Source organism: Balaenoptera musculus, chromosome 17 (genome assembly GCF_009873245.2).
Source record: "Balaenoptera musculus isolate JJ_BM4_2016_0621 chromosome 17, mBalMus1.pri.v3, whole genome shotgun sequence".
Lineage (NCBI taxonomy): Eukaryota > Metazoa > Chordata > Mammalia > Artiodactyla > Balaenopteridae > Balaenoptera > Balaenoptera musculus.
Window position 1 is genome coordinate 18,866,512 of NC_045801.1, and position 576,716 is coordinate 19,443,227.

The 576,716-nt window shown below is 38.8% G+C and overlaps 5 protein-coding genes, 1 long non-coding RNA gene, 2 other non-coding genes and 2 pseudogenes across 29 annotated transcripts; 5 read left to right on the top strand and 5 right to left on the bottom strand.

Annotated features, from left to right (window-relative positions):
- Positions 1-9,035: 9,035 nt before the first annotated feature.
- Positions 9,036-250,585, bottom strand: COL14A1 (collagen type XIV alpha 1 chain). Of its 5 annotated transcripts, none has more exons than XM_036829890.1 (48): positions 250,374-250,585; positions 233,277-233,402; positions 223,779-223,895; positions 218,109-218,252; positions 213,934-214,023; positions 188,311-188,466; positions 187,276-187,395; positions 185,573-185,737; positions 182,752-182,913; positions 169,319-169,470; positions 167,661-167,790; positions 166,052-166,197; positions 163,279-163,408; positions 159,511-159,650; positions 153,465-153,591; positions 151,898-152,037; positions 151,279-151,411; positions 149,903-149,962; positions 148,146-148,297; positions 140,821-140,950; positions 134,696-134,818; positions 132,368-132,517; positions 129,349-129,465; positions 121,874-122,020; positions 117,948-118,004; positions 106,709-106,848; positions 104,322-104,445; positions 103,966-104,109; positions 102,848-103,012; positions 102,222-102,260; positions 101,907-102,045; positions 91,395-91,537; positions 86,885-86,994; positions 84,795-84,953; positions 76,936-77,013; positions 74,333-74,419; positions 66,553-66,606; positions 64,840-64,935; positions 63,609-63,662; positions 63,186-63,239; positions 51,110-51,163; positions 50,301-50,372; positions 37,822-37,857; positions 36,750-36,816; positions 33,370-33,558; positions 13,392-13,469; positions 11,518-11,673; positions 9,036-9,896 (listed from the first exon to the last, which is right to left on the bottom strand). In XM_036829890.1, the coding sequence occupies exons 2-48, from the start codon at positions 233,362-233,364 to the stop codon at positions 9,817-9,819; spliced, it is 5,394 nt and encodes a 1,797-aa protein (XP_036685785.1). In that variant the 5' UTR covers positions 233,365-233,402; positions 250,374-250,585; the 3' UTR covers positions 9,036-9,816. The 5 variants fall into 5 exon arrangements, with proteins under 5 accessions (XP_036685785.1, XP_036685789.1, XP_036685786.1 ...); XM_036829894.1 differs by having other exon boundaries at positions 9,036-10,710; XM_036829891.1 differs by lacking the exon at positions 250,374-250,585 and adding an exon at positions 248,827-249,126 and having other exon boundaries at positions 148,155-148,297.
- Positions 179,000-201,569, top strand: LOC118883272. The gene is made up of 2 exons (XR_005016983.1): positions 179,000-179,070; positions 201,472-201,569. It is a non-coding gene; the product is annotated as an uncharacterized LOC118883272 (long non-coding RNA).
- LOC118883803 lies at positions 236,783-244,556 on the bottom strand (annotated as a pseudogene).
- A 53,438-nt stretch (positions 250,586-304,023) lies between the features above and the next one.
- Positions 304,024-455,281, bottom strand: DEPTOR (DEP domain containing MTOR interacting protein). Of its 8 annotated transcripts, XR_005016986.1 has the most exons (12): positions 455,032-455,280; positions 413,691-413,869; positions 412,552-412,675; positions 381,228-381,406; positions 353,232-353,417; positions 351,099-351,230; positions 346,487-346,557; positions 344,360-344,464; positions 341,798-341,880; positions 329,758-329,846; positions 308,546-308,705; positions 304,497-304,576 (listed from the first exon to the last, which is right to left on the bottom strand). XR_005016986.1 is itself a non-coding variant. In XM_036829895.1 (10 exons), exons 1-10 carry the CDS (start codon positions 455,151-455,153, stop codon positions 324,553-324,555), a joined length of 1,302 nt encoding a protein of 433 aa, XP_036685790.1. In that variant the 5' UTR covers positions 455,154-455,281; the 3' UTR covers positions 323,283-324,552. The 8 variants fall into 8 exon arrangements, 3 of the variants coding, with proteins under 3 accessions (XP_036685791.1, XP_036685790.1, XP_036685792.1); XR_005016984.1 differs by lacking the exon at positions 308,546-308,705 and having other exon boundaries at positions 304,467-304,576; XR_005016987.1 differs by lacking the exons at positions 304,497-304,576; positions 308,546-308,705 and adding an exon at positions 321,152-322,359.
- LOC118883274 (RRP15-like protein) lies at positions 384,055-385,038 on the bottom strand. Its single transcript, XM_036829898.1, has one exon. It carries the CDS (start codon positions 385,036-385,038, stop codon positions 384,175-384,177), a length of 864 nt encoding a protein of 287 aa, XP_036685793.1. The 3' UTR covers positions 384,055-384,174.
- LOC118883913 lies at positions 389,585-389,740 on the bottom strand (annotated as a pseudogene).
- TRNAG-ACC lies at positions 399,007-399,079 on the top strand. The gene has a single exon. It is a non-coding gene; the product is annotated as a tRNA-Gly (tRNA).
- Positions 455,282-466,688: 11,407 nt separating the features above from the next.
- On the top strand, positions 466,689-483,202 carry DSCC1 (DNA replication and sister chromatid cohesion 1). Of its 2 annotated transcripts, none has more exons than XM_036829793.1 (9): positions 466,689-467,133; positions 469,515-469,683; positions 471,930-472,064; positions 474,281-474,371; positions 476,228-476,366; positions 476,819-476,871; positions 477,061-477,215; positions 479,620-479,768; positions 481,195-483,202. In XM_036829793.1, the coding sequence occupies exons 1-9, from the start codon at positions 466,955-466,957 to the stop codon at positions 481,301-481,303; spliced, it is 1,179 nt and encodes a 392-aa protein (XP_036685688.1). In that variant the 5' UTR covers positions 466,689-466,954; the 3' UTR covers positions 481,304-483,202. The 2 variants fall into 2 exon arrangements, with proteins under 2 accessions (XP_036685688.1, XP_036685689.1); XM_036829794.1 differs by lacking the exon at positions 466,689-467,133 and adding an exon at positions 467,377-467,474.
- A 482-nt stretch (positions 483,203-483,684) lies between these two features.
- On the top strand, positions 483,685-565,384 carry TAF2 (TATA-box binding protein associated factor 2). Of its 10 annotated transcripts, none has more exons than XM_036830116.1 (27): positions 483,685-484,059; positions 484,481-484,535; positions 493,039-493,199; positions 500,947-501,065; positions 502,407-502,548; positions 503,767-503,998; positions 506,282-506,466; positions 507,794-507,907; positions 509,524-509,623; positions 511,260-511,345; positions 514,060-514,195; positions 515,190-515,344; positions 515,996-516,110; positions 516,460-516,569; positions 518,429-518,494; positions 520,578-520,830; positions 522,276-522,416; positions 525,026-525,136; positions 529,413-529,606; positions 530,436-530,575; positions 532,959-533,028; positions 539,191-539,300; positions 548,582-548,811; positions 550,133-550,288; positions 550,780-550,885; positions 553,277-553,399; positions 563,918-565,384. In XM_036830116.1, exons 1-27 carry the CDS (start codon positions 483,977-483,979, stop codon positions 564,208-564,210), a joined length of 3,786 nt encoding a protein of 1,261 aa, XP_036686011.1. In that variant the 5' UTR covers positions 483,685-483,976; the 3' UTR covers positions 564,211-565,384. The 10 variants fall into 10 exon arrangements, with proteins under 10 accessions (XP_036686011.1, XP_036686012.1, XP_036686013.1 ...); XM_036830117.1 differs by having other exon boundaries at positions 563,948-565,384; XM_036830118.1 differs by lacking the exon at positions 550,133-550,288.
- On the top strand, positions 519,574-519,646 carry TRNAG-UCC. Its single transcript has one exon. It is a non-coding gene; the product is annotated as a tRNA-Gly (tRNA).
- Positions 565,385-576,716: the final 11,332 nt, after the last annotated feature.

The following is a 576,716-nucleotide window of genomic DNA, read 5'->3' on the forward strand; positions in this document are numbered from 1 at the left end:
AAGAAGGTATGATCTTTCCAAGACAGATATTAAGACTCCATATCAACTTAAATATAGGTTCTTGCAGAGAAATAGCCTCTCTCCCTCCCCCTCTCTCTCTCTGCTTCTCCCCAAAAACTTAAAATAAGAGAGTTGAGTAGTTTCGCAGCATCACTACTGCTCAGGGCTTCTTCGCCTTAGATGAATGTTAACCTGAGATCAGCTACCAGTAAAACAGCCAGTCACCCCACCTGAGGCCAACTGTTATTAGGCTGGCTGCCAGGAAGGTTTAGGATACATTTTCCACATGAAGATGGCATAAACAGGACCACTGAAGGAGACACACATTTTTGCCAGTGCCATTTGGTCCATGAGAAGCTCTTTGATTTTCAACAAATCTTTATTTCAAGTCTTGACTTTGTTTTCACTGCCTTCACTTTTCAATTCCAAAGTTAATACCTATTAAAGTCTTGCAAACAGTGGCTGCCAGAAGAGCATCTGTTGCTCATGGCACACCTGTGCTTTATGTGTTGGGGTTATGGAGCTCCAACTTGTCAACCTGTATTAAACCATTGAGAGTCAACACTAAAATGATGATGCCATCTGGCATCTTCTTTACCAATCGTGAAACTAAAAAGGGTTTTTATTTTACTTGTTTTGAATTTTATTTTATTTATTTTTTATACAGCAGGTTCTTATTAGTTATCTATTTTATACATATTAGGGTTTTTAATATTTAGAGGAAATTCTGAGCATAAAGCCTATCTGTCTTTTACTTTTTGGCAAATTCACAAAGTCCAAATAAAATATTTTTATAAGTTGTTAGAAAAATATTATCAGTTACTTTATTATTATGCACTGTTACCGGCACAGTGGATATGCAGAGCCAATGAATCATGGAGAAATATGCATATGTGTGTCCTTCAGAAAATCTAATCTGGAAGTCTAAACCATGGAAACAGTGATTAATTAGCCAGCTCTCTAGTCTATATTAACAAGGAATCAGCTGCTCTGTTGCACAGTCATTCAACCAATATTTATGTTCCAGAAACTGTTCTAGGTGTTTGAGATGCATACGTGAATAAAAGTTTCCTGCTATCATGGTATCCCACTGTGATTTATAATAAAAAAAAATATATGATATATATGTACGTTCTATAATTTGATATATATACTTGATATATACATATACTTTATATACTTGATATGTATATATACTTGATATGTATATATATCTGATATATATACATATACTTGATATATATACATATATTTGATATATATACTTGATATATATATACTTGATATATATATACTTGATGTGTATATATATATATATATATATATATACCTGATATATATCTATATATAGATAGATATTTGGTCTTCGTCCCTGTTTCTGGCACAGAGCTCTTAAAAACCTCGGCATTTCCTAAGTGATGAGAGCCATAAAGGTGTCGTTTGTTATGTTAATGAGGTGCTTTTGGACCACATCCAAGGATGACAGGGAGGGGAGAGCAGCTGGAGTTTGAAATAATCAACGACAGCCAATGATTTAGTCAGTCATGCCTATGTAATGAAGCCTCCATAAAAACCCAAAGGTCAGGATTCTGAGAGCTTCCAGGCTGGGGAACCAAAACACATCCACATGTCAACGTGCTGAGCCCCGAACTCCACGGGGACAGAGGCTCCTTTGCTCAGGCCTCGCCCTCTGTATCTCTTCATCTGGCTGTTGATTCGTATCCTTTCCTATTCTTTGTAATACACCAATAATCAAGTAAGTAAACTGAAGTTCACTGCGTTCTGTGAGCCGCTCTTGCAAAGTAATCGAAGCCAAGGAGGGGGTCATGAAAACCTCTGATCTACAGCAGTCAGTCAGAAGCACGGGTGGTAACTTGGCCCTGTGACTGGCATCCGAAATGAGGGCCTTCTTGTGGGACTGAGCCCTTAACCTGTGGCATCTTATGCTAATGCAGGTAGATAGTGTCAGAACCTGTGGGACACCTGGACAGCTTCCATGGAGAGGGAGAGATCCACGAGGTTATATCTAGAGGAAGAGCATTCCAGGCAGTGGGAATAGCAAGACGTGATAGGACATTACCTGGCATATTCCAGGAACAGCAAGGAGTTAGCATGGCCTCCCACAAAGTCATTCTGGAACCCAAACACCCTCCGTCTTATAACTCCAGCCTCCTAGAAGACCTTGGAGTCCCCTGCATTCGGGTGGCAAATGGGAAAGAAACAGACAATACACACATACTTCTTAACCCCCTTGACTCGGAAGACACAAACATATTTCATAGGTTGAGAACATGTCACGTGGCCATACTGAGGGAGTCTGGAAATGAGAAAATAATTTGTGCTCAAGAAGAAGAGAATATAATTTTAGCTGAAGCTAGCCTGTCTCTAACACAGCAGCCAATATGAATTATCTGGCGCTGGTGTTGGGCTGCACCCTGCAGGCCTGCAAGGCCTCTACTCACCCAGCTTCAAGACAGGAGAGCCCAGAGTCAGCGACAGAGACATCAGTGGTTTAATGGATGGGGGAGCCTACCTCTCTGAAGCGAGGTCCTGGAGCGACACCCCGCCACGTGCGGCAGACCACGGGCAGGACAGGGCGCCGTCTTCGCTCCCAGGGGGAATGCGGAGATTGCCAGTTACAGGGGGAACTGACCTCGGGTTGGCTCATCGGTTACCAGGGAAATTTGCAGAGGGGCACGCCCCTCACCACCCCTTGGATAAGAACAGTCACGAGCTGGGGCCTGGCGCAAGCGTATAGGAAGGTCAGTCATGTGAGTGGGGTGTGGGGGAAGCAGGCACCTGTCGATCGGGGGACGTACAGAGAGCAAGAGAACAGTCACCTTGAGTGGCCTGACCGTACAGAGTGTCTCTCTAGCGATACCAGATTTAGGGAGATGAGAAGGCCAGTCTTTAATCAGTTAAGGGAAGAATGTATGGTCAACAACTCCAGGCTAATATAGGTCCCTAATGAGTGACAAAGCAAGTGATTGATTCCAAACACACCTGATACTGCTGCAGTCAGTGCCTGCTTTGATAGGCGCAAAAATTCAAAACACAAAAAAAACAAGTAAATGTTAGGGTCCAGAAATGGTGTCCCAGCCATAATCTTTCTGGTGACCACAAATGTCATCGTTCAGCTGTCTAGAAATATGACAGCAGAAACCATCAGCCTATTGGCACACTGCCAAGCTGCTGGGTAGATGGGTGACCGGGTTCATGGTCTTTTTAATCACTCTCCATTCTTGAAAGCTATCTTTAAGCCATGCAGGTATAGATCCAGTTCCTTCAGAAAGCACTCCAGATGTGGACTGTAGATATTTCAGGAGAAGAAAAGTAAACTTTCCCAATGCTGTAGACAGAGTGTTATTGCTACCTGTACAATCAGCTTTTGAATTGTATCCAGTTTTCTGGCTTTTCTGTGGCCTGTGGTCCTTCAAGTTGTGGCTCACTCCTGATTTGATAAAACATGCTCACACTGGAGAGTGGAATCAGAGATAGAACTTGTTGGCAACACTCCAAGAACAAGAGCAGGTGGTGACCAGTGACAATGGAGATTTAGTTAGCAAGGCTTCTACTCGAGGTGTCCAAATCTGATAACTGGAATGTTTGTAAAAAGAACTCTATTTGTGAAGTTCGATCCTTTCAGCCTGCAAACTTGTCAGCTCAGAAGCATAATATAACCATATACATGAGAAAGGACAGGTAAAGTGAAAGCACATGAGTTTTCTAATAACCAAATCCTCTTCAATACATCTATTCAATAACTGAGCACGTTCAAATAACAATGATTTCTCAGAGTGAAAGCTGAGCTGGTTAACGATTTTGTGACATGAGTTTTAGGGCATAACAGGGATACGGTTTTACCGGGAGTCACTGAATCTGGGCCAGATGACAGGACAGTGAAAAATGGAGATGAATGTCTTTGGTAATTATACATATCTTTTCTATCTGACTCAGTTTTGTTTTGTTACCATACAAAATTCATTTTAGAGCTGAAGAAAAGATATTTTTACTTCTTGGGATTCCATTATAAAACTTCTTTAAAAAAAAAAAAAAACTTCTTTTAAGTTAGGTTAGAAAAGTTGAATTTCACTACATTGGTCATGGTAATGTTTTTAATCAATAAGATAAAATGCAATTAAACATTCTAGAGACAAACAATGAAATATGGTTATTTATGCCAGTGTATGTTTTTTATTACTTAGCAAGATACAGAGAAAAAAGTAAATCATTACTAACATTTGTGCATTTAGAAATGCTACCAAAACAAGCAAATCATCCCAGCCCTCCTACTGCCCCTTTTATTCTGCTTTTAAAAGTATCCCTGCCTCCATTTTCCTAAACATCAGTGACTCATATTTCTTCATTCATTCACATCATTCATTAGGATGAGACTATTAAAAAGTAATAGATTATTTTTGTAAAGTAGAATTTTACTCTGAAATTTCCTGTGATTTTCTTGTAAAGTAAAAGCTTCTGAGAGCACACGCTTGTTGCAAAATATTTTTCAAACAATACAGAAATGTTAAACATGAACAGTTAAGTGAAATGAACACTTTGCACAATCCCATAACCAGGAAGTAAGCCTGGTTAAGTGTCTGGAGTCTATTCATCCCAATTTTTCAATACAGATAGATGAACAGAATAATAGATAGATATGGTACATATTGTTCTGCAACTTGCTTTTTTCATTTATCAATAGATTTAAGCACCTCGTGTCAGCCAAATTTCTAATCAAATTATTCAGTCTGATAAATAATGTAAAACTGTTGCAAGTATATTCACGTAGTTAATTTTTGTTAAGGATAGAGTTATTCTAGAGAGTATAGAATAACCAGGACTTTGTGGCAAAGGAATTCTCTGAACTCTGAGCTTGTCTAGCACAAATGGACCGTTTACATCAGTGTTTCCAATGCCACAGCAAATCAGAACAAAAAGTTATGATTTTTTTAAACCAAATAGTTTGGTTCATACCTTGGAAACCTCCATTCTGCGTTTGAACAGCCCTTCTTTTGGGGGACAGGCCCAAAGGGATTAAGTCCTGATGGTTGTCACAAACTAAGTTAGTCATCCAAAATCATTCTTCACTGTCTCAACCTTCTTGAGTTGTTATCTGCCGTTAATATTGTACTTTTACTCTGAAAAAAGCAGAAAAACCTCAAAACCAGCATGCCATTCTAAAATCATTCTCTCTTCCTCCTCAAGTTTCTAACTCAGTGAAATTCCCACTCACTCAATCTCCCAAACTTGCAATCTTGAAACCATTCTTACCTTCTGCCTGTCATTTCCCAACCTTATCCCATCAGTCAAGTTCTGCCCATAGTACATACTTCCTCATCAGCTCTCAAATCTCTCTCCTCCTCTTATTCCTCACTGCACCACTGTGGTCCAGGCCCTCGTCATCTGAACTACTGCACCAGGCAGCATGGTATATACAGGGAAGGGGTCATGAGCTACGAGAGAAAACCAATTAGAGTTAGAATCCCTTCTTTGCCTCTTCTGTGGATGTGTGTCATGTTACTTACCTTATATGTTTGATCGTTTGTAAAAAGGGAATACTTACCTAACTTGTGGAAATCAACTTAATATAAGGAATCCAGAATAGAGGCTAATACGTGGGAGGTCTTCATTAAATGTCTTTTTCTTTTCTTGATCTTTCCCCACACCAGCCTATCTTAAATTTACACTATATAAAAATTGTGCCTTCAAATAATAAGCCCAATCAGGTCACTTTCCTACTTAAAGACCCCTACTGACTTCCTATTGCTTTCAGGCAGAAATCTGAACATTTTGTCACGGGATAGATCTTCCACAATCTTGTCCAAATTACCTTACCTGCTTCAACTTAGAGCAAGAAGTTAGGAAGCTCCTACACCATCATATTCACCTTTTCTTTCCCTACACCCTAATACGTGGCTGAACCCATGGCAGATACTAATTAAAAGTTTGATAGATGGATGGATGCATGCACAAAGAGAAGGATGAATACATGAACACATGAATGAATACATGTATAGGAAGACAAGATTTAAATACCTCTTCCTCACATTCTGAAATACTTAATAGATCTGAATTTGCAAGCTTCTAAGAAGCTGATCATTCATTCCTAGGCATTATTGCTGTCTCCCAAATGTTCTGGCTTATAGCTAGAGGTAACTCTTCCCACTGTAGACTGAGTATATGATTTGACTCAGATTATAAATCAAACTGTGCTAGGGTGAGATGATTCTACAAACATTTATTGAGCAGCTGTTAAGTGCTAAGCACACTGTGGACAGTCTGAGACTGCTTAAAGTATGCACACAAGTAAAATGGGAGCTCAGAGGTTAAAGAACTCACTAGAAAAGGGGACTATGGTGTCATGGTTATGGAGGTTGTCCAGGTGGTGATGGTGGGGTTCAGAGAAGGCTTCACACAGGAAGAGGAGCCTGGCTTAGTTTCAAATTGTGAATATGAATAAAAGTAGGTCCTTTACTTCTTTGGGACAACTGAGGGAAGCTGGAAATTAAATGTTATTATGGAATAACTGTTACTTTCATAAGGTGTGATAATGAAATTGTGGATTTGAGGAAAATATCGTTGTTTTTCAGGGATGCATGTTGAAGCATTTAAGGGTGATGTGTCATGATGTCCATAACTTGTATCAAAATACTTTAAATTTATGAAACAAATATGCCCAAATGGTAAAACTTATTTTTTAAAGGTGATGGTATATGTTTATTTGCTAGTCTCTATACTTTTCAATATGTTTAACATTTTTCATAATAAAAGTGAAAACAAACAAACAAACAAAAATAAATAGGTCCTTTAAACTGGGGTGGGACAAAGATGACGGTTTCCCAACTGGAAGAAAAAGCATGCCAAAGATAGAGAAATAAGAGAGAGCGTGCATCAAGGGTTTTTGCAACTAGTTCACTGTGGCTGTAGTCTGAAGAATATTTAGCTGAGAGATACATTTCAAAATAAAATAAGAAAAACCAGGTTGGAGACTTGTGGAAACAAAAATGAAAAAGGGATAGTAGAAGGTAGGTAGGGAAATGTTCCAGGTGATCTCATCCATTTCCATAGCCTTTAAATACTACCTACATGCACCTGACTCCTAAATTTATATCTCTAGCCCTGGTTACTCTCCCAAACTCCGACTTATGCTCAGTTATCTCCTAAACTAAACTTTTCAACCACTCTGCCCTGAGTCTGTAATTCTAGAAATCAAGAGTTTCTAACCAAAATGATGAAAATTCTGAGGAGTAATGTCCTTTTATGAAATGATACTTTATTACTTTCAGAAATGATATAAACTATAAATTAAAATATAAGTATATTCCTGCCAAAATAGGTAAGTCAATAAAAATGTACTTCAAAATAAGCTTTTATTACAAGGCAATGTATTGTAAACATAAAAATCTTGAATTTGAATTACACCTTTTATTATGAACATTTCACTCAATAAAAATCTCATGAACTGGGTCCAAGTGATGACAAATTCCAAACTAATGAAATGTTCCCATAGCTTAAATAAACAAATTTAGATCACCAAGTAAAATCAAAGCCAAGTGTATCTGCACAACTCAAGAATGATATGGCGACTTCACTGGTGGCGCAGTGGTTAAGAATCTGCCTGCCAATGCAGGGGACATGGGTTCCATCCCTGGTCCGGGAAGACTCCACATGCCACAGAGCAATTAAGCCCATGCGCCACAACTACTGAGCCTGCACTCTAGAGCCTGTGAGCCACAACTACTGAGCCCGTGTGCCACAACTACTGAATCCCATGCGCGTAAAGCCTGTGCTCCGCAACAAGAGAAGCCACCACAATGAGAAGCCCGCGCACCGCAACAAAGAGTAGCCCCCCGCTCGCCGCAACTAAAGAAAGCCAGTGTGCAGCAATGAAGACCCAACGCAGCCAAAAATAAATAAATAAATAAATTAAAAAAAAAAAGAATGATATGAATGGTTTATACATATCAATGGTATAGACCATTCTAGTGGTTTATACTTCACCATTTATATCAAACTTTGAAGGTCTTCTGAGTGACATAAGTAGTCTTTGCATTTCCAAGGGCCAAACACTAATGCATACAGAATATCCTCTCTACTCACTTGTTGAAGACCAAGAAATCTCAGATACAAGGGAATGCTATGACTAGCGACACACCCCAGTCATTTAAAGAGTTCTCTCAGGTGATTCTGGGTCACATCATTCAATCCTGTGCAAGCTTTCCTCCTCATTAGTCCTGCTTTCTACATGTGGAAGCATGTGCCATAACTAAAAGGGAACCACTGTTGGTTATCTGCTCTCTGTCTTCTTTCGTTTCTTGCAAAGGCAGCAAAAAATTTATATACGTTTACCTGGATCCCCAAAGGCACACATAGACCCTTTTGTTTGAATACTTTGGATGGGAAGGTCTTAAACCAATCTGTGTGGTGAGGGGACCCAAAGAAGTTCAAGAGACCTTCCTGATCCAGGAAGAATCCAGCTTCTGGTGATAAATGACCCCATCCCTACCTCTGGCAATTACCTGTTATTAGGGAGAGGCTACAGAGGAAAAGGAATATACGTTCAGTTTATGGTTCTCTTTCATTTCTATTTTCAACAAACAATTAATAGAACCCAAATCTTTTTCAAACACCTAGTGTTTTCCTTTATGAGCAAAAGACAAATTATAGTTTAGAAATTAGAATCTATTAGATTCAACCTCATTTCTTCTTTGTCTTCTAGAGTTTTTCAGGCTTTTCTTAAAACCAAAAGATAAGTTCTTTAGGCAAACATTTATTTAGCATCAGTCTTACATTTTCACAGTCATTGCTGTCTGGTAGGTTATAAATGAATAATAGAATTCTGTCAGTCTGTTAGGCTCAACTCAACTGCCTTTTTCTGTTAAGTGTCCTACCATACTCAGAATGAATGAATGAATGAATGTTTGAATGAGTGTCTAAAGGTAGGCAGCTGTCGTTTTTCTGGTTAAACCTAAGCCAAGACTACAAAAGTTTAAGGTGACATATAGAAATGGAATAAAATAAAAACAATCCACATACATTGTTTTAAATTTTTATTTGCTTAAAAAAAAGAATGGAAATAGGTTTGCAAAAATATATCTGCATGTACAAAGTAATCCATGTGGTTAAGGAGGGCAAGCTCTGGAACATACTGCTGGATAAATTGTTCATCAAAATTGGATCTTTTTCCATCAGAATCAGTGGAAAGTCATTATTTTACATGTCAAAAGCCACTGAAAAAACTAAATCTATTTTTACCATCACCAAATTCAGAAAGGTTATATTCTAACACATATTCTTGGATACCAGTGAAGCTAGTTACCAAGTGATCTCAGAGTTGGACAGATCAATTTAGCAAGAGGTAGTTTCTCCAATCATGTCCCTTCTTTCTTTTCAGCAAGGTCATTCCTAGAGGGGATAAGGATAAACAGCATAATCTTCGAGTCCCTTTGAATTCCTGTTCTGCTGGGACCCCATTTTCCTCAAAGACAGTCGTATCTGTCTTGTTGCATTTTAGGACTTGAGATCATCTAACACAGAAAAGATTCCAGAGTTCAAACTTCTTGGCCAATTTTTCTTTGAGCATGCCGTTAAAACAACAAAGAGAAATCAATCCTATGGTGTCATGGATTAAGGGGAATTTTTTAAAACATACTTTTTGTTAATATAACAATATTATTAACAATATCCAAGGAGGAGATGTGGGCTGGTGAAATGAGCCCCCCCCAAAGGTAGCATACAAACCACATAACGACATTCTTCTTGAATAAGTTGCCTTAGGAGCTTTTGCGGTTGGTCCTCCAAGTTCTCCTGAGACTATCAAATCCCAGAGCCCCACAGCTCCATGGCTTCCAGCTCATCTTGGACAGGGGTGAATTCTGGCTGATCAGGATGGGGAGCTAGAGAGGAAGAGTGGGGGTGGGGACTTGATAGAACCCAGGAACCATAAATTGATATCCTCCCCTTATATGGGTCCATAGAGACATAGTCTCTAAAGTACAGAGATATCCTGCTTGGGTAGAAAGTAGTAGCTACCTTTACCAACCACACTGCTTGCACCTTTCCCAGGAGGTTTCAGACGGTTAGTGAAAGAGGGAAGGCACAGGTATACTGCAGAAATTGTTAGGAAACTAGAATCACAGCCAACTGCTTAAATATTACATGTTTTATTTACAAAAGAAACCCTGAAATATCAGCAGAATGATGAAAGAAAAATAAATTTTAAAAACCAATCTCATGTTAGAATTCCAACACCAGGGGACAGTAGTGAGGGGAGGTGATCAGAGGAAGAATGGATAGTAGGGTGGTGAGGGAGAAAGATGCCCAGCAATTTGTGTGGCTACAGGAAAGAGGAGAAGACACATTTAAGTAGCTATTCCTGGGCCTTCACCTAGGGAAGCTTGGGATAATTCTTGGTAGACGATCTTATACTTACGCTCAGGCTGATATGGAGCAGTCAGTTTCTATAACAACTGACACATGTGATTTGGTTAAGTTCCAGTCTTATCATTGTATGTGTTTGGAGCAAGAAATGTGACAGTGGGCAGGCAGGGAAGCAGGTGAGGCAGGGAAACAGAGTGCCCATTGTTAGGGGCAGGGGATGGGTGGTGGTGGTCAACAGGACAGTTCTGTATCTGCAGCCAATTGCCCAGGCCAATGTAATCAGTGGACGAGTTCCACATCAGTGCTGGTAATCATTGTAAGGGATCAGATCTTAATAAGGGACAGGGAAATTTGAGAGAACGGGGAGGGAAGAGATGAACAGAGAAAAACACATCAGCAAAACTTTGACCAGTCCCTCTGGCAAATAAGGTTAAATTTCTTCTAAAGCAGAAAATTTAAATTCATTGGCTAATAAGTTCATTGCCCGAAAGCAGTCTTTGAACCTCTCTCTTGATGCTTCCAAGTGTGACTATGTTAGAAAATGTCCCATTACACAACCCTCCAGCATGCAGACCACAGATGTTTTCAGGAAGCATAATCTTTTCAGAATCTCAGTCTAGTAGTTAGTAAGAGGCAAGGACAGCATGGCCACTCTTGTTTCTTAAAATAATCCTTGGTGACCTAAAATGCATGCGGTGGGCAGGATGTCACCCAACAGTATCTCCAGGGCCCTCCGAATTACGGGGAAAGTTCTAAGTTTGAGGTTTCCCCAAAACAAGAGTACAACTTTAGAGGGCATCATGGCCACACCACAGAAATAACACAGAATGAGAGGCCCCAAAGAATGTTCAAACATGTCCCTCAATGATCAGATATGAGGTCAGAGGCCAAATCTGTGTGGATCGTCATTTGGAAGCAAGGAAGACTTAGATGTGGTATTATTTTAAACTTCCTCTTCAGGGGTAACCTCTATATTAATTTGTACTTTACAGAAGATGCCTCTGGATAATTTAAAAGGTAGTGAGCAATTCAAGCTCTGCTTCCTGCCCATAATAGGTCTGCTTTTATAGCACCCTCACCATTATGATACTAAGCATAGTAAGACATTGCTCAAAGCCCACAAGGGCTGCCACTTACCTCCTACGTTGTAGGCAGAACATGAAGAGGGGTCGCAGTATCCAGGCTGGCCAGAAGGACCTTGTGGTCCAGGCACCCCCAAGTGACCTGGTGGACCCCTTGGTCCAGGAGAGCCAGGGGGTCCAGGGCTTCCTGGCCGACTTTCCCCGGAAGGACCTACGAAGTACCCACCAATGAAAACAGTTGGTCTTTTATCATCACAGGGTGAGTTTTCAGACTACCAAGAAGTAAACTAACGCTTACAAGAAGCCATATTACACATCTTAACAACTAGGGTGACCTGCCTCTCTCTACTCATTGAGTTCTATTCCTGGACAGAGGATCATACTGCAATCACATGTTCTCCTGGAGGTCAGTGCTTTCAATCAGCTCAGGAAACCAGAAAAATGTAGTCTTTTTTTATCACCTCTTGGATATGAAAGGGAAAGGAGCATACCACTGTCAACCTTGTTTTCTTTATGGAGCTTCTGTTTCCCAATGCAGGTTCCTTATGAATTCAGTGTATGGGCACGCACACACACACACACACACACATGTGCGCACGCACACATACATGTGCGCGCACATACATGTGAACACACATACATGTGCACACACACATACATGTGTACACACACATGAACACACTTGATCTCAACCTTATAGCTTATACTGGTTTATGGCCCCAGATAATTGGAATAAATTAGTCTAAATTTGAGAGAAATTATACTGGAGGAGAAAAATGAGAATTCTGAAATTGGACCCAATATACGAATCCAAAATTTCTTTAGGCTAGCTTGAATCAATTGAGAACTTACTTTGAGTGAAAGTGAGAGGGGCATTAAAATTTTTGTGAATTTAAGAAGTATGTCAGTCTGGAATTTTTCTGGTTTATGCATTTGTTTTGTTTTGCTTTAGGCCTGGATTCCAACAGTGTTTATAAGGCCTTTTTCAACTAGAAATGAAACTCAACTAGAACCAAAATGAAAATTAGGAACATGTATCACCTTATATTTGAAAAGCGTTGTGACTCTCAGATGCATTCAGTTCCGTTCAATTAACATTCACCAACCACTCATTCTGTGTAAGGCACGAGCTAGATCAGTTCCTCATACAATCTCTAATAACAGGAGTATTTATATTCAAAGTGAATCCATTGCATTAGGAATCTCTCCTACAAAAAGTATTTTCCAAAATCATCATTAGGTTGGAAAGAAAAATCGGTAAGTCATTTGATTCAATATGGCTAAGACGGGGATTGTAAATATACAATAGGATTGTAAACTCATAACTTTAATAAAAGAGTATGATCATCTGGAGGCCATTCTAAAAGCACATAGTAAAATACACAAAACTCATTCAGTAAGATGACCATGGTGGCAGAAACTACGAGTGTTCATCAAATATCCATGTGTTCCCCTAGATTTTCAGACTCCCTTACAGGTCAGCTGGGGCTACATGACTAGTTTCAACCAGTGAAATATGACTGGAAATGACATCTTTTATCCTGCATTCTGGAAGTTGATGTGCCTCCTTTATCTTTCTCCTCAAGGCCTTTTGTTCCAAAATGGGGGGAAAGTTACCCTATCCACATCAAACTTTGGGTAAGTATCAATCCACTAAGCACTGGGGATTGATTTGTTACTACAGCATAGCCTAGCCCAGCCTAACTCATGCAACCAATAAGATCCCAGAATATGCTGTATCTTTGGGGGCTTGTGTATTGGGAGGTTCATTACTAACAAACTGGCCTTCCAATGAAAGGAACGAGAAATATAGCCATTCCAGTCGGACACAAGGATGTAATATGGCCATTTGCCTCACCTGCAATGTCAAGTGAATGTAAAGATTTAGGATTTCCATCTTGCAGTTTCCTGTTAGGTAGGAAGAGTTACCTGCTGGCCCAGGGGGGCCTCTTGGACCTTGAGTTCCAATGCCTGGATTTCCTTTATCTCCCTTCACACCAGTTAAACCTATTCAAAAAAAGAAGAAAAAAGAAAGAAAGAAAGAAAAGAAAAGAAGATAAAGTTCTCCTTAAAATGAAATCTGGGTGGCTCTGTTTTTCTGGGTTTCGAAAGGACATCGCTGATGAAGACAATGATGAGGGTTGATTTAGGGCTATGGTTATCATGGGACTTTTAAATTGAATCCTGACACTGGTGACTTCTGCACAACCACATACAGAAGGCTGGCTCTGTATCTGAGCTTGTCCTCTGTATCTGTAATACTGCAAGTTTATCGTCCTCCCTCCCACTGAAGTGGCTCAGCCTGCAGGGATCTGGCCTGTGTCTTTGCACACACCAGGCCATTGGACGTATGCAGTTGGCACCCCACGAGTAACACAATAGAAATCACAAGTGGACATATCTAACATTTTCCTTTTGGTCCACCCTGTAATGTATCTGCAAAAGGCATGAATTATAATTAGGCAGCAAAGTTCTAAAGAGCGTGAGTTTCCATTAAAAACTTGGAAGCTTCAGGAAAGCCTGTGTTTGATTTGGCTGATTCAGCCCCATAAAAATCTAAACCTATTCATGTTTCTTTTCCACTGAACAAACTTCTTATTCCAAATAATTTACGGTGTTGTTCACAAACTATACATTTTTACAGGCAGAAAAACAGAGAAATACATGCTCTGACACCTCATCGTCCAAATGGGTCCTATCACAAGACTGCTGAACAGGTGACAGCATGCTATATTGAGGCCCGATCCGTCAGACAGAGAGGAGCACCAGACTGGGGCCTGGGTTACCCTGGCTCGCATCACAGAAAGTCTCTAGTATCTGTTTTTCATGTACAACAATACTTTGAAATAATAGAATGCAGAACTACATCTCTTCGTAATTACAAAGAAATTATGTGTGAACTGGCAAAGCCTAGGAGGGAACATAAATAAAGGAAAATAATCAATTTGATAGGCAGCAGGCATGCAAATGATCTAAAGTGTTTAAAGTTACAAATAACTTTTTTTTCCCTTCTAAGTGCAATACATATTCACTGTAGGCAAATTAGAAGATACAAAAAGCAAGGACTCCAGTCCTAGAAAATAATCACTTTTAACATCTTGGTTTGTAACTTCCAGAAAGAAAGGTATTGATGTAGTATTTGCTCTGGGAATAGCAGTTTTTTTTCTACACTGCACATATACTGATTGTCCTTTCATTTGAAGTTTTGATGTCTGCTGTGTTCCTTGTTGACCACCTCTTGGGGTCAAGGTATACCTGTCACCTTTAAAAAAGCCCTTCTTCCTTGTTAGCGGTCCTCAGGGCTGCTCCATCCATCTCAATGCTTCCCTAACATCCATGTCTATTGCATGTGGCCTTGGTGGTGTTTTCTGAGCTCACAAAAGACCAGTACTGCAGGAAGAGGGCAGGGCACTGACCACTGAGCCTCTGACCTCCTGTTCCGAGACTCACTATTCTCCTAGGAACTGACAGGAAGAGAGTTATTTCTCAAAAGTAAAACTACAATCACATCTGAGTTTAAAAATCACATAACTTACTCAGACAAGCCAACATCTAATGCTCAATTGCTAACTCAAGTTGTTCGGACAGAAAATCACCATGAGTACGTCTACTGGGCGTTACCCAAATAGCTACTAGTTTAGCTAACTGGGTAATAATTGGAGTGAGTACTTTTGTTTTTTTGCTTTTTATTTATTTATTTTATTTTTGGCTGTGTTGGGTCTTCGTTGCTGTGCACGGGCTTTCTCTAGTTGCGGCGAGTGGAGGCTACGCTTCGTTGTGGTGTGTGGGATTCTCATTGCAGTGGCTTCTCTTGTTGTGGAGCATGGGCCCTAGGCGTGTGGGCTTCAGTAGTTGTGGCACACGGGCTTAGTTGCTCCGCAGCATGTGGGATCTTCCCAAACCAGGGCTCAAACCTGTGTCCCCTGCATTGGCAGGCAGATTCTTAACCAGTGTGCCACCAGAGAAGTCCTGTGAGTAATTTTTTTAATAGGAGGTAGATGCTCCCTCATTTGCGAACAATTGTGCCCTAACATGCATCTGGAAATATAGCAGAAATAGCCTCTTCTTCTGTGAGAGTTGGAGTTGCTTTCCCCACAGGGAACCACTGATTTTTAAAGAATTAGAACACAAGAAAATACACCAATGACTAACAGCAGGCTGCATGATTAAACGCACAGTTACTCAGAGGCCTCCCGTGACCTTACAGTACCTAAGGATCAACGGTAAGGACATGGCTTCTCGGGGATTCTCCACAAGCGGAAGACGTAGGCTGAAGAGGACATCCAGGACAGTATCCTTGGGAATAAGCCCCTGATAAGAGTTTCCTGACCTATCCTTTGCTTATTCACAAAGAAAGCAAAAGGTGGGGAAGACTGGGGTGTAGAACGTCTGGTTGTTTTAATTTTCTAATTATGTAGAGAAAAGCAAGTGGCATTTGTTATTATCTGCAATACAAGTCAAAGTAAGAGAGGAAGGTCCTCAAAAGAATATTCCAGCCCCTCAAGATGCCTTAAAAGAAAAAAAAAAAAAAAAAGAAAGAAAGCTTTTAAGGATATAGTTATATATTAACAGAGAATTTTAGATTTCCTTATCCTTGAAGTTATGAAATGTTCCAACTACATGTAGGCTAATATATCAATATTTGTCTATGTCTTCACTTGTGTTTCTCAGACTGAAGGAATACTCAGGTCCATGACAACTGATAAATCTTTTTTTTGGAATGAAAAAAACATGTTAAAAAACACCATTTAAGGGACTTCCCTGGTGGCCCAGTGGTTGAGAATCCGCCTGCCAATGCAGGGGACATGGGTTCGAGCCCTGGTCCGGGAAGATCCCACATGCCATGGAGCAACTAAGCCCGTGAGCCACAACTACTGAGCCCGTGTGCCACAACTACTGAAGCCCGCGAGCCTAGAGCCCGTGCTCTGCAACAAGAGAAGCCACCGCAATGAGAAGCCTGCGCACCCCAACAAAGAGTAGCTCCCGCTCGCCCCAACTAGAGAAAGCCCGTGCAAAAATGAAGACCCAAAGCAGCCAAAAATAAATACATATATACATACATACATACATAGAGTTAAAAAAACAAAACAAAACACTATTTAAGTACCTAAGATGAGGACTGAAATTGAAGGCTAAGCTTAGAGACCTCAGATCTCTAAGAATAGAACTGGATATACTTTTGATAAGCCTCATAGGCTGTAATTAAAAGGAAGGAAATCAAATGTTCTAAAATGTCAGCCTGTGACTGTCCATGAAATGACAATAAAGTCTGGGCATAGTCATTCTTTACAGACAAAATGCAGTCATCGCCCATAATAAGGGCTCCCTCATACATCTCTTTTGTGAGGGTCCAAGGTGGGGCCATTTGGTGCTGAGATGGGGTCACCAGAGCTAAGTACCAGCATCTTTTCCGCAAAGACATGGGGACTCCTGAGTTCACAGGATATTCCCTCCTGAAATACCCTTTCCACCTTGGGTGTCTCCATAAATACTCCTCATTCTTAAAGACTCAACTCAAAGCTTCTTTACAACCACAACAGGCAGAAGCACAACAAATTCAAAGGGGCAAGGATTATCTATCTCAATCATGGCTATATCCCCAACATTTCTATGGTGCCTTCCACATAGTACCTAACCCACAAATATTTATTGAATGAACAAATGAATGAATGAATGAATGAATGACTTGCTTCCGTATTATCTGTGCCTCCTTTGGCACTTATCCCATTGCATTGCTTGTTCTCATGTTCATCTCACCCGGCACCATGAGCCTGATGACTGCAGGGATCGTGCCTTACTTATTGCTCTAGTGTCAGATCCAAGCACAATCTCACACACAGTAGGTGTCCAGTAAATACTGGAAGGCTAACGGAATGACTGAATGTCTACACCAAAATGCAGCTGACTGGTAAAAAGCAAGCATGACCTTTGAAGGATCAAAAAAAAAAATCTTTAGGCTGGAACTCTGCTTTTACTTTCACATGCCTGGCTTTTGTGAAAACTGTTTTTTCTGACAAGTTCCTTATGTGGCAATATTAACTACTAGTGTCATTTAGAGATGAATATCACGGACTCCAATTAAATTTACGTTTCTGTCATTTTTTAAAAAATGAGCATAGGGACTTCCCTGGCGGTGCAGTGGTTGAGAGTACACCTGCCAATGCAGGGGACATGGGTTTGAGCTCTGGTCCGGGAAGATCCCACATGCTGCGGAGCAACTAAGCCCGTGCGCCACAACTACTGAGCCTGCGCTCTAGAGCCCGCAAGCCACAACTACTGAGCCCACGCGCAACAACTACAGAAGCCCGTGTGCCCAGAACCCGTGTTCCACAACATGAGAAGCCACTGCAATAAGAAGCCCGTGCACCACAACGAAGAGTAGCCCCCACTCGCTGCAACTAGAGAAAGCCTGCGCATAGCAATGAAGACCCAACGCAGCCAAAAATAAATAAATAAAAATTTTTTAAAAATTGAGCACAGCTGATATAAATGAAGATCTAACGTACCAAAAATATGATTTAGCTAAGATTAAAATATCCTTAGTTTTCTGTGGAGTTACCAAAAATATTTAGAATAGAATAAAATCTTTTCTATTATTTATTCGTTCATTCTTTTTTCTTTTTTTAATGAGAATTTTTATGATCTACTCTCTTAGATCTTATTCTCATTAAAATTTTAAGATCTTACTCTCTTCTTTCTTTTTTGAAACTTTTCAAATAGACTTTACTTTTTTAGAGCAGTCGTAGGTTCACAGCAATACTGAATTGAAAGTAGAGAGAGTTCCCGAATATCCCCACCCCCTACACTTGCATGGCCTCCGCCATTATCAACATCCCTCTGTAGAGTGGTATATTTGTCATATTCTTTCTTTTTTAAAAGTCTCATTAGAGGGCTTCCCTGGTGGCGCAGTGGTTGAGAATCTGCCTGCCAATGCAGGGCACACGGGTTCGAGCCCTGGTCTGGGAAGATCCCACATGCCGCGGAGCAACTAGGCCCGTGAGCCACAATTACTGAGCCTGCGCGTCTGGAGCCTGTGCTCCGCAACAAGAGAGGCCGCGATAGTGAGAGGCCCGCGCACCGCGATGAAGAGTGGCCCCCGCTTGCCGCAACTAGAGAAAGCCCTCGCACAGAAACGAAGACCCAACACAGCTAAAAATAAATTAATTAATTTTAAAAAAAGAGTCTCATTAGAAACCACATCAGGGCTACCTGATTCTCCCTGACTACTAATCTAACACTGACCCTCCATTATTTTCTTTTACAGATCTACTAAGGCAGAGACATGTTCTAGTTCATCATTATATTCCTAGTACCAGGCACATATTAGTCACTCAAGAAATATGATGAATGAATGAAATACAAGGTCTGATTGCAGATTTTGACAAACCAAGAATGTGACTAGTTGGTGTGTCAGCTATTCCTATAAATGGCCTCACCAGGTTTTGAATGCTAGATGCTTTACATGTATAAACTCACTTAGTCTTCACAAGAACCAAAATGGCAGGCACTACTCTTAACCCTAAAAGAGGCCTGTGATCCGGAGAGGTTAAGTCCTTTGTCCTTAGCTAGTAAGTAACGGAGCCAAGATTTCAACATAGGCAGGTTGATTCTGAGGCCTATACACTTAACCACAACACTCCTGGCCTCTCCATCCCAAGCTGCACTTAGAGGCTGAGTTTGTCTTGTTTGCTGTAGTCATGGTTTCCTGAACTGCCTGTCCAATCAATCTGCACATTTTCTCTGGTCCCACACTCAGAAATCAGCCCTGTGGTTATCGTATTTCCTCAACTTACTTCCCTTGGTTTACACACTTGCCCTCTGCTCTGAGCAATACTTGGGGTTGATTTTAATAGGATTTATCCTGCTCACACTGATGATTTGCCCAGGATCTGGCCTTTGGTTATCAGTTTCCTATTTTCTTTGGCCTGTTGGCCTCTGAGTGGGAAGATTTTACCCATTTCTATGGTCCCATGACCACACCAAGCGCTCAGGCTGGAGTCTTATGCTACTCCATGGAGCAGAGACATTCCCTCTTTATTCCAGACATTCTAAGCAACTCTCAGAATTTATGCCCAGGCAGATATACAAGGCCTGGGTAATGTTTTCATTGTAATTCTACCAAGAAGCCGCAGAAAATGTGAGACAAGGCTTCAGCTGTGTTATTATATTGTCTGTTGCCTGGGAAATGGCTGGTGATAAATTCCAAGTAGAGTCTGTTTTTCATTCAGTGTATGCTTGAATGCCTGCTAGGTACAAGGTACTGGATCAAGTACCTAGCTACAAGGTGGCACATTAATTGGACTCAATCCAACAAGTATTTTATGTCCTTTTCCAGGCTCTGCTATTTTTACATGCTTGGCCCATAGGATTAGTACCAGCATGTGCAGCTCCACATTTTGTGCTATGGTGGCCAAGACTGCAAAATACGTATTGGTTTTAAATGTAAAAGAATCTTTGCAAACCATTGCCAAGGGTCTCTCTCCCTATTGCCTTTTTCATAAAACAACTAGCCATCTAGTATACCTCTATAATTCAGGGCTCAGCCAGGGAAAGGTAAACCACTCTAGATCTTTCAGGCAAAGGGAATTTAATACAGGGATTTGGTTACATGGGTGACAGAAGGACTGAGAAGCCAAATAGAAATGATGAGGCAACCCATAACATTAGCAACAGCAGGAAGCAACTATCACCCCTAGGTGTGCAGGGACCAAGAGAGGAAATGGTGTGCCTGGAGCCTTCTGGTAGGATCTAGAATGAGAGTGACAGATGCTCCAGTGGAAGCAGGAGCCACACAGGGGCTGTAGCCACAGCTGGAGTGGCAGAGGAGGCAGGGGTGGGGCTAAGAGGAGAAAGAGTCTGACTCTTCTCCTCCTCTTACCCTCTAATCCTCCGCAGTGCCTCCCATTGGCTGAACCTGCTCAGGAGCAGAGGACAAAGGACCCTGGAGACACGGTGACGCACAGCTAAAGGAGGGAGAGGAACAAACCGAAGGCAAACTCCCAGTCCAGTCCTAATATCAGATGCTGAGAATTCAGAGTCAAAAGCATCCTTCCTGCCTGTCACAGGTCACCATGCAGTAGAGAAAACAGACAAACGAGTAGCTATAATGCGGTATGAGAATTGCAGCAACAAAATATGAGGGCGTCAAATTGAGGCATCTGTGGGGAATCTCAGAACGCTTTCCAAAAGAGCTGACCCTTGGAGTTAAGTCTTGAAGAGCAGGCATTAGCCAAGCAAAGAAGGGGTGGATGGAAACGCACACGCAAAGGCTTGCTGATGAGAGAGAACAGGGCATGCCTGGGGAGCTAGAGATGGTTTGGAATAGCTTTGGCGGCTGCCGGCTGGGGAGTGGTCTAGGCCACGTCAGGACAAATTTTGTGTATCAGACTGAATTTGAATATGGGCCCTTAAGTGCATAGAACTCCTTCAATCCTTTCTACCTACCCTTTTTTTTCCCTTTTTTTTTTTTGTTTGTAAGTCATACTATTTTTCTTAAAGAGGAACTCAAACTGTTTAAGCTTCGGGACCCACAAAACCTGGGTCGGCCTCTGCTGGAGGCTACAAAGCAATACAACTAGCTGAGGTGGACCAGAATCCCGCAGAGCTCAACCCCATCAATAAACACTGTGCTGGTCTCACTGAAAAGCTGAGGAAAACGCATTGAATCATTAAATAGGGCTACCCAGTAGCCAAAGGAACCCACTAACCAGATCAAGAGCAAGACAACAGGATATTTTGCACTTCCATGTTTTCTATCACTCAGAGACATGATAATATAGGCAGGAGGTCCTCAGGTCTTTTGACCACAGACATCTAAATTAGACACACTTACATCTGGGCAGTGGAGGGCAGGGGGAAGCACAGAGGGAGGAGGCAGTGAAGGAGGGAGAAGGGAGGAGAGAGGAGAGAAGATGATGAGGTACCCAGCTCACCAACACACACTAACCCTATCTCGTTGTTTGCAGGTTGACAGTTCACAACTGCAGGGGTGGAGCAAAAGAGAACAGGGATTAAATAGGGCACCAGGAATCCTGGTGTTTTGTCCATCTAGTTTTGCCACTGATATTATGACCTCATAGGTACCTAATGTCAGACCAAACGCCAATCTATCACTTTCAGCTCCAAAGTTTTGATTGCTCTTCCTCAAACGCCATATCATTTCCAGCGTTGACTGTTGGGAAAATTATAAATGATACAAAGTTAGCAGGAAAATGAGCCAATTGCTATAGCTTAAAAAATGAGTATTGTAGGTTCAGCATGAATATTCAGCCATTTGATGGTATTTAAATAGATATTTAAATTAGAGCTTGGTCTGGTCTTTATTCTTTACAGAACTGAAAAGTGATGTGATGCTCTCCATTCTCGGAAAAGAAGGGAGTTTTGTCAGGGCATTGGGACAAGGCCAGGGTCTATGGAGTTTAAAACAAAATGTGTTACGGCCAACAGCCCTTCATAATAAGCATGAAGGATCACTATTAAGATAAATACATCCTATATCTAGGATCTTCATCATGTTTTTCCGAGCTAGTAAAAAGTCCAGAAAAGTCAAATTGCTTTGCTATATTCACATAATAATTTAATGTCAAAGTTAAATCTAGAACGAATGAAAATGGAAAGGGTTAATGAATATATCTTCTCTAAGTATGTTTTCACCCATCTACACAAATGTATTTGGTATACTTATTTATTACAATGTATTTATTGCTTTAAAAGCCATGTCAAAAAATTCACTGAAAATGGTTTATCATAGCTAATATAAACAGCTTTAGTTTTATCATATAAACTAGTACATGGTATACTTCCATTTCACTTGTTTATGTTCAAGGCCAGAAATTTAGAAAATGCCAAAGTACATTTCTACATTTAAAAGATAGGGAGGGAGTGGGGAAAAGAGAATTGGATGAAGGACGTCAAAATGTACAAACTTCCACTTATAAGATAAATAAGTACTAGGGATGGAAAGTATGACATGATAAAAATAATTAATACTGCTGTGCATTATATATGTAAATTGTCAAGAGAGTAAATCCTAAGAGAAAAATTTTTCACAAGAAAAAAACATTTTTTTCCAATTTCTTTAATTTTGTATCTATACGAGATGATGGATGCTCATTAAACTTACTGTGGTAACCATTTCATGGCGTAGGTAAGCCAAATCATTATGCTGTATGCCTTAAGCTTATACAGTGTATGTTAATTATATCTCAATAAAACTGGAAGAAAAAATGATAAAAAATAAAGTGAAGGGAGTCTCTCTCCTTCTCTATTTCCAGATTATTTGTGTGTGCGCACGTGCTCACACACACACACACACCACACACAGAGGCAATATAGGCAGAAGATCCTTTGACCTTTTAACAAACAAAATAAACCACAAAATAAACGAACAAATAAACCACAGTGAGGGATGAGTGGTCTGGCAGAGCTGACTCTTGAGATGAGTTTCAAAGTTTGAGTCTGAATGAGCCAGAGGAAGAAAGAGAGTTCTGGGGAGTCAGAATAGCATGTGAAAATCCATGAAAGGCTATAAGAACAGGGCACAACAGGAATCAGCACTGAGTATGGAAAGGAAAAGGCATGTATGAAGGATGTGGTAAACCGAAATAGTGGTCTGAATTCTTCACTATTCTGCAATAGAATTATGCATCTGTTCTCTTGCAACAGGCTCATGCATTTCCCTATCCCTTGGATTTTGACTTGGCCATGTGACTTGCTTCAACCAATGGGATATCAGTGGGCAATGATGTGAACAGAGGTTTAAAATATGATTGGTGGGTGGGTTGCCCTGTTTATTTCTGCCAATGCCATAAGGAGAACATACTCTAGGGAGCTACTGCCCCCCCAGCCAGGGCCCCAGCATAGCAGAGCTGCCCTTGCCTCCCACAGACATGTGGTGAGAAATAATATCTATTGTTGTATGTTACTGAGATTTTTGTGGTTTCTTATGCAGCAAAAGCTGACTCATACTGAGAGCCCTGAGCAGTTCAGTTTGGCTAGAGCAAAGGGTACAGACTTGAAGTGAAGCTGGCTGGAAAACATAACCCGGGACTACACAAAGATATCTTCCTGAGATGGCATTAACATTGGGCAGTGTTTCTAGCATATTACCCATTACCCAAGACAAGGACTGAAATCCAATGCAAAGAATCTGCTACAACCTACTACACAGACATTCCAATTAAGGATTTCAAAAAAAATTTAAGCTACAGAAACAACTATATCAGTTTTCATGGCAAAAAGAAAACAAAACAACAGCTACAGTTTTTTGTTATTGTAAGTCATATTACAGTAGTACGAAGCGTGGGGACACAATTTAATGATAATTTTAATTTGTCAATGACTTTTTAAAATAATTCTTTGTGTTTGACTGGCAAATGATTTTATCCTGACTACAATGAATTCCAGAAATAGGGACACAAAAAGTGTTAGTCTACGAAAAGCCTTTTCCAATAGGTGCTACTCTTTCAAGGTGCTTAAATCTACATCTTATATTTCCCTCTAAAAAGCTACATCTTGCATTTGAATAATTTAAAGGAGGTGGGAGAGAAAGACACCCATTTAAATGGCGAAAATAGGCAGACACAGCATGAGCCAACCCTTCACAAGTGTGCTAGAAGTCAGACTGCGTGGAAATCATTCTTACAGATGAAAGCATCACCCTGGTTACATGGCAAGGGCAGAAAACCTTGGTTTAATTTAGAACAATGTGATTAAATACATATTCACAAATTCTATGCTCCTCCCTTCAAATGTACAGCTTAGTCCCCCTCTACTTGAGCATGGGCAGGGCTTAGTGACTCCCTCCTAATAAAGAGAATATGATGAAAGCACAGCTGTGACTTCTGGGACTAGTTACAGAAGGTACTGTGGACTCATCCCTGCTCTCTGGCAGGGATTACTGGCTCTGAGGACAGCGGCCGCCATGCTGTGAGAACATCCAAAGCATCCCTGTGGAGAGCCTCATCCTTCTCATGCAAATATAAGCAGAGTAGTCAGGGAGGGCCTGAGACCCTGCTAATCATTCTTGATAGTGAGTGAGCCAGCCATCCTGGAAGTAGATCTGCCAGCCCCATTTGAGCCTCCAGATAACTGTAGCCCTGACTGACATCTTAACTGCAACCTCATGAGAGACCCTGAGCCAGAAGCACCCAGCTAAACTACTCCTGAATCCCAGACCCATTAAAATCCACGATTATATATGTTTTGTTGTTCTAAGCTTCTAAGTTTTAGAGTAATTTGTTCATAGTAATAGATCAATACATAGGGCTTCTTTCTGCAGCCATGGTAAATGCAAAGGGTCACTCTGTAACAGGAAAAAAAAAACACAACCTACAGAATAAAAGATGGTACAAAGAGATAAAGAGAAAGAGCATTCATTGTCAATGCCTTAAGGTCACTACACATTAGGAAAACACAATCCATCAAACCTTCAGAGAAAGGTCTTGTTCCAAAGGACATTCAAATTGGACTTTACCGGATAATTAATGGGTGGGAAAAGAGAAAACTCTTTATTTCTCTGGAATTCATCTCTCAGGATATGAGAGGGAGGGGCTAGGAAAGCAAGAGAGGAAGAAGGTAAACATGTATTTCAGCAGATTTTTATCAGCAATGAAAAGACGATGTCTCATGCAACTGAGTATCAACCATAATACAACATCACAGGGAAGACTTGTAAATATTTAAGCATCAACCAGTAACTTATTATGAGAGCTCTACTGGCCCTCTATCTTTCATCAAGTTGATCTGTCCCATAAAGAGAATTTTTCCAGGAATAAACCAGGATACAAGGGACATTAAGAAGTTTCACAGATGCTTACCATTGAGGCATTCCTGGCTCACAACTACTACGCTTCATTTCTGAATTTGTGACCAAAGTTTTCTGCCAAATGTATCGTCTATGCCAACAGCTCTCTTCAGCCACAGGAATTGAACGTAAGAACCCTACTTCTCTCTCCCAGCTTTGAATCCACCGGGGGCCTAGCTTCTTCTCTAGACTTCTCAGCCCTGTGGATTCACAGTAAACTGTGGCGCGAGCATAAGGGACTCAGTGTTAGCTTTAGTGTGCGTGCAGCATCTGCTGCCCTGACAACCGCTTCTCTGTCTCTGAAAGGTGGTGTCGCTGACTTAACGGCAACCAGAAGATGGACGATCCCCTTTCTATCTGTGTCTGCTTCGGGGAGTTCAGTTGTGTTTCATCTTCTCCTTCTCCCATCCCCCTTTTCTCATCTTCTGACACAAAGGCCATCTTTTTCAAGTTAACCACAGAACCCGACTGATAAAAACTGATTTTAAATATTGTCTTTCTTTACATTCAGTCGTTAGAAATTTGGTCTTCGGTGGCAGGGAAAGCTCAGGGAGAGGCATTTTCCTACTTCAAAAGTCACTCAGGGATTTTATCCTCAAAGAACAATAACAAATTAATCCTGGGAGCCAACAGAGGGTAGAAACTGCCCTAGCATCAAGCTTTTAGACAAACGTGATATTTTCTCTTGATTAAAATGACATTCCAATATTAATATTTTTTAATCCTCAATAATAATATTGGAGTGACTAGAGCTCTTACATCCAAAAGATTTGATCCCACAGAGCAGACGTAAAGTGCTCATGAAATTTATAGAAACCAATGAAGTCCAGCAAAGGGAAAGTCTTTGCAATGATAACTTCCAGTCATTTCCAGTAAACTTTTTCCAGGTGCTGGCATAGGGAAAGACATGACCCCCGTCTAGTAGGAAAAAAGACATAATGAAAAATCAAGAGATGTGTTAACCAAAAAACATGTGCCTGAAAAAGTAGGAGAAGGTAATATACATTTATTTGCATAATGCCAATGATATACTTGCTATCTTAATAGATCTTCACTGTGAACACAATAGAGACAAATGCAGAGACATAAGTAATTGATAAACCTCAACTATATCATCTTGAATTTGGAGCTGTTGCATTTTAATAATTCTTAAATACAAGTACATTTTGATTTCTTCATTATGTTTCCATTGTAGTTATGCTGGAAATCTGTATATTGGAATAAAGTATTTGACCATAAATTACTCTCCTTTTATTTCTTTATATTATACAGTAGGACATTCTATTTTTTTTAAATTATGTGTGAAGGCAGGTAATATTTATTATCTATAAGTTTCAGTTTAGAACAGTAACAGAAATGTTGCAAATTATTTGTTATAAATAGGAGACAATATGTTTGCTAGGGTTGAGAATCATGGCTTTATAGGTTTCAAGTCCCTTCCCACCTCAGGACCTTTGCACATGCTATTGCTGTCTTTGCCTAGAATGCTCTCTTCTGACTTTCTTTCTTACTGATATGGCAAACCCCTAAACTTTCAGGTCTCGGTTAAAACAGCACTGACTCGGCAAGTAAGTCAGAGTCCCCTCTTCCATGTTCATAGAGCAACCTACATTTTTTTATAACACATAAAAACTGAAATTAAGCTATTCATGTATTTTTTTTGTTTAATATCTGTCTCTATGCTAAGTACATAAAAGGCAAGAGCTGTATCCCCTGTTTACCACTATGCTGTTAACACCCAACACCAGGCCTGACATGTAGTAGATGCTCAGTAAATGCTGGTTAAATGAATGAATGAAGATTCAGAAAGATTAAGCAGCCAAGATTACATAGCTAGTATGTGGCAAACTTAGGATCCTAACCCATATGTGATTGATGCCCCAAACTGCATTCTTTCCATCCCATCATGCTATTTCCAGCTAAAGCAGCATCACACATAGTAAGGTGAAAACGGTTTCTCTTCTAAAATATCAGAAGTGAAACAAGATTAAATTACTTTGTTCCAGGTTTCTCCCTATTTGCCCCCAGGCTGAGATACTATAATAGAAGTATAACTTCTATACATGCATCTCAAATTGCCAGATCCATGACCAATTCCCCTATAGGTTACTGCCCTACTGGGCCTATGCTAAAATCTAGGATTGTCAAGTGCCAAAATGTATAACCGTAAGAAATGTTTTTATCAGGGACTTCCCTGGTGTCCCAGTGGTTAAGAATCCACCTGCCAATGCAGGGGACACAGGTTTGAGCTCTGGTCCGGGAAGATCCCACAGGCCGTGGAGCAACTAAGCCCATGAGCCACAACTACTGAAGTCTGTGCGCCTAGAGCCCGTGCTCCGCAACAAGAGAAGCCACTGCAATGAGAAGCCCGCGCACTGCAACGAAGAGTAGCCCCTCCTCGCCGCAACTAGAGACAGCCCACGTGCAGCAACGAAGACCCAACGCAGCCAAAAATAATAAATTTTTTAAAAAATGTCTTTATCATGTTCATAGGTACCCAAAACAGGCTTTGACTTCTCAAAGCTGGTCATCTGCCGGGTCACGGATGCCCCAAGGCTATCCAAACACAGCAGAACAGAGTGCATTAAGAAGCTTGCAAATAGTACAACTATACCCACTAAAACACTCCGGTTAGTCTAGCAGTTCGTATGCTATGAACTGTGGATATTAGGAGCCATAATGAAACAGGGTTCACCAAACCCTGCACAGTGCTGGCCTCCTCTGTGAAACCCCCGCCAAGCAATGAATTTAAAGGTGACAACAGGGCAGAGGTGAGCAAGCACAGATATTCTGGAATCATACACATCTGGATTTGAATTCTGGTTCCCTGCTGTTCAGCTGTGTGGCCTTTGTGACAACTGACCATCTGGCTGAGCCTCAGTTTCCTCACCTAAAAATGGGGCTAATACGGATCTCATAAAAGTTTTATGAGCATTAATAATGTACTAAGCAACTGCTGGTTTATTAAGTAATTGCTTAATAAATGATAGCACCATTTCTTATCAAAGGCCACAGTGCTGTCTTCCTCTAAATTCTGACAGCATGTACTTTCTACATAACTTGCTTAGCAGTTGCCATCTCCCTACTTGTACATTCAGTGATATATCATATTCTTTCCTTACCCAAACCGTGTCTTCTATTTTATCCAAATGAGATTGTATATATGGGACCGAGCACAATATTGGCAGATGCATTTGGCGCCTAACATAACAAGCAAAAGCCATAAATCATAGTATTATCTCACACACTGCCCAGCCAAGAGCCTTACATAAACCTTGAATTTCATAAATATTTGTTGATTTATTATAGAAAATAAACCAGCTATGAATTCCAGCTGTTATGGATATACAATCTAAACATGAAAATCTTTAGTTGGATGGTTCCTCTGATCCAATATATTTTGGAGAATCATGGAAACTGAAGGAGTTGCATGAAGACTGAAATCAGGAAAATCTCCCAGTTCTTTTCAGATAAATAAATAAACTGAATTTTGTGGACTCTAGACCAACTAAGCTACTGTTGTCTGGGTTCATAGATGGTTCAAGATATCAGTGTGGATAATGAACATTTAAATAAATGGAATAAGGAAATAAACAGATTAGTCATCTGGGAATGACATGCAGAGATCAGAATTAGAAATTGAGTTGTCAAGAGGATCTAGTTAGAATCACACAAGGCTGATTGGAGAGTGAGTTAAGGTCAGAATAGTTAGGACTCAATTGTCACAGTTCAGGGAACAACAGAGGAACAAGAGAGGAACCTCAGAGCTGATCCCACCCATTTTTCTAAATTTTGGAAGCCAGGCTACAGAGCCATTTACCTGAAGATGGTGCAGAGTTTAATGGGGAAAGGCCGCAAAAATGTAACCTAGTCCATGGAGGAATCGCTTTTCTTTGACATGAGTTAACAGTGTAGTATAAGTGAGGAGAGAAAGCAGGCGCATCACATTTTGCTTCTGTGATGCAAGTGGAACAAACCCATTCAATTCTGGGTGCCAATAATCAGCCAAGTCTCAGCTGGGTTTAAGCTTTGGAGGAACAATGTGAGCTGCAGGATCTCTTTGAATCATTAAGCTTTGAGGATTCTCTTTCTATTACAACCTATGGCAGAAGACAGCTAAGAGACTGTTCCACACAATCTTATGAAAAACACTTTGTTTAAGTTAAAGGAGAGGGCTTCCCTGGTGGCGCAGTGGTTGGGAATCCACCTGCCAATGCAGGGGACACGGGTTCGAGCCCCGGTCCGGGAATATCCCACATGTCGCAGAGCGGCTAGGCCTGTGAGCCACAACTACTGAACCTGCGCGTCTGGAGCCTGTGCTCCGCAACAAGAGAGGCCGCGATAGTGAGAGGCCCGCGCACCGCGATGAAGAGTGGCCCCCGCTTGCCACAACTAGAGAAAGCCCTCGCACAGAAACGAAGACCCAACACAGCCAAAAATAAATAAAATAAATAAATTAAGTTAAAGGAGACAAAGGGTTAATGAGAGGGAGGAAGACAATCAGATGGAGTGAAAATACAGTCTTCTGTTAGGTAATAAGGAAAGTCATGAATGGTCATCTACTTCACCGAGCTAATGTGGAAGGAATATTTGTAATTTCTATTCTCTAAAAATGTATATTCTTTGGATACTTCAATGATAAGAATGGCGTTAATCAAAGATCTTGAACTAGAACAGTGTATTTCAAACTGAGCTCATAAAATCCAAAGGTGCCCCTTAGTCTTTTTTTTTTTTAATTTTATATCGGAATATAGTTGATATACAATGTTGTATTAGTTTCAGGTGCAAAGCAAAGTGACTGTTATACATATACATATATCTCTTCTTTTTCAGATTCTTTTCCCATATAGGTTGTTACAGAGTATTGAACAGAATTCCCCATGCTGCCCCTCAGCCTTTTAACAAAAGAAAACAGGAAGCAATAGTAAGGGAAAGTATTTCTATTTGCCTCAGTTATATAAGTTTGAATGCACACACATGCACATGCATACTGCATCATGATGTAAAATGTATTTCTTCTTGTTCATTATGTTTTAAGAAGTTTGAAAAACTTTTGAAAAATTAGAATAGAGAAATCAGATGGAGTACTTCTGGTGAAAAATTAGCCAAATCAATAGAGTCACGAATTTTTTTTTTTATGAAGACTCAGCAGAAAGTGAGGTTCCCCTCAATGCTATGCCAGAGTCTCAACATCCATATTTCTTTCAGTCTTACTTTTGTAGCTTATTATTTGTCTAAGTACACCGCCTAGTAATAGTACTTATTTTTACTCATTATAATAAAGTGTCCTTTTAAAATTGTATTCTACAGTATAGTGATAATCATATTTTATACAGAAAAAAATCAAACATGATCTCTGGTTTTTATTTCCAGTCCTGACATTGGCTGACTTCTAGCCTCTTTGGGCCTCGATAACTTTATAAGCTTCTTTTTTATATAAAATGAGAGGGTCAGGAGAAAAGACGGCTGAAGTTTCTTCAGTTTTAAAATTCTATTGTTTTGATTTAGTGGAAAGGCAGACATTTTTCTGTATCAATCTTTTCTGGGTTTTTGGACCAGAAGGCTAATATCAAAACATGAACCACTTTGCTGTATACCTGAAACTAACACAGCATGGTAAATCAACTGTACTTCAATAAATTTTTTTTTTTAAATTATTGTTCTCCTTGCAACCATGAATCCCAGTTGCAACAGGATTGAAATACTTTGCTGGGAATGAAAAGTCCCCTGGGCGCTGGCCTATAAACCCCTACCTTAAATCCCAAAGCACACCCTCCCAGTTGGTGATCAACCAAAATCACCTTCCCTCATGCTCAAAGGGCATTTCTCACTTTCTCTTACTGTCATCCTACCTGTGTTTGTGAAATACAGGATTTTGCTTATCTACTATACTCTTTCAGAATATATACATACATGTATGTCAGAAAATTATATCACGGAAATTCATATTTCAAGGGCTGTCTGGACCACTGTTTGAGGACCCTTGGCTGATTTTTCTCTGATCTAAGCATTCAAGTGTTCTTGCAGAGCAGGAAAGACTCAATCTGGCAGGAACAAGGACAGGACTTCCAAAAAGAACAAAGGCAACTTGTGACTTGCCGAGAGTGACTCAGGCGCTGGCTCTGTGCTCCCTGAGTCACAGTTGATCCATCACTGACCCCATTAGAGGGTGTCCTGTTGACAGAGGTGGCCACATTCCTGGCTGCCAGATCGTTGGTACACTGCGAGGAAATTATATCCTTCTCTACATCTGCCGATTTAGTGCCCTGGCGCAGGAAAACCCTTTAGAAAGGAAAATCAGAACTGGGTTGCAATCAAAGCAACAATTATCTGGTGAGGACCTATTATTGCAAAGCAATTCAGACCTGAGCCCTGCTTTCTGCCATCATGCTGTTCATTAACACGTGATGACTGCTAAAATGGGTGGGAGAGACGGTCAGAGCATCAGGTATTCAGGGGGTGGAGACATCTGTTGGTCTAGAACAATCAACAAAAACTTCATGCATGAGACAGGGGTTAAGCTGAGCCTTGAACTGAGAGTAAGATGCACATAAGGCAGGGAAAGGAAAGGACATTTCCACAGGGGGAAGAACAAAGTGTCCAAAAGTGCAAAGGCAGAAATGCACATGGCCTGTTGGCATGGATCAAGAATAAACATGAGGTATTATCTTGGTAATCTGCATTTTACATCTCAGATTTGATCAAAGGAGTATATCCTACCCATTTCATTAAAGCAATATGACTCACAAGAGCAGATAGGTACTAGTTAGCTTTTCTCCCAATCTACATTCCATAAAATTGTGTCCTAGAAAATACTTTTATTGGTTATCTCTTTTCCTATCACTTTCTTTGTGGCTGATATGTAACCCCATTTTCCCACATCTCTTTGATCTGATCTGCTTCTGGAGTGGGAGATCTTGGCCAATTACAAAATTGGGTGAAAAGCAATCGAAAGAGTCCATTATTGTATTGCACAATACTGCTAAGACCTGTAAAGGGTAGAAGAAAAGGCTAAGTAGGATCTCTATTTGAAAGAAACTTTAGTAGGAAAGATGAAACATTGGCCCATGGAACTATTAAATAAAATACTGCCTCATGTTATAGGAAGATGAGCCACAAACAGTATTTAATTTGAAGTTTAGAATTGGCATGGTCTACATAAGCACATGTAAATCATATGTTGATATGACTCATGCCTTACCTCAAGGCTGCTACTGACCGTTGCCTGGTATGGGCACTGTACAAAAAAAGTACCAGACCTAGGAAGTGAGCTCTCTACTTGCCATGACACATGTGGACAAAGAATGCTGCTTGCCATATCAGCAAACAAAAGATACTGTGTCCATCAAGCCAGCAGCCACTACGGCTGCCCCCAGCAGTGCACCCTGAGGAGATTCAGGATGGAAAAGAACAGAATACTGGCTCTAGGTAGTTAAGGTTCGTATCAAAGGAATCATTTCAATAAGCCCAGACTCTTGCATCTTCCCATTCATAGAAAAGTGCTAAATTCATTAATTTGAGATGCCTGTTTTTCTTTAATTAACAGTTCTCTTCTGATGTTCCCACTACCTGGTTTTTGTTGCAAAACTCCTACAAATCCAGGTCCTCTTTCACCTCTTTGGAGCAGTTCCTCAGACCCATCTGAGAGGCTGCGTCCCAGGCTTAAGTCCTCAGTGAATCCGCCAAATAAAACATAATTCTCAACTTTTAGGTTGTGTGTTTGTTTGTTTGTTTTTTTCAGTTGACACATATGTTTGATGCTACATCTGTCCAGAGGGGGGTATCATTTTGTAATTCTACCTGGATGGGCATATTTTTTTAATTCATCCATCTAGAGGGGACCTCTTTCTCTCATTAGCTCAAAAGCCTTTTAGAGGTGAATTGGGGTTTCTGATCCTCCTTTGGCATACAAGCAGACATGGCTCTTAATAAACGTTTTGTAGATTACTCAATCTTCTCAGTATTGGGGATGAATAAATGAGAAGCTGAAGAATAGATGGAATAGAATTAATTTAGGTCCATTATTTGGAACTTTATCATTGCATAAGCACCACTGTTACACTCTGTTTCAGCGCACTCAGTGAGAGGAGTCGTCCAGCTTACCTCGTTCTCCTGGGGTCCCTGGCACACCTGCATTTCCTGGGAAGCCTGGGGCACCTGGGGGTCCTTGTTCACCAGGGGTTCCAGGTGAGCCTGGTCTCCCAGGCTCTCCAGGAGGCCCTTGAATGGTCCGGATGGATGTTGACTGGCTGGGAATCTGGTTGAGGATGGCTGTGTACCTGGCCATATGACCTGAGACACGAAGGACAAAGAAGCATTCGATGAACTGTCACACATAGAAAGGGAGAACTGAAGGTATTATTTGTCAAGGTTCCAAACAATTCTGTTAGACACCCACCAATAGGAAGAAGCACATCTCTCTGAAATAAGTTGATTTCCAACTGAAAAATTTTTGCATTTTACTTTGGATGATATTAACAGCTGGATTGTATTCAAGTCGCATCTCATGTGTTTGGAATTCCACAGCTCACGTCAGCATCTCAGTAAACATCTCTGACCAGAAATCATAAATTTTTTCTTCACCGCCAACATTTATCTGACCCCTAAATCCTCACCCAGCTGCCCCTTTTCCTCAGCGATTTCCACCCGAGTAATATGTCTTTTTTCCAACCCACAAAGCCTGTTCCACCCTCTTGCTCAGAAATCCCCAGACAAGTGCTCTGTTTCAACTCATTTCTTCATTGCCAAGCCTTTTTGCAGAAACCTTTACTTGAGTCCCAGCTGCAGAAACTCTGAGTAGCTTTATTTTTAAAAAAAATCTGGCTCTCTCTCCCACAATCCCTTAACTCAGTTGTGCCTGGAAGAATGTATTTTAATAATTAGAAGTATAGATTGAGAAAGTATTTGATACCATAATGCCCCATTTTTCAGCATCATCAGGAGATAACATTTTCCCAAAGAAGTGAACTTTCCAGGTGACTGTCATTTATTCCTTTTTAAACATTCAACCCTAAATAAAGAATAGTAACCATTTTTAGAGGGATGATTTCTAAGATATAGTCAATGCGTTCTTAAGCACAGGACCATTACTGTAACTAGGGCTGGCTTCCTGATGACTCAGGAGCCATTAGTAGCCATGTTCATGAATGTCTGGGTGGGATCAGACATGTCCACATCTGCTTTTTCAGCTTCCTCCTTTGATAAAAGGGCCATCCTTTATTATCGATACTTCTCTAGCTGTCATCACCTCAGCCTCACACAGCTTCCCACATAACCTTCCCTAGCATAATTCAGATCTGGACTAAAAACCAGGTAACTGAGCATGTGAGGAATTATATGCTAAATGATAATCAAGTTCTGAGGTGAAGCCTAAGGAAGGAAATAAGAAGCCCAGAGAAACGTGAAGTGGTGTGTGGACAGATGGTTGAGGTGCCAGAAATACAGCTTCTGGGTGGGTTGGGTTTTGCTCATAGAGTGGCATACAATCTCTTCTATTTTTTTCCTCTGACCATGACATTGACAGGCAGGGCCTTCCTATTTTACAGACCTGTTTCAGCTCTTGTATAACCCCTGCTGGCTTCTATTTCCTAGAAGTTATTCACAAGAATCTGAGAATTCCTGAGGGGAAAAACTGGATTTTGGACTCTCAATTTTTAGGGCATGTTTCAAATAATCACATATTTATATAAGATTTTTATTCTACAGTGGAATAAGTTAGCAACTATTGTGAAATCTTCCTTATATTATGGTCAGTGAGTCATATTAGGATTTAACCCTTAGGTTTCCTTAAAATCATTACCCACCCATTTACAGTGGATACTTGAAATGAGAAACTTACAAAATAATCCAAGGTACAGGTTAGCTTTGGACATATTCTACTTAATGTTGTTTCCCTTTTATAATTAATTGTATTTTCAGAGATCCTATTTTGGCATTAAACTTAAGTAGTTTCATTTAACTGATAAATTCCCTCTTTCACAACCACTAGTTTGGGCAATATAATACAAAATGAAATAAAGTTAAAATATAGGGAGCATTACTACTACATCTGAAGATAGTAGCTTTGTATTCAGTTTGCCCTAAGATTTACGTCTTAATGAAAACTCTTCCAAGCCCCTGTAGACCTTCACTCCATGCTTTCTGCAGGGTGAGATCTGGGTTTATCTACTGCAGATGGAATTTTGGACCCAGCCAATAGCGCCTTCTTGGACACTTACAATGTGACTCCCAAACTTCCCGGGTTAAAAAAATATAACCTCAAAGCTGTTAAGGCAGCCGCTTAGGTAATGTCGGCCTTGGAGATGGTGGATGCTACAGAACCAGGGGGGCTTGACAGCAGAGCCAGGCCAGAGCTGTCTGGGTTTGAGAGGAATATTTCATCTCCATGTGGCCTCAGATCTTTGTGGAACTAAACAAATGACTGGCAGAGAGAAGGGCCCACTCTAGTAACCCTCTGGTTAGATTACTGAGACAAAATATAAAGTCAGTGGGCAGGGGAGAAATGCACAGATGCGTGGGTATGTAAGTGAATGAGCATGAATCAGTAACTGAAATACCGGCCTGTGGGAAAGTTCAAGTTTAAAATGAAGAAATGGTGGGCTTCCCTGGTGCGCAGTGGTTGAGAGTCTGCCTGCCAATGCAGGGGACACGGGTTCGAGCCCTGGTCTGGGAAGATCCCACATGCCGCGGAGCAACTAGGCCCGTGAGCCACAATTACTGAGCCTGCGCGTCTGGAGCCTGTGCTCCACAACAAGAGAGGCCGCGACAGTGAGAGGCCCCCGCACGGGAATGAAGAGTGGCCCCGCTCGCCGCAACTAGAGAAAGCCCTCGCACAGAAACGAAGATCCAACACAGCTAAAAATAAATAAATAAATAAATGAATTTATTTTAAAAAAAAAAAAAAATGAAGAAATGGGACAGGTGTGATGTAAAGTGTGTTCCAGTGTAATTTTTGGCACGGAGCTCAAGTATCATGTCAAATGTTCACATGAAGCCTGTCCCCATGTGTGCATGTATGTTTGTGTGCCTGCATTATTTTTGGTATAAATGTTAAAGAATAAAGGGAAGGGCCTTGGACTAACCAAAAGAAATGGGTAAGAAAGAGATATGGATTTAAATCTAGTGGCTTGAAGGTAGCTTCTGATGCCTTAGTTTGGCAGTTTTCAAGTGCTGAGGACCTGAGAAAAAAATCTATCCATTTGGAGAGATGAAGAAGAAATAAAAGATTTGATATGGGTAGTCAAGTTAAACCTATATGGGCAAACAGAGAGTTTTTGGACAAACAACAGAGAGGAATTTGGCCTCTGCACCATCAATGCAGAACTCTAGGGTAATATGTAATGATCACTTAGATGGGTTAGTGATGGCCATCTGTAAAGCTTATGTTTCTGCAACAAGACAAAGCTTAGTCTTTACGCTTGTGCGAAAGGCAAATTCCCATTTGGACGAGTAATAGAAAACATCTGTGACTATAATGCACTTACTTTGGATCAGCTGTTCGCACACCTGATGTGCCACTGCTCTCACCATGGCTTGAGACTGTAGGTCACCCTGGATGAGAAAAAAGCAGACTGCTGACTCTCAGCCTCAAACCCAGCCAATGGCAGGACTTCCAGGATGGAAATGGGACTTGACCCATTGTTCCCAACCTGGGCTCTTTGGCTCCTAGCAACAGGTAGGATTGACCACCATGGTGCACACGGAGGAGGTATAAGCAATCGGACACTCATGGTACAAGGTTCCTGAGAGCCTTTATTAAATTAAAAAGTTCAAGTGTTTCTGGCCCCAGATACCAAAAAATTTAATAGTTTTGTAATAAACCCATACATATTTAATGCCTTATTTATCGCTCTTTAGAGCTTCTAAAATACAGCAATTTCTCAACCACTGGCTTACTTAATACTAATAGCAACTCAGAGGAAAGATGTTAAATCCATCTTACAGATGAACAGAGTTAAACATACTGACCAAATTTTCACAGAGGTAACTGGATGAGTCCAAGGTCACTGCTGTTTCTACTAGAGCCGACAGCACAATTATATAAGCAGTGGCACAATTTCTCAAAGGAGATAGAAGGCCCCTAAAATAAACTGATTTAAGTTTCACAGCCAGTTCTTTGATTCCATGCTGCCTTTGTCTTCCTTGGTTCCCATATTGGAAATACACAAGCCTCAATCTACCGCTTGGCATTTTGAATAGAGCTTTTACTTTTCTGAAGCCTTTTCACACCCATTATATAATGTCTTCATTAAATCCACTTTGTGAGTTAGATGAGTTTGATTCTCTCCATTTTAGCCTTAAAGAAATGGCCCAAGGTCATCTAGCTGGATAGTAGCAGATCTGCAACTAGAAGCCAGCACTCCTGACTTCTAGCCCACAGGGTGCTTTCCACTTGAAAATGTGCTCACAGTCAAGCGAGTTGAGGAGAGGGGGAAGAGGAGGAGTGGTATTAGAGCAATGAGTAATCATGATAGTAAATGGTTATCCTTTATCAGGCTTATGCAACAAAAGGTGTACAGTCAGCTGCGGCTGGTCAACAGTCCAGAGGATACTTACTCGTTCTCCTCTTTCTCCCTTTACTCCAGGGACACCCTGTAAAATTTTAAATTGTCAAGTTACTTGTGACACTGCACTCAGCCAAGCATGATAGTGTATCTTTTCTTATTGTGTCAACATTTTTTATTAGCTCTCATAATTCTACAGCAAAAATAGATACACAGCAACAGGGTTAAACAAACAGCAACTGGTAATCTCATCAAGCAGAGATAGCTCTTTTAAACATTTTACTCCTCCAGCCTTTGAATGCACAGACACAATATGTTTGAATACAAAATTGGGATCATGCAGCAATACTGCTTTGTAACATAGTGTCACTGAGTAAGTCATTCACATCTTTTCGCACAAAACACCACCCTCTGAATTGTACTTTACTGATGCTGCATAATTGGTTTCACAAATCTCTGCTGAAAAGATAAACTGTTTTAATTTTTGAAAGAATATCTCTCACAGAAAGGAAAACATCTTCCAACTTAAGAGTTCAAGTAAAAGATGAAATCAGTGAAATCCCACATCCTCACCCTGCTTTCCATCCAGAATAACAGCAAACAATTCTTTCTCCCTGAGTCTCCCTGATAATACGAGCTTGTATTAACACGAATTCTCAGCTGAATCATTATTTTGTTTTGTGGCTTAGCTACTCTTTGATCCATAGGAAACTTTATCATATCTGTAAAAACTTTTACTGATACAACAATGGCGTTTTTAGTGTTTCTGCAATGAAATTACATGTATAATGCAAAACATGTGTCTTCAGAAGAATTTCATCTTTTTGTTTCAACTCCAAGGCAGGGTAATAGATTTACTGAACATCATTTTATAGTCTCTATCAAAAGGATAGTGAGTGCCATTTATAGATGGAATTTGCCACATTGTCAGACTGTTCCCAGTTGTTACTATAATCTCAACAGGTCCCAAATCAAACTCATATCGTCTCCAAAATCTCTATTCAGTTAGTCATCCAAATTCAAAATTCTGGGTTCACCCCACGGTGTGCAGGTAAACTGGCTTTCTGGAAAAAGGAAATGCCCTCACCTGTACTGTTTGCTGTTTTCAGAGGTGTACTTGTATTATGGCTGATTTCAAGTGACAAATGTGCTGTCACTGAAGATGGAATTTCAAAGGGAAGAGAAGCGCAAAATCTACTGTCCCAAGCATGTACAAGCCAGCCCAAGCCCACCACTGGTTATATCTTTTATCCTTCCTTCCCTTGCCTCATTTTTTTTTGAATTTTATTTTATTTATTTTTTATGCAGCAGGTTCTTATTACTTATCCATTTTATACATATTAGTGTATATATGTCAATCCCAGTCTCCCAATTCATCACATCACCACCGCCCCTGCCACTTTCGCCCCTTGGTGTCCATACGTTTGTTCTCTACATCTGTGTCTCAATTTCTGCCCTGCAAACTGGTTCATCTGTATCATTTTTCTAGGTTCCACATATATGCACTAATATACGATATTTGTTTTTCTCTTTCTGACTTACTTCACTCTGTATGACAGTCTCTAGATCCATCCACGTCTCTACAAATGACCCAATTTTGTTCCTTTTTATGGTTGAGTAACATTCCATTGTATATATGTACCACATCTTCTTTAGCCATTCATCTGTCGATGGGCATTTAGGTTGCTTCCATGACCTGGCTATTGTAAATAGTGCTGCAATGAACATTGGGGTGCATGTGTCTTTTTGAATTATGGTTTTCTCTGGGTATATGCCCAGTAGTGGGATTGCTGTGTCGTATGGTAGTTCTATTTTTAGTTTTTTAAGGAACCTCCATGCTCCTCTCCATAGTGGTTGTATCAATTTACATTCCCACCAACAGTGCAAGAGGGTTCCCTTTTCTCCACATCCTCTCCAGCATTTGTTGTTTGTAGATATTCTGATGCCCATTCTAACTGGTGTGAGGTGATACCTCATTGTAGTTTTGATTTGCATTTCTCTAATAATTAGTGATGTTGAGCAGCTTTTCATGTGCTTCTTGGCCATCTGTATGTCCTCTTTTGAGAAATGTCTATTTAGGTCTTCTGCCCATTTTTGGATTGGATTGTTTGTTTTGTTAATATTGAGCTGCATGAGCTGTTTATATATTTTGGAGGTTAATCCTTTGTCCGTTGATTCGTCTGCAAATATTTTCTCCCATTCTGAGAGTTGTCTTTTCGTCTTGTTTGTAGTTTCCTTTGCTTTGCAAAAGCTTTTAAGTTTCCTTAGGTCCCATTTGTTTATTTTTGTTTTTATTTCCATTACTCTAGGAGGTGGATGAAAAAGATCTTGCTGTGATTTATGTCAAAGAGTGTTCTTCTTATGTTTTCCTCAAAGAGTTTTATAGTGTCTGGTTTTACATTTAGGTCTCTATCCCATTTTGAGTTTACTTTGGGTATGGTATTAGGGAGTGTTCTAATTTCATTCTTTTACATGTAACTATCCAGTTTTCCCAGCACCACTTATTGAAGAGACTGTCTTTATTCCATTGTATATCCTTGCCTCCTTTGTCATAGATTAGTTGACCATAGGTGTGTGGGATCACCTCTGGGCTTTCTATCTTGTGCCATTGATCTATATTTCTGTTTTTGTGCCAGTACCATATTGTCTTGATTACTGTAGCTTTATAGTATAGTCTGAAGTCAGGGAGTCTGATTCCTCCAGCTCTGTTTTTTTCCCTCAAGACTGCTTTGGCTATTTGGGGTCTTTTGTGTCTTCATACAAATTTTAAGGGTTTTTGTTCTAGCTCTGTAAAAAATGCCATTGGTAATTTGATAGGGGTTGCATTGAATCTGTAGATTGCTTTGGGTAGTATAGTCATTTTCACAATATTGATTCTTCCAATCCAAGAACATGGTATATCTCTCCATCTGTTTGTGTCATCTTTTATTTCTTTCATCAGTGTCTTATAGTTTTCTGCATACAGGTCTTTTGTCTCCCTAGGTAGGTTTATTCCTAGTTATTTTATTCTTTTTGTTGCACTGGTAAATGGGAGTGTTTTCCTAATTTCCCTTTCAGATTTTTCATCATTAGTGTATAGGAATGCAAGAGATTTCTGTGCATGAATTTTGTATCCTGCTACTTTACCAAATTCATTGATTAGCTCTAGTAGTTTTCTGGTGGCATCTTTAGGATTCTCTATGTATAGTATCATGTCATCTGCAAACAGTGACAGCTTTACTTCTTCTTTTCTGATTTGGATTCCTTTTATTTCTTTTTCTTCTCTGATTGCTGTGGCTAAAACTTCCAAAACTATGTTGAATAATAGTGGTGAGAGTGGGCAACCTTGTCGTGTTCCTGATCTTAGTGGAAATGGTTTCAGTTTTTCACCATTGAGGATGATGTTGGCTGCAGGTTTGTCATATATGGCCTTTATTTTGTTGAGGAAAGTTCCCTCTATGCCTACTTTCTGCAGGGTTTTTATCATAAATGGGTGTTGAATTTTGTCGAAAGCTTTCTCTGCATCTACTGAGATGATCATATGGTTTTTCTCCTTCAATTTGTTAATATGCTGTATCACGTTGATTGATTTGCATATATTGAAGAATCCTTGCATTCCTGGGAAAAACCCCACTTGATCATAGTGTATGATCCTTTTAACGTGCTGTTGGATTCTGTTTGCTAGTATTTTGTTGAGGATTTTTGCATCTATGTTCCTCAGTGATATTGGCCTGTAGTTTTCTTTCCTTGTGACAACTTTGTCTGGTTTTGGTATCAGAGTGATGGTGGCCTTGTAGAATGAGTTTGGGAGTGTTCCTCCCTCTGCTATATTTTGGAAGAGTTTGAGAAGGACAGGTGTTAGCTCTTCTCTAAATGTTTGATAGAATTCGCCTGTGAAGCCATCTGGTCCTGGGCTTTTGTTTGTTGGAAGAATTTTAATCACAGTTTCAATTTCAGTGCTTGTGATTGGTCTGTTCATATTTCCTATTTCTTCCTTGTTCAGTCTCGGAAGGTTGTGCTTTTCTAAGAATTTGTCCATTTCTTCCAGGTTGTTCATTTTATTCATATAGTTGCCTGTAGTAATCTCTCATGATCCTTTGTATTTTGGCAGTGTTGGTTGTTACTTCTCCTTTTTCATTTCTAATTCTATTGATTTGAGTCTTCTCCCTTTTTTTCTTGATGAGTCTGGCTAATGTTTTATCAGTTTTGTTATCTTCTCAAAGAACCAGCTTTTAGTTTTATTGATCTTTGCTATCGTTTCCTTCATTTCTTTTTCATTTATTTCTGATCTGATCTTTATGATTTCTTTCCTCCTGCTAACTTTAGGGTTTTTTTGTTCTTCTTTCTCTAATTGCTTTAGGTGTAAGGTTAGGTTGTTTATTTGAGATGTTTCTTGTTTCTTGAGGTAGGCTTCTATAGCTATAAACTTCCCTCTTAGAACTGCTTTTGCTGCAGCTCATAGGTTTTGGGTCATTGTGTTTTCATTGTGATTTGTTTCTAGGTATTTTTTGATTTCTTCTTTGATTTCTTCAGTGATCTCTTGGTTATTAAGTAGTGTGTTGTTTACCCTCCATGTGTTTGTATTTCTTACAGATTTTTTCCTGTAATTGATATCTAGTCTCATAGTGTTGTGGTCGGAAAAGATACTTGATACGATTTCAATTTTCTGAAATTTACCAAGGCTTGATTTGTGACCCAAGATATGATCTATCTTGGAGAATGTTCCATGAGAACTTGAGAAGAATGTGTATTCTGTTGTTTTTGGATGGAATGTCCTATAAATAGCAATTAAGTCCATCTTGTTTAATGTATCATTTAAAGCTTGTGTTTCCTTATTTATTTTCATTTTGGATGATCTGTCCATTGGTGAAAGTGGGGTGTTAAGGTCCCCTACTATGATTGTGTTACTGTCGATTTCCCCCTTTATGACTGTTAGTATTTGCCTTATGTACTGAGGTGCTCCTCTGTCGGGTACATAAATATTTACAATTGTTATATCTTCTTCTTTGATTGATCCCTTGATCATTTTGTAGTGTCCTTCTTTGTCTCTTCTAATAGTCTTTATTTTAAAGTCTATTTTGTCTTATAGGAGAATTGCTACTCCAGTCTGTGTCTTTTGGTTGGAGCATTTAATCCATTCAGGTTTAAGGTAATTATCGATATGTATGTTCCTATTACCATTTTCTTAATTGTTATGGGTTTGTTTTTGTAGGTCCTTTTCTTCTCTTGTGTTTTCCACCTAGAGAAGTTCCTTTAGCATTTTTTGTAGTGCTGGTTTGGTGGTGCTGAATTCTCTTAGCTTTTGCTTGTCTGTAAAGCTTTTGATCCCTCCATCGAATCTGAATGAGATCCTTGCCGGGTAGAGTAATCTTGGTTGTAGGTTTTTCCCTTTCATCACTTTAAATATGTCATGCCACTCTCTTCTGGCTTGTAGAGTTTCTGCTGAGAAATCAGCTGTTAACCTTATGGGAGTTCCCTTGTATGTTATTTGTCATTTTCCCCTTTCTGCTTTCAATAATTTTTCTTTGCCTTTAATTTTTGCCAATTTGATTACTATGTGTCTCGGCATGTTTCTCCTTAGGTTTATCCTGCCAGGGACTCTCTGCACTTCCTGGACTTGGGTGGCTATTTCCTTTCCCATGTTAGGGAAGTTTTCAACTATAATCGCTTCAAATATTTTCTCGGGTCCTTTCTCTCTCTCTCTTCTCCTTCTGGGACCCCTGTAATATAAATGTTGGTGCGTTTAATGTTGTCCCAGTGGTCTCTTAGGCTGTCTTCATTTCTTTTCATTCTTTTTTCTTTATTCTGTTCTGCAGCAGTGAATTCCACCATTCTGTCTTCCAGGTCACTTATCCATTCTTCTGCCTCAGTTATTCTGCTATTGATTCTTTCTAGTGTATTTTTCATTTCAGTTATTGTATTGTTCATCTCTGTTTGTTTGTTCTTTAATTCTTCTAGGTCTTTGTTAAACATTTCTTGCATCTTCTCTATCTTTGCCTCCATTCTTTTTCCGAGGTCCTGGATCATCTTCACTATCATTATTCTGAATTCTTTTTCTGGAAGGTTGCCTATCTCCACTTCATTTAGTTGTTTTTCTGGGGTTTTATCTTGTTCCTTCATCTGGTACATAGTCCTCTGCCTTTTCATCTTGTCTATCTTTCTGTGAATGTCCCTTCCCTTGCCTCTTGCATGTCTATTACACACACATACACACACGTACATGCACACTTTTTGCATTGCAATTCCTCTTATATCCATCCCTTTTACTCCACCACCCAGGTGCTACCCTAACCATCTCACACCAGGGCATTTGCAACTTTCTTCTAGCTGGCTTCTCAAACTAAAAACCCTCCCTTCCAGTTCATCCTCTACACAACCACTAGGCTCATCCTCCTCAGATACTACCAGCATACAACTTAGAAAGCGCAGTGACTGTTGATTGATGGCAGCTCTTCCTCTATTCAAAAATCACTCAGTGATTCTTACACATCCATGTGACAAAGTCAAAGTCCTCGAATTCAAAGTCTCGTTATTTATCCCCATCTTCCCCACCTCCTGCTCATCAAAATTACAACTTCTCATTCTCACAGACCTGGTCTAGTCAGTGTATAAAAACATTTGAAATGTGAGAAAGGTATTAAGCATATACCTTATAAATTAGGTATCAACAATAGGAATATTCTAATGCAATACTTAGTTCAAGTATCACCTATTTGACACTAAATTTTTATTGTAGTATAGTGACAAGTCATTGCATGGATTTCTCTTCTCTCTGTGTGGATGGTAAGACCTCTAATACTGGGGACCATAACTTATATTACTTCATGTTTCCAAAACCACCTAGCCCATTTTTTGCATAAAAGAGTCACTCGAACATTCAACTAAGTCCAATATTTAAATATTTATTATAAATCTAGGACTGCTGCCTACTTCCTTTGCAAGCATTCAACGCAAAGCAAAAACAAAAATCAGCAAACAAAAATAAGTAACTATTTCACATTTTTAATATATTAAGAAACTGTTTGTAAATACTAGTAGTTTAAAACTCAAGCTGATTTTACCATGTTCCAAGCACTGTCCTCGGTGTATTAACTCATTTAACTCTTATAACAGCCCTATAAAATGAAGTCATTTAATCCTTGTAAGATTCCTATGAGATAAACTTATTTATTCTTTATAACAACCCTATGAGATATTACTTCCATTTTACATATAAGGGAAGTGATGTACTAAGAAGACAAATAACTTGCCCAAGGTCACACAATAAGAAAATGGAAAAGATGGGACCTGAACCCAATCAGCTAAGCTCCAGAATCTGCACTCTCCCCAGTACACACTACTGCTGCCATGAAAGAGAACACTGCTCAACAAATTTGCTAGCCAGCATCTTTTATTTCAGTGAAGATAATATTTTTCCTAATTAAATAATAATTTAAAAAGCAAACATATATCTCCCAAACCTCACTGTAGTCATTCAGAATTAGATTTTTGTTTTGTTTGTTTTTTGTTTTTTTCAAGTGACTTATCATTTTACTTGAGTCATTTCTTATAATCTATTTTATCTTGAGTATTTTTGTTTCTGAACCAATGTATTCTTTGATATTTCCATTGCTAGCTATCATTTATTAAGTTGTCTTGTCTGAAATGCTTGAAACTTAGAAAAAGAAACTACAGGGATTTCCCTGGTGGTCCAGTGGTTAAGACTCCATGCTTCCATGGTAGGGGATGCAGGTTTGATCCCTGGTTGGGGAACTATGATCCTGCATGCCACGCTACGCAGCCAAAAAAACAAAAGAAGAAGAAGAAAAAAGAAAAAGAAACTACAATGCAAACCTGAGTGATAAGGTAAATGGACAGCATCAGCTGTGGGCACCTTCTGGTATATAGGGATGGGTGTATTTAATTGGGCCTGAAATTCCTCAAACTCAGCCTCACAATGCTTGTTACTGAGTAGCTGCAGGACGTAGCTAGGTGGTCTCCAAGAAAGATCCATTTAGTGAATATATCTGAATGGCAAGAAATTATTTTTTATTCCAACTTCTCTGACATTTTTTCTTTGATTTTTGCAAAGTAAAACAAAAACAAACTAAAAATTCCTGAGTGAGTTACGGTTCATAACTCCACCAAAGTATGCTTTGAGGGAAAACACACATTCCCTGTACATGTAGGCAAGAAAAAGTGGCACATTTTCCTTTAATTTCAGGAACCCTTGAAATGTAAAGAAAAGAAAATACAGTAGCTACATTCATAGATTCACAGAATTTTAGTGCTGAAGGCAAGAAGAATGATCTCATGGTCCAAGCTCCAAATATTAGATGTCTGCTAACCAAAATCAAAACATCCCTCATTCAGCTCTAAATGTCTCCCACGTCTGACCCCCAATCTATAAGAATAATCTTCTCATACTCACCTGAACATCAGCCTAACTGAAAGGCAATCATACCTTCATTCTTTCTTTTAACAAACACTTATTAAGTACCCTCTATGATACCGAGCTGGGGTCTAGGAATAAGAATATGAGTATGATCAAATTTCTGCCCTCAAGGAACTCTCCTTTTGTGGAGAGATGGACATCGATAGCTGACATGAAGTCTGTCAGCCTGAGGACATGCGGGTGGCCTCACACAGGAAGTGCACAGTTTAAGAGAGAGAATAGCCAGGAGCTCACCACGTGGAGAAAGGAGGAGAAAGCAACCCAAACAAATGGAAGAGCATCCCCAAAAGGCAAAAAAAAAAAAAAAAAGAAGTGTGAAACAGGATGGCATATATTGGGGGAGCTTTAAGTAATTTGGGGTGACAACTCCAAGGGATGTTGTCATCCCTCCAAGAGAAAGGATGATGCCAGACCAAGTCAGAGGGTAAAGTAAGGGCCCATCGTCCAGGGCTACGTATACGTGGCTGAATATTTGGGCCCTATCCCCTGGTGACAGGGATCCAGTGAGGAGATTCAAGCCAGGAAATGACACAACAGAAAGATCTGTACTAGAAAGATCTTTTGGCAACTGGAGAATGAACAGACCAGAGCTAGAGCAGAGGCAAGGGGCTTCTGCTTAATTCAGTTTAATTTCAAACCCTCTTCATTCCACGAGAAGCAATTAGAGCTTCTCATGACAGTCTTGGTGAGAAATGAAGAGGGTTTGAAATTCAACTGTGGCAGTGGTGATGAAGCAAGAAAGAGAGGTGAAAAATATTAAAAGGTACAACAGACAGGGTTGCCCTGTGTTTGCTTTATGTTTTATTACAATCCCCATCTAAAGGATGCCATCTTCATGTTTTTGTAGGTGGAAATCACACCCATCTGTGAAAGATCCTATTAAAACACACGCTCTTTCAGGAGCTGTTCCCCTCACACCCTCAACTGAGGGCACGGGGTTATCTCCCTCTGTATGTCTGTCTCTGACTGTCTGTCTCCCTCAATGGAACTTTCCTTGTCTTTCCTTTAAGGCATTTCTCACTGTCTGACTTTTATTATACTTTCTCATATAAAACAAAAATCATCATTCTCTCTAGCTCTTCCATGAATGTGGAAAAATATCTTGGTCATCTTTTATACCCCTCATGGACCCTTGTCCCTCATGTCTCTTGTACATATTGTAGCTACTCGGTAAATATTTTTAAATGAATTAATTGGGAAATTGACATTCTGAGAAGCTAGATAAATTGCTTAAGTGACATGGCTCACACAGCTAGTTAAGGTCATGTGAGGGCCACGTCTAGAACCTAGGTTTCCTGACTTCTAATGCAGCGCTCTTTAAATGATGGAGCACTAGACCTTTCTACCTATATTGATTTCAAGCTAAATGCATGGTCCCTTCTTCCATGTGCTTCATCACTATCTGTTCTCCTGCAAGGGGAGACACCATATTTTAGCTTATGCTTAAGCCTCAGGTAGGAATTATGACCGCAACAGCATTAATGCCCATTCTGTCCTGGGAAGTCAGCAGCTAAAAGCAGCGTTCATGAAAGCAAGCATTTTCCTGGCACCGACTATAGGAAACACACTGCTATTTTCAGTGGGGCAGTGCGTCTTTCTTGGTCTCTTTCCCTTACGCCTTCCTAGACAGACATCCATGGGAAATCAATCAAGGCCTTTACACCATGACACTGAGCCTACTTTACTAGACACGCCAGTCTGGCAGCCAGCAGGCATATGGCTCCTCCCAGCCCAAAGCACAGGGAAAAGTCTGGGCTGGATGGTTCAGAGAACAACTGGCTTTTGAGAGAATACTCAGTGCTGTCTCTGATATAAATGCCACCATCATTGGTCCTTTTCTGTTGATTTATAATAGAAGATAATATTATTAACAAGTGTTTTATTTCCAGGAAAAAAATGTATTGCTATTTTTCTATGCCCCATATTTAAAGTCTATTCTAGAGCTACAAAAGGCCAGATGGATAAGCAGGGTGGGGTCCTACTTACCTAATGTAATTCATGTCTCACTCTCTACTCCTCCCACAGCCCGCTGTTCTCTCCCAAGTACTCCCAGAGCCTGTTCTTTCCTATCTCATTCCATCCCTCTGCGGTTAGGATCAACCCAGCTTGGGTTAAGGGAAACTGCACAAATACATTTGCTTATTGTCTAACCAAGTTAAACCAGTGTTTTGGTTTTTTGTTTCACCTTAAGGTGCCTCAAAGTCTTTGCTACCTAAAATTTGTCATGACTTTCTGAGAAACAGTTTTAGTATACACTGTCTCTGAGACTTCTTTCCCAGAACCCCTTGCTCTCTGAGCCCTGCTGACATATTCTGGAACTCTTGTTCCCTGGAGCACATTTTGGGAAGTGGACTGAAGCCTGGTAGCAGAGATAATAGAAAAAGATGTGTGAGGATAAAGCAATCAAATTTTCTTCTGTGACCCATTAGCAATTTGATATGAAAAGAGGAGATCTAAAAGGGTTTTGCACCATGACAATGCAGCTATCTTCCATAAGTATATGGCTTTGTAAAATGACAATTAAGGAGAGCTTTATTTGGGTGCGCAAATGAGGATGCGTTTGCTAAAATCTGGAGGCATTTTTTATGTTCATGTCTTATGTGTGTTTGTGTACCTGCATATGTGTCATGTGAATCACAGCCTAGAATAGGACCCTGAGGGCAAAATCATTTTATTGAAATGAGTTTCAAGAATAAAGAGTGACTATCTGAGTAGCTAGAGGGAGAGAGTTTCTTTCTGAATGAGAACCGATGTTTCTATTATGCCTTGTTCAGTGTGGTAGGCAGAAAAAGTCCCCTGAAGTGTTCATGTCCTAATCCCCAGAACCTGTGAATATATTACTTTATGTGGCAAAAGGACTTTGAAGTGTGATTTAGTTAGGATCTTGAAGTAATGTAGGGAGATTATCTAGGATTATCCGGGTGGCCCAAATGTAATCACATACATCATTCAAAGCAAAGAAACTTTCTGGGCTATGTTCGGGGGAGATATGATTATGGAAAAATGGTCAGAGAAATGCGGCACTGCTGACTTCAAAGTGGGCCACAAACCAAGGATGGTGGGAAGTCTTTAGAAGCTAGAGAAGGCAAGGAAATAGATTCTCCCTTAGAACTTCCAGAAAGGAAAAGCTGACACCTTGATTTTAAAACCCAGTGAGACTACATCAGGCTTCTGACCTACAGAACTGTAAGATAATAAATTTTTGTTGTTTTAAGCCCCTGAGATTGTGGTAATTGTTATAGCAGGGAGTAGAAATCTACTTCATTAACCTCTCCTACCCTCACCCTTCAGATTTCACTGTTCCATGAATCCTTAGCACATCTGCAATGTATATACATTGACACTTCTCAATTGCTTTAGTTTATGGATACAGATTTGGTACCTCACAGACAATATCAGAAGGCTGACTAATAATTATACCCAGAAGGAACAATTTGCAAGTCGCAGAAGATGCCAAGTGTGCCTTTGGAGGCTGTAATTCAACAACCTTATTTTACAGGCGAAGAAACAGGCCCAGATAGGCTCATCTGTTTCTCCCCCATCCTACCCCTACCCCCTCCACTGATCACATTTAAGCACCAACCTAAGAGATTAGAAGCACAGAAATGGGAGGTAATTAGTTCCATTCACTGGGCTTTCATTTACACCACTATTCGCGAATGTGTGAGTGTGTGTTTTAATGGCAAATGCTGTCTTTCTCGCAGAATTTAGAAAAGAAAAATCTCTTCCCATTCTCACTAATCCTTGACTTTCTCCAGCCTTGTATTTCTCACCCAGGAGACAGGCCTAATTAACAGATAGTATTGTACCCAATCCCTGTAAAGATGGCATTGAGTTGACTTAGCCAAATACAGAATAACAAACAATGGAAATATATATAAGCAGAAGCTTAGCTGCAGATTATTCCCTGTTGGGACCATTTGTCTTTAGCCATGATATATGCACAGTCTGATCTTAATCTTTACCCTAGGAGATTCTCTGTTTTCCTTATGGATTCCCACAGAATCCAGTCCTGAAAAAAACATTTTGACCAAAAAAGATGCTGTAAATTTAAACACATAAATAAACCAGAGGGATAACTGGGCAACCATCCTGACTGGCTACAGCCACATACTCACAGGTGGCCCGAGGGCGCCTTGGGGTCCCATGCTTCCTGTGATTCCTGGGGCTCCAGGGGCTCCGGGAATGCCCTAATAGACAGGAATATGGAGTAAAGGTGAGGACTCACTCACTGTCATCGAAAACAGCTAGCTCTCAAGAAAGAGCAACAAACATGCACATTAACCTCACCTCCCCGCCCAACACCAAGTCTTCAGGATTCACTGCTCACTCCTGTTTCCAACTAATGCACCACAAAAGTAAGGAAGACGGTTTTGGAAAAGTCTCCACTCTGTCGGTTAGATGTAGTTCTTTCAAATTCAAGCCTTTTTTATATATAGTAGTGACATCTACACACTACTATATAGAAAATAGATAAACAACAAGGACCTACTGTAGAGCACAGGGAATGCTACTCAATACTTTGTAATGGCCTATATGGGAAAATAATCTAAAGAAGAGGGGATATATCTATATGTATAACTGATTCACTTTGCTGTACACCTGAAACTAACACAGCATTGTAAATCAACGATACTCCAATAAAAATCTAAAAAGAAAAAAAAATTCAAGTCTTATCTGTGTCTAATAAAAACTAAATCAATGCAGGTGATCTTATGGCAAAGTGGCTCAGAGGCAGAATAATCAAGCCACATGGATACATTATTTTTTAAGGATGTTTTAGGAAGAGCTCTGTACCAAGGGACGAGTTGTTACACTATAGCAAAGATGGCCGCCAAGGTGAAAGGTTTGGCAGGAGAAAATCTCTCAAAAGAGATGAACTGCTTTAAAGTAGTACTACATCCCAGTAGTTCCTGGAAATACTTACAATTGGCCCTGGTGGTCCCGGAGGGCCAGAGGATCCATCCTTTCCAGGAAAGCCCTGGGGGAAGAAAAATATGGTGTGTCAACTATGCAGTTGCCTGACATGGCTTTCAGAAAAGGTGCACTTAATCCCATTTAATATCTGGGGGGCAAGTCCTGTCATTTACTCTGGACTTCCAAGGATTCACTGCTTTTATACCCTTCATGGAATTGTTCTTGGCAAAGACTTTTGTGTCTGTTGGCTCTATGAAATTGTCCGATGTAAGAATTTTAGGTGTAAGAGATACCACTTACAAACATAAACAGGAACTTGTTTCCAGAAAGTGTTTTTTATTAAACTAAGCATAACAAGTGAGAAGGGAGATCAATTCTGGTCATTAATGACCAGCCAAAGAGACGAATTAGTGTCTTTCAGGACCTAAGGGAGTTTGGGGCAGGGAATCCCTATCACAGGAATCTATATTACAAATTAGGAGTATTACAATATCTGCAACTCTGCAGCTCTTCAGGAACTGCCTGGGGGCAAATCTGGGGGGATTTCCTGCTGTAATAATACAGTTCTGACTGCTGAGCAGGTTTACTGAATGTGTGTACATGTTTGCTTCCCATTCCATGATGGTAGAGTTTAAGGCAGAAAGCAAACGATGTTCTTTATAAAAATACCTTCCTCAATTATTGAATGTGTGTATGTGCATGTTATTTTTATGTGAATGTTAAAAAAATATAGAACAGCTGGAGTGACTTACTCTCAAAAGGTTGTAGTTCTTAATTGTGGGTGCTGGTCCTTCCAATGCAGTTAAAAACACGAGAGAGGATATTCAATCTGAATTTTATAATAAGTTTATAAAATTTTGTTCAGACATTACTTTCTACTACATGGAGAAATGGACTTTTCATCTTGGGATTTGTCCCCTACTAGAATAACCCATTCTCATCTCAAGTCAACTCAAAACAACATCTCCTGGCTTCCTTGCTGCCTCTCCCAATTCCTTTTCTGAAATGTGTGCCACTTTTCCAGTGAGCTGTCTTTTCCATTTATCTGGCTCATGAAAATCCTTCTCATAAGGGGTCCCCATCCACATTCACATTATGTCTCCTTATGTCAAGGTATCAAATAAAAGAGAGGCAGGATGAGGCTGGACGAAAGGAAATGGTGTGAGTTGGGAGAAAAGGTACGAAATGAAAGGTGGCATGAAGAGGGGGTAGGATAGGTGTGTAGGAAAAGCAGTGGTCAGCACGCCCCTTTCATCATGCTCTCAAGCTCGAATACTAGCAGGTCTTAAAACCAGCTAAGGCAGAGGATTCTAGAACCCACCGATCTTGATGGTTTTCCTTTTCTGCCTGGGCACATTATGAGGTAACATCTCCCAGCCTACTGTTCCAGCAATTCTGTTAGAGCCGTGGGGCTGAGTTCTGGACCGTGGAAAGGGGCCAATTCCAGTTCTGGTTCATAAAAATTTCCTATGGGTAATCCTCCACTTTCTTTTCCCCTTCTTTAACAACTTTAGGGCCCACATGTTGAAGATCAAAGTGTCCCAAGACGGAAGGACCTTGAGTCCCTAAGTGACTGCATGGATCAGAGACTATCTCCACCCCACGGCCCCACTCCTCTACCGATTCTGTCGACAGCACTGGCTGTGACCAAACAATAGACTTTATTTTATTTCATTTAATTTATTTTTTTTTAATTGCTTGAAACCACTGAGATTTTAGGGTCTTTGTTATAACAGTTATCCTATACTAATATAAAAGCTAGTGGTTTTTTTTCTCTACTACTTCTATTCATTCACTTTAGTTATTCATTCAGAAATATTAAGTCAGAAAGCTTCAGTGATAGGCCCTGATACAGATTAAATTACACACACACACACACACACACACACACACATCCATACATACATACATACACACACACACACAGCCTTCTTTGGATCTGCTAGCTAAACAACAAAAATTAATACTGACATAGGTTGAGAGAAATTATTTTACATGGAGTTTAAATATAGCATATCCAGGAAGAGGGTGTAAAAAAATCAGAATATGTAAAAGAAAAACAGAACCTTAGAACTCCTCCAGCCCAACTCCCTCATATGATCAGTGAGAAAACTTAGGAGACCTTACCATTAAAAAAATTTTTTTTAAATCTACTATTATTTTCTAGATGAAGTTCACATAAGAAAAAAAGGGCCTCTGAGCACATAGTCAATAATTTAAGAAGACATTTTTCAAAGGACATCATTTGCTTCCTGCCTTAAAACTTTTCCAGCACTGAAGGGGAAGCAAACACACACTCGTGTGTAAGGCCACACGTGACACACAGCCGACACCATGGCCCAGCAGTCAAAAGTGTAGCATTGTTGCAGGAAGCCCTCCCTGACTCTTTTCCAGGCTGTGTCCAGAGAGAAAAAAAATCTCAAAAACAAGCAAGGGCAATTTTATTCATAGAGGGAGGCAAGCCATGTCATATTTTCTGAAAAGAAAACTGCATTATTCCAAGGAAGACCTGCAGGAAATAATACATTGACTCCCCTCTCCCAATCATGTTTACAAAGCAATGATCTGAAGGAGTTTACAAAGCAATGATCTGTCAGTGCTCTCCTTCATCGTGGCTCTGGAAGGATGCTCTTGAGAACAGTTTTGAATTCACTTGATTTACAGACACCACATGTGTATCATCTGGAAGGGAAGAGGATGAAATGTCGTTCTTATATAGGAGCTAAATTTGGCCAAGAGGCTATTGCTTCTGTGTGTTCAAATCAAAAGAAGAGACTACATGTTTGTTCACTCTGTGTTCTTCTACCAAAAGCACATCCTCAGAAGCTGAGATTTCTTTTTTTTTGAGGGCAGAAATCATGTCTTATTCACCGTTCCATTCCTAATACCTCCCTAGCACATGGTTGGCACAAAATAGGTACTAATAAAAAGTTAAATTTGAATAAAATTGAGGCACCTGGAAGAAGTGCTCTGGTTATCATGTTGAATAAATATGAATTGCAAGTATAATTAGTCCGGAAAAGCATAGTGTGGGCTGAGGGGGTAGGGGGATGCCAATCTTATCCGTCTTTGCTCTTGAACCCTCCACAAGCCTGGAGGAAAGGGATCGGGAGTTATCTAGCTCAGAAGCTGAAATTTCATTTCAGTGACTATCTGAGGGGTGGTTTGCTAGAAGCAGACTGGGTTGTTGTGCCTTTGATTTATAGAGGGAGTGTTTTTGCGAGAAAGCTTTTAGGTATGAAGGAGGCAGGAGAGGGCAGGCAAAGAGGTTAGGTTAGAATTGGATTTAGCTAAGACTGGCTTCAGTCTGACCCCATGGCGAGCTCTGGAGTGTGAGTTACACCTCAGAGTTGACCTACCGCAAGGTTTTATATACCCACATCAGTTAGTCATTGACTGGAGCCAAGGTGGCAGTTCCAAGGGTAGTTCTCTGTAGAAGAGGTAACTGTGAGTTGCTAGCAGTCAAACCCACAGCAGCCGGGGGATGGAGTACACCTGCCAGGTAAAGGGGCTCTGACCGGGGCACCAGTAACATCCATTCCAGTGCATTTTACTCTAGCTCTTTCGTTCATGGAATGTCGTGAACGACTGCACATTTTTACATATAATAGTTCAAGAATAAAGGCGTTCTTAAGGGTACTGTGAGTTTCCTGTTTCCCTCATTCCAAGTTAAAATTTACTTGCAAGTCGCATAGCACAGGGAGATCAGCTCGGTGCTTTGTGACCACCTAGAGGGGTGGGATGGGGAGGGTGGGAGGGAGGGAGATGCAAGAGGGAAGAGATATGGGAACATATGTATATGTATAACTGATTCACTTTGTTATAAAGCAGAAACTAACACACCATTGTAAAGCAATTATACTTCAATAAAGATGTTTTAAAAAAAAATTTACTTGCTATACCTGCTTATAATTAAAAGGATGTTAGGCTCAATATTATTTTAGAAACATAATCAAAGCCCCTTTTTCCCCCAAATCTCTTCCTAACCCTAAAAAAGTTCACAATTTCATCACATAGTTTTATTTTATAACTTTTGAATCACGCTTGAAATTTATCTTTGAAAGATTTTTTTTTACTTGTAAGCCTCACATCTGTCACATTACTGAAACATATTTGCAGAACTAGTATGTGCTGGGCATTTTGCTAGGTTTTGGGTACACAATGATGAACAAGACAGTTTCTTTTCAAGGAGGTGACGGTTTTGAGAAAAGTCAACAATTGAAAGTAAATGACAATGAGCTATGATGATGGACTAGGAGATTCCATGGGAACATGCAGGAAGGGCACCTAATCCAGGTGTGGGGTTTCACAGGAGAGGTGGATTTTAAGTCAAGGGATCCGGGATGGTTGGGACACTGCATCACTCTCCCTGCTCAGGGACCACTGCAGCATCCACAGTACAGCCCAGCCTCACATGCCAGTCAGCTCTTTAGGCAGGGTTCTGGTCCCTTTCCTCACCTCTTCTCTCAGGGTGAGGAGCAAAGGCAGCAGCTTTTTATATCAAAGCAATCAACTTGGTGAAAAGAAAAACCGTGTAAAATGTCTGCATTGTACATGGCAAAATAATCGGCAAATTCTAGCTTTGTGATTCAGCTTCACTTTAATCAAAGCCCGCTGAATGGTTTTCAGCTAGAAATGGGTTTGCACTTCCCCAGACATTTCTAGACCTATAAATTATCCATTTCAAGATCTATAAATTATCCATTTCATAGCAGGAAGCCAATCTCAGTACATGTGTGTTTGCGGATTAAGCACCCTCATAAAAAACAGAAAACTTTAATTAAGCAATGAAGAATGAATATTAGGGGATAGAAGATCAAACAATAAGCATAATGTGAGAATTCACTTAAACCGACACGTTTATTTTTTAAAGCGCATAAAATCAGCCACTTACAAACAGGGGTGTTTTATAACACGAGTAGCTCCAATCATTTTTCCTTTTTGAGATTCCCACCTCAAAATATTAATATGCACCAACAACCCACATTAAAAATAATTTTTGCTATAAAAACTTGAAAGGCTTTTTATAATTTTTTTTGAAAACATTTGGCTCTGAGCAACTTATTAAGTTATGGTTGGCTATGATTTATCAGCAAAAGGAAATCTATCCAAAATGTGTTTTCAAAAATCACTGATGTTTGAATAAATACTAAATTTAACCATGGCTGAAGTTAGCAAAGTGTAATGTTTTACAGACATTTAACTAATTTATTAATTTTCATTTTTTCAGTTTTCTTTTCCATACACTAGAGCAAACACATATGCTTTTTTCAGGTGGCAAGCACTTTTTGTAGGCTCTTAAAAAGTTTGTAGTTTCAAGGTACTGTGTCTATGGCATCTAAAGGATGAAACAGATGTGCCCACAAAGTGTGTTGTAACTAAAGTCAGAAGCTAGAATATTTATGCTTATGTAGCTAACAGAAATAGCACTCAGAGCCAGTGACTCAGTTATGATATTCACCATCCACGCCTTCTTTGAAGCCTGCAAGGGTGGACCACGGACACGAACCATAATTGGCAGTAACACAGCCAATTGTTAAGGTCCTTTGACGGACACCACACTCTCAGGTAGAGTGGGGTCTGTAAGCAGCTGGCATCTGATGAGTTTGTTGAAACGGAACAAACTCAAGCAATGAGGACTAAAGACACACTTGAAGAAACTCCATCTGCACAATTTCAACCCTGAGAGCAACGGCAAGAGACCAGCGTGGCAGTCAGCCATAGGAAATAAGGCTTTACTTGCAACTAAGGATTAAGACCAACCACCAGATTAAGAGGCCAAGGGGTAAAAAGCCACAGACTCTGTAAACACTGGCCCAGGTTAGAGATCCAAGATCAATCCTGAGTGTGATACTATGTTGAGTCACACTGGGGAATTTTCAGTTTCTCACACACACACACACACACACACACAGCATGTATGTGTGTATATATATGTTTATATAAACATATACATATATTTTATATATGTACACAATACACTATTTTTTAAATGTACAAATATATATATTACATACATAAGTTAAATGTATATATAGAAATATAAACATGTGTATAGTTTTAGTAACCTGCAATGGTGACTTCAGTGAATTACAACGACAGCAATATTCTACCCAAGAAACTACTTTGACATACAAAGGGCTTAACATAATATACTATTCAGTGATGCTAAAACCTAGCTGATTATTAGAATCATTAAGCTTTTTTAAAACTCTACATGCCTAAGTCATACCCAAGACCTTTTGTATCTGAATCTCTGAGGCCGAAGCTCAGGAATCTGCATATTTAAAAAACAAAACGAAACACAAAACAACAATTTGGTCGTTTAAGTTGTGGAACTGCTGGTTTACAAATATAAAAATGCCTCGCCTGACCGCAAGGGACAGCGTTAGAACCAGAGCGCAAGACAGATAGCATTTGTACCCTATGCCCCAACAGAAGCATCTTTAAAGCCAGTAATAACATGATACTAATTCTCTAAGCAACAGTTCTCTCCTCGGATGGGCCACTATCCAAGGAAAAGTGAAAAGTAATCACAGAAACATATTCTTATGTGTGAACAATCAATTACTACTTCATCAAGAAAGTAACCCAAACTGGGTTCCTTCTGCCCAAAAAAATTCTGGGTGAGATATCTTCAGTGACTTAGTCCTTCTTATTCATATTTTTACTGGAAGAGTTGCCCATATTAACAAAATCCCACTTTACCCTTTAACATAATTTTGTGGAAGGAAAGAGTGCAGTGTTGGAGCCTGAGAGTGGATTATCATTCTGGCTGCAATGCTTGCTTGCTGTGTGGCATTGTTTGAGTTACTTCAACTTTCTGAGCTTCAGATTCTTTGTCTATATAATGGGGTAACAGTGCCTAGCATTCGTGATTATTCTGAGGATTGGAGAATACATAACATTTGTAAAGCACTGCACTTAGTCAAGAATCAATGACAGTGGCCGCTGCTCTTTTTATTAAAATAATCTGCCAAGTCCCAATTGCATATACTGCCATCACTGTGGTTGATTGGGAGAATGTTTTCCTGGGATTTTATAAAAACCCGTTTAGATCCATGAAAAGGAAAAGCGTATCGTTCTCTCCACTAGCTTTGTGATGATTTTTACATTTCTTCTTCTGGAGGAAGGAAGATACTCAAGGGGATAATTATCATGAATGTTAGTATTTAAGAAAACAGTCCTTAGATGAATCTCTCATCACAGCTTGACATTTATGATAGGAATTAAATCCAGATCGTTGACTCAAGTTCAATTCTTCAAGTATATTTTAAGTCCAACTTGCTTTGATGAAGTGGGACATTCATCACAAGTATGGCCTTTGTTTACATCAAACCCACATAAAAAGGAAGCACGTCCTTTCAATGTGGACTCCAAGAAAATTAAACAACAAGCCACTTGCTTTTTCTTTAGACTTTTTTCATAGTTCATTAAAATCTTCTAAGGTCCCTTAATAATGTTAAGGACAGGCATTATAAAATATTGCACTGTCCTGACTCATTAGGTCTACATTGAAAATAGTGAATACTTGTATCAGCTAAAGTTGAAATTTTATATAGAAATTCTTTATATGAATTAATTCCCACAATAGCTCTATGGAGTCGAATATTATTTTTTCCACTTCACAGATGAGGAAAGTGAGGCTTGGACTTTTCAAGTAACTGGCTCAGTGTCATATGGCTAGCGTTCAAACTGAGGTCTGGCTAACTATCCAAGTCTCTGATATTTACCACTGGACCATCCTGCTTCTCATAACCACACAAGTTCAGCAGAATTCATATGTAGAACTTTTTTAACAGTATTTCACCTTTTATAGATGAAAAAGGAAGGCTGTGGTTATGGCATGAAGACAGGAGAGGCAGGGAGCAGTAACTTGGAGGGAAGGAAGCATTCCAATTTCAGTTGACTTGGAATTTTAAAACTAACACCCTTGGTACAAAGGAGGAATTACTACCTTCCAGGTGCCATAACATATATATCTCCTGGTCATTTTTATTTCTTGTCTCTCTGACTTTTTATAAAATGATAGTAAGAATTGGAAAATAAAAATAATTTTTAAAGTTTCTATTTGGAATGCTTGACAGAAAGCTGGTGGTCTTGGATATGAGTGAGCCTCAGAACTAGAAAAGAGGTAGTTTTTCCTTTCTTTTTCAGTTCTTTCTTTCACTGCTTATACTTATCACCCATGTCTTGCCTGTTTTTCCTGGTTTCTCTAAGGACCACCTGGGTGTCTAGGGTGGGGGATGAGAGATCCACCCTACCTCAGAGGAACCCAAAGATCACAGGGTGGACCCTGGGGTCAGAGACACCAAGAAAAGAAGAGGAAGGAGGCAAAAAGGGAGATGGCAAGATTGACAGTGGAAAAGAAAGATAAGACAAAGATCCTGTTGGCTGGAATGACTCAGAATGAAAACTGATGCCTGAATACATTCCGCTGTTAAATCTGCACTTGCCCTGTGGCTTTATATGGTGTGGTCCTGCATTGTGCTCTACTGGCTTCCCAGCAAGAGGCTGAGACTGGTTCAATGAAGAAGTCCAACTTTTGCTGGACTTGCTTATGGCCTGAGGCCCAGGATTGCCTCTACAAGTCAAAGATTCCCCTTGGGAAAAGCCAGAAGAAGCTAGAAACATTAGAAAACATGTTTCCTGTTTAAAGAGGAGATGCTTAATCTTTCTTTTAGTCTCTGCTAAACTCTCCTTCCTTGTAGACTAAATGAATAAGTGACATTGGCATTGGCACTGGCTCTGGGTAAGGGATGCTAAACTTTCCCTAAGCCAATAGTCAAGGTGATGGTTCTAGCTTTGGGCTGTGAATTCTAAACAGTCTATAAGAAAAGACAAAGATTAAAAAGAAAGAATGACCAGTAAGAAATAGCCCCTCACGCCTACAGCACACCTCACTCACCTACTCTCTGCAACTCTCCAAGGAGCTAGAAGCACTGATTGGACATCACCATGCATATTTATCCCAGCTTCCTCCTTCTTTGCCTTGAGTGGTCTTTACTCACTCAAGATCAGAGGAAATGAGGTACAGTAATGGGAAGTGATTTCAGGGCTTGGAGTAAAGAAAAGACAAAATAACCTAGTCTTCCTGATTCCCCAGACAGTTTTCTGGAATTAGTTTCTCAGGCATTTCAGCAGTAAGTTTCATCATCCAGTGTGTTTGCTCTCAGTCTGTTCTATGCCATGGTTGTTACTGTCATTATTATTTATTATGATTATTACTACTACTATCATTATTTCCTTTCTGAATGCAACTTTGCCTTTTAGGATAGCCTAAGGCAGAGCAGGAATAATCTTAAGTGTTTGTCCTTAGCTCTCTTTCAGCAACACCCCTCTCCCACAGCCTAACCAGAAAGAAGGAGCTCCATGTCTGAGATCTGTTCCTACCACTATGAAAGTTGGTCCTGGACCTCCAACTGTACAATCCTGCTAAGTAACTATCTAATTGTTTTAGACCCTTTACTTTCATTAAGACCCCAGATACTTGACTAAACAGATCAGAGCCTCCTAAATAACTCTGTTTTCACCCATCTTTCCTCCCAGCTTGACTGTCTCCGATGAAGACCCATTGGTTTTCCTGGCCCCAGGGAAGAGTCATGGTCTTGATTCCACTTCCTCCTTCTATTTCTTCCCAGTAGATGATGTACAAATTGCCTCCTTTAGTTATTGTAAGTCTCTCCTGTTCTGGATCTTTTCCTTCTGGAGGTAGTAATGAACAACTCTCTCTAGGCTGAGCATAGAACATGGCACATAGTATGTACTCAATTAAGATATGTGCTCAACTAATATCTTATTAAGTAAGATGTTAAGATATTGAAAAAATATTGGGTTGGCCAAAAAGTTCGTTCCCGAACAAAATTTTGGCCAACCCAATATATAAGTGGTCCCTTCCTCAAGCAGGGCAGTCCCTTCCTCACGCTACACAATTCTAGGAGGAACCACTATATTTTATTCTGTGTTAATGGCACCCCCTCAAGTTGTACTCTGGAATAGTATTGCCCTCAAATATCTTTTCTAAAGCAATTGTCACAGGATTTGCACAATCTTTTTTTAACATGGCCCTATAAAGAAAAAGTACTCTCTGGAAACCAGTTTTAAAAAGCAATTCCATTCCCATCCAAGAATTTTTCAAAATAGGAATTAGAAACACTTGAAAGTTTTACCTCCAGATTGAGCGAGAGAGGGAAATAAAATCCATGTACAGATATATTAACGCTTTATTACACTCTAAGACTTTTTATCCTATAGAATAAAACATGTTTGGAAGAATGGCAAAATATTTATAAAAAGTCTGTGTTGGTATATTGGTTTTAAAAGAATTCCAAACCCAAATGATCTAGACACTAATGCAATATGTTTGATTTGGGAGTTCTTTGCCAAGACTAGCCTCTATGCATGGATAAATCAAGTAAATTCACTGAACCAAATCTTTAGAATTGCTGTTTTCAGAGCTTCAGGAATCATGAAGGAATCTAGGTGTGTAACCACACAGGATTTTAGCCTAAGCCCTTTGCCAAAACACATAAATACTTTTAGACACTCCTTCCACATGTACAAGAAACCTACATAAATCTAACTTTCAGAGAATGCCTCTTTTAGATACCTTCACCTGGACATGCTTTACAGACTAATTCCATTTGATAGATAGAGACTAAACTGAGATTTTAAGCAAACGAAAGTTTGATGTGAAACCAAAAAAAAAAAAAAACCCAACATGGAAGGAATTTAAATTCACACACCTACACTCCTATAGAAAAAATGATTTCCTTATTCTTGAGCAGTATAGCTAAAGGCAGCCTTGTTTGAGTAGAGAAGTGTGTCTTCCAGCCAATCGTTTGCTAACCTAGTGGGTTAGTTGTCCCCGGAAATACCAGGGAATGTCACCAAATGTGTGTCCTTTACTGGACTGGATCTAAGTGGTGGCCACTATATATAATTCAGTCTTGAGAGAAACTGTGCAGCTGTCCACATGTCTACATCGGTGTCCTTTTAAGGAAGACCAGCCTCTCTCCCTTGCTGAACATGTAATGACTTCCTATTGCCTTCCTGTTAAAGCTCAAAATCCTTGGTCTGAAAAAAGAATAGATGGTGTAAGTGAGTTTGTTTTTACCACTTCAGTTTCATCTCTTGACAATCTCTCCACACCAGTGTGTACACATGTGTACACTGATGCACGTATACACACACACACACACACACACACACACACACACACTGCAGTCTAATCTCCAGCCATACGGAACTAGGTTCAGAAATGGAAATGTCCCACCTTCTCTTCAACTCCACTCCTTTATATGCCATATATGTTGTTCTCTCTACTTGCAATAGCTTTCCTTTCCTCATGTATCTGGCTAATTTCTATCTCTCAGTTGAAATCCAGTCTGTATTGTGCCCCCTCTGGAAAGCTTTCCCTCACCCTCCAAGTCTGGCTTAGTTATCTATTCTTTGTGCTCCCACAGGGCTCTGTCAATACTCCCATTATAGCATATGTTTCTTATTTGGTTCTATTTCCCCCCAAAAGCTATAAACTCTTTGAGGACAAGAACCTCAAACCTGGCTCAGTGAAGACATGTTGACTAAACAAACTCTAGTTGTTAACTCAGCCCTCAACCATCATTATACTTTCTTTTATTGCTGTTCACTTGAACAGGTTCCAGGAATTGATAATTGATGCATATTAAATAAATGGAGAATGATACAGATAGTCATAATAATTAAATTCCAATTCATATGATTCTTGATTTCCTTTAGGTTTGCTCCTTGAGAACTTGAAACAACTGGAAAATCTGTTAGACCAATGCACACTATTCAGTGCAAACTATATTCAGGTTATGGGAACATTCAGAAAGAGGTGTGGTTAATTTGGGAAGGTTTGGTGAAAGTTTCTAGGTTTTGAGGAAAGTTATAGACATGGGAGAATATCAGTTAAGGGAAACAGATGCAGGATCGGTAGAATGCAGATAGATGGGAGGACCAAAAAAAACACCTGGTTTGCCTTCCTTGCATAGAACTTGCCAACAGCAAGAGTGACTTGGTGAGAAATCTACTGTACTAACGAGCAATCTTGGGCAAGTCCTTACCCTTTGGCCTGGTGAGCCATCACGTCCTGGTGAACCAACACCTCCTGGGATGCCCTAGATAGAGCAAGGACAGGAAAATGGCAGAGTTATCGAAACCAATTACCCTCTCACCCAGCTTCCCCGAAATAAATCAAGGCCTCCAAACAAACCTGATAGCATAAAGGTGAGGCCTTCCTGACTGAGAATTCAGGACCCAGAAGTTATTCACCAGAAAGGAGAGAAATGTCCCCCACCAGGGCTCACCCAGGGGAGTATCAGTAGGACCGTAAGAGGGGGCTGAAGTAAATGAATACACGCGAATGGTCCTCAGTGTAGAAACCACTCATTGCCAAGATCACAACTGACTTCAGAAGCTACAGTCTTCTTTCTTCTTGGCAAAGCTCTAGAGCTGAGAGCAATGGAATAAAAAAATAAAAATAATACCTGTGGGCCAGGAAGTCCAGTCCCTCCTTTCTCTCCTTTTTCGCCTGGCATTCCCTGAACAACCAGAAGGACATGGGGTTAAGTTCACATAGGTAAATAGGTAAATTCTCAGTCTTTTCTTTTTCTCCACTGACTCTTTTAACATTTGCAACATTAAATTGCTTTCACACTAACATCCAAATACAGCGTATTTCACTTTTCACATAAGCTACACCACCTAGGTAAGCATGCCTATGGACCAGAACGTTTATATGGCAGAATAGTTTAAACACAGTGTATACAGTCTGATATGGCTAAGCTCATACTGTAAATATGTGAGGGGAGTTGAACATTTCAGTATGATTTATAGTTTAGGTTTTAAAGCTTATATCTCTATATATTTTTGTTTTGTTTTGGCTAGAAATTTGTAAGAATGGAAAAGCAAACACAGTACCTGATAAGTAGCAAGACCTCAACAAATAGTTAGTAGTAGTAATAGTGGTAGTAATTATACAAACTGGCATGTTAATGCTTTCTAAGATGTGAAAATAACTCTGGAAAAGAAGACTTCTTAGCTAGGGAGACACAATCATATGCACAGAAAGATTGCTAAAAATGTGCTTAAAAGCATCATGCTTCAAATACTAATGACAGAGATTGGTTTTTATTCCTTAAATCCAGATCCGTCTAGTAAGATCACTGAAAATCAGTGAGTGGGATTGAATTTGTTTTCATTGATACAAACAACTTATACAAAGAAATGTGGCTGTAGAGAGTATTCTGTTTATAATCTAACACTCAGAGCACCACACTTTGAGGCCTGTTGAGATAAAGATCATAATTAAATGGCTTTCATGAAGCTATTTCCACAGTTACTACAAATGCAAAATGAATAACTTAAATTTGTATAACATTTGTCACTTTCTAGATTTTATCACACCCCCTAAGGACTTAGTCAAACAAGAAAAAGGGCCATACATGTCAAGCCCTGCTTTCTTTTCTATAGACGAATTATCTGTGGATATACCTATTCCCTAGGCACATATCTGTTTGTAAAAGACCCCCTTCACTGAACAAAAAATTGGCTAATGAATGAAGTCTCAATCATTACTTTCATTTCTCAGTTCTTATTTTTAGGGGTTGGAAGAGGCTGAGGATGATTATCAAGGCACAGAAGACAAAAGTTCATTCTATGTAACTCATAGAGAAGTGATAACAATAAAACCTATCTGAATGTTTACACACAACTCACAGGCATTCCTTGAATGGATAGACCACTTGGTCCTTGGGGTCCAGGAGGACCCTGAGGTCCTGGAGGGCCTGTTTCACCCCGAGGGCCATCTGGTCCCTGGAAGGCAAGAAGTCATCCCAAAGGTAAGTTAAACCCTCTGGTACCCAGAAATATCTGCTACCCAGATATTTCTACTTACGGCTTTATAATTTATTTCATTAACTAATTTTTCCTAAGACACAAATCACTCATAGGATAACAAGACACCAAGCCTTGGATGATCCACCTCCCAGGCAAAGTGTCATCAGTAAACCAAAAGAGTAAACACACAGTAGTTGCTGCAACTTCATTTATTTATTTTTGCTTACATAAATAGGAACATCGTGCCAATTATGTGAGTAACTAGACGCCCACACTCCACAACAAATCCAAAAGATGTAAGTGATCCAAGACCACCCTCTTGGTTTGTGAAGGTTCACACCATCCAGCCAAACTATAGTCTCTCCCCCTTCACTACTGTGAACTATCTATCTCTGGGGCACTCCTCTGCGTTTACTGAAGACATTGCCTCCCTTGTAGTGTATAAGAGATGGAGCCAAGACATCAAGTCTCTGCCTGAGAAAATGTGTCACAACCTCAAAAAATAAAACAAAACAAAAAAAGAAGATATCTTATGGTCTGAGTTTTGAGCTGCGTAGTACCTGATTAATTATCTTCAGCCTTCTTTCATTGACTTCTCCCCTGTAAGCCTGCCCCCACCCTCCGCATTCACTCTTACCTTGCTCCACTTGTTTCCAATTTTCTAGTAAAACAACATTGCAATGTTCTCTTCTCCATGAATAAATACTATGCAAATTTAATAAGTCACCATATTGAAGCAGTAAGTCAAGCAAGATGGTTGGAGTGATGATTCGGAGCAACATGGTGAAAATGAGATAGTAAATTATAAAGGGCCTTGAATGTCATGCTAAGGAGGGTGAATTGTATTCTCAAGGCAATCACACATGACTGCAGGTTTTAAGAGTATGATATGATCCAGTATAACTTTAAAGAAATGAATCTGGGGGCAGATGTGAAGAATCAATCAAAAAATCAAGCCACTGGAGCCAGAAGACCAATTAGAAGATTTGCCAAAAGCCAGGTACAAGATGATGGGGCCTGAACTCAATTAGTGGCTGGGCTTCTGCCATCCCTTAGGGCACCTTTGTGCAAAGTAGAAAAATGTGTGCCTTGACATGGATTGGCACCAACTTGGTCCTCTTAGTTGGTGCCTTTGTACAGTATACAACCTGAACCACCACACTTGGTGGCCTTGGGCAGTGAGAATGGAAAATAGAGCTGTGTGTTTGATTATACAGTACATGGTGGGAGGGGAGAAGGAGGAGGCTAAAACCTGAGAAATTACTTGGAGGACTGCTGCCTAGTTGTGATTCAGTCCTTCCTTGATACATCTTTTTTGCAGATAGAGGAAAAGAAGACTATATGAGCAAGAACTACCTGAGCAACTAAACCACTTGGAACATTGACACTCTATTTCTGACCCAGAAACCTTTCTTTTCACTTAAGTTACTAAATTTTTTTTTGATGAAAAAACACAAGCTTTTAAGAATAAGGGAAAAGGCTTCAACACAACTTTCATAACAACATAAGGAGCTTTAAACTGCAAAGGGTAAATATTACTTAACTCCAAAATTATATTATGGCTAGTGATGTGAGAGGGAGAAAGAACATTACCTTTGGGCCTGGATCACCGTGTTGACCCTTTGGTCCTCGGAGTCCTGGACCACCCTGGCAAACAGATGTTAAGTATTAGCACAAAGACAAATCTGAAAGCAATATATTTCATTCATTTTCCTTAATAATATGGATTATGTAATTCTCATTTTGTATAAAGGCCAACACATTGTGTAATGGTATATGTGCATCACGAGTCTGAACGGGAAATCTACCCCCCAGATTCACCTCCTCCTGCTGATGATTACATAGTTTGAGCAAACTTTCTATGCAAAATCCCTTTAAATTAAAAAAAAAAAAAGCTACAGGATCTTTTAATTGAGTGTGTAAGAGTACAGCTATTAATGACGCAAATAATAAAAATATACTGTTAATCTAAAATTATGCATGTCCTATACCAAGACTTTGAGATTAAATTATTTAATTAAATTGTAAAAAGCATATAAAATAGTAACAATTTAATTTTCTTTATTTACACCATAAAAAGCTAATTAGATTAGTGTTTCTGAAACTTCAGGTATTTGCATTTTCCCCTCAAAATTTTTGTCATATTAATGCACTGCCTGTATTATTATTTAATAGCATTTTCTTTATATACATACATACATATGTACATACATAATAAATATGTATATATGTGTATATACATTCTTTGTAAACATATTCTTTGTATATGTGTATATACATATATGCAAATATACTTTGAATATTTTTTAATTGACTCATATTTCACTTAAATCTATTTTAAAAGCAAATATTATGTACTATAGTAGATGGAAAAACATATATACTTAAGTATATAAGTATTATATAATACTTAGTAAGTATATAAGTATTCTTATATACTTACTAAGAATATAAGATAAACCTAAAAATATGCTATAAATAATGTTAGTAAATTTAGGTAGATTTTGTTCCTAGTGAAGTCTGTGAGCAATGGGTTTGCTCTCTGTTAAAAAGGGGCATGAATAAGTATTAGAAGGGTATGGGCACCAGTCTGAGAATATTGTGTTCACTTGAGCAGAATGATGAAAAGATCATTGAAAATTGAATAGCTTTCTCACTATGTGAGTCCAGTTGATTTCCTGCTCTGTCCATGACTACTGAAAATCATTTTGTGTACCATCAGCAAAACACTTGCTTCACTTGGGAAAAGACTGGATCAGGTGATAGTTAAGGCTTCTTCCAGTTTAGCAATTAAATTCACTCCCCCCCCATCAATATCAGTTGGATGCTTACCTTCCAGACTTTTAAAATACAATTAAAAAATTATGTTTTATGTATGTGTATATGTATCTATAGAAAATATTACCTATTATTAGTGTTTTTGTGGTATTATTTGATATATATAGATTGCATATGTGATACAACACTTTTCATATATTTCTGAGTTAACTTAATATGTTTTTCCATAACATGACTAACTTATTCTAAATGAGTTGCATAGTTATCTGTACAATGGATAGTTTGTTTAACCATTCTTTCGTTATTGGAAATGGAGGAGTTTTGCCCACAATTTGTTGCTGTCTAAACGATACTACGATTAACATCCTTATACCATGCCCTGAGTACAAACTTTAAGATTTAAGTACAAATGTTAATATTTAACATATCATCAAGTAGAATTTTAAATGAAATTTAATGGATAGGCAGATATATTGCCAAATTGTGTTCCAAAAAAACTGTGCCAATTTATTCATCTGCTAGGAGTTTGAGGGTCTCTGCTTCTCTAAACCTTATTAGCACTTGATATTGTTAAACTTTGCATTTTTATGAACCTGACTGGTAAAAACAATACCTTACTCCTATTTTGAGTTTTATTTCCCTTAAAACTACTGTGATTGAGCATCTTTTCATGACATTTGTCCATTTGCGTTTTATTTCAATACAACTAACAATTTATATACTTCACCCAGTTTTCTATTGGGTTACAAGTCTTTTTCTCTTTAATGTACAGAAATTCTTCATATATTTGGATGCTACATCTTTAACTGTTATAGATGATGCAAATGTTTTCCCCAACTGTGGCAGACACTGTTGGTTGACTATCAAAGAGTCTTTTCTGACTCCCTTCTCCATTTTATTTTTCCAGCTATAAAGACAGAGATTTGCTTGCTCAGCCTCCTTTGAAACCAGGAATGGTCATGTTAACTGGTTTGGGCCAATTTGATCAAGAAGCCACAAGCCTAAGGAAAGCATATTTGGAAGCTGGAACAAGCTTGGGTCTTGATAAAGTTGTTGAGCAGCCATATTTGCTTGGGATCATCTACCTTTAGGTCTTTTGTTGAGCAAACAAGGCATGTCCAAATGCTCCAATGATTTACACCACTGTGTTAGTCAAATTTTCTGTTTCTTGCAACAAGCCCAATGCATCCCAATTAACATACCCATTCTGGCACATCCCTTTAATTTTGTTTGCTCATCTTAAATGATTGGTTTTTAACTGAAGGTTTTGTCCAAATGTGGCCATTTGGCTCACAGATATTCATACACGATGTACCATGTCTATAAATCCAGGAACCTTTTTATACTTCTAACTTATTTTCCACCTTACCCCTAACCCTTATCATGGAGTAGATGACAAGAATTCAACAAATGTTTGTGGATATAAACTTCTATCCTTTTAATAAGAAAGGGTTAGTCTAGGCAAAAGAAATATGGTTCTTTCACCCATGGCTTCCTATGGCTTTTCTAGAGTTTTTTGTTTTTTGTTTTTTGTTTTTTTAAATTATTTTATTTATTTATTTATGGCTGTGTTGGGTCTTCGTTTCTGTGCGAGGGCTTTCTCCAGTTGCGGCAAGCGGGGACCACTCTTCATCGCGGTGCGCGGGCCTCTCACTATCGCGGCCTCTCTTGTTGCGGAGCACAGGCTCCAGATGCGCAGGCTCAGCAATTGTGGCTCGCAGGCCCAGTCGCTCCGCGGCATGTGGGATCCTCCCAGACCAGGGCTCGAACCCGTGCCCCCTGCATTGGCAGGCAGACTCTCAACCACTGCACCACCAGGGAAGCCCTTTTCTAGAGTTTTATTGGCACATAATACCACTAAATTCTTGAGTGAGAAAATAATCACGACTATGTTAAATCATCAGACGGGGTTTATTGCATATTGTTTGGGATACTATTTCTTCAATGGTTTATTATACTTTAAATATTTGAAAATGTCAATAGCTTTTCTATTTTACCTCTCTTTCTCTCCAAGTCAGAACTCAACCCTTCTCTTTCACTTCTCTGCTGCTTTTTTTTCTCATTACGAAGTTTGACTCTTAGGTCATATGTAAATATTTTATAACTTGTTCCAGCAACATTGCAGATGAAAAAACTTGATAACCCTCCAGCTAAAAAAGCTTATTAATGCTACTTAAAATAAAATAAACATCATTCTAATTAAGAACTGAATCCTTAAATACCAGGAATGAAGAAGAGACAAAACACTAGAGCAGTAGGCACGTACACCGAGGCTGCCTTGGGGGAAGAAGGGGAAGATGCTTGAGGTTTGCTGGAAAATGTGTATTTTATAGCCCACACAAGGCAGTGAAATGTGAACTGGGACCTGTGAGAAGTGGAGGAAGCGTAGAATATGAAACATCCTTTAAAGCTGAGGAACTTGAAAGGCTGCACTCTGAATGAGCTGGAACAACAACAACAAAAAGTCTCACTAGCACGTGGAGGATCAATATGTTGTTTCCACTTTAGCTGCGGGAGGGGCAGTAAATGTCTCCACTGAGAAACACTACCCAGAAACGGATTCTCACACAATCTAGGGACGAGAATTTACACTGCCTGTGAGGGTCAAATAAAGCCCCAAAGTCAAACTTTTAAGGTGGTTTTCAGCTGGTCGTACACCTAGGAGCTCAGCAGAAGCAGACACATACATTCTTTCGAAAAATACAGATCAATCTCGGGCTCAAACGGTTCCCAGAGATAAAATTTTGAGTAATGCAAACACAAATATACACCCCCCAAAAAATCACAAGGTATATGTGGAAACAAGATAGCACAAGTAGGGGCTTCCCTGCTGGCACAGTGGTTAAGAATCTGCCTGCCAATGCAGGGGACACGGGTTCGAGTCCTGGTCTGGGAAGATCCCACATGCCGCGGAGCAACTGGGCCCGTGAGCCACAACTACTGAGCCTGCGCGTCTGGGGCCTGTGCTCCACAACAAGAGAGGCCACGACAGTGAGAGGCCCGCGCACCGCGATGAAGAGTGGCCCCCACTCGCCGCAACTGGAGAAAGCCCTCGCACAGAAACGAAGACCCAACACAGCCATAAATAAATAAATTAATTAATTAATAAAAATTAAAAAAAAAAAAAGATAGCACAAGTAAAATCATCAACAAAACAAATGCAGCATCAGAGCCACATATTGAAATTATCAGATAAATAATGTAAACCATATTGAATATATTTAAAGAAAAAATTGTTTTAGAAGTGTTACAAAAATAGAAGAGACTATACAAATGACCAAAAGGTTTGAAAAGGGTTATATATATATATTGTTTGTAAGAGTTATATATATATATATATATATATATATATATATACACACACACACACATAGATATGCACGCAATTAGAAAGCAAAAATTGAGATGACAGATATAGGAATATAAACCTAAATAGGTTAATTATTACAAACAATAGAATGGACTAAACTCTAAAAAAGTTGTAAAACCAGATTAAAAACAAAATCCTGGCATATGCTATTTAAAGGGATGCATCTAAAATATAAAGACATAGAAAGCTTGAAATTAAAAGGATGAAGCAAACATATACCAGGAAAATAATGCAAAAGAGAAATGTTGACATAGCAAGTCACTAGAAAGATAATTGCTGTAAATTTTTTTGTACCTTATAACATAATCTCAGGATATTATAATACAGGTTTACAAACAACTTGACAAAGGTGGGGAAGATTTTAAACATCTATCTTAGTAATTGAAAGATAAAGAATTAAGGCAGGTAAAGAAGATTCTAAGAACACAATTTACAACTTGATTTGCCGAATATTTATATTTAGAATTAGAGAACAAACATTCTGCTTGCTAAAGCATACATGGAACATCTGTAAAACCTGACAAAAGGACACAGAGCAAATGTTTTAGAATCAACAAATGTCAAAGAATTGGTACTCTACAGACTCTCTTCCATGATAAAGTACAATAAATGAATACATCAATAAGAAAAAGATAAAAATTGCACACACGATTGGAAAATTTTAAGACACTTCTAAGAAATCATGGCTGAAAGAAGGGATAAAGAAAAATATAAATGACAATAGCTCACGGACATATTAAATTTGACTACATTAGAATAAAAATTTCTAGACAATATACCTTGCCACAAACAACAACAAGCAAGTCACAGACCAGGAAAAGATATTTGCAAACCATATCATTAATAAAGGATTAGTGTCCAAAATACATAAAACCACTGACAAATCAATGAGAAAAAACTGCACAACAAAAACCCAGCAAACTGTATAAATGGGTATTTACACAGGAAGAAATCCAAATGGTTCAGAGACAAATGAGAAACTGCCCCATCTCACTAGCAGGGAGAGAAAGTCCTATTTTAAAGAACAAGGACAGAGCTTTACAGTCATCGTAAGTGAAAGCTCTCACGTCTGGCAACATCAGACAATGCTGGTGAGTGGTAGGGCAACTAGACCCCTCATACAGAGTGTGTGGGAGAGGATATTGGGACAACCACCTTGAAGAGCAATTTGGGGTTTTTTCATGAAGTTGAAGATGCACCTTCTCTTTTCTCCAACAAATCTAATTCTACGTGTTATTGCAAGAGCACTTACTCAAGCACTTGAGTAAGCAAAGTAAGCACTTGAGTGAGCACTTACTGCAAAGAGACATACAAAGGACATTCACTGTAATGATACTGTAGTAGGAAAATACTCCACGGTAATGGGTCAATAAACTCTTGTTTATATAGTGGAATTCCTTACAGAAGGTACAACGAATAAACTAAACAATGTGCATTAACCTTGATAAAGTTCAAAGACACACTTTGGGGTGAAAAAAAGCAAGCTACACACAGTCGAAAATAAATCTTTGTTTTCAATTCCCAGATTAAACTAAAGACAACTCCTTACATCTGATCAATGAGTTATAATGCACAAAATATGTTTATACATATTATCCTGTGTATTCTTCACAATGGCAGTTCAAGAGGTGAGTGCTGTTTATACATGAGGAAATGGAGGTTCACAGTGGCTCCATGACTTACCTAGTCTTATTTAAATTTAATGCTTTTACCATTAACTCCGCATTTGCTTCTTTGGGATAGAGTCTTTTGTTAAAAAAAAAGTATCAATATTCGGGTCTACGTCCAGAGCTTGAAAGAGTGTTCTATGTGCCAAAGATAAAGGAGAGACTGCTGGGATATATTCCAGATATATTCAGCAGGTTCTCTTCCTTTTTGTTCAGTTCGGTAAGTGTGCTACACAAATGAAGACAAACTATGTAGGTGGGGCCAACCTGGGGCAAATGTCCATGCTGCACGCCAGCTGTCAGCGAGGGGTATCTACGCATGCGTGCTGACCGCACCGGTTGCCAACGGTAAGACACGTGTAAGCACAGGTCCGCCTCAGAACATTCCTCCTGCAAGGTCTGGGTTTCATGTGCTCCGGGATCTTCTCCCTGTTTTCTTTGTCCTTCTGCCTTGATATATTTGCCATTTCCTAACCAAAGACCAGCTATATCATACTTATCTCAAAGAAACGCTGATAACCCCAGGTTAGCAGGTTAAACATAAGCATTTAGACATATTACGAAAGGTCTATCACGGTCAATTCAAAGACCCAGAGAGTACAATTATATACATTTTATATTTTTAAAAAATATTTTCTTGCCTATTGGGTGTAAGATAGACTCAAGGATATATTGTACAACGTGGGGAATATAGCCAATATTTTATAATAACTGTAAATGGAAAGTAACCTTTAAAATTGTATAAAAATTTTTTAAAGACCTATTTGTAGAGAAATATAGACAGTTGCCAACCTGTGCTAAGAATTTTTAAATGTCTTCTTTGAGTGAAATATGATATAAATTAGCACGATTTTGCAAATTAACATCAACACCAACGATAAAAATCCTTCATTTTGTAGTATTTGACCAAATGAGAAAAAGTTACATTTACTTTTTACATGTATGTTTACATGTATGAATCTATATATATATAACGTTTATAAGAAAAAAATGTTTTCTTTCTCTCTCTCTTTCCCTCTCTCTCTCCTTTCCTCTCTTCCTCTCCCCTTTCCTTCCTTTTTCCTTCCTCTCCGCTTTCCCCGCCCCCTTCTTTTCTGTATGAAGTTCCAGTCAGTAATGGAGAACTTCATGCTCACATGGGGTACTTTTCCCAGTGATTTTGAAAAACCTCCCTTCACATGTCAATGTTGATATAGAATGGGCAGAGGGGATGTATGCAAATCTTACAGCAACAAGCAGGGGGCCAATGTTTGAAACATTCACACTGAAAAGAAGCCACAGGACTTCAAGGGGAAGATTCTGAATAGATAGCACTGTGAGACATAGTATGGTGCAGGAGTTAAGAGCATCATCTACAGTAGTCATGGAGACCCGGATTTGAAGAGGAGCTCCTCCAAGCTGTGTTCTTTAGGCAAGTTACTTGGCCTCTCTGTGCTTCAGTTTGCTTGTAGGATTAAGTGAGTAAGTATTTAGCACAGTGATGGGCACAGACACGCAACAAGTGATAGTTATAAATATTATTAAAGAACATTTTAAGTTCAAACTAGGCAATACTTACCGGTGGGCCTGCTGGTCCCAGAGCCCCTTTATTGATTTCAGAACAGGAGCAGGAATGTGGAAGCTCTGGGCAGGTCTCCTCATCCCTCTGAGGAGAAAAAGAAATAGCATAACTATTAACAAGATGGTCTATACAAATGGCTTTATGGACTCAAAGAAAACACTTTAAGACACTTCAAAAAAATTCGTAAGTGGGCGTTAGTCTAGAAAGGCAGAGAATATTCTCTTCTGACCACAAAATCTTTTCTTGAAAGAAACAATGAATGGCTGTCTAGATCATCATTATTATCAAAGGATGTTGATAAAACAAGCTTGGGAATCCAGGTGAAGAAAGAAAGGCAGAAGTGGGTGCAAAAAAAAAAATTCTGGTTACTATTTAATTCAGTTGGAGAAGTAGTACTCTATGGACTAAAGGTCCGGAACACTTCCTTTGTGTTACAACATTTTTTTCCATTTCAAAGGATAAAAGAAAACTTGTTGGAATAGTCCATCAAAACAACTGCATCTACACTAAAGCAAAGAAACAAAAGAAAACAAAAACAGTGCTTAAACACATCATCCCTGTAACAATTTTAACTACTGCTCACCTTCTGTGACTGAAAGTAAGAAAACATCACAGCATCAATCTAAAGCTTTGGGATAGGAGGTCATTTCCTCTTGGAGAATTTTGCTGCCAGGTAACACTACAAGATAGATGATGAATACCAGGCTGAATGTATCTGAATGAGTTACTGGAGTGTAAACCAAGACAGAGCACTTGCTAAGGGCTATTGAATGATCTGTGAATATCACATTTGGAGTAGCAGCCAAAAAGAAGTCTGCCCTGGGATAAGAAACTACAGAACTTCGAAGGGTTCATCTGTCCCTCTGGATAGAGAGAAAGTGAGCTTCATTTTCTAAGACCCTGGGAAACGTAATGTTAGAGCTGAATAGAGCACAGATGATAATTAAATTATCAAGATGAAAATAATCTCAGTCTCTGAAATATTCACAACAGAAACCCAAAAATTTTGAGCAAAGAGCCTTTATATGCTTCTCGCTAAATGTTGGACGATAGTCAAAATTTCAGCTCATTACAGGATAAAAACCCTGCTAACGTATCTGGCCTGATATCTTGGGCAGCTTGAGTGAAATACAAACTTAAGTATCCTGAAAGATCCCCCCAAATTAGGCTGACAGCAGGCCTCCTATGACCACAGACTCGGGAATGGTTTCGCCATGGCTGTTGACCGTGTCTCCATCCATGGATTTCTACCACGGGATTTACACACCTTCAGTGATAAAAATGAAAAGGAAAGTTTTGAGAAGGGCTGGGTCCTTCCTAGGAGATGTGGTGATCACATTTTCCATAAGATTCTGAGTGTTTCCCTTTACAGTTTCCAATCTACCTGCCCATAAGCATAACATCACAGTGTCTCTGATGTAATTCCTCACCACAGTTTAATGGAAACTTATTTTGATGAAAAAAAAATTTATTTCCTTCTCAAACATAGTCACCATGAATTTACTGCCTGCAACAGATGATGTGATCTGGTGTAAGGTCTTAAAAAAGCAAATCTTTTAGACTTGATGAAGTCTTCCCCATGCCTATTCAACCAGTTGAATTCTTAAGATATGATGCCTGTCCAACCATAACAGGGTCAACATTTCAGCTCACTGGTCCTAAAGATCCTTAGTTATGAATAATCTGTTTATATATATACAGGTACCCCCTCCCTGTGAATTACACTTGGTATTAATAATGAGAAAAAGTGTATTTTTCTAGCAGCCTTGCATAGGTTATATAGATTATGCCTATGATTCCCAAACTGTGTGGAAAGATGGCCTGGGGCAGTACAGCAAACTCACGGGGGCACTCTGAGTGTTTAAAAGAATTAAGAGAAACAGCAATATTCGGCACCCATTGGACTTCGTAGGAATGACTAGCTCAAGGTAGTTCACAGTTTCAACGCTAGATTTTGAAACACTATTTTTGATGTCATATATTTGCAAATCTGGTTTTTCAGCAGTAGCTATGAAGGAAAGCAAGTACCATGGGGAAAATCAATGTGGAAAAAGAAGTGAGAATGGTGATGTCTGATCAGATTCCAAGACATGAGAAATAGTGCATTCTCCACAGGCATACACATCCCATTAGTAAGTAGTTGTGGTTATTTAAAAATAAGTACATCATTTAAAATTTTCGATTTATGTTTATCAATTTTTCATACAGCTACTGAGTTGTTAGGACGTAAAGACCTAGGAAGATGTTTGGACCTATGACCTTATGTATGGAATTGTTAGGTATTTCTTTGGGCTCAGGGGTGCCATGAAAAAAATTATTGTGACACCAAAGGCTTCAATGAATCTGAAATTTGGGAACATCTGGACTCTGTAAAAGGCACCCTGTGGAGCTGTGGAGCTCCCACCGTGTATGTCCGTGTGTCCTGCTGATTCCAGACACACCTCCTTCTTAACCTCTTTCTAATTTTCATCATCATCATCACAATGAACTATCTGTGACATGAGTTTTGTGAAACAGCATTTCATTTTCAGGGAAAATTAAATATAACTTTAGAAAACTTCAGTGAAGAACAGACCAAATAATGAAAGAAGAATTCTTACCAGGCCAGGAAGTTCACAGCATTTGTCTTTATTGGCCCATGATGTGGAACAAACAATATCAAACATCTGTAACTGGAACTTCAATTTAAAAAGAAAATTGTCATTCAATAAAAGATATATAGATACATTGTGTTTATAATTATAATGATTTCATAGTATGTATTACATAATAGAACACCAATACATTTATAACATAATATTACAGTGAATAAATTAAAAAAGCTTAGTGCCTCTGTTGAAATCCTCCCTGGCCTCCCATCACAGTTACTCCAAGTGCCTCTGTAATTCCACAACGCTCCATACATCTTTTATAGCATATGTCCCACCATACAGTACAATTATTTATATTTTCTTCTCCTCAGACTAGGAGCTCATCAAAGAACACAAAACCACTTATTCATCTTTGTGCCCCCTATCATAACATGTGGCATGTAGAGAATTCCCTGGTGGTCCAGTGGTTAGGACTCCATGCTTCCACTGCAGAGGGCATGGGTTCGATCCCTGGTCAGAGAACTAAGATTCCACATGTCACGCCATGCGGCCAAAAAAAAAAACTTGTGAAGACATGTGGCAGGTATTCATGACGAAGACTTGTTGAATTAATTCTGACTTTCATCATTCATGCATATATTTGGCCACTTTTTTTTTAGTGCATAATGCAAGCCAGATACCATGTAGACCTCCTTTAGGATATGAAAATGGAAAAAAACAGAGTTCTGCCCTCAAAGAATTTATAGGGAGTAAGAGACAGACACATAAATACTGTTTACAATGTGGTGTCATGACAGACTCACATACGGTATTGTGAGAACCTGTGCTAAGTGTATTTTTATTTAAGCCATCGATCACACCATAAATATTTAGACAGCCTTGTTCTACTCATTTATGTTAAAAACAAGTTAATGTATATTTTGAAATATTTAGAAACATCATTATAATATCATTAAGGGCTCACACTAGCTTCATGACGCAACCATTTCTAATACTATATTTCTTCCTATATTATTTTCAAATATTGAATATCATCAGGAGTTTGGTATTAATAGATACACACTATTATATATAAAATAAACAACAAGGATCTACTGTATGGCACAGGGAACTATATTCAGTATCTTATAATAACCTATAATGGAAAAGAATCTGAAAAAGAATAGACATTATCTAGCTAGCTAGCTAGCTAGCTAGCTATAACTGAATCACTTTGCTGTACACCTGAAACTAACACAACATTGTAAATCAACCATACTTCCATTTAAAAAAAAAAAAGAAAAAAGTGTCATCAATTACAGAGCTGGGAGAAGGATGAAATTCTTTGCATTTTAAATCTGTAACTTTCCTTCAGCAAGTGGTGTTTTCAGCAAAAGCTGGAAACTCTTGGTGCCTTATTTTCTCTCATCCCTGTCAAGGGTCCGCTGGATGAAGATGAGAATACTCAAGTAGTTGGTATGACTGAAATAGGTTACTAACAGTGCTTCCAGCATCACAAAAAGAGCCTGCCCTACCTGACAGTAAAGAAAATGAAGTCAGGCTTTCTCTTCTTACATCCAGGAAGAATTGTGCCTTGCTGCAAACATCCTTCCCCAAGTGAGTTTTGCAAGATTCATAAAATGACACAAATTTTGAAAGCAGATCCATAAATCAAGATATCCTGTTTCCTTTTTTCAGTATAAAACCACTGTGTTATTTGAAGAAATATTGCATGATTCACTATTCTTTTTTATTTTCTGTATTAAAAAAATTTTTTTCCCAAAGGGTATGATATTTAAGTCTGCTCAGGGCAACCATACAACAAAATTATGACCATTAAAAAATTAGGTTTTTAAAATTAAAGCATTTTTAGAGAACACGGCTGCTGATTTTCATAAACAACAATAGCAACAAAGATATTTCAAGAAGCATAGGGATTAGGAGGGTATGGAGCTAGGCTGCCTGGGTGTAATCCACTCACAAGCTAAGCCACTTTAAACAAATTATTTAATGTGTTGGAGTCTCAATTTTCCTTACCTATAAAATTAGGATAATAATAGTAGCTATTCAATAGTAGCTATTCATTAGAGTAATAATAGTAGCCATAACAATAAAATGAACTCATAAAGGGAAATACTTAGAACAGTTCCCGGAATACAGTTATAAATAATAAATATTATTTTAATGTAACATGTACAAAAGCCCTTTTATAATTGATCTTTAAGCTGTAGGAGTATATAATACAGAGGCCAAAATAGCTGAATGAAAATGAAAGTGATGCAATATTGAGAGCAGAAATGTAACAGTAGTTTGTGTCCCCAATAATCAATGTTTTGGTTGAGAAAAATCTCAGCAAATAACAATAGCAGCAAACGCTTGTTGAAAAACTGACTATGTGCCAGGCACTATCCTAAGTACTTTGCCTATATCATTTAATCTTTCAATCACCACTATGAGGTATGATAATAGTAATGTCAACCCCATTCTGTAAATTAGGACTCAGGACGAAAAAGTCAAAGTAATTTAAGCACATGTTGAAAGCTGAATTCTGGCTGGGATTTGAACAGCACACCTCATTTTCTTGTGGTTTATTTTGCAGTGAACAGATCATTAGTCTAATGTTTAAAATGTAGATACCCCAGCCTAAGTTGACAATGCCATTTATCTGGGGACATTTATTAAATGGGTCCCATTATGACAGCATTAGATAGATTCAGTTAATTCTGTAAGTCATTCATCCATTCAGAAATTTTCCATTTCTGAATAGAGCCCTCAGTGTGAACACATTTTAGTGAATGGAAAGATTTATTTAAAGCAAAGGCTTTTTACTAGTCCCAGGATATACCAGGCTTTCTTGAAGTTTTTCGAATAAACATTCACTGCCCAATCACCTATAACAGTATAATGTCTCCATACAAACCTTTGGCTAAAATTCCCCTACCCTACTGAGTTACTGAGATTCTTATGAGTTCATTTTATTTATTCAAGAGGTCCAATACCTACTAAATGCTGAATGAGGCTGATACTATCATTTGAAGAATGCTTGTGGGCTGTCTTTTCTTTTTCTAGTTAGATGAAGTCAGCAGCCTTTTTTGTGTGAGTACAACAAATTTATTCATAATTGTTTTGCATTCGTAATAGTTTAGATTCCTCAGCCTTTATTTACAGACTTCTTTTCCAAGGCACATTTCTGGGGATTGTTCTTTAAAAATCTGGCTTTTATTCCAGAAGCAATTACACACACATTTATACAAATTATGGAGGAAACATTACAGAGATGACATGTCCAAAGATCTTATATTTGAGTGCCTAAAAGTGCAAGACAATATGGTTCAAAATAAATCATACTTCAAGTGACTAAGAGGCAGCCCGATTTTACTTCTGCAACTTTTTTCCTTTGTAACTGACTGAACATTATGAAAAAAAATATCTGGCCAAAAAAAAAAGTACCCTCCCACTTTCTCTTTTTATAATCTCTTTCAAGGGAATACTTAGACAATTACAAACACTTTTTCATTACTGGACATTTTTGTTTGGGTGTAGCACAAAAGGCAAGTCATTTGGGGTCAGATGTTAGCATGAAAATAAGATTAAAATATTTCTTGGCAGTTGAGTCACTGTGATCTGTGAATGGAAATTAAAATGTACTCCTGGCTCAACTTTCCACTCAGTACCAGTTTTCATCTGCTGATTTTTTTTCCAGTATAACATTTTTAAGCTTATAATTTGAAGTCAAGCTGTACCTGAACTTATACAAATATTTAGAGAGCTTTACATTGCCCGAGAACATAGGAGAAAGAGTCCTGAGGACCTAGGTCATCTTCTGCTTTTAAATTGGTGTGTAAATTTGATTGATTCCACTTCCAAACTAAAATTTATTAAGCATTTACCACTCGTCACCTATTGAACAGGGTGTTTTTACTTGCTCACCTGTCAGCTTACTGAATTTAAGGGAAACCATGATGGCACTATTCAATCAGGAGATGAAAAGGAACAGCTGTTGTAGTTGTTGGTAGTAATTAGAATGTTTAGGTGTAGACATGCTTGGGGGGGACATTTTGATCACGTTTATTTCAAGGTTGTAATTCAAATAATGGTGAGTTTTTGAACTTGCCAGTGAATAGACAGGGCATATGGTCACTGTTACAGACCAGATTCTCTCCTCTGCCTTAAGTTCTATCATAATCAGTCTGACCCAAGGGAAAAGAGCTCAGAATGGAAATTGGGTAACCACATGCAACTCAGATACAATCTCATATCTCACTTTCCTCACTTTTGAAAGGGGATTCCTCCCTAACTTATTCAAGTCTCAGTTTCTGCATCTATAAAATGGGGATAATAATAAGTATCTCTTTCTAGGGTTATTGGAGGATTAAACGAGATAATCTCAGAAATGTTCACACTGCCTAGTCCATAGTAGGCAATAAATGTTAGCCACTATCATCATTTTAAGGAATAAAAGATACAATCCAGTGAAAACACAACCATTTCCTTGCAATTGAAAAACACTTGTTTCTAGAGGATCATTGACTAGTCTACTATAGATTCCTACATAAAAGCTTTAACTCTAAATAAAATTACTAAAAACTCCATAACATAATTTGTATTTGTCTTTATTTACACATCAGAGGGCTAAATAAATGTCAGTTGTATAATTATATAAGTGTTAGATTTGAAAAGGTGGAAAAAAGACACTAACAAACATAATCAATGCCAGAAGCTCAAATTTTTTCTTGAATCATCTCTGATTGGCAGCATGATAATTTCATTAGGTATCAGAAAAGGTAGAAGAAACTTCTCAGGAGAAAGAATATTGGAAAGGAGAAGCACAGTTGTTAAGTTTCTTCCCAGGTGTGTTTTGACGGCTAAATTAAGCCTGCCTATTAGTTTAGTCTCACTAGGGACTTTTGCTGCCTGTAAAATCTTGCATTGCTGAACGCAAGTTGTTTTTATTATGAATATGAGTAATTTCAATACAGTAGTTACTATATCTCTAAATCCATTAATCTCTCCTCCACTCAACTTTGGTTTAAAAAACCTGTAGTCTTTAAAGACTGATAATTTAGAGTTCTATCACTTGGCATTTTTTGAATCATTGCTGAATTTGCCAGGGAATGCTTACCTATAAACTACTCATCCCTCTTAGATGATAATTACCCCTCCTGGAATGACCCAAAACTTGCACATTACACATTCCCTTTTGCATATGTATATCAAGATTATATTAGCAATGTATGATTTCTAAATTGAGAACTGAAGACTGAAGCTTCTCTCTTGCCTTGACCTGAAACAGTTAATAACCCAAAAAAGCAAGTGAGTTTTCAATCACATTCTTGAGATCTACTCTAATATCATCCATTTCAACATAATCAAATTCCTCAATAAGTGGGTAGACTAAAAATCTATTTACTAATCCTTTGTGGACGTCTAGATTCTAGCAAAAGCTACAACTTTTTTCCTACTAGGCTTACAAAGAACTCTTTAATGATTGACTTCTATAAATTGCCCTTTGTCTCCTACTGGGTGGAAGTTACCACAGAGGGTGCTCTGTTTAATTGCTTTTCTTTCATGGTCAAAAGTAAAGATTTATCACCAGTAGGCCTGACACCTACAGTCATTTTTGCTTTCAGAAATAAATTCTTTAATATTTAATTGGTCACACAATTGGAGTAAAATTACTACGTAGAGGGTAATTTGAAATACAATTAATTTGTAACTGTAATTATAAAACTGTAGTTGTAAAGTATGAATTACAATTAGGAGATGGTATGATATATATTAGTGGACTGTTGTCAATACCACACATGGAATACTATATATGCAAAACATTTTAAGAAAAGACATGATACAATTCAAATAGATGACTTCCTATTTAATTCCTATCAAATGTTTCTTGAGAAAGTACTCTGTTCATACGAATTTATTAGATACTGTGATGTAGGGTAGACGTGGGTCGTTGCAAATGAAGACCAAGACATGGTTTCTGTTTTGAGGGGTTTATACTCTGGCTAGAGAAGTGAAATGCAGTTACATGAAAGAGCAAGAAAATAATATATGACTACAAATAATCAAGGGTTAAGCAAGTACTAGAGGTTTAGAAAAGGTGAGATGGAAAAGGTATGGTTGACATTCTTCAATAAAAATAGCTGTTCTTCATTGAATGGCTATTAAGTGTCAGGGATTTTATATGCATTATGTTTAAAATAAAAAAATAATGATAGTACTAAGTGATATGGGCCATAATCTGGAATTGTTTCTCTTTCTTAAATTAGAGTCTATTCATTCATCCTTCTAAGCATCCATCTATATACATCCATTTATCCATACAAGGTATCCGTAGTTTGCCAGTTCTGGAGCCCTGTAAATTCTGAAGTGTGCTATCCTAAAAGTATCTTCCATGAAGCAGAAGGTGAAATGTTTCTTAATCCACATGGAATACCACGTATTAAGAGGAGATAACTCCTCAATATCATGTAAACATTCTTAAAAGTCTCTTACCACAACTGAAAACAAAAGAGACTTCCATAGCTGTTATATTCCCTCTTTTCAAACATCTAATCCATAGTTCTCCAAAGCAAAGTAGAAACAAAAGTACTTTTAAAGATACTTCAAAGCTAAGTGTTAAACTAATTAGCACACATCTATGAAGATCTGAAAGCGTCAATATACCCTGATTGTACACAAGGATTTCATTTCTATTGTTACCACAAAGAGAAATGCCATGAAACAGCAAACTGTCCCAAAGTAAATTCCCTCACCACTCTGGGACTGTTTCCTGGTATATAAAGTGAAGGGGTTATACTAGAGGAGACGAATTAGAACTGTGTTCCTCAAAGCGCCCTTAGGGACCATTGGAGGATGGCAGCACCTTCTACCCCATGTCCCCTCTCCCATTCAATCAACATGGGTGTGTTTTAAACATACTCATTTATTTGATATACTAGAAGATTTCATTTGTACTAAGTGATTTCAGCTTAAAAACACTCTGAGAACCACCAGGTCTTTCCAAAATTCCATATAGCTGGCTAGTTCTACAGATCTCTGAAAACATAAGACAATAAGAGTGAATCATAATTAACCTGATTATTCTGCTACACAGAAGAGAAGTATAGATTTGAATATTTGGAATTGCTTACAAGAATAAAATTCCCTCCAGGCTAATTGATTCTAATTATAGAATGACTCAAATTAGAGAATGTTACTAATTAGCTGTGAATGTGTGGTGTTAAAACAAAAGCTTGTGTACAATGCTCTTTTTTGCGGGTAGTGACTGAAGGGAATGTGATTTCTTTGCCAGTTCGAAGTCTCCTCGTCTGAAACTCCATGTTGTATGATGAAAAATATATCTTAGAATGATTTGTTATTTAAATAACTATTAACGATTAAAGGTTAATTTTACATTAGCAATAGCAAGAATCCAGTTTTAAAATGCCCAAATCTAACCCAAATGAGAGACTTATGTCAATTTCCTGTGTATAATAATAACATATTTTATTTGGATTTGTATCTGTTTATATAAATGAGGTTCATTTACAGTTTTGATTCTCATTAACAAACCATTTACGCCACAATATTTTATTTGAATTTTAAAATATGAATATTTTACTATTTGAATTTTAAAATCCATTTAGAAAACAAACTAGTCTAATTCCTAGAGCATTCTCCTTATAATATAGCAGAAGCATATTGCAAGAGCTTTGAACGTTCATGTTTTAATTCATTTGAAGAGGCCATTATCTACTTGTTTATCCATTCATCAATCTATCATTCATCCAGCCCTCCCTCCATCCATCCCTTTACCAAATTTTTCCCCTGGAAGATAGATAATTATATTTCAAGAGGATTTTTTTCTTTATCAGTAACACAGGTTCACTTATTTATCCACTTACTGGTGCAGAGTTTCCATTTGGTCCTCTTGATCTAACCATTCTCCCGAGGACTTCGACACCATCTAATGTGATATTAGACGATGCATTTATTGTCTTCTCACCCACTTGCTTGCAGTCAATAACCACTTTGGCCAAAGTCTTGCTGACAACAACATGTAGCTGATAAAAGTAAAGATGTTTTAGAAGGTTAAGAAGCAGGAGAAAATGTCAACCAAATTTACATAACTGCATGACTCATCACCAAAAAGTATGGAAGAGAAAAGAAGAAATCCTGTCGCTATGTGTTTTGCTTAAGGAAAAAGGTTCTACTTTTACCATTTCCATGATGGTCCCACATTCAGGTACCATCTCTATGTTGTTTTTTTTTTTTTAAACACTAATGAAATCTCACATGCTTTTCATTTCGCCTGTAATATTTCTTGGCTACTTTGTGACTGACTCTGCCTAACCAAGAAAAGAATCATGTCTAGAGGAAATCGGTAAATAAATGACAATAATTCCAAAGAAATGCTAATGGGACTATTTTGAACCACGAACTAATAAATCATCTGCATCTCATGTGTTTTTAAGATACCTTGTACTTCTGGTTGCACAGTCCTATTAAACCAGAAAAAAAAAACACCCCGTTTTTATGCAACTTTTCTTATGCAAAAAAGTCAGAATTTTGTTATGCAATTGTTCTTATACAGTTATGGTATTCAAAACCCCAGAAAGTAGCAAAGTTGTGTAGATTAGATAGATCTGACCACATTCTACATCAGGAGACAGAAGCCAAGATGAAGACTGCTTTGCAACAGCCCTTCCCTCCCTCTGACAGGACAAGAAGGGCATGGTTAAGAGGCAAAGCTTTTTGCAGTACCACTTAGTAAATTCTCTGCTCTCTGGAACTCTTGGTGTTGCATTCCTTAACAGCCCAGAGATCAGCGGGATTATTCACTAAACACAAAGGAAACAGTAAAGTTTGGAAGGAAGCATGTCTACTCCAGTGATCACCAAAACGAAGTGTTTCAGAGATGTGAAATGTGAATGAACAGAGTTCTATCACAAGTGCCAGGTTAAAATAAGAACAACTAAAGTCAGGTTTTACCAGCTTCCTCCGGGTAACTTATATAATGGCAGTGATGGGTTGTCTGTATATATATATATATATATATATATGTCTCAGTGCAATCTGTCTACATCTTTCAACATGATTTGGCTGCTGGTATTTATCTATATTGGTGGCCAGGTAGACCAGCAATCCTTCCTACATCATACATAATGTAGTGAACTAACAACTATCTGCTAAATAATACAGTACCCTCTACTACATGGTTCCTCAAAGTAAGAACCTGGACCACTTCTGTGGTAGGGCACCAAAATTTGCCATCCCAAAATGTCTCTTTGGTATGCGGATCATTTCAAGATGAAAACAATCAAGGCCCAAAAGACTCAGGAAGAACCTTTGACCTTCCTTCTAACTGCCTAAAAGGATGTAGACAGAAGTGCTGTTCTCAGAACAGAGCTATCACCAGAGATATCTGCAAAGAATATAGGCTAGGTATGGTGGGGGAAAATCTGTGTCCCATTGTCTCTGCAGGCCCAGCAAATATTTATTTACCAAACATTTGCTTTTCCATCTCCATATGAATTACCTTCCTTCCCTTTGAAGTCCCAGACTACCACCCTCAAAATCCTCTTTTGTCTTTAGCTGAAGATGGTATTTAAGGTGAAGCTTGCGGCTATTTTTTCCTGGGTCTCTCCCGTGTATACATGTTATTAAACTTTTGTTTGAGTTTTTCCCGTTAATCTGTCTCATGTCAATTTAATTCTTAGGCCAGCTAGAGGAACCTAGAAGGATAGAGGAAAATATCTTCCTTCTGACACTATCAATATCCCCTGGGGTACTGGATAAAAATGTACATTTTAGGGTCCCATCCCAGAACTACCAAATCAGAATGTCGGGGCATTGTTCACAAGCCCCACAGGTAATTCTTACTTCAGGTGAAGTATGAGATCCAAAGCTCTATGGATTTTTTGTTTTACTATCTTCTGTTGCTTTGCCCACAGCAAATAGAATAAAGAATATATGCATACAAGGCATTACTCACCTTGTGAAAGCTTCCATAGAAAATTTTCCTAATTTCAGGTCCTTCAAAAGTAACAGTTTGAAAATCCCCACTGTAGTCATGGTTGAAATATGTTAGGGTTTTCCCACCATCTAATCAAACAAAGGAAAATAAAAACGTTTGAGAAAGTATTAAAATGGGTAATTTTTTAAAAAGTCAACTCAAAATAATGTAACCTCTGTCTTCAGGCTTTGTTTAGGACAAAGTGACGAGTAGGTAAGGAAATGACCTATAGTCCTTGGGTTGCCCCAGGCTTTCAAATGGCCAGATTAACTAACTTAACCATGTAGTGATGGTGATGAGGCAAGGACCCTGACATATATTGTTCCTCTGTAGTTCCTTGCCTATACTCCCATTCCCACTACTAAACATCTCCTTTTGGGAGATGGTTGTCTGAAGTTGGAAGTAGAGGCAGACAAAAAGGAAAAATGAAGTTAATCAAATTGTTGCCAGAGCTGCTCCAGATCTTTGCTCAAAACCCATCAACCGTCTAACCCGCACCTTTGGCAGGAATGCCCGTGCTCAAAAGCTGCCAACCCTCCACCTTTAGCAGGAGTGAACATAAATTTTTAAGTTAAAAGGTCCAGAGGTAAGAAAGGAAGGTACAAAAAAACAAAAAACACAGAAAAACAGGTGGAACCAGCTGGGACCAAGATGATGATAAATCTGACCTCCAACAGACCTTGAGTCCCATTATAGGGTGATTTACTACTTTAGCATGTTACCTACACCTACTTACTGGCAGCCATTAAGGACCAAAAAAGGATAAAAAGGAGGTGGCACCTCAGTCCCTTGGAAAAAGCCCTGCCCCTTCCCTGGTAGACTAATGCCTATGCTTCCCCATCATCAGCCTCACTCCTCCTGTCTTTGTCTTTACTCTTTAACATTAAATCACCTCACACCAATCAGAATGGCCTTCATCAAAAAATCTACAAACAATAAATGCTGGAGAGGGTGTGGAGAAAAGGGAACCCTCTTGCACTGTTGGTGGGAATGTAAATTGATACAGCCACTATGGAAGACAGTATGGAGATTTCTTAAAAAACTAAAAATAGAATTACCATACGACCCAGCAGTCCCACTACTGGGCATATACCCTGAGAAAACCATAATTCAAAAAGAGTCATGGGGCTTCCCTGGTGGCGCAGTGGTTGAGAATCCGCCTGCCAAGGCAGGGGACACGGGTTCAATCCCTGGTCCGGGAAGATCCCACATGCCGCGGAGCAACTAAGCCCATGCGCCACAACTACTGAGCCTGTGCTCTAGAGCCCGTGAGCCACAACTACTGAGCCCACATGCCACAACTATTGAAGCCCACGTGCCTAGAGCCCGTGCTACACAACGAGAGAAGCCACCGCAATGAGAAGCCCGCACACTGCAATGAAGAGTAGCCCCCGCTCACCGCAACTAGAGAAAGCCCGCGCGCAGCAACGAAGACCCAACATAGCCAAAAATAAATAAACAAAATAAAAAAAAATAAAAAAAAAAAGAGTCATGTACCACAATGTTAATTGCAGCTCTATTTACAATAGCCAGGACATGGAAGCAATCTAAGTGTCCATCAACAGATGAATGGATAAAGAAGATGTGGCACATATATACAATGGAATATTACTCAGCCATAAAAAGAAACGAAATTGAGTTATTTGTAGTGAGGTGGATGGACCTAGAGTCTGTCATATAGAATGAAGTAAGTCAGAAAGAAAAAAACAAATACCGTATGCTAACACATATATATGGAATCTAGAAAAAAAAAAAAGGTGGTTCTGAAGAACCTAAGGGCAGGACAGGAATAAAGACGCAGACGTAGAGAATGGACTTGAGGACACAGGGAGGGGGAAGGGTAAGCTGGTACGAAGTGAGAGAGTGGCATGGACTTACATATACTACCAAATGTAAAATAGATAGCTAGTGGGAAGCAGCCGCATAGCACAGGGAGATCAGCTCAGTGCTTTGTGACCACATAGAGGGGTGGGATAGGAAGGATGGGAGGGAGACGCAAGAGGGAGGGGATATGGAGATATATGTATATGTATAATGGATTCACTTTGTTATCATGCAGAAACTAACACACCATTGTAAAGCAATTATACTCCAATAAAGATGTTTAAAAAAAAAATTAAATCTCTCTCCTCAGGTGGGTGAGAAGTTGATCTGTGAACTTAGTTCCCAGTTCTCCTTTCTTTAGCCACTGAATAAAGCTTGTGCTGTGTCAATCTGGGCTTTGGTTTTGCTATTCACCTACTTAAACCCGAATGGAAAAGGAACCCTCCCCCTCCAAGGCAGAGAGCATGGGCCAGGCTAGGCCCCGAGCAGGGTTCATACAACTTAATTCGGTAACAAAATCTTAAGAAATAAAAACCAGACACTTTGCCTTATTTAACCACTGAAGCAACCAGTTTTCCCAGGACATGTAACTTACACTGCCCCAAAATAGTGATATTTCAGCGTGTCTTTTATTATGAACAAACAAACAAGTAAAAAAAACCCTTCCTACTCTTGAGTACTTCATGTTACAAGGAATATTTTCTTACAAAAAGAGAGGAACATTTTTCTCACTAATTCATTCCCCGGTTACAATTAAATTTTTCATTCTGCTTTCTAAAGGAGTAAGTATTAATCATTTCAAGAGACTTCTTTGTTTTCAAGTCCTGGTTGTATATAGAGTTAGGAATTTACACCTTTTTAATCTACAGCTTTCCCTTAGTTTCAACATCAATACAAAATGCTTTCACAATGTTTAGTTGTTGATTTATTTCCATGTACTGAAATGTCCTTTAACAAATACTAGTTGGAAATAGCTTAAAATACTTTTCTTATCCAAATGTTCGAGTTAATACCTAACAATAACCACCAAATTTTCATTCCCAGATTGACTGGGATCCTAAACTAAAAATATATTTAGAAAACTCAGGGACATTAACCAAAAACTTGATAATTCTCTTAAGTGATAATCATTTGTGACATCCAAGAGTAAAGGTTAAGAACTTTCCTTTGTTATTTCCTCCTCAACTTTCCAATCTCCAAACAATGGAATTTCTCATTCACAACTATTCTCTTTTCTTTCTGGACTTACTCTCTAGATGATCTCACATACGCAACTTTCAATTTTATATCTCCATCCCAGAATTCTTCCCAAAACATGCTGCTGCCAATCTGACATTTTTTTCTAGGATATGAAAGAGGCATTGCAACATTGTGACTTAAAAGAAATATATATTTGTTATTCAGATGACCAAAATATATTTCTCATATATACTTGGTCTTTGTCTAGGGTTCCTGCCTTGCAGCTCCTAAAACCCTTGGAATTTCCTGTGGTAAGAACAAAAAATGTGCCTTTTGTTATGTTAATATAGTGGCTTTTGGAAAGCCCTTAGGTAACCTAAGGATAAGGGCTGGTTGCCTGGAGAACCAGTCATGTGACAAGAGGGTTAGATCTTTCAGTCCCCCTACCCCCTCCAACTTCTAGGGAGGGGAGAGGGGGTGGAGACTGAGTTCAATTGCCAATGGCCAGTGAGTTAATCAATCATTCCTATGTAATGAAGCATCCATAAAAACCCAAAAGGATGGGGTTCAGAGAATTTCCAGCTTGGTAAACATATGGAGGTGCTAGGAGAGTGGTGCAGGTGGAGAGGGCATGGAAGCTCCCCACCTCTTCCCCATGCCTTGCTCCTGAGTTATATCCTTTTAAAATAGACTGGTAATCTAGTATGTAAAATGCTTCTCTGAGTTCTGTGAGCCACTCTAGCAAATTAACTGAACCCGAGGAGGAAGTTGTGGGAACCTCTGATTCATAGACTGTGGGTCAGAAGTACAGGTAAAAATCTGGACTTTCAGTTGACATCCTGAGCTGGAGCGGGTTGTCGGAACCTCCAACTCGTAGCTGGTAGCAGCCTGAGCTTGCCACTGGTGGCTGAAATGGAGGGGGAGGAGGGCAGTCTTATAGGAACAAGCCCTCAACTTGTGGAATCTGATGATACCTCTGGTAAACAGTATCAGATTGGAGTTGAATTCTCAGATACTCTGCTGGTGTCCAAGAATTGCTTGGTGTTGTGTGGGAGCCTCTCCTCCACCCCCCACGCCCAACACCCATGTTGGAATTGGGCCCAGGAACCCAAAAGAGGCATCTTACACTTATCATATCCATATAGGAAAAGTGACTTCAGATCCCACCCCTCCCACTCATCCTCCTCTGCATCAAGTTGCATGCTCTTCCCACAGTCGGCATGTCTCAGGAATTGTCTTTCTCCACCTTGCTCACTACTGAATCCCAGAGCCTGGCGTTGGCAAATAGTAGGAACTCGATGAATATTTGTTGAAAGAATGAGTAGATAAATGAATGAATCAACTATCACATAGTCCATTATTAGTATTTACAAATAGCTTAAAATAAGTGAGTTACTCTACAATACACACAAACCAAGCAAGATGACATGCCACATACATTACTCATACACGTGTGTGCAAATGTTTTATAAATAAATCTACTTACTATCTAAAATGACTCCAACCAATGGGTCAGAATTTTTATTTAAAATCTCCCAAAGAGCAAATGGCTCCTCTGGAGTATCAGGAAGAATCCGGAATAGAAAACTGATTGTATAGTCAGAGGGCAATCCTTCTGGATGTAAATATCTGAAAATAGAAAGAAAATAGTATATTTTATTATATCCCTCTTTAAGAAGTTATTTATACAATTATAAAAGCAAATACACTTTCATTATACAAGATGTGAAAAAACAGAAAAGAAGAAAATAACAGATCACCATTACCCCATTCAGAAGTGATCACTCTTTTGGTGTCGTGCATTTCCCTCCAGCCTTTAAAGAATGTCTGTAAGTATGTGTCCAATTTATATAATTTTGCCCCTTTCTTTTCTTAGCACCATTTACTACATATTTCACATGTCCTTAAATATTTTTAAGGGCATGATATTTAATATCTGCACAACCTTCTCTTGTTTGGCTATTCCATAATTTATCTGACCAGTCACTTCTTATTAAACATTTAAGTAGTTTCAAGTTTTAGTATTATAAATAATGTTTATCTACAGTCCCTTTATAAAACTTAAGACATTGTCACTTTCTACCACATGTTGTAGTTAGTTGCATTCCTGTCTGTGCTATGTGCTCTGATGCACCATCTAAATCCACCTTTAAGAATTGAGAATCGACTAATCCTGCTTCTGGGAGTGATGTCTGCAGACAGCTCTCAGACACCAGTTCCCTCAGGAATGGCCTCAGCAGATGAGGGGTGCCTCTCCCAAGGTCATGCCAACTTTATTATGGTGCCTCTTTTCAATGACTAGTCTTTGAGGGGATATAAGGACCAGAGCCTCTCATTCCAAAGGAGATAACTCCATTCTAAGAACTCCTGTGTGTGGGTCAACTGAGGCTTTTACTGAAGCTGCTTCATAGCTTGACTTCTCTCCTTTGCCCTATCCTACTTCCTTCTGTTCCCTTCCAGAAGAGCACAGCCCCACCGACTTCCCACACACTAATCTCCACCTTTGGATCTGCTTCCTGGGGAACCCAACCTGCTACACCATCTTACCTCTCTAATAGTTAAGTGGATCACTTACATACTTTAAAATTTTTCCCTCAAGCAACAGATATAGGCTTTTAGATATATAGGAGACCCATAATATTTATTACTCAAATTGACAAATTGGTGAATAGGTAGGAATTTAGCATAAATTTAAAAGTGAAAGTTTGATTTGCATACATTAAATATGTATATATTCATTCATTCAATATTTGTTGAGTGCCTACGATGTACCAGACATGGTAATATGCATTAAGATACATCAGTGAATCAAACTGGCAAGGAACCTTCGTATGAGAACTTGAATTTGAGCAGGGTGAATTATACAGTTTATTAGAAGGTAATAAGTGCCATCAAAAACAACAACAAAAAGCAGCATAATGGGGATTGGGAATGCTAGAATGCATTATTTTGCCATTTTAATTAAAGTCATCAGCATTGGCTTCACTTAGAAGGTTCATTGAGAAGACTGCATTTGAGCAAAGGTTCACTGAGAAGGTCACACTTGAAGAAAAACTCATAGGAGATGAAGACATCCAGCCAGTGCAAAGATACTAAAGTGGGGTGTGTCTGGTATATTTTGAGAACGGACTAAAAGAAACAAGAAGTAAAGTCAAAGAGGTAATAGCTACCCAGAAAATGTAGGGCTCTTTGGCCATTCAAGAGCTTTGACTTTTATGCCAAGGGGAATGAGGAATCACTGGCAGATTTTGGAGTGACATGATCTGATTTATACATCAAAAAAAAAAAAAGATCATTCTGACAGCTACTTGGAGAACAGACTCCAAGAAGGCAAGGGTAGCAGCGGGAAGACCAGGTAAGAGGCTGCTGTAATGATGTAGGGAAGAGATGATGGTACCTCGTATCAGGGTGATGACAATAGAGGTAGTGAGAAGGAACAGACAATTAGGATTCCTTGGTGGATTGATGTGGGGCATAAGAGAAACAGAGGAGTCCAACTTCTTTGCCTAAGAAACTCATTAAATGTAGTTATCATTAAGATGAAAAAGGTCATAGGTGAAGCTGGTTCTGGAGGTAGGATCAGGGATGTGGTATTGAACCGATAAAGTATGAAATGCCTATGAGACATCCAAGTAGAGATATCTAGTAAGCAATTAAATATGTAGGTCTAAATTTGGGGAAGTAGATCTGGACTGGAAGTATAAAATTTAGGAGTCCTTGGCATGTAGATGGGGTTCAACACTACGATACTGAAAAGATCACTAGGAAGAAGGGACAGACAGAGAAAACAAGGAGGTCTTGAGCAAGTCCTGGTCCCTCCAACATAAAAAGGTGGAGGAGAAAAGAAGAGCCAGCACTGAAAAGGAACAGCCTGTAATGTAGACAGAAACTAGAGGCAGTGTGTGTCCCAGAGGCCCAAGGAGGAGAGTGAATCCAGGAGGAAGATATGATCAACTGTAGAAAATGCTGGTGACAGGTCGAGTGAGATAAAGGCTGGGAACAAGTGAATGGATTTAGCAAGGTGGGGGGTGAGGGCATTGCTGGCCAGATGAACAATTTCAGTGGAGTGGTAGAAGATTTTCCTTCTGGCAATTCTCATTTTTGTCTAGACCTCCAGGAATGATTTTCAAATATCCATTTTAATATTCATCACTAGACAGTGTAAAAAAACCTGTCGAAAGGTAACGTCAGATGTTGGATTTATCTAAAACAACAGATAGTACTGTAATAAATTTGAATTCAATAAACAGTATTTTAGAAGAAGGTAGAAAAGCAACTTGTTTACAAATTGGACAGATTAATTTAATACTCGAAAATGATCTCCCCCACATTTTCATGCATATGTGCACACTATATCAAAATGTGGACACAGAAAAAGTTTCACATTAAAATACTGAAGGCATTTTGAGACAAAAAAAAAAGAATATTTGGAATGTAAAGTAGCAGGTGACATCTTGAGAGATGACCCCTTAAATCAGGAACTCCTAATTTGTAATCTCAAGTACCTCTGGAGTTTTCAGAACTGCTGAAATAGCGCCAGGAATCCCTAGGTGCATCTTAGATTGTAGAATAACTAGATAATGTAATTTTTTTAACACCTTAATTGGAATATCATTGCTTTACAATGTTGCATTAATTTCTGCTGTATAACAAAGCAAGTCAGCTATATGTATACATATATCACAATAACCACTCCCTCTTGCATCTCCGTCCCACCCTCCCTATTCCACCTCTCTAGGTGGTCACAAAGCACCGAGCTGATCTCCCTGTGCTATGGAGCTGCTTCCCACTAGCTATCTATTTAACATTTGGTAGTGTATATATGTAAATATTACTCTCTCACTTTGCCCAAGCTTACCCTTCCCACTCCCCGTGTCCTCAAGCCCATTCTCTACATCTGCGTCTTTATTCCTGTCCTGCCCCTAGGTTCATCAGAACTTTTTTTTTCATTAGATTCCATATATATGTGTTAGCATACGGTATTCGTTCTTCTCTTTCTGACTAACTTCACTCTGTATGACAGACTCTAGGTCCATGCACCTCATTACAAATAACTCAATTTCGTTTCTTTTTTATGGCTGAGTAATATTCCATTGTACATATGTGCCACATCTTCTTTATCCATTCATCTCTTGACAAACACTTAGGTTGCTTCCATGTCCTGGCTATTGTAAATAGTGCCGCAATGAATATTGTGGTACATTACTCTTTTTGAATTATGGTTTTCTCAGGGTATATGCCCAGTAGTGGGATTGCTGGGTCATATGGTAGTTCTATTTTTAGTTTTTAAGGAACCTCCATACTGTTCTCCATAGTGGCTGTATCAATTTACATTCCCACCAACAGTGCAAGAGGGTTCCCTTTTCTCCACACCTTCTCCAGCATTTATTGTTTGTAGATTTTTTGATGACAACCATTCTGAGCGGTGTGAGGTGATACCTCATTGTGGTTTTGATTTGCATTTCTCTAATGATTAGTGATGTTGAGGATCCTTTCATGTGTTTGTTGGCAATCAGTGTATCTTCTTTGAGAAATGTCTGTTTAGGTCTTCTGCCCATTTTTCAATTGGGGTGTTTTTTTGATATTGAGCTGCATGAGCTGCTTGTAAATTTTGGAGATTAATCCTTTGTCTGATGATTCATTTGCAAATATTTTCTCCCATTCTGAGGGTTGTCTTTTCGTCTTGTTTATGGTTTCCTTTGCTGTGCAAAAGCTTTTAAGTTTCATTAGGTCCCATTTGTTTATTTTTGTTTTTATTTCCATTTCTCTAGGAGGTGGGTCAAAAAGGATCTTGCTGTGATTTACATCACAGAGTGTTCTGCCTATGTTTTCCTCTAAGAGTTTTATAGTGTTTGGCCTTATATTTAGGTCTTTAATCCACTGTGAGTTTATTTTTGTGTATGGTGTTAGGGAGTGTTCTAACTTCATTCTTTTACATGTAGTTGTCCAGTTTTCTGAGAACCACTTACTGAAGAGGCTGTCTTTTCTCCACTGTATATTCTTGCCTCCTTTATCAAAGATAAGGTAACCGTATATGTGTGGGTTTATCTCTGGGCTTTCTACAATGTTCCATTGATCTATATTTCTGTTCTTACCCAGTACAATACTGTCTTGCTTACTGTAGCTTTGTAGTATAGTCTGAAGTCAGGTCGCCTGATCCCTCCAGCACTGTTTTTCTTTCTCAAGATTGCTTTGGCTATTCGGGGTCTTTTGTGTTTCCATACAAATTGTGAAATTTTTTGTTCTAGTTCTGTGAAAAACGCCATTGGTAGTTTGATAGGGATTGCATTGAATCTGTAGATACCTGTGGGTAGTATAGTTATTTTCACAATGTTGATTCTTCCAATCCAAGAACATGGTATATCTCTCTGTTTGTGCCATCTTTAATTTCTTTCATCAGTGTCTTATAGTTTTCTGCATACAGGTTTTTGTCTCCTTAGGTAGGTTTATTCCTAGGTATTTTATTCTTTTTGTTGCAGTGGTAAATGGGAGTGTTTCCTTAATTTCTCTTTCAGATTTTTCATCATTAATGTATAGGAATGCAAGAGATTTCTGTGCATGAATTTTGTATCCTGCTACTTTACCAAATTCATTGATTAGCTCTGGTAGTTTTCTGGAAGCATCTTTAGGATTCTCTATGTATAGTATCATGTCATCTGCAAACAATGACAGTTTTACTTCTTCTTTTCCGATTTGGATTCCTTTTATTTCTTTTTCTTCTCTGATTGCTGTGACTAAAACTTCCAAAACTATGTTGAATAATAGCAGTGAGAGTGGGCAACCTTGTCTTGTTCCTAATCTTAGAGGAAATGGTTTCAGTTTTTCACCATTGAGAATGATGTTGGCTGTGGGTTTGTCATATATGGCCTTTATTATGTTGAGGTAGGTTCTCTCTATGCCTACTTTCTGGAGAGTTTTTATCATAAATGGGTGTTGAATTTGGTCCAAAGCTTTTTCTGCATCTATTGAGATTATCATATGGTTTTTATCCTTCAATTTTTTAATATGGTGTATCACATTGATTGATTTGCATATACTGAAGAACCCTTGCATTCCTGGGATAAACCCCACTTGATCATGGTGTATGATCCTTTTAATGTGCTGTTGGATTCTGTTTGCTAATATTTTGTTGAGGATTTTTGCATCTGTGTTCATCAGTGATATTGGCCTGTAGTTTTCTTTTTTTGGTGAACATCTTTGTCTGGTTTTGGTACCAGGGGGATGGTGGCCTTGTAGAATGAGTTTGGGAGTGTTCCTCCCTCTGCTATATATTCGGAAGAATTTGAGAAGGATAAGTGTTAGGTCTTCTGTAAATGTTTGATAGAATTCGCCTGTGAAGCCATCTGGTCCTGGGCTTTTGTTTGTTAGAAGACTTTTAATCACAGTTTCAATTTCAGTGCTTGTGATTGGTCTGTTCATATTTTCTATTTCTTCCTGGTTCAGTCTTGGAAGGTTGTGCTTTTCTAAGAATTTGTCCATTTGTTCCAGGTTGTCCATTTTATTGGCATATAGTTGCTTGCAGTAATCTCTCATGATCCCTTGTATTTCTGCAATGTCAGTTGTTTCTTCTCCTTTTCCATATCTAATTCTGTTGATTTGAGTCTTCTCCTTTTTTTTCTTGATGAGTCTGGCTAATGGTTTATCAATTTTGTTTATCTTCTCAAAGAACCAGCTTTTAGTTTTATTGATCTTTGCTTCGTTTCCTTCATTTCTTTTTCATTTATTTCTCATCTGATCTTTATGATTTCTTTCCTTCTGCTAACTTTGGGGTTTTTTTGTTCTCCTTTCTCTAATTGCTTTAAGTGTAAGGTTAGGTTGTTTATTTGAGATGTTCCTTGTTTCTTGAGGTAGGATTGTATTGCTATAAACTTCCCTCTTAGAACTGTTTTTGCTGAATCCCATAGGTTTTGGTTCATCGTGTTTTCATTGTCATTTGTCTAGGCTTTTGATTTCCTGTTTGATTTCTTCAGTGATCTCTTGGTTATTTAGTAGCCTATTGATTAGCCTCCTTTTTTTTTTCAGTTTTTTTTTTTTTTTTTTTTTTACAGTTTTTTTCCTGTCATTGATATCTAGTCTTGTAGCATTGTGGTCAGAAAAGATACTTGATACTATTTCAATTTTCTTAAATTTACCAAGGCTTTATTTGTGAGCCAAGATATGATCTATCCTGGAGAATGTTCCATGAGCACTTGAGAAGAAAGTGCATTCTGCTGTTTTTGGATGGAATGTCCTATAAATATCAGTAAGTCCATCTTGTTTTATGTATCATTTAATGCTTCTGTTTCCTTATTTATTTTCATTTTGGATGATCAGTCCATTGGTGAAAGTGAGGTGTTTAAGTCCCCTACTATTATTGTGTTACTGTCAATTTCCCCATTTATGGCTGTTAGCCTTTGCCTTATGTATTGAGGGGTTCCTGCGTTGGGTGCATAAATATTTACAATTGTTATATCTTCTTCTTGGATTGATCCCTTGATCATTATGTATTGTCCTTCTTTGTCTCTTGTAATAGTCTTTATTTTAACGTCTATTTTGTCTGATATAAGAATTGCTAATCCAGCTTTCTTTTGATTTCCATTTGCATGGAATATCTTTTTCCATCCCTTCACTTTCCGTCTGTATGTGTCCCTAGGTCAGAAGTGGGTCTCTTGTAGACAGCATATAGGTCTTGTTTTTGTATCTATTCAGCCGGTCTATGTCGTTTGGTTGGAGCATTTAATCCATTTACATTTAAGGTAATTATCAGTATGTAAGTTCCTATTACCATTTTCTTAATTGTTTTGGGTTTGTTATTGTAGGTCTCTTCCTTCTCTTGTGTTTCCTGCCTAGAGAAGTTCCTTTAGCATTTGTTGTAAAGCTGGTTTGGTGGTGCTGAATTATCTTAGCTTTTGCTTGTCTGTAAAGGTTTTAATTTCTCCATCGAATCTGAATGAGATCTTTGCTGGGTAGAGTAATCTTGGTTGTAGGTTTTTCCCTTTCATCACTTTAAATATGTCCTGCCACTCCCTTCTGCCTTGCAGAGTTTCTGCTGAAAGATCAGCTGTTAACCTTACGGGGATTCCCTTGTGTGTTACTTGTTGTTTTTCCCTTGCTGCTTTTAATATTTTTTCTTTGTATTTAATTTTTGATAGTTTGATTAATATGTGTCTTGGCGTGTTTCTCCTTGGATTTATCCTGTATGGGACTCTCTGTGTTTCCTGGACTTGACTATTTCCTTTCCCATATTAGGGAAGTTTTCAACTATAATCTCTTCAAATATATTCTCAGTCACTTTCTTTTTCTCTTCTTCTTCTGGGACTCCTATAATTCGAATGTTGGTGCTTTTAGTGTTGTCCCAGAGGTCTCTGAGACTGTCCTCAATTCTTTTCATTTTTTTTTCTTTATTCTGCTCTGTGGTAGTTATTTCCACTATTTTATCTTCCAGGTCACTTATCTGTTCTTCTGCCTCAGTTATTCTGCTATAGATTCCTTCTAGAGAAATTTTTATTTCATTTTTTGTATTGTTCATCACTGTTTGTTTTCTCTTTAGTTCTTCTAGGTCCTTGTTAAATGTTTCTTCTATTTTCTCCCTTCTATTTCCAAGATTTTGGATCATGTTTACTATCATTATTCTGAATTCTTTTTCAGGTAGACTATTTCCTCTTCAGTTGTTTAATCTGGTGGGTTTTTACTTTGCTTCTTCATCTGCTGAATATTTCTTTGTCTTCACATTTTGTTTAACTTCCTGTGTTTGGGGTCCTTTTCACAGGCTGCAGGTTCATAGTTCCCATTGTTTTTGGTGTCTGCCCCAGTGGGTGAGGTTTGTTCAGTGGCTTGTGTAGGCTTCCAGATGGAGGGGACTGGTGCCTGTGTTCTGGTGGGTGGGGCTGGATCTTGTCTTGCTGGTGGGCAGGACCTCTTCCGGTGGTGTGTTTTGGGGTAAACAAAACACACATAGTAAAACCTTATTATGATTTTAGGCCGCGTCTCTGCTAATGGGTGGGGTTGTGTTCCTTTCTTGCTAGTTGATTGGCATGGGGCATACAGCACTGGAGCTTGCTGGTCGTTGAGTGGAGCTGGGTCTTAGCGTTAAGACAGAGATCTCTGGGAGAGCTCTCAGCGATTGATATTACATGGGGCCGGGGGCTCTCTGGTGGTCCAATGTCCTGAACTCATCTCTCCCACCTCATAGGCTCAGGCCTGACACCAGGCCAGAGCACCAAGACCCTGTCAGCCACACAGCTCAGAAGAAAAGGGAGAAAAAGAGAAAGAAAAAATAATAATAATAAATTTAAAAAAATAATAATAATAATTAAAAAAAGAAGAGAGCAACCAAACCAAAAAACAAATACACCAATGATAACAAGCGCTAAAAACTATACTAAGATAAACATAGAAATCAGAAACAAATCAGCTGCAGACAGCAAACCCCAAGTCTATAGCTGCTCCCAACGTCCACTGCCTCAATTTTGGGATGATTTGTTGTCTATTCAGGTGTTCCAGAGATGCAGGGTACATAAAGTTGATTGTGGGGATTTAATCCACTGCTCCTGAGGCTGCTGGGAGAGATTTCCCTTTCTCTTCTTTGTTCACACAGCTCCTGGGGTTCAGCTTTGGATTTGGACCCGCCTCTGCGTGTAGGTTGCCTGAGAGCGTCTGTTTCCACACAGACAGGAGTGAGTAAAACAGCAGCTGATTAGGGGGCTCTGGCTCACTCAGGCCAAGGTTGGGAGGGGTACGGAATGTGGGGCAAGCCTGAGGCGGCAGAGGCCAATATGACTTTGCAACAGCCTGAGGTGGGCTGTGTTTTATCCTGGGGAAGTTGTCCCTGGATCACGGGACCCTGGCAGTGGTGGGCTGTACAGGCCCCTGGGAGTGGATGTGTGGATAGTGACCTGTGCTTGCACACAGGATTCTTGGTGGCTGCAGCAGCAGCCTTAGCATTTCATGCCCGTCTCTGGTGTCCGCGTTGATAGCCACAGCTCGTGCCCGTCTCTGGAGCTCGTTTAGGCGGTGCTCTGAATCCCCTCCCCTCGCACACCCTGAAACAATGGTCTCTTGCCTCTTCGGCAGGTCCAGACTTTTTCCCGGACTTCCTCCTGGCTAGCTGTGGTGCACTAGCCCCCTTCAGGCTGTGTTCACGCCACCAACCCCAGTCCTCTCCCTGGGATCCGACTGAAGCCCGAGCCTCAGCTCCCAGCCCCCGCCCACCCCGGCGGGTGAGCAGACAAGCCTCTTGGGCTGGTGAGTGCTGGTCGGCACCAATCCTCTGTGCGGGAATCTCTCCACTTTGCCCTCTGCACCCCTTTTTTCTTTTGCCCTTCCCAGGTACATGGGGATTTTCTTGCCTTTTGGGAAGTCTGAAGTCTTCTGCAGCGCTCAGTAGGTGTTCTGTAGGAGCTGTTCCACAGGTAAATGTATTTCTGATGTATTTGTGGGGAGGATGGTGATCTCCATGTCTTACTCCTCCACCATCTTGAAGGTCCCCCCAATAATGTGATTTTTACATCAACTATATGGAGTTGCTGTTGTGACTTCTCCAGGATAAAAACCATCTGAATTCATGGCACTAGCTTAAAATGGTTCAGGGTGTGGATTCTGGGATCTTCAGGTGCAAATCCCAGCATGGTCTTCAACAAACTATGTGATCTCATTCAAGTTATTTAGCTTCTTTATGCTTTAGTTTTGTTATTTATAAAACCAAGATAATAAATGACTCTACTTCATAGAGTTATTGGGAGGTTTGAGTGAGTTACTAGCATTTAGAACAATGCCTGGTCTGTAGTAGTGCTATGTAAGTACTAACTATCTTTATATTTTTCTGAGATGAACAAATATGAAAGTTCAACCAGCATTATGTGTAGGTCTAACGTTTTTAAAGAAATCTAAACATCATCTGCTCTATCCATCATGGAAAATCGTGCTGGGAATTATTACAGCATATTTCTGGTTGATATCATTTCCACATTGAGATATAATAAACAATAATTGACTTTAGTATCTTGCAATGGAAACATACTTGGTTGGCTGGGAAACCAGGGCATCTTTATGAAGTTGATAACAAGGATACACATTGAAGGTACCAGGCTCCATAGAAACCCCTTCCACCGATGAAAATTCCTTTTCAACCAAACCAAACATTTCCATCATCTTAAATCCTTTAAAAAAAAAAAAAGAAAGAAAGAAAAAGAAAAAAAACAGAGATAGAGAAAAAGAATAAACAGGCACTTTAGGATTTTAAATTTCAAAATTAGTCTATTAAGTGAAAAAATCTGGACCCAAAATGGGAGTTATTTAATATATTTGTATTTGGAAAATTTGCAAAACTGCATACCTGCAAGATCAATGTCATCCTTATGCACCAGTGGGCAGGCTGGAAGACAAAACAAACAAGATAAAACCCTAATTTAGATATTTCCCAAACATATTCTTTCCTTGTCCTGAGAACAGGAAGCTAACATAATCTTTACGGAAGTCAGTTGTGGAGGGAATCCAAACCACATGTGGCTACAATTTTCTGTGGATTCCTAAAGATTGAAACACTCTCACTTCTTCTTTTAAAACCAAAGGGTCCCAACTTCCTTCTCCTCTCCTGGGTCCATTAAAATCGATGGTGGTCACTTGACAGCATGTCTTGGGAGAAGTCCCACTTCTAATGTGTTACCCTGATGAGTAGACTTAACACATTTTTGAAAACTATCTGCTATAGCTGTTTAAGAGAGCTGCTTTTAAATACAGACCCTTGTCTTTTTAGGGAAAGTCTTTATCAACCTAAAACCCTGAACCAGGGAGAGGTGAGGTTTACTTCCCTTATGCTCAAAACCACAAAACTTAATGTCTGCATAACAAATAGCTCTCCAAGTCAATTTTCTTTCTTTGGATCAGGACGGCACTCATTATTTAACGGGTACAAATATCTCAGCCTTTAAGCAATGTAAGTGCAAATTCCAAAGAACTAACTTGCTGACGCGGTTTCACAGACAAAAGTAATCAACTCATCTTCAATTTTCTTAAAGGCGTCGAAGTCATCCACAAAGAAGACATGCCGAGCGCTGGGCTTACTGCCAATGTTAACCAACTCTGAGTAATCTGCATCAGCCACGCCGACTGCAAAAATGCTGTAGCCTGTGGTAAAAGGGGAACAGATTTCTGATGACTTTAAATCACAGCAAAAACAAATAATGCAATATAAGACACGTCCAAATGTTTAAAACACGTTTATTTAGGAGGGCCAGTGGGGGTGGATAATTCATTCTTTACAGTTCATCAGAATTCTGCATGCACATAATTCACTATACGATAATTAACCCATCATCCCCTAAAAAAAGTTTCCACTTTAAAGAGGTTTAAGAGAGTCAGTGTTTGAGAGAAAATAGTTACCATTTGAGTAACATCTTTATTTTTGCATATTTTTAATAATGATTTTAGTATTTATGAGAAAAAGTGCAATTGAAACAAAAAAAGTTCTTTTTTGTTTTTTGTTTTTGTTTCATTTTCAGAAGTAGGAACTGAGATATTACAGGCTTAGAAGCCTGAGGTGGGTCACAGTTCAATGCTTGGCAAATACATATTAAGCTAGTCTTTGCTTATACAGATCTTATAGAATGTAATCTTCACATTTTGTGTTCTCCATTTTACAAATGAGGAGGCTGAGGCTGAGGAGTTTCTGTGATCAGTTTCCCTCCCCTGGTCCTTTTCATAGTATTGCACTTAATTTTCTTTTTTTTTCTTTTTTTTTTTTTCTTTTTGACCACACAGCATGACAGGGATCGAACCCATGCCCCCTGCAGTGGAAGCATGGAATCTTAACCAATGGATCGCCAGGGAAGTCCTGTAGTGCATTTAATTGATGGAGTTTCTTATATAGGGCATCCTGTATGTAACAAAAGTACTGGAGAAAATACAGCAAAATAATAGATTTGTAACCTGGAAACTTTTAAAAATCACATTGCCCAGTTAATATTAAGAAAGATTTAGAAACATTTAAGTCATGCTGATGTAGCCTATAAATGTGTATTCAGAAAACAAGGCTAACGGTATTATTGGTAGCCACTATTGCTTATCTATGTAAAACTTACCATCTGATTGCATATCCCTGGAGATCTTGTTCACATCATCTTGTGATCGTCCATCAGTTATAACCACGATGACCTTCGGGATGCCTCTTCTGGTCCCTGACTCTGCAGTAAACAAGGTATCTCGGACATGCTTAATTGCTTTTCCTGAAACAAAGGAAGGCAACAATTCAATTTCATTCCCTCCCTTGATAGAGATGGGAGAGTGGGAACAAAGTTCTTAAGTCAATGAAAAATCTTTTTTTAAAAAAATCTATATTGCTATGCTTCAAAAAGAAGTCATTTCAGTAATTAGTAATAATTATTTTGGGTCTTAGCTGAGCTTCTTGTGGTCTTACCTGGGCTTCTTGTGGTCTTACCTGTTTTTGTATTTCCTCCTTTGTACGAGATATGTTTAATTGCATCAAGAACAGTCTCTTTGGTTTTGTAAGAGTTAAGTTTAAATTCTGTCCTGGGGTCATCAGTGAACTGAACCATTGCAACCTAGAGAGAGAAGGTGTGTTCATTTTTTTGTATATTGTAGACTTCCTCTCTGCCAGAGAGCACACACTATAGCATGATTACAACTACAGTTTTTTAAAAAATTAATTAATTTATTTATATTTTTTATTTTTGGCTGTGTTGGGTCTTTGTTGCTGCGTGCGGGCTTTCTCTAGTTGCGGTATTCGGGGGCTACTCTTTGTTATGGTGTGTGGGCTTCTCACTGCAGTGGCTTCTCTTGTTGCGGAGCACGGGCTCTAGGCACGCGGGCTTCAGTTGTTGTGGCTCGAGGGCTCTAGAGCGCAGGCTCAGTAGTTGTGGCACACGGGCTTAGTTGCTCTGTGGTACGTGGGATCTTCCCAGACCAGGGCTCAAACCCGTGTCCCCTGCATTGGCAGGCGGATTCTTAACTACTGCACCACCAGGAAGTCCTACAACTACAGTTTTAATTTCTTTTTTAACCCAGTCCACAATTTCCTTGGTTTAAACCATACAAGTTACATACCAAATCTGACGACATCTTAACTAAGTACTTTTCAGGAAGTAGTTTATTTTAAAAATCTCTCCCTAAAGCATGAAGACCTTTTGCCATCTCATTTGACAGATGGGAAAATGGCAACCTAGATCTTCTATCTTGACAAAGTTCAGAGAAAGAATCGAAGTTGGACTCTTTACAAGGATTTCTTTATGAAATAAACTTATGAAATAATTACTACTATTCTACCATTTTACAGATCAGGAAACTGAGGGACAAAAAGCCAAGTAATGTACCCAAGATTACTAGAGTAGCCACTGGCAGAACCAACAGCTGAAGCCAGGTAATTCTACTTCAAAATCTGTGTTCTTAATCACTGCAATATAAACCATCCTGGCTTCATTTCCTACAATTTGCTTCTATTCCTGTGCAACTTTGGGGACATTTTAAATTTATTATATTTTTTGTTTGTTTTTCAGAATTATGAAAGGGCTTCTTTTTGGCTTTATGAGCCTTCAATTGCTACCAGCTTATCAAGGTCTATTGCAAATGTCGTCATCTTTAGGAAACCTCTATTCAAAACAAATTTCTCCCTCCCTGAAATGCCTGAGCATTTTATCTATTCTTCTCTTCTGGTTCCTCTTACATCCAAGTTTTCTCAGCCATTCTTCCAAGACATATTTGCAATCTGTTCACTTTGGTGCATCTCATTGCTACCACCCTAGCCCAGGCCTCCATCACCTCTGTGTTGGACCATGAGAGCAGCAGCCCAGGTGGTCTCTCCACTTCCACTCTCACCTTTATTAGTACTCACACTCCACGAAGCAGTCAGAATGATCTTTTTAAAAAAGCATATCAGATCTTCTCTCCTTAAAACTTCCCAGTGGCTTCCCATTGTATTTAGGATGATACCCAACTTCTTCAGTGGGTCATAAGACTCAAGGTGATCTAGCTCTGTCTACTTCTTCCACCTCTTCTTCTCCCCCCAGCCCCCCACATGCTCATCCACTATATTCCAGCCCCAAGTTTTAGCACCTGAAGCCTCAAAACTCATTCTCGACTTAGGCCCTCTGCACTTACTACTTTCCCTGTCTGGAAATTCTACTTTCAAATCTTCTCAGCATCATTCACATCTCAGTTCAGAAGCCACCTCCTCAAAGAAGACTGTGGATCACGCAATTTAAAATAAACTTTGGTAAATTTAAATCTCAGTTTGAAAGCTCGCATCCCTACCTTGTGAATTTATTTGTTTGCCAATTTGTATCTGTCTCTCATCCTCCTCCTCTCCCTACCTTTAAGAATATGAGCAACATGAAATTAGGGACATGTCTGTCATACCCATTATGACAGTACTGTACTTAACCAAAATAAATTCTCAATAAATGTTTGTTGAATGAATAAATTAGTTTTCTATGTTCTACTTGTTCTGTAGTAATTTGTGATGATGACCTCTCTCTTTCAAGATTTTAACATCCTCGAGGGCAAAGAAAATATTGGATGTTCCTTTAGAGAGATACTCTATCCTAGTATATAGAAGACACATCTGCTGACATGGCCATTCTAACCTGTCTTAGTTTGCTGAACTCAAGCGCTTTTAAGGATTAGCATCTTCTCAAGCTCTGTCACACACCAGTAAGCTGCTTCTAAACTCAGACTTGTCTATACTCTCATTTAGGGTTGGATCCAATCAGGATAGTTCTTTACCCATATTCCCTCACAAGTAGCCATAATAACAGCTTGGAATAATTTTTTATGCATAGAATGAATTAATGATTGATCTATCAGCCTTACTTGAGTTCCATCTGCACCTATCTTGTCCAGAGCTCCAACAGTGCTATACAGGAAGTTAATGATCTTATTGAAATTTTCATCACCAATACTCCAGGATCCATCCACCATAAACACCAGGTCGGCTTTGGCAGCTTTACATACTGGAGACCAAGAATGAATTTTGAATCAGGGAGAAGGGGAAAACACAGTAGTTATGACACCAACAAAGCAGATAATGGTTTCCCTCTGGTAGCTACAGCCCAAAGGAAAGATATACATCTTACTCCAACCTCTTGCCCCTGACCATCATGGCTCTCCTATACCCAAGTTTCCTAGTCATGACAAAGAAGCTTTAATCAAATGTGTGGAATTAAAGAGAAAAAAATCTACCAATCTCAGCCCCAAAGAAGAGAAATGGGAAGAATGAAAAATGTAGAACTAAAGTGATTTAGAGACAGAAGCATCAGCAAACACTCTAGTGCCTACTGATTAGAAGGAAATCCAAGCTACCACTCTGTGCACCCTGCCCTCTGCTTATTGAATTAACAATGTGAGAGAGATTCAGCTTCCAGGAGGAAGGCATACCACACAATGAAAGCAGATTAATCTAAAACTTGATATGCATTTGGACTGAGGCCATAAGCAAACTTTAATTCCAGCCTTGCTCAAAAATCCTGTCTATGCCCTTCTGACACCCAGTGATGCATATCAAGAAATGCACATTATGCTAGCTCAGGGAAACTTTTATCACTAGGTAATACTGGTATCAGTGTTAAAAAACAAGCAAAAAACACATTAACAAAAACCTATTCCACTGAAAGCATTTTTTAATAGTCTTGTATCACGTGCTGTTTCAGATTATCTATGCCTCTCTTCCCCTTCATTAGTGTAGACCACAGTGGTTAACTCTGTTTTATGATGAAAAAACAATTTAGTCTTTAATAATCTGAATCTTTTCATCTTGGGCCATTTGCACACAAATATTCTGTGAGCTAATGTACCTTTCACCTTTCTTTAGAAAAAAAAAATTTACTTGACTTTATTCCCTTAAAGCTATTTACGATGTAAAATAAATCATCTCTCAGTTAGGACTCCAGGGACAATAAGGATTTGGTGAGGTTGTTCTCATGAGTTCCATGATGTATAAAATTTTACATATTTATGGTTTGAATTTAAAGCTGAAAGGGACCACAAGATCTGATAATTATAAGCTTACAAAAGAAAACCTGGTGCTCTGTTTTCAAGGAAAGATAAAATCTAGATTAGGTTTTACCTTTGAAATGAGAGCAAAATCTATTTGAAAATATACACAAATTGAAAAACTTACTTAATACAACAAAGAAAAAAAAAGAACATACATCAAAATACAGGAAGGAATTACCCCTGGGATATGAAATTGTGTTTTTAATTTTCTTCTTTGTACTCTTTTCTGTTTCTTTTTTTTTAAACATCTTTATTGGAGTATAATTGCTTTACAATGGTGTGTTAGTTTCTGCTTTATAAAAAAGTGAATCAGCTATACATATGAATATATCCCCATATCTCCTCCCCCTTGCATCTCCCTTCCACCCTCCCTATCCCACCCCTCTAGGTGGTCACAAAGCACCAAGCTGATCTCCTTGTGCTATGCGGCTGCTTCCCACTAGCTATCTATTTTACATTTGTTAGTATATATAAGTCCGTGCCACTCTCTCACTTCATTTCAGCTTACCCTTCCCCCTCCCCATATCCTCAAGTCCATTCTCTACGTCTGCGTCTTTATCCCTGTCTTGGGCCTAGGTTCTTCAGAACCATTTTTCTTTTTTTAGATTCCATATATATGTGTTAGCATACGATATTTATTTTTCTCTTTCTGACTTACTTCACTCTGTATGACAGACTCTAGGTCCATCCACCTCACTAAAAATAACTCAATTTCATTTCTTCTTAAGGCTGAGAAATATTCCACTGTATATATGTGCCACATCTTCTTTATCCATTCATCTGTCGATGGACACTTAGGTTGCTTCCATGTCCTGGCTATTGTAAATAGAGCTGCAAAGAACATTGTGGTACATGACTCTTGCTGAATTATGGTTTTCTCAGGATATATGTATGCCCAGTAGTGGTAGTGCTGGGTTGTACAGTAGTTCTATTTTTAGTTTTTTAAGGAACCTCCATACAGTTCTCCATAGTGGCTGTATCAATTTACATTCCCACCAACAGTGCAAGAGGGTTCCCTTTTCTCCACACCCTCTCCAGCATTTATTGTTTGTAGATTTCTTTTTTTTTTTAATTTTTTTTTTTTTTTTAATTTAGGGAAGGCTTTTATTTATTTATTTATTTTTATATTTATTTTTGGCTGTGTTGGGTCTTCGTTTCTGTGCGAGGGCTTCCTCTAGTTGCGGCAAGCGGGAGCCACTCTTCATCGCGGTGCACGGGCCTCTTCACTATCGCGGCCTCTCTTGTTGCGGAGCATAGGCTCCAGACGCGCAGGCTCAGTAGTTGTGGCTCACGGGCCCAGTTGCTCCGCGGCATGTGGGATCTTCCCAGACCAGGGCTCGAACCCGTGTCCCCTGCATTAGCAGGCAGATTCTCAACCACTGCGCCACCAGGGAAGCCCCTGTAGATTTCTTGATGATGGCCATTCTGCCTGGTGTGAGGTGATACCTCATTGTAGTTTTGATTTGCATTTCTTGAATGATTAGTGATGTGGAGCATCCTTTCATGTGTTTGTTGGGAATCTGTATATCTTCTTTGGAGAAATGTCTATTTAGGTCTTCTGCCCATTTTTAGATTGGGTTGTTGTTTTTCTGATAATTGAGCTGCATGAGCTGCTTGTAAATTTTGGAGATTAATCCTTTGTCAGTTGCTTCATTTGCAAATATTTTCTCCTGTTCCGAGGGTTGTCTTTTCGTCTTGTTTAAGTTTCCTTTGCTGTGCAAAAGCTTTTAAGTTTCATTAGTTCCCATTTGTTTAGTTTTGTTTTTATTTCCATTTTGCTAGGAGATGGGTCAAAAAGGTTCTTGCTGTGATTTATGTCATAGAGTGTTCTGCCTATGTTTTCCTCTGAGAGTTTTATAGTGTCTGGCCTTACATTTAGGTCTTTAATCCATTTAGAGTTTATTTTTGTGTATAGTGTTAGGGAATGTTCTAGTTTCATTCTTTTACATGTAGCTGTCCAGTTTTCCCAGCACCACTTACTGAAGAGGCTGCCTTTTCTCCATTGTATATTCTTGCCTCCTTTATCAAAAATAAGGTGACCATATGTGCATGGGTTTATCTCTGGCCTTTCTATCCTGTTCCACTGATCTATATTTCTGTTTTTGGCCAGTACCATACTGTCTTGATTACTGTAGCTTTGTAGTAGAGTCTGAAGTCCAGGAGCCTGATTCCTCCAGCTCCGTTTTTCTTTCTCAAGATTGCTTTGGCTATTCAGGGTCTTTTGTGTTTCCATACAAATTGTGAAATTTTTTGTTCTAGTTCTGTGAAAAATGCCACTGGTAGCTTGATAGGGATTGCATGGAATCTGTAGATTGCTTTGGGTAGTATAGTCATTTTTACAATGTTGATTCTTCCAATCCAAGAACATGGTATATCTCTCCATCTGTTTGTATCATCTTTAATTTCTTTGATCAGTGTCTTATAGTTTTCTGCACACAGGTTTTTGTCTCCTTAGGTAGGTTTATTCCTAGGTATTTTATTCTTTTTGCTGCAGTGGTAAATGGGAGTGTTTCATTAATTTCTCTTTCCGATTTTTCATCATTAGTGTATAGGAATGCAAGAGATTTCTGTGCACCAATTTTGTATCCTGCTACTTTACCAAATTCATTGATTAGCTCTGGTAGTTTTCTGGTAGCATCTTTAGGATTCTCTATGTATACTATCATGTCATCTGCAAACAATGACAGCTTTACTTCTTCTTTTCCAATTTGGATTCCTTTTATTTCTTTTTCTTCTCTGATTGCTGTGACTAAAACTTCCATAAATATGTTGAATAATAGTGGTGAGAGTGGACAACCTTGTCTTGTTCCTGATCTTAGAGGAAATGGTTTCAGTTTTTCACCATTGAGGATGATGTTGGCTGTGGGTTTGTCATACATGGCCTTTATTATGTTGAGGTAAGTTCCCTCTATGCCTACTTTCTGGAGGGTTTTTATCATAAATGGGTGTTGAATTTTGTCGAAAGCTTTTTCTGCATCTACTGAGATGATCATATGGTTTCTCTCCTTTAGTTTGTTAATATGGTTTATCACACTGATTGATTTCCTTATATTGAAGAATCCCTGCATTCCTGGGATAAACCCCACTTGATCATGGTGTATGCGCTGTTGGATTCTGTTTGCTAGTATTTTGTTGAGGATTTTTGCATGTATGTTCATCAGTGATATTGGCCTGTAGTTTTCTTTCTTTGTGACATCTTTGTCTGGTTTTGGCATCAGGGTGATGGTGGCCTCGTAGAATGAGTTTGGGAGTGTTCCTCCCTCTGCTATATTTTGGAAGTGTTTGACAAGGATAGGTTTTAGCTCTTCTGTAAATGTTTGATAGAATTCGCCTGTGAAGCCATCTGGTCCTGGGCTTTTGTTTGTTGGTAGATTTTTAATCACAGTTTCAATTTCAGTACTTGTGATTGGTCTGTTTATATTTTCTATTTCTTCCTGGTTCAGTCTCGGAAGGTTGTGCTTTTCTAAGAATTTTCCATTTCTTCCAGGTTGTCCATTTTATTGGCATATAGTTGTTTGTGATACTCTCTCATGATCCTTTGTACTTCTGCAGTGTCAGTTGTTACTTCTCCTTTTTCATTTTTAATTCTGTTGATTTGAGTCTTCTCCCTTTTTTTCTTGATGAGTCTGGCTAATGTTTTATCAATTTTGTTTATCTTCTCAAAGAACCAGCTTTTAGTTTTATTGATCTTTGCTTCGTTTCCTTCATTTCTGTTTCATTTATTTCTGATCTGATCTTTATGATTTCTTTCCTTCTGCTAACTTTGGGGTTTTTTTGTTCTTCTTTCTCTAATTGCTTTAGGTGTAAGGTTAGGTTGTTTATTTGAGATGTTTCTTGTTTCTTGAGGTAGGATTGTATTGCTATAAACTTCCCTCTTAGAACTGCTTTTGCTGCATCCCATAGGTTTTGGGTTGTCGTGATTTCATTGTCATTTGTTTCTAGGTATTTTTTGATTTCTTCAGTGATCTCTTGCTTATTCAGTAGTGTATTGTTTAGCCTCCATGTGTTTGCATTTTTAACAGATTATTTTCCTGTAATTGATATCTAGTCTCAGAGCATTGTGGTCGGAAAAGATACTTGATATGATTTCAGTTTTCTTAAATTTACCAAGGCTTCATTTTTTACCCGAGATATGATCTATCATGGAGAATGTTCCATGAGCACTTGAGAGGAAAGTGTATTCTGTTGTTTTGGGATGGAATGTCCTATAAATATCAATTAAGTCCATCTTGTTTTATGTATCATTTAATGCTTCTGTTTCCTTAATTATTTTCATTTTGGATGATCTGTCCATTGGTGAAAGTGGGGTGTTTAACTCCCCTACTATTATTGTGTTACTGTCAATTTCCCCTTTTACGGCCGTTAACATTTGCCTTATGTATTGAGGTGCTCCTGTGTTGGCTGCATAAATACTTACTATTGTTTTATGTTCGTCTTGGATTGATCCCTTGATCATTATGTATTGTCCTTCTTGGTCTCTTGTAATGGTCTTTTTTTTAAAGTCTATTTTGTCTGATATGAGAATTGCCACTCCAGCTTTCTTTTGATTCCCATTTGCATGGAATATCTTTTTCCATCCCCTCACTTTCAGTCTGTATGTATCCCTAGGTCGGAAGTGGGTCTCTTGTAGACAGATATGCAGGTCTTGTTTTTGTATCCATTCAGCCAGTCTATGTCTTTTGGTTGGAGCATTTAATCCATTTACATTTAAGGTAATTATCGATATGCATGTTCCTATTCCCATTTTCTTAATTGTTTTGGGTTTGTTTTTGTAGGTGTTTTCCTTCTCTTGTGTTTCCTGCCTAGAGAAGTTCCTTTAGCATTTGTAGTAAAGCTGGATTGGTGGTGCTGAATTATCTTAGCTTTTGCTTGTCTGTAAAGGTTTTAATTTCTCCGTCAAATCTGAACGAGATCCTTGCTGGGTAGAGTAATCTTGGCTGTAGGTTTTTCCCTTTCATCACTTTAAATATGTCCTGCCACTCCCTCTGGCTTGCAGAGTTTCTGCTGAAATATTAGCTGTTAACCTTATGGGGATTCCCTTTTATGTTAGTTGTTGTTTTTCCCTTCCTGCTTTAAAAATTTTTTTTTTGTATTTAATTTTTGATAGTTTGATTAATATGTGTCTTGGCGTGTTTCTCCTTGGATATATCCTGTATGGGACTCTCTGCGCTTCCTGGACTTGATTGACTATTTCCTTTCCCATATTAGGGAAACTTTCAACTATAATCTCTTCTAATGCATTCTCAGTCCCTTTCTTTTTCTCTTCTTCTTGTGGGACTCCTATAATTCGAATGTTGGTGTGTTTAATGTTGTCCCAGAGGTCTCTGAAACTGTCCTCAATTCTTTTCATTTTTTTTCTTTATTCTGCTCTGTGGTAGTTATTTCCACTATTTTATCTTCCAGGTCACTTATCTGTTCTTCTCCCTCAGTTATTCTGCTATTGATTCCTTCTAGAAAATTTTTAATTTCATTTATTGTGTTGTTCATCATTGTTTGTTTGCTCTTTAGTTCTTCTAGGTCCTTGTTAAACATTTCTTATATTTCCTCTATTCTATTTTCAAGATTTTGGATCATCTTTACTATCATTACTCTGAATTCTTTTTCAGGTATACTGTCTATTTCCTCTTCATTTGTTTGGTCTGGTGGGTTTTTACCTTGCACCTTCACCTGCCCTGTGTTTCTCTGTCTTCTCATTTTGCTTAACTTACTGTGTTTGGAGTGTCCTTTTTTGCAGGCTGCAGGTTCGTAATTCCTGTTGTTTTTGGTGTTTGCCCCGAGGGACTAAGATTGGTTTAGTGGGTTGTGTAGGCTTCCTGATGGTGGGGACTTGTCCCTGTGTTCTGGTGGATGAGGCTGGATCTTGTCTTCCTGGTGGGCAGGACTGCATCTGGTGTTGTGTTTTGGGGTGTCTGTGACCTTATTATGATTTTATGCAGCCTCTCTGTTAATGGGTGGGGTTGTGTTCCTGTCTTGCGAGTTGTTTGCATAGGCTGTCCAGAATTGTAGCTTGCTGTTCGTTGAGGGGAGCTGGGTCTTAGTGTTGAGATGGAGATCTCTGGGAGACCTTTCTCCATTTGATATTATGTGGATTTGGGAGGTCTCTGGTGGACCAATGTCCTGCACTCAGGTCTCCCACCTCAGAGGCACAGGCCTGACACCCGGCCAGAGCACCAAGACCCTGTCAGCCACACGGCTCAGAAGAAAAGGGAGAAAAAAACAATAAAATAAAATAAAATAGTTATTTAAATAAAAATCAAAAGTAATAAAGAAAGAAAGAAGCGAGCAACCAAACCAAAAAACAAATCCACCAATTCTAACAAGCGCTAAAAAGTATACTAAAAAACAAAACAAAACAAACAAAAAAAACGGACAGACAGGACTTCCCTGGTGGTGCAGTGGTTAAGAATCCACCTGCCAATGCAGGGGCACGGGTTTGATCCCTGCTCTGGGAAGATCCCACATGCCGCGGAGCAACTAATCCCGTGCGCCACAACTACTAAGCCTGCGCTCTACAGCCCACGAGCCACAACTACTGAAGCATGTGCGCCAGGCCTGTGTGCCTGGAGACCATGCTCTGCAACAAGAGAAGCCACTGCAATGAGAAGCCCACGCATCACAACGAAGAGTAGCCCCTGCTCGCCACACTAGAGAAAGCCTGCGCACAGTAACGAAGACCCAAAGCAGCCAAAAATAAATAAATAAATTTATATAAATAAAAAAAAAAACGGACAGACAGAACCCTAGGACAAATGGTAAAAGCAGTGCTATACAGACAAAATCACAGAAAGAAGCATACACATACACACTCACAAAAAGGGAAAAAAGGAAAAAAATATATACATTATTATATTAAAAAAAAAAGGAAGAGAGCAACCAAATCAATAAACAAATCTACCAGTGATAATAAACTCTAAATACTAAACTAAGATAAACATACAACCAGAAACAAATTAGATGCAGAAAGCAAACCCCACGTCTACAGTTGCTCCCATAGTTCACCGCCTCAATTTAGGGATGATTCATTGTTTATTCAGGTATTCCAGAGATGCAGGGTACATCAAGTTCATCATGGAGATTTAATCCGTTGCTCCTGAGGCTGCTGGGAGAGATCTCCCTTTCTCTTCTTTGATCACACAGCTCCCGGGGTTCAGCTTTGGATTTGGCCCCGCCTCTGCGTGTAGGTCTCCTGAGGGCATCTGTTCCCTTTTGGGAAATCTGAGGCCTTCTGCCAGCGTTTAGTAGGTGTTCTGTAGGAGTTGTTCCACATGTAGCTGTATTTCTGATGTATTTGTGGGGAGGAAGTTGATCTCCACATCTTATTCCTCCGTCATCTTGAAGGTCTGTCTTCATAAGTCCCACTCTGTAGGAGAGCACCACTTTTCTCCAATTCCATAAAATCTTCAACAGTGATGAAAATATAGTCCACTCCAGGAACCTCACCCTCCTTATGTGGCCCTGTGGTGCCTAGAGCTCTGTTGAAAGGAAGCAGAGAAGCCGCTCGTCCTCTCCTATGTTTCCATGGTCCTCATCAGTGTCTTCTCAAACCACCTGTACTGATCCAACCCATTCTCAGATCATAGAATTCTCTTGATAGAAGTAGTCTCCACTGAGCTTTGATTTTTTTCAGCCTGGATGTCCAGAATTTTCTTCTTTAAGCCAGACACAGTAACACAAAACTGCCGCTGAGGTTTTTTTTTTCCCCCTCCTCTCAAAGATGAAGCTTGCAGCACTTCTCTCTCTCTCTCCCTCTCTCTCTCTTTCTCTCTCTTTCTCTCCCCTGCTCTGTCCCTCTCCCCTCTCTGGCTTACACTCTCTCCCTTGGTTTCTCTTTCCTCAACCCCCACCAGCAACCTCATTCTCTTTTCTGTTTCTTAATGTTTCTTTAATAAATACTCAATATCACTTGAATAATAAAAATTTACAAGCTTTTAAATTAAATACAGCCAGGACAAATAGAAACTAAGATGAATAATGCATTCAAGTTGCAGAAGCCCCACTCTCTAAAACCATCATGATGAAAACTACAGGAAAAATGTTCCTACATTGTCAATCCTCACCCTCATAGACCCTTCCAAATCACGTCTCCCATGAGCATTCATGAATGTTGACTGCATGATACTCATGTTCTGCTATAAATAAAAATATTCTGACCTCAGAGAGTCCTGTAATATCTGTATCAGGAATGTCTGAGAAATTCATCAATTAGGATTCTGTTTCCAGTTCCAATAGTGAAAATCATCATAAATAGTTAGACTAGAAAAAGCTAGATATAAAGATGGAAGAAGAAAGAGTCTGGCATTCCAGGTAGAACAAATAGCATTAAAAGATGCAGGATAGCATAAGGCATGTATGCGGAACCCGGAGTTATACAACTGTGCTGTTAACTAATATAGTCTGGGACATGATACCACAACATAGGTTGACCATTGAAGACTTTGCCTGGTATGCTAGGAAGGATGTCGAGCTTTATTTTTGTACAGTTTCTCATTACCTCTTTGTTTCCTTGATCCTTACACTCTCCAGCATCAGATCCCTCTGACTATGTTCCTGTCCCTTGCAGGACATTTGGTCCTGTCCGAAACGTTGATAAGACATTTGGTCTACACCAACAGGTTCTTGAAATTTGATCCTATCCAAAATGTTATGAGCATATTTGGTCCATGCCAAATTGTTTTGGACAGGACCAAATATGAAGGAACTTTTGGCATGGACCATATGTCTGCTAACACTCTGAAAGGTGGGAACAACTTATTTTTCTTTGTATCTCTGGTACGTACTAGGTACTTTAAAATGCATGGTAAATGGAAGAAGTCTTCCAAAACAACCTTCCAACTATGTGTTCTAGCTTTATCCTCTCCTGCCCTAATCCCTCCTCCCCATTTCACCAAGGTTATCTTTCTTAAACATAGATTTCTGCAGGTCACCCTCCCTTCATAAAACTCCTCATGGCATACCATGTCTTACAGGATAAAGCCCAGCCTCCTTATTCAGGCACACAAACCACTTCATCACTCTATCTTCACCTTTCTCTATGGGTCACACTAAAGTGCTTATGGTTCCCCAAACACATTACGTGCTTAGATCACTCCATGACTTCGAGTGCTTGTCTCTCCATTATTTACTTGTAAAACTCATTCTTCAAAATGTAAATCAAATTCCTCCTCCTCCTTTACAGGTAATTAACCTGCAGCAGCATTAACTGTTTTCATTTCTGGGCCACCATAGTATAATCTCCACTTTTTAACTCATTTTCTTGGCTGGTAATTACCTAGGCAAACACCTATGTCTCTTGCAATACTGAAAATAAGCAGAGAGCAGTAATCATAGATTGTTATTGTACTCCAAGTACCTGGCATAAGAGCTTTGAGAATGAACAGTAGGGTTAATAAATGTTCATTAATGGAATAAAAAAAATTAATGATCACTACTGTGTTTGAAAGGTTTTTAGAAAGTTACCTTAATGGCTCAAGTAAGAGGTGATGAGAAACTCTTGTGATGAAGATAGAAAGAAACAACTGGGAGAGGCATTTGGAGGTAAACTGGAACACTGTTACCCTTGTCTACAGAATTATAAACTACATTCTCACTCATAAATTATGTAACTACTCTTCCTTGGTAAACATGTACTACTCTATTTTTGATGAAATAAATATGAAGAAATTCTGTCAGAAAATTTATTCTGTGTGTACAGAGTCTACTATTAGATGAATTTTTGTTGAATATATTTGACATATACACTGCATAAAGTTAAAGTGTACAACCTATTAATTTGATACATTTATATACTGTAATATTGTTGATGTAGTGACATTTAGCATCTCTATTGCATCACATAATTATAGTAAAATATTGCTGCCTGTATTCATTACACTGCATATTAGATCTCTATGTCTTATTTACTACTCATTGCAAAGTTGTACCCCATAAGGGTTTGATAAGCATTTGTATTAAGGAGAAAATATCTTCCATTAATACCTTGGTTTTTAAATGAACAAGCAAACAATACCAACAGAAATCCAAAACCTAAAATCACATCATGATTGTATAATTCTTTTACCTTCTTTTGCTGGTGGAATCGTTGGAGGAAAAGTAGGTGGCCGAGTAGGAAGTGATTCTGTAAAGGAGAGGGAGAAAGAACATCAATTAACCATCTCATCTGTGGCGAAGAGAGGGAGGTCATGGAGTCATAATTCTTCAGGGGAGTCAATGATTTTGACAACTGTCTTCTTTGAGAATTTAGTGAATTTAGTACCCACTATAAATCAGCCAAAGCCTGTGAAAACTGGTTCCAAACATCCTCTCAACATCAGACAGAAGGTTTGAAATGTCATTTTGCCACAATTCAGTTTACCCAGTGGGAGTCAATGCAATCAAACTGTCAACTACAAAGTGGTTTTAATGCTGATTTAAGGCCGGAACCCTGCCAACCTATTTCACATTAGTCTCTGGTTGCTTTCACACATATAATAAACTTTATTTCCATTCTGCCTAAGGATTGACCATCAATCCATGTTCAATAGCACTTTCTCCCTTTTTACCCTGCATCCCCAGGATGTGGTCGCCAAGGGAATCTGATTTACTCTCTATTACATTCAGACTGTGTCTGGGAAACTTTCAGTTCTGAGAACAAAATGGCAGGACCTTGGGAGGCTATGGTGTGTCCTGATCAATTTAACCTGGATGACGAGGGATGAGAAATCTGCGTAATACGTGGAGGTGTGGTTTGGTGAAAGGTCACAGGTATAGTCACATTAGAGCAGTGACTTTCTTACCAATTCACATGGTAAAGCACCAGGAAGTTATGGCATCATTAGGTAAACATCCTAATATTATTTTTTTACACACTCTTTTTTTTTTATTCTTATTTGACACTAAAGATTTAAGAAAAATTGAGAAAATTATTTTTATTATTCCAGTTTAATATGAGGGAAAACCCTCAACGAATCATAGCCATTCACACAGAGGAATGTTCAGCCTCTGCAGACAGTAAGCGCCAACTAGCTGGAAGGATTTGAGCTCAAGCAGACTGTTTGCTGGGAATGTTGTAAAAGGAATTCCTTCACTGCCAGGAAGGTTGGAAGAGACAAATTTTAAGGTCTCTTCCAATTCTAGGAGCCAATAAAATAATATTATTTGAGTAAAGTGATTCAACATTTAAAGGAATGAGGTATATTACTGATATGGAAAAATGGAAAAGTGTTTGAGATTAATCCTTGTGTGAAATGAAGCAGAAAACCATGGTATGATCCCATCTGTGAAAAATGAAAAAATTCTATTTAACTGATAAATATAATATTGATTTATCTATACATGTCTATATGGTTATACACACACAGACACACAGACACACAGACACACACACACACACACAAAACAGGTAACAGGTAGAATTTCTTGAAGGAGACCAAGCTGGTACAAATGGGTATTTCTGGGAGGAAAGAATGAGGAAAGAGGGAAGGTGACAACACAATATATAACTTCTGTTGCATTATTACAGATATAGAATATCACTTTTATCTTTTAAAGGCAATTTTTTGGAAACTAAAAAGTTTCAAAATTAAAAACATTTGAGACATTTTAATATTAAAACTAGGACTGCAAAACTTTTTTGAAAGCACCATCAAACCCTTCTAGAGCCAGATGTATTTATCTTAAAATTTGTGGAAGCAGTGGGTCAGCTTTATAATGGTGCATTTTCTTTAATGTGAAAAACTGAGGCATATCCTAACTTTAGTCAATAAATCGAGAACAAAATCAGTGAGTGGCTCTGGAAGCCAGATCAATACGTTTGGTCAGAACACCTGGCCTAAGAGTCTCTTGGGTAAGAAGAACCACAATGAACTGGGAACCTGTGTTTATATTCTCTATGTGGCACACAGATGGTCCCTGTGTTCAAGTCTGAGAGAAGCTGTCACATAGAAGAGGAAACAGTCTTAATGTGCATTTGCTTCAGAAGGCTGAACTAGAGCCAGTGGGTAGAAGCTATAAGATGACAGATGTCCCCAACAGAAGGAAAACATTTATACCAAACAGAGCTTTCCAAAATAACCCTGGACTGGTAATTAACAGTTGTGAGGTTAAGGTTAGGGGCACTTGAAGGAGACCAGAGTCCCCAAACTCAAATATTTTTAGAGGTCAGTCAAGTAATGAATGGGAGCAAAGAACATAGCCTAAACATTAAGGAATAACAAACTTAAGGGCACATACACTGTCTAAAAGAGACAGCAGTTACTGAGTTTCTGTAGATTTAGCACCATAAGGATTTGTGTGCCCTGTGTTGTCAGCTCTTTTGAATTTTCAAGAATACTTTAAAACTTAAAAAAAAAAAATAGCCCAGAGAAAAACATAGCTGACAGTGAGATCTAACCCCATGGCCATCGGTTTGTGACTTCCAGGAAGACAGCAAGGGTGATAATAAAAGTACTTGTTCAATAAGATACAGGTTGAAAAGTTCCTCAGCAGGCTCTTTGCATTGGATCTTTACCACCACCAAAGGAGGTAAGAGAGTAGGTATTTAATTTTATTGGGAAGCCAAAAGCAGCTCAGAGATGTTAAATTGCCCAAGGCCACAATGCTAAAAAAGGACCCCGACCAAGCCTATTTGACTCTAAATCTCATGCACTACCAGGCCTCTAATAATTTTGAAATTATATAATCCTCTATCCATAAAACAAATTCTAATGAGCAATCAGAAGCAACAAACAACTGATACATTCTCCAATGTGGATAAACCTCAAAAACATAGGCTAAGTGAAAGATGTCAGATGCAAAAGACTACATATTACATATTTCCATTTCTATGAAATGTCTAGAAATGTACAAGAAAAGAAAGTAGACTGCCTGGAGCAGACAGTAGGAAAGAAGACTCACTGGGGATGAGCTTGAAAGCTCTCTGGATTGATGGGGATGTCCTAACATTGGATTGTAGCGATGGCTGCACAACCTTTTAAATGTACCAAAGATCATTGAATTGTACACTTAAAGTGGGTGAATTTTATGGAATGTAAATTATACCTTAAAAATACATGTGTCATGTAAAATGTTGAATATTTCAGTGTTATGAAATAAAGTCTCTGTGTTGGAAAGTAGATGATTCCATTAACTATACTTTCACCTTCTCTGTTTGAAGATTATATATTGATGATGATTTCTTTCTGCATGTTCAGAGCAACTGAAAGACCTATATACATGGGTAGTAGAACTTTCTAAACATCAAATGCATGATAGAGGGGCTACCAAGAAAGCCCATCGCCCACCACCTATTCCGATACCAATCTTTGGGGATTTAAAGTTTAAGTTCAAGATATTGAGTTGGGGACACACAAATGTCCCCTGGAATTCACTACCATTCAAACCATTTTAATGTTTGTGGCCTCTAGGTCAGGAATCCTTGATTAAAAGGATACCAAGAAGTTGACATACCAAGAAGTTGATACCCTCCTTGCTGTTTAGAACATGTAAAAAGTGCTTTGTTTTCATTTTATACTTTGCCTTTCCCTTCAGTGCGTCAGATTTCCAGCCAGCATGGAAAAAGAGCGAGAGCCTCTTAAGTAGGCAAGTCTAGGGTCAGCCAGTTGGAACGTCTTGGCCCCATTCCCACCCTCATGGCTGTAGTAATGTGCCATTGTTTTAATGTTGGGACCCAGTCCTTACACTTCATTTCACACTCCACATTCCACAGATGTTCCTAATGGAAATAGATCACAATATAGGTCATTGTTTCAAGCACTTTGCCATCCTATGGCCTTATAGTCCCTGTGACAACATATGGAGGATGGAAAAAAACCATACAGATGACATTAGTGGGCCACAGCAGGGAATTCTGGGACTGAATAAGACACACAAAATTTGTATTACAGATATTCCCACACAGCAATGGCTAATATTTTTCAAAATGGAATAAGATTTTTGAACCAAAACAGGACGCCTAAAACATTGTTTGTTCATGAAGACAGGGATCAGGAGAGAACACGCTTGACTTACGTGTTTTTTCCGTTATGCTCACACTGGGTCCCTCAATCTCGTGGAGCTTTGTGTAAACACTGATTTTATATTCTGAATCAGGCTGAAGTCCATAGAAGCAATGTCTGTTTGTCCCTCCACCTAGAGTGGATTCTTGCTTTTGTGTATCTATAATAAAAACAAAACAAAACATACATACATGAACTTTTAAAAAACTTTTTAAAAACAGCCATCAGTAGATGATTTGCTTCTAAAATGCTTAATATGCATGGCCTATTCAGATAACTCCAGAATGAATTAAACTTGTTTGAGGGGGGTGTATCTTTTTTTAAAGAGTTAACATATCCACTGTTGCTTTTATATAATTGAAAATCACATTTTATATGTTCAGAAATGAGACTGATTAGTAAAAGGCTGCTGAGGTCAATCCTTTAACAAACGGAAAACTGTTAATGTTTATAATTATATGTACACATCTTAATTGACCTTTTGAACAGGTGTCAAGGTGAGTATATTTATTTTTTAAAAATTAGAATTCCCTTTTATTCAATATGATTCTCCAGAACACAGTCAAACAATTAAAAATTGACATAAAAAGATACATCCTTTTGGCCCCATACAACTTATTACCATACAATAGGATGCCCTTCTTGCCAATGGCCTAAAGATATAAGTATGGAGTTAGAAATTGTCGGGTGCTAAGCAGGTCTCATGCCTGTGGGCTAAGAAGTGGGCTTCCAGGATCTCAGAAGCTTCATCTATGGGTCCAGGCGGTTTGCACAGTTGCCACAAATGCAGGCAAGAGCTTGGAACAGCACTGGGACAGCCAGGGTGTCCCCGGACTGTCCAATTCATACCTCTCAGTCTTGATTTTTCACTGACACTCAGGATTTCTTTCGATAGCAAAGGAGACTCCTAGGAAGCTCGGAGGAGGCTCTCCAAATTCCTTGGATTCACTTTAAAGATCCTTTTTTATTCTTTTAAAATCATACTTGAGGAAATAGGACGTGGTGCTTAAGTGGCTTACGACCATAAATCATCCCATACATCTTGGTCTCCCAACTCCTGGTTCCAGTATTCTTTTTGTTCTACCAAGGAGACATGCCACACACAGCCATTTCCACTGCCACCTTCTCTGTCCTGGCTCCACCATGGCAGAGGCATGACAAAGAATTTAGGAGGCCTGATTAATTGTTGGCTAATTTCTTCATTCCCATATCCACAGCAAAATTGCTTTGCCTTCCTAGAAGAATTAGTGCTTGCCCTCAGGTTTGGAGACTGGGAGAAGTTGGATTAATTATATTAGTCACTTCCTGAGAGCTTACTATGGTACCTGGTTCAGTGCTTGGTATTTAATGATAAAAATAAGAGCAAAGGTAGTAATGGCCAACATTTAGTGAGTACATACCATGTACCAGGCACTATTTGTAGGATTTTATGTGTATTAATTCATTGGATCCTTATAATATTTATAATTATCCCCAATTTAAAGACAAGAAACTGAAGGCTAGGAAAGTTAGTAGCTTACCCAAGTCCATACACTAAGTAGCAGAAGTGAAATGTAAATTCAGAACTTGAAGCCCAGTCTCAGAGGACGTTGCTTTAATTTCCATTAATATACCATAAAATAGTTAAATATACAATTTTTTTCAAAATGAAAGAGTTGGAGAGCTGCTGAGTGCATATGAAATTAGTAAGCATGTATAGTATGGAGATCAGATGAGTCCTCGTGGCTCCGTGCTTTATAGCTCCACTGAACACAGCTGCCTACCTTGGTGGCTTCCATTACTGAAGAATTTAAAATGCGTTTTTTTCATAGGCATAGAGTGTTTATTTATTTATTTTTTAACTACATGGATAATTGGTTAAGAAGAAGAATCCCTGCTACCATGAAAAAAACTACCATGCAAATTTCCCTCTAGATTGATTTTCATCTGATCCACAAATTGCATCCTAGTCAAAGCCTTATATAGTTTTATTTCTAGGAATTTAAAAACCAGTGTTTAAAAACTACATTGATTAAATATTATACATATTTCTGAGAACTCCTGCAAAATGTTATTTATAGTTTATTAAATATGAACAAAATATAGAAAATATTAAAAAATACCAGTTGCAGGGAACTATATTCAATATTGTGTAATAACCTATATGGGAAAAGAATCTGAAAAAGAACATATATACATATGTATATATGTGTGTATACATGTGTATATATGTATACACACATATATATAAATGAATCACTTTGCTGTACGCCTGAAACTAACACAACAGTGTAAATCAACTATACTTCAATAAAAAATAAATACATTTTTAAAAAGATAGAGCAAAAAAAAAATTCCTTTTTTAAGCATCAAACATGAAAATGCTAAAAAGTGATTTTGGTCTATTTTGAAAGTATAATACCTATTAAATGTCAATTCATATCTTAAATACATATATAAACAAAAATATATTTATTATAACATACATGTCAGAACAAACATGATATATGTCATTTAAAATTTTGTCTATGGACAAATCCTGATTTTTTAAAATATAATTAAATTAAGGCCATTTGTTGAAAGCAATTTGAAATTTATTTTTATAATTGTGAATATTAAAGAGTTTCAAAAGTGAACATAACATAATCTCTAGTAATATATTTGTGTGGAATGACTTAAGGTCTACCTCAATATTTTCTTTATCATATATTATACAAAATAATGAAATAAAAAAATTGTTAAGGTGTTTGTGAGATTATGTATTGCTGTGAAAGGAGTTTAATAGTAAGAAAATACTAGTAAACCCTGCCCTCTGCTTTGCTGATGTCCAAGTTCAGTCTGGGGTTCCCAGGCTCAGAACCCCATAATAGCTGTTTCTTTCTGACCATTAACCCCTCTTTGGAGCCTCCTGCAAGCTTCCGTGAGCCACCTGTAATACAAACATTTCCCAAATCCATGCATGGATCATCTTTATCTATCTCCACAAAAGCTTCCAGGACTCTCCAGGAATCAATTCTAGAAATGCACTTTTCTGTCATTTCCTCTATTTCTCATGAATATGCATGTCACAGACCCTTGACAACAGAATATAAATAGGCTTCACTACTACTACAAAAACAAAAACAAAAAATCTATAAATCATTGGAAAACTGGAACAGATACAGTAAAGTTAATGGGAAACAGTATCAGTTTGATCCCAGTGCTAATGAAGAAGGGTTACATGAATGGGGATGTATCCATGTTGCTTTTGGCATGTGTGATTCAGGTCTAATGGCTTTGCCTTAAAGAACAACATTTAACGCGATCATCTGATGATTGATTTCCTCAACCCCTTGTGCCAAGAGCCAGGAGTTAAATTTATTTTTTTGGAACGGGGGAAAAAATCTGTCATTGTGCATTCATTCTTATGAAGCAAGGCTAAATACACTCTCTGAGTCACTGTCATAGTGATCACTATGATACCAACTTGACTCCCCAGAATGTCCTATGAGTGGTTACTGAGATCCACAAGCAAAGAATACCCAGGAGCCAGGATAGTCAGCTGGAATTTGATGATATATGCTTCCACTCTCCAGGTCTTTCAAATACCCTGACCCCCAAGCATAATATCACTGCTTCAAAAAAAAGTTTAATCTTGAGAATAGGTTTTTGTTTCATATGATCATTTTGGGGGGGATCTGGTCCCTGATAAGGTAGGCTCTCCACTATGCTGCAATCCTCTATTCTTGTTAATGGATGACACAGCAAAATTGACATTTTGGTGTCTAAAGGTAGAAGACAAGTTGAGCATCCTTTGAAACTTTAAAAAATCAGGCTAAAAAGAAAGTCACCAAATTAATGCGATTTGGGAGGGAATACAGTATAGTGGTCCATGTGGTGTATAAATACGTGAACTTGAAGGGAAACACTACATCCAACCTCGGGTGTCACGTCAACTCAGAAACAGCTGGACAGAGAGACAGAACTCTTGAGCATCTGCAGAACTAACGGAGGTTCTCATGGGGTTCTGAGTTACTCAAAACCACCCCAAAGTCTCTGACTTTGGTCTGTCCTACGATTAACCAAAAGCCTACAATTTAATTTGGAAAGTGGATGACTGACTCAAAAGCAGATGTGAATTCAATCTCTCTTGAGAGGACTTGATTCTTCTGGTAATCTTTCTTTTTCTCCTTATTGGCAATTAAAAAATGTCAAAATATTTACACGGGTAGAGGACAGCTGTTGTTTTTGCCTGTCTTGCATCTAATCTTTCTTTCTTTGAATCCATTCCTCCCCACTCTTAGTCTTTTTGATTTGGAAAGGACTGAATAAGAACACTCACCTCCCCCTCCAGACACAGGGCTGGAAAGTAACCAGGTTTCACCCGTCTTTTATTTCATGCCCTTGAACTCAGTGACAGATTTAGGAGCATGTGACCCCAAACCAGGCCAACACGACTCAGTTCCTGGACTTTTGTAGGAATAGTTGAGAAAGAGGAGTTCTCTTTTCACTAAAACTATTAAGCTGGAAGCTAGGAGTATGTAATTTGGATTAGATTGGGGCCAACTCACAATCTGGCTGAGAATGAAGGCAGAGGAGAGCAGAGCAGCGGGATGGAGCAAGGCTTCATCACGATGAAATTGTTTGAACACCTAGATTTAGACGTGCCTAAAGCCAGATACTGTTGAACTTCTCAGTATGTTAGCCAAGAAATTGACCCTTGCGCTTAAGTCCCTTTTATTCGTGTTTCTACCATTCCCAAACCAAACAAGCAAACCTGAATGATACAGCCTTGCTGCTTTATTCACAAAACCTTAGAAATTTATAGGTATTACCTCAGGTGAAAGCCTCAAAAGAAGTCATTTAGGAGAAACTGAAGCCCAGAGAAGAAAACTGACCAGCAGCTGTGGTCAGAGCAGACGCAAAACCACTGACTTCATCTCAGCATAAAAGTGCACCGACCAGACCATGGGAAATACACACACACACACACTGAGAAAACTACCTGTCAAACAGTAGGAGTTTGGCAGAGACATTCATAAATAAGCCAGCCCGGGATGAGGCTTTTCTCCATCACATGGAGGAATTGGGTCCCACTTCTCTCTAGTTTCTCCTCTGATTGAAGGGGAAGGGCTAAAATTTCTGCAGAGGCAGCATATGTAGCCAGTGGGAGATATTACAGAGTTAAAACAGCGGGAGCCCTGGGACTCGTGTGCCCATGGAAGAAGGGGCATCTGATCACAAGTCCTTCGAAGGCAGTGAATAGGATAATGATCACATTTCTCTGTGAGATAAAGAAACTCAACCTAATTCTTCCCCACTCCAATGTGGAAAGACTATTCCCTGACCTAAACTGTGAAAGTTAAAATATCTAAACATATTCCCTACTGCTCTCCCCACATTAACTCCCCACTCCAAACATCAATTAGAATCTGTTGCTGTCTAGTTGGTTAATAATATTCAGTTGGACACCTGAGTGAATAAGATGTAGGCTAATTGGGCTTATAAATCTCTCAGCTATAAGTGCTGATGAAAAATAAATGGAGCAACACTTTTGTTCATTCCTGTTGAACTGAGACGGTTGAGGCTGTCAAAGAGGTTCTCGGCAGCCTGAAAACAATCCTGGGAGAGTACAAATTAACTCAACTGGAAGAAGGAAACAGGGACTTGCATTTTTTGCTAGTAAAAATCTTGGCTTCAGAAAGAGCGTACTGAGATTTTAAATTACCAGATCAATGTTATCAGACCCATCAATCACATCCTCTGATAAGAATCCCAGTGCCATTTTGCAAATATGCTCAAGTAAAAGCATTAAAAAAACCCCCAAAAAACAAAAAAACTGATGGATTTCACTAATCCCATGATAGACAGTTTTGATATCTTTATGTCAATCGATATAATTATAATTTTTAATGCAAGCCAGTGAATATCTACAGGAACCTCTGTCTCAGTGCCAACTTCTTAAATGATATAAAAGATTAAAATATTCTGGAGTAGTTTGGAAGTGTGATTTTTATAGCTACTATTTTGTTAAAGCTTAACAAATACCACCAAATGTGATAAATGTCAACCCTTCTATATTAAAGTGTGACTTAGCTAGTCTTAAAAAGATAAATGAAACATAACTCCTCAAGATTTATAGTTGTTTCTCAAACAGTTGCATATCTTTCGTCTAATTCTGCTTAAGTATCCCATAAATCACATAAAACCACCACAGAACCCATATGATTTGTCCTGACTTTCCCTTATTCAATGTTTTTTCCAGACTAGAGCCACTCCCATAAGCTTAGCCAGTGTCTGGCTAAAGGGACCCTTACAGGATCACATGCCCGGAATCAAGGAATTAATGACTTAAGCACGCCTGCGGAGACAATGCCTTGGTTGGTGTTGGCAGGAATCTCTTCTCGTGTTCCTCATCTCCTGTTCTCGTATTTTCAGCACATTTCCAAACACTCTCAGCACTCTACTAAACTGTGCTTTCCACTTTCTGGATTGGATCAAAAGTGGGATTTCTGCATGTTGAATGTAGTTACAGCCAGGGATGTGGGCTGCGAACTAAACTCAGTCCTATCCAGACCCGAAAAATTAGCTCCTTCTGCTTTTTCAAATGGGGAAACCATGATCATTTACCCAGAAAGAAAAAAATTTAACGGTCTTATTAGCAAGTTTGAAAGATTAAAAAAAATCATCTGGGATTCTCTAGTGTCTATGTCCTCCCCCAAAATAACAAGACGCATCTCTTCTACTGATAATACAAATCTGATTATAGTAATTTTCATTATTGGATCTCATCTTCTGAATATTACTCATGCTGATAATGTGAAAAGAGGATTAATGGTCCTTAGAAACTCATTTTTGGGGAATCAGTCTTTCGTCATTGTTCTTGATACTTTTAGTGAAAATAAGCAGACATTTTTAGTGTTTCAACTTTGAAGCCAAGTCCCAAATTGTAGATGTACTTGAGAGCTGTGATGCGGAAGAACCTGTCCATGATAGCATAGATACATCATATCATCTCCTGAATGAGAGTTTGCTGCTCATCAATTATCCCCAAAAGTAAAAAAAAAAAAAAAAAAAAAATCACTGAGAAAAACATTAAAGTCAAACCTAGATCCCCATGGAGTAAAGACCAACATAACAGCACCATAGAATTTTAACATAAGTTATCAGTCCTGCCTATTCAGCTCCTATCACCAATAGTAGCTTACATTTCCTGGGTGCTTAATATGTGCAAAGCACTGCTGCAAATGTTTTACACGTATTCTCTCAGCTTAATCCTAGCAGAATGCCACAAGATCAGCACCATGGTTCTACCCATTAACTACAGATGGGAAAATGGAGGTTTGGAGAGGTTAAAAAATTGGCTTAACCAGCCGTCCTGATTCCAAACCCTGCATGATCCATAACATAACATAATATCGCCTCCTCAAGAAGAATGCTTTTGTCTAATGTTCCTTGTGTGTCGTCCACAGTGATTGGCACAGAGTACATGAGTGCTTGACAAAAACATATGTGATGGATTGCACTTACCCTGGCGGGATTCTATAACTATCCTGTAGGCAGTGGCATGACGTTGCACCTGCCAACGAGCACATAAGCTGGTCGTTTGCATCTGGTCTGCCTGAAGATTGGTCACACCCAAAAACACTATAGTGAAATAGAAACATAACTATGTCACATTGCAGACAATGCCACAAATGTCCCCAAGTCTGAATTAACATGGTAAAATTCGAATTCAAAGTTCCACAGCCAGTGGTGGGAAATTCGTCAAGTCACAATAAATTAGTGCGCAAAAGATTAACTATTTTATGACTTAAAAAAGCAGTTGCAAAACATGATGTATGATAGGGTCTGTCTGCTATTTGTAAACACAAAAGAAAATATATATTCTGGAAGAGACCAGAAGCAAGAGTAGTAAACTTATGGGTGATTTTAAATCTTTCCTCTTTATTTATGTGTGCTTTTAAAATATTCCACAATTAATATATAATACTTTTATAATAAAAAAGTTTAATACAATATGCACCTATCAACCACTGAAAGATAGTCATGGTTTAAATGAAAGGGAAGAGCAAAGCAGACAAAGTGGAAGTCTTATTCAGACAGGAGCAGTTCACACGGACTGGCCTTCAAAACATGATTGAATGAGAATGGATACATTTTTGAAAATTTAAAAAGGAAAGATTTTACACAGATAAAAAATAATCAAAAGAAATACACAGATTCTTATACTCTTAGAGCAAACACTGTGATATTCAAAAATGATTCACAGGGAGTTTATTTGGGGAATCAGTAAAAATATTGTTTCTCCCATACAATAGAGGACTAAACATTCAGTGTTTATCACTTAGATCCAAGCAGAAAAAGCAGAAAATTAATAATGTTTACTTTCTCTAATGACCCCTGACTTCATCCACATCATTTCCTCATACTTCCCCTCTCTTTTAGCTACTTCATAAAGTTTAAAAATAGCTTATAATTACTTTTCAAGACAGTAGAGATAATCTGGACTAATCACAGTTTGCATCTTGACATTATTCCTTTCTGTTAGATCAGCAAGGGAAAACCTTCTTCCCTAAGGCCAATTAAACAACCCTCTCCCCCCAACAAAAAAGGAAATCAATAACGATTTATATAACCACACTAAATTTAAAAAACACCTTGAATTAATTTATTTGCCATTGCGTGGGGTTTTATCTTGCTTGGGAGAAAGAGAGAAAACAAATAATAAGCCAATCTAATTTTTACTTTAAGGGTAGACTATAAAACAGTTCAATACCCTCAGTCTTTTAAAATATATTTGGAATAATCACCACATTTATTAAAGGGGAGAAGAGGGATGAAACAGAAGAAAGAGGGGAGCAGAGAAAGGAGGATAAAAAGAGACAAGAAAGAGTAAGGAGAAGAAAGACCAATAGAAAATCATGGACATAAAACATGGCACAAACAGAAAGGGTAATCTGGAGAGGAAAATGAAGATAAACCAGAGGAGAGAGGTAAGAAAGGGTAGGGAAATGCACAGGGGACTCCAAGCTGTTCCTAAGGAGGGACTGAGGGGTTGCTATAATGGCATAACACAGGGAAATTACTTGCAGTTTACAGTAGTACCTAAAACAGTATCATTTCAACAGCCAAGTACGAGATCAGAACCACAGGCCAAAGCCTTCCTAGATCTGTTGAAGACGGAGACTATTTCTTTTGAGATTAAATTGATTCCATATCTAGCCTTTAAAATCTAAAGATATTCCATAAAAGAGAATTCAGGGAGCTTTCTCTAATGAAAGGATAGGCCTTATATAAAACATAGTTGCCAGATATAGGTGGCTTGGGGTTTGGTCTAATATATGCCTCATCCTTACAAAATTCCTTTTATTGGATTAATTTTTTGATTAGCAGTCAGAGTGAGATATGGCCCAAATGCATAAAGCACAATTATTACAATAATAATAGTGGCTATTCATTGAGTGCTTGCCATATGGTAGACGCTTTTTATACATTACCTCTTTAATCCTGCCGAGCAGCCTGTAAACAGTTATGATTATCTTCATCTTGGAGTTGAGAAAATTTAGGCTCAGAGAAGTTCAGTAATTTGCTCAAGGCCTTAGCTAATAAGTAGAAGATTTAAGGTTTATACTTCTGATTATACCATGATGATCATTCTCGAGTGTGGGGCATGTACTGTTGATAGCACTCAGGATAATTTCAGTGATCACACAGCCAAACCATTTTTATTTTGGTCATTTATGTATTATCTTTAATGTGTATTGAAAATACTGGTTTTCTGTTTAGAGTAATTTGTGGGTTTTAAAAGCATTTTAGTTAAAAAAAAAAAAAAAAAAACCAGAAACTGTAGTCCATTTAAAGATATATTAAACAGATGGTGTGGAAGCATAACAAACATCAGGAATATGGAACATATGTGCTGGAGTTGGAAAACACTGTATTATGCCATGGGTGTCTGCGAGTGGTGCCTGCCAAGGAGAAGTCCCAGATGGTGAGCAGACAGCATGTAAACCCTTAAAAGATAGAGAAGGAAGTCTTTTGAGTGGTGCAAGTATCTTTTATGGATGGGGTGTATATATGTGTGTGTGTGTGTGTGTGTGTGTGTGAGAGAGAGAGAGTGAGAGAGAGACAGAGAGACAGAGAGAGACAGAGAGACAGAGAGAGAGGAGGGGCAAAGGCTTTGAGAAAAGGCAAATTTCTCCCTGGCTCAACTTTGATGGGTTTTGGCCACATCAGGCTATACAGGTTGGTTGGAAAATTTCATCTAATTTGAAAAATACCAACAAAGACTTTCCAGAAGGAAATCCCATCCACCACCATCAAATATATTGGAACGCCAGGTTCTGACGTTCCGCCTGCCAACTAGGACTCTGAACTATAGCCCTGAGTAAGGAGCACACCTTTCTTTCCATGAAACACCATCCAGAAAGGGCAAGGCTGAGGAAAAGAAAAACCAACTGCCAAGTTGAAGCAGGGGTTGAGTTACAGGGAAAACAAAGCAGCAAAACCACATGGAGGGGCTGAAGTGACAGGACATCAGTCTTACGTGTTTTCACCACGCCTGTTAGAGCGTCGCTGAAACCTGAGGCCTGGGAAGCAAATATTTTCACGTTGTAGTCCGTTCCACTGAGGAGGTTTGTGATAAGGATGGTGTTAATGTTGGCCCCTACGAACGTCTCCAGCGTTGGGCCAGCAACTAACAAGAAAGAGTGCATTTCAGTTATAACAGAATGTGGAAAAATGGACACACTCCTGAAGTAACAGTACTTATTCCACTGTGTTTCACGTTGCCCAAAAGGCAAACAGCAGAGCTGAGGTTTGGCCCCATTTAGCTCCAAGACTTACACACCTGACTCCCAGCCTAAGGCTCTTTTTAGGCAACTAGTTCTTCCCCTAGTACTTGAAGAAGCTGGTCCACCCCACAATCCACCACCCATCCTACTGTGAGGCCTTCACAGTGGAGCTCCTATGTTGTCGTAGGCTTTGGGGCATGTGCTAAACAGAAGTCATTTTCAGTTACCCCACCTCAGACACCCAGCTTTGTCCCCAGACAGCATGCAAGTGGCCTTAGCAGCAAATTTTATCATGGACACTATGCCATACCTTGCCACTTGGGGGACCAGCATATATGTTACCATTATGGGCTTTATCCACTCCTCTTATGCTTTTTAAGACCAGACAGATGACAATTTTACTCCAAGGCCCTTGACTATCTGGCTTCTTTGGGCTTCTACATTTTCATCTCTGTTTCAACCCAGCAGAATCTCTGATCATTAAAAACACTCCATGCTATGTCCTATACAAGTGTATTTACCTCCTGCCTCTTCCCCTATGTGCTCATTCTTTGAGCACTTTGACTTAATAAGTTCCTAAATACTCATCACTTTACTCCAGAGCCCCCTCCTTCCAACAATATATTTATATTTTTCTGTATGTATGTGTTATCTCAGTAGAGGTTTTCCCACACCCCCAACTCTCAGTGCAAATGACATCATACAGTTCTTGCACTTTACCTAGAATTGGATTTTTTCAACCTCAGCACTGTTGACATTTTGGGCTAGATAACTTTTTATTCTGGAGCAATGGGGGAGCAAGTTGCCTACAGTGACTTGTAAGATGCTTAACTGTCCCTGCTAGAGGCCAATAGCAACCCCCTACCCCCCAAGTTGTGACAGAATGTAGACAACCAAAATATCTCTGTTGGGCAGCAAAATTGTACCAGTTAAGAACCACTGGCCTAAAACAAAGCTATTTTCCCTCAGAAAATCTGGTAAGTATTTATAGAATGGTCCAAAGAATAAATTCAGCAGGGCTGTTTTGCAAATAAACACATGCCTCAGGCCTAAAGAAAAGAAACAAAAAAGTTGGTGATGGATCCCAAGGCATCAGTCTTGAGCAGGCTAGTGCATCCATGGTATATTCTTGCTCTTTCATTTTTATGGTTCATAGATATGTTTGTCTGGAGAAATTGGAGGTGGAGTATTTTAACTGTATGGACCTAGATAATGGGACACAATAGAAAAGTCTGGAAAGTGTTTTAGAAGCAAGAGCTACATCTCAGATGCCAGATTGAGACTCACAGAGCTTTTGAGGGCAGAAAGAGCTTTTTAATGACCCAGAGGATAATTTTTAAATTTTCCTGCCAAATCAAGAAAAATAATAGGAGAACCGTTTCCTGCTGAACATTTGGAGTACTGAAGGCCCAGGTCCAGAAAACTGAGAAGACTCTTATAATATCTATTTTTAGTCTCCTGTTTAAACTTCATGAAAGTGCTCAGTGTCAGGAGATGATACTGTAACAGGTGAAGTTGCACATGTTCTCCACGGGCAGATGGACCAAGGGTACAATCTCCCCCATCTGGGTCATTCTCCTGTCTTCAGGATATAATGATGTGGGAAGTAAGGACAGAGGTGATCAAGGTGGCTGAGAGGTTTATGAAAAAGCCTTTTACTACCACAATCTTAGGGCTCTGATGAATTTTATACCTTAACGTAGTTTCCAAAATAAGGAGACTGAGAAGTTGGTAAATGGACTTTTTCCAACTAATTCAAGAAGAGGTAGAAGAGGAATTAGAGATTACAGATTCCAAATAATCATCAAGACTTAGAAGCTTCCTACTGCTATGAAGTCAAGGTCTCCTTAGGCAGCTCCTTGTCTGGGGTGTGTCTAGGTCAGGTGTAAACTAAGTATATATTCTGCTTGTTAACGTATCAGTTATTTTTAGGTAAGGTCATAAGTTCAAAGCATTTTTTTTTTCAAAAAAGGTAAGAGACTCTTCACATTTCTTAAAGCCAAAGATGAAACCAAAGATAGAAAGTAAAAACAAAAATAACCTATCTTGAAAGACAATATTTTTTAAAAAGCATGACTTACCACTGACAGGTTTGTAGACAATCCTATAGCCCTTTACAGGGGAAGATGGGGGATCCCATGTAATGCGCAATCTGTTATACCATTCTTCTGAAACCTGTAAGTTCTGGGGACCAGAGGGTGGCACTGGGCAGGAAGGAAAATGAAAAAAGGGGGTTTAGTGTGGTTTCCATCTTTACAACCTACACTGTGGTTAACAAAATCTAAGATATCTTCCCACAATGTTAAAAATACTTACAAGGGAAATGTACTAAAACACATGGTAAGAAGCCTTTGAGAATCCATGGTTGTGTTAAATATTAAATAATAGAAAATAATTGTTCTTGTGGTAAAACACTTTTTTCTGAAGATCAGCGGTTCATTCAATGAAATTTGGGTTCCTTCTTCTTCAGTTACTTTTAAGTAAAACTGAATTCAGTAGTGTTTATTAGAAAATTTCTGTCGACACACCGCTCTGTTTCACTGTCAAAGGATGTTTGTACAGCCGTATCAAGGATGATTAGATAATAGTAATGATGGTAATTCTCAGAGGTAAGATTCTGATGATTTTGTTTGCTTTCATCTTCACATTACCTATATTTTTTTAAACTTTATATCATCATCCATCAATTTTTTATCAAAACATTAAAGCCATTTATATGAAGGACCTTTGTAAAATATTGTGAATATTGATGGATATTATCATTATCATTACCACTTTGTTGTTGACAGAATTTAGTTGTGTTGACCACTGCTTAAAAAAAGTGGACCATCCAAACTTATTTCAAAGAACACACTTTGAAATAATTTTACTGTAAAGATACTGTTAAATGTGATAGTATTTCCGTAATGAAGTTTAAGTCATATTTCTATAGTAATAGTCTTTAAATAGTTTTTATTTGTGTGAGTGTATCATGGAACTCTCTTACAAATTATGCTATTTTAAACTTTTTAAATTTTTATACAATTTTTAAAGGTTACTTTTCATTTACAGTTATTACAAAATAGTGGCTGTATTCCCCGTGTTCTACAAGACATCCTTAAGCCTATCTTACACCCAATAGTTTGTACCTCCCACCCCCTCACCCCTACATTTCCCCCCCTGCACCACTGGTAACCACTAGTTTGTTCTCTATACCTGTGAGACTGCTTGTTTTATGTTATATTCACTACTTTGTTGTATTTGTTAGAACCCACATATACAAATTATGCTAATTTTTAACACGTGAAAGTTAAAAGTAGATCTTCGAGTCCAGGTCATCAGCCATGATGGAGCCCCTTTACCTTCCCACTGCCTTCCTCCCCTCCCCCCAGCAGTGGTGGATTTAAGGTAATTTTATGGAACTTTAGAGTGTTAAATAACACAATCCAAAACCAACTCTGAAGAGCAGAATTTACTATGCTACTTTTAAACCACTCTTGCCTGCTTTTTTTTTTTTAATTTAGATTTAAAAGCACATGGTAGATGGCTTTGGGTAGTATAGTCATTTTCAAAATGTTGATTCTTCCAATCCAAGAACATGGTATATCTATCTGTTTGTATCATCTTTAATTTCTTTCATCAGTGTCTTATAGTTTTCTGTATACAGATCTTTTGTCTCCTTAGGTAGGTTTATTCCTAGGTATTTTATTCTTTTTGTTGCAGTGGTAAATGGGAGTGCTTCCTTAATTTCTCTTTCAGATTTTTCATCAATAGTGTATAGGAATGCAAGAGGTTTCTGTGCATTAATTTTGTATCCTGCTACTTTACCAAATTCATTGATTAGCTCTAGTAGTTTTCTGGTAGCATTTGTACGGAAACACAAAAGACCTTGAATAGCCAAAGCAATCTTGAGAAAGAAAAACAGAGCTGGAGGAATCAGGCTCCCGGACTTCAGACTATACTACAAAGTGACAGTAATCAAGACAATATGGTACGGGCACAAAACATAAATATAGATCAATGGAACAGGAGAGAAATCCAAGAGATAAACTCACGCACGTATGGTCACCTTATCTTTGATAAAGGAGGCAAGAATATACAATGGAGAAAAGACAGCCTCTTCAATAAGTGGTGTTGGGAAAACTGGACAGCTAAATTAATTTTTAAACAGTGAAATTAGAACACTCCCTAACACCATACACAAAAATAAACTCAAAATGGATTAAAGACCTAAATGTAAGGCCAGACACTATAAAACTCTTAGAGGAAAACATAGGCAGAACACTCTATGACATAAATCACAGCAAGATCCTTTTTGACCCACCTCCTAGAGAAATGGAAATAAAAACAAGAATAAACAAATGGGACCTAAGGAAACTTAAAACCTTTTGCATAGCAAAGGAAAACATAAACAAGACGAAAAGACAACCTTCAGAATGGGAGAAAATATTTGCAAATGAAGCAACTGACAAAGGATTAATCTCCAAAATTTACAAGCAGCTCATGCAGCTCAATATCAAAAAAAACAAACAACCCAATCTAAAAATGGGCAGAAGACCTAAACAGACATTTCTCAAAGAAGATATACAGATTGCCAACAAACACATGAAAGGATGCTCCACATCACTAATCATTCGAGAAATGCAAATCAAAACTACAATGAGGTATCACCTCACACCAGTCAGAATGGCCATCATCAAAAAATCTACAAACAATAAATGCTGGAGAGGGTGTGGAGAAAAGGGAACCCTCTTGCACTGTTGGTGGGAATGTAAATTGATACAGCCACTATGGAGAACAGTATGGAGGTTCCTTAAAAAACTAAAAATAGAACTACCATATGACCCAGCAATCCCACTACTGGGCATATACCCTGAGAAAACCATAATTCAAGAGGAGTCATGTACCACAATGTTCATTGCAGCTCTATTTACAATAGCCAGGACATGGAAGCAACCTAAGTGTCCATCGGCAGATGAATGGATAAAGAAGATGTAGCACATATATACAGTGGAATATTTCTCAGCCATAAAAAGAAACGAAATTGAGTTATTTTTAGTGAGGTGGATGGACCTAGAGTCTGTCATACAGAGTGAAGTAAGTCAGAAAGAGAAAAATAAATACCGTATGCTAACACATATATATGGAATCTAAAAAAAGAAAAATGGTTCTGAAGAACCTAGGCGCAGGACAGGGATAAAGACGCAGACGTAGAGAATGGACTTGAGGACACAGGGAAGGGGAAGGGTAAGCTGGGACAAAGTGAGAGAGTGGCATGGACATACTACCAAATGTAAAATAGATAGCTAGTGGGAAGCAGCCGCATAGCACAGGGAGATCAGCTCGGTGCTTTGTGACCACCTAGAGGGGTGGGATAGGGAGGGTGGGAGGGAGGGAGACGCAAGAGGGAGGAGATATGGGGATATATGTATATGTACAACTGATTCACTTTGTTATAAAGCAGAAACTAACACACCACTGTAAAGCAATTATACTCCAATAAAGATGTTAAAAAAAAAAAAGCACATGGTAGATGCTTCATAAATGTTAGGTGAATACTACTTCTTTTCTTCTTAAATTGCTGTTTAAGTCTGTGGTTCTCAACCATTTATTTAGCAGCAAAATACCAAAAGATGCTAGAAATGCCAATATGCTGATCAAATCAAGATGCCAACATGTGGGTAAAAGCGAAATGAAGAGCTTGGTGCTCTCCCACTGCACTGCTCTTCCCTTTCCTTCTCTCCTTCTACATGACCCCTAAGGAAATAACCGTAGCAGCTCATGTGGCTCCTAATACTCTGATCTGGACGGTATTTAGCAAACTGTGCAGGCTTGGTGTGAGCGTGGGTGGAGGCCCTTATAGCATGGGCCCGGGGAGAGGGGGGAGATGCTAATCCTGTCGAAGGAGGAGCTAATACCCATCTGCTCAGCTGAGCAGAGTCAGGACTTCGGGTTTTGCAGCTACAGAATTTTAATAACTTTTATACTTAATTAAAAAATCCATACTTAGGTGCCCAGATAGAGAATTCAGCCCTTGATACCATTCTGCACCTAATCACACATAACAGCTTAGTAATTGTGGTAGATTGAAGATCAGCACAGGTTTTTTGACCTTCCTCCCATTGAGAGGTGGAAGGTATGATGCTCTCTTTGAACTGGGTTCTATGACCACCTTGACCAACAGACGACAGCAGAAATGACATTGTACTAGTTCCAAGCGTAGCCCTTAACTGTCCTGACAGTTTCCACTTTCCACCTCTTGGAACTCTTGCTCTTACCGTCCTGAGTCATCATGTAAAAACCATGACTATCCTGCTGGAAAGACCACATGGAAACATGCTAAAATGACATGAAGGGGCCCAGCTTCTGGGCATCTCCACCAAGATGCCGAGCATGTGGGTAAAGTTGTTTTGGACCCTCCAGACCAACCCAGCCACCAGGTAACTGTGGTCAATACTACATGAAACAGAAGGATTTTCCAGCAAGGCTTGCCTAATTTCCTGACCCACAAAATCAAGCAATACAATAAAATGGTTGCTGTTTTAAGCCACCAGGTTCTGGGGTCATCTTCATGCAAGTACAATCACAACAGTAATGAAGACAACTTAGACTCTGTGGTGCTCTGACCAGGTGTTTTCATGCATGCTTCTCACTTGATCATCATGGCCAAGACATCTACAACCCACATTCTGTGCTGCCTTCTCTGTACCACACAGCACTGTGGGAGCTTGGTATGCAGAGATGACAGTACAGGCGAGGTCCTGGCCACTCATGATGCTGCTCTCCAGGGATGGGAGACAGACAGTGAACAAATACATGAGCAAACAAGAAAATATCAGAGAGCAAATAGGGCCATGACATGACCAAAACCAAAAAACAAAACAAAAACAAAAACAACCCAGGATGATATCAGAAAGGGTGGGAGCTACTTTGCATGGGTGGTCAGAAAAGCCTGAGCAGGTGACATTGAGCTGAGACCAAAATGACAAGAAAAAGCCAGAAAAGCAAACATCTGGGAAAGGATATTTCCTATGGAAGGAATGGCTGGTGCATAGGTTCTAAGGCAGAAACAAGCTTAAAAAGTCCAGTGAAGAGGAGGAAAGGAGGCATGGCTGAGGGAACTGTCAGGAGAGGGGATCAAAGAGCAGGGTCCAGGTCACCTAGGAGGGTGACGCCCTTGTAGGGCCATGGGAAGGACATTAGATTTTATCCCGCATACAATGGGAAGCTGTTGGGTGGCTTGAAATGGAAGTGTGACATGAGATCATTTATATATATAAGTATAATTGCTTTACAGTGGTGTGTTAGTTTCTGCTTTATAACAAAGTGAATCAGTTATACATATACATATGTTCCCATATCTCTTCCCTCTTGCATCTCCCTCCCTCCCACCCTCCCTATCCCACCCCTCTAGGTGATCACAAAGCACAGAGCTGACCTCCCTGTGCTATGCGGCTGCTTCCCACTAGCTATCTATTTTACGTTTGGTAGTGTATATATGTCCATGCCACGCTCTCACTTTGTCACATCTTACCCTTCCCCCTCCCCATATCCTCAAGTCCATTCTCTAGTAGGTCTGTGTCTTTATTCCCGTCTTGCCACTAGGTTCTTCATGACCTTTTTTTTTTTTTCCTTAGATTCCATATATATGTGTTAGCATACTGTATTTGTTTTTCTCTTTCTGACTTACTTCACTCTGTATGACAGGACATTAGATTTTATCCCGAGTACAATGGGAAGCTGTTGGGTGGCTTGGAATGGAGGTGTGACATGAGATCATTTATATTTTAAAAAGCTTCTCAGGCTGCTGTGAGGAGAATAAAGGATCCAAGAATGGAAGCAGGAAGACTCATTCGAGTGGGAGAGTGTGGCTTGGATTGGGGTGGAGCAGTTAGACGAAGAGAAAGTGGACAGGCACGTAGAATGTATCTTAGAGACTCAGCAGGACTTGGGATGAATTCGATGCTGGAGGAGTAAGATGTAGTTGTTTTTTAAGTCTTAGGTTTTAGAGACAAGAAAACGGAAGCCCTGAGCAGTGAAACAACTTGCTCAAAGTCACGCAGCTTGAATGTGTGAAGACAGAATTCAAACGGATTTTCTCTCTCCAAACCATTTTTGCTCTTTTCACCCCGCTGCACTGCGGCTACCCGGGCGGGTTGCATTACACAGGACAAGCATTTTCACCTAATTAGTCAGCTAGTGACCACAGGGGGAAAGCTTCACTCACAGGTTTTTCCAGGGGCAGAGACACTGACCCCTTCTCCATCATCGTAAATGGGAGTCACTGTGACTTTGTATTCAGTATCGGAAAGCAGATTCTTCAGAAGGAGATTGTTCTGGCTTCCAGGCACCATAACCTGAAGAGAAAAGCAAAGGACGTGGTCTTAGTAAGACTTTCATTCCTGCTGCTCTACTAACGCGGTGGGACTGTAGGCACGTTGAAATAATTAGAAGCAAGGAGATGCGCTTGGAGGGTGATGATAAGAAAGAAGGGCATCCATGCAAAAGCATTTCTCTCTGAAATTCCCCTCGGAACACCCCTTAGTTTCTAATCACTAATACGGAAGGCTTAAATTTGAAGCTCTTAAGCCCTAAGGGGTAGTCTTCTCTCAACATCTTTTCAGTATTTGTAAAGCAGCCAGAAGAGAGAATAATCTTCCTTTTGGAAAGCAGGTGTTTATGGCTTAGGAGTGTTCATTCTATAATCTAGCCTGCATATCACATTTGATTCTACTTAAAATCATTTTGAAAATTCAGCCTTCCATTCTTTCCCTTTCAGAGATCATCTAATCCCAGTATTTTAGAAAAGGTTGGATGCTAGCCAAGAACAACATTACCACACATTAAATCCAAGATTTCCGAGTTGAAAGATATTTACCAATGACACTAAAAAATGTCGCAGCTTTTTTATTTCTGAAAGGAGATGTCTTCCTCAATCTGAAATCACCATTCCTCTGACTCTAAAGGCTGCAAAAAATAAAATGCAGCGATGGGGTGGACACCACTCAAGCATCAGTGTAATGTTCCATGTGGCTCAGCAGTGCAAATCCTGGCATCTCTAAAAGAATATGTGGACCAGAAAAGCCACATGTTCTCAATACTAAAACCACAAAACTTTCTGCCTAGGTTTCAGCAGTTAGATGCTGGCACATCTCTGGGCCATTTAAAAGACTTAATCATGGCTGGAAAAAATGTTACGTTGTAAGAACTGACCCAAATGCATTTAAGGGAGTCACAAGACTGGGACAGCTGTAGATGCTTTTGGATTCAAGAGCTGGGTAAAATGCCAGCAGGCAAAGGGCATGCTGTCTACTTCTGGATGAGGGAAGGAACCTATAAATCATGGAATAAGCCCTCGAAAGCCTCGAGTTGAACTCAGAAGCAGCTGTTGCTAAGATATTGCTAAGCTCTAAAAGCAGGGTTTTTTTTTTTAATATGAAAAAGGAAGTCTGAATTAAGTGATTTATATTAGATTAATATGATTTTGCTCCTCATGTGAAATGACACTGAAATACACAGGATGGTATTGATGTAGTCCTGGGAGGGAGATTTTATAAAAGGAGCTCTGTTTTATTCTAAAATGAGTTAGATAACCCTGGCATTAAGAACTTGTAAAGAAAGAACTGTGGTTGCCCTGTCTTGTCTTAGCCTATCCATGCAGCTTCCTTTAGGGCATTTCTTTTCAATATAACCCTCTGGAGCCCAGAGCCTGGGCATTTGTTCCAAGCTGTCTGCCTAGCAAACCACCCACGATGATGTTCCTTAAATAAGGTCATCCCTCAAACTGAGAAGCACACGGCCTTGGAACCAATCAAATTTAGCCTGTAGGGTACTGAAAAGCAATGGGACCATTATGGAGGGCTCATTTTTAGCTTGCCAGGTAGTAGTTGCTGTGGTTTATAATAATAGCCCTCATTTAGCTAGCTGTTATTATCTGCCAAGTACTACTCTAAGTATTCTAATGTAGTAATTCAGTTACTCTTCACCACAACCTTTTGAGATAAGAAGTATGATTACACTCATTTTACAGATGGGGAAACTGAGACCCACATAGCTATTGGGTTAAAAAAAAAAAAAAGCCATATTGAAATCCTGAATATCTGGCCTGAGCCTTTTTTAAATCACTGCCCTCTACTCCACCTGACTGCTCTCCGCAAACCTCTTTATCCTGATGATACTCATTCCCAAGAATAAAATGTAAACCTCCTCTTGGGCATGCAAAGTTCCTTCTACTTGACCTCTGCTTGTTTGCACAAAGCAAGGTAAAGATAGGTGCCCACTCAGAAGATCTAAATATACACTTCTCCAAAAAAAGACATACAGATGGCCAAATAGCACATAAAAAGATGCTCAACATCACTAATTATCAGAGAAATGCAAATCAAAACTACAATAAGGTATCACCTCACACCTGTCAGAATGGCCATCATCAAGAAGTCTACAAATAATAAGTGCTGGAGAGGGTGAGGAGAAAAGGGAACCCTCCCAAAGTGTTATTGGGAATGTAAATTGGTTCAACCACTATGGAGAACAGTATGGAGGTTTCTTAAAAAACTAAAAGTAAAGCTACCATATGATCCAGCAATCCCACTCCTTGGCATATATCCAGATAAAACCATAATTCAAAAAGATACATGCACTCCAATGTTCATTGCAGCACTATTTACAATAGCAAGGACATGGAAGCAACCTAAATGTCCATCGACAGAAGAATGGATAAAGAGGATGTGGTACGTATATAATGGAATATTACTCAGCCATAAAAAAGAACGAAATAATGCCATTTGCAGCAACATGGATGGACCTAGAGATTATCATACTAAGTGAAGTTAAGTCAGACAGAGAAAGACAAATATTATATGACATAACTCACATGTGGAATCTAACTTTTAAAAATGATATAAATGAACCTATTTACAAAATAGAAAGACTCACAGATTTCGAAAACAAACTTACGGTTACCAAAGGGGAAACATGGCAGGGGGGAAGGGATAAATTAGGAGCTTGAGGTTAACATACACACACTACTATATATAAAATAGATAACCAGCAAGGACTTACTGTATAGCACAGGGAACTCTACTTAATATTCTATAATAACCTATATGGGAAAAGAATCTAAAAAAGAATGAATATATATATATGTATAACTGAATCACTTTGCTGTACACCTGAAACTAACACAACAGTGTAAATCAACTATACTCAAATAAAATTTAAAAAAAAAAAAAAGATGGGTGTCCACTAAAAACAGATGCTACAGGTCATAGCAGATGGTGGTTTTGTTGAGAAAACAATTCTATAAAAGATGCTCATGGGTAAATGACGTGCAAATCTAACCAGTGAACTTCATGTTTTTAATTTTTTCAGAAATGCAACTTCATGTCTGGCTCCATTATTGCCCAGAGCTCTTCAGAGCAGCCTGGATCCCATCCAGCAAGCTGTTTCCACAGTAGAAAGAGGATTCCCCACATCTCAGTTTGTTCCTGTCTTAGCAAGTTCTGTTTCTACACAGTGATTTTCATGCCTTCTATGGTGAAAGATTAGGTAGGGTTAGTGCTGTTATGTTTTAATCCCAGTCCCTGACGACCAATATTTTTATAAAATACAATAAAACAAAATCGCCAGAAAATACGGTCATATTCTTGGATGTTCCAGCAATGTCAGATTGCTGTAAACGTTTCTAAGCTTAATCTTAATACCTGAACTTATCTTGTCAGAGACTGAGCCACATTCTGAGTTTCCCTACTCTAGAACATTTCTTGCAACTCAGAATTCAGGACATGGTTTTAGATTTTTACATGTAGGTTCTAGAAAAGCCTGGAATCCTGATCGGCCTTTCACAAATAAAGATATGTGAGACCTCCCTCCCCTGACAACAAAATTCAGGGCAACGTCATTACTACGTCTCCATATTTCTGAGCAGAGTTGAAAGTCAATCTTTATGAAATATTTGACAGGGGGTTTTACTTTCTAAGAGTTCAAAAGCTTTTTATTGGGAATATTTGGTAGGTTTGATTATGCTTAGAAAATACAGAAATACTTCACTTAACCTCAATTGGAAAAGTAAATTTAATTCCCCTTGCTTTATATATATTAAAGCCTGACTTTGGTTTACAATATACCTATACTATTCTCCAACTTCAATACTCTAGCTTATCATTTCCTCAGGTAAATTTAATCAGCTTTTATAGTTAAGGAAAATTTGGAACGATGGTAAGAGGCATTTCTCTTATCCAGACACATTTCCTTTCTCACTTTTGTAATATGTTTTAGCCATCTGTCTTTCCCTGCCTGCATCATTATTTTAAGATATTCATTTGGTTGAACCTGTCTACAAAACAGAAACAGAGTCACGGACATTGAGAACAGACTGGTGGTTGCCAAGGGGAAGGGGTTGGGGGAGGAGTCAAGTTGGGGATTGGGGTTAGCAGATGAAGTTATTATATACATAATGGATAAACAACAAGGTCCTACTGTATAGCACTGTGATGATAAACCATAATGGATAAGAATATTTAAAAAAAGAATGTATATATAGTATATATATATATGTATAACTGAATCACTTTGCTGTACAGCAGAAATTAACACATTGTAAATCAATTATACTTCAATAAAAAAACAAAAAAAAAGAAAATATTTAAGATATGCATTTGCTGTGTGGGAGTGAATATAGCTCTTCATGTTCCTGACCTATGTTGGTTCTATAATCTAAATCTAGATGCATGCACTTTCTGTCTCCAGTAATAATAATACATTACATTTACATAAGAGTAACATTTCATAAAACACTGAGATATAAATTCTCAATTACTCCTCAGCTGAGTCCCTGAAAATAGCCTGTAAATTAAGAGTGCACAAGTCCAATTTCATTGGAATTCACTATAGGGGTTTGAGAGTTAAAGAATTCTAAAGTATTTTCTCTGTGTAGCAAAAATATTTCTGCACAGTAAATAATCACCATCAAAGTTATCAATATTTTTCATTTTTATTAAGGGTTTGTTTAACTGGGGCACATGTGTGTTGAAGACTTTTGATCTTTTTTCCTTCATCTAGGTGTCCAAGTTTGTTTCAAAATAAACAGTGTGAAATGAAAGAAACTAGCAAAGGGAAAATTATCTAGAGATAATCCAAAGTAAATATTATTATTATTTTACCTTGCATAGTTTATAAGTGCGTGCACAAGATTAAACTGTGACTCATTCCAAATTAGCGGGAATAATTTAGCAAGAAGCTTAATGTGTTTCTTGGTAAGAGTAGAAACAAAAACCAAAACAAAACTCTCACTCTGGGAAGTTTTTATGGGTTTCATTTTAGGGACTAAGTTAAAATATGAGGGCAATAACAGGGAAAATAAAACATCCAAATTATATCTTTAGTTACCACGGCTAAGCACAATTTTAATTTTTTTGAATTTTCCAGTCATGGATTATTTGAAATCTATGATCCGAGTAAATTTATAATTCAACCTATTTTGTTCAAGTGTCCATTAATTTTCCAAAAGTACTCCCAGACCAATTTCATGGACCTTCTGGTTATTCACAGTGGACATGGTTATTGCCCATTTTGTTATCATTGTGTTCTACGATGATTCATCCATCAGCTTGAAATTAAGTACTTTCCTGAGAGACTCTTGAGCTCAAACCATTGTTTATGTATTGATATCATACAGATACAAATAATTTGCCACCAAAGGCTTTATAAGTAAGGAAAAGGAAGAAAGGATAATAATGCTATTCTTGAGCAATAATGTATTTGGAGATTTCTTTCCTAGAGTGTCACAAATATAATGCAGCAGAAGGAAAGAAATACAACTAATGAAGCTAAATAAAGCATATTTCATAACTAAAAGGAAAAATTTCTTTTGGATACAAACCAGAGTTATTGGGTCTGATGGGAAGTGTGCCTAGGAAACAATTTTCAGGTTCTAGAGTAAAAGGAATGGTATGGTGTAAATAAAGAAAACATGGGAAGGCCATGATTAAGAGTGTACCCAAGTCTTCCAAAAACACTAATTCAAAAAGATACATGCACCACAATGTGAGAGCAGCACTACCTACAATTGCCAAGATATGGAAACAACCTAAGCGTCCATCAACAAATGAATGGATAAATAAAATGTGGTACATATACACAATGGAATATTACTCAGCCATAAAAAAGAATGAAATCTTGCCATTTGTGACAACTTGGATGGACTTGGAGGGCATTATGCTAAGTGAAATAAGTCAGACAGAGAAAGACAAATACTGTATGATATTACTTATATGTGGAATCTAAAAAATACAACAAACTAGTGAATAAAACAAAAAAGAAGCAGACTCACTGATATAGAGAACAAACTGGTAGTTACCAGTGGGGAGAGGTGGGGAGGTGGGGAGTTAGAGGCACAAACTATTGGGTGTAAGATAGGCTCAAGGATATATTATACAAAATGGGGAATATAGCCAATATTTTGTAATAGCTGTAAATGGAAACTAACCTTTAAAAACTGTATAAAATTTTTTTAATTTTAAAAAATAAAAACTTTATTTCTTAATAAAAAAGAGTCTACCCAGGTTTTCAATAGAGAAAAACAAATATAGATGAAACAAAGAAAACTCAACACATAAAAATCTAAATCCCACAGGGAGACACTCGTGATTAAGAATACATTAGAAATGACTATAAATCTGCTCAAAGAGAGTCAATGTCAGTGAAAAATACAACTATTTGTTAATGGGCGGCACACTTCAACTGCATAATGAAGACCCTTGAGTTACGCTTCATTTAAAAACTTTTAATCAGATTCCCAAGGGCAAAAAAGTTATATATGTGTATATATATATATAGAATTTTATATATTGGACTTCCCTGGTGCTGCAGTGGTTAAGAATCTGCCTGCCAATGCAGGGGAAACGGGTGCGATCCCTGGTCCGGGAAGACCCCACATGCCACGGAGCAACTAAGCCCAAATGCCACAACTACTGAGCCTGCGCTCTAGAGCCCACGAGCCACAACTACTAAGCCCGCATGCCTAGAGCCCGTGCTCCACAGCAAGAGAAACCACCGCAATGAGAAGCCCTGTGCACTGCAACGAAGAGTAGCCGCTGCTCACCACAACTAGAGAAAGCCCACGCGCAGCAACGAAGATGCAACAAAACCAAAATAAATAAATAAATAAAAGAAGTTTATATATTAAAAATTTACATATCAAAAGTATACACACACTCACACACACACACACATATACCCACACATACAGACAAGTGTATAATGGACTACTTATGACCCAATTTTTGTGCTCTAACAAGTTGTCAAGGCAACAGAAGCAAAGCGGTAAAGAAGGTTGAGATGCTTTATCAATTTAAAGCAGGTTGTATGTGGAGCACGTTTCAGAGACAGAAAGTCATCAGGAAACCAGTTGTTAAGTTTGGATCAAGCAAAAACATTAGTTTCCAGAGAAATGAAGAAATGAGCAGTAAAGCTTGCATTAATCTCGGGAAAGTCTCGTTAGCCTGGTTAGTCAGGAAACTTGTGGAGTTGCTAGTCAGCTGTATTTATACAGACCGTTCCTACCACTTCTTCGGCAGGGTCCCCTTGAGCAGTCAGGTAGGTCACCCTGAACTGCTGCACACTGCTGTCTGAAATGTCCCATTCTACCCGCAGGCTAGAAGTGGTTTCATCATCTACAACCAGGTTTCTGACTCCTGTGCGGAAAACTGGAATAAACACAACCAAGTATTTAAGGAACTTTTCATCCATCATATTTCAAAATGAGCTACAGAGGTGATTTGTGGACATGACAACAAGTATCATTTAATGTATCTCTACCATGTAGACCCAGGGGAAGCGAGAACAACTCGGCTGTAGTTAATAGAGAGCCATGATACCTACTGGTAGCAAACAAAAATGGGCTTAAGAGATGCTTTCAAGGTGAGATCATGGATCCCTCAAACCACCAGCTCTGTATATACACTAGGAAGGGGAACTGGGGAGCAGCCCTTGGACTAGGAAACCAGAAGGGGAGCCCAAAGAGGGGCACGACTGTGAGAACGTCACATTAGGGCTGAGCTGGAAGTGGGCATGAGGGACCAAATGTGGTCAACCTCGGCGTGCAATCCAGCATCCAACACACGTCCCATCACCTGCTCCCCCATTTCTGTTTTCACACTTGTCACTCAAAGCACAAATCTCCCACCAGGGCTGCCTCTACCCACTCAGGCCACACGGATTTCTTCCTTTTTCTGAGATCTGTCCACACTCCTTCACTCGTTTTCTCTGACATGTTCCTTTTCATCTCCCAAAGTGACTGCTCTCTCATTTGTCCCATTTTTTCTTCTCCCTCTTGTGCCAACTTCCTTTCATTCTGCCCATCTCCATGGACTCTTTCTCCTCTTCATTCATTTATTCATTCATTCAGCAAACGTTCTTTGAGCTTTTTCTGTATGTCAGACTGGTTAGGCCTTTAAGACATACAATGATTTACAGTCGACAAAAATAGTGAAAGTGTCACAGAGGAGACAGGAGAGTGACATTTACCAGGCAAAACTTTACCTACTGGGCTGTAGGTACAAAATGCAACATCTCACCTTCAGGGTTAGGAGTTCTAGATGGTAGGAGGATATGGGGAAAGCATGAAACGTATGGCTGAGGCCAGGAAGGGAAGCAGAACCCAGTCAGGAAGCATCTTGTATGTTATGATAAAGAGATGTGGGGTCATAAAGAAGGGCTCAGTAAAGGTTAACTGAAGAATGAATGAATCAGTGAACGCATGAATAAATGAATGGTATTGGAGATTCACTGAAAGGTTTTAGGTCAAGAAATAAATATCATCAAACTTGTTTTATCTAGTTGACTGTGACAGCTAGTTGCGAGGTATATTATAACGGAGGGGAGAGTTAAGCTGAGAGAGAAAATAGCTGATGTAGGAAGACCAATACACCAGCCATGGCTCAGTTACCCACAGAAATGCATGGAAACTATGATATGAATAATTCTCAACAGAGCGCAGTAGGAGAAGGCACTGAGATCAAGAGTAGGGCAGAGACTCCTGGGGCTGGATACTAACGTCCTCTAAAAGATTAGATGGGAATTCAAAACAAAGATGGGAAAAATAGAGAGTACCACAGTGATATTGATTAGTAGACTAGAAGACCAATTAGCATTTAGGGATAAGAAGAGGTTGAGAGCTCCGAGGGGAGTGAAATTTGAACTGGTATGCCCTGTTCCTAATCAATCATATAAATCAAATAAAACTGGGATAATATAACTTCTGTTTAAATCAAACTTTTCTTATGGGTAAACAGGCTTCTATTTGTCCTTACCTGATGTCACAGGCCTGGTAGGCGCTTCGGTCGTAGGCGGTTCTGTCCAAACACTGTCAACTAAAAATATATTCCTCAGTTTAAAATTCTGTAATGATGATGACTGTATACATTAGTGTATAGCATTTTGTAGTTTTCAAGGAAAAGTTCACCTATATCATGTCACCTGTTTCTCACAACAACCTTGACCATGGTTGCAAGAGAGAAGTGAGTTGTAAGGCAGACATTGTATCTATTCCACAGATAAGGAAACAAACCCAAAGAAGTTAGTTTCTAATCACAGATACCAGCCTTCATATACACATTTGAATTACATCTATAAAATTGTGAAACCTCCCAGTTACTTTGAAATGAGGCATAACCATGGTGATGAAAGGAAATTAAACAGTGCTGTAGATCAAGTTGTAAAGGGGCTGCCAAATAGGACCAGCAAGGAAGACAATAGGAAGTGCATCTGCTATTTCTCGTATCCACCCTGGGCAACCAGTGGATGGAGCTGCTGTGTGGTGCTCCGCCTAGATGCCCTCTTCATCAGCATACTCATCCAGCAGCTTCTGGAGTACAGGTTGCCAATGGCTCAGAGCTCTGGGAATTGCTTTGCCTGGAGTTGCAGACTCTGTCAGGGGACGGCCTGCCTCCAATCACTGGGGATGCAGGGATAGAAAGGCCCAGCCCCTTTGACTCAGCTTGGGATCACTCAGAAGGGTCATACCAGGTCCAGAATTTCTAATAGAATTAGCTGAGGGCTCTGTTTTAGCTTCTCCCTAGGTCCTATTTCCTTACAGATGTATCTCCCAACTACACTCTTCAATAAACCTTCTGGATGCAATTTTCTACTTCAGAATCTGGTTCCAGGGAACCCAATCAAAGACAATTTAATATGTGGTTAATACCTCATATTTAAAAAATGAAGGGATAAATGAATCAGCAAGTGAATTTTGTGGTTTCTTGGAACCAAGATCAACTTGGGAAATTCCAGAAACTCTTGAACATTTTTGCCCTACATTTATTTGTTTGCTCATTTATAACTTATTTCATCCATCCATCCATCCATCCATCCATCCATCCATCCATTCCTCCATTCAACAAATATTCATTGCACAGTTAAAATATGCCAAGAACTGTGCTAAGTGTTGGGGACATAATGGTGAACAAGACAGATATGGTCCCTGCCTTTAGGTGATGATAGAATAGGAGTCTAATAAGATGCTCTGCATATTGCTTTCATTAAAGGTAAAGATGTATGAAGAGTTCTAGGGACAAAGCCTCTGTAGCCAGGAATAAGGCTGATGTGCAGGGAACCTGCTGGCGTGAAGAGTGTGTCAGAATAAATGGTCGGAGCTTGTGAAGTCCATCTTGGCCTGACCAAGACTTACGTGTGGTCCCAACGGCGGTCACCACCTCAGTCTCACTTCCACCATCCAGTACAGCCAACAGGGAAACTTCATATTCAGTGCCAGGGTCCAGGCCTTCAATAACATATGAGTCTTGGTCTTCTTTTAGGACAACCTGAAAAGTATTTGGTGCCTAGTAACTGGGTTTACTTGAATAACATAGGAAAAAGTTAAGAAAAAATAATAAAAAGGAAAGATGTTATCCCAAGTGTAAGCAAGAAGTGACTAAGCATAAACAACTCCAGGGCCGTTGAATTCAATTTTAAAGTCAAACCAGAGACTTTTTTCTTTCCAAATCTCTCAGCAAATAAACGATTAATATTGCAAAAGGGACCTTTTTTGAAGTTTTTAAAAATTTCATTTATGACTATCAAAGAATCTGGAAATACATAACATATATAACTAAAGCCCTAGCAAAAATGCATTTTAATTTTACAAAAGTCATATGATTTGACATTTATAAAACTCCAGGTCATGGAAAATATTAATTACTTCTGGGATTCTCAATCTGTCTTAAAACAAAGACCAACTCAAATGCAGCAGTGGGCATTCACTTCCAGATAAAATGCCCTGGATTAATTTTCAGTCTCAGACAACTCACTTCTTCAGTCTTCCCACCGTAGACTGGAATCCACATCAACTTGTGTTGCCCTTCATCAACCGAGAGGGGATGCCAGGTTACTCTAAAACTATCTGTTGTCACCTCATCAATTTCCAAGTATTGCTGGGCTGGAACTTCCTCTGTAAGCCAAGGAGGGAGATTTTGTTAGGGAACTGAGGAGGTAAGAAAACCATAACTCAAGCAGCTCCCCAGGGTCACAGGTAGAGAAGACTCTCTGGCGAATCTCTTGTTTTTGGAAAGCACATGGAAGCAGGGAAAGCAATGCCAATTAGTCCAGTGTGGGCTTATGTTTCTGTTTCCAGCATTTACCCACAGTATAAGTTAGGAAGACCAGGGACACAGCAGATTTTTACAGTTTTCCAGTAATTTCCAGAACTCTTAGATTCTCTATTTGGCTCTTTTCATTAACTATAAAAAATAAGAGTGCCATATTCATTATTTTACAAAGATACTATTTTCCAAGTATTTTGAAGAAGTTAACAAAATGATGCCCTAGAGGCCTGAGAAATGTCACTTTTAGCTTTATTCACTTTCGTGCCTAAATCACTCTCTAGTAATAAGTTAAATCCTATAGAAGAACGTTCATCCTTTTAATCTTGTACATGTGGCTGCCATCAGAAGTGAAGTATAATTTATCAGACATCCATTATTTCACTGCTTACACACTTCTGGGATGTATGACAGAGACCATAACATCTAATTACAACCAAAATGAATTGTCAGTCATTGATTTTTATTATATGAAATCAGAGATTTTAAAACTCTTTAACAGGATACCGTAAGAATTCCAACTACAGTTAGCCCTTGTGAGATTTTGCAAAATTACTGAACTTTTTTCTGTGAATATTATTTCTCAGTCCAGCTTATTTCTCATCTCTCTCCAAATTACCTTCTCATCTCCTCAATACAGCGCTAAATTTGTTTCCAAGTGTAATTCATGATAGGTCCAGAAAGCAAACAATAGAATTTTCCCACCAGGAGGCAGAAAGAAGTTATATTTATTGACTACAGGGTATACATAGAAAAGAAAAAAAATGCATTCATGCTTTATTTTTTATTTTAGTATTTAAAATATCCCATATTGTTGTATTAATATTGCAAGCTGCATGAAAATACATTATTGGCTATAGATTGACGTATTAGGTTAAATGGTATGAAACCATCATTTTTTGTAGGTCAAAAACTGTTGGAGAGCTGTAATTTTGGAAGTTCAACTTAATATACACATATATCAATGGAAGAAATGTGAAAATTTTATGTCGCTAGAACAAAAGAAACAGTGTGAGATCAGGAAGAGAACAATGCACACTTTTATTTAACTGAGACCTTTGAACTTAGATGGTCCTGTCCCTCTTTCCCTTGCTTTGATAGAAAATAATTAGCCAGTAGGCATTCTACTCACCTAATTGTTCATTGGGTAATAATACTATAAAGTAAACAAATATTAAAATGCAATCTCTTCAAAATCACAATTGAAGAAGCTGCTCCAGCTCCTGGTTTCCATACAGCTACTCTTGGAAACTTTTCAAACCGTAATAAGGCTTACCTGTGGTAAAAATTCCAGTCAGAGGCTCCGACTGTCCTTCATCATAGATGGAGAAAATGGCAACAGTATACTCGGTGAGGGGTGTCAAGCCCTTCAGAGGGAACATAGTAATAGGATCAACCTCAACCTGCAAAAGAAAGAAGTCATAATAGCTATATCAGATACTCTCTAAATACAGGAAGCAGAAGCCATTTTATTCTCTGCAGTTCACTTGGCTGGCAGCAGAGCTGTTAAGTACTGCAAAAGAGATACTGAATTATAAAACCATTTAGATATTCACATTTCTAATCTTACAACCTTAAATAGAATATCTATCAGTAAATTCTCATGACATAGTTGCAACCAATATTATTTCCATTCATTAAAGATATAGAAAGTGAAGTACACAAAGTTTGCAATGCTAATACAAATAAATGTAATGTTAACAGCCGGATTTGCTAGGAGTAGCCAGTCATGCACAATAACTTCTGTAGGAGTGAAATAGATGAGCAACCATTGAGGAGAAGGTGAGCACAGTTGCTGTTATTTTGGTTCTTCAATGTGTCAACATTTTTTTTTTTAACATCTTTATTGGAGTATAATTGCTTTACAATGGTGTGTTAGTTTCTGCTTTATAACAAAGTGAATCAGCTATACATATACTTATATTCCCATATCTCCTCCCTCTTGCATCTCCCTCCCAGAGTCAACATTTTTTAATTGGTAAGTTTCACATACAAAGAGAAATCCCTGGTCAGACACACCAACTTTCTTTCCATGTCTTTCCCACCTCAGGGCCTTTGCACATGCAATTCATTCTGTCTGAGGCCCTATTTCCTTGGCTCTTTTCAAAATTAGGGCTTCACCGTCTGTCAGGACTGTGCTTATATTTCACCTTCTCACGGGGGTGTTCATTTTTCTACGTATCTCAGTAGGGTGATTCTCTAACATTGCCCTTGTTTGTTTTCTCCCTAGCACCCATCCCAGCCGGAAATTATTTTGTTTCCTAGTAGAAGATGTTTATTATTTCCTGCACAGAGTGTAAGCCCCTTGAGGTCAGGACCTTGTTTAGCTTCTTTGCTACTGTATGTTGAATTATATATATGTTTTGAGTGAATAGAATACGTAAATGAAAACTGAGATGGAAGCACCAAAGATCCATTTTACAAGAGATTAAAAAAAAGGGGTGGTGGTGCTCATCTGAGCAAAGAGTTAATCCAGAAACCATAGACATCTTGAAGGAATTGACCTCAGGTCAAAAAAAAGATTGCCAGCCCTGGGGGAAGGAGTTTCCCTTTTCACGTTTTTGGAACTCTGAGCCACTCTGCTAGAGAGGACCAGCCAACCCCAGCCTTTTCAGCCACCCCAGACATGGATTGAAGTCATCTCGGAAGTTCCAGCCCAGTCAAGTTCCCAGATGAATGTAAGGGTCACCTCAGCTGACACCACATGGAGCAGAGACAAGCTGACCCTGCTGAGCCTGCCCAAGTTATATAATCATGGGTTGTTATTTTAAGCCAGGGTGTTGGTTACACAGCAATAGTTAATTGAAAATATGTATTATCTTCTTCTGAATCTAGGCCTGATAATATTATGGGTAATTCTTAGCATTTAATATTTACTCTGGTCTGGGTATTATCTCATGCTTTACATGCATTAGTTGTACTTACATCCTTACCACAACATTGTCAGGTAGCTCATTATTACCCCTAAGTGGAAGATGGGAAAAATGAGACTCCGAAAAGTTAAGGAACTTGCCCAAGGGAAAGCCAGCTAGTTCCTAAAACTTAATCACAAGTGTTTCACACTCTAAATTCTCTGTTTGTAAATACTATTTACAGTATGGCTCCATTATTTAAACTCACAGAAAAGACAAATACTTAAAATATGAGTTCAAGATGTTCTTCTAAACTATATTTCCTATTGCTTTCTGTTGTTTTGAATTGTAATGGCTAAGATTTACTGAGCACTTATAATGTGTCAAGGACCTTACATTCATTGTTTTATTTAGCCTCCGTATCCCCCATCAAACACTAGGTATTTATAATGACTGTTTTACAAATGAGGAAGCTGAGGCCCTAAGACCTTAACCAACTTTCCTGGAGACATAAAACTATTAACTGGAATGAATAGTTAGGCCTTGGTATACTTATATATAAGTGTATATTTTTATTTATATATATATATATATATACACACACACATATATATACACATATATATACACACACACACATATATATATGTAAAAGCATATGTATTTTGAACATTATATATTGAATATATATATTTATATATATTTTCAACAGATATATATATATATATATATATATATATCTGTTGAAAAGATCTAGTTTATTAAAAGCATTTTATTTGCTGCTGAACAGACCATATTTTATGCATTAATTATTGATCATTTTATTTCATCAAATGAAAACTTCTAGGTATCATTTATTTTTACTTGTTATCATATTATGTTTTAGGTTAAGTTCTGGAACTCATTTTATTGGTAGTACTTTTAAGATGTAAGAGAAGAATTTGGGAAAATGGTAACAAATGACTATGATTCATTGTTATGCAACGATTTTTGAGTAAAATTTTTCAAACTATCTAGCAAAAACTTCACCTCAGCCTATTCTAGGATGGATGAACAGAATCCTTGATGAGGAACGAGGGACTTGGGCTCTGCTCTGGGCTCTGCTGTTGAGTCACTGCTGTAGGGGACTGGACTTGTCTCTCAGAGTCTAAAAACTGTGGCCTTTCATTTATAAAACTCAAATGGCAGCACTTTAGTTCTCCATCATGTTTGCACATTTCCCCAAATCTTTTCACAGTACATGCTATCTGAGATGACTTCTTTCTGCAATTTGACAGGTCAGGCTTTGGCAACATTTTTTTCTATAAAATTTGCACAAGGTGCTCTCTGTAAAAACCTCAGAGGCTGTCTCAGGATTAGCACTCAATGTGTGTTAGCTGCCATCATCATCACCATCACCATCACCATCATCACCATCACCATCATCACCATCATCACCATCATCCCCTCCATCATCATCCTCATCACGATCACCATCACCATCACCATCATCCTCATCACGATCACCATCATCACCATCATCCTCATCACCATCACCATCATCACCATCACCATCATCATGATCACCACATCACCATCACCATCATCACCATAATCCTCATCACCATCACCATCATCACCATAATCATCATCACTATCATCATTACCACCATCATCATCACCACCACCATCATCATCACCATCACCATCATCATCATAATCATCACCATCACCATCATCAGTAGCAGCAGCATTTGTTTAAGTGCTCTGTTTTGTTTTTCTTTTTTGGTCTCCAAAAGTTAGGGAGAGGGGTCATGCAGAAAAGACAGAGGAGGAAGAGGAAGTGAAGGAGGGAAGATGGGAGGAAGTGAAGCAGAGAAATAGGAATTGAGTTGAAAACAAAGATTTTACAATCAATTACATGTTACGTAGTACGTAGATTTTAGTTGGGACATTTTGAAATTCATTCCAGAATATTTTGGGAATTTCCTAAAAATCCAATTGTAGCATTATCTCTAAATAAAAGCTTAAATTAATAGAAGTAAAGCAAAATATGGTAGGAATATTCACCCTTAAAAATCACATATTCCAAAACTAGGTAAAGTAATATTTGTCTTATATAAGACACTTATCCAGCAACCTTTAGTCTCAATTGCATGGTTAACAATTAAGAATTAAGAACACACACACCAGTCAAAATGGAAATGTTACAAAATCTACACATTGTTTATGCATTGTTATGCATTTTACTCAAATAAAATGTTCTCAGATTTTTATTCATGGTCTATTTACTCATATTTTAAATTCAGTTTTATCAAACATAGTTTTCTAATTTCCCAGCACAATACAAATTAGAAATAGCAAGTGCCAAAGGCACTCCCAAGACTGAAAACCACTGCAAAAAATCACATGTATTTCTCTACAAATATATTATTAGTCTGGGGTCATTATTTATAAAGGCAAATAACGTAAAATTCCATGAGAGGCCAGAATAGCTATAATTTTTTTTAACTGGATGTTAACTAGACCTATTATAATCATTTCACAATGAATACAAATATTAAATCATGTTGTATACCTGAAACTAATATAATGTTATATGTCAATTACACCTCAATAAAAATATATAAATATATTTATATAACTCATATTTACATATATATGACAGTTTATTTTTGTTTCATGAAAAATTATCACCAAATAAGAATATTTTGCAGTGAAAAGATATGCTAGTGAATACGGTTGTTATGTTATTTTAATTGTTCAATGAGTCAACATTTTAAAATTGGTAAGTTTCACATAGAAATAAAAATCCTTGGTCACAGAGTCAAGGGGAACAAGACCTGGCAGCCCCCGGCTACATTTCTGTACAGCAACCGTCTTCAGGAGCTGACACCGGCTGCTTCTTGGATGAACATGTACAAACTCCCCGGCAGGGTAGTCCCCACTACACCCAGCATCTGTGTCACTGTAACCCATTGTCCGTTGTCATTTATTGTTGTCTTTCAGTAGAGAATTTCTTCCACATGCATGTCCCCAAAATGGGAATATGAAATATAACCTAAGGTAGCTTCATATTTCAAGAAAAACAGGTGAGACTGTATTTCTTTGCAGGTGTGACAATTTCTGCACTCATTTACATTATCTGCATAACCTTCCTACATAGCTGAATTTGCAACCCTTGGGAAAGTGGTTTATTTATCGGTGATAGCAAAGAGACACTGATAGCTCGGTGCTTTTGACTTCCTTCTTTTACTACTCCAGGATCTCATCTTCAAAAGCAAAGCAGCTAGTCTAAAGATTCCAGCTTCGTCAGAATTATTTGCCCTCAGGATTTTTGAAGATTTAATGAAAGATGTTGAACAGTACTTCTGTACTGTTAGCAAATGTGCAGTTATTGCCCACTCATTACCTAGTGTCCCGTATGATGGCACATTCCACAAAATATTGCTTGGATTTACTTGTAGGAAATAGTTTGTCTCTGCATATGAAAATATTTGCTTTATTTGGTCAGAAAATAGAAATCATGTAATCCAACATATTTCCCTTGTTGTCTTAGCTTCTTGGACCAAGATAAGAAAAAAAAAAAATAACTTTGCTATCTAGCCTGCTAAAATGTATTTCCAAGGAAAGAATTTCTGAAGAGTATTCGTCACTGAGTGCAAAATACTGTATCTTCATGGGTTTCAATAAGTTCTATTATTTGAAAGTATCTTCCTACACAAAACCTGAATGATTCAGTTTTCAATGTAAGCTCATTGAACTAGGGTCTTTCAGATGCCGGTTTACTAAAAAGCAGAGGGATAACCTGAAAAACACTGATATTTCTAGTTTACTACTTGTGTGAAGATACATACTTCCTCATCCTTATTCGCTGGGGCAGATTGTATTTTCCAAAGATGGCTGTGTCAATATCTATCTCCCACCCCACTTGCCTCCCACCATAGGTTGGCACTGTGCTTCTACCCATCTTGAATCCATGCAGGGACTTGTGGTATCTCCTACCTACGGAGTGTGGTGGAGGTGATATTTCTGTGACTTTTGATGCTAGGTAACAAAAGGTGATACAGCTTTCACCCAGCACTCTCTCTGTCTCTCTGGATACATGCCTGGGGACTCCTGAGCCAGCAGGTAAAAAGTCCAGCTCTCTTAAAGCTGTCAGGCTGAAGGGATCACGTGAAGAATCTACTTAGAGATACAGAGAGCCACTCCAACACCCAGCTGGTCCAGCCTTTCCAGACCAGGTACCAGACATGAACATGGAAGCTGCTGTGATGACATCAGCTCCAGCCACTACCTGGCTACAGTCTCAAGAGTGACCCCAAGCCAGAACTACACACGCAACTCCAATTCCTGACCCACAGAAACAGCAAGAGAAAATAAATAATTAGTATTGCTTTGAGCCACTGTGTTTTGGGATGATCAGTTACATAGCCATAAAAAACTAAGACCCAACCACCGGAAAAACGCACATCCTGGTCCACAGCTTACCTCATTGATTTCAGTCCCATCGGCGTTGTTATATACGATCCGATAACCACTGATCTTTCTTGAAGTTGGGTCCCAGGCTAACCGAGCACTGTTAGAGCCAACACTGGAGATTCTCAGGTTTCTGGGTGGACTTAAGGGCACTTTGCAGTAAACGGAATAGAAAATAAATAAAATTTTAAATAACATACATGTAAAAAAGACTCCCAAAACACAGCACCTCTGACTTCTGAACTACTTACATATGAAAAATTTCACCCAGATAATAACTGATAACAAAGAACATTAACACATCAACAAAGAAAAAAAGTTTTCCTTGTAGAGAATGAATAGCAGCAACCAATTACACATTCTTAGAAATAAATGAGGTTTAGGTAAATCTTCTGTGCCTTTCTTTTCTAGTCAAAGCTATTATTATAGGCTGATACAAATAAAAAACCTAATGGATCAAAAACCAGGACACCTGAAATTAGACCTTAGCTATTGCATTCAACTATCATCGGATCCTGGCAAAGTCACTCTACTCCTCCGATCCCCAGTTTCCCATATGTGAAATGGTTTCCCATCTGCCGTCTCCACATGAGTATCTATTAGGCATTTCCACCTTAACATGTCCAAACCCGAACCACTGACTCCTGCCACCTCTCCCAGTCTTCTCTCTCAGTCTCTTCCTCTGAACAAATGAAAACTCCATGCCTCCCATTGCTCAGGCCAAAAACCTTGGAGTCATCCAAGATTCAGGTTTCTGAACATGTGTCCCCTTCTCAGTGAAGCTTTCCATGATCACCTTATGTAAAATAATCCTTCCACCTCAATACTACCTAACTCCCTTCCTGGATTCATTTTTTTTTTATTGCACATTTATTGGTCTCTTGTGTCTCTCTTCGAATATACTATAATATCAGGGGATTGCAGAATTTGGTTTAATTTTGTTCCCCTCTTTATCCCCAGTATTGCAAGTTCTCAATAAATATTTCTTGAATCAACGAGTAGGAGTCTTGCCCTGGATACATCCCACTGGCTTTGTGAGACTAGATAAAAATAAACACTTTGCTGTGGCTTTAAAAATATTTAAAGAGGTGTTAATATTTCTGCAGATTCCTGACTACCAATTCCAAAGCTTTTTGTACTTCTTGAAGGACCCCTTTCTGAGTCAACAGATAAAATTTGTCAATAATCTTTGAGGGCTTCGTGAGCTTTTACAGGCTTACAGTAAAAAACAATTGTTAAGATTGACTGCAGGCTTTCTATGAGCCTGAAGATGTAACACGTTATCTCATTAAATCCTTACTTTAGACAGCAAGGATAGAGTTACAATTAGCCCCATTATACAGATAATGAAACTGAGGTAACTTGGCCAAGGTCACAGTTAGTAGAAGCAGAAGAGCAGTTTGAATTTAACCCAGGCAATTGATCAATTGATTTGAGAGCCTGTGCTGATAGAACCAGCAGAATAACAACTTAGGAGATAAATCATGACAATTGTCAGCTGTAGCCGTAAGCATGACGTTTCCTCACCCCAAAAGCTAACCCTTTCATTAATTCAATATGTACCGATTATATGGTAATAAAGAACCTATAGGACTTGGTGACTCTCTATACTTAAAGGGCTAGAAAGAAAGTGTAGGAGAGAGAAAAGCAATGTAATTAACTTCAAGTGCTGTGCACACTTAGCTCTAAATTCTTCTGGAGTTCAGTTACTCTTGGCAGTATAGTGGAACAATGTCTAGTTTCCTCAGTGCATAAAAGTGTCAGTTTCAGGAACAGGTAGCCAGGATATCATTTTTAGGACTTTTTAAAAAATCAACTACTAATGGGACAGAGTCACGGACACTTTTTAAAACTACAAGTATCTGCTTTTTGGAAGTTCAATTTAGGCCACTTTGCTCTTGCAAAGGACCAACATTAGTACCTAACTGAAGGTTTCACTAACTGAAAGAAATCTAAAGGGGATTTTTGCTTTTATAAAAAAAGGCGAAAGCAAAAATAGCATTCAGGCTTGGCTTTGCAGCAAACCATTACGGAGACAGCGTGCACCCCAGGCAGCAAGAGCGGCCCCGCCCAGCTCCTTCCCCTGGAAATTACACTCAGCATCTCAGCATCAAGCCGCCACAGCTTTGAACTCTGTCTGTGAGCATCTGTGCTTTATCTTGATTTATTTTGTGCATCCATTAGCAAGATGTGTCCTAAAATTAATTGCTTCTTTGCTTTATGTCATTCGGCTTGCGAAAGGTTTCATGGGAACACTACTTTCAAAGAGTGGATAACAAATGAGTTATCCTGAATAAACAAATGAGTATTCTGAGTGAAAAAGAGAGATGGGTGGTTGGGAAAAGTTTTCCTTCCAAATCTACAGAGTTCCAAAATTGACTTAGGTGATATATTAGATGCTTTCTGACTTATTTCTTTTCCCCTTCTTTCTTGGGCTCTCCGAGTTTTGTTGTTTGTTGTTTTAATTACACCGGTCTTCCTCTGAAGAGCAAGACAACATAGCCTCGACTAACAAAGAATGGATGTGGGAGAAAACTTCCTTATCATTAAATTTCTTTGTATGTTTCTCAAGTAGAATCTTCAAGACAAAAGCACAGTAGAAATTGTGCTATTCACCTCCTTCCAGGCTCAGAGTGATGTGAGAGACCCCATCTCCTTGCCCTTTCTTATTCAAAACACAACTAATAGACCCCTATTTTTAATCGTAGGTGACAAAACATTGTTAGTTTGGCAGGGTAGCATTTTCTCTATGTCATATTTTCAAATAGATAATTACAACTCTTAAAAATATTATGAACTCCCTATATTTACCCAAATTGGACTTGCCAATACAATTTTTACTCAATTTTTAAAAACTAATTATAATAATAATAGTCTGAGATCAGGAGGACATCAAAGATTTTCAGAAAAAAGTGTGAATTTTGGTATGAGTGGGAGTAAAAAAAAAATATTGAGTAACTATGTGTTAATAACTTTAATTTGTATTACTGTATTTAATCTTCTATCAACCACATGCTATCAGGTTATTGTTCCTCCTTTCACAGGCTCAATAATGCTCCATCACTTGCCCATTGTCACCCACCCAAAATATGACTTTAGCTGGGATTCACATCTTGGCTGCTCTGATTCCAAAGCCCATATTTTCCCCCCATATTCTGCTCTAGCATTTGGATTTAGACAAGGACACTGGTGGCATCATCTAGAGGATGCCACAGTTCAGTTCTAGAATCCATGTGACTCAATAACAACAAGACGAGGGCTTCCCTGGTGGCGCAGTGGTTAAGAATCTGCCTGCCAATGCAGGGCACACAGGTTCGAGCCCTGGTCCGGGAAGATCCCACATGCCACGGAGCAACTAAGCCCATGTGCCACAACTACCGAGCCTGCGCTCTAGAGCCCGCAAGCCACAACTACTGAGCCCGTGTGCCACAACTACTAAGCCTGCGCTCTAGAGCCCATGCTCCGCAACAAGAGCCACCGCAATGAGAAGCTCGCGCACCACAACGAAGAGTAGCCCCCGCTCTCCGCAACTAGAGAAAGCCCACGCACAGCAACGAAGGCCCAATGCAGCCAAAAATAAGTAAATAAAATAAATTAAAAAAAAAAATAACAACAAGACGAGAAGAAATACACTTCCTTCCCCTAAATAAATTAGACATTTTCCTACATTACAGTTAGCTCTTAAGAGGTTTCAACCTAAACCAGTATTTCTAATTCAGAATCCCCATGTTTGTTTGGGCTTTTATTACAGCATTTCATCTGAGTGACTGAACCACTCACATGTTGTTTCTTGTCCTGTAACAGGGTCGCTGGCCTCTTCTCCAAACATAGCATAAACTGTGACTGTGTATTCCGTATTGGGCAACAACCCACTCAGCTCAATATCTGTGTGGGTCTCTCCAATTTTCATCTGAAAAGAACACACGTTATCAGATCGTTCGCCAGTGTATGTTATTCACGCTGATCAGAGCGCAGCTGAATACAGGTGAGACTTTATGTAACAAGACTTTGCCTCCTCACAAACCCTTCTTCATCAAACAGGTTTCAAGCCGTAATTTTTTTCATTGTCTCATGTTATTTTATATTAGAACCAGAAGCTATGAAACCATATAAAACTGAATGCGCCGTGCGTGCTCTTTTAGGATAACGCTTTACATCTGGACAAGTGGCAGCTGCAGCCAGAATAACAGTGTCAAATATTTGGTCCCCAGAAGAGCGTGGGTGGAGATGAATCAGAAACGTTCTCTACGAAGAGAGTAAGTTCCAGGCAGCATGCTGAGAGGGGGATGCCAAGTGGACATCTTTCGCCGCTTGGCTAATTCTCACCAGTCCTCTGACTGGATGCCCAGTTTTTGCTGCAAACCCTATGGAGCCAGACCAGTGTTGCCCCATTCAACAGAGGGGCCTGTCCACTTGGATTGCAAGTCCCTTCCAGGAGTCCAAAGAGATCAACCCACCTTGATGCTCAAATCGGCAATTTGCTTCTTGATTTGGGGATGATTTTTCTGACCCTGGGGGTCAGTCAAACTAGCCAACATTATCAGTGTGTGACAGGAATGGTTTTATTTTTGTTTTGGAAAGAGGGAAAAATATCTCCATAGACTGTCCCCTGTCATACAACTGTCAGTGGTATGGTCAAATTAAAACATTTAATTTTGAAATATCTCAGTGTATATAATATAAAGGTAGAGAAAACAACGTAATATTCCCTGATGCACCCACCACCCAAATTTAATAAATATCAACATTTTGTCATATGCACATCAGATCTTATTTTAAAAAGCACTATATAGTCAAATAAAACAAACTCTTTCTCACCACCTCTACCCTAATGTTGAAGTGTATCTCACTGATACATTTTTTTACGAATATATCTATAAATAGTATATGGTTCAGTATGTTTAACAATGTGCATAAATGGACCATTCAGTGTAATATTTTTACAGTTTTTTCCCTGGCAATATTAGGTTTCAAGATTTAGCCATGTTGAAACACAGGGACATAGTTCATATTATTTAATTCCCTTATGAGATTCTTTTGTATAAATATGCCATTATTTTCCATTCTGTTGATGAACATGGCAGTTGTTTGCAATATTTTGTTCTGACCAAGTGCCTGCACTGAAAAGTCCTGGAAGGATGTTTCTCTACGATATATACCTAAAAAATTGTATATATCTTTAACTTGCTGAAATATTTCAAATTATTCTCCAAGGCAGCTGTACCAATCGACACACCAGTTTACACGAATGTTTCTGTCTCCCCACATGCTCACTAATATGCAGTATTATCAGACTTTAAAAACTTTGCTAATCTTTTGGGTGTGAACGGGTATGCCTGTCTTTTTTATTTTTCTCTTTCCTGGTAAAGCTTAGTGTCTTTTTAGCATCATTTTAAAGTCTCCCTTCCACCAAAATAATTCAGATCGACATTAAATCCAAGTGGGCAAAAACTGTCTAAGCCTTGGTAATAAAAGAACACATGTCACCAATGTTCTGTTCTTGACACTAGAATCACCATATTATTGGCCCTAAAGATTCTTGTCAAAAGAGGCAGGTTTTAGATAATGTGAAAGGATCGAGTGCTATACTCCCTCTCATATCCACTCCACCTGCCTGGTCAACCCTCCCAACGGTCACAGACATCTCTGCTTTCTTCCTGGAACATCCACACTGTAGTAATTGTTAACTATAAATTAAAAAGAAGGACTAAAATAAATGATTCGAAAGCCAAAGATTCATCATTTAAAATGGAAAAAAATGCAAAACAATCCACCTCCGTGAGATACATTTATCTACCTCGCAAATTAGTAAAACAAATTTTTCAAAGTCCGTGTACATAGGGTAATCACTGTCATTTGTGAACTGCATAGAGCAATATAAATTGTATAAAATTTCTCTAGAGTAAGGGGGTAATACCTAGTATAAGCCTTAATAATTTGCATACTCTTTGAGAAAGAAACTTCACTTCTAGGAATTTATCCTAAGGAAATAATCAGATAACCATGCAAAGTTATATGTTAAGAATGGTCCCAAAAGTATATTTATATAGCAAATTATCTCTCTTTTTTTTGGCCGGGCCCCTGTGCGGCCTGCAGGATCTTAGTTCCCCGACCGGGCCCTGGCAGTGAAAGTGTGAGTCCTAACCACTGGACTACCAGGGAACTCCCCTATATAGCAAATTATGCAAATGTCCAATAGCATGAGATTAATTAAACGTGACCTGGTACAAACCAACAGTGGAATATTATAAAGCTGTTTAAATGATTATATAAAATATTATTTAATGGTAATGGAAAGATATTCACAGTAAGCAAAAGGAAAACTACAAGGAAAACTACAAAACCATTCCCATTGGTTGTGTTTAAAATGCACTGGAAAAGACTCTTAACTAAATGTTAACAATGGCTACCTCTAGGTGGTGGGATTACAAGTGCTTTTTTTCTTTTGCTAATGTGACTTTTATAAATTTTATACATTTTTGTAGCAAAAACAAACCAAATTATGTTAAAGAAGTCAAAAATTCTAGGACCCTGGTAGGCAGCATGCAGTTACCTCTTTTTCATCCCCAGCCAGGCCTTCCGTGAGAGGAGCGTAAAGGATCAGGTACCCTGACGCTCCAGCCACTGGGTTCCATCTCGCCCTCAGACTGTTCTCAGTCACATCGTACAGTTCAAGGTCGGAAGGTATAGGTAAAGAAACTGCAAGAGGAGTTTTTTTTTTAATGGTCAGCCATTTATCAGTGTGCTTGCTTATTTCAAGGTATCTATCTATATGTTAGGATCTAAAACCAAACATATTTTTCAGGTAATTTTTGTCCTTGAATCTGTGCACGTGGCCCTATAAGCCCCTTTGGGGAAGGTACACATAATGAATGTTTAAGAGCAGGAATGACACCTTTTAGCTTCTTATATCTCATTACAGTGATGGGCACGTCTGTCTGGGAGCCAGTCAAGAGGAGGGAGGCTCTTCTGACCGTTGTCTTATGTTCATTACCAAGCATAGTGTCTGATCTGCAGCAGCCATTAAAAATAGTTGTTGGGTCACTTAATAAGTGACAGAATGGGGGCTGGGTGAACAAATACATGAATAAACAGACACTCATCAGCACATGCAATCAGAGACAGTGAGGAGACATGACTGTCAGTAAAAATAGGGTTTGAGAAAAATAAAATAATCAAGCAATAAGATTTGCCATATTGGAGAGGTAGGGAAAAAGGGACTAAGAATAAATTGCAAGTTCCTGGCTTAAACAATGTCAATAAAAACTATGAAATGTTGTTTTCAAATATAATTCCAGGTCCTGCTTGCACTCCCAACCACAATGTCAAGTTCAGGACTTTGCTTACAGGTGCAGTTCCTTATCATACTTCTACTGGCGTGCCCGTAGTACTTCACTGCACTAATTTGTTTGTGTATCTTTGGGTTGCATTTTCTCCCTTGCTAGTCTAAAACTTTCTTAAGGGCAGGGATTATTGCTAAAAATATTTCTGTAAAGCAGGAGTATTAACACCTGCCTTACAAATTGCTTTCAGGGATAAATCCAATAATGTGTTGGACAGGAAGTATGATTATCATAAAGCCTGGCACCTTGTCATTGGTCTATCAGAGGCAGAGTTTTTAGATCAACTTTATATACTACCTGGCATGTAACAGGAACTCAATTAATGTTTGAAATAACTAAATGAGTGGGTGATCAAGTTTCTTAAGATTATCTCTTCCCAGGATTCTCTGAACATGTGTGCGTGTATATATGTGTGTGCGATCAAGATCTTGCTCAGTTAAGGAATGACTGACTAGTATTCGTAAGTTTTAATTACAGTGATACTCATAAAGAAAACAGATGTAATGTACTTTCCCTAATATTCTACTAGGCAGGAGAGCTACAGAGCTCCTTCTCTACTTCTAATGACAAATTCAAGCCCACTGCTTAGTTTTTAATAAGAATTCACTAAATATTTGTTTATTAAATGAATAAATGTATTTTGCACCCTTCATCGCTAAGATTTCTCTCTCCTAAACATACCAGAGTTTTATAAGATCCCTCCCAATATATGGCACCTGCAAACTGCAAATATAGCATGGACCAGTACTACATACAGCACAACTAAGCCACCAGATCAATGTCACACAGAATCAGAAGTGGGTACAATTCAATACACACCTGTGGTTTCAGTTCCCCGAAGGCCTTCACTAGCAGTATGAGCATATATTGCAAAGACTGCTATCTGATATTCAGTTAAAGACATCAAGTTTTTCAATACCGTGGAAGATACGCTTCCATCCACCACCACCTGTTGAAAGAACAGTTTGAGGAATGAGAAAATGGAATATCTCACATGCAGACTGGAAATCCAAAAGCAAAAATATCTCTAGCAAGAACCTTTCGTTAAATATTTTCTTATTTGCACCACATTCTCTTTTCCACTGTGGCAGTCAATTCCCCTTGAATTCTCACATGAAGTGACCCACCTTTTAGGAATATGTCCAAAAGTCCCTTACTAATTCACATCTAATGGAAACTGTGTCATTCCCAAGCTAATTGTTATCCTAATCATATCCACTTAGTAACAGTTGACATGTGATATTTTTCCATGGAGCCTTAGGAAGCATTTAAAAGGTTTATTAGTAATGAAAAAGATAGAGCTATTGGAAGCACTCTGATTCTTTTTTTAAGTCCAGATGATTTAAACCTCTAGAATCTACTCAAACACTTAAAAAAAACAAAAACCAAAAAACATAAATCCTGCCATAATGCAGAAGAAAATTGTGAAACATGCTGAGGTCAATCAGAGGTTAGAACAACAAAAGGTTAGCACTTCAAAAGAAGAGAGGGAGGGACTTCCCTGGTGGCGGGGTGGCTAAGAATCCACCTGCCAATGCAGGGGACACAGGTTTGATCCCTGGTCCAGGAAGATCCCACATGCCACGGAGCAACTAAGCCTGTATGCCAACTACTGAGCCTGCGCTCTAGAGCCTGCAAGCCACAACTACCAAGCCCATGCACCACAACTACTGAAGCCCGCGCACCTAGAGCCTGTGCTCGGCAACAAGAGAAGCCACCGCAATGAGAAGCCCGCGCACCGCAACGAAGAGTAGCCCCCACTCAACGCAGCTAGAGAAAGCCCGTGCGCAGCAACGAAGACCCAGCACAGCCTTAATTAATTCATTAATTAATTAATAATTAAAAACAAAAAAAGGGAGATTTCATCACATTTTAACATATTCCCTCTATCAAAGGCATGAAATGGGAACCATCTAATCATCTGGCAATAGATGTTCTCTCCTGTGATGGCCAACCCACAAGAAAGGTCAGCCACAGGTACTTTATTATGGCTTCTCCTTTGCACGAATCTCCGCAAACAACCAGGAAATCCCAAACCCTGGAGGACTATATGACCACATTATTTGGAACACACAGACTTCCTTAAGGCAGAAAGTTCAGACCACTCCCCAAGTAGAAAGAAAATATCAGTAGCAAAATGGGATTCTGGCCAGATAATTAACGACTGATTCCTTTTGCCTTAGAACTCATTAATTTTTAAAATCACAAAAAAGTAAAGTCAAAATAAGTTGTGTTAAAAATGGGCACATGACCAGTTCTGAAGGTTCCTTGATGGAGGTAAGAAGAGAAGATGTAAATACCATAACCTAGAGAAATAGAAGAACAACATAGACACATGGAAATGTATTTCAGTCAAATAATTTTAAATGCTTGTGACAGAATAATCTCCTTATATACACATTTCTGTCTTGTCTTCACTACCGTACAAGAATTGAGAGAATGAAAATAATGGTTAGAAAATACTGTCTCCTTATTACCTCTTCTGGTTTTCCACCCCTGGCAGGATAATACACGACTCTGTAATTTTCCACTTTTCCTGGGGCATGAGTCCAGTTTACCATAAAGCTCCTGGCAGTGACTTCAGAAGTAATCAGTTCTGTAGGTGGCCCAATGGTGGCAATGGCTGAGGCTAAATTTTAAAGAAACACATAAAATGAACCTCTTTCCCATAGTTATTTCTTATGAACCTAGGAAACTCCACTAGTCAGAAATGATTGTTGATTTTATGCTGCCTCTAAGATTTTCATTTCTAAATAAATTAATTCAGTAATTCATTATAGGGCATACTCAGAGATATTGTGGGTTCAGTTCCAGACCTCTGGCAATAAAGCAAGTCACTCAATTTTTTTTGGTTTCCCAATTCATATAAAAGTTATGTTTACCTTATACTGTAGTCTATTAAGTGTGCAACTGCATTATGTCTAAAAAATATATATACATACCTTAATTTAAAAATAATGCTTTTGAAAAAATGGCACCAATAGACTTGCTCGACACAGGGTTGCCACAAACTTTCAGTCTGTAAAAAACGCAATATCTGCAAAGCGCAATAAAGCGAAGCACAATAAAACAAGGTATGCCTGTACAACATTTTGTTTATTGAAACATTTGTCTATTAGGTACCAATCACTATGCTAGGTTCTGAGGATACAACCTTAAATAAGACATAGCCCTTGACTCTAAGGAACTTTCTTGCTATAGAATAGTAAAAAAACAGAAACAAAAATACAACATTAATTGAGTTTGTATCTAAAGGTACTCTTCTGAGCTCTTTAGAAGTATTACCTCATTTAATTCTCAATAGTTGCTATTATTGTTCCCATGTTGTAGGTGAGAAAACCAAGTCAGAATGATGTGAAATAACTTGCCCAAGTCACACTGTTAGTGAGTACCAGAGCTGAGATTGATACCCAAGCTTCTTGACACAAGAGCCTGTGTTTTTATGCAACAGAGGGTACTGCCTCTATACTGAAGACTTCAACAAATGGCCAATATTTAAAAGTAAAAAGAGAAGAAAAAGCAACTAATATATACTGAATGTCCACTATAAGCTAAACATCATGTAAGCACTTTGTGTGTGTTATATACATGTTAAAACAATGAGTCTGTAAAAGATTTGGGACATGTAAAGTTTAAAGTCCTTGAACTTTAGGATTTATTATCTGCTAGGGGCACTTACTTATAGGGACTTTAGTAGCCATAACAATGGGGAAAAAAACATAGTTATGGAACAATAACTATGGCCAGGTACTTTATTACATGTTTTATCAGCAACCACATGTAGAATTTTTTGTGGGTAAAAATGGGCTCTAAAGTCATCTCATCAAGCACCTCAGAGAAATTTATTCAGGAAACCACTACTTGGCTGCCCAACCTAGTCCCAAGAGTTCTAGCCCAGGGAAAGAGGAATGATGGAAGAGAGAAGGACATGTAGCCAAATAGAATCATTCCACACCCTGGGTACAGTAAAGGCAGAAAATAAAACCAAACTCTTAAAGCAAGATCTGGATATTACCTTCTTCTCAGATCACATCCCTATTAACCAGGTGTAACCTGTAGACCAATGATATCATGAGGAACAAGGGTTAAAAATTCCATGATGGCTGAGCATCCAGGAAGATAGAGCAGATGCGCTTTTCCCTACTCATCCCCTCAAGTACAACCAAAATTTCTGGAAATTATGTATACGACAAGCATAAGACCCTGAAAAGTAAAGAGAAGAAGGTAGATGGGAAAGGGACTGTTGGACCCAGGGAATGGTACAGTGGTGAGTTCCCTGAGTTTCCTTTTGCTTCATGTATCCTAGACGTAGAGCTAAAGAATCCAGCCACCAGAAACACAAACAAATACAGACAAAAACAATCCAATGAAGCCTGCTCTCTCCAGCCAAAGGACCAGGAAAGGAGCAGCCTGCCAAGACAGAAAACTTTTAGGCAATAACTGCTCTAGTCTAGACAAAAACCACAGAAAAAAAATCCCAACTGTGGCCCCATCCCCACTCATACCAGCAAAGGTCAAGTGGGGAGCCAAGACGTCTACCTTTCCTGACTGTAACGGAGTGCCCCAACATTTACCCTCATCCTATCATGCAACCCGGGTGGTAGGAGAAAATACCAAATAGGGAAAAGAGACAATCATCCCTGACAAGTAGTAACAAATCCTTCCACCTCACTTCCATCTGTGATATATGGGGAAACCACATGAAGAGCTGGGACTTCCATCCCCACCTGGTAGTACTGAGGCACCACTCCCCTTTCCCTCTGGGATGGTATCACAGTAGATCTAGTGCTAAGTCAGTACTTGAAGAAATAAGGCCTGAAAAATTCTCAAATTTGACAAAAGGTACAAACTATAGATTCAAGAAAATGAGTGTACCCCAAATAGATAGGCCAACAGAAACTCACCCCAAAATATACCGTAGTCAGACTTCCTAAAACTAAACTCAAAGAAGAAAACGTAAAAGGAATGGGGAAGAAATGACACCTTATTTTTAGGGAGAAATTTTTTAATGACAGCAGATTTCTCATCAGAAACCATGGAGCCAAGAAAGTGGCATAACATTTTTCAAATATTCAAAGAAAAAAGCTGTCAACCAAAACTCTATCTAGCAAAAAACATCTTTTAGGAATGATGGGAAAATCAATTCATTCTCAGATAAAGTAAAATTAAATAAGAATTTTTCACCAATGGACCTATCCCAAAAGAAGGACTAAAGGAGGTTCTTTAAACAGAATAACAAAAAGAAGGATTTCTGGGACTACAGAAAGGAAGAAAGAATGACAGAAAGCATTAAAATATGGGAAAATATAATACAGTTTACTTCTCCTCTCAAGTTTCCTAAATTATGTTTTATGGTTGAAGAATTATAACAATTTCTGATGTGGTTCAACATTTTTAGAGAGGAAATATTTAAGACAATTGTATTACACACAGATATGGTGAAGGGACTTGAGGGAGGTAAGGTTTCATCACTTCACTCAAACTGGTAAAATATCAAGATCAGCAGGCTGGGATAAGTCATGTATATATAATATAATAACTACAGCAACAACTAAAAGATATACAAAGAGATTCCATCAAAAACATTATAAATAAATCAAAATGTAGTTCTAAAAATGTTTAAGTAACCCACGGGAAAAAAAGATAAAGAAAACTGAGATGTGAAAACCAGAGACAACAAACTGAAAAAATAAATAAATAAAAATTAAAAAGCAGGTTTAACCTCAAACATATCAATAATTACATTAAATAAAAATGGCCTAAGCATACCAATTAAAAGGAAGCAATTATCAGAGTGGATTTAAAAACGTGATCAACTATATGCTGTCTACATGAAATCCACTTCAAATATGATATAGGAAGGTTGAAAGTAAATAGATTTTAAAAATTATATTATGTAAACATTAATCAAAAGGGAGTAGAAATGGCTGTATTAATATAAGATAAAGTAGACTTCAGAACAAAGAAAATTACCTGAGACAGAGAAAGACATTACATAATGATAAATGGTTAATCAACCCAGAAATCCTAGCATTCTAAATGTATATGCACCAAAAAAAGAGCTGCAAAACATATAAAGTAAAAGCTGATAGAACTGAAAGAAAAAACAGACAAATCCACAATTTTAGATGGATATTTAACATCTCTCTCTCTCAACTACTGATAAGACAATGAAACAAAACAATCAGCAAGGATATAAAACTCAACAAGGCCATCAACAAACAGGATCTAGTCAAAGCTTATAGAACATTGCATATGACAACAGCAGAATACACATCCATTTCAAGCACCTACAGAACATATACCAAGATAAACCATATCCTGGGCCAAAAAACAAACCTCAGCAAATTTAAAACAATTGAAATCATACAGAGTGTGTTCTCTGATGACAATGAAATAAAATTAGAAACCAATAACAGAAAGATAACAGAAAATAGCCCAAGCACTTGGAAACTATAAATAACACACTTCTAAATAATCAATGGGTCAGAGAGGACATGTCAAGACCAAAAAATATTTTAAACTGAATTAAATGAAAATACAACATATCAAAATTTAGGGGCATTGCTAAAGCAGTGCTGAGAAGGAAATTTAAAGCATTAAATAATTACACTATAAAAGAGAAAACATCTCAAATCAATAATCTAAGAGTCCATCTAAAGAATCTAGAAAAGTGAAAGCAAAATAAACCCAAAACAAGCAAAGTGAAGAAAATGAAAGTAAGAGCAGAAATTAATGAAATAAAAAACAGAAGAAAAATAAAGAAGTTCTATGAAACCAAGAGCCAGTTCTTTAAAAAAATGCAACGTCTAGCAAGCCTGAAGAAAGATAAAAAAAGAGAAGATAAAAATTACCAATATCTTGGAGGAAACAGGAGCTATCACTATAGACCCTGCAGACATCAAAAGAATAAGGGAACGCTAATAAACCACTCTACACACATGAATTCTACAAGTTCTATGAAATGGACCAATCCCTTGAAAAGCAGAAGCTTTCCCTTTAATATGGGGAATAAGGCAACAATATTCATTCTCATCACATTTAACACAATACTAGAAGTTTTAGCCAGTGAAATAAGGAAACAAAGGAAATAAAAACCACACAAATCAAAAGGAAAGAAATAAAACTATCACTATTTGCAAATAATATGACTTTCTACATAGAAAATCTCCAAAAATCTAGAGAAAAACTCCTAGAAATAATTAATAATTTCAAATAATAGGGTCATCGGCTACAAGGTAAACATACAAAAATATAATTATATCTGTATATACTAGCAATGAAAATGTGAACACCAAAATTAAAAATACAACTAAAATTTCTCAAAATAAAATTAAATACTAAATGTAAGTAGAACAAAACCTATATAGAACTTGCATCCTGAAAATTAAAAAATGCTGATGGAGAACTCAAAGAATATCTAAACAAATGGAGGGATGTGCCATGTCCATGGATTAGAAGAATCAACAGATTAAAGATGTCAATTATTCCTAAGTTGATATTTGATAATTGAAAATTGATTTAATGCAATTCCTAACAAAATTCCAATAAGACTTTTTGTAGAATAAAACTATTCTAATATTTATATTAGATTATTATATAAATTAAATATAGAATATTATATAAATGTTATTCTAACACTTACATGGACTATAAGGAAGTATAATAGCAAAAACAATTTTGAAAAAAATAATCAAACAGGAGAACTCAGTCTATCCAATCTTAAGACTTACTATATAGCTACAGTAAATCAAGACTGTATGACATTGGAAGGGGGTTAGACACATAGATCAAATGGAACAGAAAAGAGAACCAAGATATAAACACACACAAATGTCTCCAACAGATACTCAACAAAGTTGCAAGGTAATTTCAATGGCAGAAATACAGCCTTTTAAGCAAGTAGTGCTGGAACCTTAAACTAAACTTCAAATCCTTTACAAAAAAATTAACTCACATCATAGATTTAAATGTAAAATATAAAACTTCTGGGAAAAAAATAAAAAGGAAAATATTTGGGAATCTAAGACCAGGTAAAGAGTTCTTAGACTTGACACGAAAAAGCACTAATCATAAAATGGAAAACAGATAAACTGGACTTCATCAAACTTTAAAACTTTTGTTCTGCAAAAGACCTTGTTAAAAAGATAAAAAGATAAGCTATAGATTGAGAGAAAATATTAACAAACCACATGTCCAACAAAGGATTATTACCTAGAATATAAAGAATTCTCAAAGCTCAACAGTTAAAAACTAACACAAAAAACAACCCCCAAAAAAGTCCAGTTAGAAAATGGGCGGGGAGGGGGGGCACCTTCAAGATGGTAGAGGAGTAAGACGTGGAGATCATCTTCCTCCCCACAAATACATCAAAACTACATCTACACATGGAACAACTCCTACAGAACACCTACTGAACGCTGGCAGAAGACCTCAGATTTCCCAAAAGGTATCAGATGCCCTCAGGTGACCTACACACAGAGGCGGGGCCAAATCCAAAGCTCAACCCCAGGAGCTGTGCAAACAAAGAAGAGAAAGGGAAATTTCCCCCAGCAGCCTCAGGAGCAGTGGATAAAATCTCCACAATCAACTTGATGTACCATGTATCTGGGGAATACCTGAATAGACAATGAATCATCCGAAAATTGAGGTGGTGGACTTTCGGAGCAACTGTAGACTTGGGGTTTGCTTTCTGCATCTAATTTGTTTCTGGTTTTATGTTTATCTTAGTTTAGTATTTACAGCTTATTATCAACAGCAGATTTGTTTAATGATTTGGTTGCTCTCTTCCTTTTTTATTTTGTTACATATATATATTTTTTATTTCCCTTTTTCTCCTTTTGTGAGTGTGTATGTATATGCTTCTTTCTGTGATTTTCTCTGTATACCTTTGCTTTTGCCATTTGTCCCAGGGTTCTGACTGTCCTTTTTTCTTTTTTTTTCAGTATAGTCTTTAGCACTTGTTATCATCGGTGGATTTGTTTTTTGGTTCATTTGATCTCTTAATTCTTCCTCTCTTTTTTTAATTATTTTTTATTTTTTTATTTTTAATAAAGTTTTTCTGTTTTATTAACCTTATTTTATTTTATTTATTTATTTATTCTTTCTTTCTATCTTTCTTTTTCTCCCTTTTCCTCTGAGCCGTGTGGCTGACAGGGTCTTGGCGCTCTGGCCGGATGTCAGGCCTGAGCCTCTGAGGTGGGAGGGCTAAGTTCAGGACATTGGTCCAGCAGAGACCTCCCACCCCCCTGTAATATCAAACGGCGAAAGCTCTCCCAGAGATCTCCATCTCAACACTAAGACCTAGCTCCATTCAACGACCAACAAGCTACAGTTCTGGACACCCTATGCCAAACAACTAGCAAGACAGGAACACAATCCCACCCATTAGCAGAGAGGCTGCCTAAAATAACAATAAGTTCACAGACACCTCAAAACACACAACCGGAAGAGGTCCTGCCCATCAGAAAGACAAGGTCCAGCCTCATCCACCAGAACACAGGGACCAGTCCCCTCCACCAGGAAGCCTACACAACCCACTGAACCAACCGTACCAAGGGGAGCAGACACCAAAAACAACAGGAACTACAAACCTGCCACTTGCACAATGGAGACCCCAAAAACAGTAAGTTAAGCAAAATGAGAAGACAGAGAAATACACAGCAGATGAAGGAGCAAGGCAAAAACCCACCAGACCAATCAAATGAAGAGGTAATAGGCAGTGTACCTGAAAAATAATTCTGAGTAATGATAGTAAAGATGATCCAAAATCTTGAAAATAGAATGGAGAAAATACAAGAAACGTTTAACAAGGACCTAGAAGAACTAAAGAGCAAACAGACAGTGATGAACAACACAATAAATGAAACTAAAATTTTTCTAGAAGGAATTAATAGCAGAATAACTGAGGCAGAAGAAGGGATAAGTGACCTGGAGGATAAAAGAGTGGAAATAACTACCACAGAGCAGAATAAAGAAAAAAGAATGAAAAGAATTGAGAACAATGTCAGAGACCTCTGGGAAAATATGAAATGCACCAACATTCGAATTATAGGGGTCCCAGAAGAAGAAGAGAAAAAAAAAGGGACTGAGAAAATATTTGAAGAGATTATAGTTGAAAACTTCCCTAACATGGAAAACAGTCAATAAATCCTAGGAGAAACACGACAAGACACATATTAATCAAACTATCCAAATTTAAATACAAAGAATAAATCTTAAAAGCAGCAAGGGAAAAGCAACAATTAACATACAAGGGAATCCCCATAAGGTTAACAGCTGATCGTTCATCAGAAACTCTGCAAGCCAGAAGGGAGTGGCAGGACATATTTAAAGTGATGAAAGGGAAAATGCTACAACCAAGATTACACTACCCAGCAAGGATTTCTTTCAGATTAGACGGAGAAATTAAAACCTTTACACACAAGCAAAAGCTAAGAGAATTCAGCACCACCAAACCAGCTTTAAAACAAATGCTAAAGAAACTTCTCTAGGCAGGAAAAACAAGAGAAGGAAAAGACCTATGATAACAAACCCAAAAAATTAAGAAAATGGTAATAGAGACATACATATCGATAACTACCTTAAATGTAAATGGATTAAATGCTCCAACCAAAAGACATAGACTGGTTGAATGGATACAAAAACAAGACCTATATATATGCTGTCTACAAGAGACCCACTTCCGACCTAGCGACACATACAGACTGAAAGTGAGGGGATGGAACAAGATATTCCATGCAAATGGCAATCAAAAGAAAGCTGGAGTAGCAATTCTCATATCAGACAAAATAGACTTTAAAATAAAGACTATTACAAGAGACAAAGAAGGACACTAAATAATGATCAAGGAATCAATCCAAGAAGAAGATACAACAACTGTAAATATTTATGCACGCAACATAGGAGCAACTCAATACATAAGGCAAATGCTAACAGCCATAAAAGGGGAGACTAACAGAACACAACCATAGCAGGGGACATTAACACCCCACTTTCACCAATGGACTGATCATCCAAATTGAAAATAAATAAGGAAACACAAGCTTTAAATGATACGTTAAACAAGATGGACTTAATTGATATTTATAGGTCATCCCACTCAAAAACAACAGAATACAATTTCTTTTCAATTACTCATGGAACATTCTCCAGGATAGATCATATCTCGGGCCACAAATCAAGCCTTGGTAAATTTAAGAAAATTGAAATCATATCAAGTATCTTTTCTGACCACAATGTTATGAGATTAGATATCAATTAAAGGGAAAAAATCTGAAAAAAATACAAACACATGTAGGCTAAACAATACACTACTAAATAACCAAGAGACCACTGAAGAAATCAAAGAATAAATCAAAAAAATACCTAGAAATAAATGATAATGAAAATACGACTACCCAAAACCTACAGGATGCAGCAAAAGCGGTTCTAAGAGGGAAGTTTATAGCAATACAATCCTACCTCAAGAAACAAGAAACATCTCAAATAAACAACCTAACCTTATACCTAAAGCAATTATAGAAAGAAGAACAAAAACCCCCAAGTCAGAAGAAGGAAAGAAAATCATAAAGATCAGATCCGAAAGGAAAAGAAATGAAGGAAACGATAGCAAAGATCAATAAAACTAAAAGCTGGTTCTTTGAGAAGATAAACAAAACTGATAAACCGTTAGCCAGATTCATCAAGAAAAAGGGAGAAGACTCAATCAATAGAATTAGAAATGAAAAAGGAGAAGTAACAATGACACTGCAGAAATACAAAGGATCATGAGAGATTACTACAAGCAACTACATGCCAATAATATGGACAACCTGGAAGAAATGGACAAATTCTTAGAAAGCACAACCTTCCGAGACTGAACCAGGAAGAAATAGAAAATATAAACAGACCAATCACAAGCACTGAAATTGAGACTGGTGTTTAAAAATCTTCCAACAAACAAAAGCCCAGGACCAGATGGCTTCACCAGGCCAAATTCTATCAACATTTAGAGAAGAGCTAACGCCTATCCTTCTCAAATTCTTCCAAAATATAGCAGAGGGAGGAACACTCCCAAACTCATTCTACAAGGCCACCATCACCCTGATACCAAAAGCAGACAAAGATGCCACAAAAAAAAGAAAACTACAGGCCAATATCACTGATGAACATGGATGCAAAAATCCTCAACAAAATACTAGCAAACAGAACCCAACAGCACATTAAAAGGATCACACACCATGATTAAGTGGGGTTTACCCCAGGAATGCGAGGATTCTTCAACATAAGCCAATAATCAATGTGATTATTGAGGATAAAAACCATATGATCATCTCAATAGATGCAGAAAAAGCTTTAGACAAAATTCAACACCCATTTATGATAAAAACCCTCCAGAAAGTAGGCATAGAGGGAACTTACCTCAACATAATAAAGGCTATATATGACAAACCCACAGCCAACATCATTCTCAATGGTGAAAAACTGAAACCAATTACACTAAGATCACGAGCAAGACAAGGTTGCCCACTCTCACTACTATTATTCAACATACTCTTGGAAGTTTTAACCAAAGCAATCAGAGAAGAAAAAGAAATGAAAGAAATCCAAACCGAAAAAGAAGAAGTAAAACTGTTACTGTTTGCAGATGACATGATACTATACATAGAGAATCCTAAAGATGCACCAGAAAACTACTAGAGCTAATCAATGAATCTGGTAAAGTAGCAGGATACAAAATTAATGCACAGAAATCTCTTGCATTCCTATACACTAATGATGAAAAATCTGAAAGAGAAATTAAGGAAACACTCCCATTTACCACTGCAACAAAAAGAATAAAATATCGAGGAATAAACCTACCTAAGGAGACAAAAGACCTGTATGCATAAAACTATAAGACACTGATTAAAGAAATTAAAGACAATACAAACACATGGAGAGATATATCATGTTCTTGGATTGGAAGAATCAACATTGTGAAAATGACTATACTACCCAAAGCAATCTACAGATTCCATGCAATCCCTACCAAACCACCAATGGCATTTTTCACAGAACTAGAACAATAAATTTCACAATTTGTATGGAAACACAAAAGACCCCGAATATCCAAAACAATCTTGAGAAGAAAAACAGAGCTGGAGGAATCAGGCTCCCTGAATTCGGACTATACTACAAAGCTACAGTAATCAAGACAGTACGGTACTGCCACAAAAAAACAGAAATATAGATCAATGGAACAGGATAGAAAGGCCAGAGATAAACAGACGTGCATGTGGTCACCTTATCTTTGATAAAGGAGGCAAGAATATACAATGGAGAAAAGACAGCCTCTTCAATAAGTGGTGCTGGGAAAACTGGACAGCTAAATTAATTTCTAAACAGTGAAATTAGAACACTCCCTAACACCATACACAAAAATAAACTCAAAATGTATTAAAGACCTAAATGTAAGGCCAGACACTATAATACTCTTAGAGGAAAACATAGGCAGAACACTCTATGACATAAATCACAGCAAGATCCTTTTTGACCTCCTAGAGTAATGGAAATAAAAACAAAAATAAACAAATGGGACCTGATTTAACTTAAAAGCTTTTGCACAGCAAAGGAAACCATAAACAAGACGAAAAGACAACCTTCAGAATGGGAGAAAATATTTGCAAACGAAGCAAGTGACAAAGGATTAATCTCCAAAATATACAAGCAGCTCATGCAGCTCAATATCAAAAAAACAAACAACCCAATCCAAAAATGGGCAGAAGACCTAAATAGACATTACTCCAAAGAAGATATACAGACTGCCAAGAAACACATTAAAGGATCCTCAACATCACTAATCATTAGAGAAATGTAAATTAAAACCACAAGCGGTATTACCTCACACCAGTCAGAATGGCCATCTTCAAAAAATCTACAAACAATAAATGCTGGAGATGGTGTGGAGAAAAGGGAACCCTCTTGCACTGTTGGTGGGAATGTAAATTGATACAGCCACTATGGAGAACAGTATGGAGGTTCCTCAAAAAACTAAAACTAGAACTACCATACGACCCAGCAATCCCACTACTGGGCATATACCCCGAGAAAACCGTAATTCAAAAAGGGTCATGTACCACAATGTTCATTGAAGCACTATTTACAATAGCCAGGACGTGACAGCAATCTAAGTGTCCATCAACAGATGAATGGATAAAGAAGATGTGGCACATATATACAATGGAGTATTACTTGGCCATAAAAAGTAGTGAAATTGAGGTATTTGTAGTGAGGTGGATGGACCTAGAGTCTGTCATACAGAGTGAAGTAAGTCAGAAAGAGCAAAATAAATACCGTATGCTAACACACATATATGGAATCTAAAAAAAACCCAAAAAGGTTCTGAAGAACCTAGGGGTAGGACAGGAATAAAGATGCTGACGTAGAGAATGGACTTGAGGACATGGGGAGGCAGAAAGGTAAGCTGGGACGAAGTGAGAGAGTGGCATGGACTTATATACATTACCAAATGTAAAATAGATAGCTAGTGGGAAGCAGCCGCATAGCACAGGGAGATCAGCTCCGTGCTTTGTGACCACCTAGAGGGGTGGGATAGGGAGGGTGGGAGGGAGGGAGATGCAAGAGGGAGGAGATATGGGGATATATGTATATGTATAGCTGATTCACTTTGTTATAAAGCAGAAAGTAACACACCATGGTAAAGCCGTTATACCCCAATAAAGATGTTAAAAAAATAAATAAATAAAATAAAAATAAAAAAAAAAGAAAATGGGCAAAAGATATGAACAGATGTTTCATCAAAGAGGATATACAAATGCAAATAAGCATGTGAAAAGGTGCTCAACTTCATTAGCTATCAGGAAAATGAAAATTAATACCACAATGAGATAGCACTCCACACCTATCAGAATGACCAAAATAAAATATAGTAACAACAAATGTTAGTGACAATGCATAGAAACTGGATCACATATGTTACTGGTGGGAATGTAGAATGCTACAGCCACCCTGGAAAATTGTTTGGCAGCCTCTTAATTAAAACTAAGCTACACATGCAATTACAATATGATGAAGCAGTTGCACTCCTGGGCATTATCTCAGAGAAATGAAAACTTATGTTCACAGAAGAACCTATACATGAATGTTCACAGCAGCCTTTTTTGGTAACAGCCAAAAAATGGAAAGAACGCAGATGTTTTTCAATGCGTGAATTGTTAAAGTGTGGTACATCCATACCATGGAATACAACGCAGCAACAAAAAGGAAAGAGCTACTGATATATGCAACTACTTTGACGAATCTCCAGGGAATAACCCTGAGTGAAAAAAGCCAGTCCTCATAAGTTACATGCTGTATAATTCCACTTATATAATATTTCCAAAATGAAAAGTATTTAGAGATGGAGAACAGATTAGTGGTTGCCAGGGGTTAGGAAGATGCTGGGGGAGGGAAGGAATGTGGCTATAGAAGGAAAACAGAAATGGTCCTCGTGGTGACGTGAATGTTCTGTACCTTGTCTGTATGAACGTCACTTTCCTGACTGTGATATCGTACTGTAGTTTTGTAATATGTTACCATTGAGGGAAACAGGTAAAATATACATGATCTCTTTCTACATTATTTCTTACAGATTCATGTGAATGCTCAATGATCTCAAAATCCAACATTTATTTAAAAAACAAACAGGATGGTCTAAATGCAACACCATGGAGATATTATCTAGTAATTTAAAGTATCCCTCCCACAAGCCCATGGAACCTACCAATATACTCCCTTTTCTATTCTGATGATCCCTGTCTTGAGAGCACAAAGGACTGTTTAGTAAGTCAATGTGAAAAATGATAAGAATTTTCATAATCCATGATAGACTTTTGCACAGAGTAATACCCACACGAGCAGAGCAACTGTGCTCTGTCACTCATTGTACCTTTGATCTCCCTGTCCTGTTCTTCCACTCTGGAGCAGACAGTCCTCGTCAGACTCTCCACAACTGTGTGCATCAGGTCAAATTCGGCGACATTGTACACATGAGTGCTGTCTGGTTCAGAGGCGATCTCCTGCAATTCATTCTCATCCGCGTTTTTCACCCCTGGCATTGAGGACAACAGGGAGGGTCATGACGGTCGTGCCCCATTTGAAAAAGCAACTGCAGTGAGCCCGACCTGTACCCGTCAGTCTCCACCGCAACCAAAGCACCTGTACTTTAAAGAGGCACATCTCATGTCAGATTGTTTTTTAAATTCACTTTCAAAGTCATTTTTATTTTATTTTTAAATTTTTATTATTTTTTGGCCTCACCGCTCGGCATGTGGGATCTTAGTTCCCCAACGAAGGATCGAACCTGCACTCCCTGCCGTGGAAGGGCTCGTCCTAACCACTGGACCACCAGGGAATTCCCTCAAAATCATTTTTAAATGATTAAGTCTTAATTTTGTTCAGTACATCTTAACAGGAAGATGTATTGATGAAACTAACTTCTGTCTTTCATAAATATTGCAGAAGCAATAGTAATTAAACCAGTACTCTACACTATCCGAACTTCAGGTTTAAATTTTTATAAAATTAGTTTACTTAAATTGAGACAGAAAATCCTTGGCCCTCTTGGAATTTTCTAGTCTATCTTAGCCATGGATGCTACCAATTAGAGTGTGCTTACTATGCCCCAAGCACTTCAGTGTTTTCTATATATTAACACATTTAATCTTCACAACCAGTCCTAAGAGTTTGGCATTACTGTTTCTCCCATTTTACAGATGAGTAAGCTGATGCACAGAGAGGTTGATTCACTTGCTCAAGGAAGCACAACCAGTAAGTATACAGCTGGGGTTTCACCCAGGCAGTCTAGATCCAAAGTCATATGCTCTTATGCTATCTCAAGCTGCCTCTCAGAAGATTACACATTAAAATGAGTAAATATTTACCAGTGAAATTAGAAATAGAAAAAGGGAGGCACAGGATTGGGTTTCATGGGTGTAAAGGTAGATTTCTCTTCCCCAGGCTTCAGTAAACAAGAAGCATTTCTTTAAAAATCCCAGTCATTGCAATTATCTAAGGATGTTAAAAAGAGGTACTATGGAAGCAAGGAAGAGAGATTACCTGGGGCAACATTAATTACTTCTTAGGTGCCCAGCTGTGCCATTTAAGTTATCTGCCAACCTCAACAGACTGAGTAACAAAGCATCAGTTGTTTCTGAACTATTTGCTTTAGGGGGTTATAAGATAATAAATACTACTGATTTCCAGGTAATTCCCAGAGAAAAAGTCCAAATCACATCTGAATGAGTTCACTTAAACTCATCCATTCATCATTAACGAGACCACAGAATGGAGAGTAAACACATAAATTAATCCCTTATTAGCGTAAGTCTTCTGTAGGGATTTTCTTTGTTGAACAAAAGGATAGCAAAATAAAAAATAAAAATTAAATCAATCTCTCTAATGTTCCTTGTCTGACGGACCTCTACAATAGCTTTTAAAATGCATAGTTGGATCTGTGTCCACGATAGCAAAATAACAGTGCATGCTGAAGCAATGAGCTTAATGTCAATAATACTTTTCATGGCATTTAGTTAAAACCAACAAGTTTGGATCATTTAAGAATATTCTAGAGAAGATAAGCCCCAAATCTCTCTTTCTCTCTCACCTTTCCAAACAAAACAGTCTGTTGTAAAGAGCACGGAAAAGTGAGGAAATGGTAATCATGACTTGGATGGAATTTGTTCTGTAAGGATTTTTACCTTGTTCATATTTATGCTCCAGCACCCACCAAAATGCCTGCCACCCAGCAAAGAAGCAAATACTTCTCGAATGAAACATTCTATAAACCACATTTTGAGTAACAAATCTAGAAATCAGTTAGAGGAATTGTCTCTATTTTTTTTTTTTTTTTTTTGGTCAGTCTCTACTAAATAGAAGGCCTTCCTATCACCAAAGAAAATGTAAACAACTTAATCAAGAGCAAAATTGCATCAACTAAATATTTTGCAGTTATTCTGAGTGTGTGCCATACATATTCTTCCCACAAACCGATACCTTATAAAGGGTTATATTCAAGGAAATAATACTGCATATCTACAATTCTTTGCTTTCTTAACTACAAGACCTTAATTCCTTGAAAATGATAAATTGGTTTCTCTCTACACTATCAGAGAAGAGATAACTATAAAGTGATACTAAAGAGAAAAGTCTTGACTAACTAAATGGTAACGAATATGTACCTAACCTTTGCACTTTATGCTTTTCACAACATTTTGTGTGTGGTACCTCACCTAGAGATCCTCACACCATAAGATCCATCAGTTCCATCACTTCCATTTTTAATGTAAGGAAGTTGGGCTCAGATCAAATGACTGGCTATGACTAGAGCCAAGGGGGGAAAAGGCCAGGGGGAGGCAGAGGGATAAATTGGGAGATCGGGATTGACATATACTCACTACTATCTATAATATTGGTAATTAATAAGGACCTACTGTAGAGCACAGGGAACTCTACTCAATACTCTGTAATGACCTATATGGGAAAAGAATCTAAAAAAGAGTGGATATATGTACATGTATAACTGATTCACTTTGCTGTACAGCATAAACTAACACAACATTGTAAATCAACTATACTCCAATAAAAAAAAAAAAGACTTGAAAGTGTTCAGGTCTCCTGGCTTTCAGTGGAGTGTACTTTGCATCATATATAGTTTTAAGTGGTTGTGTGTCTGTGTCCATTGTTGAAACAGGACCATAATTAACAAATACCTATGGCAAACAGTTCTACACCAGATTCACGAAGGTTTCTGGATGGTGGAATAATATCATCTTGGGATTTTCCATCTGTGATTAAAATGCCAATTTTGGACACTCCAGTCCTTGCTCCCGCTTCTGGTTTAAAGCTGTTTTCAAAGACGTAGTTCAAAGCAAGACCTAGGAGAAAACAAGAAAAATAAATACAAACCAATCATCTCTAATAAAAAGCCTTCCAATTCTGCAAAATGTAACCACAAGATGAGTAACTTAGAAAGTTAAAAGAGTTTTTATTAGATGTGAACTTTCATCTTCATTTTTACAATAAACTATTCTTTGACAGATCTGATGAAAAACTAAAACCCACCAAAACAGAGGTAATAAAAAATAGCTGAATAGTGCATCATTTCAGAAACTAACATTCATAAAGAACATTGAATTCATATCAAATGTATATTGACAGATCTGTGTACAAGAAAATCTAAACCTTTATAATTAAGGATGAAGCAAGAATACCCACACAGAAGCAAATGTCCCAAATATCATCACTACATTTTCAATTTTGTTCATGATGATCTAAAAAAACCCACAAATTCTCTTTCTCTGTTTTATAGAGGTAGAAGGGGCAGATCTAAGATGATAGTTGAACTCCTGCCTTTTGAGTGTGACACTTTTCACCCAGAAAAAATAAATACCAAATATTGTTATAGGATTTGTGCTTAATAAATTTTTGTTGTATTAACAAAAAACTTGTTAGATTAAACCTCCAACTGGCAAAGCAATTATCAGGATTTCAGTGGTTTACTTAAAATTCAATGACAGCATCTCTATTATTTAAACTGAGCATCCACATTGTGGGCCCACAGAAGGAAACTGCATGTATTAGGGTTAAAACCTGTGATAACTTTTTGTGGTTGGGTCATGGATAACTGTAATCTAAATATTCTTACATTACAGTTGTTCCTTGGTATCCACAGGGGGATTGGTTCTAGGACCCCCTGTGACACCCAAATCCATGGATACTCAAGTCCCTCATATAAAATGGAGTAGTATTTGCATACAACCAACGTGCACCCTCCCGGATACTTTAAGTCATCCCTAGATTACTTATAATACCTAATACAATGTAAATTGTCTGTAAATAGTTACCAGCATGCGACAAATTTAAGTTTTGCTTTTGGGAAATTCCTGGAATTTTTTTCCAAATATTTCTGATCCCTGGTTGGTCGAATCTGCAGATGCTAAGGGCCGATTGTACTCATTTATCAAAAATATTGGTGAACCAAAGCTCCATAAATATTTCCATGATAACTACTGATTGAAGAATAAGGGTAAAGAAAATATCTTCCTTGAAAATAGGTAGAAATTTGATCTTATTGGATTGACAGCGTGACTGGAGGAAAAACAGGTGAAGAGGAAGAAAAATGAACTGACAAAGGTTAAGACAGCTACTAAAGCCTGTCAGCGTCAGGGACTGCTCGGTTCTCTTCTAGTTCAACCAAGCCCTTCCTGGGACATTATATTCATATAGCAAGAGGCATGAGATGTCTAGGTTTTAACTCTTAATGCTAGGTTTGAGAAAAGAGCCATCTAAGAACTTTATATGCTAGTTTGGTTTAAAAATACTATGCTAAGACATGCAAAGTGGCAAAACGAAGTAATAAAACTATTCTTCAGCAAGATATGTTGCTAAAAATGTGGACTAAACAAAAACATACCTGTTAGTGTATTTCCTCCCTTGTATGGTAGATTTCGGACAGCTTCAATCACCTCATCTTTTGTGCTAAAAGCATTCAAGTGCCATTCTATTCTGGGGTCGCCGCTATACTGTGCAAGACCTGGAAAAGAAAGATGAGAAAGCCCACCCAGAAATGATGGGTTACTCAAAGATCTAGTGGACCATTCAAGAAACTAGAATGACGAAGGGCCTAATCTTCGCAACATTTTTTTCTCTGCCTCGCTAGGTACTTCCAAAATGAGTTCTTGACATCAATTTAAGGAATTTTCAACATAGCTGGGGGCTGAAGGAATGTATATATTTTCTAGCCATCTAGAAGCGAGTACCCAATCAGGTACTTAGCATTTTTTTTTTAAAGTCTGATCATGTTTGTAGAGAAAAGGTCTAGATTTATTTAATATTTTTCATTGAGGTAACATTGGTATATAACATTATACCAGCTTCATGTGTACATTATATTTTGACTTCTGTATACATTATAGTGTTTGTTTTTATTCCCAAAGGAATGAGCTTTCTTTATGGCTATTTAGAAGGGAAACTAGGAGACTTTATATAATAAAATGGGTATGTTGCTCAATGATTTACACCTTTTTTTTTGCTTTTTATCTCAGCTAGAATTAATTTGGCAAAGATTACCTTGTACTATAAAACATTTTCCAATTGTTAAACATTTCACTGGATTCAGCTGTGTTTTTTTTAAATAAAAAGAAAACTTTTACCCAATAAATTCTTAAACAAATGGCAACTTTAAAATTATTATTATTATTATTAGGCAGAGAAGATTTTGGCTTTCTAGAAAATTGAAATGTGTTCAATAGTTAATTGAGTGACACTGTCATTGCAAAAATTAGTAGAAATAAATATTTATTGACGCAAACTTGCCCTTTTAGGAATATCACTATTGTTAAACCTGTAATTCTGAAAACCATTTGGTAAAGAATCTTTGAAATTTCTTAAGAAGCTTCCTGGTGGTTTTACACTGGCAGCAGACTGCTGTTAATGGTAGAAGATGTACCAATTCGTGTCTTCTCAGAGCCCACGTCGAATGCTGTAACCAGGTTTTCCAAAAAAGACCGAACCAGTCTGAAGTTGAATCTTCCAATACTCCATGAACCATCAACCAGGATTACAATATCAGCAATAGCTGGAGTTTGACAGAAAAACTTCACTTCTGCAAAGTACAGACCAAAAAAGTATCTGTGTTACTGTTGGAACTTTTAAAAGAGTGAGTTTATTTTAAGTCTTTCAGATAATTTGGTGCTAAGAATACAATAAAGTTTCCATTAAAGCAACCATATTTTTATAACCGTTCTTTTCAATGCATTTTTACCAGGAAATAAAAATGTGGTAACAGCTGGCAGCGGAGCCAACGTTCTGGAAATAGCAAAACACTGGCAGGTTCACAGCATCTTGGCAACTCAAGCCTTCTGCGTATTTTAAAAAGTAGTGTCTGTGCAAAAGCATCCAGTTTTGGGTTTTAGTCTGTAGCTTCTTTCCAGGAAAGGTCTTAGCAACACCCGTGTAGGAGAGTCAACAGGGATGGGAAGATAGCCAGGAAGCAGAGAGGCAGCTCTCCCATTCTGATAAGTCTATGCTAGAGGAAGTCAGTCATAAGAGAAGAAAACATGGGCTTCCTGAATTCAAGGAAAAGGCAGGGCCGTGCATTTAATCTAAGAAAGGTACACAGACCTTTGCTAAAATAGGAAGGGTTTGTGGAAGAAGAAAATTGGAAAAGAGCCCAAGAATTTCCCCCAATTCAAATATTTTTACATATTGTGTCTATCTGACAGTAAGATTTTATCCCTAAAAGTCATTTAAGTAATTGATTTTTTAAATTAAGTTTCAGAATAAGGATCTAGAAAAGGATGCCTGGTGACTGGAGTGGCACTCCCTTAAGCTTTGCCCTCAGGGAAAGTCTTAGCCCACAGTGATTGCGGGCAAGAGGCGAAGGGCAAACAGCTGTCCTTGCAATAAAGGGGGTAGGTCTGTGCTGGATGAGGTGAAAACCACCACTTACATTCACACAGAGCCAGAATACTAGAGTATTCTTAATGGGTTTAAGAATCCTTAAAAATGTCACAGTATTGTCAGTATCTTTACCAGCAGTGCTTTTTACTGCAGTTTGTCCTTCCCAAAGGATGGCTTAACTTTGCTGAATTTTCATATTAGGACTGGAGATCAGGAATATTGTGTGTGTATATGTGTCCATGTCAACTTCTTGAAATGCCCAGCAAATCCCTACTTTGCTTTCTAACATTAAAATGACAAAAAAACAGAATTTAAAATATAATTTATGTAGTGAAAAGCAAAATAAAGAAGTGTTCATAAATAAATTGAATATATTTTTTCCTGGGGGGGAAATAGTTGAACTACTATGTTTAATATATATCTCAATTTAATATATATCTCTGTACCTACTGGCCACATTTAGTTAAAACGATCTTGGATCTTGGTTTTTTTCACATTCGTGGAATACCTAGATCCTTTTACCAGATGGGGAAAAAATGTATTTGTCAAGGAAATACTCAGATACTCATTATGTAAGCTAAACAATACAGCTCAATCCGAAGTTTATATATTACATTTTTGGGCACCAAATCTCCCTTCTTTAATGACCAAATACAAAGCCACCACTAACTTAGGAGTCAGCCCTCTGTACCACACTAAAAAGTTCTAAAACAGAACAATGCAAGAAGTCATGGGGTAGAAATTAGTTTGTGCTTTGGAAATACTCAGGGAAAATTAAAGTCTTAAGAAGCTTTAAGAATCTATTTCTCTCAATTTTTATGGGGAAACTGACCTGAAATGAAAAGTAGTTTTCTTTTTCTTCCAAAACTATTGGGGATATTATTTCACTTTTTAATTTAAAATTTTTTTAATTGTTTGGGTACACTGCAGACAGGATCTTAGAAAGGGAGCAGTTTCTCTTTGCTTACTTAGAAGAGGGCTATGAAAACTGATATTTTCCATTTTAAAATTGTTTCCAATAAAAATATTCTGTTAACTTAGCTCTTTCAAGTCATTTTGACTTGGAGATAAAAATTCTAGATATCTCCAAAGTAAGATAGAAAATTAATTGAATAGAAATTAGAATACTGATAAATTTAGTGATATTAAATTTTTTTAAGTTGTTCATCAAAAGACACCTTAAATAAAATAAAAAGATAAGTTATGACTGGAAGTAGACATGTACAATGTAAAAAATTGAAAAAGAATCAGCATCAAGAATACATAAATCCAAAAAAAAAAAAAAAAGAATACATAAATCCATAAAAAACCATGAATAGATACTTCAGAGAATAGGAAATATATAATATGGTTAACAAATGAATGAAAAGAATGTTTAACTACATTGGTGATCACAATAATAAAAAAATCAAGATCACGATGAGGTACAATTTGTACTCATTCAACTGGAAAAAAATAAATTTAATAGCATTTATGATTACTCTAAAGATAATGAAATATTTAGGTATATATTTAAAACATGTGCAAGATCTGTGTGCTGCAAATTACACTACTGATAGAAGTCAAAGAAGACATAAACCAATGGAGAAGTCTACCATATTCATGGACAGGAAGACGGAACATAGTACAGATGTCAATTATCCCCAAATTGATTTATAGGTTTAATGCAATTCCTATCAAAATCCCAGAAAGGCTTTCTTAAGACATAGACAAGCTTATTCTAAAATTTATATGGGAAGGCATAGACCCCAGAATAGTTTTTTTAGAAGTCATGACAAAGAAGAATAACATGGAAGGAATCATTTTACTGGGTATTCACCCTACTTACTGTAAATAAGTAATGGGTATTTCAGAGGGTTAGACACACACATCAATGAAAAAGAATAGAAAAGCCAAAATAGACCCATACAAATATGCTCAACTATATGATTTTATAACTAAATATGATTTTAGACAAATGTTCAAAAGTACTTCAACAGATGGTGCGAGAGCAACTGGATATCCATGAAAGAAAGAAGAAAGAAAGGAAGGAAAGAAAGGAAGAAAGAAAGAAAGAAAGAAAGATAGAAAGAAAGAAAGAGAGGGAGGGAGGGAGGAAGGAAGGAAGGGAGGGAGGGAGGAAGGAAGGAAGGGAGGAAGGAAGAAAGAAAAAAAGAAAGAAAGAAACTTGACCTAAACCCTATACTTTATACCAAAATTAATTCAAAGTGGATCATCAACTTAAATGTGAAAAGTAAAATTATAAAGCTTTTAGGAAAAAAGTAGAAGAAAATCTTTGGAATGTACGGCTAGAAGAAGAGTTCTTGGAATCGACACCAAAAGTACAAACACATAAAAAGAAAGTTTGATAAACTGGACTTCATCAAAATAAAATACTTTTGCTATGTGAAAGCTCATATGAAGAAGATGAAAAGACAAGCTATAGACTGGGAGAAAGTATTTGCAAACCACACACTCAGCAAAGGATTAGTATCTAGGTTACATAAAGAACTCTCAAAACTCACAGGTAAATAAAACCAAACAATCCAACTAGAAAATGGGTAAAACCTGAACAAATATTTCATCAAAGAAGGTACACAGATGGCAAATAATCACATGAAAAGATATTCAACATCATTAACCATCAGGAAAATGCAAATTAAAAGCACAATGAGATTTCACTGTACACACCTATCAAAATGGCTAAAATAGAACATAGTGACAACAAATGCTGGCATGTATGTATAGAAACGGTATCACTCACACTTTGCTCATGGGAATATAAAATGGTACAACCACTTTGAAAACAGTTTGGCAGCTTCCTTAAAAAGTATACAAAAAATTACCATACAATCCAGCTATTACACTCTTGGACACATTCCAGAGAAGTGAAAACTTACATTCAGACAAAAACTGCACACAAATGTTCATAGCAATTTGATTCATAACAGCCAAACACTGAAATTAGTCCAATTAATTATTTTAAATGAAATAAATTCTTTTTGCCGTCAATATTGTATTTAAAGTTAAACCAAAGGAGCAGAGGAAATGAATTCTTGAACTGTATTTTAATTCAGCTCTTGGCTTAACATGAACTTTATCTAAAATGCAATTCTGAAAATATAGGTAGTACCAAAAAAAAAAAAAAAAGCTAGGCAGCTGACCACAATTGAAGGAAAGCACCCAATACATGGGCTACATCACAAATAAAAACAACACTCTGAATGTCACAGATTGAATCAGAAGGAACAATTCCCATTATGCAGTACACCAACTGTAGGTACAAGATAAGGAGGTCCAAAGAAACTAACAATTTCATATCTGAAAGTTATGTACATCGTTAGATTAAACATTATGCCCTCTACACTTACCTACTGACTTAGTCCTCATAACAGCTCTATAAGACAGGTATCATTATCAGTTCCATTTGCAGCCGAAAAATATGATATACATGTGCTGTGTGATTTGCCCAGAGTGCCACCCAGTGAAGAGGCAAAGCTTTGATTTGAACCCAGGTAATACATCTCCAAAATCTATGCTCTTAACCACAGGATATACTGACTTCAATAAGGTCCCTACATTACATCAATTTAGAAAGCAGGGGGAAAAGTCTCTAATATGAGGCAGTGTCACCCCAGCACTTGCCCCTGCTGTGTCCACAGGTAGTATATGCCATTTGCAAGCATCACTGTCTAGATAACTTTTTTCCCTCCCAAATGTATGCACTTAGCACTTAAGTAGCCCACATGACAAGTGTCCCTTTTACTATAGTTTTACACCAATTTTACTGTGTTACTGACATCATGAGAAAATTTTATGTTGAAAATACAAGTTAATTCAAGGAATCTGAATTAGTATAAATCAGTCTACACTAAACCTATGTATATTAATTTCATATTAACTAATTTCCTGTATGAAATTTACTTATTAAAAATGTGTCTATTTAATATTTACTATATCCCAAGCACTCTTCTGGGCAACCGAGAATACAATTAAGTTCCTACCTTCCAGCAGCTTAAATTCTTAGTGAGAGGAAACAGATTAACAAAACAACATAATTTCAGATTTTTAAAAGAGCTTTATAGAAATAAACAGAGTGATATAAAGAGTAGTGGTGTGGGGGGACTTTGGAGGTGCTACTTTAGTTAGAATGGTATGAAATTACCATTTAAAGTCTCCTTTTTATATCATAGTATTCCTTTTGTTCTAATGACATTCAAATTAAAGATGTAATTATAGTTAATATAGAAATATTTACAATGTATTTATGGAGAAGGGTATTCACCAACTTAGTTAATTAAAATAGAAAAGGGAGAATTGACAGAAGCAGCCTTTTTCTGCCAGGTAAACTCCTATTCATCCTTCAAAACCCAGGTTACACTCCACCAACTCCAAGAAGCTCTTCCAACAGTCCTCAGATGGGACTCATTACCTGCTCCTCTTTACTGTCTCTGCATTTGTACATGGTTTATTGTACTCAGAACACTGGACTATTATAATTTGTTTCCATTTCTATCTCCCTGACTAGACAGAACTCTTTGAGAAGTGAGGGATTTGTGTCTTATGTTTTTATCCCCTTTGGCTGAGATCTCGGCACATAGTACATCAATAAATATAAAGTACACTGACTTGTCTTGTTAAAAAAGACTCCCTCCTTTCACATAATTCATACCTACAGCACGGCACTAGAAAAATGAACCATGTTGGCTCAATTAAATGTGGTCTCTCCTCTTGCCCTGCCACCCTACCACACTGGAAAAGTGGATTACGGTTATTTAGGGATCAGGGAGATTGTATCAGGTTTGCCTGTCTTCCTTGATATTTTCCCAATGCCAGAGGCAAAGCTAAATGAAAGGGGAGCACATAATATTTTTACTCACATTATCTTAATATGCACTCAGAAAATCTCGTGATCATTTTCACCACAACTTGTCTGATACATTTAGTGGCTCTGAATTATTTTTCTCAGTGCCACTAGCAAAATATCCAGCTAGGCCACTCATTAACCATGACATTTGAAGGAAAACTGTGGTCACAGAACAATTTCTCACTTAAGTCTCTGGTAAGGTTGAGTTCAAGTTTCTAAACTAAGAGCTTGCTTCCAAGACTGGCTTCAGACACATCCCTGAGGATTTTTTGTTTTTTAAGAGTTAACATCATTTTACATTTGCAAAGAGCTCAGTGGTTCTAAAAGGATTTTTCAATACATTGGCATATTCTGATGCTTACAACATTCTTGTGGGGAGTCACGATTGTCCTCAATTTTCAGAAAATGAAATTGAGCTTCAGAGAGACAAGTGAACAGTTCAGGCAGAGCCAGGACTGGACACCAGGTCTTGTAAAGGTTTGGTTGCCTCTTCCATCATACCATGCTACTAGCACCGTAGAAGACCTCCTCACATAATGCAACATGGGTGGCCACTAGTTATCTGTCATATTAATGTTACAAGCTGTCCATCGATCAGAAGGGGAGGGCGTCCCTGGTGGCTCAGTGGTTAAGAATCCGCCTGCCAATGCAGGGGACATGGGTTCGAGCCCTGGTCTGGGAAGATCCCACATGCTGCGGAGCAACTAAGCCCGTACGCCACAACTACTGAGCCTGCGTTCTAGAGCCCACGAGCCACAACTACTGAAGCCCACACGCCTAGAGCCCGTGCTCTGCAACACGGAGCCACCACACAGCAACGAAGAGCAGCCCCCGCTCGTTGAAACTAGAGAAAGCCCGCGCGCAGCAACAAAGACCCAACTCAGCCAAAAATAAATAAATAATTTTTTTTTTTTTAAAGGAAGGGGAGCAGGGGGTTCATTTCAGTCGTGTTCAGAGTCGACATTAATCAGAGGGCGCTTAGCGCTCATTTAGCCCACTCTTGCTGGAGACGTACATTTTAAAGCATCCCTGACAGATGACTATCCTATCTAAAACAGCACTCCCCATCACCCTCTTCCCTTATTCTGTTTTATTTTTCTTTGTAGAGCTTCTTACTTCCTAGAAATATACTATATAGTGTGATGCTTAATTTTATATGTCAACTTGATTGGTTCATGGGGTTCTTGGACATTTGATCAAATATTATTCTTTGTTTGGGAGGGTGCTTCTGGATGAGATGAACATATGAATCCACAGACTGAGTAAAGCAGGTTGCCTTCTCTAATGTAGTTAGTCCTCATTCAATTGATTGAAGACCTGAATAGAACAAAAAGGGAACTGCTCCTACCTGACTGCCTTGATTGGAACGTCGGACTCAAAACTGACACACTGGCTCTTCTTGGGTCTTGAGCCTGCCAGTTCTCAGATGGGAACTCACCCCACCGGCTCTCCTGGGTCTCCAGCTTGCTGACTGCAGATCTTGGGACTTCTTAGCCCCCATAATCATGTGAGCCAATTCCTTATAATAAATCTTTTTCTATATTTATATATATCCTATTGGTTCTGCTTCTCTGGAGGACCCTGACTAACACATATAGTTATTTATTTATTGACTGCAGCAGATACTTTTCATTGTTTCCTTTTTTTTTAAATAATAAAAAGATCTCCCATTTAGTGACTGCTTTTATCAGATGCTTTGCATATGTCTTTTCCATTTAAGCCTGATATTAATCCTATAAGATAGGTGTCCTTTTCACTCCATTGAAAAAGAAAGGTTAAGTAACTAGAACCTTTCTTTTTCAATGGAGTGAAAAGGACACCTATCTTATAGGATTAATAACTTGCCTATCATCACACACTAAGCAGGTAGAAAAGCTGGAATTCAAATCCAGGACTGACTCCAAAGCCTGAACCATTTAGCTATTGTGCTATTCAACTCCTATGACAGAAGAGAAGAAAAGTATTTGAAAGGAAGGAAGCGAGAAAGGAAGGGAAGAAGGGATGGGGAAAGAAGGAGAAGGAGGGAGGGAGAGAAAGAAAGAAGGGAAGGAAAAGAGGAAGGCAGGAAGAAGGAGGGAAGGAGGGAGGGAATGAAGAAAGGAAGGAAGGGAGGGAGGGAGGGAGGAAGAAAGGAAAGATTGCTAAGCCTTGTCATTAAAGAAAGCATGAAATCAAAGACATACTTGTCTTATATCCAACTTGGGGTGAATAACACCGTGACAACTTGGAGGCACATGAAGCCCAATCTCTGAACCATAGTCAAAGGAACATTTCTTCTGTCACTCAGAGCTCTGCATCTTAAAATTAACCGACAATCCTGTAAACGTGACATTCATTACATTTCTCCTCTGCTCATAAACTGTAAGAGACTGGGAGAAGACATGATAGCTGTCTTCAAATATTTAAAGGGCTGTCATACAGAAGGGGGATTAGGAGTGTTCTGTATGCCCACAAGGAGACAGATTTCAACTCAACTCAAGAAAGAACTTTCTAACAGTCAAGATTTCCAGAGACCGCTGCCTTGAGAAATAGTGAGAGCTCTGTCGATGAAAGCAGATGCTCGTCAACCTTTGATGATGTGGCTGAAAAGCCTCAACCTCTCAACTAGTCGAACTACATGGACCTCAAAGTTACCTTCCAACTCCAAATTTTAAGATTATTTCTTCCCTCCCCCACCTACCAAACTGAGCCTAAACTATTCATTGGGTTCTTCAAAGCTCTCCATAATTCAACTCCACTTGACCTGTCCATATTGATTTCTCACTTCATCCCAGTACAATTACTTTTCTTTCCCCCAACAACATTCTCATCTCTGAGACCTTTGACTCAATTTTTATCCTCTCTGCCCACCGCCATTTCTTCCTATCTAACCTCTCCGTACTCTACCTACCACAACGCCAGACACCGAAAACAGGTTTTATTTCCTTTGAAAATATACAGTCCTTTTAAAATACTTGTAGAGAAAGTCTGTCCTAAAATTTTATTTGTACAATGACCTGGTTGTTATTTCCTGACTTTCATAAGTTCATGCTGACCCAAGAGAGGCTATTTTGCCTGACCACCTCTATTTAGACACAAAGCTTATTCAGGAGCCGGTATATTACATTCACATGTATTCTCAGCTCTGTATATAGTATTACGTGATTTGGCTTTATGTTTACTTTAGTTGTCCATGGTGATTTTCTGAAAACATGCAATAACTCAATCATCCCTGTTATTCCAATTCATCAATAACAAACAGAACCTGACATTTTGAAGTTTCTAAGGCTGAAACACCTGCTTTATTTGATACTGTCAGCCCTGCAGGTATAGAAACAAGATGTTTAATAAAAAATTCTTAGACAAGAAGGAAGGTATCAATCAGATGAGCCCAAGCATTGCTACCGGAAACAGCCTCTGCCAAGATCTATAAACAGTGCTCATAGCTGTAAAATACCTGATTTAACAGAAAGATATATTATAAGCTTTTTTTAAAATGAGGACATTTGCCACAGCCTGAGTGAGCCAGAGCCCCCGAAGCAGCTGCTACTTTAACCCCGTCCTGTCTGAGCGGGGAACAGACGCTCTCAGGTGACCTACACACAGAGGCGGGGCGAAATCCAAAGCTGAACCCCAGGAGCTGTGAGAACAAAGAAGAGGAAGGGAAATTTCTCCCAGCAGCCTCAGGAGCAGCAGATTAAATCTCCACAATCAACTTGATGTACCCTGCATCTGTGGAATACCTGAATAGACAATGAATCACCCCAAAATTGAGGCGGTGGACTTTGGGAGCAACTGTAGACTTGGGGTTTGATATCTGCATCTAATTTGTTCCTGGTTTTATGTTTATCTTAGTTTAGTATTTAGAGTTTACTATCATCGGTAGATTTGTTTATTCATTTGGTTGGTCTCTTGCTTTTTTTTCATATATATATATATATTTTCCTTTTTCACTTTTGTGAGTGTGTATGTGTATGCTTCTTTGTGTGATTTTGTCTGTACACATTTGCTTTTACCATGTGTCCTAGGATTCTGTCTGTCCATTTGTTATTTTTCTTTTTGTTGTTTTTTGTAGTACAGTTTTAGCACTTATCATTGGTGGATTTGTTTATTGGTTTGGTTGCTCTCTTCTTTCTTTCTTTCTTTTATTTAAATTACTTTTAATTTTTAAATTTTTAATAATATATATATTTTTATTTTAATAACTTTATTTTAATTAACTTTATTTTATTTTAATACCCTTATTTTTTTTTTTCTTTTTGTTCTTTTTTTTCCTCCCGTTTATTCTGAGCCGTGTGGATGACAGGGTCTTGATGCTCTGCCGGGGGTCAGGCCTGAGCCTCTTAGGTGGGAGAGCTGAGTTCAGGATATTGGACCACCAGAGACTTCCCGGCCCCTTGTAATATCAAACGGCGAAAGCTCTCCCACAGATCTCAACCTCAATGCTAAGACCCAGCTCCACTCAATGACCAGCAACCTACAGTGCTGGACACCCCGTGCCAAACAACTAACAAGACAAGAATACAACAACACCCATTAGCAGAGAGGCTGCCTAAAATCTTAATAAGTTCACAGACACCACAAAACACACCACAGGACACAGTCCTGCCCACCAGAAAGAAAAGATCTAGCCTCATCCACCAGAACACAGGCACCAGTCCCCTCCATCAGGAAGCCTACACAACCCACTGAACCAACCTTAGCCACTGGGGGCAGACACCAAAAACAACGGGAACTACGAACCTGCAGTCTGTGAAAAGGAGACCCCAAACACAGAAAGTTAAGAAAAATGAGAAGACAGAGAAAAAACACAGCAGATGAAGGAGCAAGGTAAAAATGCACCAGACCAAACAAATGAAGAGGTAATAGGCAGTCTACCTGAAAAAGAATTCTGAGTAATGATAGTAAAGATCCAAAATTTTGGAAATAGAATGGAGAAAATACAAGAAACATTTAACAAGGACCTAGAAGAACTAAAGAGCAAACAAATAATGATGAACAAGATAATAAATGAAATTAAAAATTCTCTAGAAGCAATCAGTAGCAGAATAAATGAGGCAGAAGAACAGATAAGTGACCCGGAAGATAAAATAGTGGCAATAACTACTGCAGAGCAGAATAAAGAAAAAAGAATGAAAACCTCTGGGACAACATTAAACGTACCAACATTCGAATTATAGGGGTCCCAGAAGAAGAAGAGAAAAAAAAAGGGACTGAGAAAATATTTGAAGACTTCCCTAATATGGGTAAGGAAATAGTCAGTCAAGTTCAGGAAGCTCAGAGAGTCCCATACAGGATAAATCCAAGGAGAAACACACCAAGACACATATTAACCAAACGATCAAAAATTAAATACAAAGAAACAATATTAAAAGCAGCAAGGGAAAAGCAACAAATAACATACAATGGAATTCCCATAAGGTTAACAGCTGATTTCTCAGCAGAAATTCTGCAAGCCAGAAGGGAGTGGCAGGACATATTTAAAGTGATGAAAGGGAAAAACTTACAACCAACTTACAACCAAGATTACTCTATCCAGCAAGGATCTCATTCAGATTCAATGGAGAAATTAAAACCTCTACAGACAAGGAAAAGCTAAGAGAATTCAGCATCACCAAACCAGCTCTACAACAAATGCTAAAGGAACTTCTCTAGGCAGGAGACACAGAGAAGGAAAAGACCTACAATAGCAAACCCAAAACAATTAAGAAAATGGTAATAGGAACATACATATCAATAACTACCTTAAATGTAAATGGACTAAATGTTCTAACCAAAAGACATAGACTGGCTGAATGGATACAAAAACAAGACCTATATATATGCTGTCTACAAGAGACCCACTTCAGACCTAGGGACACATACAAACTGAAAGTGAGGGGATGGAACAAGATATTCCATGCAAATGGCAATCAAAAGAAAGCTGGAGTAGCAATTCTCATATCAGACAAAATAGACTTTAAAATAAAGACTATTACAAGAGACAAAGAAGGACACTACATAATGATCAAGGGATCAATCAAAGAAGAAGATATAAAAATTGTAAATATTTATGCACCAAACATAGGAGCACCTCAATACATAAGGCAAACGCGAACAGCCATAAAAGGGGAAATTGACAGCAACACAATAATACTAGGGGACTTTAACACCCCACTTTCACCAATGGACCGATCATCCAAAATGAATATAAATAAGGAAACACAAGCTTTAAATGATACATTAAACAAGATGGACTTAACTGATACTTATAGGACATTCCATCCAAAACCAACAGAATACACTTTCTTCTCAAGTGCTCATGGAACATTCCCCAGGATAGATCATATCTTGGGTCACAAATCAAGCCTTGGTAAATTTAAGAAAATTGAAATCATATCAAGTATCTTTTCCAAACACAATGCTATGAGACTAGATATCAATTACAGGAAAAAATCTGTAAAAAATACAAACACATGGATGTTAAACAATACACTACTAAATAACCAAGAGATCACTGAAGAAATCAAAGAAGAAATCAAAAAATACCTAGAAACAAAATGACAATGAAAACACGACGACCCAAAATCTATGGGATGCAGCAAAAGCAGTTGTAAGAGGGAAGTTTACAGCAATACAATCCTACCTCAAGTAACAAGAAACATCTAAAATAAACAACCTAACCTTACATCTAAAGCAATTACAGAAAGAAAAACAAAAAACTCCCAAAGTTAGCAGAAGGAAAGAAATCATAAATATCAGATCAGAAATAAATGAAAAAGAAATGAAGGAAACGATAGCAAAGATCAATAAAACTAAAAGCTGGTTCTTTGAGAAGATAAACAAAATTGATAAACCGTTAGCCAGACTCATCAAGAAAAAAAAGAAGACTCAAATCAACAGAATTAGAAATGAAAAAGGAGAAGTAACAACTAACACTGCAGAAATACAAAGAATCATGAGAGATTACTACAAGCAACTATATGCCAATAAAATGAACAACCTGGAAAAAATGGACAAATTCTTAGAAAAGCACAACCTTCCAAGACTTAACCAGGAAGAAATAGCAAATATGAACAGACCAATCACAAGCACTGAAATTGAAACTGTGATTAAAAATCTTACAACAAACAAAAGCCCAGGACCAGATGGCTTCACAGGCCAATTCTATCAAACATTTAGAGAAGAGCTAAAACCTATCCTTCCCAAGCTCTTCCAAAATATAGCAGAGGGAGGAACACTCCCAAACTCATTCTATGAGGCCACCATCACCTTGATACTAAAATCAGACAAAGATGTCACAAAAAAGAAAACTACAGGCCAATATCACTGATGAACATAGATGCAAAAATCCTCAAAAAAACACTAGCAAACAGAATCCAACAGCACATACACTATCATCAGGTGGGGTTTATCCCAGGAATGAAAGGTTTCTTCAATATACACAAATCAATCAATGTGATAAACTATATTAACAAATTGAAGGAGAAAAACCATATGATCATCTCAATAGATGCAGAAAAAGCTTTTGACAAAATTCAACACCCATTTATTATAAAAACCCTCCAGAAAGTGGGCATAGAGGGAACTTACATCAACATAATAAAGGCCATATATGACAAACAACATCATTCTCAATGGTGAAAAACTGAAACCATTTCCACTAAGATCAGGAACAAGACAAGGTTGCCCATTCTCACCACTATTATTCAACATAGTTTTGGAAGTTTTAGCCACAGCAATCAGAGAAGATAAAGAAATAAAAGGAATTCAAAACTGAAAAGAAGGAGTAAAACTGTCACTGTTTGCAGATGACATGATACTCTACATAGAGAATCCTAAAGATGCTACCAGAAAACTACTAGAGCTAATCAATGAATTTGGTAGAGTAGCAGGATACAAAAGTAATGCACAGAAATCTCTTGCATTCCTATACACTAATGATGAAAAATCTGAAAGAGAAATTAAGGAAACACTCCCATTTACAACTGCAACAAAAAGAATAAAATACCTAGGAATAAACCTACCTAAAGAGACAAAAGACCTGTATTCATAAAACTATAAGACACTGATTAAAGAAATTAAAGATAATACAAACACATTGAGAGATATACCATGTTCTTGGATTGGAAGAATCAACATTGTGAAAATGACTATACTACCCAAAGCAACCTACAGATTCCATGCAATCCTTATCAAACTACCAATGGCATTTTTCACAGAACTAGAACAAAAAATTTCACAATTTGTATGGAAACACAAAAGACCCCGAATATCCAAAGTAATCTTGAGGAAGAAAAACGGAGCTGGAGGAATCAGGCTCCCTGACTTCAGACTAACTACAAAGCTACAGTAATCAAGACAGTATGGTACTGTCACAAGAAAACAGAAATATAGATCAATGCAACAGGATAGAAAGGCCAGAGATAAACCCATGTGCATGTGGTCACCTTATCTTTGATAAAGGAGGCAAGAATACACAATGGAGAAAAGGCAGCCTCTTCAATAAGTGGTGCTGGGAAAACTGGACAGCTAAATTAATTTCTAAACAGTGAAATTAGAACACTTCCTAACACCATACACAAAAATAAACTCTAAATGGATTAAAGACCTAAATGTAAGGCCAGATACTATAAAACTCTTAGAGGAAAACATAGGCAGAACACTCTATGACATAAATCACAGCAAGATCCTTTTTGACTCACCTCCTAGAGTAATGGAAATAAAAACAAAAATATACAAATGGGACCTGATGAAACTTAAAAGCTTTTGCACAGCAAAGGAAACCATAAACAAGACGAAAAGACAACCTTCAAATCGGAGAAACTATTTGCAAACAAAGCAAGTGACAAAGGATTAATCTCCAAAATATACAAGCAGCTCATGCAGCTCAATATCAAAAAAACAAACAACCCAATCCAAAAGTGGGCAGAAGACCTAAATAGACATTTCTCCAAAGAAGGTATACAGATTGCCAACAAACACATGAAAAGCTGCTCAACCTCCCTAATCATTAGAGAAATCCAAATCAAAACTACAATGAGGTATCACCTCACACCAGTTAGAATGGCCATCATCAAAAAATCTACAAACAATAAATGCTGGAGAGGGTAGTGGAGAAAAGGGAACCCTCTTGCACTGTTGGTGGGAATGTAAATTGATACAGCCACTATGGAGAACAGTATGGAGCTTCCTTAAAAAACTAAAAAAAAACTACCATACAACCCAGCAATCCCACTACTGGGCATATACCCTGAGAAAACCATAATTCAAAAGGAGTCATGTACCACAATGTTCACTGCAGCTCTATTTACAATAGCCAGGACATGGAAGCAACCTAAGTGTCCATTGACAGATGAATGGATAAAGAAGATGTGGCACATATATACAATGGAATATTACTCAGCCATAAAAAGAAACGAAATTGAGTTATTTGTAGTGAGATGGATGGTATAGAGCCTGTCATACAGAGTGAAGTAAGTCAGAAAGAGAAAAACACAAATACCGTATGCTAACACATATATATGGAATCTAAAAAAAAAAAAAAAAAAAAAAACTGTTTCTGAAGAAGCTAGGGGCAGGACAGGAATAAAGACGCAGACATAGAGAATGGACTTGAGGACACAGGGAGGCAGAAGGGTAAGCTGGGACGAAGTGAGAGAGTGGCATGGACATATATACACTACCAAATGTAAAATAGATAGCTATTGGGAAGCAGCTGCATAGCACAGGGAGATCAGCTCAGTGCTTTGTGACCACCTAGAGGGGTGGGATGGGGAGCGTGGGAGGGAGACGCAAGAGGGAGGAAATATGGGGATATGTGTATACGTACAGCTGACTCACTTTGTTATACAGCAGAAACTAACACACCATTTTAAAGCAATTATACTCCAATAAAGATGTTAAAAAAAACCCATATAGGCTTATAAAACTTAAAAAATATATAAATAAAATAAAATGATAACTTCAGATATCTCTGAAAAAAAATTTAAAAAAAACTAAAATGAGGACATTTGAAAACTTACTTAAGGAAGAGCTATATTTTTTTTACCACTGGAAAATTCATGGGTTAAGAATGATAAAATTTTTGGAGGCCAACAGAAGAGGTGTCAAAATTCCTTTAAAAATATCTTATCAAGAGTGGTCAGGGGTAGCAGAAAGTCCAAGAAAACAGGCGGTCTATTGCTAGGAGAATCTCAGCCCCTTGCCCTCAGGGAAACCTTATAATTTTACGCACAGTATCATGTACTTTGCAGGTGTTCAATGATTATTTTCTGAATGACTGATTCTGTTTCATGCTTTTCTGAGTTCCTGAAAACATGAATTTTAATGCTTTACATCACAGCAAAAACAGAAATCTGCTTTCTGCTTTTTTATAATAATAACATTCTTTTCATGAAAACAGTCTTTCTTAATCTTCTCTAAGGGAATGTGAACCTCTCTCCTTGAGTCTAAAACAAGCCAAATCCAAATATTCAACAAATATTTACTGACAATGTAAGAGACTCTGCTGCATTTGGTAGGCTAATGTTTTCTCTTTGAAAAGAAGACACTAGAAAAAAGGAAATAGAAAAAGGGGTGCAAACTGACATTCATCCCATACCTGCTATGTTCCAGGTATGTCACAAACCTGATAGCATTTAATCTTCCCAAGCCTGCATACTCGTTATGGCTATTATGCTCATTTTGCCAATGAAGAAACTGGAGCTTAGAGAGGTTTCTACGCCTAAGGTTGCCTAGGTAGGTAGGAAGCAAGGGAAGATTTCATTTGTATGACCACAAAACCTCTGTGCTATATACTGAGCCACACTGACCTCAAGAAGTAACAAGAAAATTAAGGGAGAAAAAGGAAAGTTCAATAGGGGAAGAAAAAAGAATATTCTAACGAAAATGTTACTGTTTATCCTCTTAAAGCTTGGACTGAAAAGCCAGTCATATGATCTTCTGATTTCTCCTCTGAGCGTGGCTACTCAGACTCAAACCTACCATATGGCTAATGCCATGGGCTTGACAGACCACCTCTGCAGTTGCTCTGTGCTTCTAAGAAGTGTTACGGAACGATTGGAGAGCAGAAGTGAGGAGAAACAGGGCCAAAATTACATCACCACTTCTGTTGGATCAGGGTTTCTCAACCTTTTTTACTAAATTAATAACTTGAATTAACATTACTTATTTAAAGCAGCGATTTTACTTAATATGCCAGAGCATTGAAGAACAGACAACTACCCATAGCTAGATCTCCATCACTTAGAAATGGCTTCTACAGATCTTTTTATTCCTCCTTCTTTCTGTTTTGTCTGTTAAATCTTATCTTTTACTTTGGTGTTTTACAGTTTCACCAACACGGTTCTGGGTGCGGCTTAATTTTTCATTTGCACTCTTCAGAACACTTTATGCTCTATTCAGTCCCTTTTCAAATCTTACCTACTCTTGTTTTCATGGTCTCTCATCCTTCCCTTGTTTTGACTATTTCTATGACTTCAATAATATTGTTGTTTATTTTATAGTATTTATGTAATCATTTCATAATTGGAAATCATGGGATTCTGAGACCACCATATTTGTGTCTTATGACGCATACTCATGGTTTTACTTCTGTGTTTCAAAATTTGGGATTATAAACTCTTTCTGGCATTGCTTTATCTGCGGTAATCTTTAGAATTAGGGCTGAGCATGTGTGCCTCAAAGGTGATTTTGTGTTTTCTTCTGCCAGGGACCCTATTTATACCAGCTTTGAGCAAGTTTAAAATTAATTTCTTGAATATTAGGACCCCAGAACATGTGAAGAGTATAAATGTGAATGCCTAATCTGTATGTGGTACAGGCCCATGGTTATAAATTCTCAAGGAGACATTTTTCCACTCAGGACACAGGCACAGACAGAGGGGCTTCCAAAAATTCTCCTTATGCTTATGAGCAGAGATTTTCTAGTTCACCCTAGTGTTGCTGGTACACTATTTCAACTGTCTAGGTAATGATAATAATTATTATTATGAGAATAATGAGGAAGAAGAGGAGAATGAAATAGAAGGAGAAGATGATGAAGAAAAAAAAAGAGGAGGAACAGGAACACTTAACAGAGCATACTCTATGGGCCAGGCATCCTTCTAGATCCTTTAATGCATGAATTCCACCCACAACCTAACCTCAAAGTCCAGTTTATGTCTGGACTCAATCCCTTCCCCCTTGTGTCTAAAAGTCAAGATCTAGCCAGAATTAACCTACAAAACCCACCCACTCACCTGTGCTTTAGCCAATATTCTGACTCCTGCATCACCAGAATTAAAATTTTCTCCAGTCCCACCCTGGTCAAACTAAGCTCACAGTGCTGGGTTCAGCAGATTTAAGGCCCAGAATAACTAGTGGAAAAAGCAGTAAACTTTCAAATTGATCTCTTAATTGCAAGCCAAGAACTGTAAAAGTATTATAGGAAGTAAGCAATTCCAGTAAGTGAAAATACACCTGGAGAATAATCATGTGCCCTGGCTATGCTCAACCGTAACTACATATAATTCAAACCTGACTCTTCCCCAGGAGAAGGCACTGGGTAAACACGTTGAGTCCCTGCTAGACTATGTAAGTTTCATGAGGGTAGAATCCTGCCTACCATGATCACCAATTAATTCCCAGTGCCTGATTCAGTGTTCAGCACTGGAGGGTAATCACCAAATCTCTTCTATGCATTTACTGTTAAGTCACTAACACAAAAGATTGGTCTTTGATGATATTAATTCATGCAAACTATACATTCTAATATTAATAGAAAATAACTGTAGCACTGACTATGTTCTAGACACTATATGTATTAACACATTTAATGTTAATTAGGAGAATTCGTGTTTCAGGTAGGGAAAAAAAAACAAATGTGAGAGCATGAGAAGTAGGGTCCTTTGAAGGTATATATATGAGAGTACATCCTATGTAATTCTTATTGGAAATACCAAAATGGACAGCTGTCCTTAGAAAAGCAGTGAGTTACTCGGTCCAGTGAGTAATTCTGTTCCAACATATTCAAAAGTTTTAAACATTCTCAAGCAAGGATTGGCAAACTTCTTCTGAAAAGGGCAAAACAGAAAATATTTCAGTCTTTGTAGGCCATCTGATCTCTGTTGTATCTGCTCAACTCTGATATTGTGGGAAAGCAGCTATAAATGGTATATAAAGAAATAAGCATAGCTGTGTTCCAATAAAACCCATTTACCCATTTAAGAAAACAGAGGACTGGATTGGCCCATGGGCCATAGTTTGCCCATGGAAAGAATGGAAAGTTTTCTTGGAAAGAATAACTTAAGCTCATCTTATTTTTTCCTCCTAAAAATCAGAGCATTGGGACCCTCCCCTTACCTTCTCCCTGCAGAGAAAAATAATTCATTTAAAAAAACGCAAAGAGGGTCAGAGATCTTAATTTAAAAACCATTAAGAGGAAAAAACAAGGAAACCCTATGTTACTTTTTCTTTCTATCTCATTATCTTTTTCAATCAAGTCCTGTATTCTTGTGCAAAACACCCAAAATGACTGGAGAAAGCTGTTTGGACAACACACAAGAAATAGCAGTTGCTGCAGACGTGCCAGTATTATGGCTCCAAGGCCAATACCACTTTTGTTTGGGAGTTGGATTTGGATTATTGAAGAAACACGTACAGTAGACAGCAAACAAGGAACTAACTACACAGCAACTTTTGTTAACGATCTTAGCTCTTTACATCTAAACTAAAATTCTAAAATATTTGAACTATGTCCAATTGTATCTGAGCCACTACCAATGTAGACTCTTATACCAAAAGACTGTAGATTGTAGGGAAAACAAAGAGCAGAGTTCAATGTGAATCATGGAACTATCACATCTTGAAAGAAGTACATCAAGTGAATCGGTTTGCAGGGCAGAAATAGAGACACAGATGTAGAGAACAAACATATGGACACCAAGGGGGGAAAGCGGCGGGGGGTGGTGGTGGTGGTGGTATGAACTGGAAGATTGGGATTGACATATATACACCAATATGTATAAAATGGATAACTAATAAGAACCTGCTGTATAAAAAATAAATAAAATAAAATTTAAAAATTAAAAAAAAAAAGAAGTACATCAAGGTTTGGGTGGGGAAGACCTTTTTAAAATCTCCAGTGGACCCCATTAACCCTCCCCCTCACTGTCCTGGGAGCCCTAATTCTGACCTGAATTCTCACCATTGTTTACAACTTACTTCTTAAGACTATTCACTCATATCACCAGTGCCCTCAGAATCCTCTCTGCCCCTTTATATACCTCATGGGAACCCTCACCTAAAAGAGGAAGCCACCTTTTATCTACAAAATTCCTGAAAGTTTTTGCCCTAAGCCAGGTCTTCATCACTGCAATAAATATGCTGAAACAGTCCCTAGTGAAAGTGGGCTCAGGAAAGGCCTCTCCATAAACATGTGTTTAGTGTGTAAAGCAAATGAACTGCTGAATGAAAGGTCCTTCTGCAGGTGTCGGTGAGGATTTATCAGAACATATATTAACGTTACTCTCACTTTTCACTGTTCTTTTCCCTGTGTTCAATTCACTTCACTCAAACCTATGTTTTAGAAGAGCAAGAGGAAGGTGCATCAGGGAAAAGAAAGGAGAACTGAGGACATTTTAGGAATATCTAGTTATAGCTAAATTCTGGGATCAAACTCTAATCCATGGATGGAAGATAGGTTTCACCTTGAGTGCCATTCTTTAAGCACTGCCTGGCAAAGAATGCTAAGCCAAAACTCAGCCGAGAACTTCCACGTAAAATCCTCCATAAAAGTATTTAGAAATTAAAAAAAAAAAAAAACCACAGGGCAAGTAAATCAGAAATTAATGAGTTTGGTTATTTAAAGATGGTGAGTAAAGCTGGGTGGAAGAAATAGGGGAAGTCATACCTCTTTTGAGTATTACCCTTTTGTATACTTTTTTACTTTTGGAACCACATTAATGTTTTATGTCCTCACAAATTACCCTGACTGTATTAAAAATGAATAACAAAACCACCATGAACAGGGAAGAAAAGAACTAACCCAAGATCCTTTTGAACACAGATATTTTATTATATACCCCACACTAAAGGCAAACATCAAACTCTAGTTGACAGACTTTTTGCTAAGTGTATAAATTAGCAAGTTTGAAACTATTTTTATGATTGAGCATATAAGTAGATGCATTTAAGATATTGGGAGCCATGTTACCCAACTCTTTTGAAGAGAGAGTTGTAAATATGGAAAAAGAAATGCTAGAATAAACCCTGTGGTATGGATAGATGATAGATACAAGGTACAATAAGATAGAGGATAGAAAGATAGATAGATAAATAGATAACGGACTCTGTGTGTGTGTGTGTGTGTGTGTGTGTGTGTGTGTGTGTGTGTGTATTCTCAGATAAGAGGGCCTAGAAGCAATGACAACCCAGAAGCATAAACACATCTAGTAACCACATTTTGGTATCTAAATACCATTCTCCATGAAAAAATCCCAACTCCTTGAAGAAGTGGTTGATTTCAGGACAGGGCACAAAAACTACAAGAGGAGCCTGGAATGCAAGGTTTGTGCCAGAAAGTAAGGAAAAGCTTCAAGAATGATGGGGATATATTAAAAGGGCATAGGAGACACCTTGAAATAGCTCCCACTGAGCAGTTCTGGAAGAATTTGAGCCATCAACATACATGATAGTAATGGATTATAATCCATCACATGAAATAAAAATTATATAAATAAATAAATATGGGAGAAGGGAAAGATCTCCCTTACAGTAGAATGCCACCTAAAAAATGTAGAATGAACAATGAAGTTAGGAAAATTATCATTTCAGAAACATTATAGTAGTAACTGACTCAGGCAAGAATCATCAATGGATGTTAAAATAAGTGGGTAAAATGGTAATAAGAAAAACAATATTTACATAGTGTCTTATGAATTTGTAACATTGACAAGCTTGAGCATCCCCCAAAAGAAATTAACATAAAATGGTTCCAATTTGGTAGCAACCAAGGGGCACCTCTCTGGAGGTGCTCACTCCTAAACCATGCTGTGAAGAATTCCCACAAAAGAGCTCACAAATCAAAGTGACATGTCAAACAAGAAAACAAGCACCATGAATGAAAACCAGTAAAGAAAAGAAAAGAAAAATTTAACCCTAAAATACTTCAGATAATATAATTATTGGGTTCAGAATATAAAATAAACATGATTAAGACAGCAGAATAATTTTTTAAAAGACACTAAAATGGAACAATGTACCATATAAATTTCTAGCAAAATTTTCAAAAAATCAAATATAATTTCTAGAAATAAAAGATTTACTCATTAAAAAGGACAGGCTAAAAAGCAGATTAGAAAGAGATAAAAGGGTAATTAGTATACTAATAGAAAGATAAAGGAAATTACCCAAAATGTCATTGATAAAATCAAAGAGGTAGAAAATGTGAAAGTTAAGAGACATAGATCATCAAAAAAGACTATGACTATCTATGATAAATATAATTTGAATACAGAGAAAGAGAGAATAGAGAAAGAAATAGGTAACTGAGAAAAAGAATATTTGAAGAGCTAAAGGTTGAGAATCAGTGAAAGTTATAAATCCTGATTCTGAGAGCACAAAGAGGTCTATAACAAGACTTATTGTAGTGAAACAACAGAACACCAAAGAAAAAGAACAGAAAGCCTGAAAAGCATCTGGAGAGAAAAGAGAGATTACCTGAAAAGGAAAAACGTTTAGACTGTCAACAGACTTGTCTTAAACAAGAGCCAAAAGAGAGTGAAATATCTTCTAAATGATTAGAGACAACAACTTTCAACCTGGTACCCAGCTAGTCTTTCAAAAATGAGGATGGGCTGCAGATATTTTTGTGTGAATAAAGTTAAGTTTACCACTACAGATCTTCTCTAAAGGAAACTGAACACATGCAGAAAATCTGAGATGCAAGATGGAATAATGAGCAAAGAAATTTATATACATGGGAAGTTCTGGACAAACAATGACTGTTAAAATTATAATTACCATAAATATTATACCTTCATGAGGCAAAAACATTAAAATTAATGTATTTGTTATGAATTATGTAAAATACAGAGGGTAGATAATTGGAGTTAAAGTACTATAAAAGTTTGTATTGGTTGGGAAATGGTAAATATACTGATTAGTTTTAGAGTTTGGTTTTGTATGCACACTAAAAATTTAATTATAATCATACAAAAAACACAAAAGGATTAAATACCTGCTAGTTCAGTAGAGGGGAAAATGTATTTTTTAAAAAAAAGTGATCAATTTTAAGTAAATAAGGCATACAAGGGGAAAATGTAGCATAATAGGAAGCATAAAATAAATGGCAAATCCAAAATGTAAGTGGACTACAGACACCAATTAAAATACAGAGGTTGTAAGAGATGATTTTTTTAAAATCCAACTAAATGCTCTTTAAAAGATTTACTCGGGCTTCTCTGGTGGCGCAGTGGTTGAGAGTCTGCCTGCCAGTGCAGGGGACACGGGTTCGAGCCCTGGTCTGGGAGGATCCCACATGCCACGCAGCAACTGGGCCCGTGAGCCACAACTACTGAGCCTGCGCGTCTGGAGCCTGTGCTCCGCAACGGGAGAGGCGGCGATAGTGAGAATGAAGAGTGGCCCCCGCTCGCCACAACTGGAGAAAGCCCTCGCACAGAAACGAACACCCTACACAGCCATAAATAAATAAATTAATAAAAATAAATAAATAAATAAAGTTGATCATAAAAACAAATAAATAATAAATAAATAATTAAAAAAAAAAAGATTTACTCACCTTGAACCTGAGAACACAAAGAGGGTGAAACTTAAAGGGCAGAGAATCAATATGTTATGTGACTATTAAACAAAATAGTGTCTAAGTCAAATATTGAATTACTAAGAATAAAGAAAATTTTTACAAAATAAAAAGAATTATTCACTAGGACAATATAACAACTCTTATTTTACATGAACTTAGCCTCTAATTAAAGCAAAATTGCCAGAGTTACAAAGAGAAATGGACAAATCTCCCAGACACAGAGATTAAAATTTTTCTCAAGAACACATGCGATGGTTCAAAAAAAATTGACCACATTTAAACAATGTCTGAACAAATTTTTAAAAAATATTGGTACCACAATGCAATTGTTAGACACCAACAACAAATACATATCTTTAAAAAAAATCTGTATGTTTAGAAATTAAATAATATATTTCTAAATAACTTGTGGATCAAAATAGAAAGCGTAGTAGAAATTAGAAATTATATAGCATGAGCTACATAAAAATAATACTACATATCAAAATCTATGTGATACAGCTAAAGCAGTACTTGGATATTTGTAGCCTTAAAAAATGCATGTAATAGAAAAGGAGAAATACTGAAAATTAATGAGATAAGCATTCAATTCAGGAAGTTAGAAAAAGAAAAACATAATAAGGAAAGAATATTATATATAAAAACATACAAAATAATAAGATATCATAGACAAGATGAACAAGGTTGAAGATATGCACACATTATAATTGAAAACTTCAATATGTAGGTGTATATGCTAGAGAAATTCTACCACATGTACAGAAGGCAACATAAATAAGAATACTTACAGCAATTTTGTAATAGCAAAATACTGGGAACATCAAAAGTAGAAGAGTTAAATATATTGGGTTATATTTATCCAATGGAATTATACACAACAAAGATGAATAAATTGCCTCACATAAGTCAACATGGATAATTCAAAAAATCTAATATTTGTGAAAAAAAGCAAGTTGCAAAGTATACATAGATTTTGATTAAATGTATACAAAATTTAAGATATGAATTCATAATTAAAATATGGTTTCAGGATTCATACATTTATGTAGTAAACTGATAAAGACACATATTGGAATGATAAACACTGAATTCAAATACTGGCAGCCTCTTAGAAGGGGAGGAAAAGGAATATACAGGGATATATAGGGAGTTCTGACTGTGCTGTTTATATTTATCTTCTTAACTGGATAAAGTTGTTTATTACTTATTTTTATACTTTTTATATACCTGATATATGTAACAATAAATCATAATAATATAGTTAATATAAATATAAAATTATAAATTATTAGAAGAAATAGGAAAACTTTGAAACTGAGAATTTCAAATATTGGAAAGAGTGTACATTTTAAGAATAAATTATTGAAAAAATTGTGTCAGTTTGGTAGACTATCAAAATTGTAAAATTTGCATATCCTTTAACCCTGCAATTTCATTTTTAGAAGTATTTAGTTTTTGCAATGTGTTCGTAAAGTTTTAAAATTAAACAGCGAGATGAAGAAGGAAGAAAGGTAGGTAGGTCACGAGACTATGGGGGGCCTTGAAAGTCTTGATAAGGATCTGGCTTCCACCCTAAGGGCAGTGGAAAGCCATTGAAGGGGTTTTAAGATGTGCGGGGGTCGGCGGGGGGGTGGGGGGGTGGTGGTGGTATGTGGAGCGTAGAGTCGGATTTGTTTTGCAAAGATCACTCTAACTTCTGGGCAGAGAACAAATTGAGATCTTGCTAAATAATACTGCACACCAGGAAAGAAAGGGGAGCTTAGTGGAGTGTTGGCAATAGACATGGAAAGAAACGAACAGATTCTGTCAGTATTTCAATAGAAAATAAATTCACTAGAACTTAGTGATGTATTAAATATGGAAAAGTAAGGGAGAGGGAAGTGTTGACAGTTACTGTGTGTGAGGAAGGAAGGAGGGAATGAGGTGGGGCTGAGGGAGATTTTCGTATTAGGTCTGTACTCCTCTGATGGGACCAGCGGCCAAGGATGTACGTATTGTCTGTGTTCTTAAGACAACTCAATCCCCCAAATAAGCAAATTAAATTAAAAAAAAAATCTGACCTTCTTCTGGTACAGATGGTTTATTCTCATTTCCTTTGTCCAAAACCTTGACTCTGGGTTTTGGTTCCTTTCTTTTTTCTAAATCTTTAACTGGAAAAAAAGGAAAAATACAACAACATGTTAGGTTAAAACCTAAAAGAAAATATTCAATGAATTTTTACTAAAACCCTTGCAAGTATTGAAAGTTTTAAGTAGAAATTAGCTCCATGGTAGAATCTCATTTCAGAAGATTGGAGCTGCTATTTTTTTCAATTTTGTCATGGGAATGTGTGGAAATCACAGAATTACTTTGGCAGAGTATTCACTATGGGCAGATGTATCAAATAAATTTAACCCTTCATAATTGTTATAAAATCACAAGATTAGCCCCATTTCAGACATGAGGGAATGAAGGACCAACAGGCTAAGGAGCTAAGACTTATCTCATAAAACCAGAAAGTGTTGGCACAGGATTCAAGCCACGTCTTCAGATTTCTGGAAGGCCTGTGAGTTGGCCCCTGTTCTAGAAAGATCTTAGCCATGAATATACTCATTTGGAGTTGGTCTATCTGCAATAGAAGATAGGGAACTCTATAATAATTTCCTTTCAAACTTAAAAAAAAAATGTTTCCCTACTAATATAAATAGTAGTATTTCTTCCTTACTTTCATTATGAAATATTCAGGGACCCAGAATGACCCTCGGTCCTTTAATACAGTCATTCCTATGTACTCCAATAGTTTTACTTTTCACTCCACAGCAGCTGCCCTGCTATTGCTTGGCACCTGGAGTTGTCCTGAGTCATCGCTAAATGGCAGCGGTATCTGCACATATACCCTGTGAAAAGGAGGAAGTGATCCCATGGCAAAATCTTTCATTTAATTATTGCATTCACTTCATGGAAATCTGCAAACTTATTGGAGGGTTGGCTCTGTAGGGTAAGCAATGATTTCCTTTGAACCATCCTTCTTGTCTTCTTAGGGTATTATTCCATGAATCCTGTCTTTAGCATCTCTTCTCCTCCCTCCTCTTCTTTTTACTGGCTTCCATCCCTTTGCTAAAAGGGTTTGAGACTTGCCATCTGCCAAGGCCGGGTTGCTCTAGTTCTATGATTCCTTTATAGAAACCTTCCTTGGCTTTCTGGTACTTAGAGATTAAATTCCATGATTAAAAATAATAATTAAATACAAGATGCCTTAATCCTGCTGTTTCCACTGATCTTCTCATTTTCTAAATCCATTTTTTAGACCACATCTTCTGACTTCTTTATAAGGCTTGGCCACTTTGGAACACCTCTTCCTTTAAATTCTTTTCTTTCTCAGTTTTTAAAAAAGCATTATCTTGGGTGTTCTCATATTCCTCTGACCCCTCCTTTACATTCTCATTCTTTGGATCATTTTTCTGCTTCCATTCCTGAAACACAGTCATAAACTACATTTGCCTTGCATCCCTGTACACCCCACCTACAATTTTATCATCCCACAGTTTTAATTCTCACCCTTCCGTGGATAATTTCCAAATCTACATCTTCAACCCCACCCACACATAGGCCACGGCCTCAAATTGCTTTCATTCTGTAAAAGAAAATAAGTCTGCAACTCTAGTGTGAGGAAAGTTGTGCTAAAAGTAGAAATAGATCTGGGAAAGAATAATCGCAGAGGTGGAGACACTGGGAAACTTCATCAGGAAGGTGACATTTGGGCCAAACTTTAAAAAAGGAGCAAGATTTTGCAGGCAGAGATGAGCAAAATATAGTTCCAAAGAGAAAAATAGTGACCAAAAATAAAGTTTGCCAAAATAGGGCCAAAATCCATTCTACAGATGAACAAGAAAAAAACAAAACAGTCACTTTGAATTGGGCCTCTAGGTCACATACAAGATGTAACACGTGCCATGCCAAGCTTCTGTCCTCCTCTCGCAGGAGGCAAAATCAATTAGAAAACAGACTGTCAAGAGTAAAGTGGTATTAATCGTAACAACAAAAGCAACCATGCCCCTACTATGTGCTGACGTGAGTTAACCCACACAATAATAGGCACAAACCATCCCCCCATTTGCCCATGAGGAAACTGAGGCTAGAAGTTGTTAAGTTGCTTGGCCAAATACACACACCAGGGTTGGAATCATAACAGTTCAGACATGCCTTTCTGTCTTCAAAATCCAAAGACTGTTCCTTATGTTTCCCTGTGTATCAGAAGATGGACTTTTGAAAAATTCAAATCCCTACACTAACTGCAAACCTATATCCACAGGATTTGTCTAGATCATTATTTTCCTGGATCCAAGCATGAAAGGTTTCCATGGAGGGAAGACCAGGCTTTAGCTCCATCTCACAGGGAGCAAAAACATAACTGAAATGCAAAATGGAAAAGGAAACCATCCAAACAAAGTTATTTTAATTTCATTCTTATAAATTGTTATTTGGGAAGAACTAAGACCTCTATCCTGCCAATGAAAATAACATAGCTAAAAAATATATATGCATCCATATAATTTATCTAACAAGTTGGACTGTTTCACTAAGATTATTTCAGCAGAGCTAAGCAAACTGAAAACAAAAGCATTTCTTTTTAAATGTTTTGAGTAAATAGCTATTGGCAAAGTTTTAAGGCTACCTGTGTTTCTTATGCTGCTAGTCATGGAATATTTGCAATAATCAATCACACAAAAGCTTAAGACTAAAGTGAAATGAATTGTTTCTCCTTGTCCTTTTTACTGCTTCTCACAAACTTTAAGGAAAGTTATTTCCCTTACTCATGTAGGAATGTCAGAGGCCAGAAACTGAAGCACAGTGCCAATAAAATGAGACAGAAGGCTGATTTATATTGAAAATAACATAAAACCCTTTCCCAGAGCTTCCAGACACTGTGAATCTCAAAAGAATGCAACATTTAAAACATCTGTATGTCCTGCTGACAGGTGGATTCACCAAATGTTTCTTTGTTCAGAAGTTTCAAGAGGCAGTGGGTTAACAAAGTTTTTTTTTTTAATTTAAGAAAAATCACAAAATGTGTCTCATAAAACATTACCTAGAAGAGAAAGATAAAAAGGAAGGGAGGGATAGAAAAATCCAAATAGAACATTGCTGTATATAGAGTTCTAGAACCCACAGCCTTCTCGATTTGTGGATTAACCCTTTAAAAAGCTATTGTTATTTGAAATGATGTGTAGGATCTACTTCAAAATAATATGAGAGAGGGGAGTATGGGGGTATAAATGAAACAAGAGTGACCATGAATGGTTAATTGTTGAAGCAACTGATGGATATTTAGGGGTTAATTTTATGAATCTGCTGATTTTTTAAGTTATGTTTAAAATTGTCCTTAATAATGAGTTGGGTTTTTTAAAGAGTCTACCTTAACAATGAAGTAACACAGAAAGTTAACCAGGACAGACCTCTTCTGTTTGTATTCCTGATACACAAAACTGCCCTCCAATTAGATAGGTCACCTCCAGGAAGAGGGAGTTGCTGTAGTCTCTGGTCACTAGAATATAAGGTCCATGGGGGCAGGGATTTGTCATGTTCCCAGGGCCTAGAATAGGGCCTCACACTTAGTAGCCATGCAATATACACTTGTTAAGTGAAAAAAAAAAAAAGAATGAGTGAATGAATGAATATTTCCTGAAAGGCAAAAGAATCAGGGTCTTTGTGGACAACTTTTAAATTCAACATAAGGAAAAGCTTTCTAATGGAACAGCACAGACATGGATGGGGCTGCCTCAGAGCTTTCTCTCCTGCTTAGAATGTCTCTATATGTCAAGTCTTTGCCCAACTTACTATTTGAGAACTGGCTCAAAAATGAAGACACTCCCATCCATTCTCTTCCTAGATCATTATGGGGGCAGACAGAGTACCTCCCTTCACAGACTCCTGAAAGTATTTATTGAGCAGCTATTATGTGCTGGGTAGATGAGATGTCCGCATAAGGCTCAGTGGACAGTGTCAGGGAGTTATTTAAGAACTAAAACCTTTTTAAAGGTTAAGCAGGAGCACCATGAAATGGGTAAAGGAAGGGACAGAGAATATTAGAGACAGAAGGAACTCACAGAAGATTATACTAAATGTCTTTTAAGATCTTTTCAAATCTAAACAATCTAGAATTTTAACCTGTTATCAATACAATATTTACCACAGACTCAAACTCAGAGCTGGGACAGAGTCCCATGGCAGCACTTTATGATCTGTAAATACGTACTTCTGAATTGACCTTGGGCTGGCTTGCTTTCTCTGTCTTTATTGTATGCAATAATTTGAACTGTGTAATTCTGGTCTGGCATAAGACCTTGAATAATCGCTTTAGTTGCAGTGTTCTGGAGATTCAATTGATTGGTTTTTCCACCTATAATAAAACAGAAAGATAAATCAGTTCTAAGAAGTGGGTTAACTGTGTACATTAAGAAATTTTATTAACCAGAAATCAAGATTTTAAAGGTGAAGACATTCAAAAATATGTATAATGTTATTACATATACTAATTTCAGTACACTTTTCATTCTCATTTTCAGTTATACTCTTTGCATTAGACAGTCATCTAAATTAGATACAAACACATTTGCAAATATCTTTCATCATAACACACTGTTGCTTTATTTTTTTTTTAACATCTTTATTGGAGTATAATTGCTTTACAATGGTGTGTTAGTTTCTGCTTTATAATGAAGTGAATCAGCTATACATATACATATACCCCATAACTCTTCCCTCTTGCATCTCCCTCCCTCCCACCCTCCCTATCCCACCCCTCTAGGTGGTCACAAATCACCAAGCTGATCTCCCGGTGCTATGCGACTGCTTCCCACTAGCTATCGGTTTTACATTTGGTAGTGTATATATGTCCATGCCACTCTCTCACTTCATCCCAGCTTACCCTTCTGCCTCCCCGTGTCCTCAAGTCCATTCTCTAGTAGGTCTGCGTCTTTATTCCCATCCTACTCCTATGTTCTTCATGACCATTTTTTTTTTTTTAGATTCCATATATATGTGTTAGCATACGGTATTTGTTTTTCTCTTTCTGACTTACTTCACTCTGTATGACAGACTCTAGGTCCATCCACCTCACTATAAATAACTCAATTTCGTTTCTTTTTATGGCTGAGTAATATTCCATTGTATATATGTGCCACATCTTCTTTATCCATTCATCTGTTGATGGACACTTAGGTTGCCTCCATGTCCTGGCTATTGTAAATAGAGCTGCAGTGAACATTGTGGTACATGACTCTTTTTGATTTATGGTTTTCTCAGGGTATATGCCCAGTAGTGGGATTGCTGGGTCATATGGTAGTTCTATTTTTAGTTTTTTAAGGAACCTCCATACTGTTCTCCATAGTGGCTGTATCAATTTACATTCCCACCAACAGTGCAAGAGGGTTCCCTTTTCTCCACACCCTCTCCAGCATTTATTGTTTGTAGATTTTTTGATGATGGCCATTCTGACCGGTGTGAGATGATATCTCATTGTAGTTTTGATTTGCATTTCTCTAATGATTAATGATGTTGAGCATCCTTTCATGTGTTTGTTGGCAATCTGTATATCTTCTTTGGAGAAATGTCTATTTAGGTCTTCTGCCCATTTTTGGATTGGGTTGTTTGTTTTTTTGATATTGAGCTGCATGAGCTGCTTGTAAATTTTGGAGATTAATCCTTTGTCAGTTGCTACATTTGCAAATATTTTCTCCCATTCTGGGGGTTGTCTTTTCGTCTAGTTTATGTTTTCCTTTGCTGTGCAAAGTTTTAAGTTTCATTAAGTCCCATTTGTTTATTTTTGTGTTTATTTCCATTTCTCTAGGAGGTGGGTCAAAAAGGATCTTGCTGTGATTTATGTCATAGAGTGTTCTGCCTATGTTTAACTCACACTGTTGCTTTTATACACTAGGGAAAGCCATAGCATGAGATTAGAAGACAGTAAGTTCTCAACATCAGATATACTCTTCAAGGAAAGAGCGTCACTTAAAAGTGAAGGAAAAGGTATGGGTAGACTGAATGTAATTATCTACACCGAAATTCTTCCTATGGCCTCTCTAAAGTGAGTCAAAGCATCCTTGAAGCATTAGCAATTTAATTATCTTAAAACTGAGCATCACTGGCTTGGGATGTTAAAGGAACCACTCATTGCCTGGCTACTTAAAAGTTAGCTTGGCTCTGGAAAAAATTTCAAACCCCCACTGTCTCTCCATCAAATTAGACAGACATCTAAATCTTTGCTGAAAATGCTATTTGATTCAATACTCAACTTGTATGCAAAATTCCAAATATACCTTTCTTCTCTAATTTCTGGCAGTAATCACTGTGTCTGAGAAAAGGGAAATTAATTTAAAACTTCTGTCCCTCTAGCAGGAACAGCAAGTAAGTTCTGATATTTGCTGAAATAATCAAGCATAACACAGATTACAACATACTGGGTTGGCCCAAAAGTTCGTTCGGGTTTTTCCGTGCGAGCTTATGGAAAATCCCGAACGAACTTTTTGGCCAATCCAATACTTTAAACATATTCTAGTAAAATTGATTAAGTCTGAAAAATGATGCTCCTATCATCTACACTACCAGCTACTGGAAGGCAGAACTGAGCCTTTCTCTAGCCAAAACCCACCTCCTTAAATGCATTTATGTCCAAGATGCTAAGTTTGGTTTCAGAAACTTGTATCATTTAAAGCTCAACTACTACAAAGTGCACAAAATGAATCATTCATAATGTGTGTTTCACTTAAAAAAAAATTCCTTAGAAAAACTCTGTGTATTAGAATTCCTCACTGAGAGTCAGAGAATGTATTATTTTAAAGGCTTTGAGAATCCTGTAATAAAAAAACAAGCTTTAAACTCTGCTTAAAACAGCACTCCTCAAATTTATTTGACCATTAAACCATTTGATTGCATAATAGCTATTAGCATCCTGTTGAACACCATGGAAAACGCTTTGGCAAAGACTGGTATAAACAGTACTTGAAACACATCTCGTAGTGCAAAACCATCTACAAATATTGTGTCTAGACATTATTTGTGTCTAGTAAACATTATTTACTACTCCTTTTATTTACTTTATTTATTTTATGTTTGATCATGATGATACCAGAGTGTCAAGAATGTTTTATTGGCTTTGGCCACTGCAGTAAGGACATTGGGTCACCACAGAATAAACCCAGTTTTCATGGAGAAATCATCTGCTTTCATCCTCAATTTTTATTTGTCATTGGAGGTGTTTAAACAAGAGCTGGATGTCTACTTTTGAGGGGTGCTGTAGCAGAGAAGATTGAAGGATGAGGCCGAGGTTTGGTTCAAAGATCACACAAGTCACTTCTAAGGTTCTAATCCCTCAGTGACACCTGCTTGGGGTACTTAAAAGTTTGGTGTTATCAGCAAATAATCCAAAAAAGTTAACACACTAATTACCTGGAGGGAAAATAATTACCTTCAAGACATAGGGAATTCTTAGAGGTAGCACAAATTACTAACTTATATTTTGACCTTTAGCATCACAATAATGTTCAAAAACCTCTTAAATTTCCCATGATGGCTTATTTTATTTTATTTTTTTTGAATTTTTGAATTTTATTTTATTTATCTTTTTGTACAGCAGGTTCTTATTAGTTATTCATTTTATACATATTAGTGTATATATGTCAATCCCAGTCTTCCAGTTCATCCCATCACCACCTCCACCCCAGCCACTTTCCCCACTGGTGTCCATACATTTGTTCTCTACATCTGTGTCTCAATTTCTGCACTGCAAACTGGTTCATCTGTACCATTTTTCTAGGTTCCACATACATGCGTTAATATACGATATTTGTTTTTCTCTTTCTGACTTACTTCACTCTGTATGACAGTCTCTAGATTCATCCACGTCTCTACAAATGACTCCATTTCGTTCCTTTTTATGGCTGAGTAATATTCCATTCTATATATGTACCACATCTTCTTTATCCATTCGTCTGTCGATGGGCATTTAGGTTGCTTCCATGATCTGGCTACTGTAAAAAATGCTGCAGTGAACATTGGGGTGCATGTGTCTTTTTGAATTCTGGTTTTCTCTGGGTATATGCCCAGAACTGGGATTGCTGGGTTATATGGTAATTCTATTTTTAATTTTTTAAGGAACCTCCATACTGTTCTCCATAGTGGCTGTATCAATTCACATTCCCACCAACAGTGCAAGAAGGTTCCCTTTTCTCCACACCCTCTCCAGCATTTGCTGTTTGTAGATTTTCTGATGATGCCCATTCTAACTGGTGTGAGGTGATACCTCATTGTAGTTTTGATTTGCATTTCTCTAATAATTAGTGATGTGGAGCAGCTTTTCATGTGCTTCTTGGCCATCTGTATGTCTTCTTTGGAGCAATGTCTATTTAGGTCTTCTGCCCATTTTTGGATTGGATTGTTTGTTTTTTTTAATATTGAGCTGCATGACCTGTTTATATATTTTAGAGGTTAATCCTTTGTCCATTGATTCATTTGCAAATATTTTCTCCCATTCTGAGGGGTGTCTCTTCATCTTGTTTATGGTTTCCTTTGCTGTGTGAAAGCTTTTAAGTTTCATCAGGTCCCATTTGTTTATTTTTGTTTTTATTTCTATTTCCCTAGGAGGTGGGTCAAAAAGGATCTTGCTGTGATTTATGTCATAGAGTGTTCTGCCTATGTTTTCTTCTAACAGTTTTATAGTGTCTGGCCTTACATTTAGGTCTTTAATCCATTTAGAGTTTATTTTTGTGTATGGTGTTAGGGAGTGTTCTAATTTCATTCTTTTACATGTAGCTGTCCAGTTTTCCCAGTACCACTTATTGAAGAGGCTGCCTTTTCTCCACTGTATATTCTTGCCTCCTTTAGCAAAAATAAGGTGACCATATGTGCGTTGGTTTATGTCTGGGCTTTCTATCCTGTTCCATTGATCTATATTTCTGGTTTTGTGGCAGTACCATACTGTCTTGATTAATGTAGCTTTGTAGTATAGTCTGAAGTTAGGGAGCCTGATTCCTACAGCTCCGTTTTTCTTTCTCAAGATTGCTTTGGCTATTTGGGGTCTTTTGTGTTTTCATACAAATTGTAAAATTTTTTGTTCCAGTTCTGTGAAAAATGCCATTGGTGGTTTGGTAGGGATTGCATGGAATCTGTAGATTGCTTTGGGTAGTATAGTCATTTTCACAATGTTGATTCTTCCAGTCCAAGAACATGGTATATCTGTCCATCTGTTTGTATCATCTTTACTTTCTTTCATCAGTGTCTTATAATTTTCTGCATACTGGTCTTTTGTCTCCTTAGGTAGGTGTATTCCTAGGTATTTTATTCTTTTTGTTGCAGTGGTAAATGGGAGTGTTTCCTTAATTTCTCTTTCAGATATTTCATCATTAGTGAGTGTATAAGAATGCAAGAGATTTCTGTGCATTACTTTTGTATCCTGCTACCCTACCAAATTCATTGATTAGCTATAGTAGTTTTCTGGTAGCATCTTTAGGACTCTCTATGTATAGTATCATGTCATCTGCAAACAGTGACAGCTTTACTTCTTGTTTTCCAACTTGGATTCCTTTTATTTCTTTTTCTTCTCTGATTGCTGTGGCTAGGCTAAAACTTTGGAGGTAATTTTTAATTGTCAGTAGACCAAAAGAACTGATCCATGTTGAAACAGAGGTAGTGAGGATTCTTGTTAGTCTGAAAATTTTGCCTGAGGAAAATTATGGGGAGTCCAATAGTTATTCTTTAGATTTGGGGAACATTATTTTCTTGAGTAGAGGGTAAGTTTTCAAGCTCCAAAGATTAAATAAAACCAAAATCTTTCAAATGAGCTTAAAGTAGCACTTAGCACAATACATTTTTAGTTCCCTGTGTGCAAAAAATTGCTAATACTCTAAAAAATACAGTTGAGTGTTTTTACCTGAAGCTGGAGTCACAAGAAGTTTGTATCCACCAAATTTCCCTCTCGGAGCCTTCCATGAAATCTGGATACTATCATGAGATAATACATTATACCTTAACCTTGTGGGTGGAGCCACTGAAAAGGAAAAACAAAAATTGTTTAAATGTTGAAACTTTTAAGCTTCCACTGTTAAGTTGAAAAGCCAAAGTAATGTAATCACAATATGCAAGACTTCATTTTCTTTCTACAACTGCATTAATGAATTGATCAGTTTGCAAAATAACACAAACCCAAAAGCATTTGTTTCTTACTCAGGAGATAAGCATTTGCCAAGTAGTACCGATCTTGTGACAAAGAACTATGACTTAGGGTTAGAATTTAATACCTTAGCCCAGTTTAATAATTGAAGCCAACCTTGTAAAATGATTTTATTATGTTACAAGGATGAATTTTTCTACTTGGAATACGTAAACTTTTGTAATCTACTCTAGTGGGATCTGTTTTATGCCTTTAGGTTTTTCACTTTATTAATTGAGTACTTTTTATGATATGATAATTTAAGGTCATCACAGACATGGTATAGTAATAAGATCTTCATTTAAAAACATTTTGAGAAAGACATTGTAAAGGACCAAAATAAAAAATAATAATAATAAAAAAAGATAATTGCTTTATAAACTTGGATTCATTCTTCCTGTGTAGCTGATTTATACCTTTCAGAAAGACACACAGCACATGGTCATGAATCATCCCAGCATATTTAATCTTTCCCGATAGTTAACAAAATAGATCAGTCTATATTACTTTTTGTGTAAGTCATTCAAACTTCAAAACATATTTTTGGAACTCTACAGCAATGCTCCAGAATTTCTAAAGAAATATTTTCGTAAGAAGATTTTTACTATATAATATATAAATTAGTTTGTCACAAAAGAAAATTTAATGCTTAACAGAAAAGTTAGCACTTATTACCCACTTTTACGCCTGGCCTTTCTTTCCCACTTTAGGACACAGAGTCTGGGGAAGAAAACAAACATTCTTTTTAATAGGTATGTAGCATAATATGGGGTTTGGACATTAGTTTGATTCCCAGTTCTGTCACTTATTAGATGAATAAGCTTGAGCAAGTGATTGTTTCTTCCAAAGCCTTATCTTTAGAAAAGGTGACAGCAATACCTTCTGCACAGGATAAGTGAAAATGTTAAAGAAGATAATGGATATAATGCATTATGATAGGTGGCCAATAAATGTTTGTTCCCCTCCTCTTTTACTTCATCTAATGGATGATCTCAAAAGCTTATTTAATATTCACAAAAATACATTGCTATCCCAATTTTATATATAAGGGATAGAAGGAGAAGCTAAGAGATTCATCCAAATTCACATACTGGTGCACGACAATCTCTGACCTCAAACAAAATGCTCTGTTTCTTCAGGAGAAGATTTATATTAAGAAGTCACCCTTCACTTAGCTAGAAGAATGAGTAATTTAACACTACAAACTCTCCGCTCATCTGAAATCAGCGAGAACTGAAGGACACAATCGTAAGAGTAGTATTCTCTCTCTACTTGCCCTTTACTACCTCTTAGTAGAGAATGCTAGTCATGCAAAACAGAAACACAGGCTTCCCATTCTCAATCTGACATGAATGAAAGAGTCTACATTTCTCTGGCTTATGGGGAAATATGGATTTATCATAAGAACTGCTATGTTGAACTAGAAAAGGAAGTTGGCTAAACCTAACATTTGGATGAACAGAGAAACTATTACTGTTTGGCTTCGACTGGAACTTGGGGAGAAAAATCTATTTATAGATAGGTTCTTATTACTTATAGAAGAAGATTAAAAATAAAAGTTTTTAAATGTTACACAACACATCCAGTTTCTGAGCCAAATCTTGCCAGTGGGCTGGTAGACATCCTTGGCCAAGCTTATCGTAAGGTCCTCATTTTTGCTCTTTTTTTTTAAAAACTGAGTACACGGTATAAAGTTTACTAAAGGCCTGACAGAGGCTTCTGGTGTGTATTTTTAAGCATTTCTAATGATTTCTAGCTTTGTTTTAATTGAACTTAGTTTTTGAAATCTAGTATTTGTATTACTGGGATCTGCATTTTTTTTTTTCCTTTTTTTTGGCCACACTTACAGCTTGTGGGATCTTCCCTGGCCAGGGATTGAACCCAGGCCTCCACAGTGAAAGCCCAGAATCTTAACCAGTAGGTCACCAGGGAAGTCTGGGATCTGCACTTTTATTTTTGATTTCTGCTAATTCTTATAAAGTATGTCAGGGGTTGGCAAACTACCACTCATGGGCCAAATCTGGTCCATTGCCTGCTTTTATAAATAAAGTTTTATTGGAAGACAGCCATGCTGATTTGTTTACATATTGTCTGTGGCTTATTTCACACTGCAGTGGCAAAGTTGAGTAGTTGTGATAGATACCGTATAGCCCACAATGACTGGAATATTTATTATCTGGCCTTTTGCAGAAAAAGTATGCTAACCTCTGAAATAAGTGCACAATATATATAAAGTGTGCAAAGTGACATTACTAGATAAACATGGTAATCCTGAAAAAATGGCAGTGTTGGTGCTGAAATAGTCATTCATCAGTAGAGCAAGGAAGTCTAAATGTGATAAAGTGTTTAAAGAGTGCTAATGTCTAATGTTTGGAATTTAAGGCTGTAGAAAAGTCAGATGCAAGAACCACCACTCCCTTCAAACTGAGGCTCACTTGTTTGGAAAGGAATGGAACTTGACTCTTTGTATGGTCAAATAGTTTTAAAACACTTGGAGTTAATGACCATATTTCCAACTACTTCCTGCAACACATAGGGATCAGTTGGGAAGAAAAATTCTCTCTTGTTTTAAGCACTGGCTTTGTTATAATTTGTTACAGCAGCAATAGAGAACTAATACAGCCAGTATTAAAAGGTATACAGGAAACTAACTCTCTCCTCCTAATCAACCTAATGCACTTTACCTCTTAGTCTCTCCATGTAATTCTTAACTTTCCCTCTACAGAGAATGTGAACCTCCACTGGCCCAAATAACTGTTTATATCTGGATTATTCCAGTATTTTCTTTTCAAGACAAGTTATTAAATGAATTGGAACACAGAGAATGTAATGGTGTGTTGGCTGTAGGGAAAAAATATGTATACCATGACAGAATGGTGGCACCAATACTGTCTCAGAACTTCACAGTAAATCTATACTTGGTTCTAGCAGTGTTTGTTTTGGATGGTTACAAAAAGGAACCACTGAAGATAAAGTAACTGTCACTTAAAAACTTCAAAGCATATACATTTGAGACTTTGCATAGGGGCTAGATTTCACTTTATAAAGACCTCTGTGTTAACACATTTACCCATACTTTTTGCTGTTATTAGTAGTCAAATATATTTGGAAGTTTGAGAATATTTTCTTTACTGCTGTTTTCACCATCTTTGTAATAGATCATGAGATTATAACATTTTAGATTCTAAGCAAGATAAAAAGAACTCTCTAGCATATCCCAGAGTAAATTTCCCTCAAATTTTAATTTCTCCTATTTATAAAACAATACTTTTAATACATTTACCAATACATTTAATTAAAAAATGACTGAGATAAAAAGTTAAGGTCTTCTGTTATTTGTTTGTGGTTTTTAAGACCACTTGGAAATATAATACAAATACTTCTCTGCTGTTTGAAGGTTTTTTGCTTAATAAATATAATAGTTTATTCCACCAGTATAGCACCCTAAACTATGTTTTGAAGGGGAAAACACTCTCAGTGCCCATACTGCTCCATTTCTAACAGTCAGAGATTTTTGGTTGCAAATAAAAGAAACTTTCTCTGGCCAATTTAAGCAAAAAATGTATTTACTGGTAGATAATGAAGTAGGTCATATAATTATAGTAAAAGTTAAACAAGCTTTGAAAGTATAGGAATCTGGGAACACTCTGGATACAGTTTCTAGGAACTAGTGACCATTTTTTCTTAGGGCATGTCTTTGGAATGAAATGACTGGAGCTATTTTCCATCCTTCCATCACTGGACACAAGTTTCAGATTCTTGGGAGAATTGGCCTGACTGGTTTGAGTCATTTTCTCACCCCTTAGCCCAGAGAGGAAGTCTGGTGGATACAGCAGCCAAGGCTCTGTGTGGTGTGGGAGGGAGTGTTGTTCCTTGGAAGAAAACCAAGAGACTGTTAGAGATGCAAGAGGCAGACTTCCCTGGTGGTGCAGTGGTTAAGAATCTGCCTGTCAATGCAGGGGACAGGGGTTCGAGCTCTGGTCCGGGAGATCCCACGTGCCACAGAGCAACTAAGCCCATGTGCCACAACTACTGAGCCAGCACTCTAGAGCTCATGAGCCACAACAACTGAAGCCCATGTGCCTAGAGCCCGTTCTCCGCAACAAGAGAAGCCACCGCAATGAGAAGCCCGCGCACTGCAACGAAGAGTAGCCCCTGCTTGCTGCAATTACAGAAAGCCCGCGTGCAGCAACAAAGACACAACTCAGCCAATAAATAAATAAATTTATAAAAAGAAAAGTGAGAAGGGAGGTGATCGTGAGTAGGGAAGAACAGAAGATCTTCATTTCAGTGTTCCTTTGTAAAAAGTAGTGTTTCAAGAAATTAATGAGAGTATTCCATTAGAAAGATTTCAGTTGAGTTGAGTTGAACTGAAGTGAAAGAAAGGAAGGAAGGAAGGGCAGAAAATTAGTCCTTTAATACATATTCATATTATGAAATAAAATTTCTTAACTACCTGATAACAGTGAGTCTGACAGAATGACATAAATATTCTTTTTCTGCCTACAAGATTTGATTTCTATGAGAATGATTGCAGTGAAATTCTCTGAGTTTTTTTTATTTTATTTTTTTAATATCTTTACTGGAGTATAATTGCTTTACAATGGTGTGTTAGTTTCTGCTGTATAACAAAGTGAATCAGCTATACATACACATACATCCCCATATCTCTTCCCTCTTCCTTCTCCCTCCCACCCTGCCTAGCCCACCTCTCTAGGTGGACACAAAGCACCAAGCTGATCTCCCTGTGCTATGCGGCTGCTTCCCACTAGCGATCTATTTTACATTTGGTAGTGTATATATGTACATGCCACTCTCTCACTTCGTCCCAGCTTACCCTTCCCCCTCCCTGTGTCCTCAAGTCCATTCTCTATGTCTGCGTCTTTATTCCTGTCCTGCCCCTAGGTTCCTCAGAACCATTTTGGTTTTTTTTTTAGATTCCATATATATGTGTTAGCATATGGTATTTGTTTTTCTCTTTCTAACTTACTTCACTCTGTATGACAGTCTCTAGGTCCATCCACCTCACTACAAATAACTCAGTTTCGTTTCTTTTTATGGCTGAGTAATATTCCATTGTATATATGTGCCACATCTTCTTTATCCATTCATCTGTCAATGGACACTTAGATTGCTTCCATGTCCTGGCTATTGTAAATAGAGCTGCAATGAACATTGTGGTACATGATTCTTTTTGAATTATGGTTTTCTCAGGGTATATGCCCAGTAGTGGGATTGTTGGGTCGTATGGTAGTTCTATTTTTTGTTTTTTGAGGAACCTCCACAGTGTTCTCCATAGTGGCTGTATCAATTTACATTCCCCCCAACAGGGCAAGAGGGTTCCCATTTCTCCACACCCTCTCCAGCATTTATTGTTTGGAGATTTTTTGATGATGGCCATTCTGACCGGTGTGAGGTGATACCTCATTGTAGTTTTGATTTGCATTTCTCTAATGATTACTGATGTTGAGCATGTTTCCATGTGTTTGTTGGCAATCTGTATATCTTCTTTGGAGAAATGTCTATTTAGGTCTTCTGCCCATTTTTGGATTGGGTTGTTTGTTTTTCTGATATTGAGCTGCATGAGCTGCTTATAAATTTTAGAGATTAATCCTTTGTCTGTTGTTTCATTTGCAAATATTTTCTCCCATTCTGAGGGGTGTCTTTTCATCTGCTTTATGGTTTCCTTTGCTGTGCAAAACCTTTTAAGTTTCAGTAAGTCCCATTTGTTTATTTTTGTTTTTATTTCCATTTCTCTAAGAGGTGGGTCAAAAGGATCTTGCAGTGATTTATGTCATAGAGTGTTCTGTCTATGTTTCCTTCTAACAGTTTTATAGTGTCTGGCCTTATATTTAGGTCTTTAATCCATTTTGAGTTTATTTTTGTGTATGGTGTTAGGGAGTGTTCTAATTTCATTCTTTTACAAGTAGCTGTCCGGTTTTCCCAGTACCACTTATTGAAGAGGCTGTCTTTTCTCCATTTTATATTCTTGCCTCCTTTATCAAAGATAAGTTGACCATATGCACGTGGGTTTATCTCTGGGCTTTTCTATCTTGTTCCGTTGATCTATATTTCTGGTTTTGTGGCAGTACCATACTGTCTTGATTAATGTAGCTTTGTCCGAAATCAGGGAGCCTGATTCCTACAGTTCCGTTTTTCTTTCTCAAGATTGCTTTGGCAATTCAGGGTCTTTTGTGTTTCCATACAAATTGTGAAATTTTTTGTTCTAGTTCTGTGAAAAATGCCATTGGTAGTTTGATAGGGATTGCATGGAATCTGTAGATTGCTTTGGGTAGTATAGTCATTTTCACAATGTTGATTCTTCCAATCCAAGAACATGGTATATCTGTCCATCTGTTTGTATCATCTTTACTTTCTTTCATCAGTGTCTTATAATTTTCTGCATACTGGTCTTTTGTCTCCTTAGGTAGGTTTATTCCTAGGTATTTTATTCTTTTTGTTGCAATGGTAAATGGGAGTGTTTTCTTAATTTCTCTTTCAGATTTTTCATCATTAGTGTATAGGAATGCAAGAGATTTCTGTGCATTACTTTTGTATCCTGCTACTTTACCAAATTCATTGATTAGCTCTAGTAGTTTTCTGATGCATCTTTAGGATTCTCTATATATAGTATCATGTCATCTGCAAACAGTGACAGTTTTACTTCTTCTTTTCCGATTTGGATTCCTTTTATTTCTTTTTCTTCTCTGATTGCTGTGGCTAAAACTTCCCAAACTATGTTGAATAATAGTGGTGAGAGTGGGCAACCTTGTCTTGTTCCTGATCTTAGTGGAAATGGTTTCAGTTTTTCACCATTGAGAACGATGCTGTGGGTTTGTCATATATGGCCTTTATTATGTTGAGGTACGTTCCCTCTATGTCCACTTTCTGGAGGGTTTTTATCATCAATGGGTGTGGAATTTTGTCGAAAGCTTTTTCTGCATCTATTGAGATGATCATATGGTTTTTATCCTTCAGTTTGTTAGTATGGTGTATCACATTGATTGATTTGCGTATATTGAAGAATCCTTGCATCCCTGGGATAAACCCCACTTGATCATGGTGTATGATCCTTTTAATGTGCTGTTGGATTCTGTTTGCTAGTATTTTGTTAAGGATTTTTGCATCTATGTTCATCAGTGATATTGGCCTGTAGTTTTCTTTTTTTGTGGCATCTTTGTCTGGTTTTGGTATCAGGGTGATGGTGGCCTCGTAGAATGAGTTTGGGAGTGTTCCTCCCTCTGCTATATTTTGGAAGAGTTTGAGAAGGATAGGTGTTAGCTCTTCTCTAAATGTTTGATAGAATTCGCCTGTGAAGCCATCTGGTCCTGGGCTTTTGTTTGTTGGAAGATTTTTAATCACAGTCTCAATTTCAGTGCTTGTGATTGGTCTGTTTATATTTTCTATTTCTTCCTGGTTCAGTCTCAGAAGGTTGTGCTTTTCTAAGAATTTGTCCATTTCTTCCAGGTTGTCCATTTTATTGGCATATAGTTGCTTGTAGTAATCTCTCATGATCCTTTAAATTATTTGAGCTTAAAGAGAATCTTCCCTCTCAAAAAATACAGCACAACAAAATAAAAATACCCCTGTTCTTTCAGTAACAAGGCTAACCCTGCAGTCGAAGAAGATAACAACTCGACCCTCCTTGGTCTTCTCGTGAAATCCCCGTTTGGGATGTTTATATATTCACAAATGTTGTAATTGGCCGTATCCCACATAGGAAGCCTGACTTCACTATAGAAAAGATGAGTTTGTTGGCTCGCTCTGGGTTCTTGGTGTGTGCCAGAAATCAAGCTTTACACTTAATTTTTGTCTTTAAAGATTTTAACTGACACAAATTAACTTTTGAGTCAAGTTCATGCAAGCATTTATATTTATTATAGAGTTAAGTATATGTATTGAAGCACCTCCTTTGTGCTTGCAAAAAGAAAAATCATGGTTCTGGTATTAAATGTACACACATTTTTGTTCCATGAGATAAGAATAATTATTTCTCCACTGCACTTACAGTGTTTCTGTCAATCTTGCTGCCTTTGTTTTGGCACAAGTCCCAGTGCCTTCCATACAGGGAAAAAGGAGCTAACTTTGAAGTTCAAACCTGTGACCTCAGGCCTGTTTCTTTCTTAAGTAACATATCTTCTTTTCAATGTTTTTCCCCTAAAAGCAAAAACCTAAAGGAAATATAAACTTTGTGTCTAACCAAGATTTTCTTTTAATGATTATAGAATATTTATGCATATCTAGGCAATAGATGGGGGTCCATTGATAAAAGAAAATGGTGGTATTGTTTTTTGCTAGTTGTTGTAATGGGACTGTAGTCATATAAACCATTTGTAAATTGTTTTAAAAACAAGTTGAATATTGATGGATTTGGTTGTTGCCTTTGCTACACACTTTATTTCCTCAAGTAGTTCAGTTGAAGCCAATGCCACTATGGGTTCTAAAGCACCGTCCGTGTTGTCTGGGCATGATCTGTGGTATCTGGGTATGGTCAATGTTATCCTCATTACTTCTCCTGGAGGTTCAGAAGGTTGGCCTATTGACTGAAAAGACGTTGTGGGCTATAAACTCAGGCCACATTTAAAGAACAAAAGCCTGGGTAGAAGGTGCTACAAAGATTTCTAATCTTTAACCTAGGAATCCTGATTGTTGTTAACTTCTTTGCCCTCCTTGCAATGTCAAGACACTTGGGGTGCAGATAGAATCAGTTGGCCCTCTTAGAACTGACTAGACTGAAGCCTCCATTCTGCTTCTTATACTTTTCCACTCGATGCTTCCCAGGATGCCCACTTCCTGTTACCCAGGTATGAAGTGGCAGAAATATTTTGTTGACAGTCTTTTTAAGAGACAAGGCATGATCGAGATACATATATACACACCTTATAGCCCCTTATTAACAGAATTGATTTTGCAAATTTGACTTTACTGATTAAATTTGTATGACATATTCAGAAGCACATTAAAAATGAACTGTTTAACCAACTGCCACAAAATTAATATGCTCAGTCACTGGTGAGGTCGTAACCTTCATCAAAGTTGTGGCACACTTCTACAATGTAAACAGTTAGTAAAACTGAGTAAAAGCCAACATATGACCCTGCCTAAAATCACAGCTGAACCAGTGAAGCACTCTTAAGGTAAATAAAATAAAAAATGATAATCAGAACCAATATGGCCAGACTCCCAGACCCTAATGATTATATTCAACTTTTCCATTACCTTGACCCTGGACATTGGTGCAAAAATAAGCAATTGCCAAAAAAGCTGGAAACAGCCAGTGCTGCATCTTGCACTGAAAGATCTTCATTTTATTTCCTGCTTTTCACATGGGATGTAACATCAGTCCTAGAAACAGAGAACACAGAGATATTTTGAGAAGACTTAAAATAAATTATATGCAGTCATCTAAGACAAACAAGCCAACATGTATTAGTATTGTCAGGAAGTAACTCATTCCTTAGGGCATTGTATATTTCACTCTAAAACGTACACTGATAAAAGAAAGATTTTTGAGAAGATGTTGTAAATGAAGAGAATTATTAGAAATATCTGGGCGAGAAGTTCAGAAGGTGCTCTGTGACTCTTTTGTAAGGCAAAAATAGCACAATGAATTTCCCAGATGGATAAATTCCAAAAGTTGGCCTGAAATGAGCCTTATAATCAGACAGTTACAACTCCCTTGCCAGTCATAAGTATAGATATACAGGACGATTCTTCTAGTGATCAAGGAGCATTTGAAAAACCACTTTGTGCGATTATTAAATCACCACTGAGCTTTCACTTCATTGGGCTGAATAACCCTTAATCTTTTCATCTTTTCTTATAATTTTTTTCTCCATATGTGTGAATCTAAAACTCTTCCAAGATCATCCTTTTCATTAGAATATCAATAAAAGAAAAGCTCCAAGAAAAGGTGAAAGAAATAAAAAAGGGGGAAATTAAGGAAGGAAAAGAAGGAAGGAGGGAGGGTAGGAAGGACGGAGGGAAAGAAGAGGGGGGAAAGTGTGAATGTTTGGGGTTAATTTAAAAGGCCAGTCTACAAGTGCTTGACTACAATTCTATTGCAAGCCATTACAGAGGAGAAATTCTGAGTCTTTACCTCAGAAATTAAGACATCTCAAAAGTTTTCTTCTATCCAGGGCATTTTTTGAAGTAGGTATGATTATAATATTGATTTACAGATAAGGAAAATGAGGCACAGAGAGTTTCCCCAAGTCACATAGATAGTGAGTTCAGGATCCAGGATTTCAGCCCACACAGACAATCAGACATGGTAGAAGCATCTTAGGAAAATGCTTCTAAAGTATCACACTTCATATCGCTTTCTTTTCATTTTAAAATATCTTTTCTCACTCTGAATACAAAAATAATGAGTTTAATCATAGAAAATTAGAAAATACAAGAAAGCACAGCAAAGAGTATGTGCGAATATTTGCTGATGACATAAATGTCCTGTTACAATATGCATGGCAATATCGCAACTTATTTATTATCTAGCTTTATTTGGAAATTTAGATTGTTTCTAAATTTCCCTACAACATGTAACACTGCAATGACAATCCTTATTCACATCTCTTTGAATACATGACTATTGATTTCTTTGGCTAAATTCCCAATTGTAGAACTGTTGGGTAAAACAAGATGTTTTTTTTAAAGGTTTTTAAAACATAGGTACATAATGTCTTATACTGATTGCCACTTCTATCAGCATCTTATATGAGTACCAAATCACATCACTTCCATCATCACAGGGGTTCATTGCTTTCAACATATCCTGATTTGACAGGTAAAATGTGATTATCAGAATATCATCTTAATTTGTTTTTTTTTATAATCAGTAAAATGTAACATTTTGTGTTTGTTAGCTACTTATACTTTTTATAAAATACCTGTTCATATATTTCACCCATTTTCTCATTGATTTGTAAGAACTCTTTATATATTATTAATTTTAACATATATACTGCAGTATTTTTCAAGTTTGTTTTTGACCTTTCAATTTTGTTTTATTGGGTCAAGATTTTTTTTTTTAATCAAGGCATCTGATTTGATCTTTTTCTTTATGGTTTCTGATTCAGTGTCATGGGTAAAATCGTTTTTTCCATCTCAAGGTATATTTCTAGTTATCTTAATTTTTTAATTCCAGTTGTGAATGGAAACCTGATTATTTTTTAATACAGAAAAGATAGTGATTTTTATGTTTATTTTATAGTAGGCCACCATTCTGAACTCTTACTCTATATTTTTTCAATTTAATCTCTTGTATTTTCCAGGTTGACAATTGCAACCCCCGTGTGTGTGTGTGTGTGTGTGTGTGTCTGTGAGTGTGTGTGTGTTTAATTATATAGGCCAGGAGTTTTAAAACCATTATCTTACAAGGAATGCCTCAAATATTTCATCATTAAGTATATTGCTAGTAGTTAGATTGAGATATATTGTCTCTTTCTGTTAAAAAATAAATTCTTGACTTTTTACTGGGCATTTTTTTTTCAACCAGGAATGAATGCTGAATCTTGCCTTTTTGCTGTTTCATCTATGGAGACGTTCATGTTTTTCATCTATACCTCTTAGTGTAATTCATTACTTTGGTAGTGTCTAGTATTAATCTATCCTTGAAACACAGAAATAAATCCTGCCTGTTCATGGAAATTACTGGGGGTTTTTTTTAACTTTAATGTAATTATAATGTTTTAGCTTTCAGCCAAGCCATTTTCAAATAGATGACAGAGTCATATTATTTCTTTCAAGAAGATTCTGTAACATTTGAGCTATTGGTTGCTTATGGTCTAATTAAACTCTTCAAACTGAAAGGATGGAAGCAGAATTGTTTGAAATAACAAAGACAGTAATAGAGCAAAAGAATCCTTCTCTCTAACTCCTAAGGAACTAACCAAATGCAAGCACTCTTTGTTAAATGTTAATGATTTTTCAAATGTTTTAAACTTTAAAATACCTATAATTTTCTCTGTTATAGATATATGTCTGTGGTGGCAGAAAATAAAAGTAAATGAATTCAAGTTACCTATTTGCAAATTAAAAATGAATATAATTGATTGCAGGACTCAAAAATTGGATATTAATTCTTCTTGAGAAACAAGAGTGAGTACTATTCTAGGTGACATTTATCCCCAAATGGAAGAGTATGGGTTTTAAAAAAATTATTATTACAGTGATATTGTATGCCACATTAAATTTATCTAGTATTTTCATACTATTACCTCTTCAAGAACTTTGATAGATCTGGATAAAACCCCTTCTGTAGCTTTGGATTATATCTAGTGGAGCTATCTTTTAGTTTCCAAAGCTTGGGAGGAGACTCTGACCCTTGCATGTTTTTTAAAGCAATCAATATTGCTTATTTAATCCAAGTATTTGTAACATTGCTATCATGTTACTTTTTCCCAATCCTGGCTGCTGTTCTTTTGAGAGATGCTACACTGGCACGTTCTTTGAAACAACATATGTAATCTAGTGAAGCGCATGTCAGCCAGGCTTTAGGCTGGAGCCAGTCTTGGGAAATATTTTTCAAACATTCCTGCTTCCACCCTTTCAGTTTGAAGAGTTTAATTAGAAAACTGCACTGAGTGAGTACTGAGTCCTATAAGAGTGAGTCCTACTATTCTCAGATTCTGTGAATAAAATGAGTAGGAGGATTAGTACAGCCTTCAGGTAGCAGCTATAGATGCTAAAACCTCTGATGACCTACTTCAGTGAGCTTTCACATGTTAGGATCTGGTCTCTGCCTTCCTTGGGGGCACCTGGGGCCTGGCCTTGCTAGCAATACCACACCGGGCTCTGAGGCTCAGCCAATCTTCTCTGGGTGAGGAAGTGTGAAGGCCACTGTAGATCTCAGTCAAGGCTAAGATAGTGATTTCTTTCTTTTCTATGTAAAATCATAGTTATCCCGCTTTCTTGGCTTCCTCTAACTCCCCCAAGGCCATTCACTGCTCTTGAGAAAGGATTCCTTTTTCAAGGACCCTCGTTCCTCCATGATCCAGTCCAGCACCATGTGACTGTTCATCTTTTCATCCAGGGAATACTGGAAATAGTAGATGACTTCCGGTCAGGAATGCTTTGTTTCACAAAGGGCTTTTTGGCTTCCTTTCCAGTGCAATAGTTGGAAAACGGTCATCAGCTCTTGAAATAAACATGGTTGTCCCAGTGTTTAACTAACATGGAGTCATAGGCTTTGATGCAGATGCTGGAGTCATCAGTGCATCTAGCGTGCCTCTGATGCCGCAACTGTTTCCTGAATACTTTCCATAATGAATTCTTTGGTGTGATCCTTCTAAAGGGCAGCTCACTGAAGAAGGAGTTGACTGGGACAACTTTAGCGGCATCCCATCAGGCCTCAGCTCTACCTAAGCAGCACTGAAAATTGCCAAAACAGTGTCCCCCCGGGAGGGTCACATAACTCACAAAGGAAGGTCTAGGGGATGACATGGACCTGTAGACCACTGCGGCTTCACTTGGGAGTGCAACCCTTTGCTGCTGCTTGCTTTTCCAAAGTTCCTGTAACACTGAGACAATACTGAAGTCTTCAGAGGTGAGAGCCAGATCTCTCTGAGGCAAGAGCTGAGCAATGTAGTGTCTGAGGGATTCCAAGGTTATGTCCACCTTCAGTCTGCAATGTAAGCCTTCTGCAGAGCACTTCCAGGCTTGAATTCTTTCAGTCCTGGACTGAGTCTGTGCAGCTCACTGATGCATTGGATTACCAAAGAATCCCTTTAACATCTGCCAATCAGACATTTTCCAGAGTCTAAAGACTCCTCAGGGCACCCTCCTCCCGGGCTAACTGATCTTTGTTGTATCAGTATATTATTGTTTTTATATCATGTTGACTTTGTATAGCTGCTTTTTTGGATCTATGTTAATAACCAAAATTGACTAAGAGTTTTCTTTTCTTAAAAGGTTTGGTGTCAAGATTATTCTAGCTTCATAAAAAAAAGTTAGAAAGGTTTCCATTTTTTTATTGTGCCGTAATAGTTTAAGTAGCATGAGAATGATCTACTCTATGATAGCCTATGAATAATTTGAGTGAGAAAATCATATGGGCCTATTCCCTTTCTGAAGCTAATTCCTACACAACTTTAAAAATATATTTTGCCTTATTTATAAATCTACTTAGCTTTTTTATTTCTTGGTTTTAGTTTGGATATTTTCCCATAAAGTTATTCTTTTAATTTTGATTTTCAAATTGATTAGCACAGAGTTGTGTGATCTCTCAAATTACAACCTATCTTTTCTTGTTATAGCTCCATTATCAGTATTAAAGTGATGTGTTTCTGACTTTCTCTTTTCTCTCCAAAATAGATAAGCTATATATATTTGTCCAGATTGTAATTTTTTTGAGAATAGTTTTTTTTATTTGCCAGTATTATTTTTTGATTTCTAATTTATTTAGTTCTGTATTTATCTTTGCTTTTCTGCCCTTTTTTAAATATTTATTTTATTTATTTATTTATTTTGGCTGAGCCGGGTCTTTGTTTTGGCACGCGGGATCCTTTAGTTGCAACACGCGGGCTCATAGTTGCAGCATGTGGACTCTTAGTTGCGTCATGCATGTGGGATCTAGTTCCCCAACAAGGGATGGAACCCGGGCCCCCTGCACTGGGAGTGTAGTCTTACCCGCTGGACCACCAGGGAAGTCCTGCTCTTATGTTTTTAATTTTTGTTGTTCTTTTTGTTTATTTAATCCTTAATTAATGTAATATTCTTTATTTGAGGCCATAATTTTTCTCTGAATATGCTTTGGCAGCAACATACAAACTTTAATTTCCTTTTTAACCCAAGAGTTATTTCAGTGAAGGTAGCAAAGCATAATTCTATGAATCTTCAAAACAATATGATTCAATATGATTCATGTACTTAAACTTATTCTGGTTTTATTCCAGAGTGATACAGTATGTCCAGAGGAATAAATTAATTATATTCCTTCAAGCAATCATTCATTAAAAAAATCTTTTGGCAACCACTTTTTATAATATCCAGTGACAGTCTAGTGTGCAATTCTTTTGTATTGCCAATTAAAGGAAGATCCACATGCTTTGATAATCATAGAAATAATCAAGTTAAGATCCTATAAAAAAATTAAAGAATGTATTCATTTGTATTTAGGGATCCAAAAAACATCTCCCCCAACCAGCCTACCATACTTCCAAAATGCTAATTACTAAAGAATATTTTCTTAAATTAAGACTTTCACATACTGGAAGCCCCTTAAAATTCAATGGAATAGGCAACACTTTGAGTGACTACTTTGTATGTAATATATATGGCATTTTAGTCTGGATGAATTTATTATTAATTTATTACAGATTAATAAACCAACTATTTGTCAGAGCACAGAAGAAATGGGACAAATGGAGAGTGAATTTAGATAAAATACAGGGGGAAAGGCCCTGAGGCATCTAGAGAACCCTAACCCCACCCAGGCAAGTAGAACAAGAGCAGGTGGGTTATCCAAAGGAATGTGAATCACTCTTTTGTTCTTTTGTATACAGAAGGCTTGAATACAGGGGATTTGAAAGGATAGGGGAGTAGGCGTCAGCCCTATCATGATCAAGACCGTGATACCCAAAGAAAACCACAGAAGTAGAATCACTCTCTCAACTCAAACGAAATATTCTTTCTAAGATTTTGTTCCCCAAACATAACCACAGGTTTCATCCAGAACAGGACAAAGGGAAGGAGAGGTAAGAAAACAATTTGTCTTTTTGGCATGCCCTTTAAGATCAGGGACTTTTATCAGATATCACACAATACTATGTTAACATAGTAGAGAAAGTCCTTTTACAAGCCACAGTCCAATAGTCTTTCTCTTTCTCATCAAAACACTGCAGTTCCTGTGTCCAGGTGTTTTGAAGCAATACTTAACATGCCACATTAGAAGTTAATCTGCATTTCACACAATTTAAATAAATAAATAAACAAACCAATGAATTAGTGCTACCCTAATCTTGGCGACCTTTTTTGAAAACTGCGTATTATTCATATGGAAAAAAAACTGTAGCCCTAGCTTATCTTTAAATTCTTCCTTTTTTGTTGTTTATTTTAAATTAGGATGAGTAATACCATATTGGGAGAAGTGGAATTTTAGTTTTCCCAAGGTTTTCTGCCAAGTCTCTTTTTTGGACAGTAAAATAAGGGCAAGAAAAAAATCCCAATTCCTATTAAAGTGCCATGAGATATTTTAACATTTACCAAAATATCAAAGCCTAATTTGTTGAAACTTTGCCTAAAACCTTGCACAAAACAAATAACTCTGCCTTAATTTTTTTTTTTTTTTTTTTTTTTTGGTTTAAAAACATCATGTTAGAAGTGGCTATCTAGCTCTAAGTTCGGAAGGTATAAACCCAATTTGGGGAAAGTTGATAATCTTTAGTACAAGTTTTCTCGGAACACTGTCACGGGATTATGTAATCAGTAACTTAAAACTATCCCCATTAGGACTAATTGACCCTTCTTCTACTTCATATGTTTGTTTTATTTAATCGCATTTATACAACTAAGTTTAACAAGGAGCAAAGCCCCTGTGCAAGCCAGTTTTATCAAAATCCCTTAAAATATTTATCATAAAGTTTTTGTAAACTACTCATATAAACACACACACACACACACACACAGACTTGCACACATATATACCCAAACCTTGGATAATGTTCTACTCAGTCAGTGCTGACATACAAAAAACCATAAACTTAAACAAAATTGTTGCCAGCCAACTGGCACACCAGGCCCTGAGAGAGACTGTTATTTGTAATATCAGAATCTTCATTCCAACAATCACTAATGAGAGTCCTACTATGTAACCAAAGCTCTCTACTCTAAGGGAGATACAAAATTTCATACTATATGATCCCTGCCTTCAGTCAACTCACTTACAGTTTTATTGAAAAAGAAGACTGCAAGCAAATATATTGCCAAGCTAAATGAAATAAGTATGAAATAGAACAAAGAGTTAGCACAAACTGGAGATATGAATAAAAAAACTGGGAGCTAGGAAGACAGATCTGCCAATAATTTGCTAGGGGTCCTTGACTAACTAGTTTGACCACTCCATGACTTGATTTCTTTATCAGTAAAATGTGCAAGTGAACATCTGCCTGATAGGATGATTGTGATAATGTAAATAATGTACTTAGAAACACAGGAAGCTCTCAAAAAGTTCTAACTAGTAACATGTTAGGAACAGGTTGCAAGGACACAAAGGAAAAGGGAATGATAATCATCAATGAATTTACTACTTGGGTAGATACTAAAGGAGGAAAAGACTCAAGAAGTGTTTATCAGGACTTCTCTGGTGGTCCAGTGGGTAAGACTCCGCACTCCCAATGCAGGGGGCCCAGGTTTGATCCCTGGTCGGGGAACTAGATCCCACATGCATGCTGCAACTAAGAAGTCCGCATGCCGCAGCTAAGAAGTCTGCATGCCACAACTAAGAGTCCACATGCCACAACTGAGTCCACATGCTACAACTAAGAGTCTGCATGCCACAACTAAGAGTCCTCAGGCCACAAGTAAGAGCCCACATGCTACAACTAAAAGATCCTGCATGCCGCAACTAAACATGCCACAACGAAGATCCCACGTGCCATAACTAAGACCCAGTGCAGCCAAAATAAATATTAAAAAAAAAGAACACTTTATCTCCACCATCTAATGAAGGTTGTGGGACTAACTTGGCATAAAGGTTTAGGCAAAAACGGAAGATCCAAATAATGACAGAGGCACAATTATTTGCATGGGTGAACTACTTTAAACTTTTCTAATTACATTCCTATCCATTTTTTATCATTTTCCAGATGACAGTTCTATACAGGTTCAAAATAATCAAACATCTGAAGATCTGGAAGATTTGACTTAAGAGCAATTCATTGACTAAAAAGAAGACTTAGCAGTTTTAGTTAACAAGCCCATGCAAAGAAAATTTGAAAGAAATGGGAATGATTAAGCATGATTTAAGCCTAGGAAAAAAAAGAATCGGAGGCACATAATGGATGTCTTCAAATATTTGAAGGGCTTTCACATAGAAGACAAAACAAGATTATTTTGTGCAGCTTCTGCAAATAGAACTCGAATCAATGGACTGAGCCACAGAGATGCGGATTTGGATATAAAAATTCTCTAACAACTAGAATGCCTTCTTCACTTTTATTAGAAGTTCTGAGGCAGAAGCTGGCTAAGTTTTACCCGTGAGAGGTGTTATAGAAGAGATTCCTCGATTTGTGGGCAGGGGAACTGGACAAAATGACCTTTAAGTCTGAACTCTTTCTGGACTCTACATTATTAATACTTTGATATCAATTTTATAGGAGAATTTTACAGTGAATTGATGATCTAGGTCATACGGATTTACAGATAAGAAAGCAAAGACTAAAAACAGGGCTAACGTCTTAGCCCAGTGTGTTGACATGTTTAGTATTCCTTATTTCATCTCTCTAGTGAAAATACCACCCTCCTTACACCCAGAATAACCAAAAGGGTTTTCAGGATTAGTTCATGAGGTCCACGTAAAAACAAGCCCTAGAGGAAGTCAGTGGTTATCACTCTTCTCTGTTAGCATCAGGACACAGGAGAAAACAACTCTAATTTAGAAATAAAGACCTAGTTGTGTTACTATTAGCTTGGTGACTAGCCTTTTTCCCCCTGCAAGAACTCCCCACTGTGCATGGCATTGTGATTAGAAATCAAGTGGAAAGCCACAATCTTATTAGCATGAAGTGTCAAAGGGTAGAAGAGTTCAGGAATGCCAGAGACTGGAAATTGAGAAGGAGTGCGTCAGAAAAGAGAGAGCCACAAGTAGGGGGAATCAGCTCTGCATAAAAACGGCCCTTGGGACTTCCCTGGTGGTCCAGTGCGTAAGACTCTGTGCTCCTAATGCAGGGGGCCTGGGGTTCAATCCCTGGTTGGGGAACTAGATCCCACATGCATACGGCAACTAAGAGTCCACATGTTGCAACCAGGAAGCCTGCATGCCACAACTAAAAGATCCCACACCTGGCAATGAAAATCCCATGTGCTGCAACTAAGACCTGGCACAGCCTAAATAAATAAGTAAATAAATAAATAAATATTAAAAAAAAGAATAAAAACGTCCCTCAAGTTCTGGACAATTCAGAATAAAGGGTCAATTAATCAAGAAAAGTTAACAATCATAAATGAGTACGCGCTTAATAATAGAGTTTCAAAATACACAAAGCAAAAACTGATAGAACCAAAGAAATAAATAATAAGCAAAGTTAGAGATGTTAACAATCCCCTCAGGAACTGATTGAACAACTAGACAAAATAGCAGTAAGAATATAGAAGATGTGAACCACTCTATCAACTAGTAATTGATATTTATTGAACACTACATCCAAAAACTGCAGAATATTCTTTTTTAAAAAAATTTCTTATAAAATAGGTCATATTCTGCATCCTAAAATGAGACAATAAATTCCAAAAGACTCAAAGTTTGCAGAGTATGTTTTCTGACAACAACAGAATTAAATTAGATATCAATCATAATAAAATATCTTTACAAATTCAAAATATTTGGAAATTAAACAGCATGCTTCTATTTAATCCATGGGTAAAAGGAGAAATCACAATGCAAATTTTTAAAATAGTTGGAAGGGAAAAAATATAAAAAGATAACACATGAAAATTTGTGGGATGCAACTAAAGGATTAGAGAGAAATATTTACATAAAAAAAGAAGAAATTTAAAAATCAATGATCTAATTTTCTACTTAAAGAAGCTAAAAAAAGAAGAGCAAATTAAAATCCTAATTAAGTTGGAAAAGGGATTAATAAAGATAAGCATAAAACCCAAAAATACATAAAATAAATATTAGTAAAAATTAACAAGGCCAAAATTTGCTTCTTTAAAATATTAATAAAATTGAAAAATCTTTAGAAAGAGTGATCAATCTCCAACAGACTGCATTGGCCTCTTATCCCATTATAACTCTCCAGCTAACTTCATGGCCCCAGTAACTTTACTTCCTTTGTCTTGGGTAACATAATACATCTAGATGGGCAGTTTAACCCATAATCAAAAAAGTTCAAAGTGCATGACAGTCAATCAATAAATATTGATTGATTTAATGATCAATGATTGAATGACCAGGGCTGATGTGTACAGTTCACAGTTGATGCACCGCACAACTTGCAATTGGCCTAGGGCAAGTAATGCTTGAAATTAGCAGACATTCTCTCCAACTTGTATGCAAAACTGTTTTCCAGAGGAAAGGATACTGTTTTCTTCTCCCAATAGCATGGGTCTGCCCAGAGGTACCTTTTACTAGTTCACAGAAAGACCCCATGTAGGATCATAGCAGCCCAGTGAATGGCTCAAATGCAAGGGATATGTCTGCAGATCACCCTCAGAAATGTAGCTGTTCAGTCTTAAACTAGGTTGCTGTAAGTCCTACATGGCAGAAGGCAGAACCACTCCAAAAGTATGGCAAATTGGAGACTCTCCTTGACTCAGGAATGTTCTATTACCCGCCATTTTTTTTTTAAGGACTGACATAGCTTCTTGGTCAAAGAAATGAGAGTTGCTTTTAAATAAACTCTCTATCTACAAGCAGCATAAAGGGCAGCTGCACATCTCAGTGTAGACATCTCATCCTTTAGAAAGGCTTCCCTGATCTTCCGAGTATGGGCCAGATGCTCCTTCTGTGTTTCCTACAGTAGTAATCTTTATTTTCCATTCTAAACCTACAGTAGAACATCATTTTTTGATATCGATTCAGTGTGCTCCCCTTTGCAAAAGCAGACAGAAAGCCATTGAGGAGGAAATCTTTATCCAGTAAAAGATCCCCTGAGCACCTCTAGTTATAGACACCACCTGTGAAACTCAGATGAACTCAGCCAAGCCTGGCCTCCCTCTGGATCAATTTTCATAAACAACCCAGGTTATCTCTAGGAGGAAAAAGACTAAACACTGCTCCCTAAAATTAAAAGTTAGGGACCCTTGGTGGTGAGCTCCAACAAAGGCCCACTGGTAGAAAAGTTCTTCGAGAGCACTGATTTTAAAAAATTACCTTGAAGTATAAAATAAAAATTAAATTAAAAAAAATTACCTTGAAGAAATGTGTGGAGTCTAGACTCAAAGCCCCAACTTAAATAGACACTCAGTTCTCAGAATTTCCTGAGAATTTCCTTTCTAGTCACAATCCCCTCAAAAAGTGGAGCAGAGAAAGAGAGAAGAGGAAATGTGGGAAGAAGAAGAAAAAAGAAGCAGGAGACAAGAGAAACCAGTTTTGTCTTCCCGACTCTGTACTAAATCATTTTAGGCCTTAAAATGTAGGGTGGCTATGTTATCCCCGTTTTCTAGAAGAGAAAACTGAAGCCCAGAGAGGTTAAGGAACATGGGTAGGGGCACAGAACAAGCAAGTGTAGATTTCACCCACACCTCTCTGCCTTCCATCCTCCATTTCAGCTCCCAGACTTGTATGGCCTCAGTTGATGTCATCCATTTACAGTCACACACCCTTGAAGTAAAGGGTCACTTCACCCTTCCCCACCAAAGAAGCTGACGGAGAAATGGGGTCTGGGTTCAAATCTCATACAGACTTTTCTTAGTCATGTATCTGGCACTTGCTGGCTTTGCAACCCCAGGCGAGGTAGTTTACATCCCCGAAGCTCAGTGATCCTATCTCTAAAAGAAGGAGAATATTTACTTCCACAGGTAACTGGGGGGCTTAAACGTGTTTCTGAAAAAGAAAAGGGCAGGTACCCAACAGGGACTCGAAACACATGCCAGCACTTCCTCGACTACACACACCCATCTCCCCACTAGAACAGGATAAGGCTTGGTCTTCACAAGGCTTGTTCTATATAGAAGAGTAACTGGGGCCCTGCCACTTTTTATTTAGTTAGTTACCAAAGAGAAGGAGAAACAAGAAGAGACTGTTTTCCTGCTGTCCAGCGCTATCAGAGGCAAATCTGTCAAAGAGGAAGTTTGTTTTTGTCCCTTTCCCTTAAACTTTCCTCTTCTCCCCTCCCCCACCCCACCCATCCCACTGTTCCCCTTGGTCATTTATCATTTGTTCTCTACAGACTGTCATAATCCCAGATAATTTGTTAGCTCCAAACACCACCACCTCAGCCTGCAACAATTCAGGAAGGCCCTTGTCCTTTAAAGGAACCTTGGGTTACACTCGACTGGCCTGGAAAACAGCAGTCATTTGGCTGAGTTTGGATTAAAACGACAGCAAATGTGGCTCTAGAGTCACATAACTGCAAAGACTCTCAGCTCAAAACAGGCAAAAGATCTTTGTGTATTACTAGGTGACACTAGGAAGTATTTAAGAGTCAAAGGGAATGTACCCCAATGAGCCCTTTTTTGCTGGGCTGGGGCTTGTTCCAGTGCCCCTCAAATCATACGAATTTGCTCAGCCCTTTCTTTAAGGCCAGCCCTGGCTGATTCCAAAAACCAAGAGCTTCATGGAAGGCCCAGAGTTCTCTGAAATCCACAGCTGGACCATTAGCAGCAGGAAAAATGCCAAAGGACTCCTCCCATCAATCCTAAAGCCTGGGACCTGCCCAAAACCGCTCCAGGAATCCTGATGGGTTCCAAGGAATCCTTCCCAGGGAATTACTGAGAGGCCTCACCGGTGTGGTTCTTGTCCTTTCAAAGGGACCCCCAGGAGGTCAGGGATGTAGTGGAGATTCAGGTCTGTCCTGGCTCAGGGCTCCCCAGGCAGAAGGAGGTGATGCCCAATGCTTAGTGAGAGAGTATCCTGTACATAATGGATAAACCTTGAAAACATTTTACTAGGTGAAAGAAGCCAGTCACAAAGGATCACACACATATTGTATGCTTCCATTTACATGAAATGTCAGCAGAAAGTAGATGAGTGGTTGCCAAGGGTGTTGGGGGGGCGAGGTTGGGAAGAAATGGGGAGTTTCTGCTAATAGGTACAGAATTTTTTTTTTGGGGGAGTGATAAAAATCTTCTAAAATTGATTGTGGTGATGGTTGCACAGCTCCGTGAATATACTAAAAAACCACCGAATTGCACACGTGTGTGGTATATGATCTATATCTCAATAAAGCTGTTTCTTCAAAAAAATACTATCCTGAAGTCTATCTTACAGTAACCACACCCTTGGGACCAGGTTCAAAGGAAATCCATCCAAGTTGCTCTTTTGAAACAACTCAAAATCCAAATGCTATCCATGCATTAATTCATTCACTCATTTTACATTTACCAGTAAGTTCTCTGTGGGCAGAACTGGACCACCTTGTCAGAAACACACCACCAGCTCTCCCCACTGCATCCAGCTTAAGCCGGTTTGCTGGATGTGAGCAGGGCCTCTTTATCACATGCCGCAACCAGGAAGGGCCCCCCCTTGACTCTCTGTAGCTGAGGAGCCCCAGAGCCTGTAAGAGGGGAGTTTCGGGGAAACTCTTTCTCATTTCTGCTCCCCACAGAGCCACCAATGTCTTATCCTCATATTTCTTTGTTTCTGCCCCCTCCCACCCCCTTCTACTGCTGCAGGCAGCTGACTCTCCAAAATTTCCAGAAGGGAATCCAAAACTTCCAGAGGGAATGAGTCTCTCAGCTGTAGCTCCAGAAGCAGTTTTCGGGGAGGCGGAGGGGCAGATCCAGGCCACTGTGAGAGCTGCACGCAAGCTCCATTTGCACAGTTGCCCTAAGGACAAGCCGAAAGCCTAAGCACAATGCGCGACCCCGGGTCAATGCTGAGCTTCGCGCGCCGCAGGGCGGAGCCTCCCACAGAGGACCCAAGAACCCAGCTCCTGAATCAGAGTGCCCGTGTCCTGCACTTGCAGGCAGCGTTCAGACCCTTGCTTAGGACTAAGGCCACTCCAGTGGCACAACGCCGGCTCCCCTTGGCCGGGCCCTAACCCTGTCTTGACTGTGCGCTGTGCACGCTAAAGCCAAGCTCGGCCAGATGCACCTCCGCCCAGGCGCTGCGTACTAGAGCGCTTGAAGCCGCGAGCAGTTCAGAGGGATGAAAGGGGCGGGTGGGGGGATGGGGGGGTTGGAAAAGCCAGGGCAGAGAAGACCCTCCAGCACCACAGCCTGGTGGTGCATCTGAAAGCTGCAACCTCCTGGGTCCAGACACCAAAGTAAAACGCGCGAAGCATCCGGGTTTCCTGGCGTGGGCGAGCTATCACTACGTGGAAGAGCTATGACTACTGCCAACATCCTGCATCGAGGCACTCCGTTTGCTTCCTCCTCTTTTCGCTAGCACCTGGTCCCCAGCGCGGGTCACCCACGGGGATCTAGGTGAGTTTCGTACCCCATAGTCTCCATCGACTGTTTTCCCAAGCGACACTTAATACAATCTAAATAAAAACAGCGTGCTTTCTGTTTACATATAGCTCTCCAAAACAATCCCTAAGCCCCTTTCTCAACGGAATGGTCGCCTTTACGAAGCCCCTTCTACTTGGAAATTCTGGAGTCTCCACTGTCTCGAAGCCAAACCCGCTCCTTCCCGCCGAGCACTGACAGCGCCCAAGTACAAGGGGGAAAGCTCCTGAGAGCAACCCAGGGCATCTTCACTGTCTACATTTGCATCACGCAGTGCCTCCAATCTCTCTGCCCAGTGACCCCCTGCGAAGAGGCACCCGGGTGCACCTTCCCATCGCACCTCAAACGTCCCCGGGCCATCCCAGGCGCGCGTGAAGAGAAGGTTCATGGAATTGCACGGCGTCTGCAGGTGGCTCGCCCTCTCCACTTTCCCTTCCTCAAGAGTAGACTTTTCAAAGCCGACCCGAAAGAAGAGCAGAGAAAGATTGGAACTGACCTGTGCAGGATGAGATTCCAGCCCAGGTAGGGGACCTCTCCGTGCCTAGGGAAGATCCAAGTTCCGCCGCGAATTGGTTCTTGGCGGCGCACGGGTCTCGCGCGCTTCCCGCCGTGCGCCCCTTTCAATTAGCCTTTCTCCCTCTCCCTCTCCTCTACCCGCTTCTGCTCCCACCCCCGGCCGCTCAAAGCTGCCTCCTCCTCTCCAGAGCTTCCCTCCTGCTAGGCGCCCGGGATCAGATAAGAGGAAAGGAAGGCCCGCTGGCAGCCAATTATAGAGCGGAAGGTGGCTGCGGGGGGAGGTGGGAGGCAGGCCTAAGTCCTTAACGCACCCCCCCCCACTTCTCTCCTCCTCTTCTCCTCCAGCCCGGCCCCACTAGAGATGCTCTGAGGGGCCCGCCCAGCGCCAAAGGCGCGCCAGCCCAGACCTGGCGGCCGCCCCAGGTGCGGGCCGCAGCCGGGTGAACGGTGCCGGGAAAGAGCCGCTTTTGCCCCTCCACTCGCACCGAGGCTAGCGTGCGGCTGGCTGCTTTGCGAGGTCTGCAGCCCTCGCGGACGCAGGTGCTGCGTGCCCGCTTCCCCATTCCCAAAGACCAGCCTCGTCAAGGACCCCGCGCTCGGGGGGCCGGTACCCCCTATAAAGGGGTAGCCTGCCTTGGGACTTCCCTGGCGGGCCAGTGGTTAAGACTCCGCGCTTCCACTGCAGGGGGCGCGGGTTCGAGCCCTGGTCGGGGAACTAAGATACCACCAAAAAAACCCCCCCAAAAACAAGGGGTACCCTTCCTTCCTTCCTTCTTCTGAACGAGGGCTATAAAATGCCAAAGCAGAGATGTTCAAACTTTAATGTGCAGGAGAATCACCTGCGAATGTTGAAATAGACATTTTTGGTGTTTAAAAGGACGAATGTCGGCTGTGTCCGGTGGTTGGACTTCTTAAACTGCATATGCTCCCTCGTAGAGATCCTGTCTCAACAGGTCTGGGCTGAGGCCAGGGACTCTGCATTTATCAAACACCCTGGTGGTTCTGATACATGCAGGCCGCCCTCCAAGAGGCTCTGCTTGAGCTGTGAAGCCCACAAGGCGCGCCAGAGCCCCGCGCCAGGTCTCCAGGGACTCGGCCCTGCGCAGTCATCCCCTGGGCCCCCTTGGAAAGTCATCCTCGTTACTCATTTTTTAACCTCACGAACAGCTTCCCACCCCCTCCCGCGGCGTCTTAACAATCCAGCTTGTTGTGTGCGCACAAATGTTGGGGGCTGGGAGGTATAAAAACTAAGTGTTTATCAAGAAGCCACTTTTGTGAGAAAATACCCTCTCGCCTTGGAAAACTGCAGAGGGTATTTCACCACCGTTAAAGGCTGGTGATGGCGAAGAGAGAAAGGGCAGGCGGTGCTCTTAAAAGGTCCCCGAACCTGCTACCACCCTGCTCAGCCCAGAATACAGAAAGAGGGGCTGTGACCCATCCACCCCCTTTCAAGGGGGTCCTTCGGATATTCTAACCTTCCCAAGCCACCTCCTCTGCTTTCCCCGAATTTGCTGGTATTCGCATCACCTTGTCCACGCTCTGAACTTCCCCGCTTGTCCTGCGATTGGAGTGCAAAGGGCCCTCTGCATCTCCCACCGCCGCCCTGCGTCTGTCGGTCCCTTTCCGAACGGGCCGCAGGTCTGCCACAGGACAGGGCCCGAGCTAGGCGCCGTTTTGCTTCCGCGCTTCACTGAACGTGATTCTCCCCGGTCAGGCAGCCAGCGCGACTTCTTAGCAGACAGGGCCTAATTCCGAGGGTTCCCTTCGCTGAGCTGCGAACATGCGAGCGCCACCTGGTGTCTGCGACTGGGAGTTCGAGATAGGGCGGGAACTGGAAAGCTATCCATCCATCCTAGATTGACACGGAGGGACCAGAATTCCTGAAATTCAGTACTTATAGCTGGAGAAAACTACCACTTTAGTTAGATCTCCTTTCCTCTGCCCACCCCCAAACGAGTGCCTACTACCATCATACTCTGCCCCCCCTTTTTCACTAATAAAATCTACTCTTGTGTTCTTCATTTTTAACAAGATATAGATGTCTAGTGTAAGCTTAGCTTTACGTGTAATTCCCTTGGGGGAGGTAGTGGCGTGTTAGCATAAAGTTTGAGGCAAAGGGTGAGAAAAAGTGCTTGTGATGGAATTATAGATAATTGGAAATGAGGAATTCCCTGATGATTTTAAAATGTGAAATATACGTGCAAAAATCCATATACAGCAAATAGAAAGCAGAATATTCCATAAAAATCTTATACGATAATGTATATTGGTTTTGTTATGATTTAAAATGTTATTTTAAAAAAATTCTAAGTCATCCTTCTTTCATCTTTTAAACTTTTAACTTCTTGCATTTATTTCACTTTCAACATAGGCTGATAAATTTCAGTTAATGTTGAATCAGAATGGCTGGTTTTAATTAGTTTTCCACTTAGTTGCAGTTGTGTGTGAATTTCCAGCCCTTTCAAGGGAGTGTTTATTCAACATTTATCTTAAGGTCATCCCTCGGAGTTTAGAAGAATACTGAGAACTGAATCATAGAAACAAGCCCAGAAGACCCCTCTAATGATCTCCTCTCTCAATCTAAAAAATTAAAAATTAAAAAAAAAATACCTCCAGAAGGATTTTTAAATAGAGGGGGCCTTTTCAAAGATATCCAAAAATTCCAGCTTCCCACAGTAATTTATTCCAGGACTCAACAACTCTTCCTAGGATTTCATCCTGAGTTTGTGTCATGAATGTGATTTTCTTTCTCTCGAAGGACTCCATACACACCCAGTTGCCCCTCTCCTCCCTGTCGCCTAAAACCCTGCAGGAAGATTTTGAACTCACACTTGAATTGAAGAGGCTCTGCCCCTTGCTTGTCTCACTTTGGTGAAGTTATGTGGCCTCTCTGAGCCTAACTCCTCGCGTATAATAAGAAGGGAGTAACTAATTATATCTCAGGGGGTAGTCATGCAGATTAAATGACAGATGTGTTTATGGACCTAATCCGTACTAAATAATAAATGGCAACTATATCACCCAAATTACGACTTTATCTCCCTTCTGCCCAAGGCATAGGGCTCTCCTCTCTTCAGCAGCCCCTTACTGATAACTCTTGCAATCTGTCTCAACAGAGGTGCTTTGACATTTTGGATAGGTCGGCGTGACTGTCCCAGACATTGTAGAACATTTATTATTCCTGATTCCATCACCAAATTCCAGTAGCACCCTCCGCATCTCCTAGCCGTTGTGAAAATCAAAAATACCACCACACATTTCCTTATACACTCAGCGGCAAACCATGAACTGTTTGCAGTTCTACTCCAACCCCTCTGTAATAGCCAGCTATGATTTTTCCTCAGCCTATCCATTCCCCCTTCTTTTGGTTACAGAAGGTTCATACTGATAATAATATGCTACACCTATAAGCAATAACCATGGCCCAGGCTCCTGGCTCCACGTCCCCACCCCCTCTTCCATGCTGACCCCTGGGACTCCTAGTATTTGCCCTCATCTTGCAACACCACAGCTGGTAACGAAAGGTTAACTCCCAACGCATCAGAGAACCTTCAGGATCCTGCCCCCTAGTCAAGGGCTGATGTACCTTCTCACTGATTGATGTCCCTGCCATACCAGCTGTCAAATACGTTATTCTCGCCATAGAGTAACAAAGACCTGAGTTATGTTAGGAAAGTGCCTCCACTCCACTGGATGCAGCTGTAGCTGGGCTGTCGTTCGGAGTGCTCTGTTCTCCTCTAGCCGAGTGTGGGCAGGACCTCGCAACTAGGCCAACCACACACCCTCTCCCTCAAATGTGAGTATAGCGCAGTGGGACACAAGAGGAGAAAAAATGTGCTAAATTTTTATCTTGATTCATCCTAGCAGTGAGGCCTGCAGTAACAATAAATAGCTCCTTAAATCTAGACATCCTGCAGAAACACACCAATACAGCTGTACCGGCTGTTAAAATATTGAAATACTTCCCTGCCAGTTGGTAAATAGCTGCCTCCCCACAACCCTGTATGTCCTCCCACCATCCCCTTCCTGGGATCACTACGCCAGCTTTCCCTTTGATGCAGCAGCTCAAGAGGTAACCCCTGTGCCATGGTCTGAATGTTTGTGTCTCCCTAAAAGTCACATGTTGAAATCCTGACTCTCAAAGGTGATAGTTTTAGGAGGCGGGGCCTTGGGAGTTGCTTGCAATTCTTGAGGGTGGAACGCTTATCATGGATGGGATTAGCGTTCTCGCCTAGAGAGAGCCCTCGCCCTTTCTCACTACAATGAGAAGTCCGGGACCTGCAAGCGAGCCTTCCCTCCGCCATGCTGGCAACCTGAGCTTGGACTTCCAGCCTCCAGAACTGTGAGAAATACATTTCTGTCCTTTATAAGCTACCCAGACTGTGGAATTTTGTCACAGCATGGACTGAGACACCGTGTATCAGCTGAGTGCCGCTAGGTCTCTGCGTAGCTACTGGCATCCATTTCGATTTGCCTGTGCCCTCTTGTTGTTTTATCGTTTGAATATCAGCCCTGCCCAGAGTTCCACAGTATCTTTGGCTCCTGGCCTTCCTGAAGCTCTTGTCTCAGTTCTGTGAGCTACCCTATTTTTGCCAAATCTGATTTCTTTTTCTGCTAACTGAAGAACTCCAAGTCCATCTTCATTTTACCAAACCTGAAGCTGTGATAAAAGACGTGAGAGAGTTTGTCAAACTTACCTGGGGGATTAATGGCAAAGTCAACACTAGAATTCAAATGTTTTAACTCCCAGGCCAGAGCTTTCCCCACTAGAGTGCACTGACCCCTTTCCAAACAATACTAGAGATACAGCTTATGCTTGTATAGGATTTTCACTTTACAAAGAGCATTCAGGTACCTCATCCCATTTTAAATATATCAGCTCTGCAAGGTAAGACTCATTCCAGAGGTTAAAATCATATTGTCTTATAATGTCCTTCGTGGTGCTGGAATCCCCTCTTTGTCTCACAATCACCTTTCATGTTCTTGAACCAGTGATTAAGACATTCCTCATCTTCTCGGCTCCATGGCGCAGATCAAAGTCAGGACTTTAAAAGCAGCCAAGTTTCGCATGTGTGACAGCAACCTGTCAGTGTACGCATGTTGCATAATAGGTCCTGTTCATAACATAATAGGGCTGGAGCAGGCCTAAGAGATTTTATATATATATATATATGGTAACCCCTTCACTTTACAAATGAAGAAACTGAGATCCCATGCATTAAATCCCCAGAAAGAATCAGTGGCAGATATTACTAGATTCAATGTCATCTGACAATAAGCCAAGACTCTTTCTGATAATAATAATAATAATAATACCATAGAAGAAGAATCTTTACTGAGAGTCGTTTGGATACCAAACTTTTGAGAAAGCCCACGTGGACACTTAATTTTTTTTATACTATTTTACTAAAATAATTTATATATGTAATTTTAAAATTTAAATAATACTAAAAACTTGTTAAAAAAATATTACTTCCGCTCACCAGAAGTAATCACCTTTGACTCTCTTAGCAGTTTTTTTCTGACATTTTCAAATCTCCATATTTCTCAATATAATGTATGTACTGCTCTGTGTTTAATAATCAGTTTTAAACATCATTTCTGTATTTCCTGTTATGGTAGAAGAGGATGTAGCTCTTTCAGGCTGCCATCCCTTTTCTCCTCTTTTATCTTCCCAATATGATGTTTACCTCCATATTCAGTGTTTCCATTCCTATGCTTTGCAAATATTCACATAAAAGCATCATAATGTATTATGATCATTTTTCCTCCTACTTTTAGGTTTTCTCTGAAGTTAATAATTGTCTTGATTTTTCCTTTGCTTTATTTGTTTTTTGCTTATTGCTAATCTTTCCAACTACTTCCAATAACGTCTCAGTGCAATGTCCAAAAGTCACTGATATCAGGTCAAAATATTTTTAAACATACCTTCTTCTCCAGGCAGGTTTTCCTTTAGACCTGCTGCTCAGTTGTCATCCTGGCCTTTGTTTTCTACCAAACTTGGAATTCCTTCTGTCTTTCTCCAATATTGGCTTCCCTATTTCCTGGATATCATACCTTCCTCTTTCTTAGTATATTCCCGTGTTTGGGTTGATACTTTCTCCAGGAGTTTTCTCTGGTTAAAAGATGGTTCAACAGCAACAGGCATGGTGCTGACAGCTCCAATCAGCTTGTCTTCTGAGTCTTGCTGCTTCCATCTGGATGGCTGCCCTTTACAGCTAAATTATGAATTATCTACACCACAGTCATTATTCTGGGGGTTCTCTCCTCTGCTGGATACCCTGTTCTCAATTTTGCACATCTTCCCAGATTGAATTTTACTCCCTCTTTTTTGTTGTTTTAATTTTTTTCTTTCAGTTTTATTGAGATATAACTGACATACAGCACCGTATAAGTTTAAAGCATAATGATTTGACTTACATACGTCATGAAGTGATTATCACGATAAGTTTAGTGAACATCCACCATCTCATATAGATAATGAGATGATGATAAATATTCCCTCATTCTGAGGAAGGACATCCTCTAGTGGTATCCTAAGACAAGGGCATGGGGGGCGGGCAATCGATACATTTTTGCGACCTTGTATGTCTTTATGCTCAAATATCATTACTAGTTTGGCTGTGCATAGAATCTAGCTTAGAAATTATTTTCCTTCAAAAATTTAAAGGTATTGCTCCCTAATTTCTTACCTCCAGTACGGTTTTTGTGATAAAGAAGCCATTCTTGATTTTTGGTCAAGTCCATCACAGGCAGGATTGCCTTTCCCTCCTTTGAGCTCTTACAGTAATTATTGTCTACTTCTGCCAAAAAAAAAAAAAAAAAGCATAGGTTACTTTGAGAAGGCTCTTTTATTGCTGTCAACTCTGGTTAATATTTGATACATTTCTTTCCTACCTGCCCAGGGTAGAATGCAAGCTTCCTGGGAGGCAATATAATAGTGGTTAAGAGCATGGATTCTGGCACAGAGTTCTGGCACGATTACTAACCTTGGACAAGTTAATGAACCTCTTTTTTCCTGTTTCCTAATTTGTAAAATGGGAATGGTAAGGGTACCTACCTCATGGGCATGTTGTGACTATTAAATGAATTAATTCATCCAATCTAATTAACCCATTAAGCCCTTAGAAGAGTATCAGGCACCCAGTAGGTTCTCACTGTTAGCTGATGTTAACTGCCAGGTACTACTTCTTACCCTCCACTCTTTTTATTCCATCCTTTGTATAACAAAGTCCTAATATATATGTGTGCATTTAAAATTTACTCATATAAAATGATATAGATAAAATATACCAGAAATTAACTATATAAGTATTTGCACAAAAGTGAGTCCTAAATGTTCAGAAAATAAGGAGGAAAAGATAGGATTTTTTGGCTAATTTGTAATATATATATTTTTTCTTGTCTCAATCAAAAGTGCACATCAATGAGCCGTGTTGGTGCACGATTCTGGTAGAATTTTAATAGCTTTAACATTTGCACTTCTAGAAGTACTCGGGTTAATACAGCTCTCCAAAGTCTATAATCTTATGCTGTATTGCTGTCCTGAATTCTCTTTTCTGAGTATCAGATTGGCCATTATTTGAAGGTGAAGGATCAACACCTTATGAAGCCCATCAATGGGATTAATCAGCAGCCTAGTGCCTTGATCGTAGTAGGGATTTGACAAAGGCTTGTCAATTTAAATTTATTTCAACGAGAATCAGAAGGGGGTGGGACTTCCCTGGTGGCACAGTGGTTAAGACTCCATGCTCCCAATGCAGGGGGTCTGAGTTTGATCCCTGGTCAGGGAACTAGATCCCACATGCATGCCGCAACTAAGGAGCCTACCTGCCGCAACTAAGACCCCAGGCAACCAAGTTAAAAAAGAAAAAAAAAGAATCAGAAGCGGGGTTCCCAACTGTCTGAGGACGCCTTTGTGCTTTGGTTCTTCTTTGTAAAAATCAATTATAAGGCTTCTTCAGAGAAGCAGATGTGCCGATATCAACCCCCTGCATATGGCCTTACTCATAATAGGGGCTGGATAAGTGTTTGCTACATTGAATTGAATACAATTAATCAGTTATGCCTCCTCAATTCTTCCCATGTGGCTATCATCAGTTTTACGTCATCCACCTAAATCCATATGTGTAGCACATGCTGGCTATGTGATTAAGGTGACAGAACCTCCAGAGCCATCCATTTAGTCAGCAGTCCATATTCATTCAGTCAGCAAATACTTATTGAAGCAGGAACTTCTTGGAACTTACTCATGGAGAGAGAGAGACAGAAAACATCATTGGCAAGTGATAGAAAGAAGAATAAGACGAGGAGGTGGAAGAGGACGAACTGCTGTTTTAGATGGGGAGGCCAGGGATGAGTCCCCGGAGACGACATTTGAGCAGAGACTGAATGAGGGCAGAGAGCCAGTGGTGGAACTCACTGGAGGAAGGGCAGGGAGAACCAAAAATGCAAAGTCTGTGAGGACGTAGGAACTGCAAGGAGGCCTGTGAGGCATAAGAGAAATGAGCAAGATGGGCACAGTGAGGGATGAGATCGGAGAGGTCTCCGGGTCCAGATATGGTGAAGCCTTCAGGCAAAGGCTTTGGATTTTACTCTGCTTGAGAAGGGGAGTTCGAAACACAAGAGGGATCTGGTCAGATTTCACTTCCAGAAGAATCGTTCAAACATCCAGTTCTGTCTTTCTCATTTGCTTCCCTCATCTGAAAATCTTGTTGTTGTTGTTGTTGTTTTAATAGATCTTTACTGGAGTATAAGTGCTTCACAATACTGTGTGAAAATCTTGTTTTTGAGGGGGAGAAGAAGAAGAGAATTTTTATGGGATAGCCATTTTGCTTTCAAAGCTTCCTAAAATAAACTATCATGCATGATCTTCACCACACAACTCTGGTTATAGAAAGAACACACAGTATCATCCATTTAGAAAAGCAAATGGAAGCATGAAGAAATCAAATAAGAAAAAGGTTTCTTGTAGTTCATGGCAGATTCCCAGGAAGCATTACCTCTTCAGGATGGGGTTTGACTTGCTGCATATTTAATTCGCTTGATCTCCTCAAACACCATGAAACACTTCCATTTAGAAACCCAGAGGAGGGTCCAGGAACATAAAGGTTAGATATATTCCTTGCTTCGAGGAGGTATCTGCACAGGGACCCTGTCTTAAAGTGGGGGAGACATCCTGACAAACCTTCAGTTTATTCCAAACCTCCTGTGCAGTGAACTTGCCAAGTCTGATCTGTCAGCACTTGTGATAATGAAGTAATTTATGACAACCTGTGATGATAGAATTGAACACGATTTCAAAATCTTTTCTTACAACACAGGACAAAAATGCATTTTCATCTAAGAGGTTTCAAATCAATGATCAAAATAAACTATCCATCTGATCTTTGAAAGAAGTAGATTCACTCCTGGTATACAATGTATATTCATTTGTAACACTGTAAGAGCTTTCAGCAATTTAATTTAGTACTTAAACTCAACCACATAGAGAGGAAGTAAAAATTCTGTTGGTGAGGCTCTGAAATTCTGTTAACTCGAAATATTTTTCAGAAAGGAGTTCCCTTAAATTTTTTTTTTAATAAATTTATTTATTTATTTTTGGCTGCGTTGGGTCTTCGTGGCTGCACACGGGCTTTCTCTAGTTGCGGAGAGCGGGGGCTACTCTTCGTTGCTGTGCGCGGGCTTCTCATTGCGGTGGCTTCTCTTGTTGCGGAGCATGGGCTCTAGGCGCGTGGGCTTCAGTAGTTGTAGCACGCAGGCTCAGTAGTTGTGGCTCGCGGGCTCTAGAGCGCAGGCTCAGTACTCGTGGCGCACGGGCTTAGTTGCTCCGTGGCATGCGGGATCTTCCTGGACCAGGGCTCGAACCCGTGTCCCCTACATTGGCAGGCGGATTCTTAACCACTGCACCACCAGGGAAGCTCCCCTTTAAATTTTATGAGTATATTTTACACATTTGAACTTCGCAATTAAAATGACTGTTGGTCATCCCCAGGTCTGCGGGGCTATCTGAAAGAAAACAGTTGACTTGGCTGACCTTCCACAGTTTTCCCTTTTTTCCTAATTTTATGATGTATGCAAATGAAATTTTCCTGGAGTTTCAAGTGTATTTTTTTTGTTTTCCCAAACTTTGTCATTGTATGACAGCTGCTGCTTTTATGTACAGTTGGTCTTGTTGGAATGGCACTTTCTTGCACGCTTGCCCAGAAAAGGGTCTGTTACAGTGTCCCTGGAGCTCATGGTCTACTGATTTCCATACTAAATTTCTCTCTATATACTTTTCTAGTCAGTTCTAGAAAGACCCATTAACAAGACAGATTCTAAAAGAGTTGAAAGCTGTAAGAGTCTTCATCTGGAGTTAGTTAAATGAGGTAGTAGGGGAAAAAAATGGTAAATCATTCCAGCCAGGAAACATTCATACAAAATGATAGACTCATCGCTGGAAAGCGTTTGGGGAATTAGCTCCTCTATTTTATGCTTCCAGGGAAGACATTATCTAAGTCATTTCAGCTCCTCAAACTCCATCAAACTTTTAGAAGATTCCAGTGAAGGAGAACTACCCTCTTCTGCTCCCTTTCTACCAACAGCCTCATTTGGGGGAAAGTCTTTCATTCCTAGAGACCAAATAGCTCTACAGAAGATAGAAGCCTATACCCTAGTGATTTTGCCCATAGGACAAAAAAAAGTGTGCGTGTGTGTGTATGTGTGTGTGTGTGTGTGTGTGTGTAGAGAAAGAGAGAGGGAGAGAGAAAGAGAAAGGCTTTAAATCAAAGCTGATAAATTATTAAAGATACTCAAAAGGCTTTGAAAAACCTAACACCATTCCTACTTAGTTTTGAAATATTTCCATTCAGATTTATATAATTTTTTAAATAGTTTTAAAAAATATTTTTATCTAAATAATTCATGTTCATTATGAAAAATTACAAAAGGAAAAATAAAAGAATCACCCAATATTCAACCTCCTAGAAACAGCCACTGTTAATAGCCACTATGTTTAAAACTATTTCCTCTGTATTTAGGGATCTCTGTGAATATTTTATGACGAGCTCATACCTTTTACAATTTGTAACTTTTTCTTCTTACTGACCGTCACACCACCATCTTTCCATGTGTATAAATAGTTATCTATATCATAATTTTAGTTAATTTTAAATGTATTGAATGTTTTAAAAATCACCTTAAACCTCCAAGGCCGATAGAGGTGAGACAGCCTACATATTCTTAACAAATTTCCATTAAAAAAAAAACAAAACTATACAACATATTTATATAAAAGCTCTTAAAATACATTGTTAAACCAGTAAGAAAATTTTTTTAATCCTTAGAAAGCAAAAATTAATAAAAAGGCAGGAATCCAGAGGTGAGTAAGCACATAAGCATGCTTTGTCCTCGAGCATCTGCCAACCCCTGGAGTCTGGTCTATTTTGGCAGCCTTTCAAGCTCAAGGGTAGAGCCCCCAAAGAGAGAACTCTTCTAGGAGACCCTCACATAAAGCGGGGAACCTAAATGGCTATATCATCAAGGAAAAGGAGATCCAGAAATAAACCCACTCTCAGAAGCAGACAGTAAAGGGTTGTTTGGCTTTTTTTTTTTTTTAATCTTGGAACTGGGTGAATGAGTGGGGAGAGATATTGCCTGAGAAATTGTTGCTCTAAGACAGCCCTCATCCAGGTTTATGGCCTGAATTCACACTATCTGTGTGAATTAAAAAGCCCCAAGGCTAACTGTGGAAAACAGTATGGAAGTTCCTCAGAAAACTAAAAATAGAATTACCATATGACCCAGCAATCCCACTCCTGGGCATATATCCAGACAAAACTATAATTCAAAAAGATACATGCACCCCTATGTTCACAGCAGCACTATTCACAATAGCCAAGACATGGAAACAACCTAAAGGTCCATCGACAGATGAATAGATAAAGAAGATGTGGTACATATATACAATGGAATACTACTCAGCCATGAAATAGGATGAAATAATGCCATTTGCAGCAACATGGATGCAACTAGAGATTATCATACTAAGTGAAGTAAATCAGAAAGAGAAAGACAAATGCCATATGATATCACTTATATGTGGAATCTAAAATATGACACAAATGAACCTGTCTGTGAAACAGAAACAGAATCACGAGCATAGAGAACAGACTGGTAGTTGCCAAGGGGAAGGAGGTTGGGGGAGGGATGGAGTGGGAGGTTGGGGTTAGCAGATGTAAGCTTTTGTATATAGGATGGATAAACAACAAGATCCTACTGTATAGCACAGAGAACTATATCCAATATCCTATGATAAACCATAATAGAAAAGAATATTAAAAAATGTATATATTCAGTCATATATATTGTTATATATAACTGAATCACTTTGCTGTACAGCAGAGATTAACACAACATTGTAAATCAGCTACACTTCAATAAAAAAATATTAAAACTGAAAAAAAAGCCTCAAGGCTAAGAATTGTTTTGAATTCATCATATGTTGATATTGTCCTTAAACTTCTAGCAGAAGCAAATGGGGTCCTTTCTGGAGGAACTCACTCTAAATGGAGGCCTCAAATAATTTCACAGATAGAGTTCCAAGGAATATGAATACATGGTTGAAAAAAATCACGAAACACATAGGGAATAATAGACCACAAGCAACAGCCAGCAGAAATAAAATGAAGATGATAGAACTAGATCTGCAAAGACTTTAGATAGTGAAACTAATAAGCTAAGTTATTTTTAAATGCTTAAAAAGCAAAAGATGTAATTAAGAATGAGTACTAAAGCACATACAGTTTTAAAGATAGCAAGGTATAAAATTAACATACAAAATTAATATCCTTCATATACACCAAATAATGGAAGAGTGAATCCCATTTACAATAGCAAAAAAAACAAGATAAAATACTTAGAAATAAACTTAACATGAAATTTGGAAAATCTACATGAGGAAATGCTAAAACACTCTTGGAAGACGTATGAGCTTAAATGGGCAGGCATCCCTTGTTCTTCAATAAAATGACTCAACATCATAAAGCTGTCAGTTTTTCATAAGTTAATTTAATAAATGTTTCATAAAGCCTCTGTAAAAATACCAAAAAGCTTTTATCTTAAAATTAAAAATCACATGAAAAATAAACATGCAAGAATACCCAGGGAAACACCAAAAAAGAAGCACCACTGAGGGACAGGGAGAGGCAGAAATCTCTATCAGACCATCAAATATATCAGAAAGCCATTTTAAGTGCAAGGATGTGGGAATAATTCATGAATAGACACATGAATCAGAGAAGTAGACTAGAAAGTACAAATATATATGGAAATGTAATGAGTGATAAAGTTGACATCCCCGATCACTGCACAAAATTGGACCAAAATAACTGGAAAACCATTTAGAAAGAGATAAAATTGTATCCCCAACTCACACTGTACAAAAGGAAAAAACAACAATGACAACAACAAATTAGATAAGAACTCCAACTATAAAAATGAAGCCATGCAAATCCTAGAAGAAAACAGGTGGGTTCCTTTGAAACCTGTAAAGAAAGACTTTCTAAACACCTCTAAAAATTCACAACAAAAGAAAAGATTCATGAATTCAACTAGATAAAAATAAAAATATTTTTAAAGAAGCTTTGCATGGCACAGAACTCTGTAAGCAAAGTCAAAAGGCAAATTACAATGTGGAAGAAAATACTTAATGGCATATATTGCCGATAAGAACTAGTATCACTAATGTGTAAAGAACTCCTAACACCAAGGTGAAATTGATCAAGCCCCATTAGATAAATGGGCAAAAAACATGAAGCAGAAAGTAGCCCCCTAAAAAGATATAAATGTTCCTTACACTTATGAAAAGCTCTTCAGCGTCACTCATAATTAAATTCAAATTAAAAGGAGAAACACCATTTCTTATCAGAGTGGCAAAAATTAATAATTATGATATATTCTGTTGGCAAAGCTACAGGGTAACTAGTATTCTTATACATTGCTGACCAATGTATAAGAATACTAGTGTGTGCAAAATGGTACACTCTCTATCCAGACATCGCGTTACAAAGACTGTTTCGTTCTTCCAACTATGTTTATCTCCTAATGGTTCTGCTTCTCTGCACCCTGACTGATACAGAAGGCTCTACTAAGGAAGTAACATTTGAACTAAACCTTAAGGTATAATGAGTTGGATTTCTCATGTGAAATTTGATAAGTTTGAAAATGTAAACCAATTGCCTCTCCTATCGTGTAACTTTTTTTTTTCCTTCAATGTTGCCTTACAGAGATACCTCTTAGAAGATAAGCTCCCCTGTATCCCTACTGCCATTGGTCACGTGTTATCCATAAAAAACTAACTGCCCTGTGCTTTCTGGTTATACTTGTAGGTCTCAGCAGTTGTACCAGTTAATGTCAGTTCACAATATTTATATCTAAGATGTATCAAAATTGTTTCCTGAGCTCATTTTAATTGTATAACATACAGATTAAAAATTTTGCATTTTGGGGGACTAGAGGAGGACTCTAGACCAGCTATCTATCTTAGGTTCTCCAGTTGGGGCTCCAACAAAAACCAGATTAACAAGAAAAAAACAAACAGAAGTTTACTAACATGTGCATTGCGCATACACATGGGACTACCCAGTGATGAGTAACTCAAAGGGATGGTTAGAACTTGGGCTTATAGAGCATCTTACCAAAAGAACAATACATTTTTAGAGAAGTGATAAAACAAAGAAAAAAGACTTTGAGCTTCTAGGGGTGGCAAACTGTGGGAAGAGAAATATATGAGGCAACTAAGTTACGGTAGGTAAATGGTAAGTTTAGCAAGGTTTGTTAGGCAGATTCCTATGGTGCCACCTTGTAAGCTCATAAGGGACGAGAGTTGTCTCTGGTGATTAACTTATGCCCTTTATGGAAGAGAGGAGCGGGGAGGGACACCTTTATAAATTTATATTCTGCTCTTAAGCAAATAAGGGAAAGGCAGAGAGTTTTTCTTGTACCTGCTTCTTCTCATTTGCCTTCAGTTCAAAAGAATCTTTTATACCAAAGTGGCATATTTGGGGAAGGCATATTCTGCTACCCTTCAGGGAAATGACCAGACATTGTCTTTCACCAAATAATTCCTCAGCAAAAGGGGATATTATAGACCACAGCAGAACAACAACAGCAGTGCTGTGAATCTCAACAGGTTGCATATGAAGGTTAGAGGGGAGAGGACGGCTAGGAACATATATGAAAATTAGTTCTGAGAGAGAAGACCTTCAAAATGTGTGTACTCTTTGACTCAGGAAATACAGTAATTACACTTGTAGAAATTATCCTAAGGAATTATCATGGCTATATGTGATGTTTAAATTTTATATGCATTAAAAAAGAAGTCTGGAAGAATATATACCAAGGTGTAAACCACAGCTTTCCATGAGTGGTGATGAGATAATGTAAATTCTCTTCTTTTGTTTCTCTCTGTTGTTAATGTTCTCTATAATTATTATGCCTTTCTTTTATAATTTTTACAGAGGTTATTTTTATTTTTTTTTAATTTGTGTGTGGGTCTTTTCTAGTTTGAAAGCATTTAAAAATGTTCTCTGCTCCAAGAGTAGAAGTTAAAATTCCAGGGAAGAGGAATCTAGTTGCAAACACAAGCGTTGTGGAAACATTAAGAAGTTGAGCCTCCTTCCCATCCTCAGACTATCTGGTTTGATATTAAGCTAGGTCTTTTCCAGCCCCCACTTCTGTCATGAAATGATTCCTACTGTGTCATGGAGACAGCTGCTAAAGGCTGAGTGAATCTATGCTTGGGCAGCGAGCCTGGAAAAATGGAGGGTACTGCCAAAAGGGAGTTCAGATTCCTCCCCAGTTTAATTGTTTTCCATTTCACCATGACTAGATGATCTCCTGGTCTTCTCCTGCCCAGGAATGTCCCTAAAAACTTGGATGCTTTGTCTAGTCTCAGGTATGAATCATCTGGAAAGAAATGATTCTGAGAATAAACATTTTCTGTATCAAAGATATGTCAGAATCTGAGTCAAGCACTAGCCCAAGTCCCTCAACAACCTTAAGATTCTCCCAGTTGTGGAGAGAGTGAGAAAGATACCATGATGGATGATATGTAAGAACCAGGTGCAAAGGTCTGTGGGGTACAGCCCGTCATGGGTAGAAGTATGTTTGGAACACAGCCTCTAAGAAATGCATTTCAGTGATGTTTTGTAAGCATTAAGAGACATGGTCTTACTCATGAAAAGAAAATTCAGGAGACTCTCTAAATGTTTTCTACAATACTTTCCCATTGAAGAGCAGCAAGAAAGCAAGCAGATTAGACTTAAATTCTTACAAAAATTATAGTTGGGTAAATAATTTGAACCTACATGTTTTTGACTCCAGAAACATTTTGTTCTGTTTTTTAAACCGTGTGATACTGTCACCAAATATATCAGTGTTTTAAAAACCTTTTTCACCGCAATGAAAAAAAATTACATCACACACACATACACTCTAACACACATTTACAAAGAAAAGCTTCACAAAACAATACACACTTTTACTATGTGTAAATAGATCATTTCTATTCTATCCTATTCTTTTTTTTAAGATTTTTCTTTTCTATTCTTTTCTTTTGGCACGGATTTCAACCCACTCAATATATTTCACAACCCAATGATGGATCAAAACCTACCTACATCACTTACACAAGCTGCTTCAAGCAATTTTTTTTCCAAAATTAGCTCTTGGGCTTCCCTGGTGGCGCAGTGGTTGAGAATCCGCCTGCCAATGCAGGGGACACGGGTTCGAGCCCTGGTCTGGGAAGATCCCACATGCCGCGGAGCGGCTGGGCCCGTGAGCCATAATTACTGAGCCTGTGCGTCTGGAGCCTGTGCTCCGCAACAAGAGAGGCCGCGATAGTAAGAGACCCGCGCACCGCCATGAAGAGTGGCCCCCGCTTGCCACAACTAGAGAAAGCCCTCGCACAGAAACGAAGACCCAACACAGCCATAAATAAAAACAAAAACAAAAACTAAAACAAAAACAAAATTAGCTCTTAAATTTTCATGGGTTTATTTTCTACACCATTACCACAAAAAGACAAGAGAGTTTCTTTTATGTTTAAACACATTTTTAATAAGCTCCTCATTCAGACAAAACCTTCTCAACCTTTTCAATTAAGTATTCTGTCTTTAATTGCTTGGGGAGAATTCTTTTTGCATGAATAATAACAGGCATTGCATGTCCAAGTCATTAATATTGTGGTGCTATGGGAAGCAAGTTCTCCAGGTAATTCTATATAAAGTGGGTTAGAATAACAGCATGCTCCTAAAATAAAGCATCCTACTTACTGTGTGATCTTAAAAAAGTTATCTAACTTCTCTGGGTGATGGTTACCTCATCTGCAAGATAATGCCATTTTATTGGACTATTGGGAGGTTTGTATTAAATAATCCAGTGAAAGGGCTTGACTCAGGGCCAGGCACAACATAGGTTCATTTTGAGACATGAGCTAGTATTATTTTAAATAAATCCCTTGTGTTAGACAAGGTTCTCTAGGGAATAGAGCCTGAAGCAAGCATTAAGATCCTAATACTGTTTTGGAGTGAAAGCCCTCCTTCCTGCTCTACATTTGCTATTCTCTCTCACACACACCTGTATGTTCTTTCCACCATCCTATTTAACCTGGCCATACACAACTGGACAATTTCTGGCTACAATAATGATGTCTAAGCCACCCCAAGCTCATCACATCCTGGCACACATCAAAGAAATTGATAAAGGTAAGTGGTGGTGTAGCTAGCTGCACCACCATCAGTGCCACCATTAATCCAGCCTTGAAGTGACAGTAAAGATGTCTCTTGAATTTCTAAGCTCATGAGACAGAGACAATTTTTACAAAAATTCCAGGAGGTGAGTAGAGTCAGCCTGACCTGACACAGCTACTCCTTGAGAGAAGCAATTAGACCTGGGGACAAGGCCACATGTCCTTGGTGACAGTGGGTTACTATATTGGCACAAAGTAGATCTTGAAGAGAAGACTTAGTGAAATGATGGAAATCTAGGGTCCAATCTATAAGAAGCTGTTAAACATCATGAAACTTCAGGTGTGATTGGATTTGTGTGTCTGAAAGAGAAGCTTCCAGTCAGAACTGTCACAGATTGGAGTGGATGAAGGAGAAATAACTGCTAAATATAATTCGGGATCCTGGATAGGATCCTGGAACACAAAAAGGACAACAGTTGAAAAACTGATGATATTGGAATAAGGTCTACATTTTAGTTAATAGCATACTAACGATTTTAATTTCCTGGTTTTGATAATCATACTATGGTTAGGTAAGGTGTTAACATAAAAAGAAGGTTATTTTGAGTCAGCTCTACCATTGAGAACCAACTAGAAAAGCTGGAATTAATTACTGTATGCAGCAAAATGCACAAACTTAAGTATAGAGCTCAATGTATTTTTTTCTTTGATTTTTAAAAAATAAACATATAGTTGATTTACAATGTGGTGTTAGTTTCAGGTGTACAGCAAAATGATTCAGTTATATATATTCCTTTTCAGATTCTTTTCCATTATAGGTTATTATAAGATACTGAATATAGTTCCCTGTGGTATACAGTAGGTCCTTGTTGTTTATCTTTTTATATATAGTAGTGTATATCTGTTAATCCCAAACTCCTAATTTATCCCTCCCCTCTCCTTTCCCCTTTGGTAACCATAGATTTGTTTTCTATGTTTGTGAGTCTTTTTCTGTTTTGTAAATACATTCATTTGTATCATTTTTTTTAGATTCCACATATAAGTTGTATCATATGGTATTTGTCTTTCTCTGACTTACTTCACTTAGCATGAAAATCTCTAGGTCCATCCATGTTGCTGCAAATGGCAATATTTCATTCTTTTTTATGGCTGAGTAATATTCCTTCGTGTGTGTGTGTGTGTGTGTGTGTGTGTGTGTGTATCTCACATCTTCTTTATCCATTCATCTGTTGATGGACATTTAGGTTGCTTCCAAGTCTTGGCAATTGTAAATAACGCTGCTATGTACATTGGGGTACATGTATCTTTCTGAATTAGAGTTTTCATTTTTTCTGGATATATGCCCAGGAGTGGGATTGCTGTATCATATGGTAACTCTATTTTTAGTTTTTTAAGGAACCTCCATACTATTCTCCATAGTGGCTGCACCAATTTACATTCCCACCAACAGTGTAGGAGGGTTCCCTTTTCACCACAACCTCTCCAGGATTTGTTATTTGTAGACTTTTTGATGTTGGCCATTCTGACCGGTGTGAGATGATACCTCATTGTAGTTTTGATTTCCATTTCTCTAATAATTAGCAATGTTGAGCATTTTTTCACATGCCTGTTGGCTACATGTATATCTTCTTTGGAGAAATGTCTATTTAGGTCTTCTGCCCATTTTTTGATTGGGTTGCTTTTTTTTTTTTTTGATATTGAGCTGCACGAGCTGTTTGTATATTTTGGAAATGAAGCCCTTGTTTGTCGCATCATTTGCAAATATTTTCTCCTAGTCTATAGGTTGTCTTTTCATTTTGTTTACGGTTTCCTTTGCTGTGCAAAAACTTCTAAGTTTGATTAGGTTCCATTTGTTTATTTTTGCTTTTATTTCGTTTGCCTTGGGAGACTGATCTAAGAAAGAATTACTTCAATTTATGTGAGCAAATGTTTTGCCTATGTTCTCTTCTAGGAGTTTTATGGTGTCATGTCTTATACGTAAGTCTTTAAGCCATTTTGAGTTTATTTTTGTGTATGATGTCTCAATGTATTCTTACATGTGTAATATATAAAATGTGACATCACCCTATACATCCAACCCAGATCAAGATACAGACTGCTTCCCTCACCCTCACCTCATGAACCTATGGTATTAGAAGTCAAGACAGTGGTTACCTTTGGAAAGAAAGGACAGAGTAGTGATCAGGAGGGGGACCTAGGGAGCCTTCTGGGGCTCTGGTAATGTTCCATTTCCTGACTCCGGTTTTGGTTATAGGTGTTGGGTTCATTTTTTGATAATTTACTGAGCTGTACACTTATGGTTTGTGCATTTTGTGTATGTATATTATAATTCTGTTAGAACATTTATTTTAAAAATATAATTTGTACTGAATCTGACTGAGGGAACTGCACAGTGGAAGTCATTTTAAAGTCCTTAAGTGCTCCTAGGCACTGGAATTTGTTTGGACAATGTTTTCCACAATTTCCCAAAAACAAAGACAATATGTCCCCAAGTGACAGATGGGCTATAACACGATTTTTCATCTGAGTGTCTTCAGCATTCCAAATAAGAAAGGATGACCGATTTAATGGAATGGGATTGGCATTTACAAGGGAACTCCTTTTTTTTTTAAACTTTAGAATTTGTTTTTTTAATTTATTTTTATTCATTTATCTTTGGCTGCGTTGGGCTTCGCGGCTGCCCGCGGGCTTTCTCTAGTTGCGGCGAGTGGGGGCTTCTCTTGTTGAGGAGCACGGGCTGTAAGTGCACTGGCTTCAGTAGTTGTGGCACGCAGGCTCAGTAGTCGTGGCTCTAGGTCTCTAGAGCACAGGCTCAGTAGTTGTGGTGCACAGGCTTAGTTGCTCCACAGCATGTGGGATCTTCCCGGACCAGGGCTCGAACCCATGTTCCCTGCATTGGCAGGCAGATTCTTCATCACTGCGCCACCAGGGGAGTCCCAAGGGAACTTCTTTTTATTTTTTAAACCAAGTATCAGGAATATTTGATTCAGTGGGAGTTGAGCATAACAGATCAATTTTTAAATTAAGAATTTTAATGAATTTAAAATGAAGAATTTATTTAAATTTTGTAAAACTAGATGAACCCCGAGAAAACACAAGGGGGCAGCATTCCATAACATTATAAATGAAGAATGCTGAAGGAGTGTTTTTTGTTGTTTTTTTTAGTAACAATATAAATATTGAGAATGGTCCTTAAAGAGAGCATCTTATCAAAGGAGGAAACGAAAGGTCAGAGAGATGATTACGGGAGTCGCTTTAAATTCCCTTAAATCACAGAAGTCAAGAGTGGCAAAACACGGACCACAGCTTATGTTTCCCAACTGCATATTGAGTGGTTTTTCCACTCTGTATCGTCTCAAATGGTCTCCTGGATGAAAGAGCACTTGCTGTGTGCTGAAAATGGTTAACTTGTTACCAAAAGACCCTTGGATAAGATCTCCATTTACTGTGGACACGGATTAGGGTGTAGGTGCCTGACACCTGTTACTGAAGATGAGTAGTTTAATGTGAGTGAAACATGAATCAATTTGCAGAGCAGAAATATGCTTCCAATTTAATATGTGCTGATCTTCAATATAAAGGAGGCCTTGAGGGAATGGTTAGATGGTGATAGTTTTAAAAATGTGGTTTGGAAATGTTAGCACTGTGCATTGTAATTTCGCCCTTGAATTATGTTTTATTGCACTCTCTCGCCTCTGAGAAGGAGTCATTATTAAGTCTCAGGGTGATAGAGTGTATTTGCCCTCTTTAGAAAGACAATAAAATCAGGCTTTATGGGGAGAGATAATGAGGGTTTGCAGTAGCTTTTAGCTGTGGAGTCTTTTTACTACATCAAGGTTAAGCCTAGTGGACTATTTCACAGGGTTCTTCCTAGTATACAAAAGCCACCCTTTCTGCCCATGACAGCTGGGACACAAGACTTCCTGCTCCTTGGGAATTCCCTGGTTGTCCTATGGTTAGGACTCTGCGCTTTCACTGCCAATGGCCCGGGCTCGATCTCCTGGTCGGGGAACTAAGATCCCAAAAGCCACATGGGTGTGGGAGGGCCAAAAAAAAAAAAGACTTCTTGCTCCATGTTTCAAGGTGGCTGCAATGTCAGGGAAATAAGAAAAACTCACCTCTTGTAACTGATGGGATTGTGGGAAGAAGAAAGTGAGAATGGAACAAATGAGGAAACTAAAGTCCAAAGAGGTTATTCACTGAGTCACTTTAAGTTCCCTTAAATCACAGAGGTCAGAGAAGGAGGATGGAGAATGCAGGGCTCAGAGTGTGTCCTGATTTTCCCTCTCCAGGAGAAAGCCTAAAACCTGGAGAAGAAAGCCAATAGGAAGACAGATTTCTACCTTCCTTCTCAGTTAAGACTCTGAAAAGTGACAGCCACTTCTGGCAACCTGGTGGTCGGTGCAGTTAGTAGAGGGAGGCCTTGACTTTGAGGTTCTCCAGGCAGCTCTCTGTCCAAGGGCCCAGGAGTCCCTGAAGCTCCAAGAGACCTTGGAAGGCAGCAGAACCTGCAAACCTACCCAACGCCCTGTGGCAGAGGATGAGGCTGCCACGGGGCAGAGCCTGACGGTGGATGGGCAATGGATAGGCAGGCCCAGAGGGCTTAGGTGGGAGATGTGGCAGAAACTCAGGTGATCTGTTGGGCCAGACAGAGCCAAAGTGAGACCAAGACGGCCAGGGAGGAACCCAGACCCTAGGCAGGCCGAGAGAAAGCAGTTTACAAACTGCAACAGCTACAGCCTGTTAAACGCTGAAGATATTGAAATGTTCTCCCACTTGGGTCAAACTCTTTTATTCCATCACAAGCAAGACAGCTTTGCTCCCTCCCTTTCCTAAGGCTGCATATCAGCCTACCTCTCCTTTGCTATTTGATTCATTAACAATCCCTTTATGTCCTTATTTCTCTAGGGACCTGATACCAAGTCCCCGTGGTACTGAAGCAGAAAACATCTTGACCGGCATTGAACTAAAAAAAAATCTCTCTTTGTTAATTCCCAGCAGGTGCACCCCGAACATTTTCCCAAGCATTCCCAAGCTTCTGCACCCCAAAACATTTTCACTCCTCAAGGGGGCATGCCTTCCGTATCTGACATGCTACCTGGGAGGTCAAAAGGAAGCCGTTGGGCTCCCCAGTTTTGGAAGTCTTAGCCCTGGGGAACGGCCATCCAGTCCTAGCTCACTCACCTAGGATGCATTAGGCTTTCAAGCTAATAGGATTTTCATATACCCGTCCACGCACAACCTGGACATTCTCTCACATGCTCCAATTGGCAGTAAGTATGCAGTTAGGCCCTTACTCCGAGACCCTCGCCATTGCTCTGAGGAACTTCAACAGAGATAATGATGCTCTGAGAAGAAATAGGGGTCAAGGGGTTGCAAGGAACACCCCTCATGAAACTCTCTTTCTGCCAGGCAGTGGGAGTAAAGATGGCTGCAGGTCTAAGGCTCTGCAGTATCTCCCTCCACTGGCCTGGGCAAGAATTCAAGAGAATTCGTGGAGTCCATGGAAGGACAAGAGGTTTACTGTTAGTTAATTAGTTAGTTAGATTTATGGATGGTAACTTGGCCACACCCCCAGGTCCAAATTCCGTCTCTGCCACTTACTGTGTGACTTTGGAAAAGTTGCATAACCTCTCTGTCCTCGGCGGCATTTTTATTTGTAAAATGAAATTAATGACAATACCTACGTTGGAGGGTTGTTGCAAGCATTAAATGAGACAATGAGGTATTCCATGCAAACTATATAGTGTCTGACTCATAGAAGGATGATAAATGTTACTTATTATTATTGGCTTAATGGCTTTAGTTTGCTTAAAGAGATAAAGTTTAAATAACTCTGGAAATCAACACATTTCCATAACCAGATAGTACTGATCGATGCAAAATCATCTTTATGTTTACTGGTATAGATTCTAAACTCTAACCTAGTAAATAACCACACCTGGATGTAATTAATATGATCCATTCTACCCTTGTCTCCAGAAAGAATTATCACCATGTTCTTGGGTAAATCATCTGAGTAAGGCTGTCCTTATGAGCAAGGCTGAAGTGGCAAGTGAAAAGGACATTGAGTGGCAAATCTGCAACCTTCAGAACAGGCCGAGGCGCTACTCCACCAGCTCAATCAGGATTTATTAACGTGTGGGTTGAGGGGAGCATGGGGCCTGCAGAGGTGTTTTGTTGGGGCAGTGATTCTGTTCTATGTTGTTTTAAAACAACTAAAGGTGTGAGCTGAATGCTTTAGGAGGAGCATGCCTTCTACACTCGCGGTAGCCTCACCGTTCACTCTTGTCTTAGGCCGTGCCTCTACCACACATGTCTATCGCCCACCTGTCAGTCGGGCATTTGAGATGAGTATCTCTTGAATAAAAAAAAAAGTCTATGGCCCAGGACCTACCTGGATTTCTGTTATGGGGCTTCTCATTGCAGAAAGACCTTGCTGCATCTTCTCTCGCAAACACAGAATCCACACCCAACCGAAATCCGCCAAGTCCGAGACCCGCCCTTCCCTCTCGCTCTCTTGACAGTTCGCGTCCAACTCTCCACCCAGTTTGTGGGCTGGATTCTGCAGAAGGGAGGGGGCTCTGTTAATCTTTTCAATGCGTCTCACCTTTTTATAATTGGTGAGACAAATTACTTACCTCTTTTCACATGTTTTAAATGATGTGACTCTTGGCTCGGTCTTGTCCTAAATAAACAGCAAAACGTCAGGCAGATCCAAGCATTCAGATATCTTCTGACTCACCGGGAAGCTGTGAACACAAAGACAACCCCAGGCTATAGGCTGGGTGGGAGAAGCTTCCAGATTTTAGGACTCCTTTTCTTGCTTTCATGTTTTTTCATACAGAGCAGGAGCTCTCGGTGACACCATTTTTAATTCCTGTGAAGTCAGGTCAAGTTCCTTGAAACTGAACTGTTATAATCACAGAGTATTTAGACATTTTTTTCTATCTTTACACATCTATGTTCCACTATATTTTCCCAATTTAGGAATTCCACTTATTGTCTCAAAAATTGTCATTTGTTTTTTGTTTTGTTGGGTTTTTTGGTTTGTTTTTGGCATTTCAGCCAGAAGGAGTGAACTATCCTAAAGAGAAATAGAGGAGCAGACAAGAGCACAGGTCTAAGTACTGTAATGGCTTCGTCTTTTATCAACTGGCACACTTTGCTGGTGTCCCTACCACAGCTTCACAAAGCCTTGTTTCCTTCATGTGGAAATACAGTCGAGGAATATTTTTTAATCTACCACTAACTGATAAGAGCTTTGGTTACCCTGTAGAGCCAGAGGGAAAAAGCCCTACAAGGCACATTCTATAAGGGAGACTGCTTCTCTGGCCAAGGCCACCATGTTGCACAACTCTGAGGGATACCATTCCTCAGAGTTGGTGTGAATGGGTCTCCTACAGCTGTGCACTATGCAACCATGCATTGGCCTTTATGCATTGGCCCTATAAAGCATCGTTTTACCTGTTTTGTATCTGAATATATCTATATTAAATAGGTAAGGCCTGTCCTTTTCATATATCTAATTATGATCATCCCTAGAGGGTTTCTTTAACTCAGGGCTTAAGAAACAACAGTTGAATTTGTTGGGACAGACTTACTTATACAAACTAATGATTTCAGCAGTTCCTTGGTGAGGACTAATCGGTATTCTCTGGCAGAATACCATTACATAGTAACTGGAGTTTGAGCCATATAATTATAGAATGTTAATTGTAGAATGTACATAATTCTCATTCTAGGGTGTGGGTTCAGTCTGTTCCCTACAAATTCAGTTGTTGTTTCATAATGTCTGAGGTACTGGGGGTTTCCTAACCATAACATCCATTATCCAAAGGGTGGCTTTTCTTTGTTTGCTAAATACTGCAGCACTTTGGATACCTGCTCAGTTCAATCACTGGGGGTCTGCACCTCTTCTGCCAGATCAATAATCTGCTCCTGCTGTATCAGTGGGTGTGATTAGAGTGATTAGAGTTTGCTTCCTGTGATGAGAAGAGAGCCTGACTAATTGTGTTAAAATAAAGGAACGTTCTGTTTTGTTTTGTTTTCCCTTTAAGCAGAAATATGGACACTATGACATTTCCTGTGTAAAACCAGTAAAATAACCTCTGATTGGCTAAAATTAGGATTTACTCTTAACTGTTTCACTTCCAACTGGATATAAGCCAGTCTTTTTTTTTTAATTTTTATTTTATTTATTTTTTCTTTTTTTTGGCTGCGTCAGGTCTTAGTTGCAGCACGTGGGTTCTTCTTTGAGGCATGTGGGATCTTTCGTTGCAGCACGGGCTCTTCGTTGTGGTGCGCAGGCTTCTCTCTAGTTGTGGGGCACGGGTTTTCTCTCTCTAGTTGTGGTGCACAGGCTCCAGGGCGTGTGGACTCTGTAGTTTGCGGCACGCAGGCTCTCTCGTTGAGGCACGCGAGCTCAGTAGTTGTGGTGCGTGGGCCCAGTTGCCCCACAGCATGTGGGATCTTAGTTCCCCGACCAGGGATCAAACTTGTGTCCCCTGCACTGGAAGGCAGACTCTTCACCACTGGACCACTGGGGATGTCCCTAAGCCAGTCTTTTTGAAGTTTACAATTGCAATCCATAGGTGAATTTGAAATCAATTTATTGGATTGTGACTAGCATTTAAAAAAATAGAATATAATAGAGTATGATAGAATGCAATTAAATTGAAAAAACAAACAAACATCAGCATGCATCATACATAGTGTGGGTACGTTTATCAGTCAGTGTTCTCCAGAGTAACAGAACCAATAGGATGTGTGTATAAAGGTAATTATTTAAAGGAATTAGCTCACCTGATCAAGGAGGCTAGTAAGTCCAAAATCTGCAGGGTGGGCCCACAGGCTGGAGACCCAAGAAGAGTCAATGTTACATTTCAAGTCCAAAAGCTGTCTGATGGCAAAATTCCTTCTTGCTCAGGGGATGGTCAGTCTTTTGTTCTATTCAGACCTTCAACTGATTGGACGAGGCCCACCCATATCACGGAGGGCAATCTGCTTTACTCAAAATCCATTGATTTAAATGTAAATATCGTCCTAAAGCACCCTCACAAAAACATCCAGAATAATGCTTCAACAAATATTTGGGCACCGTGGTGACCCAGGGAAGCCGACACATAAGATTAACCATCGTGGAACATATTTGCGGGAGTCATTCACGCTGTGCACCAGATATTTTTGGTTCTTTCCCCAGGCACGTGGTGGAATTGCACTGAAGTTAGGTGTGGCCAAGTGATTTGGCCAAAGAAATGTGAGCAGAAGTGATGCGTGCCAGGCTGAGTGGAAGTTTTAGGTGCCATCGTGGGATTCACCGTGGTCTCTTTCCCTCTGCCATTAAGACCGGTGACCTATTTACAAAACAGAAACAGACTCACAGACTTAGAAAACAAACTTATGGTTACTAAAGGGGAAGGGTGTGGGGAAGGGATAGACTGGCGGTTTGGGACTGACACGTACACACTGCTATATTTAAAAGAGACAACCAACAAGGACCTACTGTATAGCACAGGGAACTCTGCTCAATATTCTGTAATAACCTAAGTGGGAAAAGAATTTGAAAAAGAATAGAAAAATGAAGAAGAAAAAGAAAAAGAATAGATGTATGTGTATGTATAACTGAATCACTTTGCTGTACACCTGAAACTAATACAACATTGTTAATCAACTATAGTCCAATATAAAATAAAAATTAAAAAATAAAATAAAAAGGAAAAAAAATTAAAAACTGGTGACCTTTGAGATGGAGGCAGCTCCATCAGCCTGAGTCCTGGAAGGACAAGGCGGAGCTGTGTCCCCAGCCACCTCGTGAGCCAGAACAAAACGCTGGCTGCTTTGAGATTTGGAGATTGTGTATCACTGCAGCAAAACCTGGTGGATCTGGCAGTTTCAGTATGCTCTGTAAAACTCATATTTCCATTGTGTGTGTGTGTGTGTGTGTGTGTGTGTATGCTGAGTCATGATGCAAAATGAATCTCTTACTGTACGTTATAATCAAGAAGTTTGCTAGCCAATGATACAGATTGCAGTTTTACCTTATGTCATCTCTCGGTAAAAAGATGAGCATTGGAAGGACCCTGAAAAATCATCTAGTTCAGTGCTCTCATTTTAGAGATGAGAATTCAGAGGCCGAAGGAAGTCAAGTCATTGATCTGAGGTCACAAGGTGAGCAAGGACTAGGACCCAAGCACACGTTAGACTTCAAGCCGCTGCTTTACCACAAAACCCTGCTTTGGGGCTGATCTTGCGCAAGTGCTTTGAAAACTCCAAAACCTCATAAAAACATCAAGTAATGAAATCATCACAAGAACTAGTCAAGTAAGTTGGTAAAAGGCCTAGGCTTTGTCAAACCTGCTTTCAAATGCCGGCTCTGCCACTTATGAGCTATATAACCTTGGGGACATTATTTAATCTCTTTGAAACTCTGTTTCCTTATGTGTAAAATGACAATGATATTATGTATGTCCTATTTTCCTGATGAGTAAATGAGATAATAAATGCAAAGGTCCTAGCACAATGCACATCTCATAGTAAGTGCTAATGAGTTATTGATATTTGTAGTAAATATTAATGCCAAAGAATTTGGTTTGGAATAACCACAACAAAAAAAGCGATTCCTGGCCTTGGAAAGAGCCAGGGTTTAGTGCAGAACACGGTTTCTCAACTGCAGCACTATTAAAATTTGGAGTCAGATGATTCTTTGCTGTGAGGGCTGTCCTGTGCGCTGTAGGACATCTAGCAGCGTCCAAGGATACTGCCCACGAGATGCTCCAAGTGTGTTTCCAGACACTGCCGAACGTCCCCTGGGGGCAAAATCAATCCCAGTTGAGAACCACTGTTGTAGAAACTGTGCTTAGAGTTTTACAATGAATTCTTCCTATTAAACAACCAACACATAAAAGAAGGTTAAACACTTTGAGAGAAAGGAGTCTGAGCTTCCCTATTCTTATATTTTATTGATGTTACCTACTTAATGTCTATGTGACCTACTGGAATAGATGCTCCATGAAGGCGCTGTGTCTGTCTGTGTCCCGCTGTGTCTCTAGGGTGTACGTCACCCAGCACATAGCAGATGCACAAAAAAGGATATATGTATATGTATAGTTGATTCACTTTGCTATAAAGCAGAAACTAACACACCATTGTAAAGCAATTATACTCCAATAGAGATGTTAAGAAAAATAAAGTATCACTGAATCAATGAATGAAAGTAATTTTTTTCTGCAGTCCTTATCTGGTAACTAACAGGCACAAGGTTCCTGCAGGATCAAGAGGGTGGATTAGGTTTGTGGAGAGTATCCATTTTCTTCACCCCAACTCTAAAATGAAAAGGTTCCTGAAGAGAACCTGTTCCTAACAAAACAGTAAGGTCTTCACCAGAGCACAGGTCCTCAGATAACGGTATGAAAAGGGCAAAACAGGGTCCCAGTTTTGCCACCGGGACCCAAGAATCAGCATGAGGAACCCCTTCAGGTCAAACTGATAGAAAAGCGAGATCCAGAGTTGCTTCAGAAGTCCCCGGGGCAGGTAAGGACTGGTCTGACGCCAGAGCTGGGATGTGGAGAGGGCTGATTTTGTAGACAGGTGGAAGGAGGATGCAAAGTCACAGTAGGTCTGACTCTGGCCCCCTCCTACTGTTTGAGGTTGTGGACTGCTCCCCAGGAACAGAGCTGCCTAGAAAATGATGTTTTTGTGTTCTCGGTCACTCTGCCCTTGTTCTTTCTCCCATGTGGTGGTTGAGTGAACCTGAAAAAAAAGTGTGCACCCACCCTTCTGCTCTAAAACCGTGCTACCCACTTAATGATCTCGTGACTCTGCCTGGATATACAAGTCTAACAATAACCATTCTGTTTCATTCTAACCTCTGTTTGGATGCCACCTGGGAACCACAGCCTTTTCTAACTATTCTGGCAATCGTGAATAACATTTCTTATGTATTCAGAGTCTTATCAGTTGAGTGGACTCCTGTGATTCTTGCTGGCACCCACCCAAAGCCACTACTTTGGCTTCCCTGCATCCCACAGCTGGATCCCATCTGTGTCCATGGCTTCCTGGACGCCACCTCAATTTACGTTTCTCCACATGAGTCTATGGCTTTGCTGCTGTGGATGAATCTCATTTCTACTTCCCTTTTCCAGCAACTCTGAAGCCCATGTTTATCATCTCCTGCATATTTTCCTGCATGCTTTGTCCTTGGACAAAATACCATTCCTCTTTCCCTCTATACCAAAGATGATCTCTGTAGGGTTTCCCAACAGCCAACAGCAAAGAAAGAATTGTCTTGATAACCCAAAAGAAAATGGGCAAAGACCTGAACGTTCTCAAAGGAGAATATCCAAATGGCCAAAAAACATATGAAAATGTGCTCAGCTTCATTGGCCTCCAGAGAAATGCAAATTAGAACCACAATATACTCACCACCCCAATGGCTCAGGATGGAAAGCACCAAGTATTGGTTTTAATGTTCATGGTCTGCAAGTGGCAGTATAACTTGGTACAGCCACTTTGGAAAACTGTTTGGTAATATCTACTAAAACTAAGTATTTTAAATTCCCTACAGCAATGAGCATTCATGCCCTGCCAAAGACCTATTCTAGAATGTTCTTTGTAGTGCTGTTCATAACTCCTCAAACTGGCACTACCCAAATGCCCACCAACCACAGAGTAGAAAAATAAATGGCATTATCTTGTCACAGTGGAAGACTATATAGCAACAGGAATGAATTATGTATAACCTCACGCAACACCATGAGTGAATGTCACAAAATGTTGAGCAATAGAAACCTGACACAAAAAGAGTATACACTATATGACACCATTTCAATAGAGCCCTAAAAGAGACAAATCTATGCTATTGGAAGTGATAATAATGATGACCCTTAGTGATGGGAAGAGAGCATGTGGGATGTCTCTCTCTTTTTTTTTTTTTCCCTTCAAAATTTTCGTCTTTGGTGAGAACATTTAAGTTCTGCTCTCTTAGCAAATTTCAATTATACAATACAGTGTTATCAATTATAGTCACCAGGTTATACATTAGATCCTCAGACCTTATTCTTTTTTTTTTTTTTTTTGGCCGCGCCTCGGCATGTGGGATCTTAGTTCCCTGACCAAGGATCGAATCCCCACCCCCTGCAGTGGAAGCACGGAGTCTTAACCACTGGACTGCCAGGGAAGTCCCAGACCTTATTCATCTTATAACTGAAAGCTCGTACTGTTGTACCAACCTCTTAATATTTCCCCATCCCCAACCCCTGGTGACCACTTGTCTACTCGTACTCTCTAGCTGGACCAGGAAGGGGCTCAGCTGAGGGTTACCGGCCACCTGCACCCCCAGCAGCTGGGCGATTGAGTGCCTCAGTCTGGAAGGGGTCTGCAGCAACCACTCCATATTTGAATTAAAAATTGAAAAAGAAATAGTCTGTCTTGAACAGTGAATAAAGAGAGACGAAACATTTGAAAAAAAACAAATGAACAGAATGGGACCACCAATATGTACACTGACCATAGACCAGCACTGAAATGATCATATCAACTATCAATTCGTTTCATTACCCTGAACTCTGGAACAAGCTGAGCTGTGACATATTTCATTAGCTGCTTCTCCTGAACCAGATGTCCATGCTTGTTTGTTTATTCACATACTGTTTAGTTCCAAGAATTTCCTGTGACTGACCCAGATGCTTTAAGCTCAGCAGGAGAGAATTCACCTATTAATAGCCCGAGTGGAATCTCCAGTTTAGAATGTGGAGTCCCAACAAGTGTGTCCAGCTTCCAGCGTTTTCAGCCTTACTGACTGGTTCCAAAGGGCAGGGCTTACTGGCAACATTCCTGCTGTTCAGCACTGTGGTAAGGGCAGCCCCATCCGCTCCAACAGGGCTTGGGCTGAGCCCTTGGTTATTTATTAGAGTTCAGGCTGCAGTTTTCTGGAAGGCACAGAGGGACCTTGGCGTGAAGAGCTCTCTCCAGTAAACACTGTGTTCCTCACTGTGGTGAGGGATCCATTGCGAAATAATATCCCATTGGGCCTCGCTCTCCACCCGGCCGCTGGGCCGAGTGGCTTCTTTGGGTGGGAGCCCACAGTCACCCAGGCAGCCTTTCACACACTTATCCACTCCTTCTTTTTCCCAGGGAAGGGCTGGGCAGGGAGAAAGCAGACTGCTGCTGAGTTTTAGCCACCATGCGATCCTCTGCAAAGTGGAGAGGACCATCCCAGGGTGGCAGAAGGTAGCGTCTCTGTTCCGAGTTTTATCATAAACAGTGGTGCTTTCCAACAACAAGCTGAAACAGGAGCCAGTGGTGGTAGATTTGGGAGCTGAGCCAAGCTGTGATGGAAGGGAAGTCTGCCTCTAGCATCCTCTTTCTGAACCCTTTTCTAGGGAGTCCTCACCTGTCTTTCTGTTCCCAACTCCCCATTTAAACTCATGGTGCCCACTGCCCTTATGGTTCTGCCAATGCCTTTTTGGGGTAAGTTCACTTCACTTGAGAGGTTCTAGAGGCTCATAGGAACACCAAGCCCTGGGGCCTTCCATATCTCTAATGGACTATTATATACTAGACTCCAAAGGGATAGAGCAATCCACTTTGTGAAAGTGGATTGTCAAGGGTTTCCTGAGTAAATGGGTTAATGGTAGCTCCAGCATTCGGACAGCTGTATTTTGTATAACGTGTATCTTATTCAATAGCTGTGTTTTATGTTCCCATACTGCCAGTGGATTTGACAGCAGGCACTCTGTAAGAGGCTGTCATAGTGGATATATATGGTTTTGTCTGTCAGAATAACTCTTCCCTTTGGGGAAATGCTGCTTCAAACTACTGGGCCTATTGATTAATGGTACTCCTATGTCATCGACACAAGAAGGGCATATGGCCCAAGGCGAACCAATGGTAGGAATGTATCCTTTTGTTCACAAAGATTGGTCCAGGGGTTATCAGGTGACACAGGCCAGGCTGCTTGAAATTCTGGGGCAGGATATTTTATACTGGAGCAGATGCAAAAGCATCTTTTCTTCTCTGACTGGTAATCTGTAAGAATTTGAGCCTGGACCTTCTGGCAGTGTGCCCCCTGCTACAAACGCTTATGCAAATAGAGCCCACACAGAGAAGTAGAAAGCAGAGAGAAATAACTGTTACACAAAGAGAGAAATCCCTGGCAGCCTTTTAGGTTTTATTCATTCTGATTTCTTTACGTGAAGATTCATTCCAGTTTGCCTAAGGCAGGCCCAGTTTACCTCTGTTGTCCCAGCTTAATCATTAACATCTCCCTCTTTCGTTCTCAGAAGTGTTCCAGGTGGGTGATAAATTATATAATCACTGCTCCTATCGCAATGTGGTTAATAAAGCAATAAAGTCCTTTTTCCCCTTAAGCTAGGTCAAGCTGGTTTTCTGTCATTTGCAACCAAAAAACATCCTAACTGACCTACCATTCGTTTCTAAATTAATCAGGAAATTTGATTTCCTATACTCCTAAACTTGATTGTTTCTACTTGCTTGAACTCTTTGGCAGATACCTGATTCTACATCTGGTTCTTGGTCTCCACCTGTTCTGTGGAATCGACACCCTGTGCTCTTCCAAGCTTACCCAAGCACCTTGTCCTGATTCTGAGTGCCTCTACTCCACACTTCACCAAAGGTCAGCACAGCCCACAGATTTCATCAGAAGGCTCTGGGACCAGGCTTAGAGAACAAAAGAACCAGGGTAGGTTTGAGGGACCACCTGGGTTCATGAAATTCAACTGTGTTTCCCATTCATGTGTTATTCTGCTCAAAGTTCAAAGTCCTGGAAGAGAGAGTTGATTTAATTTGGGTTTGGGGCCCATTCTTTCACTAGGAGAAACTAGGGCACCATGATAGACATCTTATCATAACTATACAAAATGAGGGAGAGGCAATTCACCTCCAGGATATAGGTGTTGTTAGCAAAAAAAAAAAAAAAGGGGGAATGAGTGCCAGGAGACCAAAAGCATATTCAACAATGTGTATTTAATAATGCTATTGGGTAGTTTTGCCAGCTATTAGTATGTCTATACCAATGAGAGCTAAGTGAGCTCTTAAAATACAGGTGCCTGGTGCTCAGAAAAATTGGAGATGAGGTGGTTGATCTTTCTGGAAAAACCATGAACCTCAAATATGACACCCTAAGTGATAATGGAGCTAGTCTTCATACATTGTGCGTTTCTGTAATCCATGATCATGACAGAAATGCTAGCTGGCATTTGTAGGGATTTTTGGAGGGTTCCTGCTGTTCTCATTCTCTTGTCTCAAATCCTGTCCATCAGGGCTATCCCCTTGGCCAGCATTACATGAAATTCAGTCTCCAGGTTGAGCCCCTCTTCCTGATTCTGTCCCTCTACACTCAGTCCTGTTACCCTCTTTTGTCTTCTGGCCTTGTAGTACATTTCCCTACTTATGGCACATCTCACCATTCTGAACTTTCAGCACTACCTCTTTAGCTTTGCATTTTGGTCCCCTCTTTCCCCATTGTTCTTGACCTATTAAAGCCCTGGGCTAACACATCATTTGATCTAGTTTGGCCTCTGAGACCTTGTACTTTATCACTGACTCTTGCAGGAGGCACCTTGACTGGTTCATCCCAAACTGATGTAGGATGGAGTAAAGAAAAATACTGGTCCTAGAGTCAGACACACCTGATTCAAGTCTCAGTTCTGCCATTGTTGTCATTATGCAAACCTGGAACCTAACCTCCCAGCAGAATGATGCTCTATAGCTTTCCTAAAACTCCACATACAATTTTGCAGATTTGTTTCATGTGTGAATATTTACTTCTGCCTTACTTGGTAATGAACTGTTTTCAAATAACTAATTTAGAGAATATTTGTTTCCCTTCTCTTCAACATCATTGTATTAGTCAGAGTAAGATGATCTATGCTACAATAACGAATAAGCCCTCGAATCTCAGTGGCTTAAGCAAAGTTTGTTTTCTCTCACATCATAGCCTGATGTGAATCAGGATGCTGTTCTCCGTAGATGACTCAGGGATCCAGGCTCTTTCCATCATGTGGCTCCTGTATTGCAGAATCCTTCTCTTCTAGCTCCATATAAGGGGGAGAGAAGACACATAAGATTTCACAGGATATTCTATAGCCAGCCTTGGAAGTGGCATCCATAACTTCTACCCACATACCATAGGCCAGAACTGAGTTACACTGTCCCTCCCAGATGCAAGGCAGGCTGGATAATATAGACTTTCTATGTGCCCAGGAAGAGGAAGCAGGGTTGGTGTCAAGCATCTAGTTAGTCTATCACAATCACATTTCCCAGCTGGTATGTGTTGAAAATAAAACCACATGATGTTATCATATAATTATTATAGTAAGTATAATGATATTAAGCCAAGCATATAATATATGCCAAGCATATAATATATGCCAAGCATGTAATAAGCTCTTTACATGAATTGTTTTTAATTAATTAATTATTTTATATATATATTTTTAATTTTTGGCTGCATTGGGTCTTCATTGCTGTGTGCAGGCTTTCTCTTGTGGCGAGCGGGGGCTACTCTTCGTTGCAGTGCATGGGCTTCTCATTGCGGTGGCTTCTCTTGTTGCGGAGCATGGGCCCTAGGTGCATGGGCTTCAGTAGTTGTGGCACACGGGTCCAGTAGTTGTGGCTCACGGGCTCTAGAGTGCAGGCTCAGTAGTTGTGGTGCACGGGCTTAGTTGCTCCACGGCATGTGGGATCTTTCCGGACCAGGGCTGGAACCCGTGTCCCCTGCATGGGCAGGTGGATTCTTAACCACTGCGCCACCAGGGAAGTCCCTACATGAATTATTTAATTCTCACAACAACCTCATGAGTGTTACAAGGATTAAACAAGATAAATGTTGTGGAAATGCCCGGTGCCAGTAATTATTCATTTCATTTGTTGGTGCATTTCACATTCCACAGGGCAACTGCCCAAGTTAGGATATTAAAATAGACCCTAGTACTGTCCTTAATGTCTATGTTTGGAAATGAATCATTTTGTTATGGAGTTATATGATAGGGATGTGAGGTATACCAAAATGAGTCTGCTCAGGTCTTTAGTGATAAGACATAACAACTGTAAAAATAGAGTTAATATGAAGCAGACAGTTACAGGGCATAAGGATAGTGTGCTTGAATTCTGTGATTTAATTTAACTGGGGTTGATTTGCAAAGACATGACCTTGGTTCTATTTCTTGTTTGTCATCCAGCATGGACCCACCAATAGATATAGCCTCTCCACATAGATTCTCCAGGGCTTCTACTATTATGTAGTTTTGCACCCAGACTCATGTTTATGCTCGCCCCATCCCAGCCACCATCCCAGAGGTAGACTTCAGCATTCAGTAACTGCTGGAAGAGCCTGCTAGAGGCTGATAAGGAGAAATAACAGATTTTATGTCAAAATGGGGAAGGAAAGAGTAAGAGAGAAAGTCAGTTGGTGGTCAAGGAAACAAAAGGCAAGGAGGATCAAAAGGAAATAGACTTGCACTCCAACTCACAGTCAGCATAAATTTTTTAAAAAGGAAGCTTTCCTTGAAATTAGTCTAGAGTCTGGACACTAACCGTAAAGAAACTTTTCACCAAGAAAGAAGAGCACTGAATGAGAAGCTGTGCATGCACTATTTTTATTTTTTGCAGTAGGATTCCCTTTGGGGTGGCAGGGGTTAGACTCCAGCAGGCAAATGAGAGGCAGTCTCTGTTCCTACAAGGGGAGGTCTCGGCCCTTACAGAACCCTACGATTGTCTGGCCCCGCCAGACTCGCCTGACACAGCAATGCATGCTTTGTTTCTGGACTTGCTCTTTTTCATATGAAGAGGTTGACATCATCCAAAGGCATCTGCCATATAGTTGATGCAAACAGAAGCCATTTCCAAGGAGTAAGAAGAGGGTACTTCAGCCCTTGGCTGGGTGGGTGGGCGTGCATTCTGCTCTTGCTTCACAGGGCTGGGAGCTGAATTCAGGAAGCCCCCTAACAATTACGTGCATTGTGTTAAAAAACCATAAATACACATCACCACTGAGTTTTTCTCAATCTAGGCACTAATGGTCTTGGATTATTAACAGTCCCTTTCTCTCCTGAGAAAATCTGTCATAGTAACTTAGCAAGGATGTTGAGGTAGTCTTCCAGAATCAGATGACATGTTCCTATTTCTAAGTGAAAACTTCAACACACTCTTCTTGACTTCTAATTCATGTAAGAAAAGCACAACAGATCCAAGAATGAAGAATTTGTCAGAAATGAAAAGATAGCAGCAACTCTCACAACCTGCATTAAGATGAAAGTTTCATTTCCTTCACATCTGTGTGTGTGTGTGTGTGTACGCACATTCGTGCGTGAGTGATAAGTCTAGCTATATCACAAAGCCCTGGCCTTATAATCTAGTTGTTCTCATGATGGAGGTTGTAGGGGAGGGAGAAGATCAAAAGTAAAGGTGGAGTTGATAAAACATTGTGACATGCATTAGAAAATGGTTACTTGGGACAATGTGCAGGAAGTAAATAAAACACTTAGTAATGTGCATAAAATACTTAACATGGGCATGGCACAGAATGGACATTCAATAACTATCACTATTATCATTTTTAAATTAATTAATTAAGTTTCGGCTGCGTTGGGTCTTCGTTGCTGTGCGCGGGCTCCTCATTGCAGTGGCTTCTCTTGTTGCAGAGCACGGGCTCTAGGTGCGCGGGCTTCAGCAGTTGTGGCACGCGGGCTCGGTAGTTGTATCACTATTATTGAGAAACTCTTTCTAGAAGCCTGGAGTCCTGGGGATTTGCCTTCATTCCTTTTATGGTGGGTCTGTGACCTAAACGTCTGTCCTTGTAAAGAAGGAATTCTGGAGATACACAGACACACACAGACACACACACACACACACACACACACACACTGGAATCCTACTCAGCCATAAAAAGAATAAAATTTTGCCATTTGCAACAACATGGATGGACTCAGAGGGCATTATGCTAAGTGAAATAAGTCAGAAAAAGACAAATACTATATAATATCACTTACATGTGGAATCTAAAAAATACAGCAAACCAGTAAATATAACAAAACAGAAGCAGACTCATAGATATAGAGAACAAACTAGTGGTTACCAGTGGGGAGAGGGAAGTGGGGAGGGACAAGATAGGGGTAGGGGATTACAAGAAAAAGAAGTTCCCTTTGTCTCTCCTCTGTTCTTGCTGTAAGTTCACTTTCTTTTCTCTAAGCTTCAAGAAAGATGCCAGACTGAAGGTCTCCTGTGCTCCAGTAGATGTCAGTCTGGCCTTATGGGAGGACCTAGGGAAAACTAAGATACACACAAGCCTGCTTCCAGGAATGAATGAAAAGCGGGGTGGAGTGCCTTTCACAGGCCATCTAAGAAATAAGGCAGGAAAGAGGAGGCAGCAGCAAGACTTCGAATCCCACTTCCATCTCAGGAAATTATATTGTAAATTTGAGATTTTTACAAACACAAACTTTTATTTAACAAACATTAATTGAGAGGTTACTGTGTGCTGGGGACCTTCTTAGGTCCTGGAGATGTAGGATTTGTTGATGTAGTTCCTATCCTCTAGGGCTCCCAAGTTACTTTTTAGTTGCCCATCTGTAGTGATTAGCACTTACCATGGCAATAGGAGGTCATCTATTATTATGTGTTGAATGAATGAAATGAAATGCAAGCATGAGAACAAAAGTATCCGACTGTTTGCTTGCAGAAGAGCATCTAAGAAGGAAGTTGGAAAAATAGCCACCACGCCCCCCCCACCCCCCCAGTTTTGGAACAAACGAAACCCTAAGGATGAACCAAATGATACGTAGTGATGTTGAGAAGAGGAGAACAGGGGTGATCCCCTATGTCTGCAGGAGGAAAGTCAGCGTGAAACATCAGCCACCAGGGAAGAGGAATGGGCCCTGGATCATCACTGCTCAGGAGTGCAATGATGCGTGTGGACCCCACGGCAACATCAAGGAAGTGGAGTCCTCGCAAGGAGCGAGTTCTGGCTCTCACTTGTTCTCTGCTACTACGAGCATGTGTGATCTTGGATCCTTGGGCCACCCGGGTGGCCACAGGAGCCAGATACCATCAGTAGTCAGTGAGTGGTTCCAATTCTGACCCACCACTTGGCTGGTGTGTGGCCTTGTGCCACCAACTTCACCTCCCTAGAGAGCTCCTTGCCTATAAGATGAGGATTTTTACTAGAACCTACCTTATGGAGTTGCGTGAGGATTAAATTAGATCATCCCTAGAAAACAACAGACTAGCTGGTATATATTTAGAGTGCAATAAATATTAGCTATTATTGTTTATTGTTATTCTTACTAATTTTTCTAGGACTGTTTCTCCATTCATAAAATGACAGAATAAACCAGCAAATTTACAAAGTCTCTTACCAATGTAAAAAGAGATGATTCTGATTTCATACTTTTGTTTCCATTTATACACTAATGTGGAAGTGTGGAGTACGGGACAAGCTAATTCTCTTCAGCAAGAAGGAAAGCAAAGACCATGGACTGGTAAGGAGAGAAGTAAGTGAGTGCATTACCGGCTGGTGACAACAAACAAAAAGATGGTATAGTACCTCCTCCTCGTTCCCCTTCTTCTTTTTTTTTTTTTTTCCTTTTTTTGGCTGCGCCACGTGGCTTGTGGGGTCAACCAGGGATCGAACCCATGTCCCTGGAAATGCGGAGACCTAACCACTGGACCGCCAGGGAATTCCCCTCATTCTGTTTCAAGCAAGGAAAGCACTAGAAACAGTTTTTCACATCCAATGTAGCTCAGATTGGCTGAAAGAAAATCTGAAAAAAACAGGGGTTCTTTGTCTCACACAGACTGGCTGGTCTGACATGCGCAGATTCGTCTTCCTTAGAGCTCACAGCATTTGTTTCCTTCCCTTTCCTGCTATGAAACACCAGACCTGGGAGTCTCTCTGCTTAATCATGAATGAACCTTCATGTTCCCGAGTCACATGGTCCATGGGTTTCCCAGGCTCAAGAATAAGGGCAGGTGTTCTACTTCTTCACCTTTCACGGTGGCAGAAACATCCAGAACTTTTAAAATCTGGGCTCCTCTCAGAGTTTTGGCTACATTCACATACACATTTTCAAAGTTAGGGTAACAGAACAAATGCCCTTCTTCTCTCTTCCTTTCTCCTCCTCACTGGCCTATCCACCCAAGTCCCATCCACTCAGGTTGGATCTCAAGACGTGTCACTAGCCACCTTCATAAAGTTTATATTATGAATTGGCCTTTGTGGACCCAGACATTTCAGACTTCAGGAAGAAATGAGTGTAATGTTTAACCCCAAGGGAACAAAGGGAATTTAGAAGATGCTACGGGGGTCCCAGGAGGCAAAGAAAGAAAGTCAGAATGACAGGCAAAGGAAAAGAGCTGTCAAATCCCAGATGTAAGGACAGGAGACACTTTGCCAGGTTCCTCACAGAGCACTCCATTATTTTGCTCAGTACCTTCATCAGATGTAAAAGGCAAGCAGCAACCTGTGTCTCCACTCCCTGCCTGCAGAAAGCTTGTGCCAACAGAAGCACAAGGTGGTGATTCTTGCTTACATAATTCGGCATGAATCCTAAACCTCTAGACTTGGGAAGCTGCCCACTAACGACAGATGGACAAATGGAATGATGTCTCAATTAAGGTGTGGTCAGGAAAAGAACTTCCTTTATAATCAAAACTAAGTCTCCAATATACCCTGAGAGATAGTGTTTGCCAAGGAATGTGGGGCACAACAATTGATGACTTTTATTGCTTTCTTAATAGGATCTTAAAGTGCCAGAAGGGAATTCTCTGGCAGTCCAGTGGTTAGGACTCCAGTGCTTTCACTGCTGGGCCCAGGCTTAATCCCTAGTCAGGGAACTAAGATCCCTGCAAGCCACCAATATACAAACAAACAAACAAACAAAAAACCAAAACCAGGAAGGGAGCAAATGCAGAAACAAGGGAGGAGCAGTCAAGCAACAATAGTGCAGCCTTGGGGCAGGGTCCTGGTTCTTCCTCAAGGAATATACATCACAATATCATTGAGTTCTTCTGCAGGAACTAAGGCCCCCACCCAGGAGGTAACTTCAGGCTGAGCCCAAGATTCCTGGAGTACCACCCAGTTATCTCACCACCAACCAGTCAGAAGAAAGCCACACACCCTGCAGCCCTCACCCAAATTATGCCTATAAAAACTTTTCGCTGAAAACCATTGGGGAGTTCAGGGTTTTAGAGCAGGAGCCACCCATTCTCCTTGTATTGGCACTCTTAAAATAAATGCTGCCCTTTCCTTCACCATAACCTGGTGTCAGTAGATTGGCTTTACTGTGCGCAGGAAAGCAGACCTGAGTTTGGTTCAGTAACATATTGTCGGTGATGAAAATATATATGTATAGACAATATATAAAGGCGATCTTATGGATTCGTGTGGGTCTTTCAAGGTATCAGATAATCAGCATGGTATAGTACTAAAAATGATAACAATAGCTATCATTAGTTGTTTTTGGAGTACTTAACTACTTGCCAGGCACTATACCAAGACCTTTAAATGTATTAACTCATTAATCTTCATAAGAGCCTTATGAGATTGTTATTTCTCAAAAATGAGAAACCCAAGGCACAGAGAGATGTACTGAAAAGAGCACTGACCAAGCATTTTGGGGGCCTGAAGTCCAGTCCCAGGTACAGGTAAGTTGGCATGAGTTTCGGGAAAAGTCTAGCTTCTCCAGAGAGCATTTTCTTTTCCATTTAGTACGCAAACAAAACAAGAGAAACATCCGATTATTGATTATTTAGTATGGATCAGGCACAAGAGTGAGCATCTTACACGCACTATCTCATTTAATTTTCATAGTCAAATCGGGTGGGTACTGGTATCCTCATTTTACAGACAAGGAAATTGATGCCTCAGAGGTGAGTAACTGGATGTGCTCCTAAGTGCTACAGCTGGAATCTGAATCCAGGCCTGTATGTATCCAGAGCCCATGCTCTTAACCCTCACAACCTTTCCAGCTTCAGTACCTTTAGACTTGCTTCCTTTACCTGCAGTCCTTCTTTAAGGCTGGTTCAATCCCATCCTTTAGGCATTAACTCAAAACATCAAGTGTGTAGAAGCTTTTCCTCAGGGCTGTTGCACTTCATAACTCCAGGGGACGCTGTCCACATGGCCCATCATGTGAGAGGTGCCCCACTGGAAATGAGTAATGTGGCAGCTGTTTTCACTAACCACCACATGAAATCCTGGTCATTCTCTATCACCCCATCTGGTTTCATTTACCTCTTAGGACTTACCCCCATCTAAAAAGAATTATTTTATTTATATAATTATTTTCTATGTCTCTGTGATGTTGTGATTCATAATAAGACATATTTGGCCTTTGTCCCATTTCTGGCACAGAACTCCTAAAACCTTTGGAATTCCCTAAGTGATGAGAGCAATAACGGTGTCTTGTGTTTTAATGAGGTGACTTTCCACACACACCTAAAGGTGGTTGACAGAAGAACCAACCATGTGATTAGAGGGTTGGAATTTTGAATCCCACCTCCCTGACCTCTGGGGAGGGGAAAGGGACTGGAGGTTGAACTGACTGCCAATGGTCAAAGATTTAATTAATCATGCCTGTGTAATGAAACCTCCATTTAAAAAAATCAAAAGGTTGGCTCTTGAAGATGGCAGAGTAGAAGGACATGCACTCACTCCCTCTGGCGAGAGCACCAGAATCACAACTGACTGCTGAACAATCATCAACAGGAAGACACTGGAACTCACCAGAAAAGATACCCCACATCCGAAGACAAAGGAGAAGCCACAGTGAGACGGTAGGAGGGGCACAATCACAATAAAATCAAATCCCGTAACTGCTGGGTGGGTGACTCACAAACTGGAGAACACTTATACCACAGAAGTCCACCCACTGGAGTGAAGGTTCTGAGCCCCACGTCAGGCTTCCCAACCTGGGGGTCTGGCAATGGGAGGAGGAATTCCCAGAGAATCAGACTTTGAAGGCTAGTGGGATTTGATTGTAGGACTTTGACAGGACTGGGAGAAACAGAGACTCCACTCTTGGAGGGCACACACAAAGTAGTGTGTGCAGCGGGACACAGGGGAAAGAGCAGTGACCCCATAGGAGACTGAACCAGACCTATCTGCTAGTGTCAGAGGTTCTCCTGCAGAGGCGGGGGGTGGCTGTGGCTCACTGTGGGGACAAGGACACTGGCAGCAGATGTTCTGGGAAGTACTCCTTGGCGTGAGCCCTCCCAGAGTCTGCCATTAGTCCCACTAAAGAGCCAGGTAGGCTCCAGTGCTGGGTCGCCTCAAGCCAAACGACGACCAGGGAGGGAACCCAACCCCACCCATCAGCAGACAAGTGGATTAAAGTTTTACTGAGCTCTGCCCACCAGAGCAACACCCAGCTCTACCCACCACCAGTCCCTCTCATCAGAAAGCTTGCACATGCCTCGTAGATAGCCTCATCCACCAGAGGGCAGACAGCAGAAGTAAGAAGAACTACAACTCTGGAACCTATGGAAGGAAAACCACATACACAGAATGATAGACAAAATGAAAAGGCAGAGGACTTTGTACCAGATGAAGGAACAAGATAAAACCCCAGAGAAACAACTAAATGAAGTGGAGATAGGCAACCTTCCAGAAAAAGAATTCAGAATAATGATAGTGAAGATGATCCAGGACTTCAGAAAAAGAATGGAGGCAAAGATCGAGAAGATGCAAGAAATGTTTAACAAAGACCTAGAAGAATGAAAGAACAAACAAACAGAGATGAACAATACAATAACTGAAATGAAAAGTACACTAGAAGGAATCAATAGCAGAATAACTGAGGCAGAAGAACGGATAAGTGACCTGGGAAACAGAATGGTGGAATTCACTGCCATGGAACAGAATAAATAAAAAAGAATGAAAAGAAATGAAGACAGCCTAAGAGACCACTGGGACAACATTAAACACACCAACATTCGTATTACAGGGGTGCCAGAAGGAGAAGAGAGAGAGAAAGGACCCGAAAAAATATTTGAAGAGATTATAGTCAAAAACTTCCCTAACATGGGAAAGGAAATAGCCACCCAAGTCCAGGAAGTGCAGAGAGTCCCAGGCAGGATAAACCCAAGGAAAAACACTCCCAGACACATAGTAATCAAATTGACAAAAATTAAAGACAAAGAAAATTTATTGAAAGCAGCAAGGGAAAAATGGCAAATAATATAAAAGGGAACTCCCAGAAGGTTAACAGCTGATTTCTCAGCAAAAACTCCACAAGCCAGAAGGGAGTGGCACAATATATTTAAGGTGATGAAAGGGCAGAACCTACAACCAAGATTACTCTACCCGGCAAGGATCTCATTCAGATTCGAGAGAAAAATCAAAAGCTTTACAGACTAGCAAAAGCTAAGAGAATTCAGCACCACCAAACCAGCTCTACAACAAACACTAAAGGAACTTCTCTAAGTGGGAAACACAGGAGAAGAAAAGGACCTACAAAAACAAACCCATAACAATTAAGAAAATGGTAATAGGAACATACATATCGGTAATTACCTTAAACGTGAATGGATTAAAGGCTCCAACCAAAAGACACAGGCTTGCTGAATGGATACAAAAACAAGACCCATATATATGCTGTCTACAAGAGACCCACTTCAGACCTAGGAACACATACAGTCTGAAAGTGAGGGGATGGAAAAAGATATTCCATACAAATGGAAATCAAAAGAAAGCTAGAGTAGCAATACTCATATCAGATAAAATAGACTTTACAATAAAGAATGTTACAAGAGACAAGGAAGGACACTACATAATGATCAAGGGATCAATCCAAGAAGAAGATATAACAATTATAAATATATATGCACCCAACATAGGAGCACCTCAATACATAAGGCAACTGCTAACAGTTATAAAAGAGGAAATCGACAGTAACACAATAATAGTGGGGGACTTTAACACCTCACTTACACCAATGGACAGATCATCCAGACAGAAAATCAATAAGGAAACAAAAGCTTTAAATGACACAATAGACCAGATAGATTTAATTGATATTTATAGGACATTCCATCCAAAGACAGCAGATTACACTTCTTCTCAAGTGCACAAGGAACATCTCCAGGATAGCTCACATCTTGGGTCACAAATCAAGCCTTGGTAAATTTAAGAAAATTGAAATCATATCAAGCATCTTTTCTGACCACAATGCTATGAGATTAGAAATCAATTACAGGGGAAAAAACGTAAAAAACACAAACACATGGAGGCTAAACAATACATTACTAAATAACCAAGAGATCACTGAAGAAATCAAAGAGGAAATCAAAAAATACCTAGAGACAAATGACAATGAAAACACGACTATCCAAAACCTATGGGATGCAGCAAAAGCAGTTCTAAGAGCGAAGTTTATAGCAATACAAGCCTACCTCAAGAAACATGAAAAATCTCAAATAAACAATCTAACCTTACACCTAAAGGAACTAGAGAAAGAAGAACAAGGAAAACCCAAAGTTAGTAGAAGGAAAGAAATCATAAAGATCAGAGCAGAAATAAATGAAATAGAAACAAAGAAAACAATAGCAAAGATTAATAAAACTAAAAGCTGGTTCTTTGAGAAGATAAACAAAATTGATAAACCTTTAGCCAGACTCATCAAAAAAAAAGACGAGAAGGACTCAAATCAATAAAATTAGAAATGAAAAAGAACTTACAATGGACACTGCAGAAATACAAAGCATCCTAAGAGACTACTACAAGCAACTCTATGCCAATAAAATGGACAACCTGGAAGAAATGGACAAATTCTTAGAAAGGTATAACCTTCCAAGACTGAATGAGGAAGAAATAGAAAATATGAACAGACCAATCACAAGTAATGAAACTGAAACTGTGATTAAAAATCTTCCAACAAACAAAAGTCCAGGACCAGATGGCTTCACAGGTGAATTCTATCAAACATTTAGAGAAGAGCTAACATCCATCCTTCCTAAACTCTTCCAAAAATTTGCAGAGGAAGGAACACTGCCAAACTCATTCTATGATGCCACCATCACCTTTATGCCAAAACCAGACAAAGGTACTTCAAAAAAGCAAATTACAGACCAATATCACTGATGAATAGAGATGCAAAAATCCTCAACAAAATACTAGCAAACAGAATCCAACGACAAAATAAAGGGATCATACACCATGATCAAGTGGGATTTATCCCAGGGATGCAAGGATTCTCCAATATATGCAAATCAATCAATGTGATAAACCGTATTGACAAATTGAAGGAGAAAAACCACATGATCATCTCAATAGATGCAGAAAAAGCTTTTGACAAAATTCAACACCAATTTGTGATAAAAACTCTCCAGAAAGTGGGCATAGAGGGAACCTACCTCAACATAATAAAGGCCATATACAACAAACCCACAGCAAACGTCATTCTCAATGGTGAAAAACTGAAAGCATTTCCTCTAAGTTCAGGAACAAGACAAGGGTGTCCACTCTCACCTCTATTATTCAACATAGTTTTGGACGTCCTAGCCATGGCAATCAGAGAAGAAAAGGAAATAAAAGGAATACAAATTGGAAAAGAAGTAAAACTGTCATTGTTTGCAGATGACATGATACTATATATAGAGAATGCTAAAGATGCACCAGAAAACTACTAGAGCTAATCAATGAATTTGGTAAAGTAGCAGGATACAAAATTAATGTACAGAGATCTCTTGCATTCCTATACACTAATGATGAAAAATCTGAAAGAGAAATTAAGGAAACACTCCCATTTACCATTGCAACAAAAAGAATAAAATACCTAGGAATGAACCTACCTAAGGAGACAAAAGACCTGTATGCAGAAAACTGTAAGACAGTGATGAAATAAATTAAAGATGACACAAACAGACGGAGAGATATACCATGTTCTTGGATTGTAAGAATCAACATTGTGAAAATGACTATACTATCCAAAGCAATCTACAGATTCAATGCAATCCCTATCAAACTACCAATGGCATATTTCACAGAACTAGAACAAAAAATTTCACAATTTGTATAGAAACACAAAAGACCCCGAATACCCAAGCAATCTTGAGAAAGAAAAATGGAGCTAGAGGAATCAGGCTCCCTGACTTCAGACTATACTACAAAGCTACAGTAATCAAGACAATATGGTACTGCCACAAAAACAGAAATATAGATCAATGGAAGAGGATAGAAAGCCCAGAGATAAACCCACGCACCTATGGTCAACTAATCTATGACAAAGGAGGCTAGGATACACAATGGAGAACAGATAGTCTCTTCAATAAGTGGTGCTGGGAAAACTGGACAGCTACATGTAAAAGAATGAAATTAGAACCCTCCCTAACACCATACATAAAAATAAACTCAAAATGGATTAGAGACCTAAATGTAAGACCGGACACTAGAAAACTCTTAGAGGAAAACACAGGAAGAACACTCTTTGACATAAATCACAGCAAGATCTTTTTTGATCCACCTCCTAGAGTAATGGAAATAAAAACAAAACTAAACAAATGGGACCTAATGAAACTTAAAAGCTTTTGCACAGCAAAGGAAACCATAAACAAGACAAAAAGACAACCCTCAGAATGGGAGAAAATATTTGCAAACGAATCAACCGACAAAGCATTATCTCCAAAATATATAAACAGCTCATGCCACTCAACGTTAAAAAAACAAACAACCCAATCCAGAATGGGCAGAAGACCTAAATAGACATTTCTTCAAAGAAGACATACAGATGGCCAAGAAGCACATGAAAAGCTGCTCAACATCACTAATTATTAGAGAAATGCAAATCAAAACTACAATGAGGTATTGCTTCACACCAGTTAGAATGGGCATCATCAGAAAATAAACAACAAGTGCTGGAGAGGGTGTGGAGAAAAGGGAACCCTCTTGCACTGTTGGTGGGAATGTAAATTGATACAGCCACTATGGAGCACAGTATGGAGGTTCCTTAAAAAACTAAAAATAGAATTACCATATAACCCAGCAATCCCACTACTGGGCATATACCCAGAGAAAACCATAATTCAAAAAGACACATGCACCCCAGTGTTCATTGCAGCAGTATTTGCAGTAGCCAGGCCATGGAAGCAACCTAAATGCTGATTGACAGACGAATGGATAAAGAAGATGTGGTACCTATATACAATGGAATATTACTCAGTCATAAAACGTAACGAAATTGGGTCATTTGTAGAGACGTGGATGGATCTACAGACTGTCATACAGAGTGAAGTAAGTCAGAAAGAGAAAAGCAAATATCATATATTAACGCATATATGTGGAACCTAGAAAAATGGTACAGATGAACCTGTTTGCAGGGCAGAAATAGAGACACAGATGTAGAGAACAAATGTATGGACCCCAAGGGGGGGAAAGCAGCGGGGAGTGGTGGTGGTGGTGGTATGAATTGGGAGATTGGGATTGACATATATACATTAATATGTATAAAATAGATAACTAATAAGAACCTGTTGTATAAAAAAATAAATTAAAAAAATTTTAAAACAAATGAAATAATATAAATTAAAAATAAGAAGATTGGGGCTGGGAAAGCTTTGGGGTTGTTGAACACATGGAGATTTAGGGAGAGTGGCATGCTCTGAGACGACATGGAAGCTTCATGCCCTTTCCCCATACCATTCCCTTTGCATCTCTTCCATCTGTCCATTCCTGAGTTATATCCTTTTATAATAAAGCAGTAATCTAATAAGTAAAACATTTCTCTGCTTTCTGTGAGCCACTCTAGAAAATTAGGAAACACAAGGAAAGGCTCATGAGAACCTCTGATCCATTCAATCAGAAGCACAGGTGATAACCTGGGCTTGCAATTGGCAGCTGAAGTGAAGGGGAGGGGCAGTCTTGTAGGTCTGAACCCTTAAACTGTGGAATCTAATGCTGTATCCGGGTAGATAGTGTCAGAATTAGGTTGAATTATAGGACACCTCATTGGTGCTGCAGCATCGCTTGGTGGTGGTGGAGGAATCCCCCACAACGGAACTGGGTGCAGAACTCCTTATAGTCCCCCAAGAATATATAAACTTCATAAGGACTGGGACCTTTCTTATTTACTGCTCTTTGGGAAAGACTCAGTGACAGGCCCATAGTAGGTGCTTAATAAATTCTTTGTTGGGTGGTTTTGAAGATATTATATGGCTTCCAGTAATCCTTGTCTCATCAAAATCAGAGTTGTTGTAGGGTAAAAAGTTTCAAAGACATCCTGGGTGTAAAGAAGACATTGATATACTAAGTTAGGATCACAAACGACTTCTTACATTTTTTGTGCTTTAAACTTTATGAACTTTGCAGCAAATTAGAATTCTCAATATCATTGACCAAATAAACATTTGACAAAAATTAAGAAGTTTCAGAATATAGGTGTTGGAGAAGATACTGATCAACATATATCACTTTTATATTTCAGACGGGCAACTACATTGGTTCAACCACTTTGCAAACTAGTTACATGTGATCTTGTAGAGTTAGTATTCACATTTCCCATGACTCAGAAATTCTTGTGGATACCTAAGAGAAACTCCTACACTTGTACCCAGGAGATGATATCAGAATGTTCATAGTAATCCTACTTATGACAACAACAACAACGGAAACAACCCAAATGCCCATTGTCAAGAAAACAGACAAATAATTTGTGCTCTGGAAATTTATGAAGCTGTAAAAAATGAATTAATTACAACTACATACAAAAATCTAGAAGAATCTTAGTAATACAATCTTGAATGAAAACAAGCAAGTCCCAGAAGTTTATATAAAACTTGATGTTCTTCTAATAAAGTTCGTTTTTTAAAAAACCTAAACAATGATTAAGAACAAAAAGAACAGTGGGGAACTCCCTGGCAGTCCAGTGGTTAAGACTCAGTGCTTTCACTGCTGCACAGCCAAAAAAAAAAAAAGAAGAACAAGAGAATGAATGGTAAACTCAACATTTGCCATTGTGCTTTCCTTGGGTAAGGGAAAGTGGGGGACAGGATTGGGAAGGAGACAACAGTTTAAATATAAGTTGTTGTCAGTGTTCTGGTTCTGGGGTTGGATGGTGGTTTGTGGTGTTAAAACACCCGTATCAACCCAGGATTTCATATTCCCACCTCTCCATGCAGAGAAGTCTTCTAGGAGACAGGCCTAGAGGTGACTCTTGAAGGATGAGCTGAATCCAGGGTCCGGTCTACTCAGTTTTATACTTCCAGGGCCTATATATACTGTCCAGCAAAACACAGGTCCTCAGTGAGGTTTCTTGAATGAATGAAAGAGAAAGTGAATAAATGAATAAATGAGAGAAAAATGTAAAGTCCTTTTGGTTAATATTGCGTGTAGTCTGAATAACCACTCACCTCCATACTTCTACCCTACACATACTGAATTGTGTAAGTGATTTCCTAATTAGTTGAAAAAAACTAAAAAGCAAAAAAACATTCTCTCAAAATAGTAAACAACGACATAGCATATTTCCATATAGACTATTCCATAACACTCATCAGTAACTGTGTAGTGAGGAAATGATTCCAAATCAAATACACTACAGGAAAAGCTTTTTAATGCACTTTTTTTTTTTTCCAGGCAAAAGAGCTTCAGAAAACATCCATCATTAAGTAGTTTTACAAATGGCACTTTTGGCTACATTAGAGAATTAGATATGAGTCCCATGTGTTTTCTCTGATAGGTTAGTAGTAGATCAGCTTTACAATGCAACCCTTTCTTAGGATTAAAAAAATGGCTAATTTGTTCTAAAAGACAGAAAAAGCTGGAACCCTAAAGTCATTGTTTTAAAAATTTAACATTTATTTCATGCTATACTGTCTATTTTCATATTATAATTTTAAGTATTTTGCTATAATTTTTAAGAAATGGAGAAAATAAATTTCAACCTAATTTAAAAATAAACATATATATTAAGTACATATATTAATGCATTTGACAATACCATATACTAACTTTGATGATGAACTTCCTTTTGGTACACTGCAGATTTGTCCTTTTGGTATTGAACTGAGGACAAACATATTACACCTGAAATTCTGCCTTAAATGAGTAAAACCATGGTCAATGACACCAATAGACTCCAACCAATTTGCAAAACTGAAATGTTCTAGAGTTATTCTGATCATGTATAACCAAAATGAAACAGGATTAATATTCAATGGGAGAGAATAGTCAACATCATTCAAGTAGATCTTAAAAGCAGATTATTTTCACAACATATTTGAAAGTAATGAGTATTTGGAAATGTGAGACTCAATTCTGGCCTGAAAGCAATGATTTTTAAATTATTAATTGCTACCACTCCAATGCATTCACCTTTTATAAGGTAGTGCGAAGTTGATCGTATCTAATCTACTCAGACATGGATATCTTCTTCATGTTACCCAACATTTCTCAACTAGAAATGTATCAATTTATACAATTATTTATCAGAGATTAATAAGAAAACATCAGATTATAGAACCAACCCAAAAGGCAGCTGCATTTTTCTCTCTACAGCAGAATTAACCAACATGGCTTTCAAATCCTATGCTAAAGAATTAACGAAAAATGATTTCTGTCTCTATCACAAATACACAGACACATTACACAAACACCTGAAAAACCAAAAGTGTTTTCTCTAGGAACAAAGTAAGCCATTTCAGGGATTCTCCATGAGTGAACTCTCACACACAATACACCAATACACACAGACACACATACATAGGAAATAAAAGCTCTTAGAAATACTGCTTACTGTTAATTTAGAATCATTCTTGGTGTTACATTTAGGAATGGAGTTTCTAAATTTTAAAGCTGTTCAACTGTCAAAATATCACACAAAATATTTATTTTTTAATGATATGATTTAACAACTCAAGGCCTGAGTTAATTAAAGTATGTATCCTTCACCTTCACAGGTACATGGCACAACTGCATTTTATGAATAATCCAAAGCCAAAGGCCTATTTTCACGGCATTACCCTCCACTGCAGGAGGCTATATAAGGACATAGGATTGGAGGGCAGGAGGCTGGTGTTTGGCCTAGGCTCTGGCCCCAACAAGCCTCATGAGTATGGGCATGCCACCTGACCACTCCACACCTCAGCAAAGTGCAAAGAACAAAAACCGTGCTCTCCGTGGCTCCATGCAGCACTATTATTTCAGGATTTTTCTGACTCTAGTTTTCATTAGGCATGGGGCTTTATTCACAACTGTTGTACTTCTACCCAGTGGTTGGTCAGTAATTTACATCTGGATAGCTGAAGCCTTTCAGTAACTAGGTAAGTTTTTGGTCCTTTATTCAAAAAAATAGTGAGTACCTAGTCTTAGTGGATTAAAAATGGCCAGATTCTTTGCAGCTCCTCCCATCAAAAGGAAGAATCTGTTTCCCAGCCTCTTGGTTCTGGGCTAGCTTTGTGACTTGCTTCGGCCAACAAAATGCTGTGGAGGTGACACTGTGTGACTTCCAAGCAAGTCCACAAAAGGTCTTGCAGTTTCCATGCTCCCCCTCTTTGATCTCATGAGGCCTAACGAGAAAGCCTGGGCTAGCTACGGGGAAAGGCCACGTGAAGTGAACTGAGGCACCCCAGCCAACGCCCCAGCCAACAGCGAGATATATGCACAAAGCCATCCACAGTCAGCCAGCCCCCAATCGACACGCTCCCTGACCACAGATGTTTGTTTGAACTCAACCCGTTCCACATCAAGCTGTGGCTGGTCATCCTAGAAGAGCTTTGCCCAAAAGGCCAACCCACAGGATCATGAGCAAATAAGTAGTGTTATAAGGTGTGTTTTGGGTTGATTCGCTAGACAGCAATGGATAGCTGACATACTGCTCTGTGTTAGGAACTGTGCTAGATGAAGGGACTGCCTGGACAGCAAGACACAGTTCCTGTTCTGCAGATGCTTAGAGTGTAGTTAGGGAGACAGACGTGTAATGGGACAATTTCAAAGGAAATGTCATCAGTGCTGTCATCACAAGAGGGTGGTGTATAGGGGTCTGTGGGAATTTAGAGGAGGGCATCAGTCCCAGAACTAGATTGCTGGCAAAGATTTCTCAGAGGTAATATCTAAGAATACCTAAGGGGAATTAATAAGACAGATTTTTCCAGGCAAAGAAGGAGAAAGAATAATATTCCAGGGAGGAGAAACTGCATGGGCAAAGGCTGCAGGGAGCTAGACCGGGGCCCTTTTGGGAGTGGAGCATTCACTTTAACTACAGGGTGAGGATGCCAGGGGTGGGCTGGGACTATAGCTAAGGTGAAGCTCTCTTGGCCTTAAATAGAATTCTCTGGCATTTGGACTTTAAGGGTGATGGGAGTCAAAGGAGGAATCAGTTCCATCCTCCCTTCCTGCTTTTATTCCCTTCCTCTCTCCCTCCCTCCTTCCCTCCCTCCTCCCTTCCTTCCTTCCTTCCTTCCTTCTTCCTTCCCTCCCTCCCTCCCTCCCTTCCATCCTCCCTTCCTTCCTTCCCTCCCTCTCTTCCTCCCTTCCTTCTTCCTTCCCTCCCTCCCTCCTTCCCTCCCTCCCTTCCTCCCTCCTTTCCCTCTCTCCCTTCATCCATCCTTCCTTCCTCCCTCCCTTCCTTCCCTCCCTTCATCCATCCTTCCTTCCTTCTTCCTTCCCTCCCTCCCTCCTTCCCTCCTTCCTTCACCTTAGTGTTCATTTGAGCAAAGACATCAATGCCACTCTCTGAATCAAAGAAATTTCACAGGCAGGAGGCTGTGTGAAGTCAATAAAGGCAGATGCCTCTCTGGTGCTTAGACTGGCTGAAGGGAAGTGGTATTATGCCAAGGTCCAAGACAATGGGCATTGGGACATGCATAAAAAGGACAGGTAGCAGCAAGAAGAAGATGCCACTCCCGAAAGGCATTCCTCCTTCTTTCATCAGTTAATGAATACATGCAGACAGGAGGCATTTAGGACTCATCCTTTAAAGATGTTATACATTTTTTTAAAGCTAATGATAAGGCTTCCCACTTACTAGTTGTGTGGCCTTGGGTATATGACTAACCTTTTTATGAGTCCGTTTCCTCAGTTGTAAAATGGAGATGACAACACTGACCTCACAGGTCAGTGAGGACAGGCAATGTACAGTTTTAGCACAGCACTGGGTACAGGATAAGCCCTCAACGGAAGGTCCCCACATGCGGAAAGGCTGGGGAATGTAGGAGAGGGAGTAACATGGGCTTTAGCATTAGATAAACTTGTGTTTGAATCCAGGCTCCATCACTTAGTAGTTCTTGCAACTGTGTGAACTTGAGACCATTTTAAAACTTGATCAGACTTACTTTTCAAGTCTGAAAAATGGGGGGGGGGGAGATAATACCAACCTTGCTGGGTTGTGATGAATATTAAAAGAGAGCACGTATGTAAAGTGCCATAGCACACAGCCTGGCACACAGTTTAAACGCACATACACACGGAGATGATAATATTTCTCAAATGTAGATTGACAGTATTAATGTTAGCCATCCTATATTACTTCAAAGTCCTATTCTCTGACTAAAGCTACAGATCAGAAAAGTTGGACTACCAGAAACATATATATGTGGTATCTTTAACACGGTATGTCCATTCCACCAGTACCATTACATTATAATCTATCACCAAAAAATGGCCAAGGTACAACATTCATATTTTGTTACTACATGATCAGAAAGTAACCTTATCGTTCAGAATGTATTATATGAAAATAAGAGGAATTGAGCATTCCCTGATTCCCTAATTTGGCACTTTGAGGAGCTTCCTCTATACACCAAGCCCCAAAATGCATTCTCTTTGAGAACAAAAAAGAAACACACATATATACAAGTGAGCTGAAGAGTTACAACACAAGAAGTTGCTTTTGGTGAAAAATAATCCTGCCAAATAAGCAACATGTCATGTCCTTAGAATATGTCACACTAGAAAGCTAGTGAAAATTCAGGCCAATAAGGCAATTTAGTTTCAAGTTTTATCATATATGGGCCAAGTTCTAGAATACTTCACCTAAAAAGGGACAACTTCAAAGTGAAATCTTGCCAGAGGCGTGATTTTGAATTACATGTGTATATACAAACTTGTCTGTTTTGACATTCAACATATTCAGGATTATTTCTAGAAAGCTGCTGTTGCTGACTGATAGAACAAAATGATGTAGGCTCAGAAAGAGAAAACAGAGCACATAGTTTTAAGTAGTTATCTCCCTATCTACCCCACCCATACCATCATAAGGTTTTTGGTTTTTGACCAACGCCATAACTGAAAACACATGTTAAGTGAAAAGTTGATACTAAAGGCAGGAATTAAGAAAAAGTCAAAAATTGGATGGCTTTTAAGCACTGAATGATTTACAACCTTCAAAATGCTAATTAACAAGTACTATTCCTTTGGATGTTGTTTTAATTTGAAATTTGGTGAAATCTAGATCCTCTAATAAACAGTTCCATGCTCATTTGGTGACAGTACAACTTAAAGTCTGTAAAAACTACTTTATTGACTCCTGTGAAGGGGATTTTAGCACATCACTGTTTTGGCAAGAGAAGCATTTCAACAACTTTCTGCAAACTAAGATATAAAACAATGGATGAGAACTACAAATGGAAATTGAGTAAGGCAATGCTACTATGTAAAAAAAAATTCTGTTTCTCAAACTTTTTCTACACTGATGTTAAGTCGTTTTTTTGTTGTTGTTTTTTTTAAAAAAGATGTATTACCCGGTTCTTCCACATTCAACAGGGAAACAGTGTGTGAAACTCAAATTAAGATGTGTATGTACAGAGAAAAGATCTGTATGTCCAAAGCCATCCAGGTATACAGAAGTCTTGTCATTGCAGAGCTTTGTGTTGTTCTGCCTTTGATCCTCCGCAGGCCACGGGATGGGCTGGGAGGGCTGCCCTCTCAGCACTCTAACTCCTCCATGACCTCCATCACAATCGTCCGTGGGCCCGTCAGAATCAGGTTGCTCACCGTCCGGTAGTCAACGTGCAGCACGTTAAGCCCATTTACAGAGACGACGAACTGACAGACCTGAAGGAAGGACAAAGAAAAAAGCATCTCTTGAATTCCCTAGCGGTCCAGTGGTTAGGACTCCACGCTTCCATCTGCAGCAACATGGAAGGACCTAGAGATTCTCATACTGAGTGAAGTAAGTCAGACAGAGGAAGACAAGTATCATGAGATATCGCTTACATGTGGAATCTAAAAAAAAAGGGCCTACTATATGGCACAGAGAACTCTACTCAATACTCTGTAATGACCTATACGGGGGAAAGAATCTAAAAAAAGAGTTGATATATGTATATGTATAACTGATTCACTTTGCTGTACAGCAGAAACTAATACAACATTGTAAATCAACTATACGCCAATAAAAATTAAAAAAAAATAAACTATGCATATTAAAAGAAAAAAAAAGCATCTCTTAGAGCTCCTGGTTTTTCATAGACCTAGAATAAAGACATTGTGCATCTTTAACAGGTAACGTCCTACATTGGTACCCAAGTGTACCCAGCCAGCAACTGCAATTTAACAATTTCCAAGAAACTATACTTTTCCTGGAAGGCAGTATAATAGAAAAAGCATTTGGTTTGTCGTTTTACCACCTTGGGTTTAAATCCTAACTCAGCAACTTACTAGCTTAAGCTAGGTATTTAAATTCCTGAGCTTCATTTCCCTCAGCTCTAAAATAGGGATGATTAATAATCATAATATCTACCTTCTAAGATTGTTGTAAGAATTAAATGAGGTCAAGGACGTTAAAGCTTCTACTCCAGTGCTCTGAACCTATGGGGTACTCAATACTTTTTCATAATCACAGTGTTTGTGGCTGTTACCGTTCATTTGGACTCAGTTTATAGGGAGATTCTATGTCCTCGTGTTCCCCAAACAGTCTTCTTTTATACCTATTATTCCTGCATGATTATTAATAGTTTCTCCTTTCACCTGCATGGTGTCCCAGTTGAGATGATAAACTCCACACATTTCCCTATTTCCCATACTTACGAAAATGGATGAGGCCAACAAAGGTCAGCTTTTAAACTGAGTATTAGTTTACCTATGATAGGACAGATAATTACAATAAAAAATTTAAAAGCATTATTCAGTAACGAGCGGCCACTTTGGATGTGTCATAGTGAACATAATACTGATCACAGCTACTGCCTCAAACGGAGGGCCTTCTCTTGAGGTTGGTGGTGGCATCAGATGCTGGGTAGTTTCCATTTAGCTGACACAGATTAACAGATGGTATATCTGTTGTGTGTCTGAAGAGTGCACACTGGACAGGAATGATTTGTTTATGTCACTCAAATAGAGAAATGGAGAGATACACAGATCTCCAGCTGTCGGTGATACGTACTTCTAATCAGCAAAACAGAATCAAACAGAATATAAATCTGTAAGGTGCTTGGCACATAGTAGGCACTGGTGATGAGCTGAATGATACCCCCAACCCCCAAAGATGTCCATGTCCTAATCCCCAGAACCTGTGAATATATTAGTTGACATGGCGACAAGGAATTAAGGTTGCAGATGGAACTGGACTGCTAATCAGCTGATTTTAACATAGGGGTTATCCAGGTGGGCCCAATGTAATCACAAGGGTACTTATAAGAAGGAGACAAAAAAGTCACAGGCACAATTAGGAGATGTGACAACAGAAGCAAGAGTGATATGAGGAAGGGGCTAGGAGCTGAGGGATGCAGGTGGCCCCTAGAAGTTGAAAAAGGTAAGGAAATGGATTCTCCCCTCAGAACCTACAGAAGGAATGCAGACCTACTGATACCTTTATTTTAGACCTTTGACTCCAGAACTATAAGATAATAAATTTGTGTTGTTTTAAGTTACCAAGTTTGTTACTTTGTTACAGCAGCAATAGGAGATGAAATAAAATAATCAATAAATATTCGTTGTTGAATGAACTGAATGAATAATGTATTAAGCAAAAAAAGCACAATTAGGATTGAGCCTGAAGGATTTCTGGCTTCCTATAAATTATTTCTTCATTTATTGGGAAAATAAGAAAATAAAAAGGGGACTTCTCTGATGGCGCAGTGGTTAAGAATCCACGTGCCAATGTAGGAGACACGATCCCTGGCCTGGGAAGATCCCACATGCTGCAGAACAACTGAGCCCATGTGCCACAACTACTGAGCCTGTGCTCGAGAGCCTGTGAGCCACAACTACTGAGCCCGCATGCTGCAACTACTGAAGCCCACGCACCTAGAGCCCGTGCTCTGCAACAAGAGAAGCCACCGCAATGAGAAGCCTGCGCACCGCAACGAAGAGTAGCCCCCGCTTGCCGCAACTAGAGAAAGCCCACGCGCAGCAACGAAGACCCAACACAGCCAAAAATTAAAATTAATTAATTAATTAATTAAAGAAAAAAAAGAAAACAAGACAAAAGGGAAGGGACAGAAGTTGGAGAGAGGGGGAGGAAAGGAGATGGCTGAGGTTGATTAAGTTAATGAAGTTGTTATCATGGCTGTTAGCTTCGAGCTCTAACCCACCCCCTTCCTTAAGGGAACATTGCAGCTGTGGAGAAGTGTTATCGTTATCTTATAGGAAACCACCAGAAGAGAAAAACAAGAACCCACCAGAACTGGTTAGAACAAGCCAAATCCAAGATGGCAGAAGACCTGACCTTCAGGAGACCCTGAACCTCATTATACGCTCACTGTAGTATGTTAGCATGCTAAATGACACACCCACCAATACCATGACAGTTGACAATTGCCATGACAACAACAAGAGGAATCCCTATTAGGACTGAAAAGGGATGTTGCCCCAGTTCTGAGCAAACTACACCCCTGTTCTCGGAGAAGTAATGAATTCCCTCCCCCTAACCCCTCCCCCCTCTATCAGAGGTATCCCAGCCCAAGTCTGGTGAGAAGGTGATTTGCAAACTAAGTTCCCGATTCTCCATTCTCTGGCCTCTGAATAAAGCTTGTGCTGTTTCTGTCTCAGCGTCGGTTTTGTTATAGGCTGTGGAATCCGAACGGACAAAGAACCTTCCCCGCAGAGGCAGGGGGTTCTGGCCAGGGCCAGGGCCCAAGTGGGGATCCATCCAACCAATTCGGTAACAATGTGTCCCATATCTGTTGTTCTCATCATCATACTTCTTTAAGTGTAATGTCTTAAGAATTAAGGTGCACACCTGCTCCCAATTATTTATTAATAAATTAATTTAGTGTTGACAACACAAAGAATGTGAAAATACTAAAACACCTGAAAATCACTGTTTCCTTTTATTGTATTCTGAGCGGGCAATATCAATAGAAACTCAGACACCGTATTAACAAATATAACAAATATGAAATATAACTAATATGAAATATAAATTACATGTTATATTTTCAATGTAAGTATGAAATAAAATACATAAAATACTGTATTAAGTCTAAAGATATCTGTACCTATTACTTAGATAAACCAAAAGTAGAACGTATTAAAAGGGCAGCTGTGTGTCTGTGGAAAAGATGAAGGATTTGGAATCCAATGATATGGATTTAAGTCCTAGGCTCCTTTGCTGGATGATCTTTTTTTTTGGCCGCATAGCTTGTGGGAATCTTAGTTCCCCGACTAGGAATCGAACCCAGGCCCTCGGCAGTCCTAACTGCCTAACAGCGAGGAGTCCTAACCACTGGACTGCCAGGGAATTCCCTGGATGATCTTAATAAAGTCATTTGCCTCTATGCCTCAATGACATCATTTACAAAAGAGAGTTAGGTAAAAATGCTTATCCTCACAGGTTCAAATTAATGAATTGAAAACCTTTTTGCAAATATCAAGCCCTACACCAGTACTAGCTTCAATGAACTTCTTTCCCTTTAAAAACACCCACTTTTTTCAAGGTCACGTGCAAAACAGAATGGAAAGTGGACAGTGGCAAGCACAGTGGTTATTTACTCAATAAACACTCGCTGTTGTCAGAAGCCTCAATATTTTCCACTCCCGAACTTATAATACTATGGTGTCGTTCTACATAAGGACACCGACCTCTGTTTTTCTTTCCCTGTTTCCACAAATCTGTCACCATGAATTGAGGGCAATTTTTTTTTTTTTCCATCAGAGCACATCTTGTACAGAATCAGCAGTTCTCAACCATGGTTGAAGTTGTAGTCAGAATCAAGGTCACGCATGCAGGTCCGAATCCACCCTGAAACAGGCTACAAGTGTAATTTGCAGGACAATTTAGCACAAATTCAATGTAGACATTTGCTGGAGTTTTGTGTTTTCTACTCCAGCATGCTCTTGAGCCAAAGAATGAGAGGAATTCCACCCTCACCCAATCCAGAGTGTTGACTTTAGACCCGGGTCCTTCTTTTCTCCAAAGGGATGAACAGCCTTTTTGTGTTGCCCAAGGAGAGTGCAGACGTTGCCTGGTAAGCTCACACTCTAGCTAACCCTTCACAGGCTCCCGAAGATGAGACGTCTCTGCATCACTCAGGGATCACCTGCAGCATTTAGTTTCGACCAGAATTGTATTCTCTCTCTCCCACATAGTGTTGGTTTCAATTGACCAACATTTAAAAGTTAGAAAATTTTCACATAAAAATCTAGATTCTGGCTTCTCTGGAACAATCTGAAGATCTAACAATACCAGGCCTGGATGGCCACTTGGCAATGGCTCCATTGGGCCTGCCCTTTCTAGATGGGCACACGTTCTCTCGTTTGCCGTGGTCCTCACCACTTCCTATTGTTCTTACACCTAGCTGAGAGACATTTGAGTCTGTGATCCCTGATCTGGGGCCACCAGAGAGAGAGCTTAAGAGAGGAAGGCTTGGTGCTTCAAAACTGATGGACCCCAAATGTATAACAGCTGATGAAAGGGGAAATAAAATTTGGTATATCCATACAATGGAATATTATTCAGCAATAAAATGGAACCAGCTACATGTTACGACATGGCTGAACCTGGAAAACATTCTGCTAAGTGAAAGAAGCCAGTCCCAGCTCCGACTCAGCCAGGCGATCACAAGGTAAACAATCGATACACTTACAACTGTTCTGTTTTTCACTTTCAATACAGTATTCCATAAATTATAAGAGATAGTCAACACTCTGTTACAAAACAGGATTTGTGTTAGATGATTTTGCCCAGCTGTAGGCTAATATAAGTGTTCTGAGCATGTTTAAAACAAGATAGACTAAGCTATGATGTTCCCTAGGTTAAGTGTATTAAATGCATTTTTGACTTACAGATATTTTCAATTTACAATGGGTTTATCAGGATGGAACCCCATCATAGGTCATCTAGTTCTCTAGACCTGCCTTTGATTCCCTTACATTCTTGATATCCTTCTAATCAATTTCTTTTTCTTTCTTTTTTTTAATGGTAGCTGGTTTCTGTCACTGGCAACCCATGCTCATCAATACAATCCTTAAGAACAAACTGAATATCAGAGAGGTTAAGTTATTTGCTCAAGGGCACACAACTAAGTGCCTCATCTGGAATTTGAACTCCATGACTCTACAGCCTGACATAAATACAAATTTATAAAGTACAATATGCAAGTTCTGAGGAATGCAAAGAATAGTGGAAAACAAGTGTTTTCTCTCTTGGCTTTAACTGTTAATTAAACAGTCTGGGTTCGCTCAAATACCTTGTGGTGTTGATGTTTAGGCTCTTCCAACTTCATTAAGAAGGTTTTTACTCAGTTAAGTTTGGGCTGTTTTTTGTGTCACTTAAAATCCTCAACAATATGTAAATTGAGACATTTATTTCAATTTTTTTCCGTGAATGAGGCAAGAAAAAAAAAAAAGGCATTTCAAACACTTATCATGCTTATATTAAAGGTAGTAATTTTAGAGTCAGGCTGTTAGAAAGACATCATCTCTCCCTAAGTGGTCCCAACAACTGCTGTGGTTCCAGCAGTTCTAATATCCTGTTACTAAAAATGTGCAAAATGATCTAGAAATGCAGGTATTACTATGTAATGTATTCAGTTTTAATGGACTTTGAATTAGCATCTATGGTACACTATGTTCTGAAAATCAACACCCAAGTAACAACAGGAAGCACACGACCTGGGGGAAAATTATTTCTCTACTATATTAAAAAGCACAAACACACAGAACATGTGATGACCTCTGAATAGACCTACCTTAGATACCTATTACCTCCTTTCTGGGGTGGGGGACTTAGACGCCACCCAGAGGGGATAATGAGAATTTGAGTGAGGTTGTGATGCTTTTCTTCTGCTTATAATTATCTTTGTCAGATTTGTTTTCAAAGATTTGAATGCAATTTCCTCATGTCCCAAGTTCGCTGAAAAGAGCTGTCATGAGCTCCTATAGCTGCTCTGAACTCGTCTCCTACAAAAAGGAGGGTACCTTCACTTTAGAAAGAAGAGATGTAGAGGACATTATCCTTAATGAAAGGGAAGAACCAAGCCTTCATAAGTCATGGGTAAGTGATGTCTCTGAGCATCCGGGCAGTGAAGAAAAGGCCTAAAACCCAGAGTAGGTCCAATAAGAGTTAACAGGAAGAGGGAGGCAGGACTCATACGTTTCAGGGTGTGATCACATTGGGATAAACACCTAGGCTGAACTCCAGGCTCCTTCCTGATAAGGAGCCAAAGCAACTAAACAATCTTGCCTGTAATTCCTCTCCCTGAACCAGTGCTGGCAGATGTACACTAACCCTCTGAACAGATTGAGCGCCTGTGGGATGATGCAATTGCACATCAGTTCTTGTATGGCTGGAGTTCCATCACAGTCATTTGATTGTTTCAACCAAAGTGGGAGTGAGATTGAGGAGAAACACTACACCTATGATTACCTAAGTGTCTTCTCACTGCCATGGAAATCTGTATTTACCAAGTCACTTGCATCCCTGAAATGGCTGCATTCATGTGAAAGCTACTCTAGCTTTTCTCTGTTTTTTTTTTTTTTTCTTTCTGATCTTGAAGGAGAAAGGATTGGAAGGTAAGGCTGCTTCAGGCTTTCCCTGAAAATAATAAAACATTTAGCAAGACAGAGACCAAGGCAGATAAAATTTCGGAGACAGAAAGAGTCATAAGGAGAAAAAAGATAGACCCAGACAGATACAGAAAATAATCAGGAAGGGCTGAGTCCTGGTGAGTAGGAGATGGAAGCTTGTCCAATCAAATGATACAGAAAGCAGAACCAAGACATTAAGGGCAAGTTAATACTTAAATTCTTAATCAAGTAGAACCCTCAGATGTATTCTAGAGATCACCCTAATCGAGCTCCCACTGAAAGTAGAACTCTCCTCTACAAATCCCTGCCAGGCAACCAACCTATCTTACTTGAACGCTACTTATGACAGGAAATGCACTAATTAATGAGGAAGCTTATTTTGAGCCAGTTACATGTTAGAAGTTTCAGCTACACATTCAGTCAACATTATTTAAACCATTTTCACTGTTCAGTGCCTAAGTGAAAAGTGTATCCAAATATAAAAGAGTGGCTCTCAAACTGTAGCGCAAATATAAGTCACCTTTGAGGGCTTGTTGAAAATGTGAATTCTCAGATCTTACCCAAGACCTACCAAATCCGACTTTTCAGGGGGTGGGTCCCAAGAATCTGCACTTTCATTAAGCATATCAGGTGATTCTGCTACAGCACAATGTTGAAAAACCAATGCTGTAAAGTATCCACCAGAATTTTTTGTACCAAAAGTTAGTTTATGTGCTCATCCCATTCCTGTTAGTATTATGATAATACATTCTATGGTTTGAGAATTAACCACCTCAAATACAAGAAGGGGGCTGACATTTCAGATTTTATTATAATTATTACTTGCCTGAAGTCTATTTCATTTTTAGAGCCAAATTTTGCTATCTTCTAGACTTTAAAATTAATAATAACAATGTATAAAATGCTTACGTTTAGAACTATTATCAGAGATAATATCCAAATTGCTCAAAATGCAATACCCCAAATAACCAAACCTGCTGCCATGTTACCACACATATTTTTAAAGCCATGTGCGAGCCACCAATGTCAACTGTCAATGTGGCAAATACAGCCCACAACCAGACCTGCTGAGAATGAAGCTTGAGGCTTTTTGACAGCCAAAGTATCCAAAGTAAAAGAAGACGGAGGGTGAACCAGATTAACAAAAGTCGTGAGTAGATTAAGAAATATTTGAAAGCTGCTGAAGTTTAGAAAGAAAAAAGGTATATTTTGATTGTTCCTATTTCTTTAAACCTTGCTCCAAATCATACACCATGGCTTTCATAATCTGACATAAGAGGCTGTGAAAGCAATAGCATAAATATTTAAATAGAGAACTATCTTTTTATGGATGATTTTTAATTTCTTTTCTTTGTTATCCACCATGGGAAAGCCTAGCCATTTGATCCATATACCTGGACCACTTCTCAGGTTATAACTTGCCAGTCAGCATGGGCAGTGCTCTAATTGCTAACGGGACCACCTAATATTTTTCCAAAGTTCTTTACATGTGTATTCTCATATAAAATTCCCAACATACCCTATGAGGCAGGTATGATGATGATTATTATTGTTATTATTATTGACATCTCACAGTCGAGGGTACAGAGAAATAAAGTAACTGGCCCAAGTTCACAAAGCTAGTAAGTGGTGGAGCCCAGATTTTGACTCCAAACTTGTATACTTAAGCCCTAGGCTACCTTGCCTCCTAAGTAATAGATAATCAGCTCCCCTAAAATTGGCACTGACACCACATGGATAAACACCTCAGTATGGTATCTAAGCACCTCTCACACACAATGAAGTTTCTTAAGAACACTGCATTTGATTTTTCCTTCTATGATCCTTAAAAAATGGAACAATGCTCACTTCATCATCATCATTATCAGGGAAGAAAACGATGGAGAATGGTAAGGGGGCATTTTTTACTTTTAAGAATAACTCAGGCTCTGGGCTTCCCTCGTGGCGCAGTGGTTGAGAGTCTGCCTGCCAGTGCAGGGCACACGGGTTTGACCCCTGGTCCGGGAGGATCTCACGTGCCACGGAGCAACTGAGCCCATACACCACAGCTGCTGAGCTTGCGCTCTGGAGCCCGCGAGCCACGGTTGCTGAGACCCGCGTGTCACAACTACTGAAGCCCAAGCACCTAGAGCTCGTGCTCTGCAACAAGAGAGGCCGCTGTAATGAGAAGCCCATGCACTGCAACGAAGAGTAGCCCCTGCTTGTTGCAACTGGAGAAAGCCCGCGCATAGCAACGAAGACCCAACACAGCCAAAAAGAAATTAATTAAATAAATAAATTTTAAAAAAAGAATAACTCAGGCTAATCTTTACATCTGGGCTAGACCTGGCAGGTCTTATTATCCTCAACCAAAGTTTAAAAACCATGTTTATTTATAACTCTTCTGCTAGAGTGAGGTGAATGTTAATGATTCCTGAATGAAGATTTTAAAGGTTCCAGGAGGAAGGACATAACACAAATAGAGGATTGTATAATTACCCCTGGTAACAATGTTGCATATAATTCAGCCAGCAAACTCCCCCAAGGCACAGCATTTGTCATGGTGATTACATCACCTAATCTGTGCCTTTAACTGGCATTACCAATTCCATTCACATTCCCTTTTTGTTGTTGCAATCTTTGCTTCACAATAGAAACAGGACAGCAGAAGATTCAATATACCATCTGTCTTCTGTAGGTGGGTGAGAAAGTTGGTATCAGGTGATCAACACAGCATGCGTGTTGCCAAGTTCAGTGTGAGGCACCCTTCACTTGTCTATAAAGCTTGGCTTATTCACAGCAAAAACAGACTTCCTAAAAAGTGTATCTCCAGGGATGCACTCATTCTCTCCTTCCTTCCTGCCTCCCCAGTGAGGATCTCCCCAAGGGTAAATTAAGTATAGAGCAATGGAGAAAGCACTGGATTAGGAGTCAGGAGAGAAATTCTAGTCTCAGCTCTGCACCCAAAGAGCTGAATCATTTTGAACATGCTGTTTCACTTCTCCAAGCATTAGTTCGTCATCTGATCATTTGGGTTGCAAAAAAATGTATATTTATTAGACACTTTAAAGCACCTTTCAGCTCTAAAATTCAATGAGAAAAAATAACTTCTATTAATCAGTGATTGAACAACATTTACTATTAATAACTGGTTACTTAGGTGCCAAGAACTAGGTCAGGAGTTTGCTTACATTACATTTGCAAAGGAGACATTAGTTTTAGATATGTAAACTGAAATTCAGAAGAGTACAAATGAAGAAGTGTAAGATGAATCTCTCTCAGGCACTTAAGTGTTTTCGATATGTAAATAACAACAACAAAGGTCTAAAAGACATATTATAAAGCTACAGTCTATTATTATAGTCTATAAGATGGTGGTAGTATTAGTATTAGTATAGGTATATAGACCAACGCAACAGAATCAAAAGTCCAGAAACTGGACCCCTACATGTGGGCTTATGACAAAGTCAGCATTGAAGAAAAGGACATTTTATAATGCACAAGGTTCAATCCATCAGGAAGATACAAAAATTATAAACTTATATACCTAACAAGTATATATATCAAGCACAAACACGAAATGTATATGCCGAACAAAAAAAGCCCCCAAATACATGAAGCCAAATGCACAGAATTCAAAGGATAGACAATTCAATAATAGTTGGAGACTATTCTGCTCCACTTTCAATAAAGGATAGAACAATTACTCTAGTTAAATGTAACATATACGCATAACTTATGACCTAGCAATTTCACTCCTAGATATGTACCCAATATGATGACTGCAATATGATAAATTTATGTAAATTTCATAAGTAGACAACTAATCCATGGTCTTAGAATTCCTAAGTAGTAGTTGCACTAGTAATTTACTTTGTAATAGAGTTTGAGATGTGCATGAATAATTTGTATATTTTTTATATAGTGCAATAAAAATTTTTTTAACTCATTTTTATAATTTACCAGTTATGTAACTTTAGCCAAGTTCCAAATTCTCTGAGTTATACTTTACTCATCTGTAAAATGGGGATCATGTTTATTATGAGGATCAAATCTGATTAAGTACTAAGCCCAGTATTTAATACCAGTGAATGTTAAATAAATATTTGTTTTTCTCTTCTGTCCCTCCTCCTGCACAATCTCTCCCTCCAAAAGAGCCCAATGGATGCAGATTGTGGAAAGGGAGACAAACCATTGCACGGGTCCACATCCAGGAAGCCAGTTTGGGTTTTGGTTTGGGAAATGGAAATAGATGTCAAGTTGCAGTTATTCATTCAGATAAGAAATTGTAAATAAATATACTTATTTTAAATGGATAAATTTAAATGGAGGATAAATTAGGAGGTTGGGATTAACATATACACACTACCATATATAAAATACATACCAAAATAGACCTACTGTATAGCACAAGGAACTCTACTCAATATTTTCTAATAACCTATAAGGGAAGAGAATCGCTGTGCTGTATTCCTGAAACTAACATGCTATTGTAAATCAACTATACTTCAATAAAAAATTAAAAAGAAAAAACTTTTTTTTGTTTTTGTTTTTTTGGCCATGTGGCATGCGGGATGAGGGATCTTAGTTCCCTAACCAGGGATCAAACCCATGCCACCTGCAGTGGAAGCACAGTCTTAACCACTGGACTGCCATGGAAATCCCAAAAGAAATTTTTTTTAAAAAGAAAAATTTAAAAAATAACATAAAAATAAAAAAACAATACAGGGTGATAAGAGAGAATTTTTCCCAATCCAAGAGAACCCCATATGGATAGAGCATCCAGGAGCCATAGTAAGTAATCAGCGTAATCTTAAACAGAGCAGTGGAATTCAGTTAAAGAATCTCTGCTCCTGTCCCTAAGATATTCACTTTAACAAAGTTGCTTCAGAACTGAAGTAGTTGTAGAGTGTAGCTAGACCCATGGATGGTCCTTGAACAAAATATTAGACAGAGACATAAGCTGAGTCAAGATTTGTTAGTTACATCTATGGAATGAGTTCCTTTCATCCAAAGAATGCTTTATGTTTACCCACACACTCAGATTCAGCAAGGGATACCACTTAGGAGTTTTGGACATTCCTGGAGTAAATAAGTTGTGTGTGTGTGCTTATTGCATAACAGCCCTGACAGCAGAACACTGTTCTTGGGGGAAAAAAAAAAAAAAGAAAGAAAATTTGCAGCTGTATGTTCAGTTCCATAAATCTCTCCACCAAATATGCAACTGGCTAGAGAGTGACTGGTGTGGGAGGAGGCAGAGATGCCGTGCTTGGATAAACACAGGATTCGCTCTCCAGAGAATTACCATCTTCCTCTAAACTTTATGCATTTTAAGCATGCTATGTGGCTATGTGGTGTCCCCAAAGAACAGACTGCACAATTAGCCTTGAAGGAAAGCCAACTGTGTGTAAGAATGACTTTCTTTCACAACAAAACAGCGGCAACAACAAAAAGCAACTCAAGAATTTTTGTTGCAAATTGAGAAATCAAAGTGCCTGCTGGTTTCAAACAGAATCTGCTCGCTCCCAGCCCAAATCGACCAAAGGTCTGTTTCAGATCCAGGCTCAGCCTTGGTCCACTTTGCTCAGCCGGGGGTGACAGTAGTGTCATGTCAGTCATGCGGAGGGGCGACTGTGGTGCACTTAAAGGAGGGGGTGATAGGAGGAACTCAGGTTCAGTCCAGAGAACTTGGATTCCCAAAGTCAGGATGAACGTTTGCCTTCCTGGCGATTCTCTCTAGGGACGTGTGTTAGACTGAATAGAGGATTTGTAGCCTACCCTGGTGGTTCTGTCACCTTCCTACAAGCAGTTCATGATTGCACTGGGACTGTGTCCAAGGTCTGCTTGTGCTAAGGACAAACAGCATGCTCTTGATCTGGTGGTTTCCCGAGGTTCTAAGAAGCGGTCAGGCACCGAAGAGAAGCAGCACAGGCACATTATAACCACAGGATTCCTTGGACTTCCTTTACTACTGAAGGAATCTGTTACCTGGGAGCCTTTATACCACAGGGGATATGCAAATTATCACTCCTACCCATTCCCCCGACACAGACTTGGCTGCCCCTTGTGGATACAGGAAGTTCCTTAGAATTGCCCGTATTTGCAGACTGGGGCTTCCAACAGCAGGAGACATGCTCTGACCACATGTATTAAACTCCCACAGGAGTGACGGCCAAAAGGAAAAAGGCTCCAAAAGGTCAGACTTCCTCCCTGACCCCAAATTCTTTCCTCCACAAGAAACTTTCACTCAGTTAGCAGTTTGCCCTTAGAATGTTTATTATCAGCCATTTGACACCCAGAAATTATTATGCTTTTTTTCTGGATTATACTAAAATGTAATGTTAATATACCCAAGATTTTCTCTTTTTTTTAAATTAATTAATTTATTTTTGGCTTAGTCGGGTCTTAGTTGCGGCACGCGGGATCTTTCATTGCGGTGCGCGGGCTTCTCTCTAGCTGTGGCGCGCGGGCTCCGGAGCTCGCAAGCTCAGAAGTTGTAGCGCGCGGGCTCTCTAGTTGTGGTGCAGGGGCTTAGTTGCCCCGCGGCATGTGGGATCTTAGTTCCCCAACCAGGGATCGAACCCGCGTCCCTTGCACTGGAAGGAAGTTTCTTAACCACTGGACCACCAGGGAAGTCCCTCCAAGATTTTCAAAGATAGATTACTTAACGAGATACAGAACACATTAAGGTTATTCATCAGACAAAAATTTGCATTATAACTGCTTTCACAAATGCAATGCATTTTTTTATATATTATTTTAATCATAAGAGGAGACTTGTTGTGGGTTGATGACACTTTCTAGCTTTGAAAAGTGAGCCAAAGTCTTGTTTCATTTATTTTACCTCCAAGGTGGTGCTGCCCTGATCTGGGCTAAGAACAAAATGTGTGTGTGTGTGTGTGTGTGTATGTGTGTGTGTGTGTGTGTGTGTGTGTACGTACTTTGCAGAGATACATAGGCCACCATCTACTTGGTAGTGTTTTGGTGGGAAAAGTAAAAGGATTATAAATAGGTCTGAGCATGGAGCAACCTCCTTTGGGGCATGATATCTGGACCAAGAACCTTAGACATCCTTTGCGAAGGCTAATGGGAACTGAGTGCTCCCAAGGCGGGTAGCCATGCCTGTGGTTTCTGCTGTAGATCCCCTTCCTTATTCTATCAGTACCTGGTGCTATATTCAGGACCAAGCAATCTGTGGGCCAAGAAACGGAGCTGCCAACCAGGCTCCTCAGGACTGTCTCAGTTCAAGAACTTGTGCTGAAGGATCAAGAGAGTTCCACACTCACTTGGCTAAAGCCTGGAAGAATAAAGCCTTCTTTTTTTTTTTTTTTTAATATTTATTTATTTATTTAGGCTGCGCCAGGTCTTAGTTGCAGCACGCGGGATCTTCATTACGGCATGCGGGATCTTAGTTGCGGCATGCGTGTGGGATCTAGTTCCCTGACCAGGGATCAAACCCGGGCCCCCTGCATTGGGAGTGTGGAGTCTTACCCACTGGACCACCAGGGAAGCCCCTGAAGGAGTAAAGCCTTCTATCTCTCAACTCCCCCAGTCTAGCAATAAACGGAGGGCACGGCCCAGTGTGTCATATTCTGGATCATGTCAACTTTAGAAGCCTCTCACACCAGTCCCAGAGAACGTGTGGATTTGAAGACTGGGGTTCCCTCCAGTATCTCCATTCCTAGAGAAACACCTAACCCCTGGCAGAGTTGATTACGTATTTTGCCAAGATTAGCCAGATGGAGAAACTCAGGACCAGAAAAGTAAAATAATATCAACAGATTTGAAGAGCACCATGATATAATGGAAAGATCAAGGACCTGGGGCCAGACAGACCTGGGCTAATCTGGTTTTTGGTTCTGTCATTTAGTTGTACAACCAGAGGCTCTGATTCAAACTCTGTCAGCCTCAACTGTAAAATATAGTTAATCTCCAGCTCATAAGGTTGTGACAAAGATGAGAGGAGATGATACATATTAAACAACTAGTATAGCACCTAGCCTGGTGCCCAACAAAAATTGGCTCCTTCTTTCCGCCATTCCTATAGAACATACCAGACATTGCTACATTAAGCAGTCTACCCTCTAGGTCAGCTCTCATGCCTGTGAATGTTTACTTCTAATGCTAATCCATTGCATTCTTAGCCAGGACCAAACTCTTTTTGCTAAGCCTGTATGCAAGAAAGTGATTACAGGCTAACCCTGAAAAGCTGACTTCCATTCTGGGCATTCAAAAATGCTTCCAGGAACATTTTCCAGATGGCCGTATTCAGCCTGGTCATATTTCTTCTGTCTTTTACAAAGCAGCCAAAATAAGCCAGGTTGTGTATACAACTCTAGTTTGCCAGAACCAGTTCTTTTTAGAAGTTTGGAGAGAAAAGACCAAACTGAAGACTCCTATCTTAAACATTTCATCCTTTTTGGGTCCCTGCCTCAAGGAACCAGAGGGAACAAGACAGAGGTACTTTCTGCTTACAGAGACAACAGTGAAAGCAATCTCATCCTAGATGTATGTAATACAATTCTATATGCAGTAGCGTGTACAAGGTGCCGTACCCAAGGCAGATCTACCACTTTTTCAGGGCATCCTCACTCTCCTTTACTGGCTGGATCTCATATTCATTCTCCCCATCCCTTCCTCATACGCGTACCAAGGACATTTTGTGGGTCAGTTATTAGGAAGAACATGAATATAAATAAGAAGGTAGAGCTCTGTGGTGTCAACTTGGCCAAACTAGAACTACATTTCCCAGATTCCCTTCCCAGGGCAGTTTCAGAGCGGAGTTGGCCACAGAAGAAATTAGCATAATATCTGGAAGGTGGAAGTGAAAGCAAACATTACTCAAGGCTGCCATGGTTAAATGCAGTGAGAGGCCAACGTGGAGGTGCCATAGAGTTCCAGCCTGTCCTTGTTCTGTGCTGCTCCAGACCCAGTCCTTCTCCCCACTGACAGCCCTGCCAAACAAGAGTGGCTTCAAGCCCCCCACCAGACAATGAGCTCATAGCTTTCCAGAGATTTCTTCACCAGCTTCCCTGATAATCCCATTCCAGAACCTTCAGGAAAGAAAGTGGAAGTCACCCAACCAGGAATAAAGATTTGGAAACCATAAACAACTGAGGGGTTTGCTGAGTGTCCAGGGAATATGAAATGAGTAGTAGAAAAAAGAAGTTATTCATACACATGCAGAGATGTTGAGGGATTACAACTTGTTCTCAGTTGCCCTTGAGGTGAGAGGTAAATGCAGAAGGGCTGGTAGTTTCCAGCTTGTCCTGGCTCCCCCCCCAACTCTGTATCTATCTCTTCCTCCCAACTGCCAGCCCTGCCAACAAGAAGGACTCTCACACCCACCACCAGACCCTCTAAAAGAAGTGTAAAAACGGAACTAGTCACCCAGGCTTGAGACAGAGGACGAAGGAGCCAGAACTCGAGTTATAGTGATGGAAATCTAAGGGAGGCATAAAAATGGAAACTGCATAGACAGTGCTGAAAGAGTTGAGGATGGAGTCTGAGAATTAACAGGAGAAGCAAGTTTGGTTTTTTTTTTAAACATCTTTATTGGAGTATAATTTCTTTACAATGGTGTGTTAGTTTCTGCTGTATAACAAAGTGAATCAGCTATACATATACATATAGCCCCATATCTCCTCCCTCTTGTGTCTCCCTCCCACCCTCCCTATCCCACCCCTCTAGGCGGTCACAAGGCACCGAGCTGAGGGAGAAGCAAGTTTAAGGCAAAGATGAGCAGGGACTTGGAGGCATTGCCGTGCTGACGAGACATGCTGGCACTGGTGTCCGGGATGACATGGAATGTGGCCTGGAGCTCTGAGAGAGTTTGGGGTGAAAAGTCCCCGTTGGGAGTCTATGACACTGAGGTGACGGGGGAAGCAGTCGGGGATGGACATGGAATCCTTACTGCAAAATGGAACACCTAATTATAGACAAACATGTAATGTTTTTTCCAGCTATTTCTCTCTGTATTTATCCTATTTCCACAAGATCAGAAGCTCTTAGAGAGGATGACTTCGGACTCTCCACAGCGTCTGAGATGCATAAGTCGTGCCCCACACGTGGACCCACAGCACTGGATTCCAGCTTACACAGACGTGAGTACCCTGTGGTCCCCCGCCTCCGCTGACCTAGCCAAGGCGGGAGACAGTCATGCCACCTCTGGGCCTACAAAGAAATGCTCTGTGCCTTGTCCTGATTATTCTGGCTCTGCGGAGTGGAACCTGATCTCATCAACCCCAGCTGTGGGTACATGCAGGCAGCTGCCCCGCGCAGAACACAGTGTAGTTAGGGCACTGTGGTCCTACTGTGGTAAAAGAGCTGGTCACACATGGCCCCGGACAGAGGCAGCTTTCTCCTCCAAGACGCAGAGGGCCTCTGGGGGCCCTCCTTAAGCAGACGGCTGCCTTTCCCCGCCCCCGGCAAGAGAGCCCCATTTAAAAGCCTGCTCTGGGAACTTTTCATCACTCAGCACAAACGGTAGCCAGATCTGGGTGGCTACAGGTCTAGTATGAAGAAAGGGAGCAGAGGAAGTAAACATTTTCTCTTCAGCGGAGAAACATCCATGCTTTAAACCGAAATACCCAAAGCACATTTGAATTAATAAGAAATTAACCTCCTTAAACCAGCCTTAAAGTTGCCTTGGGACAGTATGCAGTATATTTCCCTTCTCTTTTAAAAAGCTTCTGTTGTTCAAAGAGAACAGGACACAGTGGAACCTTCCCAGGCTACAAGACCACAGCTGTTCACTGGCAGCCTCATCATGCAATGGGGCTGGAACTCCATCCCGAAACCCCATCCTTCTGTATGGGACACGCGACAAGAGCTGTGTCTTATGCTGGCCGTTAGGGGAAGCCGGGTTTCTTGAATGCCACATGGCACGGCTGCAGTGATTCAAAGCAGCTGAGATGAGCACAGGAGCAATACGGGCTCGAACGCTGTGTTGCCGGGGTTTGGGGGCTGCTGCATTGCATGTTTTGCTCCATGAGAATTCTGACATCAACTAGAGCTCAGCTATTTCTAAATGTGCTTGTAACTGATACACTGCAAGGAAACACCTCAATGCCCAAAGCACACCATCCAAATGCCTTTGCAATATCTTTCAAAGACAAGCCATGGAACACCACCTTCTGTTTGAATCTGAGGCATGAAAACCAGCACAGCCTCTCATCCAAGAACCAGAAGGGATGATGCAGCACTGAACCCATCTTTTTAAGAGGTCTGGGGGGCTTCCCTGGCAGTCCAGTGGTTAAGAACCTGCACTTCCACAGGTTCAATCCATGGTCGGGGAACTAGGATCCCGCAAGCCTCGTGGTGTGGCCAAAAAAAAAAAAAAAAAAATCACTTTGGACTTCCCTGGTGGCACAGTGGTTAACAATCTGCCTGCCAATGCAGGGGACACAGGTTCGATCCCTGGTCCAGTAAGATCCCACATGCTGTGGAGCAACTAAGCCCGTGTGCCACAACTACTGAGCCTGAACTCTAGAGCCTGTGAGCCACAACTACTGAACCCATGTGCCACAACTGCTGAAGCCCGCATGCTCTAGAGCCCGCGTGCTGCAACTACTGAAGCCCACGCACTCTAGGGCCCGTGTGCCGCAACTACTGAAGCCCACACGCCCTAGGGCCCACATGCTGCAACTACTGAGCCGCGTGCTGCAACTACTGAAGCCCATGCGCCTAGAGCCCATGCTCCGCAACAAGAGAAGCCACCGCAATGAGAAGCATGCGGACCGCAACAGAGTAGCCCCTGCTCGCCGCAACTAGAGAAAGCCTGCGCGCAGCAACAAAGACCCAACGCAGCCAAAAATAAATTAAAAAAATTTTTTAAATGTTCAAAAAAAAAAAAAAAAGAGGTCTGGGATGATATTCCTCACTCTTGGCTGCTGCACATTTAAATCACCTGGGAGTTTCTGAAAAGTACTGATGTCTGAGCCTCACCCCAGACCAACTGAGTCCCTACCTTTGGGTATTTTGTAGGCGTTTCCCAGGTGATTCTGAGGGATAGTGAAGGTTGAGAAACACTGGTCTGGGCATTCGTTCAAGGACCTTCATGTTCTTGCTTATGCTTGTTTTAAACAAGAGAATTAGATGACAGTCCAGTACCCCCAAAATGGAATTCACGGCATGAGAAGAGCTGGAATTCACTCTTCACTTGGCCCTGAACAATTTACTTGGGTCTTTGATTTTCTTACATGTAAAATGGAGTTAACAGTACTTATTCAGCTCTGTATCAGGAAGTTGTGAGAAATGTAATATTCTCTGACACATGTTTTACCAAAGCAAGGCATCTTCATTATTACTATTAAAAACAGTTGAACATAATATAAACTCAAAACAGCGCATATCATATTAATCACTGAAATGAATATGATGGTAGGGGTGGGGTAGAGAAGGGATGGATATAATATAAACTGGGTGTCCCCTGGGCCAGGCGTTAAAGCTGATAGATTACACACACACTATTTCACAGCTTGGTCAGGAGTGTTCACATCCTAGTCCTGCTTATCTCCCTTAACCCTGAATAAGTCATTTCACTTCTGTGGGCTTTACCTTCTTTACCTGTAAAATGAGGAGATTAGACTGGGAGATTTTTATCCTGGGGTCCAAAGATAAGTTTTAGATGATCCACGAACAGCATGAAACTGTGTGCAAATGTGGTTCTCTCTCTCTCTCTCTCTCTCTCACACACACACACACACACACACACACCCTTTTTTCCTAGGAAGAGTGCCCATAGCTGTCACTGGATTCTCAAAGAGGCATATGACCCCTAAATAATGGGGTCATAATTATGACCTAAATAATGTCAAGAACCAGGGGAATCTTTTTAACTCTAAGTTTCTGATTACTGGTAGTGGAAATAACACTACTATTGGTGTTGGAAATTCAACAGACATTTTTATATGGGTGAATTTCAAACACATTTGTAAATCTACCCAATGAAAAATCCTGGATAACAGCCAAGAATAAAATGTAGCCAATAAGCATTAAAGGTTGTCAATGGCTTCTTTCACCTCCCAGAAGTCAAACTAGTTTGAAAGGGATGTCAAAAGACCGGCAAAATCTTTACTGGCCTAGAGAGGTCCTGTGGGGATCAGAGCATCCTGGGTCCCTGCCAATCTGGAGGTCTTCTGTAGATGCTGCACTCTGGTTGCACAGTAGGACTGGTGGAAAGAGTATGTGTGTGCACGGGGGCTGAAGGATAAATGAAGCAGAAAATGAAGTCTTAGGGCAAAGGGGGACAAGTCTAAAGATAGGACTAAGCCAGAATGAGAACTTGAACCAGTGTCAGACAAAACACAGAATGAAGAAAAACCCTGAGTGGAACTAAAGCCCTGAGTGGAACAAGGTATCTGACAATGCTTAGTACGGATGTTGCTTGAGGCTCTCTATGATCACATCGTCAGGATCTACCCTTGGTATCCCGAGACACTAAGATTCATGCTTTCAGGCTTCTGACCAACAGAAAATATTCATTCAGGAGCCCAGCTTAAATGCTGAGTATCATATTACAGCCTAATGATACACAGATTTGGGCTGCTCAAATCCTGGGATACAGAAAGCTCAGAGATAAGGACATACTCTTTCTAGTTTTCAAAGCTCAATCCTTTACTTTTAAACATTTTATTGATTTGAATTTCTTAACTCACAAGAATGCCACCTATCAGTGTCATGTTCTTGAAGGACATAGCTATACAAGAGCCAATACAGAGCAGACCCAAATGCAATATTATCCTTCTGTCCATAGGATCATCTAAATCCCTATGATATATTAAGGGCATTTTTGGCTTATATCTTCTCTTGATATAATCAGTCCCACACATTTACAATAATGGTTCCAAAGCACAGAATCTAGAGCCAGGCATATCTGAATTCAGATATGTCTTAACCTTAGGCAAAGTTCTTAACCCTTCTGAACCTCATTTTTTTCCATCTGTAAAAATGGAGACAAAAACCTACGTCCAGAATTGTTATTATCAATGATCAGAGATAATGCACCTAGCACAGTGCCCAGCATGTAATATCACTCAACAAATGTTGCTTTAATTGGTCTTAGAACTGTTTTCACTAGTTCTCCATTAAATCTACTGAAAGGATCGAACATGCACCCCAAAATGTTACATGGAAAAACTACCTTTTTATACAACTATATTCAATGCCATCTGCCTCCTTATCTTAAATAATATATTGTCTGGACATCCATGGACATGCTCAAATTCTTTTAAAAAACAAAAATGGGTACCAACTTTGTACAAGGCAAGATGCTAGCGATTTTCATATGAACTATATGCTTGCTGCTGGTCTGCAGTACATTTTATATTTGTCTGTCTATCTTAGAATATAATGATAGAGCTTTGGGGATCAACTTCCAATTATTTAAGACTTGAATAAATGGAATCAATTAATTGAGATTTTTAAAAATAGTGAGCACCTATTAAGTGTCATGTGGTGTGGTAGGTGCTAGAATGAAATTCCACTGGCTACCTGCTACTCTAATAAGCCGTTTTACTCTAGTAAAGCAGAGATAGTGCCTAGACTTGAGTCTCCACTCTCTCTACTCACCAAAGTCAATTTATTGACTCATCAAACATTCATTGAGCACATAGTTAAAAAAGAAAAAGGATTAGAGGGACTTCCCTGGTGGTGCAGTGGTTAAGACTCTGGGCTCCCAATGCAGGGGGCCTGGTCAGGGAACTAGATCCCACATGCATGCTGCAACTAAGAGTTCACGTGCCACAACTAAGGAGCCAACAAGCCACAACTAAGGAGCACATGTGCCATAACTAAAGAGCAGGCGAGCTGCAACTAAGGAGCCCGCCTGCCACAACTAAGACCTGGCGCAACCAAATAAATAAATAAATAAATAAATAAATAAATAAATAAATATTTTTTAAAAAAGGAAAAAGGATTAGATACTATCCCTGCCCTCATAGAGCCTATGTCTTAGAGAGGTTCAAAGAAAATAAATACATATCTATGAAGAAAATAGACAGGAAGGTATAAAGGAGAGAAGTGAGGGGCTCTGGTAGATACTGTTAGTTTGATTCGCCTCACCTCATCCCATCCACTCTTTCTCTCGCCCTATGAAAGTTGGAAAATAAAATATTCAAATTCCCAGCCCCTTTGAAGTGACCGCACAACACAATTCCAGCCAATGAAATGTGGGCAGAAGTGCTATGAAGACTTCCCATCCTAACTAAAAAGGAGACGTGTAAGGTGAGGTATGAAAGATAAGGAGAGATGAGAAGAGAATTCCAGGTGGAGGAAACAGCAAGTGCAAATGCCTCCCGGAGAGAAAGCAATCACTGGTTTGAGGAACTAAAAGGTGGTAATGGAGGCGAGCAAAGAGGAAGGAGGCAAGGAGAGAAGATTTGAAAGACAGGGAGAGGTCAGATCACATGGGGCTGTGAGTCCAAGGTAACCTTTTAGATGTTACCCTAATTGCAAAGTGAAACCAACAAAGGCTCTCAAGCAGGGGAGTGGCAGACCTGATTGTTTTCAGTTGCTAGGTGGGGAATGGATTATAAGGCTACAAGAGTCGATGTAAGGAGCCCAATTAGAGCCACAGTCGTCCTGGGGAGAGAGGACAGTGGTTAGGATTTGGGAAAATAAAGAAAAACAGGTGCATTTGGGATACATTTTGGAAGCATCTTGAATTGGAGGGAAAAGAAAAAAGCAAGCATGACTTTTAGGTCTCTGGCCCCAGCACCTGGGTGGATGGTAATGATATTTACTGAGACAGAAGAGACTGGAGGAGGAACAGGAATGTGCAAAACAAAGCATTCAATCAACTCAACATCCATAATTCCCCTTCCAGTGACCTGACCTCTGCCAGACTACTGTTTTTTCATCTTGCTCTCCATCATTTCACTTTCTCTCATAGGCTCTCCTCTGAGAATTGTAAGTTGTGACTGTAATACCAACAATATTTGACTTTATCTGGCAGAAAAATAAAATGATAGGTGAAATTAAGAGACTCTGAAGCTCAAGGCAAAATGGCAGACTCAGCATATGACTTTGTAGTCTTCAGTGTGGAATTCTCAAAATGAATGAAATATGCAAACTTACAAAAACGTGTATCTGAGACCCCAAGTCTTGCACCCAGTAATGTTCCTGTCAAACACACATATTACAGTTTATAATTAAATACTTGAGTGAATAATTAATATCTGCTTCATCATTCGACCTGAAGCTCCACAAGGGCAGGAGCCTTACTTGCTTTGCCCACCAGCAGACCCCACAGGGCACCATATGCAGTAGGTACTCAATAAATATTAGTTGAAGGATGTTTGTACAGCTCTCTCTGGTCAATGACAGAAACTATTAGTTGTCCTCCAAGATCCACGGTCCCCACTCTCTTTACTAATAGAACCTCCTTTTTTTTTTTTCTGGACATGGTCGCTGTATTAGTTTCCTAGGGCTACCATGACAAATACCAAAAACAGGGTGGATTAAAACAACAGAAATCCATTGTCTCATTGTTCTGGAGGCTAGGAGTATGAAATTAAGGTATCAGCGGGCCATGCTCTTTCTGATGGCTCTAGGGGAGAATCCTTCCCTGTACCTTCCAGCGTCTGATGTTGGCTGGCAATCCTTGGCACTCCTTGGCTTGTAGATGCATCTCTCCAGTCACATGGCCATCTTCTCCATGTACGCCTTCACATTATCTTTATTCTGTGTGGATCCGTCTCTATGTCCAAATATACCCTTTTTATAAGTGTACCAGTCATATTGGATTAAGTCCTAATGACCTTATCTTAACTTGATTACCTCTGTTAAGACCCTATTTCCAAATAAGGTCACATTCTCAGGTACTGGGGGTTAGGACTTCAATATATCTTTTTGGGACCAGTATACAACTGAACCCATAAGAGTCACCCAGAATAAACTCAACATTTCCCAGATTCCCTTGCAGCCATGCAAGCCCTTGCAGTGTGGCCATGTGTGGTTACGTTCTAATCAATGGAATATAAACAGAAGTAGTGTGTGCAACTTTCAGGAAGTAAACCTAATGGCTAGAGTCACAGCAGCCATCCTAGACCATGAAGTGGCCTTGCGAACGGAAGCCGAGCAAAGTGAAAACACACAAAGTGGGAAATCAGAAACCTCAGAGACATATCTCAGCCTTGAACTGACTTTTTTCCAGCTTTTACATGGCAAAGAAATACTAGTCTAGGGACTTCCCTGGTGGCACAGTGGTTAAGAATCTGCCTGCCAATGCAGGAGACATGGGTTCGAGCCCTGGTCTGGGAAGATCGCACATGCCGCGGAGCAACTAAGCCCGTATGCCACAACTACTGAGCCCGTGCCCCTAGAGCCCATGCTCTGCAACAAGAGAAGCCACCGCAATAAGTCCGTGCACTGCATGGAAGAGTAGCCCCCACTCGCTGCAACTGGAGAAAGCCCGTGCACAGCAACGAAGACCCAATGCAGCCAAAGATAAAAAAATAAATAAATTAAAAAAAAAAGAAATACTAGTCTTAACCACTGTTTATGAAGATTTTACTTCGTTCATAAAGGAAGCTAACTGTAACTGATATATAGCCTTAAACTGTGGAATCTTCTGTAAGTCACACACAAGTGGAGACACTAAAGATGCTACTATATTTATCTTTACTTCCCATGATACTTGGATTGTTTATGGATAAATCCAGGAGTACAGCTTTGGAAAGAGATGTCTTGCCTGGGTTGGGACAGCTTTGAATTTCTTCCAGATACAGGTCAGTCTGGGGGAGGTCCCTGACTTTACACCTGGAGACAGTCTTGGGGTGACTGGTTTTGTGGAGTCCTTCAGAGGGTTGACAGGATTTGGCCTCTCACTAATTATTTAGTTGTGACCCAGAAAAATAAAGTTACCACCTAATCTATTAAGGCCCGAGGGGTCCCAGGGGTGTCCATTTCTCAGTACTTGCCCTTCTTCCTGCCTCCAGGGATCCAGCACAAAGAAAGCCAGTATTAGATCCCATTGCAGATCTACTTAGGAACAGCTCAGGATTATACCGAGATATTTCTAACACTTCCCGTGTCTTTGCTTTGTAAAAGGTTCCTTTTTCTACAGTTCTGATTAAAAGTGTTTAGTTTCACCTCAGTGTTAAACAAGCTTAGCAAGACGTGAAAACAAACCCACTGATACGCGTATAGCAGTCAGTAGGGCTGAAATTGGATGTAATGCCAATAATCACTTATTTTCAGATGCACCTTTTAACAACTCTGAAATCGGGTCACATCTTATGATCGATGCACCTTATATTTGATGAAATATGTTAGCTGATACTCACCAAATGGTACTCTGTGACAGGCAAGGGGCTTGATACTTCATACACATTTTCTTATTTATCCTCACAGTCATGCCATGAAGCAATTAACACTGCCATTTTAAGATGAGAAACAGAGATTTAGCATTTCTAAGAAAGTGATAGAATTGTAATGGCATGCTGCAATATGGCAGAAACATATGATTACATAGATTCTGCCTCCCATGATATCCCATTTTGGCTACTGTTTTGTTACTCTGCGTTATGTGTTTGTAAATATAAATTTATTTAAGCGAGAGTCGGCCAGAAGACCAACACAAAGATTCTAACAAGCAATATAATACATGACACCTACAAATACTTATTGTTTATTATGAGCCAGATACTGTGCTAGGACACATTTCATTTAATTGTAACTATTATAAGTGCCATTTTAAAGGTGAAGAATTTAAGGGGGGAGGGCAAATAGGGGTAGGGGATTAAGAGGTACAAACTATTATGTATAAAATACATAAGCTATAAGAATCTATTGTATAACACAGGGAATATAGCCAATTTTATAATAACTATAAATGGAGAATAACCTTTAAAAATTGTTAATCACTATGTTGTACACCTGAAACTTAAATAATATTGTCCATCCACGATACATCGATTTAAAAAAAAAAAGGTGAAGAATTTGAGGCCTAGAGTTTAAGTAGTTATCCTGGGTCCTATGGAAGTGGTGAAGTTGGGCCTCAAACATCTGGTGCCTGACGCCCAAGCCTGGGCTCTTTATGACATGACCTGGTGCCAAACACAAATGAGAAACTTGAGCCCTCGGTGAATGTGGGATGGGCCACAAGTAAAGGGAATGTGATGGGTCAGATGAAAGGAAGAAGAATGGCCAGGAGAAGTCAGACATGACTTCTGGGAATTTTCTGGGAGATTTTATTAAAATTAATTTTTATTGGAGTATAGTTGCTTTACAATGTTGTGTTAGTTTCTTGCTGCACAGAAAAGCGAATCAGTCATACGTATACATACATCCACTCTTTCTTTGATTTCCTTCCCATTTAGATCACCACAGAGCATTGAGTAGAGTTCCCTGTGCTATACAGTAGGTTCTCATTAGTTATCTATTTTATACATAGTGGTGTATATATGGCAGTTTCTGAGAGATTTCTGAAAGTGCTAGTGGATGAAATCCGTCAGAAAGGACCTTGCAGCCTCAGTACTCCATTTTCCTCCTATCTCTTTGACCATTCTTTCACATTCCCCTTTGCTGTTCTTCCTCGCCACAGCAGAGTGTGGCTTTCTAGATGAGCTTAGGAGCAGAAACATGGGGGAAGTGGGAGGACTGGGCAGAATTCTCAGGTCACAAGGCAAATGGCAACTTAGAGTGGCAAGGCTGGTGCTCAGGGAATTTGAGAAGGATTTCCAGGATTGAAGAAATGCTCAGACTTATTCCGCAAGCTAGGAACACCTCTTCGAGACGTATTCCTTACAGTCACCCTGCGGGGAAGGAAGGGCAACCCGCCTCCCTCACCAGCCCTGTGAGGAGGACTCCACATATGTCCTCATTTACCGGATGAGAAAAAGGCCCAGAGAAATGAAATAATGTGCCGAACATCACGGAGCCATGAGGAGGGGAGCCAGGATTCTGTCTGACTCTAAGTCTAAACTAATTTCTGGTGACAGAACTCATAACAGTGGTTGCCTCTGGTGGGAGGGGACTGACTGCAAAGAGGCAGGAGGGAACTTTCTGGAGTAGGGAAATGTTCTATGTGCCGATTGGCAGTTACACAGGTGCATACATTTGACAAAACCTATCAAACTATATACTTAAAAGCTGTGTTGGGAATTCCCTGGCGGTCCAGTGGTGAGGACTCGGCGCTTTCAGTGGTGAGGGCGCAGGTTTGATCCCTGGTCAGGGAAATAAGATCCCGCAAGCTGCGCAGTGCGGCCAAAATAAATAAATGAATAAATAAATAAATAAATAAATTTTTAAAAGCTGTGTATTTTGTCATACGAAAATTATGATTCAATTCAAAACACAATTTTATAAATCTCTTAAGCTTTCCTCCCCTAACTTGTGCATTTTCACTGGGGGTGACCTAGGTAGTTTTTTTCCTACCTCTTAGCATATGAAAAAACAATCTTCCTCTTTTTATGTATGAAACATATACATACATATACGCACATACATATAGTCCATAAACAGGTATATAGTTATCTGTGGTATCCACATTTCATGGGGGAGAGATGAGTAAGGAAAAAAAAAAAACATCTTGAAAAGGCTCCTGAAGGGAAAGATAATAAAAAATAGGTTGAGAAACACTGCTCTAACTCACTGCTACCCCTCCTTCCAAAATTTTCTTTACACTGCAGTCAAGTCTTAGCTGTCATTCTTTTCTTCCAAGGAACTATGTTCCATTCTGGGTTTCTTCTATATGGAATAAACCCTGTGTGTGTGTGTGTGTGTGTGTGTGTGCGCGCGCGTGTGCGCACACCTGCACACGTGAACACACTCCAACCATGTGCATGCATACGTACACAGATACACTTAGGTTTACTTGATTTCTATTCATTCTTTTGGTCTCACCTCAAGCATTCCTCCCTCGGGGAAGTTTCCCTGTCATCCCTCCCACTGTTCTACACAAATGAGAAGCACTGGTCCTTTTCTTCACAGCTCTCATCTCTGTTTATAATTATACACTTCAGAGTGGAAATATGTGATGAATGTCTCTCTCCCTCTTTAGACCTTAAATCCCATGAAGGCCTAACATGATGTCTGGCTCATGGTAGGTAGTCAAGAAATACTAAGTGAACAAAGAACTGTGCAAAGTTGCCCTGTCTTCTCCAGGGCTGCCAGCGCTTGACATGAGGGATGGTTCTCTGCCAAGGAAGGGCATGGAGCAGAAAAGAGGTCTGAGCTAAGGCCCTGAGAAGTGGCCTCTGGTGCTGGCAGGGCCCCCCACAGAGAGAGAGTGATCATCTCTCTCCGCCCACCATGCCCAATGGTGAGCAAAGGAACACTGACCCTTCCACTTCCTGTTGACTGAGAAACTGACACCTCCGCTAGAATAAGACATAGCACAGTGCATCAGACAACCCTTTTTATCCCCACATATGACTTTTCTGAACTCAACTGGAAAGGAACTACTTTTAAAATATCACAGTATGCAATTTTTTTCATATGTGTTGATTATCATCCCACCATTTGCTACTTCAGTGCCCAAACTGTCCTGGCTAAATTAATTAGGGACTTGGGATGGTTTGCCCAACCTGGCCTCTTTTGGTTCAGGAGGAAAATTCCATGGAATATACAGGTTTGTGGACATGGGGAGGAAAGATCAAAAAGCAGGATTTTGACATTTTTCTTCTAAAAGAGAAATAGGAATTTTTGAAAGGAGAAAAAAAGAACACAATGGCCACTAATTCCTTACTCTGACTCAGATGGTTTTGTCTCCATATAAACATACAAAGAAACAAACAAACAGGGCAAAGAGGCCCCATACGTCCACATCCATCAATTCATCACAGCAGGAAACAAGAAAAGAAGCCAGGAGTCTTGAAATCCCTCTGAGAGTTGGCACAGGGTTGCGTGAACTTGAATACTGTTTCTCACAGGATTTAATTATTCCCACCAGAAAAAAATAAACTTTCCAGAAAACAGCAAGGATATCTTTTGTTTCTTATTTGTAAATATGGCTCAAATTCCTTCACAGTCTGAAGGCTGAATGGTTTCCTCTGGTAAGTGTTTGATTAAACTAACAGAAGTGGATTTTTTGTTACATCTTTCACTTGGATGATCCTGCAAGATCTAGCCCTGACCTGGGTGAGGGGCTGGTGCCAAGAATAAACATCATTTATTTGATCTTCTTCAAGCCAAGGCAGGTGAACGTGTGACCACCGCAACAATTCATCTTGAATTGAATACAAATTCTCCACTCAGGAGACATGAAAGGTCATGCATCCATGAGCAGTTCACAAAGGGTGTAAGGTTTTATTGGACTATATCATCTATTGGGCTCTACCTCGTGGGTTTGTAGTTTTTGAAGTAATGCAATAGGAAGCATTATGAGGACTTTGGGGTGGAGAGACCAGGTTCTAACCTAGCTCTAACATTTACAAGCTGGGTGACCTTGGGAAAAGGATCAACTGGGTCTCAGTTTCCTCATTTGCAAGGTAGGGAGAACACGGCCCACCCCCCCTTCAAAAGGTATAAGAACAATAAAAGATATAATGTGTGTGAAATGCATGGGAACACAATGCAGGTGTTCAATGAGTGAATTCCTTAGCCTTTCTATAGAAGCACCGATTCACTGGATCATTCAACAAATTTGCTTCCAGTGCTTACTAAATGCCAGGAATTGTGCTGAGTACTGGGATTATAGTAGTTAAGACAGACAAGGTCCGTACATTTATGGAGCTACTGGAGACAGATAAATAATAAATGTTAAGTACTATTATCTGATTCTGATAAATGTTATGTCTTGAAAAAATAAGACAGGGTAATATGATAAAGAGTAACTGGAGGAAGACAGGGTATTTAAGAAAGGCTTCCCTGAAAAATTGACATTGAATCTGAGACTTGAATGACAACAAAGGAACCAGTCATTCAGCCTGAGGCCAATGGAGTTGCAAGCAAAACAGGGTTATAGATAATGTTCTAATCAAAAGGGCCCAGATCTTGTACTTTGAGGGCCATAGAAGGTGTCTGGAATTTATTTTCATTGTCATGGGAAGCCAATAAGGTTTTAACAATCAGAGTCAAGTAATTAGATTTACTTGAGGGGCAGACCTAGGCACACTCATGATGTATCTGTGAAATGTAAAAATTCTGCCCTGACTAGAGTGGAAGATAGCTACTAGAGGATCAGGGAAAATGAAGTTATGATAGAGAATGTGACCCAGAAATGGGTTTAGACTTGATGTGATAAAATCAGAAAAGAGGATGTCATTAAAGGTTGCAACATGAAGCCAAGTTTAAGTGATATTCATTAGACTGTAGCCAGTAGACTATTCTGGGGGAGGAACTTTATTCCTTTTCAAAGTAGAGGAAAAGAGGTAAGAAATAGAAGTATTCCTCCTGGAATCATTTCTTCCTTCAGGATTTTAGTATTTAGCTGCTGATATGAAGTGGACTCATGTACAGAAAGGGGCTAGCATGGTGCAAGGTCAGGCATACAGAAGACACTCAATAAATTATTGTTTTTTCTCTTCTTTCCTCCTTTCCCCATTGTGTTGAAATGAACCAGAAGTTACTGGTATGGAATTGCTAAAGGATGAGTGAAGGGTGGCCAAAGGGAGAATGTACAGAACAACCTCTTTCAGATGAAAATGCATTGCATGGGTTGACTCAACTTTTGATGGGTCCTGTATTTCATGTTCTATTCTAGAGTTGCAATGCCAAGGAAAGGTCTTCTAAGCCAGAGGTTTACAGATTTCATTTTTTAGGTAAAAGAACCTTCAAAATAAAAATAACTCCAAATTAAAAAATGGTGGATCAAGTGAGAATTCTAATGATACTACTGCTGTTGTTCTCTAGGCCGTAAGGGGGTGGAGAGGAATATGAAATAATATAGAAACTTATCAGCAAAGGTGTAATTAATTGTTCTCTTTTTTACGTTCATCTTGATTGAGACAAAACTGAAAAGTAAGGTTATAGTTTGGGGCCTCTGGTAACATCTGTTCCCTTTTTGGTCTCTGGGGACAAATACGCTATTACTGCATGAGGAGGAGAAGGTAATTGGAAGGGAAGAAGGGAAATGGACTAGAGTAAAAATAAAATTTTCATACAAGCTGGAGATGATGCAAAAGTCTTTTGACCAAAACACTTAAAACTCAATTCCATTTACAACTGAAGTCAAGGTGGAACCTTCCCTGGCCTACATCTCAGCAATCCCCTCCTGCAACTTAGCTGCCTGACCCACCCCCAGCAGCCTGGGTCAGCTACGAGGAGGTTGTGAGTATGAAGAGCTCTGGGAATTGGGGCTAGATCACAGACTTCTCCATCTCATCCAGAAAAGGAGCTGGGTGGATCTTATCACTCTCCCTAAGGACACATTTTCTCTGGAGTTCTTCCAGAGCTTCTAGAGAAGGAAATTTTAATACAGGCATGACAGTCTCCCCTCGTCATGGGGGAAGGGTTCCCGTTAAACCAGGCAAAGAGCTCTCCTCTGGGTCTGGAAAGGTCGAGAAGTGTTAAGAGGGGAATATGGAATTCAGCCTCTTCACTCTGGGGCTGACCTGTACACACACTGGTGGCCTACTTCTTAAAATTTTCCAAGCCTCATTAAAAGGTAAAATAAAAGCGAGAAATGGGACAAGCCTCTTAGATAGCCTCATCCACCAGAGGGCAGACAGCAGAAGCAGAAGAACTACAAATCTGAAGCCTGTGGAAGGAAAACCACATTCACAGAAAGATAGACAAAAGAAAAGGCAGAGGATTTTGTAGCAGATGAAGGAACAAGATAAAACCCCAGAAAAACAATTAAATGAAGTGGAGATAGGCAACCTTCCAGAAAAAGAATTCAGAATAATGAGAGTGAAGATGATACAGGACCTCGGAAAACGAATGGAGGCAAAGATTGAGAAGATGCAAGAAATGCTTAACAAAGATCTAGAAGAATTAAAGAACAAACAAACAGAGATGAACAATACAATAACTGAAATGAAAAATACAGTAGAAGGAATCAACAGCAGAATAACTGAAGCAGAAGAACGGATAAGTGACCTGGGAGACAGAATGGTGGAATTCACTGCTGCAGAACAGAATAAAGAAAAAAGAATGAAAAGAAATGAAGACAGCCTAAGAGACCTCTGGGACAACATTAAACGCACCAACATTTGCATTACAAGGGTCCCAGAAGGAGGAGAGAGAAAGGACCCGAGAAAATATTTAAAGAGATTATAGTCAAAAACTTCCCTAACATGGGAAAAGAAAAGAGCCACCCAAGTCCAGGAAGCACAGAGAGTACCAGGCAGGATAAACCCAAGGAGAAACACGCCTAGACACATAGTAATCAAATTGACAAAAATTCAAGACAAAGAAAAATTATTGAAAGCAACAAGGGAAAAATGACAAATAACATACAAGGGAACTCCCATAAAGTTAAAAGCTGATTTCTCAGCAGAAACTCTACAAGCCAGAAGGAGTAGCACAATATATTTAAAGTGATGAAAGGGAAAAGCCTACAACCAATATTACTCTACCCGGCAAGGATCTCATCCAGATTCGACAGAAAAATTAAAAGCTTTACAGACAAGCAAAAGCTAAGAGAATTCAGTACCACCAAACCAGCTCTACAACACATGTCAAAGGAACTTCTCTAAGTGGGAAACACAAGAGAAGAAAAGGACCCACAAAAACAAACCCATAACAATTAGAAAATGGTAATAGGAACATACATATCGAAAACTACCTTAAACGTGAATGGATTAAATGCCCCAACCAAAAGACACAGGCTAGCTGAATGGATACAAAAACAAGACCCATATATATATGCTGTCTACAAGAGACGACTTCACACCTAGGGACACATACAGACTGAAAGTGAGGGGATGGAAAAAGATATTCCATGCAAATGGAAATCAAAAGAAAGCTGGAGTAGCAATACTCATATCAGATAAAATAGACTTTAAAATAAAGAATGTTGCAAGAGACAAGGAAAGACACTACATAATGATCAAGGGATCAATCCAAGAAGAAGATATAACAATTATAAATATATATGCACCCAACATAGGAGCACCTCAATACATAAGGCAACTGCTAACAGTTATAAAAGAGGAAATCAACAGTGACATGATAATAGTGGGGGACTTTAACACCTCACTTACACCAATGGACAGATTATCCAGACACAAAATTAATAAGGAAACACAAGCTTTAAATGACAAAATAGACCAGATAGATTTAAATGATATTTATAGGACATTCCATGCAAAAACAGCAGATTACACTTTCTTCTCAAGTGCACATGGAACATTCTCCAGGACAGATCACATCTTGGGTCACAAATCAAGCCTCGGTAAATTTAAGAAAACTGAAATCATATCAAGCATCTTTTCTGACCACAACACTATGAGATTAGAAATCAATTACAGGGAAAGAAACGTAAAAAACACAAACACATGGAGGCTAAACAATACGTTACTAAATAACCAAGAGATCACTGAAGAAGTCAAAGAGGAAATAAAAAAATACCTAGAGACAAATGACAATGAAAACACGATGATCCAAAACCTATGGGATGCAGCAAAAGCAGTTCTAAGAGCGAAGTTTATAGCAATACAAGCCTACCTTAAGAAACAAGAAAAATCTCAAGTAAACAATCTAACCTTACACCTAAAGAAACTAGAGAAAGAAGAACAAAACCCAAAGTTAGCAGAAGGAAAGAAATCATAAAGATCAGAGCAGAAATAAATGAAATAGAAACAAAGAAAACAATAGCAAAGATCAATAGAGCTAAAAGCTGGTTCTTTGCGAAGAAAAACAAAATTGATAAACCTTTAGCCAGACCCATCAAGAAAAAGAGGGAGAGGACTCAAATCAATAAAATTAGAAATGAAAAAGAAGTTACAACAGACACCACAGAAATACAAAGCATCATAAGGGACTACTACGAGCAACCTAAGCCAATAAAATGGACAACCTGGGAGAAATGGACAAATTCTTAGAAAGGTATAACCTTCCAAGGCTGAACCAGGAAGAAATAGAAAATATGAACAGACAAATCACAAGTAATGAAATTGAAACTGTGATTAAAAATCTTCCAACAAACAAAAGTCCAGGACCAGATGGCTTCACAGGTGAATTCTGTCAAACATTTAAGAAGAGCTAACACCTATCCTCAAACTCTTCCAAAAAATTGCAGAGGAAGGAACACTCCCAAGCTCATTCTATGAGGCCACCATCACCCTGATACCAAAACCAGACAAAGATACTACAAAAAAAGAAAATTACAGACCAATATCACTGATGAATAGAGATGCAAAAATCCTCAACAAAATACTAGCAAAGAGAATCCAACAACACATTAAAAGGATCATGCACCATGATCAAGTGGGATTTATCCCAGGGATACAAGGATTCTTCAATATACGCAAATCAATCCATGTGATACACCATATTAACAAATTGAAGAATAAAAACCATATGATCATCTCAATAGATACAGATAAAGCTTTTGACAAAATTCAACACCCATTTATGATAAAAACTCTCCAGAAAGTGGGCATAGAGGGAAGCTACCTCAACAGAATAAAGGCCATATACAACAAACCCACAGCAAACGTCATTCTCAATGGTGAAAAACTGAAAGCATTTCCTCTAAGATCAGGAACAAGACAAGGATGTCTACTCTCACCACTATTATTCAGCATAGTTTTGGACGTCATAGCCATGGCAATCAGAGAAGAAAAAGAAATAAAAGGAATACAAATTGGAAAAGAAGAAGTAAAACTGTCACTGCTTGCAGATGACATACTACACATAGAAAATCCTAAAATCCTACACATAGAAAATCATAATCTTTAGGATTAGCTACTAGAGCTAATCAATGAATTTGGTAAAGTTGCAGGATACAAAATTAATGCACAGAAATCTCCTGCATTCCTATACGCTAACAACGAAAGATCAGAAAGAGAAATTAAGGAAACAATCCCATTCACCACTGCAACCAAAAGAATAAAATACCTAGGTATAAACCTACCTAAGGAGGTAAAAGACCTGTACTCAGAAAACTATAAGACACTGATGAAAGAAATCAAAGATGACACAAACGGAGAGATATACCATGTTCTTGGATTGGAAGAATCGATATTGTAAAAATGACTATACTACCCAAGGCAATCTACAGATTCAATGCAATCCCTATCAAATTACCAGTAGCATTTTTTACAGAACTAGGACAAAAATTCTTAAAATTTGTATGGAGACACAAAAGACCCCGAATACCCAAACAGTCTTGAGGGGAAAAAACAGAGCTGGCGAATCAGACTCCCTGACTTCAGACTATACTACAAAGCTACAGTAATCAAGACAATATGGTACTGGCACAAAAACAGAAATATAGATCAATGGAACAGGATAGACAGCCCAGAGATAAACCCACGCACCTATGGTCAACTAATCTATGACAAAGGAGGCAAGGATACACAATGGAGAAAAGATAGTCTCTTCAATAAGTGGTGCTGGGAAAACTGGACAGCTACATATAAAGGAATGAAACTAGAACACTCCCTAACACCATACACAAAAATAAACTCAAAATGGATTAGAGACCTAAATGTAAGACCAGACATTATAAAACTCTTAGAGGAAAACATAAGAAGAACACTCTGACATAAATCACAGCAAGATCTTTTTTGATCCACCTCCTAGAGTAATGGAAATAAAAACAAAAATAAACAAATGGGACCTAAGGAAACTTAAAAGCTTTTGCAAAGCAAAGGAAACTACAAACAAGACGAAAACACAACCCTCAGAATGGGAGAAAATATTTGCAAACGAATCAACCAACAAAGGATTAATCTCCAAAATATACACACAGCTCATGCAACTCAATATTAAAAAACAAACAATCCAATCAAAAAATGGGCAGAAGATCTAAATAGACATTTCTCCAAAGAAGACATACAGATGGCCAAGAAGCACATGAACAGCTGCTCAACATCACTAATTATTAGAGAAATGAAAATCAAAACCACAATGAGGTACAACCTCACACCAGTTAGAATGGGCATCATCAGAAAATCTACAAACAATAAATGCTGGAGAGGGTGTGGAGAAAAGGGAACCCTCTTGCACTGTTGGTGGGAATGTAAATTGATACAGCCACTATGGAAAACAGTATGTTGTTTCCTTAAAAACTAAAAATAGAATTACCATATGACCCAGCAATCCCACTACGGGCATATACCCAGAGAAAACCATAATTCAAAGAGACACATACACCCCAATGTCCATTGCAGCACTATTTACAATAGCCAGGTCATGGAAGCAACCTAAATGTCCATCGACAGACGAATGGATAAAGAAGATGTGGTACATATATACAATGGAATATTACTCAGCCATAAAAAGGAACGAAATTGGGTCATTTGATGAGACGTGGATGGATCTAGAGACTGTCATACAGAGTGAAGTAAGTCAGAAAGAGAAAAACAAATATCGTATATTAATGCATGTATGTGGAACCTAGAGAAATGGTACAGATGAACCGGTTTGCTGGGCAGAAATGGAGACACAGATGTAGAGAACAAACGTAGGGACACCAAGGGGGGAAAGTGGAGGTGGTGGTGGGGTGGTGGTGGGATGAATTGGGCAATTGGGATTGACATGTATACACTGATGTGTATAAAATGGATGACTAATAAGAACCTGCTGTATAAAAAAATAAATAAAATAAAATTCAAAAAATTAAAAAAAAAAGCGAGAAATGGTAAAATATACAAAAACTAGTTACAAAACGATTTCTGTTTTGGCAAGGAAAGCAGAGAAATTAAGCAGCCACAGAAAGTAGAAAAATTCCCCTGGATGGAAAGATCACAAAGGCCCAGATGTAAAGCTTTGTCTACATTGGAAAGTAGGAGAAAACGAGGGCTGAGACCTGAGACGTGAGCCCGGTCTTCCGTGTAGAGACTGCCATGGAAGGCAAAGTGGGACACTTTTCACTGTCCTGGGTCAGCTCTTGCCAGTCAGAGGTGCTAAAAGGAGGCTTCTGACCAGATGGGCAATTTCTACCACCCAGACCAAGCAGGTCGATCACTGCCCAGGTCACCAGATCCTTCCCCAGGACAGGCTCTTGTACGGTCACCCCCGCTGCGCACCCCCTTCCCCCCAACTGAGCTCCACACAACCAGACACGCTGCCGTGAAGTTCAAGAGCAGCAGTGATGTGACAGGTTGGTGGTAACAAGCCTCCAGGATTGGGTTATAGCAGCGGTCCCTGACCTTTTTGGCACCAGGGACCGGTTTCGTGGAAGACAATTTTTCCCTGGACCAGGGCGGGTGTGGTAACACGGGGAGCGATGGGGAGCGATGGGGGGCGGCAGATGAAGCTTCGCATACTCACCCGCCGCTCACCTCCTGCTGTGCGGCCCGGTTCCTAAGAGGCCACGGACCAGCACCGGTCTGCGGCCCGGGAGTTGGGGACCCCTGGGTTATACAAAGGGCTTTTTATATAAGTTATTCTATAACAAATACATATGGTAAATATAGGAAATTATTCAGTGTTTTCTATAACAAAGTAATGGATTTAAATGAACATACACAAGTAAATTACATGGAATTCCGAGCATGGTATCCCTGTCATCTTCATTTAACCAATAGTACAATTCAAAAATATCTCAATACAGTCATTCTAATACAGAATTTGATCAAAAGCAGGTTTTTAGAACAGGGCTATATTTTAAGATTTCATTTCAGTGATAAATGTTGTGTTAGATAATTTAAACAGATTTTTTTCCCCCAGCTGGATTTCCCAGCATTTTTAGTATGCTAATGTGCTTTTTGTAGATTTCTAAGAGGGGAATAAACTGTGCAGCAGTTGAAAACTGTTTTGATCACAGAACCTCAGGACAGGATATTTTGCTGGACCAGACAGCTGTATAATACAATTTTGGAAACGCTGTTCTACTGAATTCTGTACTGCTCTACAACATATGAAAGCCATTGTACACCCCACTGAGAAACTAAGAGTATAAGCTGTATGAAGTGTTAGCTTCTGAAATTGACAAAAGTGTATCAGGTTACCCATCTATCAGGGTATGTACATTCAGAAGTTAATTAAGAAATCAACTGACAATGTCTAGAACAGTTATGCATGTTAATCAATAAAGATGGACTAAAATCAATGAAATACACCTGGCTAAGCAAAACAACGTCTTTAGCTGCAATGTAAATCCATTGCTTTCCCCAAAGGAAGTAGGCTTCAAGCCCCATGCAAGTGAGTGCACGCTCAGAACCAAAGCACGCTGCCAGAAATAATTTATACTGAGGTACTTTACTGTGGGAATAAAATATAAAACTCTTCCCACAGCCAAGAGTTCCATTAGAAAATGAAAAATTCAGCCTCAGCGCAGATACAAATGCTCCTGGCCAACTTTCCTACTCTGGGTTTGTTTGGTGCTGTGCCCACTGCAATACTGAGGATGTAGGAAGGGCCTCTAATACAGATGGACTTAGCCAACGAGGCTTCTGTAACTTACCCAGAACACAAGACACAGGAAGCCTGTGCCTCCCTGTATGAAGGAGGTGTTCAAATCAGGGGGCAGAGTCAACCCTGAATCCTACCAGCATCGGTTACCCAGACTGGCCGTAATCTCTGCTCTGTGCTCCCTTGAGCTGGTCTCGGCTGCCCACCTCTCTTTTCTAGTAGGTAAACCATTGCCAGAGGGTAAGTGCTGGAAACCAGAGCTGTGGAGATCCAAACCATGCCATTGCTTCACTGGTTTACTGCTCTAGGAAAAGGACTGAGGGGAGAGGATGAAAGTATTGAAGAAATAAAGGGGGGGAATAATCTGTGGCTTTCAAGTCTTCTGCATCCTCCCATGGTCCCAGATAATCAAGAGATAAATACCCTCTGTGAAATATTTTACAGATGACAGAACAAAACTGTGCTAGATAAAGGTGTTTTGAAGCAGAAAACCAGTGCTCTCAATATCCTCTTATACCATATTTCTTTACAAATAAAAACAATGTGTATATATATATATACTTATACGTATATATATATATATATATATATATATATATATGTATACATACATAGAAGAAGTCTGGAGAATATAAATCAAAATGTTAACAGTGATACACTTTAATGTATGTCAATTATACTTCAAAAGAGCTGCTTAAAAATGTAAAGAGTGATTATCTCTAAGCTAGGAAAGATTATAGGCAGTTATTTTTTTTTCTGCCTGTGTGTATTTTCCAAATTTTCTGACTTTAATATTCATTTATAATAATATTCATTACTTTAATAATAATATTCATTACTTTAATACTAAAAATGTGTAAAAATTATTTTCAAAAATCTTACACAATTCACTCAGTTTCTTGATGTTTGCGTAGTTCTTTGTACTTTATCAAGTGTTTCGACATATTTAATCCATAAAACAGCAGAATGAAATATGATTATCATTTCAGAGAGGAGGAAACAGGCTCTGAGATGTTACAGAACTTGTTCAAAGAGCTAGTAAGTAGTAAAAACCAATAAAAGAATCCAGATCTCCTCTTCCAAACTCCACAACTTTTGTTCTCTTTTTCTCACTATTTACTGTTTCTTGTGTCTTGGCTGCTTAAACACCACAAGTATGTACTTTGAACAAAAGCAGTAGAGTTACTGTATAAGATTTAAGCAAAAAGAAACTTTTTTTCAAATTCAGTATTGGTTCAGGAGAGAAAATGTAAAATACCGAGGGAGGTTTGGAGACCAAGAAGGCAATAGTCCGAGCGATAGAAAAACTTATCCTTTTAGTTGCTACCTCATACGCTCTTGGCTTCATTTCACCCCCATTCAGAAAGGGAAAAGGAAATGACAAAAATGGGACCAAAACATGCAGGGAGAGAAAGTACAGATGGCACCAAACAATGAAATAAAGCGAGAAGCATTTAGACACTGCTGTACTGGAGGTACCTTCATTCCTGCTGCGGCTGCTGGGCCACTGGGATCCACGGCCTGGATGTGGCATGGCTTACTGCCTCGCACCACAAAGCCCCAGCCTACTGCGTCACCAACAATCTAGAGAGGAAAACCACAATTAGCCATCAGCAGACGGTCCCTGGCGGTGTGCCCGCCCTTCCAAGACAGAGAAAAGCCAGGACTAAAGGCATGCCAGGAGACACCTCTTCTCCACTTCACCTCTACCCTGTCAGGGGAACGGGACTCTTCTATCACAAACACAGGCTTATATCTCTGTGCGGAAAACATGGTCAAGAAACACCTGTTTGGCAGAAAGAAGCTTCTTCTGTGAGGTCACTACTCAATAAATAACTGGCAGATGGCCTCTTTCTTAGGCTGCTATGCAGTTGAATGTCAGACTCAAATAAAGTCTGAAGATCTTAAAAATACTGTTGAAATTTCCCTCCAGATCCAATTTCTCTTCCCCTGCATCCAAAGGATACTTTCCTGATGATCTTGCTACGTCACTGAACTTTTTTTAAAAATTTTTATTGGAGTATAGTTGCTTGACAACCATTGAACTTTAAAGTAACCATTTAAATTACTAATGGGGGGAACCATGAAGAGTCTTGGCTCTCCTGAAACACAGTTTTCTGTACCAAGAAAAGACAGTGAAAAAGTACATAAAGTTCACAATTTACAAGTCAACTCTGGTCCAAAAGTTGTTTGAAACTGGAGGGTGACTTTCCTTATAGAATCATAATTAGAATTGCCAGTTACATTCTCTGGGCAGCTCCCAGACATGTCTCTAATACATACCCCAACTGAAATAGAGATGACAGCCATTCACAGTCAATTACTAGCAATGCTGGCATTGATATTTAAAACCTAAAAGAAATACAGCTAAAAAATACAATCCAAAGTCTCTTGAATGCTGAAGACTGAGGAAAAGCAGGGAAGCAAATGAAATTTTTGTGACCATTCTCAAAAAGACTTTTAGGGCAGGTTTTAGTGTCGATGAACTCTTATTAGTTTTTGCTTGTCTGAGAAGTTCTTTATTAGGTACTTCATTGGCTTTAGGGTTTGCTGCTATTAGTTCATTATACCTAATTGCACTTCCAAATGTCCAGTTTACCTTTTCCCTGATATAGACATATTACCAGTGCTTTTTTCATATTGACTGGCTAGGACTGGACCCATCCTGTTTTAATTCCTTAGGGCTCAGAACGTGAAGTAGTCCTCGACAAATGTTCGTAGCACAAATGAGCGTGGAAAGCTTTTTCCCCACCCTGAGGTATTAAAACAAAAATTAGAAGACTAAAGGAAAGATGAGAAGTATTCTAAAGAAGATGTCAATGTAGATGTGAGGAGACAAAGAGACAGAGGCAAGTCAACAGGAAGTGGGTGAGGTGATGTCAAGCAGAGAACGTGGATTCTGTTTGAAGAAGACCAGTGGGGGACTTCCCTAGTGGTCCAGCGGTTAAGACGCCATACTTCCACTGCAGGAGGCATGGGTCCGATCCCTGGTCAGGGAAGTTCCACATGCCTCAGGGTGAGGCCAAAAAAAAAAAAGAAAAGAAAAGAATACCAGTGGGACCCTAGGAGTAGAAGGAAGGCTGAAGGACCTCCAAGAAAGGGCAGGCGGTCAGGAGGTGCTCACAGGTAGGCAGTGTGCCCAAATCAGGTGCTTGTATAACTCAAGGCACGATAACATTGTCAAAAGCATCATTCCTTATGGTAGAACAATCTATGCCATAGTTTTCTCTATCTTAAGACTTCCCTCATGTCTTAAATAATTTTTAGAATTAACTATAATGCAGAAGGGATTACTAGCATTATTTGTTCTACCATCTGCCTTTGAATCTGTCATTATATCAGAGTAAGTACATAATGGAAATCTTTTTTTTAAGGACACATCAAAAGGAATTTTAAATGCTGTATTAATAATAAATTATGCCAAGTCCTAATGCATTTTAGTGCCTAAAGGTCAAGAAAGTCTACTATTATAATCATGCTCAAAACAAAAGGGAAATTGGGAGAAGCTTGTCAATTCCGTCCCTAAGCTACATATGGACACCCTGCCATGTTGATATGGCCCAGACAAACGAGCAGCACGGGAGAAAAACCAAATGATGAGCCTACCGTGAATGTCTTCCTCGCATACGGAGCCCCAGGAGTCAGGAGTTCCTCAGAAGTGACGGGTCTTTTTAACACTGTAAGACAGACACAGTGTCAAGGTACAGACCCTTCCGAGCCCTCTGTCCTTTCATTCAGCAGATATTTACCGAATGCCTCATGTGTGACATCAGTGACCAAAAGTGGCAAAGATCCCTGCCTCCCAGTTTATATTCTAGCTGCACAGAGGCAGAAAATATTAGCAAACATAAATAACCCTAAACCTAACTTACAGAGCTACAGAAAGCAGAGACGGGAGCAGGGGAAGGGGAAGCAAGAGTGCCAGGGGTGGGGTAAGGAGCGGCTTGACATTTTTCTATAAGGGAAAAGACCACATTTTCTAGTTCCTGAATTTCTTTCTCTTAGACCTTGATGTGCAGTCAACATGTCAAAATTAAGAGAAATCCTTAAAGATGTTAAAAAAAAAAAGAGAAATCCTGACTCTGGCCGTCTGATAACCGTTTCCACCCCATACAAACCTCTCCCCCATCATACCATACACGTCCCATTCACCAAAGCCTCACGGGTTTCCTTATTAATACCCCAGATTGCGCGTACGCACTGCCTTTTGCCTTGAATCATAACACTGGGGAGCTTTTCTGCATAATTAACATGTGCTAGGCACTATGTTAGGCGCTTTAAATATATTCTATTATTTAATCATCACAAGAACTAAAGGGTTCATTTCATCCTTATCCCTATGCTATTAGGGAGGAAACAGAAGCTGAGAAAAGTTAAATAGCTTGCGTCCAAGGCCTCAGAGTCAACGGGAAGTAGAATTGAGATTTAAACTCAAGCGTTCGGTGCCACTGCCCGTTCTCAGAAGAAAGGGCGCAGAAGCTCCAAAAGGTCACTGTATGTTGTGTTCCTAAGACACGTGTCCCCATCAGATCACTGCTGTGGGCTACCAAGATGGCAAAGATTGCAGTCAATTCCTGACTTGCGACTGCCTAAACACCCACCAAAAATGAACTTCCCCCTCCATCCTGTGCTAAGAACTGGACAAGGGACTGCCATGGCCACCCAGAGCAGCCAGTGGGTTGGGGGACAGGGACCATCCTATCCCAGTTATAGAGACATCATGAACTTGAGTCCACAAAGAACCTGAAAGGACCAGGGCTAGGAGCTTAACCTGGCAAAGTGCCAGCCTCCAATTCCCTTTGCTGGTGGCCTTCAGAGGTCAGATGCCAGTCCTGGAACAAGTGTGCAGCAGAAAATAAAAGGCAGCCTGGGGGTGAGGCCTGGAGGATCCACCAGGCAGCTGGGCCCTAAGAAGCACCTTCTCAGTCAAAGGCAACGAAGTGCTTCTTGTTGAGATGACACGTGGCTGGGACTATTACTTTTGCTTTCAGAAACCTCATAAAAGAGAACATGAATTTATGCTCCCTCCAAGGAGGGAGAAGGTTGAATATCAAGAACAGAAGCTCTCAGCAAACGGTCAGGAAGCAAGAGAAGGGGTCCATGGTTGAGGATTCTGACCTTTTTATTCCCTGTCACTCAACTGCCTCCAGGCTCCTACCCACAAAATCCCCTCTGGGGTTTATGAACGTGGATGTAGGAATCACACTGTACTTGTGATATCTGACAATATCGACCATTTATTTTTACTATACTTTTTCTCTATTTTTATTGAGATATAATTGACATATAACATTATATTAGTTTCAGGTTACAACATAACGGTGCATTTGTTATGAAATGATCAACTAGTCCAGTTAACATCGTCACCTCACATAGCTACAAAGTTGTTTTTCTTAAAAATGAGAGCTTTTAAGATCTACTCTCTTAGCAACTTTCAAATATACAACACAGTATTATTAACCATAGTCACCATGCTGTACATTACATCCCCCAGGACTTACCTATAAACTGGAAATTTGTACCCTTTGACCCCTTTCACCCATTTGTCCCACCCAACCACCAATCCCCCCCCGCCCACCGACCACCCCCCCTCTGCCAATCACAAACTTGTTCTCTGTATATATGAGTTTTTTGTTAGATTCCACATATAAGTGAGATCGTATGACATTTGTCGTTCTTTGCCTGACTTATTTCACTTAGCACAATGCCCTCGAGGTTCATTCATTTTGTTGCAAATGGCAGGATTTCCTTCATTTTTATGGCTGAATAATACTCCATTGTGTATGTGTATATATGTATGTCTCTGTGTGTGTGTTTGTGTATATTTATATACGTACAAAAAAATGCCACATTTCCTTTATCCATTCATCCATTGATGGGCACTTAGGTTGTTTCCATGTCTTGGCTATTATAAATAATGTTGCAATAAACATGGGGGTACAGAGAGCTTTTCAAATTAGTGTTTTCATTTCCTTTCGATAAATACTCAGAAGCGAAATTGCTGGATCATATGGTAGTTCTACTTTTAATTCTTTTTTAAGGAACCTCCATACTGTTTCCCATAGTGGCTGCACCAATTTACATTCCCGCCAACGGTGCAAGAGGGTTCCCTTTTCTCCACACCCTCTCCAGCATTTGTTATATGTGTTCTTTTTGATGATAGCCATTCTGACAGGTATGAGGTGATATCTCATTGTGGTTTTGAATCACGCTATATTGTAATATTTGGCAACAATACTGATCATTTAATACACTTTCTCTCATGTTAAAAAACGTAGAAACTTTGAAACCTAGGGAATTATTTCTAGCTTTCTCTTTTCATATCCTTGGGAACTTATTTACTCACCACAATGATACTGATTATGTTACTTTCTGTAGCACTTTCTTTATCTGAATTAGGGCATTTATATACAGTGTTAAAAAATATATCCTGATGGATATCTAATGATTAATTTTAAATGCCTTACTGTGAAGCCTGCTTACTTGCTTGAGAGAAAAAAAATCACAGATGAGCTCCCTGCATCTTGGGAACCCTCTTAGAGTAAAAGAGAAGCTTGTCAGAATACAGGTAAGAGGTAGGACTTATGAACCACAATGAAGTCCTGACAGCTTTGGTCCTTAGAGACCCAAAAAAGGCAACCTGACCTTTCTTTTCTGCCTGCATATCAGTAATATTTTCCCTTTGAGTCAAGGGGGTAAGGAGAAAGAGGAAACAATGGAAACCTACCTCAGGGAAGATGAATGTGTAATTTAAGCAATTAACATTTTGTTCATCTTCTACTCTGGTAAGCAATCAAAAACATGCAAAATGGCTTTAGCACAACTGACCCTTTCCTGAAATTGAACTCTTCTGATTCTAACTTGGAGGTATCAGATTTCTACCAGGGCTTCAGACATGCTATTTCTAACAATATAGTTCTTCTCATTCTACCTTATCAGCAGTGCTCTATTAATTGAAAAACCTGGTAATATATGGGTGCTGGAAGATTTTCCAGCCAGAGACAGTGTGGAAGCAAGTTTCTTCATTCACTTGCAGGTTACAACTTTATTCTTAGAGCTAACCCTCCAGAAGACAGCAAAAAAAAGAAGAAAAAAAAGTTAGATTAAGAAAAATACCTAGACAACAGCATTAGATGACTGTTTTCTCTTAAAGCCCTTTAACAACAACTATTTGTCCTTATTCTCAGGAGTGCATTTTTTTTCCTCAAAGAGATGATGTGCTCACTGAGGGATGGGGTCATGACCTCTCATCTTTGTATCCCCAACATCTGGTAATAAGGAAATGGCATGAACAAAGGAACAAAGTGTCTTCCCTGAAGGTGATACACTGAAGTGAGGGTGGACAGGGCACTAAACAAATGGAGGGGAAGGTGATTTCAAGGCCATGGTTATCATGATGGACCATGCAAGCTAATCCTGGAAAGGAGGTGGGTAAGGACAGTGAGAAGGTGGTGCTATCGATGGGTTACAGGTTCCTGTGGGCTTGAAGAACTGATTAGATCTAAGTACAAGTTCATTAACAATCTTTGTGCCTAGGTTTTTTTTCTGGAATGTAAAAGCCACGGAGGTTGATGAGTAGAGTTTGAAACCACAAGGCACCAAGAGTCCACTGCAGGGATGGCTAGGTTTGCAGAGATCCAAGCTTCTTCCTTAGGGGTGCGGAGACCCAACAGATCTTTGCATCAGTTGCAATCTGGGGCAGCGCTATCTCCCCCGCTGTTTGCTGCTCAAACCTTCCTTCAGGACTGAGTGTTTCCTCCCAGTGCTGGGACTGCTAACAGCACACAGCCCTCAGACAGCCAACGTTCTCAACTGTCCTTGGAACTCTCTCTCCAAAGAGAGCCGCCTTTCCCCAGGTCACGCCCTCCTCCCAGGGGCAGCCAACATCCAATGACTGATCAAGGTGAGGCTATAAAAGCCTGGCCACCTCACCCCAAGTTGGGACAACTCTCAAAGACCATCCCAACTCCAGAGGTCCACCTGGGGCGAGCCGCAGGCTTCACGGAGACTGCATTGCAGCCCAATTCTCCCTCGGCCCAAACCCACGTCCTTCCCTTCCACCCAAAGGGTGCCGCCCCCCAAGAGCACAATGTAACAAGATGCTCCCACGCTAGTCTCCCTCTGCCTGAGAATCCGCTTCCCAGGGAGCCCCACCTGCACCCAGGCCCAAGTCCGCCACAGTCACGGTCAGAAACGGGGCCGCTTCTCAGCCACTCACCAGACTTGGGGTTGCAGAGCACGGGGGGGCTGCTGCTGGGGGGGGGGCTGCCGCTGAAGTAGCCGCTGCCGCAGCTGCTCATGCTGCTCCTCCGCACGGCAGACACGATCTTGACCTCCTTGCTGGGGCTGACTGTGGGCCGAGAACACACAGCGTCACCGACGGTGATGGTCTCGGGTCCCCAGAGCACGCACGCAGGCTTTCGGCTGCCAGGTATGGTGAGGCAGGTCACGTGCACCGGAATAAAGCACTCTGGCCTTGGCGTCGGAAAAGCAAGGGTCTGAGTGGCAGCTCTGCCCCTGACAGAACAGCACAGACTGGGGCCATTCCCTTCGGTTTTCTAAACGTACAGTTTCCCCAACTGTAAAGTGGGAATAATGCCATCTCATGGGACTGGTGCAAGGAGTGGATTATATATTTAAAAGTACTCAGTTACATAAAATATTATTTTAAGAACTACTGAGTCCACGCTAAGCATCCCTGAAAGGATGTAAAGTAAGTGCTGGCGAGACACTTAATGAATTAACAGTGATGATAAGTGCCTCCTGATTGAAGATTAAATCTTTAATCACCCAGAGCCACAGAAGGAGATTAAAACAGAGAGCACAACTTCAGGCTTTGAAGGTGTATGTGAGGCAGCAGCTTCAGTGATAAGATCTCGTTCTCTCCACTGTGGAGTTGGCTGGCTCTCAACGAGGGGAAGAGAGCGAGGCATATGATCCAATGAAAGAAACCACGGAGAGCGCTCCGCTCAGTGCCTGGCACATGGGAAGCACAAAATCAATGCTGGCTTTTATGGCGACTATGGTTACTGTATCCTCCTTCTCATCATCACCACTTGCTCACGTCTACGGGGCCCACTGAAAAACAGGCAAACCTTAGGACCCGCGAAGACGTGAACGGTTCCTCTGCATCTGCAGGAGACTGCAACCTAAGGGACACACAGCTGGTGCGCATCTAAGCACAGGCCTAGGCTCCTGACCCTTGGCTAGTGTTTACTTTCCTGGAATGGCTCTTGGCTCCTTCTCTGCTCCATCCCAGCTGTGTCTGAGGAACCTGGGATGTAGAAGGTTGGGTAGGAGCCAGTATAATATAAGCACTGGGATAAGACAGAACTGGTGCAAGAGCCAGCCCTGTCCATCACTTTCTAGCTGTGTGACCTTGGGTAAGCCACTCAACTTCTCCATGCCTCAGTTTCTTCACCTGTAAAATGGAGATAAGAAAAGTCTTTCCTCGAAGAGTAACAGTGAGAATTAAACGAGAAAATGCATGCAACTAAGCTTGAATCTGTGCCAAGGGCACAGAAAGTTCTCAATACATCTAGTTGTAAGTGTTCTCATGGTCAGCTCCTATTCATAACCAAGACACATATTCATTTTGCTCTGGGTTTCGGGTGAAGCCCATAACTTCCAAACCTTAGGCCAATCAGTTTCTCAAGTCAGTGTCAAGTTTTCAGAGGAGCTGAAGATATCCTGTTAAGCACCTCACCCACTTACATAGAATGACACATCAAGTTAACCTTTTCTGGGTGAATAGGATTATTTTATATTAGTTTATTTTTTGTTTAAGTGGGGTTATCTTTGTGAACATCAGTCATCATTTCTGTCCAGGTTAATTGTCAATATGGGACAGTCTGACCTAACATATAATGTCCCAGGCTGCTGTGCTTTCTGAGCACCTGTGTCTACCTTTCATAGCTTTAATTCGTTCTGTGTGATGGATTGATAATCAGTCGTCTTTAGTTGTATATGCCCTAAGAAGACTTTATTCATCCTTAAAATATATAGCTTCTCAATGTTGTGACTTAGAAAACTGGGTAATTAATGATATGTAAGGATTGTTTGTAAATGAAAAGTAAATAAGGTAGGAGTGAGAGCTTGAGTGGTCTTCTATAATTCAAATACATAGTGTTATAAAACAGACTTCTTAGCATGTATGTTGGCTGCGCAGGAACAATCTGGTTGTATGTGTGTATGGTTTCTTTTGGGGGGAGTAATAAATAAATAAATAAAAATTTGGTTATAAATAAATACAAATTTGCTGGAGAACAGAATTTCACAAAGGTGAGTTACAACTATGTTATTTCTCAAAAGACAGATATATATGATCAAACAAACAAGGGAACTGACATACCTGACATAAAACTTGTAGATTTCCGATTGTCATGGCTCTGCTTCCTCAGGCAGAAGGGGCTGTCATGAGTTTCCTGGGAGGAGGGGGATTTTTCATTGAGCAGCTCCATCAGTCTTCGCCTCCGCCGGAAGTTCATTCTGAACTGGTAGAGAAGATTGCTGTCCACAAACGGGTGCTTGTTGGACACTGGGGAGAAGAAACAATAGATGAGGGCTGCCTGGTCACTAAGCACTGTAGCCAGGAGACTCCAGCCAACAGGAGCAAAAGTCTTGGGAAAGGGTTTAGTTCTACAGATGTCCCAGGAGCTTGCAGTCCACACATGGTCCCAGATTCTTTCCACATGTCATGCATTTTAAAAATTTGCTAACCAATTCCTCTGGGGGAACTCTGCCTGATCTCACCCCAATCTAAGTTATACTCCTGGTGTTGTCCTGGCTCCTACTTTACCCCCGTCTGAGCACTTGTCACACACACTCTCATCGTCCCTCAACTTCTCTGCCTTTCCCACTAAACTCTAGGCTCTTTGGGGCAGTGATCGTGGCTTCATTTAGTCATGTGTCCACTGGGCCCAGCACAGTGCTTGTCCCAGAGCAACACGGCCATTCATTTCTAAACTTTTTATCTTGTGATAATTATAGACTCATGGAGAGTTGCAAAATAATACAGAGACCACATAGTATATGATTCCATTCATATGAAATATCCAGAACAAGGAAATCCATAGACACAGAGTAGACTGGGTGGTTGCCAGGGGGCTGGAGGGGACCTAGCGGGTTGCGGATGTTAACTAAAGTGTGAGATTCCTTTTGGAGGTGATGAAAATGGTCTAAAATTGACTGTGGTGATGATTGCATATATCTGTGAATATACTAAAAACCAATGAATGGTATGCTTTAATATGAGCGAATCGTATGGTATGTGAACTATATCTCACCAAAGCTGCTGAAAAAATCAACAGCAACAAGAAATAGTAGAGAGTCCCCGTGTACTCTTCACCCAGATTCCCCCAATGGTTTCACCTTACAGAAATAACTAAAGTACAATATCAGACAAAGACATTGACATTAGTACAATCTATAGACCTTATTCAGATTTCACCAGTTTTTACATGCACTCATTTGTGTGTGTGTGTGTGTATTTTTAGGCAATTTTATCACATGTATAGATCTCTGTAACCACCACCACACTCAAAGCACAGGACTGTTCCATCATGACAAAGGGACTCCCTCATGTTAACCCCTGATAGCCTCCCACTCCAAATCCTTAATGTCTGGCAACCACTAGTATGTTCTCCACCTCTGCAATGTTACCATTTAGAGAATTTTATAGAAATGGAATCAAACATTATGTAGCTGCTTAAGATTGATGCTAAATGAATGAAAATGGCTATCCAGATAAAGGCTGGTTACTTCCCAAGGAAAATCTACACTTTTGAGCACCTAATCATGCCAGGCCATCAACTCAAAATCAATAATAACAATAGCTAACCCTCATACAGCATTTTCTATGAATTCAGCATTATTTTAAATGCTTTATTTGTATTAATTCCTCTAATTTTAACAACAGCCTGGGGTATAGTTACTGTTACTTTCTTCCTTATTTTTTGATGAAGAAACTGAAGCCCAGAGATATGAGTAAGACCCAAAGAAGACACAGTAAATGGCAGAGGTAGAAATATAACTATAGTATCTGACTCCAGAGTTCAAGTTCCAAATTACTACTCTCAACTGCCTCTCTGAAAAAAAATTCCTGTGCTTCTTTAGGTTCTCATAAAGAACTGAAATAATGTTACATAAAACTGCTAATGTATGGCTACCAGGCTAAATTTACATCCAATTCTACAATACCATTTATACCTTGGGGATCTACTGTGGTCTATTCGCAACTTTATATTTTGAGTTCTAATCATGGAGTTGTGAAACAGGCAAGACATCAGGCTCCAAAAGCCATGTTCCCAGGTCATTTTGTCTCAGGGAAGTAACCAGGAACCCTGCAAACTGGCCAGCGTCACGCTGAAGTCTCAACCCCCCAAAATTCAAAACAATTGAATAGACTTTACAAAAAAAAAAAATCTAATTAGCACGTGAGAAGAAGCTCAACCTCATTAGTTAATATGGAAATGCAAATTAAAATCACAACGAGATGCCACTTCATACCCACTAGAATCACTAAAATAAAAAGAATGACAGCATCAAATGTCGGTGAGGATATAGAGCAACTGGAACTCTCATTTTGCAGGCAGGAATATAAAATGGTAAAACCAGGTTGGAGAATAGTCTGACAGATCTTATAAAGTTATACACATATCTACCCTATGTCCCCACAATTCTTAGGGATCCACCCACAACAAATGAAAACATATATCGCCCAAAATGTTCATTGCAGCCTTATTCATAATAACCAAAAACTGGGGACAACATGTCTATCAACAGGAGAATGGATAAGTAAATTGTAGATAAAATGAAACACTACTTGACAATAAAAAGGAATGAGCTGCTGACACATAAAACAACGTGGATTAATATCAAAAGCATTAAGTTGAGTGAGAAAAGCCAGACACAAAAATCATACACAGAGTGACTTAATTTACATGAGGTTCAAGAATAGAGGAAATTCACATATAATGATAGAAATCAGAAAGGGGAAGGGGAGAGGATTGACTGGAAAGGAGTAGGAGGAAACTTTCTGGGGTGATGAAAATGTTCTATATCTTGCTTTTACATGAATATATACATTGTCAAAATGCACCAAACTAAACATTTAAGATATGTATATTTCATTGTAGGTTAAGTATATGTATGTTAATAAAAAGGAAACAAACAACAACAACAACAACAAATCTTATAAATGGACTGGGAGACTAGGAACAACAGAGTCTTAACACGGACCTCCCTGGTGGTCCAGTGGTAAAGAATCCGCATTCCAATGCAGGGGGCACGGGTTCGATCCCTGGTCAGGGAACTAAGATCCCACATACCGCGGGCAACTAAGTCCATGCGCCACAGCTACAGAGCCCACGTGCCCTGGAGCCCGCGGGCCACAACTAGAGAGAAGGCCATGCACCTCAACGAAGACCCCCCATGCCGCAACTAAGACCCAACACGGACAAAAAAATAAATTAAAACAAAAACAAAAACAAAAAATAGAGCTTAACACTGTAAACCCACATTGCTAATATAAGATGCTACATAATGTTAATGCCCAAATAATCATTTGGCTATTAACCACTGGGCATATGGTCAGTCTCAGAAAGGAGTGGTCCTGTTATAGTATAATTCACCCACTTAATGTGCATAGTTCTATATATATTCTAGTCTATAATATATTCACAGAGTTGTGCATCCCATCATCACAATCAATTTTAAAACATTTCCATCACCCCCAAAAGAAACCCAACACTCCTTAGCTATCACTTCCAATCTGTCCATAACCCCTAGGCAACCCCTAGGCAAGCACTAATCAACTTTCTGTCTCTGTAGATTTGTCTATGTTGGGCATTTCATATAAAGAGAGTCATATAAGATATGGTCCATTGTGACTTGCTTCTTTCACTTGGCATAATGTTTACAAGGTTTATCCATGTAATGCCATGTATCGGTACTTCACTACTTTTTATTGCCAAATAATATTCCATTGTATGGACATACTATATTTTGTTTATCCATGCATCAGTTGATAGACACTTGAGTTGTTTTCACTTCCTGGTTATAATGAATAATGTTATTAACATTCATATAAAAATTTTTGTGTGGACATATGTATTCATTTCTCTTAGGTTTACAACTAGGAGTAGAATGGCAGGATCATATGGTAACCCTATATTGTATGCCAGATTCTTCTCCAAAGAGGATGCCCCATTTTACATTCCCACCAACAGAGTAGGGGGGTCCTAATTGTTCCACATCCTTAGCAACCCTTGTTATTCTCTAGCTTTTTTATTACACTTGTCCTAATGGTTGTGTAGTGGTATCTTATTGTGACTTTGACTTGCATTTCCATGATGGCTAATAATGTTGAACATGTTTTTATGTGCTTATTGTCTATGTGCCTATCTTCTTTGGAGAACTGTCTATCCAAATCCTTTGTCTATTTTTTAATTGGATTGTCTTTAAAAAAAAGAGATTTATTTTTTAAAGCAGTTTTAGGTTCACAGCAAAACTGAGCAGAAAGTGCAGAGTTCTCGTATACCCTCTGCCCCCCGACACACAACTTTGCTCTACCATCAATTATCGAGAAAGGAACAGATGTTACAACTGATGAATGTACACTGATACATCATTATTATCCAAAGTCCAAAGTTTACATTAGGGTTCACCTTGATGTTGAACATTCCACGGATTTTGTCAAATGTATCTACCATTATATTGGGTTGGCCAAAAAAGTTCATTCAGTTTTTTTCTGTAAGATGTTACGGTATATAGTATCATACAGACTATTTTTGCTGTTCAAAAAATCCTCTGTGTTCTACCTATTCATCCCTCCTTCCCCCCAACCCAATGCAACCACTGATCTCTTTACTGTCTCCATAGTTCTGTCTTTTCCAGAAGGTCATATAGTTGTAGCCTTTTAATATTGGCTTCTTTCACTTAGTGATATGCATTTAAGGTTCCCCTAAGTCTTTACATGGCTTGATAGTTCTTTTTGTACTGAATAATATTCCATTGTCTGGATGTATAACAGTTTATCCATTCACCTACTGAAGGACATATTGGTTGCTTCTAAGTTATGACAATCATGAATAAAGCTGCTATAAACATCCATGTGCAGGTTTTTGTGTGAACATAAGTTTTCAACTCCTTTGGGAAATACCAAGGAACATGATTGCTGGATCATACGGTAAGAGTATGCTTACCATACTGGCAAAATCCCTTGCAAAGTGACTGTACCATTTTCTATTCCCACCAGCAATGAATGAGAGTTCCTGTTGCTCCACAACCTTGCCTGCATTTGTCATTGTCAGTGTTTTGGATTTTGGCCATTCTAATAGGTGTGTAATGGTATCTCGTTGTTTCAGTTTGGAATTCCCTAATCACATAGGATGTTGAGCATTTTTTCATATGTTTATTTGCCATCTGTATATTTTCTGTCAGAAGGTGTCTGCTCAGGTCCTTGGTCCGTTTTTAAAACCAGGTTGTTTTATTATTGTTGATTTTTAAGAGTTCTTTGTATATTTTGGGCTAACAGTGCTTTTTCAGATATGCCTTTTGCAAATATTTTCAAGTCTGAGGCTTGTCTCCTCATTTTCTTCATGGGTTGTCTTTTAATTATTAAGTTGTAATTGTTCTTTATGTATTCTAGATATAAGCCCTTTATCAGGTATATTATTCACAAATATTTTATCACATTCTGTAAGCTGTCTTTTCATTTTCTTGATGGTATCCTCTAAAATACAGAAATTTTGGGGGACTTCCCTGGCGGTCCAGTGGTTACTTCCCTGCTGGTCCAGTGGTTAAGACTCCATGCTCCCAATGCGGGGGGCCTGGGTTCGATCCCTGGTTAGGGAACTAGATCCCACATGCCACAACTAAGAGCCTGCATGCCCCAACCTAAAGATCCCGCATGGCACAACAAAGATCCCGCATGCCGCAGCTAAGATCTGGCACAGCCAAATAAATAAATATTAAAATAGAAAAGTTTTTAATTCTGATGATGTTCAGTTTGTTTTCTACTTTGTTGCTTGTCATGTTACTTTTTTGTTAGTTTTGGTGTCATGCCTAAGAAACTATAATGTCTTTTAAAGTAACAATTTTAAAAACAGTACCTCACATAAACATGAAGAATAGTGGGCTCGGTATGAATTGACAAAACTTCATAAATATATGTCCATGCATGGATGCCTTATCCATGTTATTAAAACTGAAATGAGGAAGATGAAAAGAAAATTGGGATGGAAGAATTTATTAGCACCTTTAAATCTAGTTCCAATTTGTAAAATACCTTACATTTCTAATCAAAAATGTTTTGCATGTCTACATTTAAAAACTGAAAAATATAGAAAGTTTTCATGCCTTTTAAAAAACCAGAATTATCTATCTATCTATGTTGAGCAAAAACAAGGCTGGCAAATACCAAATTTGATGGAGAGGAATATTCTCCACCTTTTGTTCAGTACTTAAATACTGACTCATTGTTATTCATTTATACTGTGAATACCTAGAGGCCAATCATCTGCTCTAAGAGCTAGAAATACTAAGAGAAATTATATAACAAAATCTTACCCTCAATAAGCTTATAGTCTGGGACTTCCCTGGCAGACCAGCGGTTAAGACTGTGTACTTCCACTACAAGGGGCGTGGGTTTGATCCCTGGTTGGGGAACTAAGATCCTGCAGGTGGCATCGCAGCCAAAATAATAATAATAATAATAATAATGACAACAATAACAATAAAATAAAACCGCTTCATTAAAAAAAAAAAGCTTATAGTCTAGCAAAGGCAATAAAACATGCTCACATATAACAAAAGTACAAGATGGAAATTTCAACAATCTTAAGGAAATTATATATAAAGTGCTATGGAAATTCAAAGGAGAGATTATTTTCAGCCTGTGGGTGAAACAAGATTCATTAAAAATCGACATCATCTAAAAAATACACACATATATGAAGCTTATTTGGGAACATGGAAGAAAAACCCAAATCAACAATCAAATCCAAAGAGTTAGAATATAAATGTTCAACGTAGCTTAACAACAAAGACCCTGAGGTAGAAAGGATGGCTCAGCGTTCTCGTTCTCTCTGACTGTTTTTCACCTTCACTTGAAGAAAGTGAGGAAATACGCCCAGTTACTTAGTGGCAGAGGCAGCATTAGCACGATGCTCTCTGACACCAAGTCCAAAGATTCTTCCATTACTCTGTGACATATCTCAGGTGGTCAAATGTTGAGTTTTATGTTGACTTCTGTGGTGGGTGGGCTGTCATCTCAGCCCACCAGGGTTTAATAAAAGCCTGAGTGTCTACTGATTGCCATCTCTAACCTACTCTGCTGAAGTCTGTTATAATTACGCTAGTAGCTCACTTACTATATGCCACCGTACTAACTTTACAAATATTATACAATACCGTCCTCACAATCACTCTGTAAGTGATTTACAGTGCAAGAATTGAGACTGAAGTTACTTCAGTAACTTCCCCAAGGCCACACAACTTTGGCTTCTGATCCCAAAGCAACGTGTTTACTTAGAAACATAGGCCACAAGAGATTGGAAAAGACTCTAAAGTTATAGTAAAATGTCACCTTATCCAACACTCAACTTCCATGTTCATCACAGAGTACATTTTTATTTTCTTTCTGTCACCCATACACCTAGTGATCGGCAGTCTTTTTGTGACACTTACCACACTGTAGTGTAATATGGGTTTATTTGGTTGGGGGAGCACATCTCTTTCCCCAACTAAGTCACTCTGCTTGAGAGCCTGGGCTGTGTCTTAATCACTGTGGCATCCTCAAACCCTAGACTACTACATGTTTGGGTCAGAGTAGGTGCTCTGTAAATGGCTAGAAGTGAATTGTCCATGGTGCGTAGACAAAGGGATAAGAAGCACATCCAAAATACAGCTAAATTTGAACTATCTAGTGGCTAGTTATGTAGCAACCAGTCAATCTGTGGGCTCATGGTATGTCATGAAGAGTGTGCTGGGCCATGGGGAAATTGCAACATTAAGGACAATGCATTTAGTTTTTCCTAAAAATAAGTATATTCCATTTAAAGGCTTTCATTTATTCTAAAATTATATCATCACGACTTTTTTGTTGTTCATTCACCCACCCATTTATTCAACTAACGTTTATTGAGTCAGGATGACTATATGCCAGGTACTTTTCTTGCCCAGTGTTTTATGAAATTATGGTAAAAACAGAAGTTCTTTTTTTAAGTATTCATTCTTGGCAAAAATTTTTTTTTGGACTGTGAAATTCAAGAATTCTATAAACCACTAGGAAAATAATCTAATACAGTGTATTAAGAATCACATTAACCCTTTTATCAATAATGTTTACTGGTTCAAAAGCCTCTTTGGGTATTTCACAAACAGAATCACATCCCTTCTAGGTCAACACCAGCAAATGCAATCTAGGGTTGCGACTGTATTTACCATCCACATTTGCTAATGAATAACTCTTCTGGTTACATGAATATCATGGGTCCCTATCAAGAGAGTACACCGTGCCAAAATTTAACTTAATGATTCATATAGGTGTTTCACAATCTTTAAATGGTGATAAACTATTCACTTCAGCTAAATGAATGATGTTGGCCACAAAGACAAACACATCTAATTCAGTGATAATTCTGCATGTTCTCAGTAAATAATACATTCTTGCATTCAGGAGATGCTAAATACATCTTGAACCAAAAGATAAGCCAATTACACTTTGATACGATATCTACAAATAGTAGCTCTTTCAATAGTCAAATTTTTACATAAATTTAGTACATTACTACATTCAATAATACTATAATATGGGACTTCCCTGGAGGCGCAGTGGTTAAGAATCCACCTGCCAATGTAGGGGACATGGGTTCGATCCCTGGTCCAGGAAGATCCCACATGCCGCAGAGGAACTAACCCCGTGCGCCACACTACTGAGCCTGAGCTCTAGAGCCTGTGAGCCACAACTACCGAAGCCGGTGCCCCCCAGGGAGCCCGTGCTCTTCAACAAGAGAAGCCACTGCAATGAGAAGCCCGCGCACCGCAATGAGGAGCAGCCCCCACTCACCACAACTAGAGAAATCCTGCGCACAGCAACGAAGACCCAACATAGCCAAAAATAAATAAATAAATAAATAAATAAAAATTTAAAAATGAATATACATGAAAAATAAATAAATAAATAAGAACATTCAATTTAAAAAAATTGCACTTTTGTTATTTTACAACCACTGTTGTTGTCTTTACTGTGACCGTCATTTGCTGATGATATACTGCCATGTGACTTATGGGAATTCAATTTTGTGAGACACTACATCTAATGCCCCACTTCAGTTTTCAAGGACTTATTTGGGTGTTAGGGCCTTGGGAGCAGCCACATGAAGGTCTCCAGGTGTTCATCCTCCAGCTGTGTGTCTGGCGCAGATGGAGTCAAATTCTTCCCTCAGAAGACAGAAGTGACAATTGCTTGTGTTACCTGCATTGTTTTCAATGAATTATTTGGCTTTTAAAAGGATTCTTTATTTTTTTCCCTCTCATTAAAAGTTTAATAACATGAACAGAGTTTCATACGTGTGCTTCGTTTGTGAGTCTAGCCCTAGGTATAACAAAGATAATCGTAGCTACAAAAGCTAAGAGTGCAGGTAGACAGCCATATTATAGCATCAATCAATCACACGTGACATCATTCATTTCGTCAACCGAGTACCTAGTAAGTGACATGCAGGATCCCAGCATCCTGATTGGAATATGACACCTTCGTCTGCTCAGCCTTTCAAGCTCATCAATACCGAAGTCTTCTAAAAGAGACATTGTTTCATATAAGCAGAAAGCAGTTAAGTTGGGACTTCTCTGAAAACTCTCTTAATGCTAAATAACTTTTAGAAAACAGTATCATGCAATGAAAAGCAAAGGTTCTAGAGTCAGAAGAGCTCAGTTTTGCTCCCAGTTCTGCCACCTTTATGAGCTGAGTGATTAGGGCAACTTACTAAATTTAAGTCTCAAATTTTTTGCATAGTTTTGCTGTGAAGAAGAAATGGGATAATTTACATAAGAGATTTGAAATGGTATCTGACATATAGTGTTTTAAGTGTTCTTCTTCTCAGACTCCTAAAGATTGACTTTAGCTTTTGGTCACTTAAGTTCTTGCACAGAACCCATTTCTTCTGTCTTTTCTGCCCTTCTTTTAAGAACCTTTTGCCCAGCTCCCACGAGCAGTTCTGTCATCTCTCACTTGAGAAAAATATGAAATCTTAACCAGATGTCCAGTTCAAGTTTGGCAAGTATCCCACTGGATAATAATTAAATCTCAGAAGTCAAAGAAAAGCGAGAAATAGAGGAGTGAGTTAAGACACAGGAAGTTTTAAGAATTAGTTTAAGAAAGCCAAAGATTTCTTTTGTTTAGCCATAAATTACATATGTAGAGTCTCAAGAAATAAAAATGGCTAAAGGATATACAGTTTATATTCCAGAGAGAGAGATGCATTGATTCTTTCTACACTTTAACATGACACTCTCCAAATGAAATGCAAAAATCATTTGCCACATAAGCAAGTTGCTCTTTGTTAAACACAGAAAAAATACCCTAAGAGCTAAGGGGAAAAAAATTAAAGAGAAGGAAAGAAAAATCAAGGAGAACAGTGACTGGTGTCTCTAAATCTTGAGGTCATTCCAATTCTTCATTTCTTAGATCCCAATGCTATACAGGACCTATATATTAGAGTAAATGTTGTGACATATATAATTTAACAAATTTCAATCTTTGCTCCTTGAGAATATATATATATTTTAAGATGGGCACATCAGCATTGTTTGCAGCTAAACAAACTTGGAACCAAAATTGATGTCTAGCAATAGAGGAATAGTTGACTGAATTGCTCCTGGAGAAGATTAATCTCTAAGCAGGAGGAAGTAAGGAGAGACAATGTTCAACTCAGTATCTACTGTTCTAGTTGTGCTTTTATCACAGCTGTAATTGAAAACTGACAACTTCTTACTCATCCAATTTATAATTTCTGGGACTTTCCAAGCATTCTCATTCTATTGGTGGAATTCTCTAGGGGCTTGGCTTGGCTTGGGATTAAGTGAGACATAAAACAAGAGGAAAAGCAGAAATAGCCAGAAAGCTGAAGCAATGTAAATACAAGACAATCTTATTGCTTAGGGAAATGGGGGCTTTAGAAGCACTAAACTCCCAATGTTGATATTTGGTAAAAAAAAACAGATCCCTATTCACTGTGTGCCTTCACTTTTTGTTTTTTTAATTAATTTATTTATTTAGTTTTGGCTGAGTTGGGTCTTCATTGCTGTGCGTGGGCTTTCTCTAGTTGCAGCAAGCGGGGGCTACTCTTCGTTGTGGTGCGTGGGCTTCTCATTGCGGTGGCTTCTCTTGTTGCAGAGCACGGGTTCTAGGTGCGCGGGCTTCAGTAGTTGAGACACACGGGCTCAGTAGTTGTGGTTTGAGGGCTCTAGAGTGCAGGCTCAGTAGTTGTGGCACATGGGCTTAGTTGCTCCGTGGCATGTGGGATCTTCCCGGACCAGGGCTCGAACCCGTGTCCCCTGCATTGGCAGGCAGATTCCTAACCACTGCGCCACCAGGGAAGTCCTCCTTCACTTTTCAGGAAGCATGAGGGGAACGTCATGGAGTCTACCAAAATAATAAAGTGACATAGTTCAGATATATTCTTTTGGTGGATATTGTGGCTACATTTTTTCCCTTATAAATTATTAGGATGAGTTAGCAAAGAAAGGAATTTTTAAAAGCCGATTATCTGAAAGAAGGAGAATTGGCTTCTATTCCATTCACACATATATTCTAAGGATGAATATAAAAACTTATCATCTTAAGCCCTATAAGTTCCACGGAATATAAGACATTTTAGGCTACTTATCTAGCTGGAGAGAGGAAGATCACATACTTGCATCCATCCTTGAAATGTCTGCTGGTGGATGACATAACACAACAGACATCATGAAATAAGTAACTGAATCCAGCAGTGTGATAAGAAAGTAAGAAGGTGGCGGTGAGGAGGAGGGAGGGGGAAAGAATATGTGTACATCAACTGTCCCCTGAATAGCACTTCATCAGAACTTTTAAAAAGTTTTAGAATTTAGAAGAGTCAAAAGAGGGCTTAGACAGGGGAATAAGGATAATGATTATTATAATGGGGAAGAAAAAAGACCAGCAAAGGGTGAGGCTGAGGGGGCTGTGACTAGTCCTGCAAGTTGGGGTCAAAGCTAAAACGTCTTCAAGGTCACCTTCCAGGCAGAAGACCCTCCCTGGCTGTGATTAACATCGTTATCATCAGAACATCGCACAGCAGCAAAGGTGGGCATGGCTCACCACTTCACCCAGTGTGCGATGGTGGGTGAAGGATCTTTCTGGGCCATCAAGGATGTCACTCCATCCTACCACTGGCTCCATTTCCTCTTGTTTTCTTTTTTATATCCTACTGATCCTTATAGCTCCTCCTGAAAGGACATGAGCACCTACAGACATTGCTTAAGAGGACTGACAAACTTTAAGGATTAAGAGGTGGCAGATGGGCTTCCCTGGTGGCGCAGTGGTTGAGAATCTGCCTGCCAATGCAGGGGATGCGGGTTTGAGCCCTGGTCTGGGAAGATCCCACATGCCGCGGAGCAACTGGGCCCGTGAGCCACAGCTGCTGAGCCTGCGTGTCTGGAGCCTGTGCTCCACAACAAGAGAGGCCGCGACGGTGAGAGGCCCGCGCACCGCGATGAAGAGTGGCCCCCCACTTGCCACAACTAGAGAAAGCCCTCACACAGAAACGAAGACCCAACACAGCCAAAAATAAATAAATAAATAAATTAACTAATTAAAAAATAAATAAATAAATAAATAAATTTATAAAAAAAAAAAAAGAGGTGGCAGATTTAGTCCTCAGACATTTGCGTTAATAAAAGGCAAATAAATTCTGCCTATGAAACTGCTGCCCCTTCCCTGCCAACAAAAGCTTTCAGCTGTTTCACACGTCCAGGTATGGATTTGCACTCTTTTGCCTCCCTGCCCCTGCTAGGTCACAGTCCTACAGAGTCCAAGCAATTTATGTCACTTAGTATGCTGCATATTAAAAAAAGTGTCAAAACTAAAATATATAAATATTATGCTTTTTAAATCATGTGTCTGTTGGAAAATACGAATCGAGCATTAATTACAACAGAAGATGAAAGCTATTCTTTCAAGAAAATCTAAACTGTACTTAAAGCCATAACTACCCATCTCAAACCATCCTAAAGGGATGCAGGAGTTGAAAGAGCTCTGTTTTCCAAAGCAGCACAAGTCCTTGATTCGAGAAGGTTAGGCAATTGTGTTTAAGCGCCTATGCCACACAAGGACAGTTAGGTGCCTGGGATACAAAACTCTTCAAAAGGCAATACAAACAGTGAGTCAGAGAACTAAAATAATTACTTCCTGAGTACTGACAATATTAAGAAGAGGATATGAAAGCAGGAAATTGATTTTAGGGCATAAAGTTCTATGAATTGATATTACTAAAACAAAACACTTCATATACACAAAGTTAGAACCCAATTACACTTATTTAATTGGTTGAAGGGAGGAAAGGAGATGGAAAAGAGGAAAAAGGATCCAAATAACTTCAGTAAGATTGCAGAAAAGACGAAAATCAAAACATGACATTGTAATTGTACGGGTTTCTGCTGCTTCTGTGTCTTACTGCTAGAAAAGTAAAGGTAATAAAAAGATGGAAGGTCAAATTATATTTTATTCTTCTCTATGCGTCTTTAAATAAAAGCTGGGTGCATTCCAAAGCCTAGAACCTCATGTTGTTAGTGATAAAATTCAGAACAGAGAGTATGTTTTTCAAAAATGAAGTTGTTTTTCAGAGACTAATTCATATTGTAAGTGCAGAGAGGTCTGAAAATAAATTTACTTTGTCTGGCAAATGGAATCCTTCATATGCATAATTCAGTGAAAGAAATCTGTAACTCTGTTCTAGAGCCTTTGGATTGTTGGCATAAATCCAAGGGCCTTCAGTGTTGATTTATTTTTAAAAGTATATATTCAGCATAGAGTATGTATAAGATATTAAGACCAGCAATGGATGAGGCCATTAAACGTATATTAATCTCTACCCACCAAGGCATCTGATGATGAGGATATATTGATGATAACAATAATAAGAGTAGCAATCAGCTAACATTCACTAAGTGGTACACATGGCATGATTATATCATTCAGTTCTCAAAGCAGCAGAGAGAGCTATTATAATTATTCGTATTTTACAGATGAGATTACACAGGTTACCAAGTTACCAAGGTCAACTTGCCCAAGGTCCCATAGTCATTAACTGGAAGATCCAAGACAGAAGCATTGACAGATTAACTCTGAAACCCCATCCCTTAATCTCCTCACTAGACTGTCTCCCGTCCCATAATAATGCCAAACAAGGAGGCAGATGTGCTTACAAACACCAGAAAACAGTCTGCTTTTTCCTCATTTATTTCTGTCGCCAGGTAACAGAAGACAATTTGGCTGGGCATGTTTTCTACAAAATTCTTCACCAGGGTAAAATGTTGATTACCTTGGAATTGCTTATTAAAAGGACAAAGCAACAGCATGGTAAACACCCCTCTGCCTACAGATGGTCTTGGGTTGAACACTGGCTTCACTCTTTACTAAGTTACTTAACGTCCCTGAACTTCAATTTTATTCATCCGTAAAATGAGTTGAAGAGGTAATGAAACAACACAGGTAAAAGGCTTATTAGAGTTTCTGGTACATAGAAGCATTCAATTAATGTTAGCCATGTGTGGGCTTCCAATTGAGGGCCCACCCAGGTGTCAGTGCCCAAAGGATACCTTTCTAATCCCTTTCAGACTTCACCTATGTAAGGAAAGCTTCTGGCAGCAACTCTAGGTGGTCTGTGGGAAAAGAAGGCATCCTACCTAAACCAGATAAATTCAGCACGGCCAACAACGTAGAGAAGGACATCCAATGTGATGCTGGAGGTATCAGAATAAATCCTACTCAAAACCACTAGCTGTGAAAGCCCACCAAAGCCTTATTCCCAGATGACAACTTCTTACCATTCCCAGAAAGGTAACCGTATAACCTGTGGGTGCTTTAGTGTACAGTAATTTATCAGGTGTTCCATATGAGGCCGGAGAGACTAGGACCCTTGAAGGAGGAAGAAGCAGACGTTCAGAAAAGGAGGATGTCAGTGGTGAGATTTAGCAGCTTTTAAAAAAAAAAGTCTCCATATATTTCTATATTATTTATACTTGTACTCATCTTAAACAAAAAAGGAAAATAGGAAACACCTCACCTACTTTTTTTCCCAGTAAACTTTATGTTTTAAAATAATTTTAGATTTATAAAAAAAAGCTGTAAAGATCGTACAGACAGTTCCCATATATCCTTCACCCAGCACCCCCTGATGTTAATATAACCATGATACATCAGTCAAAACTAAGACATTAACATTTGTACATCCACCTGCTTCAAATCTACCTTAGAGCTACCAGGAGCTCAGTGTGAGGACAGAGGAAACAAACCGTTCCTTGGAAGCCCCTGTTTCAGAGGGAAGGTCACTTAGTTACTTAATGAAAAAGACATTCGTCCTTGTGGCTGACAATGCTAGCTGCTTGTCCAAAACCCATTTTCCCTTTCTTCCTCCTTTATTATTTGTACAGGGCAGCAGTGTGCCTGGCTAACAGCATTAGATTCACTGATTGCCATCCGGCGAATGAGTCCATGTTGACACAGATCTGGCCCGTGTAATGTCGGTAGAAATCTCTGGGAAAGGTGACTCTTCCTAAATAAAGAGGAACCTCTCTGTTCAAGCAGGCATTACTACATTTTCTCTTATTTGTAGCAACACACAATTCTGTTATTGTTCCAAACTCAGGTCTGGACACAGAAATCAAAGGCTTAAAAAACAAACACTTTCTGTTTATCTGCAGTCCACACCTTGTAACAAACTATGCTTTACTCAGAAGCCAAGACTGATTAGACAGAAAGTCTTACAGGCAGAAGACATGCCTTCCAGCAACTCGGCTCTGATTCCTTGGTGACAGAAGTGGTTATGGACAGTCCCTGGGTCTCAGTGTTTCCATCTGCAGAAAATAAATTACAATAACTTCTTTTAACCAAAGCAAGTGAAATTAATAAATATATGGGAAGCCACAGCTCTCTGGAAGACAGGGTTGAAATGATGCCCGTGCACCATGAATAAATAATATTGTTCTGCTGTCAGCAAAAATCCAAAGGATCCCATGACAAAGACTAGGAATTTAAGAAAGTGCTCCTGAATTTGGGTTCGTATACTGGATAAGCCCATTCTGAGCAAAAAGAGAACTGCTGAGTTCAGATCCAGTCCAAATGATCTCAGTCAACAATTTCTGACTTGTGGAAATATTAAAAATATTTAATCAAAGGAAATATTTTAAAAATCAGAGAAAAAAGAAAACATGACTGTGAAATCACTGAGCTAAAGAAGAGAGAAGAGGGACTTCCCTGGCAGTCCAGTGGTTAAGACACCTCACTTCCACTGCAGGAGGCACGGGTTCAATCCCTGGTCGGGGAACTAAGATCCCACATGCTGCATGGCAAAAAATAGGAAAAAAAGTAAAAAAGAGAGAGAGAGAGAAGAATTGTTGCCATTCCAGAAACTTGTGTGGCTGGCACCCAGGTTTACTTGGGTGTCCAAACGGGTACAGCAAAATAGAGATACCAAGGTGCTTCCTCAACACAAACTTTCAGGCATTTCAGCCATTGGGGAACAAAGATCTCAACAAAGATCTCTGAGCTAAGGGGCTGAAAAATGGAATACACACTCACCGGGATACCACCATACTCTGTGCTGGTTTCAAAAAGGTCTAGAGCTTTGCTCTCCAGAATGGATGACAAGCACCAGAAATGTGGCAAGGAGCTATAAGTGTAAAATACACACTGGATTTGGAAGATTGAATATGAAAAAAAAGAACATAAAATAGCTGATTGCTATTTTCCATATTGATTATATTTTGAAATAACATTTTGGAGATAATGAGTTAAATATATATTATTAAGGTTAATTTCACCTGTTCCATTTTACTTTCACTGCAGCTATTAGAAAATTTAAAATTACATATATGGATTGCATTTGTGGCTTTCGTCCTATTTCCATGGAAAACAGGATCAGTCTAGAGGCTGGTACCTCATAGGAACAGATCAGCTAACCAACAAACAAGTCCATCCCTTTACGTGTAGCACTTTGAGAGCCATTTGTCCTAGAAGATAAGTCTTATCCTGAGCTCCTGACAGCCAAGCGGTCAAAAGTTGTTGGTATCGCTGTCTGCTTCCCCCCCACACACACTATCTCCCCATCCTATTTCCTTCATCTTGATGAGGAAGTACATTATGTTCCCACTTGACAGGAATCCTCGCTTGAGGTTATGCTCCTAGCAACTGTGGAAGAGGACTTCAGAGAGACAGGAGTGGTTTTGCCAGTGGCCAAAACCAATACCCAGACCCCCTTCTTTGGCCTGGTGGCTTTGGTCATTTCCAATCAGACTGAAACCTAGGCCACAGCTAAGGGAGTGGCTAAAATAAAATGGAAGGAATATAGACTCTGATATGCAGGCCTTCCTCGGGTGGAAGGAGAGAGGAGAGGGGCTGGGCTCCTTGTTGGGTCAAATGTTATTACTGAGACAGAGAGGAAGAACGTGAAGGGGACCTTTTCAGAATAAAGCTAGATAAAATGTTAGAGACTTAAAAATGTTATGTCAGTTTAAAGATAATATATATAAGCAATTTTACAAAAAGATTACTCTCCATTTTAGATTAAAATTGCTTATGATATTAATAAAAGTATTTTTCCAACTGTAATAAGGATGTGTGTGTGTGTGTGTGTGTGTGTGTGTAATCCCTTCTTAAATTTTAACTTAATACTGTTCTATAGTCACATTGATCAGAGTTTACATATGGTCGGGTTTTTATTTTTACAATTTTTTAATTCATTTTTTTAATTTTTAAATTTATTTATTTATATTTTTGGCTGCATTGGGTCTTCGTTGCTGCACGCAGGCTTTCTCTAGTTGCGGCGAGCGGGGGCTACTCTTCGTTGCGGTGCGAGTGTTTCTCATTGCTGTGGCTTCTCTTGCTGTGGAGCATGGGCTCTAGGTGCGCGGGCTTCAGTAGTTGTGGCTCACGGGCTTAGTTGCTCTGTGGCAAGTGGGACCTTCCAGGACCAGGGATCGAACCCGTGTCCCCTGCATTGGCAGGCAGATTCTTAACCATTGTGCCACCAGGGAAGTCCCGTTTTGCTTTTTACTTGAAGTACAGTTGATTTACAATATTGTGTTAGTTTCAGGTGTACAGCAAAGTGATTCAGTTACACATTTTTTTTTCAGATTCTTTTCCATTATAGGTTATTACAAGATATAGTTTTCTGTGCTATACAGAAAATCTTTATTGCTTATCTATTTTATATATTTTTATTGGTGTGTATCTGTTAATTCCACACTCCTAATTTATCCTTTACCCTCCCTACCTCTTCCCTCTTTGGTAACCACAAGTCTGTTCTCTATATTTGTGAGTCTGTTTCTTTTCTGTAAAGAATTTCATTTGTATTGTTTTTTAGATTCCACATATAAGTGATATTACATAATACTTGTTTTTCTCTGACTTCCTTCGCTTAGTATGATAATCTCTGGGTCCAACTATGTTGCTGTAAATGGCAATATTCCATCCTTTTTTTATGACTGAGTAATATTCCAGTGTGTGTGTGTGTGTGTGTGTGTGCGCGTGTGTGTGTACCACATCTTCTTTATCCATTCATCTGTCAGTGGACACTTAGGTTGCTTCCATGTCCTGGCTATTGTAAATAGTGCTGCTATGAACATCAGTGTGCATGTATCTTTTCAAATTACAGTTTTCCTCTTTTCTGGGTATATGCTCAGGAGTGGGATTGGTGGATCACATGTTAATTCTATTTTTAGTTTTTTAAGGAACCTCCATACTGTTCTCCATAGTGGCTGCACCAATTTACATTCCCACCAACAGTGTAGGAGGGTTCCCTTTTCTCCACACCCTCTCCAGCATTTATTTGTAGACTTTTTCGTGATGCCATTCTGACCAGTGTGAGGTGATACCTCACTGTAGTTTTACATATGGTCAGTTTTATACCTAATAATCACTCCATGGTATCAACAGACTTCAGCTTGTTGATCCATTTCTGGCAGAAGAGGGGACGAGGGAGCAGGGCGGAGGCAGATAGAAAGAAGGAGCGACTCCAAAGGACTATAGGCCGGAACACAAAAGACAACCCAGTCACACTGCCTGAGACAAACGTATCAGCTAAGAAAAACTGAGTTAAAGTGAGTGGCTAAGACTCGAGAGCCCTAAGTGGCGGGTGGGAGATTTTCTAGAGGAAGAACTAAGAGAGACCTCAGTGTGGCAAAGATGAAATGGCTGTGAGAATAATCATCATGACTGCTCAAGGAGAGCCTGGGTCCCACACAGGAATCCCTGCCCAAACTCCTAGCCTCCCAAGCTGAGAAAGAAGCTCCCTCAAGATTGACACAGGGTCAGAGCTAGAAAAAAGAGAATGGAGGCAGTCTGTCCTTAAAGGAGAACCTCTTAACTTTTTGCCCCCACTGCCCCCAATCTCCCCTTGAGGGCTGTGGTCAAGCTCATGTCCATCAGTAACCAGGAGTGAACACCACCGTGCTTCTTGACCAGGAGGAGAGGGAAGGGGCACATCAGAATCAGCAGTCTGAACTGTCCATTCCACCCAGGAGATCCTGACATATTGTTCTTTTAATAAACTTGAGACCCCAGCCTCCATGTCCCTCCAAAAATGACCACCGAAACCCAGCTGAGTCCTTAAATTACCATGTAAGGCCAGGAGACTGCATACTTCCATAAACTTCAACTGCACAGAGATTGTGTGCATGTGTTTTAAGGCTTCCTTGTGCCGCTTTAACAAGGTCACATTTGGGCAAACTGAAGACCATGTACTGCAGCGACCACTGGCCCACAAGCTGTCAGGAGCAAGGCAGGAGTCGGTAGGGGCCCAGGCTACAGAGCCACGGTCTGTATCTAGAGGATCAGTTTCTGGACACCTGACAAAAGCTATACTGATGTCAACTAAGGAAAGAAATATTTACAGTTATGACACTGTTCACAAAAGACCTCTATTCTTTTCACCTAACACCCTTCTTTTGGAAGATTACATAAGATGAGGCATCTCTCACTCCTTTCATACTTTCTAAAAGTCAAGGCTTTGTGTAGCTACAGACCTGTTGTCCTTCAACAAAACCAATACTATATTGTGTGCCAAAGTATTAGCCTGTGACTTTACCAAGGAAACCTGTTTCCTTCTGTTTGCATTGTAACAGCATGCTGGCTGTGTCCGTTTTTCTTCCTGCTTTGGATTCAGCTATAATAAAAAGTAAAACAGAGCCAAAGCCTATCAGAGGGCACAGTAGGAAAATTCCCAGAAATTTTAAATTGAGAAAGGAAAAAGTTACAGTAGATAACAGCTGCTGATAAAGATGACACTTGAAATATTAATTATTGAAAGCAGATTGAGGAAATATCCTACCCGATCTTTATTTTCTTCTATTCAGAGTATAACATTTAGGAGCTAAGAATGATTACGCTCATGGCAAATGCTTAAATACTGTCATCTAAAGCAACAGGGAAAATAATATCAAGTGAATTGATTTAGGGGGAGGATTAAATGAACTAACAGCAGGAAAGGACAGCTTATCTGTTGCTTTCGCCTGCCCAGCCTGCCTTGTGGTAACAGAACTTTCAAAAAAAAATTTTTTTTTCTTTGGGTGGAACAATGACCTGACCCACCACCACTTGGTTAGTCTGTCAGTCAAAGGGCCCTGCCTATCCCGGGGGCAAGAGGTGGGCATGTGACCCAGACTCAGCCAATCAGTGTTGTTCTCTAGAGTTTAGTCTCTGGAGAGAGGGACAGCATAGGCAGAAAATAGCTAGCACTGGTTTCTTAGCTGTAGGTGTCTGAGAGGGATTGCCCTTCATCACTAGTTCCTGGCAACTGGATCCCCAAGAGCTGCTCTAGTTCTTCTCCAGGCAGCTTGGCTTTCCAGTGCTTTAACTATTAGTTAGCTCTGCCATATATTTGAAGCAAATGATGATTGAGGCTGCTTATATTCAAAGAACTCTAGCTGGTATAAACACCCAGCTCTGTGCCTGGCAAATGGCAAATCCTCAAAAAGTGGTCACTACTGTCGTTCACTCGTTCAACACATTTTTTACTGAATAGCTAATATATAAGTGCCAAGCCATGGGGGATACAGAGACAAGAAAACAAATCCTTTTTTTTTTTTTGGCTGCATGGAGCAGTATGCAGGATCTAGATACCAAACCAGAGATCGTACCAGTGCCCCCTGCCATGGAAGCATGGAGTCCTCACCAATGGACCACCAGGAAATTCCCAGAAAACAAATTCTCTGTCTTCAAAGCACTTATATTCCAGCTAAGGGTAAAGAAACACTAAGATACTGGGTACCACCTGTAATAGAAAAATCTTAATTTTGTTGGTGGCGAGGAGTTACCAAAAGCAAAAGCAGGAGAGGATAGTCTTGATGGGGAGGAAGAAAGGGCAGGCAAGCAAGGGTAGGGTGCCATTGACAAAGACTCTCTCCTTTCCAGACTTTAGGCAGGTTTCTCTGAGCCCTCATTTACATTTTTTTTAAAAAATATTTTTATTTATTTATTTGGCTGCGTTGGGTCTTAGTTGTGGCACGCGGGCTCTTCCTTGAGGTGTGTAGGCTTCTCTCCAGTTGTGGCGCTGGGGCTCTAGAATGCACGGTCTCAGTAGTTGCAGAGCACGGGCTATTTGCCCCTCGGCATGTGGGATCTTAGTTCCCCGACCAGGGTGGAACCCACGTTCCCTGCATTGGAAGGCAGATTCTTAACCACTGGACCACCAGGGAAGTCCCTGAGCCCTCATTTCTACTAGGCCTTGACCTTGGCCCCTATCCTGTGGTAACAGAACTTTCAAAAAAAAATGTTTTTTTGGTGGAAGAATGCCCCTCCCCGACTTGGCGAGTCTGTCAGTCAAAGGGCCCTGCTCACCCAGGGTCAAGAGGTAGGCATGTGACTCAGCCAGATTTGACCTACCCAGCCCAGCCTTCGCAAAGAATCCTGCTAAGTCAGGATCCCCCAAATCGTGATATCTGATCACTCTTATTATTTTATCAAGTTCCTCATCCTCCATCTTTGACGTCTAAGTCCCTGGCCTCAAAATCCCCCTGCCCTCGGTGTCTCCCATGAATAAATTTCCATCCACTGACCCCCTCACCCTGTTCCATGGCTATAAATCCCCACTTGTCCTTGCTGTACTTGGAGTTGAGCCCCATCTCCCTCCCCTGCTACAATACTCCTATTGCACTATTCTTAAAGTCTTCCTTACCATTTTAACAAGTGTCAGAATAACTTTTTTCTGTAATATCATATGGTCTTGGGCAAGTTGCAAACTCCTCAATCATCAGTGCCTTTTTTCTTCCTTCCTCCCATCCTTCCTTCCCTCCCTCTCTTTTTCTTTGGCTAGGCTATTCCAGGCTGGGCTGAACTCTGTCAAGTGCTCTTAATTACTGAGAAGATGGGGTTAATTCCTGTCTGGATCTGGCACCTAACTTCCTTTGCAGAAGATCCCAAATGCTCTCTTCATGGCTACCAGGTAGAATGTCTCAGCTACTGTCTTCCACTGGAGAATGGGATCACCAAAACTACCCTCAAGCAGCTGGGAGGATTAAAAATATAATACATGGAAAACTGCTTTGTGTGTTGCAAAATTTATATAAATATATTTTTCAAAAACAAAAGAAAAAGAAAGAGGGCTTGATGAAGTGTTGAAATTGTTAAAGTGCTCTGACTAAATCTTTAAAAGAGGAAATTATACGCCTGGACACAGCAGCGGTAGCCTGATTATCCAGGGTCAGCTGCTGCAGCTGTGAGCAATTTACCCACGTGACTCTCTGCTGTCTGTTACCCTCCATTTAAGGATAAGATAGCTGGAGAGCAGCTCAGCAGTTGAGGGAGATATTTACGTGAGTAAAGAAATGTGTTCATCGCCTTTGCAAAGGTCACACAAAAATCTCAAGGTACTCGGTCATTGTTTGCGATAAAGGAATCTTGTAATATTTTATGAGCTAACAATGATTATAGTTGCAATATCTGACAGGCTGTGTGAGCTGATGCAATAAAAGTTGAGAATTTTTTTCCTAGTCTAGTGGAGGTTATAATTAGCATCCAATCTTCTTTACTGATTAAGAGCCGGATTGCCTTGATGTGAATCTTGAATCCACCATTTACTAGCTCTTGTCTTCAGCAAATTACTTAACCTCATTTTAAGAATGAGAATTATTATGATACCTAACTCATAGAGTTATTTAAAGGAGTAAATGAATAGAGTGATTAGAACAGTGTCTGGCATATAGTAGGGACTCTGTACATTTTAACTGTTATTTAGAATTGATCAGGTCAAGTACAATAGCTGGCATGTGATGGCCATAAGAGGTAGACTCTGCTAAAAGCTTTTGCCCACCTCTATCGTTTAATTCTCACAGCAGCTCTGTGCAGGAAAGAGTTACCATAGCAGCCTTGAAACAGAAAAGCCTGCTTGTGGGGCTGGCCCGTGGCTAGCTTCTGGGAACTTGGCTTTTGAAAGGTTCTCTGAGTTATCATCTGATAAGGCAACTTCGCTTACCTGGGACACTGAATTCTGCTGTACCAGCCTGCCCAGATTGTTTGCACAAACACTGCAATTAATGGAGAATACGTGCTTTCCTTCTGAGAGTCTGGAAGGCAGGGAATGTGGCTGCCTGGGCAGGCAGAGTATACCTCTGTGAGCAGCCCCCAGTAAAAATCTTGCCCTCTGAGTTTCAAGTGGGTTTCCCTGGGCAGAGATATTGTACACGTGTTACTGCATGTCCCTGCTGGAAGAAGGAACCAGTTCTGCCTGGCCCTGGAAGGGAGAACAGAGGAATTCTGCACCTGGATTTCTCCAGACAACACCCAATGTGTCTTTTTCCTTTGCTGATCCTTCTCTGTGTCTTTTTAAGATTAAAAAATCTTAGCCACGAGTCCAATCATATGTTGAGTCTTTCTAGTACATGTGGGTAGTCCTAGGATTTCAAAAAGCAAAACCAAAAACCCAACGAACCCACCAAACATAACTCTCAAAGGTATATAATATGACTTTAATTTAATAAATTTTAAAACCTGAGGAATGGAAGAGTTGAGATGTCGACAAGGTCACACAGTAGGTAAAGGAGCTGGGATGTAAATCCTGCCTGTTTCCCTCCAAAGACCATGTTCATTCCACAGTGCCGGGCAGCCACACCCGATTACATACATCCTGGACCAACAGAAACTCCTTGCTAAGGCACAATGCCTAGTAGCTACCGGTTAGCTATGCAACCTTGGAAAAGTATCTTAAAGGCTTTGAATTCAAGAATTCTTCGCTGTAAAACTGTAATAATGATAATAATATCATTATATATATATATATATATATATATATATATATATATATATATATACACACACACATATACATTTGCATGCAAGTTAATTACTCAGCTAACAAGTTCTGTCTTGATTACAGAGCACCATTAACCATTCATAAATGAAGCTGGTTAGGATTTCATAAGTGGGCTTGATTTTTATGCCTACTGGTTTCAAGCTAGGGAACCACTTTTATCCAGCAACCTTTTGCTCAAAGCCTAGAGGCTGACTTTCTTTAATGTTTAACTTATGAAATTAATTATTAGCTGGACAATTCAGAGCTCTGCTTAAGATACTAGCTGGTATTTATCATTAACTCTAACGTACACATATGTGGTGGCCATGTTTTCATAACTCAAAGTTAGAATCTGTGATCTAGCAATGAGTTGCTGTGCTGGGAAACTGGAACTCCCTTGGAAACTCTGACTCTGTATATAGAGAATATTCAATCCTCCTAAGACCAGGGAAAACAAACTTCCGTGGATAAGATTTGCTAACAATAATTCCTTATTTTATCCTTCACATCACAACGTTATGGCATTTATAGCATTATAAAATTGGCATTTATAGCATTATAAAATTACACTGTAGGGGCTTCCCTGGTGGTGCAGTGGTTAAGAATCTGCCTGCCAACGCAGGGGAAAACGGGTTCAAGCCCTGGTCCAGGAAGATCCCACATGCCGCGGAGCAACTACGCCTGTGCGTCACAACTACTGAGCCTGCGCTCTAGAGCCCGTGAGCCACAACTACTGAGCCCACGTGCCACAACCACTGAAGCCCGTGCGCCTACAGCCTGTGCTCCGCAACAAGAGAAGCCACTGCAATGAGAAGCCCGCGCACTGCAACAAAGAGTAGCCCCTGCTCGCCGCAACTAGAGAAAACCCGTGCAGCAACGAAGACCCAACGCAGCCAAAAAAATAATAATAATTACACTGTAATTGAGGTATAATTACTCACTCTTTGGAAATCATTTGGAAACAATTTGTGGCATCCTCTATCTTCTCTCTGAAGTCGAGATGTACATTATCAGTCAGTAAACGGTAGTATAAAATGCTGGTTTTCTCTAGAGCTTGGTATCACCAAGTGTTCTGTCTGGAGCAAAGATGACAGCATTAACTCTAAACCAAACACACCATTTTTCATGGTGGAAAGCCCCAGTCACTCCAACCAATTTTGAGTTCACACTTATTAGCGATAATATCCATTTGGACATTACCACCTGAGTGGCCTCATACAAATTACTTAACCTATTGGTGCCTTGGTTTCCTTATCTGTAAAATGGAGATAATAAAAATACCTGCCCTGTAATTAATGGTTACTATTTTGTACACTTAAAAAAAATTTGTTAAGAGAGTTGATCTCATGTTAGGTGTTCTTACCACAATAAGATAAATTTAACAACAACAAAAATTAGAATATCTGACTCAAAGAGTTTAAGAGGTTTCAATAAGTTAATGTGTAAAATCTCTAGAACAGTGCCTGGCACATGGTGTAAAATAAATAACCAATAAATAAAATATATCCTACAACTTCAATTGCTCTCTAATTGCTTCTATATCTGTTTTATAATCTCTACAAGACTATAAGCTGTTTAAGGCCAGGAACCATACTGGCATTTTACAATTCTATCCACCTTCCAAACTTCAATCAATAGCCCAGCAGGAAACATACTAGACCGTCAATAAACAGCTGTGAGTGCCATTGTGGCAACATCAGTTAGGAGAAAACACCCCAGAATATACTGAGTGGCTTGAGTGCCTTGTAAACCAATGCTTCTAGATCAGGGGCTTTCAAAATATTTGACCACAATGCAGAGTACTAATTTTTATGTTACAAATCAGTGCACACATGACTATGGCCATATGTTTATATAGTGTATATCTAACTGAAATAAATGTTTTGCAAAACAATCCTTGACCTTATTACATAAACTATGCTCTGAAATTTTCTATTCTAGTCAAATGCCATCCACTGCATCTCAAACTTTTAAAGTGCATTCGAATCACTCGGGGTTATGCTAAAATGTAGATGAGATTCAGTAGGATCAGAGATTCTGCATTTCTATCATGTTCCCAGGTGACACTGTGGGTCCATGGACCGCACTTTGAGTACTAAGAGTCTAGTCTAGTCTAGGAAAAAAAATTTTTTTCTTAGTAGTTCTTTTTTTTTTTTAATTTTATTGAAGTATGGTTGATTTACAATGTTGTATTAATTTCTGCTGTACAGCAAAGTGACAGTTATTTATACATTCTTTTTCATATTCTTTTCCATTATGGTTTATCACAGGATATTGAATATACTTCCCTGTGCTAAAAAAAATGTTTTTAATGCTGGGGGAATGACTCCCTAAACTTATTTCACTAAACCCACTAAAGGGTTGCAATCTGCAGTTTGTAAAACACTGCTCCCAATAATTTCAAAAGTTTCTTTCAAATAATTCCATGATTATCTCCCTAACACTGGGATAGAAATTCTAGGCCTGTGTAGAAGTGGAGGTAGGAGAGTCTACAGTAAGAATGATTCAAGTATTACCTTTCATATTGACTCCTAGGTGGAAATGCTTATCTGGTTCCCAGCCCTTTCCTCACTGTTCTAAGCCTACACCTTGCAGCTATATTAGTAAACTGATTGAGCGCTTATTAAGAGCAAGGCACTGAGCCAAGTGCTTTATATCTACCTCCTGTACTCCTACAACCAACCTATGCAGGTATGCCCATTTTACAGATGAGAGAAGGTAAGTAGCTAATCACCGGTGGAGCTGGGATTTCAGAGCCTATGTTCATGCAATAGCCAGCCTCGTAAGAACTGAGCTGGCTCCAGTGACCCTTGCCTCCTGGTTATCACACTCATAGTCCTCTCTCATACTCAGTAGGACTGACCTGGTAACCAATAGAGTATTAAGAAACAACAGTGTGTGACTCCCAGGGCTCAGTTAAAAGACACTGTAGCTTCTGTCTTGCATTCTCTTGGATCACTCCCTCTGCAAGAAGCCAGGTTGCCATGTCATGAGAATTCTCAGGCAGCCTTATGAAGAAGTCCATACAGCAATGGACAGAAGTTTCCTGCCAAGAGCCAGCACCAGCACTTGTATGGAAGGCACAGAAGTGAGCCACTGTGGAAGCAAATCCTCCAGGCTAGCAAGCCTTCAGAGGACTGTAACCCCAGTCAATGTCTTGACCAAGACAAACCACCCACTAAGCTTCTCCCAAATTCCTGAGCCACAAAAACTATGTGAGATCATAAACATTTATTATTATTTTATACCATTAAGTTTTAGAGTAATTTCTTATGTAGCAATAGATAACTAATAGAGTTCCTGAACAGTACACTATATTGCATTATGAGTCAGCTCTAAGAAAAAAAAAACTGAAAATCTGATGAAGGCCTTTTGGATACTTCTTCAGTGTGGCAGCTTGAACCATGGTTCAGCAAATTTTCATTCTCCCAACGCAACCAACCTTGCGAGAGCCATCTACTTCCCATCCAGACTTGACCAGATGACCTGCTACAGCCAGCTGGACATGAAGCTGTCATGTTAAATCACACCCAAGCAGAAGTTTTTGGAGACACTGCAAGAATCTGCCTGCCTTCTCTAGCTTCTGCCCTCACCTGTCAAAACAATATAGTCCAGAGAGTGGATGCTCCTTTACTCTGAGTCCCAGAATGAGAAGGCATGAAACACATAGCTGAATGTGACCCCCAGCTTGCCGACAAGCCGAGCTGAGCCCAAGCAGAGGCACAGAGCCTCTGGCCTTACAGAGCCATGACTGAGAAATAAAAGCCTGTAGTTGTAGCACAAGATTTTAGGGTTTAGCAAAAGCTGACCCGTACACTCACCGTGCTGTATGATGCTGTGCTCCATAAGCCGGTGGCAAAGCTGTTCCGCCTCTTTCCTTGTGGTGGCCTCACCCTCTTGAACCAGCCAATCCAGGAATTCAGACGCCATGAAGGTGCGCTCATACTTGACCCCTTCCTCTTCCCTGGGCTGCAGGAGTGTGTTTTCAGGGCTCATCAGCCTGGGAGGAAGAAAGTGAAAAAAAAAAATAAATAAATAAACCTACCCTTACCAGTGGGGAGAGGGAAGAGAGGAGGGGAAAGGTAGGGTTGGGGGTTAAGAGGTACAAACCACCATGTACAAAATAAAGCTACAAGGATATATTGTCCAGCACAGGGAATATAGACAATATTTTATAATAACTTTAAACAGAGTATAATCTATAAAAATTTGGAATCACTATGGTGTATACTTAAAACTAATATTGTAAGTCAACTATACTTCAATTTAAAAAAAAAAGAAAGAAAGAGAAGGAAAAAGAAACCTACACAAAAGGAAAATTACTCATTTGACATCCCCCATCCCAGGCTTCTGTGAAGTATCGCTGCAAGGTTGTCAGACAGACAGATGTGGCTGTCAGGCGCTGCCCCAAATGCAATTGTCAAGAGGAGGATCTGCTTCAGAAGTGAGTAAGATGCATTTTTTCCGGGTGATTAGAAAAAAACTGAAAAAGCAATCCAAAACTCTAGCTTTAGCAAACTGTATTCAGTTTAGCCATCTTGAAAGGGAGCTCCTGACCAAACTCCACCCTACTTTTCAAAAAAACTCTCGTATTTCTTTCCTAAAGGCATTTTTCCTTTTCCCAAGTCACTGGGCTGATAAGAAGACTACTTGCTATGGACTGAATGTTTGTGTCTTCCCAAAATTCACATAGTTGTTAGGGGAACCACTGATTGAAACCACCCACCCTGGCCAGGCTGGATAGTAGCCACTTGCTGGAGTTATCTTAAACAGGAGGTCCTGGTAAGGAATGCGGAACTAACAAGCTACCACCAACCGGAAGAATTCGGGAAAGGTCAGAAGGAGAGAGGAGACGCCAGTCTGTATGTCCTCCCAACCTCCCAGAACCCTTCTCACTGGAATCCATCTTGGCTGAGCAATGCAAGCGCCACGAGGAAGGACCCTGAGTCAGAATGATCGGCCAGAGACAACCCAGAAACTAACCCCATTCCCATAAAACCCGAGACTGTGAGCCACGTGGCAGAGCAGTTCTCCTGGGTTCCCTTACCCTGCTGCTCTCTGCCTGGGCACCCCTTCCCAATAACGTCTCTTGCTTTGTCAGCACGTATGTCTCCTCAGACAATTCATTTCCGAGTGTTAGACAAGAGCCCACTCTCGGGCCCTGGAAGGGGTCCCTTCCTGCAACACAAGGACTAGGGGTGGGAAAGATCTTGGGATATGTGAGGGTATGAAAGGAAATAGGTGTGCCCTGACATAATGGGGGGATTGGTAGAGACCAGGTCAGCAGATCCTTATGGGCCCCACTGAGGATTCTATTCTAAGTGCAATGGAAAATAATTGAGAAGTCTCAAGCAGAAGTATGACAGGATCTGATTTAAGAGTCCAGTATATTGGCAACAATTACATAGTATGCTCTAAATGTATTTCCACGTAAAATACATCTGATATGAGAGGGTCCACCTATTAGGCTCTCTAGGGCCCTAGAAGGGGTCCCCCTTTCTGCAACATATTGAAACACTAAAGACCAATGTGATAGAATTTGGAGATGGGGCTTTTGGGAGATGATTATTTCATGAGGGTGGAGCCCTACTGGGGAGGAAGAAGTTTTCCTCTACCCTTTTAGGTTCTTCTGGCTGGTCTAAGAAGTAGATTGACATAAGACTGATTAACAGGAGGAAATCATACAAAAGTTTAATAACATGTACAGGGGAGAGACCCAGGGAAACTGACTAACTCACCAAAATGGCCAAAACCCTCACTTTATTTATTTATTTAACATCTTTATTGGAGTATAATTGCTTTACAATGGTGTGTTAGTTTCTGCTGTATAACAAAGTGAATCAGCTATACACATACACATATCCCCGTATCTCCTCCCTCTTGCGTCTCCCACCCACTCTCCCTATCCCACCCCTCTAGGTGGTCACAAAGCACCGAGCTAATCTCCCTGTGCTGTGCAGCTGCTTCCCACTAGCTATCTATTTTACATTTGGTAGTGTATATATGTCCATGCCACTCTCTCACTTCCTCCCAGCTTACCCTTCCCTCTCCCCGTGTCCTCAAGTCCATTCTCTACATCTGCGTCTTTATTCCTGTCCTGCCCCTAGGTTCTTCAGAACCTTTTTTTTTTTTTAGATTCCATATATATGTGTTAGCATACGGTATTTGTTTTTCTCTTTCTGACTTACTTCACTCTGTATGACAGACTCTAAGTCCATCCACCTCACTACAAATAACTCAATTTCATTTCTTTTTATGGCTGAGTAATATTCCATTGTATATATGTGCCACACCTTCTTTATCCATTCATCTGTCAATGGACACTTAGGTTGCTTCCATGTCCTGGCTATTGTAAATAGAGCTGCAATGAACATTGTGGTACATGACTCTTTTTTTTTTTTTTTTTTTTAACTTCAAGGAGTTCATTTTAATTATGAATTGATATTGCATTTCTACAACCCTTGGTGATACTTAAATAAAACACCAATATCCAAAAGCTATAGGTAAACCTATAATGAACTTGGCAAAAGGCATATCTCAAGTAGAAATATTTCTTTCTACAAACGTTCTAAAGAACAATGCTTAAAATTATACAAGGTTTGAAATATCATTTTAACCAAGTTTACATGAAAAAGAGAAACACCGAAGTTGAAAATAGTGAAAGTCTTTTGGCTCTCTTACAAATGGTATCTTTATAATTCCCCAACTTTCAGAGCATGAGTATTTTTCTAGGAAAAATAAAATGGAAACTGTGTTTCTTATATAGCTTTATGTGTCAGAGTCACTTCCAGACCCCGGCCTGTTGTCATCTGGTCCATCACTTTCTTTGTCCCAGTCTTTCATGGATGCTCCCATCATGAAATTATCACGTAGGATAGTCCATCCTGGGCCCTCTTCTGATTTTGCTTCAGTCTGTTTGGCTTTCGAGTTCTTCCCAGTCAAACTTTTCTCATTTGTGCGTCCATCCATCCCTCTGAGAACACTGATGAAATCTTTCTTGGAAACAGTTGATATCAGCTTAGCACGCTTTCTAATAGATCCTCCAGCTTCTTTAACCTTTTCATCAACGTTCTTTTGATGCTTTTGAACAGCATTAAATAATTGCACCACACCCCTCGTTGCGATTCTCTGAAGATTTCTCTCTGTTTCTTTGTCTTTGACAACATCTGGCTTTACTCTGCACATCATTTCCCATTCCCGCTTCTTATCAAGCTGTTTTCTTTTCTCTAGTCTCTCTTGCTTCAACTTCTCTTTTTCCTTTTCCAGCTCTTTGTTTTTGACCAGAATGGTGGGTTTACTTTTAGGAGTCTTCTTGCTAAGGATTTTAGCCATGGCATCTGCCCAGCCCACGTTAGTTCCAACATTAGCTTCTACGGCATCTTCACTGCCATCGCCACAGGGCTCAGCTTCATCCTCATTGTCAGCTTCTATTGCTTCTTCACCAGAGGAAAAGTGATCCTTTTCTGATCCACAGCTTCCTACAGAACCTTCACTATCGGCAGCACCTTTGTCCTTATCTTCCAGCTCCGATGCTGCAGCCGGGGATACCATTTTCATCTTCCCCTTTTTCTTTAGTGAATTTTTCAGCTTTTTCCCCGCACTCACACGTGACTCTCGAACGGGCGCGGCCATGATACCTAACCGGAAGCCTGACCATTTTCTTAATTGTTTTGGGTTTGTTTTTGTAGGTCCTTTTCTTCTCTTGTGTTTCCCACTTAGAGAAGTTCCTTTAACATTTGTTGTAGAGCTGGTTTGGTGGTGCTGAATTCTCTTAGCTTTTGCTTGTCTGTAAAGCTTTTGATTTCTCCATCAAATCTAAATGAGATCCTTGCCGGGTAGAGTAATCTTGGTTGTAGGTTCTTCCCTTTCATCACTTTAAGTATATCATGCCACTCCCTTCTGGCTTGCAGAGTTTCTGCTGAGAAATCAGCTGTTAACCTTATGGGAGTTCCCTTGTATGTTATTTGTCGTTTTTCCCTTGCTGCTTTCAATAATTTTTCTTTGTCTTTAATTTTTGCCACTTTGACTACTATGTGTCTCGGCGTGTTTCTCCTTGGGTTTATCCTGTATGGGACTCTCTGCGCTTCCTGGACTTGGGTGGCTATTTCCTTTCCCATGTTAGGGAAGTTTTCAACTATAATCTCTTCAAATATTTTCTCTGGTCCTTTCTCTCTCTCTTCTCCTCTGGGACCCCTATAATGCGAATGTTGTTGTGTTTAATGTTGTCCCAGAGGTCTCTTAGGCTGTCTTCATTTCTTTTCATTCTTTTTTCTTTATTTTGTTCTGCAGCAGTGAATTCCACCATTCTGTCTTCCAGGTCACTTATCCGTTCTTCTGCCTCAGTTATTCTGCTATTGATTCCTTCTAGTGTAGTTTTCATTTCAGTTATTGTATTGGTCATTTCTGTTTGTTTGTTCTTTAATTCTTCTAGGTCTTTGTTAATCATTTCTTGCATCTTCTCAATCTTTGCCTCCATTCTTATTCCGAGGTCCTGGATCATCTTCACTATCATTATTCTGAATTCTTTTTCTGGAAGGTTGCCTATCTCCACTTCATTTAGTTGTTTTTCTGGGGTTTTTTCTTGTTCCTTCATCTGGTACATAGCCCTCTGCCTTTTCATCTTGTCTATCTTTCTGTAACTGTGGTTTTTGGTCCACAGGCTGCAGGATTGTAGTTTTTCTTGCTTCTGCTGTCTGCCTTCTGGTGGTTGAGGCTATCTAAGAGGCTTCACATGACTCTTTTTGAATTATGGTTTTCTCCGGTTATATGCCCAGTAGTGTGATTGCTGGGTCGTATGGTAGTTCTATTTTTAGTTTTTTAAGGAACCTCCATACTGTTCTCCATAGTGGCTGTATCAATTTACATTCCCACCAACAGTGCAAGAGGGTTCCCTTTTCTCCACACCCTCTCCAGCATTTATTGTTTGTAGATTTTTTGATGATGGCCATTCTGACCAGTGTAAGGTGATAACCTCATTGTAGTTTTGATTTGCATTTCTCTAATGATTAGCGATGTTGAGCATCCTTTCATGTGTTTGATGGCCATCTGTATATCTTCTTTGGAGCAATGTCTATTTAGGTCTTCTGCCCATTTTTGGATTGGGTTGTTTGTGTTTTTGATATTGAGCTGCATGGGCTGCTTGTAAATTTCAGAGATTAATCCTTTGTCAGTTGCTTCGTTTGCAAATATTTTCTCCCATTCTGAGGGTTGTTTTTCATCTTGTTTAAGGTTTCCTTTGCTGTGCAAAAGCTTTGAAGTTTCATTAGGTCCCATTTGTTTATTTTTGTTTTTATTTCCCTTTCTCTAGGAAGTGGGTCAAAAAGGATCTTGCTGTGACTTATGTCAGAGAGTCAAAACCCTCACTTTAAATACTACCTTCAGCTAAAGACAAAAGAGGATGTTGGGGTAGTGGTCCAGGACTTCAAAGGGGAGGAAGGCAATTCACATGGAGATGTAAAGACAACTGTTTGGTAAATAAATGTTTGTTGTGTCATGCAGAGACAATGGGACACAGAGGGGAATTTTAACAAACAGACTTGGCCAGGTTTCTCCTTGCCTACACGCCTAGCTCATACTATAGTTATCTATGTTGATAGCTCCCTTCCTGGAACAGGTCCTCTCTCTAAATTTTTTTAGGCAGTTAGGTCACAGGTCAAAGGTTCTTCCAGAGTCTTTTGGGCCTTGATTGTTTTCAGCTCGAAGTAATCCACACACCAAAGAGACATTTTGGGGTGGCAAACTGTTCCCCCACAGACCCATGATGAGATTACTGTCCTTATAGGAAGGGACAGAAGAGAACTTGCTTCCTCTTTCTCTCTTGTGACAATAATACAACGAGAAGACCTCTGCAAACTAAGGTGCCTTACCATACACCAGGTCTGCTGGCGCCTTGATCTTGGACTTCCCAGCCTCCAGACTGTGAGAAATGAGGGTCTATCGTATAAGCCATCCAGTCTATAGTATTTTTGTTAAAGCAGCCTGAACTAAGACAACTACATAAGTCACTCCTTTACAACCCCCCTAGCCCCACATATCCTGTCTCACACCTACCTTCCCATGTACTCTTCACTCCTCTAGCTTCTGCCTTTACTACTAGGGGCACAAGCATTCTCCCTTGTGTCCATATACGATGGACATCTTGTAGGTCCCCCATGTGGTTGACATTAATAGCATCAGATGCCATTGAGCACTCCCCTCAGTTAGAAGGACGTCACACACTGCACTGGTTTCCCTCTGTTCCTACCTTTTCTCAGTGACCATTGTGGGTTACCACCTCCTCATCTCCATGGACTTTAAAGGCTGGAATCCCTTGAGGTTCAGTTCTCCAAATATCTCTCTTCTCTCGTCTCTCAGGCAAGTTCTTATATCCCCATGGCTTCAATTACCATCCATGCCCCAAGGATTCTCAGATTTATATCCTTAGACCAGGGCTCTATTCCCAACCCCAGACCTTTGTATCCACATGGATATCCCAAAGACACCTCAAAATCAACAAGCCCAAACCTGAACTCAGGTTCTTCCCTCCAAACCTGAGGTCCTGTGCCTGTGAGTGCTTCCACCATGCAGCCTGAAAACAAGGCTTCCTCCATGATGCCTTCATCTTCCTCAACCCAGTCTATCAGTCTGAACTGTGGTTTTTACCTCCCAGATAGCTCTCATATATGTCTAAGTCTTCCCATCTTTGGCACTGCCACTGCCTTGGCCCAAAATACCAACACCTTTAACCTAGACAATTACATTGGTTTCTTAATTGGACTATACTATGCACCCACTTTTGTTCTCAACCCAACCTCAAGCACCCAAGCCCAGACACAGCAATTAAAATGATCTTTTAAAAATTTGAACCTGAAAATGTCCTGCCCCTGTTGAAGATACACTTTAATGGCTTCTCATTGCTTTTAGGCTAAAGACCAAAACCCTTTATATGGCCTATAATGCCTGCATGACCCTGACCCCATCCCCTTTGGAACATTCTCACCTCTGGCCGCTGTGTGCTCCAGAGATGCTGGGCTTCTTTCAGTTCAAACATATCATGCCCATCTACCACAGGGCCTTTGAATATGTCATTCCCAAACCTGGAACATTCCTCCTCACTTCTCTCGACTATTCCTCTACTCCTCAAGCCTACTTAACTCCTTATCCTTTGCATTTCAATCATTATCAGATGTCCATTGCTCCCTATACAGTCTACGTAATTATCAGATTAAAGACTACCTTCCCTACTCAATTATAAGCTCCAACAGGATAGACAGAGTCCATGTTTGTCCACGAAACCTTGTACAATGAAAACAGAACCTCATAAAATGTCACAATCATTGTATCATCTTCCTTTAGAACTGTTCCTGATGAGTTCTTGTCTTCTATATGAAAGTTCATTTCTCTCTTTTAAAAACCTTCAGGTCTTCTCAAACTAACAATAGTATGCAACACAAATTGTACCATTTCATTCTAGAGCAGGAAGAAACCTTAGAGATTATTATGATACAACCCCCTCTTCATCCATATGAGAAAAATGTAATTCTCATCCAAATGAGAAAAAGTGAATGACAGCATTCAGTGTTGCGGGGAGGAAACTTGCTCAGGGTCATACAAATGAGAGCACTTTACACGTTTATAAATCATATCATTTGTGGGTAATTGAACCCGCGTACCTCAATGTCCACTCATATGATGTTCATTTTCAGTGCTTTCAGACTTAGAGCCCAATCCTACTGTGGAAAGAATATTCAACTAGGAATTTGAAGATTTAAGTTTTATTCAGAATGGGTCACTTGGTAGCTGTGAGATGAAAAGCAAGCCACTTTTCTTTTTTTAACCTTCCTTTTTCTCAAGAGTATAATGATAGCTTCGCTCTTCTGTTGTGAGAATGATAGGGTGAGTGTGAATGAAACAACTTAACAATACAAAAGACAATGTATATACAAAGCGTTAAACTTAACTAATCATGGTGCATTCCTCAGGGCGTGTTGAATTTGTGCCAGTAGCTACAAGGGGACTCCTATGAGTCACCTCCACTCTTCCCAGAATCTTCAGAGTTCTACTATTTGGAAGCCATGGAAGGAGCACAGCCTTGGGAAGCAGGACACCTGGGACTCAAACACAACTCTGCCACAAACTAATGACATGATTTTTCACTACTTCAAGTGTCCCCAAACTCACATTAAATGAGGAAGATAATACATGTTCCACTGCCTTCGCTGGATTGCTATCATTAAAAACTTTTGTTAAAAAATTCTAAGAATGTAAGTGTATGCTTTTATATTTAAGAGTATTTACACTAAACTGATAAGAACAGATACCATACTTGATCTTAGCCAAAAGTCCAAGAAGTAATTAAGAGTATTTATAAAAGCTTTTAGCATATAACTGAACTTATTAAAAACCTTATTCAGCTTGTAACAGAACTCACTTTAAAATCTTATTGGCAGGGGAGTGATAAATTAGAAATTTGGGATTAACATATACACTCTACTACATATAAAATAGGTAAACAACAAGGACCTATTGTATAGCACAGGGAACTATACTCAGTATCTTGTAATAACCTATAACGGAGAAGAATCTGAAAAAGAATATGTGTGTGTGTATATATATATATATATATATACACACGCACACATATATATACATGTATGACTGAATCATTTTGCTGTACACTTGAAACCAAAATAGCACTGTAAGTTAACTATACTTCAATTAAAAAATTAAATCTGCAAAAGAAAATATTATTTAGACCTCTTCCTAAGTGAACCCTCTTCTGTACTTTAATCCATCCTTAGAAATAGCTACTAGGCTGCTTTCAGAGGCTTAGTAGCAGCTGAGTTGGTATGAGCCATAAGAATTACATTTAATACAATAATGACCAGGCCCTCCTTAGAAGATGGAAGGGACAACTGCCACATATACATCAACACAAGGGACAGAATCCTGACGTTCCATACGAGATTATGTGCCATGACGGCCACATCAGCTCCCCTCATGCTTCTTTCCAATTGACTTCACTGCTTCTCCCATCAAGAGGTGGAGTCTATTTCCCCTTCCCTTGAACCTGGGCTGCCTTTGTGAATTGCACTGCCCAACCAAATGCAACAGAGGCAACATGATTTGACTCCCACGGCAAGGCTTTAGGAGGCCTTGCAACTTCCACCGTTGCCCCCTTGGAATGCCATACTGAGACCGCGGTGTAAGGAAGCAAGTGTAGCCTGTTGGAGGTGAAGAGGCCACAGGCCCAGGCGATAGCCAGCACCAACTCTCAGACATGAGAATGAGGCCATCTTGGACATTCCAGCTCAGCTGACCCTCCAGCAACCGTATGAATGAGCCCAGGTGAAACCAGTACAGGAATCGCCTTGCAAGCCACAGAATCAGGAGAAATAATATATCATTGTTGTTTTAAACTAGTCAGTTTTAAGGTGATTTGTTTTGTAGGAATAGACAACTAGAATATATTCATATCAATGAGAAATGGCAAAAAAGATGTGAAACCCACAAAGAGGAACATGTCACATCAGTTGGAAGGTACTGAAAGAACAGTGCATGAATACCGGAAGGTCCTGGAAATAAACTGTATAAAATAAAGCCACATAGAGTTAGACCTGGGAGCCTGCATCAGTGATAGGAATCTAGAAAACAAAATGCCTAAATAAGGAATACTACCACTTCCTCATTTCTTTTCACCCTCAAATAAGGTATTTTATTTATTTATTATTATTATTATTTTTGGTAGCTCCGAGCAGCATGTGAGATCTTAGTTCCCCGACCAAGGATGGAACCCATGTCCCCTGCATTGGAAGCACAGAGTCTTAACCACTGGACTGCCAGGGAAGCCCCCAAATAAGCTATTTTAGAGTGAAGACGAGCTTCCTCAGTTTTCCAGTTTTAGATGTTATTTCTCTAAGAAATCTCCCATCCCACAAATCTAGACCACGTGCCACTTCTAAGGGCTCCCAGAGTCCCTGAAAGGCCTTCTCAGAGCCCTGGGGAAATGGCCTGCTCACTTAACTATAAGCTTCTTGAGACCAGGATCCCCGTCTATGTGGTTGATAGCTGTTTCCTAGTACGGTAGGTCCTAGAACAGTATTTGCTGAATGATAAATGAAACTCGTTTCTCTGCATTCCCCTGCTACACATCATTACCCTAGAGTATATCAAAAATGACCCCCTTAGAATTCCCTGGTGGTCCAGTGATTAGGACTCCATGTTTCCACTGCAGGAGGCATGAGTTCGATCCCTGGTCAGGGAACTAAGATTCTACATGCTGCAGAGTGGCCAAACCACTCTGTCGCTTCCAGCTTAGCAATTTTCCTTTCAGGGTGTGGGCAGGACAAGTGGATAGGGGTTAATTTGTGTCACTTCTTGAAACCAGAAAAATGACCTGCCAGCCCTCTAGAGCTCCTGCTAAGTAGCTCCTGGGCCTCTGGACAAATGGCTGGTTAGCTGCTGCTGCCAATGTGAGCTTTCGACAAGAGACCAGTTGGCAGGCCTGCCTGGATCGGCTCAGCTAGCTATTTAAAACATGCTCCACAGCCCTTAGCTCTTCCTTATTTCATTTTCCCTTAAAATCAAGCATAATACTATTCCTATCCAGATTCTTCTCCTTAGGACAAAGGCTTGCCTGGGATTGATTTTAGTATCAATATGTAGTCACAGTGTTACGACAATAATTTGACTCACTACTTGGTCCAATGATCTCTTGCTATGTAACAAGTTGCCCCAACACTTGGTGGCTTAAAACAACCACCATTTATGGGAATGTATTTAAATTGGTGCAGCCAGTATGGAAAACAGTACGGAGGTCCCTCAAAAAACTAAAAAGAGAGTTGCCATAAGATCTAGCAATCCCACTCCTGGGCATATATTCAAACAAAAGTATAATTGAAAAAGATACATGCACCCCTATGTTCTTTAAGTTTTTTTTTTGGCCACACTGTGCAGCATGCGGGATCCTAGTTCCCCAACCACGGATCGAACCTCACCCCCTGCAGTGGAAGCACAGAGTCCTAACCACTAAACCGCCAGGGAAGTCCCACCCCTACGTTCTTAGCAGCACTATTTACAATAGCCAAGGCAAGGAAACAATCTAAATGTCCACTGACAGATGAATGGATAAAGAAGATGTGGTACATATATATGCAATGGAATACTACTCAGCCATAAAAAAGAATGAAATAACATTTGCAGCAACATGGATGGACCTAGAGATCATTATACTAAGTGAAGTAAGTCAGAAAGAGAAAGACAAATACCTTATGATATCACTTTTATGTGGCATGTAAAATATGACACAAATGAACTTATTTACAAAACAGAAACAGACTTCACAGACATAGAGAACAGACTTGTGGTTGCCAAGGGCAGGGGAGGCTGTGTGGAAGGGATGGATTGGGAGTTTGGGATGAGCAGATGCAAACTATTATATGTTTGTATAACTGAATCACTTTGCTTTACATCAGAAACTAACACAACACTGTAAATCAACTATACTTTAATAAAACAAATTAAAAAAAAAAAGCCCAACCACCATTTAATCATATCTTAGTATTCTGTGGGTTGCCTGGGGCTCAACTGGGCAGATCCTCCATCAGCTTTGCTTGGGATCACTCATGCCATTGCAGGCAGACAGTGGGCCAGGGCTCGATGTCTGGCCCTGCGGTGCTCCTAAGTCAGAATAGCCTTTCCTTCCCATGACACAGCCTGGACATTGAGATGCAGAGCTCAAGAGGAAAGAAGCAGATGCTGCCAGAATTTTTTTTTACACTTTTATTAGCATATATTAAGATATTAATAATAATAATAATACAATATTATTAATATATATCCACTTACCAGACAACTAACCCATTTAACATGTAAAATGCAATGGTTTTCGGTATATACATCGAGTTGTACAACCATCACTACCATCCATGCTAAAATACTTTATCACCCCAAAGGAAATGCTGTACCATTAATAATCATCCCCCACTTCCCCATTCCCCCTGCCCTAGGCAAACACTAATCTACCTCCTACATCTATGAATCTGCCTCTTACAGACAGTTCATATAAATAAGAGTCATACAGTATGTGGTCCTGTGTGACTGGTTTCTTTCATTTAGTATAATGTTTTCAACATTCATCATGTTGCAGCATGTATTGGTACTTCATTCCTTTTCATTGTCAAATAATATTCCACTGTATGAATATTCCACATTGGGTTTATCCAATCATCAGCTGATGGGCATTTGCATTGTTTCCTTTGGGTTATTGTGAATAATGTTACTTTGAAAATTTATATACAAATTTTTTATGTGGACATATGTTTTCTTTACTCTTGGATATACACCAAGAAGTAGAATTGCTGGGTCATATGGTAACTCTTTTTAACCTTTTGCGAAAATGCCAGACTGTTTTCTAAAGTGGCTGTGCCACTTTATGTTCCTACCAGTACAGTATGAGAGTTCTAATTTCCCCACATCCTTGCCAGCATTTGTCATCTGTTCTTTGTTATTAGGATCCTCCTGGTGGGTGTGAAGAGGTACGTAAGTGTGTTTTTGATTTGCATTTCCCTGATGATTAATGATACTAAGCATGTTTTTATGTGTTTATTGTCCATTTATATATCTTCTTTGGAGAAATGTCTATTCTGATCCTTTGCGCACTGTAAAACTAGATTGTCTTTTTATTATTGAACTTTTAAGTGTTCTTTATATATTCTTTGATGCAAGTCCTTAATCAGACATATGATTTGCAGATATTTTTTCCCATTCTATGGGCTGTTTTCTCACTTTCTTGATGGTACTGTTTCTAGCCCCAAAGTTTTTAATTTTTATGTAGCCCAATTTATCCATTTTTCTCTTTTGCTGCTTGTGCTTTTGGTGTCACATGTCAGAAACATTGCCTGACACAAGCCCATGAAAATTTACTCTTACGTTGTCTTCTAAGAGTTTCATAGTTTTAGTTCTCACATTTAGCTCTATAATCCACTTTGAGTTAAATTTTCTAGAAGGCATGAGGCAAGGATCAAACTCTGTTTGCTTGTATGCAGCTATCCAGTTATCCCAGCATCATTTGTTGAAAAGACTATTCATCCTCCATTGAATTATCTTTTAGACTCTTATCAAAAACCAATCAACCATGCCAGGCCTTCTTAAACTGCTTAGGCTCAGAAGTCACAGAATGTCAATTGCCCTGAATTATACTTGTTTAAAAGCATGAAATTAAAGACAAATGTAGCTTCAATTCCTAACTCTGCACACCTGTTAGCTACATGACTCTCCTTCCCCGAGTGTAAACTGCAGATAACGACAGTGCCTACTTGGGGAGCTGCTGTGCAGTTTAAGTGTGATAATGCACGAAATGCTTCAATCGTGGTGTTGAATACACCTTAAACACTGAATACATTTTAGCTGTAATGATGATGATAATGATTATGATGATAAAAATTTTCTAGATGGAGCCATAAGATCGAACCCCTTTCTTTATGGCAAAATGAATTAAGATTCTGTGTGTTTCTATAGACAAGAATAACAATTCCATTTTAATTAGTAATGAGAAATGGGGACGATGCTCTGAAAGTCTTATTTTTATAGAACAAATTCATCTTCAGTCAAAATGGTCCTGTGTGGGCCTATAATCATGACATAAAGCCACACACCTTACAAGGTGTTAGGCATTGACAATATTCGTCTCCTGGAAGTACTCACCAGATTTTGATTGTGCATGTGACTGAGTTCAACCTTTCCTGGATATATATCTGAGTCATATTTCCCAGACTCACTCTAACCCAGGGGAAAGGCAGCATCACAATAGAAGGAACTGCTACATTTAGGAGCCAGTACAGGAATAGAAATAAGCTGATAGCAATCTCCTTGTGCATTGAAAAAAAATTCAAAGGAACTGAGAAGGCCCTATATAATGTGGGAACATATGTGAATGGTATACAAGGGCACAAACTAGGGAGGGATCCAAAATGACCCATGGGCTATTAGGCCGGAAAGATGCTTTAGAATTTAAAGAGCTTTAAAAAAAAAAAGTGTTAGTGTAATGATAAATTATTTTGAAAAGCAAAACATAAAATTATATACATGGTAACCATTAAAAATTAAAAATTCATTCATCCAAATATTAAAAGAGTTACTTACCCTTGGGGGCAGTTTCTGAATGATTTTTGTTTTCACCTTAATAGAATTCTCTATTACTCAAATTATTCCCCAGAGAGAGTATACTACGTTTATAACTGGGAAAAACGTTATCAATAAAGAAGTTATATTAAGGTTAAGTTTATGTTTAACCAGACGACTTGTCCCTGACAAAATGCTTATATTAATGCCCAATATAATAAAGTTGCTCCCAATGTATAAATTATATATTTAGATGTATGCTTCCAAAATACAGTTTGAATGTGTAATATTGACTTGTGTGATTAGGAAGAAAGTATGAATTATGGCGAAATGCTTATATGAGCATTGATATTTTTGAATGCTATGCTATTATCTATAGAATAGATGTGACAGGCATAAATTGATACAATTTTCATAATAATTTGGTTAGGAACTAGTAAACAGAGAGCTGTTTGGTTAATGTTTGTCAGTAAAACTATTATATATTAAAAAAAGGTGAGGGAAAGGTAAGAAAAACAGCATTTTACACTCTTTACCAACAAATACCTTTCACCTTCCTTCACTTGCCTTCATAGTATACACTGAACAGAACATACTCTGTCTCACCTTTTTTCCTTACTCATGTTCTTCCCTTACATCCTCCCTCCTCCCCTTCCCTGGAGAAATCCAAACTATTCTTCAAAAAAAAAAGGCACTCCTTGTACAGTGGTGCAGGTTGTTCACTGCACAAGGGAACCTCGCTTCAGCGACAAATTAAGTCTAAAATCCAGTGCCCACTCCTCAGGAGCAGTCCCTGTGGAGGAGAGGTACTGTAGGAGCCTGAAGGAAAGGGCAAAATGGTGTCTGTTCCTCATACGCACAAAGGTGCTAAGTGAGATACTGGGGTTCTGCTTTGAAGGGCTAAAGTACTAACCTCTCTTTGAAAATATCCCAACTAAAAAGCAATTCATACAGATCTCTCCTTTTTTTTGAACTTTGAGCCAGTACCACAGTTTTGTATATATTCTCTCAATTTCTAACACACTATTTTTACCCCTTCAGCTAAACTAGAAGCTTCTGAAGGATAGACACCATGCCTTCAATGCTGGTGAAAACCCAGCCCCGGAGGCAGTATAAATTAGGTGCTTAACAAATATTTGTTAATCAACTGACTGGAAACTAAGAATACCACAAACAACAGTAATGGAGAGTGTTATTTGTCTTTGATGTTAAAATCCCTTCCTCTTTGCTTGCTATTTTAGATTTGCTGGAAAAAAAGCAAGAACTTTTTTAGTGCTGGTTTTATGCTCTGAAGAGACTGATATGCTGGAACCTAAGTTGTAATTTTCACATTGCCCACAGTTTTTAGTGTTGTGCTAAACATTTTCAGCTTTTTAGTGTGGTTGTATTAAACATTTCAGCTGTTGTTATTGAACTTGAATCAGCTTTAGATAGAAGCTGAGTGTGGATTCCAAGGCCATGGCTGTCGTAAAAGGCTACATTCAGCTATGGTTTCATAACCATAAAATTACACAAGAAGGAGAGAAACCAAGCACTTCTACACTGAATTCAAAACAATTCAAACCTCTGTGAACCCTTGCAAACAACTGTCAAGGGAAACTGGGTTCTCAAACATATTATAAAGACTCCTTTTAAGGGAATGGTTATTATTTATTTTGGATGCTTCCATAATTATTAGAAAATAGAAGGATTTGCTGCCAAAAACAAAGAAAAAACAAAGGAGGTAAAGAAAGAAGGTTAGGAGGGGTAAGATGAAGTAATTAAGAAAAATTAAAGATAATACCAACAAGGGAAAACAAAATGAACATATTTTAAAGAGGTAAGAAAAAATGATAAAAAACTGAACACAATGACAAGTAGGGACTACTTTTCTGCAGGTTAACAGGCTAGGTGACAGAAGGACCACTTTATCCTGCATATTTGTGGAAGTTACATGAAAAAGAATGGGAAACAGTCTTTCCTCTTTTTTTTCAACCAAGGTCTTACATTGTACAATCATAAGACTCCCTCTCTTAAAACAGATTTAAAAACCACTGCTTTGATTCATCTATGGCCAACTGATTTTAACAAGGGTGCCAAGGCCATCTAATGGGGGAAATAACAGTCTTTTCAACAAATGGTTCTGGGATAATTAGAGAACGACATGTAAAAGAATGAAGTTGGACCCTTACCTCAAACCCTATACAAAAAATAACTCAAAATATATTAAAGACCTAAATGTAAGAGCTAAAGCCATAAAACTTTGACAAGAAAACATAAAGATAAATCTTCGTGACCTTGAATTTGGCAAAGGATTCCTAGATATGACACCAAAAGCACAAGAAGAAAAAGGAAAAATAGATAAATCAAACTACATTAAAATGTAAAACTTTCATGCTTCAAAGACACCAGCAAGAAAGTGAAAAGACAACTCAATGAATGGGAGAAAATGCAAATCATATGTCTGATAATGGATTTGCATCTGGAATATATAAGGAACACTTAAATAAGAAGACAACCCAATTTAGAAGTGGACAAATGATCTCAATAGATCAAAGAAGATATACAAACGGCCAATAAGCACATGGAAAGATGCTAAGCATTATCAGTCATGAAGGAACTGCAAATCAAAACCACACTGAGATACCACTTCACACCTACTAGTTGGCTAAAATCAAAAAGTCAGATAGTAGCAAGTGTGGGCAAGGATGTGGAGAAACTGGAAGCTTGTTGGTGGGAATGTAACATGGTACAGTCGATTCAGAAAATAGTCTCTCAGTTCCTCAAACCATTAAACACAAAGTTACAACGTGATCCAGCCATTCTACTCCTAGGAATATGTCCAGGAGAAATGACAACCTATGTCCCAGAAAAACTTGTACACAAATGTCCTGGCAGCATTATACATTGTTGTCAAAAAGTATAAACAACCCAAATATCTATCAACTGATGGAGCTGAAAATGTCATATATCCATACAATGGAGCAATATTTGGCTATAAAAAGGAATGAAGTACTGAAACACACTACAACATGGACAAACCTTGAAAACATTATACTAAACGAAAGAGGCCAATCACACAAGACCATAAATTATATCATTCCATTCATATGAAATGTTCAAAACAGAGAAATCTATGGAGACAGAAAGTTAATTAGTGATTGCTTAAGGATGAATGGAGAAATAGAGAGTGATAGCTAAGAGGTACAGGGTTTCTTTTGGAGGTGACAAAAATTTTCTAAAATTGTGGTGATGGTTGCACATGTCTGTGAGTATACTAAAAAGCATTAAATTGTACACTTTAAATGGGTCAATTGTATGGTATTGACCCAATTATATCTTAATAAAGCTATTAAAAAATCACTACTTTGGACACTTCATTTATTCATTCGTTAATTCAATAAATATTTACTGAGCATCTTCTCTATCCTAGGAGATGCAGAAATGAAAAGACATGGACTTTGTCCTTAACTTGCTTACCATCCAGTGGGAAGCAAACATTAAAAACCTATGGGTGGGACTTCCCTGGTGGTCCAGCGGTTAAGACTCCGTGCTACCAATGCAGGGGGCCCAGGTTAGATCCCTGGTCAGGGAACTAGAGCCCACATGCATGCCGCAACTAAGAGCCCGCGTGCTGCAACAAAGATCCTGCATGCCACAACCAAGACCCGGAGCAGCCAAATAAATAAATAAATAAAATATTAAAAAAACAGAAACACCTATGGGCAAGGTAGATAAATGCTACGATAGAGTTATAAGTATATATAGAATGAAAGGAAAGTAAGGAAGAAAATACCCAAGTCTACCAGTATATATAGAATGAAAGGAAAGTAAGGAAGAAAATACCCAAGTCTACCATAGAATGAAAGGAAAGTAAGGAAGAAAATACCCAAGTCTACCAGTATATATAGAATGAAAGGAAAGTAAGGACGAAAATACCCAAGTCTACCATAGAATGAAAGGAAAGTAAGGAAGAAAATACACAAGTCTACCAGAGTCTCTTAAGGTCAACTCCTGTTTGACGAAACAGCCCGTGTGCCACATCTACTGAGCCTGCGCTCTAGAGCCTGCAAGCCACAACTACTGAGCCCGCGAGTCACAACTACTGAGCATGTGTGCTACAACTACTGAAGCCCGTGCGCCTAGAGCCCGTGCTCCACAACAAGAGAAGCCACTGCAGTGAGAAGCCCGCACACTGCAATGAAGAGTAGCTCCCACTCGATGCAACTAGAGAATGCCCGTGTGCGGCAACGAAGACCCAACGCAGCCAAAAATAAATAAATAAAAATAAAATTTTAAAAAATTTAAATAAAAAGAGACAGTGAGAGGATACAGGATCAAGGAAAAGCAAGTACAGATGCACAGAATGAGGAGAGATCAGGACAAGCAGTTCAGTGTTAAGTAGCAGCACGGGGGGGGGGGGGTGGTGGTTGGAGTAGGTGGCAAAGCAGGAGGAGAGAAGCGTGGGCAATGGGAGGCCATTAGGCCAGAAAGGTTCTGATCCTACAGGTGATAGAGCGGATGAATTCTGAGCTCAGGATTGTCAATGAAGATAACAAAGATGACAGCATAGTGATCTTTCGTGTGATGGTCACCTTTTCACTTTCCATTATGACAATTGTGCTTTCAGCTCAACAAATGTATCAGCACTTACTGGATACCCCACCCTGCACTGGTCACTAGGATACAAAGAATAAGTCAAAGTTCCTATTCTGGAAGACCAGGAGGAAGCAAAGTTACCGAACTTCTTGAAAGCTTGAAACTGCTCTCGTACACTCTGATTTCACCCATCTGCTAGAAACCGGCAGGGAGTCATCGGTGGCAAAGGACCAATCACTGACCTCAGTCTAGCAGTAATGGGATAAAGAAACACTCAGCAAGCTGGAGCCACTGGTGTTCACGGAGATGCTAACAGCCTCTCAGCCACCTCTTAGCATGCACTAGAGGGAAGGGCATGGTCTGAAGAGTGAAATGTGATGGCAAGGAGAGATTGCACAGTCTTTTTGAATCTATCTGTCCTAGCGCAGGTAGGAAATATTGATATAATGAATACAAAACAATATCCCCGTGCCACGCAAAAGCAATCTGGGACTGATCTGGATGATTTTCTTCTCCTCTGCTCTTTCCCATCAGTACAAACAGTTCCAGGGTGACAGTGGCAAGGGGAGGGAGTCCTAGGTTTCAATCTCTGAACTGTGATTTCCAAGCTGGGGTTGGGCTCTATGATCTTCTGAGTTTCTTCTCTTATGTAATGAAGGTAATAATGCTTGCCTCAGTGGGGTTGTGAAAATTAGAGGTAATCTGTGTAAAGCATCTAGTGTATTGTCTGGCACAAAGCAGCAGTGAACAAATGATACACACACACACCCCCCCCTGAGAGTTGACCCTTATCAACTCTTATCAGTCCTTGTCAGGTTGGACGATAGTCCCAACCAGCCAGAAGAACCAATTCCAAGCACCTGGGGAGAGGAGGTGACAGGTGAAACATAGAAAAACCAAAGTTTAATTACTTAAAAGGAAATTTTATACTCTAGAGAATGCTAACGCTGAGGCAAAAGTTAATTTTATTTAGGAGATTGAATCATGGTAGAATACAGAGGACAATTTTATAAAAAATATCATTTAGGTGGTTGTTCCATAAGTGTGTTCAGTTTGTGAACACTGATAGAGCGGCACACTTATGATATGTCTGCTATATATAATGATATACTATACTTCAATACATTTAACTTTATAGTTAAAGTTTGACTACATATTTAACTTTAATAAAGTTTAAAATGTTATCTGGATTTTCTTTCTTTCTGGTCTGAAAGACTCTTTTGTTAGGGGCTCTAAAATTAATAAATGCTTTCTGTAGATATGGTAGAACAAGGCCATTGTTTACACTCCCCAGCTCTGTGTGAAGCGACTGTGATTAAGCAAGGATGTTTTCATTTAGCAAACAAAGCAAGAAAAACAACATAGCAACTACAGCAAGTCCCCTGCATACAAACCTTCAAGCTGCAAACTTTCAAAGACGTGAACGTGTGTGCCATCAACATCAGGTGTGGGTGAAATTGCAGCTTGCCCTCCATCTCCTATTGCTGACAATCCTTCAGCTCTACCATCTCCCACCTCCTCTCCCTCCTCCAGTCAGTAACTCTCCTTGCCTGTTCACTCGATGCCAGCCCCTGTATGCCAGCTGTTGTACCGTACTACAGTACTTTTCAAGGTACTGTACTATAAGATTAAAAATGTTTTCTTTATTTTGTGTGTGTGTTTGTTTTTTATGTATTATTAGTGTGAAAAGTATTATAAACCTATTACAGTACAGTACTATATAACTGATTGTGTTAGTTGGGTACCTAGGCTAACTTTGTTGGACTTACGAACGTGTTCTCGGGACAGAACTCGTTTGTATATGTAGGGGACTTACTGTATACCTCTTGGAATCATCTCTGCATTAAAAGACAAAGCCGCCTACCCAAGGAGCCTCCACACAAAGCTTCTAATAACAGAGGAATAACCTCCAACTTTAAAAACCCCAACGAGTCAAGCCTTCCCCTGGTATCGCTCCTAGAAGGTCTACTTTTATTTTGCTCCAATAAGTGCCTCTCCTCTCAGGAGGTCCTTCCTTCTCTCCTACTCCCTGTGTGTTCTTCTTCCCCTTTGTTGCAGAATGTCTGGCATCACCTCGCCCTGCCCCACCCACCTTAGATCCATTCACTCTAGAATCTCAACACTTAAAAACACACAAGAGCCATTTCCTCTAGAAAAGACTCTGAGTTCTTCATCTCTTCCAGATGGAATAAACTGACACTTGATGTGAACTAGAGTTGTTGGATTCAAAGCATACTAGAGAGAGACATTATGCCATTTCTACAGGTTCACTCAACTGGAGGCTTAAAGCATGTTACTTAGCCCACCTCAAATTTGCTTTCCTTCCCTGTAAATTGATGGGGAAAATCTCTCCCTCTTAGAAGTACAGGAAGAATTAAATAAAATAATATATGGAAAATATTTAGAATGATGCCTAATGCACAGAAGTCCTCAGTAAATGATGGCTATGACTATTATTCTTACGCTTTGAATGTTTGTGATCAGAACGTACAATGAGTAAATACGAATAGAGTGATCTTAGAATAGCAAATATCTACTCCTGGTTTTAGTCCAATTTGAACATCCCAAGGTTAGGAAAGAAAGGGGCTGCCCACTGACTTCTTTCCTAAGTAAGGATGACCATGCGTTCATTTATCTATTCATCTCTTCAACAAACATTTATTTGGTATATGCTATGTACTGGACATTGAGGCTCTAAAGTTGTGTGCGACCTCAAGGTCCATGACCTCAAGAGCTTCTAGTCAAGCTAGAGAGACTGAAACATCAAGCACAATCACCTTGGAGAAATGTGGTTGCCGGGCTAGAACTCAGGTTGATAAGGGTCAGAAAGGGAGCCAAAGAAATTCATTATAATCCAACCATACTCCATATTCATACAACAGTGAGAGTACTCTGTGCTAATTCCAACCATCACATCATGCATGGTACACACTCAGAAAAAAACAGAAAGAGCAAGTGACTTTTCCATTGATAGAGTGTGGGCGATTCCTCATGCCTGTCCATTCACGGAGATAGGAGACAACTCATTTCAGATCCCAGGTGGGTCTCACAAGCTCTGTCAATCAGGGTCCCCTAGCAGGAAACTACAAAAATGTACAAATGGGCTAATGAGAGGTAGTCTAGCATAAAAGAACTACTAAAGCTATGGGCAGGGTTAAGGGAAACTAAAAGAGATGGCAAAGGTCCAGACTAGCAGTCTGTGATCATTAACAACTCCAGGCCTCAGGGTTATGGAGAGAGGGCAGTTTCCAGAGCCTAAAGGGGATAGATGTTAAGAAGAGGGCTGCCTGATGGGACCTGTGGCCTTCAATAGCAGGGAGCAAGCAGAGAAATAAGTACTCTGACCTTCTCTCCTCCCTTCTACCTACTTCCTGCGAGTGCCTCCCACTGACCCAGCCAATGGCAATGGAGCCTGTTGACTCAGGCCATGTAAGTCAGCCTCCTGGGGCACACGGCAGGTTGGAAAAGGGTAGAGAATGATCTGGAGGACAAACAGAAATGTCCTGCATACAGGCTGGGCATCTGACCATGCAGAATCTAATTCTTGCATATAAAGGCACGTGGTTTGTTTTTTTTTTTATGCAACCTGGGTCACACAAGGATACTTTGGACGATGTGCATTTTTCCTCACATATTAGAAACACAACACGTCCTGTACGAGGTGAGACTCTGCTGAACTTTCTCTCATTTAGTCTTCATGACAAGTTTGTGAGCTATGTCTGTTCTTCCAATTTTACGGATGAAGACAAGACTCAGATAGGTTGAATGTCTTGATAAGTGGCAGGAGAAGAACTCTGACACACGCTTCTCCACCCGCAGAAATCTTAAATGGTTTTTCCATTCTACCAAGTTGAAAAGTAACTACAGAGATTGATTGGCAAAAATCGATGTTACAGAGACTTGGTTCATCGCCCTGCAATTGCACAAGATTAGGAAAACTTGGCAGAAATGACCGGCAATGAATCCCTGTCGAGGAATCACGTCTACTGTTGAAGCAACAACATGTGTCTACCTCTAAATCAAGTCATTTCTGAATAATCAACCAGAGCTAGAAATCTGTACATGACAATCTAGGGCTGACGACTTCTGACAAGCACAGCTGGCCTGCTGCCTGTGCTGTACGTTAACAAAGCTCTAATATTATTGCCATATATTTATTATACGGTGGGAAAGCGTGGCATTGCCAAGAAGCAGTAAAGAATGATGTGATTTCCAAAACCAGACTCAAGGACTTAGTAGAAACCAGGAGATGAACACTTTTTTTCAGGTCCATTTATTTATTTGTTCATTTATTTATTCATTTATTTATTTTTTGGCCACACCCCGCGGCATGCGGGATCTTGGCTCCCTGACCAGGGATCGAACCTGTGCCCCCTGCATTGGGAGTGCAAATTCCCTTTCAGGCCCATTTAAAAATCTACAAGCTGCATATTGTTTACTATTGTTTAGTGGTATTCATTCCTGCTACAGCCTCCTTGGATAGAAGCTACAAAAACTTTGTGAATTAGAAGCTGCAGACTGAAAAATAGTTACACGTGGGCTCATGCGCTCTGGAGCTGGAGACCAGGGTTTGAAATGCTCCCCCAACACCCCACCGCTGATTTCTGGCTATGTGAAGGTAGGCAAGTTCGTTTACCACTCTAGCCTCAATTTCCTTATTTGCCAAAGGGAGAATCACATTTTTTATCTCATTGGTGTAGAATGAGGCTTTAATAAGAAAACACATGTAAAGGGCATGGTATCTAATAAGCATCAATAATGTCCTGTGGTTGCTCCTTTCATCAATATCATCAGCATCTTCAGGCCTCCTCCACTGTCCCCTCAACTCCTCTCACCATCTTTTCAAGAATGTCTGCATAAGGAACAGACCTGGAAGATAAAGATAATTTCTCCTTCTGGGTCAGAAAGCAGGTTTGCTTGAAGACCATTACAAAAGGTTCCTCGAGACTGGGGTTCCTCTTCTGTAACCCAACCCTGGCAGGTGTCATCTGCTCCTTCATTGTGCCGTTCTTTGGGAACTAAGCCTTGGAGGAACTGTCAAGAAAATGGTGATACTCTGGCTACTGCTGCTGCCGAGAGCAACGAATTGTTCTGTGTCCCCCAACCCAAGGGTCTCCTACCTGCATCCATGAAATGGTGGGAGGCAAACCTGTTAGCTCGCAAGTAAGATAAAATCTCAAGACTCTTTGACAGTTCTCAACACGAGTTACACAGTATCAAAAATCATGCCTTCTCACCCAGACTAAATAGTTGCAAAAGGTAACAACTTTTATTCTACTTACACTGCAATTTTAGGACACCCTTCAAATCATCCAAGAAGGAAACATTTACTCCAAGATTCCGTGAAACCGCTAATTAACTGGGAAGCACAAGCAAACTGTGAAAAGCTGTATATAACATATTAGAAAGTATTTTTATTACAGTTTGCAACATAATTAAGATATACTTTGAACATAAAACTTGAATCAATTTGCAGAACTCAGGATCCCGGTTTGGAAAGCACTTCTATACTGCAAATGCAATAAGACAGAGACAAAAACTTGGAGGCTTTTTTTTTTTTTTTTTTAACTCCAGCTCCATGTTTTCCAGGTTACACCAGCCATTAAGCCTCTTTCTAGCTCAGGTGCCCCATCTCTGCAATGGGATTAATTGTGCCTACCGGGTGTAACTCACAGAGTTGTACAGAGCGTCAAGCATGTTAATGGACAAGATGCTTTGTAAACTCTAAAAAGGCAAGACAAGGTACACCTCCGACTCCTGTTGCTTACATGAAAAGCAAGCTCTCTTTAGCTTTTTCGTGGTACCAGCTCAGCAGCTCGTAGCAATCACAGCATGTAGAATCCTTTGTTCATTCAACAAATATTTATTGTGCCAGCCTCTGGGAGGGAACAGGAAAAAGATCCCAGGGGTATATGGTAGAGAAACCTCTGATAAGATAAAACACACAAAAGGGCTTTTCCCCTTTGTATATAGTTCTCCCCTAATATTTCTCTCCAGTTCTATGGAATAGAGAATATAAAGGAAGCAGTGGGAGCTCAAAGAGATCTAATGGCACACAGGCACTTTAATTCTTCAACCAGGTATACACTCCTAAGCAGAATAAATAGACTGCTGGTGGCTGGAGAGAGAAACTCCTGCTAAAAAGAAAACTAAGACCCTTTGGATGAAAAACTAAACTAATGCCCTTATGAACCAGACCTAGAAGAGACTGAACTCCATATTAAGACTGTGTTAAATTAAAATTGAGAAGTCACGGGGGGAAGGGATAAATTAGGAGGTTGGGATTAACATATACACACTACTATATACAAAATAGATAATCAACAAGGACCTACTGTATAGCACAGGGAACTCTACTCAATATTCTGTAATAACCTATATGGGAAAAGAATCTGAAAAAGAATGGATGTATGTATATGTATAACTGAATCACTTTGTTGTACACCTGAAACTAACACAACATTGTAAGTCAACTATACCCCAATATAAAATAAAAAACAGATTTAAAAAATGAATAATAAAATTGAGAAGTCTCCTCTACATCTGAAGATGAAATCAAGGTTAGTTTACAATGTGCGTTTCAACTATTAGTTTTAGTAAGGATGGTCCAAATTGCACCTCAAACTCATATTCTCTTTTATAGCTACTTCTATTTATCAGTATATAGAGCACACGGTAATCCAGAGTTCAACTTTTTTCTTAAAGAGACCTATTGTGCCCACTGATGCAAAGATAATCAAGTTTTGTACTTTGAAAAATGCATCCGAAACACCTTCTACCATCCGAAGGCAACGTACACAGATTCAATGTTGTTCCTTAAAGTTACTGATGTTTTTTGTCCTTTCAAAGCTTTTACTGGAAAACTAAAAACCGCACTGTTTGAGAGCATGTGAGTTCTGTTCATGTGCTGTGTGTCTGGGGTATCTGTGCTCATGCAGAATTAACTGGGGAGCTGGAAGGCCCACCCGGGGAGATGCCGTGCCTTAGTCCCTGCACCTTCGGTCCACAACTGGCCACAGTGAAGGTCTGAGGAAGCCTGTTGATGAAAACGCCTTGTGCCCTGCGTGGGCTTAGATGAAGTCCTCAAAACAACAGAGTATGGGCACGGATCCAGGGGCAGACACCCTCTTTCTCAAACTCCCCTCAAGCTGGCAGCAGGGCATGACTCCTATTCTAGGGTAGGCCCTGTCCCATGTGCTTAAACTAATCAGTCCATTTCATCCCCACAAGTCCGTGAGGTTGACACAATCAGTATCTCCATTTACTACATGGGCAAATGCAGGCAAAGAGAGGGGAGGCCAGGCACAGACCCAGGATTCACAGCCAGGAAGCCTGGCTCCTGGGTCCTTAACTGTTATGCTAGGCTGTATCTTGAAATACTATCATAAAACAAGAAAAACAAATGTCGCTTATTTATATTATAATTTACTAGTCTAATAGCAGCAGCTCAGATTTCGTGGGCTCTCAACTCTATGCCAAGCACTGTACAGACTGGATTTCATTTAATCCTTCCAACAGCCCTTCCAAGTGGGTCCCCCACTTATCTCCATTTAAGACTACAGGTCAGAGAGGTTCAAAGCCTACTCAAGGTCACAGAGTGAGCAAGTTGTGAGGCTGGGATTGAAGACCAGGACTGTGCAACTCCAAAACCCACACCCTCTGCCACTTACTGTGAGAGAGAGGACTCATGTCACCAGCTCCCCTATAATGTTCCTCACACTGGGACAACTTGAAAAAGTCAGCTTCTGCTCCTTAACTAGCATTCGTTCGAGTACCTCTGAGTTAAGGTAACAGAAGTGACATAGACGCTAAAAGGCAACACACAGAGTCACTGACTTTTAGTCCTGAGACGCAGATTTGTCCTGCAAAATAGCAGACTGAGAAACATCACCAGGGGTTAGAAAGCCAAGGTGCCCCCAAAGCAGTACATCTCAGCAAAACCCCAGCCAGAAACCACCAAGTTTCACAAAGGCCTATAAATAACACAGAACAAACAAGCCAGAGGAGAGCAAAAAGGAAAGACTGACAATAGAACCAGGCCCTTAGGGCTGGGTGGGAGGCTGGGGAAAGCACGGCCTGCAGGTCTGTCACCCTGGGTTCAGGCGTCCCCTGTCCCCCTCGAGCTGTGGCACCAGGACGCAGAAGTGACTTAACTGCTCTGGATCCCAGATTCCCCTCCTTCTGGGACAATAACGTAATGCCCCATCTATATCATATAATTATTTACTATGTTATCACTATTATCATTACTGTTATTATTTACTACTCTATTATTACTCTGTTCAGGAGGTTCAGATAAACTAATCTAATGGCAGTGCTTTGAGAAGCTTAATGTACAAATAAAAGTCCCTGTTGTTTTTTTTACCATATTTACAGAACACCACATAGATTTACCATGAAGGAGAATCATTTTACTCCCCTTTTCCAACGTCTACTTTAAAATCCTGGAATATTTTCAGTAAATTTTTGTAGCAAATCTCATACCCAGATATTCACAAACTCCATGTTACATTTTTGAAGTAAACACTGGTTTCATTCATTTAATCTCCATTGAAGGCAACAGAAAAGATTTATTAATAGCCTAGTAACAATAAGTTTGGGCTCTAGGTTCAAATCCCAGCTGGTTTTTTGTTTTTTGTTTTTAAACGAATGAGGTGACCTTGGGTAAGAGATTGAACCTCTCCTTGCAACTTTTTTCTCATCCATAAAATGGGAACAATGAAAGCATCTAACTAGGGGTTGTTATGATGATTAAATAAAATAGATTAGTCAGGATGTCTGATATATAGCTAGCAATCAACAAATATTATCTATTGTTATTATCTTAAAAGGAAAACAACTAAAGGAATATATCTTTTGTAAGACCTTCTTTCACAAATATTAGAGATATCCTAAACAAGAGTTCCAGCTAAAATAATAAAGGGGAAAAAAGTCAATTCTAAGATAAACAAAGTCCTTGAAAAGATGAGCTATGAACAAAATCAGCTATTCATTTCTTAATGTTATTTTTTTAAAGTATCCAAGGCTTACAAAATAATAGTACATGCTGAGATTCATGGAAAAAATGGCCAGAGAAACAAGGAAAATGCATTAAAAAAATAGATAAGTGTATATACCAAACAAAATTGATCAAACAGGTAAACTGAACTATCAATTCCAAAGGCCCTAAAGTTTGTTCCATGCATGTTCTAGCAACCAAAAGTAGGGGCCAAGATTTGCGAGGTGGCAGTTAGGTCATGCAAGTTAAGTACTTATTAAATTACTTCTCCTAGTGCTAATTTTACAAGCAGTTTGAAGAAATAAATTTTCTTGGAATTGAGACACTGAACACTAATGACTAGAAAGCCAACTGCACACAGAAAAAGTACAGCAAAATTGATCAACTCGTCCAGGGATCAGAAAGTTTAGTCATCCTTTTCAGCAAATATTTACCATCTACAATTGGCAGGGAACATGTGAAACCATAAGAAATACAAAGAAGGATAAAGCAGTCCCTCCCCTTAAGTTTCTTAGTCTAATGTCGTAAACAAAACGAGATGAAAGTTTAACACAGTTCTTTCATGGGGTAAACACACAGTAGCAGCACCTAACTCAGTCTTAAGGGGACGCGGAAGGATTCTCAGAAAAGGTGATATTGAACACGAAGCCAGGAAGAGTCAGAGTGAGCCAGAGAAAGGGCTGAGTGTGGCAGGAAGAGTCTTCTAGACAGAGGGAACAGTACATGCAAAATGTACATCAGATCACCACTTTACCACTCCTTACTGTCTGATGGCCTCCCATCACACTTAAAATAACATTTTCGATATCATGGCGGTAAGGGCCCTTCACGATTTGGTCCCAACTCATCTCCTACTCTCCCCCTTACTTCCAGCCCTCTGGACACACTGGCCTCCTTGCTGTCCTAAACTACGCAGAGCGTATTCCCACCCGAAGCCTTTACCCTTGCTGTGTCCTCTGCCTTGGATGCTGTTCCACCAGACACACACAAGGCTCACTTTATTCAAATGCCACCTCTTCAGGGACGTCTTCCCTGTCCCCCCGTCTAAAATACCTCGTCGCCCTCAGTGAGTCTATTTCTCCTTCTATACTGAAAATCACCCATACTAAACTACATTCCTTTTCACGTGCTATCCCTTTAATGTCTTCCTCTTCAACTAGAATGCAAGGACTTCCCTGGTGGCACAGTGGTTAAGAATCCGCCTGCCAATGCAGGGGACATGGGTTCGATCCCTGGTCCGGGAAGATCCCACATGCCGCGGAGCAACTAAGCCCATGTGCCACAACTACGGAGGCCACATGCTGCAACTACTGAAGCCTGTGTGCCTAGAGCCCACGCTCCGCAACAAGAGAAGCCACCACAATGAAGAGAAGCCCGCGCGCCACAACAAAGAGTAGCCCCTGCTCGCTGCAACTAGAGAATGCCCACGCACAGCAACGAAGACCCAGTGCAGCAAACAACAACATACTAGAATGCAAGGTCCATGAGGGAAGAGGTATTGTCTATCTTTGGTCCAGGGCACATTTCCAGTATATAACTATAACTGTGCCTGGCAGGTGGTGAGGGCTCAATAAATATTTGTTGAATAATTAATGAATTAATAAATGCCCTGAAGGCAGAGAGGAGACTTGGATGGTCTAGAGACACAGTTTAGTGTGAATGGCACATAAGATGTAAGGGGAGAAGCAACGGAAGGTAGGGCTGGAGTTAGTATTTTCTAGAGGGTATGAACAACTTTTTTCAACTTTTCTTATCATATCCATCCTATTAGTAAGAATAGTTCTCTAGGGACTTCCCTGGCGGTCTAGTGGTTAAGACTTCGCCTTCCAATGCAAGGGGGTGTGGGTTCGATCCCTGGTCCGGGAGCTAAGATCCCACATGCCCTGGGGCCGAAAAACCAAAACAAAAAACAGAAGCAATATTGTAACAAATTCAATAAAGACTTTAAAAATGGCCCACATCAAAAAATCTTTAAAAAAAAAAAGAATAGTTCTCTATCAGACGTTTCAATTATTGCTAATCCCTGCTCCCATAAGGTGGTTACCCAGATCCCAAGAGATAATCTGTAGCTAGAGAGGGGTATTACAGAATCCCCTGGCTTCCTTCCATGGAAATGACATGTATGTTTTTGACAACATAAATTCTTATAGTTTGAAGAGACCATCAGGGTAATCTAAATACTTAACATCCGCTAGAATTTTCCAAAAGGAACTAAGAAAGTAAATGAAAGCAGCAACAAAACATATATACACACTCAAGCAAACAAACGGAGGTGTTGATGGATCCCTTCCATTCAAATTCATGTGAGTCAGGGAGATGAGGGATTTTCTATACTTTGATACAGAAAGCAAGGAATAAGAGAACTGGGAGAACTAGTACATATTGGGCATTAATTGGTTGGACGATGCCAGCTCCAGAAACCGAAGTGAACAGAACTGGGACAGAGGTAGAACACAGGACAGACAGAATCGAGGACAGTCATCAGTGTCATGTTAATATCTGAAATGGCTATCCTCCATGGGGTCTGACAACATAGCAGAGTTACTGAACCAACTATTTAAGTACTTGACACAGTTTATTCTTTTAATTCCCAGGACAGCACTAAACACCTTAGGAGGGAGGTGCTATCACCCACTCCCATGTCATAAAAGAGGACATTGAGGTTTACAAAGGTAAGGTAACAGGGCTAGAACTCAAACCCTCTCTGGCTCTTAACCATCCCCTATTTAATCTGACCACCCAGGTGCAGCTCCCTCAGGCACCATCCCACTTATAGAGTAGGCTCTTTTATGTTATAAATACATGTTTTGAAAGGCAGTCCGAGTTAAAGAAAGGGTGCCATTGCCCCTGCACTCCTTTCTCGAATGGTTGCCCTGAAAAAAACAAGGAAGGTAGGGTGAGAAAGGGACCACGGAAATAGCAGATCAGCTCAGAGACAAACCAACTGGGAGATTCAATGTCCACCAACCAAATACTCCTGGGCCACAGTATATTCATCTGTTACAAAGAGCTGAGAGATTATTCCTCTTTGACCACCCTGCTATCTGAAGTTCTCTCACTATGCATCTCTTGACCTGAACGTGAACTTCCCCTGTACTTGACACTGCTTCTCTAGCCATTTAAAAGACTAAACTTCTAAGTTAAATACTAGAAGATACTTGAAATACTTAAAAGAGAACTGGCAACTGCATCACTTGATGGCAAACATTCAGTGCCAACCTGCTGTGTTCACTTCTGGAGTTTTGTTAAATAGACTTAAATGTAGAAAATACTATTTAAACAAATTCTTTATTAAGAATCTTATGAAATCAACTCAATTTCTGGTAAAGAGAAAAGCAAGTGAGTGATAGAGTTTTCTCATATTAAAAGGAACAGTTATGTAACCATTCCACGTGGAAGAGCCAGGCTGAAGTCAAAATGATGAAAGATTGAAATAGGCCTGCTTCTCACTACAAGATTACAGAACTTACTTCTCATACAGCCTCTGTCCTCTCATGAAGGCCTTCACTTCGTTGTCCAATGGGAAGGTGCCGTCATCCTTTCTAAAGCGATAGAAGAGTTTGACATCCTTGAATTCCTTATGCTCATCACACACTGAAAGACAATATACACAGAGAGGCAAATAAGAAAAAAATACCTCTTATTTAATTACTCAAATGAAGGAAGATGCTAATTAAGATTTGTTTTATTACCTAATTTCTCAAGCACACTACTCTACGATTTAATACACAGTAAACTATTTAGCACAGTACCTGGCACAGAAAAGTGCTCAGTTTCATTAGCTGTCATCATCATCTGTTAAAAGAGTCACAAAATTCAATTCATCATTCGTTCTACAAACTCTTCTTGAGCATGTTATTGGGGTAGGCATCAGCCTCAAAGAATATGAAATCTAGCGAGATTATAAGAAATGCCGACATGTAATTAAAATATGGCGTGATCAGGCTATGAAAGAGCTGAGGAGATATTCAGTGGGAGCCCAAAGGAGCATCCAGTACCCCAGCTTCGGGGAATGTACACGTCTCTGAAGAGTTTGAATGTAAGTGGAGACCTGAAGAATGAGTAGAAAACAAGCAGAAATGCAGACAGAGGGCATTCCAGCCCAAGAGAATAACAGCATGCGAAGGTCTTGGCCAGGATTAGAGATTTCAAGGAGGCATGTTCATGAATGTTCACTGAACCACTGAGAGTAACAGCAAAAACTTGGAAACAACTTAAATGTCTATGAGTAGAATGGATAAAGGTGTGATGGCATACACTGCAGCGAAAATGAGCAAACAAGATACACTATCAACATGAGTGAATCCCACAAACAGCAAGTTGATCAAGTTGCAAAAGAATAAACATGCCTCTCTATAATGACTTAAAACATTTAAAACAGTATGTTACATTGCTAAGAGATGCATCTACAGAAAGGAAAAAATATAAACAAGTCCAAGGAAATAAACCCAAATCTGTCTTGGAAGAAGGAAGGGAATGTAATTGGGGAGAGGTATACAAGAGACAAAGTAAAATGTTTATTTCTTAAATGGGTGGGTTCATATCTGAAATAGAAGATATAGGCCTTTGTTTCGTCTCGAGTTACCTTGACTGTCGCCACCTCACTCACCGTGATGAATAATGCCCCGGTCTGCTAATTTCTGCATGAGTTTAATTGCCGTCTCTCTGTCAGAAGCCTCTTTGTGTTCAATCAGCCAGTCAATCAGTTCTTTCGCAACAAAACAGTTTGGGTAGGTTTTGAGATGATGTCGCCTATCTTTAATAACCTTTTCTTCATGCAGCCTGAGCCTGGAAAGAAAATTTGGCTATCAGTTGAGGAATTTTGATAACACATCATCATTAAGCCAATCCCAGAGAACAGCACAAAATGGAAGCCTGAGATGCATCACAGTGCCATCCAAATACCTTTATGTCAGTGGGTGATTTCCATACTGTCAGAGCCCAGAGGCCCCAGGAAGTGATTCCACCCACAGACCTAGAGATGATACAGGTAAAGGGGAGGGAAACCCAACCACGGACAACCTAGAACTCTCCTGTCACTCAGGAGACTGAGAAAAGCTTTCTCACCCCTACTCTGTCTCACTCCCTTCTCTCTCTCTCCACCAGCGGGCTTATGGTTTCAACCAACTAACGAACAAGATTCTAGAAACTTGCTGAAACGAGGTACTTCCTCTTCATCATGGACTGCTCAGGATCCACCATATTTGAATTCACTCGGTCACATAACAAATATGAATGAGTGTCTACCACCTGCCCATCAGGCACTTCCAAGCATTAGAGACATACGTCGGAAAATGGGCAAGATCCTTGCCCTTGCTGGCCTCGTTTTCCTAGAGGCAACAGGTAATCCTTTTGTGAGGCTCTTTACATAGATTAAATCACCTAATGCTCAAAACAACCTCATTAGAAGTCATTATTACTCTCTCCATTTTTTTTTTTTAACAGCAAAGAGAACTGAGGCCTCAGAGAGATTAGGTGACTTGTCACACAGCTAACAAGTAGTGAAAGTGAGATTTGAACCCCGATGGTCTCACTTTAGAGTCTGGCTTTCCAACTGCCACATCATGTTGCCTCTCGCTAGGGAGGGATAACTGAAGAATCCAGAAGAGATGGATAAAAGCTGTTGGACAAATATAACTTATTTACAGGCTGCCGGATTATCCTGGAGAAAAGTAGTTGACACAGAGTCTTCCTTGGCTCTCTTCAGAACCCAGTGACTTTTTTCCAAAAGAGTCTTAAACCTGCCTTTAAAAGAAAAAGTTTCTTCCATTTGTCTTCCTTTCTTTTATCAGCCTTACGTTTACTTTTTAATTCTCAAGGGAAGGATTGAATTGGGTGAAACAGGAGGTAAGTTTTCTTCCTATTCAACCCACGTGACTCTTATGCTTCTTACCTCATCATCTCAATGTTGCTGAGAAATGGGATTGACTGAGTAAATCACACAGTAACCACGTGACCTGGGCAAGTGACTTAATGCCTCTTTTTTCCTCTGTAAAATGGAGGCAACTATGCCTACCCTGTCCTTGGCGATGTTGAGATTTGGGGCATAATGTCTGTTAAGCACCAGCAACCCAGTACAGTACCTGACACATAACAGGTCCCATCCACCTTTCTTCCATTTCCTAAGGAAGGAACTAGGTCCTACTCCGGCCTGTATCTTGAACAGAGTGCACTGAATGGAATTTAATGGGTTTTGATAGCCCAAGGGTTGTGATTATGAGTTGGGAGCATACTGGGCTGGAACTGAGGCCTAGATGCTCTTCCTTGCTAGACCACTGTTATAGGCTGAACTGGGTTCCTCTGAAATTCATATGTTGAGGCCCTAATCCCTGGTATTTCAGAATGTGACTGTATTGGAGATAGGCTCTTTTAAAAGGTAATTACATTAAAATGAGGTCATTAGGGTAGGCCCTCATCCAATAGGAGTAGTGTCCTTATAAGAAGTGGAGATTGGGCTTCCCTGGTGGCACAGTGGTTGAGAATCCGCCTGCCAATGCAGGGGACACGGGTTCGAGCCCTGGTCCGGGAAGATCCCACATGCTGCGGAGCAACTAAGCCCGTGCGCCACAACTACTGAGCCCACGCACCGCAACTACTGAAGCCTGTGCACCTACAGCCCGTGCTCCGCAACAAGAGAAGCCACTACAATGAGAAGCCCGCTCGCCGCAACTAGAGAAAGCCTGTGTGCATCAATGAAGACCCAACACACCCAAAAATAAAATAAATAAATAAATTTTTTTTAAAAAGATAAAAACAATGAACATCTTAAAAAAAAAGAAGTGGAGATTAGGACACAGACATGCGGAGGGAAGATCATGTGAAGACAGGAGGAAGGCGCCGTCTACAAAGCAAGGAGAGAGGCCTCAGAAAAACCAATCCTGCCAACACCTTGATCTCAGATTTTTAGCCTCCAGAACTGTGAGAAAGTAAATTTCTGTTGTTTAAGCCACTCAGTCAGTGATACTTGGTTATGGGAGCCTGAGCTAAGACAACCACCAATTGCCAAAGAGGCTCCTGAGCGGTCTGGGGATGAAGGGCCCAGCTGGGGGAAGGGAGAGGAGAAGAGAGATGAGAGTCCTTACAGATATAAACTGCATAGAAAGAAAAGAACCATTTTAATGCAGTTGCTACTGTATGCTCAGTATCGTACAGGGACACAGGGCTTGGCTCTCATCTCGACACTGCCAGTAATTCCAGATGACCAAACTTCTGAGCGTCAGCATCTGCACCGGTAAAACGAGGGTAATGGTGTCTACCCTGATTACCTCGTCACACTGTCACAAAGCTCATTAGTAAGAATAAAGATAGCTTCTGGGGGCTCCAGTCACCCTGGCCCATGGCTACATCACTTGAATCTGCCTCCATGGTCAAATTGCCTCTACCTCTTTTGTGTATTCTCCTCTCCTGTCTGTCTCAACCCTCCTTCTGCCTTTCTGCTGTAAGGACACTTGTCATTGGATTTAGGGTTCCCCTGGATAATCCAGGATTAACACATCTCAGGATCTTCAAATAAACCACATCTGCAAAAGATTCCTTTTCCAACTAAGAAGGCATTCATGGATTCCAAGGATTTGCCCTAGATAGCTTTCGGGCTGCGGGAGGCCTTTCTCGACCAACCACAACTTCCCATAGATATGGGCTCTCAGCTAATTACCCTGAAAATAAGGCTTTCTTGTTAAAACAATTTTTAAGTAAGACCTGATGGGATGACTAACATGGATGCAAAGTAAGAGGAAGAGAAATCTTTATTCAAGATTTGATTCCATGAGGATAAATATTATGTCTATAGCATACTCAAAATGGATGGGCAGAGGAAAGGTAGCTCTCCTCTGACCATGCTTCCCATGGTGTAAGTAGATTTATACCCATTTAAGAGATTTATACCTATTTATTTATACTTATTTTACACCTATTTATTTGTACCTATCATTTATTTATACTTATTTAAGATATTTTTACCTATGTTTAAGAGAATTGCTTAAGGTCAGTGTCACTGTACCACAAGTAACAAGCTAACACCTAGAGATGTCATTTGTACCACCTTCTTTGAAACATCTTACTTTTCTACAAAATGATATTCACACCAAATTTGTTATAAGCTTGTGACAGAAAAACGACTAGGATATTCTTAAGTGTGCTATTTCTATAAATATATTGGTCTCTGCTATTCAGCATGCCGATATGAAGTGATGAATGCCTGCAGGCTAATTTTTTGGTAAATAAATAGTTAAAATGTATCTTTCTTCTGACATAGAATAGTAATAAGAGTTAGAAGCATATGTACATACATATATATATATATAGTTTTATTTAGGTATGGTTTCTAGAGCTGCAGTTTTTGGTAAACTATGATTAAATATTCATCTTAGGTCAATTAAGAGAAGACTGGCAAAAAGGTTATTTTACAATAAGTGCCACGTTTCCTTCCATTTAAGTATATTCCTCTGTTGTCTTTCTTATCTCATTTCAACCAATGTCCCCTTCCTCTCTATTTGCCTCCTTGGCCCCATGATATTTGCTCTTGTTGTTGTTCTTCCTACCTGGAATGTCCTTACCCCAAATATTTGCAGAGTCTGGTCTCTTCTATCCTTCAAGTCTTTGCTCAGATGACACATCTTCAATGATCCCCTATTTAACACTGCAAATTTTCCATCATTGGAACACGTTTTCCCCTTTTATTATATTAATTTTTCTCCGTAGCATTTAATATTTTGCAATGCAGTACAAAATATAATTTATTGTCCATATCTCTCCACTAAAGGGTCTCTTTTTGGAGGCAAAGGGCTTTTTTGTTTCTTGTTAAGACCCCTGAAATTTTGTAAACACTTGGAACACACCTAGCACTTGGTAGGTTCTCAATAAATATACGTTGAATAAATTTACGAAAAATAAAAAAAAAAAAAAAGAATAAAGATAGCATTTGAGCCCTTACTATGTGCCAGGCACAGTTTTGACTGCTTTTTGGCATTAACTGTCATGACAATTCCCCGAGGCTGGTAATATTAAAGCCACAAATGATACCAAAGTAGAGGTGTAATTATTAATAAAAAAAAAAATAAATGAGCCCTAATTAAAAAAAAAAAAAAAAACACATTCACATCGGTGTGCTAAAGTCATCACATGAATCCCTCTAATTAATTCAGTGACAAAGACACTGAGTAATTTGTTTAACATGCTCCAAGTGGCAGAATGCAAAACATTAATTCTTAGACGGGATGTCTGTCAGGAATCTAAGAATAATGAAGACCAATTTATTTAGAAATTGAAATGTGCAATAAGCTACCATATAATTTGGTGGAGGAGGAATATGTTATGAGCCAAGAGACAAGTTTCAGCTCCTGTAAATTTTCCAACTTAAAAAAAAAATGTATTAGGTAATGTTTAACTTTAATTACTACAGAACAGAACCTTTCAGTTACTATCCTGTCAACCCTGAGCTTGGTGCTAATTCTTAAGCATACTTGATTCCCTCTGATTCCCACCCTGCACAGTAAGAAGCTCTGGTCACTACCCCTGCAGCCACACAAGGACCTGGTGTATTTCCATGTTTAGAAAACTGAGCAGAAATATGATGGAGGGGAAAGAACTTTGAATCTGGGAGGTAGCATGGAACTTGATCTTTTTAGACATGTTACCAGGGGTTAAAAATGTTCAATAACTGTGCTTACCATCTGTTTTTCTTTGATAGTCAGAGACACAGAATTCTAAACATGAGCACTAAAAATTATATATTCCAGAAAAGCTATCCCAATAAAGAGGTAAGAATTTTCATACTCTAAATAACCAAGTGTTTTGACTAGCACTGTGGGTACTTAATAAATATTTGGTGAACAAATAAATACACAGGGGCACTAAGAGAAATGACACCCCTTTCTAAAAGGTAGGGAGGCTTCTCACTAAAAAAGTGGGAGTTCCCACCCCACAACTTAGTAAACATCTAATATCATGGAATTCATCTTTTGTAAAATAACTATTTATATGCTTTCACTTCTAGGGCAATCGATTTCCAAAGTTTTAATCCCTGTTGTGTGAATGTAAATGTGGTTTGTTTGTTTGTTTGTTTATTTTGGCTGCGCTGTGTGGCTTGTGGGATCTTAGTTTCCCGACCAGGGACTCAGCAGTGAAAGCGTGGAGTCCTAACCACTGGACCACCAGGGAATTCCTATGTATATGTGTGTTTTTTTTAAAAAAAAAGCATTTCCGTTTATTTGAACTCAAGTTACTGCTTACAAATTTCCACAACATTTAATACACTAATATGCATGGAGATCACCAAGAAGGACAGGCAATATTTCAAAGTCTTGTGGAAAAACAGAAATTTTGTGTAGTTGAACCTCTCATGGAATAGCATTCTCTAGAAAGACTCTGTAAGAACTGAACTGGGGCTGAAAGCCATACTTTTAAACATGGTGTGTTGCCTGGACACGTCAGTCGGTCACCTTGTCTGCCATGCTCAACAGCCCCTTCGATTCAAAACTGCCTTCCACACCTTACCCACACCAGGCAGGGTTCAAACACCCCGTGCCTGTTCTCTTTGCACAGGGCGGCGCCTGCCTGGAAGAGCCCTTGACTTACAGAGGCCCCTGCACACGCCCACCAGCAGTTCAATGAGGGCACCAAGGCCACAAGATTCTACCCAGTTCAAGTGACAGTAATTAGCTAAGCCAAGCAGAATGGCTCCATCCAAGATTTAAACTAGAGCTGAAGCTTTCAAACCCTATTTGTGCTGGGACACTTTTTTCAAGTGGAACTTACCTAGGAGTCAATGTAGAAAACAGAGCAATGTGGAGTGTCCTGGCTAAAAGCGGGTAGGGCTCCCAGGTCCAGGATGTTTCCTGGTTTTCCCATTTGGTTCTCCCATGTATACCCTCCACATCCCCCAGACCATCTACATGGAGTTTTTAGAACACAGGTTAAAAATCCTCAGTGTTACAAGACACTGAGGAAACTGGGCAACCAGGAAGGAGGGGGGAGTGGTGAGGCAGGCCAGCTCCAGGTAGCCAGAGGGCAGGAGAAAGAGCCCTGAAGCCACAAATGAGAGACAGCAAGAGACACCTGACCCTGGAGCGCCTTGGTTCATTAGAGTTTTCCAGTTCTTCTTCCAAGCTACATACACTCTAATAATAATCAGAACAGGACCAATCCTTTCAGGTGGCTGTAAAAGCCTTGACTACCTGGATCCAAAATAACTTCACCTACCCAGGCTCTAGGGAGGCCTCCACCTTGACCCCAGGCCGCCTCCCAAGCTTCCTCGCCCTCTCTCACCTCCAATCACAAGCGTGCCTGTCTTAGAGTCTGGATGTCCCGGATTCTTCTCCATCACCCTCCAGGCCCCTGCTCAAGACAGAGACTCCTCTGCTCAGAACGCTCCCTCCTCCTGCCTGCAATAATTAAAAAAAAATTCTACTTGCTCTTCAGCTTAAAAGGCACCTCCTCGTGAACATTTTCTCAGCCTTCCAAAGCCAGAAAACAACCTTCACTCCTCTGCTCTCCCACAATATTTTACAGCCACTAGTAAAGAATTCATCCCACTGTATTACAACTAGACGAAGCGAAGGATGCTAAGGGAGAGTTGTTTATCTGATTTTGCAATTCTAGTGCCTAGCACATAGTAGGGGATAGAGCCTCATGGATGTGAAAAACCAGTTAGCGCATACCATGTCCTCAGCCTTGAGGTGCATAGGGCAGAAGAGTCTTCTGAATAACATAGTGCACATCGATCCACATTGAACCCCTGGGAAAAATAATCATCTCTGTTTCAGCTATATTTTCGACACCACTGGCCAAGGAATTTAAATACAAAAACCACCTTCCCGTCATTCATTTCAGACAGCTGGTTCACAGGCTTTAGAGTCAAGGTGATTCTGTAATATTCTATTCGTGGCCAGCGAACCAGCTGCTGAAATTGCATCTGACAATTTCCTCTTCCAGCCCTAGGAGAACAAACACTACCGAGTGCAGGGTGTTAATAATCCTGAAGAAATTACTGTCCACAGGAAAAGAAACGCAGAAATTGTTTTTCAAAAAATAGCTGGTAGAAAACTGCAGCAGGTTGCAGGACTCAGGGAACAAAAGGGGGACAGAAACCACACAGTCTCATTTAAAAACAGCGTCATAAAGCTCAGCTGAAGTAAACAGTTTAATTAAAAAACACAGCAGGCTGAACAGTGGGGCTGACAGTGTGAGCCTTGTGATTTGGGCAACAGCACTGACATAGATGTGCTTTAAACCAAAGCTATTGTCCCTTCCAGATGTTCAGCAATAGCCAATATCTGTCCCTGGGGATTGGAGAACTTACAGAAAATCACTCTAAATCACCTACCCTTGAAAGGTCCTGAATCTAAAAGGATGAGAAAAAAGACAGGAACAAATGAAACCTAACACACTGCATTTCCTTTTCATGTTTGGATTTATTTTGTAATTAAAATTCCAAATTATCAAACTAATGTATGCTCCCAGTAGATTAAAAAGCTTCAAATATGTATAACCCAAAGCTGGGTTACTGGTGATGAACTGATACTTGTTGAAGCTAGGAGATGGGTGCACAGGAGTTTGCTGCACTACTGTATTTATTACTTTGGGATGGGTTTGAAATTTTCCTTGACCCCCACTTTTCAAAGGAACCCAGTATGGATAGTTGCTTATGTATTCTTGCAAAAATCTATTATGTCCATATGTATGGTTATATATGTATACTTTTATGTGAAAGGATCGTAATAGACATTTCAAGTAGTTTTGCTTCAAGAAGATGCTTGAATTCTCTCAGCCTGATGAGAACAACAGAACAATACAGACAGTGGTAGTAAGGAGAGTGAAGAACTGGTTAATATAAACAGAGTACATGTGATTCTGGAGAGCCAGAAGGAATTGGTCTCAGACTGAGCGCGCGCGCACACACACACACACACACACACACACACACACATACACACACTATGCAGAAAGCTTCAGTAACCACCTTCTATAGTGTTAATGTCAAATGTTCCATCAGTAAGACTCCTTTTCAGGAGGGTAGTAAGCAATGGCTATATGAATCAGAAACAAAGTCTAAGTCATAAGTTCTACACAGAGCCCTTCCAGGGCTCACGTCAAGTCAGTACAAAGCAAAGTCCCATGTAGGCTGTGTGTCTTGTCACCCCAATGAATTGAGATGGTAAACACACCCAGGAAGGAAGCATGCTTGATTCCAAGTCTCACATATCACGTGCTGTATTTGAAATCATGACGAAGGAGCATTAGGAGAAATAATAACAGTAATACTTTACATCTGAACAGAACCGAACACTATCAGAACTGAGCCTAACAATATCCCCGTGAATCAGGCAGGCCTTGTCATACTCATGTGACAGATAAGGAAGCAGGCTCAGAAAAATTACAGTGACGTACTCAAGTCACATTTTTAATAAAGAGTAGGGTTAGGATTTGAACCCAGATCTTCTGATTTCTATGTTTAGAGAGATTTCCATGCCATCAAACTTTAAATAGAAGCACCTGTCTTCTGCCCATTTTATGCTCATATAGGCCAAGAAGGAGAAAACATTCTAGGTATGCTAAAGTGCCATGGTAAGGTGAAAATTCATGCAATTTATACATCACACAGATACTACCACATAAATACAGATGGGGATCACAGAAGCGCCTACAAAAGCAGTCATCACATTGTCTTCATGTTTGCACTGAGCCAATGTTGTATAATTAAGATGACACACCTGGGGGGGGTGGTGGAAATGGACACGGTAAGTTACACCATCCCAGAGAGTCAGCAACAGTTCACGCGGAACACATAACAAACACTTTTCAATGACATGCGCATAAAAGCTCATGAGGCCCTTTAAAATCCCTCATCTCATCCTTGAGATAAGATGTAAATACAGGGTCAAGACAGGAAGGTCCCTAAGTCAGCCTTCCTTATCTCATTAGACCTGAGATGTTCACTGACTTCTTCCTCCAGGTGTGCTTTTTTTCTAGGAGGTGTCCATTTCCAAGGAATAAAGAACCATAGCATCAACCTCCAGCTCGGATCTCTTCCTCTGACGAGTCAGAAGAAAGGTGCTCTTCCCACTTACAATGCGCCTTCCCAAGAAGCGCCAAGATTTTTTCCAAACAGGTCATTATTTGTTTACGTACCATATCTAGCAGAATCAGGCCTCTAACTGCCGTTTTACAGGTGAAGAAACAAGCCCAGAAAGGTTTGTGGAACGCACTGAGGACACAGAGTGACTTACAGGACCAGTACTCGTTACTGAGTCAACCGATCCTTGCTGTCTTGGTAAAGGACCAGGCAGCACTCGTACTGCTTGGTGGTCGCTTCTGGTTCTGGCCCCCTGGCCCCGTCGTACCCCTCTGTAATGAGAGGATGCTGCATCCTGACTCCTTCCTCCCGAAACAAAGAGGTTTGCTCTTCACTTAGAATAGTAGTTGTCAAACTGGGGCAAACATTATGTCCCTCCCTTACCCCTGTTCTCCAAGATCCAGCACAGGGCCAATAAATGGTACTATTCAGGTGGCAGCAAGTGGGGAATAAGAAAGGAGAGCTTTCAGGGAGGAATAGGGACTCAGTTCCATTAGTTAGCAAATTCCCTTCCTGCCCTCCTCACTGGCTATTCATCATTCACTAATAGCCAAGCTGTGAAACCAGACTGACTGGGGTTCAAATCCAAGCAATACCCGTTACTCACTGTGTAACTTTGGACAAAGCATTCAACTTCTCAGTGCCTCAACTTTCTCATCTTTAAAATGGGAATAGTAATGCATGTCTCATACTGTGAGGATTAGATGAGAGACTATGTAAAGTGCTTGGCACATAGTAGGCTCTTGATAAATGTCAACTCTTACTGCTATTATTATTATTATTATTATATAATATATAATTGTCAGATTTTGCCAGAAGTACCATCAAGATGCCACTAAATATGCATTTCAGTTGCTTTTTAGAACAAATGCAGTCCTCAGTTGCTGACCATTGTTTTCCAGGATGGATGCAGGACTTTGCACTAAATTTGCTTAATGTCTCTGGGGGTGAATCTCAGAACAATCAGTGTGGGTTAGCAACTACTGGAGAGACGTGGCTGTTCTTCTTTGTTAAGTACCTTCTTCTTGGGTAAAGACAGAGAGAACCAAAGGTGAGAGAGTGTTCAGTCACTCCCTGAAAGCACACCAAGGCTTTGCTTCCTGTGGGGTTTGCTAGAACCAATCCCACCTCTTCTAAAGTGTCAACCAAACTGATAACTAAAATCACTGAATTGTTTTAACTGGAAAGAACCTTCCAGCCATCTAGTTCAAGCCCTCCCCGACATCACCATTTTACAGATGGGAAAACAGAGAAATTAGGTGACCTGCCTATGTTTTCCTAGCTGGAACTTCAACCTTGGCTTCCTGACTCTGACCTGATCTGTTGAACTCCATTGCAGGACAGCCTGGAAACAGGTTGCTGCTAATCTAGCACTTTATCAAGGAGTACTTTTTTTTTTAAATTAATTAATTAATTAATTAATTTATGGCTGTGTTGGGTCTTAGTTTCTGTGCGAGGGCTTTCTCCAGTTGTGGCGAGCGGGGGCCACTCTTCATCGCGGTGCGCGGGCCTCTCACTGTCAAGGCCTCTCTTGTTGCGGAGCACAGGCTCCAGACGCGCAGGCTCAGTAATTGTGGCTCACGGGCCCGGTTGCTCCGCGGCACGTGGGATCCTCCCAGACCAGGGCTCAAACCCGTGTCCCCTGCATTGGCAGGCAGATTCTCAACCACTGCGCCACCAGGGAAGCCCAAGGAGTACTTTTATCACTGATGAAAGAGCTGGCCTGGACCCTGTCTGCAACAGCCTTGTGAGTCATCTTTGGTTAACACCCAGACCATATGCACTCTTGAAAAAGACACTGCACCGCATTCCAACAAAATATTTAATGTTGGAAACTGCAAACTTCTTTCCTGAGGAAAAAAATTATCAGAGACAATTTTATTTTATTTTTTATTTTTTTTAAGTTTTTTTGATGTGGACCATTTTTAAAGTCTTTATTGAATTTGTTACAATATTGTTTCTGTTTTATGTTTTGGTTTTTTGGCCGCAAGGCATGTAGGATCTTAGCTCCCCGACCAGGGATCGAACCCACACCCCCTGCATTGGAAGGCGAAGTCTTAACCATTGGACTGCCAGGGAAGTCCCTCAGAGCCAATTTCAGACAAAGAATAATACACAGAAAAATTAAGTATAAAAGATCATGAGATAATAACTAAAATATTGTTCAATTTACACCCTCACCGCACCACCCCCCCCCTCAGTGGAATGTGAAAAATACAAGCCAGGTGATGTGCAGACTGAGGCAGAGATTCAAGCTAGAGAAGGTGAGCGCAGGGATGCCAAGGACAACCTGCATGAAGCTCACCTGGAGGCCTTGTTGAACCAGAAGGCTGGGCCTCACCTCCAAAGCTTCTAACTCAGAAGGTCTGGAGGTCAGCCCAAGAATCAGCGTTTCTCACGAAAGCCCAGGTGATGCGGACGCTGCTCATTTGGGAGCACACCTTGTGAACCCCTGGGTTGGAGTGAAACAGAACCATCACCGTGCTACCGGATAAAAAGAAGAAAAGGGTGATGGGAGGAGGCAGGGAGGAGAGCGGCCTATGAGCCGAGCACTAATAAAGCAGATCTGGGGGGACACGGGGGGCAGGGTGTGGTCAAGGTGGGACATACTTTCAGGGGGTATATTTCCAGGCCCTGGAGTGCCCTCCCTGGGGAATCAGGAACCCGTGAATCTGTGGGCTCACCCGTGTCAAAACCTTAAAAGGCTGACAAGTGAACTAACTCCGGGGCCAGCCTTACCACGTGATCTTTAGGGCCCCTCCTCGCTTTAACTGGGTCTCCCCACCTGCTCACTGATGCTCGTTCCTCTTTGAGAATGAACACAATCTTCCACCCAATAAGAAGGTATGAAAGTCTTTTTTTTTTTTTTTTAAGACAGGTCTTTGGCCGAGGAACAAGTGACAAGCTCACTCACATGAAATGTAATCAGCTAAGCAGCAAGTATAAATGATAGTATTGACTCTGTTCCCATTTTGATTGGAAGGGAGTTTTAAAACAGGAAGGTGCACGATTTCGAGGGAAGAAGAGGAAAGAGCTGGTCCCGCTGGTGGGGAAGGATGCCCAACGCAGAAGCTGGGTTCGGAAAGCGGACTTCACCCTCGTCCCAGTGCAGGTGGACCCACAGAAGCCAGGTGCTGTGCTGTCTCTGGGAGAAGTCAGGCCACCTGAACCGTAGTGCACAGTCTCTGTCTAGGAAACGTGACCTGGAGGAGGGCCCTTACGACTTAGGACCTCAATTTCCTAATCTGGAATATGAGGAAGCCAACCACATTTATCTGAACTCTCTTTCAACTCTAACTTCTCTGTTTTTTATGGACATTCTGAAGAGCCTCCAGGGTAAATCCTCACTTACGAGATCAAAGTAGAACAGGCCATTTGGGGCACATTTTGTACTGAAAAGATCAGCCACAAACCACAGGCCAGGGAGCACGAAACAGCAAATTTCATTTCCTTCGGGCTTCCAAGCAAGGATGAACATATCAGAGCAAATCCTCTGCTAAGCATGCTGTCCAAACACCGTCTACGGTTACCATCATCTATTTTCAGCTCACATGACAGATGCTGAAGCTGCCCAAGTGCTACAGGCTTTGGGTGCGCACGTCTATAACAGGGAATAGAAAAGGTTTCTTCGGGGTTAAAAATATTCCAAGAGTCCTCAAAAGTGTTATCAGGGACATCTGTGGCTATAGTGGAGGCTGCTTTCAGCTAAGGGGCTTGTGAAAGATTTCTCAACCAATATGCATTTATTGAGCTCCAACTGCATACCAGGCATAGCTTAAACAACTGCTCAGAGTGGACTAGTTTCTATAACTGAAACAGGTGTTGTTTCTTCAAAATGAAAATGCTGTGTCCTCTGTGTATAGGACACACACACACACATACACACACCAGTCAAAGTCTCCATAATATTCCAAATTCAGTTAAAACTGAATCTATCCAACATTGTTTTCCTTTTCCTCTATTTCCTCTGTTTTAGCAAATGCATCACCTTCTTTTCTAGACTTACCCTCTTCCCTTTTCAGTATATGTTCCCCCTCTTTTCCTATCCATCTGTTAAAGTCTAGCTTAACTCAACCTTCTTCCATAATGTCTTCTCGCAACCAACCAGATACGGTGTGGTTTCCTGACCCCTCTATGATATATTTTCTACAAATGCCCATGTTTACCCATATATTATTTTGTATTACTTTACTCTTATTTGCATTAATTCTCTCTCTCCAACTATAGTACAAATTGTATGAGGAAAGAACTATCTCCTTCTTTCGTATTTCCCGAAGTGTCTAGGACAAGGCTAATGGTAAATGATACTGAGTATAAGAGTCTGGGTTTTCATCTTTGTTTTCAGCTGGACAGAGAGAAATTTGACCACAGAACAGAATACAAAATTGAGTCTCTAGTCTTGGGCCCTTTGGTGGCTGTAGACCCACTCAGGTTGCTCTTACTGGGCAGTACTTCAAAGTGTTTCTCCATTGCCTTTCCATTAATATGAAGAAGTACTTGGACCATCTGTGGGTGTTTGGTTCCCCCAGGAAAAGAAGTGTTAAGTAATTCTTCCTTCAGGAAGAGCCCATGCCATTCTCCACAGAATGTGTATACAGCAGGGGTCTGGCTTTAGCTCAGGGTCTGTCTACTGTCAGGATCTAGGCGGGTCTGGGCAGGTGCAGCTCAGGCCAGTGGCTGGGGCCCTCCAGGAGTCCACGGGCAGCTCGGCGGAGGAGCTAGACCCCCAGAAAGGAGGAAAGTGGGGAGACGGCCACAGTGCCCGGCAGCCCCAAGGACAAGGAGGCAAATCTGAAGGTCCTGCGTTCACTCAAGTTCTGTGACGCCAAGGGCCAGAGGCAGCTCTGCTGTGGGGAAAAGGTGACAAAGCACAGACATAAAAAAAGGGAATACTGAGAGTCACAGGTGCAGTGATGCAAACACACACACAAATATTAGGGGACAGAAAAAGGTCAGGGACTTTCATGACAAAAAAAAGGTCATGAAGGGCTGTTGAGAAACATCCAACCACTCACAAATAAGCATTTTGGGAGGGTAACTGTCCCTTATAAATACTCAATACGCTTCCATCCAAATCTTTAGGTCACCTTCTGCACTCCGTGTGGACTCCCTAATACACTTGCTATTATGATTTTTTTTTTCATGACTAACAGAATGCAAGGAAAAGGAAACCCTGGGAGAGACTCAAAAAGCCTGAAAATCTGTATTTCACTTATGACTATGAAGAAAGCAAAAGAGGTTTATCAGGGCTACATAATAAAATGCTATTCCTGATACCACCTTCAGGAAAATCTTCACAGACTCAACTGTCAGACACAGCTAGTGAGAAAAGTTCCTGGAAATCTAGGTATTGGCTTATTCAATAGGTTTACGTTTTCCCTTTTTTAACATAGTGACCCATGCAGGTACTCGATACACTTACAGTTAAATTTTCAGGCTACTTGTGTACCGCTGTGGTCGCTGAATACACCTGGTGTATGTTTCTTTGTATTTAATGAGGCCTTAGTACATATAACCTTATGTACCTAGACCCACACTTATCTGGATTCCAGGTTACTCAAACTGTTTGAGGATCAGAGAGAAGAGGGGCCAAAGCAGAAGCAAAAACCATCAATAACAGCCAAGAAGGAATTACGTTGACTGTAAGAGAAAGGCTCTGGGTGGTAATTCTAGCATATGCAGTTTTTTCTGTGTCTGAGTTGCCATGGGGTTCTACATAATAATAAAGACATGTGCTTAGCACATTATGGCTTATAAATGACTTCCATACTCTTCACCTCATTTGATTTTGCAAACAGCCATGTGAGGTAGTTAGGGGAGAGGTGATTAACCCCTATCTACAGATGAAAAGAAGGTTTACTCTGGTGGTCGGAATTGGCCACTAATAGTTTACAAGTGGAGAAGCCACATATTGCATCTAGAACTTAAGATATCTCATCTATCAAGACTCCACGCTTGTAAGGATATATCCAGTCTCATTCATTAATAAGAATATTTCTGCATGGCTGTAGTTGGTTATGTCAGTGGTTGTATCTGTAGTGTTATTTGCATATTTATGTTTTTCAAGGGTCCTCCATTACTTTATAAGCATCCCAAAGATTCCATCTTCTCTACAACTCTCTATTTTGCTATGGTGGATAGGCAGCTATTTAAACCCCATTAATCATTATATAAAGAATCTGAAAACTTACCAAACCCTAGGGTAAGCTCAAATGTTAGCATGTTTCCAAACACCTGTGGCTACTTATGAAATACAGCACTCATTAAACCAAAGACAGTACCTTCTAAAGATAGCTAGATACCTAAAGATCTAGTCAGCTCTCAGCAACATTCTCCTGACAGCTGTTATTTGAACTGCAGTGGCATTTCCACAACTAAAAAGTCACACTATTAATTAGACTACCCGAGGCAAGGTAGCAAATCTACCAAAAGTAGACTGTTTGGAAATCACTAAGATTCTAGAGGGGCTTGGAAAGGCCTTTCCTAATTTAAAGTCACCATGCTACTGCATTTGTTTCCAATATCTTTCCATCCCAGTACTTGTCTTATTGCATGCTAGGAAGCAAAGCCAACATAACAAACTCTCTCACTCTAGGTACCAAGAAGCAAATGATACTTGTGTTCTGTGAACTGGTGGTTTTTAAAGGAGGCCCTCGAATCTGTTTAAGTCTAGGGTCTGTTCCACAGGGACTCTGATTTACATCACAATTACATCTGTCCTGCGAGTGTCTGATAAGTTAAACTATCTGGTTTTTTCGTTGAGAAACCTTACAATGTCCTGCAAATCAGTCTCCATTTATCAGACTTGTAACTTTCCCACTGAATACATAATGAAGGGACAAATATGCGATTTGATTGGATTGCTGTTTGAGTCAATAAAAACTCTTTTCCACAAAAAAGAATCTTTCTTCCTCTAGTCTTTCTCCTGTTTTTCTTTATTTTTTTATTTGCTGCAATGACCACACTATCTAGTTCTCTAAATCTCTGAACATTTAACACAAAGAAAGGAGAAGCTCCTACCCAAACCAAACTCAACCAGTGAAACTTTCCACAATGAATCTGCACTAATGACTAAAGTCCAGGCATCACACTGGATGTACAATTACTTCTTTACATGTGCTTGCAGTGTGGCTATCAGAGCTGAGAATAAATTCTGCTTGCTTTTGTAATATATCACTACATTTCAGTCCTATCTTGTAGTAGATCTGTTGAACTTTTACTTAATATTATGTTTATTCTGCATGTCTTGAATACATGAGCTGAAGGTCAGGAGGTCACCATTAGAATGAAAAGAAAGGTGAACATCCTGGGTTAAAAACATGTAGTGAAAAAATCAAATCCAGACCCCCGCCAAACTCAACATACACAAAACATGGTGGACACAAATCTGCAATAAGTTCAATGCTCCCACTTTTCTTGCCTCCCTCCCTCCACACCTCTACGCATAAACACACACATTCTCTCTCATCATCATTCCCTGCCAAACTAGTTCCTCTTCCCCAACATCTGATTTCGAGGAATGATCCCCCACATATTCCAGCCACCCAGACGATATTCTTAGGCACCTTGGATGAAGAGTTCCCATTTCTGTGTCTTTGCCCACGGCATTCCCAGTGCCAGGAATTCCGTCTTGTTCCCTTCCACTTCTATAAAGCCTACTCATCTTTCCTCACGTGCCATGAAGCCATCTTCTTCTTTTCTAGGTCACAGGGAGTTCTCCTTTTTAAAACTGTTGCTCTAATTCTCCAGGGTTCTTCACAATATTTTGTTCAATTACCCTCCATTTATTCATGGATTCCTATTCTATTTCTCTACCTAAAAAGTCATCTTCTTGGGGGCAGGAATCATGCTGTTTATTTCTTGATATCTTTTCCAGTACAAACAAAAGCTGCCCCACAGGCTCTTGATAAATATTTGCAGGCTGATTAACTAAAGATAAAACTTTATCAGCGGGCATGTGTATAAGAAATTTCTCTGGAAGGAAAAAGATAAGAAAGGGTATATCTAGGTTTCTCTGAAACATGCAGATGAAATCTGTATTCTATATATACCTACAAGTATATAATCTTTTTTTTTTTTAATTGAAGTATAGCTGATTTACAATGTTGTGTTAGTTTCTGGTGTACAACGAAGTGATTCAGTTATACATATATATACCTATTCTTTTTCATATTCTTTTCCATTATGGTTTATTACAGGATATTGAATATAGTTGCCTGTGCTATAGAGCAGGACCTTGTTGTTCATCTATTTTATATACAGTAGTTTGTATCTGCTAATCCCAAACTCCTAATTTATCTCTCCCCCACCCTATAATCTTAACTAATCTATAATAAAATGTTAATTGCGCTTTTTAAAAAGTTCACATACACTGCCTTAAGTCTTGTTTATATTCATCTAATAATTGCAAGGCCTGTGACAGACCTTCTATTTTGTTTGTTGCCATGTGAAAAAGACAGTTCTGTGGCTAGAACGTCATAGACCCTTATTCTCACAAGTCAAACAGAAAAATATGCTTTTGATGTTGCTATCATTATCCATAAGAGCCATGGTGGGAGGAAGAATGGCCCTCATTTTCTCTGCCTGCTTATACAAGGGCTATTTACCATTTTGATAGGTCTTTCATCAGTGCCAAGTGCTTCACAATATCACTTTTATTAGTCATTCACCGCAAGTGCCACATGATATGCGGGAACATTATTGCCCCCTGCTGAACAGTGCAAATGCCCTCATGAGACACAGAGAAATTCTGTGAGGGTCTTGCCCTCCCTAAGATAAACAGTGGGAGTCAGAGCTTGAACTCAAAGCTCTGGTGTTCTGCTTCGGGTCTTGGGAAAATCCACAAAGGTCTTCCTTCAGTAAAGCTGGGGGGCATTTTTCCTATCCGCTCATCACTTTAGGCTTACCCTCCAGCAATACTGGAACATCAACTCAATCCAACAAATACTTGTTGGATGCCTAGTAATGCAAGAAACAGTGCTAGACATGGGAGAAACTGCAGTGAATCTGACAGACCTGGCCTCCCTCATGGAGCTGAGGGTCTAGACAGTGGCTTACAAAGGAGGAACCTAAGACCATCCTTTGGGGTGTGGCTAGAAAATATCAGAATGTCTATATTTCTTTTATCTTGCCTTTAAAGGGACTTTTTTGTTTTGTTTTGGCCGCACCAGGTGGCATGCTGGATCTTAATTCACGCCCTCTGCAGTGGAAGCACGGAGTCCTAACCACTGGACCGCCAGGGAAGTCCCTAAAGGGATCTTTTAACTTTCTATTTTGTGGGTGTGTTTATGATATACATAATGCATCAGTACAGGAGTACCTGTGTATAACAGGTAATATGCTTATATTGGGGGAATCTATGCTCAAAATGTTTGCACAGACATGGATGGGCAAGCAAGACATTTGAAAACCAATAGACTGCAGGACTATGTGGACCTTCCTGAACATGCTATGACATTTCACATATTCAAGTCTTTCTTGCTATTTTCACTGTCTAAAAAGCACCTCCTCCTCTTACTGTTCTCCTTCCTGAGTAAACTCCTGCAAAACCCAGCTCAGCTGTCACTTGCTCGGGAAGGCCTTCAGAGGCAGAGCCAGTCATTCTATCCGCGGCTCCCGTTGTACCTTGGACATCCCTCTACCACAGAAATTATCATGCTGCATTGTAATTGTCCACATTTCTCTCTCTGGCACTAACTGGCTGCAATCTCTGCCCTGTGAGCTCCTTGAGGACAGGGGTCCTGTGGTTTACCTTTTGTTCTCAAAGGCTAGCCCTGGTGCTTGTCACGTAAGGGACTCTCACAATGCGTACAAGAAATTTATTCACTTTTTTTTTTCTCTTTTAGGACTTCCCCGGCGGTCCAGTGGTTAGGATTCTGCGCTTCCACTGCAGGGGGCGCGGGTTCGATCCCTGATTGGGGAACTGAGATCCCGCATGCTGCACAGCCAAAAACAAAAAACAAAAAAACAAAATGAACAACAAACACAAGAAAACAATGTTTTTTCCTTTTAATTGTGTGGAGGTGAGGAAGTGTGTTCATACTCAAGGTATTAGACTACAATCCCTGACTCCCCAGTGAAGTAGAAAATGTAGAGATGGGCTATGAGAAAGTGATGCATTTAAAATTTACCAGTGAGGGCTGGCCAGTTTCAATCCTGAATTAAAGGCAGAGACTAAGTACCGCTAAAGCTGGGAAGAACAAATCAGAAACGCAGAGAGATGCTGAGTTCAGACGGAACAGTCTGGCGGAGATCCCTGTGTGACTGAGAGGAAAGGAACTCAGGACTGCGTCACAAGGCTCATGTTCTGCCTCAGCTCTACATACACTAACGACCTAACTGCCTTGGTGCCACTTGGTCTCCAGAGAAGATCATCTTGATTCCTCATAAATACTTCAGAGTTGACATGATGAAAGTAGGGGTAGAGAGGAACCAAGACGGTCAGTTCCATCCTTACTCTGGTACCAAGTCAGATGGCCAAGCAAAAGTCATTTAAAAGGCTGGATTCGATAGATTATCACTAAGGTCCCAACAGCCTAAAGTTCAACCACTTGATTATGCTGATGACATGCAGATGGTATGTCAATCAACCATGTTATGATCGATCCTTTGGGAAGACCTTCACTAAGATGTGACTTAGAGCAACTACGTTAGTTTTCTGGACCTTGCCCAGTCAACGAACATTAATTGAATATCTAGTATCCATCGGGAACTGTAAGTAACAAGTAAACAAGATATATATTGACTCTACCTTCATGGAGCATGCATTTTTGTAAACTTCACTTTCCTTGTCTCCAACATGTAAAGCTTCTTTCATGTCTAAAAACCCTGAAATGTGATGATTCAGTGTGGACTCCAAAGCAGCATGGCCCTCAAGATTCCCTCTCCAATTGATTTTTTAAAATTCCATTCGCACACATCAGAACCACAGAATTTACTATTAGCTGTAAAATAATCCCTGTTCAATTTAAGAGATATGCATTCTAAGATTTCAAACATATTTCTTTATCTTACCTCTTACCACGGAACACAACTTCAGTTGCCCTTGTTGGGGCATCAGCACTGCAAAGCTGAATGTGGGATCTGGAATCAAAAATCTTAAATCTGAGTTCTGCCCCCATCACTTAGTAACTGTGTGTCCTTGGCCAAGTCACTTAATCTCTCTTAGCTGCATTTATTTTTGTCACTTAGCAAATTTTTATTCCATGTACCCAAGTATGACAGAACTTCAGGAAAGCACTTCCCCTCTAAATTTGGAATCAGAATAATCACTCAGGATAACCAACAAGGGCCTACTGTATAGCACAGGGAACTATACTCAATAGTTTATAACAAGCTATAAGGGAAAAGAATCTGAAAAGGAATATATATATGCATGTGTGTGTGTGTGTGTGTGTGTATCTGAATCACTGTTGCTGCACACCTGAAACTAACACAACATTGTAAATCAACTACACTTCAATTAAATAAAAAAAAGAATCACTGATTCCTCTTAGCTCACAGGCTAAGGATCAACAGAATGTTAAGAATCAATAGAATGATACATATAAAATCTCTTTCTAAAATAAAAGATGCTGTCTAAATATTAGTTGGTGTTTGTAACTGGTATCACAAATACTCATCACAAAACAAAGATAAAGAAAAACTGTTATAGAATTGTTATAATGGAATTTTTTAATATATTCATCTCACCCAGCAAGTGTTCTGTGATTTTACAGACCAAAGGCTCCCAGTATGACCTCCTCCCATTTTTTCTGAAGGTATCTGAGCCATCAACTAATAGGTTCTGTGGATCCACGAGGCTGTAATTATCGTATCTTTCTAATAGTATCTGCGAAAGCTAAAAATATTAATATGTTTGTGTGTCATCTTACCTGCAACTGCATAATCAGCTGACTCTAAAGTGGGATTTTATGTTTGTACCTAAATATTTAGCAATTTTAACAGCACACTGAAGTGACAGACTAAAAATATAAAAAGACCAAAAAATGTTAACTGGCTCACGATAGAACTGCCTAAGTGTCCTCGTCCGTGGACACTCTGCTTCTTATGCCTAACGTCAACACTAAAGCATACAGAAGTTCAATTCCTAAAACCTCAGCGTCCCTATTTGTTAAGGAGGAAAGAGAAGAATGAAATTTCATGACTTGAAAACCAAAAGCAATTTCACTTTCCATAAAGGATCAATCAACAAGCATTTATTTATATTCTACCCTATTCCTAGAACAGTGGAGATGCCACGAGAGTTACAAAAATAGAACAACATTCAGCCCTCTATATAACAAATGTGGTTACAAGTCAAACACTTTTATGTAGTAAAGCTCATACAAATGTGAGGGATCGTAAGATGATTATTCTATCCCAAGCAGAATTAGTCTTTGTTTACACTTTGTAACAGACAATATTTTATATAAATATCTCTGACTCTGTGCTTTTAGCACAAAAAAAAATAAAGAAAGAAAAAAGAAAAGGTTAAAAAAAATATGAGTGTAATAAGTATCTGTGATTTTTGTCACGTAGTATTCATATGTCTCATTCCTGGTACTAATTTCTGTGTCAGTGATGGTTATGAGAAACCGAAACTAATTCTCACTAGTTTAAGCAAAAAGGGATTTTACTGAAAGGATATAGAGGCGCTTACAAATTTGAGAGAAGGCTGAAGAAGCAAGCTTAGAAACCGCAGGAACTGTGCTCCTCTGAGAATATGCTTAAGACTCTCACTAAGGAAGCACGGGGTGCTGCTAGAAGGATTTCTAATTAGATAGGCAAGAAATTTCCTGGTGACTTTTTTTTCTTGGCTGTGCCGCCCAGCATGCCGGATCTCAGTTCCCCGACCAGGGATGGAACCCGTGCCCCCTTGAGTGGAAGCACGGAGTCTTAACCACTGGACCACCAGGGAAGGTTTTAAGACCTTCTAGAACATGGAGACTGCAAGATCTTGAAATAGGCTAGCAAATTTCTTTGAGCTATATAGTGATTCAGGGAGTACAAACTGCTGTTGTTTCATAACAGAGCTGTGATTTTTTTAAAGGTTTTACAAAGCAAAAGCCATTCCAATTGCTGACGACAAAAGACTTGTTTCTGAAAGAAGATATTTTATTGAACTGAGATTCTTGACTAACAATTTAAATATATACAGATTTCTGCACAGATTTAAAGCATTAACTTCTATAAGCTTATGTTGAGTGTCTAAATGAATGTGTGCATGCTTTCTTACCCATCTGATAGACAACTATTCCCACTAACAGGAGATATGGAAATGAATGAAAAGAGCAGGTAATTCCTTCTTTATTCAGTTCCTAGATTAGGTCCTGAGACCAAGAGTAAGAATTAACAGGGGTGAGAGGAGCTGTAAGTGGTTAAAGTGCAAACCAGCTAAGTAACAACTGTAATTTCTAGTGTAATTTCTTGTCTAGTGATGTGAAGAAGCTTGGAAACATACACATGTACAAGCAGCTACTCAACGTGGGACAAAATGAAGAAAGCATTATATCACAGGAAAAGGAAAAATTAAAGAATAAATGTGACTTTATACCTACAACACTATTTTGATATCTATAGTTGCTGACAGAGGGTTTTGGGTGAAGGAAAAACAAAGATGGGAGAAAATAAAGTCAGCATTTCACATCTGGTTAAAACAGCAACATGTAGTCTTGACATGGTTTTCACCAAAAGGAATATGGGCTTTTGGCAACACTGCACAGAGAACATTAGTCTATAGTTAAGTATACATTATTAATGTCATCTTCTGTATCAGTGCAACAGGTATCAGGCATGCATGCTGGGGAAAAATAATTAGAAAACAAATGGTTTAAGATTCTATATGGCTAATTAAGTAAAGTCTTTACTTTTTTCTCTCAGGATACTTGAAAATTCTAGCATTATGCCCAAATATCCCGATATCTTAGAAAATTTTTCTACTTATTCTGTTTTGAATCCAAAATTCCCCAACCCTGAGAGTTCTGCATTCTTCTAATCCTAAAATCAGCACCTAGACTACAGGACCCATTTTCCTGCAAATCTAAAGGCTTGGTGTGAAAAATTCAATTATAATCATAAAATGATTGCCTCACGCATTCCTACAAAGGAAACAAGAGGATCTTGAACTAAATGCCCAGTGCTTATTTGGCTATTTCATCTTATTTGGCTATTTCAATGTACACTCTTTGAGGATAATGAGTCAGAAGCTCTATATTAGAGTCTATTGTACGGATCTACAGTTAACTCAGTTAAAAATTTATTCTAGCTCTAAACAGAAGCTGAGCAATACCTTGAAAAGCTCCAAAATAATATTTGGAACATTTTTTAATGTTTCTTGCATGAGATTCTACTGACTACTCTGTTCCTCACATGCAAAACATAAGTCTGAGGATATGCATCTTTCAGGTTGCTGAGAAGCGGCAATAAATAAGCTTCCTTCTAGAACCTAAAATATGACCCACTGGACTCACATTCCAGAACTTCTAATTTAGTTAATCCATAGGTGAAGAGTATTTACTATTATCTTCAAGTGAACCACACAAGTTAATCTGACACACTGCATGTATACACGCACATCAGTATGCTTCCCGGTAATTAGCCATACATAGCGGTGTAAATAGCCAATTAGTCACACAACTAACCCAAGTTTTTGTAGCTTTTAAATAACTCTTAATAAATTTTTAAATACATTAATGGTGCTATTCATCTTTTTCATGTATGTAGACATAAGTATTATTATATACGTAAGTTTAATTTTTGCCCAACACAGAATAAATATTCAGAGACAAGACAAATTTTAAAAGTCCAGGCTCCATGTCCACAGTAGTTGGGGAGTTCTTTGCTTCTGACCTCCACGCTCAATGGCTTAGAGCTGAGCGCAGCTGTATCCTCAATGTGTATACACTAAGAGCATGACTTGTGCAGGACACTGTGAAGCTGCAAAGCCAGCTCTTCTATTTGCTGGCCTTGTGAGTCTGGACAAGTTTCTTTATTTCTCTAAGACATTGTGTGCCCATCTCTAAAATGGGACTAATGATACCCACTCAAGGATTAAATGGTGCAATTCATGTAAAATACTTATCACGTTACTTGGCATACAGTAAGTGTGCCAAGTTTATTATAAATAAATACTGTTTATTATAATTATTATTATTTACTGAGAAGGCTAAAAGAAAATCAGAGTAACACCAATCCAGTGAATATCGCAACAAATTACATAGCTATAAAACTTAGAACCTACTGCCAAGGGATGATTTATCCATCTATCTTGGCAGAAGGAAGCCTGGTGTTAAGCTATTAAAAACAAGGCCAGAGGTTAAAAGACATAACCTAGTTTGAGCTTTGAACTAAATACCCTCACTTATAAAATAAGGTAAAGTTTAAAGTCCTCGTTTCAAAACTTCAGAGTAAGTCAAAATGCACTTGTAGCGTTGAAATACGGTATGCCTCTTCCTGGATTTTAGACAGAGAAGTTCTGGACCTAAGAACGAGTGAGGTGCCGTACCTTGCCTCGGAGAGTGCACAGACCTGCCAGCTGCTGGGGGGGACACGGCAAGATCTGTGACCTTAGAGGCCCAGCTTGACTTCACAGGCAGCGAGCTGGCTGGGACTGGGAGCCTGGTCTTTCCCCAGCAGGAGGGGCTGCACCCAAACCCAGCTTCCCCTAGGACTGGTGGCCGCCTTTCCCCAGCAGGAGGGGCTGTGACTTCGAACAAGCCCCGGGGGGTCTCCAGGTGCTGTGCATCTGGCATTTCCCAGCTCGGACACTTAGGCGCCTGAGTTCACATTATTTGTAACCCAGAGATAAGGCCATGCTCATGCTTGCATTATAGGAAGGTTGTTTAGCCGGGGGTCAGGGTCCCTCCCATGGAACAGAAACACACTGTATGTCAGGCAGCTTCATGCTTATGCCCAACTCTGTGGAATAATGAGAGAATGGAGGACCACATATCCCCTCTTGCTGACCGTTTGCATTGATGGGCCCGCAGTAAATATGTTCTTTAATCCACACCATAAACCATGGTATTCACCTTCACCCTCCCTCACTACACAAGAAGGACAAAAATGGAAAGGGTTGTAGATGCCCTGATGTACATCTGTACAAGGTACTGGAAGGCTCAAAACCAGAGAAGCACCCATTCTTTTAAGTCACTAGAATAAGTTCAGCAATGAGAGCTGGACTTCCCTTTTAGAAGGTGTTACCTTTTGCTGACACCTCCCATTTCTAAGTCTAAAGGGCAAAAGGAGTCAGGCCTGCAATCACCTTGACCCTCTTCCAGGAGAATCATGAAACTGGATGCAGGGGCTCTTAGAGAAGAAAACATCTGCCCTGTGAAAACACATACTTCGCTTGAACAATCCTTCTGGTATGGGAGGTGATGCAGGTCACACAGATAAGATACGATTCTCAAGGCCTTATGGTGAAATACTGAAATATCTGCATTCCAGTAAATGCAGTTTTAAGTGACACACTGAGTATCTCAAATTTAACCTTTGAACACGTCTCTGAATAGACTACCAAATAGATTTAAATAAGTGTTTTTTCTTTGTTACCTATTGTACTATAATCTCCATGAAGGCCTATCTCCCAGAATTCCCCAAGCAATATAATTTAGTATCTACTGCTATGCTCTATCAAGAAGAACATTTTTGACTACAAAGTAAAACAAATTGTCATATTTTATTACAGATGGGTGTTCTTTTAAGGAATGCCAGGCTACATTTCAGTAAAAAAAATTTTTTTTTCACATAAGCCACCAATAAGGACTACAATGATTTCCCCAAATGTATATTAGATTCCATAATTATGATTGCAGTGCTAAGGGTGGCCTATCCCCTCACTACCCATACATTTAGACGCTCATAAAGAAGTGACTGAGTCCTGGCCACTAGAAGTTTTCTCTGGCAGAGGCTAGAAGGTCAGCTGAGGAGCATTAGTTGGGTAGGCACAACATCAAAGAACTGAAAATGTCCAGATAATCCCCCAATTCTCACAGGGTTCAAACTCCTCCCTGAATAAACATTCTTTCAGAACTGCTGACAAATAGCCAAACCAACTTCCTCTCCTTCTCTTGTGTTCCCCTTTCAGAAATGAAATTATCTAGCAGCAAAATAACCACCCAAAGTGGAGCTACAGGAAGACAACTGAAGAGATTCCCTCTGGTTCATTAAGCTTTTAAATAATCAAATGGTTTTGTCCCTTGTTAAACAAAACGGCCTGACAAACCCTGATGCATTGGAATTGTGGTTTCTAAGGAATTCCTGGCCCTAACCACTACACCTCCACTTGAGGTATCATAATTGTAAATTATGATAAAGTCCTGAATAATCAGACTCTGCTCTTCTTGGCTTAAAGCCCCGATTACTGCCAAGTCAGCAAATGTTGAACATGTAGACAAATGCATTGGCTCCAAGCCCAGCTTCTTAGCTTTCATGGATGCTTCTCAATGGGTTTAACTGGAGCTTCTCTCTTTTGTAGGCAACACAGGCATAAGAAAAAATCACAATTTTATATCACATTTTCTTGTCAGTACTTGAGGACAAAAGGTTTATTGCATTTGTACACACACCACCCATTTTGAAGAATTAAAAGGCTAAACTCATGCAGTATTCTCCAAGAATAAAACCATAAGAATAAATTTGGATTTATTCCTATTAGTTATCTTCATGGTAAGATGCGGTACAAAATCAATGCTAAAGTTGCTATTGTAAAGTCAATGCAATGGTGCAATGAGATATAAGCTTAAATCTTACTAACAGTGGTGAAAAATCTGCCTTCTTGATAATCGAAGGTAGCTCCTATTTCCAATTTCTGGAGAAGGGAGGGAAAACATTGACAAAATATATTAAAACACATGACCTGAAAGACCTTTCTTAGTTGAGTTATGTAAGTAAAGAACACTTTGCAACTTCCTCAGAAAGTCTGCATCTTAATGATTCCTAAAGCAGCTGCTTAAACAAAGAGATAACTTTTATACAGCTTTGGCTGGGAGTCTTTCTGGGTGGAGGTGTTACTTGGAAAGACATCAAAACCCAAGTGATGCAAAAATCATTCTTTGCAATTTGAACCTGAGCCACCTGCCATTTCAGTCATCTGTTGAGAGTTCTATTTTACTTCTATTAACTACTGAGCAAACCCTGAACCCCAGAGGCATCTCTTCCATTTCAGAGGGTAGTGAGGGGTGAAAGGTGAGGGAGGGCGCATATGGATGACGAACAGGTGATCATCATGATGGGGAAGTTTACAGGGAAAATTACTTTGACAGCAGTAGGGTCCAGGATGTATGCCAATGTCTCCTAACCGTTCCCAAATTGTATCTTCTTTGTGGCTTTTCTGTGAGCACTTTCTTCTTCTCTGTATAAGCTCCCCCCCCGCCTGCAACTTTAAGTTATTTCTCCTAAAATTTGGCCTTAATTACACCATACCCTGTACAATTTTTTTTTCCACTGGATTCTCATCATTGAGCTCAAATTATCATTTGTGGAGGACACTGGGCTTATCTCTGCAACACTCAATGAACCCTTCACCAGAGTATAGCAGCTATGATCCTACCCTGTGCCCCTAAGGAGGAGGCGTGGGGCTCCTGCTTGACTTAAGGCAGTCAGGGTAATACCATCCTTCTTGCCACAATATTGCAGACGGGTAAGCCTAGGACAACCAGCGAAGGACTTTGTTCTGCTTTAATATCTTGTGAGTCTGTAAGTCAAGATGATCCAAAAACATGAAAGCTCAAGACTGCTGTAGATGGTTGATGGCAGCCCTCTCTCTTCAGTCTGACTGGTGCTAGTGGCCATCATATGACTGCAAAAGAAGCCTTCATGAAGGCAAAGTTAATGCACAGAGAAAGGCAGAATCAAGAGAACTTAAGAGAAATAGACCTGGAATCCTGATCAAACCTCATGTGAAGTCTACATATCTCTGAAAGTTAACATTACATAAGCCAAGAAATCCCCTTTATTGTTTAAACCACTCTACATGTTGCCCTTTATATACTGCCCCCATATATTATTTAAATGCATATGCCTTTTTCCCCTCTCTACCTGGCCTAGGCTGTGACCTGAAGGCAAGAAGGATGGGCCTTGCTGCTTGCTAGTTTACAGAGTTATTTCCATAGTTGTTTGCACCTAGTAGGAATTCTGAGAGGCCTGGATTCAAAATCAAGCTCCCATACTTACTACTTATGTGACTTTGGTCAAACTGCTCATGCCTTAGTTTCTTCCATTTAAAAATAGGGATGACAGAATTATTTTCAGAATTCAATAAAACAATATACATGCAAGCTCACAGAACAGGACCTGACATTTTGCTATTATTATTGTTTAATAAATGCCTGAACTGTCCAACTGTCCCTCACTTTACAATCCACATATAAAAACACAAACCTTGGTCACCCTCCTCTACAATGATTATCATCATCTCTAACTCTTTTGTACCAAATTTCCCTACAAGTTATGAGATGATCTTTGTACTGTACCAAACTACTGCCCCATGCTTGTTAGGGAAGAGTAGCATATTCAGGGCAACCCAGAACCTGAAGACCCGCTTCTGGCCAGGTTTCCCATGATATAAGCTGTTTATCACCTCTCAGACTCATGTCCTAGGTCTCTGGCCTATGTCTTTCTTTTGTCATTGATCCCTCTTGCTCTGCAGGAATTTCTGACTCAGTGATCTCCCCTGTGCTAGAAGCATGGCTTCCATTTCTAAGTGTCCTTCTCTGCCATAAATGCATCTTCGACACTCCCCCATCCTGAGATTTTCAATAATTTCTTTTCCATTTCTCTCAATTTTTATACTTACTGAATTATACTGCATCATTAATACATGAATTTATTAAATTATATTTATTATGTATCCATATTTTAAAACAAATTTATTATGCAAAGATATACGAGACATGAAATTCATGTAATATATGTTATTTGCCCTTTCCCACCCTGGCATCCTTGTAGATTCCACTCCCCTAAGGTATCCACCCCTTCATGAAATTAATTTTGCTTCAGGACAAATACAAATGGAACAAAGGACTCTTGCCTTAAGCAAGTCCAGAAATGTTATCTTAAGATTAATATTCTTTTTATTATTTTGCACTTGGTTTATTTCACGATTTGGAAATCTTAAACCATAAAAGTGAAAATAAAGTTTCTGATCCACAGTAGGCCAAAAGCGTGCTTGAAACTCTGAGAGATACAAGTGATGACAGAGGGAAGTCTGGAAAATGAAGGTCCTCCTCTTGTCCCTAGCACCTAACCCAGTGCCTGACATCTAGATGGGCTTTGGAAATTATTCATAGAACTAGTGATGAGACACTGAGAGGACTCCTGCCTGGATATGGGGGAAAGCAGAGCCCTTCATGCTGCTGTTGAAACAGGTTTTGGCTCCAAAAAGTAAGATCCAACCTTTCCTTCAGCTTTGCAACACTTCTGCTGAGTGCTGGAAAGGAAAGGGAGGTAAGGACTCCACAGATGACAATTCTATAGTAGAGTATCGTAATTCTAAGGATACGGTATTATTTCAGAAGAAATATAATTACGTATGCACATGGTATCAGTTGGTTATTCACATCTCCTGGATTTCCAGTTACGGGGGTGAATACATTGTTTGAGTCGATTTTCTGTTTCTTGCAGCCAGAAGCATTCAAAGATATCCAGATAGGGATTTGGGTTTCACAGATGTATGTCTTAGTCAATACTCATCAAATGGTGCATTTCATTATACATAAGTTTTATCTCTTAAAAAAAAAAAAAGAACCTTGTAGCAACAAGAATGGTCCTAGAGAATATCATAGTAAGTGAAGTCAGTCAGACAGAGAAAGACAAATAACATATGATATCACTTATACATGGAATCTAAAAAAATGATACAAACAAACTTATTTACAAAACACAAATAGACTCAGACATAGAAAAAAACTTACGGTTACCAAAGGGGAAGGTGGGGAAGAGCGATAAATTAGGAATTTGGAATTAACAGATACACACTACTATATATAAAATAGATAATTAAGGACCTACTGTATAGCACAGGGAACTATAATCACTATCTTGTATCACATGCTAAAGCAAGCACGGTGGAATGTTAATTGTGGAATCCAAGTGGTGGAGAAAAGGATGTTCACTGTAGAACTCTTTACACTTTTCTGAATGTTTGAAATTTTTCATAATAAAATGTTGGAGGAAAAAGCTCTAGTTCACTCTTGTTCCTTGTATTTGAATGTCCTTAAATACTCTGTGATAACTTTTGGCTCTTGTAAGTATGGTAGCAGGATAAGTGTACTTTATCATGGCAACTAAGGTCTATTCATCCTCTCTCATGAAGACAGGTTATACCCACTGTTAGGTTTGACTATCAGAGTCTACAAAACAGTCATTAATAAAGTAAATTCTTTTTTCCCCCAATATTTATTTATTAATAAACACATAACACTAATTGCCTGGCATAGTTCTAAGTGCTATACAAATATCAACGTATCATTCTAAGACCAACTTACTGAAGTCTATTTTCATCACCAGTTTACAGACTAAGAAACTAAGACACAGATTCATGAAATAACTAACCCAAGGTCATCCAGCTGGTAAGTAACAAAATCAGGGTTTAAGCCGAGGCATTCTGATTCCAGTCTATACACTCTTCAGCACTGTACTTTCAATCCAACATAATCAACATGTGATCCTTTTCAGCAACTTCATCTGTGATCTCTGGTTATTTCAAGAAAACCTTAGAGACCACAAATGAGTCATGCTATTTGGTACAGACCAGTAATGAGCAAATTTTTAAAAATATATTAATAGTTATCTTTTTATCACTTCATTTGTTGTATCTGTGTTGTGTATGTGTGTGCTTCATTTATTGTTTTACTCTTTAATAAACTTATTTTAGAACAGCTTCGGATTTAGAGAAAAGTCGTAAAGGTATACCACTCACCACTAATATGGCAAATTTGATACAATTGGTTAATACTGATACATTATTATTAACTAAAGTTCATACTTTAGTCACATTTCCTTAGTTTTCTTTTTTTTTATTTTTAAAATGTCATTTTACTTTTTTTATTGGAGTATAATTGCTTTACAACGTTGTGTTAGTTTCTGCTGTACAGTGAAGTGAATCAGCTATATGTATACCTATATCCCCTCCCTCTTGGACCTCCCTCTCACCCCCCCACTGCCATCCCACCCATCTAGGTGGTCACAGAGCACCGAGCTGAGCTTCCTGTGCGTTATAGCATGTTCCCACTAGCTATCTATCTTACGCATGGTAATGTATATATGTTAATCCTAATCTCCCAATTTGTCCCACCCTCCCCTTCCCCCCCCCCACCGTGTCCACATGTCCATTCTCTACGTCTACGTCTCTATTCCTGCCCTGCTAATAGGTTCATCTGTACCATTTTTCTAGTTTCCACATATAGGCGTTAATATACGATATCTGTTTTTCTCTTTCTGGCTTACTTCACTCTGTATGACAGACTGCAGGTCCATCCACATTTCTACAAATGACCCAATTTCATTCCTTTTTATGGCTGAGTAATATTCCACTGTATATATGTACCACATCTTCTTTATCCATTCATCTGTCATTGGACATTTAGGTTGTTTCCATGTCCTGGCTATTGTAAATAGTGCTGCAATGAACATTGGGGTACATGTGTCCTTCTGAGTTATGGTTTTCTTAGAAAGTAAATTTTAACAAATGTGAAGGAAAATGAATCATGGTTATGCATCAGATAACTGCCTTAAAACCTCACCTCTAAACTGATTTTTGTTGTCTGTTTTTAAGAAGAAAATAGTACAAGTAGGAGCTTTGGTAAAGTCTTATTTTATCAACCGTCTTATAGCTTAACTAAAGATGATATAAGAGGCACTTGGCATCTAGATGTAAAATACAGTCAGAGAGCACCAATGCTTTTTGCAGTGAATACATTCTGTGAAAGTCACTATCATTTATGGAAATGTTAACGAGCAAAGGTAAGTAGAACTTTTATTAAAATATTCAATGAAAATAGGGTCCAAGTTTACCCCATTCTCCTTTCCTCCTGGGGAAGAGGAAAGGAATCGGGAAGCAAAACAGTACTTCTACAATCCAAAAGTTCACGCTTTACTGGACTCAGTATATGTGCCTGAAAATAGTGTGCAAACCGTATAAAAAGAATTGCATTTTAAATAGAAAACTAACCCAGGATCCTCAACAGAAAATGTGCTAAATCCTTTTTTAAGATGGAAAAAAAACAATCCTTTCTTAACATATCCTTTTTGTAAATTTGCACATTTACACACTGGTTGTTCTTAAACCAGTACCTCGTTATATATCTCTACACTAACCCCCTCCCAATCTCCCTTGTTTTTTTTTGTTTGTTTGTTTGTTTTGTGGACACACCACTCATAGTGTATTCCTCCAGAATTTTACAACTTGTTAGAAAATGGCCAACTTCACACATAATAAAAGCACAGGGACTAACCTAACTGTAATGAAAATAGGATAGCATGAAATGAGGCTTTCTCTCTTAACGAGAGAATGTTCATTCTGAGCTTCATTTGTTTCTCACACTTTAAGTCATGATCAGAGAAGCTACTGAGCATTCTGTACTAGGACTGGTCCTTCTGAAGCCTACCTGAACTGCCACAAAGCACAAGGTTCGGTTCTCTGGGGCTGTAACAGTTTCACCACCCAAAGGAGAGCCTCACAGAGCTGGATGATCAAAATAAGGCCAAGACCTAAGTGGATGCTGGGCCACAGTTTACTTCAATGAAAGGAACCTCTGGGTAAATATCAGAATCAGAAATCTGTAGGTACAAGTGTTGCAGGGAGACAGTGCCATCAGGATTAAAACAAATAACAAACACACACCACCAACAATAACAAAATCACCAGAAGCAGCTAAAGGTTCCAAGTGGAAAGATTTGAACCTTTATCTGATCACACTAGCTGCTAACCACCTCCTCTGCAGCTGCCATGGGCTTCCCCCAGCTGGAGGCCCTGGCATTTGTCCCCTCTTGCCACACCCTAGCAACAGCTGTTATCAGAAAACTGCACAGACAAAAGGATATCTTGTCCCCCATTCCTAGGTGTGTTTTCTTTCTCCATCTTGCCTCTCCTATTCAACCTTAAACATATTTGAAAAGCTACAGAAAAGTGACTCTTTGTGCAGACGAGAGTAAATTCCTGCTCGCTCTGAACTCTTCCAGTATGGGGCCATCCCAGCCCTGATGAAAATAGCTCCTGTTGCCCCTGCTGGCACTGCCACGGGAACAGCTGTTTACAAGCAGGCTGTCTGATCCGCTAAGCTCTCTCCCCGCACTCCGTCTCCACTGGTGTTCCCCCAGCATCTAATAATCAACATAAACAGTCACTGACATAAGCTTCCAAGTTTGGTTAAAGCTGATAATACGGGGACAAGGATCCCAGATCTGGGACCCATCTATCCTTGGTAGATAATGAGGAAGAGAGAAAAGTGTGATGACTTACTAGGTAGAAAGAGGGTTGATGATTGTTTCCTTTGTCTTTTCCTAATCACTAAACTCATAAACACCAACCATTTAAGAGCCGCCACCTAATAAAGGGACGTGAGTTCCTGATTCAAATAAATACTAGAAATTATAGGAGAGGAGAACAATCATCCATCACCTCTCATTCTCTTCTTTTGAGGTGTGTTTATTTAATAACTTATTTTCAGGTTTATTGATTCCAAAGTCGACAGAAGCCAGAACCTAAATATCAGCATCGGGCTTTTAGAAAAGTCATCACAAACATATTACTCAGAAACAATTAACACTGCACACATGTCAAAAACAGGTTTACGTAAGAATAAGTGCATGAAGGTGTAAAATAATTCCACAATCATGTATTGAGCACTTACTAAGTGTCTTCCATTTGCATGAGGGTTTTGGCAAGTGACAAAGTACCTTCCCAGGCTCTCTCTCCAGGGGAGAAAGGAGTCTTTACTGAGCTTGCTATGTGCCAGGACTGTGCCTGCTGTACCCACATCCAGTGTGTGAAGCAGAAAAGATGTTCATAGGAACAGGGTCTGTATATGAGAAAAGCCTCTGGTGTAAAGGCAGTTCAACACTCTACACGAGGCTTGTCTGCACTGACTCCAAATACAGTCATTTGCCATTTCCTAAAGTTCTCCCTTTTTCATCTGAACAGGCGGTAATTTCCCAAGGCCAGGATATCCTCTCTGCTTATTAGAAGAAAAAAAGCATATTCCTCCTGCTTGGATCCCTACATTTCAGTAGTAGCATCTGGGCAGTAGCTTTCCCTCTATTCCCTTTGGTTACAATGTCTAGTAGAGCTAGGCTTCCATATTAACGGAAGCCAGTAGGGGCTACCCCCTAAGACATTCTCTAAGCCAATCTCGAAGTTCCTTAAGTTCAAAGTGCAATGAAACAAACTACAGCTGACCCTTGAACAACCGGGATTTGAACTGCTCAGGTCCACTTATACTTGGACTTTTTCAATATAAATACTACAGTACTACATATTTCATGATTGGTTGAATCTGTGGATGGGGAACCAGGGATACAGAGAAAGTCTGACTATAAAGTCATACTCAGATCTTCAACTGTGCAGAGGGTGGGTGCCGTAACCCGCGCAGTGTTCAGGGGTCAGCTGTATTTCTCCTTGTCCTATTCTGTATCTCTAAATTCCATATCTTATATTTACTTTATTGTAGATTGGCCTTTGGTTCCAGAAGCTGATTTTTACCTTCTACCAGCATACTGCATTAACACTGGCAAAGCAAATTCAGAAAAGCAACTCAATATTGATTTAACATGTTTTTATGAAAAAGGCAATAGCGAGGCTGTAAGAGTCTGGAAAGGCAGTCTGGTGTAGCAAAAAGGCAATACATCAAACAATTTGAAAGAACTGCAATTTCCTACAACTTCCCTAAAACTCATTGCCTCATAAATTGCTTTTAGGGACCCAGCTTTAATGACTGGATAAGACTGTTGTAATTAGCATATTTAGTCTAGGTAGATGAGCGTAACTGAAAAGCTTGAGGCGTTTTCTCTCTTAATTAAGCATTCCTCATTACATTCTTAATTCTCCTCCCTACCCCACTCCCCTCCTCACAGCTGGCAAAACAGTGAACTGTAATTTATCTTCCCATTAAAATGATTACAAATTCAGAATGAGTGGAGTTCAAATTAAGTTTTCAAAACCATATGGCAAGGGAGACCCACTTTAAAAGTTAACGGAGAAACTGACCATTCTATCTTGTCAAAACATAAACACCTCTAGAAATTCATTAGCTTTTTCCCAACAGAAGGGAAAAATCATTTGTCTACTTGCTTGTTTGCAAAAGTTCTCATACCAGAATATCATAGTCTTATATGTGTGATTCTGTTTTACATTGGTCTTACCCTGACACTTCTTAACCCTCTAAACTGTAATCTAGCATTTTGCGTAAGAGCGAGAACTCTCAGCTCTAGCACTTTCTGGCTGAAAAATCGATGGCCAGTTAGCTTACATGCTTCGCTCCTCAGTTTTCCCATCTGTAAAATGAGGATAACAAGTATATCTGCTACACAGAGTAGCTTATAAAGCTTAAAGGCATATATATGCTTTTGATAATATATATTAATATATATATATTTTTTAATAACATATATAAGCACTTGGAAGAGTCTTTGGCAGGTAATATATGCCATGTAAGTATTATTGTTATTATTATAATGCCTACCATTACCACAGAGAGAAGAGTGATATTCGTTGGCCTTCTTTACTTAAATGCTCTATTACAAGCCACTTTCTTGCTAAGTATCTCTGGGATTAATCTATAGAAGAAACATAAGGTGGATTTTGGATGCTGTAATTAGAATGCCAGTTATGATTGCATGACAAATTTCAAGATAAAAGATTTATATATAAAACAAAAATAATGATTTAAAAAGTCATCGTATACGGGCTTCCCAGGTGGCGCAGTGGTTGAGAATCTGCCTGCCAATGCAGGGGACACGGGTTCGAGCCCTGGTCTGGGAAGATCCCACATGCCGCGGAGCGACTGGGCCCGTGAGCCACAATTGCTGAGCCTGCGTGTCTGGAGCCTGTGCTCCGCAACAGGAGAGGCCGCGATAGTGAGAGGCCCGCGCACCGCGATGAAGAGTGGCCCCCGCTTGCCACAACTGGAGAAAGCCCTCGCACAGAAACGAAGACCCAACACAGCCATAAAATAAAATAAAATAAAATAAATTAAAAAAAGAAAAAAGAAAAAAAAAAAGTCATCGTTTGAAACCTCACTAATATGAATGATTTTTATATGGTTAATTATCTTCAAATCAGGAATGTTCTGAGACAATTTTCTGGACTATTTATGGTATATTTTCTCTGTGCTGTATCAAGAATAATACTATAAAAAGATATATGTAAAATATCAGTCCCATCTGGTGTGGTAGTAATGTGTTATCAAGTTAATGATAAATATCATCACATTCTTTGGCCAATCCAAAAAGAAAGCATAAAGTTTATTTTAAAAGTTTTAATATTTTGTCTTTCATCACTCTAATGGGTCATCCAAATGCATTTTTGTAATAGTTTTATTGAGATATAATTCACACACCACATAATTCACCCATTTAATGTATATAATTCAATGGTTTTTAAGCATATCCACAGAGTTATATCACCACAATCAAGTTTAGAACATTTTCATCATCCCCAAAAGAAACTCTATACCCATCAGCAATCACCCTCCATTCCCCCTCCCCACTGCCACTGGCAACCACTTTCTGTCTCCACAGATTTGCCTATTCTGGACATTTCATATAAATGGAGTCATATTGGGTTGGCCAAAAAGTTGTTCGGGTTTATCTGTAACAGCCTATGGAAAACCCGAACGAACTTTTTGGCCAACCTCCTATTATGTGTCTTTTTGTGTCTGCCTTCTTTCACTTAGTATCATGTTTTCAAGGTGCATCCATGTTGTAGCATGTATCAGTACTTTATTCCTTTTTATTGCTGAATAATACTCCCTTGTATGGATAGACCACACATTATTTACCCATTCATCAGTTGGTGGGCATTTGAGTTGTTTCTGGTTTTGGCTATTATATAAAATGCTGGGGGCTTCCCTGGTGGCGCAGTGGTTGAGAATCTGCCTGCCAGTGCAGGGGACACGGGTTCGAGCCCTGGTCTGGGAAGATCCCACATGCCGCGGAGCGACTGGGCCCGTGAGCCACAACTACTGAGCCTGCGCGTCTGGAGCCTGTGCTCCGCAACGGGAGAGGCCGCGATAGTGAGAGGCCCGCGCACCGTGATGAAGAGTGGCCCCCGCTTGCCACAACTGGAGAAAGCCCTTGCACAGAAACGAAGACCCAACACAGCCATAAATAAATAAATAAATAAATAAATAAATTTTTTAAAAAATGCTGCTGTGAAAATTTGTGTACAAATTTTTATGTAGACATATGTTTTTGTTTCTCTTGAATACATACATAGGAGTAAAAGTGCTGGGTCACATGGTAATTCTATGTTTAGTCTTTGAGGAAATGCCAGAATGATTTCCAAAGTGGCTGCATCATTTTACCTTTCCACCAGCAGTGTATAAAGGTTCCAATTTCCCCGCATCCTTGCCAACAGTTCTCATTATCTGTCTTTTTGATTATAGCCATCCTGGGGATGTGAAGTGGTATCCAAATGCATTTTTAAGATACAAAAACACTCAAATACATTGAGCAAGGAAGTAAAATCTTTTATGACAAGGGAAAGCACAAAGAGATTAGGAAAAGGATCCTGCAGTCAGGCTGGAAAAGAAAGCAGGAGATGTTTTTAAATGTTACTCAATTTCATATCCTTATGCAACCAGCTGCCCTTACCAAAGTGTCAGGATTACAGAGCCAACCCCCAATTTCACATCTGGAGCTTATAATAATCATAGCAACAACTACTCTTGATTTATTGATTTATTTTACAAAGTTCCTTCCCATGTTATACCCCATTTGATCCAACACCACAGATCTTACATGGGAGGATATTATTATTCCCATTCTGCAGGTACAGTCACTGAGGCCCAGAGTGGCTAACTGACTTGCCCAAGCAAAAGTAGTTCAAAATAAATACATACATCCATATATACAATATCCATATATACATCCATAAATAAATATTAAATTAATAAAATTCACAGAGCTGGACCTGGAAGCCAAATTTTGTATTTCAAATCCCAATCCTGGTGTCTCCTTTCCTTACCACCTTCATTCACCTCATCTTTGCTGACCCAGAAAGCAATGGAAAGGAAAGAGAAGGCAGAGAGGAGGAATTGTCTGTGTGTCTGTGAGTGTGTGAGTGAGTGTGTGTGTGTCTGTAGCTATTAGAGGCAGGAGGCCTGGACATCACAAAGTCCCCACAATCAGCTTGTGAGAAAGCAGTTAGGGATGTGAAAACAGGTTGTGACAGTGAAAGCCAGGAGGGCTGCATCCCTACTCCTTTATGAGAGGTTCCTCCAGTAACCAAGAAGCTAGTGGCATACATCGCCACTTAAATCCCTAAATTCTGAATATTACATTATCTGTATTTACAATAGTATATTTAATTACATACACTAGTTATTCAAATATTCGAGTAATTACTATGTATTCTGTACTCAGCACAGTACAAAGATGGTAGAGATTTTTAAAAAGCAATGATGACAGTTTCCCAAAGTAAAATTAAGTAACTAACATTTACTAAGCCTTTTACATGTAGCATCTCCTCATTTAATCCTCAAAAAATTCCTGCAAGAGAAGTAAAACGGAGGCACAGAGAAGTTAAGTAAATTGCCCGCAAGTCACAGGACTAATAAATGGAGACAGAATAAGAACCCAGGCAGCCTGTGTTCTTAATCACGAACCAATCCTTTCTGCTAGATCTTGCTCAGCTGGAAGTCACGTGTGGTGACACACAGAGACCAATAACACTCATTAATTCCAACAACCATTTGTTGAATGCTCTTCAATACTTGAAGCCCAGGGAAAAACTCTCAAAACAACCCTATGAAGTGCTATCTTCATTGCCTTTCTACAGATGAGGAAACAGAGGCTCAGAGAAGTGAATTAACTTGTCCAAAGTCACAGAACTATAATAGCTAAGGCTGGCATGGTGCATACTATATCCCAGGCACTGATCTAAGCACTAACTCATCTAATTAATCCTCATCACAATACAGAGGTAGGCTCCATTATTACCCATCATTCTTAGTTAAGTAACTCGTCCAAGGTCCCACACTAGTAAGTAGCAAACCCAGATTCACTCTGGTTTTAAAGTCCTCCTCAAAACAACTTAATGTTAACTCTTGGCAACAAAGTGGCTGAGCATAAATTCAAACCCAGGTCTATGTAACCCGAGTGCGAGACAGCCCTCTATCTTCTTATCGACACACTAAGCCTAGCCCTCAAACTTGCTGTCGTGCAGAGGGATGCCTGGGACGAGGGGAAGTGCCCTGGGGACCTCCTCAACCAAGGAAGGGGTATTTAAGCATCTCGAAGGAGAAAGTGCTTTCTGGACAAACAGAGGCACCCTGCGGTTTATTATTTTAAAGGAAGTGAAACGTACCCAACTGAGGAGCGGATAAATTATTAAAGTGTTTCAAGGTGAATCAGAAAAGCTTTATTTTGATTTTTGTCGGTTAGAAAATCTCTTCATGGAAAAGAAGTTTTTATTCCCTTTAATTCTGACTATACATTAAAAAATCATCAAGGGATAGAAATGCGCAATTTGCCTCTTGTAACGTTAAACTCAATTAATTCTGACCTCCAATATTTACTTTCTCAATCTAAGGGCAGCAAGCAGGGTGGTTACCAAACCTTTAGGGATTGTTGCAAGAGTCTCTCTCCTTCGGGTCCTGAAACACAGCATTTTAGAAACCAAAATGAGCCTGGAAATTCAGGCCAAGAACTAGAAGTAAGAGGCAAGCGCACCGTTCCGATGGGACAGGGGCCGGCATGCAAGTTTTGGCTCAAACACTGTGAAGCCAAGGGGTTTTTCCCCCTGGCAAACTGATTTATGACCACAAGACGGACAGCTGCGGAACCGGTCATACCATAAGGAGAATTCTCAAACATGAATCCAAGAAGGACAAGGATGGGATGGGAATGATAAAGTGGGCGGGAGGGGGTCCTGAATCTGGGGGTAACTGCCTGTCCTGGACGCAGTGACACACATCAAGTCCCAATTCTTGCAGCAGCCTGGGGCCGATGGACCCTGCTGCCCAAAATGTGCGCGCTGGGGGAGCTGGCAGCAAGGCAGCGGGACAAGGTGCCTCCACGCCCCCTTGCGGACCCAAATAATGACTAATGAGTATGTGCCAATTAAGTGATAGGTACAGTGTTTCAGAAATGTTCTCAGTTTAGCCACCACCACAACCGTTCAAGGAAGTTGCCGTGATCAGCCCCATTTTACAGATGAAAATACTGAGGCTCAGGGGAGTGAAGCCAGACTTGCAAGCCAAAAGGAAAACCTTAAGTGAAGGGGATCTGGTCTGGCTCCTTTTACCTAGGAGTAAAGGGGCTGGGGTTGGGGCCGGCGGGGGGCCCTTCACCCGCCCCTCTCGCTCTCTGAGGGGAGGAGGAGCGAGCTGTCAGCCGGGAGGCCCGGCAGCTCCCGGGTGCCCGGGCAGAGAGGGCGCGCGCAGTCGGCAGCAACGCGTCTGCGGGGCGCGGGGCTGCAGCAGCTGGGCGAGGGCGCAGCGAGCACCGCGCGCCCGCCCGCGTCCGCCTCGGGAGCCCCGCGCCAGTCCGGAGTCCGCAGGGCGCCGGGCTGCAGCAGCTAAGCGGGGGTGCGGCGCGGAGGGTCGACGCGTCCGCAGGCGTCCCGGAGCCCCGCGCGAGTCGCTACCCACGAACCACGGCGCGCGTGCGCGCGCGACTGCCACGGACACTGGCTGGCAGTGCCACCGCTAGCCTCCCCCGGCACTGCCCCTCATCTTACCGTAGCTGCTCTCCGGTGACCAGAACCTCAGCCATGAGCTCCAGCTCCCTTTGCTGCGCCCCGCCACTCCCGCTGGTGCTGCTGTCGCTGCCACCGCTGCCAGCGCTGTTGCCCTCCTCCATGGTGGGGCTGCGCCGCTACCTCTGTCTTCGCTGTCCGCCGCGGGTTCGGGTATTAAATCAGCCTGCCCTCACTGAGGCCCTCCCCGCCATCTTTGTTAGGGGCCGTCCCGTAGTTCAGACGCGATTGGCTGGAGAGGGAATCCCTTGTGGGTAGGCTGAGGCGCTCGGCGAGTCCGCCCAGTAACTCCAGCTTGGGGGCGTGGCTGGAGCCCCGCGTGGTCGGGGGCGGGGCCGAGAGAGGAAAATATCAACATCTGGGCGGGGGGCGGTTTTGAGCTAATTGTGCTGTTTGAGGTCGAGTTCGTTGTGGACCTCTTCCTTTACCCACAAAGCTCATGCTGTGGGATCCTGGGGACAGGCGGGGAGGTTACTAGACAAGTGTGGAGGCATTTTTATTATACTGTCCGTGTCCCAAATTGCCAGAGAGTGAAAATAGTAATTTAGCTAAATAGTGAACAATGAAGGCTGTACATGTCATTGCAGGGCTTTAAGCAATTAAAGCAACTTCCTCACCAAAGACAGCTTACTTACCTTACGGTGTAGTCAATAAAGAACGCTGGCCTGGGAATCAGACAGACCTGGGATCCAGCTCCACACCTATAATTTTGTAACTAAATGTGCTTAATCCCCAGTTTCTTCCTTGACAAAATAAAAATAATTGTGGCTATCATCTGTTGACAATCTGCTGCATTAAAGATGCTTCAGGTAGTTGTTACCTTCTTTAACTGCAACAAATTATAAAATGAGTATTGTCCTCGTTTTACTCAGGAAGCAGGCCCGGAGAGATGGGGTAACTTGAGCCTCATTCTGCATAAAGTAGGAAAATCATTTAACAGAAGTAGAGGTCCCAGAGATAATGAGATTAACTGGCTGTTGCTCATGTTTTAATTCTGTAATCATTACATAGACTATCAAAAGTTTGCATGGGCTTCAAGCTCAAAAATGAAGTTTCTATCCTGATTCTGTCATTTACCAACTTTGCAAACTTATGCTAGTAAACTTCTCTGGGCCTCAATTTCCTATCGATAAAACAGGAATAATTCCTACTTTATAGGGATGTTGTGTGGCTTAAATGAAATAACATTATGTAAAATTTCCAAGTACATGCTATGTATTCAATAGATGTTCTCTTTAATATCATTACTGCTTTTAATACGAAGAAGAAGAGAAGGAAAAAAAGAAGAAATTCTTGCCAGATACTTTCCATTATGAGTTTTTGATGCTAGACAAAACACTTTTCCTCAAGTTATCTCTAATGAATTTTTTATTATTAATAGGCCTTCAAAATGAAGAAAAGAGAAGTGCAGACCTAGCCCCACTAAATCTCTTTGATTTAATGGTTTTAAGCTTTTTGAAAGTGCAAAATGAAAAACAAAATTACCTATTCCTAATTATCCATTGTTCAAGCAACATTTAGTTTTATCCAAAAGCTCTATCTACATATTGTAAATCGTATCACTATTATGATTGTCTTCCGGTTTTTCTCCCTTTAAATCTAGTCATGTTTGGTTTGAATTCAGACAGATTCCTTTACCTGAAAAATAAAAATGAAAAATGTTTTTTTGTAAAATACTTTCTTGTATAATAGTTTTGGATAAAAAGTTCATGATCAAAAACTTTTATCATACAAGTTTATGATAAAAAAAAACCTATTAAAAAAAGCACCTTAACATAAGGGGAAAAAAATCAAGTCAGTAACATACCTGATACCACTACTCCAGTGAGAGATAGGGCAGAATTTATTTTTTCATGCTTGATGAGAAGGTTGTGTGTGTGTGTGTGTGTATGTATGTGTGTGTATAGATGTGAACAGGAAATGGGGAATTGGCATGCTATTATTGTTTTAACCTTTCTTTTGACATATGAGCCACACCATGTTCCATTGGGTTAGAAGACAGACCCTTTCTCCTAACTTAGGGAAACATTAGTGAACTGATTCTTGAGGACATGTGAGCATAAATGCCACGACTCTGAGCTCTGGAGCAACTGGTCCCAGAATAAAGTGTGACCTATAGGTATTGCTAGATGAGAGAAGGGTGCTGAAATGGCAATTAATCCAAGATCTTCAAAGGGCTAAAAATTCCAGCAGATCTTGGTTTGACTCCTGGCTCCATTAGAGAAAGTTCATTATCTTTTCTATGTTTTTTCCCTTCTTTGTAAAGTCAGGATCATACCACCAATCCCACTGGGTTGTTGGGAGGATTAAATAAAATTGAATAAGCCCACTTGTCATAGGTAGAAACTATTAAATGTGAGCCTTCTCCTCCAGCTCACCCTACTTACCTGCTTCATGCCCTCTGGCTGTTTTGGTGTTCTGGAGCCAGTGCTTCTCAAACTTTTGGTAGATAAGGATCAAATGTGTGTGCATGTGTGCTTGCACAGGCGTGTGCGTATGTGTGTTTTCAATCCACTGAAGACTGACACGTTGGTAAAATACAGTAAAAGAGAAATTTAAAAAAACATACAAAGCACAAGCCCCAATTTTTTATTGTTGTGGTCAACAGACAGAAAATTGTCAAATTTCTATAAACATTTATAAATGATTTCTCTCAATATCTGTATGTCTCAGTGTCTCTCAATACAGGTAATGGTTACCAGCTGGCCGACCACGCTTTGAATAGTTCTGGAAAAGGGTGAGCAGCAATGTGAGAAGATGAACTTGATTAAAACCGGTGAAAGAGGGGGGCTTCCCTGGTGGCGCAGTGGTTGAGAGTCGCCTGCCAATACAGGGGACACGGGTTCAAGCCCTGGTCTGGGAAGATCCCACACGCCACGGAGCAACTAGGCCCGTGAGCCACAACTACTGAGCCTGCGCGTCTGGAGCCTGTGCTCCGCAACAAGAGAGGCCGCGATAGTGAGAGGCCCGCGCACCGCGATGAAGAGTGGACCCCGCTCGCCGCAACTGGAGAAAGCCCTCGCACAGAGGTGAGGACCCAGCACAGCCAAAAATAAATACATTAATTAATTAAAAGAAAAATTCTATGAGAACAAAGTTTAAAAAAAAAAAAAAAAAGCAAACCTGTGAAAGAATACTGTCAACTACGAAGCTTAATAACATGCTAGCTATCATTACTGTTATTGCCTCTTCGTATATACCTGATCTTAAAGACGACTCAAACCCCACCTTCTTTGTGCTATCTCCTTGCACTCCCCAAAGTGGTGTGTTGTTCTTGTCTACACATTCTCATAGTATTTGAAGACGTACGTTATTCTTAACCATTAATGGAAGTCTGGAATCTCCAGCTGCCACCATTTTTATTCTCTTTCTGTGAATGGAAGCAGATTGATGGTTTAGCAACATCCTGTCCAGATATTTCTGTTGATCATTTAAGAAGGGAACTTGTCTTTAAAAATTAAATGTAAAGATAGAGAAAAATTAAGTATTCACGTGTTCATTACTTGCACCCATTTTCAATATTTTTGTCACCTTTTTGTAGTGATAGAAATAAAACATTACAAATAAATTTGAGGTCCTCCAGTCCCAGCCCTGCTCACTCCCAAGTTCTTAACGCTGTAAAGGTGTCAAAAATACTTACTCTTTGGTATATGCTGCCCCCTAGTGGTCTATTTTGCAATGACACTAAATGATACTGGGTCTCCTGCAGAAAAACGGCCACGCTCAAGAAGGCTTCGGGGAAATTTGGATGGGGGTGGGGAGGAGGGTGTAGTTTGTCTCCTTATTGGGCGTGTTCCTGGCTTTTAGTGAGCATGGACTAGGGATACTAGGTATTCTCATTTTCTTGAGACAACACCTCACAAAGAAGAAATGAATTGTCCTAAATCCTGAATGTCTTTCTTATGTCCTGTGGGATCTTCAAGTGTAAGAAAAACCTGTTTGCAGTTAACTGAGCTTTAACCTGATTTGGTTTTACATAGAAACACAAGATATTTTTAAATTTTTTAAATGTAATCTTGAATTGTCCATGGATGCAATTATTGTGTACATCAAGAAAAATTCGTACTTTGTTCTGTTCAGAACTTTACCAAAAAAGGTTCATCACTGTATAAAATTGCTTCACCCACCATTTGTGTGGTACCATGAGAACAGCACACCTTTTTCAGTGCATTTGTTAGATATTGCATGCCTGTGTGTGTATTTGCATAGGAATATATTAAGCCAATTGTAAAATACCAAATATAAAAAAGAAATGATGGCAATATTCAGTTAAATATTGTCTTAATTCTGTTATTCTAAAATTATTCATTAGTTATAAATATCTGATGACCACACTAGGCCTTCTACTAGAGTCATTTGAATATTAAAATACACATTATTTTGTTATATGTGATTTTTCTTTTCTTTTTCTTCCCTATATTTCAGCATAAGGGCATCATATTGATTTTCTTTTAAATAATGCACCTAGGAAGCTTATGTTCTCTATGAATTTAATGACAAGAAAATAAAGTGAGCATCACATACTCTCTATTATTTTTAAAGGGGACATTGAGTTAGATGGGATTGAGAATTTTTTAATGGAATAATAATGTTATATTTATTGAGCTCTTTCTCTGTGACTGGCCATGCTCAAAGGGTTATACATGTGTTAAACAATTATTCCTCAGAATAACCTTGTGAGTTGGCCACTTTTCTTTCTTTCTTTCTTTTTTTGTTGTTGTTGTTGAAGTATTGTTAATTTACAATGTTGTGTTAGTTTCTGGTGTACAGCAAAGTGATTCAGTTATACATGTGTATATTCTTTTTCCTATTCTTTTCCATTATAGTTTGTTACAAGATATTGAATATAGTTCCCTGTGCTATACAGTAGGACCTTGTTGTTTATCTATTTTGTGTATAGTATCAATAGTTTGTGTCTGCTAATCCCAAACTCCTAATTTATCCCTCCCCCAATTCCCCTTTGGTAACCATAAATTCTTATTCTCTGTCTGTGATCTGTTTCTGTTTTATAAATAAATTCATTTGTATCACTTCTGTTTTTTTGGCTATGCTGTGCAGCTTGTGGGATCTCAGTTCCCCAACCAGGGATCTAACCTGGGCCCTCAGCAGTGAGAGCACAGAGTCCTAACCACTGGACCACCAGGGAATTCCCTGTAACACCTTTTAGATTCCACATATAAGTGATATCATATGATATTTGTCTTTCTCTATCTGACTTACTTCACTTAGTATGATAATCTCTAGGTCCATCCATGTTGCTGCAAATGACATTATTTCATTCTTTCTTATGGCTGAGTAGTATTCCATTGTATATATATATACACCATGTCTTCATTATCCATGGTTGCTTCCATGCCTTGGCTATTGTAAATAGTGCTGCTATGAACATTCGGGTGCATGTATCTTTTCAAATTAGAGTTTTCTCTGGATATATATTGTAGTTTGTATCTGCTAATCCCAAACTCCTAATTTACCCCTCCCCCCCACTTCCCTTTTGGTAACAATAAGTTTGTTTTCTATGTCTATGAGTCTGTTTCTGTTTTGTAAATAAGTTCATTTGTAAACTTTTTTAATTGCTGAGTAATATTTCATTGTATATATACACCACATCTTCTTTATTCATTCATCTGTTGATGGACACTTAGGTTGCTTCCAAGTCTTGGCAATTATAAATAATGCTGCTATGAACATTGGGGTGCATGTATCTTTTTGAATTATGTTTTTCTCCAGATATATGCCCAAGAGTGGGATTGCTGGATCATATGGTAAGTCTATTTTCAGTCTTTTAAGGAACCTCCATATTGTTTTCCACAGTGGCTGCACCAATTTACATTCCCACCAACAGTGTAGGAGGGTTCCTTTTTCAAGGATGTATAGTTTAATCCCTATGATAATTACTAAAAAATTGCAAAGAGAAAGGGCTAAAAGATCAGTTGATAAATTATAATGACATTCTTTTTTAAAAATTCAAATAATCCACAGGAGGGCAGAAAAGGAAGGAAAGAATAAAAAAAAGGTGGGGAAAGAAACCCAAATAAAAAAGTGGCAATTTCACTAGGAAAGACCATGTGCTAGGCCACAAAACAAGTCTCAATAAAATTAAAATAATTGAAATCGTATAGAGTATGTTCTCCATGTATAAGCCATACCATAATGACATTAAGTTAAAAATTAATAAATATCTAGGAAATCACAAATATCTGGAAGTACAGTCTACTCCTAAACAATTCATGGGTCAAAGAAGTAATCACAAAGAAAATTAGAAAATATTTCAAACTGTGTGATAATGAAAGATAACGTTTCAAAATTTGTGTGATACAGCTAAAGCAGAGCTTTGAGAAAAATTTATAAACACGTGTTTATATTAGAAAAAAAGAAAGGCGAAAAATCAATGATAAGAACCTAGAAAAAGAAAAGTAAAGCAAACCCCGAGTAAATAGAAGTTAATATTTCATAAATATTCCTTCTCCTTTTTCCAATGGGCATAAGGAAACTTTTGGGGGTACTGAGAATGTTCTGCATTTTGATTGTGGTGGTGGTTTCACCAGTGTATAAATTTGTTAAATCCTTAAATTGTACGATTTAAATGGATGCAATTTGTTGTACTTAAATCGTATCTCAATAAAGTTGATTTAAAAACAAAGGAGTCCTGAGGCAGCAGTGCCTCCTGTAAATTTAGGGAATAGCAGGGGCACCAGGGTGAGGGGGTGGGGAGGGGATGAAGATTGTATAAGGTCTTATGGGCCTTGATAAGAACTTTGAGGCTGTGGACACAGAAAAATTAAGATCAATAAGACAAAGAGCATTGCTCACCACCCAGCTCTATAAGGATAAAGTCATAACCCACTGCCATTGACCACTGCCAGTGTACCCTGAAAGGAATTCAGGATGAAAAACAAGATGAGGCATTCTATGCTTTGGATGAGCAGGCCCTTAGATAGATAGATGCATATCTCAGTAAGAATTTCAGTGATGCTAGATTATTGCATCTTCCCATACACAGAAAACCAGTAAAATCATTAACTTGAGATATGTATTCTTTGTGATCAGCAGTCATCTTTTACCAAGATGTATGGTTGACTGCACATATTTCCTAGCCAAAAATCGTGTATAAACTGGTTTTTCCCCTACCTCTTCAGAGTTGTGTGGTTGTCTCCCAGGCTCTAGTCCTCATTAAGATCCTGAATAAAACTGAAATTCACAACTCTTTCATTGTGTATTTCTCTTTAAGTTGTCAGAATTTATTCTGAAAGTGATCAGAATCCTTTGGTGGATTTTGAACAGAGGAATGCTGTGATCTGACTTACATTATTGCAAGGATTGCAGAAGATAATGTATACAGGATACACACCTGAGTGCTTGACTCAGTAAATATTTAATAGATATTTCTTCTCTTTTCTAAGGCAATGGAGAACAAAACGCCAAAGCAGGCTACTCTGAGAAACATAAAACACTACCACCATCTAGTGGGGAAAATCCTGTTCTATAAGCAAAGCCTAAAAAGTTTAATTAATAAAGGATATGAAGTTAACATCTAAACTACTGTATTTCCCACAGAATGAAATAAATCTTGCTGTGAATCAGCACTTCCTTACCTGAAGTGATTTTAAGTAAATACAAGGTAATGTGGTTTCCAAGACACTATTCTGTTTTTCCTACCATGTGCAATTCTTTCCTCCAGGGAGGTATTTCTTTCAAGGCTTCCACCTCCACTGTTTGGTGAGATTTCATCTTTAGTCCAGTTTTTAGTTGTACATAACACTCTTGCTGGGTGATCTTCTTACCAAACCAAACTTGGGTCTGCTTGCCTGATGTGCAGCAAAGCCAATCTACTGACACCAGGTTGTGGTGAAGAAAAGTGAAACTGAGCAGGACCCTGTGGGGCTCCTGGGCACAGAAGCCTTTCAAACATTTGCTAATCAGGGAAGGGAAGGGATGCAGAGACAAGGGAGGAGCAGTCAAGTAACAATAGTGCAGCTTTGGGGGCAGGGTCCTGGTTCCCCTTCAAGGGATACACACAACAATATCTTTGAGCTCTTTTACAGAACTAAAACCCCCAAGAAATGGAAGATGTTAGCATTCTTCATTCCAGAGAAGGTCACAGTTTGATATCCTCCAGAAGCTCATCAGGAGAACAACTGAGGCCAGATTAAAGGAGTGCAGGCCCTGCACACACCCTGATGCTTATCAGCAACTCTGCCCTCGAACCACTGCTATAAAACTCCTCACCAAATCCTCCCGGGTTGGGACACACAGTTTTTCAGGGCACGAGCCCACTGTGTCCCCCTTTGCCTGGCAAAGCAATAATGCTATTCTTTTCTACCTCACCCAAAACTCTGTCTCTGAGATTCGATTTGGCACTGGTGCACAGAGGCCGAGTTTTCATCAAAAGTACAGCTTTATTGCAAGGTGCTCAACGTGGGGCTAAACAAGGAGAACAGGCAGCTCATGCTCAAATGACCAAACTCCCTGACGGCTTTTCAGGAAATGGTTTTTAAAGACAGTGTGAGGAAGAGAGTCATAGGATGTGTGATCAGCTCACATACAACTCTTCTGATTGGGTGGTGGCAGGGTAACTGGGTGGTATTTCAGGAGTCAACATCATCAACCTTCTTGTTCCAACTGGTCTGGGGTCTATGTGCTGGTGGACAGCAGTTAACTTCTTCCACCTGATGGGGGTTTTAGTATCTGCAAAACAACTCAAGGATATGATTCAGGATATTATCTGTAGCCCTTGAGGAGGAACTAAAGATCCTTGATTTTGTTTTATGGCTAAACTATTATTATTTTGTCTTGCTTGACTGTTTTCCTTTGTTTCTGTATTATCTCACTTCTCTGATTAAGTTTGCTCTTTGGAACTAGGGAAAGGCCTAGGAGGCTAAAGTTCATCTGTAAACGAGAAGAGGGGATGGGGGGTCTGTCCTTGGAAAGGTCCTACAGGGTCCTGCTCAGCTCCCATCTCATTCACAGGCACCCTTGTAATTACCATATATGTGCATTTAAAAGCTTTATCTTTTAGCTCCTGGCCAAACCTTTTTTCAAACTCCAAGTTCTAGATCCTCACATGTATATTCTCATAGCAACTCAATCTCCACGTATCAAATCCAGAACTCATCTGACTCCAAACCTATTCCTACCCTTCCTACAATATGTTGTAAATGAGGGGATGCAGTTGCTCATGCAGGAATCTAGAATTCATCCTTCATTCTTTTCCCTCTCTTACTCTCCATGTCTAATCAAGTAGCCACTGTTGTCCTTTCAATCTCAAAAATTATTTCTCAAGCCCAGCCACCCTCATCAATCATTTAAGATCTTACTAGTCTCCTTCTACACTTGTCTCCCTTCAATCTGTGCCAGGAACTCTTTTTCTCCCTCTTCCCTCCCTTCCTCACTCATGTATGATTTATTACCTGTCCATTGAAGTTATTTGTCTGTATGTCAGGTTTTATGTTTTTGTTTGCCGCACCATGAGGCATGCAGTATCTCAGTTCCCTGACCAGGGATTGAACCCATGCCCCCTGCAGTGGAAGTGCAGAGTCTTAACCACTGGACTGCCAGGAAAGTCTCCATATGTCAGGTTTTGTAATACCGAGGAAAAATATTTTAAATATATTTTATTACACATGATTAATGCATGTATATGCTCTCAGTGTTAAAATTTATACAGTAAAGAAAAACCAGAAATCCTTTTTGATGTCCCCCTGCACTCCCCTCCTTAGAGGTAAACATTATCACAACTCATTCACTTATTCACTCATTCAATTGTTCAGCAAATATATATGAAGGTCCATTATGTGCTGGGCACTCTGCTTAATGATGACTGAAAACATATCCTAGTGAAGTTTATAGCTTACAGTCTTAGAGAAAAAACAAAACAAAACAATCAACCAAACAAAAAACCCCCACATTAAGTAATTACACAAATGTAAAATTACAACTTACTTAAAATCTAGGCATGAGAGGTACCTGTTGCCATGAGATATATATTTGACAGGCTTGACCTGATCAGGGAGGTCAGAGAAAGATTTCTGAGAAGTGACTATTGACCCAGAGTTGAATGATCCAGTGTAGTAGCCACTAGCCACCTGTGATTATTTAAATTTAAATTAACTAAATGAAGTAAAATTTAAAATTCAGGGACTTCCCTGGTGGTCCGGTGGGTAAGACTCCGAGCTCCCAATGCAGGGGGCCTGGGTTCGATCCCTGGTCGGGGAACTAGATCCCACATGCATGCTGCAACTAAGAGCCTGCATGCTGCAACTAAAGATCCTGCATGTCACAACTAAGACCCAGGGCAGCCAAATAAATAAATAGTAAAAATAAAATAAAATGCAGTTCTTCATTCACATTATCCACATTCCAAGCAGTCAAAAGCCACCTGTGGTTAGTAGCTACCAAATTGGACTGTGCAGATATAGAACATTTCCAACATCTCAGGAAGTTCTATCAGACAGTGCTCAACAAGGACTCTGTACTTTCACTGTGAGGGCCCGGGTTCAGTCCCTGGTCAGGGAACTAAGATCCCACAAGCCGCACGGCAAAATAATAAAATAAAATAAAAGACACGTGCTCAGCAAGAGAAGAACATGCCAGACAAACAGAGGCCCAAATGGTGGGAGGCACTGAAAGATCTTATTGTAAGCCTGTGTGCCTGATGTTAGGAGGAAGCCTTGAAGAGGAAGAGGGAAGCAGTAGTAGATGAGGCGGGATATAGACCTTCCAAATCGCCAGAGGGAAAAAAAATCAAACAAACAAAATCAGTTTAATGAAAGACAGTGAAAAACTAAGAAGCAACAAAACCAAAAATGTTCAATAAATAGAAAAAAAAAAAGATAGCAGAGAAGCAGTCAAATATTTATATTAGATCTAAATTTGCAAAACGTGTATGTGAGCCTGTGTAGATCTGCTCTGGGGAAAAATGCTACATTCAGCACAGCCTAAGATCTAGGTTTGGTAGAAGATCTTATCTTGATGTATTAGAAGACACCTTAGAGGACGCCGAGGGAGCACTTTACACATCCTGTAGTGGTGAGTTTGTCTCCCCAGGACACTGCAGGGCCTTGCCTACTCCAGGAAGGTGCTTTCCTCTTGACACGGGGTCTCAGCCCCTCACCTGCCACCCAGCCCAGACCAGGTACTCAATGCATGGATGGATCTAGTCCGAGCCATAGATTCCCAGATATGATGAGTGGTCCCCAGACCCAAAGAAGTGAGATGCCCTGTGCAATTCTACCAGGACCTCACTCCCGGTCCAAGGTGTTTGCACAAACTCGGTGCGTTATTTTTCGAGGCGTAATAGACTAGACTGGAATCAGACTTTACTACCTCCTGGCTGTGCCATCTGGGGTAAGGAGCTTGCTGCCTCATTTGCAGAACGGTATTTAAAAGGCTCCACTTCACAGGGCTGTGGTGAAGGATTCATGAAATTATGCATGCAAAGTGCTTATTGCAAGACCCGCCACTGGCGGAAGACGCGACTATTTGGATGGCGAGGAAAGGGGGGTATTGGCAGGAAACAGGGCGGGGAGGAGGGCAGCGGAAGCGGTGGGGGAAGGTTCCACGTGGCGCCCCGCGGGGTCTCAGCTCAGCTCCCGCCAGCTTCCGCCGAGAGCTCCCCGCAGAGGCCGGGTTTCCTTCCAGCAGCCGCTGCTAGGCCTCGGGTGAGCCGGCAGTCCTCGGCAGGGCACGAGTCCGGGAAGCTTTCGGACTCTCTCGGGAACGCCCCCGCGGCACGCTCCGCCCCGGAAACACGCCCCCAGCCGCCTAGGCGCGCTTTTAAAACAGGCGCTGTTCTATTTCTTGTTTGTTTCGCCGGGTCGCGGCCACCCGGGGAGCTTCGTTCTCCTGTCTTAAACCTGCGGCCCCTCGCGCACCGCGGGACCCCCCCCTCCGAACCCGCGCGGCGATGAGGAGGACCCGCGACGAGGTGGACGCGACCCTGCAGATCGCCAAGCTGAACGCGGCCGAGCTGCTGCCCACCGTGCACTGCCTGGGCTTCGGCCCCGGGGCCAGCGCAGCCGCCGGCGACTTCTGCCTGCTCGAGTTGGAGCCCGCGCTGTGCCAGCAGCTTGAGGCAGGACACAGGTGAGCCGGGGCCGGGACCTGTCGCCTCCAGCCTCTTGCCATTCACCTTCTGATTTTCCTGCGGGGAAACACAGGATGGGGAAACTGGGCCAGAGAGGTGCATTGATTTGACCAGGTCCCTCGCAGCAGGCCGGTGACCTGATCCCCAGCTGGCTGCCTTTTCCCGAGGAGTCCGCGCCACTGTTGGTCCGTCCAGTTAGCTGGACTAGTCCGGCTGGTCTTGGAGGCCTCTGTCAGCGGAAACAAGTCAGGAAATAGAACCTCGGGGAAGTTTTAGAAATGTTAACAGCGAGGCCAGGCACTACACAGAACGCTTTGCCATTCTATCTTGAAGTCCAATGGTAATATCCAGTATTTATGGAGTTCCTCTTGCCTGCTACTTATACGTATTTTACTCAGTAGATAGGACTGGGGGGGAACGAGTGTAAAGCTGTTTTTACAGACTTGGTAATTGTGGAAGGCCCTCAAAAAACAGACTTGCTTGGGGTCACTCAATGGGGATCGGAAGCTGTTTTCTAATTCTAGGTCAGCTACACATTTGCTGCAAGACCATGGGTTAAAAAACAGAGGAGAAGTCCGTTCTGTCAACTTTGTGCAGTCCGGGGAAATGAGGGAAATGAGGAGTTAGGGGCTCTGTTCTGCTCTGTTGTCCCTCCAACACCTGTATTTTATTAGGTATAGTTTGTTCTCTGGTATGCTTTTTTAATTGAATCCTTTAGGCTTGCACTTTGGCTACTTTACTCATCTAACCGTGTTATAGTTAACTGGCCAGTCTTCAGATGCTAGAAATAATGTATCTTCAAGGGAACTGAAGGAGAACATCACTCATGGGTTTTCATCCCAGCTGAGTTGGCAGGAATTTGAGAAAAGACTTCAGGTGCGAGGACCTTCTTTGTCCAGTTATAGTTAATCTAGCTGGCAAAAACCAGAATGAAAATGTGTGTTTTAATTTTTTTTTTTTGCAGAGTGAAGGGGTAGTTGTTTTTTTTTTTTTTTTTTAAATTCTTCTCCTTCAAAGAAGCAGAATTTTTTTTTTTTTTTTTTAAATTTATTTATTTATTTATTTTTTGGGTGTGTTGGGTCTTCGTTTCTGTGCGAGGGCTTTCTCTAGTTGTGGCAAGCGGGGGCCACTCTTCATCGCGGTGCGCGGGCCTCTCACTGTCGCGGCCTCTCTTGTTGCGGAGCACAGGCTCCAGACGCGCAGGCTCAGTAGTTGTGGCTCACGGGCCCAGTTGCTCCGCGGCATGTGGGATCTTCCCAGACCAGGGCTCGAACCCGCGTCCCCTGCATTGGCAGGCAGATTCTCAACCACTGCGCCACCAGGGAAGCCCGGGGTAGTTGTTTTAAACAAAATATTTGAAAGCAGGGATAGTGCCATGTGGAAATAAATGTTAAGAGTAGGTACTTGGGACTATTAAATGTTGTTAGTACCAAGAAGCTTTAAAACAAAACCTTTTATTTTCACTTAAGGATTAGTTTTAAAAAAATATTTTCAGTCTTCTATTTCAGGTTTTTTATTATTTATTTAAAAGAAGTGACTTGTGTACAGGAGGTTTAAATACTTTATAGACAAGGAAAACTACTAGAATCAACTCCTTTTTTGTCATCTCCATTATCTTTATCATTTTTCTTCTTCCACCTCCTCACTTTTGTCCTTCCCCTCTTCCTTCTTCTTGCTTTTTTCCACCTGTGACCCTTTGTCAGAGACATCATTTAGTCTAGTTTGTAAACATACCATTTTCATATTTTTCATTCAACATTGTAGCTTTCTTTCCTCAGGGTCCCGATTTCTTTGCAGCATAGGTGACGATTAGGCCAGCGTGTGCTCCTTTGATTGTTAGGGGACACTCAGGCCAAAACAAGAAGGAGAGCTCTTGGGTGGGTACCAGGACCAGCAGCATGGTCATCATCTGGGAGCTTATTAGTAATGCAGAGTCCTAGGTCCCATCCCAGACATACTGCATCCTGACCTGCTTTTTAACAAGGTTCCCTAACGTGCCTACACATAAGTTTGAGAAGTATTGCTTCAGTAATTTTAGAAAATTGTGAAATCTTGACTGAAGCTTTTGGATGCTTTTCCCAGCAGTTTGCACAAAGATGCCACGTGGTAACATTTGGCCTCTTGGCCTCCTTGGATCTTTTTTGCCCATGTAGAATTATTTTTCCTTAGTGAGGCCAGACACGGCTGCCCCTCTGGGTCTCAATTGGCCCAGGCCTTGCTCTGTGGAGCTCATGGGAGGGCTGTGAGAGCAGGGGCCAGACACAGCCTTAAGACTTAGCTTTAAATTCTAGAAGCCTAGAGGATTTTGGAACTGTTTATAATGAAGATGTCCATTGGTGTCTCAGTAAACCAAGTATTTTCTTTTCCCACTTTCCTGCAGTCTTGTGATTCGTGGTGATAAGGATGAGAATGCCGTTCTGTGCAGTAAAGACAAAACATATGACATGAAAATAGCAGACACTTCCAATATGTTGCTTTTTATTCCTGGTTGTAAAACTCCAGACCAGATGAAGATGGAAGAGACACACTGTAACATTATTCACACTGAGGTACTGTCTTCTGTTTCCTGATTTATGTGAGAATGACAACACATGTGCTAATCTTGCGTTTAATTAAAAACTCGAGGTGTGGGACTTCCCTGGCGGTCCAGTGGTTAAAATTCCGTGCTCCCAATACAGGGGGCAAGGGTTGGATCCCTGGTCGGGGTTACTAAGATCCTGCATGCCGCACAGCGTGGCCAAAAACAAACAAACAAACAAACTTGAGGTGTGAAATGTACAATCATAGAGAATCTGAAAAGTTCTCTAATGAAATCTGAAATTTCTCAGCATTATTTTTGTTTGTTCGGAGTCATGTAAAGTTGTCTTTATTATCCCAATCTGATTTTTAAGTCCCAGATAAGCTGACCATTTCCTGTAATATAGAAAATTTGCTATTAGGTGACTCATTTTAAAAGTTTTACCATGGATAGGTTTTGAAAGGACTCCCTCAAACCATAACTAGTGCATTAGATGAGGTAGAGAAATGAAGAAATTTGTTTCTGAGGGAAGTGTGGTTTTCACCTTTGAAATTAGTTTAGTTCATTACTATTCATAGCCATGTATAACAAATTTTTAATTATTTTGGAGACTGCTGTTGGCAGATAGCAAACCAAAGTCTCCATCCTGGCTAGATTGTTACACATATACAATCAAAGCACAGCCTTTAATTCTATTAAACTTTAGGCCAGCTACTTCCTAAAAATAGAATTGGAATAGAAATAAGGGAAAATACTGGGACAGTTCAGTGATTCATATATGTTGCTAGAACAGAAGAACTGCCAGTAAATATTGTATTTTGTTTTTTGTAGGGTTGTGTCTTTCATTGTAATTAACTAGAAATATGGACAGTTCATCCTTTTGGAAAAGGTGTTATTTTTCTTATCATGTAGCTGTTTTGTAGGTGTTTGGGGGAGGGTATAACAACACCTGTGAGTATCTTTGAGCTCTTCTTATGGGAATTCTGTGTTCTGAGACTGAGTAAAACTTAACAAAGCTCTACTAACCAGAGTTTTTAAATCTGTGGTTGCACTTTAGATGCTTAAAAAGGCTGGGAAAGGAATGCACCTGAGCAAAGCAGACTGGTGTTGATAAGTGGTAGTGGATACCCAGTCTCAGGAGTAATAGGGAATGGGGGATCTATGGCAGATTGGAGCACACAAGCCCCAAGTAAGTGGATGGGCACTTCTTGGCCTTGTGGGAAAGCAGGCCCAGCATTGCCAGATCTTCTGATTTCTTTTGTCCAAGTGAAGCTTAAAATTTAGATTTTGGGGAGCAACATCTTATTTTTCAATGTTGGCAACTAATGAAAACTATACTAGACCTCCCTTTTTCCCCAACACAAAAGTACACACCAACATCTGTGCATTGGATACAGCCAGCAGGCTGCCAATTTGTGAACTGTGGATGAAATCAATCTTTGTGTTTTGGTCCTTAAACTTTTCTTACATTCAGCAGCATCTCCATTAGGCTCTGGGCCTTGTCTTGTCAATCAAGGCTTCTACTAGTTTTAGAGTCGATGCATTCCCTGACCTTCCATGTTAGAGCTGGAAGGAGACAATCCATTTCTGCGTTTTTCCCTTCTTTCATGTGAAACAGTTATTGGGCACCTACTAAGTGCTAGACATTGGGCAAATCCTGGAGATACAGAGAGGGATAAGAAATATTTATCCATCATTTAGCCACTGTCACCTGGATTTCTTTAAGTGATAAGCCTCTCACTGTTTCACAAGTCCATAAGGAATTAGTTGCAAGTCTAACTAGTGGGAAGTTCTTGTATTGAATAGGAGTCTTTTTTCCTTAACATCATGAGCGACACAGAACAAGGGTTCCCCCCCTTCCCTTTATCATATATTAATTGTTTGAAGACTGTGATAATGCTTTTTCTTTATTTTCTGTTTGTCAGCCTAAAGATATTCTTCTTCTGTGTTTCTACCTGGTTTGCAGAATTCTCACCATCCTGGTCATTCTTTTCTGGGCATACTCTAGTTTCCAGAGTATACGTGAGATATGGAGCTTAATTATCCATGCTCACTATGTTGGCAGTCTCTTCTTAACTGGGGATTGAAAAGATGTTACCTGAAGATACCCATCCATCTGCTTGAGGTGGCTGGATGGGGGCCTTCTCAGCAGAAAGCAGAATACTTTGGCTCCCTTTTCTTGCTTCTTGTGGAGGGCAGATGGGTTGGTTGAAATTTTATATGAAGTTTTCTTTTAGAATGGCCCCTAAATGATTATGATGTATTTGTAATTTCTAGATCTTTGGTTTTTCTAATAATTACTGGGAATTAAGAAGATGCAGACCTAAATTAAAGAAGCTAAAGAAACTTTTGATGGAAAATACCTATGAAGGACCTGACAGTCAAAAAGAAAAGGATTCAAATGACTCAAAAGTAAGACTAGTATTTTCATTTTTTAATTTGGAATTTAAAAAATAGAGCTATAGAGACACTTAATGCTGACTTTTTTTTAAAGTTCATATTATGAAAATTTCAAACATACCCCAAAACAGAAAGACCTCCATATATTCATCACTCTCTTGAACATCTATCAATATTTTGTCAATCTCATTTTATCTGTCCGCCTGCTGCCTTCCACCTTTTTTGTTTTTTTTCTTTTTCTGGAGTATTTTAAAGCAAATCCTAGATATCATGGTGACATTTATGTAGCTGAAAGCTTCTCATGTTCCTAACTAAGAAATAATAGTTTTTTAGAGGTTAAAATAATTTATTTAATTAAAAGTTATAATTAGGGGCTCTTGAGAAAAGACATTATGAAATTGGAAAGTCAGAATGGACTAATTCCTGGTAGCACGGAAAAATATTTATAAACCAGGTAAAAAAATTTTTAAGTTTTAAATGTAATTCAAAGTTATAGAACTCTACTGGTATTCTGAAGACCATATTTGTATTAGAAGTTTGACTGATTGATTGAATTATTTTCTTTGTAACAGCTTTATTGAGATATAATTCATATACCAAGCAACTTACTCATTTTAAAGTATATAATTCAACGGTTTTTAGTACATTAACAGAGTTGTGCAATCATCACAACAATGAAGTTTAGAATATTTTCACCACCTCCAAGAGAAACCCTGTACCCCTTAGCTGTTAATTTCTAATCCTACCTTTTCCTCCTTCTCTCTCCCACCTCAACCCTAGGCAGCCGCTAATCTACTTTCTGTCTCTATTGATTTGCCTCTTCTGGGCCTTTCATATGAATAGAATCAATAAGTGGCCTTTTCCAACAGGCTTCTTTGACTTAGCATGCTGTTTTCAAGGTTCATTCATGTTGTAGCATGCATCAGTAGTTCATTCCTTTTTATTGCTGAATAATACCCCATCTTATGGATATACCATATTTTATTCATCCATTCATCACTTGATGGACATTTGGGTAGTTTCTACTTTTTGAATATTATTGATTATTTGATAATTATGGATAACACTGTTGTGAACATTCATGTACAAGTTTCTAGGGAACCTATGTTTTCATTTTTCTTGGAGATCTATATATCTATATATCTATATATATAGAGATATATATATATATATACACACACATACCTAAGAGTGAAATTGATGGGCCCTGTGCTTACTCTGTATAACCTTTTGGGGAACTCCCTGACTGTTTTCCAAAGTGGCTGCACTATTTGACATTTCCATTGTATGAGGGTTCCAGTTTCTCCACATCCTAGACAACAATTGTTACTATCTGTCTTTTCTGTATCCATCCTAATGGGTTTGAAGTGGTACCATTGTGGTTTTGATGTGCATTTCCCTAATGACTAATGATGTTGAGCATCTTTTCATGTGCTTGTTGACTATTTCCGTATCTTTGGAGAATGCCTATACAGAAACCCCTTTGCCCAATTTTTAACTGGGTTATTTATCTTTTTATTACTAAATTGTAGGAGAGTTCTTTATATAATCTAAATACAAGCTCCTTGACAGATATATGATATGCAAATATTTTCTCCTTTTTTATGAGTTGTCTTTTCTTGATTTTTTAAAATTGTGGTAAATAAACAGAACATAAAATTTACCACTTTAACCATTTTGACCTGTACAGCTCTGTGGCATTACATACACTCACATTGCTCTGCAACCATCACCAGTATCCATCTACAGAAAATTTTCATCTTCCCAACCTGAAACTCTGTACCCATTAAACACTAACTCCCCAGTTTCGCCTGCCTCTCACCCTCCGGCAACCACTATTCCACTTTATGTCTCTGTGAATTTGTCTATGCCAAATCTCCATGTAAGTGGAATCATACAGTATTTGTCCTTTTGTGTGGATGATGTTTTGAAATACACAAGTTTTCATTTTGATGAAGTCCACATTATCTGTCTTATCTTTTGTTCCTTGTGTTTTTGGCATCATATCTAAAACCATTGCCACATCCAACATCACAAAGAGTTATCCTCTGTTTTCTTCTAAGAATCCACTGATTTTATGTAGTAATCATTACAGATTAACAAAAGAAATTAAACTAGGGTACCTTGCCTTAATCTCTTCTATGTATTTATTCAGTAAGTCTAAAAAAAATTCTTTGGCGTTAAAATGTGCTTGCTTTTTTTTTTTTTTTCTTGTTTTCTTGTTTCAGTATACAACTGAAGATTTGCTTGATCAAATTCAGGCAAGTGAGGAAGAAATAATGGCCCAGTTACAAGTTCTAAATGCCTGTGAGATTGGAGGTAGCATGACTTACTATTATTAATAATGATGGAATTGGGCATCATATGAGAGACATTTTTGGACATCTTCACCTGTTTATTGCTGTTCCATGCTATTAACCTTTTGGGCTCAGAGATGATGATATTTGTATTTTGGGGTGTGGGGTAGAGACTACATGTGATCACCTTTACAGTCTCTGACCAGTGACTTTTTCCACTCCTTACAGGCCTTTTTCTTTGGACTGAGTGGTAATAGAAGAACCATATTAGATCAGGAAAGGTCTTAGATATCAGGTAGTCTAATCCCTTCATTGTTTTCAATAGGTGAGGAAACTAAGGCCTAGGAAGGGAAACGGACCTGTCCAGGGTTCCATGTTGAGTTAGTGACAGGATAATGCATAAAACCCAGGTACTTGAACTCCTGGTTCAGAATTAACTCACGGTATTTCCAAATTGCTTGGAAGATGTGTTTCTTCTTGTGATAACTCAACATACTTTTGAATGTTAAGTAGTTTATGTAAGAAGCCTGTATAAAAGTTGTAGTGGTATGTGTTGGTCTCAGGGGTTGATGGAGAAACCCAGTAGTATCTTGTATTTTGATTATCTCCTGGTCTGGAGTGGTAGAGTAGGAGCTATTTTTTTTTTTTGGCATCTGGGCCTGCAGTAATACTTGAGTAGATGTTTGTGTGCATTTTTCAGCCCTCTTAAGCTTGCCTAGAGAAGCAGTAATTCTGCACCCATGTGTTAGGAAGGAGGAAATTAGCATGGTTTGGTGGATGCACTCTTAAATCTTCCAAGCAAGATTAGCTTTTGTGAGACTGTAACTCTCAAATGTGGTGAATTCTGCTGAGTGAAGCAGCTGCAGATGACTTTAGAACTAACTGGAAGCACTTAGCTCTTTGTTGTGGTTCCTTGAGACACATTTGGTCCTAAGCATCGGACATAAAGTTTCTAATTGTGGATGCCTGCTGCTAATTACTATGCTATAGGGGGTACCATGAATGTTAAGCTTAAAAAAAAAAAAAAAGAAGAACCAATGGGCTTAATGCAGCCTTCTGTATTATTCACTTATTGCATGGGAATGGATAACATTTTGGGAGGTATGTGTGTGTGGGGATGCAAAGATTATTTTTTCCTAGTTTTCTTTTTCAGTTTTACATCACGCATTCCATTTTTTAACATTGCCTTTATTTTTTCAGAGTAAGAATAGGAACATTCTCCCTTGGTGTGAGTGTACTTGATTTGGTGGGTGTGTACGTGATTTGTTTCTCCAGGGGTGGTGGTAGTGCCTTTGGTTATAAGATGGCATTTCATAGTCTTTCACAGGAATAGGGAAATGTATCTTGAGGCTCAGCTTTTATTTTGCCACTGGTCCACATTGTACTTCTGAGTCTGTTATCTCTAAATGAGCTAGACTTCTTTATGAGCATGAGAACACCTCTCCAAGATAGCTGAGATGAGGGTTGTAACCAGGGCAGTGCCCCATAGCAGAGATCACTGTGTGGGATATCCAACCTATGACCTTCACCTCATTTGTATGACGTTCTAATGAAATGACTGTACCAGCTACAGGTTTCCATATTTCCATTTAGAACGACAAGATTATTGTGAGATAATTGAGTATTAAAGCATTTGGAAAAAAATCAAAATGTTAGCCATAGGGAAAGTACTCTTTAAAAACCATCTGATCTCCCATAAGACACAATTTGTAATGATCAGGAGACACGCATAAACAGAAGCATTGTTTATAAAGAAAGCTAAGACTTTTCATGTCTCTTTTTCGCAGTGGGCAAGAGTTTACTGCTGCTTTATCAGTCTATCAGCCAATTCATTTGTTAAAAATGTCCTTTGGTAAATATAACTTTTGGAATTTGTAGGTTATTGGAGGATTCTTGAATTTGATTATGAGATGAAACTTCTGAATCACATAACTCAGCTTGTGGATTCTGAATCTTGGTCTTTTAGTAAAGTTCCCTTGAATACATGCCTTCAGGAACTTGGACCATTAGAGACAGAGTAAGTATGTTATTCATTGTCCTTCCAGATTTCCTTAAGGGGAAGAAAATTATTTTCAGGGTAGGACTAAACCCGGGGCATAGACTATTTATATTTTGATATAGGAATCTAAAGAATATACAACCAAGAAGGACTTGGGAATTTTGGTCATTGGGGTGAATAAATGTGTATCTTTTTTTTCTCTGCCATAAAAAATATAAAGGAATAATTTAAGCTATTTTATAATAAAGGTATGCTCATATAATTTGTGTAAAAATATTTAGCATGGGCCCTGGTATATAGTAACTTTCCAGTGTATTTTAGTTAGTTTCTAATGTAAAGTTTTATACTTGGCAACCAAAATCCTTTAGTTATTTCAAATTTATATCTTAGTTTCTAGTTAGCAATGGTGTTTAAAAGATAATGTATAAATATGTGAAAAACTTTTCAAATAAGTGTTTAAAATTTTTCAGGGAAATGATCGGACACTGTCTTAAATGTTATGGAAAGAAATATACAGAGGAAGGTAAGATTGGGAAAGTATTTTAACGGGTATTTTAACTCTTATGTGTTAAAATTGGTTTGCCTTTTTCAAGTGTCTTCCTGTTAAAAATAAGAACGCCATAGGGTGATGGGAGATGAGTTGTGTATAATAATGAGTTGTATAATTAATTGTCAGAGGACCATGTGAAACTCTCTGATACATTTTCCTTAGGTGAAGTTTATTTTGAATTGAGTGCAGATAAAATATGCAGAGCTACAGCACAAATGCTACTTCAGAATGCAGTGAAATTCAATCTCGCCGAGTTTCAAGAAGTGTGGCAACAGAGTGTTCCTGAAGGAGTGATGACTAGGCTTGATCAGCTTAAGGTAAGGTCGCCATGGTGATTACCTCCGTAACCGGCAGGTTACTAGGTGAAATGAAGCCTGTATTGGAACTGAATTCGGAGCCTGTTTATTTTCCTAGCCCCCCATTAGGAGTGCATTCTACATCCCAAAAATCCTTAAAAAACCCAAAAAATCCCACTTTATTGAAGTGTAATTTACATATCACAGTTCACCCTTTTGAAAAGGGTGATTTGTAGTAAATTTAATGAGTTACCAGCCACCACAGTCTAGTGTTAGAACATTTGTCAACTCAGTGAGATCACTCAGGCCCATTTACAGTTAATCCTGGTTCCCACCTGGTGTATCTCATTTTGTTCCTTTTCTCTCCATTTCCATCAGCATTGTCTTAGCTGAAACTATCATGTTTGGCTCACAATAGCATCCCTAAGCGGGCCTTCTGTACTTTTAACTGCCCACCTCCAATCCATTCTCTGCGGTGCTACTAAAATGATCTTTCAAAAATGTCCGTCAGATTAGATGAACATCTTGCTTAAATCACTTTAATGATTTCCCATTGCATTTAAGACATAAAATCCAGAGTATTATAATATAAAATAATATTTTACAATATAAAATATATAAAATCTTGGTCTACAAGGCCCTTCATACCATCCCCTGTAAGCTTCATCTCTTGATACTTTCTCTCCTGTCCACTGCATACCAACCTTCTTTCAGATTTTTAAGATCATCAAGCTCTTTCCTACCCTAGGACTTTTACACAAAGCTTTTTGTTCTAGAATAAACTTCTCCCCAGTTTCACCTGGCCACCTCCTACTCATCTTTGAGTCACTTCATCAAGGAGGCCTTCCTTTACTCTAAAAAAAATACTTCCTGTTTTACTCTCCATGGCACCCTGGATTTCTCCTTCATGGTACTCTCACTTAGCTTCAGAAAAATGTTTCATTATGTGGTTCTCTGCTCTCCACTTTAATAGAATTTTTTTCACTGTTGCTTGCCAATATATAGCATACTGCCTGGCATGTAGTATATGCTCAATGAGAATTTATTAAATAAGTGAAAGTATTTGCTCAATATTTACAGAGTTCCTTTTATGTCTAAACACCTTGCTAGATGCTGAGCAGAAAACGTTACACAAGGTGCCATCTAGGTCCTCAGCCTGGGGTCCGGCAATGGGGGTGCACATTACATGTATATATCTCTTCTGACAATGTAGAGTGATCTGTGCCATGGGAAAAGCATGCACAAGATGTTATGGGAGCAAATGAAGGGGCTTATCCATCTGACTGGTCAATCAGGGATGATTTTCTGAAGGAATGAATGCTTTAGCTGCCGAGTATGAAAGGATCATGTGTTACTCTAGATGGAAGGGCAGAGACAAGGTTCCAAGAGAGACAAGGTTCCAGGAGAGCATGGAGGGATAAAAATAGGGACACACAGTAGGGATGCATGACTGGAGAGAAGGGTGCTGGTGAGTTGGTGAAGGACACTATGGACTGTGCTAAGGAATTTCAACTCTATCTAGAAAGCTCTTTGGGGCCATTGAGTGGCATCAGTTAGAAATGCTACGTGATGAGCTTTGCCTTTTGGAAAGAACACTATGACAGTAATGAGGATGGATTGATGGAAGGTTGGCTGGATTATGGAAAATTTAGGTTTCCAACACTTTACTCCTAACTAAGAGAGTATTGGCCAAAGAAATAGGTGATGGGGAAAGGATAGAGAAATGTTAAGGCCTTAAAATCTGTATGATTTAGTGACCACTTAGATGTGGGGTTTGAATAATGGGATCTAGGATGATGCCTTGGTTTCCTAGGATTAGCAGGATGAGAACAGGTTTGGATGACAAACACAATGAGTGCATATATAGGTTTGGATATAGAGGTCTGGTGCTTGGAAGAGGGATTTGAGTTGAAGATACTTGCTGATGACTGTAATATTTGTAAGTAAGTGGTGGTTGAAGTCACGGGTTTAGAGAGGTTACCCAGGACAGTGACGGTGAAACAAGTAGAGGGATGGGGTTGGGGGCCAGGGAACTACAACATCAAGTTAGGAGAAAAATAATGAGATCGTGATGCAGGCTTAAAGAGGAAGGAGTGATCAACACTAACAAAATAAACGGGTCTAGCAAGATGAATCCAAGAAAAGGGCCCACTGGATTTGGCAACGACAGGTCATCCGTGACCTTTAGAACTAGAGCCATCTCAATAAATTGGTGGTAGCAAAAGCCAGATTACAGAAGGGAAAGTAAGTCACTGCTTAGAGGAGCTCTTTTATGAAAAAGGCTATTGTAAGTTTCTGGGTAGTTTGTGTAAGTTTCATGTGGAAGATGTTTTAAATACCTTGGGCTAAGCTAAACGTAAGGTAAATGAGTCATTTTTAAACATCTGACCTTTACTTGAACTGTCCTTTTTCCCATTTCTTATAGGGTTTAGCCTTGGTGGATAGACACTCAAGACCAGAAATCATATTTTTGCTGAAAGTAGATGATTTACCTGAGGATAATCAGGAACGTTTTAATAGTCTATTCTCTCTGAGGGAGAAGTGGACAGAAGAAGATATTGCTCCATATATTGAGTAAGTAATTTCTTACAAATGGATTTTGACTGTTCTTCTTATGATGAGTGGCATAGGGTTTTAGATTATCAGAATTTTTTTTTTTTTTTTTTTTTGAGTATTCCTGGAAGACACTGCTTCCTTCCAAACTTTCTCCAGTGGTGGCTGTCTTCTCTATCATTCTTCACAACTACTGATCTGGGAGGTGGGGTATATGTCATCTCTCTTCCTTACTACTGCTTCTAGAATCACTCCTTTGCTCTCCTCCTTGCAAACTGCAGCTCATAGAGGGACAGTCAACTATATACCCTCCTATGACTCTAAGGCAAGCACCCCTCTCTGATGGCCACCTTCTTTCTTTCCCACTCCCTTACTTTAACATTCTGGTAGAAGCCAGACTGTCGAAGAACAAGTTAGCCCTGAAGCCACTGCTTGTAGAACCAACCTCAAAGCCACTAATAAACACTACCACTTCCTCACTGCGTCTCCCACCTCGGGGGGCCTCTCTCTTCTCTTTCCCTGGCTTGCTTTCCAGGGTCAGTCTTTCTCTTACTGTACCCGCTGTACTCCTTGCACCCTCTCTGTGTCTTGTCATACCTTGTTGGCAAAAATCTGCAAAGATTATTTTAGTTTTTGCTCCCTTCTCCTCTCCCCCCTTTTAAACTTCTGGAAAATTTTAAACATTCAAAAGTAACAGTAAAATATAAGGAACCTTCCATGTACTTACTACCTAGCTTCCATAATCATCAACTCATTGCCTCCATTATTTAAAACTTAGATCACATTATGCTTTTCCATGAAATAAAACCCTCCACTGGCTTCCCATTATATGTACAATTAAATTACAACTCCCTCTCATGTTCTTCAAGGCCCTATGTGATCTTCCCTTGATCCCTTCTCCAGCTCAGGTCCTCCCATATCTTCCCTTCCCTCATGATGTTCCAGTCAAAGTCTTCTCTCCTTTGAGGTACAGAAGAGGAAGCTAAAATTCAGGTAGGGTAGGTAACCTAGATAAGCTCACACAGGTAGCCTGGTATCCAGGTTCTCTGAGTCTAGACCCCACTGTATCACATTGCTTTTATGTCTGATTTGGAAGCCTGTGTGATATAATGGAAAAGACACAGACTTTAGAGACCTACAGAGCCGGCTGCAAAATTTGGCTCCATCCTTTACCACCTGAACCTCAGTTTCCTCATATCTTACATGGGGTTAAATAATACATTACTCTTACTGTGAAGTTTGGAGATAATACATACATGTAATGTACCTAGTTCAGTTATGGCTTAGTAATCTCTCCCTACCCTATCTCTCCCACAAATACACACCCTTATGTTTGTTGGAAAGATGGATTTGGGGGGGAGAGATATAAACAGCTAGTGCTGTGAAAATTGTGTTATGTTCCCTAGAATGTTTATGATGTTCATTAATTTTTTTACTGTTCCCACAGAGATTTGTGTGGAGAGAAGCAAACCATTGGTGCATTACTCACTAAATATTCTCGCTCTTCGATTCAAAATGGTGTTAAAGTTTATAACTCAAGAAGACCCATTTCTTAAAAAGAACAACAGTCTTGTCTTTGTGACTAAAGTTGCTTTGTAAGGTTGCTGGTTATAAGAAAACTTTTTATGTATTTGTATACCAGACTTTTAAAAACCTAATTCTTTGAGGCATTTTTCTCCTCCTCTTATGCATTTTAAAACTACTGCTCTTTTTTTTCTTAAACGTAATAGGGTATTTTATATCTTTCAGGTTATATTTGTGTTATGTACACAGTGAAAACAAGGACAAAAGAAAGTGTTATTTCCTGTATTTCGTGTCTCTTAGTAGTCTTTGTGGGTTTATTTATAGAATAACAGTTTTGCTTTCTTTATATTTAAAATTGCATTTCTTTCATTAGGATTTGACATTCTAATTATTAATAAATTTAAGTTTTCAGAGAGCTAAATAGTTTCCTAGAAGAGAATTATTTATTCACTTAAATGTCATTTCTCAAGTCAGTTCCCCTCTACTTTTGACTTTCCACCAAAACAGGAAGTCACATGATGCTATATCATTTATCTAAATTAGTTGTTTATATTGATGAAATTGGCTTGACAGTTGCTCCTGTTCACCTGGCTGATGTAGATACGATTTCAGAGAGACAGCAGTGAGCGGTTCTAAAGAGAGATCTTAGTTCCCTGCCCAGGAATTGAACCTAGGTAGCCTGGATGAAAACCAGGGATCCCTAGCCACTAGTCCAGCAGGGGCTACAGGCTAGAAGCAAAGTTCCCCTGGCTCTTGCCCGGTTTGAAAGCAAGAATGTTTCTAGAAGGCAAAAACTGTAAAAAACAGGTACAAAGTTTATTATTAGAGACATGGCACAAGTGGGAGAGCACACAGAAGAACAGATTGTTTAAGACAGAAGCAAGGCAGAAATACACACCTAGAGAGAAAGGGTGTGGGTGTCCTCCCTACCGAGGAGGAGGGCAGTAAAGAGGTGATTTAAATCACTTACATAGGACAGTTTTTCCAGGTCTTTGTTTATCTTTGGCCAATTATCTTGTTTCTTTTCCCACAGCTGACCTGTTCTAGGACACTCCCTAACATGCATGCCCAACTTTTTGCTAAGGTGGATTCCACTGCAGAGGCTTGTGGGGATGTGTCCACACTTATCACGGGTGGCACCCCTCTCTCTTTTGACCTCCAAGGAGTTTTCCTGTGCCTGTGCAGTCAGGGAAATTTCCTTGACCTCAGGAGTGGTCATCTTATCTCTTTACATCAGCAGAGGTCAGCTTCTGCCACTAGCTTTGTCCTTGGAGTATGGGGGGGAAAACAAAGCTTCAATTTTACTTCACTTGACAGACACCAGGTGTCCAGCCCAGGGGCCCATCTACTTCCCACCTCAGATATGCACTCTGGGATGAAAGTTTGCGTACTCCCTCTCTGCTTCTTTGTCTCCCATTCTTTCCTTAACCCAGTGACCTCTCTTTAACCCAATTGCATCTATCTCCCTAAATATCCTCCATCTTCCATGCAAAATGGTGTTAAAGTTTATAATTCAAGAAGACCCATTTCAGTACTAATCCTAAATGAATGCTAACAGTAGTTTATAATCCTATAATAAAGGGTACTGACACAGGTAATACTCGAAAACTACAAGTAATCTCTGGCTGGTTTTGGAATGCTTGATAAAGTTCCTTTACATCTTCATTTTCCTAGTGTGTTTTCGTTTAGACCAAAGTTCAAATTAATTTTAACTTAGCTAATGAACTTGTCACCAAGACAGTTGGAAGGGGTAGGCCAAGGTTAAATCTGGTCTGAAGTTAATTTTTTTTTTCTTTAACTGCATAATCCACAATTAACCAAGATTTAGCTGTTATTGGAATTTCCAACTGTTTTATTTTCATGCATAAAACGCAAATACGATGGCTTCAAAATATTTGTCCGGTGTTTCAATAAATTCTGCGTCTATATAATCCACAAATTTTATTTGTTTTTTTCAATAAACACTGAGGCAGCAGTGCCTAGTGAGGACTCCAGAATTCGATTTAGACTCCTTGAGGTCTAATCACGTATTTTACAGCCTAAATCACTGGGCTCCAGAGAGTTAATGGTGTCTTTTCACACAGCGGACCAGAGGCACACCTCTCCTGGTTTCCTATTTCCCGGGTTCCTAGTCCCCAGCCTCTGGCTCTTCGAAAACCTTGTCCCCATACTGTTCAATATGTTTGCGCTAGATCTTTATTCCTCTAAAATTTAGTGTTTCCTTCTTCTCGCTGTGTTCGCCTCACCCACAAAATATCTCTGGCCGCTTTCCTAAATTTTAACAGTTCTCACCCACCATCCGTATACGAAAAGACGAAAACAAAAACTCCGTCACGCGGGCAAGCCCCGCCCACTGACACATAACTTCCGACTCCTGCCCCCACGGCTGCCCCACTTCCGCTGACGTCGCAGGTCAGAGGTGAGCGGCAAGATGTCGGCTGGCTGGCGCAGTCGGGGGTTGGTGTGAGGAGCATCTCCGTGACAGAAGCTCGGCGGAGACAGCTGACGGAGCCGAATCGCGGGAGCGAGTTGGAGGCGTTGGCGGCGGCAGATCGGGCAGGGCCGGGAGTGGGTGCCGAGGGAGCCCCGGCCGCGGGGTGTGACTGTTGGGTGCGCGGGGGAGCGGGGAGTGTCCGCTGCCGGAGACCGGTAATGCCCCGCCGCCCCCCGTGAAGCCGGGAAGCCGAGCTCCGCGGGATCCCTTCATGCCGCCGACTGGTTTAGAGCCCGCCAGAATGAACAGGAAGAAAGGAGACAAGGGCTTTGAAAGCCCAAGGCCCTATAAATTATAAGTATTTTTTTATCTCCCTTTCTTCTACGTTTGGTTTTCATTAGTTATATTTTGTGACTGCTTGAAACTGATTTCGTGGGCCTGGGAGGCCTAGTGGGAAACTGGGAGCCACTCACGGTGATGGGAATGGTGTTTGTAGGGCGAAAATGGTTTGAATGACGGTGTAATTCAGCAGATCTGCTGCTTCTTGCAGGTTAATAAACCTTTTTCTTAAAGTACTAAGTTGCATTTTTGTCCAAAGAAATTTATTTTCGTAGCTGTTGATAAATTTAAAATGAGCAAGTTACCCTAATTTGTAGGGTTTTAGCATGACAGATAAGTGTGATTCTGAGCTGCCTAGAGCACAGTCCTTGTTTATACTTGGATAGAGTTATGCATTATTTAATAACTGAAATATTTTCTTTATTCTTTAATGTACAACTCATCAGGTCGTCTGCATCAACAACATAAACTTCCAGAGAAAATCTGTTGTGGTAAGTATATTCTCAGCGGTTATAAGCAATAACAGTCCTTCCTTTACAGTACTTAGAAACTTTTCTGTCCGGGTAACTGTGTTTCGAGAATAGGTAATAATTAGAATTCAAAAGTCTATATGACTCTAAGGGCCATGGCTGTGCTGTATTGGCTGCCATCTCAATTCTCTCTTTCCTTTTTTCTTTTCCTTCCTGTTTCCTGATTAAAGTTTTATTTCTTTTAATCTGTTGTGGAGTATGAAAGTCTGTATTACCAAACATCTTAGAATCGTGTATGAAAGAAGAATAAGTCCACAGCGAGATTTCTTCTATGAAAAATGTTAAGGTTGGTACGTGCACTGACTTTTTAACTTGGCTGTTAAGGGGCCACTTGTGTTTTCTGATTCTCGGCTGCCCTTGTTTAGGTGGCATTGCTTTACACTGAAGCTCTAGATGAGGTGTTTAAAACCTAGTAAACTGCCCGCCCCGCCCCAATTTAGATGTATGGATTATTGATATATCCGTTCTAGGAAAAGTCCTTGATAACCCAAATAATTTATTCTTTCAGGGCGATCTGTATTAACCAGATCAAAATCTCAGTGAGAGCCGGTTTTCTTTGAGTGAGGACATCAACTTCCCTCTCAAACTTGTTTACTTAAGATGAGCTATTTAAAAATGGAACCTTTTCATTAGAAACACAGAATCTTAGATTTATAAGGATCCTTAAAGGTTTATTAAGTCCAATATCCTCATTTAAGGAATTTCTCTTTCAAAATCCCTTACATATGATTATTGACCTTATACTTCATGGAAGGGTACTTTAGGTGTGTTGGGTTGTATGAATTGGGTATGGAAGTTATGAGGATTAAAGAGTCTTGTTAAAAGGTTACTGTAATAATCTAGGGTAGAAATGATTTAGCCCTGAATGGAGGTATCATTAGTAAAATGACATAGAGTTGACATGATTGACTGATAGTGAACATTTATTACGTACATACTACATGTAAGACCATCTTACATGGTTTTGTGTGTATGATTTCACTTAATCTTCACAGTAACCTCATGAGATAGATACTATTTTTTTTTTAGATAGATACTATTTTAAGTCTTATTTTTATAAATAAAGCAGCTGAAAGAATGGAGGATAAGTAAATTTCTTAAGGGCATGAAGATAGCAAGTGATGGAGCCATTTTTAATCAGACGTTCCCCTTTCCACATCCTCTACCCCTGGCAGAATGATAGGCAGAAAGGAATTGCAGATGACTCTTAACTAGGAATGCTAGAAAGGAGTTGTAGATGATTTTTAGGTCTCCCATTGGAAAGGTTGGTTAGGTGGCCTATGGGCTAGGGTCCCAGAAGGCACATTCTACAGATTAATTGAGGGAAGTAATGAAGGGACTACTTAGGGTTAAGAGGAACCAACAAAAGTTGGAGGAGCACCCTAGGTTAGCAACGAGAAACAAGTTATCACTTCTAAACCTGAAAGAACAAAAGAAGGGAGAGGTTACAAGAACCTACTGTACCTGTAGGAAAGACTTAACCTTACAGGAGCTATGGTCTTTGATAGAAGAGTGGAGCTACTGCCTCCTTCAGCCTGGCAGGGAGGAACCTGGGGGAATAAATATAAGGAGCTCGATTTTCTTCTGCCTTCAGTTTTCTCTCTGTGCCTCCCAGTTGATCACCCCAACAAGCAGCCAGAGGGCTAGTGCCTAGTTAATGCTATTCCTGGGGCGCAGAGTAAAGCAGAGAGGGCAGATTAGGAGGGGCAAAAGGAGACTATCTAGAACAGTCTACCCCTTTTGCCCCAGATCATCGTCTCTTGTGTTTTGTTATGATGAAAGTGTTCCCAACTTAACGAAGCCCTATCAGCTATTGTAGGCGTTGGCATTAGCTAACTTCCCGTTTTTGTGAGTCAAGTTTTATTTGATCACAGCCACAGCCATTTATTTATACACTGTCTGTGGTTGCTTTGGAGCTACAATGGCAAAGTGGAATAGCTGCGACAGAAACTGTGTGGCCCGTTATGTCTGTTTACTATCTGGCCCTTTAAGAGAAAGTTTGCTGATCCCTGGACTAATCTATTGGTGTGAAGAAATGGCAGTTCAGCATTATTCCCTTCTAAGATATTAGCTGTCACCAGTATCTTTCATATAAGACAGTAGAGGAAAAGTGGTTGAAAGGATGTGAAAATTAATTGCTACAGCCTCTGCTTTCTTTAGCTGGTGTCAAGGTCAGAGTTGATATACACAGCTTCCTTATTCCTCCACCCATTCATTTTTCTCTTTCCTTTTGACAGCATTTCTTTTGGTCTGCCCTAGACCTTCATTCCTGTAGGATCTACATCCTTGCTTGTTTTGACTTCATTGAGTTGTTGCAGTTTTCCATTGATTAGGACTGTTGGTCAAGTGGACCTAAGAGGCATTCCAGTGAATCCCCTGGATTGCAGATGGAATTCTTGCTTTTATTGTGTAGTAGAATCTCAGTTGCTGCTCGTCATTCCAGCCAGTACAGTGACCCCTTTCTCTGCCTGTTGGTTCAGTGGCATGAGGAGCCCAAAGTGGTCAAGTCTCAGCTTCCAGTTTAATAGAACCATGACTCTGTGCCCAGGTGGATGCATTCCTCCCTTAGGTACTAAGACCTCCAGACACACTGACCCTGAGGTCATGAAGACAAGAAGCAAAAATTGTTCAGTGGCTTTCTGAAGGAATGGTGAACATAGTCACTCCAACTTTTGTCCCTTGGTTCCCAGATCTATTTTGGCTATGAAGAGATGACCTGATATATTGTCTGCTAGTTTAAGATGGCATCCTTTTGGAGGTCTCAATTGGTGCTGTAACTGAGCCTTCAGTAGTTGATCGTGTCAGCTGCTCTGGATGATAGGACAAAAGGTAAAACAAGTAAATTTTGTGTGTAAGAGCCCACTGCCACACTTTTCTGTACACATGGAGGCATGTATGGGATAGCATGTTGACATGTATGGCTTTTTGCAAGTATATTATAGTTAGGGAAGGAAAATGTAGAATATGTGTCTTTTTTATATAAGGACAAATTACTGTCTCCCTCCATGATACCAGCTGTCTAATGTAGTCATTTTACTACTGAGTGACTAACTGATCCTTCCTGGGAAGGTCCCGTATTAGAAGCTCATTTTGATCCTCTGCTATTGGGAGGTGAGCACTCAGCAGTGGTGGTAGCCAGATAAGCTTTGTTGGGGGAAGACCATGTTGCTGGGTTCATGCATAGCCTCCATTCTTGCCCCAGTGACCACTTTGTATATTGAGCAGGGTGGCTAGGGAAAGAGTCTGGGACATCTACTGGATAGATAATCTTGCCAGTTGATTTTTGAGGGCCCCCTCCGCAGTCTCTGAGGATGCCTCTGTTGGTCACTTATGTGATGACATAAATATTTTCATATTATAGCTACTCCGAGAAATTCATTTTTACACTTACTTCTCCCACCATCCTCTTATTTTCAGTCTTCTTGTCTTGTTCTTTCCATATTCCTAACCAGCTGGCCAACCCAGCAGTTGCCGTGGATCAGTGTAGATGTATACTTCAGGTCATCTCTGCTTCTATAAACAGTGTACAGCCAGTTGTATTCACCAGCGCTCTGCCCACAGTAGGCTTTTCTTCCGTGTCTTTCAGGACCACGCTTCAGTGGGTTCTGTTGGCAGCTACCACCCACTTCCCACTGCGCTGGCGTGCTGTGCAGACTTACTAGTAATTCAGCCTTCTGCTTTGTCCTGTTCTTTTAATTGAGCATGGGGACCTCTCCACGAGGCCGTGGGTGTGGATTGAGGGAGCGGTGGAGATGCGATGGGAACAAGTCCCGTTGGATTCTGAGTCACCTGCTCATGCTGTTTGCTCTTTGTGCCTATGAACTTGCTTGGGCCTGGTCCAGAGGTGTTGTTTCCATTTGAAAATGGAAAGCTACTGCACATACTGAGTTCGTAATGGCCATTTTAGGTAACAAAAATTACATGAAATTTTGGGGAGTCCCATGATCATGTGTGCAGTCTCTACTGCAGGGTCTCGTAGCAAACCAGTAGTTGCTTTGCAAATGGAAAACAGTTGTGGGCAGAAGAAGTCATGGGTTTCCTCTGAAACCCCAGGAATGATGGTGTACTGTCATTCTGTTGAAGAAAGCCGGAGTCAGTAAAGCACCTTTGTCTGCTGTGGACGTTCCCAATACTGTTGGACATGCTGAGTCATAATGCCCAAGTGGCAGGGCAGCTTGAACCACAGCCTGGACCTACTGCAGAACGCTTTCTTGCTCTGGACTGCTCTCAAAGCTGATAGCCTTATAGGTTGCTTAGTAAGTAGTATGCCTAAATGTGTATATTGCTTTCAGAATCCAAAGAAGCCTACCAATTTTTGTGCCTCCTTTTTTTCCCCCTCTTGGTGGGCAGTGCAAAGTGAAGCAACTTGTCTTTCACTTTAGAAGGTTTATTTTTATGTGCCTCAGACCACTGGAACCTTAGAAGCTTTATTGATGTGACAGGCCCCTGAACTTTCATGGGATTTAACTCGCAGCCTTTGCTATCCACGTGTTTTCTATTAAGGCATTTAGAGAACTTACTCTTCCTTTCTTACCAGGTCAGGTCCAGATAGCATAATGTTGTCAGTATAACATACCCGTGTAATTCTCTGGGCTATCCTGTCCTCTGGGCTATCAGGGGACTTTTGGACTATGTTTTGACTGAGCAGGAGAGTTGATATAGTTATTAGTTACTAGATGACAGTGAGGGGTTTCTGATGTCTGGAAGACAACCTGCTTCTGATTGATTTTTTTTTTTTTTTTTCTGATAGGAATTGGGGGAAAAAAAATTGGCCTGATAATTAATCACAATATTAGCTACCAAGAACTGTGCTGATTTGCTGCGGTCAAAGTACTGCATCTGCAAACATGGTTGTGATTGGCAAGTTTGTGATAAATCACTATCATTCTCGAAAACCTACTTGACTTTTGCACTCGCCAAATAATTGAGTTAAATGAAGATGTAGTAGGCATCATTCAAGTCTCTGTGGTGGTGGCATTAATCTCTGCAGTTCCCCAAAGATGTCTAGTTGCGTTGATTTACTCTCTTGGAGAAGGGGGATGGGTGTTCCAGTGGTGTCCACTTAGTCCTTCCACTGTAGTCCTCACTCAGAGAGTGAGGTCAGGGAATGACTATGGGGATTTGCCAATTACTAAAATGTATTCTGTATGTTCTGGACTGGGGAAATAATCTCCAGTCCTAATCTGCGTTAGACGTGGGAACCCCTTTATTACTTGACCTCCAAAGACCGCCAGTCTGGGGAATACCCTGGCAGTCCAGTGGTTAGGACTCCACTCTTTCACTGCCGAGGGCCCAGGTTCAATCCCTGGTCGGGGAACTAAGATCCCACAAGCCGCGCTGCACAGCCAAAAACAAACAAACAAAAAAACCCCCAAAGACTTCCAGTGTGACTAGTGGACTACTGTAATGTTTTGGGACTCCAGGGATTAGTGTCAGTTCAGAACCAAGATACAGTAACCCCAGGAAAAGGGCAAAAATTAATTTATTTGAGGTGACATAAATCTCAAGATTTTAAAAGAAAGATAAATGAGAGTCGAACATGTTTGTAGGCATGGAAAAAAGTCCTATAAAGAGGAGAGATTGTAATTATAGGAGAGGGTAATTAATAGAGCAGGATTTCTGAGAATACTGCAGAGGATGACCTCTAGTGCAGTAGTGGAAGGATCCTTCCTAAACAGGAGGGAAAGATAGGTATGTGCAGCAGAAGGGCAAGAGAATCGATAGTTGGCAGTAGAGTGGTTCAAGTTAAGGATCTTGGGTGGATGAGGAAGAATGTAGCGCTAAAAATACCAGGGAGGATTGTAGTGAGAAACTGGAGGAGGCCAAGGAACAGGAGAATTTCCTGTGGTTGAACAGGAGGACTGGCAGAGAAGTACAGGCATTGTGGACGTTCCAGTTTAAGATGTCAGCGTCAGAGCGGTCCTGAGCAGTGAAGAGGTGTTGTTCAGAGTGTGATCTTGATTGCTCTCCTGGAATGGCAGTGAAGGTTGTAGGAATTGAAATCAGGGAACTTCGAAGCAGTGGTACTGCATGGATCAGTTGTGTCTGCATTCATGTCATGTAGAGTGATGACTGAGATGGGTTAGAAAGGTAAAGAATGAACCTTCAGTGAGTATTGGGGAATTTGGGCAATATTAATGAGAGGAACAGAGGATGGTGTACCTGTATGGCTTGAACGCATAGGAAAAGAAGTAGAAAAGGACAATAATAAAAACATTTACTAGATGCCAGCTATGATTTTAAGTGCTTTCCTTGTATTGCTCAATTATAATAACACCAATAGGTAGGTAGTGTCAATATTCTTGTTTTATGGATGAGGAAACTGAAGTACAGAGAGCTAGAGTAACTTAGCTCAAGATCATATACTTACCGAGTAGTGGAGCTGGACTTGAATGCAGGCAGTCTACCTCAAGAAGACAATGACACTATTCTGCCCTTGCTCTTATGGCATATGCTATATAAAAGCCTATAAATGATGTAGAAATAGTGGAAAGTAGGAGGTTTCCTGTTTTCCCTTCTTCTAATTTATAGTGAGTGAAAGAATAAGTAGCTTCTTTTCAAAGGGGATTCAAGAGATGTTTCATCTAAGGCTGACAGGTAGAGGAGTTTTTGAAAAGGTTGAATAGCACAGGGGAGTTACTTCAAATGGGGTAGGGACTCTAGGAGGATGGTCAGCTGACAGGTGGTGGGGAGAGAGCAGGAGCAAGAAGAAGAGAGTAAGTGAGAGGTTAGATGACCTGGGGGTTTGCAGTTATGCTAGTAGCCAAGGCTGACAGGGATTGGAGGCCAGTCAGTGGGTCTGTATGTTGCAGGCAGGTGTAGGTTAGGGCTGTAGGTGGTGTCAGAGACCTGATGGTTCAAGGAGACTGGGCTTTCCCTATCTTCATGAAGTATACTCCGTTCACTGTTTTATTATTGTTAAACTTAGTTTAGAAAGCAAAAGCCTATTCTTATGTCTCACTCCTGTAACCACTTCATGACAGCACTTTCCATAATCTTTTCTAGTTCACTTTTGACATTATCTTGGTTCTCCTTGCTGTCTTTCAGCTGATCCAAGCTCATTTATGTAGATTGGTCATTGGATTGCTGGTATGCTAATTAAGGGAATTTGGATTTTCATACAGTTGCTCACAGTTTAACACCTTTCAACGCAGAGACTTCATCAGCAGTATTTTTGCTTCTGCTTTTTTCTGTTCTTATTTGCTTCCACATAAATCTGTCCAGATGGTCTAATTTAAGGATGTATGACTCTCTTATTTGGGAATTGGGGGAAAAAGGGCTGTGGAATCAATAGGCTTTTGAGTAGTTGGGCTGAATGTTATCTAAAAAATATTCTTACGTTCTTGCATGTTATTTAAAAGCATTGTACTGAGAGACATTGTGGCATAATGGGAATCAGTTGGGATCATTTAGATGTGGGTTTGAATCTCAGTTCTCCACTTACTAATGGTATAATTTTCTTAACTCTTAATCTGTAAAAAGTATAAAGTAGTACTTGTCTCTTAAAGTTGTTAATGGGATTAGAGAGAACATAGGAAAGTAGTGTAACGTCTGGCATATAGTGGCACTCATTAAATAGTAGCCATTACAGTTGTTATAGTCTAGTTCTGTATGGTTATTGCCTGAATTTCATCTTAGATATTCCTGTTGCAGCCCCTGAAATGTTACTGTTTCATGTCCTCCATATTTTATGTTTCCAATCCAGAATATTAAACTCACTGGACATACATTCAGTGTTTCAGTGGTCCATCTTTCCCATTTGATTCAGTGCAAGAGGGTGGTGGACAGTCGGTATTTTTAGCTGTCTCTCGTGTCTTATGTACCTGCTTCAGATAGATGGCTCGCCACACAGCTAATGTGGTAGAACTATGTATGGCCTTGGGACTGCTTGGTAGGAAATGATGCAGCACCTTGAAGTGTCTGCTGCTCTTGTAGGTGGCAGTAGATTTTTCCCTACTTGCCTAAATGTTTCTTGTAACTCTTGCCACTTCACGTCCTCATTTACCTCCCATGAGGAGAGACTCATACTTGTTAGCTTTGGTGGTATAGTTTTTTACCCTATTTTGAGGGGCCTTGTTCTTTTACTCACTGAAGTGGTTTTGATTCTCTTTTTGCTCTGTTGGTTTTTTTTTTTTCCCCTTCCTCTCTGTTTGGATTCCAGTCTGTCTATAAATTCTTATATTTGTGAGTAGTCCTTTTACTTTCTTTTCTAGCAGATGGTCTACTTTTCACTGATAGTGAATGTGAACACCAGGATGATAAAGTATACGTAATTCACACCCATTCAGTCACTAGGACAGCCATAGTTGAAGTGAAGATCCTTGGAGAATACTTGTATGTGTGTAGCTATTTGGGATTCTGTCTCCGGATTGTAGTATGTGTATAAGTAGTAGAAATCAAAGAAATATGTTCTAAAACATACCTGTGTTCATTTTAATGAAATTATTATTCTTTATCTTTACAGGGATTTGTGGAACTGACTATATTTCCCACAGTTGCAAACTTAAATAGAATCAAGTTGAACAGCAAACAGTGTAGAATATACCGAGTAAGGATCAATGATTTAGAAGCTGCTTTTATTTATAATGATCCAACCTTGGAAGTTTGTCACAATGAATCAAAACAGTAAGTTACATGCTTTAAAAGTCGATATTTCTAACAGTTTTTTTTTTTCATTGATTGGATTAATTTTTTTCAACCAATTTTTCTTAGATTATTATTAGATTCTGGTTCCCAATTTATCTTTTCTAATTATAATTTCTGTTGCTTCTACCACTGCACACATTTGGTTCAAAAAATTTTACTAGCTCTGGCCAACATAGTAAGTTATTAAGTTTCCTTTCTTCAGACTGCACTTTTAAAGAAGTACTATCAGAGAACTTTAAATAAATTTTCTTAGCCATTTTTCTACTTTAAAAGTTTTAAAAAAATATTAGTTTCATAGATATTAATGTAATCTTCAGTGAATTAGATGATACTGTAATCTGTAGACCAAAAACTACTTTAAAATATTCTATAAAATATTTGACAGCTTTAGAATATCATATAAAAATAGTCTGAAATATCTCATTCCTTCACTTTAAGTATTGCATCTATTGAGGCTACTTCTGATTTTTATCAGTAAACTTATATCTTTGTGATCAGCTTTATGTTCTGCATCTTTCATTTAAATACTTTGTTTTCACCTTTCCACGTATAACATGATAGACTTCGTTTTTTTATTGTTTTTATGGCCAGGTAATATTCCATTTATTCAGTATACTGTGGATGACATGATTATTTTCTAGATCTTTTTTTTTCTTTTACTTTGAATTATTTCCTTAGGAAAATAGGATTACTTATTATTCTTTTATGGCTCTTTTTAGCATTTCACTTGATTGTGCCCTGGGAATATTTGTACTGCTTTAAATACTGTCAACTACATTTGAAGGCACTTGTTTTTTCCATTTTGATAGCATTGGATTATATCATTTCTGTGATTCTTAGTATTTTGGGTTAGAATGCCCCAAACTGTAAACTCTGTTTAGTCAAGGTGATATTTTAACTAGTCTGTATGTATAATATTTGACTTAACGGCAGCAGTTCTCAAAGTGTGACACCTAGACAAGCAGCATCAACATCACCTGGGAACTTGTTAGAAATGCAAATTTCCAAGCAGTACCCCGGCCCTACTGGTTCAGAAACTGGGGATAGGGTCTTGCAATTTGTGTTTCAACTAGCCTGCCAGGTGATTCTGATAAAAGGTAAAGCTTGAGAAGGAACCACTGCTTTAAGGGATTGGGAGGGTTGAGAAAGGAGACTTATCAATAGACATATTTATCATCCCAATAATCATTGGTTTAAAATCTTTGAAACTCAGAAGAGAAAACGGTGTTGGGAAAATTCAGGATGTCTCTGAATTGCTCATGTGACTTCCCATTCTATAAAGGTGAGTGGTTGAAATTACATGCTTTGGGCTTCCCTGGTGGCACAGTGGTTGAGAGTCTGCCTACCGATGCAGGGGACACGGGTTCGAGCCCTGGTCCGGGAAGATCCCACATGCCGCGGAGCAACTAAGCCCGTGCGCCACAACTACTGAGCCTGCGCGTCCGGAGCCATGCTCTGCAAAGAGAGGCCGCGACAGTGAGAGGCCCGCGCACCGCGATGAAGAGTGGCCCCCGCTCTCCACAACTGGAGAAGGCCCTCGCACAGAAACGAAGAACCAACACAGCCAAAAATAAATAAATAAATAAATTTAAAATAGACACGTATTTAAAAAAAAAAAAAATTACATGCTTTTACAGCCACACTTGTGGAACTGACATGAAAAGACTTATTACAAAATCATCTGCATCCTCTTTCCCCCAGAAAAAAACAATCATTTGCCTTTGGAGCAGTAAGTATGTACCACTAATGGATGGAAAAGGCATGTGTAAAAGAGCAGGTAGGGGAGCCATTACCTTGCCAGAGGCCAAAATAGCCACCCTGTCGAGCCTAGAACTCTGCATTGATGACAGGGTAAGGAAGCTTCTCCATCTGCCAGTCACAAAACAGTGTTTGCACAGCTGCTTTACCAGTTGTTGCTGCTCAGGTCTCAAAGAAGATAACCTGTGACAGTGCAATGACAGGAACAGTGGACTTCAAATCTGTTGAGAAAGCAAGCTTTGCTATGTTAATTTTGAGGTGATGATATCCCCTAAAACTTTTCCCTAGTGATAGGGAAGATACCTCATCACTTTTAGTATTATAAAGAAAGAAAAGGAAGTCATGAAGGAGAATATTTTCGCAGGTTAGGTTAGGAAATTGGGAACGATAGAATATATTTAAACTTTTCTTTTCAGGTAGCACCAGAGCTCTCTAAACCATGGTCACTTAGTATTTTCTGCCTGGCTCTAGAATCCTGATTACTTTTTAAGAGAGATGACAGTTATTTTTGCTGGTGTTTGTTTATTCTCTGACTTGTTCAAAAGAAGATTTGAGAGTGGTTTTAGAATTTTATTAGACAACAGTTTTTTAAAGTAGCTAATGAAATTAGCACAAAGGGTAAAAAAGTATAGGATGGTGGGTACCACACTGTTAAGTTACTAGAGGAAAACTGTAGATTTGGTTTTGATATTTCTGGTTGCCATACGAAATGAGGGAAGCACTATTGTTTATAAGATTTGTAAGGCAAAAGACAGAAACCTCCCAGTTATTCAGAAGAAATACTGCTTAGCAATTAGATGTGAAAGGTATCTCCTGTGAATGATGTTATTTATTTTTAAAGAGAACTTTGGCAAAAGCAGATAGTTAAGGTCTTTAGATACTTCTGTTACTTTTTTTGTTTCTAAAGTAACTTTCTCTAATGAAGCAGTAAAATTTCTGCTAAAGCTGAAACAGAAATTAAATGTAGCAGATTTGAATTGAAAGTTAAACTTAAAACTCAGTGGTTAAATTTAGTCTTGAATATGTACAAGAATGTCCTAACATTCAAAGAAGTAATATGCTACTTCATCACATTTTCTCCTTATTTGTTTTAAAGTTAAGGTGCCAGGCCCTCCTATTTTTAATGGCAAGAGTGTGCTTACCTTGGTTGAGATTCAGCACCTTTGAACTGCAGGGGGAATGCAAGGAAGGGAAACATTTAGATAAGGGACTAAAAGGCATTTCTACCTATTTGATCCAACTAAACGTTAGCTGAGTTGTTAAATTACCTGTGCTAGCAAATAAAATACCTGTTGGTTATGTAACATCTATAAGGCTTCTCTTTCTCTCCGTCTGTGTCTCTGTGTCTCTGTCTCTCTCTCTCTCTCTCTCTGGCTTATTGTCTGCCAGGAAAATAATTTAAGCACTTGAAGTTTCTCCAAATATATTTTCTGTTTGAATCTTACATATTGTAGGTATAGTTTGCCTCCATAGAAGCTATGTCTCTTCGGTGGTTTTTCTGTTTGTATTTGTTTTTTCTTTTCTTTTTTTTTGCTACATTTCTCTCTTCTTAGAATAAGGTAAATGTAGATTTTTCCAGAGAGACTGTTTCTGTGCGTGAGTAGCCTACAGTGGCTGACATCTCTTTCCTCCTTGTTTCTTTTCCTTCCCTGGATAGGCTTTGCTACTTTGAGAAGACCTTTTTTATTTTACTTGAAAAGTCTCCACTTTCCTGAGTTTCAAGAATCAGTTTAATTCCTGTCTCCTGTCTTCATTTCCATTAAGGAGTGGCAGTAGAAATGAAGCTAACTTAAGATATAAATGAAGTAACTTTGAGTGATTGGAGCAATTTTTAGAGTGATTAGAATTGATTTTTTAAATTGCTTTTTTTAAAAAAAATTTTCTAGGTCCTATATTTTAATACAGACGTCTACAAAGAGATTTTAAGTGTTATTATTTTACTGATATCATATGGTAGAAGTGGTTGATTCCTTTATTGATTATGGTTAAGTAATATGGATACTAGTTTTATATTTTAACTCAGCCCACAGTGCCTCACTGGCAGTTGTTTTAGTAGTATTGCTTGGAATTTAGTTGTCATAATTGGAAGAACTTTGGGGTTTGTTTAGTCAAAACTTCAGCAGGAATTTTTCCTATACTATTCTACCTTCTGCTTGAATACATCCAGCTCAGGAGAGCTTACTATATTTTAAAGCACCCCTTTCATTTCTGAATGCTAGAAAGTTCTTTATTACATCGAGCCACAGTCTGTTTTGCTATAATGTTCACAAACTTATGCTTGTTAAAAATTGTTTTCCCGTAAGTTTTCTCTTTTCCAGTCTGTAGTATCTCAGTACTTTCAACCATTCCTCATTTAAAACTCTTTCCAAATTTGTTAACCATTCTCTTTGCCGTGCTCTGAATACTCTCTGGTTTGGCATTGTGTTTTCTTAAATGTGGTAACCCTAGAACTAGATAGGGTTCTTCTTATTTGGACTTCTTGTAATTACACATGCATAGCAGTAAAGCCATTTTGTTCTTATCTATACTCATTATTTCTAGTGGCTTGAAATTCATTAGCTTTTAACAAATAGCTACTTTAAAGTAATTGACTCAAGTTTGAGCTTGTTATCAGTGAAATTCCCTAGGCTTTTTCATAGAAAAACTTGTTAAGGTGGAGTTTTCTCTAAGCAACCTTATTTCATGGCATCATTATCAAATGTTGTTTCAATTATTTTTGAAAATCATTTTTGTTAATTTTGATATTGGTTCCATTTCTGGAAAATGGATTTTTCTGTTGGCTTTTACTTATTTATTTATTTTATTCTGTATGTGAATTATAAGACAGAAGAAAAAACTGAGTGTTGACAAGGATATAGAGTAGAACTCTCAAACACAGCTAATAGAAATGTAAATTGAGATTGAATGTATACATACTCTATGATTGGTGGTCTCACTCCTACGTGTATATCCAATATGTTCACCAAGAAAAAAGTACAGAACTGTTCACAGCAGCATTTGTAATAGTCAAAACTGTAAATTACCTGAAAACCCATCAATGGTAGAATGGTAGATTGTGGTATATTCTTACACTGTTGGAATTCTAAAAGTAATGAGACTGAATGACCAACAGCTAGATGCAATGATATGGATGGATTTCACAAACTTAATGTTGAATAAAACAAGTCAGACACAAAAGAATGTGTATTAAGTTGTTAATCTATCTCATTAGATGTCAGAATAATAGGTTACCCTTGGTGGTAGGAAGCAGGGCTAGGTTAGTGATTACAAGAGGGCTTCTGGGAGGCTGGTAAAGTTCTGTTCTTGCTCTGCATGCTGGCTGCTTTGGTTTTGTGAAAATTCATCGAACTGTATACTTAGAGTGTATATATATATTTCTGACGTATATTGTGCTTCCGTGAAATTTTTTTAAATGGAGAAAAAGTTTACAAATAATTAAATCTTAAGTTTTGTAAAATCTGCACACAGTTTTAAGAAGCACACGTTCTTTATCTGACAAAGAATTAACAGATTATTTTAATTTAATATAGATATTTATAATAGGTTCTTGGAGAAAATTCTTTTGATTACCTTAATTTACTAGTTTTTAAGTATCCCCTACAACATTACTCACCTTTAAGCTTTGTTTCCTTAAGGAAGAATGGGGATTGCCATGGTGGTAGTTATAGGGCAGGGGCATATTAATATTTTGCAATCATTATTATTCTGAAAATTGGAAACACTTATAATCTTGTCTTGTAATTTTTGGCTTTTATTAGGTTATTATGGAAGGAAACATTTTTGATTCATATTATGAAAGGAAACACTGAAATCCAAACCATGAGAAGATTGTTCCTCATAACTGACTTTCCAATAGATTCCATTTATAATGACTCACCATTTTATTTGGACCACTTTACCTTTTCTCAGGAAATAAGATTAAGTGAGAATAATTTTCCATAGAAAAAAAATGAGTGGTTTAATATGTAATATTAATTAAATTTGGCCTTTTGTGTAACAAAGATTTTTTTATTTTTGAATTTCACAGATAACTGGGGGATATTACAAGTTCTTCAGCTATCTTTCAGATTTCATGTTTTTGAAATTTTATTGAAAAGAAATTGCAACCTATAAATATACAAAGTAGTTTTTAAAATTAGATGGTATGTTAACTAAGTACTGGTAAGGATGCAGAGCAACTGGCATGTTCATATATTGCTGATGAGAATGTAGAATGGTATAGCTATTCTGGAAAACAGTTTAGCAGATTCTTACAAAGCTAAACTTATATTTACCATATGACTCAGCAGTCCCACTCTTGGGTGTTTGTACTACAGAAATGAACATTAAATTCACATAAAAACTGATACACAGTTATTTGTAGCAGCTTTATTCCTGATAGCCAAAAGCTGGAAGCAACCCAGATGTCTTTCAGTGGATGAATGAATAAACAATCTGTGGTACAGTCTATTCAATGTAATACTATTCATTATAAAAAGGGACAAACAATAGATACATGTAACACCTTAGATGAATTTCAAAGACATACTGAGTGAGATAAGCCAGCCTCAAAAGGTTGCATTCTGTATGATTCCATTTATTTTACACAGGGCATAGCACAAGGGGCTTTTGGGGATGGCAGAACTGTTCTATATCCTGATTGTGGTGACGGTTACACATGTTAAAATTTATAGAATTATATACCAAAGGAAAAAAGTTACTTTTACTGTATGATAATTAAAAACAAACAAAAAAAGATGGTATGTGAAAAAACAGTCATTTGTTTTTTATTGTGGTCCTGGAGTTTTTAATACCTTTTATTTTACTTATTTATCTAAGAGAAAGAAAGTGTTAAAATTATTGAGAAGTCTGCTTAACTACTTTCAGAACCTTGTGTTTTGTAGTTGTTAAAAGTCGTAGTTAATAGTACATCCTTCCTAGTTAGGAGAGAGTTGGAGATGGGGGGGGGAATGGCCTCCGTCATATTGAGAGTGTAAGTTTAATGTTTTCTTTCATGGCTTTTCCTCTTTTATTTTCCCTATAATTACTCTGTAGAGTATATGAAACTTATCTTTTAACTAGGTTAAAAATTTATTAAGCTAGTGAAATATCACTGACTTTACTTTGTGGAGTTATCTAATGGCAAGATGATAGACATAAAGGTGCACAACAAGAATATGGCTCACAGTATTGTGTCTGATCTTGTTTTCTCGCTCTTGCCATTCCTTGTCTTTTTTCTTTCTTCCACTTCTTCCATATTACTTTAACTGATTTCAGTGAGGAAATGCGATATGTGTGTGCATGTATATACATATATATGTGAGTTATTTTTATGGAATAAAATTAGAAAATCAGATGAGAACAGTATTTTCATATTTCCATAAGGCTTCTGTGTATTATTTTCATTCAGTAGGAAATAAGGCCAAGTACCTATTGAACAAATATTTTTTGAGTGCCCCCTGGCATTTAGGGGATATATCAGTGAACCATCCAAAAGTTCCTCTCCTTCATTAAGCTTACATTGTCACGTACTGGGGAGTGGAGGGGAGCAGTATTATATTTTGAGGAATTAATTCCCATTCTGATTTGTTTTAAACCTCTTAATTTCTATTAGATTATAAAGCTTGTTGAATCCATTCAAATTTTTGCCAGATTGATAAAGAATAATTATTTCTTCAATTCTATGTATATTCTTTACATTTGTATTAAGAAAGTGTAGTGGCTTTGGCATTCTAAAATTAATGAAGGGTGTGATAGTCATAATAATCACATAGCATTGGCAAGTAGACTATATATGCCATTGCATTTATAGTTTAATAGTTTTAGTCTTAGGAAATAGAGCAACAGTTACTTGGCTAAAGAGCATTCCTGTGAGTTATGTAAATTGATATAATGGTTACAAACAAATGGTGCCAAGTATTTAAGAAAATGCTTGGTGAAATATATGGCTTATTATTAAAGCTGGCTTTCTCTTTTTTCCCCCCCCCAGGAGAAATCTCAATTATTTTTCCAATGCTTACGCAGCTGCGGTTAGTGCTGTGGATCCTGATGCAGGAAATGGAGAACTTTGCATTAAGGTTCCATCAGAGTTATGGAAACACGTTGATGGTAAAATACCAAGAACATGTTGAGTATACAGTAAAATCATGTTGGATTCAGTGACTAGAATCTTTTCATGAAAATTAATGGTACCTAAATTATAAATTAATCAGTTGAAATATACAGGAGTTGGAAGCTCTTTTTTTCCTTAAAGATAATTGGCTAACAGGAAAATAGCAATCAAGGGCTATGACAAAAAGCAACTCATTTCACTGTTGCTTTTAAAGCGAAAGTTATAAAACAAAAATTAGATGGTTGGAACAATTTGTCAAGATTTGAGAACCCACACAGTATTTACTCAGTTTAGAATTATAGCATTTTATAAAAGGAAGGATCCTAAAAAGTCATCTGATTCAATTCTTTCCTTTTATGGAAGAGTAATCTGAGGTTTAAAGAGAGTAAGTGACCTGCTGAGTGTCACTAATTAGTAGTAGAGCCAAGGCTAGAACGTAGGGCTGCTAACACCCACTCTGCCTACTTTTACTTTGTCTTATTATTTCTGAATCTTCTTTATTTCCTTGTATAAAGTTACAGCCATTATAATTATCATACATAACCTTCTGCCTACCTTTATTTTGCTTTATAAAATTAACCAAGATAAGGAAGTAAAAGACTTTGTTTTGTTTTTGCTCTTTTTGGATAGTTTGTGTGTGTATATGGTGGGGGGAGGGGTTTACCTTGCAGGGGGGTTGCCTAGTTTAGGGGGCAGGCATGGAAGGTCATCATTGCATGTTCACGGGTTGGAGAAAGTCCATATTGGTTGCAATGTTTGGAGGGAAATTAAAAGGAACATCTTTTTTAATCTTAACGGAAGCAACACGTATTTATTACTTAGAAATCAAACATAGTAAATAATGCTGCATAATGTAAATTTTTGGGTAGTCCTTCCCTACTACCCCACTCCCTACTCCTCCTACTCCTTAAAGTCACAAGTAGGGTTAACTATCTGTGCGAGAATGTACTAACAGAACAAACTTGAAAAGTAAGTTTTGAATTGGATCTGGAAGGCCTTAACTATGTGGTAGTTTTAAACTCTTTTCTTTAGGCAGTATAGCATTGTCAGAAATGTTGAGAGGGGGATATGGTATGACCAATATTTTGGGAGAACACAACTAGCAGTGACTAGAATTGAGTGGAGGTAAGAACACCAGTGGAAGCAGACTGTTGAGTTCCTGTAGGCAAAGAGATGGTAAAAGCCTACACTAGGTTAAGTAGTGTGATCTTTTATGTAAAACTCAGCCTTTGATTCCCACTTTATGTTCAGTATAAGTCTTTGCCCTTATTATATCGACCACTGTTACCTAACTATATTTTTATATATCAATGTATGTATGTATTTATTTGTTGCAGAATTAAAGGTGCTAAAGATACACATCAATTTTTCTTTGGATCAGCCAAAAGGAGGTCTTCATTTTGTGGTACCCAGTGTAGAGGGAAGTATGGCAGAGAGAGGTGCTCATGTTTTCTCTTGTGGGTATCAAAATTCCACAAGGTAGATTACTAATTCTTACGTATTTCAGTTGATTTCATTTTTTCAATTGCATTTTTTCTATGAATATGCAATACATGTATTTAGTATAAAATGAGAAGTATGAGCTTGATCCCCAACTACTTGAACCTCTTCTGAATCTTGTTCCTCTTCAATCCTGTCTTCCCTCCTTTCCTTTTCAAGTCTAATGTTCTAAAGTTGTCTCAATTCTTTCATTTTTTAAACTTTTGTATTGAAGTAAAACATACAGAAAATTACACGAATTGTAAATAGAAAGCTCAATACATTTTCACAAGTGAACAAACTCGTGTAATTCACACTCACATCAAGAAAAAGAACATTAACATTACCAGCATCACAGAGTACCCCCTTCTACCCACTTCCATTCACTCTTGCCCACCTGGTAGCCTCCTGCCCTAGGGCAACCACCATCCTGATTTCTAAAATACTGTAGATTGATAACACCTATCTTTGAACTTTATTAAATGGAAGCATATGCCTTATGCTCTTTATATCTGCCTTTCTTGTGTAACATTGTGGTAGTGAGATGTACCTTTATTGTTGCATGTAATTGTAGTTAATTCTCATAGCTCTACAGTTAACCATGTTATTGAAATATTATGTGTAGTCTCCTCAGATTATTAACTCCTCCAAGCCAGGGATGATGTCTTATATTTCTCCGTGTTTCAGTAACAAGTACAGACCCTGGCACATAGTAAAACCTGATCTGAATAGAACATTGAGTAGAAATTTTATGTCTCGCTTTACCAGCACTGTTTGAATTTATGCAATGCATCACATACTCCAGAAAAGCAGTTTCCTGACGTTATGGAATAGATTCTGAATATTGTATGTTTTAAAACTTTTTTGTAAGCATTTTTAGTTTCCAAAAATGAATGCTACATAAAAACTGACTGTGAGTATACAAGTAAAAATTATTTTTAATTAAAAAATTGGAAACTAAGAATTGCTTACCTCCTTTCAGGGTTTAAACTGGAGGTACTACATGATATATTTTATTAATATTGCCAATAATATTTGGAGACAGGACTCTATCTTTAATCACATTCTTTCAGATTGCTCAGTAAAAAACATCAGTGGGCAAATAGCTAAAATTTCTTCTTGTGCATATTCTGTAAATGTTAAAATAACTTATATGTGGCAGAAACAATGTAGGTTACACTTTCAACATGTTTTCTGCACTGTTGATCTTTTTTCTAGATTTTGGTTCCCATGTGTTGATTCATACTCTGAATTATGTACATGGAAATTAGAATTTACAGTGGATGCTGCAATGGTGGCTGTTTCCAGTGGAGATTTGGTGGAGACAGTGTATACCCATGATATGAGGAAGAAAACCTTCCATTACATGCTTACCATTCCAACAGCTGCATCGAATATCTCCTTGGCCATTGGACCTTTTGAAATACTTGTAGATCCATATATGCATGAGGTAAATCATAGCTTCTTGCTTCTTCCCCTCCCACTCTTTCATGCCTAATCAGAAGAATATTATAAGTACTAAGTTTTTCTTAATTCTTCTTTCAACTGTTAGAACTATCACTAGAGAGAAAAGGTTTCTTTACCTGAAATATATAATGACATGAACTCCTTTTAAAATGCTGGCATATTAAAATTCTGTATTTTTTTCACCAGAGGGCTTAGTGTTCCAAAAGAGCTTCAAGTATACCTTAGAGTATAGGTTGGTTAGAATATAGGTTGATTTCTGTAACTGATTGTGTTACAGAATTAACATGAGTTTATGAATGTTATAGTTCCATCTCCAGAACCTGAAATACTACAATTTCAAAATTAAAGAGCAAGATTTATTCTCTCTTCAGCATATATAGAGGGAAGAGAAAAGGCTGAGGCAGGCAGGGTTAGAATTCTGGTCAATGAACTAATGAAAGTTTCCTCCCAATTTCCTCCCATCCCACATCTGGCCACAAATCATGGATCAGTTGATAAGCCCCATAGTGTTTTAGGCCTCCTCAAGCATCAACTTTCTGGTGGTTATAAAGTGATTCATTGGTTATTGACACTCATAGCCTCTGTATAGGTTTAAAGTAACATTTGAATGAATCTCTATTTACTCTTAGTCCTTTATGTTTTTGATTACAGTTAGTTTAGTTTTAATTATAAGGCTTATATTGTGACTGTGTATATCTCAACTTCTTTCAGTTGTATGAGCAAAAATTGAGGGCAACCAGGAAAGTCAGTGAGCTCCTCAGTCTGCTCTTGTATTTGCTTTCCTGAAATTCACAAGATTTATAAAATCACTCATGGAAAATACTCAAGATATTTTATGAATGATTTGCTTTTGGTGTCTTGACAATGACTCCTAAAAGTATATTCACTGATAAGATTGGCTGTGAATTTTATCATGTTTGGTAAATGATCAACTTGAAAATCAAGATTTGATTAGTACCTGCTTTGTATTTTGGAAGAATTTTTGTTTTCCCACTCTGAGCCATTGGATGGGAGAAAGGTAAATGACAGTCAAGAAATATTTTTCCTGAATACTTAAAGCCCGTGACTTAATCTTTCTCTGTCTCAAATAAATAGTTTCTATTGCAGTATCAGTAGATTTGCTATCATGTAGTTTTGTCTAAAAGTGAGTCTTCTTTATTTGATGAATAGTATTTTATATTTTGTTTGTGTACCAAGAGGAGTGCTTATCATGATGCAGTTTGGGCCCTGACCACTAATGTTAAATAAATGCTCACCGTTCACTTATGGTAGTCTCTAATCTGTTCTTTTATAATGTTGTCAGAAGAATGGTTTTTTATTGTATATTAAAAACTTTCCTTGCCTCCATATCCTGCAGTAATCAAATTTCTTTAGCATGGCTTTCAAGAGCTTCTAGAATTTGACCCTAATATTCCTTTCTAGCTTTTTCCTCATTACTTTTCTATTTATGTTTGTTATATTCAATATAGTTTACTTAGATTTTTTTCTGACTAAACCATATTTTTTCCCGTCTTTAACTGTTTGGGATGTCCTCTTTTCCTCCTCTCCTTATCTATGAAACTTTTGTTCAATTCAAAAAGATTAGCTCAAATGTAGTCTTCATGAAACCTTGCTGAGTCATTCTAGTCAGAGTGATATGTCATAATTGATGTTGTTCATTTGGCATAGAATCATAATAAGAGACAGACAGTATGTGATATTTGAGTGTCTGTGTCCAAAGTGGGATGTAATGTGAGAAAATCAGAATTATTATTTCTGTTGCTGGTATTTCTTATCTCCTCACTACCAGTAAGCTTCCCTGCAGTTTTCATTATTGTTTTTTATATGTACTGAAGATAGTATAATGACTGTTAATTATTTAAGATAGTACTATGATGTACAGTATTCACTAGGTTAGATATTTATGAATCAAAGGCAGGTTTACAATAAGCCTTGGAAATTTAGATTGTTCTTGTTTTGTATGCATATGCAAAAGAAATTTTAATTTGGAACCAAAGTTATTATTTTCATTGGATCTAAGCATTTCAGACTTATAATCCATCATGAATTTAAGTCTTAAGTGCAATGAATGTTTTGTAAACATAGTAAAAATAGTCACTAATTTCATACCAGTATTTTCTCTCAGTGCCATGGATTTATTAAAAAAAAAAAAGGTGGGGGGGAGGGATTTATGTGCAGCTTCATTTATAACTGAGATATTTAGGAAATTTAAGATTTCAGTTAACTCTTTTATTTAATGATCTTCTTCCCTGCTTTTTATTTTTAGGTTACTCATTTTTGTTTACCTCAACTTCTTCCATTGCTTAAACATACCACGTCGTATCTTCATGAAGTTTTTGAATTTTATGAAGAAATTCTTACGTGTCGATACCCATATTCTTGTTTTAAGACTGTATTCATCGATGAGGCTTATGTTGAAGTGGCTGCTTATGCTTCCATGAGCATTTTTAGGTTTGTATCCAAATTCAAAAGGCCTAAATTAGGTTAATGATGTGAAGATAGGTTATTTATTTTGTGATCAATTTTTTTTTAAAATTTATTTATTTAATTTATTTATTTTTGGCTGCGTTGGGTCTTTGTTGCTGTGCGCGGGCTTTCTCTTGTTGTGGTGAGCGGGGGCTACTCTTCGTTGCAGTGCGCAGGCTTCTCATTGCGGTGGCTTCTCTTGTTGCAGAGCATGGGCTCTAGGTGCACGGGCTTCAGTAGTTGTGGCTCGCGGGCTCTAGAGCGTAGGCTCAGTAGTTGTGGCACACGGGCTTAGTTGCTCCGCGACATGTGGGATCTTCCCAGACCAGGGCTCGAACCCGGGTCCCCTGCATTGGCAGGCAGATTCTTAACCACTGCACCACCAGGGAAGCCCCTGTGATCAATTTTAAGATGCAGTTTGAACCTTTTCCCTTCATTTTAGTTATGGTTGGCTTTGTAGAAAATCCAGTGTTTTCAAAATTGAAAAATGTAGAAAAGCATAAAGAAGAACATTTCAAAATAACCCAAAAGATTCATATTATCTTGATCCAGAATTAACTGATACTAATTTTTTACATATGTGTTTTTAGTCTCTTTTTGGCTTATGCATTAAAAACAAAAATGATACAAGTTACTATGTGGGTATCTAGTGAGGTTTTTGTCCTAGCACTATTTAAAAATTTACTGATATCATCAGAAATTTGTATGCAAAAAAAAAAAAAGAGAGAGAAAATTTTATTTCTTTTTTCTTTTACCCTCTTTACCTCCCTCCCTTCTTTCATTCCTTGAAAAGTGCCAAATTTAGAAGTTATATGTCTCAGGGTCAGTCATTTTTTTGGGGGGGTCTATTTTCTCATCTGTAAAATGGACATAATAATAGTGTTCTTGCATTCTTCAGAGTTGTTTAGACAATCTGATGGGTCAATGCATTTGAAAGTAAATAATATAGCACAAAAAATTAATAGTATTATTAGGAAAAGATTTTTGAAATTAGAAGAGACCTTCATAAAAAGATTAGTGTCTGATTAACATATCAGTTTCTGATTGATGCTGCAACCCCCTACCCCCCTAAAAGGGTATTTATATTTTTCATGGAAATCAATGGGAAACATTACAGTCCTTGCTTTAAACAAAAGTTATTAAGATTATGAGTTTCAACTAAAATTGTAAAAGCTCTTGGGGACAGTATTCTGGTTTTTCTCTTTTATGTGTTAATTAAATTCCGTTATTTTAAAAGTGTGATTATTTTATTTTGATTGAATAATTATTTATTTCTTGGTTATAATGAGCTGTCTCTTCTTTTCAATGCCAGCACAAACCTGTTACACAGCGCCATGATCATAGATGAGACGCCTTTGACTAGAAGGTGTTTAGCCCAGTCCTTGGCCCAGCAATTTTTTGGATGTTTCATATCCAGAATGTCTTGGTGAGTAATTTCAAAGTTTACAACTACTGAGAAGAAGAATCAGGAAAGTTTATTTTTATTTTCTTTTCCTGCAATGTAAGTTGAACTTTGTCCTAACTGCAGATAATTAACAGACACTATTATATATATTTAAAGAAAAGTAATCAGTATAAATTTCATCCTGAATTTTTGGCCGTGTCCTCAGTATATCAATAGAGTTAATTTTGTAATTTGCAATAAGAATAAGGTAAGAATTTTGATAACATCAGTTTCTTAAAGAACTAAGTAAATACTGTAGGTACAAGGACTTCAGTGTACAGAGAACTATAGTTAGAATTCTGATGTCAATATTCAGTGCAATTGGTAATACTTAAGGTAAAATAATGGTCCTCTACAATAGTGATGATGCTATAGGGATTTTCCTGTTAGTTCCTAGATTTGTACTAATTTACTTGAAAGATGTGAGAAATAAAACACTTTTTGTTTTCTTTTTTAAACTTGAGGTGAATTTGAAGAAATAGACAAAATTCCCTTAAGACTATAACTTATGATTATAATATATAGTATGTAAGTCTTGGTGTCTTTTTCTTTCTTTCTGGAGGGGAAAGGGTGGAGGGTAAGACCTCTTGATTTGTAATTTTCCTAAGACACATAGTTTCATTAAAGGATAGTATCTGGAACATGATAGACAAAATGTTTTAATGAACGAATGAATGAATGGATAAACATACGAATAAATAAATGAATGAAAGGTGTCATTGCCTTTCCACTTAAGAAACTAAAAAATAAGTATTTAAACTTGAGGTCTTAGGATCTCACTGATAATTATGCATGGGATTGATAATAAAAGAATGTGGACTTTTAAGAATTGAGCAGTATTGGGCTTCCCTGGTGGCACAGTGGTTAAGGATCCGCCTGCCAATGCAGGGGACCCGGGTTCGAGCCCTGGTCCGGGAAGATCCCACATGCTGCGGAGAAGCTAAGCCTGTGTGCAACAACTACTGAGCCTGCGCTCTAGAGCCCGCAAGTCACAACTGCTGAAGCCTGCGTGCCTAGAGCCCGTGCTCCGCAGCAAGAGAAGCCACCACAGTGAGAAGCCTGCGCACCGCAATGAAGAGTAGCCCCCGCTCACCACAACAAGAGAAAGCCTGCGCACAGCAACAAAGACCCAACGCAGCCATCAATCAATCAATCAATCAATCAATCAATCAAAAACAAAAAGAAAAAGAATTGAGCAGTATGGTCCTGGCTGTGTGCACGTCTTTCCTTAGAGGCAGACAGTATGGGCAGACTTGGGTATAAGGGAAGCAGCACTGCCAGAGCAAAGCACAAACATAGGTACCTTGAAACAAGAGTATAAAGTGGTCTTATAATTAAGTTGATGCCAGATGTGAAGAAGGTACAATGAATGGATAGGTAGAATTCAGCCAGAGGAAGTGGGAAAACCAAATGGTTTGTAACTTTCATTTTCTTTAAGAAGGCAGAGAAGTACATGTTAATGCTTGTTTTGTTACCCTCTTTGGCCTTTGGCCAAAAATATCTGAAGAATTTTTATTATTAAAATAATAAAATTTATTATATTTTATTTATATTAAAAATACATAAAATGATGTATTATTATTTGACTTTTTGCTTAGGTCTGATGAATGGGTATTGAAGGGAATCTCAGGCTATATTTATGGTCTCTGGATGAAAAAAACTTTTGGTGTTAATGAATATCGCCATTGGATTAAAGAGGTAAAAGCAACTAGATCCATTATCCACTTAGAAGTCAATAAGACATGTTAGTGTTCTCCAGATTTTCAAGTCATGTGTCCTTTATTTTTTAGTAACTATAAAATACTTATTGTCATTTGAAAGTCCCTGAGTTTTTCCAGCAAAATGAGAATCATTTTATAGAGAAAGAGTAGTGGTCTGTTTTATCTGCTTTCCATTGTCAGTGTTGGCCTCCAAAGACTTTTTTGCTGAGAACAAGAATATTTAAGCTCCTTAAACATAAAGTTAGTTGTTAGATATATTCCAGCTCCTCATAGTAGTCATTTTTAATGTAATTTTGTGCTTTCTGAATTTGTTTAGGCTTAGAACCTAGATTCTGGAGTCAGTTTGCTTTTCATTTTGCTTCATACATTCACAAGCTTTATTTATGATTTTGCTTAATCTTTCCAAGCCTCTTTTGTATAAGGAGAGTAAGTAGTAGTAGTATCTTCTACTACTAGTAGTATCTACTGCTACTACTAGTATGGACAGGGATTGTGAGACGTTATACATGTAATGTGCGTAGTGCCTAGGTCATAATAAGTACTTATTATATGTTGGCTAGTCCTTCAGTGTATTTATATTCTCTGTCATTTTCACATCTTTTCCCATTATTTAAAGATTTGGCCAAAAAGAGAAAGTCAGTTGTATTTTGCCTAGCGCATTCTGTTCATATACATTTTAATCATGTCATGTTTATCTTCTCACCTCTCAGGTGGAAAAATTTCAGCCTTTAATAGCCTCATTAAATAGACCCCCTCTATCCTCCTTCTTTTCTCATTTTATATACCTTCACCATCTAAACCTAAACTTAAGTAAGCCAAAAAGTAATTGCAAAAGATTTCAAATATTGAGAACTATAAAAGATTCGTACATCTAGAACTGAAGAGTCCATTTTTAATTTCAAAAACTTAGTGTTTCAGGCACTGTTACAAACATTTTATAAATAGTAACTATCTTAATCCTCCTAACTACTCTGTTATTATTTATATTTTACAGATAAGGAAACTGAGGCACAGAGAGGTTAAGTTATTTGGCTAAAGTTACACAGCTAGTGAGTAGTAGAGCCAGGATTCAAACCTGGCTTTTAACCACTTCATTATGATTTTTACCACTTCTCTGTACTGCTTGTATGTTACTTAAACTAGTCATGAATTTCCAGCACAGTTGTGTTGTCTTTTTTTCCACTTAAACTTTTATTTTTTCATTTTGATCTGTGTCATATTAAAGAAAACTAGAGAAGTTTTAAAATGATAGATCCTGACATAATTTTATCCTTGTTTGTTTTTACTTGCTTAAATCCTCCACCAGAAGCAAAATACAGAGAAGGAAGAGATAAACTTGGAGAACAGGTCAGAGAGGTTGAGGAGAGCCATTAGGAAAAGTTGCCAGCCTACTGGCCAGCCCTAAAGTCACAAAGTAGAGAAGGCTTTTTGGCTCTATCATTCAGCCAGTTGTGTAGTCTGCTTTGTTTATAACATAAACTACCCTTCAAATACATTTCATTTATTTTCAGAAATTTACATTCTGATTCCAGGAAATTGGAAACCACAGTTGAATTCTAAAATTTGATATGTAAAATAATTTTCACTGACCCCTATTTTTATATCTTTTTAAGGAGCTGGACAAAATAGTGGCGTACGAACTAAAAACTGGTGGAGTTTTATTACATCCCATATTTGGTGGAGGAAAAGAGAAGGATAAGTATGTTTATTGTTCAGAGATACTACAAACCTTGTTTTGTGGGATTAGTCTTTTAGGATCACTTGTATGTGTATCGAGGCCCACACAGGCCAAAGAAGTGGTAATAATGGTCTGTAATAATACTGAGCCCACAGACATTGGTAGTATTCTAATTACTCCTTTCATTACTATTGCATGTGATGACTGTAAATGGATTTAAACATTAAAAAAAGACTAAAAATAATAAAGCTTTTTTCTTTTTCATGTTAATTTCCTAATGCTAATATATCGTACTATTCTCGTAAATGTTTAAAAATAATAGAAAAGGCTAAGTAGATGATTTCAGCATCAACACATCCTACCTCTACCTGTTTATCTGAATGGTCAGCTACCTAGACACTTATTTACTCTTTCCTTTTTTCCCTCTTTCCTTTTATTTCCCTCTTTCTCACTTTCCTTCTTTTCTTTCCCTTTCTATTTTTTAGCAAGTCACTGAGACAACCACTTACAACAACATAATGGTACTAGCAGGGATTCTTATTTGTTCTAGGGTCCGTGAATTCCCTAAGGGAATATGGATTGAATTGGATGGGAAAGTTTTTCTGTATTTTTTACTCACCATTAACTGAAATTTTATATTTCTTTTAATTATGACTGTAGGTAACAGACAGTGCTTTGACTTTGTCAACAGTAGAAATCATGGATGTTTTCTTGTCACATTTTAATTGTTAGCAAGTATCTTGAAATATTCTTTGCACTCATTACCTTAAAGTTACTACAGTAGACCACTGCTAGATCTTGTTATTTAATGCATTAATAAATTAGCACATATGTTGGTAATGTCATAGTTTTAAAAAATATTTTGATAACTGTATTTCATTATAATTGGTTTCCTTTGTAAACCTGTGTATTTTATTGTGCACATTTAAAAGCAGTTTTTTCTGTGGTCCGTAGGATTAACCAGACTACCCAAGTGTCTAAAAGTACAACAAAGGTTAAGAAACTGCAAGTTGTATAATCAGTAGTCTTTTCTTTGGTGGAAGCATGGTCACTGAGACAAGATTAAGTCAGTGGGAAGGCATAGGAATTTGGAGTTAGACAGACTTGGATTTTTGTAGTTACTGATTTTTGTGAGCCTAGAATATTGTATAACCTTTGTGAGTGTGTGTGTTTTAATGTGTAAAACAACAATGATGATCCATCTTAACCATGTTGGTTGCCAGGGTTACTTGAGATAAAGCTTTATACATAGTACGCACTCATTAAAATGGTAGTTCCTTTCACTTTCTTCTCTTGACTGTCTGCTATATGGCAGTTTCCCAGCATATAGTTAGAGCATTCCCATTGTGTGTAAATAATTATTTACACTAAATGCTTTTACCTTTGTTCTGTCCATTTATTTAGTTCCTTTTGTATGTTTGATTTTCAAATTTTATGTATAAAAGCAACACATGAATGCATGCTCTTTGAAGAGATTCAAAACAAGACAGTTCAGAAGCATGTGGAGTAAAAAGTAAAGGATCTTTTTTAGCCCTCTTACCACTTCTCGCTCCCATCACTTCCTCTCCTTGGAGATAACCATGATTATAAATTTGGTATATTGTCTTCCAGACCTCTTGTTTTTTTCTGGTCTTTATTTATGTGTATATGGCAGTTACAAAGTATAATTTAGTCATGCGTGTTACTGTGTACTTCTCTTTTTTAAAAAAATTAACCGTATCTGTATTTTGACAAGCATTCCATGTGACTGTATGTGAATTTCCTTTGTTCTATTTATGTGCTATGTAGTATTCCATTATACCTTGGAATTTATTTAACCTTTTTCATATTGCTGTCCATAAGCCCAGAAGTAACAAGTAGAGTATAAAAGTAATTTTTCAAATATCAAATTAGAAAATTTTATATTTCAGTATGCCATGCTTTTTAAGGAGTGTAATGACTATTCTTACACATTGATTGTGAGAGTGTAATTTGGTACACTGATTTTGAAGGGTAATTTGTTAGTACCAATCAGAATTTTAAAATGGGTAATTTTTAGATTCAGCAATTCAACTTCTGAGTATGTTATCATATAGAAATTATTCTTATAGATATTTGCCATACAGAAATACCTGCACATGTATGAAAAGATAATCACTGTAGCATTATTTGAAATAATATAAAAGTGTAAACACCTTAAATGTTCATATATGTTGTAAATATTTTCTACAGACTGTACCTATCTTTTAATTTACTGATGATCTCTCATGTCAGAATTTTTAATTTTTACATAGTCTGGTCTTTATGTCCTCTGGATTTTATACTTTTCCTTGTGAAGATTTTTCCCACCCCAAAATTATGAAAAGAAATTTTTTTCCTTTATTTTCTTCTAGTATTTTATAATTGTTTTTGTTTAAGATATGTAATCCATCTTGAATGTTTTTTGTGTATGCTTTAACTTGGGGATATTGATTGGAATTGCATTGATTGTATGGATGAATTTGGAAAGCATTGAAATATTTACACTATTGTGTCTTCCTGCCAGGAGGTTGGCATGTGTTTCTGTTCATTCCAATTTTCCTTTATGTCTAGTTAAGTTATTTTTAGATGTTTCCTAGTCTTCGTTGCTCTCATACTAAGGAAATTGCTACGGTATTCCCATGAGGTTTTTGATTTATTGTCTTGATGTAGCTATGAAATTTATTGTTTATTTAATTCAAATTTGTTATATTAAACTAGTCTGTTTATTTTTTTAGTCCAGCATCCCATCTACACTTTTCCATAAAGCATCCACATACACTGTCCTGGGAATACTACACTATGTTTCAGTGTAAAGCTCACCTTGTGATGAGATTGATTGAAAATAGGATCAGTATGGAATTTATGTTACAAGTAAGTATTAAAGAACTTAACAATTGTAAAGAAAGGTCTGTTCTATATGTATATAATCTGAATACTATTCTGTAGAATAGGAGTCAGGGCATCCAATTAGCTGTTTGCCCAGCAAGTAACCTGTTCTTTTTGTTGTGTTTTCTCAGATGTAGAGTGGGTATGAATACTTGACCCACTTAATGCAGGATTTTTATGAAGATAAAACTAAAATGTGAGGTTAAAAGTAAAACCTGTTTATGCTACGATTTTGTGTTTGGCATTATTTAGAATATTAAGGATGAAGTGCCATTTACAAATATTTTCAATAGAAAAAAGGAAATTTATCTAAAAGATGGTTATTTTTGGTATCGCTAAATTCTGCCATATGTTTTAAGCAAGTTTTGGCGGAAATAGTTGATATGTATTAGTTGAGGTAATAGAAGCCAGTTGTATTATAAATGTTCAGCTATTCTTTTTCCATTGATAATATTCTTAGAGGTAAGTGGAAAATAACTTTTTAGTAATCTTTTTTTAAATTTGCCTTAAAGTTAAGTTTCTTGAATCCTTCTGTCCTTTATCTTGCCTTTAAAGAACAGAAATATTAAATGAGATGTGGTCTGTAAAGAGCCGGTTCACTTCTTAGAGTGGGATAAATGCAAATGAGTGTTCTCAACTTCTTAAAGAATGTATAGTTCCTATGTAAAGCTCGTAGCACAATATGTTATAGGTGTTGTATATTATTATAGCTCTTAAAAACACAGTATTCATTGTCTGGTCAGGATGTCATTAAAATTCAATTATATTTAGAGGAAGAATGATTTTATACTCTGGCTGTTTAAATCTTTTCATGCTTCCATTGCTAATAGTCTTTAACTAAAACAATCAATGAAGTAAGATGTGAAATTGTTTTCTGTAATTGTCTATAATAAAGTTATAATGCAAAGTGGGAATAGTACAGAATTGCAAGCAATGTATATTATCTTATACAAACTAAATGATACTTTGATTCTTGCAGGTTTTCAATAAACTGCTAAGTTTGGCTAGTACTGCTTCATCTCAGAAGTTCCAGTCACATATGTGGAGTCAGATGTTGGTTTCCACATCTGGATTTTTGAAATCCATCTCGAATGTCTCTGGCAAAGACATCCAGCCTTTAATAAAGCAGTGGGTGTATCCTTTTCAATAGCAGTTCAGCAAAGGAGGGAAGGTTAAGTGCATAAGGGGAAGGAGGAAGAAAAGGGCTTTGCGGGATGAAAGGAGGTAAATAATAGTAGAAATAACCAGGAACTGTAAATCATTTCCTCTGAGGTGCCTACTAATTATTGAGACACACATACCTACACATCTGTATCTGTAAAATTTGGCATATTTTAAAGTACCTTTTAGTGTGTGAGTATAGCAATAGGCTTGATGGTGAGGGAGGTAAATAATCCACCAGACAGGCCTGTAGGATTACTTGTAAGATGCAGTGGTCTGGTGACTTTTAGATGTGGTTAGAGGTTGGCACAATTTGGTGGTATCTTGGAACTTTTCAATTGTTACATTTTTTTCATTTCAAAGCACTATATTAATAACCCAGTAGAGTAGTTTTGCTTCTTTCAAAAAAACGAATTTCTTAATGTTTCAGAATTTCTTTTTAAATCTGGGGAAACATTTTTCACAAGAATTTTGAATACTTTGCCACCTGGTTTATAGTGGAGTATGCTCTTAAGCTTTGAACGGGGGGAATGCATTTGAAAATTATTACTACCCTGATGAATAATTTATTTTGTTTAGTACGTATTTATTTTAGTATGCAAAAATTCCTTTACAATTCTTCAGAGACCAGAGCGGAGTGGTAAAATTTTATGGAAGTTTTGCCTTTAATAGAAAACGAAATGTCTTGGAATTGGAAATAAAACAAGATTATACATCTCCTGGAACTCAGAAATATGTGGTAAGTGTTTTTTTCCAAAATGGCCTTCTGCACTGCTTTCTCGCCAGTTTAAATAAAGGAAGGGTTTATGGGTGGGGAGCTGGTTGGAAGTTTCATAATGAGATTTTGTTTGCAAAGAATGGAATTGAGAAAACACGAAGAGTCAGGGAAGGGAGAAGAGGGCTGCTGATAGAGACCTTGGAGGAAGCAAGTTCTCCCTGTTCCCGCCTCTGGTGCCAGCTGCCTCTCCGTGTCTCCACGTGGAGGTCTTGTGTAGTGTCATTTTATGTCTTGATACGCTTACCTGTACACATAGGAACATACATTGCTTTTCTAGTACTATCTTTGAACAGTATGTTTCTTTTTAAAGGGACCACTTAAAGTGACAGTACAGGAGTTAGATGGATCCTTCAATCATACGTTGCAAATTGAAGAAAACAGTCTTAAACATGATATACCCTGCCATTCCAAAAGCAGAAGGTAGGCATTGGATCATAACTATAAACTGCAGTCTCACAGATTAAAATGCCAGAATAAAAACCCTAATGTATACCTAATTTTTAAGTAGAGAACATGTTATCTAGTATTGTTTTTCCCCCTTTTACTTCAAGTTAGTATTACCAAACATTCTTTTTTTTTTTTTTTAATTTATTTATTTTTGGCTGTGTTGGGTCTTTGTTGCCGTGCACGGGCTTCTCATTGCAGTGGCTTCTTTTGTTGCGGAGCATGGACTCTAGGTGCGCAGGCTTCATTAGTTGTAGCACACGGGCTCAGTAGTTGTGGCTTGTGGGCTCTAGAGCACAGGCTCAGTAGTTGTGGCTCATGGGCTTAGTTGCTCCGCGGCATGTGGGATCTTCCCGGACCAGGGCTCAAACCTGTGTCCCCCGCATTGGCAGGCGGATTCTCAACCACTGCGCCACCAGGGAAGTCCCCAAACATTCTTTATTTGCTTTCTGTTCTTGACAACATTTGTATCCTTAGAATTAAATAATTAATTTTAAAATTTAGGTTTGAGAATCCTTATTTTGTAGGGACAGGGGGAGGTGGAATGGAAGTTTGAGTTTTTGGAGCCAGGAAAAATTCAAGACAAATCGCTTAGGCTCATTCTTATTAGTCTCATTTGATTAATATCTACAGAAAATATTGGGGAAATGATCATTGACTATAAGGAAAGTAGCTGAATACATATGTCACGAAAAGCCCCTGCATCTTCTTTATTACGTCTCCTTTTCTCTCCCTTTTCTCTGTATCACCATGCCCTGAAAGAACATTCTTGATGTCTTTCAAAGGCACATTACCAGTTTACTTAAAAAATGTCCAATGGTTCATCTTTTATTTAATATATTTTTTCTTTACCACTTTTTTTGTTTTTTAATTCAGCTATTAGCATATGCTCTGAACAGTGAAAGGAATGTGTAGTAATATCAAAATTTCAGGGACAGAAGTCTTATACATATGACTACACTTAGGTTGTCTCAGACAGACAAGAATGTCAGTTGATTTTGAAGGCGTTTAGAGAACTTGATTCTGAAATCTCTGTAATCATTCTCTGTGAAAATTCTTTCTTAGTTCAAAGTGAAATTCTTCTTTTTGTCCTGTCCACCTTTGAAATCGAGAACACCTGATAGCTACCCTTTTCATAACATTTCCTTTGTTTTGCTTTCTCGGTAGTAATAGCACATCATTTATGTATCCTTTGGTGTGAGGAACATAAGAAGACTGTGCTCTCTTTTCCTATTTTGTCCTCATGTGACCATGCATTTAGTGTAGTGTCCAGTAGATTTTATGATTCAGGAGTAATTTGCATGGAAGCAGTTGCTTTTGTTGTGGCTTATCTTAAATCTTGTGCATATTACTTAATTATACACATTAATTACTACTGTTAAGATGTTTTGTAGTTTACACTTGCTTTATTTCATATAGGACAGCACCTTGCATGTACAGAACATGTTCAGAATTATTCATGTCTCATTTCAGGCCTGGTTATTTTTTCGTTTTTTTATAAAGGATTTCTTTATTTGGTAGATCTCTTATCTTTCTGTATAAAACTTCCAGGTACCAGTTCTTGGGAATATATATATGTTTTAAGTTAACATTTAATTGTATATTTCTGATTTTTGTTAAACTTTGATGAGGAAGACATTTTAATATCATTTACTTCATTCCCTTCAGTTTCAAAATAGACAGGTTTTGTGGTGTTTAAATTCCATTTTCTATCTCTTCCTCCTTAGGATATCTTTCAACACTGTGAAATTCTTAATTTGAACTTCAGCTGTTCTTTATCTGTTTTCAGAATTGGAAATGTCACAATTTTCAGACTTACTTTTCCTTAAATGTAGGAATAAGAAGAAAAAAATTCCACTGATGAACGGAGAAGAAGTTGACATGGATCTTTCTGCAATGGAGTAAGTTAGTTACTTAAGTTTAAGGATATAACGTTTTCTGCATTCTCATTTGTCTTGTAATATATTTACATCTAAAAGTATGTAAATGTCCTGAAATTAGTGCTTTTAACACTTTTAGAAGGCAATAAAAACCTCATGTTGAAAACAAATTTTAACATAAAATTATAATTAATCAAAGAGAAAAGTAAATCTAGCCTGGCCCAGGTGAAATTCAGAGGAAGTAGCCTTGCATTAGCTTTCTTGCTTCCCTGGTGGCCTCTAGAGCAGTGCTTCTCAAACTGAAGTGCATGTAAGTCACTTGGGGAATCTTCTTAAAGTTCAGTTTCTGACCCAGCTCTTCACTAGTGGGTCGTGATAGTTTGCATTTCCAGTGAGTTCTCAGATGTTATTGGTTTTCTTTGTCTTTGGACAAAGCCCCAGGGCACTTTGAGACTTGCTATGTTTGCGAAAAACAATTTAAATCTCATTGTAAAAATTTTGTGGTAATATTTATTGATTGACAGGCATTTTATTTTTAAATATAATGTAGCTCAGAGTTTATTTCGCCCATCCATATTGTGCCTGTGTATTTTTTATAAAACATCTGTAATTATTTACTAACTTGGTTACCAAATATCACTTCTATTTATTACACAGTTTATATAATCTTTCCATATTAAGTCCTTGCCTGTAGTAAGTACCCAGTAGTATTTGTTGAATTGAGTTTATATTTCAGGTGGTGTTCTTTGATAAGAGTGTTAGACTAGATTTTTAGGATGGTTGCTTTTTTCTTTTTTGGCCACGCTCCAGGCAGCATGAGGAATCTTAGTTCCCCAACCAGGGATCGAACCCGAGCCCTGTGCAGTGGAAGTGTGGATTCTTAACCACTGGACCGCCAGGGAAGTCTCTAGGCTAGATTTTTAAAACTGTTCTTGTTACTTTGAGAGGTACATGAGGATAAATTTATGCTATACCTCTGAACTATGATTTCAGAACTTTCTGTTTGATAAAAATGATCATGAGTCTAGCATTTTTTTTAAAAAAAGTCAGCTAAACAAATTAATTTAATAAATTAATAAGAAATAAGTTTATCTGGGACTTCCCTGGTGGTCCAGTGGCTAAGACTCTGCACTTCCAATGCAGGGGGCCTGGGTTCGATCCCTGGTCAGGGAACTAGATCCCACGTGCCACAACTAAGAGTTCGCACGCTGCAACTAAGAGTTTGCATGCTGCAAGTAAAGATCCCGCATGCCACAACGAAGATCCCGCGTGCCACAACTAAGACCGGACGCAGCCAAATAAATAAATTAGTTAATTAAGAAAAAAAAGAAATAAGTTTATTTTAGTTACAGATTGATGTCTCATAAAGAGTGGCATTTATAGCCATTGGCAAGTATTAGACTTTAGGAAGTAAAATGAAGAAATTTGGTCCGATTTCCCCTTTCACATCATACAATCACTAATCAAAATCCCCAAATTAATATTTTCAGATGGATTTTTTTGTTTCAACAAGATCAATATAGGGGTTCCCTGGTAGCGCAGTGGTTAAGAATCCGCCTGCCAATGCAGGGACACGGGTTCAAGCCCTGGTCTGGGAAGATCCCACATGCCGCGGAGCAACTAAGCCCGTGCGCCACAACTACTGAGCCTGTGCTCTAGAGCCCGCGAGCCACAAGTACTGAAGCCTGCATGCCACAACTACTGAAACCTGCGTGCCACAACTACTGAAGCCCGTGCTAGAGCCCGCGCTCTGCAACAAGAGAAGCCACCGCGATGAGAGAAGCCCACATACTGCAACGAAGAGTAACTCCCGCTCGCTGCAACTAGAGAAAGCCCGCGTGCAGCACCGAAGACCCAACACAGCCAAAAATAAATAAATAAATAAATAAATAAATAAATTTATTAAAAAAAGATCCATATAGATTAGACATTGTAAGAAACTTGAAATTCATATTAAACATAATGAGAAAATTGTCAAAGTGATTTTTAAAAACGAATGCAGTAAAACTGCATGGAGAAGGGAATCTGGTTAATAAATGCTGTGTTTTTATAAATATATGAAATTGAAAAAATAAATAAAAAAGAAAATTATATTTTCTTTCAGTGCTGATTCTCCTTTGCTGTGGATAAGGATAGACCCAGACATGTCGGTATTGAGGAAAGTAGAATTTGAGCAAGCGGATTTTATGTGGCAGTATCAGCTCCGCTATGAGAGGGATGTTGTGGCACAGCAAGAGTCCATTTTGGCCTTGGAAAAGTTCCCCACTCCAGCATCTCGGCTTGCCCTTACTGACATATTAGAACAGGAGCAGTGTTTCTACCGTGTGAGAATGTCAGCTTGCTTCTGCCTTGCAAAGGTGAGATTATGTACAGTAGAAAGAAAACAAGATGGCTGATGCATATTTAAAAAAAAAATCTCTGAAGGTGAATTAAAATTCACCGTAGTCTTTAATTTTACTTGGTGGTTGGTCTCTTGAAAGCTTTTGCCAAATGCTTTTAACAAGGCTGATTTGAAGAAACACGTTTTGACCTGAAAATAAATAATGCACTAAAATTTTATAATTGTCAAACTGAAATTGAGAGTTTAAAACCAAAGAGAATTTTCCCATTTTATTGAATTGCCAACCAAAGAATTGTTAAAGCAAAGAATGTAAGAAATTCCTTGGTTTGAGTGATATTTTATATTATAGTACATGAAATCAGTTCATCTTAATTATCCTACTGTGGTGGTGATTTCTTGTTGGTTTGAGCTTAGTAATCAATATTAGGGATATGGAATTTAAAATGATAGGTTCTGTTATTTAACGTACTAGAAAAGTTAATTTATCAAGAAAACTACGTATTTTTCTTTAGATACAAAAAAAAAAAAAAACCTGAAGGTAGAACAAATGAAAGCCAGAAAATGCAGACAAATATTTGGCCAGAAATACTGGGTTCCAGGTATTTAAAAAGCATATTGGTACTAGGTTCATTCTCATATAGTAGCTCTCTTGCCTTCCTCCCTGCTAAATCCACTTGTCCAACATTTCAACAGATTATAATGGTTTAGATTTGTTTTATCTCTAATGCTAACTCGTGAGCAGTTTGATTCCTACATCTACTCAGATATATGAGGGAAAATGTGATTTTCTTTGATAATCATCTGCTAAGGATGTAATTTCATTGCTCCTATAAAGTTCTTCGTGATTCTCACATGCTAAATTCTTAGCAGATCCATAAAATTATAGACTTATTTAAAGTTAATTATAATTTCATTCTTTTCAGACATGATTTTTATATACTCTAAAAGTGTCAATAGCAAGATGTGGATTTTTTTGTAAAGTGTTCTTACAGACTTAAGTGGTAGCACTGTACTTGCTTATTTTTAAATTAGGGTAGATTTAAAAGCCTTATTTAAAATCCATGGTGATGTTTCTATCTGATAAATTTAAAACATTAGAACTGCATCTGCCTAAATGGACAAAACTTACTCAGAATAAAAGTCTTTGCAAGCAAGTTTTCTTAAAACATAAAACATAAGAAGAGTGCTCCAATTTAGAAACTAACTTGTAGAAAACAGTTACAAGTGTACATAAGAATTTTAGGGGGGGTGGAGTTTATATATATTTATAAATATATAAATATATTTATATACATTTTCTTGGAAATGATCATGAGAAGCTAAAATGTATTAAATTTCTAAGAACTGAAATTGTTAAAAATGAATCCGATTGTATTGATAACTTTTAGAAAGCTATTTTATTTATTTAAAAATATGTTTTCCATGGTGATGGAAATTACTTCATTTTCTAATTATTTGCAGATTGCAAATTCAATGGTGAGCACATGGACAGGACCACCAGCCATGAAGTCACTCTTTACTAGGATGTTTTGTTGTAAAACTTGTCCGAACATTGTGAAAACAAACAACTTTATGAGCTTTCAAAGTTACTTTCTACAGAAGGTACATTTTCCCTTCTCGTTTTCTTATGATTGTTTTTTGCCAATATCTGTATATCTCAGTTTAACCTGGGGACTCTTCAAATATTATTTACTTTCTTATAAATGATTTTGTCTGTGTTCTCTTTTTGCTTCTAAAATGTTTTCCAAAGTTTCAGTTGTTCATTAATTTTATGAACTGTGTGCGAGTAAGTCACTGTCCATATTAATACTAAAGTAAGTAGAAATGGCTAATTTGACTTTCTGGTTGGTTACATGGGGGATGGAGGCATGGGTGAGTCCTCCTGATGACCATCCTTGTAGGATGTGGGCAGCATTTCTGAGTCGGAGACAGTACAGCACGCAGCTCTAGTTTCAGTCCCAGCTCTGCTGCTCACGAGCACTTTGCAAGAGGACAAGTTTCTGAACTCTCTAAGCCTCAGTTTACTCAACTGTAAATTTATCTTTTTTTAGAATTAAATAATATCAAGCATGTGAAGTGTTTCACACTATATTTTTATCAAATAGCAAGTTTTTTACAAATGGTAATTTAGAAAGTGGTGGTGTGATAGAGTCGCTGTTTTAGGAAGTGATGTGGGAATGGCAGGGTGGTCAGCATTGGGGCCATTTGGAAATCATTTGTAAAATATTTTGAGTAATTTAATAATGAAGGCCCAGATTAGATGAACTAGATTGAACTAGAAGGAGGAGTAAAGTTGAAGTAGAAAAAAACTAATGAAGTCTATTCTTTCATGATTTGGTGTTGAAGAGTGTGAGAAAGGTGACATGTTGAGGATAAAGCAAGGCTGAGAAGGGACATTTCAGGTTTTGTTTTTTGTAGAGGGAGAAAAAGCTTGAGGCATGTTTGGCACAGAGAAAGGAACCAGTGGAGAAGCAGAGATGAAATATTCATCTCTTGGGAGCAAGTAAATATAAAAAACCTAAGATAGAGCAAATTCTGAAGTTATTTGTAGTGGGTGGGGACATAGTTGTGAGGTTAGTTTTAGAAAAGATAAGAACATTCCTTTTTCTGAGGCAGGTAGAAAGCAGATTAAAAGTAAATGAAATGGTAGATGTTGAGGGGAATGTTAAGCAAGGTGAGGTTTGTATGTGATGGAGAGAAATGTGAAAAGAATTACCCAGCCACATTGAGACACATGCTGAGAGTGGAAGTCATGACATATTGATAGTGAATTTCATCAGCAGAACAGATTCAGGAGATCTGGGTTTGGGGAAAGCCAATATTGGTGTGATCAAAGAAGTCTGAGGCATCCTGTTATTTTAAAGAACCGAGCATTTCATAGTACTTGAACATGTTGCTCAGCTCTCTATTGCCATTTCACTAGTGTATGGTCTGGAAGCAAGTTAATTTCTGTGACTACCGAATATGTCCCCTTCATTATGCCATTGTGCTTCCATATACCTGAGAAGATCAATATTCAGATTGGGAGTTGTGATCCATTAATGAGGGGGGTAATGAAATCAATTTGGAAGTTTTGTGTTTTTTTTTTAAATAAAACAATAGGCAGTATCAGAATGTGACACATGAAATAAGGGTAGGTGTAAGGTTTTTTTGGTTTTATTTTTTACTTTGTATACATGACATATAGTGTGTGTGTGTGTGTGGTTGGGATGTAAATGTATTTCTTACTGTGGGTTACAGTCAAAAAAATTGGAAAAGCAGTGCTTTTAGACTAGTTCACCTTTCACATAATACTTCTAGGGGCAGAAAAGAGAGAGAGAGGATTAGTGCTTAAACCAAATTTAAGTCCTATTTCTATGGAAAAAAACCTTTCCCTCAGTTCTTACAGCATTAATAATAACTATTGTAACACTGACCGTCCCCTTGCTTCTGGTCTTTCAAGCAAGCAAAGGAGCCATGCTACTTTCTGTCCCCCAGTTTAGAGGGAATAGTTACTTTGAATCAGAAGACGGGGTAGTCCAAATCTCTCCGTGTACTGGGGACTGTGATGTCTATTTGTCTGTAGTTCTGCCTTGAGTTTGAATAGCTTGGTTTTACTGGTAGAGGTTACCACTGTGAGTCAGGCTTCTACTTCCTGAGAAAAGTTGCCTATGAAAATTTGGAAAGGAGAAAGTTAAGCTGGATTTTAGATAATTTACCATTTTTCCTTAGGCTGAGAATGGGGTGGTGGTACTGGAGAATCAGTGTCTTCTCAGACTGGTGATTGAACTCTACTGTCTGCCTGCCACATGCCTCCAGCCACTGTATCCGTTAATCCTGAAAATGGTTGTGAGGAAACTAGACTCCTGCTCAGTAAGCAACTAGCTATAATAATCCATCTTACTAGGTAGTGGAGTAGAAGTTGAACAATGGTCTTATCTAATGTTAAAGCCCATACCTTGTCCCTTGTAAAACACAGAACTGAATTTACATTACACATACCTCTTCTAACAAATGGGCTACAGAGTGTATCCAGTTATGCAGCTTTCCCCTTGGTTTCCTACTCAGCTCCTTTGTTAGCATGTTTGAGACATGTTCCCAGTGGGAGGGGGTAGGAGTCGGTGGGGGTTGGGGTCCATCCAGATACCTGTGTCAGCCCCAGAGTAACCCTGTTTCAGCATATACTTCATTGAATTGTAGTAATGAAAATTAAAAAAAAATTTTTTTTGTAGACTATGCCAGTTGCGATGGCTTTATTGAGAGATGTTCATAACCTTTGTCCCAAAGAAGTCTTAACATTTATTTTAGACTTAATCAAGTACAATGACAACAGAAAAAATAAGGTAAGATACCTTAGTATTATAAAAGTAGCCAGTGATATTTTGTTTTTAAAGAAATATTTAGACTGTGAAATCATTGTTGTGTCAATTATACTTGAAATTTCTAGAGAAAGAAATACACAAACATGATTTATTATAATAATCAGTAGATGAAAACCAAGATAACTTGGTTTTTAAATGTTCCTTATACCTGTTATAACATGGAGATAGAAGTACATCAAATTTTGGAAACTCAGCTAACTTTTGTTTTGGTGAAGTCTGACAGCCCAATTTTATTTTTATTCCTTTTTTCTTTTATCAAGTGATACCCAGAAAACAGTTCCTCTTGGGATAACTTGTTCATTGATGAATTTGACTTTTTTCTTTTTTACCATTATGTGTGTTTTACTCGTTTATTTAGTAAATAACTATTGAATGCCATGCTTCAAAAGCTATTTCACCTTACTTGTTATCATTCTAACCATCAGCAACTGTTTTTGAGAATATATGCTATGCTAGGCGGTACACCGCGTTACATAGAAAGAATGCATGGTAGTTGCCATCTGGAATTTCATTTAAATTAAACATCTATTGAAGAACTGCTGCATATCACAGTCTGATTCTGGGGCCTCAAGGATTCAGCCTAATGGGGAAATCAGACAAGTAAACAGGTTTTGCATAACTGCTAAAGTGGAGGTATGTATACACAAATTTCTAGGGAGATTCAGAGGAAGTAGTGCCTTCTTCCAAGGGTATAGAGAGGCACTCAGGGAAGTTTTGTACATAAGATGTGACCCTCGAGCTGAGTCATAAGCAATAGGATTTTCCCAGTCTGAGTAGGGCCTGTCTAGGAAGGTTACCCCAAGCAGAAGGAACAGCACATATAATGACACATGTAACTTGTAGGATAAGTTGAATTCATGAGAAGTTTAATAAAACATTACAACAGTAAAAAAAAGTCACAAGTGGACCTCCCTGGTGGCACAGTGGTTAAGAATCTGCCTGCCAGTGCAGGGGACATGGGTTCAAGCCCTGGTCCAGGAAGATCCCACATGCCGCAGAGCAGCTAAGCCTGTGTGCCACAACTACTGAGCCTGCGCTCTAGAGCCTGCGAGCTACAGCTACTGAGCCTGCGTGCCACAACTACCGAAGCCTGCGCGCCTAGACCCCGTGCTCTGTGACAAGAGAAGCCACTGCATTGAGAAGCCCACTCACCGTGACGAAGAGTAGCCCCCGCTCGCTGCAACTAGAGAAAGCCTGTGCGCAGCAACAAAGACCCAACGCAGCACCAACGCAGCCAAAAATAAATAAATAAATAAATAAATTAATTTTTTAAAAGTCACAGGTATTTTATTTACAAATGGTGATTTATAGTGAAAAAATCAAGAAGGCAAAATTTTCCTCTTTAACTCAGTAGGGTAACATTCAAATGATTTAAACGTCCTTAAATTAGTTCTTTAAAAGAATACATTATAGCTGATACACTTTTTCTTTACATTTTTGAATATTGTTAAAGAAGTTTTTGTAAGATTTTTTCCTTCCTAATCTGCTGGTTTGTTTTGACTTTCACTTATAGTATTGCTTTCTTCATCTACACGTGAATTTCTTTTATTTGAAGATATAATTGTCTTCAGTTAAGACTAGCATACATCTTAATCCCTGAAGATATTAAGGACAGAATAAATGCAAATAACAACAACAGTAATAATAGCTAGTTTTTTGTATGTTCCATGGCCTGTACCAAAACTTGATTAATATGATCCTCATCAGACCTCTGAGATAGATACTGTAATTATCTCAGTTTCCATTTGAGGAGATAGACGCTAATAAAAGCTAACAGATTTACTCAAGGTCATATATGCGGTAGGGCCAGGAGCGAAACCCAGATTTGTCTGATATCAAAACTTAAAAATTATGGTTGAGAGAAAAAGATTTTGTTGTTATTTAAAGATTTGCAGATTAATGGATTAAAACTGGAAGAAAAGATGTGATTGGATGGTGCCTAAGAATATTTCATTGATTTTCTTATGTTTGTTTTTAAAGTACTTCACTTCCAACCACTAATGATTTGTCTCTGAGGGCTTTGGTTAAGCATATTTTTTTAAAAAGTTTCACTATATAAAGTTATTTATTTATTTAGTTTTCACGTAACTGGAGAATCATTTCTATTTTCGTTAAATAATAAACTTACTTAAAACCAATATTTTTAGACTTAAAATTATTTTCACTGGTATAAATATTGTGAAGTTAGCTATCTTTTGGACTATATAAAATTATAAAGTGCATGAGAAGAAATGAAAGATTTTTCTGCAATTAAGATTAAATTAGAAATACAGAACATTAAATGCCAAAAAGAAGTTGGGATTTGGGGGTGGGGAGATATTTTTTAAAATTTTAACATCTCATGAATTGGGCAGGAGCATTAAATTCAATATTCTAGATAACTTAGTTTTCAAGAAGACTAAAGTTAAATCCCTTTCAAGCCTTGTTATTAGCCATTTTATATGAAAATCTTTTATATATACACATGAATTTCTAACATATTTCTAATAAATCATATATACATTTATGAAATTTGTCTTCTTAAATAAGTATGCAGGACATGGGTTGAACTATTCCTGATACCAAACGATCATTGTTAAAAACTTCAGTCCGCCTTTGCTGCAGTACGTTGACGTTGATGCCTTCAGTTGTTTTTTTTTTGTAGGAAGTTTTGCTGTATGTACTAAATGCCCCCACACCCCCCCAGTTGTGTTTCACAAATTATTTATTCTTCACTTGACTTTGGGGTGATCAGATAATCTAGCCTGTTCGATGAGGAGTATAGTGTCTGGGAGAATTGGATATGGTCTGAGGGGTAAATGTTAAATATTTTGGTTTTTGTACTTCATCCACATCCCTGTCTCATTTTTAATTTCTGAGTTTATTCTGTGCTCTGAATACTTAGTTCAGAAACAGTGGTTAAGTAAATGGTCTTTTGCTTTGTTAGCAAAGTGGTTATCAGAGGTAACAATGAAACTATAAAAATACTTGGAGAAAACCTATAAACATTATTTAAATGATCTCTGAATGCAAATGGCCTTTCTGAGTGTGAAACAAAACTTAGAAACTGTAGAGAAAAGGTTGACTGAAGTTACAGAGATTAATTTTTTTAATCATTAGAACAGTTTGAAAACAAAACTCGTCCGTGGTGAATACTTGTGGAGTATTTTTTCTTTGGTTTTGTGTGTTTTTATGTGCCTTGTTTTTTTTCCTACCTGGTATTCAAACATAGGAATGTTTAGGGACTGTGCCATTGTGTGTGTCAGTCAGAGGTTCTGGCTCCATGGTGGACGTCAGAAGGGGCCAGGTCTTCTTCCTTTGTCTCCTGGCAGTTTGTTTTGCCACAGCATAATCCCAACACTGCTGATAGAAGTAATTAATTTGCTTGCTCCATGTTCAGATTTCTAGGCTAGAGCATCTGAGTTGCTGAGTTTAAATCAAACCACACTCAGATTGCTTTCAATAAATTGCTTCTCTGGGAATTGACTGGGATACGGATTTAGGAATTTTTATTTGTTTTTTTGGATGGTTTCCTCCCTTTTCTCTGCTTCTCTTGCTAGAACTCCTATTATTTGTATGTCATGTGTTCTACACCAGCCTTCCAACTTCCTTGTGCTTTCTTTCCTATTTTTTGCTCAAAATTTTAGGAGTTTTTTTCAATTTTATATTCCAATTTAACTTTTATTCTGATTCTCTGCATATTTCTTTCTTTTAAAAATGTATTATCCTGTTGGAAGGCATATCATTGGTTACTTCTCAGACAATATTAATGGTCGCTTTTGAATCTTTTTCCCTCTACTGGTTTTCTTTTCCTTGTATACTCTTATTTCCTCCAAGTCACTTTTCCCACTTTGTTCTGGTCTCTCTTTATGTTAATGCTTTCTTCAGCTATCTGGTGACCCTTGGTTGGATGTTTTAGATGAGAATAGGCACTGAAATAGCTGATTTGAAGCACTGTATTACCAGCAGGATTTGTGGACTGTGGTCTTCTTTTAGAGGAATCTGGCTAGATTACTATGAGAGTGTCTTACATGTAGTAAACATTTGTCACGTAAACTAATGTATTTCTAATTAGTAAACCTCTTTCACTCTTTTTTCCATTGTGTGACTCTATACAAAGGACGGAATTGAATACTAACCTGAAAACTTGCTTATGTTTTCAGATAAATTATGTTTTTAAGTTATCATATTTTATTTTATTAACTTTTGAATAGAAATGTAAATTCTGTTGTCTTCTCGTAATTATTTTTTGGCTTAGTTTTCAGATAACTATTATCGTGCAGAAATGATTGATGCCCTTGCCAACTCTGTTACGCCTGCAGTCAGTGTGAATAATGAAGTTCGAACTTTGGATAATTTAAATCCGGATGTGCGACTCATTCTTGAAGAAATCACTAGGTTTTTGAATATGGAAAAACTTCTTCCGAGTTATAGACACACCATCACTGTCAGGTATGATGATTCTTCATATTTGTTTCTTGAAGTTATTTGCTTTCATAATTATACGAGAAATTTATTTGCATAGAGAATTGGGAAATAAAGTATAAGAAAATAAAATCCTATATGATTCTACCACCCATGGATAAATTATTGCTATTTTGGAGAATGGCCTTCTAAATTTTTTCCTCTGGTAACTATATAAATTTTTAATTATTTGCCATATTGTATATATAGTTTTTATATTCTGCTTATATCATAAACACTTTCTCATGTCATCAGAAATTCTTCATAAGCATTGTATTTGATGTCTGCATAATCTTTTATCCCATTGGGTATAATTTAAACTCTATTATAGTTTATCCCTGTATTGTTAGGCTTCTTTTAAGATTTTTTGCTTCTGTCAACTTCTTTGTATGTATGACTGTCGACAAGTTCTGTCTATTTCATAAGGAGTTCGCTAAAAAAAAGTTGATTTACCCATTCAACATTATGAACAGTTTTAACTTTCCATATATACTAGTGAATAAACTATATATGTATTACTGAAACTTTTGGAGAGAATACTTTAAGTTATATTTTATGCTAAATACATTTTTCTGAAGTGTGTTCCAGTTATAAGTATAATACCTGAAACTGAATTTCCAAAGTTTTGAAATTTGTTTTCTTTTAATAGGGTTTTTTATGGTCATGGCAAAAATTGAATGTTAAAAAATTAAAAAGTGGATTCAAATTACATTAATATTTCAGCTTACTGTTACGGATTAATTTCCAATGCCTTGGAAAAAAGTTTAATTTAGAATACTTTAACAAGAGTATTTAACTATAAATACTATTTTCCTAGTTGTTTGAGAGCCATACGAGTGCTTCAGAAGAATGGCCATGTGCCAAGTGATCCAGCTCTTTTTAAATCTTACGCAGAGTATGGCCACTTTGTGGACATCAGGATAGCAGCTTTGGAAGCAGTTGTTGACTATACTAAAGGTAATGCTTTAGAAATATATGCCCATAATCATTTTACCAATAGAAAGAATTGTTTACCATTTACTATTTAGTTATTAGGGTTTTCATATTATGTACAATACAGATATTTTGATTTTAAATTCTTGACTCACTGATTGAGAGTGTTTGGTAAATGTAGAATTCATATAAAACTTAGTAAATGAGGGAAAAGAATAGAGTTATAGATAGATATCTTTGGTCTTTCTGAAAAGTTAGTGTATCATTTTATAGCTTTAATTACATGTTATTTTAAGAAATAGAAGGTTTGGGAGAAATTTATAATTATATAAGGATTCAAGAAAACATTTCGTACCTGTCAAAACTCTTATCTGTGAAAGTAGAGCAAGAGGTACAAGTAGGAACTTCAGGAGGGGGATTAGGCATGGCTTTGTGAAGTTGACAAAAAACATAAGGAAAAAAATGAATAAGAGCACACTTCATATTCAAAACATTTTCAGAAATACAGAGGAGAAAGTTAAGGAGATGAAAATGTTTTAAAAAATTGTCATAAAGAATAGAGCAGGTGGAAGAAAAGCAATAATCCCAGAAATAATAGAATACTTTGAAAGAGTGTAAATGAGACTGACCTAAGGTAGAGTCTGATGAAATTTAAAATTTTAAGGTTAAGGAAAAAATGTATAAGTTCCTAGGAATATCAGAACCCAGTTATTGTACAAGGTGAAAGAATACTGTGGCCTGTAACTTCTTCAGAATAAGAAGAGTTCAAAAGGCAGTGAACACAGGCTAACATAATGCGTAGGGAAAATTATGGCCTAAGATTCTCTTCTTTGCCAAGTTGTTGTTCCTACAGCCTTGAAGACTTAGAAGTACATTTCCTATGTAACATTTTTAAAAGTAAAATTCTGAAAGATAATTTTCAGCTGACCTGGAAATGAATCAAAATAATAACTCAAGATTGATGAAAGTGTGATATGAAAGGCCCAGTGACAAGCAACTATGCCTATAAAATACAGAGCTAAGCTTAAATATTTGTTAACATGGTTGTAAAATTTAATGCAAATTTCAAAAAAATTCTTAAAAAATAACATGTCAATATAAGAAATATGTAAATTAATCTAAAGTCCAGATTATACTAAAATATGGGAAGAATAAAGAAGTTATGATAACATCCTCATCTGAATGTAGAAAGAGAGGAATGGGTGAGGGAAATTCTTTAGTAGATATTGGTTAAGTTTCACGTGTTAAGTAGAGGAAAATATACTCAAATCCTTATAATTTTTTGTAAATTTCAATAGAAATACTGCTTCTAGAAAGACATTATAAAAGAGTAAGAACAATATAGTGTGTGTGTTATATGTGTTGGCCCAAGTTCAGAAAGGACTGTCATTTGTTCTTCTTTTTTGTTGAGGGTTAAAGTATTCTTTCTTTTAAAAAATGCTGGTAAAAATAAGGATGTTTTTTCACGTATTTCTTGGCAAGAAAAAAAATGTAATCCTGTGTCAGTTTTCAGTTTTATTTTGACTTTTACCAATTTGTGAAATACGGAAATCTTGAGGTCTACCAAATATGCCATTATTCCCAGCCAAGGTATATGAATGATGTTCACTCACATAAATCACATAATATGAAGAATTCATGAATTAGTACTACCTGAAATCAAATAGAATGCTGATATTATGATTTCCAAAAAGAATGCTAAATTAGTAAGTGTAATTTAATTGAGAGATGTTTAAGTGTGAACCATAAATCCAGTTCATTAGAAAATGAAAAAATGGAAAATATTAGAAATAAAATTCTAAAAATAAAGCTTTTCAAATCATAAAAGCAATACTTTTTGAAAAGGTAAATGGAAATAGCTAATGAGTTATTTTGTTAAAGTTAATTATATTTATAGTACTAGTTTTACGGTTGTTTCTTATGTTATAGTGAAAAGTTAAGGCTGCTCTTTTGTCTTAAATGAAAGAAACCACTTGGGCAGAAACAGTTTACCATACTGTATGATATAGTTGAGATTCCATTGAGTATCGAACCTCTCTATAATTTGATTAAAGCATCTAGAAAAACAATTTAAACACATTTCCATTTAGAGTTAATCATCTCTAATTTAGGGCTCTTAATAAATTACAATTTGTTTTATGTTGTATTTGCTGTTGATTTGCGCCTTAGTGGAAAATATACTCTTGGTCCTGTTTTATCTTCTGGCTACATATATAGCACAGTACTTGTAAAATTTGCCAAGTGGCCTGTTGCATTAAAAAATGTAAGAAATCGCCTACATCCTTCAACTCTGATTGGAAATACGGCTAAGGCAGAATCCTAAATATTAAGTGTAAACTCCCTATCTGTCACTTGTTTAAATTTGTTATAATTAACAACAAAAGTATTTCTTTATTTTTATTTTCAGTGGACAGGAGTTATGAAGAATTGCAATGGCTACTTAATATGATTCAGAATGACCCTGTACCCTATGTAAGGTTAGTTTTTTTATGCTGTAATATTTTGTTTTTGTAAGTCCTAAAGTAAATAATTTCAGAGCATTATACATGGAACAAGTCTTAATTTTTGAAAATATAGGAATATGTTATCCATTTACTCATGTCCATTTTTATTTTATTTGCCTTTGGAAAGACATTTTAAAAAATATATTGTTACTAAGGGTAATTCCCTGAATTTTACATGTGATTTCTATTGTAACTTAAAGAAAAGCTTGTGTAACCGTTTTTAGTGCACATAGGGGAAGCCCTTATCCTAAAACCTCTGTATCGATTGATTTAATCTATTTTAAAAGTAAATAAGAGCAGTGTTTTGATGTATCCCATTTGTTCCTTTCTATCTTATATAGAATCTTAATTTTTAATAAATGGATTTAGGATTTAAAAATGGAATATGACATTGTTAAAAATTTAGAAAATAAGGGATAATAAAAGAAAATCCTGGTCCTGACATGGTAACTATTTTCATTTTTGTATTTTCTTCTTCATTTCCTTCATTTCTGCTGCTTTCTTTGGCAAAGTAGGATATTTATAGTGTATTCGAGCAGGACTAAAATTTTTAACATTTCTGCCGTCCTTTCTTTACACCTAGTAGACTCAAATTTGTGTTCATATGTTATAATAATTCAGTTTCATAGAATGAAATTTGAAAGCTGGAAGATAATTTAGATTTTAGCTATTCCAACTAGAAATAAGAACACAGACCTAGAGACATTGTCTTCTTCAACTTTACTCATCAGTTGGCAGATATTTTTCATCTAAAAAGGCATACAAATAAACTCTGCCTTTTAACTTCACTGAAATGCATCTGAGCATGAAGAATCCATGTAAGAGATTTCAGCTAACTGAAATCTGTATTTCAGTGTTTTAAATGATGCTTATTAAATAAATATTCTTTGTACAAAGTTCTTCTCTTTGTATTTCATAGTTCTTGATTTGTGATCTGAATTGTATTTTAAATAATTTGTCCTTGTTATTGATGTGTACAAGAGGTAAGGTTGACATAGACAAAAATCTCATAATCACCCATTCTGAAGTAAATATTCATATAAAAGAGAATAGGCAGGAAACCAGCCTCATCTCTTTATCTGGCAGAGCTCATGCATTTGAAAGTTTATAATAAGATGCTGCTGATGACAAGTAGGGACAGAAAGTATAAATACAGTATAAATAAAGCTTATCGTGTATTCATTTATGTTTACAATTCACATCAAGAACTAACATCAAGGCACATATTTCATTTTTTAAAAAATTTATTTATTTATTTTTAACTTATTTTTATTTTTGGCTGCATTGGGTCTTCGTTGCTGGTCATGGGCTTTCTCTAGTTGAGGCGAGCAAGGGCTACTCGTCCTTGTGGTGCACAGGCTTCTTGCTGCAGAACACAGGCTCTAGGCGCGCGGGCTTCAGTAGTTGTGGTGTGCGGGCTCAGTAGTTGTGGCTCGCGGGCTTCAGTAGTTGTGGTGCGTGGGCTCAGTAGTTGTGGCTCGCGGGCTCTAGAGCGCAGGCTCAGTAGTTGTGGCACACAGGGTTAGTTGCTCCGCAGCATGTGGGATCTTCCCGGACCAGGGCTCGAACCCGTGTCCCCTGCATTGGCAGGCAGATTCTTAACTACTGCACCACCAGGGAAGCCCCAAGGCACATATTTCTGAGATCTTAAAATTGTGTTTTGAAGATCATTTTCAGCAGATTATAATATTATATAATACTTGAAGTTATATTTCTAAATTATATACTGTACAGTCTAAATGCTTTTGAAATGTGGAGCTATTAATGTCATTCAAATTTTAAGAGCACTGTTATTTACATTCTAAACTGAAAATCTGTATAAAGATATATTTCATGATTATATTTGATGTGTTTACTTCATAAGTGATGCGATTCATTGATATCACGAATAGGGAACCTCTTAGGCTTTACTTAATATCATCTAGGCCATAGTTATAGTTAAAAAAAGTTCAACACGTCTTAAAAAAAGTCTTTTATGGCAGTGAATGGTCACAGGATAGGAGTGTTACCACGTCAGCAGTTATTGTATGTGTGTATTATTTGGTGTCTTGGGATATCTGTCTCTATTTTTGTGGGGTTTTTTTTTTTCTCTATTTTTTATGCTTTGAATAGGAACTCTGTCCTTTTCTCTTTGTCCTCATCGTTACCTTTTCTTTTCTTTCTCCCCTCCTCCCTTCCTGTCTATTTATACTGAGGTGTAATTGACATATTAGTTTCAGGTGTGTAGCATATTGATTCCATATTTCTATGTTTTAGAAAATGATCACCACTATAAGTCTGGTTAACATCCATTACCATACATAGTTACAGATTATTTTCTTTTGATAAGAACTTCTAAGATCTGTTCTCTTAGCAACTTTCAAATATGCAACACAGTATTACTAACCATAGTCACCATGCTGTATATTACCTCCCCATGACTTATTTATTTTATAACTGGAACTTTGTACCCTTTGACCCCATTTACCCATTTCACCACCCCCCAGCTCCCGCTTCTGGCAACCACCAGTCTGTTCTGTTACTTTTTCTTAAACTCGTTGAGTAGCCATCATATAGAACTGCTATATTCTGCTGTGTTAATTGGATAGAATTCTTAATCTTAAAGGTAGGTAAACGTTTCTGTTTCTGTCTGTCTTAAAATCAATGACATTCGTCTCTCCTGCCCCCAAAAAAGCGTTTTATTTTTATGGCTTTTGGTTGATTTTTAAACTCCTAATAGTAAGATGGCCATTAATAAGAATTAAATTTTTTTTTAAATATTGATTTTAAAAATTTCTGTCTTTATTATTATGTATATCACAATTGCTGATTTTTTTAGAGTTAGATAAAGCTCTGAAGAATTTGGGGGCTGAAACCTTAAAATTTAGAGGAAAGAAATTAGTTACTTGTAATTACTCCTTTACGCTTTAAAGCTAAATTTGAACACCATTTCTACAAGGATACTTTCTTGACTACCTGCACTAGGTTAGGTCCCTCAAGCCATAATTGCCCATAAAATCCTACAGTTGTTCCTTTACTCAAGTACATACATACTTCCTATGTATGTGTATTATTATAGTTTGATTTTTTTTGTTACTGCGGTCTCCCCCATGAGAGTATAAGTTTTAAAAAGATAGGGACCTTGTCTCCTTTTGCCACTGTATGTCTGGCACATAGCATGATGCTTTGCATATAGGTAATTAAATACATGTTAAACAAGTGGTTGGAGATAATTTTTTCCCCCTCTAATCGTATATATGTTTAACTTAATTCATATGTTAAAGAAAAGTGATTTTATCTCTGTAGTGACAACTGTATGTAGAAAAAAACTTTAAGCTGTTTAATTATTTTTAAATGTTTGGGAAAGTTCTTGGTCTTTTATTTGGGTTTGATGTTTTAAATGTAATAATAGGGTTGTTGGCTTTCCTTGTATAGTCTTCTCTCAATAGAAGATTTTCAGGGCTTCCCTGGTAGCACAGTGGTTAAGAATCCTCCTGCCAATGTGGGGGACATGGGTTCGAGCCCTGGTCCGGGAAGATCCCATATGCCGCGGAGCAACTAAGCCCGTGCGCCAAAACTACTGAGCCTGAGCTCTAGAGCCCATGCTCCGCAACAAGAGGAGCCACCGCAATGAGAAGCCCGCACACCGCAACGAAGAGTAGCCCCCGCTCACTGCAAATAGAGAAAGCCCGTGCACAGCATCAAAGACCCACTGCAGCCAAAAATAAATAAATAAAATAAATAAATTAAAAAAAAAAAGACTTTCAGATTGTAAATCAGTTCTTTATTAGGATATCTTAAGAATTTAAGTAAGTGTGCTTTGGTTGGTGCATTGTTTTTAAAACAAATGAAATTTACATTTTTGAAAATTACAGTTTCCTTTCAATGGGAATAACTTAAAATGCTCATACAGATTTGGAAAAATATAAACTCACATTAAGAAGACAACTTAAAAATAGCGTATAATTATTTCAACCAGAAGCAATAATTCTTAACATTTTGGATTATTCCTTTCCAGTCATTTCTATGCATGTATATTACTTTTTACATTAATAGGAAGAACTTATTAAATATATTTACTTTAGATTTGGGTAGGATTATTTTAAAGATGACATGGAATTATCTTCTCATGTTGGAATCAAGCATGCATATATGATCACAATGTATCAGTTCCTCAAGGGACACACTTATACTCAATGCCTTTTCTCCAGAGAGATTTTGAACATTTTTCTGTTTTTGATTTGACTGCATTTCTTATAGATAGTGATTGGCAATGGGATTGGACTAGTCCACCAAGAAATTTGTCAATTGTTTAGGGAAATAATGTGATGTTTTTGCTGCCATGAACATGGCATAAACCCATGATTTTCTCAGGATTTGCTTCAGGTCTGTTTTATATATCTGAAGTATATGCTTATTGTGAATTTTGTTTAATCTCTGAAAAGTTAAGCATAAGATTCTCATTTTCTGCCCTTAAACTTTGTCTCCTCTGAGTATTGCATTGAGTGTTTAGTCAGTTATAAATACTTCCTTGTGAAAGCCTTTCTTCTATCATCTAAACTTTAAAGAAAAACAAAACTTTTGAAAAAATGCTTAATTTACCAGAAGTAGTACACATAATTATCATTATTGCTCTTTTAATTATAATTTCAGAGCTATCCCCAGAGTACCATTTACAATTCATTGGCATGGCTGTAAAGAGTTTGTAATGATCTGAGTAAATACCATAAAGTTTTATTTGTTGGGCCCTACCACTTTGGTATTTGGGGTAATTGGGGAAGCAGCCAGATAGAAACTTAACTTTTCTTCTTCATGCAAATTAAAAGTATTAACATTAACATCTCCTAAAGAAAAATCCATCCACGTTTTAAACAGTGTTATTTACCTGTAATACTGATCTATTCTTACAAACAGAAATTGCTCATAAAGATATGAAAATATCTTTACTCATAAAGATATGAAAATATGGATATGAAATATCCATAAGGTATGTATCCCCTTTCATATTACGTATGTATAAATTGCATCTATAACCACATTTCACTTTTGGTTCTCATAGCCTTTCAATAGTCTTCAGTCTTAAAATTTCAAATCACAAAAGGATGTTAGTCACATCTTTCAGTTTTACAGACATGATATTGAAGCCAAAAGGGGTTAAGTGACTTAAACTACAACCTTGCAGTTCTACTTTCCTCCCATCTTTTTTTCAAGTACAAATACAATTTGATCTCTTACCACTAAACATAAAAATATCCCAGGTTCACCTTCTTTAAGGTCTTGCTAACCTAAACAAATACAATGACCTAAGTTTCTTTCTTCCTTAGTTATACCCAAGCCTTCCCTTATTCTGAGGTCTTGAGTTTCTCAGACCTAGTCCTAGACCTGGCTTTTATCCTGAATGCTAGACTACTAGACTGCTGCCGTGGCTTCCTTGCTTCTCCTTTTCTTTCTCTATTCTTTTTTTATGGTGTCTCCTGCTCGTAGCATTGGGCATTTGTTTTTCAAATTTTGTTTTGTGTGTCCTATTTTTTCAGAAGAGTCCATAATGTGTTTGGGTAGCCTTTCATGTAAGATAAAAACTTCCAATAGGGGAGTTTAACTCTTACCCTCTGTGAGGATACTTTTCTTAATTGAGTCTTTTAAACTTAAGCTTATTTTGAGGAAACCTTTTTGCAATCTCCATATTTAAAATAGTGCTGCACATTTTCATGCTTTGCAAAGTTACTATAATAATAAAGTTTATATTTTATTGTCTCAAATGTAGACTTCTTGGCCTACATGTGATTTTTTTTTGCCTCATTTTAACATTCTTATATTTACTAACCAGTCTTTTTTGTAAACTTTTCTAAGAAGAGTAAAATGTTCATTTTAGAAGTGGGATAGGAAATGTTGGTTAGGAATATATAGTCAGGTTTTAGAAGACCTCATTGTACCCTAAGGCACTTTTAGAGAGAACAAATCCACCAGAATTTTTTAGTAAAAAAACAATAGTAAATGTTTAGAATGCAACACAATGTCTTTTGAAATGGAACTAAACTTAAACACAAAGCTAGATGTCAGAAGAGAGACGACAAAATAGGAAGGAGGAACTGCAGATAATTTTCAAAAGTTTTTATTTAATGGTTAGCAAAAATTTAATTTTTCTTTATCTTTCAGACATAAGATACTAAACATGTTAACTAAGAACCCACCATTTACTAAGAACATGGAGTCTCCCTTATGCAATGAAGCTTTGGTAGATCAACTTTGGAAACTTATGAATTCTGGTAAGACAGCAGTGGCTTTTAAAAATTTTTTTATTACTGGGGTATTTTCATTTTATAACAGGTTATCCATACTTAAAGAACTGTGGTTAATTTTTGTCTTTTTTTTTTTTTTTAAAGGAGAATACTTACCTTCACAGTGGTGGCTGTGATTACATTTGCTAAGGACATAGACACTCACTTTGCCCCACAGGGTGGTTGAGGAAACAAAAATATTAATTTATGGGAAAGTGTCTCAAATGTTTAAAGAGCTGTAGACATGAATTTGCAAATATTATTGTTATTTTTATTTCAGAAGGTTACAGAGGGTTGAAAAAATGTCTTGTCACCTCTTTTCCCTAGCCTCCTAGTGGCCTTTCCCAGAGGTAACCAATTTCTTGTGTATCCTTTTCAGAGCAGTACATATTGTTATTGTTCTGCACCTTGGAGATCATGGTATCTCATCACAGTTTTAATTTCCATTATTTGAGTGAAGTCAAGAGGCGGTTAGTGCTCCCAAGCGTGAGCTCTGGAACTAGTTTGCTGAGGGTTAAGTCTCAGCTGGATGACTTACTCTCATTGTGACTTGTCTGAGCCTATCGTTTTTCATTTTTAAAATGCAGGTGATGATGATACCTACTTCTGCAAGCTGAAAATTAAATGAGTTCATATTTGTAAAGCACAGTAACTAGTTCATATTATGTGCTCAAAAATGTTGTTATACTAACATAGTAATGATATCATTATACTTCTCATATGTGTCAGCTATTTGTAGTTCCTTTCATGTAAGTCATTCATATTCTTTGCCATTTTTATTTAATTGAATTATTGGTCTTTTCCTGTTGACTTCTAACTGTAGTATATATGTAAAGAAAATTTGCCTTATGTCTCTGATATGTTGAAATTGTAATACTGGTTTTGATTTAAAATTCAATCAAAAGCTAGGCTGAAAAGTGTTTTGCTTAAAGATAAGTTGTTACTGATAGATGGTGAGGGAGCAGTGGGTATTCATTCTAATAAATATGTCACTTTACCTTCTTTCTAGAATATTGGAAAATAACTTGCCCTGCCTATCTTATTAGTGACTGCTTGACTGAATCACAACTAAATACCAAGTTCTGATTCTTTTTCAAAAATTATTTAATTTACTATCACTGAGATGTTGTGGTTGTATAACTTCTGTCCCTCAGTTTCATAATCATAGTTCAATACCCCCAAGTAAAGGCACCATAGTAGATATTTCATTGAAATTTAATAAAATTGAAAATAGAATGGCCCTTGTTATCACAGTATTCAGAAAACAACACATAATCCAGTTTATGTCGATATTGCCAAATTATTCTCATATTTTCCCTAATACCTAGAAGAATAAGTGCTACTGTTTACATAATGTTTTATATTTTGCTACTTGTGGTTACCTTAAAGAATGTTGTGATTACTGTCATTTAGATCCAGGGGATGAGCACACAAGTTCACAAACTTGTAAAGGATCATTCAGCAGTTAATATGTGGCACAGACTGTACTGTGTTGAATATATTCTTAATAAGAATACATGATTCCATGGTTGTGATGGATTACAACTTTGAGGAAAGCGTAATGAAGTACGAAGAATTCTCATATCACCTTCTAGGGAAGATTTCCTGGACAAAATAAATGTGTGTTTAAGATTAATGAGAATCTCTAAAACATTTGAAGCCCATTGAAAGATTGTGGTTATACAAACTCAAGGTCTGATTGATGTTTAGTATTTATTTTTGATAGTGTTCAGTATAAAGTACAGTTACTGCTTCAGTTTGGAATTCTCTGTGCCAATAATCTAAACAGAACAGATCAATGAGACCATAGTCATAAACAATTTTTTGCTTGGTTCTTCAGATAAATAACTGGGAACAATATGAACAGTGGGAGTGGCACAAATAATTGGGAGGGTTTTTTGGTTTTGTTTTTCTTTTTAATGTTTTTGGAGAACATTGGGCATTAGGGAAGATTGATTAGAAGGTTGCCCATTTCCCTTCCAATCCTGGGGCTCTGGGATACATAAATGAATCTGATCTAAGAAATTCCTTTAAAGTTTTTTTTTTTCAATAATAAGCAATATCATGTTGCAGAGTTTGTCTGGACAAAATAACAAAAAAGGAAAATACTATATAATTTCATTATGTCTCCACTGTTAAGATTTGAGTGTTTTTGGCCTTTAGGGAAAAAAATTTCTTTTTGTGTATATGTGTATGGACATAGTTGTAGTTGTAGTGAAGTTTTTAAATTGCATTTTATCATGAGAATTTTTCACATTACTATATTATCTTCTTAACAGTTACTGTTTTAAGAAATGTTAATGAGAACTCACTTGTAACAAAAGGAGCTAGAGCATCATCTAAGTCCCCATATCCTGCTGAGCTCTGCCTGCCCCTTACTCCTTACTGGGGTTCCTGGGTTATCACGTCACTTGAGATAAGCATTATCTTGATTTACATATGGAGAACAAATAAATTGTGGGCGATAGGGATTTAATTATATTAATTCATTTATTTTTGTCCTGTTCCAAGTTGGATGTGAGAGGTGTTGACTTTGCTTAGTTATACAATTTTTGAACTCATTTAAAATATATGGAGACGTATCATGGCAGTTAAGGAAGGATCATCTTATGAGATGGTCATCAGGTACTCTTGAGGAATCAAAGTTTCTTTGCTTAGCTGGTTTCAGAAACTTTTCAATAAGAGATTAATTGCAGTAGGATACGTAGAAACAGGATTTAGAAAATTGAAATTAGTTTGAAAGTAAGATGAACTAAGAAATCATATTTGTGCTTTTTAAAAAATTGATATATCATTCAATGACTATTAGTAATATTCTTTTTAGAAATGTACTGGGGGGATTTTAATGGCTCTGTGCCAGAAGGAGGGTTCTCAGACTTCTACTCTCAAGATGCCAGGACTGCCAGGCCTCTGCACTCTGCCTGCTGTGTGGTAGCTCCACTTATCCTTGAGTTTTGGGCGCTACTCACGTATCTTCCTAACAGTTTTTGCTGTGAAAATACACACACACACACACACACACACACACACACAACTATAGATGTATGTACACATGCATACTCATATCAGATATCTTAACTCATTCACTGGTTTAATTTTCCCATATTACATTTTCTCTCCACCATTTTGTTTCTAAAATTTTCAAAGCTTAGAAAAATTTAAAAAATGGTATAATGAATAACCATATATTGAATATTTTCAGCTCTGTTAACTAGTTGTTAACATTTTACCATATTTACTTTCTCTCTTTTCACTCTCTGTGTGTATGTTACAAACCCTCTTTTTCTGAATCATTTGAAAATAAGTTGCCTCATGATACTTTTCCCAAAATACTAAGCGTATATTCCTAAGAATAAGGACATTCTTCTACTTATACACAATACCATTATCACACTGCACCCCAATATATATCCCATATTCAGGTTTCCTCAGTTGTCCCCAAAAATGTCCTTATAGTTCCCATACAGCTTTTAAAGTAATAATCCTCCACAGAAAGTAAAACATTTTTAAAGAGAAACATCTTTCACATTATATAGTCTTCATCCCTCATTGCTTAAGAATCTTAAATAGTTTTATTTTTAGTTAAAAATATTACATTGTCCAGGGGCAATTCTTTTTAAAGGTTTCAAGCATTAATTTATTCACCAGTTATTTCTTGAGCACCTCCTGTTTGCCATTGTGCTATGTTTTTGCATACAAAGATGCCTTTTGCATTAACTCAGTATAATGGAAAGAGAGACATAGGAAAAGATAAACTATAATACAAACAGGTAGTTGCTAAAATAAAGAGAAGAGCAAAATACCCTGGTCACCTGAAGAACAGAACTATGAGCCCTGCCTGGAATGCTGGAATATTCATGGGGTGGTGATATTTGAGCCAGCTCTTGAGGAATGAATGAAAAAGAGTTTGTCATAGGAGAAAGACATTTTAGGTAAGAGAATTAATTATATGTAAAACCTTTGAGTTCTGAAAGGGTATTTGGAAAATAGTGAGTGTTACCTGGAAAGATAGATTAGGATCCAAAAGCAAAGGGCCTCAGGAATTTGTGTTTTATCCTATAGGCAGTGAGGAGCAGGTGGAATTATGACCTGTCTGACTTCTGTTAGCTGTATGTATTTTTTTGCACACTGAAAGAAATCATTTTCTTTTCCCAAAGAAAAATGTTTCAAAATATAGAATATATGAGATCCTACCTTTTGTAGCTTTTAGGTAAAATACTGGATTATAGCTCAACATGACAGTAATTTTAAAAATTCATTAAAAAAATAAAAACCTAAGAATTAGAAATCTTTATTGGTGCCTTTTTTTTTTAAGTCAGTATAGTGTTTATTTCCCAGTTACAACAACTGCAACAGGCGTAAAGTCATTCTTTATAAAATTCACAAATCAAAGTACTGAACATAAAATACAAAATTCAAAATTGTAATCACAGTAATAAAAAATGTTAGTTATAATATAGTAATTTGTTTAAAATAATTACACATCATTCTTCCATGGCAAATAAATTTATTACAGCAATTCCAATATTTATTTGTAACTGTGTCTCATCCTATAGAATTGGCCACTGGACTAGACTACATTTTTTGTAATACTGTAGACCTTAAATCATGTTTAATAGATTTTCAGTTTGAGAATAAATTCTCCACTGGCACTGATATTGACAGAGTTACATGTAAACTGACAGCCAGATAAGTATTTGGAACTGTGTGCAGTAAATTAATGCTGCATGATGATGTCCCATCAATATGTTATTCGTTAGCATGTTCATCAGTAAATTTCACTTGTAAATTTTTATGTACTTTTACTAATTCATTTCTACAGATTTCAAAGTATACATGCCATCTAGAACAGAGGTCAGCTAACAGTGGCTCTATGGCCAGATCTGACCCACCGTCTGTTTTTGTACAGCCCATAGGTTAAGAATGGCTTTTGCATTTTTAAATGATTGGAAAAAATGTTAATAGTATCTCATGACACCTGAAAGTTTTATGAAATTAAAATGTCAGCATCCACCAATAAAATTTTATTGGAACACAGTCCTGCTCATTTGCTTACGTATTGTCTATGGCAACTTTTACACTACAGCATCAGAGTTGAGAAATTGAACAGAGACCAAAAGACCCACAATGTCTAAAATATTATATTTTAAAATGTAACTACTTTCTCTGGCCTTGCCTGCTTAACAATGCTTTTTTTTCCCCTTAAGATAATAAGCATTCATTGAAGAGATACTATATCATCATGAAGGAAATTTTAGCCATTACTCCCAAGCTACTCTTCATTGTTTGGCACTTCACTGTAAGAATGACATAAAAACATTTATGTAATTATTCAGAACACTGAAGGCTATTTATTTACATCATAACTTTTAATGTTTGGAAGTTTATAGCTGCGCTCTAGGGGGTAGAATGAAGGACTACTTAAAATTCAGTTCGGTAGGATTTGCCAGGTTTCTGAATAAGGAAATAAACAATTTTGATATTAACATCAGATTTCAAAGTTCCGCCCCTCTGTTTCTCTCTCCCCCAAACCCTTCCTCTTAGAAATAGGAATGGTGGAAGAAAATGAAAACATTTTTATTAGACATAATTCATTTTTTTGTCAGAAATTATATATGTAAACGCACACATGAATATATATGAAATTTGCTGTGTTTTTTTTACTTTAGTGTAAGATGGACAGAAAGATAGGACAGAACTACCATATGGCAGTCATACTTGTGTGGCCTAGCTGTACAAATTTTTAAGCTTCTGTCATCAATAAGGAGTGCTGGGTTTATTGAAAAATGTCCTGGGGAATTCCCTGGCCGTCCAGTGGTTAGGACTCTGCACTTCCACTGCAGGGGGCACGGGTTTGATCCCTGGTCGGGGAACTAAGATCCCGCAAGCCACAGGGCGCAGCCAAAAAAAGAAAAATGTCCTGAAAATGGTGGCTTTTAAAGTGAGCTTTCTTCTTTGGAGCTTTTTGGCTTGATCAGCTTTAATGTCAATTGCTTCAGAAAATGAAGTGATGATCTTTTTTAAGATCAGATTTGTTATTTGGGGGATTTGTCTTTAGATACTTTGTGATTTGAATAGAGAACATCCACACTGAGCATTGTTCTTCTGATTCAGGTAAGCAGGGCTGGTCCCAAAGTATAACTGCTAATGAGACCAGAATGGACAGCATTTTTACCTGAGAGGAAAGAATAATGACTTGTTTTTTCGTATATATGAGCATTCCTTGCCATATAAGTGATTGTGTTGGGAGGGGTAGCTAGAAGATTAAAGAAGGGTCTTCAGAATGCTATCACTGAGGGTAGAAATCCGGAGCTCTTTCAGGGCTTATTTCTCATAGAATTGGTTGATTTGGAATCATGGAATTTTAGACCTGAGAGGACCTTAAAGATTAAGTCAATTGCTCTCATTTTATGGCCTGGGCAGCTGAATTGCCCAAAATCACAGAGCTAACTAGTAAGTAAGCAGAAGTGTTTTTTCCGACTATATTCCACTATAAAGTGACAACCGTTTTAAGATTTTATTCCATGATTTTGAAACATGATGTTCTCATTTTTTTTTTCTGTTTTATAATTTTAACAGAAGTACTGCTTATTTTTTTAGCTCCCTCTTATCAGCCTTAAAGTCTGTTTTTTGTGAGAAGAAAACATTTAACCAAGGACTTCCCCCAGGAACAGAAGAATAATGCTCATTCCTCCATACAAATTGAAGGTCTACCAAAACCTTTACAAATCCAAAACCAAAAAGCCCACATAGAAATAAAAAGTAACAAAAAACATATTCTAGAGGTTCAGTGCTTTTAGCAGCCTTCATACCCTGTGCTGCCTAACCATCCTTAGCTGACTTTCAAAAAACAAAACAACACCCTAGCTCATCAAAATATACATTACTTGCTTTTTAAAATTAAGATAATTTTTAAAGAAACATTTAGGAATTCATACTCAGTTGCCTGACTTGTTTCAATGTCATCTACATTCTATAAAGATTCCAGGATCATTATTTGCAGTGGACATAATTGGGCAATACTGCTCTTCAAGGTTAAGTTTTTTTTTCTTTTTCTTTTTTTTTTAAATTAATTAATTAATTAATTTATTTATTTATTTATTTTTGGCTGTGTTGGGTCTTCGTTTCTGTGCGAAGGCTTTCTCCAGTTGCGGCAAGCGGGGGCCGCTCCTCATCGCGGTGCGCGGGCCTCTCACTATCGCGGCCTCTCTTGTTGCGGAGCACAGGCTCCAGACGCGCAGGCTCAGTAGTTGTGGCTCACGGGCCCAGTTGCTCCGCAGCATGTGGGAACCTCCCAGACCAGGGCTCGAACCCGTGTCCCCTGCTTTGGCAGGCAGACTCTCAACCACTGTGCCACCAGGGAAGCCCAAGGTTAAGTTTTATTCCAGTGTAAATGCACCCTAAGCCATTCTAGTTTCTTTACTGATAAAGTGCCTGAGATTCACTTCTTTTCTTGCTATACCCATGAATAGATAGATACAGGGCTAGCTGCTCTGAAAGGATTCCCTCCCTTTCCTGAGAGGGTCGAGCCCCTCCAGCCTTTGTAATAAAAGGCCCAGGAATCTGATACCTATCCTTTGTGGAACATTTACATATGTAAAATTCTTTGAGGAGAAGAATAATGAGTGCCTACAAAAAACTAGGCAATGTCAGTCCATTAAGTTGTCCAAATATGGATATTCCAGAGAAGGAAATGGATTTCCAGTATAAAATCCTTACTTTCACTCTGTGCTGTTCTTCCGATGTCTGGTTTCTCTGTAGTTTTCATGATATAAAAACTCATACTTCTCGAGCTCCTGCCTCTTTCTCTTGCTTCCAGCAGTGTTATGTATCTGTTAACCTTATCACACAGTAGCAAAACTGAAGATGTCTCAAATAGGATTGATAGCTGTTTAAGGGCATGCATAGTGCCTAGCAAGTGTGTAGTATATAGTAAGAACTCTGTAAATTAAAATTATAAATCCATGTGGATGTTCTTTGCACATAGTTAATATAATAGTTACCTATCTGTCAGAGTAAATCTTATCAAAATCGTACTTGATTACAATGTATTTACTTATTCTAATATTTGTTGTTGAAAACCACAAAGCTTAATATTTCTGCTGTCTAAAGTTTGCTGTAGCAACTTCTTTCCTTTTTGTTTCTCCTTTTTAAAACATTATGGTACCCGTTTGAAACCACATTTCTTGGCCAAAATTAAGTATTTATATGGTTTATTTTTCTTATCCAGAAGAATATTTCTTATTCTCACATGTTTTAAATTCTCTAGGTCATTTTAGATTCTGCCTAGAAACCATAGAAATTATCTAAACCTAGATGATAATTTCACCTTGACACTTCTGTTTGGTGGCAGTATCTACCTGGAGTGTTCCACTGGGGAAAAGAAGGCAAGTGAGGAAGAGTTCTGATGTCACTGTGCTCTGGTCTTTTATTGCTATAGGGTAAGGTATAATCTGAGACCAAAACCCGTATTTTGGAGATGAAGACACTGAGACTCATCAGAGAAATTGGAAAGTGTCTCTACTTTAAACTGAATTTCTACAGATGCAGTTTTCTTCTGGTCAATACATGTTTTATGACCTGTTGCCATCTCCGGGGTGATAAGCAATAAATAAGCAATTTTTGTTTTTTGTTTTTTTAAATAAATACCAACTAGAACAACACAAATATGAAGGTGTTTAGCAAAATAGTTTCCTTCTCTAAAGTCAAAGTTTAGAATTGTGGTATTTCAAATAGTTGTAGGGTTTCTTACTGTATTTAAAACCTGAAAGTAATAAATTTGAGGGTTAGGAGAATTTGTTCCCAGTGGTAGGGTTCATGAAGGCTCTTGGTGTGCCGTCTTCCTAACAAGCTATTAAAGAAGAAAATCAGACAAGATAAACGGAGAATGAATGAATGTGGAGCAGTTACCAAGGAGGAGGAACTAAAAGGAGGATTTAGAGCCAGAAAAAACACTGTTTTGGGAATATTAGATTTATACTATGTCTAATTTTTATTTTGTAGGAAGAATGAAAGAATAAAGTTTTTCCAGTTTAAGATTCATGATTTCATTTGAACATTTATTGTTTCTGTAACAGTTGTAGGTTCCCGTGTTATAAGAAGCGTCTTTAGAGTGGAGGGTTTGCCATCGGGGCCTAGGTCAATAGGTGGCTCCTTTAGGTATCATAACCCTCTCATCCCTTCCCTCTGTACAGGTTCTGGAATATTTTTAAAATGTATGGATAAACATGTATGTTGACTTTTTATTATTACTATTATTTACTTCCTAGGTACTTCACATGACTGGCGGTTACGGTGTGGTGCTGTGGACTTGTACTTCACACTTTTTGGCCTCAGTAGACCTTCCTGCTTACCCTTGCCAGAACTTGGCTTGGTCCTTAATCTGAAAGAGAAAAAAGCTGTCTTGAATCCAACCATAATTCCAGAGGCCATAGCAGGCAACCAAGAAGCTGCGGTTAATCCAAGTAGTCACACACAGCTAGTTGGATTTCAGAACCCTGTAAGAATCACGTGTTATAGAAGGTGTAGTTTTATTATATAGAGCTCTGAAGAAGAGAATTGTTTCTTTTGAACTGGTGAATTTTAAAGCCACTAACAGCTTCTTGTGTCATTTAGAAAACTGCTAGCTGACATTAGTTTAGCACTTTACAGTTTATAAAGTGCTGCTGACAACTATTGATACGTAGCTGCACATAACAGACGACGTGCTGCTAGTCCGTTTTCTCCTTTTTTTGTGATGACAATGATTTTCTTGTACTCGAGCATAGAATTTCTACTTGCAGTAGTAGAATATTGAAATGAATATTTAACCTGTTACATATTAACCTGTCTTGTCCATATATTGTAATGGCAAGCTGTTTGAACACAGGGCCTTGACTTTTCTTTTTTTTTTGCTACTTTGCATAATAGCACAATTCTAAACATATGAAAGGTGCCTGGAAAATGCTTATTGAATCAAATAAATAACAATGAATGGTCAGGTAAAAGCGTAATCTGCTGATTTTGGGAGGAGAGTATGCATTATATTTTTTAATTTACATATATGTGTATGTGTGCCTTTAGAAAAGCTTTTATTTCCAACTGTGCGTTATGAAATTACCAAACTTTTTGTAGAAAGACCTTTAGGGTACATATCAATTATTTTACTGTAATTTAAAGAAAGTTTTCCAGAAATGATTTTCTTATTGATGACAAAATGTCCCCAGTACGTCAAGCTTCATTTTTCACCAATATTTAGACCAGATTACTTGCCTGGCAATTCCCTACTGGTGTTTTGACACTTTAAAATTCAAATTTCTCTTTATGCTAGTTAATAGTAGTCATTTAAAAGTACTTATCCACCTAGATTTTCTGAAATATAACCAGACTTATTTGTTATAAATTTAAAATGTATCCTAGAGTTTGGGTTATGAAGAAGTAAGACACATCTTTTAATAGAAAAAAAAAAAATGAGTCTCATTAAAGAGCTCTTTTATATCTGAATATTTATAAACTAGTGGAAATGAATATGTTTATAATTCTTGCCCATGTATGTTAAGTTATCCATTTTCATACTTGGAGTCTTTAGGATAAGAGAAGAAAATGACACCAAAAGATATATGCTTTGGGGAAAGCTTTAAATGTTCACTTTACTATCTCCCTTCTCCCCCCAAAAAGACCAGCAGATAGGAAAAGGTGAGATTTATTTTAAGCCCATTGCTGATAACTTTTAGGCACTGGGCATGCTCTAATCTGCATGGTTGCTATAGGTATTAGTTTTCAGCTATAACATGAGCTACTTGTCTTCAGAAATCTAATTTTGATCTTGAATATTGCCACAGGAAGATGATCACCTTGCCAAGGAAGCATCATGTAATATATCAGCTCATCAGCAGGGAGTGAAGAGGAAGGCTGATACACCACTGGGGTCCCCACTAGAACCTGGTCAAATACTGGAGAAGAATGAGGATAGCAGTAAAGTCAAACTCAAAATCAGAGTAAGAAATACAGGTTAAACCTGTATTAACAGTGTAGGATATTCACCTTCTTGTAAATCCTTTTGAATACTTGCAATGGTTTTTCCTTAGCAGGAACAGTTGGGACAGACTGAATCATAAAAGAACTCAAATGTCCATCTAAGACATTCCAACCGATTGTTAAACTTATATTATCACATACTTCTTCTCTGTTTGGAGGAGGAACTGTGTGTGCACAATCTACCACAGCTCACTATTTCTTCCCACAACATAGGAACAGATTTTAGTTGCTATTATATTTCCTGTAATTTCCAGTCAGCTTCTTTTGGAGGCTGAACCAAATAATCTTTTCTTTCTCTTAATACTTTTTGAGAAAAAGACTACTTTTCCTTTTAAGATTTTTTGGGGGTATATCCTGTGGCCTTTCTGCTACCTTTCTTAAGAGCAAAAATCCAAACATAAAGTGATGTAATGGCTCTTTTGCTCCTTTGTTTTGTATGTGTGTGTTTTAGTTTTCAAGCTCTCAAGATGAGGAGGAGATTGATATGGATACTGTTCATGATAGCCAGGCGTTCATTTCCCATCATTTAAACATGCTTGAAAGGCCGTCAACTCCAGGTAAGATATATTGCATTCACTGGGGTTGATGGAGAAAGTTCACACGATATCACTATTTTAAGGTGTGTTGCTTTATTTTGAAGAGAACAACTATAAAGTTTAGAAGAAGCCAGTATAAAATACTAGATTGTATCAGATTATAACACATATCAGCAAAGGAATAAAGTTTTTTAAAGTATTTCGTTTGATTTTCTACTTTATTGTGGTCCTTTTAAAGTATTTGGCTTACTTCTAGATTTGTTTTTTCAAAAATCCATTCATCAGATTCCTTCCAATAGCTTTCATTTCTTTTTTTTTGTTTTGTTTTTTGTAGTAGGCTTAACCTCAAAATAAAATACTAGATTTGTTTTTTTATAAATAATGTAATCATAATTATATACAAAACTTCTTGACTACAGTAAATGCAGCCTGTAACACAACTACTTTCTCTTCTTGACTGCCCGTTCCACACAATATTATGTCATATCATAGATTTTTGCATGCATCTCTCAAACATCATAATCTTTTCTTTTGAAAATGTTACCTGAGACAGTATTGAGTTGATACACTTGAATTTACCTTATTATTTCCCTGTGGGCAGGCATTTGTTTCCGATTTTAATTTTTTGCAAATAATTCTCTCTGAATATCTTCATACAAAAGCTTTTGTTTTTGTCAGATTATGCTCTTAGGATAAATTCCCCAAAATATATTTTTGGTGATTTTTTAGCTTTATTGTAAGATACTTATCTTTAGAAGATTTTCATAACTCTTGATATTATTGCCATAATGCCCTTTGAAGAGATTATACCTAGTTCATGTCATCAGCATTTTAAAATTTTCAGGAATAAAGCTTTGATGTAACTTGCAAATACAGTAATAAAACAAATATTGGTGAACCTGCCACCCACCTTAACATGTATATTATACTCCATGCTGTGGCCATTCACTTTATGCTTCTTCTCTGATTCTGTTCACCTGTCTTTGCATTACAAGTAAATAAATACTGTCTTGAATTTTTTTTTCTTTTTCTTAATCATTCTGTTGCTTTTTGTTACAGTATACCACATATATATATGATCTATATGTTTACTTGCCCTTAGTTTTTGAATTATATGAAAATGGTATGATAGTATGACTTGGTCTTCTTCACTCAACATTTTGCTGCCAAAATTCATCCATATTGATCCATAGGTGTAATTCATTAATATTTATTTATCATTTTTATATCTCATGGTACTATTTTATTGTCAATGTAATAACTTAAAAGATACTTATTAACTATAAAATGATAATTCAAGTTTATAATGCATTTCTTTTATTATGAATATGACTGTTTTTCTTTTTTACGGGGGAGATACTGTTCCTGTTTCTTTTCACTGGAAAATCCTATTTATACTTCATGCTGCTTGTGGTTATCTTTTATGATCTTTACATTTGAATGAGGTTTTTTTGTTTGTTTGTTTGTTTGTTTAACATGCTATATTTGTGCAAGTCTCCCTTACCTACCTTGGTCTGCTTTTTGTTTGTTTGGCTTTTTGTTTAATTTTATTTGTGAGACCTAAAGTACTTTTTACTATCTAGTAAATCTAGGATGAGCTAGTAGAATTTGAAAACTGGCATCAGGTAGAATATGAACCTAATTATCTTTGAAAACTGACAGGTCGTGAACTCTTTGGCTTTTGTAATTGTAAGAGATCTTAACAGTTATTTATCTATTCTGTCAATTTTACAGATAAGGAAATTTAAGCAGAGAGATATTAAATGACTTACCCTAAATGAGACACTCAAGTAATAGCCAACTCAGTGCTAGACCCAAATCCTCGAACTTTTCCATGTGACAAATGAAATTGAGGCACAAAAAAATAAATGTCTTACCTGGACTGTATATCTAATTTGTGGATAATTTGGAATTAGAACCTGGGTCTCCTGATAACTACAGTGCTGTTCACGTTATACCATTAAAACGTTCCTGTTTTAAATATCTTCTGTAATCCCTAAATTATTTTGATCTATTTGTTGAGTAAATATTATAATAGAATTTATTAATAAGTTTTGGGGGGAGCAGGCATGCTTTACTATATGCAAAGTTCCACATAAATAATAAAAAACATGACATAGTTCTGCTCCAAAATATAGACTCCAATTTATATGTTCAGCAGTCGAGTCAGGTAAACTGTCTTTCTTGAATGTGTATTTTTCTGAGACTTAAGTATATTGGAACCATGACAAAGAAGTAAATCAAATGCGGGATCTTCAGTACTTTTAAAAAGTAGTATTCTTTTTACTATTGGAATTTTACTGTTGAACTGATTCTGGCTTTAAGGTTAACTTATAAAAACCTTCAGACTGTTTTCTTCTTTTGGGAAACAAAGAAATAAATCCCTGTTTTCGCTCTTCTTTGGCATTTTAGGACTCTCTAAATATCGGCCAGCCAGCTCCCGATCTGCTTTAATCCCCCAGCACTCATCAGGTTCTGATGGCACACCCACCGCAAAACCCCAGTGGAATATGGAACTTGCACGAAAGGGAACAGGTGAAATTATTATTATCATTGCTGTTGTTATTTTGCTCAAGAACGAATCTATTAACTTCATAAAATTTCTTTATCAACTTAAAGAATACATTAAAAACTACAGATCTCAGGACTTGCTTTTCTTGTAACACATTGACTCTATATTATCTGACATAAAGACTTTTTTCAAATATAAGCTACATATATTATTATTTTTTGTTGAAGTACAGTTGATTTACAATGTGTTAGTTTCAGATATGCAACACAGTGATTCAGTTATACATATGTATATATATATATTCTTTTTCAGATTCTTTTCCCTTATAGGTTATTACAAAATATTGAGTATAGTTCCCTGTGCTATACAGTAGGTCCTTGCCGGTTTTTTATATATAATAGTGTGTATATGTTAATCCCAAACTCCTAATTTATGCCTTCCCCCCTTTTCCCCTTTGGTAACTGTAAGTTTGTTTTCTTTGTGGGTCTATTTCTGTTTTGTAAGTAAGTTAATTTGTATTGTTTTTTTAGATTCCACATATAAACAAATATCATATGATATTTGTCTTTGTCTGGCCTACTTCACTTAGTATGATAATCTCTAGGTCCATCCATGTTGCTGCAGATGGCATCATTTCATTCTTTTTTATGGCTGAATATATACAGTATTCCATTGTACATATACACCACACTGTCTTTATCCATTCATCTGTCACTGGTCATTTAGGTTGCTTCCATGTCTTGGCTATTGTATTTAAATAGTGCCACTATGAACATTGGAGTGCATGTATCTTTTCGAATTATGTGTTTCTCCGGATATATGCCCAGGAGTGGGATTGCTGGATCATATGGTAACTCGATATTTTTAGTTTTCTAAGGAACGTTCATACTGTACTCCTTAGTGGCTGCACCAATTTACATTCTTATCAGCAGTGTAGGAGGGTTCCTTTTTCTCCACACCCTCCAACATTTATTATTTGTAGACTTTTTGATGATGACCAGTCTGACTGGAGTGGGGTGATACCTCATTGTAGTTTTGATTTACATTTCTCTAATAATTAGTCATGTTGAGCATCTTTTCATGTGCCTGTTGGCCATCTGTATGTTTCTTTGGGGAAGTGTCTATTTAGATCTTCTGCCCATTTTTTGATTGGGTTGTTTACTTTTTTGGTATTGAGCTGTATGAACTGTGTGTGTATTTTGGAAATTAATCCCTTGTCAGTCGCATAGTTTGCAAATATTTTCTCCTATTCTGTAGGTTGTCTTTTCATTTTGTTTATGGTTTCCTTTGCTGTGCAAAAGCTTTTAAGTTTCATTAGGTCCTATTTGTTTATTTTTATTTTTATTTCCATTACTCTAGGAGACGGATCCAAAAAGATATTGCTACGATTTATGTTCAGAGAGTGTTCTGCCTATGTTTTCTTCTAGGAGTTTTATAGTATCCAGTCTTACGTTTAGGTCTTTAATCCATTTTGAGTTTATTTTTATTTATGGTGTTAGAAATGCTCTAATTTCATTCTTTTACATGTAGCTGTCCAGTTTTTCCAGCACCACTTATTGAAGAGACTGTCTTTTATCCATTGTGTATTCTTTCCTCCTTTGTCATAGATTAATTGACCATAGGTGCATGGGTTTGTTTCTGGGCTTTCTATCCTGTTCCATTGGTCTGTTTCTGTTTTTGTGCCAGTACCATACTGTTTTGATGACTATAGCTTTGAAGTGTGGCCTGAAGTCACGGAGCCTGATTCCTCCAGCTTCGTTTTTCTTTCTTAATATTGCTTTGGCTTAAAGACTTTTAAATTAGGCTTTTTGCTATTTCAAAAGTAATATACTCCTATTGTATAAAACTTTGAAATAAGAGAAAAGTAGAAAGGAGGGGAAAAAAAGCATCCCCTATTATGCCGTTTAAAGATACCCATTATATTAACATTTTGATCTTTCCTTACAGTGCTTTTTCTAAGAATACTGTAATATGAAAAATGTCAGCCTCAGTAGCAAGTGTGAAATCTGTACCTTCATACTTTTATAAAATATAAAAATCAACTACTTACTTCCCTCTCAGCCTCCCCCTGACAGGTTTACAATTGGTCATTCATGATCAATCATGAAGACTTGATGCTATATATACCTAGAAAACTAACATATTTTGTCTCTTAAATTTATTTCATACTAGTTGGGCTTAAGTTTATGAAAGATAATTCAGTTCAGATGTGACTATTACCCATTTTACTATTCTACATTGTCTTCTACTTACCCTGTTCTTCTTTTGCTTAGAAGATTATAATCCAAATAAAGAGTAAACTTGTGATGCTGGTGAACAAAGATTCAGTCTTCAAGTTTTGGAGGGACAGGGAGTGAAAAACAAGATACATAAGCAAAATCATTTTTAAAGAATACTTCTTCCAGAAGTCATTAGTCAGGCTTTAAAATTCCAACTGATGGATTTTGTTTATATAAACCATGTTTTTATCATATAAACAAAAGAGTAACTGTTTAATGATTTGAGGAGCTTAGGGATCAGCTGTGATTAGTAGGAGACTTTGAACAAAAGCAACACCTCAAAATATTTTGGTATTGAGACCCCAGACTGTTGGTTGCTTGTATCTGTGTGCTTTATGCATTTATTGTAACAGATTCTCACAAAATATATTCCAGAAAGAAGTCAGCTGGAGACTTTAGCACTTAACTTTAATAAGTGAATTTTGACATTTCTCGGCCCTTGCCGATTTTGTATTCTCTGTTTTTGTTTTGGGATTTGGTGTAAATTTGCTTTATTATCATTATACTTATTAAAACTTTTTCAGACACGAAAAGTTTTCTACATCTTTTAAAATTATAAAGCATAGGGCATTTCAAACCTCTTGACATAGTTTGAGAGTGATGCTTCTGCCTATCTTCCATGCCTTTAAAAAAAAGTAAATTCTGTCTAAATTCCAGCAGTCAAATAAATTCTTGTTCCAGTAAAAATTCTGAGTATGTTTGTTTGGTTTATCCTAGTGATGTGGCACGCTAACATATGTATAGAAGCAAATCTTAACACCTTTTTGTGCCCACCAGTGTGCCTTTGTTTCATATTGCTTTAAAAATTACATTTTTACTTTTTTTGGAATCTCTTTACTGTCTTATAGTTCTCATGGCATCATATGGGAAGACTGGGGAGGAGATAAAGGGGTAGTGGTAGGGAATAGGAAAACATTAACATTTTAGCTTTGGTTGCTTCAGTGTAGGGCCCTTTTATGTCACGAAGTAAATTGTATACCGGTATATTATATAGACTGATCTGTAAAACTTAATTTTGAATATATTCTTTAATGTGCCTTTGTAATTTCCCTTAAATGTAATTATGCTGTCCATTACCCTATGACCACTGAGCAAGTCTTAAAATTCAAGTGTCATTATTAGAATTTAGAAAACATTCGTTTTACAAATGGTAGTGTTCCAAAAGTTTATTTATACATGTATTTATTTTGGAATTCTGAAAACAGTTTTCCCGTAGAGTATTGTTATATTTGATAAGTAGCTTTCCCAAACTAGCCAACAAAAACCCTTTTTAACTTATACTACACTGAAGAATAGAAGTATCAAACCTAACCACTGTGTGTAACAGTATTTCTAAGAGAAAGGGCACTAAGAGCTCTATATTTTGGGATGTTGGAAGCACAACTTTCACCTAACCCAGGTAAAGTTGGCAGTAAAACAGGAACAGAAGCTGGGATCTCCCTACTGTGGTAGCTACCTTGGCCTGGGGTTGAGAGTTGGGGGTTCTGGAGAAGAGGCATAGAATAGTGGTAAGGGAAGCTGTGATCTCTCTTAAATCTCTAGGGATTCTAGATTAAAGTTCACAGGTGGGTTTGAGGGGCCTTATTGAAGCTCATCCAACTGAGGCATCTTTTATTTGGCTGTAGAATTCTTACAAAAATTTTTGAAGTAGTTGACTGAAAATGAAGAGACTACAAATAAAGATTTGGATTTCCAGCTTCTCTTGAAAAAGAGTTAACTGAGAGGCCCTCTTAGGCAGGGATGTGCTTTCCATCCAATTGATTCCTTCTGTGTTTGCACCCGGTAGTCTGCTTACTCATTTATGCTGTCTCCTTAGGCTCAAGGCTTTTGAGTTTGAGATCCCTGGTGTTTTTTTCATGTGCTGAGATGACATCTGAGAGGGCTCCCTCAGAGGCAGCACGCAAGATGGCAGTTGAGAACTGGAATGTGTTGCAGACATCATCTGGGAGGGATGGACGCCGCTAAGTAGAGGAGAGGTCATGGTCTACTTTCTAACCCCCACCAGTTTTCTCTTTCCTTGCATATGATAGTGAGAGGCACATTTTAGGGTAGGGATGATATGTGTTTGGTAGGTTAAGCCATTTGGGATAAGAAAGGAGAAGCGGCAGGGATATTTTCCTTCATTGCTTAACTTTCTCCTTCCCCTGAGTTAAGGAAGGGAATCCGGAGAAAGGGCTGCGTGGGTCGTATGGTGTGATGGGTTGAGCATACCACGTCCTCTCCTCTCCCACCGCTGCAGTGCCTGAGGCTGCTGGTCTGTCTCCCAGGTTGCTGCGGGGATTGCAGGGATGAGAGGAGGGGAGGAGTGGAAGGAACAGGAGCGGAGGGAGATCCCTAGTGGTTTCTGTGGGGAAGAAAAGAAGAGTTCCTGTAGCTGCCCAGCTAGGGCTGCTGTACTATGTAACGAATTCTTGCCTAAGTCAGAAAAGCACTATTCTGGTATAGAAATCCGTTTAAAAAAAAAAAAAGCTAGAGTTCTTTCTTTTGAAAGTCTAATATGAAAAAGACTTTGATATTTTTCTTTAAATTATAATGATATAATTCTACACTTTATTTTTTTTGATCTAAAGAAACTGAAGAACAGACTTCACACGTTTCCTAATAGAAACTGCACATTTTGTGTTAAATTTAAACGTATACCTAGTGTGATAAATTTAATAGAATTAGCAGGTTACTCACTGTAATCAGCACTTTTATCAGATGGACCCGAAAGCTTCCACATTAGGTGTGTATTAAGTACCCCTTTCTGTTTGTTTTGCATTTGTTAAATTGACTGCAGCTAACCCTTATCCATAGTGAATTCAGTAGGTCTCTAGGAAAGATTTTATGTTAGATGGAACAACAAAACTGAACATCTGTTTTGTTCTTTCCCTATAACATGAAATAGGCAAATCATAATATTGTGAATTACTTTTATCTCCTTTTCTTGATATATCTCCTATCTGCAATAGAGACATATATTTTGGGTCACTAAAAGTGCTTTCATTAGTTTTATTTTTTATTTTTTTTTTAATTTTTGTTTTACATTGGAGTTTAGTTGATTTACAGTGTTGTGTTAGTTTCAGGTGTACAGCAAAGTGATTTAATTATAAAAGGGCTTTCATTAGCTTTAAAATGAGTAGCACCTAACCTTTGGTGGGCCTCAAGTTCCCAGGCATCTTGTAAACCCCTAAAATGATATGTGGGATTATGCATTGTGTCACGGGGATGGTAATGTATGCATTTTTCTCAATAGAGATTCTATAGATACCTCATTATGCTAGTGTGAAAGTAAGCTCATATGTGTCCCAAATCTTACTGTTATACAGGTCCACATGAGAGGGAAATTGTACTTTATAATCACCTTGAATTAGACCTGGTAAAAATTATTCAGGAAAGAAATTAAACAAATAAAAAATATATATTATCTATAATAAATGAAAACTTACGAGCTAAAGGTTAGTGGTGATGATAGGGTAACATTAGGTTTTATTAGATGTTCTGTTGTTACAAACACTATTCTAATGAATATTTTTGTATATGTTTCTTTGCACTTATGCATGAGCACGTTTGTGGGATATGTTTCTAGAAATGAACTTTCTAATTTAAAAAATATGAGCATTTAACATTTTCACGGATAGTGCCAATTTGCATTAACTTCTCCTTTTTAAAAAACACTTTTATTATAGAAAACTGTGAAGTAGTCAGACTAGTATAATGAACCCCCATGTATCCATTATTCAGATGCAGAAATGATCAATCAGCTCATGGTCAGCCTTGTTTTTTATCTATACCCTTTCCCATTTCCACCTTTCTGAATTATTTTGAAACAAATCCCACATATTATTTTATGCATAGGTAATTTCTTGTGTATCTCTAAAAGATAAGGACTTTAAAAAGTCATAACCACAATAATATTCTTGTACTTTAAAAAATAAACGGTTTTTTCATATCATTAAATATACAGTCACTGTTTACATTTCAGTTGAATCATAAATGCCATTATTTTTATTTTAATTTTTAACAATTTATTTGTTTGAATCACTGTCCACATAGGGCCTACACATTGCAGTTGGCTGATAATATCCTTTACATCTTTTAAAATTAAGTTTCCAGTCCATTCTTTTTTCCCCTTTACAATGTTATAAACTCCAGGGTGTTGATCTGTAGTTTTCAAGTCTGTATTTTGCTAATTGTATACCTGTGGTGTAATTAACATGTTAGAGTCCTGTGTATTTCCTTTAAATTTGTAATTATATCTAGAAGCTTAATTGGATTCAGGTTTATAGATGGTAGTGTGTTCTTCCATCTAGAAGCATACAATGTCTGGTTGACTCTCTCATGAGGTTAGCCACTAAGGTGTTCAAGGCCTGGATCCATTAATTCATTAAGGGTTACAAGATGGTGATATTCTAATTCATCTTTCTGTTTTTATTTATAAGCTGATTATTTCTATAAAGCTAACTTCCCCCTCACCTGCTGTTAGCCATTGGTATAGATCATATAGCAAAAGAAAGATAAAGACTTGATTCTCTCTATGTATTTAATAATTTTCAAAATAATAAGTTGGCTAGCATCCTCCAGTGGTGATCAATCAGTTCTAGTCCATCACAGTTATTGTCTTTAGCAATATTCAGATTTTCCCAACTTTGGTTGGTGAGAACCTCTTGACTCTTGAGTTCTTGAGAAGGCTTTAGACTTCCTTTCTACTATTATACCAGATGTTTCAGGCTCATCTTGTAAATATTCTAGCCAGACCTGGAATCAGCCATTTGTCCTAGGAGTCCTGGTTTCTAACACCTTTATCCTTGGATCTAGCTAATCCATTGTCTTCTTAATAGACTTCATACAAATCAAGAGAAATGCAAGAATTCTAATGAGTATATCTTGAATGCAAAGTGTAAGACCGCTAGACAAGAGATTGAATTTACTTTTGAAGTGGCTATTAGTATTCCTTGGAAAAGAGTACACTCAGTTGTATACTTGGCAGTTGCCTCTACTGGGAAGTACAGTTTCTAGTATAATCGTTGGCTTTTCTGCAATCCAAGTAGGTGTTTAGGATTAGATGATGAAACTTCTCTCAGTGCAGAAAAGGACCTCAGACTCCCAATAGTGCAGACAGCCAATTGGAAAGCTGCAAAGTCTGTTGATGTAGACTGACTAAATAATGAGATAGGAGTTAAAGGAATTTGTTTATGAAGCTCTATTACTTCTCCTTGTCACTTGGCTATATACTCTGTTAGGTACGGACCTATATTCCCATATTTATAGAATCGAGAATATATTTTTATAGTTCATTTAAAATATAAATTAAAATTATATAGTGGCATATTTAACTTAACTATAAATCAGATATCTCTCAAATGTTTTCTTTTTCTGAAGAATATCTGGGCACCAATTATTGCAAAAGATACAGAGTCCCCAAACTAGCTTATATATATAATCTCTCTCTCTCTTTTTTTTTTTAACATTACTGTTAGTGTTAGCTTTACCAAAAAATCATGAATATAAAAAATGTAATTTTGCGGTAGTAAAATGTGAATAATTCTTGCGAACAGGAACTTTAACACATTCGCTTGTTCTAAAATATTGGAACAGTGCCCGACACAAAGAAGGTACAGTAGTCCATACCAGTTTAATGAATGGTCTGTAATAGTTTCTGTACTTTATTCCTCTCTCTTCAAAATCAGTGACCTTCAAAATGCATTTAGTTTGACTAAGGTCACCTGACATCCTATTTAAAAAGAAACACAACAGTTGCATGATTCTGTTGTATTAATTCATTCATTTAGCAGGTTTTGGGGAGGTGGAGGTATGAGGATGCTAGGTGCTGTGCAGTACGCTGGGATACAAAGACGATGCCCTGTCCTTAAGGAGCTGTGAGTCTAATGACAGAGACCCCAGGATGAAAAGATGTGCGACAGTGTGCACCACGCCACGTGCAGACGAGCAGAGTGCTTGTGGGCACAGACTCTGGAGTTCAGGCTCTTTGGTTTCGTAGCTCAGATTTGCTAGTACCACCTTGGGCAAGTCACGTAATTTCTCTGTGTCTTAATTTCCTCGTCTGTATTATGTTGTGGGAACTAATTCTTTTTGGGCAGTTTGGGGAAAACGTCCCTCAAAAATGACATTTAAGCTGTTTTAAATTAATAAGAACCTAAGATGTTATTTTCTTTTCCTTTCTCCTCCTTTAGGTTACAGTTTAAACATAACTTCCTTGGAGAAGTTTGTCTTTGATTCCCACTGCCCCACTAATTTAAGTCTCCTCTTGTGCTCCTGTTTCACTCTGTGTTTTGTCTTTTTATTAATCAGGAGTACTTATTCAATTTTGTTCTTCTTTGCTACTTTGTAAGCTCCAGGAGAACTGAGATTTGTCCAGTTTATCCCTATTTTCCCAGTTCCCATGTAGTTCCTGATGTTTGTAAATGAATGTGCAAGTCAGACAAGAAATAAGGGAAGGGCATTCCAAGCATAGGAACAGCACTTACAAATACACAGAGTTACGAAAGGGCTAGTCTGGAATATATAGAAAGGAATAGTGGAAGATAAGATAAATTCAAGACAGATTGTAAACTGTCCTTAAAATTAGTGGTGAAAGTGATTTTTAGAAAACTTCTATGGTGATGCTTGTTTTGGTAAAAACATGGCTTGGGGCCGGATTGGATCAAAATCAGCACTGAGAATTTACGTTTTAAAAAGGAAAAGAAACAACTGCCTTAAAGTCCATTTTAGTGAAAAGCTTGTTTTTTTGACTACTCTGAATAAAAAATACGTATTTTTTCAGAAATTGCTGCACTGAAGTCTAAGGATTATGTTCTGCCAGTAGAACTACCTGAGTTTTTAAACAAATAGTCATGATCAGCTTTGTTTTTAGGAAGATAACTATGCAGCAGGGCCTCTGAACTTCAACACTGTTGACATTTTTGGCCATGAGAATTCTTTGCTCTAGGGGGCTGTCCTGTGTGTTGAATGGCAGCATCCCTAGCCTCTACCCACAGTCAGGCTAACGCTTCCTCCCCCCATCCCACCCTAATCGTGACAACAAAAACGTCTCCAGACATTGTCAAACAACCCCTGGGGAAAACGTTGCCCCTGGTTGAGAACCACTGCTGTGCAGCTATGTAAAGTGTGGATTCAAGTGTTAAGACACTTCAGGCAAAGAAACCAGTTAATAGGAGACTAGTACTGTGATCCAAATGAGATGAGGTGGTCTGAATTAGTACAGTTGCAGGCGGGATAGAGAGGCAGATTAAAGAGATTCCTGTAAGTAAGAATAAATAAGATTTGGTAAGCAGCTAGATCTGGAAGGGAGGGCACCTGAGATGATTCTAAAATTTTTTTCTTAGTTGGCTGCATGTAAAGCAGTGCCATTAACCTAGAGTAATACAGAGAGAGAATTCTCTGGGTATGGCCCAAGAATTGTAGGGTATGGAGGAAGCAAGAAATTCCTGTACACTAGAGTCTGAGAACTACTCACTATTATAGATTCCTAGGCTGATAGAACATTGGAAATGGAAAGAACCTTCAAAGACATTTGATCCATTTCTAGGTGAGATAAAATACATGCTGAAGTTTTTGGTTTGCCATTGCATCTAAGTTATATTTATACTGTACTGTAGTCTACTAAGTGTGCAATAGCGTTGTGTCTAAAAAAATGTACATACCTCAGTTAAAAAATGCTAACCATCATCTGAACCTTCAGCAAGTCATAATCTTTTTGCTAGTGGAAATATTTTGAAATATTGCAAAAATTACCAAATTGCGACAGAGTGACTAGAGGTGAGCAAATGCAGGTGGAAAAATGGTTCCAATAGACTTGCTCGAGGCAGGGTTGCCACAAACCTTCATTTGTAAAACGCGCAGTATCTGCAAAGTGCAATGAAATGAGCTATGCCTGTAGTGCTAATCTCCCCCGCCACCCGAATACCATAGAGCAGAACTGTGGTTAAGGAGCTGTGTTTTCATTGACCAATGTCAGTCTTAATCTATAGTCATTGTCACTTCATAGTACTTTAAAATATTGAATATTAATTTTTAGAAGATGGTTGGATAAAACACTGGTATATGTCATAATCTGTATAGACTACAAGGGATTGAAATATTCACTTCCTGGTCACAATGCTGAAAACTTACCTTTGTGTAACTAATTGGATGTCTTACTTGGATACTTCTCCCATTCCTAATTTTTTTCATGGAAGTGATAAACACTTGGGAATCCATTGTCTTTTCTATACTGTCACCAACTCCCTCTTACTTTCGTTTCACTTTCCTTGTTATTAACAGGAATTCATTTGGGTGTTTTTAATCTTGAAGGTAAAGAACAATCACCTTTGGAGATGAGTATGCATCCAGTTGCAGCAGCTCCACTCTCAGTATTTACTAAAGAATCTACGTCCTCCAAACACAGCGACCACCATCACCACCATCACCACGAGCACAAGAAAAAGAAGAAGAAGCACAAACATAAGCATAAGCACAAGCATAAGCATGATAGTAAAGAAAAGGACAAGGAGCCTTTCACTTTTTCCAGCCCCGCCAGTGGCAGGTCTATTCGTTCTCCTTCTCTTTCAGACTGAGAAGGGGACAAAGGAGACCTTTTCCTCAGTGTTCAGAAGAATATATGTAACTAAAGCTTTGTCAGCTATAAAGAATGATAAAAGGAAAAAAAAAATAGTTGCCTCCCATAGAGATTCAAGTTCTAAACATTTGATTTACATTATTTATACAATTGAAATCTAATTAGGAAAATGTGTTTTATAGTTCTGAGTAAACCATTTCATCCTGTTTCCTCCTTAAAATACACACACACACACGCACACACGCACACACACACACACAGAGCAAACCCTTTCATAAGGCCCTCATATCCACTGGCAGTCCCCATTCACATCATGATCTCCATGTGTACTGCCAAAGTCAATTATGTTTTAAAGCCTTTGATGGATGTTATAGGGCAAAGTTATGTTTTAAACAGAAGCTACAGCCAAATCTGTGGTAAAACCACTATTTCCAGTGAAATATTGTGTAACACCATTTGGAACTACTGAAAGACAGAGGCTTTTCTATAGGAATCTTCTCTATTACATATTTTTTTGCGTGTTAACCATATAAACTAAGCATCAGAATTCATAAGCAAGAATACATGATGTTTTCTTTTGCCCTAAAATACTGAAATTTTCAGAAGCAGCTTTAAAAAGAAATTTGGATAACTTTTTTGATAGCACATTTGGTGATTATGATGTTGGAATTTAACAGAACTATCAAATCCACAGTTCTCAAATCAAGATGTTTAAATTTTAAGTTCCTTTTTTCACTAAGTATAAGTGAATACATTCATATGTAGAATATGTTTGCCAAATGTGGGCAATTTATATGCCCAATACATATTCTAAAATTATTTCTCTAAGTATGGTACCTTAAAAAGGTGTTTATATACTGTTTATTAACTTGGACATAGACAGTTTGGCTCTCATGTGAGTATACCAGAAGCATTTAAAAACATAGGAAATGTTTTGGTTTCATACTTCAATAGTTTGTATGTTTGTGTGTTTTTATTTTTATTTCTAAATTTACCATGTGCTTTATTGTTTGTTTGTTTTAAAATGTTATTCGTACCTGTTCTATTTTTATCATTTCCCTTATCATTAGAAAGTTGGACAAAATACTTCTTCCCAGAATAGATGTTTCAAAGGGATCCAGTAACGTTGGACTTTTGAATATACTTGTTTAATAAATAACTTTTTAAATTGATCATTCTGCCTTTGTATTTTCTTACATCTTTTGTTGCCTTTCTCTTTGTGTGTGTATGTAATACACCTGTTCACAAAGTTTGAGGAGAGCTTTGTGGATAAGCAGGATTTGAGCTGGCCCTGTTAGGAAGAGTGATTTCAGTAGGCAGATGGGGTAAAGTTCTCTCAGCAGAAGAAACAGTATTTTCAAAAGTATGGAGGAAAGCAAGGACATAGTCAGGAATTGTAAAGCAGTGCAGTTGGCCGAGAGTGTAAGTGCAAAGGGTGTGTGATCAGATGTTGAAGAGCCTAAATGGCAGTTATTTAAATATTCCCATTAACTGAGTGTTGGCCAACTGAAATTATTTCTGGAAAAAGGAATATTTTTTATTACAGTGTTTAGTGATACCATCTATAGAATTCTCAACTTTGAAAATAGTAAGGATAAATTTCAAGATAATTATGTATTGTCTGAAGACAGTGATGAATAATAGCTACCTACATAATTTAAGCACCTCTTGTATATCAAGCATTGTACTAGGAACTGTATGTTATGCATAGTATTTCTAAATTGGATATTCATATTGGATGTTTCTTACGAGGAACATTTTTTTATGGGGAGCTTTCAGTTATTTAAGTTGGTGCATAGAAGTAAACAACGAAAAATATTCATATTTTTGTAGGTAACTACACATAAGTAATACAAGCTCTAGTGTTAGTTTCCTCAGTCTCCTCCCCCAGAGGTAGTCACTGTTGCCAGTATTACATGTGTAGATCTAGTCTATACATATATCTATACAGTGTATGCATTTTTTTTTTAAAGAACAATGATGCTGTTTTTTTTTTTCCCCGCAGTTGCATTTGTTTTTTAAATTAATTAATTAATTAATTAATTTTTGGCTGTGTTGGGTCTTCGTTTCTGTGCGAGGGCTTTCTCTAGTTGTGGCAAGTGGGGGCCACTCTTCATCGCAGTGCGTGGGCCTCTCACTGTCGCGGCCTCTCTTGTTGCGGAGCACAGGCTTCAGACGCGCAGGCTCAGTAGTTGTGGCTCTCGGGCCTAGTTGCTCCACGGCATGTGGGATCTTCCCAGACCAGGGCTCGAACCCGCATCCCCTGCATTGGCAGGCAGATTCTCAACCACTGCGCCACCAGGGAAGCCCTGTATGCATTTTTTTAACAAATGATACTTGCAGAAATTTTTTATTTTTATATAGTTTTATGTAGTTTTTTAATAGTCATTTCTGGCTACCACATTTTGTGTCATAACCAACAAAGGTTTTTCTTATTCCATGATTATAAAATAATTCTCCCTTTTTTTTCTATTGGTTTTAAAGTTTTATGTTTCAGATTTATATCCTTTATCTAACTAGAATCCATCTGGAATTTATTTTGATAGAAGGTAGGAGGTAAGGATCCAACGGTTTTTTTTCCTTCCAAGATGCTACCCAGTGTGTTTAAAACTCCATCTTTTCTCTCTTGACTGCAAGTGTTATATACTAAATTCCCTTATATATTTGGGTTCATTTCTGGACTTCATAGTCGGTTTCATGGATCTGCCTACTCATCTGCCAGTACCATACTGTTTAGATTATTGTAGCACTATGATATGTTTTGATATGGTAGAGCTAGTTTCTCCTCATTATTTTTCTCTTACAGAACTTTTTGGCTATTCTTGTGGATTATATTCTTTTTCTGGCAGACTTATTTATATACAGTAGAACTTATTCCTTGTGATGTACATTTCTCTGGAGTTTGACAAATTCTTGAACTTGCGTATCCAGCAAGCACAGTCCATCACTCCAAAACTCCCTCATGTTGCTCTTTCGTAGTCAACTCCCCCAACACCCAACCCCTGGCTTCCACTAATTGATTTTCCACTCCTGTTATTTTGCCTTTTTTTGTGGATTTATCTTTCTATATTAATATTAGAATCAGTCTTTCTAGCCTTTCCCTGAAATTGTATCTGTAGGTTGATATTGGCTGTGTGTTAAGTCAGGAGTTAACTTAGAATTGATATCTTGGTGTTGATTATTCTTATTAGGGATGTCAGTATAACTATCTATTAATATAATATTTCTTTTTAGTTTTATAAAGTAGCTTATTTTTTTTTTCATTTAGTATTCTATAAATGATGTCTTTTCATTATAAGGTTATCTAGTCCTTTATGCTAATTTTGTGCTTTTGTTACTGTGTTCATCAATTCCAGAGAAACATAATATATATTTGTTAAAAAGTATTGACTCAGATGATTATGGAAGCTGAGAAGTTCTACAATCTGTCACCTGCAAGCTAGAGACCCAGGAAAGCTAGTGGTGTAGTGCAAAGGCCTGAGAGCAACAGAGTCCACAGCGTAGAGTCCGGTCCAGTCTGAAGGCCTAAGAACCAAGACTGCGAGGGCAGAGGAAGATCAGTGTCCCAGCCTTCACACAGTCAGGCGGAGAGGGGACTTAACCTTCCTCCACCTTTTCACCTGTTCAGGCCCTCAGCGACTGGACGATTGCCCACCCACGTTGGGAAGGGCCTTCTGCTTTACTTAGTCCAGCAATGCCAATGCTAATCTCTTCCTGAAACACCCTCCAGACACAACCAGAAATGACGTTTAACCAGCTATTCGCACATCTCTTGACCTAGTCAAGTTGACATGTAAAATTAACCATCACAGCCACGTTACTAAATTCTCAATATTTTAAATGCGTTTCTTGGGTTTTACTTGAAAATAATCACATCTATAAATGATGGGTAATTTTATTACCTCTTTTCTAATGTTTGTGCATTTAATTTTCCGATTTCTTCTTTTGTCTGACTTCTTTTTCTTGCTAAGTTTGCCTGAGAGCTGCAGGGATGGGCATCTTTCCTCAACATCTTCACTCTGCATTTGATAGCCCTTCCTCATGTGTTGTGGGTTTGCGTTTCTAATTTCTTAGAAGTCAAAGTTTGCAATTTTTGTTTCATGTTCTTATTTCTTTTGGATGATTCTTAAGGAGAGAATGGAAAAGCTACTTTACTACACAAGCCTTGTAAACTCCTTAAAAAGACATTTTGATCAAAATCATTGAAATCCTTGTCTGGTAAATAGCTGAAAAGCTTCTTAGTTTTCCCATCCTCTTCTCCTGACTCATTTCTTCTGTTTCCAACTTACTATAAATAAATGCAACTTTTCATGTCAAATGTGCTCCAGCCCAAGCAGAAATGTCTTTAAAAGTTCTTGACCTCTAGCACCCCAGCGCTTGAGGACTGGACTGGACTTACTGACTCACTTCTAAAGAATGGAGTATGGAAAGGGGACAATAGTAGCTTTACAGCAAAGAAAGGTGGCAGACACTGCCTTAACCAAGTGATCATGGTAAACATCACCAGTGATAAGTCATGTCCACATCATGTTCTGATGTGATGAGAAGGGTACCTCTGTAGGTACACTTCTCTGTGGGTATAAAAGCCCACAATCCTAGTCTACCCAGTCTGATCGTGAGGAAAAAAATCAAACCCAAACTGAGGGCCACACTACAAAATACCTGATTATTATTCCTCAAAACGATTGGAGTTGTGAAAAACAGTTATGTGAGAGACTGTCACAGATCAGAGAAGACTAAGGTGGTATGACAACAGTATAATGGGTTTTCCTGGATTGGATCCTGCAACAGCAAAAGGACATTAGTGAAAAAGCTAGTGAAATCTAAATACTTTCTGGAGTTTTGTTAATGTACCAAGGATGATTTCTTAGCTTTGACCAATGTTCGGTGGTAATGTAGGATGCTAACAGTAGGGGTAACCGGGTGAAGGATAGATAGGAATACTTGCTAAGAGGGGAAATTTACTAAGGCAATTGTAATCCTAAGCTATGAGTGTATTTTGATCATTTCTGTAACCTTAATTATTTACTTCATGAAGAGATATAAAAATTCATTTTCCTCACCTCATGGTTTTAGAAGAAAATGTATGTACTTAATGGAGGAATATTTGAAGAGAGGTCAAAGGATAAAGACCCAAAGGTTCAAAATTGTGAAACTTATGAGGAGAAATATTAAAAAAATAATTTCTTCTAAAGAAGAGAAGAAAAGGCTGAGGAGCTAGCTTTAAAAAAAAAAAAAAAAGAATTTTAAAGTTTCCAATTAAGATGCTGTAAGAAAATGAGGACTTTCTGGTTCTGAGTCTCAGTTCCAAGAATTCTTGTAGTAAAGAAACATGTTTAACACATTTTCTCAAACTTACTGGACTGTGGACCTTTTTCCTGTTAGAATTTTGGAAAATTCTATTCCATAGGTATGATTTTCAATGTTACCCTGGTATTTATACTCTGTTGACTATTTTATCACCAAAATAGGGTTTTCTCAACCAATTCTTCTAGAAAATTTATTGTCATTGAATAATCAGGCTTTACTTAAAAATATCCTTACTGTTTAATAAAACAAAACCTAATTATTGAGATCCTTCTCTGTTTATCACACTGGTGGAGTATTGTGACTTTTGAAGTTTCTTGGCAAACAGGGGTCTATATTTTTTATTTTATTTTTTATAAAAAAATTTTTTATTGAAGTATAGTTGATTTACAATATTGTATAAATTTCAGGTGTACACAGCACAGCAATTCAGTTATACATATATATACATATATATTTTTTCAGATTCTTTTCCCTTATAGGTTGTTACATAATATTGAGTATAGGTCCCTGTGCTCTATAGTAGGTCCTTGTTGGTTACCTATTTTATACATAGTAGTGTGTATATGTTAATCCCAGCCTTCTAATTTATTTCCCGCCCCCCTTTCCTCTTTGGCAACCATAAGTTTGTTTTCTGTGTCTGTGAGTCTCTTTCTGGCAATAAGTTCATTTGTGTCTTTTTTTTTTTTTTTTTTTTACATTCCACATAACGATATGATATTTGTCTTTCTCTGTCTGGCTCACTTCACTTAGTATGATAATCTCTAGGTCCATCCATGTTGCTGCAAATGGCATTATTTCATTCTTATATTTTTTTATTTTTTACCTTAATAATTATCTATGTCACTTAAGCACAATAATTGAATGCCTATACACGCCACATTTATTTATTTTTTTGCTAAAATAAATGTATTTCCTCTGGTTTAGCCCAGTGATCTCCAAATATTTTTGTTATTCACTCCATTAGTTTAAAAAGAAATTAAGTGCATATATCAGATGTACGTACATTTGTTTATAAGTATGTAGTAATACATAACAGTTCAGTCTGGGTGGTGTTTTTTTTTTTTAATCCATGCTGACAAGCTTTGTCTTTTCAATAGTGTATTCATATCATTCACATTTAAAGTAATTATATAGTTTATATAGCTGTATTAATATCTACCGCGTTCATTATAAAAAGTATACAAGAAAGCATCAGATAAAGATGAAATAAATTTTTTGTATATGTCCTGCAATTTGTGATAGCCTTGTACTAACTACTTAATATCTCAAAGCCCAGTATAAACTTTGTTCAAGTTTCATTAGTAACAAGTATTTGTCCCTCCATCTTTCAAATTAATAATTTATTTTTTTCTTCTCTGATTTGATTAGGGATAATAAAAAAGTTTCTATGTACTATGCACTAGTCTAAGTACTTTTTATGCATTAACTAATTTAATCTTAACAACAACCATATAAGATAGGCGTTATGATTATGATAAAGAAATTGAGGCATAGAAACGTTAAGCCAAAGGTCACACCTTGTAAGGGAAAGCATTTGGACTCAAACCTAAGAGTTGTTATCTCTTACACTAGCACTGTCTATGTAGTAGCCACTAGCCACATGTGGCTATTTAAATTTAAATTATATCTGAAAAATAAAAATGTAGCTCCTCAGTTGCACTAGCTGCATTTCAACTGTTCAATAATCGTATGTTAGTGACTACCATGTTGGACAGCGCCTGTCGAGAGAATTTCCATCATCGCAGTAAGTTGTATTGGACAGCACTGACTTACACGATCGGTCACCATGTTTTTATCTTGCAACGTGGCTTTGGAAGAGCTCATGCTATGAAACAAACATGGGCGTAGCTCTTTTTCAGTTGTTTGTCTGTGCTTATATGATTGGTATTGTCTTCAATCCAGTGTGGTTTTTTTTTTTTTGGTAGGAATCTTTGAAAGACAGTTGTCTACTTTGTTGTGTTTGGTTTAGTTAAACCCAGAGGATATAACCCAGAAGTCCATTTAACTGGGCACATATAAACTGCAATATGTCAAAATACAGGAATGAGTGAGGATACCACTGTCCCCAACCCCTTGCTGCTGTGAAATACCTCACATATTGTCTGACATAGGATTCAAGTGAGAATCTCAATGTTATTTGTATGTAGATAGATCTATATAAGCAGATGTTCTAAATAGTCTTAGATCTCTTGCATGCTTCTTGGAGTACATAGGCACCCTACTTGTAAGGTCCCTACTGTAGATCTTTGACCTTACACTTTTGACCTGTTTATCCTTCTTCTTCCAGTGCCTTGCTTTTTAAATCATTGTTCCTCTGGCCTCCGCTTTGCAAAAGAATAAGCAAACCTTAGGGCTTGAGACCAGCAGGACTTGCTCAGCAGGGGAACTGAAATCTTAACAGGACACAGATGTTTACTATGTGGGATACAGGGCCAGAAGGAGACAATAAATAAAAGGATAAAAATAAGAGTTCTTCAAAGTTGCTTTCTTTGATTCTTTTAAGAAAAATTGTGGTTGCTTCTTTGGCAAGATAAAAATCCTTTCTTCTTAACATTTCTTGCAAACACATTTTCCTCTTTTAGTGCCACTCTTTTTTTTTTTTTGGTGGATAATATTTTTTGAACTTCTTTTTAATTGAAGTGTAGTTAATGTACAATATTATATGTTACAGGTGTACAGTATAGTGATTCACAATTTTTAAAGGTTATACTCCATTTATAGTTATTATAGAATATTGCTTATTTTCCCTGTGTTGTACAATATATCCTTGTAACTTTTATACATAATAGTTTGTACCTCTTAATCCCCTACCTCTATGTTGCCTCTCCCCTCTTCCCTCTATCTGCTGATAACTACTAATTTGTTCTCTATGTCTGAGTCTTGTTTCTTTCTTTTTAATAAACTTAGTGTCACATTTTCTGTTTATTTACCATTTCACTAGAATTTCCTCCATGCAATCATAAAAAAAATGACATTTTAATTGAATTTATTTCATAATTGATAGGGCCTGATATTTGTTTTTTTAATGTGTATGAGACAATAAAATTGGGATAAATGTAATTCCTTGGCCAATACTTTTTTTTTTTTAATTTTTATTTATTTATTTATTTATTTTTGGCTCTGTTGGGTCTTCGTTTCTGTGCGAGGGCTTTCTCTAGTTGCGGCAAGTGGGGGCCACTCTTCATTGCGGTGCGTGGGCCTCTCATTATCGCGGCCTCTCGTTGCAGAGCACAGGCTCCAGACGCGCAGGCTCAGTAGTTGTGGCTCACGGGCCTAGTTGCTTCGCGACACGTGGGATCTTCTGAGACCAGGGCTCGAACCCGTGTCCCCTGCATTGGCAGGCAGATTCTCAACCACTGCGCCACCAGAGAAGCCCTGCCAATGCTTTTTTTTTTTTTTTTTTTTTTTGGCTGTGCTGGGTTTTCGTTGCTGCACACGGGCTTTCTCTAGTTGCGACGAGCGGGGGCTACTTACTCTTCGTTGCGGTGCGCGGGCTTCTCACTGCGGTGGCTTCTCTTGTTGAGGCGTACGGGCTCTCGGTGTGTGGGCTTCAGTAGTTGAGCTTTGCCAATACTTTTCAAACAGTTGTCTGTGTAGTGTTTTAAAGTGAAAGGTGACATGAAACTAGTAGACTTCATTACCTCTTGAGAATACGCTGTGCTTCTCAATGGGAGCACGATTAGGCAGCTGGGGTATGTTGTGAAGGACTGTCCCACGTGTTACTGGACATTTAACACTCTGGTCCCAGCCCGATAACAGGCCCAGTCATTGCAACAGTCAGAACTTTCTTACCTAACTTCAGATGCCTCCCCTGGAGTGGGTACTGCTCGGGGTGCGGACTGTCTGGCTATCGGTATTTTCTCCAGACTCTCACTACTGTCTCTCAGCTTAAGGGAGAGAATGTTACTAAAAACCTCTAGTTAAAATTGAATAAAAATTTCCATTCATAAAAAACAAAACAAAACAAAGCCTTATAATTTCTAACAATAGCTCTTACTCATTAAGCATCTACCATGAGCCTGGCACTGTGCTACATACCTTTCGTGCGTCTTCTTGTTTCATACTCATTGTAACATGTGACATGAGCGGCAGTATTCTCATTTTACAGATGGATGAGGAAACCGTTATTAAACGCATAATATGTGATTAAAATTTATCATCATCCAATATTTGTTAAGTACGTTCTATGTACTAGGCACTGAGATAAATTCATGAACAAGATAGACACATTTTGCCCTCAATGAACTTGCCCTGAGTTTACACAGCTCAATAAGAAGCATGAAGATTTTAACCCAGATCTGTCATTTCTAAAACTGTCTCCTATTTCTACCACTACCTCTACCCCAATTGTCTTCCTGAAGAAGAATTTAGTCAGCCAGAGTAATTGTAACTGATGAACTATAAATCTATGTAGGTGACAAACAGCACTCGGCAGTAAACTTTCCATTCTTTCTCATACTTAGGGTTGCTGGGGTCCATGTGAACAGCCCTCTTGAGGGTAGTGCAGTGTACAGCTTGCATGGCTGTAAATGAGCAAGAGACATCTCTGCCTGGAATACTTTCCCCTTTCCTATACAACACTTTCCTGACTAAGGACGTTGTACCTTGTATTGAGACGCCACTAAAATACCTCCTCTGACACACAGGTTTTTCATGTTCTAATCAACCAACCTTCCTCTCTCCCTCCCTTCCATCTGTCCTTCCTTCCTTCCTTTCACTCGTGCATATGAGTATTTTTGCATGCCCGCTACACTGTGATCATATTGTCAATAAGATAGACAGTCCCGGCCTCAAAGATCACACCTCTCAGAACTAGTCTTTCCACTCCCACCTTTCTCATCGTGTGTACAACTCATATAGTGCTTGCATAGTTTATTAGGTGCTAGTGTGTCCTTCAGTACTTTACTATGATGGCATTTGTTTGGAACATTGATTAGAGTAACACTGATGGGCATTCACTTAAGTGACTTTCTTATTTTGATTGGCATGATAGCTGCAAGTTTGTATGCCAGTGTATAGGCTGATGTGCAGGGTTTGGTACAAAGGAGAATTGCATAAAATATATTATTTCATTTTCTTACTTTCAAACATTGAGGAGTAGGCTCTAGAGGGCTTTGTTTTTTCAGCTAGTTGCCTATATCAGATGTTCTGTGTAACATGCACACGTTAGTTATTATGCATATAGTAGAGAGAGAGGAAAGGACTCAGCAAATGGGATGGGTCAAAAAGTTCGAAAAAAATTTTTAATTTCTCAAGGTAAACTTTTACCCCCAAAACATGTTCCTTGGCTATGTGAAGTCCTTCCCGTTTGATTATGAGTCACTGATGGTGGAGGTCATGTCACTATCCTGTTTATGATGCTTATTCTCCCTTAACCATCTAGTATCACTGCAAGTCACTGTTGGAACTTCACATGGGCTCAGATTGTATTGAATTGACTATGAAAGCAGAAGGTGATTTCATCAGCCAGAGAGTGAATAACATTGTGGAGAGATCATGGTTCTGGAAAACAGGAAACCTGGATTTTATGTCCCAACTGGAATATCTAGTGTTGTGCCCTCAAATATATCACCCAACCTCACTGGGGCCAGTTTTCTTGAAAAATGAGAAGACTGGATAAGATTGGCTCAAAGTTTCCAAAATCCTGTGATTATTCTGTTACCACTCTACAGTAAATGCATAGGGAAATTTACACAATGGGTAAGAAATCTAGGTTGTAAAGTCCTTATTTCCATTTTTAAATATAAGCAGCCTTGATCGGTTTTATTTGAACTTTCTAAAAAGGACTTATATTTCCACTTCAGACTATCTGCATATGCTAGGAGCATATGCCTAAGACATTTTGTAGTTAGATACATGAACATGAAAGTTTTCAATTGACTGTAAACTATTTTTTCTTGTCTTTTTGGAGAGACTCATCTTTTTCCCAAGACCAGCTCCCAGTGATGCTCATCAACTGCTATGATTCGTTTTTAGAACTTTTACAGACTCCACAGTCATCAAACTCACACCAAGTCAGTAGGTATCATTGAATGCCTGCTGAGTGAGAGATTCCATGGAGAATATAAAGCCCCTGCCTTCAAGGTGACTAGGTTCTAGTAGTAGAGTTAAAATAAATACATAAGTAGCAGTAATAGGAACTTGAACCTGGAGTCTCAGCTTCAACTACTGAGATATAGATAGATCTTCCTCGATTTATTATGGGCTATGTCCCAATAAACCCATCATTAAGTTGAAAATATTGTAAGTAGAAAATGAATTTAACCTACTAAACTTCATAGCCCAGCCTACCTTAAACATGCTCAGAACACTTATATTAGCCTACAGTTGGGCAAAATCATCTAACACAAGCCTATTTTATAATAAAGTATTGAATAGCTCATATAATTTATTAAATACTGAACTGAAAGTGAAAAACAGAATGTTTGGGTCCAGAATGGTTGTAAACGTATGGGTTCTTTACCCTCGTGGTCACATGGCTGAGCTGGAGCTCCCCACTGCTGCCCAGTATCACAAGAGTATCATACTGCATATCACTAGCCCAAGAAAAGATCACAATTCAAAAATCGAAGTGCGATTTCTACTGACCACATATGACTTGTGCACCATAATAAAGTCAAAAAAATCATAGAGTGAACCATTGAAAGTTGGGGACCTTCAGTACTTTAAGGCAGGCCATGAAGGGAGCAGGGGAAGCCTTGCCAAGTTCTCTTCTCCAATTACAGATATGCTCTAAAAATTCCTGGTGAAGATTTTTAATTGCATACTTTCTAAAACTCTTGGGCCCTGCCTGTAATCCTATACCAGAGAGCCCTCTTACCCTTGAAATCCAGTGTCCGGGAAGTCTATCCAGGACTGAGAGAACAATGCCGGGACAGATCCTATGACTCTTCACTGTTAATCTGTGCATATCAAGTAAAAAAAATAGGATGAGGGAGTGAAATTTTAATAAAACTCATTCCTTTTACTTGGAGGATAAGTATGTCCATCCTAGTTGTTTGTGTTAAAAAAGTCCTTTTCTGAAATGATGATGACAGTGGTAGGTGGTTTGTTGGTTGGCTGGTAGATTGTATGATTGTCGTTTTAATGTTCCTACTTGGCAAGGTCAAAGTTGATAATCCTTGAATTCCGCAAGGGTAGTAACCACTGCTGTCAGTGCTATGCAGACGTAGCTTATGTCTCCGTGGAACTTAT

Bases quoted from the DNA above. Each gene is read 5' to 3' on its own strand.
- DEPTOR (XM_036829895.1), bottom strand. From the start codon at position 455,153: ATGGAGGAGGGCAACAGCGCTGGCAGCGGTGGCAGCGACAGCAGCACC. The intron at 346,558-351,098 runs GTGAGTGGCTGA...TCTGTCTTACAG, and splicing joins GCTCTGCAACCCCAAGTCTG to TGTTAAAAAGACCCGTCACT. The intron at 341,881-344,359 runs GTACCTCCAGTA...TGTATAACCCAG, and splicing joins CAGCCGCAGCAGGAATGAAG to GGGTCCCCAACTCCCGGGCC.
- COL14A1 (XM_036829890.1), bottom strand. From the start codon at position 233,364: ATGAAGATCTTTCAGTGCAAGATGCAGCACTGGCTGTTTCCAGCTTTT. The intron at 167,791-169,318 runs GTAATAAGGAGA...TTCTTTCAACAG, and splicing joins GGGGTGGAAAACCAGAAGAG to GTGGTGGTGGATGGAAGCGT. The intron at 13,470-33,369 runs GTAAGCTGGACG...TTTTTTGAATAG, and splicing joins AGGGACCCCAGGAGAACGAG to GTTTAACTGGTGTGAAGGGA.
- LOC118883274 (XM_036829898.1), bottom strand. From the start codon at position 385,038: ATGGCCGCGCCCGTTCGAGAGTCACGTGTGAGTGCGGGGAAAAAGCTG.
- TAF2 (XM_036830116.1), top strand. From the start codon at position 483,977: ATGCCGCCGACTGGTTTAGAGCCCGCCAGAATGAACAGGAAGAAAGGA. The intron at 493,200-500,946 runs GTAAGTTACATG...TCCCCCCCCCAG, and splicing joins TGTCACAATGAATCAAAACA to GAGAAATCTCAATTATTTTT. The intron at 516,111-516,459 runs GTAAGTGTTTTT...TTCTTTTTAAAG, and splicing joins CTGGAACTCAGAAATATGTG to GGACCACTTAAAGTGACAGT.
- DSCC1 (XM_036829793.1), top strand. From the start codon at position 466,955: ATGAGGAGGACCCGCGACGAGGTGGACGCGACCCTGCAGATCGCCAAG. The intron at 472,065-474,280 runs GTAAGACTAGTA...TTCTTGTTTCAG, and splicing joins AGGATTCAAATGACTCAAAA to TATACAACTGAAGATTTGCT. The intron at 479,769-481,194 runs GTAAGTAATTTC...CTGTTCCCACAG, and splicing joins GATATTGCTCCATATATTGA to AGATTTGTGTGGAGAGAAGC.